The sequence below is a fragment of the Podarcis gaigeae genome (genome assembly GCF_964106915.1).
Source record: "Podarcis gaigeae genome assembly, chromosome: 2".
Lineage (NCBI taxonomy): Eukaryota > Metazoa > Chordata > Lepidosauria > Squamata > Lacertidae > Podarcis > Podarcis gaigeae.
In genome coordinates, this window is record NC_139679.1 from 77,285,089 (window position 1) to 77,780,032 (window position 494,944).

General features: G+C 41.6%; 13 protein-coding genes and 1 long non-coding RNA gene across 36 annotated transcripts; 10 read left to right on the forward strand and 4 right to left on the reverse strand.

Moving 5' to 3' along the window:
* Positions 1-238: 238 nt before the first annotated feature.
* LOC310838913 (uncharacterized protein) lies at positions 239-31,390 on the reverse strand (the record flags this gene model as incomplete). 2 transcript variants are annotated; one of them, XM_083726858.1, is made up of 7 exons in its annotated part: positions 239-667; positions 2,530-2,623; positions 12,716-13,083; positions 14,484-14,634; positions 16,111-16,153; positions 18,293-18,479; positions 31,246-31,390. In XM_083726858.1, the coding sequence occupies 7 exons, from the start codon at positions 31,388-31,390 to the stop codon at positions 621-623; spliced, it is 1,035 nt and encodes a 344-aa protein (XP_083582984.1). In that variant the 3' UTR covers positions 239-620. The 2 variants fall into 2 exon arrangements, with proteins under 2 accessions (XP_083582984.1, XP_083582985.1); XM_083726859.1 differs by lacking the exon at positions 31,246-31,390 and adding an exon at positions 19,033-20,462.
* On the forward strand, positions 31,344-72,433 carry SHISA5 (shisa family member 5). 2 transcript variants are annotated; one of them, XM_083726882.1, is made up of 6 exons: positions 31,344-31,748; positions 44,500-44,662; positions 50,758-50,823; positions 66,532-66,647; positions 67,447-67,668; positions 69,013-72,433. In XM_083726882.1, the coding sequence occupies exons 1-6, from the start codon at positions 31,679-31,681 to the stop codon at positions 69,072-69,074; spliced, it is 699 nt and encodes a 232-aa protein (XP_083583008.1). In that variant the 5' UTR covers positions 31,344-31,678; the 3' UTR covers positions 69,075-72,433. The 2 variants fall into 2 exon arrangements, with proteins under 2 accessions (XP_083583008.1, XP_083583009.1); XM_083726883.1 differs by lacking the exons at positions 31,344-31,748; positions 44,500-44,662; positions 50,758-50,823 and adding an exon at positions 54,675-54,834.
* A 2,624-nt stretch (positions 72,434-75,057) lies between these two features.
* On the reverse strand, positions 75,058-77,736 carry TREX1 (three prime repair exonuclease 1). Its single transcript, XM_083726160.1, has 2 exons — positions 77,593-77,736; positions 75,058-76,603 (listed from the first exon to the last, which is right to left on the reverse strand). Exon 2 carries the CDS (start codon positions 76,593-76,595, stop codon positions 75,588-75,590), a length of 1,008 nt encoding a protein of 335 aa, XP_083582286.1. The 5' UTR covers positions 76,596-76,603; positions 77,593-77,736; the 3' UTR covers positions 75,058-75,587.
* A 2,860-nt stretch (positions 77,737-80,596) lies between these two features.
* ATRIP (ATR interacting protein) lies at positions 80,597-99,337 on the reverse strand. Of its 3 annotated transcripts, none has more exons than XM_083726751.1 (14): positions 99,067-99,337; positions 97,387-97,816; positions 96,523-96,605; positions 95,500-95,670; positions 94,797-94,912; positions 93,530-93,684; positions 92,185-92,259; positions 89,214-89,343; positions 88,214-88,921; positions 87,019-87,167; positions 85,605-85,696; positions 84,477-84,560; positions 82,667-82,919; positions 80,597-80,890 (listed from the first exon to the last, which is right to left on the reverse strand). In XM_083726751.1, the coding sequence occupies exons 2-14, from the start codon at positions 97,796-97,798 to the stop codon at positions 80,823-80,825; spliced, it is 2,496 nt and encodes an 831-aa protein (XP_083582877.1). In that variant the 5' UTR covers positions 97,799-97,816; positions 99,067-99,337; the 3' UTR covers positions 80,597-80,822. The 3 variants fall into 3 exon arrangements, with proteins under 3 accessions (XP_083582877.1, XP_083582878.1, XP_083582879.1); XM_083726752.1 differs by having other exon boundaries at positions 98,993-99,325; XM_083726753.1 differs by having other exon boundaries at positions 99,186-99,323.
* Positions 99,338-105,730: 6,393 nt separating this feature from the next.
* LOC310838601 (protein BTG1-like) lies at positions 105,731-107,557 on the forward strand. Its single transcript, XM_083726119.1, has 2 exons — positions 105,731-106,222; positions 106,911-107,557. The coding sequence occupies exons 1-2, from the start codon at positions 106,105-106,107 to the stop codon at positions 107,261-107,263; spliced, it is 471 nt and encodes a 156-aa protein (XP_083582245.1). The 5' UTR covers positions 105,731-106,104; the 3' UTR covers positions 107,264-107,557.
* A 4,440-nt stretch (positions 107,558-111,997) lies between these two features.
* On the forward strand, positions 111,998-116,350 carry LOC310838602. Its single transcript, XR_014561072.1, has 2 exons — positions 111,998-112,613; positions 116,142-116,350. It is a non-coding gene; the product is annotated as an uncharacterized lncRNA (long non-coding RNA).
* A 9,574-nt stretch (positions 116,351-125,924) lies between these two features.
* IPPK (inositol-pentakisphosphate 2-kinase) lies at positions 125,925-161,618 on the forward strand. Of its 4 annotated transcripts, none has more exons than XM_083726824.1 (13): positions 125,925-131,452; positions 139,400-139,447; positions 140,806-140,901; positions 142,257-142,323; positions 145,825-145,937; positions 146,913-147,002; positions 147,829-147,887; positions 148,366-148,438; positions 150,887-151,166; positions 152,661-152,811; positions 154,486-154,588; positions 157,101-157,180; positions 158,560-161,618. In XM_083726824.1, exons 1-13 carry the CDS (start codon positions 131,372-131,374, stop codon positions 158,783-158,785), a joined length of 1,467 nt encoding a protein of 488 aa, XP_083582950.1. In that variant the 5' UTR covers positions 125,925-131,371; the 3' UTR covers positions 158,786-161,618. The 4 variants fall into 4 exon arrangements, with proteins under 4 accessions (XP_083582950.1, XP_083582951.1, XP_083582952.1 ...); XM_083726825.1 differs by lacking the exon at positions 125,925-131,452 and adding an exon at positions 131,530-131,884; XM_083726826.1 differs by lacking the exon at positions 125,925-131,452 and adding an exon at positions 131,621-131,822.
* On the reverse strand, positions 161,591-327,567 carry CENPP (centromere protein P). Of its 2 annotated transcripts, none has more exons than XM_083726869.1 (9): positions 327,314-327,567; positions 325,740-325,895; positions 324,588-324,745; positions 322,874-322,995; positions 313,602-313,690; positions 309,104-309,200; positions 166,583-166,662; positions 165,499-165,590; positions 161,591-161,754 (listed from the first exon to the last, which is right to left on the reverse strand). In XM_083726869.1, the coding sequence occupies exons 2-9, from the start codon at positions 325,874-325,876 to the stop codon at positions 161,636-161,638; spliced, it is 894 nt and encodes a 297-aa protein (XP_083582995.1). In that variant the 5' UTR covers positions 325,877-325,895; positions 327,314-327,567; the 3' UTR covers positions 161,591-161,635. The 2 variants fall into 2 exon arrangements, with proteins under 2 accessions (XP_083582995.1, XP_083582996.1); XM_083726870.1 differs by lacking the exon at positions 327,314-327,567 and adding an exon at positions 326,863-327,302.
* ECM2 (extracellular matrix protein 2) lies at positions 204,056-226,938 on the forward strand. Of its 5 annotated transcripts, XM_083726755.1 has the most exons (11): positions 204,057-204,281; positions 206,064-206,101; positions 207,219-207,535; positions 213,277-213,465; positions 214,563-215,129; positions 215,485-215,600; positions 215,994-216,129; positions 217,991-218,148; positions 218,895-219,034; positions 221,643-221,969; positions 223,367-226,938. In XM_083726755.1, exons 3-11 carry the CDS (start codon positions 207,241-207,243, stop codon positions 223,587-223,589), a joined length of 2,151 nt encoding a protein of 716 aa, XP_083582881.1. In that variant the 5' UTR covers positions 204,057-204,281; positions 206,064-206,101; positions 207,219-207,240; the 3' UTR covers positions 223,590-226,938. The 5 variants fall into 5 exon arrangements, with proteins under 5 accessions (XP_083582883.1, XP_083582884.1, XP_083582881.1 ...); XM_083726757.1 differs by lacking the exon at positions 206,064-206,101 and having other exon boundaries at positions 204,056-204,281; positions 214,584-215,129; XM_083726758.1 differs by lacking the exon at positions 206,064-206,101 and having other exon boundaries at positions 204,056-204,281; positions 214,617-215,129.
* ASPN (asporin) lies at positions 233,501-255,777 on the forward strand. 3 transcript variants are annotated; one of them, XM_083726855.1, is made up of 9 exons: positions 233,501-233,689; positions 236,669-236,757; positions 241,034-241,320; positions 242,100-242,212; positions 244,621-244,834; positions 247,178-247,288; positions 251,311-251,404; positions 253,049-253,187; positions 254,157-255,777. In XM_083726855.1, the coding sequence occupies exons 3-9, from the start codon at positions 241,053-241,055 to the stop codon at positions 254,352-254,354; spliced, it is 1,137 nt and encodes a 378-aa protein (XP_083582981.1). In that variant the 5' UTR covers positions 233,501-233,689; positions 236,669-236,757; positions 241,034-241,052; the 3' UTR covers positions 254,355-255,777. The 3 variants fall into 3 exon arrangements, with proteins under 3 accessions (XP_083582981.1, XP_083582982.1, XP_083582983.1); XM_083726856.1 differs by lacking the exon at positions 233,501-233,689 and adding an exon at positions 236,134-236,348; XM_083726857.1 differs by lacking the exons at positions 233,501-233,689; positions 236,669-236,757 and adding an exon at positions 238,568-238,644.
* Positions 275,168-291,879, forward strand: OMD (osteomodulin). Of its 3 annotated transcripts, none has more exons than XR_014561213.1 (4): positions 275,168-277,230; positions 285,166-286,118; positions 289,671-290,122; positions 290,339-291,879. XR_014561213.1 is itself a non-coding variant. In XM_083726853.1 (4 exons), exons 1-3 carry the CDS (start codon positions 275,594-275,596, stop codon positions 289,982-289,984), a joined length of 1,293 nt encoding a protein of 430 aa, XP_083582979.1. In that variant the 5' UTR covers positions 275,543-275,593; the 3' UTR covers positions 289,985-289,995; positions 290,584-291,879. The 3 variants fall into 3 exon arrangements, 1 of the variants encoding a protein (XP_083582979.1); XM_083726853.1 differs by having other exon boundaries at positions 275,543-275,619; positions 289,671-289,995; positions 290,584-291,879; XR_014561214.1 differs by lacking the exon at positions 275,168-277,230 and adding an exon at positions 278,426-278,592.
* On the forward strand, positions 296,323-309,599 carry OGN (osteoglycin). 2 transcript variants are annotated; one of them, XM_083726867.1, is made up of 7 exons: positions 296,323-296,860; positions 297,384-297,643; positions 301,848-301,938; positions 303,244-303,402; positions 304,673-304,875; positions 305,659-305,754; positions 306,386-309,599. In XM_083726867.1, exons 2-7 carry the CDS (start codon positions 297,443-297,445, stop codon positions 306,557-306,559), a joined length of 924 nt encoding a protein of 307 aa, XP_083582993.1. In that variant the 5' UTR covers positions 296,323-296,860; positions 297,384-297,442; the 3' UTR covers positions 306,560-309,599. The 2 variants fall into 2 exon arrangements, with proteins under 2 accessions (XP_083582993.1, XP_083582994.1); XM_083726868.1 differs by having other exon boundaries at positions 296,541-296,860; positions 297,408-297,643.
* A 713-nt stretch (positions 327,568-328,280) lies between the features above and the next one.
* Positions 328,281-352,457, forward strand: NOL8 (nucleolar protein 8). 3 transcript variants are annotated; one of them, XM_083726743.1, is made up of 17 exons: positions 328,281-328,523; positions 329,675-329,870; positions 329,980-330,042; positions 335,909-335,987; positions 336,336-336,483; positions 336,688-336,751; positions 337,747-339,518; positions 341,284-341,403; positions 342,058-342,180; positions 343,008-343,092; positions 343,682-343,823; positions 347,001-347,084; positions 347,641-347,927; positions 348,792-348,915; positions 349,239-349,306; positions 351,127-351,209; positions 352,113-352,457. In XM_083726743.1, exons 2-17 carry the CDS (start codon positions 329,732-329,734, stop codon positions 352,164-352,166), a joined length of 3,435 nt encoding a protein of 1,144 aa, XP_083582869.1. In that variant the 5' UTR covers positions 328,281-328,523; positions 329,675-329,731; the 3' UTR covers positions 352,167-352,457. The 3 variants fall into 3 exon arrangements, with proteins under 3 accessions (XP_083582869.1, XP_083582868.1, XP_083582870.1); XM_083726742.1 differs by having other exon boundaries at positions 328,515-328,622; XM_083726744.1 differs by having other exon boundaries at positions 328,517-328,622; positions 336,688-336,756; positions 337,755-339,518.
* Positions 352,458-386,070: 33,613 nt separating this feature from the next.
* On the forward strand, positions 386,071-481,385 carry IARS1 (isoleucyl-tRNA synthetase 1). Of its 4 annotated transcripts, XM_083726719.1 has the most exons (36): positions 387,511-387,672; positions 387,762-388,334; positions 402,486-402,563; positions 405,703-405,828; positions 406,203-406,359; positions 407,077-407,196; positions 407,692-407,774; positions 414,774-414,891; positions 418,313-418,460; positions 421,862-421,949; positions 423,569-423,629; positions 424,982-425,077; positions 426,326-426,448; positions 427,570-427,661; positions 431,030-431,128; positions 436,919-437,045; positions 438,437-438,510; positions 439,485-439,679; positions 442,018-442,104; positions 442,526-442,609; positions 445,664-445,811; positions 451,262-451,382; positions 451,834-451,925; positions 452,096-452,173; positions 453,799-453,920; positions 457,563-457,665; positions 457,865-457,948; positions 460,428-460,602; positions 461,308-461,420; positions 462,260-462,355; positions 463,635-463,811; positions 466,690-466,801; positions 467,639-467,764; positions 472,686-472,826; positions 473,649-473,801; positions 480,827-481,385. In XM_083726719.1, exons 4-36 carry the CDS (start codon positions 405,710-405,712, stop codon positions 480,907-480,909), a joined length of 3,795 nt encoding a protein of 1,264 aa, XP_083582845.1. In that variant the 5' UTR covers positions 387,511-387,672; positions 387,762-388,334; positions 402,486-402,563; positions 405,703-405,709; the 3' UTR covers positions 480,910-481,385. The 4 variants fall into 4 exon arrangements, with proteins under 4 accessions (XP_083582846.1, XP_083582845.1, XP_083582844.1 ...); XM_083726720.1 differs by lacking the exons at positions 387,511-387,672; positions 387,762-388,334 and adding an exon at positions 386,071-386,171; XM_083726718.1 differs by lacking the exons at positions 387,511-387,672; positions 387,762-388,334 and adding an exon at positions 398,772-398,939.
* The last annotated feature ends 13,559 nt before the right edge of the window (positions 481,386-494,944 follow it).

Consider the following 494,944-nt stretch of genomic DNA (forward strand, 5'->3'; position numbering starts at 1 on the left):
TTGCAGGGGGAGTGGCAGGAGGACTTAAACCAAGAATAGGGTCATTACTTTCAGGGGGTGGAGGAAAAACACCTAAAGCTCTGGTGAACAGTGAGGCAAAGCATATTGCATGCTATTGACACAACTTCCTTTTGTTGGGCGGACAAGCAGGCAGGAGCATGTTTCTATAACCTTCAGATAAGAACACTGTCTCTATGACCACACCAAAAAGAGAAGTCATTTTTCACTAGAGCCTGGAAACACAGTTTATTACTGATTTTTAGACACGTATTATCTGTATTCTAGGAGCAGATACTAAATGGAGTATCAGCAGGAATAAAAGTTAAAAGCAGAAACTGTTTATATTTGTAATAGATCCACCAACAAAACAGCACTGGGAGGAAATTAGAAAGAAAGAAAAATCAAGCAGCAGCTTATAGCCTGCACTTGATTGTTAAAAAACAATACTAAGACAAGTCATGTCAGTGCCATATTAGACATCATCAGTATTTAAACAGCCTACAGTTAAAGTAAATCATATTCTCCAAGTATCCTGGAAAATATTTGTATTAAATAATCAAGTATTAAAAGATCAAGTAGTAGTTAACATGTTTAATTTCTTATCCTTAAGGATGGTAATTTTAATCATTCCATTCATCGCCATTCTCCAAGTCAGATTCTTCAGTATCTGCAAGAAAAGGTTGAGGATAGTAGTGTATTCTGTTGAAGCCAATATGTACTGGTGTTCCGTTATATCATTAATTAAAAATATTGGAGATCACTGCAATTTAATAGCATTGTAATTTAAAAGTCATTGTAATGTGATTAATAGCATAACCCTTTATGGGGTTCAATGGGGCTTACTTTCAGGAAAGTAGGTAATTCTGTCCTTACTTGCCCTGGGAGCAAGCCCCATTGAGCTAGGATTGTGGTGCAAGTTTTGCATGAATGGATGGGCTGCAAATAACTAAAAGGAGATTAATACGAGCATGACATTGTCCATAAGTAATGCAAAAATTACAGCACTGAACAAATCCTTGTATTGGTTTTGTAAACCTCAGGTTCCTCTGCAAGCCTCAGGTTCCCCCAAGGACACCAGTATCTCTCGTTTCTCAGTGTCTGTTTCAGCTCAATTTCCCACAACATTCACCAACTTTCCTATTAAAGGGAGTGATCTTATCATATAGAAGGGAGTGGAATACAGTTGTACCTTGCTTCTCAAATGCCTTGTGACTCGAATGTTTTGGCTCCCGAACACCGCTACCCCAGAAGTAAGTGTTCCAATTTGCAAACGTTCTTTGGAATCCGAATGTCAGACGCAATTTTCGCAGCTTCCGATTGAGTGCAGGAAGCTCCTGCAGCCAATCAGAAGCCACTCCTTGGTTTCCAAATGTTTTTGGAAGTCAAACGGACTTCCAGAACAAATTCCATTTGAGAACCAGGTACGACTGTTTTGGAACTGGAGCATTAGTCAGCATTCCATCTCATAAAAATTGAGTAAACAAGTATGACTAACATTGGATGTCACACATATTTTTGAAACCATCTTTGGGAAACTCCCTTTTTTGGGCTAGGGACAGGGTATAACATTTTTAGATAAATAAAAACAAGATAGAAGTGTGTACAATGTGACCACATAAAATGTCAGTTACCTGCCTAATGAATTTGTAACCAAGATCAGTGTCCCAAGAGTGTGCAAATAATAATATAATGTGATCTTTCATTCACAGTTTCTAGTATCAAACAGAAAAGGTTCTTCTGTTTCTTTCTAGTAGAGATAATAACTTTTATAATCCCCCCTTTTTTAAAAAAAAAGGTAGGTAGTTGTGTAGGACTGATTTTGTAATAAAATATTGCTTATTTGATTGAGTAAACATATTAACCTTTTATATCTAGAAGCAATAGTTAAATGCAGGAAGAGATGCATGACATTCCCTAGTCCACTGAATGTTCTCTAAAGCTACATGGTCTCATAAAAACATCTGGAAGAGGCCTGGTAAAAGTAGAATTATTCCTTTTAAAAAATTGCAAACACCAGGGAGAGATGAGTTTGTGGTTCCTGTTCCTATCCAGCTTTCTAAATATGACATTGCTTGCTAATTGCTGCTACATCATAAATGTCAGATTCAGCTTCTGTCCTCTGATTCCTGATATGGCTTTCAATCTGTCATAACCATGGTACTCCCCCCCCCCCCATTACCATTAGACTTAGAAAATTAATAGAATGTGACCTCATATGGTGCCACGTTTATTCCAGACTTTACCCAATATTTCAGCTGTTTCTAGCAATAGCTTTTTAGGAACAGTTGGAGTTCAATATCCATGCCATCTTCACACATTTCTAATTGACATAATGAATGAATATTCAACATTTTAAAAGGGAAAGGAAGCACTGGCTTTTCAGAAGCATATTCACCCAGTTCTTGGGGGATGACTTACCATACTTTGTTCCAGTGAAAATTATTGAACAGATGCTTGTCCGAAGGAACAATAAAGCAATATAGTTTTAGGTTACATGTTGAAGGGAGGGGGGGGTTCCAAGTCATCTACCTGAAAGGTGTATTGCCTTGTGTCTCTTCTGAACAACATCCTTAAGAGCAGCAACTATGTCGTCATCAATGGGAGGCGTTGGATTCTGAGCCACCTGTTTTCAAAGTTCAAAAATGAAACAGTGATGTAGCTTTTAGAAGTCAAATCTACTTTGGAACTATCAGAATAACTAATCAGCCATCTGGTTATTTTTAGGAGTTTTTATTCGGTCAGGATCAAGTAGCTTGCTGTCTGCTCCAAGGAGCAACACAAACATCTAGGCAAATTCATGCTTAGGCTAGTTTGTTTGTTTATTGCATTTCCATCCCATCCGTTTTCTCCTAAGGTGGGGGACATGGTTCTTTCCCCCATTTAATCCCCAAAACAACCTGGTGAGGGAGGTTAGCCTGAGAGTCACCCAGTGAAGCTCATGGCCAAGTAGGGATTTGAACCCTGGTCTTCCAGGTCTTAGTCTGACAATCTAACCACTACACCACACTGGCTCTCAAAAGTAGTTGTGATGGCTATAAAGCCTCTAATACTATGCCTCCATGTACCAGTTACAGGAGTGGGCTCCTCCCTCTCATAATGACTGCAATGCCACCCACTGCTTCTTTCAACCCCCTTCTCAAAATTTACCTTCTCCATTAGTACTTCGGGACAAGTCACTGGTCATCTTTGTGCCTTGTTGTATCTAAGCCTAAATGCACATAGCTGCAAAAACCTCACATTTTCTCTCCCCTCTGCCAACTTCCCTCTTTTCCTTCTGTTGTCTCCTAAAATGGAAACCCTTGGGAGGGCAGGAGAGACCGTGTTCTCTCATTCTTCAACAAGCACCATGTACATAGATGGTACTATATAAAAACATTTCTTCAGATGAGTTTTACCATTCCAGGATTAATAGTACAAAACGCTCATTTCCAAGCATAATTTCAGCACTTATTTGCCATACTTTTCTAGTTTTCGCTGTCAGCAGATTGAGAAGGATCAAATATTTCATTGCTATGTTTTGTCTTTCCCACCCATCTTTGACCTTTTGTCTTTCCCACCATCTGCACTCTATCTTTAAAGCAGTGTCACACCACTTTAAACAAACATGGCTTTATCCAAATAATGCTGGGTATTGTGGTTATTTAAGGATGCTGAGAGTTGTTAGATGACCCTTATTCCTAAAGAGACCTACAATTCCTAGAGTTCCCTGGGAATACAGTGGTACCTCAGGTTAAGAACTTAATTCATTCTGCAGGTCTGTTCTTAACCTGAAACTGTTCTTAACCTGAGGTAGCACTTTAGCTAATGGGGCCTCCTGCTACTGCCGCTGCGCCGCCGCTGCACAATTTCTGTTCTCATCCTGAAGCAAAGTTCTTAACCCAAGGTACTAATTTTGGGTTAGAGGAGTCTGTAACCTGAAGCATCTGTGTACCACTGTACACATTGGTTGTTAAATCACTCTGAGATGGGGCCTTAATGTCTCAGTGTAAAACAAAAGTATATCTCCACCCATCTCCTTTCTTACAGCCATGCCATTGAGGAAATATAGTTAGCAAGCCTCCATTTTAAGCTATGTTGGAGGAGGATGTTTACTACTTGTCAGGGAACTGCCATCGGAGCGCAGGGTGGTGGAGAGGCTTTCGGATGCTGGGAGACCCTCGGATGCTGAGGAGGGAACCAGCAGGGGGAGAGGGAGAGTTTCCGCTGAAGAAGGAGGGGAGGAGGAGACAGTGTTGGAGGTGAGGCACAGAGACGCTTCAAGCGAGACCAGTGGTGAGAGCTCGGGGCCTCCCCTTGAGACGCCCACTCTGCGCAGAAAGCTGTCGCGCAGAGAATCTGGGAGGAGACTTTCTGTCAAAGAACTTTTATGTTGGAAGAAATTCAGGAAACGCCCACTGACGGATTCTGCCAGTGATTAAGGCAGCCACGCACTCATGGCTGTCCGGCTAGAGAGAGTTTAAAACTAACCACAAAACTGGGAGCGTTTTAGCGCTTACGCACAAGCAACCCCTTATGCCATTACAGCAATCCGTCAGTCTTTGACGCTGTTTGTGCAAAGGAAGGGCATCATGAGCAACCCAACGGGAGTCGGAGGAGCGGGGGGAGCCGGATCAGGACCAACTCTGGAGGAGAGAGACAGAGATTTGGAACACCAGCTGGCTCTGCTAACAGCGCGACTCGATGAAAGGCGAGCTCAGGATGCACAGGGGAAACCCACCCCCATTGCAAGGAAGGTACCGGGACTGGTGCATAAATTCAGGGGGGATCCAAAGGACTACCAAGCCTTTAAGACAGAGATGCAGTATGCTCTGAACCTGCAGTATGATGACTTTGCCGACGAGGGGGCAAGAGTAGCCTTTGTGATCGGACACCTGGAAGGAGGGGCTAGAGAATGGGTTAGACCCCTGATGGCATCGGATAATGACGCCTTGAAAGACTTGAGGAAATTTATTTTAGCTATGGACTTGATGTTTTCCAGCCAGATTGAGCAGGGCATTGTACGCAGGCAGTTGATGGCGTGCAAACAGGGGAATCAATCAGTCCGAGAGTACTGGGCGCGATTTGCTATGATCATACACAGACTGGGGTGGGATCTGTCTTCAGACCCAATACAGATGTTATTCGAAGAAGGCCTAGCCCCTGCAGTGAAAGATGAACTTTCCCGCGCGCCCCGCCCGCAGTCGATGGATCAGCTGACCAAGGCTGCGCTTGCGATTGGTGCGCGACAGGAAGCAAGGGCTCTAGAGAAGCGGGAAGGCAGAGGAGAGCGTTGGAATGATTTCCACATTCCTGAGATGCCAGAACAGTCTTCCCAGCCAGTGGAGCCGATGGAAATTGGAGGGGCGCGCGTGGGGCTTCAAATTCAAACGAAGGGTGGAAGAAGGAGGGGAAAGCCGCCAAAAAGTGTTTCCTCTGCCAACAGCCAGGACATTTTGCCAGGGTCTGCCCTCAAAGAAAGGCTTGGCAAGGAATGGTGGGGGCTGTTGGGAGTGAAGAGGAGGGGGTTAAGGAGCAGGTAAAAGCCAACGCCTGGCTGCCGACAACAGGGCACAGCAGCCAGGCCAAGGACCAGTGAACGTGCCCAAGCCTGAACACCCCCCCCGAGCAGCCATCACCATAGGGGTGGTGCTAGAGCTAACCAACGGACATCCACTCACGATAAAAGCGCTGTTAGACTCAGGCAGCTCTTGCAATTTCATGAGTAAGGAATTCGCGTCAGAGCATCAGATACAGACTCTGCCCCTAAGTAATCCTTTGCAAGTCACCACGATTGATGGGAGGGAACTTCTGGGGGGAGAAGTAACCCAACAGACTGTCCCCATGAGAATGAGGGTGGCCAGGCACACGGAAGTCATTGCCTTTCACGTAGCCACCCTGGCGGGACCACCCATCATATTGGGAATGAGCTGGCTGGCGCTACATGATCCGTTAGTGGGATGGCACCAGCGGACGGTCTCTTTCGGGTCAGCTCACTGCTTGGAACACTGCCACGGGGGGGGGACCCGGGGATGGCAATGGCCAGTTTGGCAGGACTGGCGGTGGGGGAAAAAGGAGAAATACCACCTCAATACGCCGACCTGTGTGACGTCTTCAGTGAAAAGGAAGCAGATAGACTACCCCCTCATAGACCCTTTGACTGTCAAATCAACCTACTCCCGGGAGCTCAGCTGCCAGTGGGCAAACTGTACGCCATGTCGGACAGGGAGATGCAGGACTTAAGGGAATTTATAGACAAGAACCTAAAGAGAGGTTTCATAAGGGAGTCGAGAGCGGTGGGGGGCAGTCCAGTGTTTTTTGTAGACAAAAAAGACACTAATAAGCCCAGGCTTGTAGTGGACTTTCGGGCTGTCAATTCAGTGTCAGAACCAGTAGCCTTCCCCATGCCCAGGGTTGACGACATTTTGACCAGGGTTAGGAAGGGAAAGATTTTTACCAAGCTGGACCTAAGGGGGGCGTACAACCTGATCAGAATGAGGGAGGGGGATGAATGGAAAGCCACCATGTTTACCCCCCTGGGGGCCTTCGAGTACCTCGTTATGCCTTTTGGATTACAAGGGGGTTCAGCATGCTTTCAATCTTTCATGCATCATGTTCTAGGACCCTTGCTGTACAAGAACTGTCTAGCCTTCTTAGATGACGTGTTGATCTACTCAGAGGACGAGGAGCAGCATGTCAGAGATGTCCGGAAAGTGCTAAGCAGGTTACAGGCGAACCAGCTATGGGTCAAACTGGAGAAGTGCCAGTTCCATACAAGAGAGGTGGAATTCCTGGGGTACCGGTTGTCCGACAAGGGATTATCCATGGATCCGGGCAAGGTACAAGCGGTACTGGAATGGAAGACACCTAAGACCAGGAAGGACGTGCAGAGATTCCTGGGGTTTGGAAATTTCTATCGGAAGTTCATCAAAAACTTTGCCCACTTAACTGCACCCATCACCGATTGCCTCAGTAGCAAGAAGAAGTTCGTATGGACGGAAGAGGCGCAGCAATCTTTTGACCAACTAAAGAAGGCGTTCGCTTCGGAAGAACAGCTCTTGCACGTGGATCTGCAGAAACCAATGAGGGTGGAGACCGATGCATCAGACCGAGCGGTAGGGGCAGTATTGCTCCAGCCGGGAAGAGATCTGTCCGACTGGAGACCGTGTGCTTTCTTCTCCAGGAAGTTGAACAAGTCGGAATGGAACTACACAGTGTACGACAGGGAACTGCTGGCCATTTATGAAGCATTTTGACGCTGGAGACATCTACTAATAGGGGCACAAGATCCAGGTGTGCACAGACCATAAGAACCTGGAATGCTGGAGGACGGCAAGGGTACTCAACCAGAGACAAGTGCGATGGGCACAGGAGTTTTCCAAGTTCCATTTTGAAATTCGCTACATACCGGGGGAAGAAAACGTAAGGACGGACGCTCTCTCCCGGAAGCCAGAATATATGGAGGGAGAGGGAGCGCCGGAAGAAAGACATGTGATACCCAAGGACCACTGGGTGTGTGGGGCAGTATTGGTTGGGCAACGAGAACTGGCAGAGGGGACCGAGGGCGACAAGTACGCCCAAAACAAGCTCAGAGAGCTCCTGGGAACAGGGGAAAACCCGGGGGGGTTGAGGAAAAAAATGGGGCGCTGTACTACAGGGGGGCGTTGTATATACCAGAGGGGCCATTGAGGAGTAGAGTACTCAAACAATTACACGACAGCCCCACGGCAGGACATTTTGGTCAACACAAAACCATGTTGCTAGTCACCAGGCAGTTCTGGTGGCCTAAGGTGAGGGAAGATGTACGGGAATATGTCAGGGGGTGCGACTGCTGCCAGCGAGCCAAAGGGGAGAGGGCAGCACCAGCGGGGTTGCTGGAACCATTACCCACACCAGAAAGGCCATGGGAGGCAGTGTCCATAGATTTTATGACAGATTTGCCCAAATCTAGGGGGGAAACGGCGGTCATGGTGGTAGTCGACTTGTTAACTAAGATGTGTCGTTTTATAGCTTGCTCACATGCGGTGACGGCAGAGGAAACCGCCAGGCTGTTTGTAGAACACATTTTTAGGTTGCATGGCGCCCCCTTGAGGGTGGTCTCTGACAGAGGAAAACAATTCACGTCCAGGTTCTGGAGGAAGCTCATGAGCCTACTGCACGTGGAGGTCAATTTCTCGACGGCCAGACACCCAGAAACCAACGGGCAAGCGGAAAGGGCAAACAGTATTTTGCAACAATACTTGAGGTGTTATGTCAATGAGAGGGAGAGGGACTGGGTGGAGAAATTAGCCCTGGCCGAATTTGCCTACAATAACACCGAGCATGTGTCCACGGGCATGAGTCCATTTATGGCCAATTATGGTTGTCACCCTAGGGCCTTTCCAAGGGGAGGGGAGGAAAGATGGAGTGTACCAGCGGCAGAACATTTTGTAGAAGAAATGGAAGCAATACACCAACAGCTGAAGTTGAATTTAGAGAGGGCCAAGGAAGCGTACAAAAAGCAGGCAGATAGGAGCAGGAGGGAAGGAGAGACCATAAGGGTTCGGGACCGGGTGTGGTTGTCAACACAAGGGTTACCGTTCAAGGGAGGTTGCAAGAAATTGAGACCGAGACAACTGGGCCCCTTCAAGGTTACACAACAGGTGAATCCGGTGGCCTTTAGGCTCAACCTGCCAGACAACATGAAACTACATCCAGTATTTCATAGATCCTTACTATCACCATACAGGGAAGGGCGGGAATTCCAGGGACTGGAGGGAGAGGTTCCCGCGGCACCACCAGTAGAAGAGAGGAAGCGCAGCAGTCATGTAGCAGAAATACTCGATTCAAGGTGGAAGGGTAAACAGGTGGAGTACCTAGTGGCGTGGGAAGGGGAACCGGAGTCAGAAAATGCATGGGTACCAGCGGAAACCATCAAGGATGGTTCTCTTTCTCTTGGGGGAGTTTCACCGTAGGTTCCCAAGGAGGCCCAAACCCTTAGCTAGGTTCTGGGAGGAGCAATCCCGCTTGCTGTCCTGGCTTCTGGCTTAGCCCCTCTGTCCCTTCCCCCACCTTCTGGAAAAGCCCCCAAGAGCTGCACTCCCTTTAAAGAGCCGCGCGGAGTGTGTGTGCGGATCTTGGGGGCTTTTCCCCAAGGAGGGAGAAGGAAAAGCCTGCAAGCGCCGCACACACGCTCCATGCGGCTCGTGAAAGGGAGCGCTGAGCAGAGCCTGGGATGCATACAGGCTCTGCTCAGTGCTCCCTTTAAATAATATTGTTTCACTTGCATTCCCCTCTAAAAACTAGGTGCGTCTTATGGAGCAAAAAATGCGGTATTTGTTTTTATTCCTAAAAGCATGTTATTCATCATCTTCCTGCCCACAAGGCAATCATCAACAAATACAACAATACAGATAAAAAACACAGAATGTGCAATTAAAGCCTCATAAACAGCCAGGCAAAACATAAAAAGAAAAGCCTCTTAAGAGATGAGCGTAGCACCCTTGCCAACATTAGGTAACATAAGTGAAGATCAGACTAAGGCCTGTGCAGTCTAATATGTTCCCTCTGTGGCCAGTAGGGTGGGATACAGTGGTACTTCGGGTTACAGACGCTTCAGATTACAGATGCTTCAGGTTACAGACCCCGCTAACCCAGAGATAGTACCTCGGGGGTTAAGAACTTTGCTTCAGGATGAGAACAGAAATGGGGCAGGAGGCCCCATTAGCTAAAGTGGTGCTTCAGGTTAAGAACAGTTTCAGGTTAGGAACGGACCTCCGGAACGAATTAAGTTCTTAACCCAAGGTACCACTGTAATTCTCTGTTTCAAGGGCTTTCTAGCCCTAGTCGGTTTAAAAATAAAGAAGCATGAGAAGGGGTATTGAAAGTGCTCATCAACAGCACTTACACAGAATACCAAGTAGGCACCCAAGACCAGTCTTCCCCACTGTGGTAAGACGCATTTCCACTTAAATTGCAGTCATTATCTCTAAATTTGCATCAACACATAGGAAATATCAATATGCAAATCCTTGTCTTTTTCCTGGTGATTCATTTCCTTCTTTTTGGTAACAGGGTGCCTATGGGAATCCTTCAAACTATCCATGAACTCAGTGTATTAGATAATTTGCATGTATTCTGAATGATCGTCTGGGGCAGATTGTAAAGAGACCTCCCCTCTCCCCCCCCCCACCTCTGGCAATTGTAGTCTGTTATTTATTAATTAAATTGCCAAACAGCATTTTTTAAAAACAGGGCACATGATATAAAACCACCATGCCCACATAAAGCATTCTCTGAATCAGAAAGCAAGGACCAATCCAAAAAATTATTTTCCACTTTCCACAAGATGAAGTTGATCACATCCACACAACTTAAGTCAGCCCCACTAAATCTGATTGTTAAAAGATGGCCAGGCACACAGCAAGGACTGTCACTGTTTGGAGACTTTTAGACACCTTATACTTAAAGTTACTGTACAATGTAAAATTTAGAGAAATGCAGGGTTTGGATATTTATTGCTACATAATGTTAATGCCATATTTTTCCCCCCTCGCTAAACAAGTTTCAGTCATAATTAAAATAATTTGTTAGACAAATCGGCCAGAGGGGCTTTTATTTATTGAATTTGCAAAGTGTTCTAATGTTCCAAGACTTCTAAGAATCAACAACCCATTTTTAGTCAGCTCCCAACAGCTGAAGACTAGCAAATTAGAAACAAAGCTTTGTCTCTTAGATGAGAGCTGCCATCACCCCAGGCGTTTTATCTAGCAAGATGCATGAACTCAATCTGCTTTCTTCTTGGCTTCAAGAAAGCAGCTGAGGTAATTAGCCTGTCACTGGGACTTAGGACTGATTTTTATTTTATTTTTAACATAAGAGATTAGAATAAGCCTCCAGTTATTAAGGTCCTTTTGCTTGTGTAACCAGAGCTTGTGCAAGTGCAGAATTCACGTTATATAGCTGGCTTGCACTTGCCTCACTTTCTGAAGGCAACTGAAGACAGCTTAGTATAAGCACCCTGAGGATTTCTTGTTTCAGCTTGCATGCATTTAGAAGAGCTAGTCAGCAATGTCAGGTACAAACACAGCAAATTCAGGCCATCTACGGCAGAGCTGGGCAACCCATACCCCCAACTGTCCCAATTTGACTGGGACACCCTGGAATTACAGAAGCCATCCTGGCTTCTGATTGGATCCTGAAATGTCCCATGCTCTCACCTTGCACCTGTGCACCTCCTCCTCGTCACTTGGCCCAAATGGCGCTAAGCTTTCAAAAGTACGCCGTGAGCCTGGCTCCTTCTGCTTAACAGACTTTGCTGAAGCCATTAACATAAAGTTGTCGAACTAGTCTCTTTGTCAAGTTTATGGCTTTAGCCAAGTCTATTCTACAGAATCTGTTCTATGGTCTTTTTCTGCAGAACTAGCTCATTGTTCTGCTAATCTGCACGCTGATTCACAGCCATCTTTCATAATCCGCTGTGGAGATGGGTGAAGCTATGGCAGTGTGGCCTGCATCAGATCGGTGTGGTACCACTGCTAGTTTACTTTGTACCATTCTATTTCATGGTATCACAGTCCTAGTCCTGGTCCAAAAGTCCGAATAAGTATACAGTATTCACTTATCATGGCAACAGCTATATTTATCCAATGGGATACACTGAATTCTCCAGCGGCACCCTAACCTCACATATAAGAACAACGGTTCCAACACTGTGGTATTGTTGGCCTAATGCAGCTCCTACACTGAACAGTACCCATGTACATTTAGAACAAGGCCCTGTACAGTGGAACAAGCTGTGCATTTTCCCTCCTTCTCTCAAAATGAGACAAGGTTCATTCCCAATCACATCTTACTACTCATAACATTTTTCTACCCACCTGCTGATGCCATTAAGTTAAACAAAACAAAATGGAGAGTGATACCACCCACTTAGGCAGGCCAAAGTTCAGTGTCTCCCATCTTCTAGGTCAGCCATCCCTAAACTTGGCCCTTCAGCTGTTTTGGGACTACAACTCCCATCATCCCTAGCAGGGCAGTCTTAAGCATATGGGGCACCGGGGTGCAAAGATCTGCCCAGCACCCCCACCCCGGCTTGACTTGGATGGAGCAGCCACAGCCAGGCACCTCGCACACCACAGCTTCTCTCCGCCCCAGCCGGCAGCCTCTTTCTGCTACGGAGGAGCTGTGTGCATGCAGCCCAGGTGAGAATAAGGGTGGAGGGTGGAGCTGGCCAGCCACCTCAGTGCCTTGCAGCAGAAGAGCCCGCAGCGCTCCAACGGGCTCTTCCCCAGACTTCAACTCTCGGGCCCCAGACTTTCGGCCTGGCACCCCTGAGAGCCCAGCGCCTGGGTGCCCCGCACCCCTTGGGCCAACGGTTAAGACGGCCCTGATCCCTAGCTAATGGGACCAGTGGTCAGGGATGATGGAAACTGTAGTCCCAAAACAGCTGGAGGGTCGAGTTTGGGGATGCCTGTTCTAGGTAATCCCCAGATTCCAAACAGAGCACAGAGATAAGAAGCATTACCTCTGAGATATGGCAAACAGGTTTATTAAGTGAATGCTTATTATGTGCTCACCATTTTGGCTTGGTTTTTAGACTTAAAAGTTCACTAGAAAATTAGCTGAAGACATAGGCACAAAGCTTGCATTTTGAGCAGTGTTGTTTTAAAAGCCAGCTCAGGGGACGGGGAGGAGATTAACAGGAACACTTAAGCTATCACCAGATAACCAGTGCAGTATTGAAATAAAAGATACTTGCTGGTTTCAGTTGTGTCCCTTTTCTGATCCGACTCATTAGAATGTTGCGGGTGAAAGGAGTTAGTCGGTTGTCACTCTTTGACTTTTTCAGCTGCACGTCCTTCAAATTTTGGATCAAATTGTGTTGAGATACCCTTTTGGAAGGAGACGTGCAAGGTGCTGGAGATATGACAACTGCAGGGAGCTCAACATAATGAGACGACTCATCTGATTTTGATATGGAGCTAGGTGCTGCTAGTACATCCTTAAATCCATCCTTCACTCCTAAACTACAGGAGTCTTGTTTATTGCTTGGGCTGCAAGTGGAATCCAGCTCCATGGGCATTGCAGGATAAAGCAGAGGATGATCAAGGGGTTTTTTCAATAAGCCTGCAGAAAGACAGGTGTGAAACAGGTAATTGTGTAGCTATTCAGCTCCTCAGCCCATTCAATTAAAGTTTTCAACATAGCTGTTTTCTTCCAAAGCCCCGCCAAGTTAAGCAAGAAAGCAATATTGAATCTGATTGTTGATGTCCATGTACGAAGCCACTGTTACTTACATCCCAAACACAGATTTATTTATTTTTACAGTTTCCAAATCCACATATGGATTCAGGGCTATGCACGTAAAAATGCAAATATCGACATGCAAAAATTAAAACCAACTTTATGCATTCTAAAAGGGTGCTTGCTTATGAATTGGTCAAGGTAGTTAGAACAGCTTGAAAGGTTTATTCTATTATACCAGTTCTGTGCGATCTGCAGGAATTGCCTGTTAGTTGCTAGTTACTTCTAAAGCCCTGAATGGTTTGGGACCTGCTTTCTCATCTGATTCCTCAGCACCCCAAAGCATGCATGGTGGTATCATGGGCCCCATGGGCTGGATCTAGACACCTCAAAGAAGTGTTTCAGTTAAATGCGTTGTAAATTTAAAAAGGGAAAACAGGTAGAGGAATACGGGACTCCACAGCGCCATCTGGTGGCACACTGTTCTATAGCATACACAATGCATATAAATCGCTTTTCCAATCTAGCCAAGTCCCAGGTTGGATGGGGCGGGAATGGCAGGATCCGTCAGAGGGGGAGGAAGAGGCCCCAGAGATGGGGGCAAAGGCAGTTTGAACAGTGATCTGGATGAGGGTCCCATCCTGTGGCCCTAGGACATCCCAGTAGGCAAGGGGAAGCTGGTCTCCACCATGCCTCTGAGGAACAACGTTCCCACAGTAGCCAGGGAACCATCCTGCCAATCCATGGAACTAGCCAGATTGGAGATGGAGAGAGAGTCAGAGGGTTGGACTAGAGTGCTCTTCACTCAAGGTGTGCCATCATCAGTGCAAGCGTGAACAGATCCAGCCCTCAGTTGCAAGCATAGTCTTTTCACCTGGGATGGGTATGGCACAAATAACAAGCCCCACCAAGCACCAATAAAACCAGGGGATGAAAGACAGGGCAGGTGGTGGCTAGGGCCTTTTCTGTAGAACAGCCCCACCCTGGTGTTCACTTTTTGAATACAAGACAGGGACTATTACGATAAGCCTTTAAAAAAACATCTTTAGAAATCATCAATGGTACAAGGGGGCAGGGAAAGCTGTCTACCCTGAATTTCTCACAGCATGGTCACTAGCCAACTGGTGGCTGCCATACTTGTGCAACCACATTCCATACTGCGTTTGTATGCAGCAAGGCAGCCAGTGACTATACCAATACATCTGACCGCTTGAATAAATGTTTACATAACATTAATACAGAAAAATGTTTTCACTACCTACACAGGTGCTCAAGTGCAATACCTGTCGCCTTTGCCTCTTTCAATACTGCTTCTACACCCCCACATTTCTCAATTACTTCCAAAATCTTCTTTGATGTTCTCCTGTCCTTCAGGTGGTCCTGCGTTATGCCAGCCTTAGCAAAGATCATCTTTAGTTCAGGATCTAAGCTGGTCTGCAAGACAAAATACAATTGTAAAACTGAGCCTCATGTTTCTTAAGCATCAACCCCCAATACTTCCCATATAGAAATGGTTAGGACTGAGTTGTAAAGCATGTCGAATTCAAAACAATTTTTCTGGGTTTTTAATGTGGCCTCTCATTAACTAATCCTGTAAACTAGTTCATTCGTCTTGCTAGGGAACCTGGAAACTAGTTGGAGGTGCTGAGTATTGAAAGAGATAATTAAGTGTCTCTTACTTAACCAACGGGACGCGGGTGACACTGTGGGTTAAACCACAGAGCCTAGAACTTGCCAATCAGAAGGTTGGCGGTTCGAATCCCCACGACAGGGTTTAGCTCACATTGCTCGGTCCCTGCTCCTGCCAACCTAGCACTTCAAAAGCACGTCAAAATGCAAGTAGATAAATAGGTACCACTCCGGTGGGAAGGTAAACGGCGTTTCCGTGTGCTGCTCTGGTTCGCCAGAAGCAGCTTAGTCATCCTGACCACATGACCCACATGAAGCTGTCTGTGGACAAACGCTGGCTCCCTTGGCCAATAAAGCGAGATGAGCGCCGCAACCCCAGAGTCAGTCCCGACTGGACCTAATGGTCAGGGGTCCCTGTCCCTTTACCTTTACCTTTACTTAATCAACAAGTCCCATCATTATTTGAGGAAAACCATAAGCAAACCATAAGGGGCAAATAAACAGAGCTTTGGTATAGACAAGGTTGTGCAACTGTGTCCAAAAAAGAGAGAGGATGTAACAGCTACAGAGCTTTGAAAACAGGGCTCACCACCAGCCTGTGACACATCTGGAATTTTGAAGAAGTGCAATGGGCCAATCAGAAAATGACATAACATAAAAAGCCTGCCTCAACTTAAAAGGGCATAAACATAAAATGATGTAGGCATGCTCTATTCATTGGAAAAGAAAGCACCAGTCAGCACTGCACCAACAGTGAGAAGAAGGTCTTTGCATCTCACCTCTGTTGGGGAAGGAAGAAAAAATAGATGTCTAGGCTTTGTATTTACTGAAAAGTGGGTCTACTTAAGGGAATGTATCTGAAGCAGGAAAGACCAGGCTATAAACAACAACAACAACAACAATTTATTATAATATTATTTATACCCCTTCCATCTGGCAAGTGCAAACACAACTAAGAAGAGCAAACAGTCTCTCGTGCCTTGTGATTTTGGAGATGGCTGTTTACCAAGACATTTTGCAGGAGACATAGGCGGCAATGGTGGGCAAACTGCTGTGTACAAGGCACCACTTTGGAGACCCCTGACTTTGAAGAAAAGGGCCTTTCTTTGCATGCGTACTTGCTCACAAAAAAGCTTGCATAAGGGTAAGGCTCAAACAAGTTAGAATGTCGTGCTCACATCATGAGGGAAAGCTCGTGTTTTGTAGCAACCATTTTAAAAAGGAGAGGAAAAGAGGAAGCATTGATAGTTGAGCAAGCAATAATCCACAGCAATTACTTACAGCAAAACCAGTTTGGGGACTCCATCCAATGTGACAGAGATGTCTAAAAGACAGATTAGCATTTTTAGCAGATATCACTGAAGACTTGGATTGTCAAAGCAAGCGTATCAAAGCAAGCATGTTAGTTAGAATACTGTAGTAGAAACTCAGGGCTTTCTGTCACCCAGGTCAAAGACCTAGTTTGGCACACACACCCCAGGTGCATGTTTGTGTACATACACAAACACACACCTCAACACATTTATTTGTAAAGGGCATAAAAAATAGGCAATATTTTATTTGAATACAAAGGAATCCTAAGTAGTATTATGACTATGACCAAAGGGAAGATGAGCATCCCTTCCAGTAAAAGCAAATTGTTTGTCAAAAGTAGAACTTCCATGTGCAGCTTGTCTATCTGAGGTCAGGTTTTGAACTGGATTTATTTGGTCACAGGATCATTAAAAGACTGCATTTTTGTAAGATCAGCTAAGAGGCTGTCTCTGAGGCTTTTTGACACCCACCCCCCTTCTTGGTTCTGTGCAAACCCTTTCAAGGAGCTTTGACGTGTAAATTTACTCCCAAGTAAGCTTCAACAAGATTCCTTTCCAGCTCTGACAAACTGCTGTTATTTATTTTATTAATACTGGTAAATTTACCAACTTCTCACATGGAGGCTTATTCTAACAACATGCCTCTCAACAAACAATAGCCAGGAGCTTAAGAGACTACAGCAGCAGTGGCGTAGTGTGGGGGGTGCAGGGGGGCCGGCCGCACCGGGCGCAACATCTGGGGGTTAGGGGGCGCAAATCCACGGGATAGGGGGCGCAGATTACTTGCCTTGCCCCGGGTGCTGACAACCCACGCTACACCACTGTACAGCAGATTGCATAAAAACAAAAAAAATCCTCTTCTTCTGGGCAGTTAATGATTCAGGTAAGCAACACTGTTCCCCAGGTCAGCAACCAAGTTCCCCATCTTAATTGAGAACCAGTTGATGCAGTTAGTTACCTATACCTCTACATGAGAAGCAACCCAAGTTAAGATGCAATATGACACTAAGGCAGGGATGATCATGGAACAAGAACTAGTCAGACCTGCCTCCTGTGCCTTTAACACCGACTTCATTGGGGTGCGGGGAGGGGACTTCAGTTTTACAGTATCTGCTCATGTCTGCAGATCAAGCAACTGTTAAAGGCATAGCAGAAAGTTACAGCCTCAAAGCTGCTCCTTTAGCACAATGTGGACTCTGCCAACAGTTGCCTGAAATCCACATTAGCTGACCTAAAGCACCAGCCGTGCAATAACCCTTCTCTTAGAGAAGAAATTAGACTGTATAATGATTAGCAAATACTTTGAATAGTTAGCAGTATGATGCTGAATTTTTAAAAAATTATTTATTTATATTTTTATACTTCTCTCCCACCCTTTTCTGCAAGGAGCTCATCTAATCTCCCCTTTTTCATCTAATCCCCCACAACAACCCTGTGAGGTAAGTTGGGCTGAGAGGCAGTGGCTGGCCTGAGGTCACCCAGTGAGCTTCATGGCTAAGTGGGGATTTAAAGCCTGGTCTCTCAGGTCCTTGTATAATAATACCTTTATTATCAATGTACGGCCTGTGTACAATGAAATTCAACAGATTGAAGTCCCTTCTCTTGTATACAAGGACATCTCTTTCAACTTTCCAGCCACTAACTTCAGGGTAGCATCTTCCAAATCTTGTGCAAATAAGTTCCTTATAGGCTGCAATGCAAGAAAAGCCCTGCTGGATTAATCCAAAGGCTTGTTTAGTCCAGCATTCTGTTCTCACAGTGTCCAGCCTGATCCTTATGGGAAGCCCAAAAGCTGAGCTCAAGTACAACAGCTCTATCCTCACTTCTGATTCCCAACAGTTGTATTCACAGTGGTGGAGGAAGGGAAGTGGGGGGGAGCGCACCACCCCCAGGACGTGTGCCCACCTGCTCTCTGCCCCCCAGTGCCGGAGCATGAAGCTCCGCCACTATGTATTTGAAGCCATACTGCGTAGATTCACAACTAGTACGTGTGAAAGAATCCGCCACCAAAGCAATTTTCTTTCATTCATTACAACCTGAAAAACCTGAATGCAATGCTTTCCAGTTCACACAGTTCAGTTCAGTTCAGATCAGTGATGTGATGTGCATGCATGCAGGAATCCAATTTAAGCTACTTGATTTTAACTTACTTGAAGTTACTGGGCCCACCAATATAGTCTTTGCTTAGCTTATGTCTTCTGGGTTTTCCTTTCCAATTTGTTATCTCACGCAGTGTTTGAGAAACACAACGTGAAGGAGATGAGACCCTATAGTTTGGTGATCTTGTGGTTGGATGATGAGGCTCAGATAATGGACAAGTTGCCTCAGCTACAGGAGCTGCAAGACAAACAAATTTCTGTTAAATTAACAATAGTTTTCTTTCTCAGTTTGGGCTAGTTTCAACATAGGGTTAGTAGTTACAATAACTTCTTGAATCTCATCCCTAAATTTTCTTCCCCTTAAGATTATTATAAGGTTCAGTCAAGTCATTCTAGGCCACTAGAGCTTTCTGTATCTCTAATAATAGCAAGAGCTACATTATATTAGTATTTTTAAAAGTCGCTTAGCAATGAGTCAGAGATTAATCCTTCCAACATTTGAAAAGCAGTTTTCTTTCTTCTTCTCTCCCATTTAAATTGAACTGGAGGCTCTGTTTGCTAAGAATAGCTTTGAATATTTTAATTAAATCATTTGGCCAAGGCACTCAAACATTGTTATAGGCAAATAAGTTTTATTAAAAGCTAGAGGTTTTTATTCATTCAATATAATAAAAATAATAACAGAATTAAACCAAGTGTGGGTAGCATGCATATAAAGAGAAAATACATAGCCTAAAGTCTCACAGTTCCCAATTCCTGCAACTAATTTTTTTAAAAAATATAGAACTTACCAATAACAACAATGCTTTTAAACAATGTCATTTTATCACAACGCAAAGTATACTGTGCCCCACTACTTTTGGAAGAACAGCTCATGAAAGAGTTTATATAAGAAGGTGAGCAATGAATATATATGTAATTGTACTGCTTTCACATCATCTGTGTCTATTGACTGATAAAGGAACAGTACTGCTAAAGAGTCTGCAGTTGCTAGTTAACACTACTACAGCCTAATTAGAGCTGAGTAGTTTCAGAACTGAGAACTTGGGTCCTCAGCATGGCTCTAATCCTGCATATACAACCAGATAGTCTTGTGGAGATTCCAACTGAAAAAATCTTACACTGATGCCTAGTATTTAGTGTAACATGTTTTCTTGAATACAGTGTTAGGCTTTCTAAACTGATGCTGCCTCCCAGAATAACCCTAAAGAGTCTGGGAGTGAAATCTGATACTTGTCTGCTCATAACTAAGCCCCACTGAATCCAATGTATCTCACGCTCAGAAAAGGGTTATGGAATGGCAGCTGGATGGTTTCTCTGTATCCTGTGCAGTCATGGAGCAATTCTCAACATAGCCATGGGAACTGGCCCTCGATATGAATTCATGACCCTCTTTCACAGCACATTCTGAAATTGGTGAGGTTTGCGATGGACAGCTGGAGTCTAAGCATGATCCAAGGCTGATACACACTGTGCACAACAGACATGTGCTTCAGATGTCTGCCATGCAGATCTTACAGCTGTAACTTTTTGAGGGAGTGCCTTTTGTAAACCCTCCAGGCAAGACAATATTACTTGCAAATGTGCAGGCATCTATCCACCCTTCAAAAGTAAGAATTTTCTTCAGATCAGGTTTATACGGTGAACTCATGGGAAACATGTCTGCTGCTCAAAGGATGGCAATACTGCTTAAAATATTTGTTCCGCTATCAAACTGCAGGGCAGTATAATTTTTAACTCAGAGTTTGAGGCGTGTCATCCAGAAAAACATGCTAAACTTATTTTCCTGGCTGCAACACACTTAAGGCAATTCAGGATCGACTCTGAGGGTCAGCCAGGCAAATAATTGTTCATGCAAGTTGTATACTCACACGAGCAGTGAAATGTATATCCAGTTTTATACACATTTCCCATAATGTGTGCATTTTTGTATACTTCTTTGGTTGTAGAATTGCAGTGCAAAATTCAGAGAAGTGCACATTTTGACAAGTAGCTCCATTATTAGGGAGGTGTGAATTGAGGAGGAGGAGGAGGAGGAGAAGAAGAAGAAGAAGAAGAAGAAGATAATTTTGGATTTGATATCCCGCTTTATCACTACCCGAAGGAGTCTCAAAGCGGCTAACATTCTCCTTTCCCTTCCTCCCCCACAGTTTGCATTAAAAAGAAAATGGAACTGAATTTCTATCCACCCCAGTCCTGTTCTGTGGAAGAGAGAACTTCAGCAGGTTACCTTTGCTGAAATTCTCTCTTCTATGCAACCTTGAAAGGTGTAAGATTCTAGTTTTCCTTTTTTGCCCCAGGACATCCTACTCCTGAGCAATGTGTCTGAGAACAAATCAGGAAACATGAGCTTAAATTTTCCTCTGTCATCTAAACTGTCAATAGCTGATTTCCCCCACAGTCCACAGAACAGGTTTGACTATGTTAGTTGGAACTTACTCTCTAATCAATGTGCATAAGTCTAAAAGTATAACTGAGTAACTTTCAGCCTCAAAGTATGCTGCAGACAAACACAAGCCTCACTCTGCAATCCTAAACATGTTCATTCAGAATTAAGTCATTTATTTTTGCACTTCCATGCTATCTTTTTCTCCAAGGAGCTCAAGGTGGCATACATGGTTCTCCCCCTTATCATTTAATGCTCTATTAAATTCATTCGGACTTATTCCCTCGCCATAATGTTTAGGATTGAAGCTTGTGCCATATTAAGAACACCTATTACAGAAGCTAGCACTGTCTGTCCAGTGCCTCTTGAGATAGATCAGGAGTGGTGAAATTTGGATTAAATCTCAACTCAGTCTCTTGACAAGTGTTGGGTAAGTTACAATTTTCCAGCTTCAGTTCACTGTCTGCAACAACAACGCTCTTCTGAGATTGAGAAATGTGAATATTATAAAGCTCTTTGCATAGTTAAAATTTGTTTCAGTAATAATATGCAGTGGTACCTCTGGTTAAGAACTTAATTCGTTCTGGAGGTCCATTCTTAACCTGAAACTGTTCTTAACCTGAGGTACCACTTTAGCTAATGGGGCCTCCCGCTGCTGCTGAACGATTTCTGTTCTCATCCTGAGGTAAAGTTCTTAACCCGAGGTACTATTTCTGGGTTAGCGGAGTCTGTAACCTGAAGCGTCTGTAACCTGAGGTACCACTGTAATAATAAGGTGGGTTGTCTCAGCCAGCTTCTTGCCTGTTTTCGTTTTGTTTTTAGTGTTGCCGTTCTTGTCTATGGAGGAAATGCTTTCCTTTCCCTATTTACAGTAGAGACCTCTTTTTGTTGTTGATGTGGTTGTGCTAGTTTTCTGTTTAACTTCAGTCTACTAGATGCTGGTTTTATACTTTGTAGCCTTTGCTTCTCCTTTCCTTCAGTTTTGTCTCTACTCAGATATACACAGTAGAAATCTCACATCACAATGGGCAGAGAACAAGCATAAGGCCAAGCTCCTGTGGTATTGGGCAATTCTAACCATCTAAATCAGAAGACCTTTCAACATAAGTGTGTTGATTGGGTTTACTATTTATGAATGATTCAGGGCCGCTTTTTGGTTATGATTTAGATATATGGTGGCCTCTAGTGGTGATACACATGTGCGCACCCTATGGGGAAACCAGTGTGGTATCAGTCCATAGGGCCTTTACACACAATCTTCAACAGAATGTCACAAATGTAGCACTTCACTTCTGCTTTTTCCTGAAGTCTCTTTTCTGTTGCATTTATATGATACACGGTCTGCATGTAAAAGATAGAAGCCTCTTTTCACTGGGGCAGAGAATAGCACTAATGAACATGAATCTAGCAGGGTTTTTTTCCCCCCTGGCTGTCTTATGTTTAGATTAAATACCGTCAGTCTATTTAATTATTTTGTATTAATATGCTGTTCACAACTCTGGGGACATGTGGGACATGTATAGAAATAAAACATAACATAGCGTTGTTGTTTTCTAAAAAATCTGAATAGCTGGACACTCCCACAGAAGTGACAGGGAGAAGCCAGCCTCCAAAACTTAAAATTATAATACATTGATGATTTACAAAACTATGAGGCCGTGCTGCAGTAGCCTTACAACCGCTCACCACTTTTTAATAAAATGGTTGACCACCTGTATCTGCTGAGCAAATATACATAGGAATGTGCTGCAATATACCAAGGTCTTTAGCAAGACATACTGAGCTTATACCTTCAGTAATTTAGGCTGCAATCCTATCTCTGCTTTTCTGGCCACAAGACCTATTGAATTCAATAGGACCTACTTCTGAGCACACAAGTTTAGGCTTGCAGAGTTAGCTATTGATGTATACACTGTACCTTTAAAGCACAATGGAAACACATTCCTCCCCCACCACCACCACTGCCAAAATACTACTACTACTGCTGCTATTATTATTATTATGGGGACAGCAATTTGCTAAGAGTTGCTAGTAACTCTGTGAGGGATAAGCTACAGTGCCCTAGAGGAGAAGAATGTGCTTTGAATGTGCTCAGGTTTATGGCAGGTGAGGGTGGCTTGTCCAAAATTGTCTTGTGCACCCAATGGGGAATCTGGTGGGCCAAGATTGGCAAGTGGGCAACAGGTTCCCCACTCCTAGTATTGTGTGTTTGTGCATTGTGTTGAACCAGAGATGAACTGTTCCGGAAGCTCTGCAGATGCCATCTTGGTAGTCAAGATAACCCCACAATTAATTGGTAGTTGTTGTAGCAATGAGCTCATATATGCTTATATTCACTTACTTTGATACAGGCCAGGGGTCAGCAACCTTTTCCAGTCGTGGGCCGGTCCACTGTCCCTCAGACTATGTGGTGGGCCAGACTATATTGGGGGGGGGGAATGAATGGATTCCTATGCCCCACAAATAACCCAGAGATGCATTTTAAATAAAAGGACACATTCTACTCATGTAAAAACACGCTGATTCCCGAACCGTCCGTGGGCTGGATTGATAAGGTGATTGGGCCACATCCGGCCCACGGGCCGTAGGTTGCCTACCCCTGATACAGGCTAATTGGCTTGCTTTGATGGTATCCTTATCTAGGGGCTTGGGGTGCTGTGCTTTGAACCCAGAAAGGGGAACAACTATCTGTAAGATTTGGGTATTTGCCACCTATGACCTCATCTGGTCAGGTGGCGTGATGGGAAGTCCTAGCCAAAGTGATGTAGACTGCTTTGTGGATAAAGAATGTATGAATGTCTGCTGGGGGGAGCGCAAGCCATCTCCTTGCTGCGATGTCCATCCCCCATCTGTTAGATCTGGGAGACCTGGCAGGCTGCTCTGCTGTAACTCTACACCTTTCTTTAATAAAGCACTAGAACTGATAACTCTGATGTTTTTGACATTCCTTTTTGGTATCCCTGCACCCAACCACTCCCACGAGCTCTTTTTTCAGCCTGCGGTACAGAAAATGTACCTACATGCTGTAATTAATTGCTTAATTGCTGCTTGCCACGCTGCTGTTACAGGTACAGGAATACTGTCTCCCCCCCACCCCAACAATCCTATATGCTTGAATGGTGAGTAGTAAGAAAATGTGGCCATAAACATACCCATTTATTTTTAAATGGGTGTTCTTTAATGTTCTTTAAAAACTTCCCTATTAAAAACAAAAGTCTATGCAGCAAACAGTCTTCCTTTCTCCTCGGCCTTTGCATTGGCTGCAATTTTGCTGTTGCGTACTTGAATTATTCACCAGTACTCCTGCTTCAGAGTTCAGTCTTCCCTTCAGTTCAGCTGCTTGTGCATGTTTCAGACAAACTGCTTGACTAAAACAAATCAAGATACAGTGGTACCTCAGGTTAAGTACTTAATTCGTTCCGGAGGTCGGTTCTTAACCTGAAACTGTTCTTAACCTGAAGCACCACTTTAGCTAATGGGGCCTCCCGCTGCCGCCGCACGATTTCTGTTCTCATCCTGAAGCAAAGTTCTTAACCCGAGGTACTATTTCTGGGTTAGTGGAGTCTGTAACCTGAAGTGTATGTAACCTGAAGCGTATGTAACCCAAGGTACCACTGTACCTGTTTTGCGAGAGCAGTGATTGTTGATCTCCAGGAGAGGTGTGCAAAAATATGACGGACATGAGTGCGCTCATATGCAATTGCCTTGTGTCTCTTTGGATAGCATTAAAGGAAACACATATCAGAGGAGAGACAGAGGGACAGAAACCAGGCATGTGGAACCTCCAGGCTTTTTTATCTGGCCCGCCAGGTCTCTCTCCTGGTCCTGTACCACCCCATTCCCCACCACTCACCAGCCCTGCCTTGCTGGAAGATAAGGAGGAATGTTTGCATGTGCAGAAACTAGATTACTACAAAAGGAGAACATTCACATTTAATGTTCTGCCTGCTGACCCTGCCCACCATGGGGATGTGGCCTAAAGGGTTCCTCACCCTATGTCTTTCATCTTTGGCTGCTGCAGCTTGTTCTGCAAACTAAGCAAAGCTGCACCTACCAAAAGTCCTTCTTGTACACCAAGCATATCCAACATGGTACCCTCCAGATGTTGTTGAGCTCCAGCTCCCATTGTCCCTGACAATCAGCCATTATGGTTGAGGTTGATGAGAGTTGTAACCCAGTCACATCTGGAGGTTTGTGATGGCTATTGCTCTGCACCAGGTGTTTTAAAGATAGATAAGCCTTCTTCTTCCTTGCATCTTCTATCCATGCTGCCCACCCTACAAAGTGGGAATAAGGCGCTATATTCTAGGTTAGATCTTGGGGTTGCCAAGTTCCACTCCTGCTCCTGCTCCTTCAGCTTTAACAGCATTAAATATCAACAGCAGGTGATGATGCTCCAGTTTCGCTTGCTGATCTCTGCAGATGTTGCTGCTGTTAATTGCACAACAGCAGTTCCACCCAGGGTCCCCAACTCTCTGTCAGTTGGCAGCCTTGAATCCCTTACACTGTTTGGGGAATAAAGGCAGTGTCACTAAACAGTGAGAAGGCCGCCAGAAGGAAGGAGGCTTGTGAAGCAATTCCACAAGCATCAAAAACAGCCAAGAGGAAATTGGCAGGGTTTGCTAGGCTGCAGGTGGGGCTTATTTAATCAGGTAACGTGGGTCATGCTCCATAAGCTTATAAAAGCAGCAGCTGAGGAGTGTATACATGATATTTAACACAGGATGCTACAAAGTAAGCTATGCATTTCTGTGTAAGTTGCCAATATAAATTTAAGACTGAACAAAACATCCACAATCAGAGCAATTGCAACAAAACAGTGACCTATCCTGGCACAGGAGAGATAATAACATGGCTTTTTTAAGCTCACAAGGGGAAAGTCACTTTGCTGGAGCAGTTTAAAAGAAGAACAACTGGCAGGAGAGGAAGGGCTACGCACCCTCCTCCTGCTGCTGCTGCTTCTCCATTCAAATTCCTTTCATTTAAAAATTGCATCAGTAACATTTACATGTATCATTTGTTATTTTACTAATTAGGCTATTCCAAAGGAGCCTAGGGTTGCAAGCACCAACATGTTGAAACAGTACAATTTAAAGTACTGTACAATAAAAACTTAATTAAAAGAATTGAAAACTATTAAAAACATTTAACATATGTGGTTACACTCCTAGCATAGAGAAGTTAGCTAAGCAGATGGAATCTTAACTACAACACTGTCACCAAGTGCAGAGTTTTGCTTCTCTGCAATAAGAGTGATGTTTCACCATTCATGAATCATGGCCTGGATTCAACTAACTGGTCCCGCTAGTAAAGGTAAAGGACCTCTGGATAGTTAAGTCCAGTCAAAGGTGACTATGGGGTGTGGCACTCATCTCGCTTTTCAGGCAAGGCAGCTGGAGTTTGTACACAGACAGCTTTCCGGGTCATGTGGCCAGCATAACTAAACTGCTTCTGGCGCACGGAGGACTATGACAAGTGCCAGAGTGCGCAGAAATGCCATTTACCTTCCCACTGGTATGCTTTCGAACTGCTAGGTTGGCAGAAGCTGGGACAGAGCAATGGGTACTCAACCCTTCGCGTAGTGGTCAAACCGCTGACCTTCTGATCAGCAAGCCCAAGAGGCTAAGTGGTTTAGAGCACAGCGCTACCTGTGTCCCCAGGTCCCGCTAACAGAAGGACTTCCATTATGGCAATGGGCTTTCCTCCTCTCATACACCCTGCTAAATTGTGTCAGGGTGATAGTGGCTGGGAGAACCCCACAGAACAGCATGAGTTTGGAGAGCAGAAACACTTGTGCTAGCAGAATGTTTGTAACGGTGTAATGTTGAATTCCTCCCTCCCTATAGGATTTATTCATTGGTGTGGGATCTTTCCTGCGGATTCTTTGATGTAGGAAAGGCTTATATATCACCAATGAGGGACATTTTGGAGCCTGAAGACTATATTATATCACAGGCAACCTTCTGGAGACCTCATGCCAGTGGTGGGTGGAGCAACTAGCATGACATTTACTTTTGTACACTAACAGTTGACGTTTCTACAAGCAGCCACACACCCCACACAAGAGGCATTATCACAGCTCAGGCCGATTCCACACAGGCAAAAGCACTCAAGGAGGCTGCGCAGTAGGACCACTGTAGGGTGTAGGCTAGTGATGGCGGATATGAACTGGGAAGAGGTGTTGTCTGGGAGCCCCCCCCCTCCCAAGGGCCAGATGGAGAGGCCTGGAATGCTGAATCTGGCCCTCAGGCCTGATGTTTTCTACCTCTGTTTTATAGCAGTGCTTCTGCTACAGCTTTAGGCCTCGTTCTGAAAAACAGCAGATGAGACAGTAAACCTATTCTCTGGTTGTACTACTTCAGACTCCAGACTCACATGATTTATTTAAGACATAGGAATATCATGCACACTGAAAATCAAAATGTCAAGGGGGAAGGGTTAGTGTTCTCTGACTCGATACTGTTTCTCTGTCCTAGGATTTTCTTTTCTGCTATGTGAATCTGAAACGGAACAAGTCAGATCTGAGAACTAAGCAAGCCTTGATATGTTGATATGTGAGGGTCAGGCTAGATGTGACTACTTTTTGAATCATGTCTTTGTGACTGGACAAATTTCTTTGCTTACAAAGAGCAGCTGGGGGGGAGCCCTGGTCCCTACTGGGACTGTGCTGTGTGGTGGTGGGTTCTTTTCTGACCCAATTCTTTTTAAAATTGCAGCAAATAACCAATTTTAAGTGGGTGATTTTCAATGGAAAAATAACATAGGGGAGTTTTAGACACCTCCCAGTGAGGGGGCCTCACCACTAAAAAGAAAAAAACAAAGATTTAGCCAGTAAGCAAAAAAAGTTTACAACACATTTAGAGCAGCAGTCCTCCATAATGTTACATTATGGTTCTTCATTTGCTTCTTCATAGTTCTACCAATTGCGAAATGAATCACTGCTGGCATGTACGTTGTTTCTCAACTTGGGGAAACAGGCTAGAAAAATAACCACAGGGGGAAGGCAGTAGGTTGTGGTAGAAAGGAGGGGCTTAGCTGAACTACAAACGAAGCTTTGACTTCTGGGCTTGGAAAATGGAAAGTCGTTTAGTTTACAGTGAGTCATTCCTTGCTTTTTCATTTCCAGGCCAGCAGGCATCTGTTAATTATCTCTAACAAGTTCTTTGACTGGTGCTTGAAAAATAGTTATCATGTTAATCAAATAGAATGAATTATATTTGAAGCTTTAACATTATTTTTACAGGACAGCAGAGTAACTGGCCTTTATTTCTTTGGTCAAGTTCACAATTAAACAGAGGAGCTATCAGATATAATACCCTTAATGATTCTATCTTCTTCATTAATTTTATATAGAAAAATAAAAACTTTCAAGACTGGCCACTGGATAATTTCTTTCTTCCTATCATCTCCTCCTGTATATGGGTTATCATTCCTGACAAAGAAGAGAAGCTTGCATTTTTAAGCAACAATTTGCCTCCCTTAATACACATACTTAGCTATATTTGAAGGCTGTGCATACACCATGCATTTAAAGGACATGACTGCCCCCAAAGAAACCTCAGAACTGTAGTTTACCCCTCACATAGCTAAGATTCCCAGCACCCTTAACAAACTAGCTCCCAGATTCTTTTGAGGATGTCAAGTGCTTTAAATGTATGGTATGTGCATAGAGTGAGGGAGCAATTGCTGCCTTGAATAATCAACACCCTTTCTCAACCCAATGGCAGGAAAACAGTAGTGTTCAGGCACTACCTTTGCAACCCAGGAAGGGGAAGACCCCACCCTGCTGCATGTGTGCAGGCTGGTTCCCCATCCCAATCTACAAAAAGCAACAATGCAATTCCTTTTATTAAAAAAAGCAAGCAAGCTGGGGATCTACATATCATGGCTCATTTGGGTACCTAGCATTTGCAAGGAATTTTCTACTATTTGTAGAAAGGAGGTGTGGAGCAAAGGCACTAATCTCCTCATTCGTTTTTTGTGAAAAACTAGCCTGATCGCACTTCTCAGTGTTTCCAGACAATAAATGAGTCACAGCAATTATTGACATTTAGGAAAGCTGATCACATGTTAATGAAGCTGAAGCCTAGAGTTGAAACACCCATTGTCTCTATTGAAGAGACTTTTGGGTTTGGTTTATAATCTTTTATGCTAATCTTCCCTATTGAAGAAGTGATTGCTGCCCCATAGAAAACAATTCAGGTCCCGAGGAGTTTAGCTAGCTGTGACTGGGCAGAAGTGCTTCAGTTCATAAACAAAAAGGTAGTGGCAAAAACAAGGGTTTTCATGTTTCCTACTTATTTCACACAGTGGTACCTCGGGTTACATACGCTTCAGGTTACATACGATTCAGGTTACACACTCCGCTAACCCAGAAATAGTGCTTCAGGTTAAGAACTTTGCTTCAGGATAAGAACAGAAATCAGGCTCCGGTGGCGTGGTGGCAGCAGGAGGCCCCATTAGCTAAAGTGGTGCTTCAGGTTAAGAACAGTTTCAGGTTAAGAACGGACCTCTGGAACAAATTAAGTACTTAACCTGAAGTACCACTGTATTAAATAAAATTGTAGCATTAAAAAAATTACTCTGCTGTTACCGAAATCACATATAAAGCCCATCTTTGTTATATCATATTGTAGGTGGTGGATCTGTGGTTGAGGGATCATGGATCCTGAACAGTAACATATTTTGCTTTGTGAAGGGCTGTGGGGTGGGGTGGGGGGTGGGACTTGAATTGTTGTTGTTTAGTCGTGTCCGACTCTTCGTGACCCCATGGACCAGAGAACGCCAGGCACCTCTGTCAGGGGTGGGACTTGAATAGTGCTTGACAACCCTGAAGTGTTTTCCATTGTTGTTATCCTGCTGGGTTGGGTTGTTTTATGGAAATGCAGTGTGTAACCATGAAGTTACTTGCAGCAGCAGCAGCAGCAGCAGCAGCAGCAGCAGCAGCAGCAGCAGCTCAATTTAATGCTGGGTGGGATTAAACAACTGAGGACTTCAGCAGAGTTGTCTGGATGCCAGGTCTACCTGTAAAAAAAAGACAGCAGTTCTACCCATCAAGAAGTAATTGGAAAGGTGGACCTGCAATAAAGGTGTCTCAGAGTCCACACCTACACAGGTGCCACCACTGCTAGGCTAGATGTACAAAGAGGGCATGCGAAAGTGGTCACATGAAGGAAATGTCATCATCCGTTTCCTCACTGCAAAGTTTTTATTTATTGTAAACCTCTCCCACTGGCAGTGCAATTGGCATGCCCTTCCGTTTCTGCTTCTCTTTGGTAATGAGCAGGTGTGGCCTGCAGCAGTGTGCATTTTATTGTGAGGGAACAAAGGAGGAAATGCAGCAATATATTCTTAAGTTTAGCATGTAGTAACAAGGCTAAGAAATGTGGCATCCTGCCACAAACGTCATTTTGCTAGCATAGAAGCTCATGCTGAAAAGGGAAACAATTCCAATGAACAATAAATAGGTAATTAATTTTCCACATGCAAAAAAATAAGGTGTTGCATTTCCAGACAAAACGGCTTTGATGAGGAAAAAGCTGGCAGGACCTACAAGAGACCGTGGCATCTTTCCTTCTGATCACTGTTGTGGAATCCTACCAACTTCTACACATTTACAGAAATAAGAAAGACAGTTAAATGGGCTAGGCTGCAGTCCCTGGGAGGGATCACAAAGACCAGAGGATCCTCTGGGCCTCCAAACTGTCATTTCTTTGCAAACACTTCTTGATGACCAACAAAGGGAAGGAAAACATCAGCCCAGAGAACAGGGACAGGCCATTTCCTCATCCTCCAAAGGCCATCCGTTGAGAGCCAACATCCTGTTCTTCATACCAATGGGAACGTATTGCACCACTTTAATTTGAGATAACCTGCAAGCAACCTGCATAAATTAAGCATATATTGAATTCTAAGGAATTCATATTTCAGTAGAATAAAATACATTCTAAGAAATAAAAGCTCCAAAAATACAATTAATAATCATCCACCATCTTGCACAGCATATTACAATTGCTACAACAATTGTGGGCTACAGAAGGGCTAAACATGATGCCTTCTTGTCAGTGTTACTTCTTCTATTCCCATTCCAACCTCCACACTAAAGGTTGGTTGTAAACTGACTGGTTGAACCTTGGGGGCCCCCAACACAATAAAGTAGTACATGAGGATGATGATGATGATATATTATTATTTCTACCCCGCCTATCTGGCTGGGTTTCCCCAGCCACATTTCTTGCCATTGGTCAGTTACAGACATCCTGCACAAACTGGGGTTAAGGAGCGGAACTTTCTGGCCAGAGGACATTCCTTCCAAGGCAGGGCTCAGCCGGGGAGCTCCAGTAATTGATTTCTTTTTTCTTTTTTTCTTTTTTTTTAAAAAAACCACAACAGGGGTTGTAAGGAAGACGTTCGTTGTCAGACCTGGATCTTGGGACTTTTAGGTTGCAGTCCTACACAGCAGGTATGGAGAACCTGTGCTCTTAAACTCCGGCTGCCATCAGCCCCAGACAGCACCCCCAATGCTCAGGGATGATGGGCAAGGATGGAGTGCAACATCTGGAGGGCGACAGGTCGCCCCACCTCCCGCTATACACGATTACACGGGAGTAAATCTCACTGAACACAGTGGGGCTTCCTTCCCGGGAAGTAGGCACAGAACAGCGATGTTGATCCCAGAGGTGTGGGAACACACCTCCAAGTTGGGCGGCGCTGGGGGGGACGACGGAGAGCCTCTGCACATGCTCTGGGGCTTCTTCATTCATGGCCCTCGGGGAAATGACCGCCTGGTAGGGCAGAGCCAGCCCTGAAGCAGAACTTAGCAGGAAGGAGGTGCCGGCAAAAGGACGGCCGCCGCCGCCGCGGAACTCCCATTTCGCTCAGGCGCTCGCAGGGACAACTGGAGCAAAAGCAGCCGGAGGAGGAGGGGGCGGGAGGAGGCGTGGCCGTGGCTCTTCGCTTTCGGGCAACGCGAGCCACTCAGTTGTGAGGCGCGGAGTCGTCCCGGTGGGTCTGTGGCAGCTGCTCGCGGGCTGACTGAGGGGAGGAGGAGGATGGCCTGCGCCCGGAGCCCTTTCCTGACCTCCTGCGCCTTCCTGGCGCTCTTTCTCCTGGTGCCCGGCGGTGAGTGACGCGCTACGAAGTTGAGGGGGACTTCTCTGAGACCCCGGAGGCGGAGGAGGAGGGGGGCGAGGGCTGTCTGCCTGCCTGCCTGCCTGCCTGGCGTCAACAATGGTGGGAAGGGAAGAGGGACGAGGAGCGGGTTGCTGGCGGGTTGCCCCGGGAGAAGTTCCTCCAAGGGGGAGCCGAGGCGTCAGCAGCGGGGAGGCGCAGAAGTGGCCGGCTCTGCGTTTCAGCGATCAAGAACCAGCTGGTGGCGGCTCGGCGGTGCTCTGCGCATCTGCTATGGATGGCAAGCGTGTGGGGGGAGGCTAAGTAAGGCGCCCTTCTCGGACACTGGGCAACCTCTAAGAAAGGAGATGCATTGAGCAGACATCCAGGGCTGTCGAGGCGAGGAAGAAGCTGGCGCTCCCTCTGTCACACAGAGACCTGTTTTCCTTCTCATGTTTGATTAAGGGGCGTTCTCAATGGGTTCGGGCTTCGCCGAGGCCCCACTCGGGGCTCATCATGCGTGTATGTGTCTGAATCTCCCGGTTTTTGTTTTTGTTTTCTTAAAACCTCCGAGGCCTCTTTTGTGAGCTTGTTCTCAAGTGCAACTGCCACCGGCCTCACCAAAATCCGCTTTTCGTATTCCCAGACTGGCGTGTGGGGGGAGCGGTTAACACCCGATTGTCTATTACCACTAGGTCTGCTGCGTTTCAGAATTGCGTGTCTGCACCTCAAGATCTTTATAAATAAGACTTCTTGTCATAAATAAAAGATAGCTAAGGTTTGAGCATTAGCAGTAGTTTCAGGCAAATGTTTTTGTTTTTTACGAAAACTGCCCATTCCACTCTGGCTTAGAGCTAATTGGGGGATAATATAAGCTAAGCATTGGAAGTAAAAGAATCTCTGCTCCCTGCAGTTTTCTGTCCCAAGCCTATAAAATGGGGAGGCAAGACACAAATGTTGGAGGTAGGAGGCTTTTGTGTTCCAGTACTGAGACCAAAGTAATCTGCTGTATGTCACTTTATGACAGGGTTGCCCTTGCTAGGAGAGGTGCAGTAGATTTTGAAGCAGGCAACTGAAATCCTAGGAATGGAGTAGAGGGGACTTGGGCAACAATGGTGAGGCAGGCAAGGTTAGACCAGAGTGGTTCACACAAGGCCATTATAGAAGAGGAAGAAAAGGAGGAAGCACCTTCTTCTTCTTCCTCTGAAGGAACTAACAGTTGAGGAAGAAGTTACTTGACCAAGAGGTGTTTCACACAAAATTATTAATACAGTTGCTTAAAGTTACACTCTAAATTTAGGCAGTGTGAAGAAGATGAGCAACAGGTACTGATGTACATGGTGACTTCCAGTAAAAGGGAGATGAATGTATTTGGCTAGATTCACGTAGGTTGCCGTGTTGGTCTGACGCAGTCAAAATAAATAAAAAAAGTAAAAAAAAATCCAATAGCACCTTAGAGACCAACTAAGTTTGTTCTGGACATTTTTAAAATTTGTTTATGTATATGGCTAGAGGCACTTAAAAGCTAAAGCAGAAATGTGTAAGTTGTGGTCCTAAGCTAAACACAGCTGATCAGGAGCTCAGTAAACTTCCTGCTTTTTTGTATAACAACTACTACACAAAGAAAGCACACATAGTACAACCCAAAGTATAATTAGTATAAGTCAAAGCATGCTGTGCCTTGTTAGCCCCCAAAGGCCTTCCTGAGGGGCCAGGCTTTGCATTTCTGGTGTCACCATCTGCCTGCCTTTGCCATAAAACAGAGCTGGGGAACCTTTGGCCTTCCAGGTGCTTTTGGACTCCAACCCCCATCAGCCCTAGCCATCATTCTCAATGGTCAGGGATGATGGGACTCGCAGTTCAGCTACACCTCGACGGCCAAAGGTTTTCCAGCCCTAAAATACACACCCTCCCACTAAAACCACCGGACTTTTGTTGCCAGGAATTTCAAAAGCAAGGGAGTTGGTGAGCACCTGGCAAGTCTCAGGGGCATGGTTGGGGGCTGCATTCAGCTCATCAGGGTCCCAAATAATGTAGGCCTGTGCTAAACATTTTGCTGTGCAGAGAACAGAGGGAAGGAAGAGAAAAGGGTGGTAGATGCCGCCATTAACAGTACAGTAGTTAAACATCCATGGGCTTTGTTGCAGTTTTGAGATGAAGAATGGCATGGACACATGTTACATATGCTACTTCATACGTATAGATGCACATATGCCAATCTAGGCTGTCTTTCAGATGTAAAGCTGCTCTGTGAGCTAAGGGTTTGTTTGTTTGTGTTTGTTTGTTTGTTTTAAAAGGTGGGGTGTGAAGGCACAGGAGATTAGAGGCCCCTGAAGATTAACTGAGGGTTTCATGGAAAAGACTGAAAGAAGCTGCAAAGTGGGATTTTATGCTTTGTGCTTACGTGGTGCCCATGGTAATGGGAAGCCACCCTTTCTCCCTTTCCCAGCACATTTGGTGGAGCACCTCCCACTTTTCTCATATGCTTCCCCATCCATGATTTACGTTGTTCCCAACACAGCTTTTTATAACACAGGAAATTTCCTGTGTTAGAAGAATTGAGGCTATGAAAGGAGCAGTTGATGATCTTGTGCAGAAGTGGGGTTGAGGGAACGCAGCATAAAGGGAAGAATTTTGTTTTTGTTTAAAAGGTTGTCATGGACTTTTGCTGCAGGGGCAAATACACACTTTAAACCAAAGGCTGATGCCTAAGGGCTTAAGGAGTAGTTGCTGGTGTTTGAACAAATCAAAACCCGGGTCTGTGATCTGAAAACAGAGGTTATGTGTGTACTTTTGTAACCCAAGAAAATATTTAATAAAAACAAATTTTTAAAAAAGAAGTGTTGATAGTGAAGGGCACAAAAACAGTTATAGCAACAAAGGTATTTGTATTTAAAAGATTTATAGGCTGTGTTTCTGTTTTTTAAAAAGTGCTTAAGGCAGCTTAGGATAAAAGTTAAGCAGTAACTCACCACAGAAAAATAAACATAGAAAGCTATCAAATGGAGAGAAAATAAGAGCTATATATAAGGAAACTTGTTTGATTTGTGGAAGCATTAGAACATGGAATAACTTTCCTGTGGAAGTGGAAAGAGAGGCTGAAAACTTTTACAATTCTCAGATACTACACTTGATCTTAGCCAAAAGGCCGAGAAGCGATGATATCTCCGATAATATTATGCTACTAAATAAAAAAAGCAAAAAATATTTGTCAGTAGATGTAGCAGGATGAACTAAGGCTATAATTATGTATTCATTTACCTGGAGGCAAGTCTCATTGCAGAGTGTATTCAAGTGCACTGTAAATAATGCAAAAGTCAAGATAAAGTACATTCTCTTCCCTTAAAGGTTGGGCCTTTAAGAAAGGCTAAAGGAATCCAAGTATTAACACAAAACAATATTTTCTAGAAGGGACATACATTTGTTTAGCTTTTTTTGCACACTGCTGCCACTAAATAAATATACATTTCATGCTGTTGTCTTCTGCTCTATACTTCTTGAACTAGTGCATTGTTTGTAGCTGAGTAGAACATTTTGCAAATGATATCTGAAGGAAACAAGTGTTCTTTTTAACAAATTACCGGTAAGTTGTTACCACTGAAAAGGGGAGGGACAACACAACATTCCACACAAGGAAGTACTCAGGTATGTTTCTCTAGTCACATTGGCCATTAGAGAAAAAACTGGTGGTTTGTCACTCAAAATTAAAGGCTTATTTATTCATATTAAATTTGTAATACCATAACTTACCATGGTGTGTGCATACAGTGTGCATACAGTGGAAGTCCTCTGTGTAGCAGTCATGTATAACCCAGTGTGTATATTAGCCCAGTTATTCATCGACCTAGATTCTGTCTGCAAATGGTAAACTCTGGGCTGTAGTCAACCTAGCCCTCACAGAAGGTCCAATGAAGTGAATGAACCTAAGTTAGTTATGTAGCAACTTCATTGCACCAGGACTTCCATTAGCTCAATGGGGCTTCCCCCCTTCCTCTTCCTGTGCCCCACAAATTGACTTGGTGGAGGGTCTTGAGAACCACTGGAACAGGGTGGGGTGTGGGGTCGGACAGGGTAGTTTGTTTCATCTGTTTGTGCTGATGAAGCAATATGCTTAGTGTTACATTGAATTTCCCCCACTGTTTATTTGCGCTGCCTTTGCTTGCACTCCCTGCGTCCGCCCCCCATAAAAAGGGCTTGCAGTTTTTTTTTATCTGTTTCAGGAATGAAAAATTGTATCATGTCAATTCCAAGGTTGCAAGACTGTTTGTCTTTCTATGACTGTGCTTTATACTGCATAACCTTGACTGTAAAACTTGCAAAGTTTGTAGCCTTTCAGATGTCACTAATCTTTGACCTTGGCTGCATACTGGAATCATTTTTACATTATTTTTTTCTGAGACCATTCTTGAAGCCATTTAATGCAACAGGCCTCTGAGCCTATATCTGCGACAACACCATCTAATTCTTAACATATAATTTTCCTTTTGTGGGACGACTGCCACATTTTAAGCCTTAGTTTGTGAGGCTGTGAAAAGTGATTCCAGAGGGAACACTCGCAGCTCAGGGGCATATAGCACAGGTTCAATGTAGGGTTCAATCCCCAACATTTCCATGCAGAGCTCTGAACAGCCTGTAACCTAGAGAGTGGCTGCCATTCAGTATAGAAGGGAGTGAAAGGTCTCCCTTTCCTTCCAATACACCTACTCTCCTAGAGATTAAAACTGCATGAGTGGTATGAGATCATTTCACCGTGAAAAGATTTCTTCAGTTGATAGAGTGTTCATCAACACCCATGTAACTATCCCGAGCAGCCTATTCGATCTTTTATACGGTATAAGTAACCAGATACTTTATAACTGAAAGTACTGTGATGGACTTCTATGGCATTTTAGCAACTAAGTTGGAGTCGTAATCTTGGGCAGAAATGTGGCTTTGAGCATTACAAGGCTGTTTAGTTGTGCACTGTGGTGGAGCGTGTCCAAACACAGGCCAGGAGCTGGGGCATGCCCTGAGGGAGGCAGGGCACAAATGGAGCCGGCTGTGGCTCACCTCACACCCACAGCTTCTCTCCGCTGTGGAGGAGCTACATGTGGCACATCCCCACCCAGGAGAGGGGTGACAGCTCTCTGCCACTGACTGCACTTTGCAGACGTGACCCAGAAGTTGAGCTCCATTGAAGGAAGCCGCCTCCGCAGCTCCAGAGCCAGGGTCTGATGGGAACCTGTTGTGGGGGCTCCTGGTCACTCCTCCTCCAGAAAATATGCCCGGGGCTACGTGCTCCTATGCTACACCACTGGTTGTGCAGAGTGATCTCTGACCCATGACATTCCTCCTTTAGTCCTTATCTGAAAGTTTTACTGTAGCCAGTACATAATGCAGCAGTGCTGGCCTCTTTACCATGATTAACATCAGTGCAGAAATAACATTCACTAACCCAATATTAATATTGATCAAGGAAGGGGAATAACCACAGGAGAGGGTAGCATGTAAGCCTGCAGCTCATTTCTGATCTCCTAACTATGGCTAGAGGACCAATAGTGTAAGGCCTTCTATTGCAGTGCTGGTGGAGAAGTATTTTCTGTGCTCCTGCGATGAATGGTTGGTTGGAGATTTGTGTATTTATTTATTTATTATATTTCTGTACCGCTTAATACAATAGCACCTCCAAGTGGCTTACATAAAACCGACAAAAATGCTACTTCCTGAAAACCAAACAAATACAAGCTAAAAATAGTGCACAACCATATGTCACAGATAAAACTGTACAAAAAAATAATTAAGAGTAAGAGCCCATGAAAGCTTGGGTAAACATGTTCATCTTAAAGAGGCAACTGAAAGCCATTACTGTCTCTGCTTCACAGATTGCCCAAGGTGGGTGCTACCATGGAGACAGTGACAATCTGCTGTTTGCGGAATGGCCAGCAGGGTCTCCTTGGAAGATCTTAAAAGTTCAGCTGGATCTGTACTGCAGGAGGCAGTCAAGAGCTTTAAATGGCAGAGGCAAAACCTTGAAGTTGGCTTGTTAGTAGTTAGTAACCAGGCAGGGCAGATTTTGAACACCCAGTGTAATATGTGTAAAGCTGGTTGTTCCACCAAGCACCCTAGCAGATGCATTTTGCACCAGCTGCAGCTTCTGAACCCTGTATTCCTGCATGAAGTGCACAACAGTAGCTTAATCACGAGGATAGCAGTGTGTGGGGGCCAATGCAGCAAGACCATCCTTGTCCAAGAATGGTTGTGCCGTACTTGGTTTGCTAACATTTGCAAAGTTGGTAATATGTGCTCAAAGCCGCTGAGGTCACTTGGACCTCTTGTGACAGTGGTAGATATAACAAGATTCCTGAACCATTCATATGTTGCTTCAGAGTGAGTGCAACCCCTACAGGCTACACAACACAGTTTCCAGACTTGGCAACCACCCATCCACAGGGTCTGTTGTATCATGATTTACTGGTCCTCATTTAGCCTATGACTTCATCTAGGGACCAGTTTAGGACACACACAGCCTCTCCTGATTCAAGTGTTGCAGAAAAAATAGAACTGGGTGCTATCTGCATTCTGACGACACCATGCCACACGTCCTAATGACCACTCCCTGTGGCTTTGTATAAAAAACATTTGGCCAAAACTGTGCTCTTTGGGACCCCACAGATCAGTTGCTGGCATTTTTACTTGGAAATAAGTTTCATTATATTCAATGGAGCTTGTTCTGTAGGTATATACAGAATTCTGGAAAAAAACCATCAGTCACAAAATGGCTATTATGCAGCATTTGCATGATTTTCACATAGGTTGTCCCCTAGCCACCATCAACTTTCAGATTATATCTGTCTTTCATGGACTGAATTGTAAAACAATCGCCTATCCAGCACTTTCCAGTGCCACCATGGCAAAAGAACATTGATCCAGGTCATTGTCCTTATTGATTTTTACAAGGCGTCTCCCCTCCAAGCCACCATCAAATTAAAAGAGGGGCTTATGAAGGCAGTCAAGAATGGATCACAAGTTGAACCTACACAATGAATTGAACTCACACAATAGGTTTGACATATACTTGCCACAGGGGAAAATACTGTCGGGTGGGTGGGTGTGAAGTAGATCAAAGAGGGAAGGAGAGCAAAGCCACAGGTGTAGAGGGATTTCTGCCTCACTGAGTTATTTAGTTGGGGAGAGTTGCAGAACTGCTCCCCAGCCAGTCAGCCCTCTTCTGTGGGGCCTTTACAGAGCAGATCCCTGAGAAGATTTCCAACCCCTCCCCACAAAGCTGGGTGGGAAGTATGATGGCTTTGCTGCTGCTAAAAACAAGGAATACCTGCATCTTCTATCTCCCCCCCCCCCCCGTCTCTACAAAATAAGAACACCTCTGGGTCTTGCTTCTTTGCCAAAAACAGTCTCCTCTGTTTCATCTCCCCCCACCCCTTTCCCCGCATGGCACCCATAGCCACTTGCATTTCACACCCACACATTTCCCATTTCACAAACCACATCCACCATAGCTCATTGTCTCCTTTACTCTGGCCAGAATTTCCAAGGGAAGGAAGGAATTCCAATCAGAGAGAAAGAAGTAAGTAAGAAGAGAAGAGCAGTGGCGGGTAGAAGAAAGCCTCCGGTCAACCAGCCAGTTTTTGTTTCTGTGGGTTCAGGTTTTCTCATGGATGCCAGGGAAACCCTTACTGGGTGCATGTGCACCCACAGGGACCATATGGTGGGGGCAGGGGGCACCACCCAGCCATAGTGATTGCTTTTGCAGGATTTCATCCTTGGGATACCTCTCTTTGGGAGCTACCAAAGCTTTCAATACGCCTCTCTGTCATCAGTAAAATGCATGTTTTAGTGAAACTATTTCTCTTTTCCTAAGCATCCTGGGTTCAGAATAATACGAGATGGACTGTAGGAAAGGTTTAACTTGTTCCTGCCAATTGCTCTTTAAATTGAACCCCTGGCTCCCCACTTTGAATATTTAATTGAAGATGGTGATGATGATATTGAGACAGACCAAGCTTCATCAACTAATGTATCTGCTGCTATAATAGGAATATAGGAAGCAGCCTTATACCAGATCAGACCATTGATCCCTCTAGCTCAGAACTACTGGCACTGACTAGCAGTGGATCTGCAGAGATCCAGGCAGGGGATCTCTTCCAGCTCTACCTGGAGTTTCCTGGGACTGAAGCTGGAGACTTCTGCATGGCATGTGTTCAGCCACTGAGTTATGGCCCTATTTCCCCATGGCTACAATCTTTAGAAAGATCTTTAGAGCCTTGGGCAGCGTCAAGATGTTAGTCAAGATGTTATGCAATGTGATTATATGTAAAAGTAATAAAAATGATTATATAAAAAAGTTAGTACTTTTTAATCAGCTTGGTATCTAATACGAAATTCCATGTCTAGCATAATTGTATCTATCTTGCTTTCAACTACAGGCTCACCCAGACTTCCTTTTGCACCATGTTTTAAAGCTCTGTGTCGAAGCAGCGCTTTAAAATTTTGCCCTGGCACTTTCCACAGGAAGACACTCATTTTAATGCTGCACCAGAGCAAATGGCATTCCATGGAAAACCCAGTTGCGGTTTTCTCTAATTCAGTGGTGAAATATGGGACCCCAAAACCCCACACTCGAACACGGAGCTTATGGCACAAAAGGTGTAATGGGTGAACCCTTCTTGACATAGCTCTGAGAGTCAAGCAAGGAAGACCTTTGATTAAAAAGCACCTCCTCTTCAAATGCACAGGAAATAAAGCAGTGGTGTGGTCTGGTTCCTTCCTTCTCATGTGCAGGAAATGTGTTAAAAGGCAGCAGCTTGAGAAAAGGGGAATGGGGGGAAAAGTAGCAACTTTTATTTCCTCCATGCAGGCAGCATCTCCTAAGTGTTCAGTGTTGTCTTCTTGTTCTACAAGAAAAACAGCCTGGATTAGACTAAGAATTTATTAAGATACCTTTGAATTTCAGGAGGAATTAGGAGACAATTGAGGATGCCGCCATTGTGTTTTGAAGTGATAATTTATCTTTTTCCTGCTGTGTTTTTTCTGTATGCTTTATCAGATCTATAGCAGCTCATTGGCCCATGCAGTATTTTAGTCTGTTCCTTTAAATTGACAGCATTTCCTTAGGACTCATAGCTGGAATCAAGTTATCTGTACCCCCACCTGCTCTGTATAAAGCAACTTTTGTGCAGAGAAACAACAAGATGTTGTAAAAGCAAAGTACAAAAATCTAGCCCATTTGGGACTTAATGTCATTTAACAGACCAGGATAACAGGCCAGAATTTGATTATCTCAACCAGATCAAAGCATTCAATTCAGAGCCTAATTAGACATTTTGTTAAGCATGTGCTTGCATTCAACATGTAATTTTCAGAAATGCTAATAGCATCCCCTGGTGGGGATCGCAGTGGGAAACGTGTCCTCAGTGTCATGTCTACTTTGGCCCTTATAAAGGATTTAGAGTCCTCTCCAAAGTATGCAAACACTATGGGCGCAATCTCTAGAAATGCAGGCTTGTTGACAGTTGTTATAAAAGACAGAAGGTTGTTATAAAAGCACATGTACCCACTATGGGAAACAACTGAAAAAGAAAAGTTTATGTCTGGCCTTGGCGTAATTAGCTGTTCAGGGCAGCTAACACAATCAGTGCAAAAATCATTAAGCAATAAGACTTACTGCCAAGCAACTGTGTGAAGGACCTAAAAACCATAGATAACAAACCCCAGATTACTTCAGTATCAATAGCAAACTATGACTGCTTGGATGGACTCCCTCCTTGAAGTCTGAAAAGGCCAGCAAAAAGCTTCTTCAGGGAGTCAAAATCATTGGGGCAGTATTGCAAAGTTTCTGTGCCTGCTGGCCACTGCTCTTGACTTCTCTAGAAGAATGTTAGAGCTGTAGTAGACAATTTTCAGAAGTGGGGAGACCGGCACATGGGAAGGCCAGCCAAACCAAATGTGCACGTGTTTGTTAAACATGCACTTGTCAGTATGGGTGGGAAACTTTGTTTACTCATTGGAGTGCAACCACTACCTCCCCCCCCCCCCCCGGGCTAGATCACTTCCACTGTTGGAGCTGGACTGGGGAGGGAATCAAAGCAGTGGGGTGTTGAGGGGTTAGTTTTGCTCCCGTCCTCCATGCACCCCTGCACACCTGTGAATATTCAAACTGACAGATACATGTTAAACAGACACATAGATGTCTGACTTGGTCCTTGAATATGCAGTTTCCAGGCCACGAATACTTTTAAATATTGTAATCAGTGCCTTCAACTAAGCCTGGAAAATAACTGGCAGCTGATGTAGGTTTGAATTAAACATTGCTAATTATAGTTGTCTTGCTAGTTTGCTTTACAGCGTTTAATCATATGTGTCAACTTGTGGAAAGCAAATCTATTTCTGAGTTTCATTTCAATTAAGTTTGAAATAAGCAGGAAGAAACCAGTGTGCAGTGGTGAGTGGTGAACCCTTCAGAAGGCTTAGAGCTCCTGCTTATCACAACAATAATGGAGTGAGGGAACATTTCCCCCCAGTTTGAGGTTAATGTTGCAATCCTGAACAGACTTAGTAGAAAGTCAGGTTGATTCTTTACTGTTCGGCATGTTTCCAAGTAAATATATTGAGTATCTTGCTGTGGGGTTCAATCTTTTGAATTATCCAGTTTATGTCTGGCTGCGGTATTAGACTGGATGAAGGCCGATAAACTGAAGACAGAGGTATCATGAGTGAGTGTACTATCTGTCTAGAGAAGTGGGAGAAGTGGTCTCATCCTGTGCTTGATGAGATAACACTCCCGGTTCCTCCAAGAAAAAGGTTTTCACATTGTGCGATGGCCCTTGATCTATCTATCTTATTAGAAGCATTGGTTGCTTCTGCAGTATAGAGTTCCTTGTACCAGCTAAGGCTTGTGGACCAGTGAACACCTTACCTTGACAGAGACAGCCTGGCCTCAGTTAACCTTCTCAAGGTTAGACTAATGTAATGCACTCTGTTTGAGGTTGCTTTTGCAGATGGTTTGCAAAGTCCAGTTAGTGGATTACTCACTGGGGTTGGCTTCCCTGTCCATTTCCAGACCCAATTCAAAATTCTGGCTTTGACCTTGGTGGCAGCTGGCACTGTACATCAAGATGCAGATAGCCTTCTGTAGGTGCCCCTACCATCTGTGGTGAGTTTGGTAAGCCACCAGGAACTAGGGGAGCTTTTCAGTGCTTGCATCCTAATTATGGAGTGCTCACTTCAAGTTCAGAGCATTCTGCCTGGCACTTAACTTGTTGTTATGTTGGACATAGGACAGAACCTTTGAGATGAAATTTTAGACCTGTTTGTTGCTTTTCCCTGTCTTTTGAGATCTTGCTGCCTTTTAGGTTTTGCGCATTTTTAATAATTGTTTGGATCTGTTTTATGTGTAGTTTAATTCTGCCCTAGGAATTTATATTGAAGTGTGATATAAAAATATATAAAATAAAATAAAATAAAATGTCCATATTTTGTTGAGCTCTTCAGGCCAATATATTTTGGGACTATCCAGAAGTACCGCTTCAGCCAGATACCTTGGAAGAGATTTTATTTCTGACAATGTTTAAAAACTGGTGATATGTTGTTGTTTTTTAATTTTCAACTGATGATTCAGATTAACAAAAATGCTTGGATCCAGTGAGCAGACTCCCATTCTTGGGATGCTGTCACTGGCAGAAGAAGGTGAAGTGGTTTTTTGCAGAGTCCTTCTTCCTGTTGGCCCTCCTGAAAAACTGCAAGGAGGTTGGGCAGCCCTCCAGAACAGTGTGAGAGATGCAGCGGGTGCAGAGGAAAGGAGAAATCAATGACAGTTACTTTCTTCCCCCACTCCCACTTATACCAATGGGAGTTTCCACTGGATTGAAAGCTGTTCAGTGAATGGAAGGAGCCCTTCCTTTTGTGGAAGAACAAGTCTGGATTCAAGCCAAAGACTTGTGATATCATGATTGCTCCTCCAGAAGAACAAACAGCTGCTTTGGAAAAATTATGGGGAGAAAGGCAAGGTTGGATTAGCCATCTCCATTGACACCATTGCTCTCCAGTTCTGGAGCCCCATACAGCAATTTTTTTAAAACAACAACCATCAGACGCTGATCACAGATCTCCCACATCATTTTTGTTTGTGCCCTTGACTCAAATTACAGCAGTAGCCTGGGAGATGCATCACACACAGAGAGAGACTGCAAGACAGAGACAGAGAGAATACTCAAGGGCTGTCTCAAACACCACTCTTTAAGGGCAGAATATAAATGTTTAAGTAATAAATAGTGGTTTTCTGCTCTAGCATATAATCAAAGCAAGAGATGGCTGAACTGGTGATGCAGGCAAGGACTATATTCCGAAATTTCTTTTAGCTGCTCAAACCAAGGAGGTGGTAGCAGCCATTTTTGGGCACCTAGCTGTTTATGCAGATAGCACTTCTTTTGTAACAGATTGTTTCTTTCACGATGGATTGTAGAAAAATGTAAGCCATGTAAAAAACACAACGCTTGGCAGCTCTCCTCCCCCATATACATTTCCCTCACGGGTTTTACTAGATGCTCATAAATACTACTTTCAATAACCTTTTCCTTCTGAATGAGATCATTCTCTTCCTTCCAATGATGTACTATTTAGGGTTACAATTATGCAGGAGTCAGAAGCTTGTGCATGTTGGTATATAATTTCCAGGAGATCCAAATAAAAAGAGGCTATGCTGATTTGTAGTGAATTTGTTGTGGAACATGTGTAGCTCAATGACTTGTTTGTTTGACTTTATTTTCAGGTTTCTGTGAAGACTGCATAGAATACACCGATTTTAATGGACTTCTGATATCAGCAATATCTTGTCCAGCATTCTGCTGTGGAACTTGCAACAACCGATATTGCTGCTCAGACGGCATGCTAAGATTGGTTAAATATGAGCAACTTGTATGTGCTGCAGAAAGGTATGACTGGAGACTCAGCTCACTGTGGAAGTTTTGCTTGACACTTTGCAGGTTAAATTGCTCATATTGACTTGGATGCCATAGTTAAAATTTAATTCCGTTGTGTGCCCATCATACCTGCGTTTTCTTTCCTTAGGGATAATTTTCAATTTTGTCGACAAAAATCTTTGGAAGTGTAAGATAGCCTTCATGTCCTTACCTGTCTTGGTTTATAAAAGAGACCAGGTCTTGTGTGCCTACATGGGTCTTGAGGATTGAATTACCTTCATACAGGGAAATGTGGTTCTACCCAAATTTAAGATGGCTATACTAAAGCTATTTTTTTAAAAAAAATCCTCCCTTGACCCAACAATGTTAGATAATGATAGGCCAGTGTAAAATGCTCAGTCTTTGGAAAGCTGCTTGAGCACATTTCTGCCATTTCAGTATCTGAGGTTCTTGAATGAAATGGATTATCCAGTCGTATTTCATTCCGACTTTAGAATGGGGCCAAGAGGACTTGGACTGCCTTATTTGACAATCTGTGCCAAAAGAATATATTTTTTGCCAGGGCGAGGTGGTGGTGGGGATAATGCATCCCTACTAGTTCTACTGGTCCTCAAAGCAGTTTTTTAAATTAAAAAAACCCATTATTGATAACCGTATATTTCTAGGCCACCTGTCAGAGATAGGTCTTTGGGGCATCATTCTGCAATATGTCCTTTCTGGGAGGTTGTCTGGGGTGGACTGTTGCTCAACATATTGGCCATTGCCCTATGGCAGCCTTCTCAGCCCAGGCAGCAATATATGGTGGTGGGTGGTATGTTGAGAGACACATTCACCGGCCTCCTCCTTCTCAGGCAGACAGAGTCTTCCTCCCACTCTATTATCAGCCACGCACACTGCCACCCATGCACTCGCCCCCTGCCTTCTCAGCATACAGAAATGGAGAGGTTTAAACCTCCCTTCCCAGACCATGGGAGATCCCATCATGTGCCTCCTACTCTCCAGTTAATTGGTGCTGGGGACAAATAAAGGAGCCATGAGCTCCTCAGCTTTTCCCAGAACCACTGAGCTACAGAAGGAAAAGCTCCAGAGTGGGATTCCAGTGACCCACTGCATGTCTCCCCGTTGCCTAGAAATCTGATTCTGGCAGTCTTGCTACTCTCAGGGTTTATAAATTGAAGCTTAATCCAGACAGTAGGTTCTCTTTGTGGCAGGGTTAGCCTTTCCTGAGGCATGGTGGTTTCTGCCTGTTCCTGAAGGAGTAGCGCTCACTTTAAATTTTAAGGTTTGGAGTTTGAGGGGAGTCCTGGATGGACCTGACCTTGCTGCTGTGGCCAAGGGGGATTTGACCCAGTGCCAACTGCTTCCGTTTCTGGTGAGGCCAGACCAAATCATAGTGACACATGCTTGGTTACAGCAAGACTGTAGGCTATTATACATGGCCTTTGAAGGTTCCATTTAGTTCAGAATGCAGCAACTCTGGTACACACAGGAACAGAGCTTCATGCGTATATTGCACCCATTTTAGAACTCCTGCATTGGTTATTACAAACACAGCTCCAGACATAATTCAAAATGTTAGTTATTACTTATAAATCCCTAAATGGCTTGGGTCCTGAAGTACTGTCTCCTCCCATGTAATTTCCCCACACGCTTAAGAACTGAGGAGAAGGATGCCCTTCCCTCTGTCGGGTTGCGGGTGACTGCTAGGTTGTTTGGAATGTGTGAGAGCCTTTTTTGTGGCTCTGTTTTGTGGGGACAGCTGCATACCAGCTGCATATTTCTTTCCTGTGGAAGGTTTGTTTGGCTTTCTCTCTTCTAATGTTCTACCACCAGATGAAGAATATTCTAATTAGGCAAACATTTTATGGGCCTTTTAGTGTCTTACTGATGTTTTAGTTACCTGGCTTGCTGCTTGACTTAACATGGTGTTGGGGGTTAGAGGTAAATGTAAACAATCTTGTTTTGTTTTGCATTTAGGGATAAAATTTAGTATACATGGGGTGCTTCAGCATTTAAATATTATTATTATTATTATTATTATTATTATTATTATTATTATTATTATTAATAATAATTAATAATTAATTATTATTTATTATTTATACCCCTCCCATCTGGCTGAGTTTCCCCAGCCACTCTGGGCGGCTCCCAATCAGTGTTAAAAACTTCCCTGAACAGGGCTGCCTTAAGATGTCTTCTGAATGTCAGGTAATTCTTTATCTCTTTGACATCTGATGGGAGGGCGTTCCACAGGGCGGGCGCCACTACCGAGAAGGCCCTCTGTCTGGTTCCCTGTAGCCTCACTTCTCGCAATGAGGGAACCGCCAGAAGGCCCTCGGCGCTGGATCTCAGTGTCCGGGCTGAACGATGGGGGTGGAGACGCTCCTTCAGGTATACAGGACCGAGGCTGTTTAGGGCTTTAAAGGACAGGACCAACACTTTGAATCGTGCTCGGAAACGTACTGGGAGCCAGTGCAGATCTCTCAGAACCGGTGTTATGTGGTCCCGGCGGCCACTCCCAGTCACCAGTCTCGCTGCCGCATTCTGGATTAATTGCAGTTTCCGGGTCACCTTCAAAGGTAGCCCCACGTAGAGCGCGTTGCAGTAGTCCAAGCGTGAGATAACCAGAGCATGCACCACTCGGGCGAGACAGTCCGCGGGGAGGTAGGGTCTTAGCCTGCGTACCAGGTGGAGCTGGTAGACAGCTGCCCTGGACACAGGGTTAACCTGCGCCTCCCTGGACAGCTGTGAGTCCAAAATGACTCCCAGGCTGCGCACCTGGTCCTTCAGGGGCACAGTTACCCCATTCAGGACCAGGGAATCCTCCACACCTGTCCGCCTCCTGTCCCCCAAAAACAGTACTTCTGTCTTGTCAGGATTAAACCTCAATCTGTTAGCCGCCATCCAACCTCCAACCGCCTCCAGGCACTCACACAGGACCTTCACCGCCTTCACTGGTTCTGATTTAAAGGAGAGGTAGAGCTGGGTGTCATCTGCATACTGATGAACACCCAGTCCAAACCCCCTGATGATCTCTCCCAGCGGCTTCATATAGATATTAAAAAGCATGGGGGAGAGGACAGAACCCTGAGGCACCCCACAAGTGAGAGCCCAGGGGTCTGAACACTCACCCCCCCCCCACTTTCTGGACACGGCCCAGGAGGAAGGAGCAGAACCACTGTATGACAGTGCCCCCAGCTCCCAGCCCCTCTAGACGGTCCAGAAGGATGTTATGGTTGATGGTGTCAAAGGCCGCTGAGAGATCCAGCAGAACTAGGAAACAACTCTCACCTTTGTCCCTAGCCCGCCGGAGATCATCAACCAGCGCGACCAAGGCAGTTTCAGTCCCATGGTGAGGCCTGAATCCCGATTGGAAGGGATCCAAATGGTCCGTTTCCTCCAGGTGTGCTTGGAGTTGTTCAGCAACCACCCGCTCAATCACCTTGCCCAAGAATGGCAGATTTGAGACTGGGCGATAGTTGGCCAAATTGGCCGGGTCTAAAGATGTTTTTTTAAGAAGCGGTTTAATGACCGCCTCTTTCAGCGGGTCTGGGAAGGCTCCCTCACAGAGGGAAGCATTCACCACCCCGCAAAGCCCATCGCCCAGCCCTTCCCGGCTCGCTTTTATCAGCCAGGATGGGCAAGGATCAAGGAGACAGGTGGTCGGTTTCACTCGTCCAAGCAGCCTGTCCACATCCTCGGAGGTAACAGATTGGAATTGATCCCATATAACAGGACCAGACAGAACTCTAGCACTCTCCCGCCCTGGCCCTGCTCCCACTGTGGAGTCTACCTCCTTCTGAATCTGAGCGATTTTATCTGCAAAAAACTTTGCAAAAGCATTGCAGGAGATCTTGGGGTCCCTACCAGGCCCTGGTGGTACAGGTGGTTCTGATAGATTGCGAACCACCTGAAAAAGTCTCCTGCTGCTGTTTTCTGCAGATGTAACGGAGGCGGCGAAGAAGGCCCTCTTCGCTGTCGCCATTGCCACTTGGTAGGCTCGACGTTGAGCTCTAACCCGTGTCCGGTCTGATTCAGAATGAGTTTTCTGCCACCGGCGCTCTAGCCGTCTCAACGATTGTTTCATCACCCTCAGCTCCGGGGAAAACCACGGGGCTGTCCGGGCTCCATGCAATCGGAGAGGGCGCTTCGGAGCCAGACAGTCAATAGCCCTGGTTAACTCCGCATTCCAGCGTGCCACCAGGGAATCAGCTGAAAGGCCATCAACTTGGGATAAAGCATCCCCTACCACTCTCTGGAAGCCAATTGGATCCATTAAGTGGCGGGGGCGGACCATCCGAATCGGTCCCACCTCCCTGCGGAGGGGAAGGGTTGCGGAGAAGTCCAGTTGCACCAGGAAGTGATCTGACCATGGCAGTTCTTTTGTTTCGCTTTTAGTTAATGTCAGATCACCAACATCCGTAGAGGTAAACACCAAGTCTAAGGCATGTCCGTGGCTATGAGTTGGGCCAGACTTATTCAGGGACAGCCCCATGGAGGCCATGCTTTCCACGAAGTCCCGAGCGGCCCCTTGTAAGGTCGTGTCGGCATGGATGTTAAAATCCCCCAGGACAACCAAGCTAGGTGTCTCCAGGAGCATATCCAGCACGACCTGAAGCAGCTCGGGCAGGGAATCCTTGGTGCAGCAGGGAGGTGGGTACACCAGTAGGAATCCTGTACTGCTCCTATTGCCCAACTTCCAGAACATGCACTCAGAAAACTGGGTCTTCCCAATAGGATGCCTGGTGCAGACTAATGACTTCCTAAAAATCACTGCAACCCCCCCTCCCCGCCCACATGACCTGGGTTGCTGTGCGTAAGAGAAACCTGGTGGGCAAGCAGCGGCAAGGACAGGCCCATCTGCTTCATCCAACCAGGTCTCTGTCACACATGCCAGGTCAAATCCTCCATCCACAATCAGGTCGTGGATGGCAGTGGTTTTATTCATCATTGACCTGGCATTGCACAGCAACACTTTCAGGTCATGTGGGTTTCCCTTGCTGATTACTGTATCCTTCCGGTCAGGACCAGACCTGGAGGCAGGGATAGTCCTCAAACAACGACTAAACCTGCCTTCTCGGTAATGACATGGTCTGGTCTTAGCATAACTCCTCCTCCTGCCCGTGATCACTGAGATCGGGTGTCCCAATACATCTCCCCCTGTGGAACCTGCCCCACCCAATCTATTGGCTGAGGCCCACTCCCAGGCAGCCATGACCCTTCCCCTTAAAAGGCAAAATACAAACTATATAATAATTTAACAGAATAATAATAATAATAAAACAAAACGGAACAAAACAAAACAAAGCAAGGAACAATAGTGCTGACTCAGTGCTTATCCCACCCCAAGCAAAAATAAAATAATGAAATAATATAATATTATAAAAAACAACAACCACCATTTAAAGTGCTGCAAATTAAAAGCGATTAAAACATTTAAAACCATTTTGTCCATTGCTGCCGGTAGCTGCTCAGGCCTCTAAACTGTAGTGGTAGTGCAGGCCCCGCCCCCTAGGCCGGATGGAGTTGGCAGGAGAGGGAGCGGTCCTCCCAACACTCACACAAGCAGCAGCAGCAGCAGCAGCTATGTCCCGGAGGCCTCTCTCAGGCCTCTTATGCTGTGGCAGTGAGTGCAGGCCCCGCCCCCTAGGCCGGATGGAGTTGGCAGAAAAGGGAGCGGTCTTCCCAACACTCACGCAAGCAGCAGCAGCAGCAGGTGCATCTTAAACACAGTGGCTTGAATCCTAAGTGAATGGAAGGAGGTTTGCAGGAAAAAGGTTATTTACTCAATTTGGGGTCATTCCCATTCTCCCAGCAGTTCCCTGGGCCCAATTCCACTTTGCTCAGGAGGTCTAACCCTTCACAGATGTTTGAGAGGCACTGGAGGGAGGAAAGGATTGGGAAACTTTCACTCATCTTAGGCTCCCGGCTAATTATCTCTATTTTCAATGGAGAAAGCTCCCCTTTATGGCTGAGAAGCACAGTTCTCCATGTATGACTTCCCTGCACTAGATATTAACGCCACATGAATAACATTGTAAAGAATAGCTACATAGGATGAAATTATTGCTAAACATTAAAGTCTTACATTTGTTTTTATACTACAGCTCAGATCCAGATCTCAGCTCAGAGATATACAAATCAAACGACTTTGGCTTCGACTCTCAACCCAGGTAAATAAGTGGTTTTATGTACACACATTTAACTAACGTAATATCTGTGATACATGCAATTGTATGTATTCTTATCATTCTTTTCTTTGGTGCTCACTCGTAGCCAAGTAAGATTGTCTTCCATAAACATGGTTTTAACAATGAGTCCATAAGTGATTGTGGAAGCCAATTCTGGATCCACAGTGGGGACATTGGTTTCCGGGTGGGAGTTGATCATGGTGTGGATTTGCCAAATCTACAAAATTCTTATCATATGTTACACTAGAAAGCCCTGCTTCATGGTATATGTAAAAAGCTGTGTTCACAGGGTGCATGTTTATGGAGTTTCAATATACCTGTAGCCACAATTAGAAATCTTAAGACTACTTGTTGTGGAATACTCTCTTTAAATTCATGTAGCATGATGCTGGTATAAGTTGGTGGTCATGAACTCTCAGATTCATGTAAATGACAGTATTGTGATTTAATCAACCAGTTTTGTGGTGGCATTTGTCTACCAAGCCCTTAGACTCTTCTGATATACAGTGGTACCTCAGGTTAAGTACTTAATTCGTTTTGGAGGTCCGTTCTAAACCTGAAACTGTTCTTAACCTGAAGCACCACTTTAGCTAATGGGGCCTCCTGCTGCTGCCGCGCTGCCGGAGCATGATTTCTGTTCTCATCCTGAAGCAAAAGTTCTTAACCTGAAGCACTATTTCTGGGTTAGCGGAGTCTGTAACCTGAAGCGTATGTTAACCTGAAGCGTATGTAACCCGAGGTACCACTGTATTGCAAAGTGTCATAACTACTCTTCAATGTTGTCTTTTTCTGTTGAAGGTGAAAACTAAATCCTGGAGTGGGGAAAATCCTTATAATAAGTGACATTTCATGCTGAGAAGCAAACTTTTTACAAGCCGTAACTATTTCTTGTTGGGTGTTAGTTTCATGCTTTCAAGAACAACAAAGTGGCAATTTCCACCCATATTCAAATGAACATATGAAATTGGTTCATTGGATGAATGTTTTGAGTAGTGATGGATGACTGAACTACTGTTTAGCAAATAGGGAAGCTCACAAACACCTACGGCAGAATGCAATCTTCGTTTTGCATGGGGGTTAAGTTCAGGACTCACATGTGCATCAGCAGGGCCCATGTAAAGTGTTCCGCCCCGCCCCCATTCCACCCCTTGAGTGACATTTTATTGTCACTTCTGGGTTTGGCACCATGCACGTGTACGCAGTCGCACTTCAGTCGGACGTGCGTCCATTGGTCAATGCCTGTAGTAATCTTTGATCTAATTTAGATAAAGCATAAAGCTCATTACTCGTAAACTCCTCATGTAGGCATTTAGGAGCAAGTGATCCTCCACAGCTGTTCTGAGGAGGCGCTGCTTATTAATACCAACTGAAGGGGGCCCCACCACTGTGTGTGCCTTGTGGTATCTCACCCCCACATTGCCAAATGCATGTTGCTCAAATGTCTTGAGCTTTCATTCAATCCCATTGGGAGGAGAAGGAACCTGCAGTGATTGTGAGAGGCTGTGCCCCTTTATCCTTGGGGGCTGCATATGGTGACAGCTTGTTATTACTCCCTGCATCTGATCTGTGATCTTGCAAGGCAAAAATGACCGTGAGCTGTGGCATAGGTTGGAGTGGAGTGCCTGGCCTTTGGCAGCAGAGAGCTTACCTGCATGTTGAGAGAAATACTTCTCCTTTGTGGAGGACTCTACATCCTGCTGTGGAGGGTGCAAGGGAGAAGAGGGCCAGAGCAGGATAGTTCAGCTAGGGCACAGTAGGCGTAAGGCGATACAAAGGCAGGTGTGGCACTTGGGCATGAACAGCATGTGTTTTCCCTTCCCTTGCTTACCTGCATGGTATGCTCTGTCCTGGTACCCTCATTTGTTGGACTGGAGTGTGATGTTGGCTGGCTGCTTGTGCCTGGGGTCCCAACATGAAGTAGCTGTTCAGGCTTTGGGACAAGAAATGACAGTAATGTGCTCATGCTCCCTTGTGTTCCATATGGCCTGCCAATTTGCGTAAGGTGCTTCCTTTGTGAGGATACTGTCATTTCCCCTTCTCCCTCACCTTGTGAGCTCTTAAGTGTACACAACATGAATGAGTCCAGAGAGAGATACGATCCCACACTGAACACCTTGCTATCTGAATAGTGGTCTCCCTGTGTGTGTTTTACTGTATATACTGGTGGTGTGCTATGATCAGGTACTGATTCAGTCACAGCAACATGTCCAGGGTAGGCATCAGGATGGGGGTGACTCTCTTGAATATTGTTTAAGTTCCTCTGGAGGGAAATTTCCTGGGTAAAATTGGTGGCATTAATGCTTCTGAATATGAGTTGCCAGAAACCACAGGAGGGAAGAGTGCTTTTGTGCTTGAATCCTGCTTGCTGGTTTTCTACAGGCAACTGTTCAGCCACTGTAAGCTCAAGATGCTGGGATAGAAGGGCCATTGGTCTGATCTAGCAACTTCTTCTTGTGTTATTAATTAAATTGTACAGTACAGGTATATTTTATTATGAACCTTTTCATAATATTCCAAAACAGGATTAAAAAATTACCTTTGTAAATCTGTTTGTAAGTTTCATTGGTGCTATTATAGACTCTGCTATCTTTTTATACTAATCTAGGCTTAGGGGTGCTTTTTTTTCTTCTCCCAGGATTTTCTTCTTCCAGGAAAATTTCCTGTAAATTTACAGATAGAATCCATGGTGGTATTTTGGCCCATAACCATTTTTGTTTTAGTCATGTCAGCTCTTGTTGGAGCTTGTTTACCCAATACAAATATCCCAACTTTCTTATCCAATTCCATGATTATTAAGGACATTTTGCCAATTAAGCCTTTGTCTTGATCTGATATTAGTAAGATTTCAAATGCTGTATTTCCTTAATAAGCATGATAATGTCTCTGTTACTTGAAAATATTGTTATAGTTGTGGTTGAAAGTTAGTCATCAGATTAATAACTTCCATATACAATTTAATCTCTTGCCTGGTTATTTATTTATCTATTTATTTATTTATTTTTATTAAAGCTAGTTCTGCTTGGGACCATGGTGACACTTCCAGTTTTTGTTTTTATTTTTAGTAATCAGTCACGCTAATGCAGGCATGGCCAAACTTGGCCCTCCAGATGTTTTGGGACTACAACTCCCATCATCCCTAGCTAACAGGACCAGTGGTCAGGGATGTTGGGAATTGTAGTCCCAAAACATATGGAGGGCCGAGTTTGGCCATGCCTGCCTTAATGATATATGTATTTTTATTTTTAAAATGGCAATTTTTAAACATTGTATACCACCCTGATAATAGATGCTATGATGGTATAGAAATACTTTTATAAATTAAATCAATAAATATAACATTTATTTATATATCATAGGATTTCTTTCCACCCTTCACTATTAGGTCCAAGGGCAGATTACAACAGTATAATCATATAATTTTAAAATTAGATAAAATAAAGTTAATAATGCAATAATGCAATTTAAACAAGAAGCCCAATAATTTTCCAGTTTAAATTTTGTGTGTAATCTCAAAGACTAGGGTAAAGAGGGGTGTCTTCAGCATCTAATAGCATCTGTAGAGTAAATAGGCTAGATGTAGCTTTTTGGGGGACGGAATTTCACAATCTGAGGGCAGGCACAGAGAATATGGCTACATTTTAGAATTGCTGGATTTCCATTGATACAAAAAGCTTGAGCAGAATGCATTGAAGCCATTGGGTAGTTTAGGATGACTCAGTTGTGCCTTATATTGTTCTGTGGTTCAGGGTGAAAAGCAACGCTCTGTACCTTTAAGAAGGCTTTTTTGAGCAAAAGTAGGTGTGACCAAGAAAGCCTGCTATGCTTTCCTGCTGATGTCACTGACAACGAAACAGCACATATCCACCAGGCTTCAGTACATCTGCAAGAAAGCAGCCAGTTTCGTTTCTGAGTGAAAATAAACTAGAGGACTTGAGAGAGAGACAGAGAGAGAGAGAATTTGGGTTAAAAGCCTTTGCTGAGAACAAAAATGGGGTAAGCTTTGCTTGTTCTGTCTGCAAGCATATTGTCTCATGTTAAAACTAGGCAAACATTGGGGATAGCCTACATAGCTTTAGATTATGTAATTGCAAAAATGTACAGGGATGGTGCCTATCAATTACGGTAATCGTTCTTATTTAAGGTTTTAGCCAGTCATATGTAAAAGCAAGTAACTTAATGGGAGCAGTGCGGTATGTACATTAACTTTCAAAAGAGATAATTTCAACCTCTGTAATTCTTATTGTTATCCATTGACCATGTAAGGCAGATGCATTAACTGAACGGAAACAATGAATCACTCCTTAGCAGCTTGTTGCTTCCCCTTTTCTCAAAAAAATCCGTTTGGAATTGATTTTACTAAAGCTTTCATGGAACTTTTCACTGAAGCTGATGCAGTTCACTGAAATGAAACAATGTTTAAATAAAAAAGAAAATGTGTTTTTAATCCTTCATGCAGGAAGTTGTTTCTGCTTTACTGTTCAAATATTACAGCTTTTGAACTATTTTACTTAAATAAAACGGAAATGTTTTGAATGGCAAAACCATTTAACTTTGTGGTAGTAATGAATCTAAGCAGAGAAGCATTTATATATGTTTAGATACGCAATAAAGCAGGTTAATAAACATGGATTCTATAATCTTAAAAGGAATTGTAGCAATAATAAATTTATTCTTCTTGCTAATAGTAAATAAATTGGGGGCTACACTGAGTTCTCTGAAAGGTTTTGAATTGCAAAATGTGGGGGCCTGCAGTAGAAACTTTTTAGTGGTAGCTCCAAAACTGTGGATTGATTTCCTTGCTGAGGGGCATACAGTATTGCCAAAACATTATAGTCTTTCAGGCCTTTGGAGGTGAGAAGGTGTAGTTAATTGAGGTCAGCCTATGGTACCTGTTGTTACCTTAACATTGTTTTTGGTTTTCCTTTATTGTTATTATTTATTATTTTCGTAACTTACAAGAAGAGTCTCAAAGTGACATTCAGCAAATTAAAAGTGCAATAAAAAGAGCAAAGTCGTGCATGGTGCTAAAAGTGGCCATCCACAAATAACCAGGAAAACTAGGAAAATATCCCATGCAACCAATAGATGAACATCAAGAACACGCCAGAAAATCAAATCATGCCAAGGTCCAAATTCCCCAAGAGAATAGGATGGTCTTTGTCTGGCACCTACAAGCTGACAGTGTTGGTGCCATATGAGCCTCCCTGGACTCTCAAAGCCATCTGGGGCTCAAGTTTCTTGCAGCAAGTAAAAACTGATTCTCACCACCACCACCACCACTTCCTGTATTATACCAAAAGTGTGGAAAGGCAATTTTTTGTTCCACTGTATGTTGCTGCTACATTTAATTTAGTGTTTAAATTGCCTTTAGAAATAAATATTGGCATGTGTTCAGCATTTTGTACACTGCCCTATGATTGTACGGTGAAGAAGGTGGCGCAGAAATAGTTTAGATAAGTAAATAATTTTGATGGGATAAATAGTGCCGTTGCAGTTATTTCCTCCTTGTGGGCAGTTATTTCCCAGTGGGCATCTGATTGGAAACACAAGGCTAGACTAGATAGGCCTTTGGTCTAAGCCAGCAGTGCTCTTCTTAGGTTCCAAAGTCCCAGCCTCCATTCCTTAAACCTTGTTCTTTTCTTAAACAAAAAATGTGCATTACATTTACACTGCAATAGTTTGTAGGAAGGCATCCTAAGAGTCGAATTATATATACCATGTTAATGACTTTAATAACATAAATCAAACAGCTAGAAGAGCAGAGGACAAAGGGTGAAGAAGGAGCTGTTAAGTGGCGGGGGGCCTCTTCCCATCCTTTGGACCCCCTGGGAAACTCAACAAATCTCCTGCACCTGGAACTGGGTGTTGAGAGTGCAGTTGATTGCTCATAAAAACAAGTCTAGAATGGGAGACTTAAGGTGATGTCCCCTCTTTCCAGGACCTCTTCTCATTTTGAGACTTCTGTGGGTGAGCTGAGAGTTTGTTTGGACCCTGGGTGTGAACCCAGAGGCTGAAAGGAACAAGGAAGGAAGGAAGGAAGGAAGGAAGGAAGGAAGGAAGGAAGGGGGGGAATGAATTGAGATAGCTAGATGATTGATAGATATTGCTACTAATGTAACATTTTTATATGTAGGTATGTATTTGTGTAATATTTTGTTTTAAGTTGTCTGTGGTTCCTTTCATTTTCTGTATGCTGCTTAAAGATATTTTAAATATATGAAGCGGTGTAACAATTAAAAAATCAAATCAAAAATATGCAGATATTTTTGTAATGGAGAGACTGCCAGCAAGCTAATATTACATGTGACTGCATTGCAACATATAGTATGGCTCACAGGACACTTCCAAACAGTGTTATTGCCAATTAAAACTTGGAATGAGAGTGCTGATCATCTGCAAAAAACCACTGTGGGCACTGGACACAACCCAGCCTCTGGGTTCTGTATGCAAAAGGCAGTGTATGAACACCTGTGTGTATGAGTGGAACTAGTATGTGGTAACATCAGAGCCCACTTTTGGTCTCCAAAAATTAGTACACTCATGGAGCCCCTCCACTGCAATATATACCAAACCAGGTACATAGGACCAGAGCAGGCCAAGGCATTGCTATATCGCAGGACCTCCATGCTATGTCCCCTAGTAAGGAATCTTGCACCTAGGTTATCCTTTGCACACAAATTATGTCAGCTTTAAGTGCATAGTGGTGGAAAAGGGAGCAGGTGGGAGCCCACAAACTCTTATCAGAGTTTTTGCAGGACCAGGTGCCTTTGGGTCTATGAGCTCTAAGCACGTGGTAATCTTGTGCAGGGTGTGAGAAATGCATTTGCTGAAGGATTTCCTTCCCATCGTGCTGCAGAGCTGCACCATGCCCTGTAATTGAAAAATACCCCAGTAGCTGCCCTGTAACTATTCTGGAAGTCACCCAGAGTGGCTGGGGCAACCCAGTCAGGTGTGTGGGGTACAAATAAAAAAATAGGGTTGTTGTTCTGCTGTAATATATATACTATTACAGCACATTTTGTAATAAAACTCAATTCTTACATAAGTCTGTACTATTGTAAATTAAAGTAGGCCACTATAATGCATAGGCTACCTAGAGAGTTAATAGCTTGACCTGTGAGGGCTCACGTATTGTGGAAAGATAGCCAAACTCCCTCCAGTTGTTGCAGCACGCCCCTACCCCTCTTTATTCAGAAGTCCCATTGATTTAAATAAGGCTTTCAAATTAGTGTGCTCAGGAGTGCTGTCCAAGGAATACGTGGCTGTTTTCTGATGCCCAGGATCCAAAGTTCAAATTGCTAAACTATGCATGGAACATGCAGAGCTTGAGGCTCCTAGCATTACAGGTGCATTTTAAAAAGATTATCCAGTTGTTCTGCGATTGATATAAAAGTGTACAGAATAACAGTTCTGGCTTACTCCCAGTTAAGTGGGGTTAGGATTGCAGCCATAGTCATTTGCATTTTAGAGTCAGGCTTTAGAAAGCTGCCTTTAAACCCAGTCACACTGTCCATCCATGTAGCTCACCATTGTTTGAACTGACTTTCAGGGGCTCTCCATTTCCCCCCAGACAGAAATCTCTCTCACCTCTACCTGGAGGAGGAGGTGGGTCTTACATTATGGGGTTCAGCACAAACGGTTGACTTCTCTCCTGGTGGTGGGTGGGATGCTAAGGTAACATGTTGCCAGAGTTGCAACTAGCGATTGGCGAAACTGCCCCCTGGGGCACAAAAATCACATATCAGACTATGGAGTGTGTCATGCATGTGTGTGTGGTGATGCACTGCTGCTGTTGTGGCAAGATCAAACATGGTAGAAACTCCCTGTCCTTCTCGCACAGCAGCACAAAGGTGATTGTTACCTGGGGGGGGGGGTGCGCGCCCATACAGTTTTTGCCAGGGAGGCCAATACAGTTCCTTGCCAACAGCACAAGGGACTCCAAGTCTGCTTCTGAACATTGCAGCTGCTGCTTTCAGGTAAAACCATCTGAAGAGACCAGGGAATTATGTTAGAATGTTGTTTATTGATTATAGCTCGGCTTTTAATACCATCCTTCCGGACATTATTATCAAAAAGCTGAAGGACCTGGACCTTTCCCCTACCATCTGTGATTGGATTAAAGACTTTCTGAGGGATCGGACACAAATAGTGAGGATTGGGCCTGTTATATCTACCTCCCTGAAGCTCAGCACTGGCACCCCACAGGGATGTGTGCTGAGTCCCTACCTGTACTCGTTGTACAGTGGTACCTCTAGATACGAATGGGATCCATTCCGGAGCCCTGTTCGCATCTAGAAGTAAATGTAAGTAGCGACGGCACGTCTGCACACGCACGCGTCGCTTTTCGCCGCTTCCGTGCATGCGCGTGACGTCATTTTGAGTGTCTGCACATGCGCAAGCGGTGAAACCCGGAAGCAACGCACTCCATTACTTCCGGGTTGCCGAGGAGCACAACTCTAACGCGCTCAACTCGAAGCGCTTTCAACCTGAGGTATGACTGTATACATATGACTGTATTTCCTCTGATCCATCCACTGTAATTATTAAGTTTGCAGATGATACTACCATGATGTGTCTAATTACAGGTGGATATGAATCAGCATACAGGGGGGAGGTTCAAAAAGTATCTACATGGTGCTTAGAGAATAACTTGCACCTAAATATTAGCAAGACAAAGGAGATGATGTTGGACTTTCGGAGGAAGAGAGGGGAACTAGCCCTGTTGTATATTGGGGGGGTTGTGTGGAGAGTCTCTTCCTTTAAATTCCTGGAAGTTTACCTTAGTGAAGACCTCACTTGGAAAAACAATATAACTCAGGTGGTTAGGAAGGCCCAACAGAGACTCCATTTTCTCAGGGTCTTGCAAAAGAACAATGTTAAACAACAATTGATGACCTCCTTCTACCGGTCCACAATAGAAAGTGTCCTCTCATATTGTATCACAGTGTGGTACGTTGGCTTGACAGCCACGGACAGAAAATCTTTACAGAGGGTGCTGAACACAGCTCATGATATCATGGGCTGTCCCCTGAGCCTGCTAGATGACATTGCAAGGGATCGTTCCCTAGGAGAGCGAGATTTTTTGTCAGGGACGATTCAAACCCCGGCCAGCACCTCTTTAATCTTCTACCCTCGGGCAGGAGATATAGAAGTATAATCAGTCATACCAACAGGCTAAAAAACAGTTTCTATTTGTGGGCAGTTAGGCTGCTGAACGGAAAATAATATAGTGCAACTGACTTTCAGAGTTGGTATGTTGTGTGACAAGCACACAGAGTGCAATGAGGTTGAGTGTTTGTGGGGGGGGGGAGGCTCAGTTAAACATAAATAATTAAACATAAATAATTCACTGTCATTGTCAAATGCATCTCATTTGTTTAAAAAACACCTAACTTAATGGGTCTGATTCTCAATTCAAAACTAGTAAAATTATTTTCCCATGTACGCGTTATGTAATGGCAATCTGTTGCTCTGGGGGGGGGGGATATTAAGATATGTCATAAACACCTTTCTGCACAATCCTAATTAAACCTATTCCTGGGAACCGCTACATCCAGTGATGTTCCAGGAAGTACTGCAGAATATCAACAAGCAATTCACCAAGCCAGGAATAGATTCAGCCTTTAGTACTAAATAGAATGCAACTGTATGGCCAGAGGATATCAGTCCAGATCGCTTTCTACTGATGCTATAAAGAATAAAATGATCACATGCAACTATTTAGTATCCACAAATGGTAACTGTGGCTTCATGGACATTACCCATCTTTACTTTATTTAGTTTAGTTATCTGCCCACAGGGCTTGCCCAACAGTTCAAGCACCTCATGCAGAAGCTTAGGGTAGCAAATTTGGACAGCTCAGAAAGGCAACACTAGACTATATTCTGGGACAGAACAACACCAAAGACCAAGAGCAAGGCAGTATGGGCGAAACTGAGCACACAGGCAGCCACTGGGGAAATAATTTTTGGTTTGTGTCCAAAGTGCATGGGAGAGGGGCAAGGAATGCATGCTACTAAAGCAGAAAGCAAGGGAGAGCGGGAAAGAGTTCTCCTTATTGTCTACAAAGGAAAAGGAGTGTTCAAAGCATTTCGCTTCAGCTGTGTGATCCCATTAATTATCAGCACTGCCTTCCCACCCACACCAGCTGAAGCAAAATTATTTTTTAAAAACCTGCACGTTTGATGCAAAGACACCTTTAAGTACTCATGATTTTTGTATAAATATGAACCTTGTATTCCACTATGGAATAGATTTTATGCTTTTAAAAAAGCTTATTATGACCATTATTTTATTGTCTTGTATTTATTACTCCTCTTGCTATAATTATTATTTTGTTTTTGTTTGTTTATTTGTTTGTTTGCCTACCTTGATGTTTTGTTTATTTATTATGTTTTTAAAGAAAAAATGGACGCTAAGTAAAGGCTGGATATGGTCTTAAACAAAAAAAAACAAAAACAAAAAAAGGTATTTTCATGTTTGCATGGTTTGGCCTGAAGCTTCACTCTCTTGGGCCTCAGATGGTCCCCAATCCTATTAACTAGAGATGCTTGGTATTAAGCCTTGGCAAAATATGTACTTCACCATTCAGCTGTAGCTTCTCCTTATATAAAGTGTGGCTATAAGTTGCTGAGACTGGCCTGATTTAATGACCAGAGTCATGCTGTCCTCCAGCATGTTCTGCAAATTGGTTTGTGCAGCCTCTTCTCTTCCTTTGCAATGGGTTATAACAGCAGCCGAGGACGGTTGCTTTTTCCTGTTCACCATACCCTAAGAATAAATCCCCAGATCCTAGACTTCTTCCTCGGGCTCTTTAAGGAGCTTGTGCAGCAAAGAGAGAATCAAACTGGAATGCCTGCTCTCCAATGAGACCGAGTATACCTGATGAGCTTCCAGAAAGAAAACAACAGAGTGCGTACACTAATATCATCAGAGACAAGGGAGAAACAGGTTCTTGAAAAACTGCCTATTAAAAAATGCTGGCGTTTTTCTGAGAATCCATTTCTTCCTTCTCTGTATGAGCTTTCAGAACTCACCAGCGGAGAGCAATTACCTGGCTCCCCTAATTACATGACTTGAATTTTCAAAAGTATTGAAATATTGTGACATATACGTATGAGTACATGTTCTTTTGGAAACATGAACCCACCCTGAAATCTTCATATGCCATTCTGGGGAGGGGGCGCCCCGCTGGTTGAGATGTTGTATCGACTCAGCGCTGTTGCCTGGCTGGAGAGGTCATCTGATGCTTGTGCAAGCTCCCAGGCTATTTCAGAAATGTTTGTTTGACCACTAACTCTGCTTGTAGCTGAAGACAATAAACACCCAACCTCATTTCCTGCCACTGTCTCTTCCACCTGGGGACAACTTTCCTCAGCTACTCCCCTACAGCTTGAACAAAACAACCACAACCACATCCCTTCTTTCCCCTCACGGTTTTAATAACCGTGCTGCTGCCTGGAGATAGAGTGGGTGGGTGGCAGTCTGCTGTTGGTGATGTTGGCTAATGACTGTCTGGTACAGTGGTCTCATTAAACCTAAGATCTGAGTATTATATGCATGCATAAGAAATACACCTATATATTCTCTGGCTCCTCGTTAGATTGTATATTTTTTTCACCTTTTAGAAATAACATCTATATATTCTTACCAAGTTGCCTCATCTAGAGTTTGATGATGGTGGTGGTGGCTGCGGTGGTGGTGGTTTGGGGCAGGGGCCATATGGCAATGTTGTGTAATTGATGGGCGGTAGTAGACTAAATAATCACTCCATTAACCTCTAAAATCAGCACCTGAAAGTGAAGAAGGGTCTGATTCAGCTTGCATTACAATTGCTGTTACAAGGACTGTGTTTAAGATGGCCTCCAATAAGTGTGATTCTCCCTCCCTGCCCTTGGTTGCACAAGACATTTCATTTTGTGGTGGTGTTGCCAATTCACGGAAGAGTCTATATCGTGCTGCAGCACTTGGCTGCTCATATACAGTAAATTGTGTCTAATTTTGCATAACACCAGTAAGCTCTTGCTTTTCACATTTAAGGAAAGGAACACTCAATGAATGCAAGCTGTGGGTGTTTCTCTCCACCCCTATTTTGGTATGAGCTTCAGGAATTAGTCAGTACAGTACTGAAGTTGTCAGATGGCTTGCTGCTGCAGTCTCAAAGATATACTAGCTTGCACTTCGTAAACTATTTTGGGTGTGCCTTCAATTTTCTCATCAGGCAGTGGAAAGATTATCACTGTAGCTGACAATAATGTAGTTTACCCACCAGTGTATTAAACCTAAGTGCATTGGCTGAATGTTGTTGAACACAAACTTTTTTTTAGCCTGACTGGCCTGATGTTTGGCAGAAGCATGGATCAGAATATAAACATGCAACTGAAGATGTAGTATCACTGTGAAATCCTTAAATGCTTTATTTTGTTTCATTGTGGCCATTTTGTTTTCACCTCATTGGAGCTTTTTTATTGTTGTTGGATTCGTTTTAAAAAATAGAAAGAAGTTAAAAATGGAGGTTTGATATGTAAAACTCTCATCATAGATTCTTCTTAATGTGGGGAAAATGTATTTTTTTGCCCTTGTGAGTAAAAAAATAATTTGAATGTGCCTGGGCAATTCCTGCTAAAATAATAGAAGCCAGAGATAACTGAACTAGATTCCTAGGGCTGGACTGAATTAATTGGTCCCACAAGTGGAAGTTGGCACAACTGGACTTTACCCTCCTCTCCTCTCCCCCATGTTTCCCCTAGATTGGCTCAGGTGGGTCAGGATAATGCCCAGAATAGTACTTGGGAGAAAGAGAGGGGAGATTATTCCATCAAGCAAGCAGAAATGCTTTTGCTGATGAAGCTACCGTGATATCACTATGTTGAAACCCTTCCCTAGTGGTTACAGTTAGGCCTTGGTGTGCTCCTTCCCCTAACCAATAAATACAAAACCCAGAATAATTTGTGCAAAACAGTCAACACTAAAAAACAAATATTCACAAATTAAATTATGAAAAGTTGCTCAATGCACACGATTTATGAACCAGTTACAGATAGGTAGCTGTGTTGGTCTGCCATAGTCAAAACAAAAAAAAATCCTTCCAGTAGCACCTTAAAGACCAACTAAGTTAGTTCTTGGTATGAGCTTTCGTGTGCATGTATCTGAAGAAGTGTGCATGCACACGAAAGCTCATACCAAGAACTAACTTAGTTGGTCTTTAAGGTGCTACTGGAAGGAATTTTTTTTGTCATGATTTATGAAGGCTGCTTGGTTGCTGAAGGTGGCCCAATTTGGATTTTGCCTGGTGCAGCTTCTCTTTTCATCTGAATCTCTCCTCGAGATCAACTTCTTTTACAATTCTCTACCCTAACCTTTAACCCAAGGGTGAGGAACTTTCCCCTCCTGTCAGTGTCATCATTTCCTCACTGGTTACAGAAAGGTGGTGATAAAGGTGGAATAAAGACCACACTGCTTCACGTTTAGCTGTGGTATGCCTCTGATTAGAATTCCTAATCCTGTACAATTCTACTCAGATGAAAGCTTTACTGGGTTTTATGAAGTTAGTCTCAAATAACTGCAGAAGATTTTTGTAATAAAAAAAATACAACAGCCAGTACAGCTACTGTTCTGGAAAACAAATTAAAATAATTACTTTCTGACTTCAGGATGCTACACACCCACACACATATGGCAGAAGCCTACTAATTTTTTTCTTGGACAGGTGGGGAAAATACTTTTTTTCTCCAAGCCATACAAACAGGAGAAGTAAAAAAGAAAAGAAAAGAAATCTGTTTATCTGTCACAAGAGACTAGGGCCCTGTGGGACTTGACATCTTTCCGCAGGGCCTGCAATACAGAGCCGTTCCACCAGGCCTTTGGCCAAGGCACAGCCTGACCCCCTCCTTTGGTAATTCTTCACAGAACTCTAGCCCAATGGTTGCCATCAATTTGATTTGAACTGATTTTATAATGAATTGATTTTAGAATGCTGTATTATTTTACTGTTCTTAGCCGATCTGAGCCCAGCTTCGGCTGGGGAGGGCGGGATATAAATATATTATTATTATTATTATTATTATTATTATTATTATTATTATTATTATTATTATTTTATTTATTTATTTATTTATTTATTTATTTATTAAAATGAAATTGTTCTGAAATGGCATATACTGAGGGGAGGAGCACTTTGAAAAACCACAAAAAACGGAAAGGAACAGGAAGGGGGGAAATAGATGGGATGGAAGAATGGGAAAGCTTCCTGAGCAGCGTTAAAAACCGAGGTATGTCTAGGCACACTTTTTTATAACAAGAATACAAAGCTGAAAATGAATGAACTGCAGTGAAAATATTAAGTTCATTTTTCACATGGTCTAGTCCTTCCCCTGCCCACCCCCCTAATATTTTTTAGAAGGTCTCTTCTTCAGTCTTCAGAGAGTAACTGGAAGTGAGGAGGCAGAAAAAGATCTTTCTTTCCTTCCACTCTGCAGTTTTAATCTGAAATCTTAGGCACAGAACTGCACCCAGAGCTCAGAAACTGCTCGCGCTAATGAAATCCCCTATCACAAAATGTGCCTAGAACAATGGGAGTTTCAAACATTGTTCAGGGGGTGTCAAGGGCTACATAAAAGGAGAGCAGGGGCCACCCACCCACCTGCATTGTAGTCTTTATCCATCCCTGAATTGCACTTCTACTGTGGATTGTAAGACCTCTGGGCAGGAACTATATTGCCTTAGTGTGCTCAGCACACTATCAGTACTGAACAAATGCCAAACAGTAGTGGTCTTGTGGCCTGGCCTAATGATCACCCTATGCATAGTAGGTCCAGCACAGAAAAGGAGCAGAGCTAAAGATTTGTCCTTGGCAAGTGTAGGTTAATGCATACTGCTAAAGATTGATGACGTTTGGAAGCCAAGTGACTTGCGCACACTGGGACGGTCACCTTGATGACATACATGTAGCCATGTGCATGCCAGTGCGACCAAGCACCCCAACACAGTGTGTTCCTACTCATCCACTCAATAATAATAATAATAATAATTTATTTATACCCCGCCCATCTGGCTGGGTTTCCTCAGCCACTCTAAGTGGCTTCCAACAAAAGATTACATTAAAACCTCAGTTATTAAAAACTTCCCTAAACAGGGCTGCCTTCAATTGTCTTCTAAACGTCAGATAGTTGTTTATTTCCTTGACATCTGACGGGAGGGTGTTCCACAGGGCAGACGCCACTACCGAGAAGGCCCTCCACCTGGTTCCCTGTAACCTCACTTCTCTCAGTGAGGGAACCGCCAGAAGGCCCTCAGCACTGGACCTCAGCGTCCGGGTTGAGTGATGGGGGTGGAGATGCTCCTTCAGGTATACTGATACACATGATGCATCTATATATGCCTCTCTGCTGCTTTCTCTTTCTTTGGCATGACTATTCCTCTTCGTGAAAGAACACTTCTAGAGCATAGTACTGAATTTTTAATCCTCATTTTTTTCTTTGACGTAATCCATATGATAAACCTCTAAGGGAAATTGCTTGTTTGTGCACTGAATGTTATTTTTATGCATTTCCCCCCTAAATATAACAAATAGATCAAATATTTGATGAACAAAGGATAACTGTGTGATTTATCAGTGTTCAGTTATAACTGAAGATTGCCTCCAGTTTTGATAGACACCTTAATTTTCAAATGTGTCTTTTCCTCTTACAGCGGGACTGTCATAGCTGTTGGTGTTTCCATATTCGTACTGTTTGTGGTGACCATCATTTTCTGCTTCACCTGTTCATGTTGCTGCCTGTATAAAGCATGCCGAAGACAACCACGGCGTAAGCATGGTTTATTTTTTACCTCCTCTTAGTAAAGAAAGAAAGAAGGCTGTTCTAACAAGAAATTATTCATGACTCATAAACTTTTTAAAAAAATATAGTGCTGTCTAATGTCATGCGTAATTTTGGGATATAGCTGCAGAAAGCAATTCATGTTATTTAGACACATCTGAGATCAAGAGCCTGTTTACCTCAGCAGCATTTTGGACTTGATGGCAACAAACAGTTATGGTAGGAATTGTCTAAATATCTGAACAACGAAAATAGCAATGATTTTGTAAATATCTGAACAACGAAAATAGCAATGATTTTGTAAAGTGAATCAAATATGTAGGCTGAGTTCAGCTAAACTGTAGTATGTTCAGAACATTTTCTGCAAGCACAACTGAACTTCCTCTCCCCTCCTCTCCTGTCAAATCTGCTCTGGGGTTTCCTCAACCCCTGGAGCAGATTTGGGATGGTGCAGGGCAGGGAGTGCAAAAGGTGGGAAAAAAGTGCAAAAAAAGTTCTGATGTGCTTGCAGAAGTCATTCCACATGCCCGGTGACATTAGCAGGATTCAACCCTGTGTCGTGTCTGTTTGTGTCTCTTAGGAGGACTAAGAAATTCGTGTGTGCGGGGAGGGTAAGCTTCATCGCTGTTCACCTCAGGAATGTAGTCGGAATAGCTTTAGAATGCAGTTGGTGGCAGTTGAGTTTACCCAAAAATGAAAAAACAGGGAGCAAAGGGATTGTTTAGAAATATAATCATCTTTCTTCATGTGCTGATTACTTCCCTGGCACTCTTCCCATGTCTTACAGCTGTTGTGACCACAACTACAGCCACAACTCTGGTGCAGGTGCCATATCCTCAGCAGCCTGGGATGCCACCACAAGGTTACCCTGTAGGGATGTATCAAGGATATAATCCTCTGCCAGTGCAACCGCACCAGGGGATGCCAGCAGCACCCTACCCAACACAGTACCCTCCACCTTACCCCACACAGCCTGCAGGACCACCACCCTACCATGAAACCATGGCAGGTAAGGAGAGAATCTGTTGAGAAGAACGGGGTGCTTTGTCTTGCACCCCCAGCTGCAGGAGCTGGGGTGACTGTGGGTGTTTTTATCTGGAGTCTTGAAGTGGAGCAAATACAAGGTTTCTGAGAGGACGTGAACCATTAATATGCTCATTCTACTTCTTAGCTTATTTTTTCTAGTTCTTTGCTATTTCATCAAGGTTTCCTCCAACCAAGTTCTCATTCCATGCTCCCAAGATTTCTTGACATGAGGACAACAGTGTGCCCCTTGATGTGCTATTTAATATCTGAGATTGGTGATCCTTGGTTGGGGCTTGTATACTTACTGTATTATGCTATCATTGGCTGCAGAGTTCATTGGAATCTTATCCTTTTATGTGGCTGGGACAGTGAGGGGGCAGGGGGCTGGCAATTATCTTAGATTCACTGCTGACTTCTATAAAAAGTGATCTTTATTACCACATAACCTTTCCTGGCATTATAGTACACCAAATTTCTTGGTGATGGTGACCTCTGAGCAAACTTAGGATCCTAACTAAAGCACGTTTCTGTACCATTAAACTGCCAAGTTTGTCAGTTTTTGCCTGTTGTGGTATCAAATATGCTGGCATAATGCCATACTGGAGCAACTGTGGCCAGTGGCGGAGGAAGGGGAGCACAGGGGATGCGGTCCACCCCGGGCGTCGTCACCGGGGTGTGGGTGTGTGTGACAAAATGAGTTTTAAAAAATAAAAAATGGGCTCACAAAACCTTTCAGGAGTGACATGGTGGCTTAGGCGCCTGCAGGTTCCTAAGTTGCGTCTGCTTACTGCCTCTCCCTCAGCCACCCTACAGCTGAGGGGGAGGCGGTGGAGAGGCTCCAAGCGTTGGAGAGGCTTGCCCCACCCCATGGGTGTCTCACCCCGCCCCCACTGCAGGACACGCCCCTGCTGACTGTGGCATCCCTCAGTCTGCTATGCTGCCATCTTAGTCATTCCGCAGCAGCAGAGCCTAAATGTACAGTCCTGTCCTCACTTTGTAGATTGGTCAGGAATCTAATCACACTGAGCAGCATACCTGTCCAGACACTCAGCTTTGGGTTACCCTTAAAAGTATGTAAGGACAGAGTCAGTTTTGTCATAAGAGACCCCTGCTTGAACTTCCATTCTTTTAAAGGGATATGTTCTCCTTTAAAGGAAAAGAACTTTTAAAAACCTTTTTACAATCTGCTTTGAAGATTTTGCTGATGAGGCTGGAAGTCCTTCTTGAGCTCACAAATCAGTAGATTCTCTGAGAGTGCTTGTAATCAGCCCAGGAAAAAGCATAGTGTTTATAAAATATATATTTAAAATGTTGTCTTGTTTTACAGCTGGAGCTCCTGCAGTTCAGCCACCTTATAACCCAGCATACATGGATCCTCCAAAGCATTAACTTCAAATGGATGTACTGCTCTGTATCTGCACAGAAGCCTTTTCAAACAGAATCTATATTGTGGCATACTTTCTTAAAATACTACTCTGATGCAAGGGTGGTAGAAACCCTGACAGTGTTTGTTTGCTTTTTAATGTCTTGAACACCACAAGAAAGAAAGAAAAAAGATCTATCACCTGGATTTGTTTTCCTATATATCAATTTAAATTGTTGATAGTGTCTTAAAAAGGCAACTTCAGAGCAGGAGTCATGGATATGCCATACAATAATTTGAAGTCTAGTGAAAGGGAGTCGTTGATAAGACGAGTAGCAACAAGTGTCTGCGACCATGATTTTGCCAGTAATTGTTAATGCTTATAAAATGAGAGGTGTACCTCAACAAAATCAGTGTAAAACTGGATATACTTTTTCCAGTTAAATATTGCAAAGTAAGATCTAATGAAAAGTAAGAGAAATAGTACTGAGTAGAATGTTTTGGTTTTTTGGCAAGAAATAGTGTAAGTTGTTAAAGAAAACTTTTCTGTATTTGTGCAGCAATTGCATAGTCATTTGCTTCATTATGCTTTCACAGTTTTAATTTCAAGCATGTCAGTTTCATAGGTACCTTTCCTCTGTCTAATATTCCAGTTTCCCCTTTCCTCAAAACAACAGCAGCAACAACAACAACCAAAAGTATTGTACCACTGCATGAACATGGTTGTATGAGATCATTAATCATCTTAACATGTCAGATCTTCAGAACAATGTTAGGCTTAGTAGAAGAGCTGAATATAAATACATAAATATTGTATTCGCCTGTTCTGATCCTAATGTTCCTGTTGAGAGTGCCAGCCAAACATGCCTTCCTCCCTGTATAAGGAAGCTTAGGCATTCCACCCTGCCTCTCCTTTTCATTATTTTTCCTATCTGGCAGTTCAACATTCCATGGGTACTGAGCATGCTCATAAGGAAACCCCTACAGCATCAGACCAAAGACTTGTCTAGCACAGCATTTTGTTTTCTGTAACCAACCAAATGCCTATGGGAAGGCCACAAGCCACAGTAGTATTCTCCCACTCATGATAGTGCAGGAACTGGTATTCTGAGGTATACTGTCTCTGATGCTGGAGGTAATATAGCCAACATGGCTAGTTGCCTGTTATTTTCTCTATAAATCTTTCGAATGCCCCTTCAGAACCATTTATTTTCTTTATTTGAAGGTGCTTAACAGTGCAGTACTCTCCATACATACTTGGAAGTAAGTCTCCTGGAGAGCAATGGGCTTTTTACTCCCAGGTAGTATAGGATTGCACCTTAAATAGACTAACAGAAATTTGCTTCCAGCTCTTAATGGGTTTCTGTGCCTGCCTGCATCTATCCATGTACCAAAACCATCACAAACCAATGTCAGAATTGCCTTCGCTGTGAAGGAGAAATGTAAAGAGGAGTTATAAGTTGGGAGTCCCTGCATTTCTCTATGTGAGCAACCAATGCTTTGAGGAGTGCTACTGTGATCTTTATGCCTTCTTAAACGTCTTTATATAGTTCTTTCTGTCGCATTTTCCTATTCAAGAATTTTCTGGTAACATGACTAAGGCTGCATCTATCCTCCTTTATAATTACATTTCACAAAACTCTTAGCAGCTACCTTGTAATCCAAAAGATGTAATTTAGGACATGTCACTTTCTGAAGAAGACTTCTGTTGCTCCCCTTCATTTCTAGCATGAATATGCACTCTCCCTTAAAATATATCTGGAATGTACAAGGTGAGGCAGGAAAAGTATACTGAACACACACACACACACACACACACACACACACACACACGCAATATTCTAAACAAATTACTACTGAAGCCAGGGATGCAGTAAGTGTGAATAAATAGGGAGACTGAGCTATAGAATAAGATATAGCCCTCATAATATATGATAGAAAAACTTCAATCACTCTTGCTAGTTCAATATGAGGGTTTAGGAGTTCAGAGTACCAAAATCATCCCAAACCACTGTCAGAATTGCTTTCGCTGTGAAGGAGAAATGTGAAGAGGAGGCAACCTGTTTTTGGAGCTGCAGCTTCTCATTGCGGATTGCTCCTATGTAGTTATAAGTTGGAGTCCCTGCATTTCTCTGTGTGAGCAACCAATGCTTTGAGGAGTGCTACTGTGTGATCTTGGTGCCTTCTTAAACGTCTTTATATAGTTCTTTCTGTTGCATTTTCCTATTCAAGAATTTTCTGGTAAAATGACTAAGGCTGTAATCATGTACCCTTAACCTAGGAGTAAGCCCCATTGAACTCAGTGGGACTTGCTTTTGAGGGAATGTGCATAGGATTGCAACATGGATCATGCTATGTAGGCATAGACCTCTCTCTTCATGAGATTGCATATGGTCTACATTCTACTAATGTAAAATGAAAAGTTATAGAAACTAGCATTGACTACATTTCCTTACCGTGACTTGTAATGGGGAAAAGTCCTGTCTTATGGTGATTATTGGGGATGTTAGGAAGGCTATATAGATATTGATTTCCATGTGCTGTGTTAAGCTCTATTTTTTCTTTCTGGGTGTGTAGTAACAAACTGCTGAAAAGTGTGTCTCTCTCTACCTCCTTCAGGAAAAGCATCAGAGTTATCTTAATTCACCATTGTGCCAGCATGGATTGAAACCCTGTCCACACTTCCACATAAAGTGATTGTATCACAAAGCATAGCTCTGTCAACTGCCATCACTTTGCCATGGTCATGAGACAGTATCTTGTGTGTTTTTAACCTTCCTCCCCAGTATTAAGTAGAGTTTGGTGGGAGTGAGGGTTAGGAAGAAACTGTATATGATCATTAAATATCAACATCATGAGTAATTCCTGTTCCATTGTGACCTGTGAAATCTCAGCTCACATAGTCACATGATGACACCAGTGTGTATCTATGAGCAGAATTCGAGTGTTTGCTTACATACAACAAGTATTTCATTATTTGCAATCCTGCTGTTACATGAGTCTTGTTTAACTCAATAGTGCTTATATGTGAGTATCTGAGGGGAAAATTGTGGCCTGTGAAATACTGTGTGTGTTATATATGTCAATTTAATAAAAAAAAGTTGTTTACTGAAGCAGAAGGGAAATTGAATTTCAGCTTCATATTGTAGATTTTCAGTGTTTACTTTTTTATTGTGAACTTTGGAAGTGCCTTTCACAGACTTTTCAAACTGCATTATTGTAGTCAGTGTACTATATATCAATATACAGTACAATGCAATTCTTTTTGATATTCTTTTTTAAAAAAATAATAATCCTGATTTGTATGTTGCTTATAGTAAACAAGACAATTCAAAAGGATTGGCATGTTTGCAGCTTTTTATAATAAATATATTGTCAAAACGTACTCACTTTGCATTATTTGTTGAATTCTGCTAGTATTAGAAAAATAGTGTTGAACTCCCTGCATGTAAAAGACAGTAGTTCTGACCCAGAGAAAATTAATTGCACTAACTGAAAAGAATCCAAACCCAAACCCAAACAGTGACAGTATGAACAGAGTAAGGGCTGTGCCCCTGCTTGTTCTGCTGGCTAAGCTCCTGCTATCTAAACTCACTTTTCACTTTCCAAAGCCCATTTCTGAAGCCACTGCTCTCTTCTATTCTGCACCCCTGCTTTGCACCCATTTTTACATTTACGCCATGTCCATGCCTTGTCCCCCTCCTTTTGTGATTCCTCATCATCCCTGCTTTATTCAAACTGCTGCTTCAAACACAACTTCTCATTCCCTTGGTGTTGTATAACCTACCTTCTCTTTTAATCCCCAAACCCTGTACCAGCTTCATGCAAATCCAAGAATGTGATGCGGCACTATAAACACTCCAATGGGGGTTGCATGGTGAAAGCCTTACCTTTTTTCCATATAAGAAGATACAGCTCTCAAAGCATCGCACAACACTAATGTGATTGCAGATTATTTGGGGGGTCAAACCACTGGGGCAGTCTGTGATAGTGAATTAGGGGCCAGAGGAGCCCTGCTGGCCCCTGAAGCTTTATGCCAAAGGTATGCAATGTGCTGTCCTCAAGATGTTGTTTGATTCCCAACTCCTGTCAGCTCCAGCCAACATGGCCAATGTACAGGGACAATGGGGATTTGGAGCTCAGCAACGTCTGAAGGGCACCATGTTGGCTACTCTGCTTTACGCTATACAAGCTGTCTTTGGGTGACAAGAGAAACTTGGAAATATTAGGTTCCCACCTAAACTAAACACAAAATAACAAAGATCGAAGAGGAGGTATGGAGCACTGTGGTAAAGAGGGAGTCAAGCTAAGGGTGGAACAATCTAGGGCAGATTTCACGAAGTCTGAACATTGAGAACTTAGGTGACCAAGCCCGTCAGTTCTCTGTGAAAGCTTTGTCTAAAGCAGGCATGGCCAAACTTGGCCCTCCAGATGTTTTGGGACTGCAATTCCCATCATCCCTGACCACTCATCCTGTTAGCTAGGGATGATGGAAGTTGTAGTCCCAAAATATCTGGAGGGCCAAGTTTGGCCATGTCTGGTCTAAAGCAAAGAGGGATACTGATCTAGAGTTCTGTGGAGGCACGGGAGTGGTCCTCAACTTATCACTGAGTCTAAGTTTCCACTAAAGGTGATGAGTGAAATGAACAGTGCAAATAGAGCATAAGTTTTTAGTGTGAGGTTCTAACTCATAAAAATAGCTAGTGTGACTGGTAGTGGCAGCAGTGCTTCAAACAGGGCTTCCTCCAGGGATCTAAGTAGATCAAATCAAGTTCTGTCTGGATTGACATGTTTAGATTAGAGGTCAAGCATGAGGAAGGCATTAGCATTCTTGCTTTCACTATGGTAAATACACCTTGTGAAAATATCTCATCGATCAACCTAACTTGGGGAACCTTTGCTGGACAATGGGACAAATCTCCCCACCCTTGGCAGACCTACAATATGAGCAGTGCTGGGTTGTTTCGAAAGCCCTTTTGCAAACATGTCCATGCTGCTCTTTAAACCTCTTTAAATCCAGAGGTTCAAACAGCAGTGTTGGGAGTGGAGGGAAGCAGTTTCCAATGAAACTGCTGCTAAGATGGGAGTTTTTTTCCACACTCCCACGACCCATCACTTTAAGCTCCTGCTATTCAAGTCACAAGGCAAATCTTTAAAAATGTAGTATAAACACCGACAACTGGGAAACACTGGCCTGTGAGCACTCCAATTGGAGAACAGCCTTTACCAAAGGTGTCATGGGCTTCGAAGACACTCAAACTCAGGACGCAAGGGAGAAACATGCTAAGAGGAAGGAACGCTTGGCAAATCCACACTGTGATCAACACCTGCCCGGAAACCAATGTCTCCACTGTGGAAGAACGTGTGGGTCCAGAATTGGCCTCCACAGTCACTTACGGACTCATTGTTAAAACCGTATTTATGGAAGACAATCTTACTCGGCTACGAGTGATTGCCAACGAAGAAGAAGAAGAGTCATGTCACACATCTGGTATGTGGGGTATATCTTGTAGGGTGGGTGTGGCTTGCCCAAAATAGCCAGGTTGGGTCAAATGTGGAAGGCCATGGGTGAGATATTCCCCACTTCTGTTCTAAAGTGAAGTCAGCAAATACAAACTACAACCTTGCTCTTTATGCCTAAGCTTGAGCTTTGGGCGCTTCCCAAGGTGACATGGAACTTTCCAGAGTCAAGATTCTAGGAAATACTTAAAACAGCAAGACTCTGGACCACTTTCCTCAACCACTTGAGTTTTTTAGCATTTTTTTTTTATGGAAAGGAAGATGGCTTTTTTACCCACCTTCATCTCTCTGGAATTTTAGGCCTTTCCCCTAATGAAAATTGGGCTTTTTCACATATATACCAGTGTACTCTGACATTTAGAGTTCTTACACAATTTTTAAAATTTATTTTATCCTTTTAACTTTTTACATTGTGCAGAATGGCTTGTAAAAAAAAAGGAACAAAAATTGCAGCCCTTGAAGATACCAACGAAATAATAACAGCAAGAATCACCAAAATAATATTAATTTATTATCCACCCTTCACCCGAAGATCTCAGAGCAGGTTACAGCACTGAAACATAGTATTAAAAACAGTTTAAAACAATAGCCTTAAAAATAAAGTGCATCCTAAGAACATAAACCTCAAACCTCAGCATTCTCCAAAAACAGTATAATGAAGGTGCCAGAAGCATCTCTGTGGGAAGGGAGTCCCACAGCTTAGGGGCCACCACAAAGAATGCCTTCCCTGAACCTCTAAGGGCGGAGGAACTATCAAGAGGACCTTCTCTGCTGATCTCAGCATACAAGAGGCTCTGTACAAAAGGAGGCAGATATTTGGAACCTGAATCATTTGAGGCTCAAACCAGTGTGAGCACCTTGAATTGGGCTGAGAAACAAACTGGAAACCAATGCCCCTGTTCTAAAATAGGGGTTATAGAAGATCGAAATGGAGGGAGAAAATAAGAACCAGAGCTGCTGGAAACACATTTTTGCAGCTTACAATTTACAATATACAAAATCCAATGCATATTCTTAAATTAAACAGGGTATTTAACTGCAACCCACATGACTACTAGCCCAAGAAACAGAATTAAAATACCCTGAACACTCTTAATTTCATCAGGAATTATGAAAAATTTATCAGTACTTCTATTGTTTAGTGGAATATAATTATTATCTGCTGGTTCACCACCTTCTGGAAAAGGCCAGCGTGAAGTAGTTGCTGCTACCCTTTGCCGTGATTGCATCTGTAAGTGACTGGAGTGGCGTGGTTGAATATTCCCAGGTGTTTTTGAAAAGGAAGCGTATCTCTCATTTTCCTTGTACATGGCTCTAATGGAATTAAATGGCATTGCATTTGAATCCATCCAGCACATAAGATCGTTGGCACGTTGTTGAAAGATGTTTATTAGCGCAATGACATCTCCTTCTGCATTGTGACTGTTCGGAGGATATTCTCTGTAGAATTTAAAATACAAGTCACGAAGAGCATATTTTTTCCTGCTGCCAGGTGCGCTAGGTTGGTATGCAAACTGCTGAAACTGGTTGTTCTCGCTGTCCAAGGCTTTCATGGCTTTAATAGTATCTGCGCAATAGATTTCGTCAAGGGCTAAGTGACCCAGCGCAGAGAGTTCAGCTTTCAGCAAAGGAAAATCGTAACCATAGCCGTTGTGTGCTACCAAACAGATTGGTGGGTGCTGTCGTCTGAAGAAGGCCACAATCATGTGCAAAAGATCCAAGTTAAAGGTTTGCTTTCTGTTTGTGGCAAACGCTTCATTCGTCAGTCCTGTAATGGAACTTGCTGCCGGGGTGAATGGCTTGTCTGGATTAATGCAAACCGACAGCTTATCTGCTAAACGTGGTAAGAGAGGTAGTGGTTTTGGGCAAGGATTGCTGTATTGAGGATTCTCCAAGGAACGTCTAGACACAGCAAACAGGCACATTTCTGCAATTTTAGGCTGCGAGGGCGGTAAGCCTGTTGCTTCCAGGTCCATAAAAACAAATGTCTCAATGGGTTTGGAGGGAGTCGCAGATGTTGGCCACATTCTCAGGTCTAGGAAGAAAGAACAGTGAAAATTGGGAAAAGGCACAAGATGGTCAATGCAATGTATAGATCTCATGTTAATACTATGCCCATAGTTACCCTTCCTTTCACCCTCTCAGTGTGGCCAAAAGGCTTTAATAAATGAAGTAGGCACACAGTGGCAAGCCGCAGGTATACGTGAAGAAGCCCCATGCTCAGGTTATTCGGGCTACACTGCCGACCCCATTGCGCTGCTTCACAAAGGAGCTGCGCTTCATAAAATCAGAATCCTTGGAAGGGACCCCCAAAAGCAATCTAGTCCAACCCCCTGCAATGCAGGAATCACAGCTGAGGAAGGCTGCATGAGCCTTTCTACTGGGGGGGGGGGCAAGAAGGCATCTGTCACACCGATGTAGGGGTCTGTCTGGGCTGCGGGCACCAAGCGCCCACTCTGTCCTCGAACTAGATGGGAGAGCGGCCTTCTCGACCCTGGAGGGAAGTCCGTGTTTTCTCCTGAGACAGATCTCCGGGCGCCTCAAGGGCAGGTGGCTCCACAGCGAAGAGTCACGAGGGCGCCCTGTCTGGAAAGAGCCGCGCGCCCCTTTCCACTCCCGGGAGCTGAGCAACGCAGCAGAGGCCCGAGTTCGTCTTCCTGTGGCGGAGGACCAGGAAGGGAGCAAAGCGGCTCCCAACCCCACGTGAAGCGTGGCCCCATTCGCCGTGTAAATGCTTGGGAATCCTATCTATGAACCCAAGAAAATGGCGCCGTCCTCCTGCAGGCGCCACTGACGGGAAAGAGAGGCGATGTGCCCGCATTGCCGCGGTTGGGGTTGCGCAAACGGCCCTCGCAAAGGAGGGAAATGTTAGGACGGCCAAGCTCGTCCCACCCTTTTCCCTTCACGACCTCGCCTTATTACTACCTTAACCCCTAAATTCAAGAACAGTTGCGGGACCAAGCAGTATTTCCCTTTCCGTTTTGCAAGCGCTCGGACTCGGAGCCTCCCGTTTCAAATACATACTGGAGTAGAATAGCGCGCAGGCAGCCTTCCGCGATGGAGAGCTTCTTCACCCCTTTAAGATTTTTATTTTATTTTATTTTAATCTGCCATTAGGCATTGGAAAGCCGCTCCCAAAGTTCCGGATGAAACCGAAAGCTCAAGCTCAGCTCCTCCCTGGCCACAGTACTGGCAAATCAGGATCTCACAAAGCTTTGGAGCTCGTGGAAAAAGAACCATGTTTAAATCTGTGCATGTTACTGCAGCATCTAGCTTTGCCCGGATACCGTACTGTTTACAATCTGTTTTGGCTTGAAAAAGAGGATCAGCAATAACTGTCACTGAAAAAAACTGCAAGAGGAAAGCAAGTAGGTTGTTCTCAAATCCACAGACAAAATAACTAGCCACAAACAAGTTTATACAGATAACAAAAGGGGCTTGCTTACATTCATGGTAGAGTAATAAGAGAACAATTGTAGAAACTGCCCAACCTTCCTAAGCAGCAGGCACCAGCTAAGAAGCATCCAAAATGACACTGAGACCACTTTTTAGTAGATTGTGGCTCATGCTAATAGGAAAAGGATAACAGGAGACAGATATGGGATTGGTTTGCTCCTGTTCCACATTTAAAATGTTATCAACATATAGGTCAATTATTTTCATTATGGCTATAATATATACAGTACTGTACTGGGAAAATCAGATATCATAATACGGACATCGTAACAACAAAACAAGAACCTGTTCTCAAAGTTGCAATCCTATGAGTTTGATATTACCAACTGCAAGCAGAAGCATTTAAAACACTAATTAAACTTATTCTGCTGTAACATGCTTACACAACTTTAAAACTGATTTCACTACTAAGTGTTGGAAGCACAGATGTTATTAAATACACATGTGAGGTCTTGTTTTTAGTGACTCAGTCCCTGACGTAGCATAATTCCTAGACAGGTAACTCCTATAATTCCCAGACTTTTTTTTCCTTACAGCTAGACAATTCTTACTGTGAACAGCACCACTAGTCCTTTGAAAGTGATCAAGAATGAGGGTGGCTCCCTCTTGTAATGCAATACGTTAAAGATTTGTTTCAGTTAAAGGCAGAAATATTAGAACCAGGCACTCGGCAAGTATGAGAAGCTGAAGGCAGATACTGCTGCATTTCTAGTGGAGAAGTTTATGAAAGAGACCTAGGCAAAGTGGGGCAAGGTACTTCTAGGAGGTTGGGTGTATGCATTTAAAAGCGTAAGATGAGATCACTGCATGGCAGAAGCAGGACTCTGGCATTCTAACCCCTGTGTGCTTAGAACTCTGTGATGGAGAGCAGGGACAAGGGCTCTAGCGCTGCTTCCCCATTTATTGGGTATACAGTGGTACCTCGGGTTACAGACGCTTCAGGTGACAGACTCCGCTAACCCAGAAATAGTACCTGGGGTTAAGAACTTTGCTTCAGGATGAGAACAGAAATCGTGCTCCGGCGGCACGGCTGCAGCAGGAAGCCCCATTAGCTAAAGTGGTGCTTCAGGTTAAGAACAGTTTCAGGCAGTGGCGTAGCATGGGGGGTGCAGGGGGGGCCGGCCGCACCGGGCGCAACATCTGGGGGTTAGGGAAACCCACAGGTTAGGGGACGCAAATCCATGGGTTAAAGGTAAAGGTAAAGGTACCCCTGCCCGTACGGGCCAGTCTTGACAGACTCTGGGGTTGTGCGCCCATCTCACTCAAGAGGCATGGGGCCAGCGCTGTCCGGAGACACTTCCGGGTCACGTGGCCAGCGTGACATTGCTGCTCTGGCGAGCCAGAGCCACACACGGAAACGCCGTTTACCTTCCCGCTGGTAAGCGGTCCCTATTTATCTACTTGCACCCGGAGGTGCTTTCGAACTGCTAGGTTGGCAGGCGCTGGGACCGAGCAGCGGGAGCGCACCCCGCCGCAGGGATTCGAACCGCCGACCTTTCGATCGGCAAGTCCTAGGCGCTGAGGCTTTAACCCACAGCGCCACCTGCGTCCCAATCCATGGGTTAGGGGGCGCAAATTACTTGCCTTGCCCCGGGTGCTGATAACCCACGCTACGCCACTGGTTTCAGGTTAAGAATGGACTTCCGGAACGGATTAAGTACTTAACCCAAGGTACCACTGTATACTGTTTCCATGTGCTGCTCTGGTTTCGGTGTTCTGTTGCACCAGAAGCAGCTAAGTCATGCTGGCCACATGACCCGGAAAAACTGTCTGCGGACAAACGCCAGCTCCCTCGGCCTGTAAAGCGAAATGAGTGCTGCAACCCCGGAGTCATCTGCGACTGGACTTAACTGTGACAGGTCCTTTACCTTTACTGTATTGCCTACTGAGCGAAGCCTGTTCTGTTCACTGAGGCTCTCCATGCTATTTAGAAGCCTAGAAAATCCTGGCTCCGACCCTGTCCTGTTAAGAGTTAAAAACAGGGAAGCAGGATGTACCTGCAGCCAGTCACCTGAAAGCAGATTCTGCAGTGAGAAATACCTTCACAGGTATACAACGTAAGGCTGAAAGTGTCAGAAAGGGTAAATGCAAAAGTGTGCAGAGCAAGGGATGGGATATTTTATATTGTCGTGCAAAAGCCAGAGGTAACTACACCCTCTGCACACTTCTCCCCATCCTGGCAAGTGAGAAGGATTATCACCATTCATGTTCCACACAAACCGAAGCAAGGGCAAAAGGGTAGAAAGCAGAGCTTATGGAGGGACATGGTCCGGGGGGTCCTGAGGACAAAGTAAAGAGGCTTGGAGGGATGCATTCCCACTCCTGACAAACAGTGCAATCCTACGCTAGTCAATTTAGAATTAAGACCCACTGACTTTAACGAAACTCATGCCCTTGTGAAGCATTTATAGGATTGCAGCCACAGACAGGAAGTGGATTGTATGTTTTAGGAACACAAGCATTCTTCTGAAAATACAGTGAAATACATATTTAAACAGGTTCCCGCAATATTCAGTGATCTAAGGAGAACAACATTTGAAGAGCAAAGTAGTCCTTCCCATAAACACAGAAACAGCTTTTTAGATTTTATTTTTAATATCACATCCTTCAGCCACCAGTGTTATATTACAATATATTAGGCTGCAAATTCATTGAGCATAACAGTTTTTAAAAAACACACACACACCAACATATTGCTTCCATTGGAATAGTTCCTGGTTACTGGACACTTGGGACAAGTTTCGTATATCAAAATTTGCCTTTTCTAGAAAGTAAACCAATATATTCTTGAACCAAGATTAGCTGCAGTCAATTTCTTGATCCTCAACTTCTGGTTCCAATGGGTACAGTTCATCCAATGCAAGTTCTGGGGGAGAAAAAACATGTATCTTATGAGTGAAAGAATTTCCCGGTGGACACCAACTCCCATCATCCTTGACCCTTTAGCCATCTGGCTGGGGCTGATGGGAACTAGGGCCCAGCAATATCTGTGAGGCCAAAGTTTCTCATCCCTGCCTTATAGTGCGGTAAAGAGAAATGGAGGGGAATGTGGACCCTTGTAAAGACTCTCAGTTTCCATTAGCTACAACCCATCAGCCACTGTGACCAATGGTCAGAGATGGTGGGTATTGTAGTCCAGCAACATCTGAACAGACACAGCCTCCTCACCCCTTGTGCTGACAAAACTGAGCTGGATAGATCAACAGCCTGAGTTGCCATGATGCAGCTTCTACATTAAGGAGCTGGTTTAGCATGATGTGCATGAGCAGGAAGAAGCTGCAGTAAGCCTTGGGTCCACACACTGCCCACTCCTCCAACATGGCTGGGAAGAGGAGTTCAGAAGCATGTGCTTCTGCTTTTGGCTAACCACAGCTTGTTTAGTTGTCTAGACTCAGAACTGTGGTTAAACTTAATTACGGTTCATTTAAACAAGTCAGCTTCAAAAAAACATGGTTTAAACATGTTTCTGTTAACACAGTTTATCAGTCCAGATAACTCAACAAATCATTGTTATTCAAAGTGCAATTGGAAGCTTCGAAATTCCTCCTCCAAGCCATGCATAAAGGAAGGAGGAGGGAAGTGTACAAGTCCAAAGTTTCCTGCAAGTCAGGAATGCACTGCTAAACCATGGTTTAGTACAAAATAGGAATGTCGCCAGTATCTAAATATTAGCTGTTTGAAAATTATGGCTGTCTGGGTTTCAAACTAGGAATGGTACTTTTTAAAAAGTTGTTACTATACCAGTGAAGAAGCAACAACAAGGTCCAATGTTTGGGAATGATTTAGACAAAGAAGCGTAGATCAATAGTAGTGCAATGGTAAACACTATTACTCCCATTAAAAGTACCTGAGGCACCAGGGCTAGGAAAGACCTTTGCCTATGACCTTGAAGAGCTGCTTGTAGTCAGTGCCAAAGGCATTGGGCTAGAACAGGGTTTCCCAAACTTGGGTCGCTAGCTGTGTTTTGGGGATTACAATTCCCATCATCCCTGACCACTGGTCCTGCTAGCTAGGGATGATGGGAGTTGGGAGTCCAAAAACAGCTTGAAACCCAAGTTTGGGAAACCCTGGGCTAGAGGATATACCAATGCTCAGGAGTCAACAGCAGATTCATATGCTTAACTACAGCAAAGTGTAAAGTAATAAAGTAGAATATGGTCATGATGCATCAAGGAATACAGCTGCAAACTGCAGAGAGGCAATACTAGCACTGGCCCCAGAATACCATGTACTTCACTTGTATTGCTACTGCGTATTTATCTTCCTACCCTATTATTACTACAGGAATTGGTAACAGCACAACCCACTGTGCCAATCCAATTCAGAACTAATGTGCTGTCCATTTAAACGCGGCCTTAGATTCATAGGTTCTAGCAAAGGAGAAACATTCAGTTTGCATGCACAGTAGATTGGCGTGATATTAACAGTAAGGTTAAACAAATGTCCAAAGATCAGTACTGAAGTCAGTGAATAATAAAAAGCTAGGAAGCTTAAAGCTGCAAGCCAGTGCACACCTGCTTGAAGACAAGTCCCACTGAACTTGGTACTCAGGTTTACTTCTGAGAAAACAAGCTCGGCTGCAGGTTACTTTAATGATATCAATATTCACTAAGATACACATATTTCACGCCAGCAGCCTCACCTTCACAGGCTTTCAGATCTGGAACTTTTCGGAGGATGGCTCTGACACCAGGCATGACGTGATCATACTGATGAAGCACTTCCAGGCAATGTTCATGGAAGAGTTTATCCCTTTGAGACAGACTGTGTAAGAGCAAAACAGTGTCCCGTAAAAACCGAACAACTTGTTTTCCACGCACATCAAACAAGTTTCCTTCCACTCTTCTGACCGTCAGCCATTGTCTATGCATCATTATAATAAGAGCCTTCACTACCTGTAGGAGAAAGCACAACACAGTTCTCAAACATGGCTTTTCCACTGCTGCCATTTTGCAAAGAGAAACTCATGGAGGGTAAGGCTGTCAAGGGCTACTTGCCATGTTGCCTATGTTCTACCGCCACTATCGGAGGCAGCATGCCTCTGGGTACTGGCTGCTGGGAATCACAAGTGGGGGGAGTGCTGTTGCACTTAGGTTCTGGCTTGCGGACTTCCCAAAAGTACCCAGTTGGTCACTGTGAAAACAGGATGCTGAACTATGATGGCCCTTTGGCCTGATCAAGCAGTGCTCTTATATTCCTATGGAAGTGTACTCATAGAATTATTGAACTGTAGAGTTGAAAGGGACTCTGAGGGTCATCTTGTCCAACCCCCTGCAATGCTGGAATCTCAGCTAAAGCATCCATAACAGATGGCCATCCAACCTCTGCTTAAAAACCTCCAAGGAAGGAGAGTCCACAACCTCCCAAGGGAGACTGTTCCACTGTCACACAGCTCTTGCTATCAGAAAGTTCTTCCTGATGTTTAGTCAGAATCTCCCTTCTACAGTGGTGCCCCGCAAGACGAACGCCTCGCAAGAAAAAACCCGCTAGACGAAAGGGTTTTCCGTTTTGGAGGCGCTTCGCAAAACGAATTTCCCTATGGGCTTGCTTCGCAAGAAGAAAGCCCATAGGGAAAACTCCGGGGACCTCTTTTAAATGCTAGCGGTGGGGAGCAAAGCCTTCCCCCCCCTCCGACCTTCAGAAGAGGTCCAGGAAGGCCAGTGGGGGCCAAAAGGCTTTGCTCCCCAACCGCCAGCATTTTAAAAGCAGTCCGGGATAGCAGGGAAGCGCTTCCCGCTATCCCGGATGGCTTTTGAAGGCGGGGGGGGGGAGCAAAGACTTTTGCCCCCCGCCCGCCTTCAGAAGAGGTCCTGGACTCTGCGTTTCTCCGCTCTCCCGGGAAGGCAGGCAGGGGGGAAGCAAAGACTTTCGCCCCCCGCCGGCCTTCAGAAGAGGTCGGGGGACAGACTGTCCCCGGACCTGGTCTGAAGGCGGTTTCCATAGGAATGCATTAATTGATTTTTAATGCATTCCTATGGGAAACTGTGCTTCGCAAGACGAAAAACTCGCAAGACGGAAAGACTTGCAGAACGAATTAATTTCGTCTTGCGAGGCACCACTGTATTAACTTGAATCCATTGGTTCAAGTTCTACCCTCCAGAGCAGGAGAAAACAAGCTTTGCTCCATGTGACAGCCCTTCAGGTATTGAAGATGGCTCTCATCTTTCCTGTCACTCTCCTCTTTCCCAGGCTAAACATACCCAGCTCCCTCAACCATTCCTCATAAGGCTTGGTTTCCAGACCCTTGATCATCTTGTTGCAGTACAGAAAAGTAAAATTGTTATTATAAATATTAATTATTCTTAAATCATGTGCTATAATAGGAAAGTGTTCCTTTCTAGTAAGATTACACCGATAATGCATCATGGATGGGTTAATTTTTCACCTTTAATATACAAATTTGCTACAACCGGAATTATGCCATAAAGGCCTCATTGCATTCAGTGGGTTACCTCAGAGTTGCACTGGCAGTCTGTTCCAACCAGTGAAACAGAGTTGCTGCAGCACTGCGCACACTTGGTCAGCAAGCGAACAGCCTAAGACAAAATGAAACAAAAACCAAAGAACGGACTATGTAGGTGTCGAGATGAAGCAGGGGAGTGGAGGAAGCAAATGTCCACAAAGTACCAGACTCACAGTGCACTCACATATACATGTGCTCAAAGTAAGCCTCATTAAATTCAACGGGATGTAAGCAAGTCTGCAATCCTCTGCACACGTACAGTCGTACCTTGGTTATCGAACTTAATCCGTTCCGGGAGTCCGTTCAACTCCCGAAACCGTTCAAAACCCAAGGTGCAACTTCCAATTGGCTGCAGGAGCTTCCTGCACTCAAGCAGAAGCCGTGTCTAAGTTTGGCTTCCAAAAAACATTTGCAAACCAGAACACTTACTTCTGGGTTTGTGGAGTTTGGGAGCCGATTTGTTCGGCAACTAAGCCGTTCGAGAACCGAGGTAGGACTGTACCTGGAAAAAAACCTTCAAAGTAATGTGCATTGGATTGAGCTTTAATATCAGTTTTAATACGCTCATTCAATAGCACATTAACCAGGAGTAGCGCCTGCCGCCTCAAAACTTCTAAATTGCACATTCTTTCTCCAGGTTAGAGGAGGCCCTGTCTGCTAGGCTTCCCACCTGTTTCTGAGTGGTCTCCACTCAACACATCACCCCATAACTGCCCCTTTTCCTCCCATGGCTGGATACACACAACACAAACCCTGCTTCAGTAATTCTGGGCACACATCCCCTCCTCTTTTCCTAACTGGGGTTGGACTTGGCAGGCAGCAGGAGAGGCATTAGGCTGGGGTGCCCAGCGGTGACAACCCCCGAGGTGCCAAAAGGAGTGCCTGGCTGCTACTGCTTGCTGCCTGCAGCAATAAGATATCTGACTTCCCCACTGCTGGTTTCCACAAAAAACTTCAGGCATGCACATTTAGGGTTAACAAAATCTGCAAAGGAAGCTTGCGGGGCTGAGCACTAAGTTTCAACCCCCCTCACCAGGATATCCTGTTAAATTAAGAAATTGAACCATTATTCCAAACTCACACTTTAAAAACCACACAGAGATGCACACCCTTTTACCTCTTGTTCCAACTGCAGCCAACGCATCTCAGACGCTGACTTATCTGGTCGTGATGTAATATATGTGTACAGTGCCAAGAGGAGACAGGTTTCTATAAAAAGAAATGTGTAGTAATAAAGTATTTCTATGTTATCCATTAGTAATGCTAATGCACTGCCTTAAAAACTACAAACTTATTCTAAATAGCAGCTCCCTGGGCCTTTTTATATAAAAAAGTAAATAGCATTAAAAACCACACTTCAAATCCATTTCAAAAGTGCCTCCTAAAAAGGGGCAATGGGAAGGGAAAAGGAGGAATTACCATAAAGGACCAAGACTGAATCCTCTAAAATAACCTTGAAAGAATAAAGCATCAGGTGGTGATTTGCACCACCTACTTCAGGCATAGGCAAACTCAGCCCTCCAGATGTTTTGGGACTACAACGCCCATCATCCCTGACCACTGGTCCTGTTAGCTAGGGATGATGGGAGTTGTAGTCCCAAAACATCTGAAGGACCGAGTTTGCCTATGCCTGACCTACTTCATTTGGATGAGCTCTTCTCCTTTGTGTCTGTTCATCTTCTTACTCCACCCTCAAAAAAACTTCTCACTTCCTCAAATAATTAACTGTGGGTAAAAAAAAGGAGCTGAGGGGGGCCAGCAACTCGCACTGCTGTAAACAGCACAGCACAAAGGTTACAACTCCCACAGCTTTCTTCATGAGTAGGGCCTGCCGCCTCAAAACTTCTAAATTGCACATTCTTTCTCTCTGCTGAGGGGAAAAGACACAAAGAGTTCAGCCAGTCTTCCTGAACTCCAGTGTGGTACCAGGTTTGGCAACCAACACAGTGCTCCAGCAGTTGATTGCTGGGTCTGCATGCTACCATGATGCCCCAAAAGGGCCAGAACACAAGACACTTAGCATGCAAAATCTTTGGCCTATTTAAAGAGCCCAAGGGAAACCAGAAAGTGGAAAACAAAATTATGATGGTGGCTCGCAGCAACAAACTGTACACTGCATTTGTGCAAATTCTTAGACTTTTTTGGCAGTTCACCTACACATCTGGGGAGAATGCTAGTTATTTTATAGATACTGCAGGCTGTCAAATCCACTGGTTGTTGACACAGGGTGTAAAACTCACAGGTACATGTGAGCAACTGCCAACATCTCTTCTTGTAAGCTAGCACTTCTAATTTTTTTCACTTCTTTGAAAGTCTGCTTTAACTGAGGCGCTGGAATGTTAATGGATAGCAAAATAGTTTCATGCAGAAGTTCAAGAATGCAGAAGTCTTGAGGGAAGTAACACAATTTTTTCAGGCCGTAAGCTTAAAACACAAAAAAATCTTAATAGTTAATTTTGGTTTTAACTCCAGCCTTACAAAGTCAATGTTTCGTAAAAGCACTAGGATAGTGAAGATTTTCTCCCTCTCACCTGAACAAGAACAAAACTGAGCAGCCAGCTCCAAGTGCTGGGCAAATAAAGTTAACAACTGAACAGTCAGCTGGACAGCAAACAAGGGAGAGTCAGAAGACAGGCAGCGGAGGAGAGTCTGTGTTTGTCTGTTCAACAAATGCTGAAAGCTTAATAAAAAAATAAAATACAAATTAGAGTAGAGGCAATAATTGTTGCAGATAGTATATACAGTGGTATCTCGGGTTAAGTACTTAATTCGTTCTGGAGATCTGTTCTTAACCTGAAACTGTTCTTAACCTGAAGCACCACTTTAGCTAATGGGGCCTCCTGCTGCCACTGTGCTGCCGGAGCACGATTTCTGTTCTCATCCTGAAGGAAAGTTCTTAACCTGAAGCACTATTTCTGGGTTAGCGGAGTCTGTAACCTGAAGCATATGTAACCCGAGGTACCACTGTACTGTTAGAAAATGTCTAAGAGTCAAATAATGCTATGCATATGTATCCAAAAGTAAGTCCTACTGTATTCAAGTATGTATGTTTAGGATTACAAAAGTAAGTTTTTCCACAAAGGCAAGCGTATTATTAGGAATCTGAACAGGAAAGGTTTGTAGCAGCATATAAAACGTATATATGGTTACATTTTCTTTCTACTATGCATTTAATTTGCATATGAATAAAGCACATGCTCAGAATGGCCCTGTGCTTTGCCCATAAGAAGTTTTCAGGCAAGAATTGGACTTAGGAATGTATTCTGCAAAAGAGCAGTTGTTTTTCTAGAGTATTCAGTGATACATAATTGTTATTTGCTTGCATAATTTATATGCATTTCAGCTGGAAATATGCAGATGTTTCTTGGGGACTGTGCCCCTCCCCTCTAATTCTTCATTAGCCTTTCTAATTGCCTTTCTGTAATGAATGGCAGCCTTTTATATGTAGTGTGTGTGTGTGTTTGCAAGACCTATCCTAATGGCATCCTTTACTAATTTGTTTGTGGGAGGGGGTTATTGTTTTGTTTTTGTTTTAACTATTTATTTTTGTGCTTTTATCCTGTATCTCTCTCTTGTGAACTGCCCTGAGATCTTCGGATGAAAGGCAGTATACAAATTTAACTAACAACAACAACAATAATATAACTACGATGACTTTGAATTTTAGATCAAGGCAGGAAGGAAATAGGTGTTTGGAAAAGACATTTCGCTCAAGTTGTATTTTACCTTATAAGTAAATCAACCGTTGACTTTTCAGCTAATTTCACCAGAACTCTGAGACACTGATTCATGATTCCATGTCTTTGGTACCCTGCTGCTGTAGCACACGAAGCCAAGAGCTGCAGCACCTTTTTAAATAGAGGATGTTGGGACTGGTCCACATTAGCAGTATTTAGGTCTGTGCTGGGCTCCTGAAGAACGACTCTGCACTGCTTACTACAAACAGCTTCATCCTTCTCCAGAATTTCTGGAGCTCCCAAACCACAATCTGGTTTCATGGTAAGGGAGAGCAGTGTATAAAGAACATCCCAGCTACAGGATACCAAATAATAAAGAATGCCCAGGGACACAAGTGCAAACTCTTCCAGAGTAGACAAATTATCGTCTACACTTGACGCTGCACTTGAGGAGGTCCTGGAAGAGCAAGCGGATTGATTCCCAGAAGAAGTTCCCATCTTCATCATTAAGAGGAGGGCTTGGTGGTATGCACCAATATGATGTTCAAGGAGAGGAAGAAGATGTATTGCTCCAGGAATTTTATAGCGCTTAAGATGGGATATTCTTTGCTCAGTTTCTTCTGAGTTTTCTGCCAATGAGCCTTCATCCACAGCAATCAAATTCAACCCCGTTAAGGCAAGCTTTTGAGCGATTCTCAGTGAAGTTTCTTCTTCCTCAGAGCTTGCACTCCTGTTGCTGATGCTTCCTGTAGATCCTCTACACAAACAGGCGCAGAAAAAATAAGTTGCTTAGTATCTTAACCCATTACAGTTTGCAAGGCTTACAAAGAGCCAGGTCAACCTTTTCTTAATTTAACGTTTCCCCAAGAGCAGATGCCTTCTAACTTTACAATTCTAAGATTCAATAATGATGCCAGGGCAGATTACAGCATAAAACATCTACATGAAACAGAGTTTCTCTGCTTGCTGGGCTTTTTGGGTCAGCACAGGACGGCAGCAGGCATTACTTAAAATTACATTCCAAGTATCACAAATTGCTGAAAACATACGTTTCGAAGGAACTCGACTGCACAGAAGGTCCAGACTGAGCATCAATGTTACAGCTAAGAAGATAGCAGAGGCCTAGTGATGATTCAGGAATGACAGGCTGTTTCAGCAATGCATTGATCAAAATGGAACCTGCAACAATATAAAAATCCAGTGTTCAAGATGGACATTGCAACAGGAGTGTAAAACTGCCAAGCAGATGTTTTTGCAAATATGGTGGAAAACGAAAACCAATAGTCCATGCCTTGATATAAGCGACTTATGGTATGAAAAGAGTACCACTTGGACACCTACACAGAAAGATGAGCACATATGTACATATATACACAACAGCCGTTTCTACATATCACAGTAAGCTGTACACCATGGTTTACTGGACACAAGCAAACCAGGCACACTCAGCTTCTACCTACTCATGCTTGGAAGAAATAAAACACACACAGCTAGACACACAGCATGACACCCAAACTAGGGATCACAGTTTGTTCTGCTCCCATATTTGTATGAGCTTGGATGTACAGTGGTACCTCAGGTTACATATGCTTCAGGTTACAAACGCTTCAGGTTACAGACTCCGCTAACCCAGAAATAGTACCTCGGGGGTTAAGAACTTTGCTTCAGGATGAGAACAGAAATCGTGCTCCAGGGGCGCGGCGGCAGCAGGAGGCCCCATTAGTTAAAGTGGTGCTTCAGGTTAAGAACAGTTTCAGGTTAAGAACGGACCTCCGGAACGAATTAAGTATTTAACCCGAGGTACCACTGTAATGCTTAACCAGCGATCATGGTTTGTTTCCTCCCAGTCCAAGCAAAGAGGAGTGAAGTAAATGTAATTCATTTGTGCCAATGCCATTATGTTCTCCCTTCTACTTGGAAAGAGAACCAAGTCCATAAATTCTGACTATGTATAAAGAGGGCAGTTTGCCAGGAATTACATTTTAAAGCAAGGAATATTGCCCTTGCCTCTTGTTTTTGCTCTCAGGGGCGGAAAATCTGTAGCCATTAAGAAGTAATTAGGCTACCCCTCCTTTCAGCCCCAGCCAATGTGATTGGGGAGATGAAGGGAGTTGTTGCTCAGCAACCCCAATACTAATGTAAAGGAAAGAGATAAGCCTCAAGATGGGTGTAAAAATAAGTCTAACATTGCATTTCAGATAGAGCTGTGTGTGCATGTGAGAAATACTGACTGCTTATTCTACTTTCAGGAGACAACACAGTTCCCACACAAAAGAAAACCAAATTCAGTCACCCGCATACCTATTTATTGCAATGTTAGGCTAAACCAATACTGCAATTGCACTTACAAAACAGCAGGTGCAAGGAAGACAATGTGACTCATTGCAGACAATCATAAGCGTGACCAGTTGCAGAATGGAAAGAACAGACATCTTCAACATCTATTTTTGGACCAAGTTTGCTTATGGTGACATCTGCAGCCGAAGAGAGTCCTAACCCACATTATGGGAACCCCAAATTCACAATCAGAGTAGTTTACTTGAAATCCACTGCTTAGAAACTATGGTGTGAAGTGGCACATACATTGCTGAAACAAATAAATATTGGCCCTTTTATATTTGGCTTCATCCATCAGAAGAATAGTCAGGGTTTGGTCAAACAGACATTTTTGAAGTCGCCACAAAGGTAATTCACTCCCAAGTAGCATCAACCAGCCGTGAGTCCGGTAACTAAAACAACATTGGCTAGATTAGCTGTGAAACATTAACAAGAATTAATATTTAATGTAGCTTAGAAACTCATTATGGTGAAGAAGTGTGCATGCACACGAAAGCTCATATCAAGAACTGACTTAGTTGGTCTTTAAGGTGCTACTGGAAGGAATTTTTTTTGTTTTCATTATGGTGAAACTGTCTGTCTTGTTTGTTTATTCCCATTCATACATTAAAGGTTATTGATAAGGTTGCTTCGGCGTTATTTGTGGCTCAAAATACTTGCAATTCATAAAAGCAGTGCCAATTTTCTGCTTGGTTTATAACTCAAAAGGGTTTGGGGGCAGCTGGCATTCTGGGAAACAGGGACACACCCAGAAGAAGAGGACTTAGAAACTTATTGTGGGGACTTCACTGCTTAACAACCCACAGCAGTATTTTGGGGCTCCTATTATCATTATGGGATCATATTTTATGCTTTCAAATACAGTGGTGCCTCGCAAGACGAAATTAATTCGTTCCGCAAGTTTTTTCGTCTTGCAAGTTTTTAGTCTTGCGAAGCACGGTTTCCCATAGGAATGCATTAAAAATCAATTAATGCGTTCCTGTGGAAACCGCCTTCAGACCAGGTCCGGGACAGTCTGTCCCCCGACCTCTTCTGAAGGCTGGGGGGGGGGACAAGGGCTTTTCTTCCCACCCCCAGCATTTTAAAAAACCCCGGGACAGCATTTAAAAATCACCCCGGGACAGCGGAGGACTTCTCCGCTGTCCCGGGGCGATTTAAAAGCCCCCGGGAAGGCAGGCAGGGGGGACAAAGACTTTTGCCCCCCGCCAAAAGGGGGCTTTTAAGAGTGGACGGCTTTTAAAGGCAGGCGGAGGGGAGCAAAGACTTTCGCGAAAGTCTTTGCTCCCCTCCGCCTGCCTTCAAAAGCCGTCCGCTCTCCCGGGAAGGCAGGCGGGGGGGGCAAAAATTTTTGCCCCCCGCCCGCCTTCAGAAGAGGTCCTGGACCTCTTCTGAAGGCGGGCGGGGGGCGAAAGTCTTTGCTCCCCCGTGTCTGCCTTCAAAAGCCGTCCGGGATAGCGGGAAGCGCTTCCCTGCTATCCCGGACTGCTTTTAAAATGCTGGCGGTGGGGAGCAAAGCCTTTCGGCCCCCGCCGGCCTTCCTGGACCTCTTCTGAAGGCCGGAGGGGGGGAAAGGCTTTGCTCCCCACCGCCAGCATTTAAAAGAGGTCCCCGGAGATTTCCCTAAGTTTCCAACCCCAGTCCTAAGAAATGTATGCAACTGGAGTATTTCTTAGCTGAAATTACCTTTTCTTTGAGCAAAGATATTCAAACGTTTTTCTTCCTTCACAAGCTCATTTTCTTGGTTAGGCATCTTACTGTCTGGAAAGAAATCTTTGTAGTAATTCAAGCAGTCATATTCAATTCCTTTTTGACTTTTAGCCCTATCTATACTGCCTTATATCATGAGACAATAGTACTGTTGTTAATGTTTCATTTTCATGCTTTAACTGTAGCAAACAGAGATACATATATTTAAGTGGGTTAAAAATGTATTTTGCTACATCAGAAAATCAGTAGGAGCTCACACCCATTCCATAGGCTAGATGTAGAATAAGTAAATGTATTTGCATGGTTAGATTATCTGAAGCCCGCATAAACTGAGAACTTCAAGACTAAGGGTACCATTTAAGAACCTGGATCTGGGTTCAAATCCAGTCACTTGTAAACTGACAGGTTAATTTCTGCTTCTGTGCTTTTAGTAGCAGTATGACTGGAGATATTAGTAGGTGATCATGCTTATCTCTGTGTTGTGAAAGCTTTACTTTGAATTAAGGTAAACCAGTGCTATTAAAGGCAGAAGAGCAATCCAGGCCAGTTTTATTGAGAAGAAATATGTGGATTAGGAATTAACAGTAAACCATACAGTGTAAATACAACAGATTATGCCAAGCATCCATCTCTAATGTTCTTTTGCCAGCAATCATGTCCAAATGCCTTAAAAAACTGACACCCTTCAATTAAATTAAACAATAACGAAGAAACCACACAGATCCCTGTGCACCTAACAGCAAGTTGGATTTCCAAACTTAGAAGCCTTGTCAGCTAGCTCATTTCTTTCAATTCCAACACATCTAGAAACCTAGTAAAAATGGCATGATACTCCTGAGTGAATAGCCTCCAACTGGGGGGAAATTACAGAAAGCAAAGGGAGCAAACTGAAGCTCAGTAAATGTAAGTCTAACAATGAACTGCAGGAATCAATAGATTTTTTTTTGCCCAAGCCCAATCATTTAATTTAGCTTAACAGAAAGTTTGCATATATTTTTGCATTAAACCCAGACAATACAGGTGGAGGTTTATTTTAATAGTTTGGTGCCCTATGGTAGACAAACACCACTCACAGGTAGTCTATGGACTTGGAACTACCAGTATACAGCAGTGGGCCCTCTGCGTGTAACCATAGGAAGACCCAGCACTTGCTCAGCTGTTCTGCATGGCGGTGCTGACTCTAGCTGCTGCTGCACATCTTTCATCCATTTTTGCAGGACCTGCTTGAAGCCAAACACTATTTTTGCCCAGGTGAGCGACCAGGGTGACATCACAGCAAGATATACAATGGTCAAATATAACTAACTAAGAATTTACATACCCTTAATAAATGGCAACGCTTGGACACACAATTGTGTTCTGGAGTACGATGGTTTAGGCGAAACCTCAGATCGAAACGAGTCTTTAGTGGGGAAACTTTTTTTCTCCTGAGTACATTCTTCAGCTTTTGAAATGTTACGAGGGCTCTTCTTTGGACTAAATAGTTAAATAAAGTATCTGAATCAGTTGCAAAAATATTATTTAAAACGATTAAGTTATTATTTACATTTCTAAACTACTCCTTATCCAGGAAAATCCCAAGTCAGAGGAAATAACAATCAAGTATAGTGTTGTTGTTGTTGTTTAGTCGTTTAGTCGTGTCCGACTCTTCGTGACCCCATGGACCAGAGAACGCCAGGCACCTCTGTCCTCCACTGCCTCCCGCAGTTTGGTCAAACTCATGCTGGTAACCTCGAAAACACTATCCAACCATCTCGTCCTCTGCCGTCCCCTTCTCCTTGTGCCCTCCATCTTTCCCAACATCAGGGTCTTCTCCAGGGAGTCTTCTCTTCTCATAGTACAATAATTGAAAAATAATTCAAAACTGCTCAAGAGCAACGTCTAAAACAAACATAACAATTCACTTACCTCCCCTAACTACTTGTGTGAATCATTAGAAAATGAAGAACACTTCAATAGGAGAATATGCAGGGTAAATTTCTTCTATATCAACTAAAAGAATTTTTTTCAGAATACTGGATGCAGGATCTATAGTGTGTAATATTTTTCTCATGTTATCCCTCTTCATCCAAAGACACCCTGTTGGACCTTATTTTATATATTTTATGCAAGAGGGAGTTCCACAAATGGGTGGGCCAGCACAAGAAAGGCCCTATTCTGGGTCATGTTGACTAAAGGGACCACGAAACAGGCCTTCCATGCAGATTGCTGGGCCCAACCTGGCAGATATGGGAAGAAGTGCACCATCAAGTTCAAGATATATAGTGGTCAACACCTTGAATTGGGCCTGACAGCAAATAGGCAGCCAGTGCAGTTTGCATAAGAGCGGTGTCAAGCAGGTGCAAGCAGACTGCACCAGACATTAGTTTATTCTCCAATTATAGACTGGAAGATTTTGCAAATTAAAGACAACCTTGTTTTATGAATTATGCTGTGTGTTCAATGATAAGTCTCCGCACAACAGCTTGCAAGATGAAAACAGCAGTGCAATTAATTACATTCAGCTATAAGAGGGATGGGTGCTCAAACTCCTGGCTGGCCCAACTGTCTGGAATTCAGTGGACAGAATTCATCTTCTCACTTCATACCTGGAATATGGCATTGAAGGAGTAACAGGTTTAACTCTCTCGCAGTTTGAAAGCTTCATTCTCAGCTCATTCATTTCTGCATCTCTGAACTGCAGCTCAGACTTCAGAGACTCCAACTGAAAGAATAAATTTGACATTAGAAACCCATTTTTTAAAAATGGTAAATTATTAATTTCAATTAGGAAAGCTGAGTGTTTAAGAGTCCAATCCTTTCTTTGTGAAAACATGGGTGATTGGGATAGAGTGTAACAAGAGCTTTGCTAGTGAAATATAGGCACCACACTTGCCGTCCATTAGCATCACAACCAGAAATAACAGGGCAGATTTCTCTAACAGAGGTATTTAATTATTCATCAGTTTAAAATGAAATATACATTCCTTATTTTTTTTAAAAACACCTTTTCTAAAAACATAAATTGTAAAAAGAATAAAATTAACAAGAATAAGCCCTTATGAGTACAAAACAAGCCACTAATAATTCTGACAAAAAGTAGCTCATTATTTCATTAATTCACTAGCAGTAATAAAAATATCATATCTGACATGGACTTCCATCTTTTCAATGTTCTTCTATTTAGCACAGCACTAAAAGTCCTTAATTTTTTGCTTAAAGAGGGGAGGGAAGAAAAGGAGGAAAAGATTGAAAAGAACCTTCAAACAAGGTTTTGTTATGGATTCCTCCCCCCCCTTAATTAAATAGTACCTTTCTGGAAAACTCCTTTTCTTTTTCACATATAGTTTGAGCTTTCTCCATTTCCAGTAGCGCGTATGATTTTCGCTGTTCCTCCGCAGTGGATTCCATCTGCTGCATTGAATCCCGTAAAATTTTGATTTCTCCATTTTTAATTAGGATTTCATCCTTCATTTCCTTCAGCTGCAAATTCATGAACATGATGCAAGCAGAAGAATTATATGCATTTTGCAAGCTTTATTTCACATACTCCCCCCCCCAGTAAAACCATTGCTCCCATTAAGATTAAGAATGTGATGCCAGACACCACCATGTAAAACTGCATCAGACTGGGCTGTTAAGAAGAGCAGTAGACATCAGAATTCTCACCCCTGGTTCACTTAATCACGGAGGTTTTGCAACAAGCATTTTTTTAAAAAGTCTATACAACCTATCAGAGCTAAGTCCAGCTTCCACATACATTTGCCTCACTACTCCAGTGGTCAAATAAATCTCTAAATTCCATAAGAAACAGTAACTGCTAAGAGAAAAAAATGATTTGGCCACTTGTCATCCTTAAAGGTAAAGGGACACCTGACCATTAGATCCAGTCATGAACGACTCTGGGGTTGCGGCGCTCATTTCGCTTTATCGGCCGAGGGAGCTGGCGTACAGCTTCCAGGTCATGTGGCCAGAATGACCAAGCCGCTTCTGGCAAACCAGAGCAGCACACGGAAACGCCGTTTACCTTCCTGCCAGAGCGGTACCTATTTATCTACTTGCACTTTGACGTGCTTTCGAACAGCTAGGTTGGCAGGAGCTGGGACCGAGCAACGGGAACTCACCCTGTCGCCGGGATTCGAACCGCCGACCTTCTGATCAGCAAATCCTAGGCTCTGTGGTTTAGCATATGCAACTATAGGTCCTCCCCCCAATCCCCTTGTAGAGGTATTTTCCCCACGAAATCCAAATCTTGGGTCCACAACTTCAGCACCGGCATATACCACAGAGCAGGGCTGCCTTAAGACCAGAACTCTTTCAGAAAACAAAACAAACCTTTTTCTCAGCTTCCTCATATTGTGCTTGAAGTGCCTCAAGTCTAAATTGGTCTTTTGATGAGGTTTCTTCTGTGCAACTTCCTGTTTACAGAAAGAAACTTGTGAATTGTGATCTCAGGATTTGACCTAAACAATTCAATTCTTTTGTGATTGAGGGTACCAATTAAAGATCTAGATCTATGTATGAAGATTTCGGTATAAAACTTGTTCCATGAGATTTTTGCTCCATGGGATCTTCCAAAACAACTACGCAGTATAAATTCCATAGAGCTTGGCATTTGATTCTGCTTGCACCCCAGTGCTCAGAAAAAAAGACAGCATGGCAACCTGCACGATCTGTGTACCAGAACCGTCAGTATTCAGTCTGCTACATGGACTGAAGTAGAATCAACAGTTTTCATGATGTAAAAGATCTAAATGTCCAGACATCCAATTCTATAGTGCAATCCTAAACATTTCCACCAAGAAAATAAATTCTAATGACCCTAAAGCTGCAACTCTCTTCACACTCCACTGGAAGCAAGTCCCACAACTCAATGGGATTTACTTTTGTGCACATGTGCACACAACTGAACTCATGGCTCAGGGTCCCTTCTATGATTCTATGACATGCCCATACTGCCAGCACAAATGAGGACCAGAATACACTTTGTTACACAGCACCAAGCTGTACCTCTGAGACCTGAAATTCTTAACTGCACTGTCCAAATACTGTGGGTAGGAGATGGAGTGGGCAGGGAGAGAGGAAGGGATAAAATACCCAAAGCATATTTGTTGCAGTTTCTTTCCAAATGCTTATGTAAGAAGATGCTAATTTCTCCCTACTGATGCAAATTTGAAACAGCATTTAGACTGCACATACCAAACTGCCCTGTAGATTTGGGGGCAATATTCCATTGCGTAATATGATCAGATGTTTTGATGGTGCTATTTGGATGGGAAGACAGCTCCACATTCTGCTTAGGTTTCACTGTGTTCACATTTAAAGAAGCGTTTTGTGTCAATGCCTGGGAAGCAATAATATCTATCTCCTCCAAATCATCTGCTGTAAAGTCATCATTGTCCCCAAACGGATCCTCCAGTTCGTTATGCTCAGTTCCAGCATGACTTTTGTAGCGCTTGCTTGGCGGAAAGCCATCTTCACAGTTTCCAATATTCCTTCGGCTTGCAGCTCTCTGGAGAGATAATGGTGACGTGGTAACTTTTGCCTGATCCACACCATACAATATGGAGCTGTTTCTCTTCTTATTCCCAAATAAATGGTTCACCGACATTCTGCGTTAGAAATTAGTCTGGCAAGTAAGGGAAATATAAAATGTATTAAAGTCAACCTGATTTTAAAGCACCAAATTCTGCATAAAAATGATTAAAAAAACAACAACCCAACTTCCTATCCAAGTGTCAAAATCCAAGAGGGATGAGACAGATCAGCAAGGGGCCACTGTTCAAACTAGCGTTGAGTATTGTTGGCTTCTCTCTCACTCATCAACATTTATTCCCTACAACAGGTACTCTTACAGCCCAACTGTAAGCATGCTTACTTGGAAATCAGTCCCAATATATTTTCTGGTCCTTACTCATAGCTAGATGTACAAAGGACTTGAGTTTACACCTGCGTGTTAATATGTCCAATGATATGTCAAGCCCACAAAAGCATCCAAGGAAGGATTCTGGTATTTATACAGAATCAGCATCACTACAAACATTTTAAAGCAGTTTTAAACCCAAGCAACAACCTCAATGTGGATCAGCCTTTCTACTGATTCTAGTGATTTCATAACCTATGGGGTGAGATTCTTAATTTCAAGAGAATATAAGAAGACATTTAACTTTGTAATCACAAGATTTTCTTAGCTTTCTTTTAAGAACAGTTTGTCCTCTGCACTACAGAGGAAAATATGAAGGCAGAACTGAGATACAGAAGAGAATAAATACTCAGGCACTTTATTACCCAAGTCCACACATGCTTACCCAAAAGCAAGCCCACTGTTCAGTGGGCCTTTCACCACAGTAAAAGTACACAGTATCTTAGATTCTAAAGCCCTCACATTCATAGACTCATCTCTAGCTCAGTTAGTAGAGCATGGTGCTGATAACTGTAGAGTTGCAAGGTAGACCCTGAGGGTCATCTAGTCCAACCCTCTGCAATGGAGGAATCTCATCCCATCCAATATGAAACCATACTGAATCCTGCTTAGCTTTGCAAATGTGCTAGCAGTTTTATCACTGTACCACAGTCTACCATATCCTTTTAGCATCCAAATCCCATAATTTCAGGAGAAACGACACACTATGTATATATTAGATATGCTGTAAGCCTTCCTCCCACGTTCCTATTTGGGCATGTAGCATGTCACCTTCCAAAAAAATTGCTTAACTAACTAGATGCCTCTGACTTGCCCCCAACAAAAGCACGCAGCCACCCTCCTGCAATGTGTCACTTGAAAATGGGAATTATCTTAACTTACACGCTAGTCTAATATCGCAGCCTGAGCTGCAGAAGATGAGGCATTGGGGAGGGGGCAGAAAATTACCGACAGACCTGATAGTATTCAGAAACAGCATTGCCATCATCCCCGTGCCTCTTCCGCCGCAGAAGAGCCGTGGAGCAGCCCCCTGATCCGGCGATGCCTTCACCTGCAGCCGGGAATGCAAACTCACCGGATCTGCCCAAGGAGACCTGCCGGGGTATAAAGTGGCCGCGCGCCCCAGCGAGGCGCACAGAAAAGAAAGTCGCCCCCGCCCACCCGGGAAGCGCCTCGGCGGGCCCTTCTCTCCCGCTTGCGAACACAGGGCTCCTCCCCCGCCCCGGCCAACCAATCAAGGGCCGACTCTGTGCGGCCGGTGACAACAACGTCCAGTCAGCTCAGCGGAGGAAAAAACGCAGAACTCCAAAGGCAGGCAAATAGAGAAATGCAAGGCCCTCGGCAATTGGCCGATTGGGACGTTTCGGTCTCTGCGGATTGGCCAGAGGCCCAAAGCCGGATGTCCGGGTTGCCTGTGACGCCTTAGCCACCCCTAGTTCTCTCCGGTAAAAGCGGCATCTGGGTCCCCGCCTTCCAAAACAACAATTTTTTTAAAAAGTAGAAGCAAATACGGAAGCACATGCTTGTTTCAAACTCGAGCTTCATTGTGTGCGAAGAAGTTATTCACGTATTTCATTTACATTTTTAAGATTGTATGAAAGCACACACCAGCTAAGCAGAATACTGTATGTATGGCTTTTATTAAAGTATTTAATTCTTTTAATTCTTTTAATTCTGATATTTTGCAAGGCGACTTTCAATCTAAGCAATAGTAAAACTTCCCACATTATTACAATGTGCTGAAGCAGAATTATATCTGGCAACCCTCTTCCAGTCACGTTGTGCTCCTACCACTCTCAGCTAGGAACTATGGAGATAGTTGTGGTTTAGTCGTTTAGTCGTGTCCGACTCTTCGTGACCCCATGGACCAGAGCATGCCAGGCACTCCTGTCTTCCACTGCCTCCCGCAGCTAGGTCAAACTCATGTTTGTAGCTTCGAGAACACTGTCCAACCATCTCGTCCTCTGTCTTCCACTTCTCCTTGTGCCCTCAATCTTTCCCAACATCAGGGTCTTTTCCAGGGAGTCTTCTCTTATGAGGTGGCCTAAGTATTGGAGCCTCAGCTTCACGATCTGTCCTTCCAGTGAGCACTATGGAGATACTGAATAATTTAACAAGGGTCCTTTACCACCCTACAAGCAAATTTGTCAAAAGCTTTTGTAGTCTCAAATCCACTTCATCAGAAAAATTAACCAGTAAACTGAAACTGACACGGGGACAAGCAGAAGAAGAAGCCTTTACCCCGGTATGGCTCCCCTTTATCACGTACACAGCCCAACAAGACAATGACAATAATCCACCAACAGAATACAAATCAATATGGCTAACCTGATCCAAAACAGCCACCCACCCTACTCACACATGAAAACAAAGATCACCACAGCCAATCACAAACAAACAACCACACCCTAGGCCAACCCCAACTTCTCTCACCACCAAAGGAACACAAGTGAACAGCACAAGCAACGCTGACACCAAACCCTACATACATTAATCATAACAAAAACATCGCCACCCGACCCCACCCCCACCCATCTTCCCTCCCTCCACCCCTTCTCTTTTTTTCTCCCCCTAATGTCTCAACAAATGAAACGGGATTTGTAGAAATGTTACATGGACAAAATTTGAGAGACATTACACTTACTTCTGTAAAACAAGAAAATCTTTAATAATAAAAAATGAAACTTTTTTTTAATCCACTTCATCAGATCTGTGTTACTGAGTGTGCTACTTGATCTGTGAAAGGGTGATTCTCTGACTGCACAAAGATCTTAGCAAACTGTACTGAATCAGGCCATTGGTTCACCTAGCTCAAACTTCATATAGTTTACAATCAAGTTTTCAGATAGCCCTACTGAGATTCTAGCAATTCAACCTGGGCCCACAGAGCTATGGCATTTCCCTTGTCCTGCTCCCCACATTCTGATTATGAATCTCCTGTATGATGTCTAGAAGCCTAAAACAACTTGTGGGCACTGAATTAATTGCCTCATTAACATCTTCAGGTGTTTTTGAGAGCTCTAAATATCCCTCAGTAATGTCACTCAGTTTTGAAGAGGATTCACTCTACCCAGTGAATGAACCTGGTGTATAAAGAAAAACTACCAGCTCTCCATCGGTTACATAAAACATGGGAGTATCTGTTTTTTAAGTCCTCTTCCAAACACAAGAGTTCCAAGACATGCACATAGAGCACAGCTCTACAGCAAACTCCCACTTGCTCAAAGGTACTGTATGTAATTGTCAAGTGGGCAAGAGGCAGGAGATATAGACAGGTTGTAGGTCCGAGCCTGTATCAGGCAAAACAATAATCATTTGTCAGGGACAGAAGTCATTACAGTGGTACCTCAGGTTACAGACACTTCAGGTTACAGACTCCGCTAACCCAGAAATAGTACCTCGGGTTAAGAACTCTGCTTCAGGATGAGAACAGAAATCACACTGCGGTGCAGCAGCAGCAGCAGCAGCAGCAGCAGCGGGAGGCCCCATTAGCTAAAGTGGTACCTCAGGTTAAGAACAGACCTCCAGAACGAATTAAGTTCTTAACCCGAGGTACCACTGTATTTATAAACTGTAGAGTCAGGGGAATTAGGGGAATAGCAGTATATTTGCACTGGCCATCCTTGCACTGGCTAATCCCTCCAGAAGTTGCCTGCATCAACTTTTTGTTGAAAATGACAGTCCTGTGTCTTCAGCTATATTATATCTGACACAATGACCTAGTCCACTTAGAACATCAATAACATTTGTACTTCCCATCACACTATTTATAGCTATCCTAAACTGAAAATACTTTGCAGGCTTCCCTCTTCCATTAGCTGCATATCATAAATATATCATGAGGTAATTATTTCACCTTCCTTTTGTGATGAAAAATCAAGACAGATCTGGACAGAAAATGAGCTGACTTTCAAGTATATACGAGGGTCTTTTACATTGGGGTGACTAACCCACAGTCCACGAAGAGGTTTTGGGAGACCCCTGAGAATCCCAGCGTAATTCTGTAGCTGCTTCTTTTTTACAAACAGTGGGTTGTGTGTATGCGTGTGTATATATGGGTGTGCATATATGTCTTAATCCGGGTAGATCCATTGAAATCAATGGACCTAAGTAAGCCACATCCATTAAATGCAATGGGTCTCCTCTGTTGATTCCCTTCACTTTTATTGTTGTTAATTACTTTCATTGGGCTTCTCCAAGTGCCTTTGGGCCCTTTTTTAGAAGTCAACTGGGGCTTCCAATCTCTCCCTTCCAATCTTTTTTTCTTCTGTAGCTCCCTCTGGGTGCTATTAATAAATTTTGTTTTGAGGGTGTCCTAAAGAACAGAAACCACAGCTCTGCAGAACAAAAATGGGCACATAGATTTGAAGCTCACCCTTCTCAGTCCCCAAGGAATTTATGATCTGTTCAGCTGCGTAAGGAACCGTGTACATTTCCCAGTGCTAACACATTATGAAATGCCACAGCCTTGTGTGAGAGTGCCAACATTCCTCATGCAGTATCAGAATAAATGCCTCATTCAAAATACTCGGCAACTGCAGCTTCTACTGTTGTGCCATGTATTTGTGAATTACTACAGTATCTGTGAGTCACACTTCCTTCGGTCACGCTCCAAGTAGCACAAGATGTACATCAGCCTAAATTAAGTTTATACACTTGATGATGAAGCCTGCTGTGTAATCTGTTTCTCTTACCCAGTAAGCCTTGGTAACAGTAATGGATTCTTTATTGAATGAACAAACCAAAGGACATTGTAATGTGTTATTATTCTAATAATATTTGGCAAATATCCTAAGTGTATTGAATGCTTTAGGTACATTATGTCAATAATCCTGAGAACAGGGGTGGCACTTCTGTGGTGGGTCAGATCAGGTGTGCCTAGTCACTTCAAGCAGGCTGCCAAGACCTCAGCAAAACCAATTACCGGTATCTTGAAAGGACACTTCTTCTCAAACTTCCAAGAGTGTCTCTTCTTCCTCTTGTACACCACCATTGCTAGCAAGCTGGAGTGCTCTCTTCCTGTTTCCAAGCACCTCCAACCTGCTAGCAATGGCAATGTACAAGAGACTTCTCTCCTCCAGGCCCAGCACTGCAATGAGAAGTAATATCACTGTCTCTGCTCTTCAGAAATCTCAGAAATGCACAGGTAGTGTTTCATTCCCATCATCACGTTGTAGTGGGAGAGGTAGTGGTGCTGTCTGTTCCTTAGAAAATACATTTTCCTCCCCTCCCCACTTTCCCTTTCTTCATTATTGCAGCATTTGGAGGGTCCCCTAATGATGCTGCCACAGCAGTCCCAATGTCTTGTTATTTTTATTTTTCACAGTGAAGCTCCTGACAAGTCACACGCACAATCTTTAATTCCCCAGAGTGCCTCACTCTGAGAAATGAAGAGGACAGGCGAAACAATTCAGAGTTTTGCTTCACTAGCAGCACATCCAATGAGAAAAGCTAACAAGAAGAAAGATGTTGTGAGAGTGGTGCTACTGCCAGCTTGGTTGGTAAAGAGGAGGCAACAAGGGGAAAGCAGACAGACGGCAAGTAAGAGACCCTCCCATTTTTCTAAACTTCGTTCAAAATTTATTAGAGGTTATTGGAAGTGCTGGGGCAGCATACCCCAAAATCTCTTCTTTGCTGCCTGGCAAGAAGGGTAAAGAGAGAATGAGTTCTTTTCTTTCTTTTTGGAAAGATAAAGAAGCCCACTTCCCCCTTCTTATCAAGTTTAGTTCCCTTCCCTACAGTCTAGTAAGGAGAAGAGTGAGTAAACAGAGCAGTGCATAAATTAGTGGTGGTGTAGGGCCCATCAAGAGGGTTGTGAAGTGAAAATGCATATTTGTACGGTCTGTATGCCAGCAGTATGTATGTGACCACTTTGGCCACAACCACTGCTGGCTCGTGGCCTTCAAAGGGTTAGCTAACCTTGAACATTGCCCTCAGACCAAACCCCTGAAGCTTGTATCGTTATTGCCATAGCAAATGGTGTACTGGGGCTAAAAAAGATTTTCTTGCCTAAAGCCACTCAGTAAATTTTCAAAATTTTTCATACAGATGACTACCATCTAACTTTTTTCAAGAAGTAGTATCTCAATAAGTTTCCTCTGGGGAAACCATTTTAGTCTGTAGCAGCAAAAACAAAGATGACTCTTGTGACACCTTAAAGCAGAACTTTCCAATTTTTTCATGTTGGTGACACACTTTTTAGGCATGCATCATTTTGCGACACGGTAATAAAGTTTTATTAGCAAACCGGAGAATAAACTAACCCCTTATAAGATAGAGACACACATCACACAACACGTACATGCAGCCGACACACTGTGTCACGGCACAGAGTTTGAAAAGCTCTGCCTTGAAGACTACTACATTTATTACACAGCAAGTTTTCATGGATCAGAGTCCACTTCATATGGAAGAAAATAAATAAATGTTATATCGGAGATAACAAAAGGAACCTTTAAACTGCATGATTGTGCCACAGTATCCCCCCCCCCCCACCAAACTATTAACAATTCATCTCATGTGCAAATATATGATCTTTATTCACAGACCGTATCATAAAAACGACAGATCTTATACTACTATGAAAGCCACTATGGCGCAATATGGATCCCTAAGAATTCACTTGTTTATACAGGTTTCTCTACCCGCTCCTGCAAACCACACCCACATTCCACAAAAGCGACAGATCTGGTGAGCTGCCTTGGGACAAAAACACTGGAGCACTGATCCTCACGGGAGTTTCTAGACTTTCACACAGGTCCTGCCACCACCAAAAAAAACCCCATGAGGTGCCACAGACATGACACTAAAAACATGGTGGTCCACGGATATCTCTTGCTGGTGGAGGGGGGGGGTGAATAACGAAAATTCAAGGGCCTTTGACTTACTAGATCCCCTTTTACCCAGACCTTCCCTTCATGCATCTTGTGAACCGCCCTGGGGGTATAAGGCGGTATACAAATTTAATAAACAATAACGAGCCGCTTCCTTCGCTTTTACTCCACAGCAGTCTCCTCTTAGGACACACACAGATAACTGTATGACCCGATAACAATGAGAATAACTTGAGATAACAGGCGTCTTTGCAGCACTCCTGTGAAGCCTCCTGTGCTCGGATTAGTCATGTTGCCCCCTCCCTTTTCCCGCCTCCTGGGCGCTTCTATTAAGTCACGTCCCGCAGCGGGCGCCCGCGCTCCCTCCTCTGTGGCTCCGAAGGCGCCACGCTCCTCCCTTGCCAGCGATTTCCAGGCACCGCAGATCAGACCCACCATCCCCAAAAGGATCAGCAGTCTCCCTCCCCCTCCCTTCCAGCCTCTCCGCTCCCTCATCCCACCCCCGCCAGCGGCTGACTCAAGAGGCGCCGCCAGACTGACGCAAGGAACAAATAAACTTGCCCCTTCCGCGCTTCTCCCATTGGTAGAAAACCAGGCCCGCCCCCTCCCAAACTTTTCCTGCTGCGCGGAGTTGCGGGGGGGGGAGTGGGAGCGGAGGAGGAGAGGGGGAAGGAGAGACTCCGTCAACCGCCACCTTCCACCGACTTCCTCGTTGCCCGCCGGCCAATCAGGAGGTTGAAATGTCCACCCGTCGCCCAATCCGGAGGGGCGGCTCGGCGTCGGCGACGCGGAACGCCCGGTTTCTGTGATGTAGCGGCTGGGGGGGCGCGGCGTCATTGGCTGCCCGGTGTCCCGGCCCCTCCCGCTGAGTGTGGCGGCGGTGGGTGGGGGGGAAAAGGCCGCCTCTTGTCTGTGCGTCTCGATCTGTTTACTCCTCGCGCAGCTGCGGCAGCGCTGAGTGGGTGGCGGCAGCAGCAAGGGAGAGTCGGCAGCGCGGATCGGCACCTCGCAACAGCCCCCGCTTATCTCCCTCAGCTCCTCCGCAGCCTCCCGCAGCAACGAAGCCAACCCCCCACCCCATCCCCCCCCTGCGCGCGCACACACAGAGAGTGTGGGGAAAGATAAGGACCGAGTGAGGCCGCGAGGGAACTGTGGAGGGCCATGAAGACGGAGATCTCTTCGGCTGCAGGCTTCATCACCCGCCTCCTCCGGACGCCCGGCGGCATCGGCGACGAGGAGTTGCGCTGCTTCAGCGAGTCCCTCCAGGAGGCGCTGCGAGGTGAGGCGGCGGAGGATAGGGGCGCCCCCATGACTCCCAAACCTCCCTCCCCTCTCCCCCCCTGCGCCGTTGTTGTTGTTGTTGACGACGACGACGACGATGGTGATGGGCGAGTTGAAGAAAAAGAGCCCCGACGACCCCTCAGCCGTCGCACGCGGGGGGTAGGGGAGTCGATGCCTCCCTCCTGCCACAAAGAGGAAGCCACCCCCCAAAAAAAGAAAGAGCCCCCCCCCAGGAACAGAGCAGCCTCTCGTCGCTTTTCTCCTCCCCCCCGCCCCAATACCCGGGTTGGATTTCGAAATATCTTTCCCCAACTCCTAACAGTCCCTGCTATGGGGTACTTATGGACCACTTTTCCTTTCTCCTTTCCCCCCTCCCCCCCAACAAAAACCCCCACTTCTCAACGATTAAGGAGCTTAAATTCGCCTCAGTTTGAGCCTCTCCGACTTGGAGGAGGAGGCTGGCGACCTGTCTCCTTGGCAGCCCTCCTTTACTTTCAGTGATAACAGTACTGAGGTCCTCGTTATTTGTGTTTCTAAACAGGCTCTCCCCCCCCCCCCTTTTGTCGTTTTCTCCTCTTCTCTGTGTTTTGAATCCCTCTTCAGGCAAGACAGCTGAAGGACGGGGACTGTGTGCCAGAGGCTGTAACTCTTCTTCCTCTTTCCTTTGTTCCCCCCACCCTCTGCAGACCATTATAAGCACCACTGGTTCCCCCTGATGCCTTCCAAAGGCTCAGGATACCGCTGCATTAGGATCAATCACAAGATGGACCCCTTGATAGGAAAGGCAGCGGGTATGATCGGACTAAGCCACGAGAGACTCTTCCAGCTCCTGCCCAGCGAATTAACTCTTTGGATCGACCCCTTTGAGGTGTCCTATCGCATCGGAGAAGATGGGTCGATCTGTGTCCTCTATGAAGGCCCTCAGCCAGCAGTGAAGAATGCCAAAGCTCTTGAGAGCATGAGCAGCTGTAAAGAGGAGTGGAGAATTGGCAGAGCCAGCCCTTCCAAAAACTACAACATGATGACAGTTTCCAGTTAAAAAAATTAACATTCCCTGTACAATGATGTATGTATGTATCCCGCTTTGATAATGAAGTTAGATGATGTAATTGATATGTTGATTTTCACCCCATAGTCATTAAAGTTGTAGTAGTACTGCCAAATTCTTTGTTTTGTGGCCAAGGGCTAATGTATAAAAACAGTTCTTTAACTGTGTACTTTTTCTGGATTGTATACTGTAAATGAAATTGTACAGTCAAGATGATTGTTTTACAGATTTATATTTTGGAAAAAAATCCTTGGCTATTTGTAATAAAAATGAAATTAATTTAAATCTTTTTTTTTTTAACAATGGCTTTTAGTTCGCAGTAGCTATCCCCTACCACCTCTGCATTTATTGAGCAATAATTGGAGGGGGGGCATAGGGAGGAGGCAATGTGGGTGGTGGGAATTAGAAACTCTGACCAACTGGAATTTTTAAACCTCTCTAGTGACTTGGCAGCGCAGACTATTTCAGGATCATAAACACAGCTGAACAGAACAAATATGAATTGTCTAATGTAAATATCCAGGCCAGCTTTTTATTCCCAAACAGCTGTCATGCATGGAATCAAATTTCTTCGAAGTAAAGTTCTAGAAATTTACTCCATAGTTCTTTCCCACTTGCCCAATAAAATACCTTTTAAAACATCTATTTACAGTACACCAATAATATTAGATAAAAATGGGTCAGTTAAAACAGAAACATATTTTGGTTTATATAACATCACAGTGAAATAATCTAATGAGTACAGTATGTACATTACAGAATGTACAGTAATTGTTGTTGTTAAAGCTTTTCTAGAATATCCTGAATCTAGGAATCTGCTGCCCTAAATGGAAATTATTGTCTTGATCCCAAACACTTTTTGTGGAACTTCCATTCATTTCAGTAGGAGTTATTTTCATATAAAGTTTTTGGGATTAGGGTGCAAATTTAATGTTAGCATGCTGCTTCATGGCCTTTGGTCATGCTAAGTGGAATTCTTAGTAGTTCCTGAAAGAGAGCAATGTAGACTATTAGCACATCAACAAACCTAGCAAAATATCACATTAGCATGGTAAAAGAGAAAGTTAAGGGGGCATGTCTGGGCAAATTCAAAGTGATACTTCCAACTTGGCCGAAAAGGTAGTGGGAGTAGGAAAACTTTTTAAAGTTTAACATTTGATTACGGGAATCTAATGGCTGTTTTAAGTAAGAGTTCCAATAAAAGCTATTTTTAAAACTTAGAATGTAACATTTCAAAATACACAATGAATAAAGTCTGCTTCTGAATAATATATTTCAAGAGATTGGTTCAATTATCTCTTGTTAGCTGACGACAAAGCCCAGTGAATTCAGTGGGGCTTCTCAGTAGGAAGACTTTGGACTGGAACTTCAGTTAACAATTCTGTGCATTGATAACAAAACAAAACTTACTGAAAAGATAAAAAACAAAACTTACTGAAAATCATTTTATTTTTATTTAGTTAACACTGCTGATTTTTATTGTATTGCAATGATTTTTGGTTCTTGCCAATGAACCAAGTCGCATGCAAGTTATGGTGAGGACCAGACACTGGAGAGAAAACAGAAAAATAATAATCCTAATACATCTTTTGTTTTTAGACAGGTAAACCTCAGTCTAACTGGAGCTCAAAGGGAGCAGGGGAACCTCTATTACTGTTAGGCAGGTCTGCTTCTGGAGTTGGGTGGCCTATGGGGGGAGGTGCTATCAAAGCCACATTAAAAAAAACCACATTAGAACATTGGATGTTTCTCAACCCTCTCCCTGGAGGAACAAAGATTCTGTTACATTAAAAGGCAGCCATGGCTTCCCCGCATACCAGTGTTGGGAGCAAGAGCCCACAGCAGCCCATGTAGATTCTGGAAGGTTTATAAAGAGTAGGTGCTAGGAGAGACGGGAAGGGACAATCTATTCAACTACAAAAGCCCTAACGGCATCCACCAGGCTTTGGCCAACGTCACTCACAAGAAAAATCTCGCCCTTCAGGCAGCCGTAACAGTCTCTGGATTGCTTGGCATTGGTGCCACACATGTCCTTCAGCCATTCACAGAAGAGGTCCTTGTCCTTTAGCACTAAGAACTGCCCCAGAACCATGTAAGCCTTGTCAAAGTCTCTCTTCCAGCTTCCAAGTACATCTCAGTCCCAATGATTCTGTCTGGTGGTCATATTGCCTGCAGCTCTGACTGCTTTCTCACCTCAGCTGTCGCTCCTGCGCCCGCCCCCCGCAATTTCATTTTAGGCTTCTGAATAAATGTTAGTGAGTGACCTATAGGTTGGAAACATTTCTTGTTGGAGCATATTTCCAATATAATGCTTGAAGCTGTGAGCCTTGCTTTTTATATACAGTGGTACTTCAGGTTACATACGCTTCAGGTTACATACGCTTCAGATTACAGACTCCGCTAACCCAGAAATAGTGCTTCAGGTTAAGAACTTTGCTTCAGGATAAGAACTGAAATTGTGCTCTGGCGGCGTGCTGGCGGCAGGAGGTCCCATTAGTTAAAGTGGTGCTTCAGGTTAAGAACAGTTTCAGGTTAAGAACGGACCTCCGGAACGAATTAAGTACGTAACCAGAGGTACAACTGTACCTAAAACCAAGAATACTGATTGGCAGTAACAACAGTTTTTCTATTAGATACAGGTATTAATACACAGAAAATCAAGAAATTTGAATTTTAAGTAACATCAAGGCAATCTTCTGATACCAAGACTCTGAACATTTTACAATTACTTCCCAAATGCTTTCTTATGCTCTCATAGACAGATCCATGAAGGATAAGACTTTGTTCTATCATTACTGATAGAAGTAGTGCGGTTCAGAATATCAGCTGGAAACAGCAGGATTAGAGAAGTCCTACTTGTGGTCTTCCCATAGGTGTCCATTGGCCACTGTGAGAACAGGATGCTGAACTAGATGGATCATTGGCTAAACCCAGGAGACTGTTCTTGGCAAAATGATTTCAAATGTGAGTTACAAAGCAACAGATCTGTTACTGTACGTAAGGAGAGCTGGATTGTTACCTAATTCGGTGCAAGGCAAAATGTTGCAGTACAATCTTATACATGCCTACAGTGGTACCTCCGGTTAAGTACTTAATTCGTTCCAGAGGTCTGTTCTTAACTCGAAACTGTTCTTAACCTGAAAACCTGAAGCACCACTTTAGCTAATGGGGCCTCCTGCTGCTGCACCGCCAGAGCATGATTTCTGGTCTCATCCTGAAGCAAAGTTCTTAACCTGAGGTAATATTTCTCGGTTAGTGGCGTCTGTAACCTGAAGCGTATGTAACTCGTGGTACCACTGTACTTAGAAGTAAGTTCCATCAAATTCAGTGGAAAACTTGCATCGGCAGCTGAAGAGTCACAAAAAATTATGGGTGGAGTTCAACATAGTGCGAAGGCAAGCTTTCCATTAGCGCAAGGATATCTCCTTGTGCCACAAATACACCCCCTCCCCTGTGTGCCCCCAAAATATGTTCTGGGAGTTCCCCCAACCCTCTGAAGCAGAATTGGAGACCATGCAAGGTGTGTGCACGGGAGGCAGAGGTGAGGAAATTCCTGTTGGCGCAAGTGAAAATTGTGTCCCTTAGGCATTTATTTAGTTGACTACCGTCTTGTGTTTGTAATATTTATTACCAGTATGTTGTAAATGTGCATGTAAAAGGTACACATGCTATCAATGGGAGATAACCAAATGGGAGATAACCAACATTAGTCATACTCACAGAAGACCCGTTAAAATCAATGGACAAATTGGATTTCATCCTATATGGGTATAGAGGATTTCACTTCATAATACGTATGAGTTTCTAGGAAGTTCTGTCAAATTTATAAGAATGTATAACCTTAAGACTGGTCTTAACTAGGGTTTGAAATATATATATGTTACACAGCAGCATGGAATTCCATATAATCATTATTTATGTTTGATTTTAGCCTTGAGACACCAAAAAGTGCTATGTATTCAATGTACTTCCCTAAGTGTAAGACTTTTTTCTGAATTAGATACCTATTTGTCTTCAAACATTATGTGTTGTAATGCAATGTTCTATATTAGTTCCTTCGTACTGCAATACTCTTAGAGTAAGTCCCATTGAATATAGTGATACTCTTAGTAAATATGTATAGGATTGCACTATCACTAGAATTTCTCTGCTAGTGTTATTGTAGATATAATTCTAGTAAAAGCACCCTTTTAAAAAGCTAATGTAGTATAATTATAAACTACTTCATTAGGCCAACTCAGGTTTGTTTAATACACACAAGTGTTGGGGGAAAGATATGGTACAATGACATATTTAAATCTACCTATCTACTTATATAAAAACTTGCATAAAATTACAGAAATAAAAACAAGATCAGTTCTGACAGAAATGATAGTGTGAAAAAATATTATGTGAAAATAAGTGATGGTAATACTTACAACATAATTATTAGTCTTTATGATCTATCTTGTAAAATCTACACCCAAAACCAGAGAAATGCTGTAATTTAAATATTTATTAGGTGACACCCACTTATGACTGTCCACTGAAAAAAGGAATCTGCCAGCAGAACAAGGTCATTTTCCAAACAAGGAAGGCCATTTCTGACGATACTCTTCCCACCGTCTGCAGCACCCTGATGCATCTAAAAGTCGGTCCAGATATCTAGAATTTTGATGTGTGTTTTAAGTTTATCGTTGATTACATTTTTAATCTGTTTTAAGTTTATTGCTGATTACATTTTAAAAAATGCTTTAAATAGTTTTTTTAACAATAATTTTACGGTTTTCTTTTTTGCAAACTGCTTGAGGGTTTTTTTTTCAATCAATCAATATAGACATTGTATGAAATAATGATAAATAAAACAGTTCCAGAGGGCTAGAGATGAAAGGGGGTGAGTGTCACAAAAATGACCCCCCTTCCCCATTCTGCTAATGAGACTGCTGCCATCTATGAGTGGACAGTCGTCATTGAATGTCAGCCAACAGAAAAGTCCAGGAGAAAGGAATAAAACCCAAACGTAAAAGCTAGACCAAACAACCAACGTGAAAAAAGCTGGAGATGTTTTACATATGGTGGAAAGTAACAAGGGTGTGGGTGTTTGTGTTTTTTTAAAACAGCAACTATGCTACAATATAAAGCCCAACATATTCCTGGGGTGTCCACTATACCATTAGTATCTGCTGCCTTAGATGTTTTGTTTTTCTTGCTGCTGTTTTTGCTTCCACCATACTGACGATAAAAGAATTTGGAAGTTCCACAATATAACTGGATGTTGGATGCAAGTAGCTCTTTTGCAATTGAAAATGACTGGCTTGACATGACTAAGGATTACACAGTAAGAAACACTAGATCTCAAAAGGTAAAAGCAGAAAGGGCGGGCGGGCACTCAGTCAACAGAAACTATGAAGTATCTTTTTTTCTGCAATAACCTGTTTTTTAAAAAAGTCATATTTGGGTAGATCCTAATGCAGTTGCTGGGATTCCATGGAAAATAACTGCATGCAATTCAAAGCATGGAACGCTTAGCTGTATGACAAACCAAGTTAATATCTCTGTATTAGGTAGTCTGAATCTCTTGGTAGCTACTTTGTTCTCTGCCAAGGCTGGCATCAGGGCTAAGCATCATTTGAGACCTGTCAAGGTGCACAGCCCTGCAAGGGGACCACAGTTGACCCTCCAAGCCTCCTGCTTCTCTTCCTCCTTGCTGTGCTTTCACTGCCTGTTCACATGCCTTTCATGAGCATGCAAAAGGGAGGAGATAAACCAGCATCTTTCAGCTGCCCTGGGCTTTCCCCCTCTCCCCAATTTGCCCAGAGGCAGACTGCAAGTAAACAGGCACTGTGGGCTTCATTGAGGAGATGGCCCCTCAAGGCCCCTCAAAACTTGGAGCCAATGCCATTCTCTACAACCCATGCATTATTCTTCCTGTTTCAGGTCTAGGTTACACCTATTTCTCATTCTCATTTACTATAAAATAGATTTGCAGAAAGCAGGCGTAACTCCCAGAAAGTGCTTTTGACCTCTGCCTTTCCTTGTCCCCACAGAGACACAATTAGCTTCCTGAACTCACCCTAACAACACAATGCTGTGATTTTGATGTCTGAACCCCTTGCCTCAGCTAATGCAGCAGGATTTTTTAATTGATAACTTTTGAGAAATATATATAAAAAAACACTTGGTAGCATTTAATTAAGCCGATCTTTCACATTCACTTGTGGCGGATGTGCCATGGAGAAGCGGGTGACTAAGTTTCTCCTACCTAACAGTATTTATTGCTCACTGAGAGTCTTGCTCTGAGTGCATTGTAGTTGGACATTTGATTGACCTGGACACAGGATTTGGCTTTCTCCATAGTGGTGTCCAGATTGTGGACTTCCCTCCTCTGAGCATTCTGATTGGTCCCCTAACTATTGGCATTAAGATGGAATATTAAGACCTTTTTGTTATGTTGCATCTTTGTTATTCCCTTTTTGGTTGTTTTATGCTTCTGCTGTAGCCTGTCAATTTTTTGTTTCTGTTCTTGGATATTATTTTATTATTAAGTGTATCTTGTAGGTTGTTGAAAATTATGTTGTGAGCTACACTGAGGGCCTTTGGAATGGAAGGCAGGTAAAAATATTAAATAAATACATAAACAAATAAACAATATAAATAAGCTGTATGTATTTAAAGCGTTCTCTGTTGTGACCACTCGAAAAAGTGAACTTTTGATGTACATGCAGAGATGCCTACACAACAGAGTTGATAGAGTTTTTAGCAAAGAAACAGACTACCATATGATCAGTCATCATAATCACTGTTATCTTCACATCCACTGTTCCTAATTGTTATGCCCATGTCCAGCATAACAGCAGGGCTGTTATGTTCTTATGTTATCTATTTTTGGTGACATGGGTGAAATTGTGCAAATTCAGCATTATATTGGCCCAAAAAAATAGTACTATGACAGCAAGAGACAAATTGTGAAATTAAATGGAATGCAACAAGAGTGACTGGTGCATGAACACATTTCTGAGTTTTGTCTGAAGGCCTTATAGGGCCATTTTTGTTTGTGAAATAAATAAAACACATCAAAAAGACACAAACAAATAGAACAATTTCCACATAAATCATAGATCTAAAATAAATATACAAAAAATAATATCAATAACAGCAACAACTCCCCAGCAAAACCCCCCAAACAATACCCCAGCCCAATAGTCTCTTCTGCAGCCTCAGCTTTTGTAGCTGGAGTCAGTCAGGACTTCACCCTCCCTGGCCAAGTGGGAAAGGGCTGCAAGGCAGGGAGTAGGTCTTCCAGGATTCCCAGACAATATGGCAACACTCCCACATGACTAGACAGCATCTTGACATTTTTTAAAATTAGTCATCAGAGCTGTATCAATCACATTGTTGTCTTTGTGTCTCATGGGATTAATCATCGGAAACATGTTTAAAACTCAGTCATTTGCTAACACCTTTAACCAATCCTGAGAATAGTTGGAGTTGCTGATTAAAAACTACTACTGGGATGCCTGTCCTTATGACAAAGAGAAGATGGTTAGCAGTCCCTCCCTCACCTACCCTGCTCACAAACACATCTAGCTTCCAAATTCTGGCTTGTTTGGGAGCTGTTAATTATAGTTCCTGGGACGCAGGTGGCGCTGTGGTCTAAAGCACAGAGCCCAGGGCTTGCCAATCAGAAGGTTGGCGGTTCAAATCCCCGCAACGGGGTGACCTCCCGCTGCTCGGTCCCTGCTCCTGCCAACCTAGCAGTTCAAAAGCAAGTCAAAGTGCAAGTAGATAAATAGGTACTGCTCCGGCGGAAAGGTAAATGGTGTTTCCGTGCGCTGCTCTGGTTCGCCAGAAGTGGCTTAGTCATGCTGGCCACATGACCCGGAAGCTGTACACTGGCTCCCTTGGCCAATAAAGTGAGATGAGTGCCGCAACCCCAGAGTCGCCCACGACTGGACCTAATGGTCAGGGGTCCCTTTACCTTTACCTATAGTTCCCACTTCCCACATATTGAGGAGCTATGCTTAACTATAGCTTTCTGATTCATTTCCCTGCTCACATAAAGGGAGCAGCCAAGCAGGAGTTTGAGTGTGTGTGTGTCCATGCTTGCCTGTGCCTGATCATGAGATCCAAAACACAGAACACAAGCTTTATAAAAGTCTTCACCTCCTTACCTGCCTTCCATTATAGACCCTATAAAGTACCGTAAATCTAAATCCCATTATCTGCCTTAACAGGAATAAAACCAAAATTAGTATTGGTCTTAGTCTTGTTGGATAATGATCTATCCTAAACGCAGGACTGGTTTCAAATCCTCTAGGGTTCCATTCCTAGCTCTGTTTATTCAAACCACAGATACAGCCTTAGATTTAAAGATTCTGACCTGTCAGAGCTCATTGGAGCTCTGTGTACAGCTGATTGTTACCAAGTGATTGCAAGTAAATCCTGGCATGTGATGCATATATGTTGCTTGCTTGAGGTGAAACAGGGGCTCCATTCATAGGAACACTTATTGTGTAAGATGCATTTCTGCTGTACATTAGTATTTTATTGTTTGTACCAAAATATGCAGACTGTGAGATGGTTCGCACAAACAGACATGGAATAAAATACAGAAAGCATGTTTAAACGAGCATTTAAAGGTTGCAAAAAAACCACTGAAACTTGAGATAATTATGCAAAGCATGTTTGACAAAACCATTATGGGTTTGGATAAGGGTGGTAGAATTTTTAAAGTCTACTCACCACCTCTATATTTGACCTGAATTTGTGAATTTCCGCAGCAGCATTAAACATATTATTTTACAAAACAGCTGCCTTATCATTGTAACCCAGAGTCTCTTGTGGTTTGTCCTCCTGTTTTTATCCTCTAATGTGTTTGTCTTTACTGCAGCTGCATCTGTTCCTGGGCTGATGAAATATTACTGAAAACATCAGCGAGGCCCAAACCCTTTTTTCAATTGCTGCGTTGAATGACTGTTCTGTTGAGCAGAACGTCCCCCACTCGGTACATGTGCTAGACTAATTATATTGAATATGACTGCATTGACTGCAGCGGGTGCACTTCACCAGCCCAGTGACCTAAATAAAAGTCTTTACGCATCTGTGTCCTTTATTCCCTTTGACTTAACGTCCATTTTAGTTTTATTTGCAAAGCGTATGATTTGTTTCCTATAGTGTCTGAAGAAAATCTCTTTTAAAGGAACTCCTTGTATATATTACTCATAACCATTTTTCTACCATTCTGAAAGTCCTTGTTTGAGACATTGAACTGTTTTGTATCAATATACCATATGCTTTTGGCTGCAATTCTGTACACTCTTACTTGGGAATAAGTCTAATGGACTTAACTTCTTCACAGACATATATAGGATTGCACTGGTAATCTTGCCTTGTGGAACCCCCAATTTGCAGAATCCCAAATTGTCTTGTAGAACCATAAATTTAGAAAAATGTAAATCTGATTTTCATGATGTTCTGTTAGGACTGGGAAGGTGTACCGAATTAAGAGAGGGAAGCTAGAGTTTGTTATCACTAAATGGGCCCCATGGTTTCCAGCTTCTTGTTTCTTGTGCACTAAATTTCACATTTTCCAGTGCTTGGAAATGTTAATGTTTATGCAGAGGTTTACGGTATGTATGTCAAGTGCCTGAGGCTCCTTTGACCTGTGCTAGCAGCTGGAACTTTATCATTTGTTATTTTCTTTCTGAGCTCTCTGCTTATGTATTTAAGTCCAGATTATTTATTTTGTAATACTGAATTTATGCTATGTTTGCTAAATGATTTTTGTCCCATTTGAATTTATTGATATGTGTTGTAAACTGACTTCTAGGCCTCCACCCTTTGATAAGCAATTTTTTAAAGCTGCTTTGGGCACAGCTCACTGTGGAAATGTGGCATATTAAAAAACCTCAAAAAACCTCAAACCTATTAAAAAACCTCAAAAAAGCTAAAAAAGCCAATGCAATTCTGGGCTGCATCAATAGGAGTATAGCATCTAGATCAAGGGAAGTAATAGTGCCACTGTATTCTGCTCTGGTCAGACCTCACCTGGAGTACTGTGTCCAGTTCTGGGCACCACATTTCAAGAAGGACACTGACAAACTGGAACGTGTCCAGAGGAGGGCAACCAAAATGGTCAAAGGTCTGGAAACGATGCCTTATGAGGAACGGCTAAGGGAGCTGGGCATGTTTAGCCTGGAGAAGAGGAGGTTAAGGGGTGATATGATAGCCATGTTCAAATATATAAAAGGATGTAATATAGAGGAGGGAGAAAGGTTGTTTTCTGCTGCTCCCGAGAAGCAGACACGGAGCAATGGATCCAAACTACAAGAAAGAAGATTCCACCTAAACATTAGGAAGAACTTCCTGACAGTAAGAGCTGTTCGACAGTGGAATTTGCTGCCAAGGAGTGTGGTGGAGTCTCCTTCTTTGGAAGTCTTTAAGCAGAGGCTTGACAACCATATGTCAGGAGTGCTCTGATGGTGTTTCCTGCTTGGCAGGGGGTTGGACTCGATGGCCCTTGTGGTCTATTCCAACTCTATTATTCTATGACCTCAGCCAATCAGTTAGCTTGGCACAAGATTCCATAGGCCACATCATTTAGCCAGTAGGAAGCCAGTATGTAAATTTTTAAAAAATAAAATAAAAATTGAAGCAGAATATTATTTTCAATTTAATCAATTGGCTTTCTTGAAAGAAAAAGGAAACAATGGATGGCATATCAGATGTCTTTACTTCTACCCAGTGAAAAACATCTAGCGAAGGACCATGAAAGAAGTCAGTATGTACAACACACTGAAAATAAAGCACTTTTAATCAGCATGAAAAGAAAACATAGTAATAAACAGTGAGAATTATGTCACAGCAAGGAGTCTTAGCGTTCAGCAATTACTGATCCGCTTTGTGCATTATTCTTGATTGCCAATTCACAGAAATCATTTTTGTCAGTAGCATTTTGAAAGAAGGTGGTGAATAAAAACAGCAATAAAATTACCATCATGTAGGCTGATAGTGAGAAGCTGAATCTTGCCACCACTGCATAAAGAATGAAAGGGATGTAGCTGATTTCATGACAAATATTTTCATTGTTCTCTATGAAGAACAATTTCCTGGTTCCTCTGTGATGTGGCACGGGGATAAAATCAGGCATCTAATTCTATCAAGAAATCTCTCCCCACCCCCTTTCTTCTTTTACTCTTAGTAAAATTTCTTTAAGCAATTTTAAAGGTATACATTTATTTTTTCCACACATGCTTTCTTTTTAAGCGCACGTGCAGTAAAATGAATGGTACAGCTCCTCATTCTATGAATAGTTATTATTTCTTTTCTGGAACAAGACTGGGTTTCCTTTGCTCTGAATTCTTTTTAAATATAGTGTTCAAACTGTTCAGAAAATTACTATTATATATGTGCTGTAGGGCAAGTGGGGGCAGAGCCAAGCAAAATGTTTGGAAGTTCAGACGTGTCTTTGGGACATTTAGGCTAAAGCACCAACAATACATATTCTGTGAACCACCCTAAGATCTTATGATGAAGGGTGGGTTTAGAAATCAAATAAATAAATAAAAATAAACAAAACATTGACTTTCCTTTTTCTGTTTTACCAAAGGCAGTTTGGTACGAATCACAATCATTATGATTTATGCACAGGTTAACAACCTCACCCTGCCAACAGTCTGCTTTATTATGGCCTTTATTAAGCCCCCTTCATCCTATCCAATCACAAGTTGCTTATAAAATCTCAAATGATTATTTCCCCACAAAGCTTCTTATTGACTACAGCACTGCTTGGTTCATTTCACAAGTGGGTGTCAGATCATCACTCCAATGGAAAGGCTAGGAAAAAATAAAGCCTTGGGGGCTTGCGGCCATGGCGAAACCACTTTGTGTTCCCTTGTGAAGACATCAGAAATGGAATGGGCTACTGGCCAGGAATGGGAATATGCTAGCCATTGCAATACCAGAGACACAACTAAAACAGTCACAGCTTTTCCGGAACAATCCCTGTGGTGGAATGAGTGCTGACAGAAGCATGCTGTCAACCTTGGTCCCAGCAAAGTTGTGTGAGAGAGAAGCAACAGGCACAGTTTTCCCTGTCTGAGTTGATGCATGGGAGCCCTCAGAGGGAAAAAGGTAAGAACTATGTGGGAGGCCATGGCGGCTGGTCCCCACTGGGATTAGGAGGGCGGAAGGGAGGAAGGCTAGCAGTAGGTGGGGCCAGACCCAGTCACAGGCAGAGCTAGCTGATTCTAGTTGCTGTCTCCATCCTGCTCCCTGCTGAGTTCTACAATGGCAACACTGACATTGAGAAGCAGGAAGCTGTCAGACAGTGCTACCATGTTGACTGAATGGAAGTAAAAAAGCAGGCAAGTCGAGGCTGAGGTAGTGTAGTTAGTATAACTGACCCCTGAGGGAACATAGTACAGTGGTACCTCGGGTTAACTACTTAATGCGTTCCGGACGTCCGTTCTTAACCTGAAACTGTTCTTAACCTGAAGCACCACTTTAGCTAATGGGGCCTCCTGCTGCCGCCGTGCCGCCGGAGCACAATTTCTGTTCTCATCCTGAAGCAAAGTTCTTAACCTGAAGCACTATTTCTGGGTTAGTGGAGTCTGTAACCTGAAGCGTATGTAACCTGAAGCGTATGTAACCCGAGGTACCACTGTATTCTGATTGTGCCTGCAGCTCTTCCACAACTTCTCAAATGCAGCTCCATATCAACAGCCCTGCTGCATCAGACCCAAGCCCCAATCTAGTCCAGCATCTTCATAGGAGCTGAGGGGTCTTCGGCCCCCCAATAAAATATTTGAGGGAGCCAGACCCCCCAAAGTTGATGGGCATTCCCATTCAAATAGTGTGCGGGCACCGCATCATGTGATTATGTGGGACAGGGCTTACCTGCCCCCATATTTTATTCAAGTTGGCACCCCTGGGCATCCTGTTCTCACAGAGGCCAACCAGATGACCAGGGGAAACTTGCAAATGCAGAGGCATAGCATGGTGGGGAGGCCTACCAGGACAATTACCCCAAGCACAAAAAAATTAGAGGTGTGCTTCTGCAGCTGCCTCCCCGACTGGAGGTGCTTTCCATGCCACCCACCTGCCCCATCTGAGCAGCAGGCCGAGCAGAAGCTATTGAGAGGATGGGCCCTTGTATCTATCTCTTGGCCGCACGGTGTCCCCACATGCAGCGCTGGCAGCAGCAGCACTGCATGGAGTTGCTGGTTAGGGAGCACAATACTTTCCTTTCCCTGAGCCCTGGAAACCCATGCTATACCACTGTGCAAACGGGAACTGTGTGTAACAGCGACCTCCCCACCTGTGATTCCCAGTACAGTGGTACCTCGGGTTAAGTACGTAATTCGTTCCAGAGGTCCGTTCTTAACCTGAAGCACCACTTTAGCTAATGGGGCCTCCTGGTGCCACTGAGCCGCCGGAGCACGATTTCTGTTCTCATCCTGAAGCAAAGTTCATAACCTGAGGTACTATTTCTGGGTTAGCGGAGTCTGTAACCTAAAGCGTATGTAACCTGAAGCGTATGTAACCCGAGGTAACACTGTAACTAGTATTTGGAGATATACTGCTGCATGTGAACGCAGAACATTGCTTTATATTGAATCAGACAATTGATCCATCTAGCACAGTATTGTTTACATGGGCAGCAGCTCACCAGGAATTCAGATAATCATCTTTCCCAGCCCTGCCTGCAGATGCCAAGGCTAGCCATTTGCACGCAAAGGATGTGCAGTCCCGCTGGACTTTGGCCCCTCCAAATACTACTCCCTCTCCCCGTCTCAGTCAGCAGGGCCAATGGTCAGAGCTGACGAAAGCTGTAATCCAACAACCTCTGGATGACCACAGGTTCCCCATCTGTGTTTGAAGACTCCAACAGCTTCTATGAGAAGAGGCAGTCACCAAGATATGCTGAACCTTTAGTCGTTTTGAGCTTTATTTCCAATAAATATCATTTACAGTGTGAATATTACCTTAGGCAATTGGGCTCCCTTAGCCAAAATGTTGACCTCCATTTGTTTCGGATGGTATCTCCCATCAGCCCCATACAGCACAATAACAAACAATAAAACGAGATATCTTACATATAATTTGAACTGGATGCTCAACAGCCAAATAGCTGACATGTTGCTTGCACAATATTGTACACTTTTAAGTTTTCTGTGTGCAAAAAGTGTGAACGGAATTGCTATTACGGACAGAATGTTTAAAAATCAAGGTTTTTCATGTTTTATGATTTCACACTTCAAAACCTGTTCAAAATCCATGATTCTAGCAAATAGTAATGATGATCTACTTCTGAGAATAATGCCAGCATATCCCAGGAAATTTAAAAGCTCCAGCCCCATCTCTATTGCATTTAAATAACATGTAAATAACATGCCTTAAGCAAGTAACCATGAGAGGAGGAAGCTGAAAAACATTTTATAAAAGAGGCCCAATATTATTTCAACCACTAGATGGTGCAGTTTAATACTAAACCTATGCCTGAGTAGGGCTCTGCCAGAATATTGACATCTCTCTCATGCCCACCCACATATCCCATGTAAGAAAATGCTTTTCTTACTAGTATCTTCTACTAAATAAACAAACTACAATTAATAAATAGTTTGTCAAAACACAGAAAGGGGGAGAATGTGTGTGTACATAACAATGTGTTTGTTTGTTTGTTTGTTTGTTTGTTTGTTTGTGTATACATAATAAACTAATTAATGCATAGGAAAAACAACCTCAAAGGATGCTAATCTATTACTTACACTGTTTCCAGCAAAATAAGTGAGCAGAAAATTTGTTTTTTTAAAACATGCAGAGGTGGGTGGAAGAATGAACTGAGTTACATTATGTTTAGATAAACTAACAGGAAGGATTCGAAACCTGCGGGACCAGAAATTCACAAAAGACTGGAGTAAATTTACGGACTATCTGAAAAGTATTAGTGAAGATCAGACGACGTTTGTAGGTTTGCAAGAAGTTTTGTGAGGAGTATTATTGGAAGTATTGCAAAAATGGATAGGGAAAGGGTGATCTGTTAAGAAATGTAAAGGCAATATAAAGTTAAGAAATGCATAAGTGGTTAAAATGGTGGATCATCAGAGTTGCTGGTGGAGGTCTAAACAGATTGTATAAGTGATAAGTTTTGTGGTACATTTTATAATTTATATGTTAAAATCAATAAAAATTATATAAAAATAAAAAGAGTTACATTATGTTTAAGCAATGCAAAGTTTTCCTCATTTTACCAGTTTACTATTAATTTAACAGACAGAATCATTACTACACTTCTTTGGAATTAAGTGCTAAGGAATATATTGGACCTACTTCAAACTAAATGTGGATAGGGTTGGGCTGCATGTAGTAGATCTCTTTTCTGCATTGCGTCAAATGGGCTTGTTTCTAGACATGGATCTAATTTGTCAACATACTTGGTAAAGCCAGAATTCTATTTACAAATACAAGATCTCTCTTATATCACTGTTATCACAAATAGTTTTAGTTTCAAGTAAGAACACAACTTCAGTCTTTTTCCATGCAATTGTATTCACAAAATAGAGTCCTTGATAAGAGCATACACATCCTGACTCATTGTGTGGCTCAGGATTAGACCAGAACTAGATGTTAAAAGTTGGTTTCTGGCTGCCGCCGCCCCCTGTATTTCTCCTTCCTCTTCTTTTTTAACATTTCATAATGTCATGTGTGACACAACATCATAGCTTTTTCCTTGTCCTCCAAGCCACAACTAATGAGAATTGAGGAAAGCTGTGGAAAGTTGTCATTAAGGAATGCAATTATGCTCACTGAACATTTTAAACATTTCAAAATACTGCTGCTACATTATGTTTAACATGCATATTGTAGCAGGCTGTCTTATTTCTGTGTTGTGTGCATGGTATAATGGATTTTTATATATGAAAAATAGCAGTAGTGGCATACACATACACAAATGCTGTTCCAGAATGCATGAAGAGTTCAGTAGTTTCAATGTCCCACAGGTTAAAAATTAAAATTCAAACAAAGCAATTCTTTGTGTATAAACCTAGGCATGCTACAACCCTTCTCTCCCTTACCATTCATTTTATGGGCACCAATTTTCTTTTATATAGATGATATCTAATAATGCAATCCCCTACAGCACACTGAATTTATATAACCCCAGTACGGTTGTGAAGACAGAAGTGCCTGGTGTGCTCTGGTCCATGGGGTCATGAAGAGTTGGACACGACTAAACGACTAAACAACAAGTATGGTTGTACTGTGTTTATTGCTGAACATGTACATTTGTCTTAAGACAGACAAGAAAGAGGTGGGAGAAATGAGAAAAATTAAATATCTGAAGTAGGTTGGTAGAGGAAATAACATGACAGGTACAGGCCTAGTGCTTGCATGATGCATTAGAAATAAAAAGAGTAATAAGAGGAAATGAGAGAAAAGACCTCGCAACAGTAGCTGACAACATTAAATGCGAAATGGATGAAGAGAGCAACAGACAATGAAGGGTAGTGTGTGATGTGATTAAAAGAACAGGTGAAGATTTCAGTATTTTCATACAGACAAACTGAATTGAATTAATATGGGAAGTACTGCAGTAAGGAAAGCTAGAGGAAGTGAGTATAACATGGCAGATATGACCAGACTACAGGCAAGAGTTTAGTACATTCAGAAGGAGCAAAAAGGTCGCTCTACGAGATGTCATGTCATGAGTCATCAACTATCTCCGCACAAAAGAATAAGGTACGTGGCAGTAAAAGAATATCCTCCAAGTGGCAGAGAAGAGTGGGTAAGAAAGGACATGAGCAAAATGATCATTAGGGCTTCCATTTTGACTTTTTTGGTCTAAAAAGACAGTATTTTAACACCATTCATGGTTACCATGACACTGGAATGTATGTGAGCATTCTGCACTAGTCTAGCAGTACTGCCAGAATATGGGATTTGGACAGCAAATAAGATAGACATGCCGAAGAAAGAGGTGCTAGATAGTCACAGCTGGGGATTTGAACTTGGACCAGTTTATGATGTACCACTTTCTAAGCAGCCTTGACATGTTAGGTGAAACTCTGCTACCATTCTACAGGTCCTGCTGGAGGAATGGTTGGCAAGACTGGGTAGTGGACAAGGATTAAAATCAGATTTGGAAACCGTCAGCATAAGAAGGATTGCTGTCCTGTCGGGTTTTCTGGACTTGGTTAATAAAGAGAGGCTAACGGGGCATGAGCAAAACACAGTAACAGAGCAATCCAACCCCATCCCTCTTGCCTTTCTTTTTTTTTAACATATTTTTTATTAAAGATTTCTTGGTTTACAAAAGTATGTGCAATGTCTCTTTTTTTCAAGTTACATTTTATACAGATCAGTTTCATTTGTTGAGACATTAGTGTTACATTAGGAAGAAAAGGGGGGAAGAGGTGGAGAGGGCCATGGGAGTGTGGTGGGGTCGGGGGCGATGTTTCCATTTTACTTAATGTATGTGTGGGGTTTTGTGTCAGCGTCGCTTGTGCAGGTTCTCTTTGCTATTCGCTTGTGTTCCTTTGGTGGTGAGAGAGGTTGGGGTTGGCCTAGGGTGTGGTTGTTTGGTTGCGACTGGCTGTGGTGAACTTTATTTTCATGTGTGAGTGGTGTGGGTGGGTGTTTTTGAATCAGGTTAGTGGGTTCTTGTCGTTGTCTTGTTGGGCTGTGTATGTGAAAAAAGGGAGCCATACCGGGGTGAAGGCGTCTTCTTCTATTTGTCCCCATGTCGGTTTCAGTTTATTGGTCAATTTTTCTAATAAGGCTGTTTCCCATACTATTTGGTACCATTGGTCCCTCTTGCCTTTCTTTAGATGTGATTTGAACATGTGGTCTTGCCACTGTCCCTAGCACCCTGGGCTTGAGTTAATAAGGGAGGAACAGTAAACAAGGAGCTGTGAAAGAGAATAAAATGGATAAGGTCAGCTTCGTCCTTAGTTTTCTTCTAAAAACACACAGTAAAGCATGCTGTCATGTATATCCTATGCTCAAAACATCAATCTAATTGACGTTTTAAAAGCTTTCCTTCTTTCCAGCCTGAGGACAAATGAGATGTGGGGTGAAGAGCCAATGTATTTTTTTGTTTGTTTGTTTTATAGGTGAATGTTCCAGTGCTTTCCACGTCAGGAATATAAGACACAAACATGGCAAAGTAACACTAACATAATTTGTAAGCATTTTACCACCCCTTTATTACAAGGAGAAGGGCATTTTGGTTATAAAATTGGTTAGGAAAAAAATGTGTTCTACAGATCCTCTGAGAAGCAAACTAAACATTTTAGGGACTAGTGTTCTGTGGTTCTTCTGCTGCAAACTTTGAATTTATCCGAGACAGTTCACTGTTTGTAGATAAGCCTTATGAAATTCTTTCATATAGGTAGATTAGAGATGCAATCAAATCTAAACATTATCTTTTTTTTAAATGTATTTTTATTAAGGATTTTCTTGATTGACAAAGGTATGTGCAATGTCTCTCTCTCGTATTTCCCCCCCCCACGTAACACTTTAAAAACAACAACAACAACAACAAAAACAAATTGGTTTCATTTGTTGAGACATTAGGAAGAATAGGGGGAAAGAGGTGGAGGGGGGGAAGAAGAGTGGGGGTGGAGTCTGGTGTTGATGTTTCTATTTTACTTAATATATGTGAGGTTTTGTGTCAGCGTTGCTTGTGCGGGTTCTCTGCTGTTATCTAAACATTATCTGAACTGCAGATTCCCATTTATCAGAGAGACTTCTTTAACAATCTTCAGGCTCAATTATCTTAGTACCCAAGGAAGCACAGTACCTTGGGTTGGGCTATTGACCCTGGGAAGGTTGTGACTAGTCTGTTTACTCTGCTTGATGCAAAGTAGGGTATATTCCTCTGCAAGCAATGTATGGTATGAGAAGCTACAGAACCCATACAAATAAAAGGAGTCTGAACTGATAGTTTAACTTAATGTCAAGGATGTACAAAGGTTTGCTGTGTGTGCTGCTAAATTCCTAAGGTTTAAGCATCTTTCTGAAGATCTCTTTCTCAGTCTCAGAATTAAATTTCCTGCTTTCATCTGTCTTTATAATATTATTTTATTTGTTTTGTTGCCTGCCTAATAGTAATCAGCGACAGTTCCACCTTAGGAAGGGAATGACCAAACCTCTTTTGGTAGTGGGAGGACGTGCAACAAGAAAACCAAAAGGCTCTCTTCTCACAAGGAACCTGACCCAATCATTTTGCTTTTTACTATTTCGGGAAGAAGGCAGGACTGCTGGTTTATGGGTAACAACACTAAATTCCCCGGAAACACAGCTCTGAAAATCCTGACTCACATTTCAAAGCATTGTGCTGGTCTCCTGCTCAGGTGATTGAAGACTACTGTGAATGTAAAGAGACACCTTCAGTCCAAGAAATATTATTATGTGTGCAAATGTCATTGGCAGCATTAGGATTTATACAGATGCATTTAGATGCATTTATGTTTCAGAGCCTTAATTCATATTAGTCACTTTGGGAGTGTTCTGACTGTAATATTCAATAAATCTCATTTCTAGATACATGGTGTCCCTAGAGCAGCAATGTGATCAGAACTGTACATTCCCAAACCTTTTGGAGCCATTCCATTTAAGACTAAATTGCAAAGTGGCACATTACATCAGCTGACTGCAGGTTTTATTACCCCATTCTGTAATATAACCCAAGGGGTCCAGCATTCTTTGGAAACAATCAGCTCTTTTAAAAATAGAAACATACAAGTCATTGATGTGGTGCCAAAAATATCCAGCCTTAGTTCGTGACACAAACACCATTCACTGCATTAAATTATTCTCCCTCAACTACAAAACAAAGAAAGAATACACTGGCTTCCTTTATGCCATTAATTTTTTTTAAAAAAATATGTTTTCCTGGCTTGCATCTCTCTTGCAAAACACAACAACAACAGCAAACACAACACATTTTCTTAATTAGCCTTAAGTTTTTCCAAATTTAATATTTAAAACATTTAAATAATGAACGGCTGTAGTGCACAGGCCATTTTCTGAAGGTTGCCTCATCAAGGCATTCAGGCATCTGGCCAAGTCGGGTGAAGATTATGTTATGGCTATGTAAAACTAAATTTTCAAACAATATTGCCAACAATGTCAATCTAGACTCTGTTATACCTGCAGAGTCAACAACTACAGCAAAATTTAAAAAGTGCAGCAGAGACGCCATGGTAGATCAAAATGGGTGACTGTGTCATTTCTGTGCAAACTGCTTGGAATTTTGTGCTAGGTTTCCCTCATGCTAAGTGAGAATCTGGTGTACTGAGTTATGATAATAATATTATGAATTTACAGGGTGCCTTAAATTCTTGGGTCTAGTAGGTATCAGAATTTAATCAATGCTTGGAGTATTCACCTGGTGACAGACGCTGGATTTAGTGAAGTATTAAAATACGGGAAGACGGGAGATTAGCCATTAACCAAAGACAAAGTAAAGGTAATGGGCCATTAGGAAAGTCAGAGAGAGGGGACCCTCCTCCAGCTCTGAGTTTCTTAGCTGGATAAAGGCCAGAGTTTTGAAGGAGAGCAGTTACTTAGGATTGCAGTTGGCTAGGATGTGAACTCAGGGAAAAAGGTGACACTGTTAAATGCAGCAAGCTAGAAGCAGAGAAAGAGCTGTGACTGGTGCCTGTTTAAATCCAAGGCTATGGGAGAAGCAGAACTCTCTTGGAGTGTTAATGGTGTGAGCCCCTCCATCACAGGCCCAGGTTGCATATATGTGTAAAATAAAATATGTCGTAAAGTCACCCCAAGCTCCAAGCACCCAGGCACCATGGGTCTGTGTTTCCTTTTGGAAAATGAGGGGGGGCATGACTACATTCCAGCCAGAAGGCATTTACGTATATCCTAGCTGGATGTTAGAGAGGGTTGCTGAATGAAAGGTGAGCAGCTAGGTAAGAGATAGCGGGAAGTTGCGAAGAGAGGGTAGGGGGAAGGTAATTAAAAAGCTAGGCACTGCAAAGAACTAGTAAAGAGAGATGCAAGAGACAGGAGATTTGGCTAGGGAAACATGAGGATGTTAGAATAAAAGGAGAGTGGAAAGGAACAAGGGCAAGGGAGGAAGGGAACTACTGGTCTGGGGAGCCAAGGGTTAGGCACTTATCAGAAGCCATTAGGGCTGTTCCTCAAGAAATCAAGGCTTGACATTTCCTGAGTTCTCCAAGTTGCAATGCCTTCATCTGGGATTTTTGACCCAAGTGGCAAGACCTCCACTCCATCTTCCAACTAGGGAGCTTATAGTTGCTGATCCTTACCATTACAGAACTATTGGACTGAAAATATTTCCTGAGAAGTTCCCAAGTGCTGTAATTCAAATTAAATCAAATAATAGTACAGTTGGAAGGGAATCTTTTGCTCAAAGAGATTAAGAGTCTCACACTCTACCAAATGAGCTATCCCAGCAATTACATTACTGTTACATTTTATTTTATTTCTGTTTTGTTGTGCCCTGGCTTTGGGCTCACTGTGAGGAAGGGTGAGAAGGAAATATTTTCAAATAAATGACAAAATAAATAAAGTATTAGTCTTAAAATAATTTAAAGTCTTTGACAAATGCACGTTTCAGGACATTTCACACTCGTATGCATGCAAACTTAACGCAAATAATTTACTAAGCTGTTGCTGGAGTCAGGTCTAAAAGCATGACGACATACCAGTATTCCCAAGTTTCAACATTACATTGCATTATTCTCCATTCCAGGAAGTGAGTCACAATGCATGGATTTATAGATCTAGGAAAGGGTAGCAGTTGTGTAACATTTTTCCTTAGAACAAACAATTGACCTCATCTCCAGAAACCTGTAGTTTCTAGCCCAAGGTCTGTGTTTCAACAAGTTAAAACTATTAAACTATTCTTTTGGAAGTTTTCACAAACCTTTTTTGTTTTTGCGACCCTACACAATTTGGTGGCATGATCAAGCCTGGTCACTTTATTGCTTGCCTTCAAGACATTTATGAACATGTTAAAGGCACATGTCCCAAAGCTGATCATTTGGGAACCCTACTACTTACACTCCTCCATTGTGCTAACTGTCCGTTTATCCCCACTCTCTGTTTCCTCTTCCTTGTCCTCTTATGGATCATTAACCAGTTATCTCTATTTATTCCATGACTATTATTCACGAATCTTTGGGAAGGGACCTTATTGAAAGCCTAAGTACACAGTGTCTACTGAATCACCCCATCCATATGCTTAATGACACAAAAGTTTAGTTAAGACAGGATTTACCATTAAATGGCATTTAATCTAGGTTTCTGGTTACAGTTTACTGTGGCACCTCAAACCTGCTTTGATAGAGCAAAGCTAAAAACTAATCTTCTACAGGTTTAACACTCCAAGTTTCAGCTTCTGAGCTGTAAGTTACCTATCTTGGTTCTGGCTGTAGGAGGTGCTTACCTCTTTTGGATCTAACTCTTAGCACGCAATGTCTTTGCTGTGTGCTTGTTAGTTTTAGCAAATGCTTTCTCACCCCTTCCTGGATATGCCTAGGACTGAACATGGGACTTTCTACATGCAAAGTGCTTAGTCTGTCACTAAGCTACTGCACCTCCCTTGAACGGTTCATACTGCAGGTGGGGGAATCCTTTTTAAAAAAAAAAAAAATAATCCCCCATGGAAAGCCTCAATGCTGAAGGAAAACTAGGAACATAGAGAGCTGCCTCATACAAAGTCAGAGCATTGGTTCATCTAGCTCAGTAGTGTTCACATTGGCACAACAGGGAGGGAGGGGGCTGTGGCAGAACCTTTCTCCTAAGTAGTAGTCTTTCATTTGCAGAGTGTTTATGCAAAAATGTTCTTCACTTCTGCAGTGCAGGAACTGCAGCCTGAATCGCTAACAGTCCACTCTGCCACCTCAAAATCCTGTGATGCCATTGTTGTATGTATGCAACAGCCATCACAGCTGGGGAAAAGATCTCACTTAAGGCATCATAGCATTGCTGCTGGAGTCAACAATATTGATAGACCAAATTTCTGATTTTGCCTAAGGCTGCTTAATATGCTCCTAAATGCTGTAAGCCAGGACTGCAAGAAGCTGCCCTATACCTGAGTCAGAAACATTGTCCATCTAGCTGAGTACAGTACTATCTTACCCTGACCAGCAGCAACTGAAACATGGTTTCAACCAGGTCTTTCACAGCCCTACCTGGAGGGTACCAAACTGCCGTGTGAGGGCAGGGGCCTCTGAAATGTGGGCTGGAAGCCTTTTAAATATGCAAATGACTAAATAATTATTTTAACTAGTGTGCAACTGGATATTTTAATTTCGTTTTTAACATGTTATTACATACTCCAAGCCTCCAGGGTAGGGGGCAGAATATTTATTTAAATAAATGAATACAATAGCGAGCAGACTCCTGTCTACCTCCGATGCTAATCAAAGCCAGAGTCTGTCTACAATCCTAAAATGTAGGCCATGTGGTTAAAATTATATATATAAGAAGAGGCGACCATTTTGCAATCAATTCCTGAAGCCGGTTTAGAAGGGACGGCGGCCTCTGAACAAACCGCCAAAACCAGCTTGCCGCCGCTCTTCCTTATCATATATCACACACGCACACCTATGAACCGCGCTAAGGCTCCCGCGCATGCCCAGGGTCTTCCCGGTCAAGGGTGACGAACCTCTTCCCGAACTTGCCAGAAATAAAGATGGCGCTTGCTACAGCCGTAGCCTTGCGGGAAGAATAGGAGCTGAGGCTGATGCCCCCATTAAATAGGGCCGGTTAAGGAAGTCCCGCCCCCCATACAAACCTATACAGTATATTATTTTCTCGGGTGGGTGACCTCCGCGTGCCCCAAGGCGGAAGGTGGAACTTCCTGTTCCGATCCGGGCGAGGACGCTAGTGTGGGCTGGGAAACAACCAGGTGGTCGGCTTCGTTGAGCGCGTTGTCCGGAGAGGCTGCGCCTCATCGCTGTGTAGGGACTTGTGGGCGGGAGGCCGCGCGCGCAGTGGGACGGGGTGAAAACGGAGGCCGGAGCTGAGGGAGAAGAAGCGGCGAGAAGCAGCAGCAGCAGCAGGAGGCGGCGACGACGACCGCCCGCTCGCCTTGCCGGAAACCAAAACGGAGGGGCCATTGGCTGGGGGATGGAAGCGGAGAAAATGGATGAGAATGAATGGCGATACCACGGGGAAGGCAACAAGAGCCTCGTCGTCTCCCACAGACAGGTAAAAAAGAAAAAAGGCGCCGGCCGCCTCTTTCCGCGCGCGCGCCTGAGGTTAGCTGCCAACCGCTCTCCTGAGTCTCGTGCTTAACGGTTCGGGCTTTTTTCTTCCTTTTTTGAAAAAACAAAACAAAAACCCAGCTCCCCTTCAGTTCCCCCGCCTTCCACCCTTAACGGAAATTTTGGCCGGTCAGTTAGAGGGGGGCGGAGAAGGAGGGAACTGAAGGCCCGTCAGTTCCTCCCGCTTCACCTCTTCAGGGCTCCCTCCGCTGCTCCCCGCTTCCGTTGCCTCTGAAGAGGTGCCCCGGGGAGGCGGGGAGGGGAGGGAGGAAGGACACCCGCCGGGAAAGCTCGCCTTTCTCCTTCATCAGCGGGTGAGCAAAGTGGTCCAACAGCCTCTTCTCCTCCTCCTCTCGCTCCCCTCAGAAGCATAACGGTAAAATCAGACATTCTCCGTAACACTTTTTTTGGGGATGGGCGTGGGGGACATAAAACATTTTTATACCGCTTTCGTTAAGCTAACAGACTTTGAAAGAAGTTGGTATCTTAAAGTATAACAACAAAAAACTGTGTAGAGACAACGAACTCTAATCGCAGTTGATCAGCAAATCAGATATTCGTTTTTTTTGTGGGGAGGGGAGTAAGTTTTGGAAACTCATGTACTGTATAGGTAAACTCACTGTGTACATGAAAGATATGTAGCTGAAGGCTCCATCCCTGCCAAAATGGGTGCCATCCCCAATTTGTGTGCCAGAGAAGCATCGTTTTTATTGGATGCCCATGGTCCTTAATCACACTGTGTGTTGCGTTGTGATAATTCAAGCTGAGTGACTTTCTTTTTCAGTGCTGAAAAGGGATTGGGGGAGGAGAAAGAGTATTAAAAGCAAGTTATCTTAAAGCTGACTGGAAAGGGCCTGAGTCATGGTTGTGGAGCAGCTCTTACACCTCTGACAAAATAAGTGGGGAAAATGGCTATGATGTCCTGGGAGGAAGGCTATTCACTGCACCATGGCAGGAGGAAAAATTCCAAAATGGTGCAAGTCACTATTTAAAAGTGCTGGTGTGTTTCACACAAATGTCTTCTTTCTTCACACATCAAATGTAGTACATTTTATGAAATGGCAGACTTGTTTTCTAGGAAGGTGTAATCTAATGAAAGCTCTGTGCTAATTGAGATTTTTTTCGTTGTGTTTCATCTATTGATTCCCTCCAGCTAATGTAATATAGACCAGGAGACTCATACTAGAATCCGTGCTCAACCACAAAGCTTGCTCTCAGCCTAACGTAACCTCACAAGGTGGTTATGAGGATAATATGTGAAGGGGGTATGTGCTTCTTGGAGTGGAATAAAAATGTACATGTGATTATTAATATTATAGCATTATGGTACCTTTTTTGGGACCAACCAAGAATGTCACAAAAACATGACAGGCTTTCAAATTCTCCAAAACCTTTCCTCAGGCAAAATTTTGCACAAAGCAGGGGAAAGGGTGATGAGGAAGAGGAAGCAACTTGTAAGAAATTAGGCTGATACAGCCATGAGGTTAGTTTATAGACTTGGTTTCAAGATTAATATTGCAGGATGAAAATGTCCCTCACATGTGCGGCTGTGATATATATACTTGGGGTTCTGGGAAAAAGAAGCAATGGCTGCTTTCTATCTCTGATAAATTGAAGTCTGGCTTGTAACTTCAGGTTGATAAATAAGAATCTAAGCATCCTTTGTCTCCCATTATTTGGCACAACCATAACCATCTGTTTTAGTGCTCCTAAAAGAAAGTTGAATGATGTTGTTGCTGACTTGATACTGAATATATATGGTGTGTACTAGGTTTTAGGGGAGGGGTAGTACCTCCCCTCATCATGCTTCTTTTGGAGTAGTTTGTTCACCTTTGGTCCCCACCCTGCACTCAGCTCTCACAAGTGACTCCTAGATGCTGCCAGCTCAGCATGCAACAGCAGCCATACCCAAGGAAACGGCTTTGACTAGTTGGCTAAACCAGGTGAGGGTAGCTAATGGATCTCAAAACCTTGGTGACTTAGGAACGTCTCCTGTATGTAGACACTTTCCAGCAGATTGAGTGGATGAAACCAATAGCGGGCCCAATGGCCAAGAAGGTGGTTTCTGCATGTGCTGTAGAGGGAAGTGAGGGACAGATGGGGCTCATCAACATGGGAAGGTATCCCATCTAGGAGAAGGAAAACTGATCCTAAATTTCCTCTGCCTTGAGGGATATCTTCTGGAGAAGAAATCTGGAGTGGAGTCCTTAAGGCGATTAGATTGTGCCTTGTACACCTTCTGGCAACACTTGCAGCCAAGCTGCTGTCAAACATATTGTTCTGCTTTCCTTTGGACCACATCATTATGCCGAGAGGGGGGTATTGTTGTCTGGGCAGCCCAGGATTTCCATACACACTGTCCAGGCTTGCGCCCCAAGGTCACGCTGGTGCTGCTACAGCAGCGTTTTGACTTTACCCCCAGAGGTGTACCCCATTGTCTCTTGAAACAGACAGATGCCAACAACTGAATATATTTACCTGCCTGTTAAAGAATTAGAAATGTGACTTGTGCAAGTAATTAATCCCTGAAACATGGGTCTAGTGCAAATGTAACTCTGCCCAGTTGCCTAATCCCTCCCTCATCTCTTTATCTTTCAAAGCTAATTGTGGTTAGCATTACAACTAAATTGGCATTTTCAATTTTAATTATTGTCAACAAATCAGTTAATTTTTTTGAAATCATGGTTGCAAACTGTGGTTTGGGTATACTGTGGTTAGCATTAGCTTTATTGTAGATGTAATGCTCATCATAGTTTGTTAAAAAAACAAAGGAGGGGAAATACCTGCATGAGAGGAGATAAATTCATGTGCCGGCATCAGGGATGGGGAACCTTTGGTCCATGGGCCTAATTTGGCTTGCCAAGTCTGCCCACTTGGTCCATGAGGCAGTTTTGCCCAAGCCTATGCCTATGCCTGGCATGTTTGATATCAGATGTGGGGCTTGGACTAAAGGGGCTGATGCCTGCAAAGCCCTTTGTGCAGTGCCTCTGAGTAACTATTTTAGTTTTTTTTTGCTCCTCCATTGGCAGGGGTAGAAAAAAGGAAACAGGTGTGTGAAGAATTGTATATTTGCACGGTATTCCGTGAAATATTCTGTCCCTTGCTGATCCTGTTCTTCTCCTCTTTGTAACAGAGCTTGAATATGCACACGGAAAAGGTCTGAGCAGGTTCTGCTGCTTTTTCCTTTTGTGCACAAAGTTTATTGATCTGCCCAGTGCTGTTCTCACCCAAGTCTCGGTGTATATAATATGCTGAGCTAGTTTTGGTGCAGTGCTTGATGTTCAGCATAGTTGCATCTCTCTGTTCCCAGCATTTGGATAAGCTGAAGAAACTAGTTACTAGGATATGAGGCTCGTATCTTTCTGTGATGCCAAGATACTTGCATGTGATACCTAAATACAGTTGGATTTTCAGTTAACCAAAGTAATAGCAGCAGGGCTGAAAATATACTAGTATGTGGTAGCTACCAAATGCATGTTTCACGCATAATGGTGCATATGTGTGTCCTTGTCAATTTCAGCATCAGTTGAACAGCAGTGTGTGTACTAAAATCTGACATACAACAGGACATTTGGAGTAGTAAGGCATTCAGTAATTATTGTGTTTTGAAATAATGCTAAGCCATGAAGTTCAGTTTGTGCAACTCTGCTGTGCAGACAACTTTTCAGTGTCGAAGGTAGAACTTGGGGCTTGTTATCAGCTTCCTGAACATGTTTTGTTTAGGAGAAATAAAGTGTGAATGCTGTATTTACAGCCTATCACAGGAAGTACTTAGGCACTTCCCTTAAGCAACTGGTTACATAAATATTGTGGGAACTGTGGGATGCTTGCTGGAACATGCATAAGACTGCATGTAAGGACTTATAGCACAGCTACTTCCACAACATGGTTAATATAATCACAATAAACAGTTGGTATTTATTTTTGACTAGTGAACTCATGATAAAACTGAAGTAGCTCAATTCCCTTGTGTTGACCAACAAATATTTTCCCTTGACCAACAAATATTTCCTCCCGCACCTTAATTGCCTGACAGAACAATGGGACTTGCAAAAGCATTATTGTATTCCTTTTTGGAAAATGATGTTTTTGAACTGGGGCTGGGGTTTCATATTAGAGGAGTTGCACAGTTTTCTTAATCCAGTTATATTCACATGTTTCCAATACATTGTTAGACACAGAATTCAATTGTTAAATCTGTCTTTTTCAAAAGCAGGTCACACTAAATCTCAGAAAGAAATCTTCCTTTCACTGTTGAAAATAGATGTTCACTTAATTTATAGTATTGTGACTATATGGTAGCTACAGCTTTATGACAAACTCCTATTTACTTCAATAATTTGAAAAAATCATTTTTTAGTAAGATGAACCTACGGAAAATGTGAGGCACGTGCTAGTAAGCTTACAATAATAGAAATATTCAGGCAAGCATTTTACTTCCATGTAAGCAAATATGCAAGGGAGAGTTTCGGTGTTCTGCCAAGCCCTGCCCCCCTCAGTACATCACTTTCTCCCTGTTTACAGCCTTGCTTGTGTAGGGCTGTAATCATGTTGAAAGTTATACAGATTTTTTTTTACTTGATCAGTGTCATTGTAACCACATATAATGTAGAAGCAACTGATACTAATCTTATTAAAATCTTGAGTCTGTTGTTAAATTATAAATTATTCTTAAGAACCAAATTGCCCTGTAGTGCTACATCGTACTAGTCAGAGCCCAATACCATTCATTAAATGCTCATTTTTGCCTTTGTTATTTTGGAAACAAGGACAGTATAATAAACTAAGTTTCCCCAGAGACCATATTAATGAATTAAGAAGCAACTTCACTTCTTGTTAAGAGACAATTTGATGCTAAATGGGCACCAGAGCTTGAATATATAAACTACTTTAATTGCTTTTACCCAATGTCTAGGCTTGCTGATTAAATGTTCACAGAACAGGTGGTCTTGAGCATTGCCAGAATTAGTGTTCCCAAGTTAAGGACAAATTCTTCTTGTTGCTTAAAGCTAAATTAACACTCCCTTTTATTTTAAGGGTTGCTGCAGTAGAAATGAGTGTGAGGGATGTATGCTGTGAAGTCTGCTTTGAAATTTCCAAGGGAGCAACACCATGTGCCTCACTCTAATAGTTTTCCTATACACAAAGAGAACATTTTGAAGAGAGGGCTTCATTACATATGCAGCCACTGCTTGAAGATGTTGAGAAACACAAATTGAAGTAGTAGTCTTATTGGTCAAGAATATTATCCATTTGTTTGCATCTCTACGATGCGGTGGAAAAACCCATTTCAAACGTGGTCATCAGAAGTACCAACATCATGTCCCCTCTCCCCCACCACCAGAATGATTAGTTCTATAAAAACCAAGCTCAACTGATCATGTTTTGTATTGCATTCTTGGCACAATGTTAGCCTGAACAAAAGCAAGGGAACAATACACGCAGCCCTGCTGGTTTGAATAAAATCTGGATTATCAGCAGTATGGTAAACATTTTAACTGTAGCTGACCACAGATGTGGCTTTTGAAAATCATCCTATTTGGCTGTAAGAAACAGAAGAATTTACTGGAATCTAGTTCTGTTATTAAAAAGTTCATTTGCTGTGTATTTTATTCTTGTACTTTTCAGAGTAAATAAGAAAGCAAGTTAGAAAAATAGTTTAAACATAAAAATTCTTGAAAAACATGGAATATCAGCAGAATGTTACTTAGTTGTGCAACTTTAAGTCTTAGGTTTGTTTTGTTTTTTTTTAAAAAACTTGATTTGATTTCAAGCCTGGCAAATTCAGTGCCATGTTACTGTAAACAAAGTGAGGAAATCTTTGCTTCCTGTAGCTTTCAAGGAAGTATTGCACATACACCAGCAAAGGACATAAGGTAAATGAATTTGAAATAACAAAATTCACTTCTAGTGCCTATTTGTGAAATATTTCTATAAGAGCATTTAGTTGGTTTCCGTAACAGCTGATAAACTGTATGTTTATGAATAGTTGTGTTTTATGTGTCTCCATAAGGAGAAAAGCTGTAAAATAGATGTGCATGCAACCTCTGTTGCTATAAAGCATAGAGGGATACATTATTTCTAAAATACCACTTATGGACTAAAATAAATGTATTTTGTATTAAAGTAATGATCATTATCTACATATTGAAAATAATGCCTAAAAGGTCTGAGATTTGGAGAATAATACAGGTTGCATAAATGTGTTATTTTTTAAATACTGACTAGGTCTGCAGAACATGTTAAACTTCTGTATTGCCTTTTTTCAAAGTTTGATGTGTATACAAATTCATAAGATAACATGTCAACAGACAATAGAAGGATAAAAGCAGAATAAAAAACACAAAATCACTGTATATACTCGAGTATAAGCCGACCCAAATATAAGCCGAGGCACCTAATTTTAGGACAAAAAACTGGGAAAACTTATTGACTTGAGTATAGGCCGGTTCACCACACCACAAACCTGGTGGTGACGGCAGCGGAGTAGGAAGAACAAGCGGCCCGAAAAGGCTGCTTTTGGGTTGCTCATTCCACCGCTGCCGACAGTGGAAAAGGCGGAGGAGGAGGAATGAGCAGCCGCTTGTCCCTCCGCCACCTCCTCTGCCACTTGCAAGAGCAGGCATAGGAGCCTGGTTGGGAGAGGCGCAGCACAGCGCCTCTACCAGCCGCGGCTCCTGTGCCTGCCCTCGTCCCTCTGCAGGTGCCCCCCTCACTCGAGTATAAGCCGAGGCAGGCTTTTTCAGCATTAAAAATATGCTGAAAAAGTCGGCTTATATTCGAGTATATACAGTAGTATTAACTTAAATAATGGCTCTCTGAAACACAGGCAGTTATAAAACTTTCTCTTACAACTGTTTAGATATTTCTTTTTTTGGTCTTCAGGCTAAATACATGTACCCCATGTACAGATTTTCATATTTTTATTGATTCTAGGATAGTTGTTTCTGTTTTCTTGCACTGAAGATGGGAGATGTTGAACTTAATCAAGGCAGGCACATTCTGATTTTTGAGACAGTCTTTAACCTCTGCTCATATTTGCAGAAAATAACTTCTAGGGCCTACCTGATCTCAAACCTATCACAGGGAAGATCTATCCTGGTGGCTAGGGGAAAAGGAATAGCAAACTACAGAGATTCCAGGGAACGTGCATTCAAAAGGAAGAGAATACAGCAGGTCTTTAGGAGCAGGAGCCCTGTGATTCCTGCTGCCTGGTATCCAAACAACTCATTTATCACTGACTTCACTGGTTAAAATATCTGAGGAACAGGAGCAGCCAGATTGGCTTATTTCACAGAAATTGCTACAAATACCTGCATATTTTGCTTTATAAATTTCTTTCTTGGAGTGCTAGACACTTTAAAAAAATTAATTAAAGTTTATAGTCTAGGGCCTCTGGCTAGAGCACCAGTAAAGACCTTTGCAGGTGCCAGGTTGACAGTTCCCAATCTAAATGGACTGCTGATCTGATCCAGTAAAATCAATTGATATGTTTTGTTTGTCACCTGTCAATGCATTGATAACTAAATAAAGAATGCACAGAATACTGAGCAAATGTATGCTTGCTTCCCCTAAAAGCAGGGGCACTGCTAAGTACTTAAAGGATTCAGAAATAGACTTACAACACAAATTTGCAAATTAAGATAGTGGATGGCTGGGATCTTATGGGCACTACACTTTGCATTGAGCCTAGCTGCCCTGTAAACAAAATAAAAAACTTAAAAGGTAGAAAAGTGCAGGAATCCTGAGCCCTGCCACATACAACAGTGCCCCTGCTTAATAGATAAAGTGGTTTACTTGTGCAAATTATTTTACTGCAATGGGTTGGTACAGCTTGTTTTCCAAATTACAAATCTATATTAATTCACTCATTTTTTAAATTAAATTTCAGCGTTGTGTGGTACTACGTTTTTTGAAGTTTCCTCCAAATCGAGACAAGGTGAGACCATTATCATTTGTTATTCCCTTTTATCCTTCTTGTTTCCCACCAAAGAAATTTCAGCTAGTTCTATTTAAAAAGGAGAATTAATTTTCATTCCCACTTTCTGTGAGCTCAAGGAGGCCTCAGCATTATATTTTTAAAAAACCAACAGCAGCTTGATTAAAACATTATCAGAGATCTGAGGATTTGCAATCCTTTGATTAGCTGGGCTTTTAACCAATTAGTAGATTGAGATACAGTATTGCCAGATCTTGATAAACGTGCTTTTGATGATCTTCAATGAAAACCACTGTAGAATAGTAACTATTCATATGAATTATTTCATTGTAATAAGCAAAAATGGCTCCAGTAGAAGAAACAAAGTCAATGCATATTAGTATTGCAGAAGACTTGGGATTTTACAACACAGTTTGATAATCGGTTAGATCCCCCTGTGGAGAAGTGTCTTTGCTAACCGGATTTTGAAAATCAGGTTTTGCATATGGGAGCAGTAGTAGAAAAACTTGCTGCTTATAATGTCACATTAACCCATAGTTTAAAAATATGGTTTGATATGAACATGCAGCATGCTGTTTTATGTTGTAAACCTCCCTATGATCTTTGGATGAGGGGTGGTATATAAATTTAATAAATAATAATAAATAATGCTTGAGTACACTGCTAAAAATCCGTCATTGTGCCTTTCTCCCACTTCTACTATTGCCACTCCACAGGGACACAAGCCAGTATATGGCTTGTCGTGACAAAGGCCTGGCCGAAGGCCTGGCCCGGCTGCAGCTTGCCTCTCTGCAGCTGCAGGAGCTCAGCCACATGACATTGATGAGCGGGTGAGGACACCTGGTTGCGCCCCTTCAGAATTTTGTGCCCAGAGCAATTGCCTCTTTTGCCTTGCCACGCCACTGCGTACAGCAAGAAGATTTAAGCAAAGTGTCACTTCTATTTAAATTCATTTCTGACTAATATGACATGTGAAGAAGACCATTTTGTTTGGTAGCTTATGGTGGGTGTTGTGGACTTTGCAAATTTAAAGTACAGTGGTAGTTCGGGTTACATACGCTTCAGGTTATAGACTCCGCTAACTCAGAAATAGTACCTTGGGTTAAGAACTTTGCTTCAGGATGAGAACAGAAATTGTGCTCCGGCGGCATGGTGGCAGCGGGAAGCCCCATTAACTAAAGTGGTGCTTCAGGTTAAGAACAGTTTCAGGTTAAGAGCAGACCTCCGGAATGAATTAAGTTCTTAACCCGAGGTACCACTGTAATCTTTTTCAGATGTTGTTTCTAAGTGGATTTAACTGTTATCTAGTAATGCTGCATAATCTGTGTTTCAACAGTAACTTATAATTTGTTTTTTAGACACCAGAAGAAATCTTCCAACATCTTCAGAACATTGTATACTTTGGCAAACATATAATGAAGCAGTTTTTTGGGGAGAAGTATGTTCACCATGGGGTAACTATTATTTCTTGTTTCATTTAGTGTTTTCCTACTGTTATGTTTTTGTTAACATCTGTAGCCAAACTGGTTGGTTTGGTTTTTGTATGAAGGAACATTGCATTCAATCTCCATATTTAACCTGCTTTTAGATTGCTCATATAGAACATAGAGCAGTGGACAAAATGTCTATTATGTATCTCTAGGATTAGTTGTGCTCGCCTTTGCAGCATAGACTGAGCAGTAGAGTAGCAACAGGAGCGTGTGTGAGTTTCCTGTGACTATTGAATGTTCAATCTTAATTCTACTACTGAAATTTAAAATACCCTAATTCTGATAGGTTATTCTTCAGTTGAGGAATGCAGTAAATATTTACTCCTTTTAAAAAAAAAGGTTTTAAAATGTTTATGTGAAAAGAATCTCTGAAGAAAAATGTAACTTGTATACTACTTCCATATGAAAATGTTGTATCAAAGCTCTATATTTGAAGGAAAAGAGGACCCCCCCCCCCGATTATCATGATGCTACCTTTATATCAGACTACTGTTTCTTCCAAGGAGAACTCTTCTCTGATGTGTATGTTCTTAATGTCTTTAATTTTTTTGTATTGTCTGATTCCCTGGGCTCCTTTTATGAAAAAGGGCAGGAAGGATGAATGCATAGTTAGAAAGTTGACCTATCAGAAAAACTGCCCTACTCTTACAGGGCCATTTTCTGTGCTTCATTATCAATTGATCAAAAAATTTAAAACTGTTCTTGTTGATTGCTGCTTAGATATAAAAGAGAAAATACACAACACCTACTTAAATATTCAGCAGTAACCTGAATATTCCTAAGAAGTGCATATTGCTTAAGATCGGAGTCTCCTTTGAGTTCAGTGGAAAGCCTAATCAGCCTTGTCTCTTCAAGGAAAGGTGATGGAGCGCTGGGGACTTTCCACTTAATTTATTCTCCTGAATTCCAGCTGGAGTGTTTAATGCTAATGATTAATGACTTAATGACTGATAAACTTAAAATGTGAAGACATTTTTTCAGTCACTGCTGTGGTTACAGAAGTGCTTAGGAGAGGGAAAAGATGTAATTATGCTTAGAACATAGTGATGAATGGGACAAACTGTTAATGTAAATATGAGTACTTCTTACTAGGAATGTCCCATTTGTCACAATTACGGTTTTATAAGAAGAGTTGGGCAAGATTGCCAGACAAAACTATTTTTCCCCACTATAGGAATGTCATGTAAATTTTTGTCTATTTTTATTCCACCTTTCCACCTAAAGAATCCTCAAAGTGACTCTGTTTCAAGTCAGTGCTCTTTCACTTTGTTGCAACTGTGCAATTCATTGTGTACAATGATGTTTCCTTTTTTCTTTAGGAGGTTGTGCAGCTGTCTTTGGACTTTCTGAAACAGCTTTGTTTAAAGATCCAGTCAGAGAGGCCAGGTAAGGAATTAAAATAATGGCATGACTACTTGCACAAAATATGGAGTGTGCCTTATCTGAAGTCTGCTTTTAAAAAAATATAGAATTGCAAAATGTGTCACACACGTCAGTCAGTATTGGAAATGCTTTCTTGGTTGCCTGAGAGAATTGAATTGCCTCCCAACTGAGCAGGCAAGAGAGCCATGTGTGCACCCTCCTCAATTTTGGGGTTGGTGTGTGAGAGTTTTTACTTTTCCCACTTCCTGAAAGGCTAAAAGGGGCTGTTATGTGTCCTTATTTCTGGAGGCAGAGTATAGGGGTTGCTTTTCTGAGCACCCTCCCTCCTTGGAGACAGAGAAACATCTTTGTGCACTGCTCTGGAACGGAGCACCGGAATTCTGAAGACTACTACTGACTGTGAGTCTCTTTCCTGGAAGTGAAGGGTGAGGAGAAAATGTCACATGCTGCCTCCAAAAGTGAGACATATTCTGGCTAGATCAATTCCTCCAGTTATTTTTTTTCAAGTATGTGAGCCCTTTGTTTTCATTTGAGTCTTTCTTATGCACCTGGGGCATAAATGAAATTTGGATGGATTCTGCCCACCTGATTCTCATATTGTTTACTAGTTTCATCTTGTCCAAGGATTTTTGTTAGGGGGCAAAACAGCTGTCCCCCCGAATAACCCTACAAAAATGATTTCCCCCCCCTTTGTGAAATTAATAAAGGTAGGTGCTGCCCTCAATTACCTCTGTCTACAGATGCATCTAAATTAAGCATAACCTGAATAATTCCCTGTATGCATTGCCTCTCTCCATCCATACTTCCCATGGAATGTTTGTGGAGTTGAGTTTCTGTTTTTGTAGCAGGTGTGATCATCTGTTTAACTTGCTGTTAAATTGGGCACTAAAACTTTACTAAAGGAGTGTTTCAGTTATGGTGTATGTTTGCATTTGAATCGAATTGTTTGGCAGTGAAGCTTGTGCTGGTTAATAGTTTAAGGTGGTGTTTCTGAAAAGTTAGCCAGGCCCATGCAAACATGTTATATCACCAAGATGATAAAGAATATAATCCCTCTTTCAAAATAAACTTGCCCTAAAATAAACTTGTCCTCATTAGGGATAAAAAAATAGTACAATGGCGTATTGTTTTTGTAAAGCTGGCGCATTTGTATTTGGATGCAAAATGATACACAACCCGAGGCCTTGCTAAGAGGGAGAAAATTTGCTTAATATTTGAATGGTGGGTCACTTAGTCCTGGTGAAATTCCAGTTCCTGTGATTAATGGAGCCTAATTTATTTGTGCATATAATCCTGGTGGATGAATTATTCACTTCTCTTCTTAGATCTAACAATATTGTGCAGTGTTGCTGGCTCAGATAAATTCTGTTCTAGGTGTCACACCTGTTAAGTTAGCCATTTTCTGCAGCATGGTGCAGATTCTTCTGTCAGGTCAGGTAAATTTACAGGCTTGCATTTCTCAAGCAGCTACTTCACAACCAGTGCATAAAATAACAGTGGTTTTTCTGTAAAGCTTTCAAAGATGTGCTGGTATTCATGCATATAGTTTCAACAAACCAAATTCTCTAACTTTGGGAAGCATTTGCAAAAGGAAAGTTAAAACTATGCATGTTGAATGTTATAAAACACTCTGGCTAGAAAATAGCTTATGCTCTATTTATAACTGCACTTGACTGAACTTTCTCTGGCATTTATGTTGCTTTGGAGAAGGGACACAAAACAAAGTTATTGACCTCTTGTAGTAAACTTCATGGAGGCTTTTGACAGAATAATGTTGCCTGCAATTTTATTCTACCCTTCCTTCCTCCAAAGAACTCAGAGCAGCACTTGTAGCCTCAACAATTACTCTGAGGTAGGTTAAAGCTGTTTGTGCCTCATAGTCAGCAGCGACTTAATGTGGGTTTCCCATGTTGAAGCCCAGAAGCTTAGCCATGGTACCACATTGATTCTTTGGTCGGTTTAAAAGATTTGCTGAACTGCCTCTGGCCTTACTGTCCTGTAGTTAATGTACAGTGGTACCTTGGGTTAAGTACTTAATTCGCTCCAGAGGACTGTTCTTAACCTGAAGCACCACTTTAGCTAATGGGGCCTCCTGCTGCCACGCCGCTGGAGCACAATTTATGTTCTCATCCTGAAGCAAAGTTCTTAACCCGAGGTACTATTTCTGGGTTAGCAGAGTGTGTAACCTGAAGCGTATGTAACCTGAAGCATATGTAAATCGAGGTACCACTGTAGTTCTTTCTAAGTAGTAGTTGCTTTTGCAGCGTCTTGTACAAAGATGTTAATAGATTATGCTTTTAGTCTAAAGATTGTATATAATTCTGGACTTCAAAGAGATCTTTCTGTGTTTATGGAAAATTTTACAAAATAGTTTCCAGTTGTGCGAATAACTTAATGGAAGTCCTGTTTTATTAGTGCGTAGCTGGTAAAAATCAGAACCTCTTAGATGTTGTATGATGCAAACATTTGTAGTAAGTGTAATCACACCAGCTAAGTGCTTTGAAAATGCAGGGTTTGCTGGACCACTTAAGCAATGGAACCATGCCTCAAGATTGTTCGTCCTGCTTCACACATATGACATCCTCTCTGGAATAAATCCACAAAATCCAGTTTGTCCTTGCATTTGAAGTGTCCTGCTAGCTTACTGTGGCTGTCAAGTTGTCTGTGCACAGCAGCATTGGTGCTACATCATGCTTGATGTAGCAGTTCTTTTTGCCTGAATGACTGTGGCACCTTGTGTCTCCCACTACATGTTTATGGGGTCTGCCTTTCTTGCACTTACTTCAGGAGACATGAGTAAAGAGTGATACTTAATTTTGCTTCTGAAGAAGATGGGATTGGGAGAGAATGGCTTTTTCTAAAAGTATTTTTGATGCCTGCTAGAGGGGTGGACTGTAATGAATTAAAGAGGCAGGTTGTTTGGGTGAAATGCAAAGTGTTCTTGCTCTTATATAGGTGAAAACATGCTTGGAGATCCCTTTTACTCAAATTTTTGAATGTTTGGCTTGACTGTGCTGGTTCACAAAAGCCACATCAAAGGTGTTTTCTGCTTAAACTCCCAAACATTTGGTGTAGTTCTTCTATTGGTCGGTTTTATTACACTTATAGGGGCACTTCCTTTGAAGTCCAGAGTAGCTTACACTTGGGCTCTAAGGCAGCTTCACATCCAAGTACTGACTAGAATTTTAAGGCACGCTTATGTTAAGCAGTGGAACAACATTGTGTGATTTCAGTATATTCACGAAGGTAAATGAAGCAGGAGTATCTCCTGCATGCAGGCGAAGCAGTGTAATGTGGGTTCCTGTCTATTTTCTTTTTACTTATTGCATTTCATGATGGATACAGATGTGGGAGAGACTATTTCTGGAAAAATCTTCTACAGTGTAATGTAAGAGAACATTTCCTCTTAAAGGTGGTGAACTGATGGCTGTGAGTTTATTTGTATTGTCCATAACACTTCAGCACTGAACATGGATGCAAACAGTTATTTCTTTTTATCCACAGAGTCTCGCTGTGATAAAGACATGGATGCTCTTAGTGGTTATGCTATGTGCCTTCCTAACCTTACTAGGCTACATGTTGTTGAACATCGACCAATACTTTGTGTAGAGATTAAGGTGAGTCTGTCAGGATTTAAAAAGCAAAAAATAACAAAAAAAACCCCTCAACTTTGAACAGCCCCATTCGCCTGGCAGCTGGTCTGTCAAGAAAAATGTGTCTCATTTTAAATTCTTGGAGCCAAGGCCTGTTCTTGTATACTCACTTTTTGTTTAGTAATAACTAGTTGCTGAGAGTATAAGCCCCTGTTTCTTTGGTCTTGCCACCCCTTCAACTCCCTGTGGAGCTATTTTGCTGGAAATTATGGGCCCCAAAGTACTTTGAATGTGAACAGTCCGAATTCTGTGTCACCATTAGAGGTACAGTGAAGAGGTGATTTGATATAATGGGTGAAACATTTTATACCAGCCAGTTGTTTAACTTTGTATAAACATTTGAACCTGTAGAATTAGAAGCTTAGAGCAAAAATAATAGTAATAAATAATACAGACTGTTTTCCCTCATGCTGAGAGTTGCTCTTGTCACAAAGGAGATAGGAACAGACAACAGGACTACAGAGAATGATTTTGTATTTCTATTTGATAATGCAAAAGATATGTATAAATGACCTCTTCTCATATGTTAATTTTTTGGCATTTATGCAAATTTAAATAATTTACAAACCTGAAAACTGAACAGTTAACACGTAACTCTTTCTAAAAACTACCAGTTATGCGTTGGATTGGTTAAATGTTAGTTTAATTGAGATGTTTTACAAGTATTGAGGGAGATACTGCTTTGGGATGTATCAGAAATCATTAATGTTGCCCTTCTCTATATTAATCAGAGAGCATGAAGAGAGATAATCCTGATGCTCTCATTTATCTGGGGTGGTGCGAATATATACACTTCTACCAAAACTTATTTATGGAGAAAGGCTAGATCCAGAGAGAAAGACACTTCAAATATCATTTTAGACCCCCTCGCCCAAATAGTGCATTTTAAATACAAAGTGTGCTAATACTTTTAATATATTTAAATATTTATTCTTGCAGCCGAAATGTGGCTTCCTCCCTTTCTCCAGTCATGTTTCACAGGAGATAAAGCACAAAGTATGTCGTTACTGCATGCATCAACATCTAAAGGTAATGTCTTATCTACAAGACCCCCCCCCCCCTTTGGTTAGTAAAATGATAGAACTAACATTCCATCTTGGGCACAGTCCACCAAACAAGAACTATTGAAATTGTGCCTATTGCTTGCTTTACTGAAACATATTTTAAGGAGATTAGTACTTGCATATAATTTTGTTTTGTCTAAGGAATAAGTAAAGTACCATTCTTAGTTGAGCATTTTTGGGTGTAATTTGTAATTGAGAACTGGGATACCCCAGAGCATGAGACTCTTAATCTCAGGGTTGTGGGTTCAAGTCCCATGTTGGGTGAAAGGTTCCTGCACTGCACCAGGTTGGACTAGATTACCCTTGTGGCATCTTCCAACTCTACACTTCTATGAATCTTAGAATGCCTTTATGATAAAAAATATATGAAAAAACTTATTTAACCCACTGTGTCTTCATCAAAAAGCATTAGTGTAACTTCTTATGTTCCTTGACATACTGTTTTCATTGAGAAACATATAGATTTATGTGGAGGAGAATTTCCACATCAGCATGGAGCTGTCTGCACTTGCAAAAATGCTATACATTACAGTGAAACTAGAGGCGGAATGCTTTTGTTAGAGAAAACAAAAGACAAGTAACTGCTAGCTGATAAAATCTTAACATTTAACAGGTGATGTTATATGACAAATAACATGTGGACACCACTGAAGTTTAAATTGCATGAGCTACTTGTATATTTGAGATCCTAAAGGTTCTACGGGTGTAATGCTTGTTGCAGATGTTTTCTAGAAAATGTGAATACATAGTTGGGATCTCCCCTTGTACTCATAAATAATGTGTTTTAACAGGTAGCAAAAGGAAAGTGGAAACGGCAAAGTAAATATTGTCCTCTGGATCTCTTCTCAGGGTGAGAGCTGTTACGTTTTTATGAATGCTTTGTGTTAGGTTTGTATCACTACCATTAATACTACTTATTTACTGTTACTTTATTTATTTTTAAATTTCTGTATTGCTTTGTATTTTTAATAAAAATCTTTTCAATTTTGTGTAGGGTCAGGTGCTATAGGTGCTGAATGAAAGGCAAGGACAGTATTCCTAGCTTGAGAATCTTCTCTGTTAGAGAAAAAAGGGTGGGTTCTGGTGGAGATATCAAAGGGGCAAGTAATGTGGCAATGGCAGTTACGGGCAAGTGTAAATGCGGCTTCAGAAAGACCTTGCTGAAGAAGGAGGTCTTGAAGATGATGCCCAAGCATTAGAGGCAGGTTTCTTGAGAATGAAGGTTAGGAAGGAAATATTGAGTACAGATTAGAGGCAGCAAGAGTGTTTTAGTGTTTGCCTCTAATCTTTTCTTCATTTTAAATAGTCCAATGTGGTTTTCCTTTTAGAAATAAACAGCGAATGCACTTTGCCTTGAGAAGTCTGCTACAGGAAGCACAGAATAACTTAAAAATATTTAAGGTAAGGTGCACTGGAAATTGCAATAAGTTTTTGTTCTTCACCATGTCTGTTGCCCCCTTGTTAGTATGCTTTACTGGGTGACCAGCTGCTAGTCTCACAGACTTAAATACAACAAGGTCAGTCTTTACTGGATAAAAATTGGATACATATTGATGCATATAGAAACAAAGTTATTTATTTATTTCATTTCCTAAAATAAAAAAATCTGTAGAGATAGGCAAGGAAATGGAGGAAGTGCAAATATGGTTATGTAAAGTTGAATTGAAGTGTGAAACTACTGCCTGTTGCTGTCAAAGAGGACATAGAGGCTTATTTTTGATCTTAGTACTAAGTACCACAGTACCAATATTTGCAATGTCAGCTACAAAGATCATATGATGAGAAAGCTCTGTTATCATATGAATTCCAGTGACTGACATGTTGGTGTGTTTACTCAAAATGATCTTATTAGCCAAATTCAAAGGCCTGTTGGGATTAATTAGACCTGAGGGCTAAAGGTTCTGCTGTATTAAGCCATATTTTAGCATTTGGCTTGCACACTTTTGAGATGTGCTACAAGGTGTTTGGAAGTGTTTACTTCTTGTTTAGATTGACTGCAACTTGCCCTGTCTAAACATGGTCCAACTGGCTTAATCTTTCCTATAGTTAGCTAAAATGACCTGCTTCAAACATGTTTTATAAAGCTGCTTTATTTCAGTTAACCATAGTCAAGATTAACCACAGTTTAGGGTTCAGGCAACTTGTAAACTGGTTAATATAAAACAAAAGAACTTGCTGATTTCATGACTGAATAGCTGTGCAGTGTGATCCCAAGGGTTGCTCACTCAGCTTTATTATTGCAGTGCCAGCTATAGATAAGCATTGCATTTCAACACAAGCACGGACTGTCCTCCCAAGTCTCCTCGGTTTCTGTGATGGTTCTTTTGGTGAATCCTACCACAACAGAGACCATGGGAGTCATAATCTTCTGATTGTTCTGTCAGTGGAAGCATTTCAGCTAGCCAGATGAAATGGTTCTCCATCTCCCCCACCCTGCATACTGTTCTGGGGATTATCCCAACCTCCAGAGCCAATTTTTTTGGGGGGGGGGGGATGTACTGGGGAGGAGAGGGTAAACACCCATTGTGTAAGCGTATGTCCTCATTAGGTGTATCCCGCCTGCTTTCTCATTTTTTAGCCCTGTATTAGCCAAATTCAACAGGATCTTTCCTTCCTAGTGGCATTCAGATAAGGTGTGTGGTGAACATAAGGAATTGTTCTATAAAGGAAGTCTTTATCTAGCACTTAATCTCATTATAAACCAAAATAGCAAACTTGACTAGTTCTACACCAGTACATAGCTGTACATACTCTGTGTTTTAAAAGTGCAGAGTCTGCTCCATGAAAAGCTTAATTCTAGAAACTGCAAAAGTTCATAAGCAAATGTTTCTGTTTTGCATTACTTGTTCCACTTTAAACTGAAATAGTGAGAATTCTGAAATCTGCACCTGCATGGCACAGTTGTGGATTAATGGCATACATGAGCCCTGTCTCCCTCTGCTGACTGTCTTTAGTTTTTGATGGTACTGTTAGTAATTTGATCTGTTCAGTGGTGAGCCTGTATGTTAGCACAATGATCAAATAATGTTTTGAACAAACCTTGCCTTTATTAATTTGTTAATATGCTTTGTACCGATTTATTAGATAATTCTGAAGAAAGGAAAACGAGAGGAAAAAGACTTGCTTGCTAAATATACATGGCTAAACTAATTCACTGAAGTCAGTGGGTGTCTTTATCTAATTTGTTTTTAAGTTGTGTTCTGTGTCAATAACTTCATTTGTTTAAGTATCTTTTTTCCTGTCAGAGGCTAAGCTTCTTCCTCATGACTTATAATTAGTAGTATCCCACTTAGCAATTGAATAAGCTCCTTGTTTTAACTTAGGTTTGTATTTTGGCCTTCTTCCAGAGAGCTGAGGCTGGAACTATGCTTGGCAGTAGTTCTAGGTCTGAGAAACCAGGTTGCTGCTTAGCTCTTGAAAAAGTGGCAGTGGAGACTGAAATTTGGAAGAGGAAAGCAGCAGCATGGCTTCTTAGTCTCTAGCTAAAGTTTGCAGATGTGTTTGCTCCTTCCTTTGCCTGCTGCTTTCCCTTGCCAAATCACACCTTTCTCCTGCCACACTTCAATCTGGCTACCCAGATTGTTCCCAGACTTGATCTGCTGCTGTACATTTAGTTCACAACCTGACAATATCTCTGTGAGGTAGGAGAAGTGTCCCCTTATGCAAGGTTATTTAGTGGGCTTCACAGCTGAGCAGGATTCAGTCCTTAGCTTCCCACTTTGAAACCCAGTTTTCCAAGCCACAAAAGCACAGGACATACAAGCATGCAGTGTCTGTTACTCCATACATTTTGCTAATATGAAAAAATAAAATTTTAGATGTATGACTTCTTTTTCCTTCCTGTTACAGAATGGTGAACTAATTTATGGTTGTAAAGATAATGAGGACGCTCTCTCTGATTTGAATGAACTTGCTTGCCACCTGAAGCCTTTTTTCTTTCCTTCAAATGGCCTGGTCAATGGAACTCATTGTACACGGACAGTTCTGAAAGAATTAATCCATGTAATAACAATGGCTCTACTGAGTAGCACAGATGCCTGCAAAGCAGGCGATATGAAGACAGTTCCCTCCTCACAAGGAAGGAGTTTCTGTGAAGCTAGTGCTTTCAGTAAAGAAATAGCAAGAAATGGTAAGCAATTTCTGAGTTTCATCTGCCCATCTAGAATTCAAATGATAAAATACTGTACAGCAAGATATGCATTGCTGTCAGTGTGGTTGCTACTGGGTTGAACTGTAAGTAATCTCTGTCTAATCTGGGTTTTCTGGCTTCCCAATAATGTACTTAGCTTTTAAATCAGAAAATCTGCTATGCTTCCGACCTTCAGGAAAGCATACAAGTATGAGTCTAGATGTGCATATGCTTCCCCACTGTGTCTGCATAATATACTTAAAAGTATGTGAATAAATCAATTACTTTAGTAATCATTTTTCAGAATGCATTGATAAAATGATGGTCTGCACTGTAATTTTCAAGTTGTCTATTTGCTGCAAAGCCCTGTGTGTTTCACATGTATATTGCAGAGTTTTCAAGAGATTTTTCAGTGTAGAAAACGCAAAGCTAATTCTGGGCATCCCACTTCTTCAGACTTGTAGAACTTGCATATTTTGTTTCTGTAGGCCTATGATGTTGCTTTTAGAGCTGTAGTTAATAGAATATTTCAGCAGCTTCTGCATTTCCCCTCCTTGCCATGGACTGCTTGAAAATTGATGAGGGCGGGATTCAACTAATGAGTCCTGACAGCAGAAGCCTGTGCAATAACTTCTGCTTGTGCATTGGGGCTTTACCCCTCTCCTCCCACTGTGCCTCCCTAAATTATCTCATGAGGTTGTAGGAAAACCTCCAGAACAGCATGTGGTGGGAGATAAGGAGTACTTGCCCTAATGAAACAATCAACATAGAGCAACATTGAAATTTTGAGAAATAAAAGTGGCAATAAAAACACAATTAAAAATCAATATGAATACTGAATGCACTGTACGTGCTGTTCACAATTGCTGCTCCTGCTGTTCTTCATGGCCACACTTGTAGACCACCTGAATGAAGCTTGCAGACCAATGATGGTCTGTGGACCATAGTTTGGGAACCCCCAGAATATGGCATTAAAATCTACACTGTGTAAAATGTGTCTTTTATACAAAACTTAGATTTGCAAAGATGTGCATGATTAAAAAACAATTAAATCAGTTTGGTGAAGTTTTTCTTCTGAATAACCTGAGGGTGGGAAACTGGGTATTTTCAAAATGTGCTAAGATAATATTTCTTCTTAGGATTGACTCTCAAATATTGTACAACTTGAGGCCTTGACATTTAAAAATGTATGCCATTTGCAATAGTATTAACATATCACCATAAATCTTCCCTCAATATTGGGAGCAGTAAAGGACTTATATTTCTCTGTTGTTTTGGAAATGTCCTTTCTAACTAGAGCTGAACATTGAATTACAGTGCCCCATTGTTTCCTTTTTTGAACTGGGGGTACAAATCTGGCTTTTGTTTTGAAATAAGTAAATTGGGCATGGTTAATCTCCCCTGCTCCATAACTTTGCTTTTGTTAGTTGTGAGCAGAGAGGTTTGTATATATATTTTTGTCAAACCAGTTTTGAAAACATACTTTCCTTTCAGGCAAAAATAAAATGGAGACCTCTGGCTTGCCCAAAGAATGTCTCCTCTACAAAACACTCCAGGCTCAGATGCTGGATATGCTGGATATTGAGGGTGTATATCCTTTGTACAACAGAGTGGAGCAATACTTGGAAGAGTTTCCCAAAGAGAGGTAAGATTTCATGGCACCAGTTTTTAACTTGTCAAGTGGAATGGAGTAGAGCTTAGTGAAGCTCACTGAGCAATGTGGAAGATTGTTCTCAAAGGCTCATTAAGGTTTCTTTAAAACTCGGAGGGCCTGTTCAGATACTGGGGATTAGGGCTTGCGGGAAGATGCTGCATTTATTTGACCCTTCAGATCTACCAGTTTAAGAAAACAATGATGTCATTCTATGAACAGCTCTGAGTCGTAATATACAGCTTAGCTTAGCGTCTTGAGTAAAGAAGGTGGTCTGTAATATTACAACCTCTGCATAAATCCAGACGTTATACTGCAGAAATTACCCACAGTTCACTGACCCAAATGCCACACTACCAATATTGTTAGGACCTGCCCTTCTTTCATACCACATTGGATAAAGGACTCCTGTCACAAAATAGCTTTTTTGACAGTTCTTGTTTTTATTTACACAGCTTTTCTTTAACACAGTAATAGTTATTCACTTTCTGTGTTGGGAAAAGAAAGACAGTAATGGGCTGGTTCTCATAAAATGCACACTCCTCCTCTGTTGAGAAGTGGATCTACCAACAATATTGCAGTGTGGCATTTGAGTTAGTGACATATGGATTATTTCTGCAGTTCTGGAATATAACATTTGGACTGATGCAGAGGTTGTAATATTCTTTTCTGCCAATATTACTTTTGGTTTCAAAGAATATAACATATAACATAGTGTTATATGTGAACCAGGAGTCTTGGTTTAAAACAAACAATGGTATCTGATAAACAAGCCAACTTCAAACTGGGGATGGCGTTTTCTACTAACCATTGCTTATTTTAAACCAGGATTCCTGGTTCACACAACACTAAGCTCAGTTTCTTTGAACCTGAAATTAAACTCAGTGGAAGTGGACATTGTTCAGGTTCACCCACACAGCACTACATGCAGGGGTGGGGGAACCTGTCTGCTTCCAGACAACTCCCATTATCCCCTGACCATTGGCCATGTTGGCTTGGGGTGATGGGAGTTGGAAGTGGAACATCTGGAGGGCCATAGGTTCCTCACCTCTGGGGACTAAACCAAAATTTAATGGTAAATGCAAGCCAGTGGATTCTGCTCACATTAGGAATTAAAGAGAGACTTCTGCATTGTTAGGGACTTGCTTCTTTCTAAGTCAGTGTAGACCCAAAAAACAAGAGTGTTGCTAAATATTTATATACTGAATTTCTTATTTCAAAAAGTACACACAAAGTACACACAAATGGACTGACAAGTTGGTCTGGACTATGAAGAGCATCTTGCAGCAGTACAAAAACACTTTAAAATAGACATGACAGACTAGACGGAACCCTGAACAAAAGCACTTGGCTCTGCAACATTTTTATTTCCGGTTCTATTTCAAAAGCAAAAGACTAGAATGTTACTTTGGAGATGCCTTGTTTCTGCAATATTAGTTCCATTGCTCATCTCTTGTGATTTTAGACAAAGGTCACTAGAGGGTGCAACAGCCTCACTTGTTAAAAACACATTTTTTTGAGCAGCTAGATGTACGGTAAGAAAACAGCAGCTGAAACAAATTTGGTGCAATTGTTTAATGATACACAAATATAGTATAATCTGCAATACAGTTATGTAATTCTAGTTTTTGACCTGTTCTCTAATTGTTCCCCCCCCCCTTTTTAAAGGAATGTGTTACAGATAGATGGGCCTTATAATGAATCATTCTATGAGAAGCTACTAGATATCTCAACTGAAGATGATGGAACAGTAGCATATGCACTGACAAAGGCAAGGATCCGAAGTTCCTTCTTATTAATTATTTGTAGATGCCATTTTCAGATAATTATTATACTTGCATATGTTCTGAACAGTTGCTGAAGAAAGAGAGGCTAGGGCCTAGCATAGCAGAAGATCTACATCTAAGTCCTAATGCCAGCTTCTCTGTTGGGAAGCAGGGGAAGATGGGGTTCCTGCTGCAGACAGCCTCCCTCCCTTCCAGGCCACCTAGTACCAACTACTCTGTGAAGAAGATACAAGGAGGAGACAGACACCAGATGCCTGCTCCAGACGCACTCATTTTGTTTGGCTTTTTACATATCAATTTGCATTTCATACAAGTTGTAAGCTGTTCTGAGGACTCCTGTTGAAAAGGAGGGTATACATCTAGTAAATAAATACATTTCTGAACATAAGGGCAATGTAGGAAAGTTGTGATATGCCAGATCAGGCTGTTTGTCCATCTATTCCATTGATGTCTCATCTGACCGGTGGTTTATCTCCAGAGTATCAGGCAGGAGTCTTCCCTGTTATCTGCTACCTTATTCCTTTTATTGAAGATGCCAGGGATTGAACCTCCATCTTTCAGTATGCATAGCATGTGGTCTACCACCAAGTTATGATCTTTCTAGACTGAACATAGATTCAGCCTGGTAGTGAGAAGGAACATCTCTTTGGAAGCCTCTTTATGAGGCCTCCCTCCTCAGGACTTAGGATGATCCGAGGCAGCAGGTACTTGTGAAATGTAGTTCCCCAAGGCATCTGTGCCCATGGTTTGAACTAGAATTCCAAGGCCTTCTGATGGGTAAGGTGTAGTGGTAGCGTTCAAGTTACCAGACAATGATTCACTTGCTCAGATAACAGTCCAAACTGGAGGAAAACATCTGAGACAAATCATGCTTAGTTTTATAATACAGATGAGGTAAGTACAATTTTTGGTGACACCACTAATTACTATGCAGATTTTGCTAATGTTACCGTATATTAAGACCAGCTTTGCATGGAAGGCATTGCCTTACTTTGAACCAATTTTAAGTAAAAATAAGTTTATTCTTATTGCACTCCCAATTCAGTTTGTATTAACAATACAAGTCCTTTGCCTCTGTACACCTGGTCAAAGGGAACAGGAAATGGTTTCTTTCTTTTAGTAAGTAAAATGCTGGTGTTAATAGCCACCACCCAATCATTTCACTCTGCATTAGAAGTGGAACAGGGCTTCATCTGACCTTGCCACGTATCGGGGCTGATGCGATTGACGCAACCTGAGTGCTTTCTCCCGTATTGCCCCTGGAACCGATGAAGCCATCCACCTATGCTTGAATTCTTTATGTGCTTACTTGACTCAGAAGTGATGGATCACAGCATCATTTGTGTGCTATATAAATAGAGACTAACATTCTAATTGGACACTCCTGTGGCAGGAAATGGAAGGCAATTTTGAGCAATCCCCCACACTACCCCTGCCGTCTCTGCACTACCTTTCACATTGTTCCAGGGAATACTCTGACTCTCCAGAGCTTGTTTTCATTCAGCATAGGTTGCTGCAGGTGGGAGGAATTGGTGTCAAAAATTGCCCCTTCCCCTTGTGTCAGTGGGAGCCTCCAGTTAGCAAAGTTCGGCCAAAGATAAGTCTGGAGCCGGCACATGTTAAAGCTCTAATAAGGCTCCAGGTGTAAGTACTGCTTTAATTTTTTTTGTTTTATGATTTGGTTTTATTAGCAACTTTGAGGAAAAGTGGTGTATTAATGTTGAGAATAAAATTGTCTGCTAAATGTGTTGGCTGATATTTCTCTGCTGGTTACTAGTGTTGTAGGCTCCAACATGTGGCTCAGTAGAACAGAGGTAGGATTGTAATGTTGTCAATTAATTGGTTACTTGACTACTTGGAGTACAGTGAAATATCCCATGAAGTCAATGTACCTATACCCGTGTGGCCTACCAGTGGCATAATTTGACAACAGCATGAATACAATCTGATTTTTGCTTGATCAAATTCCCAAACATATATAAATGTACAGGATTGTGTAGAGGAACATAAGACCCATTCATGTGGGTAAGGGACAGCCTCTTCCATCCATGCAGAGTTGGTGTCTGACCAGGGGAAGGCTTGCAAGCATAGGTCTCTCTCTATGTATATGTTTCCATGCAGACTGCATGGAAGCTTACACATCGGCTTCATTGGCTTAATGTAGGGGCTAGGGCCAGCAGCATGCCCTGCTTCCTAATAACTACTTAGATTCCTCTTCCTTGATTAATACAAGAAAGGGACTCTCTCATACCTCAGATAATATATGGGTACAATCAACAGTGGCAAAATCATATCAACTGGCAAAATTGAAATGGGGGCAGACCCTTGCAGTATTTATCTATGTATACAGGAGGCCAAGATTTATACTGTTGTTTTGCCACACAATACAGACAATAAAGATGTAAGAGGCTGGCTTGCTTTTGTGATTGGCTGAGTCACCATTATAATTCTTAAGTAATTGTCTGTTAGATGAGTCCTGTCTTAATTTTGTTGCAGGTTCAGCAGTACAGAGTTGCAATGACAGCAAAGGACTGCTCCATTATGATTGCCCTCTCACCTTGCCAGCAGGATGAATGGTAAGATGATCTAGAATGTTATGCATGCTTCTTGGAGGTTCTCTGTCTGCACTCTTCAGAATGATCAGTATACATTGAAGTTAACGCTGCTTTGGTTCAAATTTTATTGTCCATTGATCATAATTTAAGCTCCAAACCCCATTCAACTAAAAGCATGCAAAAGTGATGATGCCTATGACAGCCTTTATTGAAAAGGCTAGTAATCTATTTTTTAGATGTCTTAATAGTACACATAGCTTGGTCAAGAGGTTCATGACATATTAGAATGCTTGGGGTGACACCCATATGTACTGGCCGATGGGCACTTCTTCCCTTGAGGGGAACTCCTTCATTTTGCCCCTTGCTCTGTCAGCATTGGCCAGTCATTGATAAATATGTCTGCTACATTCTAACTCTGCAAAGTTCTGAATATCTCTAGAAAGGCTCTGGTTTTAATTTAAAATATAATTATGGTAGTTACATTGAAATTTATATATATTTTCAGTTAGGGAAACAGTTAAAACATATAAATAGGGGTTCTTCTGGAAAACCTTGTGTGCACATCTATCAATCACTTAAAGAACTTTACTCAACTCAAATTTACCAGCATAGCTTCTGCTCCCTGCTCCTATGCCAGTAAGGGAATAATGGTAAAGTCTTTGTCCCATGAGGATGGGAGTCTCATATTGTGGTTAGCACAGATCTGTAACTGCACAGATGATGCACCTTCCAAGGGACTAGCCATTAATGCTGGTTTCTATCTGCAGTGTCAGGGGCACATAAATGAATGGAATACTTGACACATTCCTGTACTGGTATGGTAGCACCAGAATGAATGACTTTACTTACCAGGGAATCTTAGAGAAATGCCTCATGGGACCACAGCTATATTATTTACATATCAGAACAAAATTTGTGTAACAGGGCATACTGCTATATTAACTTCTATGCAGAGCTTTATTTCTTCAGATTTAAGACCTAAATGTCTTGGTTTAGGGAAATGATTACTAATACTATATATTCTCCCTGTGTTATAACTGATGCAATATAATCTGGTGAAAATGGTGACTTAAATTCAAGTAAGCAGATTGCTAACATCTCAGTGCAGTTCATTTTTATGGCAGTGTTGGTGGTATAACAATTTAGGGATGCTTGGCATAAACTGAGGTGGAAAATGATCAACATGATCAACTAAATTTTCATTCCACCACATTTTGGACTGGAAAAGCTGTATCTTATTTAAGACCACAGCTACTTCAAAAATGCAGCATCAGCTGAAGCTGGTCATGATTAGGTAATGGGTAAACTTTTTCATGTGTAGAAGATTTTTAAAAGTCTATTAATGTCATACTTTTTTCTTGGGGCAAGAAGTAACTTTTCTTTTTAAATTCAAACTACAGTGCAGTGCAGAGGCCACTGGTTTTAACTTCTAAATCAAGATTCACCTTTTCCGTCTCCGTCTTGGACCTAGACCTTAAGCCATATGAAAGCATTCACCATCAGTACAAACTTGATAGGAAGATAGTAAACTTCTATTTGAAGAACACACAGGCCAAAGACGACTCGGTGATGTCAAATCTCTTGAAAGAAAATGAAGACTGCACACTACTTCTCCATAAAATGTAACTGGCTAAATATTTATCAAACACAGAATGGGAATAATTAAGTTATGTTGGTTTTCTATTATTTTCAGTTGTGCTTTAAATTTATCTGCCTTTCAGAAACACAGAATACCACTCAGACTACCTTGAAGGAATGTATTTATGGTAAAAGAGTTAGACAGACATATGCACCCTACAAACCCTTAGTAAACTGGTTGCTTGGAAAGTAGTTAAGTTTGAATCAAATGACTACTGTATGAAGCAGAGAAGTGAGTGTCTTGAATTTAATTCTTCAGTGCAGGGAACCAGTGTTCCTATGAGGTTTGCAGATGAAACTTTGCAAACAATAGTATGTGAACTGCTGAATAGCACTTGCTCAAATTAATTGTAAAAGTGAACCAGCTCCTATTTAAAGTAGTTATTAAGCTGGAGAGTGGATATATGGTGCTGCCTAGGTTTTCAGCTTGAATCTTAATATTTTTTAGTCTTGTGACAAAATATGAGTTTGGTTGTTTCCAAAAATGGTATTGTAGTGGCCATTCTAAAAAAGCGATTGGAATACATTCAAGTAAACTTACAAAACAAAGGAAACTTAATGATATAGAGAAAAACAGCCTTATCAAACTAAACCAGCTCTTCCTTACTCAAATAGGTGTTGCTTTTAAAAGTTCACTAGAACGATTTAATTATGAAGCTTTTTCAAATGGTCCAGTGTTAACACAATTACATTCAATTGTCCCCCCGATATTCTTAACTCCATGTAAAATAACTATACATGTGCCTCATTTATATACAGAAACCTTCCAGTAAAGCAAGCCATCCTGTGTTTTGCTGCTGTGGGAAGCATTTGTGAAGTTAAAGAGTGGCTTTATTATCCCTGCCCATGAGTGATAAGTTTTGTACTTAATATTTTGTTGATTTCCCCCTTCTACATTAAACACCTGCAACTCTCCCAGAGCTGGGTAAAATAAAGTCATTGCTAATTGAGATGTTCCTCAAAGTGAACTCTATGAATTAGAAACTTACCTCACATTAGTTATTAGTTAGCAAGGAGCATTTTCTCTAGAAGTGCCTGTGCATGATTATTACTGTCTCTTGCCCTATCTTGCATACAGATAATAGGATATATGCCTCAGGTTTGGCAGGCTGCAGGGCTCATCTGCTCAGACTCTTTTCCCACTGTGCTGTGCAATGGCAATAGGCTTCTCTTATTGTATAGGAATATTACTGTTCTTATTCTGGCTGTGTGACTTGAGCCTCTGAATTCAAAATGCTGGAAAGGCGAGTCATGTCATGGGCTTTTTGTAGAACAGGAGAAACTTTCATAGGGGTTGCCTGGTGTCAAGATACTTGAAGTGGGTGAAGGCTATCTGTGAGAAACCCAGATTTTAAGCTGCTTTAGCCATTCAAAAATTAGTATCTGTATTTAACTGTAGACATTTATGTTCTAACTGACATTTTGTGTGTGTCATCAGTGATCCAGTTTATTCATTGTTTTTAAGGTGCAGTATCTATCCCTAAAAATCTAAAAGAATACTCTTGCCATTACCAATTAAGCTGCTACAGTTAACATTAAATATAATGGTAACATTTCAAAACTTGTATAATTTGAATACTTGTTCTCATCTTACACAGAACATGATTTTGTTAGTGTCTCGTCATTCCCATTACTTCTAAAAACTGTCTTGTGATAGCTGTACAGCTTATTTATAAGATGTGGTTATATAGAGGTTACAGACCTCAATTCACAGGATGTCAAGGAGCCCAACTGCAGGTTAAGGCATTTATCTAGAATAAGACCTATAACTAGGTTGAAGTTAGTAAACTGCTATGCCTAATGGTTGGTTACAGTCAGTACTGAAATTTGTTAGCTGACTGAAGTGTCAGGTAATATCTTATATCAGGTTTCCTCTTGGTATGTAAAGGTTCTGCAAGGAAGACTGTCATTCCCATATTCCTGAAGCAATAAGCAAAACAAGGCAATGGCACAAATAGATGTGCAGCAATGCTTATTTGATTTTGCATATTCTGGTCAGAACTAACTGATCAGAAGTAGGTAAAATTCTACATTTATAATCTAGGGCCAGGGAGTCAAGTGAGTTAAATTGCTGTTTAAGGGGTTTGCTTGAGGACTAGGTTCCACGTTTTGAGAACAGCTACAAAGCTTGCTTTTATGCAAATACTGTTGCGGCACTCAAAAAGAGCAGGGAGACCTTTGAAATGGTTGTGCTACTTAACTTGGAAAGCAAAAAAACAGCAAGTACATGGGATAAGTTGTATGTGGGTCAATGATCTTGACCTTGCTATTTTCATTATAAGCAATCCTGGGACTAAAAATAAATAGGTTACATTTTGTAAATTGTAGCTATGCCTTCTGATCCATTGTAAATTAAAATTTCACAATTCTATTTTATGAAAGGTTTGATAAACCTGGTTTTGCCTTTAATCACTGATGGAGGAAAGAAGCAGTTGCGTTACTGAGTGAAGTTTTTTGCATCTTGAAACTTCTTTTCATTTAACTTTTCAGTGTCATTTCTAATCTAAGAATCTGTTACATATACAGCTGTGAACAGAAACTGTCACTTTTAATAAACTTGAGTTTACCAGGTCGATCTGAAGAGGTTCTAGGAAATGCTATTGAAAGGGGGGGGGAGAAACCACTTCAATTCAGAAAGTTAACTTTTTAAAAATAAAATTCCCTTATCTATTTGGCATTTTGTATTTAAAATGGCTGTATTTATTTGTCATGATGATTTATATATATATGTGCCATAATTGTACAGATAGCATGTTTTATGGGTTTGATTTCTAAATGAAAAATAACTTAATGTTTATATTCAATAAACTATAGATGCATATTTTATTGTCCTGGTATTCATTTATCATTGCAAAGTGACTTGATCAGTGTTTCAATGCATGCTTGTATTCCAAGCACATGTAGTAGACTTCTGAAGCAGTACGGAGCATCTGATGCAAACTTGTTAGCTTCCACCACTGTAAGAGGAAAAAAATGGAGTTAACAATTCACTTTAAATACTATAATGACTTGAAATGGTCTAGCACTGCAATTTTGAATGAGGTCCAGAATTTATGCATTCATCTGTATTTAGGAAGAAAATACTTTTTTACATTAGCAGTATACAACCCATTTCTACCTCTGTGTCATTAGGATTTGTACTGTTTCTCAGGTGTGGATAAACTAAGCCTGGCTATGTACTTTTAGTTGCCTACTGGATTACCTATAAGGGGAGGTAGATGGTGGGAGTGCATTCCTGTTATTTCCCTAGAAGTCTGAAGTTTTTGATTATGCTGGTTATGCTACCCTTTGCAAACTGGGAGATGGGCTTGGAAGGATATTTTGGTTTGGTGGCTTGGATACTTTCTTGAAGGTAGGCTCCCTAAAGAAAAGGGGGGGACACTAGAACTATCAGTTCTACCCCAACTGCACAGGCCTATAGGTACACTAAATATATATAGTCTGCTCTCAACATCTGGCATGTCTATCACTGTATATATCTTTGTCCTATTCTAAGCTTTGGTAAGCTTTGGTAGTTTTAAAGACACTTTGCCTCCACACTCAAGAATGTGGCTTGAGTGTAAGATAATAAATAGATGAACTAGGTATGCCGTACGAAGTTGCATAGTAGCCTCACAGGGTGAATCAATCCCTGGCTTCTGTATATTACCCCAGGATGGTTTAAATTTTAATTTCCTGATAATGATTTTCAGTGTAAAGTTTGCAGTCCAAAATCGATGTAGGGGGCATCTAACGGATAACCAATAGGATGCATGCCATATCATAATTATCTAATTATAACTTGCCAACTGTTGCAAACATTTAATATTTATAATTTGTATTGCCTCTGTGGCTTTGCCAAACTGCCTAAGGAGCAACACTGCCAGAATTTTCACAGAAGAAAAAGGAAAATGAGGTGTTGAAGACAGGAAATCTTGGGCATCTGGCTAAAGAAAATGGTAGTGGCTGAAAATCAATAGCAGGTCTAAAGAAATTGAGTGGAGAAAAGATGATCTCCCTGTCCCCCCCACTTCTTTTCCATCATTTCCTCACTCCAATGGGGATGAATGAAACCGCCCCCCCCCACTGATCTACATGGGCTGTGTGGGTGCGTGTTCTTGCTTTAGGGTCTGACTCCACCCACAGCTAAAATGCAGCCCCCAAGAGCTATCCAACCTGAAAAGGGGTCATAACTTGGTTAGATGCTTGAACGGGCTGCTGCTTAAAACAAGCAAAATTAGATCAGTTACTTTTTTATAAAAATAATAAATGTATAATGGAAATTGCAGATATTAATAGCCAAGTTGTAATAAGGGGCAACCATAAACTCTTGAAATGTGTGTTCATTATTTGCCATCTCTGAAATTTCTTGTCAGATTGGCTAGTCTCTGTGTCACAGAGATTCCACTCCTTCAATACAGGAGATTTATAATTAATATTTTTGCTCTTCTGGATAAATGCCAAACAAACTTGATGTTTAGTTCACACTACTCAATACCAATATTCAAGCATTTCTAAATTTGGGGACAATTCAAACTAAATATGGAGAAAATCAGCTATTGGTTGAAAGTAATTAAACCCTGTAGGTCTTGAATTTCTGTTTATGTAGGAAGTTTGGCAAGATGAAGAGAGCCTATACTGAGTGAATTGAAAACTTGCAACCCAGTATCTCCCTCCCCCATTAGTTGTAAGTTGATAGGTAATGAATGAGACAATTATCCTTTACAATTCTTTACTAAAAATCAGACTTTCAAAAGGGGTTTCAGGTCCCCAGCCTTACATTCTCAGTTGAAAATACTGAAACAGAGAAGTAAACTGGTTATTTGGTGGCTTAAATAATTTCCTTCTTGGACTACCTCCCTAAACTGTGTAGTATTATAGTGGATCCAGTGGAGATTACTCCCCTTAAACAAGAAAGTCACAAATGAAGCAGTAGTCAAGGCTTCATGCGTACTACTATTTTGATCTGATAGCCTACAGGGAATAATAAGGGCCAAGAAGCAGGAGGAAAGTAGCTGAACATCACATACCAACTGAACTAGCCAGCAAAGTCTTTGTAGGCATTTAATAAACAGATGCGGATTTTGTTGAACTACATATTATATGCAAGTGTGACATACTAAACCCATTGGGGGCTTCATTAAACTAAACTGAGCTAATCTCAGCAAGCTGCAGCTTGGGGCAGAGAAACAGGAAGGGTGTGTGTGTGTGTGTGTCTCCAAGATGCTTTTTCTTTGCAGAGAAAAGGCTAAATAAGTTGCTTTCTATTTAAAACAAATCGAACGAGGACTTTCTTCTTGTTATTAATATGTATTGTGTAGTTTGTCTTTAAGTGCTGCCAAAAGAATACTGTTATCAAGACAATGAATGTTTTGCAGGATGTACTTTCAGGAATGCAAAGCAAGAAGACTTTCAGAAAGAGAATGAAGCTGGAATTACCGTATTTTTCCTTCTATAACACGCAGATTTTTTCTTCTAAAAAGGAAGGGGAAATGTCTGTGCGTGTTATAGAGCGAATGTGTGGTCCCTGGAGCCGAAAAATCATGCAAAAATCAAATCGCACGCTGCACGGAGAAGCGAAACCTGAAAAGAGGAAGCGGCTGCTTTCCTGCATTCTGCCTCAGGGTCTTACTGCCCACCCTCCTCTGTTTCGTTGCTGTGTTTGCTGAAACGGAACAAAGAGCAGGGAAAGCCCCTCCCCTCCAGGCAAGCTCCGGTGCTGCTGGGGGAGAGGGAGAGAGGGGGGGGAAGGGAGAGAGAGAGGGGGGGAGGGAGAGAGAGGGGGGGAGGGAGGGAGGGAGGGAGGGAGGGAGGGAGGGAGAGAGAGAGAGAGAGAGAGAGAGAGAGAGAGAGAGAGAGATGGATGGCTGTCTTGGGTGGGGGGAAACTTTTGCCTTTCTTTCCTCCCTCCCGTTAAATCCCTCTCCTGCATTCTTAGCCAGCTGCTTCTCTGCACACCCCTCTAATGTCCCTTCTTTGTTTTTCCTTCTCTCCCCACTTAAAATGTGGTTACAAAGCATGGATCCTCAGGATCCTTGCATCGGGTCACCCCAAATTCACCATCAGATCACATAGCATGTCCATGGCTACAGCCTGCCCCCCCAAAATCACGCACCCACTGTTGCCTGGGGCTGCAATGGTGCAAAAATGTGGTTAAAAAGCATGGATCCACAGGAATTCTCAGGATTTTGGCATTGGGTCACCCCAAATTCACCATCAGATCACATAGCATGTCCATGGCTACAGCCTGCCCCCCCCAAATCACATACCCACTGTTGCCTGGGGCTGCAATGGTGCAAAAACGTGGTTACAAACCATGGATCCACATGGATCCTCAGGATCTTTGCATTGGGTCAGCCCAAATTCACCATCAGAGCACATAGCATGTCCATGGCTACAGCCTGCCCCCCAAAAATCACGCACCCACTGTTGCCTGGGGCTGCAATGGTGCAAAAACGTGGTTACAAACCATGGATGCACAGGGATTCTCATGATTTTTGCATTGGGTCAGCCCAAATTCACCATCAGATCACATGTCTGTGGCCACAGCATGAAGCACAAAAATGATACATCCACTGTTTCATTCAGAATGTTTTTTCCCTTGTTTTCCTCCTCTAAAAACGATGTGCGTGTTATGGTCAGGTGCGTGTTATAGAGCGAAAAATACGGTAAATGGTTGGAACAAGGAAAGAAATACTTTATACAGTACTGTGTAAGCATACCTGACATTGGTATTTTGTGGAGGAGATCCAAGACTGGTGTAACTTTTCCTTCTTCGTCTACATATATCTTCCAAACAATCATTAACTCAAGTCTATAAAAGGCAAATGATATTAAATGTCAGAGCTTCAGAGGTCAAATTCTGTATTGCAAAAAACTCTGCAGTTAGCAAATACACACTACTAGGCGTATGTATACCTGCTGCTGCAGAATTTCTGATGCTAAGGAAGAATGTTATTTTGCTCTTAAGTCTTTTTCAGCCTTTTCTCTTTGGGCTGCTGCTTTCAGAGGCAGGAAAACCCTACAGTTACCCCTTCAAGAGACGTGCCTGGTACCAATTGTGTAGTTGCTAAGCACACTTTTGTACACCAGGACTACCACCTCATCCATATCCTGCTAAGGCACATTAATGCTGGGCAAGGTCAGTTGCAATGAAAGCAATTTCCTATTCCAAGACTTACCTACCTATTGCAATTTATTAATGTAAAGGAAGGTTGGCTCATAGGAGAAGTGCACTATGGAATATGGAAGGGCACTTACAATGACTGAGTTATCAAACAAAATAATGAAGGGTGCGTACTTTCTGGTACTAGACTTTTATCATGGCCTTGAGGCCTTTATAAGAAATGCTAGAAATTGTAAATCCACTTTGCGGATTTCAACATCTTTTTAGCGAAGACTATGAACCAAATCATTACTTTACTTTCAAATGTTGAAGCAGGTAAAGTTATGAAACTCACCTTAGTCTGCATTTTGAAGAAATGCATTTTGCAGATTCTAAAGAGATTTTATTTTGAGAAATTTCCCCTGCTAAAATATGTGTTCCTGCTCAATCAATAATATTTCTATTGCCATCAGTTTCAAATACAGCAAATTGTGTCATCATGTTTCAATACTGTGAACCTTTGAAAAACTACCACCACTATGTCCATTATGTCAGTTTCTATGCAGTTGCTGCCTTGGCCTCCTTTGGAAGGAAGGAAAGGCTGTAAACAGAATAAATAAATAAATAAATTCCACTTATAATTTATAACTATGACCATTCATCAAAAACTTTCATTAATGTGTATCATAAAGCTTCCTTACCCAGGAAGGTTAGCACTTCTTAAGATCATGTAATCTCCAGATGATCCTTCGGGAAGTACTACAACATCAGGATACTTGTTCTATTAAATGTAAAAAAAGACAATACTATAACCAGTCTGTAAAGATATTAATAGGTACAATCCTACTGATAAACCAAATATTAGTTATAGCCTGACTGCCCCCCCCCAGGAAGTATACATGAGTTGAGATTCAATATGAAGTAATATTGAGTAGACTCTGGACACTGATGATGATCCAACAATTCTGATTTTCAGGTAATTATTATACTTGCATATGTTCTGAACAGTTGCTGAAGAAAGAGAGGCTAGGGCCTAGCATAGCAGAAGATCTACATCTAAGTCCTAATGCCAGCTTCTCTGTTGGGAGGCAGGGGAAGATGGGGTTCCTGCTGCAGACAGCCTCCCTACCTTCCAGGCCACCTAGTACCAACTACCCTGTGAAGAAGATACAAGGAGGAGACAGACACCAGATGCCTGCTCCAGACGCACTCATTTTGTTTGGCTTTTTACATATCAATTTGCATTTCATAAAAGTTGTGAGCTGTTCTGAGGACTCCAGTTGAAAAGGAGTTATTTACATCTAGTAAATAAATACAATTCTGAACATAAGTGCAATGTAGGAAAGTTGTGATATGCCAGCTTAGACTGCTTGTCCATCTATTCCATTACTGTTTCATCTGACTGGTGGTTTATCTCCAGAGTATCAGGCAGGAGTCTTCCCTGTTATCTGCTGCCTTATTCCTTTTATTGAAGATGCCAGGAAATGAACCTGCATCTTTCAGTTTGCATAGCATGTGGTCTACCACCAAGTTATGATCTTTCTAGACTTCTAGACTGAACATAGATTCAGCCTGGTAGTGAGAAGGAACATCTCTTTGGAAGCCTCTTTATGAGGCCTCCCTCTCCAGGACTTAGGATGATCCAAGGCAGCAGGTATTTGGGAAATGTAGTTCCCCAAGGCATCTGTGCCCATGGTTTGAACTAGAATTCCAAGGCCTTCTGATGGGTAAGGTGTAGTGTGCACGGATGATGATACTACAATTGTGATTGCACAAAAGACCACTTGAAGAAAAGTTCTTATGGGTTGGACATAATGAGACAAGGTGATTTTTTGCCAGTGCCTCGTGCAACCCTCTGGTATGGCCTCTCCACAACCCTCTGTAGCAGGTTTTAGTTGGGCATTGGGGGCTGTAGGGAAATTGGCAAATATGGCCTCCCCACTTTTCCTCCAACAGAGTTGTTCAGTTAGTGGATTTCCACTCTCACCAAGTCTGGATTTAACAATATAAAAACAACTATCTGACTTTAAGATCCTGTTTAGGGAAGTTTTTAATGTTTGATGTTGTCGCTTTTTTATTAATATTCTGTTGGGAGCCGCCCAGAGTGGGTGGGGTATGTATGTATAAATAAATAAATATTACCATACACCCACATTCACTGGGAAAAAAGTCCAAGTACAGCAGACTGTTTCTGCTATGATAAAAAAACACCTTTCCATTATTATTTATTTTGTGTCCAATAATAGGAAGCAAATACTTCTACAGGGAACTTTATATGAGTGTCATGAAACGAATTCTCATATAATTACTTGTTTGTGCTTTAGATCACTTTCAGTTTACCATGCTTGCAGAGAACTTTGAATTGCATCCTTTTTTTTACACTGTACAGTACTTGGATTTATATCCTGATCATATAAACAAATATAAACAAACAAACTGAAGTGATCACTGGAGCTATTATTCCTGAGTAACTGCTGCATTAATAAGCATGATCTAAGCTGAAGATCCTCAAATTGCTATGATGTGTTTACAAAAAAACCAACCCACATTACAAACAAACAAACAAACAAACAAACAAACAAACCAACAAACAAACCACTTTCTTTCTGCTTGATATTTGGCTGGTTTACAGAGTAAGAAATCTTGTGAAATGTGAAAAGAAACTAGTTTAAATTAGTTTACACAGATCAAAGCAGGAAGAGAATAAATGGTAGTGATAAAGGGTCAGGATGTTTCTTTGAAGTGCACTGGAGACAAATCATTTTGCAAGATCCTATCTACATCTGGCAAACATAAATGGCTACCACATGCTCCCTTTTATTGTTGCTTGGGAATACAATACATTAAACTGTGATCTCAGTGTAATGTGCGGACCTTGCTGCTGGAATCCATATGAACAAGAAAAACAAAAGATCTTGCACTGAACTGAGTAGTGACAAGAGATTTATTACAAAAAAGGCAGATAATTAGTATGGTATTTTACTACAGTGAGAAAAGCATGGAAGATTATGATGCAAAATTATGATGCTCAGTACCTAGGCCCAGGGAAGTCCACCCTTCCCTCTTCCCAATAAAACACAGCAAACTGCAGTATGCATATGATTTTGTGACATATTCAAATTGTGGTTACCTAAGTCAGCAGATTTGGGTCAGGATCTAGAGGTGTTTATGTACTGGACTTTTCCAGTACATGAGGAGTTTCCTCCTCGGCAGAGTCTTCTATAGAACCCCCCGTGTTTGGAATTTGCTTACAGAAACTTCCACTGACAACACAGACTATTTTTGCAAAGGCTGTAGGCAAATAAAATGCTAGACTTCCTCAAACAATGAATATAAAAAGAAGGGTTTTCTCAAATGTTTTCCAACCTTAACTTGAATGGTCAGCAACTGAGCTGGCAAAGGAAGGTGAAGGGCAGACAAAGAAAGGGAACCCACAGCAACCCACAATGGTTTTCTCATGGTTATTTTCAGAAATCTTATTCCAGTACGGAACAAACTGGATGGTTAAAGAAAAGAACAAGGATCAAAGGAAGGAAAGAAGGATAGCATTTTTCTTTGGCTGGTATCTCAGCTGAGGGCCTGTAGTCAACCACTGAATAAGTCCTGCTGGACCAAGCTGTTTTTTATCTTGTATTTTATTCTGTGAACTTCCCTGAGATCTTTTGATGAAGGGCTGTATATTTTCCCCCTTCAGACCTTGTTTCCTTCCTCTGCCCCCCAATGCTATCTGAGGTTCTACCGCCCTAACAAAAGCCTGCCCCCTAACAAAAATCCTGGCCACGCCCATGCCCCCTCCCAGTCCTACTGGTAGAAAGGTAGCTATTTAAATGTTTTCTTTGTAAATTATGACTGGTAGCCACTGGTAGCCTTATCCTCCATGAATTTGCCTAAATCTCTTTTAAAGCCATTCAGGTTGATGTAAATCATAACATATTTAAGACTGAATTCCACAGTAACAGTGCACTGTATTTCCTGTTATCTGTCCTGAAACTTCCAACATACAGCTTCACTGGATGACCTCAGCTTCTGCTATCATGAAAGACTGAAAACTTCTATGTACTTTTTCACAGCATTCCTTATTGTCTTTTTTCATTTCTTTTGTCAAAGTTTGTATTTATTTTTATTCCCTACATTTAGACAAAACTTTTATTTTTCAAAGGAAGCCTTATTGTGCCCAGATAGCTCCCTTTACTCTTTGTGGCCCTGGTCTGCAGTATACATTCTAGCTGAGTAGAGTATCTAGCAAGAATTACAGAGAAATTTGACCTGCTTCACTTTCCCTTTCAGCTTCCTTCTTACCAATCCCGTCATTTTTGGGAAGCTTCCTTTTCTGAACTCAAAAGTTACTGGACTTCCTTGGCAATTTCCCCACATAAATATGTGTTGAACTTGATAGCACTGGGGTCATTATTAGTTTAATAGCACTTACATCTCACACCAAGTCCTGGGCATAAGCCATAAATAACTAAAAACCTAGCTACAGCTTTCAGACATTGGTTACTTTGGATGATTTTTGCAACTTCAACTTCCTTGACACGTTCCTAAGACAAAGGAAATGGATTCCCCAACAAAAAGATCTAGAATATTCACAGGGTATTTTTCAACAGAGACAGAGATTCACATGTTGACAACCTCCATTCTTAGAAGTCCTGGATAAAAAAATATGATTGTCTTAGGATTTCCTCACAGGAATGGAAAAACTTTCATATCCAAGGTGAAATGCAATCACTCATCTTTTTAATGTTTCTACACCTTTGGGAGATAACAAAGAAATATCTGTAGTCCACATTTGATGAAACACAATTGAAGATTTCCAATAAGACACATGTTTCAGTTTAGCACACAGACAAACCCAGCTGTGGTATGCATATTTGTTCCAAACAACTTTTGAAACTGTCAGTTTTGAGAGAGATCCTGCCCTTTTAAGGTCTGCATAGAAGGGAGACTTCTATGATGTCCATCTTTATCCATCACTGCAAGTTGATGGGAAGACCTGTACCTAGTGAAGTTCTCCTGTCAGCATAGAAAATGTGATTCTGAAAGAAGACATATCAGTCATTGCAACACTGTAGTTGGAAAAGCCACTCCTAGATGCTTTTAGGTCTCGGCCTGGACAACCTACCCAGAGCTTGTTCCAGATCTCATGTAACTGTCCTCAATTTCTTGTTCCCTTTCAGAAGATGCCATACAGTCTGCAGAAGCTGCATATTGATATGACACCTATCTCTTCTCACCTACCTTCCACTAGCTGCTGTTGAGACAATAATACTATTGAGCAACAACTAATTTAACTTATTGCTAATTTAACTTATTAGGCTCTGGCTCTTAAACTCCTGGATGCTCTAGGAACACCTAGCTATAAAAATAATGTTCTAAACATTTTGCTAGTGCCAGGAGAAAGCATTTTCAGGCGGTGTATATTATTTTCTCACTCACCCAAACTGAAAGCCTAAAACTGATATCCAGTAATTAAAGCACACTGCTTATAAGCTTGATGTGGTTGGGTGTCCTTCCTCTTATATAGACTGCTGAAAGCAAATAGCTGAGTAGTAACTTATCATGGTGTGCACACAAGGGATATCTGGTAAGTGTGTACTCTTCTGGAAAGTGGCGACTCATCTCTTCTCAGGAGAATACAGATGACTGATGGTCACATACAGTGTGGTCAATTATCATTTGGTAAATGATCACCTATATTCACCCCCCTCTGTAGATGCAGAACAACCAGAAGAAGGGCGATGGAGAAGAATCATCAACAGAGACTGCTTTCCAAAGTTAGACTCAGCTGTCATATGTGTGAAGGCATGCAGGCCTCTGTTGAACAACTCCACTTAGGTAGATGAGAACACTTTCCTAATCCCTTTCAATCGCATTGATCTTACAGTGGATTGGACTTTGCTTAAAACAGAGGTGGTTAACCTTTGGCTTGCCAGATGTTGCTGGGCTGCAGCCCATGCTGGCTGGGGCTGATGGGAGTTTGAGTCTAGTAACAGCTGGATGGCCAAGATTAGCCACCCCTAAATTAAAGGGAAATTTTCCATCCAATAAATCTGTGACCTAACTAAATAAAGGAGAAATGGGAAGCTAAACTTTAAAAACAACACTGTGAATGCTTCACAATCCATGAAAAATATGTTTCTCTAGTTTCAGTGCCAATTGTATTACAGTTTCAAGGACTTTTTAAAGGGTAGGCAACTGATTCATTCTACAACTCAGCTGGGTTAAAAAAAGTGCATGTCAGACACCTCAGAATGGACACCGTTTTTGTTATTGGAGTAGATGAGGAAATGGAAAGTATTTTTGGTTGAACCAAACACTTCACTTCATTTGAAAATCCATTATTTTTCCAGGATCTGGTTATACTTTGTAGCAAGTTAAGAGTTTAAATGGATGTTCCTGGGATTTTAGAAACATTAAGTAACTGCCCTGTCTGGAATTGTTTTCCAAGTCTCACAAGCACTGTCAGCTACAACAGATGCCAAAACCAAACTGACTGAGTAAGAACTTTAGTTTGTACTTGCTAGTTGATTTTTTTATTTTTTATTACCTTTGTGCCTCTCCCACTCCCAACATAAAAGTTGTGTAAAATGTAGAATCTATTGAGTTGGAGATTTTTGCATAATTGTAACATAATCCCAGGGTATATTCTGGAGGCACACGAAGCCACCATCTTGCTGAAGATGAGCATGCCCCACGGAGAGCCTCAAGGTCCATAAATAACAACACCCTAGTGGTCTTGGGCCCTAAGGAAGTTAGATTGGCTTCAACCAGAGCCAGGGCCTTTTCAACTCTGGCTCCGGCCTGGTGGAACGCTCTGCCTCTTGAGACCAGGGCCCTGCAGGATCTGATTTCTTTCCGCAGGGCCTGTAAGACAGAGTTGTTCTGCCTGGCCTTTGGCTTGGAGCCAATTTGATTCCCTCCCTCTCTCTCTCTTCCCCCCCCTTTCTTTTCCTTCTCCTCCTGCGATGAGGCTACATTTTAATATTTTAATGTTCCATTATTTTAATGTATTTTATTTTTGTTTTTAAGTTGTAACCATTCATCTTGTTTTTATTATTGCTTGTAAGCCGCTCTGAGCCCAGCCTTGGCTGGGGAGGGTGGGGTATAAATAAAAAATTATTATTATTATTATTATTATTAGAAAAGCACCTGGAATTTATGTGTATAATTTGGGTCCTTGGTGATGTGATTGCCAAATCACATCACATTGGGTTCCTTGACAGAAGAAAGGCCAGATAAAAATGTAGTAATTTTTTTGGAAGTATACTTATTTCATAATTTTTTTACACCAGGTTTATATCCACACAACTCTTTGCTGGATTATGGTCAATATCTATGGGAAGTTGTATATCACATTCTTTTCAGCACAGAAAATCTCATCAGAAAGTGGATGGAACAGCAAAGTGATAGTACAAAAGGACTTCTTAATTCCTATAGTGCTATAGTCTGAAAAAGTTAAAGATCCATTAATCGCTTTTTCAGGTCACGCCCCTTCACCACAATTTAGCATTTTGTAATGGGAATGCTGTGTGATTATTTGCAGTCCATGTGCTATTGCTGTCATCATGACATATTAGAATCAAAGAAAAGCAATCTGAAATTTGACTACTTAAGCTCTGTACCACAAATTTAAATTTAACATGTCGCAACAAATGTAGCTACTGAAACAGCAATACAAAACAAGAAAGAAACAGCACACATAGGGTTTGTGTGACTTTTACTGGAAAAAGTGATGGATTAAGACTTAAACCTCAAGGACTTTTAAATTAAAATCATCTGAACAAAGAATGTAAATTAAAAAACATGAATGTTATAGCTTAAATACAATTACATAGTCAGCAGTTTTTCATAGAGCAGACTAGAGGATTGTTTAGTATACAGCACATGGAAAATATTAAATGTAGACACCACCACCACCAAGAATTTTATAAGCTACAGAAAGTAACACACATTTACAGACACAATTCCTTTAATTTCCAAGGGGAAGCTGTGTTAGCTTGTTGGAAAAACAACAATAAGTCTTTTGGCACCTTAATGATTAACAAAATAATTTAATATGACATAAACTTTTATGGACTAGAGTCCCCTACATCAGATGAATGGAGTGTAACCCTCATTTTACCTGCAACTGAAGGTGACACTTCATGCACAATCAATTATGCCCTATTTAGATATGTTAGTTTTCAAGGTATCACAAGACTCTCCATTATTTATTTACTTAATGGAAAGCCAGAGTATGAAATTCTATAACGCATTCTATTGATGTGCTGTTTCCTCAACTTTGAAACACAGTGTTGGTAGTAGGTTACCTTACTATCTCACAGATGCAACCAATGTGCAGAGGTGCCAATCCTCAGAGCCAAGGCTTTCCTACCCATGGAACATCCAATGAGGCTGGACTCACTGAAAAGGGTTAACTGTAAATAATCTGAAGTAAGCATTGCTTGTTAGATTAAAAACCAGACCTTATAGATTCATTAATCCTTGTTGGTTATCTTGGATTTCAAGGGCTGTTCCATGCCTAGCATTCTTATGGTTAATAATTAAGACTGGTGTTCATACAAACTTCTGTGTTCCACTGCATTAGGAGATTCCAGAAGTGTGGCTGTGTTAGGCTGTTGTAGACTAAAATCGAAAGTTTTTAACCTACTAGAGCATCGTTTATCTGATAGATAACTTCAAAAAAATATATTAGCCTAGTTTCTGTCAGTTTAAATGCTAATTAGTCACAAGAATGTACAAAATATAGCTGTATTGGGTGGGGTGGGGTGGAAGAAGAATTAAGATCCAATTTGTGGTTGGGAAGAGTTAAGATACTGGTGCCAAGAAGTTTAGAATTTTTTTTCATGTCTTTTCCCATGCTCTTGGGACAGACACAAATGATAGTACTTACCCAGTTTACTGACTCAGAAAAATCCCTTGATAATAATTGTGGTTTTTTAAAATTATATATAACAATACATTAGTATTATTTGGAAGGAAATATACTATATCATCAGCCAAGGTTCCAGTTGCTATTATAAAAGTTTTTTATAAAATACTCTTTTTCAGGAAGGAAGGCCACTTCCCCAAGGAGTTACCATATTTTTTGCACCATAACACTCACTTTTTTCCTCCTAGAAAGTAAGGGGAAATGTCTATGCATGTTATGGAGCGAATGCCTGCGGGTGGTGGTGGGGATCTGCTGCAGTCGTGAGCAGAGGATCCATGGTTCCCCTTCCTTCCATGGTTCCCCTTCCTCCGTGGTTACAAAGCATGGATCCACATGGATCCTCAGGATTTTTGCATTGGGCTACTCCAAACTCACTGTCAGATCACATGTCTGTGGCCACAGCATGAACCACAAAAATCATATATCCACTATTTCGTTTAGAATATTTTTTGCTTGTTTTCCTCCTCTAAAAACTACGTGCGTGTTATGGTCTGGTGCGTGTTATAAAGCGAAAAATACGGTAATCCTCAGTTGTCTCACCAGCCATTGTCCACTTCTGTTCTGTTCCCTTTCTTTCAGATAGCACACATAGTTTCCCCTCTCCACATTTTAGTATCACAATAACTGTGTGAGATAGGTTACAGTTAAACTATCGGTAACTGATGTGGCAAACTGTGCACACATAAAAACTTAATCTGCTTCAAAACAGCCTATTTGCGAGATAACACCCTCAGCTGGAAACATCCCTTATGTCCTCATTGCAAATATGCATGGTATGATGGGATAGTGAGCTGCTTGTGCGTAAAAGCTTGATCCCTCTGGGGTTTGGCTGGTCATCCAAACCGAGGCACTAACGGAGCCCCCAAAGCATGACTCCGTCAGTCGCTGGTAGAATCTGACAGTGGGCGTCTACGGAATTTACGCCAACATAAAAGCTGTTTGACGGACATGCGCCTTCGTGACTCTCTGCGTGACAGTTTCCGGCGAAGGGTGGGAGTTCCTAATGGGGGTTTTGTTACCTCTTCGCTGTTCTCACTAGAAGTATCCCAGAGCCTCCCCTCCGCTGTGACTCCTGCACTCCCCCTGCTGGTTCCTTCCTCTGCTGCAGATTCTCTCCTATTCTCCTGGAGCCTGTCCACCACCTGTCCCTCCGATGGCAGTTCCCTGACATCCACCTCCCCCCCAGGGCCCCCTTCACCCCCTCCCGCCTCCTCTCCCACTGGCGGTGAGGGCGGAAAGCCCCTGAAGGAACTCTCCTCGTCATCCAAGGATTCAAACACTTCTAGCCACGGCGTACCGTCTCTCTCCCCGTCTTCCTCTTCTTCGTCGGAGTCGGCTTCCTCACCCACCCCTGACTCTGGGAACCCTTCAAACTCTCCTTCCTCATCGGTGGTCCCAAAGTGTTCCCTTCTAAATCGTGCTACGGGTTGCGGTTTTCTTGGGAAACGCTGATGAAATGTTTCTATTAAGACCTCGTCATTGACTACCTCTGCTGGTACCCAAGTGTTTTCCGACTCTACTTCCCCCTCCCATTCTACCAGATATTCCACCTGATTCCCCTTCCACCTGGAATCAATGATTCCTGCCACGTTCATGTCGCGCTCTCTCTCTTCTATCACGGGCGTTTGGGTGGCCTCTCTCTCACGCTCCCCCCACTCACGTCCCTCTCGGTACGGCGACAGTAATGACCTGTGAAATACTGGGTGTAATTTCATGTGACTGGGCAGCCTGAGTTTGAATGCTACTGGGTTGACCTGCTGTATGACCTCAAAGGGTCCCAATCTTTTGGGTCTCAATTTCTTACTCCCGCCCTTGAACGGTAGTCCTTGGGTGGATAACCACACCCGGTCTCCCACCCTTATAGTTTCACCTTCCCTCCTATTTCTGTCTGCTTGCTTCTTATATTCTTCCTTGGCTTTCTCTAAGTTAAGTTGAAGCTGACGGTGGATCGCTTCCATCTCTTCAAAAAAATATTCCGCCGCCGGCACGCTCCACCTCTCCCCTCCCTCTCCTGGGAATGCCCGGGGGTGACACCCATAATTTGCCAGAAAGGGACTCATCCCTGTGGACACGTTCTCCGCGTTGTTGTAGGCAAATTCTGCTAGAGGTAACTTATCCACCCAATCATTTTCTCTGTCTTTTACATAACACCTCAGGTATTGTTGTAAAATCCCGTTTGCCCTTTCCGCTTGCCCATTTGTTTCTGGGTGCCGGGCAGTTGAGAAATTGAGTTCTACGTGCAGTAAGCTCATAAGTTTCCTCCAGAACCTGGAAGTAAATTGTTTCCCTCTGTCGCTCAAAACCCTCAAGGGGGCGCCATGCAACCTAAAAATATGTTCTACAAACAACTTGGCGGTTTCCTCCGCTGTGACCGCATGTGAACAAGCTATAAAATGACACATCTTGGTTAATAGATCTACCACCACCATGACAGCTGTTTTGCCTTTGGATTTTGGCAGGTCCGTCATAAAATCTATGGATACTGCCTCCCATGGCCTTTCTGGCGTGGGTAAGGGTTGTAATAGCCCCGCTGGCGCCACCCTCTCTCCTTTCGCTCGCTGGCACCTGTCGCAACCCCTGACATATTCCCGTACGTCCTCCCTCACCTTGGGCCACCAAAACTCCCTGGTAACCAACCACATGGTTTTGTGCTGTCCAAAATGTCCCGCTGTGGGGCTGTCATGCAACTGCTTGAGTACTCTGCCCCTCAGTTCCCCATCGGGTATGTACAGTGCCCCTTTGTAATACAATGCCCCGTTCTTTTCTTCAAACCCCCCTGTGTTCTCCTCTGTCCTCCTGAGCTCTCTGAGTTTCTCTTGGGCGTATTCATCATTCTCAGTACCCTCTATCAGTTCCCTCTGCCCCACCAATGCCGCCCCACACACCCAGCGGTCTTCAGGGATTACATGCCTTGCCTCAGGCGCTCCCTCCCCCTCTAAGTACTCTGGTTTCCTGGAAAGAGCGTCCGCCCTCACGTTCTCGGAGCCGGGCACGTAACGAATCTCAAAGTGGAATTTGGAGAACTCCTGGGCCCATCGCACTTGTCTCTGGTTCAGCACTCGGGCTGTTCTCCAGTATTCCAGATTTTTGTGGTCAGTTCGGACTTGAACCTTGTGCTGCGCCCCAATCAGCAAGTGCCGCCATTTCCGGAATGCTTCATGAATGGCGAGCAGTTCTCGGTCGTATACTGTGTAGTTCCTCTCGGATTTGTTCAACTTCCGCGAGAAGAATGCACACGGTCTCCATTCAGACGTATCTTTTCCCGGCTGGAGAAGAACGGCCCCCACCGCTCGGTCTGACGCGTCAGTCTCTACTCTCATTGGTTGTTGTAGATCCACGTGCAAAAGTTGCTCTTCCGACGCAAACGCCTGCTTTAAACGTTCGAACGCCCGCTGCGCTTCTTCCGTCCAAACAAATTTCTTTTTGCTACTAAGACAATCCGTGATGGGCGCTGTTAAATGGGCAAAGTTTTTGATGAACTTCCTATAGAAGTTTCCGAAGCCCAGGAACCTTTGCACGTCCTTCTTGGTCTTTGGTGTTTTCCATTCCAGTACCGCTTGAACCTTGCTGGGATCCATGGCCAATCCCTTGTCAGACAACCGGTACCCCAGGAATTCCACCTCCCTGGTATGAAACTGACACTTCTCCAGTTTCACCCACAGCCGGTTTTCTCGCAGCTTGCTCAGTACCTCTCTTACATCTCACACATGCTGCTCCTCATTCTCTGAGTACACCAGGACGTCATCTAAGAACGCTACGCAGTTCTTGTAGAGCAGTGGCCCCAGGACGTGATTCATGAATGATTGAAAGCAGGCGGAGCCCGCTTGTAATCCGAAAGGCATAACCCGGTACTCAAAAGCCCCCAAGGGGGTGAACATAGTGGTCTTCCACTCATCCCCCTTTCTCACACGTATCAAGTTATATGCCCCCCTAAGGTCCAGCTTGGTAAAAATTTTCCCTTTTCTCACCCGTGTTAGAATGTCATCAATTCTAGGCATAGGGAAAGTCACTGGTTCTGACACTGCATTTAGGGCCCTGAAATCACATACAAGCCTGGGCCTGCCCGTGTTTTTTTTGTCCACAAAGAACACTGGGCTGCCCCCCACCGCTCGTGACTCTCTGATGAAACCTCGCTTGAGGTTCTTGTCAATGAACTCCCTTAACTCCTGCATCTCACTGTCTGACATTGCATACAGCTTGCCCACTGGCAATTGTGCTCCTGGGAGTAAGTTAATTTGACAGTCAAAGGGTCTGTGCGGGGGCAGTTTATCTGCTTCTTTTTCGCTGAATACGTCAATCAAGTCAGCGTATTGTGGTGGCACCCTCCCCTTGTCCATCACTTCCATCCCTGCTAGAGTGGCCCTGGCCCCTGCCTGAGCCTCTCCCTCCTTGCAGTGTTCTAGGCAATGTGCTGATCCAAAGGAAACCACTCTCTGATGCCAGCCTACTAGCGGATCGTGTAGTGCCAGCCAGCTCATTCCCAAGATAATAGGAGCTCCTCCCAAGGTGGCTACGTTAAACGCTATCAGTTCTGTGTGTCTTGCCACCCTCATTATCATTGGTACAGTTTGTTGGTTCACTTCTCCTCCCAACAGCTCCCTCCCATCAATCGTGGTAACCTGCAAAGGCTTACTTAATGGGATAGTCTGTATCTGGTGTTCAGCTGCAAACTCCTTACTCATGAAATTACATGAGCTACCTGAATCCAATAGCGCTTTTATCTTCAGTGGGTGTCCGTTTGCCAGTTCCAGCAACACCTCTATCACAAGCGCTGGTCTTGGAGGTTCCGGCATGGGCACATTCACTACTCCCTGGCCTGGCTGCTGTGCCCTGATGTTGGCAACCAGGCGTTGGCTTTTACTTGCTCCGTGATTTCTTCTTCCTCCTTCCCCCCAACAGTTCCCGCCATCCCTTGCCATTCCTTCCTTTGCGGACAGACTCTGGCAAAGTGACCTGGCTGTTGGCAGAGATAGCATCTCTTGCCGCTCTTTCCCTCCTTCTTCCGCCCTTCACTGGTGTTTGAAACTGCGCGCGCGCGCGCGCTGTTCCAAGTTCCATCGGCTCTGCTGGCGGGAAAGGCTGCTCCGGAATCTCTGGAATGCGGAAGTCCTTCCAACGTTCCCCCTTTCCTTCCCGCTTTTCCATAGCTCTAGCCTCCTGGCGTGCTCCTATGGACAGCGCTGATTTAGTCAGCTGATCCATAGACTCCGCCCTAGGCGCCCGGGAAAGTTCATCTTTCACTGCCGGAGAGAGACCTTCTTCAAACAGCATTTGAATAGGTTCACTAGCAAGGTCCCACCCTAGTCTATGAATCAGCATGGTGAACTCAGTCCAGTACTCACGTACAGATCGGCTCCCCTGTTTACACGCCATTAACTGTCTGCGCACCACCCCCTGCTCGATCTCGCTGGAAAACATCAAGTCCATGGCGCGAAAAAACTTCATAGTGTCCTTTAAGATTTCATTATTGGCTGCCATCAGGGGCCGAACCCAGTCCTTCGCCCCTCCCTCTAGATGGCCAATCACGTACGCCACTCTAGAGTTCTCATCGGGGAAGTCATCAAACAGTAGATTGAGAGCATATTGCATCTCTGTCCTAAAGGCTTGATAGTTCCTGGGATCCCCCCCAAATTTCTGCACCAATCCAGGCACCCGTCTGGCAAGTGGGGTGGTTTTCCCTTTATCCGCATCTTGAGCCCTCCTCTCCTCGAGCCTCGCCGTTTGCAGCGCCAGCTGGACCTCCAACGCCCTGTACCTTTCTTCCAGGCTTGGACCTGCTCCAGCTCCTCCGGTTCCGGCTGGTTCGCTCATGATGCCCTCTGCTTGCACAAGCTGCTTTCAAAGACTGTCAGATTGCTATGATGGGATAGTGAGCTGCTTGTGCGTAAAAGCTTGATCCCTCTGGGGTTTGGCTGGTCATCCAAACCGAGGCACTAACGGAGCCCCCAAAGCATGACTCCGTCAGTCGCTGGTAGAATCTGACAGTGGGCGTCTACGGAATTTACGCCAACATAAAAGCTGTTTGACGGACATGCGCCTTCGTGACTCTCTGCGTGACAGTTTCCGGCGAAGGGTGGGAGTTCCTAATGGGGGTTTTGTTACCTCTTCGCTGTTCTCACTAGAAGTATCCCAGAGCCTCCCCTCCGCTGTGACTCCTGCACTCCCCCTGCTGGTTCCTTCCTCTGCTGCAGATTCTCTCCTATTCTCCTGGAGCCTGTCCACCACCTGTCCCTCCGATGGCAGTTCCCTGACACATGGATTCACTGGGCAAGATGGTTACTGAGGAGTTAGTGAACAGAACTGAGCAAACCATCATTCTCTGTATTATTCACTGCTTTAAAAGGACAAGGAAAACGAGAGTAGTCCTTCCTTTCATACTCTTAATAGAAATATGACATCCTATAGTCAGGGCTTGAAGTTACTTGTATCTCTCACAGTTGTAAATATAACAAAACTTTCTCAAAAGGGCTGTCACATGATGTCTTTCCAAATGAAAGATACTTTTGACTTCTTTTGACACTAAGTGTATTCATGCAGAGGACAATAAATGGCAGAAATAACTGAAAGAGATACTATTGTTGTACAAGTTGCCTAACAACCAAAACAGAGATATGGCACAGGAATGCTTTTCAATGCCCTTAGTGCAGCACTTCAGAGGCTGGGTATAATATTCATCAACTTGGTATGAAACTATTCTAAAATGTTGTTTATGTACACATTCCTGTTCAAGGCTTAAGTGCACTGGACAAAAGGAAGGTTCCCCCTCCCAACCCAAAATGAGATTCTGTAGGCTGCTTTTAAATAACTGCAGAAACACTATGCCAAATTTACGTAAGAAGACTCTACTATGACATGTACTGAAACTTCAGATTTTGTGGGAAACAACACTGTTCTCTAGAACATTTTAAAAAGTAGTAATGCATTTTCAAGACTGGCAAATTAGAAGTGGTTCAGAAGAGAGCTTTGAAGATGTGGCGTAGGCTTAGTTTAGTCCTAGAACAAACTATATATTAGGAGGCTTACTTTGGTCAGAATCGAGTATATACTTCCAGGTAAAGGTAAAGGGACCCCTGACCATTAGGTTCAGTCATGGCTGACTCTGGGGTTGTGGCACTCATCTCGCTTTATTGGCTGAGGGAGCCGGTGTACGGCTTCCGGGTCATGTGGCCAGCATGACTAAGCCGCTTCTGGCGAACCAGAGCAGCGCACGGAAACATCTTTCCAACTGCTAGGTTGGCAGGAGCAGGGACCAAGCAACGGGAGCTCACCCCGTCGCGGGGATTCGAACCGCCAACCTTCTGATCGGTAAGTCCTAGGCTCTGTGGTTTAACCCACAGTGCCACCCGTGTCCTTATATACTTCCAGAGTTAATGCTAAATACATTACTTCTGGTAAATGAGCCATCATAGCCACCAGAGGGCCATGAAAATTTGTGTACTGGGCCTTTTAAACTCAGCTTCCCATAGAACTTATATTCCACTTTCCCCCTCCACAAAGGAATTGCTCAAAGTGGCTTACAAATATAAAGGCAATCATAAGAGCACAACTATTAAAACACATTTGAGATGCTGATATTGCTTTCATATCAATACTTTGGCATAGTCTAGAATCGTAAACGCTATTTTTTTGGCTAAAAGAAACTTCAACATTTCTTCAAGAAGCTTTATGAGGCTTGTAGAGCTTATTTTCTTGTTGTTAAAGAGTGTTCAGGTACCTTTTAAATTATGCACACATGCCTTAATATTGGAGGGAATTGCTATCAAGACTAACTCAAACCATGTCTGAAGTTTCAGGTAGTCTGGATGCAAGTCATTGCACTTCTGAATATTATGTGCAGCATAATGCTATAAAATTTTCTTGATGAAAAGCTTGGGTAAATTAAAATAATTACCTCAACACTTGGCATTCTGTGTTAGATCCTGCAACAGATATTGTCTAAAAAGCCCAAGTTAACACTAACATCATTGTCATGAAAGAAACAAGAACAGCTTTTAAGCTTGAGCAGTTTTTCAGGAATGCAACCCATTTTCTTTTTGTCCCAAGGAAGATATTTGTGATATGAGAGAGTTTCATTACTTTGTTTTCCCCCAACTCATACAAATGAATTCCAACTCCCTCTCTCTTTTCTTTTTAGACCCAAAGTTTCATCTGGTAATATAGTATCACAGGCACTTCACTTTGTATAGCTCTTCAGGTTGTTTTACATAGAGCAAAGTAATGTTTTCTCTGTATGCACTTTTGATGATGATCACAAAAATGTTCAACAGTCTTATTAACTAATGTGGTGGGTACTGCCGAGATTATTATTTTTTAGATTAGGCATTTGACAGAAATGGAAAATTCCTGAGTTATGGTGAGGATGCCATCACGAAAACAATCAAGTGACCCAGTCTTAAATTTGGATGTGTTGCCCAGAGACTTTGAAATCCCTGATCAACAATAAATATCACATCACATATACAATATACTCATATCACCAAAGGTTCCAATCTTGCTTTAGATGCAGAGTTGCCAGCTGGGATTGGGAAGAGTTTTGAGTGTATCTCAGAAAGGCTGAGACAACCAGTAAAATGCACTGGTTAGTCTGAATATCTGGAGTACAGGTATGGTGAAGAAGGAAAGTATAGAGAAAGAACACTTCCCAGGATGTGATTCCCCTTGTTCACAACCCATGTAGGCTTGGGTACTGCATGTCCTGCAAGCAGAAATAACCTGCATGTGGAACTCTGTCCCAGATGGCCCAGACTTCTGTAGTGAGATTCTAGAGACCTTGCCATTTCCTTCTGTGGTTCTGTGCTATGACAAGAAAGGTGGGCTCCACATACACATTTGCCTCTGGAGGCTGAATGAAGATGCCAGTGACACAGTGTCCCACAATCCCAATGAAGGCCTCTGCCCTCTGTCATTCATGCCTATGACTCAAGGAGTGGCTCACGGTAAGAGTGCAAACTCATCATGTAATGCCATCTTTCACAAACACAAGAAGGATATTACAAATTTAAGTGCAAATATTCTGAATAAGTTGAAGGGAGAACTATTACTTTATTGATTTATTTCACTATGGGTTGGAGTCTGAATTTATTATCATGGGCTGAATGGAGTTCTACTCATCCCAGCACCACCTCCCATGCTGTTCTGGGATGGTTCAGGGGGGGTATTTTTACTTTAAGCAATTTTATCACAAAATCTTCAAAGACAGGGAGGGTTGAGTTTCAAATATGCTGTTATGAAAGAGGAAAAAGAGTTTTTGAGAAGCTCAGGGATCAAAGCTGAGAATTGGTTAGATGAGGTTTTCTGAACTCTCTTGCTGGGATAACTGGGCAATATCACATGTGAATAATATCAGAAAGCCATAAATTAGCTATTAAATTTCTGTACTTCTTTGAATCCTATTGAATCTTTGTCTAAAGAAAGCAAATTCTTCCTCATATGTACGTACTAGACAGTTTCATGTTGAGCTTGAAGAGTCTTACTTTACAACTGAATGTTCACATGCTATGACTACATATGTTTCCTATTTATTCATTGATGAGATGGAAATCTGACTAAAGTGCTTTATTTGATGTTTAGTGTTAAATCAAAAGTATATTAAATGTACTAAACCAAGGTAGAATATGCTTCAAAAACAATTTGAAAACCTGTGAGAAATTTCTGATTCCTGTAGAAGTCAGTGTCAGAATATGAATTATATATATTGGATATGGCAGAGTAGATACGATTTATGTCCTGACACTTCTACATTTTCAACCCAAGGCTTGCATTTCCCTATGAGCAACTTTTCAGAGGCCAAATGCCAGTGGTGAACATGGCCAGAGGCAAAAGTGGGTGAGGTAACTGATGCAACTCTTTTGTTTGAACAGTAGGCTACATTTCAGCCATGAAAAAGCCAGAGGCTTCTACACTCCCTCCTCATATCTCTTCATCTTCCATCCAGGCATTATCACAGTTCAAGGACACATTCCAGTCAGGCAAAAGCACTCAAGGAGGATGCGGAGCAAAGTCAGTGAGGAACTGTGGCTTGGGAAAGAGGTGTAGCCTAGGAAATTTCCCAATAATCTGGTAGAAAAGCTGGGAGGAATGCATTTGTCTTACCCACCTTCTAGGCCTTAAGTTCCCTGCATAATTATAGTGAGTTCCAGAGAATAATTATAGCCATTCTGGGTGGATGCTACAGACTTCTGATTCTATTGCAATTAGAAAATAGTGTTGGTGGCATCCATTTGTCTCGAGAGACAATGGAGGAGTGCACATTTGGGGGTGAAAATGAAATCCTGCGAACTGTTCAGTTGGGAAAATTTACATTGCTGGAATGGGAAATTCTGTATCTGTTACTGTTCCAGAAACAGCAAAATCCCCCAAAATACATATTTGAAATAGCTGTTCCCCTTGTGTTTCTGGAGGATAGTGTAAATGATTACTTTAATATTTGCATTAATTTTTTAAAAAAACAATTGATAATAGAAGTAAATGTGAAACATTTTACCACACACAGTAACCGATCCAATCTAACAGTGCAATGTTTTACACATCTATTCAGAAGGAAGCACCACTAAGAACAAGGATACTTTCATGTCCTATTTGTGGGTTTCTCATAGACATCTGATTGGTCACTCTGGGAATCTAAATACTGGACAAGATGGCTTAGACTGCATAGAACTGTAGCCTAAAATAATCATGTACACACTTACTGGGAATAAATTCCATTTATATCAATGGGTATTAATTATAAACAAGCATGCGTAAGTTTGTACTGTATTTTTAAAAAGCATATAAATATTGAAATTATACATTTGTAAACATAAATATATAAAGACAAATGGGGCCTGCAACAAAATGTTGCAGTATGGAGTGCTTCTGTTCAGAGTTGCAGCAACTCTATTCCATTCCTTCTCCAATGCAGTTTGCTGTCCACCTGGCTTTACAGCCAACATTACATGGTCATTTATGCCCAGCCCTCATTAGACTGCTTTTGGTCTTGCTCTTAGGGTAGTCTCCTAAAGTTTGCACTTCTGCAAACCTTCGGGCTCTCGCAGCCTGAATACTGCAAATAAAGATAATGATAGCCATGATTGTAAAGGAGTGATTCATGGGGCAAACAACAAAAGACTGCAATGGGAGAGTTATGTTTAGTTTTTAGTTAAAAGACTTCCTTCCAATAGCATAGTCTTTTAAAAAATGGATTTCGAATGGAGTCCTAATTTTAGCTTATTTGAAGACCATGTAGCACGACATATAGGTCAGAGAGACAGTAAAAGGTGATTCTGTGGGATATATTTATTCTGAATGTATTTACAGTGGTACCTCGGGTTAAGTACTTAATTCGTTCCGGAGGTCCGTTCTTAACCTGAAACTGTTCTTAACCTGAAGCACCACTTTAGCTAATGGGGCCTCCTGCTGCCACCGCGCCGCCGGAGCATGATTTCTGTTCTCATCCTGAAGCAAAGTTCTTAACCCGAGGTACTATTTCTGGGTTAGCGGAGTATGTAACCTGAAGCATAAGTAACCCGAGGTACCACTGTATTTAAGAATGTAAGCAAAATAGTCTCTTATGAAATGAAAGGTGTCCGGCTCTTCATGTTTTTGTATCTGCTCAAAAACCTGAGTCATCTGAATTCAGACTGAAAATAACACAATTCATTTTCTCCTTTGCCATACTCCAGTCCAGCTGTTTTCGGTTTATTTCACTTGAACCAAGAAGACTGTTTGCAAGCTCAAAACTTGTGTCTGTAAAATTCCCAGCCCATTTCCCCCTCCTAAGTCAGTAGGAACTAGAGAACCTCTTGTTCACCAATGAAATCCAACCAAAAATGATTCATGACAAGTTGAAATATATATCATCCTATTCAGCATAAACATATTCCTTGCTACTACAGAAACCATACTAATTTAGAAACCTAATCTATATTATTTTCCTAACTTGGACTAAATAGTATGTCTGCAGTAATGTAATAGGATTCTTTATGCTTAAATGGCGCTGCTTTATGTACCTTAGAAAAGCATTTGCTTTGAATACAGCCTCTTTAAACAGTAACCACATGTGTATAAGTATAGGATATTTTAGGTATTGTTGTAAACCTAAATGAAGTAGGAACAAAATGGATCCAGGCAATGACCACACAATGAAAGGCCAGCAACTGAGAACTGGGCTGGGTTTGTCTTACACTATGGAATTATGAAGAAGTAAACATGATAAAGCATTCTCTGATGTGGATCCCCCAGCAACCTATGACCCAGTCCTATAAGCCGCTGTGCAAAATCAGTTCATAGAATCCAGCCCAAGGATTGTAGCACCAACCAAAGGCAGACTTAAATTCTGCTGGAAATTTCTATTCCATACCACAGATGAACCCTGACATATGTGAAATGTGTATTAAGTAAATTTTAACTGCAAAGATGAAGTGTGTCCTTTCTTCAACAATGGAAATGCCACAGCCTCTCTGCCCCACCCCCCAAAAAAATTAAGAGCAAGGAACAAGACTTCTAGACAAGGTTGAGCAGCAACTTTTTCTCTTAGAAACTATACATCAGGCTACAGGAACAGAGCTGCCATCTTAAATTCAATATGAGTCATGAAGCTAAGTAGGAGGGTGAAGATTACAGAAAACAACACAAAAAATATATTCTTTTAAAAAATGAAAACCAATATTTATTCAAGAGTCCTGATGCATTTCAAACCAAAACATTTCTTCAGAGCAGTTCATTGCAATTCACATGTCCAGAAAGCAGATCTGTTTTTTGACAACCTGAATCCCCCTGAAGAAACAGGCTGTGACTCTTGAAAAAACACCGGCTTACACCATTTTGAATTCCCCCTTTTGTCCTTGTCCTTAAAATTAACTTAGTGGTACTCCACAATGAGCATCTGGCACAGTAAGGAAGTGCGTGTGGAGTTTATCACAGTCTCTTTGTGATGGCTGGAGCTTAGGTGACAGCAGCCCTGGTGGATCAGGGCATAATTGTATGCCAGCTGCAAATTTTAATGGTTTGAGCATAGTGAATGATTCTTTAGTTCATAGTGTGTGGAGATGGGTGAATGTAATAATCTTTACCTTACTTGTTAGCTACTGTATTGACAGTACTATTTTATCATCTATAATTATTTATAATGGTTTTAATGATGTTTGTTAATTATGCACAGTGCTATTTTTCTATTAAAAGGGGTGCCAGCACTCACCATTAACACCTCCCTTGTTCTCTAAGAATGGCAATGGCGCCAACCTGAAAGGTGCTCTAACAATTTCAGTGAGTTCTGGCTGGAAAAAAACCTTGATTATATAGGCGGTGACCATTTTAGGCGCATCCAATTGATGCACAGGTCCTTTTGAACCCAGAAGAAGGCGGAACAGGGAGGAACATGCTTATATGCGCTCTGCCAGTGCACGTGGGGGCCAAGTATCTAAGATGTGGTGTAACTAAGATGTTATGTTACATTGCTGCTGTTTATCATTTGTAAGAACATCTTGGAATACATTGTATGGAAAGTGGCAGAGAAATACAATAAATCAACCATATTGTATCAGTCAATCATGAACACAGGTCTGCCCAGCTTAAAGGCCAAGAGTCAATTGCTCCCCCCAATTTGTCTGTTTATGCTACTTCCAAAGGAAGTCTTATATTCACTGTCTGTGTTCCTTTTTCACTGTTATTAAGAAAATCTAATTCATCATATGTGGTAGAGGGAACAGAATAATGCCTCATCACTGTTTTTGTAGCTTCTCTGCCATGAGTTAGAAGTTCATGGCTGAGTTACCTCCAGTTTTTTCATCACAATGCAGCCAGTTCTATTGAATGGTCTAGCTATGCTCAAACCCCCTTTGCTGGTGTGGAGTCCTACAGACTGAATGGCTTGTGTGTTGTTGCTGCTCAAGTTAAAAAAAAGAGGAGTGGAGATAAGGAGGAACTGGCTGAGAAAGGAGGCTCTAGAGGGCCCTGTGGATGAATAGCAGAAAAAAGGAGAACAAAAAACAGGGTTGCAGTGTTCTCTTGACAGACGAACAAACAGCACGGGATAGAAGAGATAGAAAAGGAGAGGAAATTAACAGAGTGGTTCAGAAAGAGAATATTTTTATGGGGTGAACATAGAAAAAGACTGTTAAAGGAGAATGTATTAAATAGAAAACAATAACTTGCAAATTATTTTTTTAAAGCAAAAAAATGTGCTTTGGATATAGCAAAAATATAAAAATTGCATTCAGTGTGATCTGAGCTTTGTACCCTGCTTTAATTTAACAGAACCAATACTTAATTCCATTAAAAATATTATACACAAGTGATAATTTTTCCTTTTCTAATTGACACTGGGAGTCACTGGGCATGCTCACTCCACCTGACAGGTTCTCCTGTTTTAATGTTTTGCACTTTTGCATTCTTCAAGAACATATCAATACATTAATCATGCTTCTTTGTGGCATCATTTTGGCTCCAGTCTTAATGACATTCAGCTATGAGAAGGAATGACATTAACTCTCAAGGCAGCAATTTAAAAATTCATTTCACGGTAGAATTTTGAGGGGTTGCCGCTTCTTCCTCCTTGTTTGTGCTTCATGCTGTTGCCTCCCCCCCCCCCCCATATTTCACTGGCTCCCAAGTCAATAGCTGGTTAATCTTGTATGGTTTTATAACATTTACATATGGAAATGTTGCAAAATCATATAAGATTATCCAGCAATTGGTGCATATTCCATTTGCTATCAGCCAGAGACTCTATTTTGAGATAGTTTAAATTCTTGCATACATGTGGTAAATAAATATATGCAGTGCATTTATACCTTGATTTCATTTGTTTACTTGCCTTCAAGCTGGGCATCATCTTTGCAATGTAACACCCAAAAAGCTGTCTAGCACTTACGGAGATTGCAAAATATTATTATTGTAATTTGCTAAATCTCTGAAGATGTGTTTCAAACCATTCTCAAATGCACATGCTTCCTTTAAAAAAAAAAAGTCAGAATGACTATACAGCACTAAATCATTATTTGGAAAGGTCTAAGCAGACATGTTTTATGATCTCACATCTTAAGTATTGTTTGTTTGATTCAGATCCTTTGGCAATGAAGCACTGGGTGGAAAATTATTAAAATATGCTCCAAGGAATGGCTTGATTTATAATGCGGCCTTTCCTTTTATTTAATAAAACTTTTGGGACTTTAAAACATAGCCAATTAAAAAATATTAATTTTCATTAATGAATTTCTATATAAAATTAACATTTTTACACACACAATTGTTATTTATTTAAAAATTACTGAATTCTTAACGTATTATTACTTAATATTTTAAACACATTAATTTTTTTAGCACAGATCTTCCTTGCCTAATTAACAGAAATGTCCCAAATGTCTCCAAAACAAAAGTGACAAAATTTACCACTTTTGGTTGTTTAAACCATAATTCAAGGCAGTATCAGATATATATGGGAAGGAGGGAAAAGGCTTTCATTCTTATTTCAGAACTATTAAAAAAACTTTTCAGTGAATTGCTTTAAAATGAAGGGGGCAGGGAATCACATTTGCTGATCATTTGTTATTATCCATTTCAATCCAGACATGATGTGAATCTTGGTTATACATGTGTTTCAGGAATGCAATCATATTTTCCTAGCATTCAAATTGTAGTAATTGTCTCTGTGGACAACTAGTGACAGCATCATAATGTTGATTGCTGTTTGGAACAGGGTTGTACAAGTGCCATGGGGACTAACTGAATTGTTCCTCTGATATCACTGATAACTTTCAAGGTGTTTTGTCACCCTGCCACTAGAAGGGATTTTCATAGGAGCTGAAAGAGCCAAAGACAAAGAGCCTTCCAGCAGAGTCATTGTGTAAGAGGAATGTTTCCTTGCACAATTAAATCCCCCCCCCCCGCCCTGCCCTCTCAAATCTGCTACCTCAACCCTCCAGAGCAGATATTTTTTTACTAGGTTGCTGATAGTCTAACATGTCTGTGTGCTGCCAGAGCTTCCTTTGGCTGTTATGTTTGTTTGCTTGCTTAGTTTTATGATGTAATATAATTAATTTGTGTTTTTAATAATGTTGCAAGTTACTTGGAGACTTTTGTGAAATAAGTGACTAACAAGAGTAATAGATAGTAATAGACAACAACAACAACAACAACAACAGACTGTCAGCTCTTGTGCAAAACCCATTTCAGTACAGTGGTACCTTGGTTTTCGAATTTAATCCATTCCAGGTGTCCGTTCAACTCCTGATATGGTCCAAAAACCAAGGGGCGGCTTCCAATTTGCTGCAGGAGCTTCCTGCACTCAATCAGAAGCCGCGAAAGCCACAGAGGGCGTTTGGCTTCCGAAAAACGTTTGCAAACTGGAACACTCACTTCCGGGTTTGTGGCATTCAGGAGCCAAGCTGTTCAAGTACCAAGGTACCACTGTACATTGAAATGAACATCCATATTTATGATTACAATAAAAACCAATTGTACTGTTGAACAAGCCTAGATTCATTAGCTAGCAGCATATTGACTACACAAGGGCATAACATGTTATGCTTATACTTAAATTTGTATGTCAGACAGAGGACCAGATCTAGTTCACAAGCTTATATGCTGACAGACCATAGCAGCTATGGTTAATTACTGCCTGGGGTCAAAGGAGCAGGGGACACAGACTTGCTGACAAAGGGAAGGGCAAAAGTTAAGTAATGTAAAAGACTTCTTCATGCATTTGTATCCATGCCCTTCTCCAAAGGAACACAAAGTAGCATACATCTAGTTTCCAGGCCATCTTACTTCCAGGCCAAATACTGGTTAGCTTCAGAGATGGAATTTCCAGAGCATGTTCTGGGACTTGCTGTTCTTGATACACAGTCAGAGTAACTCTGTATTTAGTTATGGAATTCTCCCTACAGTCAGAATATTGAAGGACTATTTTTATCCTTTCTTCTTCAACCTGTTTTTATATTACTTGTTTTCAACATTCCTGCAGCTCTAGAATTTTTCATTCAATTACCAGAAAATGGTTTCTGCTTTCTGCCATCGGTATTAACATGTGCTCATATTCTTTGCATCACTGAACTATTTCTAGCTGGATAGCTAGACAAGGAGATAACTGATCTGCCAACATGTCTTTTAAAAAAGCAAAGCAACATGAATATTGGGCTTGGACAGTCTTTTGCACATACCAAACACTAAAAACATATGCTACTCCTGGATTCATAAAAAACAGAACTTAATTCCAAGGGCAGGAAAATTACTCATTTTTATATACTCTGTATCCATTTTTTTATAAACCACAAGGGTGGAAAGGTACTTTACAACTGCAATTTCTATCAGACATTCATCTGTTCATGTTCTGACATCACAGTCCTTGGTACTTATAATACAAACAAAACACCAGGCCAATAGTTCAGATTGTATTCTCATTGACTGGTGTATAAGTAAAAAAAAAATACTGTCCATGCTTATTGGAATTATAATGAAATTCTATAAATACAGATGAGATCAGAATTGGCCCACTATTCTAACTTACTGCAACTTACAATTCTTGAAACTAGATCTGCTTAATACCATCTGAAGTGAGATAAAGCCCCCTAACTAGTTCAAACTAGTTTTCTCCTTCAGAAATCAGGGGTAACTGAAAGGGAGGTGCAAAATTACAGGGAGGAAGAGGTTCCCGGGGCAGTTAGAGCCACTCTTTCCTTATGAGCTAAGAACTAGGGGGCCTGAATGGCACACCTTGGATTTGTGAGGATGTATGCATCCCTGGTACCCACATCATCCCAATTTGATTTGGGAAGAAGGAAGATGAGTTTTTTCTAACAATAGTCCCCTGTTTTAGGAGACCGGAGATGTCCTACTCATCTATACTGTGTTGGATAAATAACTCAATCCACAATATTTTCCTGCATCAGGAAGCTGCCCATAAGGATCTCTGTGTTAAACAGATTAGTATGCGGGTGAAGGGGTATAAGGTAGAGTGAGTTCAGAAGGGGCTAAATTCAGAATCTTTGAGAGGCATTACACATCTGATATCCAGAAAGGCATTATGTTTTCAGCTACCTATAATGTGGAAGTAAATGAGTTGTCTTCAGTTTTTGGAAGAGCAGTAATATTTATTTATTTATTTATTTATTTATTTATTTAACAGGATAGCTGTTCCTAATGTTGCTCTTATGTTTATTATGACATTTTATTATTATTTTGCTCTTTTTTGTGAACTTGGTTTCCTATTTTATTTATCTAAGATTTGTGAAAAGTACTTAGGAGCCTTACTGGATTGAAAGGCAGTATGTAAGTTTCAGAATAATGCAAGATAAGTATTCCTGATTCCTTTGATGAGAATGTATAGTTCACAGGAAGTAAATCAAGCCCAGCTCTACCAGACTCAGACTGAATTTGTTATTACAGTCATACCTCGGGTTAAAGTTGCTTCAGGTTGAGCGTTTTCGGGTTGTGCTCAGCGGTGACCCAGAAGTAATGGAACATGTTACTTCCGGGTTTCACCCCTCGCGCATGCACAGATGCTCAAAATGACATCACGCGCATGCGCAGAAGCGGCGAATTGCGACCTGCACAGATGCGGGTGGTGTTCGCTTCAGGATGTGAACGGGGCTCCGGAACAGATCCCATTCGCATCCAGAGGTACCACTGTATTTAAAAATTTATTAACATTCAGCTTTCAGTTTATAGTGCTAAGCAGTATAAATTGAAAGAAAGAAAAAGGATTGAAGCAGTTAAGACTATTTTCTGAGGAGTATTTTGGTCTAGTACATTCTTAGCTTTAACCTCCACCCACTCCCCCAAAAAATCAGTTTTTTAAAAAGGTACCCATAATTTATATTTTATCCATAGAAATATTTTCCAGTTTACAATGTAAGAGGCTTTATGAGAAGTTGCTCAGAAAAACTAAACTGCATAGTCTCTTCTAAAATACTGAACTAAACTTTACTTGAGTTTATCAAATAAATATGTCCTTCAGATTCCACCAGTTGCGCTGTCAACTTTCTAAATCCTAGAAGTCCTCACCCATAATATATTTGTGACTGGACAATAATGATCATACAATCAAAGCTTTCTATCATAATGTGTGTAAGCCTATTTTTCAGGTACTGAGTTCGGGAGAAAAAATGGATCTGAACAGCAGCCATCTGAAAAAGTCCCAAGACCCCTACATGGTCTGGCCCTCCAGGCAAGAGAGAGGACCTGTATATGTAGTGACATGTCCTTTCCAGGAGGACTTTTCCATCATGAGCATCTATCTGAGGGATAAGATGGAACTAAAGGCTGGAGAAGATAGTTAAGACAATTTCTCAAAAGACAGTCCAGGGAGATGTGGCAGATAATTAGCAGTTCCGATGGGAATAAGAAAATAAAGAAAAGCCTGTAAGAAAGGTGAGCAGGCCAAAACATGCCAGTGCAAACCAAGGGGAAGAGTTTTTGTGCTGCACAAAGTCTGTTAAAACATGGATGAGGTTTGAGGGTATAATCAGAGTGGGATGGGGTGAAGAAAGGCAACCAATAAACGTGATTTAGGTTCTAGGAGCTGTTAACAAAAGCAGTGGCTCAGGGAGTTCCATTCCTCACTTCTCCATACTCCATTTCCCTTCCTCAGACTAAATATCCTATTTATCTATTTGTCTCCCATCTAACTGGGATTCAGTTAGTAATTAGCAACTGTTATTCAGAGGCATACCACCTCCAATAACGCAGTTCGTATATAGTCATGGTTAGCAGCCAGGATAACTTTATCCTCCGGCTCCCTCACCCTGAAAGCACAGATGAGCACCACACCCCACAGTTGAATTCAATTGGATTTAACCGTCCAGGGATCCTTTATCATCCATTAATTTACCTAAACCCTTTTAAAGTCATCCAAGCTGGTGGCCATCACTACATCTAGTAGGAGTGAACTCCATGGTTTAACTATGTGCTGTGTCAAGAAGTATTTCCTTTTGTCTGCCCTAAATCCTCCAACATTCAGTTTCACTGGACGCCACTGACTTCTAGTATTATGAGAAATATATTTCTCTTATCTAATTACACACAATGTATAATTTTATACACCTCTATCATGTCCCGTCTTACTTTTCTACTAAACTAAAAAGTCCTGAATGTTGTAGCCTTTCTTCATAGTGGAGTTGTTGTTGTTGTTTAGTCGTTTAGTCGTGTCTGACTCTTCGTGACCCCATGGACCAGAGCACGCCAGGCACTCCTGTCTTCCACTGCCTCCCGCAGTTTGGTCAAACTCATGCTGGTAGCTTCGAGAACACTATCCAACCATCTTGTCCTCTGTCGTCCCCTTCTCCTTTTGCCCTCCATCCTTCCCAACATCAGGGTCTTTTCCAGGGAGTCTTCTCTTTTCATGAGGAGCTGTTTACCCTATTATTATTTTTCTTGCCCTTTTAAATTTGCAAATATTCAGATAATAACTAGACTAATATGAAATAATGTGACTGTAAACATGTTAACCCTATAGTTAAATCCTTAAATGGAATCATGCCTCTATCCAATAGAAAAGCCTCCTTTAACTCAGTCTATGTAAATGAAATACCAATTTGAACCTTCTCCAATAAGGCTCTTTACATTCAAATATAGGCACATGGAAGAATAAAAAAAAATTAAATCTCTTTCGAAAGCTGATGTAGGTCAAGGTCCAAAGATGTTCCTGGGTGTCTACAAATGTTCTCCACAAACCTAGACTTTCCTAAATTCCCTTTCTGTCCAAAGCTCCTCATGCTGTATAAAAAGTTAAGTATTAATGGACTATGATGAGAGCTTGTGGTCCCAAAAGGAGATTCTAAGACCTTGCCCATGTAACCCTTTTGATCATATCAATTACAGGTTAGTATCAAATAGCAATGCACATTATTTTTCCGCAGCACAGAATGTGTCACAACTGGTATGTGAGCTCTTGACAGGTCTTCGTAATCAAGTTTGACATTGTCTTCAAAAACTGTTTTGAAGTATTCCAGCTCAAGGTGATGCTGACATTGCACAGATACACTTGTGGAAAACTGAACAAAATCTTTCTTGTCCCACTTTAAATATGCCCAGTTTCATGTAAACTGAAGTAATAATGAAACCATGCTGACATTTACTTTGCAAGGAAAAATAGGGCTAAGGAAACTTGTTAAAATAAGGATGAACATTTCAGACATATTTTATACATTAAGAGAACACAAATGTGACCAAACTATTTTTTTAGCCGGTGAATCATCTTTTTATGTCTTGCCAGCTGGGCAGGCTAACAAAAACACAGCCAATGTGGCATGGTGTGGAAGACCTCAGACCTCTAATGGGAAAGTGGGGAAACTTAGGTACAAATCCCAGCACAACCACAAAGCTCACATTAGGTCAGTGACAATTTGTCACTAGCCTATCTCATAGGGCTATTGTGGAAATAAAATAAGAGCAGACTTCATATCTACTGCCCTAGTTGCTTGGAGGACTGGAAGGACATAAATCTAACAAACCAAAATACATGGCAGCTGCATTAAAAAAAATAAATATAAAACAGTTATAATTTCCTTCCTTCAGGATTCCCAAGGGTGGCTGAACATCCAACACATCAAGCTCCTCACTTTTAAAAGGACACGGAATAACATTTACAAATATAATGAATACAAAAATGAATGCCAACATTTCTTACAACTTAAGTATTAGACTTTGCAGTCATTGAGATTATTGTGAAGATATCAAAAGTCTTTAATTAAAGCATGCCAACTGAAAATTAGTATTTTCCTAGAGCCATAGGCTCAAATATAGTATTTTCTAAATATATAATATTTTTGTAAACTAAGTCATGCTGCAGTTCCTGTGGCTGACAGTACTCAGTTACACAAATTGCAGTTTGACAGCGGGCAGAGTGATTGAGCAAAGCAGGCAACTGGCAACATGAGTGAGCAGGCTGGCAGAGCCAACAAATGACTGGGAAGGCAGGCCTTCCCATGTTTCCCTTTTGTTGTTGCAGCCACTACGACAACCACCTGCGTATCCACTTGATTACTTGCTCCCCACTGTTACTGCTGCTGTTATTACCATGGAAGCAGGAAGTCTTTCTCCACTCCCTCTGTTGCAGGAAGTGGGTTGGTGAGGATTGGGCAGTCTGGGTGTGGAGTTAAAAGCCTATGAGAGTACAGGGGTTTGTGGGGAGGGGGTAAAGGGAAGGAGTGGGAGTAGGCAGGGTCAGAGAGCAATATGATCAAGGATGAGAGCCCCTAATGAAGTAATACCTAAGGAATAACAGCATAATGAATTGCACTGATTGCACTTTCCTATTAAAAACTAAATACTGATCACTTGATATCTCTGGTGATATTCTAATAAATCTGAATAAGGATTTATTACTGCTGCAATACAAAATTGGTTTTAAAAGTACTGTACACAGTGATTGCTGAAGCAAAAATAACGAATTATAAGATAATAATGTTTACCCATTTAAACTATTGATATGATTCAAGGCTATCACATCAGACTCATTAGATTTACCGGTAAATGTTGTCAATGAACTCAGACTATTCATAAACAGATGTGTTGAAAACAGCTGAAAGTTGCTCCTCTAATCTATTCCTGAATTAAATAGGGCTGTTTTCTCAACAAGCAGCACAGTCTGATACATGTCCACTCAGACATAAGCCCCACTGAGTTAAATGGGGCTTACTTCCAGGTAGGCAGATTGCAGCCAAAGGTTGCAATCCTAAAGATACTTTCCTTTGAATATAGCAGAACTTACTGCTGAGTATTCCTATAACTGTTAAGTTATATTTGTTCAAAGGGGACATACTCTCAGGAAAAGAACTATGAAGAATGGAATCTATATATTCACTGTCTAGCTTATTGTTTATTCTTTTATTATGTAATCCCTGGAATGTTAAGGCTGAATGCTTGTAAAAGAAAACAAACAAAAAACGATTTTTTAATAAGAAAATGTTGAAGTGGATACAGATACAATAATGATCCCATGAAAAATAACTCTGAAAATACAACATCATTGGAAATACATACAACTAAGATTTATTCAGCCAAATAATTGCTTAGGTTTAGGCAGTTAATCACTTCAAGTTCTAATAAGTTTTAGAGAAAATAATGTTTATAACGCTTATAAATACAATGAAGTCAACTGTCTGACAGGGAGCAGCAGCAGAAACAGAACTTATCTAGCAGATATACGGCTAGGATCCAAGGCCTGCTGATGCTCATGTAAGAGGTTTGTCTGAGTTCAGTGGGGTTGACTTTTTCATGGAGCATCAGACCCATTTACTATATCAGAATCTCTTTTTGACATTCCTCTTGGTTTAAAAAGTCATTTCCATGTTATTGATGTGTGTGTATTTGAGTTGTTGTTGAAGAGAAGAAAATCTGGGGTCACAGAATTAATGTCATATTTTTACAAACAATATTGCCCAATAACACTTAAAAATCACTACTCCTAAAGGTTCATCCTTACACAAACACCCCTCCCACTTCCACTGAATACATCTGTTTCTAATATTACAGAATGTCTTTCTGTGTTTGTTCCCCCCCACAATTCTTCCATATTTATGGTTGTAAAGGAATTAGAGACCACTCATTAAACAAAAGAATGCAACTACTCATGGTTTCATATATGTAGTTTACTGTGCCAAGCCACTTCGTTTTGCAGTTTGCTGACTATTATAAAAATAAATTGCTATGGGTTTGAACTCCCATATGGAGCAATGGGTATTTTTTCCCAATAACATAAGAAGAGCCTGCTGGATCAGGTCAATGGCCCTGTTTCTGACAACCAGATGCCTATGGGAAGCCTGCAAGGAGGACCAAGCGCAAGAAAAATCTGATCTACTGAGGTTTCTAACAACTTGTATTCAGCAGCGTACTGCCTCCAACCACTAGGCAGAGCACAGCTACTGATAACCTTTAGCGCCATGCATTGGTGGTCATTGCTGCCCCCTGTGAGAATGAATTCTGGAGTTCAACTATGGCAAATGTGGTAGCAGTAGTGGATGAGATCAAACTTCAGCTGATTTTAATCTGATTTCTTTGGCTTCAGCGTTTATTTTTTTATTTATTTATCAAAATATATACCAATATACCATGAAAATATAAAAGCAGATTTCAAAAATATCTGTATATAATCACATAATAATTTAAAATCAGAAACTACCAACTAGCCCTTATGGAAAGATTTATTCTTAACTGACAGTGCAAGTTGTGCTAGTTGTTGCTTTTTAGCCACTGGTGCAGTTTTAGAGTCAGTTTTCTGCTGATCCCACAATTGCCTGATTTATTGTGGGCAGGCATACACATCCTAGAGTTTTTAAGCTCACCTAATGAGCATGAGTTGGGCTAAATGGTAGGACTATGGCAGAAAAGAGCAGTCATGATTCTGTAGCATGTGTGGAAATAGCATGATGGAAGTGAAAGGGGGCATCCATATGAATTGGTAATCTCACCATTCTTTCCAGGTTTGTTTGTGTTTGTTTTTGCAGGAGTGGGGGAGAGATAATTCATGAACAGAGAGCCCTAGCCAGCATGGTCAATGGTCAACAGAGAGTTGAAGTCTAACAGCAGCTGGAGGATCACAGGTTCCCAGCTCTATATGACTGGCTATTTGTGCGGAGGAACTGGCTTATACAGAAACTTAGCTGTCTGGTGGAGGGACTTGTGCCCAGTGGCGTAGCGTGGGGGGTGCAAGGGGTGCCAGCCGCACCGGGCGCAACATTTTTGGGGGCGCACTCGGAGCTCTCTGCCCCTACCTGGTCCTGGCTCACTCTCTCTCACAGTGCTGGCTGTGCGAATCTGATCCGAGCTGCCGGGTCGCCGCCCACTGTGGAGGGGGAGGGTGCCAGGCGTGCGTTGCGGAGCGGAGAGAGAGCGAGGGAGGGACTATCTGGGGGAGGGAAAATGCAGCGGCCGCCCAGCGCAGAGCTGAGCGCGGGAGAGAACTACATCCGACCAGCCCAGTTTTGGAGGGAAGGTGTTAGTTGCGGCGGAGCCCTGGCGCCCCGGGAGGCTGGCCGGGCCGGTAATGGGGCTGGCCGGTGGCGCCGCTGCCATCCTGCGGACAAAAGGGCTGCCGCCCCCGGCCGAGCCCCCCCCCCGCAAAACCAGGAGCAGCTCTCTGGTGCTCGAGGGCTTCGCAGGCCCTTCATCCCCCCTCCATTGGCGCCTCAGCCCCCAGCCCTGCCTGCGCGGCTCCTGCGTCTGGGGGCGCGCTCGCGCGGATGGGGTGCCGCTCCCCGCTTGCAAATGGTGCCCGTAAGGCCACATCAGAGACGCCCCCGGGACCCAGTTGCTGCCTTCTTCCCCGCCATGTGATTAAGCCTCGCACTACTTTGTGGCAGTGGTGTAGCGTGGGGGGTGCAGGGGGGGCCGGCCGCACCGGCCACAACATCTGGGGGTTAGGGTTAGGGGGCGCAAATCCACGGGTTAGGGGGCGCAAATCCACGGGTTAGGGGGCGCAAATTACTTGCCTTGCCCCGGGTGCTGACAACCCACGCTACGCCACTGCTTGTGCCACCCCTCCACCAAGCTATTTCAGTGTTGGCCTCAGTGTGTCTATGAGCTGGGCCTAGGATTCCAGCAGAGGCTCATTTAGTCCTCCCAGAATTTTGTTTTTTAAAATGTTCAACATATGTGTTAAGCTGCTCAGCAGTAAGTGCTATTAAATGTTAAACACCTTTCCACTTTGGTACTTGTTTTAAAATAGACAGTAAAAATAGTAGGATGGTGGGGGGTGGGGAATGTACTCAGTACATACTAAGGTTTACAAGCAGACCTCAGTGAGATGGCTGCTGTTAACACCTATAACAAATTTAAATGTATTTCTAAGAATGATTCAGATGCAGAAAAAAACCATGTGGGTTTGAGGCACTTTCCTGGACCAAGAAACAGAAAGCATAAATCACTTTTTTATCCAAGAACACAACATTTTCACCAAACACAGGTATGTGGTGGGGGTAAATATAACATGTTGAGTATAACCTTTACTGCTGGTCCATAACTTTATGATTTCCTGGGTTTTTTTTCTTTTCTTTTGTAAATCACCAGTATTAGAATTATAACGTTCCATTCTCTCAAAAGGTGGATCTGCACTCTACTCTGGTATTTGCAGGGTATATCATGGAACAAAGCTATCCATGTTTTCATTAAAAAGTGTTTATACAATTATCTGAAATCAGCAATCAGACAAACTCCCTACCGTATTACGCTTCCAGTCAGAGAATTTAAAGGCCTCACTAAATTTCATCAGTACTTACCCACGTGAAATCGTTCTAGGTACAGAGCCATTTCCCCCCAAAGTAAAAACTGGAACCTTATCTATCATAGCTTGATACTTTAAGAGCCAAGGAAGAGGAGGAGAAAACAATTAAATGCACTTTTCTCCTTTTATATTGTGGAAAAGAATGTAGCATTTTTCCTCGTGAAGAGGAAGCTGTTCGGACTACAGTGGTGCCTCGCAAGACGAAATGAATTCGTTCCGCGAGTCTTTTCGTCTTGCGATGTTTTTCGTCTTGCGAAGCACGGTCCGTCGCAACTGCGCCTCTTCAAGTGGCTTTAGGAAAAAAGTGAACAAACTCGCAAGACGTTTTCGTCTTACGAAGCAAGCCTATAGGGAAATTTGTCTTGCGAAGCGACGCAAAAACCGAAAAACCCTTTCGTCTTGTGCGTTTTTCGTTTTGCGAGGCATTCGTCTTGCGGGGCACCACTGTATAGCTGCTGGACAAAGTGCTTTGAAGCCAAACTGTTTCTTCCAGTCTCCTCAGTGAGACTCTCTGACTCATTGTCTGGCAATGACAGGGAGCCTCAGATGCAAAGGAACAATTAGAAGTGCTCTTTAAGCTCCCGATGTCAGGTGTGGGACTGGTGGGCATGGTGTGAGGGAAATGGCATTGTATGCCAAATTGGGACTCATACCAGGCCCAATTAGAAGCAGTGATGAGCTGGGTGTGGACCAATAAACAGAAGGTGAATCCTGAAAAGACAGAGCTGTTAATGTGTCCTGAGTTCTCATGTATGGGAAACGGGGAGACAGCCTGTCCTGGATAAGGCTGAACTCCACTGATAGGAGATCTGTCACTTAGGGGTGCTTCTGCATTTAATACTCACTGGAGGCTCAGGTGACTTTGGGGGGGAGAGGGGGGTTTGTATTTTTTCAACTATGGCTGGATCATCAGCTATGGCTCCTTTGCAACAGAAATAACTTGGTCACTGAGCTCCATGCTCTGGTGGTATCCAGACTGAATTATTGAAATGCACTTTGTGTGGAGCTGCCCTTGAAGATAACTTCAATCAGCTGACAATGAAGTGGCCAGATTACTGACCAGAGGTACCTATTTATCTACTTGCACTTAGGGGTGCTTTCAAACTGCTAGGTGGGCAGGAGCTGGGACCGAAAGACGGGAGCTCACCCTGCCGCGGGGATTCGAACTGCCGACCATACGATCGGCAAGTCCTAGGCACTGAGGTTTTACCCACAGCGCCACCCGCATCTCATTTAGATCTTACACAACCCCTATTTTTAAACAGCTGCACTGGTTTCCAGTTGGTTTCCAGGCCCAATTCACAGTGGTCAAGTTAGTGACTCCAGTCCCAAATACCTGAAAGACTATCTTATTCCTTGCAGACCCTCTTGGGTGTTAACATCAGCAGAGGGGGCCCAAGTGGTTGTTGCGCCAACCTCAGAAGCTTGAAGAGTGGTTGCATAGCATATATCCTGTGTGGCTGCCTGCAGCGGTGTAGCTAGCCACATGGGTGCCCGGTGCGGTGTGCACGTCCTGCAGCTGGGGGTGGGGCGAGCTGCCATGGGGCGGGGCACACTGCGTGGAGCCTCTCCATCGCCTCTCCCTCAGCTGTAGGGCAGCTGAGGGAGAGGCGGTGGGCAGAAGCAAGCCCCAGTTGCCATTTCAGGCAGCGTGGAGCCTGCAGGCGCCCAAGCCACCATGTCACTCCCGGGAGAGACGCGTGGCTGGGGCACACTGCAGGCCCTGTGGTTAGTGTCGACTCCTGCATGGTGGCACCCAGTGCCAGCCACGCTTCATTATGTTTGTTGATTGAACTAAAAAGGTTTGTGAGCCCAATTTTTTAAAAATTGTTTTTTAGAACTCATGTTTTTGCCATTTTGTCACCCCACCTCAGTGATCACACCCGGGGTGGCCTGCCCCCCCCACACACCATCTTTCTCTGCCACTGGCAGGCTGGCATCTTCATTAAACAGCTTTTGGCAAATGTGGAAGGCATATTTTTTTACTCTGGCTTCTGCCACCTAGATGTATATTTTTAGGACCCAGCTTATTTCTAGGATTGCAAAAATTTAAACTGTTTTAACATTCAGATTTAATTGTTGTCACCCACCATGGGACCTTAGGGTAAAGGGTGTGTAATTAATAATATTAATGATGATGATGATGATGATGATGATAACAACAACAATAATAACAATGCCTGAAGACCGAAATGTCCCCTCTGACATAATACGAGTTTGCTACATATCATTGAGTTTAGGATTGCTCATTAAGGATAAATGATCACATAAAACAGACCTAAAGTGAAGCACACCTCAACCTTCACAAAATGATAAAATGATACTTTTTTTCCTAATGTGACACTGCCTTTCAAGTTCTAAGCTTCTATTATGGCAAATTAAATGATGTGACTTCAAACAAAGGATTGCTCAAAGGTTTTGTTCCGTTAGATGTTTTTAGCATTTTTGAAACGGTGGTACACTAAGAAACATATGCCAAACAATGGGAGACTTCACCCCTTTGGCACAAAGAGAACTTGTGAGTAATGTATACTTTCCTTTTTTGGTTAAAAATCCACTGTAGTTTCTACAGAGCTATGTGCAAGTGTCATATTTCAGGACCTAGTTACTCTTTAATGGCAAGGCAAGAAGAAATGCTTCAGTTACTCAGTTTTCAAAGTGCAAAGATTTCTGTTGTGACTAAATCTATTACTTCAAACAAAGCAGAATTTGTATTCTGAATAAAGCCTGCAGCACAGAGGGGAAAATGAGATACAGTGTTAGCAGAGAAACTTGGTCATTACATAAGGAAATAATGAGTTCTTGGGGTGCTTCTACTTAAAATTTATGATATGTATGTAACCTGTAAAATTTATAAACCTACAATGAACTAATACTAAAATGTTTATAAATCAGGATTAAAATACCTGCAAATGATTATCAAGTTTGAAAATAGTCCTGTTTTCTTTTCCTTATGTAAGCATATTGTTAAAGGAAAGTTTCCAGCTGTGCCTTGTCAGCCTAAGGACCTAAAGTATTGTGCTGCTTTTCATTTTCTCTAAGTGAAGTTTGCACAATTCTCAATAGCTGTATTAGCAGAATCTTTGCACACAGGGCAGAGCAGTGCCTTGTCCCCAGGGAAAGGAACTATTTCAGACCCTAAGGAGTCATCTTACATGTTTCAACATAATTCTACTGTTCCTTTCTTTATTTTAAAGGGAGCCGAAGTTTCTTTCTTTTGCAGCTGGAGATTAAATAACAGCAAGCAGAATCTACTGTTAGATTAGATTACCAGGTAATATATTGCATTTACATTTTAAATTATTGCTTAAAGATTGGTAGATTCATGTGAAATATATGTAAAACTTTGCTTAACAATTTGAGGTTTAAAGTATGATGTACTTGCATATGATAGAACAAATGTCAAATATATTTGCAGAAAGTACTATGTATTTAGTATCATTAATTTTAATAAGCATGAATGCCACCAATAACAGAGTTATATAGCAAAAGAAAATGCAATGTGGAGTACTGTTTATCCATTTTTATGAATAATAGTAGTGTGTTGGCAAAGTTTTAATTGCTATGTAGCTAAATTCACAGCTGTGAAAATATGACATGATAATTAATAATGGTGTTGTATAACTATCAACTCCTTGTTCCTAGATATATTGCATAAAATTCCTACTTTTACTGTTTGAACAGTAGTTCATTCGAGTATCAAATGTAATGTTTATGCAATTTAGCTTCGAGTCTAAGTAACTTTAATGAAGATCAGTTGAAGAAATTAACCATTTCCTCTGCCTTGCTGACAGAAATGTACTAACTATAAAGAATGACCAGCATTCATAATGCAATATTTTGGTACCTGGGAAAGTATATTTTTCTCAGCATTCAGTGACATTGTGAAGGATGCATTTGTGCAATGCTGGCCAAATCAGAAGTTACTTCTTGAATGTGGTATGAGAGGGAACAAATAATAGAATCATAGAATTGTAGAGTTGGAAGGAATCCCCAGAGTCATTTAGTCCAACCCCCTGCAATGCAGGAACTTCAAAAAATCCTGTGCGTAACATGCTGCCAGTCACTGTTGCACACTCCATTCACTACTGCTAGGCAGGAAGCAAAGTCTGATTCAGCTGATCACATGTTCATTCCCATAAAACACACACCAGCACAATGAAGAATTGCTATTGCCTTCTTACAGATTTTATGTAAGGATAGTTGGCATGTTATCAAATCTGCTCGTGACTATATGCACATATATGTGAATACATGTTCACAGAGGTATCAATTTGGGGATCTTTACAGCAGTCAGTTGCTGAACCCAGGGGTTACTCAATAGAAACGGTTACATTAGAAATGCCCAAACTACCTTCCATGCTCATAGGAATTAGCAAGAACCAACCAATCTCAATACAAATGAATATACAATATTTATTTCAAAAATGCCTTTGTGGATTGAAGAGCAAGCACAGAGATATAAAAAAGCAAGATGGATAGTTGCTACACATTACACAAACTACCTGAGTCCATATTGCTATGCCTGTAAGCACAAAATTCCTACTACACAGTCACTACATTATATGATGTGAAGATGGATGAATTATAGAATTGTAGAGTTGGGAGGGCCCCCAAGAGTCATCTAGTGCAACCCCCTGCAATGCAGGAATCACAGCTAAAGGAAGCTGGTAAAATGTGGGTTTAACGAGGTAACTGGTAGGTGGATTTAAAGATGGTTGACTGACCGAACCCAAAGAGTACTCATTAATGGTTCCTTGTCATCGTGGACAAATCCTATATTTGTGCATCTGATTATTTCTGGCTTAAGTGTACAACTTTACATTTGTCCCTATTTAAATTCATTTTATAAGTTGTGGCTTAGTTTTCCAGTCTGTTAAGGTCATCTTGAATCCTGATTATATTTTCTGAGGTATGTATTAGCTACCCTTCCCAGTTTGGTGACATCTGCAAATTTGATAAGCATCCCCTCAATTTCTTCATCAAAGTCATTTATAAAGGTGTCGAACAACATCAAGTCCAGGACAGAATCTTGAGGCTCACCACTTTTTTCCAGGATGACGAGGAACCATTGGTGAACACTCTTTGGGTTCAGTGAGTAAACCAGCTACAAATTCCCCCTTGTCTAGCGCCTTGTCAAATTTTACCAGTTTCTCTGCAAGAATATCATAGGGGACTTTGTCAAAAGCCTTACTGAAATCAAGATATATTACAGACACAGCATTTCCCTGATCCACCAAGCTTGTAACTCTATCAAAAAAGAAAAAAAGGAAAAAAAGATTAGCCTGGCATGATTTGTTTTTGAGAAACCCATGCTTACTTTTAGCAAATACAGTACCCTTTTCCAGCTCCTCACAGACTGACTGACTATCTGTTCTAAGACCTTTCCTGGTATGAACAAGGTCCCAGGCAGAATTGTAGTGGAGGAATCACCACCACCAATTTCAGTGAGTCTGCTGTGAGTATGAATAACACTGGATATAACCTACAGATTTTAACAAATCTACCCTGAGTGTGCTTTAGTTGGATACATCCCATATAGTACAGTGGTGCCTCGCAAGACGAAATTAATCCGTTCCGTGAGGCTCTTCGTATAGCGGTTTTTTCGTCTTGCAAAGCAAGCCCATTGACAGCTTAGCGGATTAGCGCTATTAGCGGTTTAGCGGCTTTTAGTGAATCAGCTGATAAGCGGCTTATCAGCGGATCAGCTGATAAGCAGCTTAGGGCTTAGGAAAAGGGGGGGAAAGGGAAAAAACCCCGTAGGAACTCGCAAGACATTTTCGTCTTGCGAAGCAAGCCCATAGGGAAATTCGTTTTGCGAAGCACCTCCAAAACGGAAAACCCTTTCGTCTAGCGGGTTTTCTGTCTTGCGAGGCGTTCGTCTTGCGGGGCACCACTGTATGTCCTACACTGACAAGCAACAAAAAAGCCCATTGAGAATCTTGGCAATAGAGAATCATGAAAATAATGTATCAATGCTCCATCCCACATCTTCAGATATTTTAGGCTAGAACAAATCCTTGGCACTTGGTCACACACCTCACTGCCCAATTTTAACTATAGAAAGCTGGCCAAAAAATAGTGGGCATTAATAATCACTGCAACAGCTGGGTACAAACATAATCCACTTCAGAGAACTCTTACCATTTTCTACAGTACTATATCCTACAGTTCCATTAATCTTGAAAACTCCTTTTTGTGTTTTCTGTAGGATACAACGCTAGAAGGAGAAAATGCAAAAAGCAGCACTATTCTGTTACATTCTGCTTGTTTCTCTATGCATTGCTGTTGTCCAGAATGAACGCAATGTAATGCGTAGGAGGGCAAGGAGGAGAATGCGCTATAGAGGGTTAAGAAAGAGCTCCTCAGGAAATCATAGACTAAACAAGCAACAAGAAATCAAATCCCCAGTCTTTATTACTCCAATACCAAGCATTCCACTTATTAATATTGATGGTGATATCACTGAAGTATTTGACTCTCTGATTGGTCAGGGTGGACAAGAATCCAGTTACAATATTTTACCAGGTAAGCAGAGAATATTTACTTTATTATTATGCTAACTAAAATGCCAAGTCTATACTCGCTCACTTATATACATATATCTGAACTAAAAAGGACTTATTTCTGAGTAGAAATGCAAAGGGTTGTACTATCCACGTATTTACTAAACATATCAACTGCTTCCCAGAATTCTGCAAACCATGTATGTACTTTGCCTGCTGTAGAGAAGTTACAGAAGCTGAGCACCCTGTGCAATGTACTTCTACAACTAAGCAAGAGGGACATGAGTAGCGCTGTGGTCTAAACCACCAGGCCTCTTGGGCTTGCCAATTGGAAGGTTGGCAGTTTGAATCCGTGCAATGGGGTGAGCTCCCGTTGCTCTGTCCCAGCTTCTGCCAACCTAGCAGTTCAAAAGCATAACAGTGCAAGTAGATAAATAGTTACCACTATGGCGGGAAGCTAAATGGCATTTCCGTGCGATCTGTCACTCATCACGGTCCTCCATGTGCCAGTAGCAGTTTAGTCATGCTGGCCACATGACCCAGAATGCTGCTTGTGGACAAACGATGGCTCCCTCGGCCTGAAGCGAGATGAGCAGTGCACCCCATAGTTGCCTTTGACCGGACTTAACTGTCCAGGGGTCCTTTACCTTTTTACCTTTTACAACTAAGCACACTAATTTCTCAAGACTTTTATACCACTGTTCATACAAACATATTTCAAAGCAGCTCAAAATTGGAAACAATAAATTAAACTAATACAAAAACACAATTCAAACAAAAGATTTATATGTTGACTAAGCTTTTGTTTTTACAACACCAATGCCAAAGAACAAGATATGCTTTCAAAATATTGCTTTTCTCAATAGATAGTAAATAAAAATCAGTTCCAAATTATTCATTTTTTTCTTTTTGTCCTTTACTCCTTCTTTAAAACAATAATCCAAGAAACAGGCAAAGTATTCTCCTTTATATTCTCATAACCTTGCTAGCAAAGCACATGGAATTGAGTAAACTATTCACTAAGTAAGCTTCAGCACATAATTTCAACTCTTCATTGTTGAAGTATTGAATCTGATCCAGCAATTGGACAGTTCTCCAGTTAACATTTTCACTACCAATAAATGGGCAAACTGTGCATGATCCAAAACCCATCTGTGACTCATAAACAATGACAAGAAACCAACCTCTTAAATATGTATGCATTATACAGCAGAAATAAATATGAAGCAATGGTCCAAAAAGGGGGAGGGGGGAGTTTGATCATTTCTCACAGTCTCAGCAGGTATGAATCAAGGCCCAGCAATGAACTGCTGAAGAAATGCATTCCACATGTTCTATCATCCAGAATGCTCTTGCCCCCTTACTGCAATTCAATCATAAACTCCCAGAGTATCCTTCAGAATGCAGCGATGCTTTTCTCAGTTAAAGTGCCTCCTATATACTGAAAGGTATAATTTCTCACAAAGAAACAATATGAAGAATAACACACTTTGCATGGTAACGTATTAAATAACATTTTTCAAAACTGAAATGTTTGTGGTAGAAACAAACTATCCTACCAATCTATATGGGAAAGGGTGGGTAAAAATATAAAATAAATATGTGTTTCACCAATAATAACAGAATACACAAATGGGGAGTTTAAATTGGAAACTTGAATATAAAAGTGAAAACAGAAACATACATATGCTCTGAACTCCTCCTATTAGTAACCCCATACCCTGCTTTATAATGCAACTAGTTTATATAACACTAGTTGATAGAAATTGCACATGAAAATGTTCAGAATGACATATATGCATTGGATTTATCAAGAAGTTACTGCAAACTTAGCAGTATATGACAATGTGAATACATCTACTACATTGCGGCCACTAAGGTGCCAGCTTGGCTGAAAATTGACCATTTTACATAATTCTAACCATGCAACTGGTTGAGAAAACTCCTCTTGCCCCAAACGGCATTTGGCTACTTTAGAGAATTGTATTACTGTTGCATATGAAACTGGATCATCTTCGAACATATATTCACCCTTCCTTCTAAGGCATGATAAACATTGTGTTGGACAAATAATGTCAACTTTAATAGAAATGGCTATGATAAAAAAAATCTGATCAGAAATGATAGAGAACTATCATGTCCCATTTATAATATACATTGTTGATTGAAAACTGTTCATTTTGAGGCATTTTTAAAACATTAAATACAACTGGCAATACATGTACCAAGCATTTTATTAACTATTTCAAATCTTCCTGTCAGAAATCATCAGCTGAAGTAATATGTGGTTTCCTCCTTTCCCCATTGATTCTTGTCTTTTTAAAACTGGAATTTTACCCAAAAGCTGAGCTAAAACCACTAGACATTTTAGTTGAAATATTGGATCTGTACCATATTTCCAAAGGTTGAAGGCATTGAGATATCTGCCAATGATTTAAACCACAAGGTATTTTTCTAGTCTAGTACTTAGAATACAAGTTAAGGTCAGATTTGGAAAGAAGCCTATTTAACAACAGATCCTATAATCAATCTTATGTCCGTATTTTTTTTTTTTAAGAAAGATCATAAGCATCTCTGGCTTTAGCAGAACTCCACATCTTTCTTTCTTAAAATCTTCTTTTGTGTTTTCTTTTCATGATTCACATTTTAATAATATATATGTAGTGTGTAGACTACAAGCAAGCTTTTTCAATTGAACTAGTGATACTCTCTGTTCCATTACCCCTCTTCCTAGCCTAGTCCTACAATCATAATTCTTTGATGGTGGCTTAGCGATTAGCAAGCCTTAACACTGCACTCTGAAAACCATCAGTGACCCCTGCAAGTAGCTTTCCTACTTCTGTCTGATGGCGATAAGGAGGTCTTGCATGTAAGGGCTGGTACCTGATCCTTAACTATAATTAAGGCATGGTGGCTAACCTTTGGTCTTTCATATGTTGCTAGACTATGAATCTCCTGATTGTTGGCATCCGCCTGTCTCAAGAGACAATGGAGTGTGCCTCTGGGGGTGAAGTCAAACTGCTGGAGAATCACAGTGCTTGCTGTGGCTGCAGAGGCCGGAAACACTCCAAATCCCTAGCACGTGCTAGGCCATGCTAGGGAATTGGAGACCCACAACAGCTGGAGAACAATTGATTAACAACTCCAGCTCTATACTGCACAAAGTAGGTGTACTGTAAGGTAGCAAGTAACTTCTGAGACACATGTCTGATATATGAAAACAACCAAGCAAGCTTTGTTAGGGTTGTCAACTATTATCATATGAAATTAATAAAGACCCAATATGGAGGCCAAATGGCCAAAGTATTGGGAAATACTAGAAAAAGATGGAGACAATTGGAAATTGCAGAGCTTGGAGAAAATGAAGGATAAAGTGCGAGACTGGTTACATTACGCTCAGATTAAAGAAGTCTTTAAAAATGACAAAAAGCTAGGGTTCCAGGTGGAGAAATCGAAGTTGGAAACAGAACTGTTAGAACCTAAGACTAAGGTACTTTCAAGAATGTATAACTTGCTGTTGAAATGGAACACACAAGACGAAATGGTTAAATCGGCCATGATAAAATGGGCACAGGATATTGGGCATAACATTATGTTTGAGGACTGGGAAAGGTTGTGGACCACTGGGCTGAACTTCACTGCATGTAATGCTCTGAAGGAAAATGTAATGAAAATGATATATAGATGGTACATGACCCCAGTTAAACTTGCCAAAATATACCATGTGTCTGATAATAAATGTTGGAAATGTAAAGAAAATGAAGGAACATTCTTTCACCTCTGGTGGACTTGTCCTAAAGTGAAGGCCTTCTGGGAAATGATATATAACGAGCTGAAAAAGGTATTTAAGTATACCTTCACTAAGAAACCAGAGGCCTTCCTCCTGGGTATTGTCGGCCAGAAGGTGTTAAAGAAGGACCGAACATTCTTTATGTATGCAACAACGGCAGCAAGGATACTCATTGCCAAGAATTGGAAAACTCAAGATCTACCCACACTGGAAGAGTGGCAGATGCAGCTGATAGACTATATGCAACTGGCGGAGATGACTGGCAGAATCCGAGACCTGGGAGAAGAAAGGATTGAAGAAGATTGGAAGAAATTCAAGATTTATTTACAAAAATATTGTAATTTGGTTGAATGTTAAGAAGGATGCTTGATCATAAATAATTGGCCACCACTAAATTAGATTGGAATTTGATGATAAGTGAGATCAAGGAAAATACAAATCTTTTGGAGAATTGTTAGACTATGTTTAAATGAGTGGATATAAGATTGTAAACAAGATGATAATTTGCTTGAAAAAACTTTTCAACAATGTAAGTGGGAGCAGGAGACGTGAGGAAGTCTAAACAAGTTATGAAATTTTGTTATGATATAAGCAATGTTGTTTATTATCTATGTATTTTTTTTACAAAAAATCTTAATAAATATTTATTTAAAAAAAACTATTATCATATGAAATTAAGTCCTAATCTTGTATTTCTCAACTGTTGGATGACGATTAACATCAGGTGCTTGGAAAGTAGTGCATTTCCTTTTAGAGTTTTAGGAATGACCACTACCCACCCTGTTTTGAATGGCAAAACTGATTATGCTCCTGTAAAATGCTTTCTACTGTAGTACCTGAAACCCAAGCTACCAGGATTGCAAACTATACCAAATAAACAAGAAAAAAACACAGTAACATCAGTAAAAACAATCTAAACACTAGACATATTAAAGAAGCAGAAAAAGCAGAACCATGAAATTCTGCAAAAGCTTGCTGAAATAAAACTTTTCAATTACTATTTGGTGGGTGAAGTTGCTAATTTCCGTTGGCATATTGTGGACCTCTCTTGAGTTTAGCTAGCTTTTTTAGACTAAGGACTTGGATTGTTGATCAACAGAAGTTAACAGGCAGTGTAGAAGGCCAAGTAAGTTTATTTCTGTAGCAGAGTATACTCTTACAAATATGTACACTAATTTAAAATTTAGGTGATCAAAAACTAAGCCTACATGTAAATGTCAATAATGTAGTAAGACCAATTAACTGTAGAGGGTAGGGTTATAGATTTAGAGATACTATCTATCTGATAACAAACCTCCTTACAATGTTAAATAGAACTTATTTTGATATAAAATAATGCAATTCATGTTTGGTAATCAAACCACCAGGATAGACAGGTGGCTACAACCACACAATCTTTTTGTCAACTATATCTAAATTAAAAATATTTCTATATTAAATATATTAACAAAAAAGTATAATTTACATGGCTCTCCCAAGACAGAACATGACCCCTCAATTACATCATCCAATTCTTTATTATTTCTTTCTTTAATTTATAATAGTCCTTCTTCTAAGAGCTGAATGCAGTTTACATGGTACTTTACACATAAACATTTACTCTTGTAAAAACCTTATGTCGTGTGCTAGGGTGAGAAATAGTGCTAGCTTGAGTTTATCCAGCTTGAGGTTATCCAGTGAGCTTCATGGCTAAGTGGGGATTTGATCATGGGTCTCCCCGAGACCTAGTCTGACCTTACGCTGTATCTCCCATGTTGGATACATACCAAGGATGGTGTGTAGCATCCTTCTTGTCCATGCACAGTTGTTTTCAACACTGATTTGGCTGGGGAGTCTTTGCTCATGCATACACTAGAGCCCCCACAGAGATTTGTATGAAGTTGGGTATCTGGAAAACCAACCCACCAAATGTTTTAATTTACCAATACATTTTATACCAATTTTAAAACTTGCTTTTGTTTTCCATTTATCAGGAAAAGAAAATAAATGTTTTGCAAATGGGATGATTATGTATGATAAGTCTGTGTGGTCTCCTAAACCCTGTGTTACGTGCCTCTGCTCAAAAGGAAAGGTGTTGTGTGATGAAACCTTGTGCCATCCTCTGACGTGTCACAATACCAAGATACCTGAAGGAGAGTGTTGCCCAGTGTGTATGGATATTGGTACAGTATATTGATTTTTTTTGCATACTTCAGACACACAGTATATATACAGGATACAATTTAGTGTAAATAATGTAATCCTTTGAATATGTGCAACTGCTGAAAGGCAATGAAATTAGGAATTATTCATTAACCTTTTAGTATTTGCATGGATTATGGTAGGCTGTATATGTACACAGGCATTTCCACTGGGGATATCTATTGCTGTCCTGATTGTCCATGACGATGGTGGCATCTTTTTTTGCCCCTGTCAGCGCAGCAACTAGGCCAACAGAGACACTCTTACTCATATGGAAATGTCAGCAGACATGAACAGCATATCTCCATAAACTTAACTGAGCCACAAGCCCATGAACAGATCTGCCTGCTTTCCTCCTCCCTCCCTCCAGTGAGGAAACAAACCACAAAGCAGCTGACTTAACGTTATATCTGAATCAGGATTTGTGGTTTGTTTCTCCCAAGCAAACATTGATCAGGATGCCTAGTTTGGTTTATCTTGGTTTGCTTAGAGGGAAATAAACCATGGACACTGGTTCTGATGTAATACTACATCAATCACCCACTCTGTGCTTGGAGGAAGGGAGAAGCAAAGCAGGAAAGCTCAAGCTGCATGTAGTAGCACATAGCTCATGCATAAACTAATTTCCTAATAGTTTATAGTTTAGTGATGTGTCCAAACATTGCCAGTGTGTAAGCACATGCTGCCATTAAATCAAAGGTGGGAAACAAAACAGGATAATATACATTTTGCATTTGAATTTTTCCTTCATAATTTTGAGTTAATAACTGGAAAATTATATACGGTAGCTATTGGCACTACTGTTGAAAAGGGCAAAATTACCAGACACCTTAACTCAGTCTGTATATATGTATGTGCGTAAACATACAATAAACGCACCAGCAAAACTACTGTAATTTTCTTATCTTAGGGATTTTATGCACAATACTGTATTTTATTAATATTCTTCACTATAATAGAATAATTATTCTCTTCAAGCACATATATATTAATGCCTGCTACTAAAAACTGTGTTATCATTTTTCTTTATATTGCTATCGACTGTCCACTTTCAACACCATGACCTCCTTGCTTTCAGAGATAAGTACTATTTCACTAGGTGACACATCTGAATTTTCTGGTGATAATCTAGAGCCCAATGACCATACTGATCCAGTCTTGTACAACCGACAAACACAAGATCAAAATGCTGAAAAGAAGGGGAAACGGCTTGAAAAGAAAGAAATTACTATAAAAGATAAAGAGAACCAGCAAAGAAGAAAAAGCCATGAACAGAAGGAAAAACATGTACAAACAAAGGATCAAAGGGAAAAGGAGAAGATGAGAGCAGCAGAAGAAAGGAGAAGAGCATATGAAGAAGAAGAGTTAAGAATAGAAAAAGGACTCAAGAAAGAGGAAGAAGAAAATGAAGAAGAAAGTGAACAACCTGAAGGAAGTGAGGAAGAAGAAAAAGAGGAGGAAGATGTTTTGCGTGGTGATGTATTCAGAATGCCGCCTCGTTTCCCAGTTCCTGAGCCTTCTACTGAAGTGCCTACTTTGCCAACTGGATGCTCAATCCTGGACAACACGATCAGCTGTGTTAATGCCAAACTCAAACAAATACCACCAATCATGGATGCAGAGCTCACAAGCATAGAGCTTGTAGGTAAGGAAAAAACTGACCTGTTTATTATAATACTTTTCAAATGCATCCCACATTAATGTTATCTCTACTATATCTGTTTGCACTGGACAACTAATGTCCAATGTTCTCATTGTGAAAATTGGAGGAGGGAAGGGACAATGTGATGTAAGTTTTGATATTCCTTGCTTGGCTATATCAAAATCCTTGCTTTGTTGGTTTATGAAGAAGCAATATGGAGACACCGTAATGTTTACTTGACACTAAATATGGTACTAAGCACCTGTGTGATAAAAGCATAAGGAAAATGGAAAATGATTAAGAAATGGAAGTGAGTCTTAAAATTCCTATTGCTATTACACACCTTTCTTTTCCCTAGGTAATACTATAACTTCCATCCCAGATGAAGCTTTTAATGGGATTCCCAATTTGGAAAGGATTGATCTTCGTAGAAATAATATCACATCATCTGGCATAGGTGCACGGGCATTTAAAGTAAGAAAATCTAGGGTTTTTAAATTCTTTGTGTGCGTGTCAATGTATAGCAATGGCTGTTTTGCTGAAATTGTCAAAGAATCCATGAGAGTACATTAATGAATACTCTGCAACTCTTCACAATTGCAATCAATAATGAAATCATTGACAAAACAAAGTGAGATCTGGGAATATTTTGTGAGAATTACTACTTTCACAGGTTAGGGAGGTGAAAATTATTGACTTCAATTTAATTTTAAATTCCCCATGTGCTAGTGTAGCCAACGCAGGCCACATACAGTAATATTCATAAAGCACACATGAACCTAAAGCAAACAGTGCTAGAAAAAAATATTTTAAAACTTAAAAATCAAAGTTAATTCGATTTCTCAATTTATATCTTCCCCAACACAGATATTGAAGAATTTGCAACGTTTATATTTGGATGGAAATGCACTAGTACATATTCCGATTGGTTTGCCATCAACTTTAGAAGAACTTAAAATAAACGAAAACCAACTACATGCAATTGATGAATACAGCTTTGAAGGTATATTGTAACTGTGAATGCAGATGACTAAGGTAATAAAAGCTTACAAATTCATGGCAAGAAAAAAAGTAGGTGGAACAAAAGTATTTTCCCAGAGACAGTAGGAGTGGACCATGTACATATATTTTTAAACATGGGAACTGCACTCTTTGTTTTATCACACTCACAAATCTGATTGTGCACAAAGTTGTTTTTCCAGTACTTAGCTACACGCTTTACAAGAGGGACAACCACCCTCTACTCAGATGCATAAGAATGTAGCTGCAGCCTTGATTTTTACCCAGTAATCTGCCTAGTGGACCATGTACATATATTTTTAAACATGGGAACTGCACTCTTTGTTTTATCACACTCACAAATCTGATTGTGCACAAAGTTGTTTTTCCAGTACTTAGCTACACGCTTTACAAGAGGGACAACCACCCTCTACTCAGATGCATAAGAATGTAGCTGCAGCCTTGATTTTTACCCAGTAATCTGCCTAGAGGAGAGATACTAGGTTGCATACGCTTTTTAATTCCACCTACTCTACAGAACGCAGGTGGCACTGTGGTCTAAACCACAGAGCCTAGGGCTTGCCGATCAGGAAGATCAGCGGTTCGAATCCCCGCTCCTGTTGCTCGGTCCCTGCTCCTGCCAACCTAGCAGTTTGAAAGCACGTCAAAGTGCAAGTAGATAAATAGGTACTGCTCTGACGGGAAGGTAAATGGCGTTTCCATGTGCTGCTCTGGTTTGCCAGAAGCAGCTTAATCATGTTGGCCACATGACCCGAAAGCTGTTCGCTGGCTCCAGTCATTCACGACTGGACCTAACAGTCAGGGGTCCCTTTACCTTTACATTTATAGAAATGTATGTAAGCTGCCTTAGGATGGCTTTTCCTGAAAGTGAGTCTAAAAATACTGGAAGTCAATAAATTATTTATTTATTTCATAAAATATATACTGCTGATTGTAAGAAAAACCTCAAAACAAAGTTTACAAAAAGAAATTGTGTACTGGTGTGGCTAAAACATGTAAATTACCCGGTTCAGAATGCTGAAAAACAGTATGAACAGAACATTATTTCCCTCAAAATTTGTTTATAGTTTGGAATGCAAAATAGTACACATTATGTTCATTTTGCTACTTAAAAATTGTTCAAAATACATATCTTCTTTTTTAAGACCAAATATCTTCTAAGGCATTAGTTGCTGATAACAGAGAATCTGGTTAGTTTTAAAAGTCTGTTGCCAATGACTCATTTGCAATATCCAGATGCCACCTTTGTGAAATTAAGTACCTTCTTGGGGCACCCTAAAGTGCTGCTATAGGATGAACCTCCCCTGGCCCAAGAAGGACTGCAGAAGATCCGGAAGACCTGAGGCTCCCCTGTTTCTCACAATAGGAGATAGAAATGGGGGATGAGAGATCCTCCTTATGAAGGATAGGAACTTTTATTTTAATCATAGCACAAAGGGTAAAAAATAAGTCTGGTGATCAGACTCAGAACAAGGCACAGTTATATTTTCAATGCATGTGGTTTCTACTTGAAAGCTAGAATAAAAAATTAGTGTATTCTATAATTCTCGTGTATTATATTTATTCCTAATTTATTTAAATTTACTATAATCATAGTTGTGTCTTAGTGAACCAATAACAAACAAGTGTGGAGAATTATAAATTGTATTCAAATAAACATGAAGTTCTCCTGCTATTATTAAATAACATTAGGATTAAAATTTCTCTCTGATATTCTGGAGGCATAGGTCAATGAGAAGAGAAATTGGTTAGAATATGAAATACCAATATTCAGATTCTTTTTTTGCCCTGAATCTTACTGGATGAGCACAAACATTTCACCATGTTTGCTTTATTTTCTAAAGGTTTAGAAAAGTTGGTGACACTGGAATTAGAAGGCAATAAACTCAACGAAGCTAATGTTAGTCCATTAGCCTTTCAACCTTTGAAGAGCCTGTCTTATTTGCGCCTTGGACGGAATAAATTTAGGACCATTCCGCAGCGCCTTCCCAATTCTATTGAGGTAAGGTTTTTTAAAAATAAAAAAGATGATCTGTTTCCTTTTCCATAATAGTCAGGGCTCCTCTAGGTGACCTATCCTGATTTGCTTGCACAAGGCTTACTGTAGAGGTTAGGTTTAGCATTCCTTCTGATTTGTTTGTGAGGCAGGTATATGACAATCAACATTCATCCTGATATGCTTGTGGGGCATTAATATGTTGTCCTGCTAATCACTTGTTTGTTCCATACTTTTAAATGCATTTTCCATCACTTTCCTAATAGCAAAACCTCATTTTTTAAAAGTGTATTTGTTGCACCAGAGCAACAGAGAACTTTAAATTTCAAGGCATGTGCAAGAATCTCATATCCCACATCCCCCCATGGCACAAAATACTGTGAGATTGGAGACAACCTTAAGCTTTGATCCTGGGCATGCTTATTCATTAGTAATTGCCAATAATTTCAAAAGCATTGAGTCAGGATTGAAGTCCAAGGGCAGGTTTAGGGACATGGGGAAAATAGATGCAATACTCAATCACACAACCCGTGCAACATATGAAGGCGGAACTTGGGCTTCTCCCCCTTTCATTTGGAACTAATGCCTCTTAACTAACTTTGTCTGGAAACAAGGAACAACTTTGTTGCCACTTTTGGAAAATACGTAAAGCAACTTTACGCCACATATTCTACATTTTAAAATAACCACTTTAATGTATTATACAATACACTTTTTACATATTTCTTTCTTTTACCATGCATTCTAAATAGGAATTATATCTCGATAATAACCAAATTGAAGAAATTACAGAAGTTTGCTTTAATCATACCAGAAATATAAACACAATTGTTCTGAGGCACAACAAATTAGAAGAAAGCAGAATAGCTCCTTTGGCATGGATCAATCACGAGTAAGTGTAAACTTTGTGTTATTTTCCAATCACAACATTTAATTAATTAAAGTATAGAATAAAGAAGTTGTACTACATAGAAGATGGAGGTTCCACAAATGTTTTTCTTGGCATATTAACCAACTATTTGCTGGTATACAAAGAGACCTTGGGAGAGAAGAGTGTGGTATTCTTACCGTGCTTCCTTTTGGAGAAGGCAGAGCAGTGAGAGACACACATGCTGCTTCTGCTTCCTGTAGAAAGCTCAGGGCAATTTGAAACTAACTCCAATGTCCCACCCCCAGTCTACTAGCACAGTACAGGGTACTAGGGTATTTTTCATCACTTTGCACAGAGCTTTGTAGGAAGATGGCTTCAGTGAAAATACATTTCTCAATTACTTGATGTGATGTGGGATATAAGTAACTTCACAAACAACTCTTTCTAACATGATGGAAGGACTTTGTGTATTTCCTTCTAAACATCCAAAGTGAGAGAAAATCCTTTCTCCTGTCCCAGTGAGTCTTCTGTGCATGCCAATGGAGTTGGGGGCTGTGCTGGCTCTTGCTTGATTTTGCACAGAATTTCTGGAGAACAGAACAAGTCCCTTACACTGTTCTATCTTCAGGACAATTTTATTTCCAGACCCTTTCTCTCCAGATTGCTCTGCAGTGAACTACTGAGGAGTGGAGAGGGCCAACAGTGATCATGATAGCAACATGGCAAATGAATTTGTAGACCTCTGACCCAGAAAACTGTCACCTTAAAAAAATATCAAACTATTCCATACTCCCCGGGCGAGCTTATTTTTGGATTTTGACAACATATACCATGCAGGTGTCTAGTTTACTTAAAGCAAAATTATAAACACGGGAAGCATCTTCCTCTGAAGAAAGGAACTCTTGTGCTTTTTTATTCTTGGTGTTAATGAGATAGTTATTCACTGTAAGCAGGTTACATTCTACCAATCTATCTCAGTAGATAGTAGAATCCCGATGTCTGGAGGAAAATGTCCAATTAAAGGATGTGGCTATTAAGTAAACATTATGCTAATGCGTTACCTTTTAAAATAGAAAAATAAGGAACTATGGGTACAGTTAAGATGGGCAGGAAGAGAGCATACAGGTAGCATTTATTTATTTCTTTATTAATAAATAAATAAGCGACCTCGGTCCAGTATACCTGAAGGAGTGTCTCCACACCCATCGTTCTGCCTGGACACTGAGGTCCTGTGCTGAGGGCCTTCTGGCGGTTCCCTTGCTGCAAGAAGCCAAGTTACTGGGAACCAGACAGAGGGCCTTCTTGGTAGCGGCACCCACCCTGTGGAACGTCCTCCCACTAGATGTCAAAGAGAAAAACAACTACCAGACTTTTGAAAGACATCTGAAGGGCAGCCCTATTTAGGGAAGCTTTTAAAGTTTAATAGACTATTGTATTTTAATATTTTGTTGGAAGCCGCCCAGAGTGGCTGGAGAAACCCAGCCAGAAGGGCAGGGTATAAATAAATTATTATTATTATTATTATTATTATTATTATTATTATTATTATTATTGTTGTTGTTGTTGTTGTTGTTGTTGTTGTTGTTGTTGTTATTATTATTACTTACAACATAGATTCATACAATCCAACAATAAAACTACTGACCAATTAAAACATTTCAATCCAAAGTACACAAACCAGAACTCTGGATGGAGATAGATAATGCTATCATCCTGGCAATAATATATATTGTTTCTTCCTTCAAAGGGAAATGCATTTGAACACTTGAGATTTCTAATGTGTCAAGTATTACAAATTGTATTTAAAAAAACTTGACTAATGAGATAACTGAGAGTGGGGAGAGTGGTTTTAACTCCAAAAGAGTACTTTAGCACAGATGTCCTGAACTAATGGAAGAGAGGAAAATTAAATAGAAGGTTTGGCCTATGAATGTGACTATAGTTATTATTCTTTTTCTTATACAGACTTGAGCAATCTGTCAGATCCTGGACAGTGACAGTTATGTAAACATGTTTGGACAATAGCTATGGGAAAAGAGTAGGTGGTAGGGAAAAAGTTCTCTTTAGTGTGAATTTGTTTTGGAGAGCTGAGATATGCCCTTTGACTTTTTTACAGTCCTGCCCTTTTATTAATTAGTGCAGAGTAGAATGTACTGCAGGCTGAAAACTACCAGTTGCTATGACAAAGAAGAGCTGCTCTCAGGCAACCCAAATAATTCATCATTTCTCCTTATAGCCTGCTAACTCTTTATGGCTAGAAAGCAGGATGGCAGTCCATCCCTGCCTTGTACATGTAAAAATGCCCATGGATGGTTAGGAAGATAGAAAGAAGTACTGCCAGTGTGGTGTAAGTGGTTAAAGCAGCCTTTCTTAATCTTGGGTCCCCAGATGTGGTTAGACGACAACTCCAAGCATCCCTGACCACTCGTCCTGCAAACTAGAAATGACGTGAGTTGGAGTTTTAGAGCCGAACAACATATGGTACAAATATTCCCCAAATGGTTTCCAGAAAAATAGATAAGACTGTACGCTTCCAATCTTCCTGAACTCTTAAAATGCATGTTATGTATGAAGACAAAATTATTTACTTTATGCTCTTACTTTTTAATATCTTTTCACTTTATTTTAGGAACCTGGAATCTATTGATCTTTCTTACAATAATATATATCATGTTCCCTCCTATCTGCCAAAGTCATTGGTGCACCTTGTGCTTATAGGCAACCAAATTGACAGAATCCCAGGATTTGTATTTGGACACATGAGGCCAGGGCTGGAATATCTGTACCTTTCATTTAACAAACTTGATGATGAGGGAATTGATCCTGTGTCATTCTATGGGGCATATCACTCTCTAAGAGAAGTCTTCTTAGATCACAACCAACTGAAGTCTGTACCACTTGGAATTGCAGAAATGAGATCCTTAAATTTTCTGAGGCTCAACAATAACAAAATAAGGTAAATAAATAAATACACATCTTAATTGTAAATACAATAATGTTATACTGGCTTCCTATTATAAATGTTCAAACACAGCAAATCATGGTTTATGGAATTCTTGCTTACTTCTTTAACTGAATCTTTGAGGCCACTAGTGCAAGACATTGTTGATTCAATAGGTCATACTGATCCCAATAATTGGGATGCCATATTTTAGGCGGTCCTGTTTCACTTCCAGACCAATGGTCCCTCAAACTCTGAAGTCCCCTACTAGATGACTTTGTGGAAGACTGATTTTATGAACCTCAATTAAGCCCGATGGCAAGACTGAATATCCACATTCAGATGCAGCATAGCTCTGAATTGCAGGTGCTGGGGGGAAAGCCATGAGGAGGGATGTTACCTTCCTACTCTGTTTACCCTGGATGGGCACTGAGGGAAACAAATGCTGAACTAGATGAGCCTTTGATCAAATATGGCAAGGCTCTTCTTTTGTTCTAACTAGTTATTGTTGAGCAGTAGTCATCTGAAAATTCCACAGTGAAGTGTAAATAAGCATACCACATTCTTCAGACCAAACTTTCCTTAACAATCCAAGGATGGTGCCTGACGTGCACTTCGGACATTTAAAATTATAGTGGTTGAACATCAGACTACAGCAGAAAAAAAATAGTATGCTCCCACCAAGTCTTTTTTCATTTTCTTTTCCATATGAAGATGGCAAACAGCAGTAGGAAATGCTCAGATACATTCTTCACAAAGCCCACAATATAGAAGAACATTGAATAAATAACTGCATATATTAGATTTATATCACCTTATTTCCAAACAGGTTTACATGGCCTGAGCATGTAAAAGCAACATGGTATGAGGATAGCAGCATTCCCATTTATCAGCAACATTTGGTATCGAGAAAGTAAGAGGCTGTCTAACCCTCAAAAGCAGGATAGGAAGTACGTGCTACTGTCATGAATAAAAATAGTGTCTAAATTTTAGGCCAGTATTAAGAAATAACAAATGTGAAGGTTGACCAAGTTTTCTAAATGAGTGAACCAAATTTCCTGTTCTGAGGATTTTCTGCAATGCTGCATAGGTTTCTAAATGTGACTAGACATCAAAACATGTGTACACAAACAGAAAACACACATGTATGTTGTAGAGGTACATACTGTGTTCATGTTTTTAGTAGTGTGTGCTATGTGTGCAAATGACAAAATGCTTGATAGTGGCTTATAATATGCCTAACCAGAATATCTGGGGACCCATAAAATGAAAAATTCTGGATACAGCTCTGTGTTTTTTTCACACTTTTCACAATAGTTTCCATCTTGAAAATGAGCTGCAAAGAAAAAGGAAATTTGCTAGCAAAATGTAATAGTTAATCTCCTTTAACTATTTCATATATGGTTTTACAGAACAGTCCCTACTGAGCGCATCTGTAGGAGTAGGTCGGATAATGAAGAGGAGGAGGAGGAGGAAGATGATGACAGTGAAGAGAATCATGATTATGAAGATTCACAATTAGAACACCTTCATCTTGAATATAATTACATCAATACAAGGGAACTTTCACCATATGCTTTTTCATGTGTCAGATCATATTCTAGTGTGATTCTGAAACCTCAGAAGAGCAAATAAAAGAACTGTTTTTGCATGTAAATACTATAATTAGAATATTTGTTCTCCACAAGCAAGAAAACCAAAGCACAAATTATGAAAGGTGCCTCAGCACTATTACTTAACAGTATTATTTATTATTAATGAAGGGTAAGGTATAATTGTAGGAATATCTCCAGGAAGCTGGCCGTGTACATGCCTAGAAATATTATACTTGCAGCCTATTTTTCACTTCTAGTAAGATAAATATTGCATACCAATGTGATAAGTGAGTACAAGAAAGATTCTTGAACTTCATTGACCTTCTGATTTTTCTCAAAAAGTTGACTTGATAAATATTTTCAATGCAATGAATTATAACCCTACAGAGAGGGGAGGGCTGTGTGTGTGTGTGTGTGTTTGGAACTGCATTTCAAATTAAGAAAATACTGTAAAATGCACATATAAATTAAGACAGTACCAAATGTAGAACATTTGGGGCCTCTTCATACATGGCATTAATGCTAACCTGTGCTGTAGGTTGCTCATGGGAACTGCAATTTAAAAAAACAAACAATTTAATACAAATCAATACATCACACAACATTATTTGAGTAACACATCTCACTAAGCCGCGTTACTGAAAAGCTCAAGGAGCAAGGAAGTCTTGGTGGGAGTAGTTGCAAGCATAGTCTGACTATTCCTTTAAGGAGTGAAGGAGGCATGAACCAGAGCTGGGAGAGGGACTTTCATTAATACAGTGACAGCTGTGCCTGAGAACGTAGCAATAGTCTACTATAATACCACAATAAGGGAGAACTTCTGCTTTGCAGATGCAGAAGGTCCCAGTTTCAATCACTGGCATCTTTTGGTAGAGCTGGACATGTCCCATGTCTGAAGAGCTGCTGCTAGTCCATGTAGACAGTACTGAGTTACATGGACTTATTCAGCACAAGGCAGCTTCCTCTGTTCTAGGAGAATATGTGATGGCATTTAGTTCATGCAAAAATAATACCTGCTTGAAAACAGGCACGTGTTCCAAAGCATAAGTACACCAAGCTCCAAATAAGCTCCAAAGCAGGGAAAGCAGTGTCTCCATAATATACAAGCATAGAAAATCTGTAGCAAAGGAATGGCACAGTCTGCGCTAGTTCCTCTTGAGACCAGATTGCTTGGGAGCAGGATAAAAATGGTTTCAAAATAATAGGCAGAGTTGCCTCTATCATAGTTGCTTACCATTCACACACTTCTCATAGTACAACTGTCATCTTTTACCTCCACTTGCAGACAATGTAGATTACGCTCAGAGCAAACTTAGAAACTGTACAACACTTTGGTATCAAATACTATGAGGAAATGGCATGTTGCTTATGGATAGGATCTTAAAAAGGACAGAATTGACAAGTGACTCTAGCTTATGAACATATGAATCTGCCTTATACTGCGCTGTGTAGCCTAGTGTTGCTTGTTTACTCTAGCAAAGGCTCTCCAACCTGAGATACTTTTAACTGAAGATGGCATATGCTAAGCTACACCTCTGAGCTACACCCTCTTCACTGTTTGATGCATCCTGACCATTATGTGGTGTGATAAAGAAGCAGAAGATAGAGAAGCTTTCTTCATATAGATGTGTGCTATTTGAGGCATAATCAAAAGCTATGCAACTTGCATTTATCATCAAAGGTCAATGCAAGCTGACGTCTTTGTCATCCACTAATGATATGCAGTTTTTGCTTGCATCATTAGCAAATTAAAAGGCAAAATTCCCCACAGAAACTAATTCCATGCTAGTTCACATCGCAGTATTAAAGCTTTCATGGAACTGTGAACACTAACAAATATTTCAAAGAAATAGAACAAGTACTACAAAAAAAAAAAAAACATTTTGACTGCACTCATAGTTGCCTGAGGCAATCCAAAGTATGTTCAATGAAAACAAGATAAATTGGAAAATCCACCTCCTAACAAATCTATGTTAATTGAGGTGGTGACAAGAATGAATTACATGCCTGAGATGTAGCGGCTGGATGGCTTTCCCCAATAATTCACATTCCAGATAAAAACTTGAAACCATGGAAAGCAGACATAGGATGATACAGTTGTTCCACTGTAAACATTCTTAGTTCCAGCTGCGGAAGCCGCTGCTGAAATCATCATGTGTACATGTTCTAAAAAGATTTTGACAGACAACAGCTTTTTCTAAATTTGAAGGCTTCTTCCACAATCATGAACTGAATGGCTGTTGTCCCTGAAAAGAAGAGGTGACTCTAGAGTCTGGTCACAAAATGTATATCATGCCATTATCCCTTTGTTTCAATAACATGCTCTCACTATTCAAAGAGTCACTAAGAACTGAGGGAAATTAAAACAAGGTGTAGGAGCAGGAACTCTGATTTTACACTACCCCCTGCCAGCTAGCATTTTGCATTACCTGCTTGCTCCATTATGCAACATGGATACTTTGCCAGACTTCATGACACATGATATTTTACTACAAAATACACTGGCAAAACACACCAGTCCAAAAGTAAGCTAATGGCCAGGAACCCAGGAATCTGACAATGTGATAAGTAAAAGGTGGGAAATAAAATGTTTTGTATACTTGGTTAAGATACAATAAGATTTGTAACCTTTTCTCTCTCTTATTTGTGCCTTTAAGCATCTTTGTGGTCAAAAATATGACTCAATATCTGCTAATATGTAATCCTCTTGAGAAATATTTTTTACCCCTAATCTGAATTATTAAATTATTAGATCACATCACAACTGTGGCTCTCCAGTTGTTGCTAGACTGCAACTCCCATCATTCCTGACCATTCGCCATGCTAGTTGGGGCTGATGGGAGTTCAACAACATTTGGAAAACAACAGGCTCCTCACCCCAGATCTAAAGTAAAAGGAAAGGTGCCTTGGTAAGTGATATAATTTTGGTCTTTTTGTAATTCTTATAACGTTTTCAAGTTATTCTATCAAGATTTTATTACATGTTCTCTTACATGTTATGCACTTTTACAGTATGGTATAAGATTGCTCAAATATTACATATGACATATGTGTTTTCCAGGAAACATACATGGAGCGGGTAGCATATTCATGGGCCAATAACATGCATAATACATGTGCTTGCAATTATGTGCATATATATATGCACACAGACACACACATATATACACACATATATACACAGATGTATCTTTGGTAAGATAAATAACATAAAAAATCTAATCAAATGATAACGTATATTTTTAGCTTTGAAAGTACTATTGTTTGATAGCCATTTTCATGCTATATAAGGAATATTAGTAATTATAACTGTCTTCAATACTATAATAATTATAGTATTAGTAATTATAACTGTTTTCAATACTATAATAAAGTATTTTCAAAATACATATTGTCTTCATATTGGTTAGTACAATTACTTGAGCACTGTACAGTACTAATAGCAGCTGGATAATGGGAAGATTTGGAACCACAGCCTAGCTGGAGTAACTTGAATAATTGGGATGAATGGGGACTAAAAGGGAACTGGTGATGAGGGTTACTAGAGTGTATAATGCTAAAATCCTGAGTACTGAGGGAAAGTTAGGGTATTAGTAATGATTGGAACAAAAAAAAATTCCTTCCAGTAGCACCTTAAAGACCAACTAAGTTAGTTCTTGGTATGAGCTTTCGTGTGCATGCACACTTCTTCAGATAACTGAAGATAACTTCTTCAGATAACTGAAGAAGTTATCTGAAGAAGTGTGCATGCACACGAAAGCTCATACCAAGAACTAACTTAGTTGGTCTTTAAGGTGCTACTGGAAGGAATTTTTTTTTGTTTTGACTATGGCAGACCAACACGGCTACCTATCTGTAACTGAAGTAATGATTGGAGATATTTGCAACCAGATTACAGGACTGGAAAAGGAATTTGGCAGCATGGAAATGTAACTGTAATAGAACAAATCAATTATCGGGAAGATGTCAACCGCACATCTTTTACAGATATTGTCTTTTCAACATAAGCAAACAGAACACTCCATTCTGATGAAAGTATAAGCTCAGAAAAAAATTCCATGGTCTCCTTTGTAATTCTTCCATCATTTCTATTTACCTTACCATTTGCCATATTTGGTGAACTGTATTGGTATGGTATTATATGGATTGGCTATTGCAGTGGTAGCCAAAGTGGTGCCGTCAGATGTTCCCAGATTTAAACTCTCCTCATCCCTACTGGCCATGCTGGTGGAGGCTAATAGGAACTGTAGTCCAACAACTTATAGAGGGGATCAGGTTGGCTACCCCGAGCTACTATGTCTCATGAAACTATGTAAATATCATTGTACAACATTCCAGTGCTGGGTACAGTAGACAGTAATGGAAAATAAAGCCTGTTCTTTCTGGAACAGAGGTTGTTTAAAAAAGTGAAGGATGTATGATCTCAGTGTTTATTCCTTCAAATCCCATGTCAAATTCCCCAAGACAGTTACCGGTAAGTGGCTTGTGATTAATACAGCAGTCATCCTTAGCAATTTTTATTTCGTAACTTGAAGAAAATACTGAAATTATATGACAGGTTAGGAGACCTTTATTTTCAATATTACTGGTTTTGCTTCACTCACCATTACATGATCTATAATAATTTAGTCTTTCTGTCCCAGTCTAGGATGGTTGTAATAGGTCTGAGCCATTGCCTTAGGCTAGTGATAGATAATTAGAACAATACAGAAGTGTTCTTTGTAGTAAGGCCACTGACCTAATGACTGGGTGGTACTGTGACTTTATATGGTTTCATTTTCCTTAAAAAAACAGCTTCACAACTTTGGGGTGGTTTCTGATGCTCAAGAGGCAGCTGTCCACTAGCACATATTTTTCAGCTTTTGCTGGAGCATCAAATGTGCTAACTCCGGGAGCAGTCAAACCTGGCCGACAGTCAGTTACATTTAGTTACATTAGTTATCACTAGTTACATTTAGACTGGACTACTGTAATTATGAGGGACACGGGCGGTGCTGTGGGTTAAACCACAGAGCCTAGGGCTTGCCGATCAGAAGGTCGGCAGTTCAAATCCCTGCGATGGGCTGAGCTCCCATTGCTCGGTCCCAGCTCCTGCCAACCCAGCAGTTCGAAAGCACGTCAAAGGGCAAGTAGATAAATAGGTACCGCTCTGGCGGGAAGGTAACCGGCGTTTCCGTGTGCTGCTCTGGCTCGCCAGAAGTGACTTAGACATGCTGGCCACATGACCCAGAAGCCGGCTCCCTCGGCCAATAAAGTGAGATGAGCGCCGCAACCCCAGAGTCGGTCACAACTGGACCTAATGATCAGGGGTCCCTTTACCTTTACTGTAACTATGCCTTATGTAGAACTGCCACTGAAAATTGTTCAAAAAGTTCCACTAGTGACAAATGCTGTTGCTAAACTTTTGACTGGTGGTACATTTCAGGAGCTTCTCGCTCCTTTGCTATACTGGTTGCATTTGTTGTCAGTTCGCCTCAATGAGATTTAAATCCCGTAATGAATTAGGACCAAGTTACCTTGGTGGCACTGTGGGTTAAAGCCTCAGCGCCTAGGACTTGCCGATCGAAAGGTCGGCGGTTCGAATCCCTGCGGCGGGGTGCGCTCCCGCTGCTCGGTCCCAGCGCCTGCCAACCTAGCAGTTCGAAAGCACCCCCAGGTGCAAGTAGATAAATAGGGACCGCTTACCAGCGGGAAGGTAAACGGCGTTTCCGTGTGCGGCTCTGGCTCGCCAGAGCAGCGATGTCACACTGGCCACGTGACCCGGAAGTGTCTCCGGACAGCGCTGGCCCCTGGCCTCTTAAGTGAGATAGGCGCACAACCCCAGAGTCTGTCAAGACTGGCCCGTACGGGCAGGGGTACCTTTACCTTTTTTACCTACCTAGAAGCAAGGGAGAAGTGGGGCATGTACAATCTTAGCAGTGTGTACTAACATGCTGCTTATTCACAGTAAGCCATGGTTTGTTTCGGACTATGTTTTACCATGATGGGTGAATGGGGCTGTGGACCTCACTGAATGAGAAGGTTAAGTTATCTTCTACTTTGCCAGTGTTCTATTGTCATTTAAATACTTTTATTGTCCAGTGTGCTTTTAATTATTTTTCTGCTTAAACATTTTTCCAGTTTTGGCTTCCTTGCTATTTATTAGTTCTGTAGAGTTTATTGCATTTTTATTGCATTTTTAAATTGTTTATATATTTTGCTAGTTGTTTTGGGGCATCTCCATGTTTGAGCTGAAAAGTGGGATACCAAACCCTAAATAGATAAACAAACAAACAGATTCCACTGTGTACATGGGGCTGAGTTCTTCCACTGATGAAAATCAGAAACCTGAGTGCTCATGACTACCAAATTCTTGATGCCTTTAATCTAAGAACTGAGAAACCGAATTAAAAAAATGGATGATAAAATAAGGCCCAGAAGCTGCACCCAATGATTCTGCTTACTTCATTTTTTCGTACTACTTTATGCATGTGATTTTGAATTGCTCCCTACAATTATGTTTGGTAATTCTCCCACAGAAATATAAATATTTACAATTCTGGTGAAAGAACAAATGCAGAACACTGTATTTTCAGTAAATTACTAGTTTATTCTATAGTCCACATACCTCCTAATCAAATGATATTTTAGATTTTTGTTTTAGAGGAGGTAAGTATCTGGTTTATAAGTTAAGCATTATTGTTTTATATCTTAGATAAAAGTCAGATATAATCAACTGCATGGTTTCAAGGAGGAGCCAAGTTTTAAGAAGAGTATTATTTAGCTCATGTATGTATGCATGCTCAGAGACCAATACCCCAATGGCTTAGTCTTCATGCTGCTAAACAAAAAGGAAACGAAAATAGAAGTAACATAAACTCTTGGCTTTCAAGAATCATATAATTGTTAGCTTTTGCTTTTTAGACATCTTTTATAAAGCAATGGGTATTTTTTTCCAGGCCACGCAAGCATAAAATACGAACAAGCACTCCATTAAATTACAATACTGCTACCCAAAAATGTTGCCCAAATACCAACATTATTTGATACTTGTGGGGAGTGGAAGAGGACATGACAAATACAGTTACAGTACACCAAGTGAACATTTCCTGCAACCAATGAATGACATAAACCAAGCCTATATACTGGAAACTTTTGACAACCTGCTCAGATAAGATTCACCCCATTTACTTGTTAATCAAAAGAACGGTGGTTCTAAGTAAAGGCAACTGAATGTTTCCGTGGGGCAGTGCCCCCAGACGGTACTCAAGGGTATGCAGTACCAGCACCTCTTTTTGTTGTTGTTAAAAAGTGTGACACTTACTGCACAACTTTTATTCTAGAGACAAAGCACTGCCATGGGGGTTGCATTCTGGGTCAACACTCACATTGGTCAAACACACATAAGCCTGCTCCATCCCCATTCTTCCCTCTTTTGGGTCCAGAAAAGGACCCACATGTTGGCGGTCGCATATCATTTGGACATGTCTAAAATGGTCGCCACGTGTACTACTGCTTTGAGACCTAGATGGTGAGAATTGGGATATAAAATTTAAAAAGAAAATAAATGACAGAGACACTAATCAAACTTCTTGATACTAATTGTGATGGTAGGACAAGCCAGAACCTACCTATCTGGAACATCCTCTATAAATCTGGTTGTTAAATTATGAAATTCTGCCAAAAAAAGACATGTTGCAACTCTTTGGTTTTCATTTGGACTTACAATAAAATTTTACATTTATTGAGCGAGTTAGCCTTTCCTCCTTTGATATTTGGCCAATGGGGCTTCAATCTTCAATAAAATTTCTTTTTATTTTTAAAAATGCAAGCTTATCTAAAAACTTTACTCTTCCCAAGGCTACTCTGTAATCCTCATAGCAGAACGCAATTTTCTATGGCCCAAATTCATTTCATCACAATGGTGTTCTACTAGTCATACAGCTGTACTCTTACTACTGTTTCAGTAATTCCATGATGGCATTACACTTCTCACACTTGTAGATATATGGTTTACTTCTCCGGTCTGTTCTTCTTGCATTCATTGTATGACAGAAAATAGGGAACACAGGCATTTGATATCTTGTTTTCTGTTTACTGATATTTCAGTTTGTCCTAACTATTATCAACACCAATACAGTATAACGTACCTTAGTACACTTAATATACAGTTGCAATCAAAATTATTCAACCCCCATTGCAAATCAGGTTTATTATCAAAATCAAACAAAAGCAATTGAAATAGCTCGACACAGTGGATGCTTCAAGTGGTTTCTCCATTTTTTTCTGTTTGCAAAAACTCTTGCACAAATATGTTGTGTTGCACAAACTACCTCTCAATATCTTTCCATGGATTACTAAAGATTATATACTACAGCCTCTATCTTTTTTGTTCACCATTTTTCTCATACTGGAATGTAGCCCTCAATATATCAATCTTACAAGTTCCTATATGAGAGTTCATTACTACATTTTCTCCTTTTGTCCGTTCATGATTATTTTTAAACCTCACTGTACATCTCACAAATCATGCCTGGCCTTCCTGCTGGAACTGCATGCTGTTAACTTCATGACTTCTATGTTTCTTATTGTTTAAAAATCACCAGAACAGCTTATGCTGTGAGAAAGGACTGACAACTAATGAATGAAGCACCAAATCAAAATGCCTGACTGATCCCAGAGAGCACTGAATCATGACCAGTACACAAGACAATCAAGAGCAAGCATAGCTTGCTTTCAGGAACATTTTCAAATTTCAAGAGGCTATATTTATCATCTGGGTGCAAAACCTTAGAAAAATGTGTTGTGCGGTTGAGTGTACAGCGTTTATTCTAGTTCTCTAACCCAACATACCAGCATATTTCAATACAATAGTCATCCGTCCAACACTTTAAAAAAAGCATTGAATTTACAGTGCAAACAGAGAAAAAAAAGTTACAGAGAATGAGCCAAAACTTCTGAACAAGGTTTAAGTATGCATTAATAAATAAAAGAGTAAAAAAGCTTCTGTGCAGTATTTGTGTTTATGTAAATGTTTATGTTATTTTTTTTTTCTTTTGACATCTGGTAAAAGATCAAAAAATAACTACAGTTCTGAAATAATGCATTTTCCATAGTCAAGCAACATAAACAATGTACAGCTTTTTAAAATAAGCCAGACTGAACTAAAGTCAAAACATATCACTAGAAAATTATGTCATATTAAATAATCTTGGCCCAATTCAAAAATGAGAATTTGTATTTTCAGGAGCTAGTATCATCAAAAAACAATGGAGGAAAATCAGCGAAAAATGTATTGCAGGATGTTCATATGGAAATATCATTTTTAAAATGTAATGCAAATGTTATATGAGTATTTAAAGAAAATGGATGAAAAGATACTTGAGATTTTAAAATGTGTGTACTAGTGCTAATCATATTGCAATAGGACAGGAACCCCAAATATGGCTGCTATTTATAGACACTAACTGACATATTACTATTGCATAATCTAATGGCATTTTTATATTACACAAAAGTCCAGTTGGAGCATACTCTGCCATAATGTCAACTATTTTAAAGCAGTGCTATTATTCTGAATTGATTTGCTAGGAAACTGCATTTTGATTAGTTTATGTTGATTTAACTAGAATCAGCTGTTGTTGTAATAAGTTTTTTTAATATAAAAAATAGGCTTAATATACTCAAGGTTTGCTCACTATTATTAGTCTGATTATTGCTTTACTCAAGATATGTAACTTCTCTGCTAAGCCCTAAAAATCATTCAAATTATGGAAGAGACACTTGTTATCTGATTATTTTCCCCAAATGTGACCTCTGTTACTCTACTATAGTAATGTCTGCTGAGATGATTACCCACTGAGCCAATTGTTGCAGGATCTGCCAATAATACCAGTGTGTTGTTGTGACCTGATGGAGGTGAATTGGCCATGGCTGGAAGAATTAACTGTGGCAGCTGGGAAGAATTAACTGTGGCAGCTGGGAACAGACAAGAAAACTCATGAGATCTCAGAATCTTATGCTGTATTTGAGTGCAAATAAAGAAAGACTGAAAAGTAAAGGACTCACTATGCAGCTCCCAAAGCAGGGCTTCCCTTAGGAAGGAGGATGAGGATTACAAGTGCAGCTAAACCTTGTCACTTACTATGACAGATGGCCCAGGTAAAGTGAAGTTTGATGGTACAATATGGGCAAAACTCTACCAGAGTGATATAGCTCTCAGTATGCTGAGCTAGAGCTTCACTCTGATTGGCTGTGGGTACGGCTCCCTTTGAGAGGGAAAGGGAAAGAGAGGTTTGGTTCCTGGCATTGGACTTCATAACAGCATAATCTCTGAGCTGTATAAAATCCTCCCTGAGGGAATATTTGCAGCCAGAGAAGTCAGACTCTGAGCAGAGAGTTAGCTTGAAAGATAGTGTTTATTATCTTTCAAGGGTATACAGACACGTGAGAACTGGGAAGCTCAATTTTGGGAGCAGAGAAGTGGAGTTGTGAGGGAATACTCTATGTCAGTGGTTCCCAACTAGCTAATTACTGAGGACCCCCTATTTTTCAAAAGCCAAGCCACAGACCCCCTACTTTTGAAAATTTTGATCACTCTATGGTAGTTACCTGTGCAAAGCAATTTTTTGAAAAAAATGTGCGGTAGCCCCTAATAAGCAAAGGATTTTAGATATACTAAAAAACAGACCATAAAAGTTGTGATATTACCACAAATTGCCTATCCCCAGACAGTAGTAAAAACTTGTCTCCATTGCTCCACTACAACTGAATTAAAAAAGCAATTGTGTCCCTAACTTGTAAGTGTTCTATATGCAGAAGGCTTTTTATATGAGAGAATATTCCTACTGAGATGGTACATCTTAGCAAAACTAAGGGCCAGGCTTAGATTTTGCATAGTTGCACTTTTGTTTTTGTTTGTTTTTTAAATAAAGGCGCACTCTGCATCTATTCTGGGTCTGAGTCATATACCCAAGAGACAACATTTCTGAGGTGGGACAATATATTGAACTAAGCCGAAGAACTACACACACTACCACAAGGCTAACTCAATTGCTTCAGGCTTTCTGGTTCCCCAGTATTGGTGGTAAAAATCTGCCTCAAGCAGGAAGAAAGGTGCAGGTTCAGATTCACCTACTTTTCTGCATCCTGGGATGGGAAAACTGCCGTATTTTTCACTCTATAAGACGCATCAGGCCACAAGACGCACCTAGTTTTTGGAGGAGGAGAACAAGAAAAAAAATATTCTGAATCTCAGGAGCCAGAACAGCAAGAGGGATTGCTGCGCAGTGAAAGCAGCAATCCCTCTTGCTGTTCTGGCTTCTGGGATAGCTGCGCAGCCTGCATTCACTCCATAAGACTCACATACATTTCCCCTTACTTTTTAGGAGGGAAAAAGTGAGTCTTATAGAGCAAAAAATACGGTACATAAATTTATGGCTATCAATGGCTAGCTGTCATGATGGACTACCTCAGTCCATCATGGAGCATGGCGCATCAGTGTCTCTCTCTTTTTTTTACTATCAATGCTCTGTTATGCTACCGTTTATGTTATCTAAATATGGATAATGTTATGTCATTCTAAGATGCTATTAAAGTGCAGAGAAGTCCTACTTTAAGACACACCTGTACAAATTACCGTATTTTTCGCTCTATAACATGCACCCGACCATAACACGCACATAGTTTTTAGAGGAGGAAAATCCGTAGGCATGCCACCCGTAGGCATTCCCTCCATAACACGCACAGACATTTCCCCTTACTTTTTAGGAGGAAAAAAGTGAGTGTTATGGTGCAAAAAATACGGTACCCTGCTGTTAAATTTTCTAGTGAGTAGATTGTCCCCATAAAAGGAACTTTCCCAGTAAACTCATTGGGACAGCCACATGGAATTATCTTCCTTGAAAGGCTCACCATGCATTCTACTCTTGCTTGGTGTGCTTGGTGTTCCCCTGAGCATCTTGAATGGATTCTTGACTATTTCTCGGAACATAACATAACATAACATAACATAACATAACATAACATAAGCCCTGTTGTATCAGTTCAAGGTCCTTTTAATCCCATGGCTAATCAGATGCCTTTGGGAAGCACATAACGAATCTCCATTCTTTTCAACTTGGAGAATAGGGATCATATATGGGAGAGGGTTGTTGTATCCATTCCCTGCTTACGAGTTATGAGAGAGGGAAAAGACCTCTCCCTGCTGTTTCATAATGTGCTTTTTGAAGTTCAAGTTATAAAAGATATTTGTTATGTGGCATGGGAAATTACTATTTTAGAAACATAAGCTGAAGTTCCTTTGAGTGTTTGGACTTTGTTGACCAGTTTGTAGGATCTTGAGCAGCGTGTTTCCAACCAATCTGCTGGAGCATACTGAAAAATCATAGTATGCTGGCCTCTTCAAAGAATCCAGTTCAGTTGGATGTCCTACTTCTTTTATGCTGACTAAGAATGTGTGTGTAAATGGAGTGGTGGTCTTTTCCTCTCTCTGCCCAGTAATCATTAAGTGAGGTAAGTGGCTGTATTTGGTGCAAAACTTTAATTAGATGCATTTTGGGAGAAGGGTGTGTCAGCAAACTCACTATGCATCCCAGTGGGCACCTTGCTTGAGAGCCACTGCCATAGCTCTCTCTCTATATGATCATCCTGTAACCCAATACATAGCTGTTTATTTAAATACCTCTGCCTTCAGCTCTAATGATATCCCCTTAAATATAAGCAAGATAGAATAATTCATTTACTGTTAGGTTGCCCTGGGTAGAAAGATGGAGTCGTCTTCATTTATGTAAGAAATGGCACACTGCAGAAATTTTATGAGGTGTGTACTTGCACATCAGAAATGGACTTGAATGAACCATATGGGGCTTGCACTGGCTTTGTGCCATGCATTATTAAGCTTCAAATTTAACCACATCTTCTGCTTAGACGTCTAGAATTAAGCTAGAAGTTTTGGCTGTGATACAAGCAGTGATGAAAAACACATGAGTAGTAACAAGTTTTCTTAACATCATTCTTCAGTGCTCAGATAGACTAATCTACAGAAGCAGTTTATTCAAGTATCACCCAGAGTGCCAGAAGGAACGGGAACTTTAAAGCGATTTTTTTTTACCCTTTTATTATTTATTGTTCATTTTACAGGCTTGAATCTGAGTTCTATATAGTAAGGAACTGGATATAAACTTCTCAGGTGGATTTTTATCTTTAGAAGAATTTGACAAACCAGAAAGGTATGTTTTAGTTTTGGGTTGTTTTTTTATAAAAAAAAAAACTTTTCTCATTGTAACTTAACAATGTGCTTTTATCATTACTAATGTAAGCTAATTGACTACTGTTCAGTATTTTAAAGGATATATTAGATGATTGTACACTGTAGTAGAAATGCTTTTATATTGTGAACTGTATGAAGAAAGGAAAACAGGAAACCTGTACCTTTTGAACTGGTCTACCATAACACAGTTATATTTATCTAGGAGAGAAAAAATAGCATCCTATATAGTTTTATAGACATTTAATGATATTTTTTAAATTTAGCAATGTTTCCAGGCATTCAGAATCTGATATTTACCAAAAAAGCAAAACAAACTCACTGCCAAATAATTGTTTACAAAAACATGGAAGCAGTATAAAGTGCCTCTTCTTTGATGTTTTGAACAGATGAACATAGTTAATTCCCCTCCAAGACATAGCAAGTCTCTGCATTTAAAAAATGTTTGACTTCCAATATTATACAGTAAACATTTCTGCAATGTTTCACCTTTATGCTGTAGATATTATAAACACAAAAGAGCTTTGAATGAATCAATTTATCTGGGAGAATGTATGAAAGGTTAGTAGATGCTAAGTTTATAACTAACTCACTGCTCAGGATTCCTCTTTTCCTTCCATGGTTTCTGTTTTTGTGCAGAGCAATGACTGGGGGTTACTAGCAAACACAAGAATTTCCCATGGCTCTTCACAAAAAAACACAACATTTTCTTGCTACTGATTTACATTATTTAGAGACAAGGTTGTGTGAGCACCCTGCTGTAGACAATGGAAATTTTTAGCACTTTTAAAATCTGCCTTTTAACCATTTAGAATACACTCCAGTGTCAGCTCTGTCATGAAAACAAGTACCAAATATTATAATATTATGCAACTGGCATTTTGCCACTAGACAACTAAATGGTGTTCACTGTAGGTTTGCATACAACCCAATGATTGTTTTTACACTCCGTTCTATAATTGGTTATTTTAATATAATTGAGATGCTTTCCATCCTAGTACTTTTTATTATTTTGACTGCACCTTAAATTTTGCATAATTGCACATGAGTTACCTACTAATATCCTGACAGACAGCATTTTAAAAATACTATATATGGAAGAGCACTGACTGCTGCACCAAGTATTAATGTGGAAAAAGCACCTGTGTTCTAATCCTAATATATTGAGTAATTTTATTTATAAATATTAATACTTGGTGTGGCACCCTACCATTTATGCAGAAAGAAATATATCAGAAAGTTTAGGGTATTGACTTGATAGTAAGGCTGCTATCTTGTGAAAGTCACTTAGGCTGCAATCCTATCAGCACTTGCCTACAAGCAAGTTCCACATCTACTTCTTAGCATAGAATCGTGCTCTCAGTTTCTCAGATTTTCCACATATAAAAGTTAATTTGTCTTGATAAAGGAGTCATTGTGGTTTTTCTTTGTACATGTAAACCTGTAGCTTTAGTTTTTAACTAAAAGTAGTCGGAATATGTTTTCTGTCTGACTTTTGTTAAAGCAAGAGCAAATCAAGAGTGAGTATTATTTGGCAAAAGTCAGACAGAAAACATATTCCGACTACTTTTTATGTTCCATATATACTTGAAGTACATATCCCCAATGTCTCAAATCAATCTAACTCAACTTTCTGATGTAAAGTTAATTATTGAAGTTACAACATACTTCTGGCTAAATTGGCAGCATGAAACAATGTTTCCCTACCTTCTCTAAAATAATGATTTCCTGTGCCAAAATAAAATACTTAGGAAGTTTTTCCCATAAGACCAGGGGCTTAGTTAGGACTTTTCCTACTGTTAAGACAGTATGTCAACAGCACAGTTTAACAGCATGCAAAAGCTCTGAGGTCAGGGTATTTTTTCCTATTACAGATGTTGAGAAAGTAGTTAGGTTTCAGTGTTATTTCATTTACCAATCACTCGGTTCAAAGGAATGCCATTTTTTTTTTTTGCATTTCCACCAGCCATTCAGGATTTGTGTTTGGAGTTTATCATACTGTTAGGGCCAGAATACATATTATAATTCACATTTAGCTTTTAGACCATAATACATTTTTATATATTTTAAGTATATACCTAAAAAGGTAAATGCTGATTTACTCATTGGGAATTGTGTCTGGCTGTAGTTTCTTGTTGAGTGTGCACTCAGTGGCAGAGCTGAGTTTGCATCTTCATTATATGTGAAATTACTCTAAGTGAAATGGGAAGAAATTATTGCCTTGAGGAGAAAACTGAACAATAGTAACAGAGGCCACAGAGTTTTATTAGCAAGGAAGGAGATATTTCCTTAATTTCATGTATGGACAGAAGTTTCCTTTACACAGCATACATATGGAGGGACTCCATATAATAATAAAGTAGCAGTGCTGCGGTCCCTGCCCCCAGCATCAGGTGCTGAATGTTTTCTGGTTAAAACTTTGTATATCCTCAAGTATGGGGACCTTTTCAGACAATCTGGCCACAGCAATGAAAGCACATAGTCTGTTTATTTAATTGCTTGCGCTTCTTATCTGTGCAACTATGAATGAAACAGTAAGAAGAAAGTCATACAGGCCAAGAGATTTGTTTTAAACATTATTGAAAGCTGCTCTGTTTTGCTGTGAGGGTGCCTAAGTATATAGAATGGAACAGAATAGTTCCTTCAGAGAGGGAGGGATGAGAAATGTATCCACGGATTCATTATAAAAATCACTTAATAAAATTGTAACCAACTAAATAAACTTTGGGAATGAAGGCTAGGTTGCAATTAATGTGCCAGCCTTTAAAAAGCCACAAGATTCTTTGTTGCTACAAGTGCTATGCATATGAAATAATAAGAGAGTCATTTCCTTGAATGAGTTAATTCCAAAATTCCAAAGAATGAGAGTGTAATTGTGTACACACCCTCAGAGGGGCAAGTGGAATCAGTTCATGGAGAAGTATGAGAGTTTCGGTAGTTCATAAAGTTCCCTTCCCTTGTTGATTTCACTTCACTGATTCAGCAAGAGCCCTGGACTTCTTAAGACAATTTAATACAATACTGCCAAGTAACAATACACTAGTTTTAATCTTCATGCACTATATAACGGCTGCAAATCTCAAATAATTCTACACCTCACAGTGTCATATTGGCCTTGTTCTCATGTAATATTAAGACAAACTATGGCACACAAGTATGAGCAACCCAGGGTTAAAAATGCAGCAGTGTTGCTCCTGCCACAGTCATGCTGGTGCTGTGCTATCTGGAGCTAAGTCATGGCTACCCTGAGGTAAGCCATAACGCAGCTCACAATTTGCCTACCACAAACAAGCCATAAGCAATAAATAAGAACAAACATTGGTTGTAGCAAGACAAGCCACAAACCTGGGTTTGTCTGTAATGTATAGCCCTAGATAGAATGATAGCTGCAGGACCAGTTTGGAGCAAAGTGGCTTCAGTTTTTGTTCTGGATAACTGAACACTTGTTTGTTCTTGCTAAACCAAAGTTTGGCAAGTTGGTACATTGGATATTGGGACGCAGGTGGCGCTGTGGGTTAAAGCCTCAGTGCCTAGGACTTGCCGGTCGAAAGGTCGGCGGTTCGAATCCCTGCGGCGGGGTGCGCTCCCGCTGCTCGGTCCCAGCGCCTGCCAACCTAGCAGTTCGAAAGCACCTCCGGGTGCAAGTAGATAAATAGGGACCGCTTACCAGCGGGAAGGTAAACGGCGTTTCCGTGTGCGGCTCTGGCTCGCCAGAGCAGCGATGTCACGCTGGCCACGTGACCCGGAAGTGTCTCCGGACAGCGCTGGCCCCTGGCCTCTTGAGTGAGATGGGCGCACAACCCCAGAGTCTGTCAAGACTGGCCCGTACGGGCAGGGGTACCTTTACCTTTACCTTACATTGGATATTAAGGTGCAAATAATGCAACACAATACAGTCAATACCCCCTGTCCAAGGAGTTGTTCCTGAGAACTAGGAATGAAATCTGAGCCACCTTATGTGCACATTGGCTGAAACTCTCTAAAGCCATTAGGGCAAACTCAAAGTCTTTGTAGTATTTCTTTTCAAACCCAGGCTATGAGGCCATGAGTTTATCAAAGCATCTAAATGGGCCCCATTAAAGAAAACTTACATCCTGGGAAAATTCATTTTTATGGGCTGCAACAGGGAAACACTTCATATTGGAAGTACAAACTTCTAAGAAGAAGTTCCAGACAACAGCATACAAAGAAAGGAAATGCATAAACAAATTACAAACTAGCTTGTATTTTTTTACTAGGACTGTGTTCTCTGAAGATATGAGAGAATATGTGCTTCTCCTCCTCTTGGCTTTGTGCTCTGCTAAGCCTTTTATAAGCCCTTCATACTTCACCTTCAAGAACATGATGCTCATGGATATGGAAGACCTTGACGACGACGACGATGATGACGACAAAGATGACGATGACAGAGATGATGACAATTCTCTTTTTCCAACTAGGGCACCCATAATACCCTTTGATTTATTTCCTGTATGTCCCTTTGGATGTCAATGCTACTTGAGAGTTGTACACTGTTCAGATTTGGGTAAGAATAAATCTGTACCTTATTTTCATTGGATCTATGTTGTTTATTTGTAATACCCACACACTTTTTTTAAATGGCACAATCTGGAGGTGGTAATAGTTTTTTCTCTAGAGCCTATGAACTCTAGGAGTATTTCCCAGAAATAGAGTTCAATAAAAGTCTATTCAGTAAATTAATATGTTAACCAGAATTATTTCAACAGCTGCCATCACCAAGGTATTAGGGTTATTTGGACACCTCAAAAATAAACAGAAGCCTAGGGAAAGAAGTGCTTTGCTATCTGTTACTTTCTTGTGTATCTCTAGCATAGCTTTAGATTAATCTTATGCCTAATTAGATATAAAGTCATTTTAAAAAATCATAACCATACCACCAGAGCAGTCTTTTTGTAAGAGTTCAGTAGAATCTCATCTGTTCAATTTATTGGATGCTACCTTGCCCATGTTGAATTCTCTGATAAACTGAAACCTAATTCCAGGTTTCTAAATATAGCTTCATCTGTTACTCAAACAAAGGAGAAGGGGGCACAATCAGCATTAGATTTTATTGATAGTTGGAAGGGGTGATAGCCAACCAATTCATATTTAGAGTAGACCCAGCAATATCAATGGGTGTACTATGAGTAACATTGTCTATACCCAAAAGTTGGAATTATTGGTTACAAAACATTTTAAATTATTGCAAAACTGAAACAAACATTTCAGCATAATACAAACAAATGGAGATTAAAGGGTCTTTTGTTTGTAGATGAATATTTATTTTTTATTTCTAATTAATAGGTTTGACCTCAATACCAAAGAATATTCCCTTTGATACTCGCATGATAGACCTTCAAAATAACAAAATAAAAGAGGTCAAGGAGAATGATCTTAAAGGACTCACATCGCTACATGTAAGTCTGCTTTCTAGCATTCCTAGTATTTGTCTCTATCAAGGACTATGGCAATCTATCTTATGTCAAGTTGATGTTTTCTACCCTGACAGCCATTAACATAAAATGTATGGAAAGCAATGTGAGAAAAGATCAATAACACTTATGGGAAAAGTCAGTTACAGTGGTACCTCTGGCTTAGAACTTAATTTGTTCTGGAGGTCCATTCTTAACCTGAAACCGTTCTTAACCTGAAGCACCACTTTAGCTAATGGGGCCTCCTGCTGCGGCTGCGCCGCCACACAATTTCTGTTCTCATCCTGAAGCAAAGTGCTATTTCTGGGTTAGCAGGTACTATTTCTGGGTTAGCAGAGTCTGTAACCTGAAGCGTATGTAACCTGAAGCGCCTGTAACCTGAGGTACCACTGTATTTGTTATCTAAAGCACAGAAAAAAACACTTTCCATACACAAAGTTGATCAATATTCCTGCTTTATTGTTTACCTAAACTACAGACAACCTTCAGTTCACCATTAACTGACAGATCTTGGGCTGAATTCACCCCTAATGAGTCCTGCCGTAGAAGCCTGTGCAAGGACTTTCACTAGTGCAATGGGGCTTATGCTCTCTTCTCCCACTATGTGCCCCGTAAATTGGCTCAGGGTGTGTGTGTGTGTGTGTGTGTGTGTGTGTGTGTGTGGAGAACCCCCAGAACAAAGGGGAAGGAGAGAGGGGATCGTTCTGCCTGGCAAGCTGAAATTCTTGCACTGACGGAAAGACTGCTGTAGCTCATGTTGAATTCCTCCCCTTATGTCAGAGTGCAGATGTCTTCATATGCCGAAGTAAAGAAAATCTCATACATTTTTTGTATAAACTTTCCCGCGTCTTGGATTCCAGCTGAATGGCCAGTTGAACGCCTAACTAACAGAAAGTTCTTGGCCATATAAGAAATAGCCTAGCACTTGAATTATAAATAAATTGACTACAGTCTTTTAATACAAATAAACATTTCATAGCTTAATGTAAAATCCTGTTGTTTACTGACAACCAGTAGCAAAATATTGTGCCTAGCCAACATACAGCCTTCTGTTTAAATCAAACTAGCACACATGTTTTTTGAAATCTCACTGAACAGGACTGGGAAACTTTTTCCAGCCTAAGGGCTATATTCCTTATTGAGCAAATGCTAGACACATGTCAGCGATGGACATGTTTTACAAAGCCCTCTTGCAATTGTGATTATTGTTTCAAATGTCTAAGATTGGTACTGGAATCAGGAAACTAAATGGGGGGGGGGGGACACATTTTTAGGGTCGCAATTCTGCCAGACCAAGAGAGGTCTGTCCCTAAGCACAGATTTCAGCCTTCAATTCTCTAGGAAAAGGGTCAAAGTTCCTCTTCCTCAGCTGCCTCAAGTTCTTGGGAATAGTCATGCCAAGGTATCTTAGGTCACCTGACTGAAGTTTCAGCCACGTGATGTTCTAAAGTCTTACCTGATGCTCAAGGGGGAGAGCATACACAAAGTTCTGATTCAGGTTAGTTAATGTCCAGTTCTGCTGGAATTTACTTAGAAGTTGTGATTTTTCTATCACCACTGCAAAAAAGGAAGGGGGACAGTAGACACCATCTTTGGTCCCCCTGCTTTGAATGAGACTAAGCCATTCACGCAAACTTGCGTTTGAGAGGGAGAGTAACACTGGGAGTAGAGCAAGGACATGATGTGCATGAAGTTTGATATAGAATTTGCTTTGGTGGCAAATGAATTGCCATTCCACCCTGTCAAATATTTTATAAATACCAAGCGACAACAGAGCTACATGGCATTTAATGCTACCACTGTGGTGTGTAGCATTCAGTGTTCTAATTACAGGATCTGCCAGCTAATTGGTAAGAGCTGCACAGTGAGATAGACACTGTGGTGTCACAGTTCAGGAGGGCTGTTGGGTGGTACAGATCCAGAGACACTGGATCCTTTCCCATCTTAAGTACCACAATCAATATGGACCATAACCAGGATTCTGGGAAAGCACTGCCCTGCATAATTTCACTAAGCAGCATCAGCAGTTGTGGGACCGTTCCAAAATATCTTGCAAAATTCAGCTCTAAAGCTATCCATGGCATAAGACTTCTGTCACAATAACACACAGTAGGGATACAGCTTACGTTTTGACATCTAAGTGAAACTAAATGTTAATTCTTATTTCCCATTCTTAAGTCCTGACTGATTTCACTCCCTCTTGTTACTTGTTACTTCTTCAAATCTAAACACACACACACATTTCATTTTGGAGCTTTCTGACGCATAGATGGTGTTTTTGAATTCAAATGTGCAAAATACATATATGCAGTTTTTAAAAATATGACATCTTCTGAATGTGAGACGTAAAATAAAATAAATATTCTAACTTCACCTTTTCACATTTTGCCTAGGCACTTGCACTGAACAACAACAAAATAACCAAGATCCACCCAAAAGCCTTTCAATCAACAAAAAAGTTGCGGCGCCTCTACTTGTCCCATAATCACTTAACTGAAATTCCAGCAAATCTGCCAAAGAGTTTAGCTGAGATAAGAATTCATGATAATAAAGTGAAAAAGATACACAAAGAAGCATTTAAAGGAATGAAGGCTTTACATGTGTTAGGTAAGTGTTTTTTATAAATCAAGCTGTTGCATAACACCAGGGGGGAAGCAAACTACAGTACAGTATTATTTCATTCATCAGCAATGTGATAGAAATCAGGGATTAAATTGAGCCCTAGATGAAAGGAAGGCTCAGAAACAGAGCTGAGACAGAGCTGTCTGCATCCAAATGCAGCCATGGGGTTTCTGCTGAAAAAATGGTTCCCAATAGTAGATTATTTTTTCTTAGCCCAAGCTTTGTAGGTAGAATTCAGATTCCTTTTTGGCTGCCTGTTATTTTCTACTCTACCCAGCAAATGCAAACAGAATGGTTGCTTTATAAGGCAGAGGAAAAAAACAAACCATCACCTGCACATGGGAGTGAATTGTGTGGGAATGATTTCTTGTCTGGCTACAGTTCACACAGAAAAAAGGCAGGCAGCCCAAGTTACTGCATGGTTCTCTCATACATCCCTACCCCATCTGAGCAAACTGTGTGCATTTGTGTGTATTAGACTTTGTCCCAGCTGGTTGAGTTTTTCCAACTATGCTCTCCTGCTCTGTGTTACATGCCTAAGTGGTCAAACTCTCATCTGCACCAGGATGACAAATACTGAGATCATATTCCTAAGTGTGGGTGCTCCTAAGTTTCAGATGACTAGTTTGTTTTTATTCTTTAAATAAGATGTTTTAGAGACGTGATTCACTTTGGGCAAGTAAGGTCAAGAAAAGTGTCTTGCCAGGTTACTTAAACATTTTAGAAATACGACAAACTGAATGTAAGGGGATAGTACAACTGCATTCCACCCTCACTGTGGAAGATTCTGCCATTTCCCAATAGAACAAACTAAGGAACTGATATATTGCATTGTTTTCTTGTAAGAATGTTTGAGGAAAGGTTTGTCAGGTAAAATAAAAAGTGTGGATTTCACCCTGGCACCCTATCTCCTCCATTCCTTAAAAAAAATTAAATCCAGGAAAGTGCCCTTCCTTATCACAGTCATATGGAGATAGGTTCTGTTTACTCCATGATGGGAGGCACACTGTACATAATCAAACATTATTTTATTTATTACATTTATATACCACTTTTATCTTCCAAGGATCTCAATAATGTGTACATGGTTCTCCTCCCTGCCCCATTTCATCCTCACCACAACCCTTTGAGGTAAGTTGGGCTAAGAGATGGTGACTCAAGGTCACCCAGTGAACTTAATGGCTGAGTAAGGATTCAAACCCTGCTCCTTCCAGGTCCTAGTCCAGCACTCTAACCATTATGACACACTGGAACTGAACCATAGCTTTGAAAATAGATTATGCTGCTTTGGAGGGCCCTGGCTTAAAATAAACTCTCACACTGGTCTGTGTGACATGGACAATTAAAAACATAAGAACCCTGCTGGATCCACAGACAAGTGCTATTTAGACCAGCATCCTGTTTCCTACAGTGGGCAACCAGATGCCTATGGGAAATCCACAAGCATGCGTAAGGGCAAACAACTGGTATTCAGATGCATGCTACTGCCTAAGGGGATTGCAGCTTAAGGCTACAAAAGCAGACTGAAGGTGCAAATTTACATGCCTATGCAGAAGTTTCAAAGAGTAAGATAGCATATGTCATGATCTTGAGGAGAGACAGCAGGGAGCATAAAGGACATTGACTACTCGAATTAGGAAGAAAAGTAAACTGAATCCTGAGAGTGAGGTACATTTCTATTGGACACTTTTCTGCCCCAACACTAGGTTGCGCTGCATAACTCATCATAATGAACTTCGCCAACAACAGAATTAGTGAACAGACTTATATGTCTATTCCAAGTTCCAAGGAGTAAGATAGCATATAGTCATCAAGCCTAGCAGCCAATGACAACCTTATTCTCCTTGAATTTGGCCAATCCTTTAAAGCCATGTAAGTTGGTCGGTATCACATCTTGTGGAAATTAATTATTTCCATCTTTGATAAATGTTTGCTTTATGAAAGGTTGACTGAAGTTTTTGAAAGAATTGTATGCAACTAGGAGCAAGTGTTCCCTGACATTTTAGAAGCTTTGATGTGCATTGCTTTGGTTTTTGGTTGTATTCTCCTTAAAAACAATGCACGACTTCAAGAATTTCTGCCATGTGACATGGCTTAATTTCTAAGCAAGAAACATTGGAGCTCAACTTTGGGAGTCATGCCTTCACATGGAAGCCACTACCCATACCTATGAGTATCAAGAGAACATTTATATTTCTGAATGGAGGAAATTGTGCTACACGTGTTTAAAGACATTCTTTCATTTCTTAATGCTGTAAAAGCCTCAACCAAGGAAAGGTATCTTAAAAACTACAGCCTCACAAGCCACAACTGTTATTCTTTTGGCAGAGATGAGCGCAAATCCTATTGATAATGAAGGAATAGAACCTGGGGCCTTTGAAGGTGTGACAGTCTATCATATAAGAATTGCAGAAGCTAAATTAAACTCTGTTCCTAAAGGTATGATCTTTTTTATTATATAAATCAGGTTTTTTATCTTACATTTTCTCATGTACATTGCTTTCTAATTTTGAGTTTGGTATTATGCTGATTGAATTAAAAATAATGGTGGTGATATACTTTTTAATTACAATGCATAATAAACATCAGAAGCCTATGGACACACCAAGGATCACCCACAGAACGGTCAAAATATGCAGATACCTGGGCAAATAGCAAAAAACTAGGAAGCACAAATTTAAAGGATATACTGTAGATTCCGGTGTATAAGGCGACTTTTGAACCCCGGAAAATCTTCTCCAAAGTCGGGGGTCACCTTATACGCCAGGTATGGGTGGCACGGAGCTGAGCCCACCCCCCACTGCTGCTGTGGCGGCGGCTCCGAAGCAGCAGCAACAGCAGGCGGCAGACTCAGCTCTGTGCCGGGCAGCTTTCTCCCTGAGCGCACCTCTGTTGCTGCTTCTGAAGCAGCAGCAGCGAGCAGGAGGCTGAGCTCCATGCCGGGTGGCTTTCTCCTGGCATGGAGGTGAGCCCACCCCCTGTTGCTGCCCAGTGTATTGGGCAACTGGGCTTATAATATGAACCCTCAAATTGCAGCTGCCAATTTGGGGGATCGCCTAATATGCCCAGTCGCCTAATACGCTGGAATCTACGGTCCATTTTTTTCTTAAGTGCCTTAAAATTCTGAGAAATCCCAGAAGTAGGTGTTTCCTGAGGGTCACTACTGTAGCTACTCTAATGACTATCTACCTAGGAAACCTGATCATTTGGAAATACAGATGAACTGATAATACATTATCTCCTTTCATGACTCAGGTTCATAGAGGTGTCACTGCACAGTGGCAGAGGGTAAAGCTGTAGAGTATCCAAGTCCTAGACAGAGGACTTGTCTGTCTTGTTGGACAAGCAACAGCAAATAGCTGTTATCTTGGGATCAAAACCTGGGGCAATGTATTATGGGAAGTGGGGGCAAGACTAAGGCAAAACTAAGGCTAACCGGAAAGGCAATCTGAAACATTGCTCCAGTGCTTGTTTGAAGCCAGCTGACAACTGAAATACTCTTTTAGAATGGTACATGTTGTTGAAGGCCATCCTGGCAGTCAGTCTTATTAAAGAGCCAGAATTATCCTTTTGAAGTGTACACTGACTCTAGGATTAGCACAGTGGTGAAGGCATGATGCCCAGAGCTGGGCCACCTTCCAGGAAGAAGTAATCAATATTCTAAGGAGAAGTCAATGAGGAAGTATGGTCTGTTTATGTTACTCTTCCTCTTTAAGCAACTAAGAAACCTCAGCAACTGCTTCTTGAGATGGTCTAGGGAGAAAACCTCCCACCTTTCCCAGGGTCCTGATGTCCCAGGAGTTCTCTTTTGCTGTTGAGATATCTAGTAATGAGCCAGGGATACATACTCACTATGTAGTCACTAAAGAGGCAAACTTCTCTGACATTATTATGACAACTTGAAGGAATTCATAGAACTCTACAGAAAATAATTTCCTAAACTAGTTATAACAACTTAGTGAGGGTAGAGAACTACTAGCTCCTTGTACCATTTTCGGGAAATATTTGCCTTCTAAATAAAAACTCCTGGGGAAAGCAAGACATCCTTTCATGACATGCCATAAAACACAGGAAATCAGCCTGAATTGAAATCCTCTTTGCTTCCCAGTTCCTGAATGAACACAAGTAACTGCACAACTTATGCATGTTTACCCCAAAGTAAGTCCCATTGAGTTTAGCAATGTTTACTCCCGGTTACTAACTGTAGGCTTGCAGCCTTAGGTGATCCTAAACCCACCTAACTTTTTGTTGACTAAACTCAGGGTCACAATGCAAGAAAATGTTAATGAGAAAACATTAATTCTCCCTTTTGAGTAAAAATTAACATTGGCAGGCAAACAAGTGTGAACAAACATTTTTGTTTAATTTACCAACAAATGACCAGAAAAACATGAATACATACACTAGAAAAATATTAGCATGCTAAAAAGAGTAGGGAAAGAAAACTATTAGTTGGTATTTTCATACTAGTGTTGCCAGAAGTAATAGCACTGGAGATTTAATATTTTCCTAAGCCACTGTGGAAATTAGAAGCATGCTTGAGGTCATGGTACTGCACAAAAAATGATAACTAAATATAATAAACAGAAAGCTCTTGGAATCTAGAAGTACTAAATGCCTTCCATCTCTAATTTTAAAGCACACCACAGAAACAACTTTTGGCTATTCCCTGAATACAGAGGCCAACAGTTCTGAAGTATGGGTGGCTGCTTAGATTTAACTTGGAAAGCTATTCTGCAGATCAGCATGAAAAGAACACAACAAGGATACTATTATGCTTACAATTTCCATAGCCTATGCTATCATAATATCCTTGACAAATATAAAATTGCAACTCCTACATCCTTTGGAAAAATCCTACATGCGGTGATGATTATCACATATTTTTATTAGAAAAAAAATTAACTTGCTCATCAGCTGCTGAGAAATTGCACACAATGTCTGTATCTGGTTTTGTCCATTTTAGGAAGTACTAGGGCAAACTCAAAAGTCTAGCAAAAGATACATAGTGAAATTATAATATTTGAAATATCACAAATATATGCAGGTCCACTATAACACTAGATATTGTGTCCTTGCCACTTATGAATAAAGTGGGTTATGTGGTTATAAGGCACAATGCTGTCTGCAGTGTCATGCCTGTATGCATGTAAAGCCACTCATAGACATACTTTATAACCCTAGGACTAAGGAAACCCTATTCCTGCATCCCAGATTCTTCAAATTAGGATATTGTTTGAACAGATCTCAACAGGCAAGAATCAACATATAGGGAGATATATTTTCCATTTACCATGCTGGGTAACCTTAGGCTTGTCACTCTCACCCTAACGTACCTTCAGATTGCTGTTGTGATAAAGTAAGATAAATTAGAACTATGGATGCAATATTAGTCATTTATTTGTTAATGTTAAATCAAAACTATTTGACAAAAAATTGTTGCCAATTAATTTGGTAGCTATTTTAAACAAATCATGTATAATTTTTAATACAAAAACCACGAGTGTTTTAGAAGACTCACACAGGACAAAGTGTCTCTTCTCAGATGCATGCCCACTGCTACACATGCAGGAATCATCTTTTTCTAAAGGAGTGTTTTTCTTCCAAAACTATTATTTTAGTGAATGGAAATACAGCAATCCTAACTGGGTGAAGTGATGGACACTTGCAAAGCCCTGCTGGCTTATGGTGGTTAGGTCAGGAGGTGAAAGAGTGCCTATTTTTATTTTCGTCTCCCAGCAGTTCCAAGACTGGCTCTGACCCTCTGTTTCAGAGTCTACCCCATCAAATCTTTCTGCTGATGTATATGTGACCTCCAGAGCATACTACACACACACACACACACACACACACACACACACACACACACCAGCCATGTGGAGAAGTATGATTGCCCTATTTTACCCCTTCTAGCCAGCAGATCTAGGGGTTAGGATTGCTCTCTAAGTCACTTATTTTACCGGTAATTAATTGACAGTATGCATTTCTACTTAGAAGTAAATCCCACTGTGTCCAAAACAGTCCATGGAAAATGTACACAGGATAGCTGTTCAACACTACAAGCCTATATATGCCTATTCAAAAGCAAGTCCCATGCAGTTCAATCACGTTTACTCCCGGATTATAGTTTTGCAGTCTAAAACTTAAGCAATAAATTGAACAAGATTTTTTTTAAAAAACCACCCTAATAATAACTTGCCCTAGGTCTTTTATCTAATAGTAGGAAAGGGAATGACAGCATAGAAAAATTCAAGAAACTTACTGCAGAAATTTCTGCACAATATTATTTACAATAGTGAGACTTTTTCTATCAGTTGCATTAAAAATAACATCTTAATGCTAAAGGCAGAAGTCCTGCAAATGAAATAGAACAAATTATTTTCCTCAACACAATTAATAAATTGCTTCTTGAAACTCTTTGTGTCCAGCTTAAACACTTAATGTGTGTCTCTCCCTAATAGGATTGCCTTCCAGTCTATTGGAACTTCATGTAGATGGCAACAAAATTTCTGCAATAGAACTCGAGGATTTTATTCGTTATAAAAACCTTCAAAGGTAACACTTAATATGGAAAATTCTTTCCAAACATTTGATATTATGTAAACATTTTAGGATTTTCTCATTTTTAAAACTATGAGGAATGGTGCAGTGATTGAAACAACCAATATTTCCTAAAAAAAAAAAAAAAAGGGCACTTCGAGGTGGAACATTTCTCAAGTGATTCAGTGTACCTGGCATCTGATCAGTTATGTAGGAACTGGGCCAGTCCTTTTGTTCATTCATGTGGCATTTAACATAGTCAAAAAGCTGGTGTCATGGTCCAAGCAACAGGTCACAGCAAGCTGTTAAATTTCCATGCAACACTTTAGCCATTTCAGCTTCTATATGGGCATTGCTTAAGGAAGCGTGGCTGTGTAATCCATTTGTTTCACTCAAATTAATTTAAACCTTGCTTTTTTTACTTCACTAAGATGTGGACAGTATTGTGATTATATTACAGTCTCTGAACTAAAGTGCCTTTATCTTTTAAGACTCACCACACATAAAGTCCTTAAGAGCTATTGCTAAGGGGAAAAAACAGCACTTACCATGAACTTGTTTTGGTGTTTAATTTAATTAAATTGAAAAATATGAAGAGCAAATGGGAACTTGAGCCAAAATATGGTGAGTAAAAGACAGCTTCAGCACAACTGAGAGAAAAAAGTAAGATTAAAGACCTGGTGAATAGTAGTTCTCATTATTTGTTTCACCAAGTAATTTCAGAAGACAGTGCCCAGTGCAACTGATTTTAGGAAGACAGGTTTACCTATCTTGAGAAAATAATAAAATAACAGGGAGGGTGTGTGAGGAAAACTCAGGACAATGGCTACAGTTCAGAGGGCTATACAGTACGTTCACAGAGTACAGAGACTGTTGTTTGAAAGAAACAAGACAAGAAACATGTGTACATAACCAAGCCTTTCGATCTCAAACAGAATTGCCAGTTTAGGTTGCACATGAGGTCAGCTGGAGATTTGGATTACTTCCAGATGAGCATTGTTGCAAAAGAGAGAGCAGCTGGCTGAAAATAAGACATTGTTTCTTTGTCCAGGGAGCAGCATAAGGAAGGCAGAGTTGCTATAGAGAGGGAGGGGATGGAAGAAGCCTTAGAAAAACCCACTGACCTTTCAAAAAACTGGATGTCTTGATTTATCAGAATGATTAATTATTAGAACTCCTTCTGTTATAGGCATCAGATTAGACAGCCTATATATAATTCTACCTCTGTAATTAGCTCTTGCTTCAACTGAATATGAGATTTGAATCAGATGCTAAGTATAGACTCTTAACAGAATAAAGACTAATGATGAAAACTGAGAATGGTCAGTGTCCACTACAATGTTCTGTAACATACTTTTGTATACTTTCTCATTGGGTTTCTCTGTGCCCGAGGTATCAGCATCAAGGTACCACTTATTCTTTCTGGAAGACTTGAGTACAATAGCAAGTGCCCCACTTTTCTCTAAATTCTCTGTACACTGCACAGGATCGTGGGAAGGGTAGGTCACTGGCAACCAAATTATGGGTTTGGCTAGTAAGCCAAGACTTCTTAACCACTGTTTCTATATGTTCATTTCTCTATACAGTATGTTAAATGGTTTCTTAGTGTTATCTTAAACCATATTGTCTCAGGTACTCTTTTTTAACATTTATCTTTAGGTTGGGGCTAGGAAACAACAGAATCAAAGATGTGGAAAATGGCAGTTTTGCTAATATGCCAAATATACGAGAAATCCATCTAGAGAAGAATAAACTAAAAAGAGTGCCTTCTGGTTTTCCAGATCTGAAGTATCTGCAGGTAATACACAATGCAGCAGACTTTTAAAATCTTATCCTCTTGACATTTTTGTCCTACTTATTCAGTGTATTGACAATCTATACAATAAACGTTTTTTAAAAAATGTGTTGTATTCAGTTTTTAGCCCACAGATGGGGGCAGGAAAACCTAACTTCCTTGCTACCACCAGTCTTCAGAGTTCCCAGAAAATACTTCCCATGTGGCATGGGACCTTTAGAGGAGTGGACTAGAGTGCAGAACTTTCTGCTCTACACAAAAAAGAAGCCTATGCCCAAATTTCACTCTCCCTTCACCCCCCACTTAGCAGGGTCTTCTGACTTTCGGGGGGATGTCATTTTCAGGGGGCTCTAGGGGCTGGCAGGGAGAAGGATGAGAACTTCACTTTCCACCTATCCCCAGCTGTGTACAGGTATCTGGATCCAGCCAAATATATTTTATGGTTTTTTATTTAAAAAACCAGTCAAGACATGGGTTTAATGTAAGTATGCACTTATGTGCAGGAGTTACCAAAAGCTAAGAGTTAAGTCCCAGTGTAAATGCAATACTACCTGACTGCCTGACATGGATACATGATCAGGAACAGAAGTTTACAAACTCTTCCATTTTCCCCATCTCAAACTGGCATATCCGCCCCCTTTTAATTCCAAAACTATCACTACTGATATATCTGGACTTGTGTTTTCATTATCATAGTGACTCTGGCAACCCAATTTCCCCCAGTTTTTACCTTTTGTCCTCAAAAAGCATATCTAAGAAGTATCAAAAATTAAACATTAAAAGTATATTGAATATTTTTCTATAAATCAATATAAACCTCACTTTCCCCTTTGAATTTTAGATGCAAATATCTAAGGCTGCAATCTATACACTTTTACCTAGGATTAGCATATATTTCAAATCTTCACATGCAATTTAATGTAGTCATGGGATATGTCAAATATTTATTTTTTTCTTTCTGTCCTCTTACAGGTTGTCTTTCTTCATTCTAACAGTATTTCAAAAGTGGGAGTGAATGATTTTTGCCCAACAGGAGGAAGGCTGAAGAAGACGTTATATAGTGGCATAAGTTTATTCAACAATCCTGTTAAATACTGGGATATCCAGCCTGGAACATTTCGCTGCATATTAAATAGAAACAGTGTGCAGATTGGAAATTATGGAAAATAAAGGTGTATATCCAAAACGTCATTCAAATTGAAATGTTAAAACCAGTAATATAATACTTGAAATCTGTTGAAGATGGGCAACTTTATACTGTCCAATTGCTTTATAAAATACTAATGTAATATCCCATAAAATTCTAATCTTATGTTAAATTTACATATCTTATAGAATAAAAGGCCTCCTGAACCCTAAATTGGAAACTTATCATTAGGTGTTTCCTATCATTGTTGTCTAAGCTATGTTTATAAACTATTTTTTTCTTAGCAGAAAATAATGCAAAATTTTGAAACATTTTTTTGATTAACCTATATTTTTTTCTGTATTGCAAACGTATCCTGTAAAGGTATTTATCAGATTTCAAGGGGGAATTGTGAACTTTTAAGTTAACAAAAGTAAACTAAACTGGCTAATAAGAAATGTTAAAAGGTACTGTAGTATTAATTTGTTGGTAAAATACATCAGGTCAGGTTAGATAATATGTATATCTTTGTAGTAAGCTTAAAGGCAAGATTGATACCATACACTTACAAGCCTCAAAGCCTTTAGTATTTATTCATGTAGTTTCTCCCGAAAACTATATATTCTGTTGGTAACAAAGGTGTATGTATGCTAAATATTAACAATGTAGAAATCCTATAACTTTTTTTCTTTTTTCTTTTTAAAGGAATGATAAAATTCTCTGCAGGCCAGTACAAATACACCATTGTTATATACTGTAAAAATAATTACTCAAGCTGGCAGTTTGGGACACGGTTAAAACACCTGCAGTCATAGGGGCCTAGTACACTGTTGCAAAGGGATTTTTTTAAATGAATGGACAGGAATTCCAAACATGTGTAGCATACCAAACTTAGTTTACAGAGGAAAAAGGAGTAGCCCCTGTGTGCACAGAGCTGTGTGTGTACACCACAGCCACTGGATCACTGTCATTGTATGCTGACCTTGTATTCCATATTACATCTTGAGTACTGTAACTTTGCTGAATCCATATAATGCAAAATGTGTTTGATCATGATTGAATAACTAATGATGGGACTGTATAAAAGTGGCTATATTGACTATAGATTTAATGTGCTGTTCATATAAACAGGAAGTTGAGAATTTAAAAATTCTAAATGGTGTCCATTAAAATGCTAGATTGAAACCTTTAATGTTGTCATGCTGTTTCCTATTCAGTTTAAGTAAAATAGTAATATTAAAAATATACTACTTATTGTAAACTTTGCAGCCTGATTCTTGGCATGTTTTATCCAAAAGCCTGTCCAATAGATTTCAGTACGAGTTAATTTCTAGTATGAATGTCTAAGATTCCTATATTAGATTTTGAAATTTTACTGATTTCTCATAATCTTATTTATTTACTGTAGACTGTATACAACTAGGTTAGAATAAAGCCACTGAAATCAATAGCCTTGATTAACTTAAATCTATTGTACAATTCTTTCATATTAATACTTATATCTAGGCTTTTGGCCTATTACCAATATTTCTTCCAAGAGCAATTTTTATGATATGCTGCTGTGGGACAGGTGGGGAAAAACTTTCCTTTCTGTGTACCTCCTTCACTTTATGTAGCAAATCCTGTGTGTGGTTTGCCTCCTTGCACTCATGGTGCTGTTGCTCCATTGACAATAATTTAAATATATGGCCCTTCCTATCAGTCTCATTGACAAGGAGAACAGGTGAGGTCCCTACAGACTGGAGGTGGGCAAATGTTGTCCTCATCTTCAAAGGGGGGGGGGGAGAAGACCCAGGTAACTACTTACCAGTGAGCTTGACATGGATACCAGAGAAGGTCCTTGAACAGAAAATTCAACAGTTGATCTGTGAGCATCTAGAAAATGATGCTGTGATTACTAAGACCCAGCATGGGTTTCTCAAAAATAAGTCATGCCAAACAAATCTGATTTCTATATTTTGATGGAATTACAAACTTGGTGGATCACAGAAGTGCTGTGGACAAAGTGTATCTTGATTTCAGTAAGTCCCCCATGATATCCTTGTGAGGAAAGTGGCAAAATGTGGGTTGAACGAGGTAACTGTTAGGTGGATTTGTAGCTTGACTGACTGAACCCAAGAGTACTCATTAATGATTCCTCACCATCCTGGAAAAAAGAGACAAGTGGGCTGCCGCAGGATTCTGTCCTGGGCCCATTGTTGGTCAGCGTCTTTATAAATGACTTGGATGAAGGAATTGAGGGGATGCTCATCAAATTTGCCAATGACACCAAACTGGGAAGGGTAGCTAATGCCACAGAAGACAGAACCAAAATGCTCTTAACAGATTGGAGAACTGGGCGCAAGCTAAAAAACAGAATTTCAATAGGGACAAATGTACGGTTCTGCACTTAGGCAGGAAGAATAAGATGCACAAATATAGGATGGGGGACACCTGGCTTACTAGCAGTACATGTGAAGACGACCTAGGGGTCTTAGTGGACCACAACCTTAACATGAGTCAACAATGTGACACAGCAGCAAAAAAACTCTAATGCTATTCTAGGCTGCATCAACAGACGTCTAAGGTCCAGATCAAGGGAAGTAATAGTACCACTCTATTCTGCCTTGGTCAGACCACACTTGGAATATTATGTCCAATTCTGGGCACCACAATTTAATAAGGATGTTGACAAGATGAAACGTGTGCAGAGGAGGGCAACCAAGATGATCAAGGGTCTGGAACAGGCATAGGCAAACTCGGCCCTGCAGACGTTTTGGGACTACAACTCCCATCATCCCTAGCTAACAGGACCAGTGCTCAGGGATGATGGGAGTTGGCCTATGCCTGGTCTGGAAACTAAGCCTTATAAGAAACACTTGAAGCAACTGGGCATGTTTGGTCTGGAAAAGAGGAAACTGAGAGGAGATGTGATAGCCGTCTTCAAATATTTTTTTTTTTTTTTTAATAAATTTTTATTAGGGGTTTTTACAAAATAAAGTACAAAAATAAACAACCTTTCTTTTATCTCAACAGAGTTTCATGACTTCTTTGGACTTCCTCACATCTCCCGCTGCCATTTTCATCATCATAAATTTTTCCCAGCAATTTATCATCTAATTTGCAAATTTTATAACCACTTATTTAAATATAATCCTCTGTAAATTAGTTTCCCTTAATCTCACTTTACATCCCATTTCGATCCGATTTTGTGGTGGCCAATTATTTATGATCAAACATCCTACTTAACTTTCCACCAAATCACAATATTTTTGTAAATAAATCTTAAATTTCCTCCAATCTTCTTCCACCCTCTCTTCTCCCAGGTCTCGAATTCTGCCAGTCATCTCAGCCAGTTGCATATAGTCCATCAGCTGCATCTGCCATTCTTCCAGAGTGGGTAGATCTTGAGTTTTCCACTTCTTGGCGATAAGTATCCTTGCTGCTGCTGTTGCGTACAAAAAGAATGTTCGGTCCTTCTTTGGCACCATCTGGCCGACAATGCCCAGGAGGAAGGCCTCTGGTTTCTTAAGGAAGGTATACTTAAATACCTTTTTCAGCTCATTATATATCATTTCCCAGAAGACCTTCACCCTGGGACAAGTCCACCAGAGGTGAAAGAATGTTCCTTCATTTTCCTTACATTTCCAACATTTGTTGTCTGGCACATGGCATATTTTGGCTAGTTTAACTGGGGTCATGTACCACCTATATATCATTTTCATTACATTTTCCTTCAGAGCATTACATGCCGTGAAGTTCATCCCCGTGGTCCACAACCTTTCCCAATCCTCAAACATAATATTATGCCCAATATCCTGTGCCCACTTTATCATGGCCGACTTAACCATTTCATCTTGTGTATTCCATTTCAACAGCAAGTTATACATTCTTGAAAGTACTTTAGTCTTAGGTTCTAACAATTCTGTTTCCAACTTCGATTTCTCCACCTGGAATCCTAACTTTTTATCCTTTTTAAAAATTTCTTGAATCTGAGCGTAATGTAACCAGTCTCGCACTTTGTCTTTCATTTTTTCCAAACTCTGCAATTTCCAATTGTTGCCCTCTTTCTCTATTATTTCCCAATATTTCGGCCATTTGGCCTCCATATTGGGTCTTTTTCGGGCCTTAGCCTCCAGAGGTGATAGCCATCTTGGAGTTTTATTTTCCAATAGGTCTTTGTATTTTGTCCAGACATTAAACACTGCTTTCCTGACAATATGGTTCTTAAAGGCCTTATTGATCTTAACTTTATCATACCATAAGTATGCATGCCAGCCAAATGCATTGTTAAAACCTTCTAAATCTAACACATCAGTGTCCTCTAGAAGTAGCCAGTCTTTTAGCCAGCAGAAAGCTGCGGCTTCATAGTACAACCTTAAGTCTGGCAGGGCAAAGCCCCCTCTTTCTTTCGCATCAGTTAATATCTTAAACTTAATTCTGGGCTTTTTGCCCTGCCAGACAAATTTAGAAATATCTCTCTGCCACTTCCTGAAGCACTCCGTCTTATCCACAATTTGCAATGTTTGAAATAAAAACAACATCTTAGGCAATACATTCATCTTAATAGCAGCAATTCGGCCTAACAAAGAAAGCTTCAATTTTGACCAACTGTCCAAGTCTCTCTTAATTTCAGACCAACATTTTTCATAATTATCCTTAAATAGACTCAGATTTTTTGCTGTTATGTTTACCCCTAGGTACTTTACTTTTTTAACCACAGCTAGTTCTGTTTCTCTCTGAAACCGTTCTGACTCTGCATCTGTCAAGTTTTTTCCCAACACCTTAGTTTTCTGTTTGTTTAGTTTAAAGCCCGCTACCCGACCAAAGTCCTGAATCAATTGTAACACTCTTTTTGTGCTAGATTCTGGCTCTTGCAATGTCAAAACAAGGTCATCTGCAAAAGCTTTAAGTTTATATTGTTTCACTCCGATCTGAATCCCTTGCACCAACCGGTCCCCTCTAATCAAGTTCAAGAGCACCTCCAGGACAGAAATGAACAGCAAGGGGGAAATCGGGCAGCCTTGTCGTGTCCCTTTTTCCGTCTTCAAATATTTTAAGGGCTGTCACATGGAAGAGGGAGCATGCTTGTTTTCTCCTGCTATGGAGGGTAGGAATCAAGGCAATGGCTTCGAGTTACAAGAAAGGAGATTTGCCAACTGCCAGACCTTTTGTCACTCCTGATTTCATGTGTGTTTTTCTTGTTTGTGTTTTATTTCCTTTTTACCTTGAACAATAGCTGGGTAGCCTAGAAGTAGTATAGGCTGCTACCTGTCCCATCATCTTGCTTTCCATTCCCCAGAATGCCTCTGAGCCCCACAAGGCTCAGGGAAATTCTTCATAGGAAATGAAGAAGGGAAAGAAAGAGGATGGAATAGCCTGTCTCCAAAGCTCTTCAGAAACAAAAATGAAAAGGGAATCTGCCATAAATGTATGCTCTTCTCACTTGTTTTGGATTTATTGTTTTGCCCACATTTTTGTTTGGTTGTTTGGGAGTGAACTGTTTTACCTGCTTTTTGGAGGTTGTTTGTGTGTTGGCTATTCTTTGGCCAGTGTCGGCTGCTTTTGTTCTGCTTAGTTGGTTTGTATGTGTGCATGTTGACTGCTTTGTTTTCAGGAGTCATTCTTTGCCTGTTTTGAGGTGTGAGTCTGTTTGTGTTGCCTGTATTTTTTTTGTTTTTGCTATGTGTTTTGCTAGTTTCAGCATCATGAGTTTTCCCTCTTTGAAATAGGTATAGAGTCGTGCCTGTGACAGTTTCTTAGATTTCCAAATGTGTCCTAGCAATTCACTAAAAGTATTTCAAAATACTACAAATTTTTCCGTGATTGGTACTAATTATTATTAAATTTATATACCATCCTTCATCCAAAGATCACAGGGAGGTTTACAACATAAAATAATGGCAGCAACACAATCAAATACATGAAAGTTTATCTGGATTTACTTCCACTTTTTGCATTTTGTATTTACTGTTCAAAAACTGTGGGCTCCATTTGGATGGACCATGCAACTTAAAAGAGATATCAAACAGCTGCAACCAAGATGATCAAGGGTCTGAAAAATCAAGCCTTATGAGGAATGGTTGAAGAAGCTGGGTATGTTTAGTTTAGAAAAGGGGAGACTGAGAGGAGATATGATAGCCATTTTCAAATGTCTCAAGGACTGTTACATGGAAGAGAGAACAAGCTTGTTTTTTCCTGTTCTGGAGAGTAGGATTCAAACCAATGGCTTCAAGTTACAAGAAAGGAGATTCTGATGAAACATCAGGAAAAAACTTTCTGCCAGTAAGAGCTGTTTAGCAGTGGAACAGACTCCCATGAGAGGTGGTGGACTCTACTTCCTTTGTGGCTTTTAAGCAGAGGTTGGATGGCTATCTGAGTCATGGATGCTTTAGCTGAGATGCCTGCATTGAGGGGATAGGACTAGATGACCCTTGGGGTCCCTTCCAACTCTGCTACTCCTGTGTGGACCCTATGTGCATGCCAACTGAAGACTACAGTTGATGCATCTGAAGATTTGGATTATAGTCCACAAAAGCTTGCACCATAGCTGGTTGGTCTTGAAGACATCTGTTGTTTGATTACAGATTAAGCCAAATTTCAATGATTATGTACAACATACTGCAGGATTCTAATTACCCCAACATAGCCTGGAGAACCAAAAATTTCCATGAAACAGTAGCTGATACGGATATCTCTCTGCGCTTATTTTTATATGGTAACTTTTAAAATGTTTTACAGTTAGCTGAATTCCTGCGTGCACAGAATTCCTACAGATCTTTATTTTGCAGGAAACTCAGGAATTTTGTAAGAATTTAATTAAACAATTACAATGTACATAAATTTGTTCTGATACCAAGCATCTGAGTAATGTTACAGCAAACACTTTCTCCAGTTGCTGTGCTCTTGTCCTTTGCTGAACTAGTGTCCTTACCAGTGAGTTAGAGTAGTTGCAGCATGCCAATATATTATGAAGTAAATGATAAGAATAAATCCAGCTTTTAAAATAATTCCCTCAGCCTACCCTTAATGCCATGATCACACTGCTTTGTGACTAGTTTCCTGCTTCTGATTTATATATGAAAACAAAATGTTATCATAGTACTTCCAGGATTGCCATATAGGCTTACCACTAAACCACCAAGAGATAACTTGCACATGAGAATAGAGTGGTGGATGTAAAGGCAAGAAGAAGCTATATTGTGCTCCATGACAGGGAAGGCAAGCCATACAGGCAACTCTAGGCAGGAGTGCAAGAGAAGGGAATTTAAAATGGATTTTTCAGGTACACCAGAATGAGACAAAAAATTACAACTGGGTCTGAGTGGGCACATGCTGAATGTTATTGGAATGCAGAAGGAACAAAGAATACTCAGGGTTTGGTGTTTGTTTGTTTTTTACGATAGCATAAAACCACAGTTTGCAACTATGACTACAAGTAGGTTTGAACATTGTGTTCAGTAACTACTGTTACTGAAATTGCTTGTGCAAAATTAATGACAACTATACTTATCTCCAAAACTGTATTGGAGGGAGAGTGCCTGCACAAGAATAGCCATGTATGCATGGGTGGGGCACCCATCTCCTAACTGTAGTCATATTGGTAAGTAGTATGTCTGCACTTACCAATTGGGAAACTATGACTTCTACTTAATATCACCCATACTTATTATAAACAATTCAGGACAGAATTTTGTATCATTAATGACTCTGCTAGTTATTCTAGACAAAACAATTACACATCAGCATAAAAGGTATAAGAGGAATATATCAATGTCATTATATACAATGTGGACCCAGAAAACAAAACTAATTTTTATGGTATCTCATCACCAAAGAGGGACAATGATTTTTGCCCTCCCTCTTCACTTCCACTTGTACTCTGTCATCTGGTCCAACTAAGGACATATACACATGGAAACACATTTTCCAATATACTTTAAAAGAACTGGGGGGGGGGGAGAGAAGAATTGTGCTCAGATAATACCTTAGGGCAGTGTTTCCCAACCTTGTGCCTCCAGCTGTTTTTGAACTACAACTCCCATCATTCCTGACTAGCAAGACCAGTGGCAAGGGATGATGGGAATTGTAGTCCAAAAACAGCTGGAGGCAGAAGGTTGGGAAACACTGCCTTAGGGTACAGGTTTTCCAAGGCCAATAACTCCATGTCCCACACCCACAATCCCTTAAACTGGAATGGGGCAGTTTTCCTCCTTACAGTTTGTAAGGATATTTTAGTGTGGGGTGGGTAACTAGGCTCAGAAGAGGCATGTCAGGGGGGCTTCCTCCAAGGCTAGTCCCCTCCACAACTGTTTGAACTGCAGGATCACCCACTTCAAGGATGGGAAACCTTAGGCCTGGGGCTTAAAAGTAACCTCTCAGGACTCTCCCTTCAAGGCCCTGCTCTGAGTCCTACTCAAGTGCTCTTGGCTGGCTAGAATGTGTCCTTGAACTGTGATAATGCCTGTTTCTTTCGTGGATGGAGGATAGAGGTGTAGGTGGGTGGGTGGAAGACTCTAGTTTTTGCATGGCTGCAATGTAGCCTGCTGCACAAAGGTAAGAGTCCATATTCATTGCTCTGTTCACTTCTTGCTCTGGCCCTACCCGCTTTTTGTCTCTGACCCTGCCCAGAAATAGCCTTTATAGCATGCAGGAAGGTTGTCCATGAGGATGTGCAGTTCTCAAGTTGAAAAATGTTCTCCATCCCTAATTTAAGGGATCCTTTGATGTGAAGAAATTGAGATTGGAGAATATGCACCTAAGGACCACTGAATCAAAAGAAACCAGTAACCAAGTGCTATTGCTCTTCTGCCTTGATGTAGCAAGTGCAGGCTTACACTTGCCTGCTTCTCTATTCTGTCAACCTAATAGCCAGAGTGTACCTTTACTGTGGAATCCCCAACCTTTTTCTCTGTTTTGATGTCCCAGAATGTCTGCATGTGGGACAACCACTTACACATCACATCATATATGTTTCCCCCCCCCCCATAATCTAGTAATATATTCAAGACGAAGGCTTTTATGTTCAATTTTTGTTGTTGTTTGTTTCTATTTTTGGTGAACACAGGATAGGAAGACATCCTTCAGAGATGTGAGGTGCACTTATTTGATCCACAAATGTTGTAAAAAACCATCACAAAAATAAAGGCTACTCTTTTCTAGTTTAGTTCTTTAGTGTAACAGCACCACCTAACTGTAGAATAATAAGCAAAGGCACAATTCCTACACTTTTAGACCTAATTATGGACTTACAGTAAAGAAAACCAGAAATAAACCAAACATCTATATGTATATAGATCTTAATGGCAACTTCCTAACATTGCTGTGACTCAGTTAACAGAATGTCAACAGACTGTTTGGTTCATTTTTCTGAATCTATTCCTGCTGTCAATTTTCAGAATAATGGAGAACTGATTGTTCCTGTTAAGTAAATAACTGTAATGCACTAAAAAATTAGAAGCAGTGCCATGTACTGCCTCAAAGCAGCCTTTCAGTCTGCCATTCACCTAGTTACTGGCACATCCATTTGCACAAATAGTACTTTGTACCCTGGTGCCTCAGATTGGCAGAGGCAGAAATACAAAACAGTGGGCAACCTTTTTGTGGTGTGCAACATTAACAGAGCTATTTCTCAATTCCAAAAAGCAAATGGTGAAGGTGATTGGTTTTTCTGTACACCATTAGTTTCTACAAGGTTCCTCCTTTAGTATAGTAGAACACAGGGAGTGGGGTCTGACAGTGGGTACAAGGCTTTTCTTCACAAATGTAGTAATGCATCTAATCAAACAGTGGCTCTGTGTCTCTTATTTTAAAGAACTATGCAAATATTTCATAGAATCATTTGCTTCTTTAATTACATTCACAACATTCTGAACATGAGAAAAATGTTCACCATATGAATCTGACAACTACAGATGTAACCTACAGAGGCACAGCAAGCTGTCTTATATCAAATCAGATCATTGTTCCACTTAGGTAAAAAAGGTAAAAGCGGCGCTCATCTCACTTTCAGGCTGAGGGAGCCGGCATTTGTCCACAGACAGCTTTCTGGGTCATGTGGCCAGCATGACAAAACTGCTTCTGGTGCAACAGAACACCACGATGGAAGCCAAAGTGCATGGAAATGCTCCATCTACCTCATCATTGTCTACGCTGACTTGCAGCAGTTATCCAAGGTTTCAGAGTCTTTCCCATCCTTCCCTGGAGAGAACCTGGTACTTTTGTCCCTTGTCCACAAGCCTCTTGCACCTACAATAGACTGGTGTCCTCCTGACACCTCCAGCTCAAACAAACCTTAGATATACCTGTGGTTCATATATAATATCTCATTGGCTTAGCAATAACTTCTGATACTGTGGGAAACTTGCCCTGGATGAAGAATATGAACCAAGATTATGATTTCTACCAGAACCTTTAATACTTAAATTGGTACAGTACATAAGCAAAGTAAAGTTCAAATGTACAACACATGGCTAGGGCACAGCTGTCAACGTTTCCCTTTTTTAAAGGGAATTTCCCTTATTCTTAATAGGATTCCTTGCAAGAAAAGGGAAAAGTTGACAGCTATGGGCTAGGCAAGCTAAGATGCAGATCCAGCAAGCGACATGCCCCCTGATATCCCATTATATGGAAATGGGGTGGTACAACTTAGGGAGCAAGTGGGCCTGTTTCTTAGACTAGGCAAGCAAATGGACACTGCTTCAGGAAGGTTGGGCCTGACCTATCTAGTTATGTCTGAGCTGGTGTCTCCGTGACCTAGGTGATGGAGGAGGCATCAGCAATTTCTCCAGATCAGACCAGATGGGTGATTCCTCTCTAGGGACTGAACCAGAGGTGGACTCGGGTAGCTCTGGAGACAAGTTGATCTCATAAGCAGAGTGTCCAAGTCAGACCCTGTTGACTCCAGAGACAGAATAGAGCCCACACATTTGAGTAATGGGCAGGGAAACAGGCAAGGAGATAGGATGGAGAGGAATCCCCCCACTAGGACCTTCCCTTGTATCCTCTTCAACCTTTCCCCCCAAAACTGTGGCAAAAAGTCAGTCCAATCCCACTGGAATCCAGGAGGGGAGCCCATAAGGCTGTTTCAGGCAATCCATGCCCACCTCTCCTACACCTATGCTATACATGTCAGGTTGGGTTTGGCAGAAAGAGGCTTTGCAAGCACTGCCAATTAGCAGTGCCTACAAAGCCCCTTGTGCAACACTTTCCAAGCACCAACAACCAGCTGATTGTCAAGTGCTTAGAAGTGTTGAACACAGAACTTGCAAAGTACTTTGCACACTACTTTCTGAAACCTCAACAACCAACTGACTGTTGGTTGTTTGTGAAGCACTGCACACAGGGTTGAGCAAGCCCTTTAAATTATCTCTTCCCAACTTCACAGGTCAACTCTGACTGGTGTCAATTACCTGGTATCATTGATGATTGACAGGTGCTGCCCACCCATCAAAGTTGGCCCACAAAGGGGGGGGGGGTGGCGAGCAAAGGGATAAAGATCTGGCCTGCTGAGCCACAAAGCTTTACAATCCAAGTCTACATTGAGCAACGGCAACTCTCCGGTGTTTCATACAAATTTTTTCAAGCCCAGCGATTAAATTTGGGCAGTTCTCCATACAAAGCATGGGTTCTATCACTGAGTTTGGCCCTATCCCTATAGCACTATGGAGGTGCTATGTCAACATAGTTTATCAGGTCCATTCTGAAATCCAGAGATGCTCAAACGTATGTCTAAAGAGTAATGAAAAACATGTAGCGATTAATCTTTCAGGAATATAACAATGGTAAAGTACATATGGCTACTCAACTTTTATTGGTATCATTCCTGACAATCTATACTTTTGCTCCCAAGTGCCATGAAATATATTACTGTAAGATGTTTGTATTGTCATATAAAATGCATTCAGAATTTGTTTAAGTCAAAAACTGATCCTTAATACTTATGCACTAATCAGTATAAATGTTTAATTAATATGCTTTTATCTCTGAATTATTTTAATGTATTTAATGTCTTTTATTACTTTTTCACATTTAATAAACGTAAGTTAAAATACAATTTAACTAGTCCCTCAGGTATGAATTATGATGTATTTTTATCTTCTTTTGCTCTTCTGCTTACTGCAAAAATAGAAAACTCAGTCAGACCATAGGATGGCAGTCTAATCCCACTATATCAAGGATTTATAACAAAAAGGGGGGGGGGAAATGGAATGTAAATAAACAAGTTTCTGCAAAATGAAGGATACTTTTACAAAGCAGTTTGATATACAGTGGTACCTCGGGTTACATACGCTTCAGGTTACATATGCTTCAAGTTACAGACTCCGCTAACCCAGAAATAGTACCTCGGGTTAAGAACTTTGCTTCAGGATGAGAACAGAAATTGTGCTGTGGCAGCGCGGCAGCAGCGGGAGGCCCCATTAGCTAAAGCGGTGCTTCAGGTTAAGAACAGTTTCAGGTTAAGAATGGACCTCCGGAACGAATTAAGTACATAACTAGAGGTACCACTGTATTAGAATAAACTTTCACACTATAGAGAGGATCCTGGTCCACATGAAGTAGCTCTCCTTCTGTGTATCCTACAGCTTCATTTTAAATGAATAATACATTATATTATTCTATATAGCATTAGCTAAAAATTGATGATTAAGTAATTTCTACAGAAATGTGCTTTATCTATAGTTAATCCAGTACCTAAACACATTTACTAGGGAGTAAATCCCACTGGAGACAGCGGGGCTTGCTTCGAATGAGCCTCAGAAATAACCGGAAAACAGTGCATTTCTAGAAGGACTCATGCAACACACTCCCATCAGTTCATACCTGCCAATAAACAAGCAAGCTCATCCTGAACTAACTGACCTGGCTCCCACACATGGGCACAGTGTGAAGACCCTGGCTCAATTATTCCTGACAACTTTATTCCAAAAATCACTAAATGGCTTAAATGTACATCAGGTTACACATTACACAGTTCAGAAGTTCAAAGCAGAGCTCTAAGAAACATAGATAGGCACAAGCTAAGACATTATCTCAACACCTGACACATACCGTCTTTTTCACTCTATAAGATGCACTTTCCCCCTCCTAAAAAGTAAGGGGAAATGTGTGTGCGTCTTATGGAGCAAATGCAGGCAGGAAGCTCTGCTCAGCGCTCCCTTTAAAGAGCCGCGTGGAGCGTGTGCGCAGCTCTTCAGGGCTTTTCCCCAAGGAGGGAGAAGGGCTGCCTCTTGGGGGAGCCTTAGCTGCCCACAGCCTCTCCCGGGCAGGGGATGAAGGCTCCCCTTGCCCGGGAGAGGCTGCCGCGGCTATCCCATAAGCCAGGACAGCCAGTGGGATCGTGGCGTTGAGATCCCATTGGCTGTCCTGGCTTCTTGTTTAGCCACACGCAGATTAGATGATTAGGAAAGACAATGATTAGGGTTTGTGCTCTTCCCCACAAAATAAAACCCAAATGAAGATACAGAAAGAGAAGCTGTCCTTCTCTGAATAATAACGCATTTGTTGTAAGATGAAAGAAAAAAATGCCAACATTATTTCTTCAATGTAGAGAAGGCCAGGGAATATCTCCACTAGTCTGCTGCAGTTATTTCCAGCATCATCAAGGACTTATATTTTTCTTTTTGGCTATCTTCTCCTGGTTTAGTGAGAAATCTACCTATTCCTAATGTAAAATAATTTTAGAGTGAAATGCCATATTACGTTTATTGTAAACTAGGGTTATTGGCGGGATTTCTATCACCCACAAAGAATCAACCTATGGAACGATTACATATTATGCCAAGAGAAATTCTGCAAGTAATTTTTATTGAGAACTTATGAATGCACTGTAAATTGTATGTTGTTGTTGTCGTTTAGTCATTTAGTCGTGTCCGACTCTTCGTGACCCCATGGACCAGAGCAAGCCAGGCACGCCTGTCTTCCACTGCCTCCCGCAGTTTGGTCAGACTCATGTTTGTAGCTTCGAGAACACCATCCAACCATCTCGTCCTCTGTCGTCCCCTTCTCCTTGTGTCCTCAATCTTTCCCAACATCAGGGTCTTTTCCAGGGAGTCTTTTCTTCTCATGAGGTGGTCAAAGTATTGGAGCCTCAGCTTCATGATCTGTCCTTCCAGTGAGCACTCAGGGCTGATTTCCTGAAGAATGGATACGTTTGATCTTCTTGCAGTCCATGGGACTCTCAAGAGTCTCCTCCAGCACCATAATTCAAAATCATCAATTCTTCGGCGATCAGCCTTCTTTATGGTCCAGCTCTCACTTCCATACATCACTACTGAGAAAACCATGGCTTTAACTATACGGATCTTTGTAAATTGTATACAAAATGATCAAACTTCTAATATAGGTCAAAATGAAAAGCACAGCTCATCCTCCCACAATAAGAATGGAGAAAATGAGTCAAGGACCTTCTAATTCTTCAAAGAGGAGTAAAACAAACCATACCCAGAACCAGCAATTTATTTGAAGTATGGGTAGAGATCAGGAAGGACCTGGCCAACATGAGAAGTATGAAAAAGATAAACATCTAATATTTCTACCATCGTAAACCAAAAATCACATGCTCTAGTACACAAAGGATGCTACTGCATACCACCGAAGGATACTGCTGAAATGTACTTAGAACACAAGCCTAACTTGAACAACAACATCAATTGGTGGTTTATATTTTTTTCACAAGTAAATTAGCTATTTATTGGAGAACATCAGCAGTAGCACAGTATATAGCATGCCAGATTTTTAGGGACATTATCATGTTACAGTGGTTCCACTTCTACTACATTTCATGAAGGTGGTGCTGGAATATTACAGCTTTCCCCCTACTATTCAATGTCTACACAAAGCAGAGAAAAGTAATCTGGGGTGTGGCTGAGATGCGTCAAACTTAAATCTAGAGAAGACGAAGGTACTGTTCATGGGTGATTCAACTGCTCAATAAATGGTTCTCAAATTAAATAGTTTTGAATGGGCTTACACTTCCCTGAAAGAGCAGGTTTGTAGTTTGGTGGTTCTCTTAGCTTTTAGCTTTTTCACTTGCAGCACAGGTAGCCACGGTGACAGAGAGTGCCTTGTATCAGGTTTGGTGGATAAATAAACGTGTTGCAAAGTTATCAGTGCTCTAGTAACCTCCCAGGTGGATTACTACAATGAGTAATCTGTGGGCTGCCTTTGAAAATGCTCTGGAAAAGAAATTTCAGTTAACCCCCCCCCCCCCCGAAAGACAAGATTATTAATAGGAACGGGTAGATATCAGCACATGATGTCAGTGCTTGGTTATCTGCACTGGTTTCCAATCTATTTCTAGGCCCAATTCAAATGCTGTTGTTAACCATTAAAACCCTAAATGGCTTGGAGACAGAATACCAGAAGAATTGGCTCCTTTCATATGTACCTCCCCGGACCTTAAACATCTTCACTATAGGCCATTCTCATAGTTCCTCTTCCTAATGAGTTGAGGCAGTTAGGAAAGAACATTTTCAGTAGTTGCTCTCATATCAAAGGTTAATTTTACTGCTGGTTTTCATTGTTTTCATTGCTCTCATGTTGCTTATGATAGTTTCATACTGACTTTTGTGCTTCTATAGTTTTTCTGTATTGTTTTTAGTTGTGATTGTATCAGTATCATTTTAAATTTGTGAATTGTCCAGAGAACATGTTTAATTGGGAAGTAAAGGTAAAGGGTAAAGGGACCCCTGACCATTAGGTCCAGTCGTGGCCAACTCTGGGGTTGCAGCGCTCACCTCACTTTATGGCCGAGGGAGCTGGCGTACAGCTTCCGGGTCATGTGGCCAGCATGACTAAGCTGCTTTTGGCGAACCAGAGCAGCACACGGAAACACCGTTTACCTTCCCGCCGGAGCTTTTGAACTGCTAAATTGGCAGGAGCAGGGTGTGAACAATGGGAGCTCACCCCATCGTGGAGATTTGAACCGCCAACCTTCTGATCAGCAAGTCCTAGGCTCTGTGGTTTAACCCACATCGCCACCCACATCCCTCAACTGGACAGTAGATAAAAGCAATAAAGAATACAATACCATGCAGTGTCCTATTGAACACAATGGGATTTACTTTTGAGTAGAAATTTATAAGATTGCATGGTAAATCTGTAAGAAATGTAAAAAATATGAGAAATTGTTCTTTGATTTCCTCCTGCTTTTCTAATTAATGCAAACATTGATAGCTGCTGTTCAGTTTTTAAACAATTTGCTGAGTATTATTTTCCTAGCTAATAAAAGTCACCAGAAAAATGCAAGTGCAAAAGAAGCATATAATTCAATAAGTTTTTAATCTCTTCTCTTTTAAAACTATTATTGTATATACTCTTAAGAAATATGGTTAGTCAGTGGAAAGAGACTGAGAATACTTTTTGTGTTCAGTAAAACTTAAGAATCTGCTTTCTATTTGTTTCTGGGAAGACTCGAGGTTTCAGAACAAAGCTGCTAACAAGAAACATATGGGAAAGTTTTGCAGTAAGTGAAGAACTGGCTTCAGCTCCAAATGCCACGTATCACATTCCAGTGTCTCAGACAATCTGGGAAGAAGCTTGTAACAGTTACCTTACTTGTTCAATCACACAACAGTGCACATAAAATGTCAATTTTAAAAGATTATTATGTAGAACCACTAAAAAATCAACAAACTTCTAAACTGACAAAGCTGGAAACACTACTCAGATATTCAATTTGAAGTAAGTAGATGGCCAGCATAAATCTGGAAAAATATTCAATAAAAATTAGCTGAGCTACATGTGCTGCCAGGAGCCAGACTTGCTGCAGTTTGTTTACAAAATATGAATGTATCAGTACAAATGTGACTTAAGAGTTTTTAACTATATAGTTTCTGGGAAATAAGGATAGGCTATCATTCCCTGCTTTTTACTTGACACCAAGTTAATACAGAATATTCTTAGGAAGCATTCTAGGCGAAATGTTCTTATTTTATTCCACAATCAGGCTTCAATGAAACATGGTAATACCTTCTTTGTAGTTTCTGAAACTGAGCACATCAAGTGAGTGTGGGAAATGTCTCTTTCAAAACTCAAGCTAACTAAGGGAAGTGTATACACTCATAAAGCATAGCTTCTCAGTTGAATTCTGCTGAACTGCATTATTTCTAGCATTATTTCTAGTTTGGACACACATTTCCAATAGTAATATCTATTTCAAGCAATTATATCCCCGCCCACGAAATCCTTGTTAACTAGAAGAATTAATAATTTATTTTTTTCTCATTTAAATGTGTGCATACCAGCAAAACATAGGTCTTGTTCACAACTGTTTACTCTTGCTGCTAATTGTGTTCAATAACCATCACACTCCAACAGAGTACCCTTAAAATCTTTTTTAAAATAATTTTTATATATACAATAAGACATATAGCAGTCTGGTTCATACATGCTTTCATCAAATTCCTTTTATAACATCATTGTCCAAGTGACATGCTATCTGTGTGTCTGAAAAGTACAGTCAAGATGACAGCCACTGATCCTATTCAGGAGCCATGTATGTGTTTCATAAAAAGGTCAATCTCCACGTACTGATCAGCATGAAGGCAGATGTTACCATCATGCATCCACTAAGAATGCATAGCCTTGGAAGATTATATCTTGAATCATTTCTACCCAGCTTCCTGATTCAGATTCTGAAATAGCTTTTGTCACCCTGATTGATGACTTCTATATGCTAATTTTTCTTGCTCTCTCAGCAGCTTTAGATAACATAATCTATAGTATCTTTCTAGAATGACTTTATGGATTGGGAGTTAAAGGCATGCCACTACAGAGTTCTTGCAGCACCCTACAGTTCCTACCCATTGGACTAGTTCCAGAAAATAACAGTGGAGGACCTCTCCTCAGTTCCTTGGAAGTTGTGCCATGGGGCCCTGCAGGCATCCATTTTTGTTCCCTATGGTATTTAACCTCTATATGAAACCTTTCAGGAAGTTTTGGAGGCTTCCCCAGTATGTTGGTCACCCCCAGCGCTCTCTTCCTTTTCTATTGAAATCAGGTGCAGCTGTACAGGTACTTAATTGATACCTAGAAGCAGTGGACTGAATGAGAGCCAATAAACTGACACTGAATTCCAACACAAAAAAGTGTTGTAGATTTGCAGTTATTGGGAGCAGGCTATTCTGGATGCATTCCACACAAAGGAGTAGATGTGTAGACTGAGGGTATTTCTTCATTCTAACTTGTCAGTGAATGCCCAGGCGGCTACAGTGGCATGGAATGCCCATTTCAGCTGCAGATCAAAGGCAGTCACTCCTGGACAAGTATAGCCTGGCCACAGAAATCCATATCTTTGTAATTTCCCAGCTAGACTATTGTAATGAATTGTATGAGGGTTGTCCTTGAAGATGGTTCATAGAGTGGAACAAGTACAAAATGTAGCTGCAAAGGTGTTATATGATCTCATACAGCCATCTTGGACAACACAGGTCCTGAAATACTTGCACTGGCTGCCTTTTCATCACAGAGCTCAATTGAAGGTGCTGCCTTTGATGTGAAAAGCCCTAAGCAGCTCAGGACCTTGCCACCTAATAAATTGTAATGAATTATTTGCTTCATAATCTTATATTTGATGAATTTTATAGTTATGACCCATTTTGTAATGATGGGCAGGATAGAAATGTTAAATAAACAAATAATTCTTTTAAATATAAACATGATTGATGACACCAACATTTCCCACAGAGAGATATTTATGTAGGGCATGCACTGTTTGATCACAAGAAGAGGTTTACTATTACAAAATATTGATATATTTATTGTTTGATGTAGAAGTTTATAAATGACTGACTGAATGAATAAATAAATAAATAAATAAATAAATAAATAAATAAAGGCTACTTTGTGACAAATTGATATCACTAGCTTGTCATTTGTTGCTTTGAAGACTTTCTCCAACTCCTACTAAAATGGCATATCACAGATTTGCTAATTTCAAACTTTTGCTCTTACTTTTTTATTTCAGCATTTGAACTAATAAGATCAGATAGAGATATCTGAAACATGATGTTCTTATGTTAACTACAAGTGTTTTGTTTACTATGTGAATTGCCTTTCCATTAATGGAAGTCTTCCTTCTGTTGACAGAAGAGACTCTTGATACAATGGAGGTGCCTGCTGCCAGAAGAGGAGAAGCAGTTTTCATTGGCAGCCCCCAGAGCCATCTCCTATGATGGATGCTTCAGGGAGTGCTACAGCCGTCTGAAGCAGATTCTTTTTTAGGACACACATGGCTGCTGGGGTAGGGGAGGGTCACATACTGCCTTTCCACCAATAGGAACACCCTGTTCGTGGAAATCTGCTCACAGAGTGTTAGGATCCAATCCTATATTTCTGTCTTAAAGCATACTATTGAATTTCCAAAAATAATTCAGGCAACATAGTAAAACTTATATTGATAAAAATGTAAGGAGAACCCTGCTGGAACAGGGCACAGGTCTACCTAGTACAGCACAAGATATGGAAATTGTGAAAGTGATTTTTAAAATGAAATGTTATGAGTGCATCATCCCACCCATCTGCCGGGCAAGAAATATGTCGCTCCAACACATTTTAATACTTCTGTCTTAAAATTCAAAAATTCAACTACTGCATATCTTAATCTACTGTTAAATATATGTGGCACATAAATGCAAGCCAGGAACCATCTTACATTATTTGATTGTGAATGAAATGGCTGACCTGGTATTTGCTGGCTATATGAAGTTAGAAGAGCAGAGTTGGTCCAGCCCCAGACAGTGTCACTGAATACTCAGTACAGCATTAGGCTTCAGTGGCAAATATCAGTCACGGGGCAATCCCAGCAGACAATTCAATTGTTTTATTGATGCATTTTAAAAATTGCTGTTTTATAATTCAAGTAGATTATCAAACCAACTTAAACCACACATTACTCGCTAAGTGACCTTGAGCTAGTCACCATCTCTTAGCCTAACCTACCTCACAAGGTTGCTGTGAGGGTGAAATGAGAAGAACCATCTATACCACCTTGAACTCATTAGAAGAAAAACAGTGTTTTAGGTCTTCAAATAGGCTCTGTGTTTTGTTTGGCCATATAGAACATGGGGTTTTCACCATCTGCACTCTTTAGTGATGTCCTGATGGCAAAGTAGATATGGATGTCTAGGAACTACCATGTCTATTCCTGAGGTTAGCCTTGTATTTCATAATTCATTTATACTGTCCACAGGATAACCATTAACATGCATAATCCTTATTTTATATAGCTCAAACTATATGCACAACTTTTTAAAATGTATTGCTGTGTTCCTGTCTCAAGAGATTTGCAATCCATACATAAAACAGAGAAGATTACATAGAAAGGGGAGGGAAATGGATGCAGGAATAGAGACACCAAGAATATGAAACTATTTCAGTTATACATACTTTTGTATAGGAGGGTATGGAATTTAGGGGTTGCTGTGAAAACATTTTCATAATAGAATTTCCCCTGTAGAATTGTGCGAGCCAGTTGGATCCATTAGGCTCCAGGTATGAACCAGCCTAATTGATTGTGTCATAGGGAGGGTTTGAGAGGCAAGAATCCAGGTATTCACAGGGTAATGACAAATGGAGTGATGAATGGTAATTTAATGTTAGGGTCAGTAATAAATTATAATAGTGTTAATAATAGTATCTCACTTATTTCTTCTGGTCAACTTTTCCAGGCAAGTTCCAATTTGGAATATGCTTCCCAGAAAGGACCATCTGTCTACTTTTTAGTGAGCTTTCAAAAATAGCCCAAACATAGTTTCAAACGACCTTTTTCAAATTAAAAATTTATTTGGTGTTGTTACTTTTACTGGTTTTTATTATATTTTGATCTAGTTTGTCGTAATGTTATTTATTTATTACATTTGTATACCATGTTTTTCTTCCACCGTAAGAAGTTGTTCCATCTGCTCAGTGTCATCCAGAGGAGCTCTTCCAGGTGACTAGCAGGCTATTCAGTCCTGGTCATGTTGGACTGTCCACCCAGAGTTAAAACTGCCAAGAGCCTGCTGTGATAAGTTACATCCTTTCCAGCTTGAACAGTAATTAATACAGTCTATGCCAGAAAGATCATTAGCTGCCTCTTGTTGTGTTTGTCTGGATCAGTTTCAGTCTTTTTCTCTCCAGTGCTGGCAGGTTGCTTAGTAGTGAGCAAACATAAGCAGCTAGATAGACAAAAGTTTGTTGTCAGAGGAGGCGACAGCAGGGAGTGGGACCTAAATGTGAGTAACATCTTCTGGATACACTGTTATTGTTCAAAGCATGTTTAACAGAGTGATCCTATACATGTCTACTTAGAAGTAAAGTCCCAATGAGTGCAATGGATCTTACTCCCAAGTAAGTGGGCCTATGACCGCAGCTTTAATTTGTGACATAAATAGACTAGGAAGACTAGGAAGATTAGAAGAGCACATGAAGATTTCTGGAATTCTTGTGAGTATGCAGCATTTAACGGTACTCTGTAGTTCCATTTCTACCTAACAGGGTGGTTCCAATAAAGAGTTGTGCCATTAACCCCATGTCAATTGTACTGAATTCTGCTGAGATGTTTAACAATAGGGTTGTATTTTTGTGTTTTGCCTTCAAGTAAAGAAGGTCCACTCAAGCTAACAAAAGAATCTCTGACCAATCCGAAAGATTAACAAGTGGTAAGAAATAGAGAAGTCTACAGTATCTGGGAAACTCTCAAGCATCATTTCTCAAACTTGGGTCCCCAAATGTTTGACTAAGTTCCATCATTCCTGGCCACTGCCATACCAAGATGATAGGGGGTTGTAATCATTGGGGAAGAGTGCTTTAGAATTAAATTGCAAACAGATGTTAACCACCTTCTTCAATAAAGGAGAAGAGGGACAGTTAAAAGCATAAAATGCCACCAGCACTCAAACAGACTTTATAAGGTGGGTGGTACAGTGGTACCTCGGGTTAAGAACTTAATTCGTTCTGGAGGTATGTTTTTAACCTGAAACTGTTCTTAACCTGAAGAACCACTTTAGCTAATGGGGCCTCCTGCTGCCACCGCACCACCACTGCACAATTTCTGTTCTCATCCTGAAGCAAAGTTCTTAACCCGAGGTAATATTTCTGGGTTAGCGGAGTCTGTAACCTGAAGTGTATGTAACCTGAAGCATATGTAACCCGAGGTACCACAGTAATGACATGTATAGGATCACAGTGTTAAACATGCTTTGAACCATTTGTATATCCAGAAGATGTTAGCTACATTTAGGTCCCACTGAAATCAATATAAAAAGTGAGTTGTGACTAATTTATTTCAACAAGGATTATAATCCAATGAAATGAATTGCTGAAATGCATTTAGCTTGATGTGGTGACAGTGTGTTACAATGGAGCAATCAATAAATCCAGATGTGAGTCATAGACTATTCAGGAATCACAAATCAGAAGGAATCAAGTGATGTTCATGCTTGCACTAGCTGTAAGATTTAGCTTATAACAAGAATGTCAAATAGTTAGCAATGTAAATATGTTGATATAATTTAACAGTAAGTGTCCTTAAAAGGAGAGAATGGTAATATACTTAACTGGACTTTCAGGCAGTAAACAAACTGAATGGACACAAGAATTGGCACTGACAATAAAACAAACAGAGTTGGATGGATCATGCTAAAAATAATCTTGAGCCACCCCTTCAAGTGAAGGAAATTCCTGCCACACCTCAAACCAAACATTAGAGAAAGCAGGCTAAAGCCACATAATTTCACTAGGGTAAAAGTATACTCTTATTTGAATAAACTATTTTGTGCAACAAGCAGCATTTTAAGCGTCTCCGGAGGATTTTTGCAGTAAATTACATTTCATCAAGTACTCATATTCTGAACTAGATACTTCTTATATGGTGACTATGGATTTTAAGGGAAGCACCATCTGACACTTTCTAAAGCTTGCTGCATATTCATTGGCTGAAAACTACAAAATAATTTAGAGGTAGGAAATTATTTGTTTTAAATACTTCTATCTTCTTACTGGTAACGTGCTTCAGATTATTATACAACCTTATTAACCAATTATCATGCTCATTGATTACATACATTTGGCATATATCCAGTGTCATTTCATCTAATTATATTTGTCATGTAGTTTTATCATTGGAAGCATCCAGTGATACTTAGTGATACATAAAACCTTTTGCTCAAATGTATACGGTTAGACATATTTATGTATAAATATAAATAAATTACTCTGATTAGTCACTAAATTCAGGAATTAACATTTGGTGATCTCTTAAAATGGTCTTGACCATGTTGCATAGATATAACAGAAAACAGAACTCTGGCAACTGGAAAATTATGTAATATTGCATAATCCCCAATAAACAGTTAATAGTCTGATTTTATGTTTCACTACCCCACCCCACCCAAAAAAACACCCTACATTCCATCTTTTGCCAGTCTACTTTGCTGAAATATTTCCCCTGCTCTGAAGAAATGGTGATGTCAGTTTTGCTGTGGGGGAGGATCAATGCTTTTGGGAAACAAGAAGGTAGTTCAGGTAGTGGTGAGGTTGATGCCTCTTATAACTATCAAAGCAACTCCATTCTATCAGTGCTGGCAAAATGGTGTGCCAGCATTTTATTTCATCTTGGTGGGTTGGAAAGGCATGCTGAGTGGAGCTGTTTTAATTATTTCTTTTTTACAGTTATATAAAACCTTTTCCTTCAAGGAAGTCAAGGTGCTGTACATGTTTTTCCACTCCCCATTTTATCCTCACAACAACCCTGTGAGATAAGTTAGGCTGAGAGATAATGACCGACCCAAGGTGACCCAGTGAGCTTCATGGCTGAATGGGGATTTAAGCCTGGTCTCCCAGGTCATAGTCCAACACTCTTAACCAATACACCACACTGGCTATGTTTTACTAGACTAGCACTCCAGACGCTGTTTTAGTTGCAATGTTGCATACCCTTGTCTTCATTACTGCCACTTATGTGAGGATCAAGTTATTAGTCTTTTATTTAGGAGTAAGAGTAAGTTGATTGAAGTAAATAATACTTTTAACCTATTCAATCAACGTGACACAACTTTCAGTTGTTTTTCACACGCTAATAGAATCAGTTCATTAACAAAAATGAATTCAACATCAGAAGAATTGAATAGCAAATTAGGAAGCATGAGAACTGGGAAATATATGTCAACATTTAAAAGCTAATATTGTACGGCCAAATCTAGATAAGAAAAAGATGAGATATGAGGAAGCTGGACTTGAAACAAGGGAGAGTGTAGATGAACAGCCACTATAGTACCAAAGCTTGAGAAGAAAGAAGTATCGCCTTCTTTTTGCACACAAAAAGTAAGCTTTTGACCTCATTATCTTCATTTTTGGAAGGGAAGGTGTTTAAAGTGAAGTGGAAAAGACAAAGGGGAAAGTTTGCAAGGAGAAAAGAGAATACAGCCTTAAAGAAGTGTCCCTCGGGAGCTGTGGTATATTGGATTTGTATGAAGAACAGAAAGCAGAGTGTTGTGTGACTATATTACGAAAATGTTGTCTAATATGCTTGGAAGGATTTCACTAATAATGGTATCACAGAAGGTTGTAAGATCAGAGCCCTAGTAAATGCTATAGAAGTCTAGAGAGCTTCTTTATAAAGAAATAATAATACATATTATTTAGATTAGGATATCAATTTTCTCAAGTCACCTCAACAGCTGAATTAGGAAATATTTTTTTCATTTTTAGCATTTGAGCTTGTACAGTAGACATTTACTTTGAAGATAGAATACAGTAAAATAAATATAGCTATGGTCCCAATATTGTCTTTAAATTGATTTAATATCTTATCTTTTAATGTTGAGAGGGAACTACTAGTAGTTTTGCATGCATTATTGATATTTAGACAAAAAGCATGCTTTGTGGTATTTGCCAGTGAAAACAACTAACTGCAGAGTATTGTAGTTTTATAGTTTTATATTTTTAACTCATAAACACTTCTCAGCTTGACTTTAAATATATTCTGAATTAGAATAGCTAAACATATTTCATAATTCTGGTCCTATTGCAGTATCAGATCATATTCCTGTTTCTTGGTCCATTTTATTTTTGTGTAAAATGTCTCCTTTTGAATTAACTGGAAACTGAGTATTAGATACTTTTAGTATTAGTAGCAAGACATGAAATTTCTAGTGTCAGGGACATCAATTCAGCAGTGGCTGTACATCAGACTTTATGGGACAGGCCCAGCTATAGAAAGAAGAAAACCATAAGAGAATAGATTTACAACATAATCCTATACGTGATTACTCAAAAGTTGAATCAAATGGATTTACACCCAGCTAAGTGGGTTTAGGACTGCTGCCCTAATGTCCTGTGCGAGACCTACTCTTGATCTCTGGAGATACTTAAGAAAACTAAAAACCACATTTAACTCTTTCCACATCTTGAAAAAATGATTTCTCTTAAGAATTTTGCTGACCAACATTGTGGGAAGTCAGTGATAAAAAGAGCAGATTACTGGTACATCAACTGATGCAAACTAAAAACATGAATCATATACTAAATGTTAAAACTTCAGGTAATATTATTGATAGGGTAAGATTTCCCTTGGTTAGGATCCAAACACTTCTCTACATCTCATGTAAATGTCCTGTTCATGAGCAAGATGACTGAAATGGTCATGTACAGTCAGCTTCAGACGTGCTTGGAGGAAGCAGTTTATTTTGGTGAAACGTGGGTTAAACAAGGTAACTGTCAGGAGGATTTGTAGCTCCTTGACTGACCGAACCCAGAGTACTCATTAATGATTCCTCACCATCCTGGAAAAAAGAGACAAGTGGGGCCCATTGTTGTTCAATGCTTTTATAAATGACTTGGAAGAAGGAATTGATGGGATGCTCATCAAATTTGCCAGTGGCACCAAACTGGGAAGGGTAGCTAATGCCACAGAAGACAGAATCAGAATTCCAAATGACCTTAACAGATTACGGAACTTAGGCAGGAAGAACCAGACACACAAATATAGGACGGGGGACACCTGTCTTACTAGCAGTACATGTGAAAACGATCTAGGGGTCTTGGTGGACCACAACCTTAACATGAGTCAACAGTGTGATGCAGCAGCAAAAAAAGCTACTGCTATTCTAGGATGCATCAACAGAAGTATAGGGTCCAGATCAAGGGAAGTAATAGCACCACTCTATTCTGCCTTGGTCAGACCATGCCTAGAATACTGTGTCCAGTTCTGGGCACCACAATTTAATAAGGATGTTGACAAGATGAAACGTGTGCAGAGGAGGGCAACCAAGATGATCAGGGGTCTGGAAACTAAGCCTTATGAGGAACACTTGAAGGAACTGGGCATGTTTAGTCTGGAAAAGAGGAAACTGAGAAGAGATATGATAGCCATCTTCAAATATCTTAAGGGCTGTCACATGGAAGATGGAGCATGCTTGTGTTTTCCTACTCAAGTTACATAAAAGGAGATTCTGACTAAACATTTGGAAAAACTTTCTGACAGTAAGAGCTGTTTGGCAGTGGAACAGACTCCCATGAGAGGTGGTAGAATCTCCTTCCTTGGAGGTTTTTAAGCCATCAGTCATGAATTCTTTAACTGAGATTCCTTCATGGAAGGGGGCTGGACTAGATGACCCTTGGGTCCCTTACAACTATGGTTCTATGATTCTATTATTTCATTCTAGCTTCAGGCCTGAGTATGGCACTGAGGCAGCCTTTGTTACACGAGTAATCATCTTTATCAGGAGAGAAACAGGAGGACTATGGCCTATCGCTTATCGTTGATTTCCTGGCAGGTTTTGATATTACTGATATTATTTGTAAACCACCCTTCATCCGAAGATCCCAGGGTGGCTCATACAAATACAAAATGAGAAAACAAAGTACACAATAAAACTAAAACAAACCAATAACCGCCCCCCCCCCCCAACAGTTTTATAAAGCCATAGAATATTGAGCAGCTGAACACCTGGTTAAAAAGAAACACTTTCACTTGGCACCTAAAGATTTTAATGAAGGCGCCAAGCAAGCCACCCTGGGGAGAACATTCCACATATGGGAATTCCACTGCAGAAAAAAAACTGTTCTCATGTTGCCACCTTCTGGACCTCTTATAGAGGACACAGAGGTGCTTTCCATTAGCTTTGGCTGGTGGCCCAGATACATTGCTATCTGGATAGGGATATCCTAACTCATGTTGCCTATGCTCTAGTTAAAGTAACTTTCAGGTTAGATTATAGCAATGCATTATACATAGGGTTGCCTCTGAAGACAGTTCAGAAACTTCAGCTGGTGCAGAATTTGGCAGTCAGGTTTCTCACTGGGGCAAGATAGTTTGAGCATATTACACCAATCCTGGCCTGACTGCACTGGCTACCAATTAGTTTCCATGCCCAATTCAAATTGCTGGTTTTGACCTGTTGTTGTTTAGTTGTTTCGTCGTGTCCGACTCTTCGTGAGCCCATGGACCAGAGCACCCCAGGCACTCCTGTCTTCCACTGCCTCCCACAGTTTGGTCAAACTCATGCTGGTAGCTTCAAGAACACTGTTCAACCATATCGTCCTCTGTCATCCCCTTCTCCTTGTGCCCTCCATCTTTCCCAACATCAGGGTCTTTTCCAGGGAGTCGTCTCTTCTCATGAGGTAGCCAAAGTATTGGAGCCTCAGCTTCAGGATCTGTCCTTCCAGTGAGCACTCAGGGCTGATTTCCTGAAGAATGGATAGGTTTGATCTTCTTGCAGTCCATGGGACTCTCAAGAGTCTCCTCCAGCACCATAATTCAAAAGCATCAATTCTTCGGCAATCAGCCTTCTCTATGGTCCAGCTCTCACAGCTCTAAAGCCTTAAATGGCTCAGGACATCCTAAAGGTAAAGGTAAAGGTACCCCTGCCCGTACGGGCCAGTCTTGCCAGACTCTGGGGTTGTGCGCCCATCTCACTCAAGAGGCCGGGGGCCAGCGCTGTCCGGAGACACTTCCGGGTCACGTGGCCAGTGTGACATCGCTGCTCTGGCGAGCCAGAGCCGCACACGGAAACGCCGTTTACCTTCCCGCTGGTAAGCGGTCCCTATTTATCTACTTGCACCCGGAGGTGCTTTCGAACTGCTAGGTTGGCAGGCGCTGGGACCGAGCAGCGGGAGCGCACCCCGCCGCAGGGATTCGAACCGCCGACCTTTCGATTGGCAAGTCCTAGGCGCTGAGGCTTTAACCCACAGCGCCACCTGCGTCCCTCCAGGACATCCTACATGGCCTTAAATGGCTCAGGATGGTCCTACATCTCTCCCCATCTGAACCAACCCAGACCTTTGGATCATCACCTGAGGCCCTTCTTCAACCACCTCCTCCTTTTCATCCTCTACTTAATCTCATCTACTTCCTTTAATCACCCTGACATTCAGCCATCAATAACACACAACCTTTCTAACTTAAGCATTCTGTTAATTTTCCCCACATTCCCATAGTTACATTTGCCAGTTTTCCTCTTCACTCTGAGTATTCTAACAATTGTGCATGTTCATAATTACCGTATTTTTCGCACCATAGGACGCACTTTTTCTCCTCCAAAAATGAAGGGGAAATGTGTGTGCGTCCTATGGTGCGAATGCAGGCTTTCGCTGAAGCTGGAGAGCGATGGGGGGTTGGTGCGCACCGACCCCTCTCGCTCTCCAGGCTTCAGGAGAGCCCCACCGCCAGCCCCACAAGCTCGGGGGACAGCGGGGAGGCGGAACGCTGCCATCCCGCTGTCCCCCGACTTGGTTAGAAGGCTGGCGGGGGGGAGAAGCCTGCTCCTCCCCGTCGCCAGCCCCGCAAACTCGGGGGACAGCGGGAGAGGCGCAGCGCACCCTTCCCGCTGCCCCCCGACATGGTTTGGAGGCTGGCGGAGGGCTTCCTCCTCCCCCAGCCCCGCAAGCTCCCAGAGCGATGCCAAAGCTGCGCGCAGCTTCGGCATGGCTCTGGGTCCCGTTCTGGGGGAGGGGGAAGCTCGGTCGTGGGGGGCTGCTTTAGGAGCCTCCATAGGCGCCCGTCACCTCTCCAGCCGGGAGAGCACGCACGGGGCTAAAGCAGCCCCCCACGACCCTCTCCCGGCTGGAGAGGTGACGCGCGCATATGGCCGCTGCTCCCTGACCTGCTCTTTGGGGCTGGTGGTGGGCTTCCCCCGCCAGCCCCAAAGAGCAGGTCAAAAGGAACCTGAAGCCTGGAGAGCGAGAGGTGTCGGTGCGCACCGACCCCTCTCGCTCTCCAGGCTTCCAAGGTAGCCGCCTGAACGCACCTTAAACGGCACCTTGTTTTAGAGTGGGAAAACAAAAGGGGGAAAATTCTCCCACTCTCTGCGCAGCGCCTCCTGCCGCTTCGCTGAAGGGGCGCTGGGCAGAGAGCAGAAGAATTTTTTTCCCTTGTTCTCCCCCCTCTAAAACAAGGTGCGTCCTATTGTCCGGTATGTCCTATGGTGCGAAAAATACGGTACATTTTATAGCTATGTACTTTGGGCATTGTTAAACGGGTAGTAAAGGAACCCAAGAAAATATAAATATTTCCCTGGACCTCTGTTTCCTTTATCCACTCTTTCCACAGATGCATCTCTCAGATTAAGCAGTGTGTGAGCAGCAAGAAACTTTAGTATATATTCTGACCCCCTGCTTTCCAGCACTGCCTCTGAACTCTCTGACCTAAGCTTCCTAGTTCCTGGGATCTCTTCCAAATCGTCTTCTAATCCTCAACCTATTACTTCTGTCTCTATAGCTGGAATGAAATTTTAATCCAAACCCACAACTTTCCCTTCCACCACAGAAGCTAAACTATGAATATTCCTTTCCTTGCCCTCACTTTAGTGCTTGAGCTGTTGAGAAACACGTGGAAATAAATGCCATTTGACAGTTATGCCTGTATATTTCTCTTAGAACCAAACTGCATTAAATTTCTGAGGCAGTAAATAATTTTTATGTGGCATCTTTTCAGAAGACCTGTCATATAGCTGGGTTACATCAACTGTGTTTATACTGCCAGCAAGTCACAAAGTTTCCTTAAAGGATCTTTTGCCGCAACTTCCTTTCCTTTCCACTGGACACCACAAAATATAGCTTGTAGTAATGTATTTCTCCCCTATTATTTAGCTTACTCTTCCATCTGCTCAGTAGTTGTACAGTATATGTTTTACAGTTTAAATAGATGTGCAGTATGCTATTGAATTTTGAAAGGTTAAAAAAAAATAAAAATTTAAAAACTGGGTGGCAAAAGAAAAAAGTTTCAGAATATATCCTTATCTATGAACTTCCTCAACACAAAACATGACTTACAAACCTCTAGTCTCATACACTTACATACTAAAGTAATGTATTTAATGTATATGTCAGCATACCAGCAACCAAATACTTATTGTGCCAACAAAAATGTTTAGGAAGGGAAATAACAAACATTTTATGTCAACAAATCTTCTCCTCATACTGCAGTGGCAAGGTACCTGAAAGAAAGTGGCCAACACAAGCAATGGGGTGATCCGCAAGAACAAGAAAATTAAAATGTCAAATTAATACACTTTTGAGTACATTTTGATTCATTTATTTTTGCCGTGAAGAGTTCATGTATTATCATCAACAGTTCTTAGGTTTGCAGTTGAGCTCTGAATTATCTGGAAGACTTGAAAATAGTTGCTAGTTAAGAGGTAGCAGATCTCTTTCATATTTAGCTAAAAGTAGTTGAAAAACATTTCAACTATTATATAATAATTTACCAAGAAATGTTCTGATTCAAACCATACACAGTATTTTAGCTCCAAGCCTAAAGTACGGTATGTTTTAGTCTCAAAACCGTACAATGGTTAATTCTCAGACAAAACAATATTAAAAAATGACAACATAATTTTGCCAATTACACAACAGTCTTATTAATACATTTTGTTTTGTTTTGTTTTGTTTCCACAGGTTATCAGATCAGAACTTGAATATGGGAATCCTGAGTCAACTGTTAACTATCACTCTCCTCTTTGGAGTCCCAGTGTTCTGCCAATATGACTATGAGGATGACTATGATAATGAAATGGATAATGAATATCCATCCATTTTTCATCATATTCCTAGCATAGAATACGCCATTCCTTATCCCAGCACACCTGCTCAGTGTGCCAAAGAATGCTTTTGCCCACCAACTTTCCCACTAACAATGTACTGTGATAATCGTAAACTTCAGACTATACCGAGAATTCCCAGTCACGTCCAGCAACTCTATCTACAGAATAACGACATTGAAGCTGTGCCTGTGGAATCCTTTGTTAATGCTACTGCCCTGAAAGAAATTAATCTCAGCCACAACAAAATTAAGTCTCACATGATTGACATAGGTGTCTTTGGCAAACTTTCAAATCTAGTACAACTCCATTTAGAACACAATCTGCTGGAAGAAATTCCATCCCCTCTACCTAGAAGCTTAGAACGATTGCTCCTGGGTTTCAATCAGATTTCCAGGTTGCCCAGCAAAGACCTAGAAGGTTTAGTAAACATGACTATGCTTGACCTCTGCAATAACCACCTTGAAGATTCTCAACTGAAACAAACACATTTTTCAAAGATGAAAAACCTAATGCAGATCAACCTCTGCAGCAACAGACTTCAATCAATGCCTCCAGATCTACCATTTTCACTTATGCATCTTTCCCTTGAAAATAACTCAATTTCTCTCATTCCAGATAATTATTTCCAGAAACTTCCAAAGCTCACTGCTATAAGAATGACACACAACAATCTGCATGAGGTTCCTTATAATGCTTTTAACCTTTCTAATCTTGTGGAACTCAATCTTGGGCACAATAAACTGAAGCAAGTATTCTACATTCCAAGAACCCTGCAGCATTTGTACATAGAAGACAATGACATGGAAGGTTGGTTGAATTACTATTTTAAAGAGTTATTTCTGTAATGTAATCCTTTGTTTTCAATGATCTAGTCTCTGTAAAGTTAATATCAGTTTTTAACCATTCTTCATACTGTTAGCTATGCAGGGTGACAGAGAAGTTAGAGCATAAATGGTGGAATATCTACCCTATTCTTCTAAAATATTTTTAGAAGAGTAAGGCAAAGAAGTTAGAGCAAGGCAACGTAATATTAAAAAATGTAATTTTTTTTTTAAGTGCTAAGAGGAAGGCATGTTTGGCAAACTCTCACTATGATCAACTCCTGCCCAGAAACTATGTCCCCACTGTGGAAGAACGTGTGGTCCAGAATTGGCCTTCACAGTCACTTACGGACCCACGGTTAAGACCGTGTTCATGGAAAACAATCTTACTCAGCTACGAGTTATTGCCAAAGAAGAAGAAGAAATTTCTTATTTGAAGTAAACAAAATAAATAAATGGATATATGTAGACTACAAGTTTCTCATGATCTCTCAGACTGTTGTGTAAGACCAAGGTAGATGCGTAGAAGGAAACAAATGAGAAACTGGAAAACTTAATGGTTTAAAAAATAAAATATGAACTGAAAACCACAGCCTTTCCAGCAGCCCTGGTTTCTGTCTTTGGTTGAGTTGTGGTTGAGTTGATTAAAGCTAAAGTTTGAGTGGGTAAAGTTGAAGTCAAATTATTATTATTATTTGCTCTTACTAGTTGCTTCTTCTTTACAAAAGTAAATAAAAATCATGACAAGACAGAAGTAATATTAGTAAAGAAATCTGGTTCTTTGCAAGAGATAGGCTTGCTAGTAATCACTGGGTTATCTAACCCTATCAGACCAAGCATATAGCTTAGTTCTCCTGAACCTAGTTTTAGTCCTATATAAGCAGGGGTCTTTAATAAAATACTTCATCCAATACACTAGCTGGAGCTCATCTTCTGATGGGCCTAAGATATTCAGCCAGAATTGCAGCCATTGCAGTGGATTATAGAGTTGTTAAAGGTGCACGTGTTGAGGTTGAGGTCTGTATGTACCAAATAGGACATTTTTTCATGTATGAGTTGCCTTGCATCAAGGTAAAAAAGATTAGTAGTAAGAAAAAGGTATTTTTTGCTGGTATTGCTGAGGCTCCCCCAGAAGAATTTCACCAATGTTCCTTCTGTTGTTTTAAAAGAATGTATTTGTTCAGTTTCAAGTAGAAATAACTTGAATGGCATATAGATGAAGGATCAGGTGAGGACATAGGAGGATTGCACAGACTTACCATTTCTTGCAATGTTTCCATGTCATTCTGCAACATTGACAGGGGTAATGACTCTATTGGTACCTGCAGGGATCCACCAGTTGTGGATACTACATCTGTGATCAGACTGTATCCAGCAGCTGTCTAAGCTATTTTTAAAGCTGCTTTTTAGTATTCATTGAGAATTTTTATTATTATTGGATTGTCTTATGGATGCTCTAATATTGTCTAGCAACTAGAGTGAAATATTGCACCTTATTGTCAGCATATGTGAGAAAGATTTGATTTTATCTTATTTTATGTGAAAGTTTGAATATGCATTTGAGACAATACTGTACTACAGCAAAGACACAGGGGAAAAACAAAATTATTACTTTCAAAGTTATTCTGCATGGGTTGTAATGAAGAAAGCAACATGCCATGTGTGCTGTCATGATTGCAAGGTAAGATTCCACTCAGCCAACCCTGGTGGTAAATGCTACTGTGTGAAAAATGAAAGGGAGGGGGGGAGCAGCAGTCCATATACCTTATTATTCTACAAGCTTCGTCACCTGCTTCGTCACCCATTATTCCCAAGATTCTCATATTCCCAAATTGATTCAACTCAGACCATAGTTTGGACCAGTCATAGTTGAAAATCTAAAGTACATTTTGACCTCTAAGTTACAACCAACCAACCAACCAACCATGGTCTAGCACTGTTAAATGAATTGCTTTCATTTAACATCTTAGCATTCTATCTCATAATAGCACTCTTATATCCATGCTGCAATCTCTTTCATTACTACAAGCTCAAGTTATACAATGTTAGTTCTTAGTTAAATCACAGGTGGGGGCGGGGAGTCACAAAAGCTTGAAAGCAAAGATTCCTACAATATATAAGATTAAAAGCCTCACAGAATCATGTTATACTTCTTAAAAAACAAAGAAGTTACAGTGTGATTCTGTACATATCTACTGAGAAATTACCGTATTTTTCATCCCATAGGACGCTCCGTCCCATAGGACGCACCTAGTTTTTTGGGGGGGAAATAAAGGAAAAAAAAATTTCCTTTATTTCCCCCCCCCCAAAAGCAGGTCGGGGAAACCGAGCCAGGTCGAGGAACGGCGCTGCGCCTCCCTGAGCTTGTGGGGCTGGCCGATGTCTGCCTCAGGCGCAGGCTGCTATCCGCAGTGTGGGGAGCCCTGCGGGGAACCCCTGCAGGGCTCCCCACGCTGCAGATGTCTATCCGGCGCGCGGGGCGCTCTGCTTCAGGGCGCTCCGCCCGCCGGGCGGCAGGCTGCTATCTGCAGCATGGGGAGCCCTGCAGGGAACCCCTGCAGGGCTCCCCACGCTGCGGATGTCTGTCCGGCAGGGTGCTCCGCCCGCCGGGCGGCAGGCTGCTATCCGCAGCGTGGGGAGCCCTGCGGGGAACCCCTGCAGGGCTCCCCACGCTGCGGATGTCTGCCCGGCGTGCGGGGCGCTCTGCTTCAGGGCGCTCCGCCCGCCGGCGGCAGGCTGCTATGTGCAGCGTGGGGAGCCCTGCGGGGAACCCCTGCAGGGCTCCCCACGCTGCGGATGTCTGTCCGGCAGGGCGCTCCGCCCGCCGGGCGGCAGGCTGCTATCCGCAGCGTCGGGAGCCCTGCGGGGAACCCCTGCAGGGCTCCCCACGCTGCGGATGTGCTCCCGAAGCGCCGGGCGCTCTGCTTTCAGGGCACCCGACGCTCCAGGAAGCAGGCTGCTATCCGCAGCCTAGACATCCCTGCCAGACCTCCTGCAGGGCTGCCCAGGCTGCGGATGTCTTCCTGAAGCCTGGAGAGCGAGAGGGGTCGGTGCGCACCGACCTCTCTCGCTCTCCAAGCTTCAGCGAAAGCCTGCATTCGCCCCATAGGATGCACCCAGATTTCCCCTTCATTTTTGGAGGGGAAAAAGTGCGTCTTATGGGGCGAAAAATACGGTAAGTTCCGACAAGTTCAACAGGGCTTACTCCCAGGAAAGTGGATATGTAATTGTAGCTTTATATTGTTAAAGTGAATAAGTGGTTTCATCTTAACTATAGGTAGTCTGACATAACTAATCATACAGTTCTATGCATTTCTACTCAAACATCACTGACATCAATGGGACTTGTATAATGTATCAATGTATCAGAATCCACTCTTAGTATCTTATAAATGACTACAGAAGGAAAAAATCAGCTCCTTTTAAAGCATTTCTTGGTTGGATTATTCTGAGTACCATTTTTGCTTCTATGATAGCAAATCAGCATTTCAGAATTAATAATTCCACCTTTTTAACACATTGCTTTATCTTTTTACAGTAATCAATGTTACCTTAATGTGTCCTACTATTGATCCACTGAACCTCAATCACTTAACCTACTTACGAGTGGAACACAACAAGCTCACCACTCCAATAAGTACATATGCCTTCTTCTGCTTTCCACATATACGCAGTATTTATTATGGTGAACAAAAAATTGATGCCAACCAGCAAACACAGCTGAGAACGCCAGTGTTCCAAAGATACTTAACACCAGAAGAGTATGAAGAAGCAGAAGATCACGAAGAACAAGATCATGATCATAATCAAAGGGAAAGGGATGATGATTACTTTGACCCTTATGTATATTAAGAGGTTATAAGGTATAGTAGTATTATGACAATTTATTTTCTTATAAATAGAGAAAATACCCATTTTAAAAAGCAAACAAAATCTTTTGAAAATGCAAAATATTTGTGGGACTTGTGAAGCAGGTCTGCATATTTTTCAGTAGCACCTTAAAGACCAACTAAGTTAGTTCTTGGTATGAGCTTTCGTGTGCATGCACACTTCTTCAGATACGCATCTGAAGAAGTGTGCATGCACACGAAAGCTCATACCAAGAACTAACTTAGTTGGTCTTTAAGGTGCTACTGGAAGGAATTTTTTTTGTTTTGACTATGGCAGACCAACACGGCTACCTATCTGTAACTGCATATTTTTCAGCATTTATTTATCAAATTTCAACCTACAATGAAAAACTACTTCCCATATTTTTCAAACCAGACAATGTTGGAACAGAAAACGATTCTAAATATCTTACCTACCCAATAAGAATCTTTCAACTATATATACAAACACACAGTATCAACTTTGCTTGTGTGATATATTTCTAGCTACAGATATTATTGAACTTAATGTCTGCATTATGGAATAATGACATTCTCAAATGAGAATATTATTTTTCCTAGGTACACCATATATAGTACAAGTTAAAAGCATGGTCACAATCCTAGGGAGGCCAGTGTAAAAGTCATCACTGATGTAAAAGGACCTGGACGGGACTTTAAGAAAATGTTAGGATTCCATTATGAGAACCAGCTACAATCAAATAATTAAAAGTCCACAATTACAACAGGTTTGGCCATAATTCACATTTTGCTGCTTTATAAATACTTTATTATTCAAATATATGCTCAGAAAAACATACTGCAACAATAGTCAGTTAAAAAAGAAGGCTATTAGAAATGTGCTTCTAGTGTAAGTTTTCTATATGGTGCTTTGTGCATTTAAAGTGGATCTAAGATGTAATCTGCCCCAGTGTTCACCAACATTCAAATGTTTGTGAACATACAAATACAAAACCAGAACTAGTTTACATTCAATTCAGTGACAATACAGATCAATTATGAGAGGAAAGTTGTCTTTTTATGAAGCATCTGGTAATTCTTTTACTCTGCTGGCTGGTTCCCATGGCTTAACACTATGTAACCAAGTCTCAGAGGGCCCTTGGGCTTGCAAGCTACCCTTGCTCCCTTCTCCCCCTCTTGCACAGCCAAGAGGAAGGAGTTCTGTCAATTTCCTTTCAGTTTCAATAATCTCAATTTAGTTTAATGTGCAAACCAGGAATCCTGGTTAAAAAACAAACAGCAGTTAAGCAAGGCAGCTTTATAACCCATGGTTTCACATTTTCTTGTTTAGCAATTAACATATTTTTTTTTTGTTTTGAACCCGGATCTGTTGCAAATGGAAGAGGTTTTTCTGGGGTTTGCTGGTGGCTCACCCACGAAGTGCTAAACCATGGACTTAGCATTACAGTCATACCTCGGGTTACAGACACTTCAGGTTGAGCGTTTTTGGGTTGCGCACCACGCCGAACCTAGAAGTATCAGAACGGGTTACTTCTGGGTTTCAGCTCTCGTGCATGCGTAGAAACACAAAATCACGCTTTGCGCGTGCACAGACACGGCGCTGCGGGTTGCAAACGTGTCTCCCGCATGGATCACATTCACAACCTGAGCATCCACTATACATGTGAACCAACCCAGCATTTCCTCTTTGTACATAATTTTGTAACAGACAAGTAATTATGCAAACCTGATGCTTGTCAGCAACACACATAGATTGAATTATATAAGCAGCTAGATTGTAACTATGTAATGTTTAGTTAGCTATATATCTAAGCATTTACAAATAAATGTACAATATACTTTAAAATGTAACAGATTTCTTCTGGCAGATTATCTAAATAAAGTTATCAGTAAAAACATGCACTGAAAATGTGACATTTATTATTCATTTTGCCCCTCCCCCATGGGGAAAAAGCTTTATTATGTTTTTCTAAATAAATTCTGTTTCTGACACTGCACTGAAGTACTTGAGAAGCAATACCATTTCTGAACAAGAGGTTGCTCAGCATTTAACAGATGTTTTGTATTCTTAGAGATTACTTATAATATATTAACATTCCAATGTAATACATATTCAGTTTCCTTTCTTTTATTGCTTTCTAAAGCTCTGAATTGCAAAAACAAAATGATATCCGACAGGGGAAACTTCAATAGATGTACTTCAGAGTTAATATCAAAGTTCATTTTAGCTATACCAGACTATACATTTACTGTACATTGAGATATTATAGAAATAGTGACCTACCTATCTAAATCTCTTCCATTCCAGAGAAAAGATCATAGATGCATTGGAACAGCCGTATTTTTCTTAGTACAGTTACTCGGGAAGTGGTGGCATACTATAATGTGCTGCCACTTCCAGGGCTGTTTTTCAGTAAACATGGCAAGCAGCACACCTTCTAGCTGCTCCAAACAGCTAAAGTTGGGTTTTATTAAGGAAAAAAGTGACAGGAAGCCTTCAGGCCACCTTATTTTTAAAAAACTAAGTAGGAACAGATCATGCTCAGAAGGGTCCACGGGCTTCTAATCTATTTTGCATATATACATTACAGTCAAAACATGTTTTGTCAGATGTGGTCACAGGAAGTTTGCTACAAAGTGTGGAGTGAACTGAAGTCCTTTCCTCTACCTTTGACCAGCTCCTTTGCCTGTGCCCATAACCCATCTTTTGTAGTGCTGCATCACTTGTACTGACCAATTCACACTGCACATGGCAACAGTATTTTTTGAAAAAATGTCATGCCTTTATGAAAAAATAACAATCCAGTAAGACATATGAAATAGAATGAATTTTAAAAAGAGAAAAAGAAAAGTACAAAATATAGGGTTCACAACTATTACCTCGTAACTTTAAGTACATTCTTAAGAGACTACAAAGTATTTGACTTACCGGTATATACTCTAGGCCTAGGGCACACTGTGCTGAACACTGCAATATCAGCAAATGTTGACTGGATACACTATTCCCATGGAGTGGATTCAGTATTTAAGGTGGCAGGGGAGGGAATAGTAGTCCAGCAATGTAGGAAGAACACCAAAGTGGTTCCCTTCTCATTATACAGACCACTACAATTAGTTCCCATAATTCAGAGTATTTAGTATCCCATATTTAGTGTATTTTTTAGGAGGATAAGCAGAAAAAATGCTTCCTTTTCTTCCTTTTAGGAGACAGTGGCCTGCTGCTGTGTCTCACTTACAGGCAACCAGGCAGAGGGCCTTCTCAGTAGTGGCGCCTACCCTATGGATTGCCCTCCCATCAGATGTCAACTATCCTACTTTTAAAAGACATCTGAAGGGAAGTTTTTAATGTTTAATGCTGTATTGTGTTTGTAATATTCGATTGGGAGCCACCCAGAGTGGCTGAGGAAACCCAGCCAGATGGGTGGGGTATAATTATTATTCTTATATTTCCTTGTGATTTACCTGGGAAGCCAATCTGGATCAGAGCACAGGTCAATCTAGTACAGCATTCCATCTCTAGCGACTACCAATGAGATGCCTCCGGGAAGCTCAAAAGGGAAGCTCACAAGGTAGCAGCTCTCCCTTGCTGTTAGCATTTTGTAATCATCACTATTTTAACCTGAAGTAAGTGTGAAATATTATTAATCATCAGTTATGAAGTACCTACATTTTAAAATCTAAAAGGTGGGGGGAGTCTGTCCCTGCCTGCAGGTATGCAAATTAAAAGACATGACACAAAAAGGATGGGGAATGAAGTCTCAGACAAGCAAACTGAGGGCTCAATTTCTTAGTCACATAGCTGTTGTTTTGACGACCAGTATAAATGCAAACAGTTCAGGGAAGGAAGGAGCCAAATGGCACCTGGTCTTTCAGCCAAGCAACAGCTGCATCTTTCCATGTCTCAACTATGAAACTAGAAGCAAGATGCTAAAAGGGTACAAAAGCTACAGGCCGAGAAGACTGATCTACAAGTAGACAACATGTGGTGCTCCAGATACTTTTGAACTCCAACTCCCATTAGCCCCAGTCAGCATTTCCAACAGTAAGAAATAAAGGCGGAAGTTGTAGTCCCACAACATATGAAGAACACCACAGTGGTTACTCTGCAGATTAATAGCGTTTCCCAAATTTTCAATAAAATTAGAGACACATTATACACTTATTTTTAAAGTGTGTAAGAATGATACAAGGAGGTATTTAGGTTCATAGTATTGTGCATGAGCAGCTACAACATACTGCGGCACACAGAGGTGGTATCAACTGTCAGATGAATTCTCTGTACACTAGTAGCTGGGAATGGCAAATGAGGACTATTGTATTCAAATCCTGCTTGCGAGCTTCACATAAGCATCTAGCTGGCTAGTGTGGGAATTGGATGCTGGATCTGAGTGGGCTTTTGGCCTGCTCCAGCCACAGCACAGCAGCAACTAGATTTTACTGCACCATACAAATAAAAAGAACTTATTTCAAAAACAGGAGAATTCTTTTGTCAGAAATCTGTTCCAGCCCCAGAGAAGCCCAGCCCCTGTGTATTTTAAGCATCACTGAGCTGCATGCAATTTGAAGGAGGCAAACCCAGAGAGCACTGACTTAAGCAGACACACAACTGAGAACTTCCTTCCAGTGGCTAAAAATCCTAGTGTTTCTCTATTACAGCAATGACTGAATTACACCAATCACATACAGTTCAGAGATGTGGCAGACACCCTCATTATGACTACAGCATACTAGCGCAGAGCTTTCCAAACTGTGTGTCATGACACATTAGTATGTCGGCTGCATCCTGTAAGTGTGTCATGCAAATGCTCCTCATGCTCCTCCCAAGGCTGGAAAAGGGTTAGTTTAACCCCTGGGTTGCTAGTAAAACTGTGTCGTGAAATGATGCATGTCTAAAAAGTGTGTCACCAACATGAAAAGTTTGGAAAGCTCTATATTAGCAGTTCTGTTACAGTACACTCATTTGTCCTGGCATACACTTTGGAAATTACTGAGCTAGTAAATGCATGTCTGCAGGAGTAATAGAGATGAAGGGAGGCCTTGGCCCCTTCCCTATACAGTTAAACAAACTGAGAAAAATGACTGGGGAGTTCTTTGCCTTATAGACAGAGCCTTATTAAAATCACAATTTGCATCCAAATTTGAGGGGATGAGCTTTCCAGTTCAATTTACAGTCTACCTGCCAACATACAAAGAAATAAAATCTCAGAGGATCATATTATAAAAAGAGTCAAAAGAGCAACAACAGTTATCTCAACAACAACAGGCCCAATTTTACTTTTCTTCTTAAACACCACAGGTTGCAATCAAAGCAGTGCTCCTGCAAAGTGAATGCTCTACCCTCTCCTCCCCTGCACAGTTGTCTGCTCATCCAAAAGCATATCCCAAGGGTCAAAAAGTTTCAGGAATGGCCTGGAATGCTGGGTGGGTGAATTGTGCAAGAGCTTTCTCCAGTGATTCCTTACACCCACTCCTGACCACTCTCTTTTCCCACCCCACTGTCAGGCCTTTCCCCGGGAGTAGCTTTTGGAGGAGGATAACGCTTGAGTGAACACTGCTCCGGATGCAGTCCAATCCGGGACTGTCCATATAATAGCTTGAGTTGTAAAAGTGGCATAAAAGTGAGAGAAATTGTCATCAGTCACTAAATTTAAGAGAAAATGAAACCAATGATAGGAATAGTTGGGCTAAAAAACTTTAAAATTCTTCTGGTGCCTCAGTATTAATATTAACAGGACACATAGTGTTTTAATATAACATGCACTGATTTTCAGTTTTGCTACCATTATTTTCCATCTGCACAGTGAATTCAGGGGAAACATTTATGTTCAGAATGGATCAAGTTTCAAATGAAGACTGTAAACCAGCAGATGTACTTAAAGCAAAGCATCCAACTCCAACTGAGATGGCGTTCCACAGCAAACAGCTGGTGTCTGAACTTTGGCTTTTCTTGGAGCAATAAACATTCTACAACAACATAGCTTTGGGCTTACAAAACTAATCCAAATGAAAATATTCTCAGCTGATGCATCTTCTATTTGGAGTCCCAGCTAAAAGTAACATACCAAAGCACAGACAGTTTCAGCAGTGATGTCTTTCAACAATAAATGCTGTTTGTACATTTAGGTTCTGTTTATCTTCGCTGGCTGTGTATAAAACTGAAAGATTTCCCTTCTTTTAAGAGGTATAAAACATAGGAAACACTTTTCATATCAAGACATGAATCTGAATTATTTTTCAATGAAATGTAATTTTTCTGCCATATGCACTTTCTGTCATATGTCATTTTCATATGCAAATCTGCTTCTATTACAAACTGTATTTTCAGTGAATATACATCACACTGTTTTCTGTAATGAGCTGTTAAGGTTGGAATGCTCTCAAGATTTTCAAAACCTACAACCAACTAAACTGCAAACTAAAAGCTTGAATTTCCTCTGTGTGTATCTTGAGTTGCAAGTTTTAACTGCACAAAAAAAGTGGAATGCGTATGCCTAAACTGAAACGGAAGTCAGCTCCTTTGTCTTCCATTAAATGCTAAACTAAATGAGAAGCATATGACTTTGCTTGTCTTTATTGCATGAAACTGCAGTTGGTCCAGTTAAAGCTTTGAACGATAAGAGCAACTATATTAACATATTAAGTTGAATATTTTCCAATATATTAGTCGAGCAGGACTGATTTATCATTTTGCATTCAAGACTGCATGCTGACCCAGCCTTATTTACCCCACAGAAGGTGCTTTTAAAGTTTGACAGTTTTTGTAGTAGTATCATTTCAGACTGCTGAAAATAATCTCACTCTTGTCTAGCCATTTGGAATTAATGAAGAGAAAACCATATTGAAACAGTCACACAAGAGATCTCAATCAGCGAAAACGGTAGGTGTTATCTTCCAAGAAGTTATCTTATCAGTTTTAACAAGTTATTGTAAAAGTTTATTATATACTAGATTACATATGTTAAAAGTTAAAGTATTTTTTTTCTATTGTATGCATGCTATTTTTTATATTTAAATACATTGTTATTACTTTGTTGCATATTTCAAAGTTTAGTTTGCTCTACAAAATAGTCCTTAAGACAATGAAAAAAATACTTTTCAGTCCCAGTCTGGGCTCAGCCCTGTTCCTTTTAACTATTTCATCACCATACATACAAAATCTAAAACAATGTTTTGTATGTATTTCTACCAGCACTTAACTCACAAAACAAATCTGCAATGTATCAATTTGTACTTCTATTTTTCTACACTGTACATTGTCAACTTTTTAACACTGGAAATATTTATAGAAAGAATGCTAAGAGTTAATAATTTTTCTACGTTCCTTAAGCATTAGAAATCACTGCCAACTAGACCTCTACGCTTTAAATATTGTTTTGAGAGATTGCTTTTTTTATTTCCAGTCACAAAGAAATCATTCTGCTTAGTCCTTCCAGCTCAATACAAGCCTCAGCCTCTCAAAATGAAGACTTTGCAGAAATTTGGTCTCTTCTTTTATTTTTTGTTGCCCTTGGTGAAGTTGGCACCACCTAAACAACACTCAGCCACATTTTATGACCCTGGTTTGGCCACTCTTGAAGAGACAATATTTAAGCAAAGTTATGAAGACATAATATTTAAGGAGGATTATGAAGACAAGCCACAGGATGCAGTAAAAAATCAGGTATTTGACAAGTTCTGTGTTCATCTATGCATGCAAGCATGTTCCATGGGTAATTATGAAAACAAGTGGAAAAAATAAGGATAATGTAAAGTTAGCCAAAATAAAATCATAATATAGTTACACACAATTGTTTTATTTTGTTCCTTTATCATAGTGGAACTGTTTGGGTGCATAGGAATGGGCAATGTGACATACCTATGTGGGCCACAAACAATGGGTGTGAGCCCACGTTTGCCTTCATGCATGACTTTCTTCCCCTTTTATTTCAAAAGTACATTTTACCAATTATCTGTTACATTATCATAAAGAGTGACCATTCTGCACTGATATACAAAAAATCAAGTGTGGTCCATTGATCTATCATGAACTCATTTTCTGGTCTAGACAAGTCTTAGGCTTATCCCAACCCCCCAATCCCTTTTGTGTAAAATAGGTTTAACAGTGGCCTATTTTATGAGAGCAACATTAACATATATTATAAGGAATTTTGTGCATTATATAAATGATAAACAGCTATACAGTACAACCCTCAATTATTCAAACCCAAACAGAGCATTGTACCTTAACAAGCCTTATATACTGCCACTACATTTAATGAATTTACAATTTGCTGCCCTATTCAATAGTATTAAATACCTGCCTTGTGACCATTCAGTGATGGGCGGGCTACAAGTACAAATAATAAATAAATCAGTATTTAAAATTATATTGTCTAGAATGTAGTACACATATGCAGAAAACCTATGGTGGATCAAAGCCTCATAACATGATGTTCAGAGCCAATGCCAAAAAGAAATTTAAGGTTTTAGCATTTATGTTGTTGTTGCGGTTGGGCATGTGACAAAGCTGGAGCCAAAAACACTCCCATGCTGCCTACTTGCTCTTTCAAGGGAAGTGCAACTCATCCAGGGCAGCAGTATTCATAGAATCATAAAGTTGGAAGGGACCCTGATGATCATCTAGCCCAACCCCCTGCAATGCAGGAATATGCAGTTGTCCCATACGTGGATCAAACCTGAAACCTTGGCGTTATTAGCACCATGCTCTAACCAACTGTCACAGTTGGTGACAATTTAATTATTACATTATCTGCACATGTATTAAGTTATTAACTGTTTATTCCTTAAAGATGTCTATTTACTATTTTTAAAATTGTTTACCTAAAAAGGAGAAAGTGTAACATTTTAAATAGAGTAAACTGTGCTTTGCACCAGTAGATGGCGCTTCAGTAAGATGAACTTCAGTTTATAGTACATATCTTGCGAATTTGTTTTATGCAAAACTAGCCCATGTAATGTAAGATACGTTTAATGATGTTTGAGATTGCTATAATCCACCCTGGTCCTTCAGTGAAGGATGAGTAATACATTTAATAGTGAAAAGAAGAAGTGAGAAAGGGGTTAAAGAAGGGCAGCCAAAGCGATTAGAGTACTAAATGGGGAGAAGCTAATGTTTCACTTAAAAGAGAACCAAATACAGGGGTTACAACTGAAGGGTATTAAAACAAAGACAAATTGCTTTTCTATTCATAATACTCAAACAGGATATGGACAACAAAATTAACTCAATGAACATTTAAGTGCATCAAAGACCTAAGCTCTTCTCATATATTCCATACATTTACCTGAATTTTTGCAAGTAGCACAATAGTTTGTCACCTCATATTTTAATACCATTTATGATTTCCCTGTCTTTTAATTCATGAACAAGAAAAACATCAAAGCAGCAATACCCAAACTCGGTGGCACATTTGCATACCTTGAGGGGGACTGGGGTATGATTTATAATTATTTATAAAAAAGCCTGAAGGAAAAAAGACCCAGTAGAACAAAACCCTGCTCACAAGTTTACAGTAAATTAAATTAAGTCACCTTGTTGGATCCCCCCACCATTCCACGTCTCTTCAAAACATGACTACATAAGGAAAACCCTGCCAAAGATCTAGCTTGTCCAACATTCTATTCTCCAAGGGCCAACAAGATGCCTATGGGAAGCTTACAAGCAACTGGTTTTCAGAGGCATGCTGCTCTCAATGCTGGGGTAACATAGCCATCTTAACTAGTACCCCTTGGAGCCAGGAAGCCCCCCATATGCCAATTGTTCCGCTGCAGCCCCATTGCCAATCTATGGGCAGTGACATCCTCCTGAGGAAATGCACACCGGGATTTCCTATGCAACTGAAGGCACAAGAAAATCCCAGAAACATCACTGTTGTACAGAAATAGCTGTAACTATCCATAGTCATGCTGCTCTGAGATTTTTAAATAAGGCAACTCCCAAGTTACGTTCCAAGACACTGCGTGTGTAAGTGAAATCACATGTATTAGAAACACCACTGAAAAAGCCGGCAAACACCCCGTTCTGCCCCCGTTCCTTTTTGTGATGTTTTTGGGTGGCTTCCAGGTTCAGTGTGATGCACATGTACACAGTCACACACATATCAGTCACCCATAAAATGGCCACTGCCTGTATTAAGCAGTTTATAAATATTTCATATACTTAAACAATAAATGAAAGGTCAGAGGACCCAGTTGATGTGATGAGGGGTGATCCTGCTTGATGGCTGAGCAATATGGAGTTGCAAAAAGGATGGTCAGCTCAGTCCCAGTAGTTGTTTCAACTATAATGCTGATGATATGGGGCAAAACACAATCAGTTGTTTGTCCAGCTTCAAAATGTTGTTGTGGTATCTGAGAGGCTTTTATTCCCTCATTTCATTTTCCCAGCAGATCCCATGGCAGGATTCTGAACTTCCAAAATTCTGATGGAACTACCAAGAGGGCCCCCTCTGCTAATATTAACACTGGGGAGGGTCTGTAGGGAATCAAGGGGCCTTTCAGATATTTGAGGTCTAAATTGTTTGGGGCTTTAAATACTAGCGTAAGCACCTTAAATTGGGCCCAGAAAAGAATTAGCAGCCAATGCAGCTGTTTTAGAACAGGGGTTATATATGAGTAGTAAAGGCAGCCCCAGCCAGTAATCTGGCTGTTGCATTTTGAACCAGTACAAGTTTCTAAGTCATCTTAAAGGGCAGCTCCAGAGTGCACTGTAATAATCCAACCTGGAAGTTATCAGAGCACTGAGTACTGTGGCCAAGTCATCTCTGTCCAAACGGGGACATAGCTGGCAAACAAGCCATAGCTGGAAATAGGCATTCCTAGCCACAGAGGCCACTTAGACCTCAAGTAACAGTGCTGGAGCCAGGAGTATCCCCAAGCTATCAACCTGCTCCTTCCAGTGGAGTGCAATCCTGTCCAGAACAAGCTGTGTTTACCTCTTGGACTCAAGAAATTGGAACATACAACACCTTTGCTGGTCCACATCCAGCCTGCCACTGCCTCCACACACCATCCCACTTCTTATTAGTCTGAGTGTTCATTGCAATACAGAATTGGTAACCATGGTTTGATCCCAGTTACAGGGAGCACTGGGACACGGGTGGCGCTGTGGGTTAAACCACAGAGCCTAGGACTTACTGATCGGTAGGTCAGCGGTTCGAATCCCCACGACAGGGTGAGCTCCCATTGCTCGGTCCCTGCTCCTGCCAACCTAGCAGTTTGAAAGCATGTCAAAGTGCAAGTAGATAAATAAGTACCGCTCCGGTGGGAAGGTAAACGGCGTTTCCGTGTGCTGCTCTGGTTCGCCAGAAGCGGCTTAGTCATGCTGGCCACATGACCCGGAAGCTGTATGCCGACTCCCTCGGCCAATAAAGCGAGATGAGCGCTGCAACCCTAGAGTCGGCCATGACTGGACCTAATGGTCAGGGGTCCCTTTACCTTTACAGGGAGCATTAAACCCACAACCTCCCAGTTCAGTCATCACAGCAAACTACCAGCCAGGTTATATTGTATTCTCTGGGTGTGCCAGGGAAAGAAGCTCACACGCGGTGCATGCCTGATCCAATAAATCATGGTTGTTGGGCCAGGAACATGACATCTGATCTGCCCACTAGCAAATGGAAATAACAAAGTATTGCTTAATTTAACTGTCTGTATTCAACATGAGGTGTCACATGAAGTTACCCTATCCCAGAAGTACTGCTGAATGTTAGATTTTGGTGTGTGTGTTTTAAACTAGATTGTTTCCAGTGCTCCAGGAAATGTTCCAGACAATGTGGTTTATTAACTTTTAAAGGTTTTACCACCACTATTGAAAAATAATATATTAATTCCTGCATGTGTTTTTATAACTTCCTACATATAAGGAAAGCAATGATATGCTCCTTTTCCACGAAAATGAACTGCAAATGCAGAGAGATGAAGAGATACTTAGTGAAGGATCAACAAATTTAACAGGTAAGATTTTACCACATTATAGTATAATATCAAGCTTAAACCAAACAAACAAAATAGTTACCAAAAATGTGAAAAAGTATGCACACTGACATAAGCATCAGAATTCAACTTGCCACTTGCTTGGAGCAAGTAATGATTGCCCTGAATGAACCACAAAGTGAAAGATGCACTGGTCTCCCCTTCTCCCCTATTTCTAATGCTTCTAGTCAGAGAAGCATGTTTTGGCAGCTGTGTGCATACACACTCACATACTCCAGGCTTTAAAAATTGTACTTTTTTATAAGCCTAGACAGCAAGCACATGCTGACAGATATCACAGAGTTGCATTTTCCCAGACAAAAATGATGCCAGAGAAAGTAGAAAGCTCAGCAACAGATTTCACTTCTCAACTACAGTGTTAGTGCTGACAATATGTTGGGTCTAGCTGCTTCAGAATCATGACTAAGGTTTCTCAGTGTCAGAAGAACAGGGGATGGAGAACAAAAATACAGTGGTACTTCGAGTTAAAAATGCCTCAGGTTACAAACGCATCAGGTTACAAACTCCACTAACCTGGAAGAGTTACCTCGAGTTGAGAACTTTGCCCCAGGATGAGAATGGAAATCATGTGCCAGCGGCACAGTGGCAGCAAGAGGCCCCATTAGCGAAAGCACACCTCTAGTTAAGAACAGTTTCAAGTTAAGAACGGACCTCCGGAATGAATGAAGTTCGTAACTAGAAGTACCTCTGTAGGCAATAGTGAAGTGAGTAAATTCCTCTCCTTGAAAACAAATGAGGAGGATTGAACCCATTTGTCATATCAAATTTCATTCCAATATCCTAAGGTTTGAGAAATATTACAATTAAAGCAAATAAAAAGAAAATAGAGACTATTTCTCATGATCTGACTATTAAACCTGGAATTCTAGTTAACCTACATTTGTTATCCTTTCATCTATTTTCAACCCATACAACAATAAGAAATGGAGTTGAAAACATTTTAGAAAGAATACGTACACTATCTCAAATTTACAAGATATGGTAAGTTTCTATGCTTTAGAAATCTAAATTCTAAAATTTACTAGGTCAAGTCTGTTTGAATAAAGTGCTATGTAAAAAATTCTGTTGACTGACACTAAATTCAAAACTGTCCGAAGGCCTCATGTGATATGAGTAAAAAAATGTTTCCATATCCTAATGTCTGCAAAATGCATGTAAGACAATTTGAATATAGCATTTATGCCCCACAAAGTGTGCCACTAGGACTGACAGACAATCAACCGTCCAACATTCCACTTACATAGAAACAAAATTATCTTATTTCAGATTTGGCTACTTGTCTGCTGTGTGTTTGTTTAAGTGGTTCAGTTTACTGTGAAGAAACAGATATGGAAAGTGTTCCAGCTCTGCCAAAAGAAACTGGCTATCTTTATGCACGTTTCAACAAAATCAAGAAGCTGAAAGTATCTGATTTTGCTGAAATTCGTAAGTATATACTTGATTTAAAACTACATACCATACTTCTTGACTATACTAAAGGTTTGGGTAAAACATTAAAAATACATTTCATTACCTTTAAATTCATGTCCATTTACTACTACTACTGAAGGTGAATTACATCTCATTCATAACATTTTAACTGCAACCATCTATATTAGTAAACAAATAAACACTGACCAAGATCACTCTATTCTTTTTAAGTTCAATTCATTTATTATTCTTATTTTTAAAACTTATTTTTTCAGATAAATAACCACAGGTATTGTATGAATCACCATCCTGGAAGAAGCAATCCTTTCCCACACAAGGGACTATCTCTTTACATGATTCCTGTGGCCACAAAGTCAGACCTAGATAACAACTAAGAAAGAACATTTTAATCTTCAGCAGTACCATTTTCTTCATATGCATATACATGTATGGTTAATTAAGTATTTAATTGATTGATTAATTAATTAATTAATATTTCTTCATCAATGACAACCCTAGAAATAAGATAAAACAGCATAGTACTTTCCTTGAACAATGCCCACTGAATGAGAAAGGATTAATCCTAGAACTCCTTTCTGTAAGTTGAACACAGTGCTACTCTAGGAGGAAGACCAAAAAAAGAATACATGCTCATAGATTAGCAGGACAACATTGTGTAAGCTGGCAGGAAGCAGACACTGGGTACCCTTGAGCAGCCTGATCAAATGCCAAAATCACAGCAAAAAGGGATAAAAAAAATAAAGTAGCTTTAGTGCTGTGGTTTAAACCTTCCTACTGAGCCAACCACCCAGCTCCTCAGAGGGCTGCAGAGCAATCATTTGATTAAGTGGTAAAAGAGAGATAACAGCTGAGGAGGTGAGCCTGTTTGTGCACTTTTATTACTGAGTGTAGTGGTGGGGGGCTTCTCTTCCCTGACAGCCCATGTGCACAGAAGAGGAATGAGCACTCCCTTGCACTAGTCTGCTCACTCAGTTGCATGAAATTCCTGGTCATCTGTGGTTACCAGGCTAGTGCTTAAAAGAATGAATTAGACATTTACAATTGGTGCTGCCACTGTAAAGGAAGAACATTGGAGGACATTGAAGGCAAGCTTAGTTTATTTGAAGCTCTCCCGAGGAGAAAAATTATCAGCGCAATACCCAGGACTCCATAACTAGGTTGCACAGCACAGCCTACTATGCAGCAACACTTTACTAGGGACTTAGCAGGTGATTGCTTACAAAAAGCATCAGAGCCTATCTTTTCTTTCTTTCTTCTTTTTTAGCCACACTGAAAAGAATAGATTTGACTGGAAATATGATACAAGATATTGAAGATGGGACCTTTGCAAAACTAGTATTATTAGAAGAACTTTCACTTGCTGATAATAGACTTGCCAAGCTTCCAGCTTTGCCTCCAAAGCTAACTTCACTGAAAGCAAACAATAACTTTATTAAAAGCAGAGGAATTAAAGCAAACGCTTTCAAGGTAATAAAATTTATTATTACAATTGATTTCTATGTCATGCTAAGCCAAACCATGGCTTAGTGCAACATGTACGCTCCCTGAGAGAACATCTTGGCCACTTGGTTCCTCCTCAGTTGTTTTGCTGCTGTGCTACAGTGAGCCATGGCCTGGTGTGTGCACGTCGTCCGAACCCAATCTTGTGGTTTAGCTCTTCAGACTATCTAAGAACTATACCCAAGATTTGTCCTGTAGTTTATAGTTTATGCTTTGGGAAGCTTTTCTACTTCTTCAATACAATATGGCATGGGACCATACAACTAGTTTTGCATCCCCAAGAGGGCTGTCATCTTGTTTCTTAACATAGCAGCCCACCATGCTACATAGCATTTCACCATTTTTTGCTCAAAATATCCAAAAACAAGTTGTTCAGAATTAATGTTATGAAAAGGAGAAGAGGTAAAGTAGCATAAATAAGCTGGGATTTAATTCATTAATTTTGGCATGCTGAATGGCTTATATATGCCCAGTGGAATCTTTGATTCTCTTCATGCTCCTCTCTCCGCATCTACAGTATCTATCATATTGGTGTTGGCCCAAAAGAACTGAAGGAGATCACTTTTTTAAAAATGTGTTATTCTTTTTAGATTAAGTAATATATTTATTTATACTACAGGCTTCAAACATCTTTCAACACAACTTAATAGCCCAATCCCTATCAATAGATCCAATTAGTAACCACTTATCATGTTTAAACTGCTTGTAAAACAGTTTCTTTTCCCCTCCTTTTCTGTTTCTCTTTTACAGAAGCTGACCAACTTGTCATTTCTCGACCTAGGACACAATTTACTCGAGTCTGTCCCACTTAACTTGCCAGAGAGCCTGCGTACTCTGAATCTTCAGGTCTGAAAACATTTTGTTGCTGTTGCACAAAGAAATATTTGTGTGTGTGTGTGTGTGTGTGTGTGTGTGTGTGTGTGTATACACACACTACCAATGACCCAAGAGAACTCAGCTTTACATTTTTTTGTTTCATTTTTGTATTTTAAAATACTTCATCAGAAAGGTGGTTTATAAATTAAGTTAATAAATAAAATAAAATAAAATAGAAGCTGTGAATTGAAAGCCTAAGCAAGGGAAACAGCAACCTGCCCAATAAAGAATACTGTTCTCTGGTAACTTACAGATTCTTCGGAAGGGATAAGTTACTGTAGTGTAGGGACTCCCATTTGTAATCTATAGGAATCTGCAAGTTTTATTTTTCTTCATGTAAAGAAGAAATTTTCAGGGCAGAATACCATGCAATAGACAAACAATGTTGTATAGGAAGAGCCATGAAGGAACCAAACGTTAGTGTAAGGAGTTTGGAAAAACCATGTCCTATATACAATGTACATATTTATAACAGAAATCATTATAGTGCTATAGAGAGAAGTATTGAATAAGATTTCAATGAAAGAAAACATCAAACTAGTATATCTTTTAACTAGCATTGGATCTTCAGATTTTTCAAGTTCACTGTTTTGATTTGCAGTTCAACAACATAACCAGCATCACAGATGAAACATTCTGCAAAGGGAACAATCAGACCCGTTATGTTCGGCAACGCATGGATATCATAAGAATGGATGGCAACCCAGTCATCTTGGGAAAGTACCCCAATGCTTTTATGTGCCTGAAAACCTTGCCTATAGGCACATACTTTTAATTATTAACAAAACTGAAAATGGTAAAAAGTAGGTAAAGATTACCATTTTATCACGGTTTCAATTTGTCTTTCCATGCTAATATCTTCACATATGTATATTCAACACTTTTAGCCGTTATAACTTCTACCTTAACTTGGTGAAATTGCACCTTCTGATTTAATAAGCCTGAGCCTTTTTTATTTCTAGAACTTAGACTCAAATATAAAACCAGTAACGTATTCTTTTTTCAAGGGAACCAATCTACAGGCAATGCCCCATCTATGTGCATTCAATATGTGCATGGCCATGTAAATGCACATCACGCTGAACCCGAAAGTGGCCCAAAAAATCACAAAAAGGGGCAGAATGGGGAAACGGTGGGGAACAGGGTGTTTGCAGGCTTTTGTTTTCAACTGTTTTTTCAAATATGCACTATTTCACTGACACATGCAGTACCTCGGAACGTAACCCCCACATAAATGGGGGGTTGCCTGTATTTCAAAAGAATAAAGTTTTTTTTAAAATGCTTTAACACTGTGTGGAGAATAATCAGCTGATGTAGAGAGAATGGGTAGCATTCTCATGTGACCAGTCTAATGTGTTTTATATAGGAAACACATAATGCACAACATGGGAGAAATGAGACAGACTTTGCTGAAACAGAATAAACTTTTGTTATTTTCTAGCAAACATAAAGTAGCTGGATTTAAGACACCAGTTTTTTGTCTAATGGCAAAGTAGGACACAATATATTGGGGATAAAATGGAGGCAACAAACAGTTTTTCATCTTTAATCTTTAAACCTACAAAAAGATCTGAGGAAGTTTCCCATTGTTTAAAGTTGGCAACTTCTTAGTTTGCTTTTCCACTCACAGAAACGGAAGTGAGAAGAGAAAGCAAAGGGTCTGTGTAAAGGTGCACGAACCGCATACAAATCCTAGATTATTAAGCCAGGATTTCATCATGTGAATGAGACCAGTCAGATTGAGTTGTTTAGATTTCTGAAGCAGAAATAGTCAGCACCTGAAACTCATGCTTGGCAATATTAATATTGCTTAAAAGATACCATGCAACATAGTCTCTGCATTGAACACTGTTACCAAAAAACAATTACTCATTATCTGAAAAACCCTGAAGAATATTAATAACTGAACAATTCATAATGCACCTTATTGACACTCTTTAAGCTGTCAATGTACTTAGAAGGGAAATGCATCAATTTTGGTAATATTAAGTACAGTCCTATACAATTCAAATAGGTATTTACAGACAACCACAATCTTATGCACAATTCTAAGTTAGTCCTATTGAGCTCTGTGGAACTTGATTCTACCCAATCATGCATAGTACTTTGCAGTAAGAATAAGCAATAACTGTGAATTGTTATTGTATTTAATATATCACTCTCCTCAAGCCACCACATGACTATTTTTAGATTGTGGCATCTGTGTTGTGATCAGCCAGAGTTTAAACCCTTATCTCAAAACAGAAGTAATTTGGGCTGGTTTGAATATAATTGTCCAACTTTGTGCATGTCAGCTGAAGACTTCTTCAGAAGTACCTTCTTTATCAGTAAATTATGCATTCTCTTTTTTTCATACCAGATATGTTCTTTTCTGATTTAATTATTCACTAGTATTGAATATTTTTACAGCTATTAAGCTCTGCTCTAGCTATTCTGCTTTAATTGTACTATGTATCCAATCTCATTTACATGGCAAAATCTTTAGAGATTACTGTTTGTTTTTAGTTTGTGTGTGTTACCTATTGACTAAAATTCTAACATGTCTAATAATACAAACCATCAGAAAGAAAAAGTAAGAAAGAGGACATACTTCACTATTCCTTTGTAAGTAAATGGTCTTCTATGACTGGGCAAAGATGGTAATACATAGTTTGTCTTTGGCAAAATATGTGGTTGGGCAATGGCACCAAAGCTCACTTCCATTTTATTACCTCAATCCTTTCCTTGTTTGAGCACTTTTAATCTCCACCTACAGCCAGGTAGATTGAAAGTTTATTTGGTCACAGCATCTTCCTCATTCTTACATTCCATGATTTGCCACTCCTCCTACTACATTCTATGACAGACAAATTGAACCCTTTATTTGCTCTCCACTAAACTCTTCTCCTCTCAATAGGCATATTGGGGGAATCCTCAAATTGTTGTGACCCAGTCCCCAGTCCTCTTCTATGACAATTCCAGAGTTACCAAACTCTGAATCTGTGACTAATAGTTCAGACTTACAGATGAGGAGTCTTGTCAGCCTACCAACCACACAATGCTCTTGACTCTCCCAGAACCTCAACAGACAAGACAGTGAAAAGTTTCAACTCGGCAGTCCACACAATCATAAAACATTATTTTTGAGGGACTGAGATTTTTAAAATAGCACAGAACCAAACAACCATGAATTTATATTTTCCCCCAAACTTGCAGTACCATTTAAATTAACCCATATTTCAAAAACCAATGTAATTCAGTTTTCTCTTGTTTCATAATGAAGCTGGTTAACAGAGAAAAAGGAAGGTTTAAAAGAAAGCATAACTTTTCAAAACACTACCTTGAAATGGGTCAAAGTGCGTTTCCGATGATCACACCACTCAGTGAAATAGGAGAGACATTTGAAGAACAGCAAGAGATTCCCACTCTCTTCAACTCTAGAAAACAACATTATGCCATTAAAAAATATTTCCATCCCCCTTACAAAAATACATTTATAATTTATTTATTTTTTAATCTTTAGATCATCATTAGATTATCTTTAGGCCCTGTGTTGGAAAGAACTTGCTAAAGCTGTTCAAACCAAATACCACATCATTTTGTGTATCTTCTGTTTAGGGTGATTTGTTGTACTGTTTTAAACAGATCTTGAGAGGCTTACTCCTGATTTGGATGCAATGTTAATCCATAGTTTGTTTAGCTTCACTATAATTTGTTTGTACATCTGAAACCATAATTTGGGGCCAACAAACCAGTACTGTAGATTACAGTTTGCAGTTGCTTTGTAAAACTCAGTTTGCATTAACTGTGATTTGTAATTACATCTGTGTTCCATATCCTGGTTTAATTCTTAATTGCATTGCTCCACGAATGCTGCACACTCGCCTACACAGATACAAGTGAAGGGTTGCTGAAAATTAATCTGCTTGCTTGGTTAAGAAACTGTCACTGACACTTTCACAGACCTCACACACCCTACTCACTCTGCCTGGCAGCTCCATTCCCTACCATCTCATGATTGTCAAGCTTCCAGCAGCAATGATGGAGTGGGAAGGCAGGGAAGAGACCACAGGCACTTTTACTCATATCTAACAAAGAATACAAGGGACGCGGGTGGCGCTGTGGGTAAAAGCCTCAGCGCCTAGGACTTGCCGATCGAAAGGTCAGCGGTTCGAATCCCCGCGGCGGGGTGTGCTCCCATTGCTCGGTCCCAGCACCTGCCAACCTAGCAGTTCGAAAGCACCCCTGGGTGCAAGTAGATAAACAGGGACCGCTTTATAGCGGGAAGGTAAACGGCGTTTCCATGTGCTGCTCTGGTGCCGGTTCACCAGAGCAGCTTGTCACGCTGGCCACGTGACCCGGAAGTGTCTGCGGACAGCGCTGGCTCCCGGCCTCTAAAGTGAGATGAGCGCACAACCCTAGAGTCTGTCAAGACTGGCCCGTTCGGGCAGGGGTACCTTTAAAGGTAAAGGTAAAGGTACCCCTGCCCGTACGGGCCAGTCTTGACAGACTCTGGGGTTGTGCGCCCATCTCACTTAAGAGGCCAGGGGCCAGCGCTGTCCGGAGACACTTCCGGGTCACGTGGCCAGCGTGACATCGCTGCTGTGGCGAGCCAGAGCCGCACACAGAAACGCCGTTTACCTTCCCGCTGGTAAGCGGTCCCTATTTATCTACTTGCACCCGGAGGTGCTTTCGAACTGCTAAGGGGTACCTTTACCTTTACCTAAAAAAGAATAAATGTTAAAAGCACATATTTTCAAGCCCTACCATCACCAACAAACTCTGGGCAGGATTAATCTAACGAGTTCCATCAGGAACTCCTGAAATTGATTAAGGTGAACAAAAAAATAAAATGCTTCTGAAGATCGCCAGCCATTTGAGAGGTGGGAACATATAAGCCAAAGGATCACTGCAAATTGTGCAAGTCACGCTAAACCACTGTTTACAGTCACATGAAAATGAAGTTGTTAAAAGAAAATTGTAACACATGCAAAAAACAACAACTTATGAACCACAAGCTACGTGTGATAACTTTTAATGATGTTGGACAAGGAAATGTTTCAGAATTGTTGGATTCTACATTAAGTCTTACAAAAAAAAAAAAAGGTTTTTAGAGTACCAAAGCATGATTACATTTTTGCACCCATACTGGGGGGGGGGGGGGGGGGTCAAAAGCAGTGACCCTTCCAGTTATGGCAAAAAATGCTTCATATTTTACCCTCCTCCACTACCTACAAATGTAAGAGTCTTTCAGTGCTTAATTGGATCCAGATGTGATTTAATATTCACTTTTGGCACACTACTGATGGACTCAAATTTCAGTTGGCTGGTAGGCAAAAGTCAAGTTTAAATGCTTCATACTGCATCAAGAAAGCAGCTTTTGAAATAATTACGCAATGAGTTAGTTGTGTGATGATGATATAACAATCAAATCTAGCATGAAAGCCAAACACTCGTTTATAAGATTTTTTGGGGGGAAACTCTTTCCCATCATTATTTTGGTGAATGTGCCACATCAATTATGTTAGGCAAGAGCTGGTATGCCAAAGTAAACCCAGTCTGGTTTGCTAAATATCAATAGGCACTATATACATATGAAAACTGTTACTGCATGAAATCAACACAGTAAATCACTTTGTGTGACCCATACAACAGATTATACTAAACATTGGCTGCCACTTTTTATGTTGCTCTCAGAATTGGGCAGAACTTCTGAGCTGCCACTGCCTATTTCCACAGATGAAGAGAAAGAGTCAAATGTACTGCAACCAGCAGAGAAATTCAAGATCAGTTAGGCTCAGGGAAATACCACATGCTGAAATAGAAATCCTGACAAGAAAACCTACATTTATGTACTGCAAAGATGCTGAGCTTTTCTTTTTTTTTTCATTTATCTTTACCTTAATTTTACGGCCAAGCATGTTTCTAAAGGATCTAAATAGTTAAAAAATAAAAATAGCCATATTGAGGGTTTTGTGTTTGCTTTTGACTTCTATTTGGTTTGATTTGAAAGGGAGAGGAGGAGGGAACTATGCGCTTGTAAATATTATTTATTCCAAGCCTGCTGTTGTTACTGGGGGAGGGGGAGAGAAAGCCTTCCTCGGGTGTATTTTGAGCAGCAATTCTCAAAGGCAAGGGATGCTGTAGTGACTCCCTTGACTTTAAGAATTGCTTCTAGAAACATGCCCATAGTGATTCCCCACAATTCACTGGACCAGGACTAAATCATATTTCTAACACTTGATTTCCCTACACAAACCTCCTATTTGACTGTCACTACCCCCATTTCTGCGGTTATTTTAAAGGGAAAGGAAAGAAGAGTTAAAAAAAACTCACATGATAAGTTCTCTAACCTATGAACATCTTACATATAAAGTATTTGTGAGTGTGGCAGCAATTCCTCTTCAGGTACTTTTAGAGGAAACTATCTGGACACATTCCAGTCTGGGTTCAGGCATGGTTTTGTTCCAGACTTGGCCTTGGTTGCCCTGACAAATGACCTTTTCTCAAGTAGCGATGGGGAACTGAAATCCTGCTGCTCCTGTTATAAGTCTCAGCAGCCTTTCATACCACTGACCATGGTATCCTCCTGGACCATCTCTATGAGCTGGGGATTGGAAGCACTGTTTTATGGCGGTTTTGTTCTTACATATTATTTTTTCTCTAATTTCTTATGTGCCCTTCACCTATAAGTTTCCAGGGTGCATTTCAGCAATTTTAAAATACATCATCATCATTATTATTATTAAGTTTTTAGTTTTCAGTTTTCCAATAATCACATGTAAATCAATACATACTCAGTTTGACTTCTCTCCTCCCCTTAAACATCAGTTTAAAACAAATTACAGTCAACAAATAGGGTAGATACTGAAAATATGTGTATCAGCTGTCAAAAGCCAAGAAGAAAAGGTTCCCCTTCAGCATATGGCAGATACATACTTGCATGGCATGTCTCAGAAAATGGCATTGGGAAACTATGTGCCTATAATCTGGCAACATAGTTGCAGGGTACCAGAAAGCACTCTTAAAAAAATTTCCAGGGTTGTTTAGCATCAGTATGAAGCCATTGGGAGCAGTCACTGGGAAGTCTGGGGTACAATGTCATCACTGTGCTGATGCCACCAAGACTGTTTCTCCATTAAAACTGAGTCAGGAGCAGGTAGGCACAAGCTGAACCCGTGCCTGGCAGCAGTGGTGGGCTAGACAAGGGCTGATAGACTGAAGCTGAACCTAAGGCAGAGACACTGCAGGTGAGTGATTCCCAAATCGCAGATTGGTGCACCTTTAGAATAAGGTAGTTCATTCTCAAACATAAAAGCTGTATTATGTTGTATAACCATATATGCCAGCAATTTAATTAAGATAGCAATTTTATACCACATGTGCGTGAGGGACATCAAGCCCAGGGGCTGAATATAGCCCTCCCTATTCCACCCTCAGGACTCTCCCTAGGCCATACATCCTCTCCCCAGGCCCAGTCACCTGCCCAGTGTGAAATGCTTTTCCCTGGGTGGAATGTGTCCTTTGACTGGGATAGTGCCTTTTTGTTACCTGAATAGATAAGTGTATAGACGCACCACTGGAATGTAGTCTGCTAAACTATGAGCCACATCTGTTGATGCTGGCCCCACCAACCACTGACATATGGCCCCTGGAAAATTACCCTCAAGGGAATAAAAGTTACCCCTTGGGCTAAAAGGGATTCATTGCCTTACTTTACCACGTAGCTGAATGTCTCACTGAACTCAGTGGGACTTGGAACATACTATATGTTGTGTGTAACTGACATTGTCCAAAGCAAAGAAAGATATTCCTCTATATATTAGTAGAAGTCTTACCTTGATACAAGCTTGCTTAAATCCAAATATTCGTCAGATTCTATCACAATGCTAAGGTCCGTAACAATAGCTGAAACATTTTTGTTACACTGGTTCAGAAAAAAGAAAATGTTTTATTAATAGATAAAATAAGTAGAAAATACTCAAATATAGGACTAAAATATGATCAAATTGCAATGATTTTTTCTATATATAGTACATAATAAATCAATGAAAGGTGACCATTAAGAGAAACTGCAATTTGGCAGAAATTCGAATGTCCTATGTTGATCTCTGCATGAGTTAAGGCTACTCCAAATTCTCTTCAACATTAGGGAAAACTAAGATCTGAAGGCACATGAGTCAGTCATGCTGCTGATGCCAAGGAGGCCAAGAATAGGGTTCTCTACTTCTGTAGTAATACAGAAGGTGTCAAACTTGCACTATACTGCTGGCTTACCCTTCTACCCTTCCTGCGTGTGAGTGTCTGAGGGCCCTGCTCCTTCCTGCCACTCACCATCTGGCCTGGGGCGGGGCCTGAAGCCTCATAAGGACTGCTGCGCTCGGCTGCCCAGGAGGACTCTCCTGTATGTGAGTGTCTGAGGGCCCTGCTCCTTCCTGCCACTCACCATCTGGCCTGGGGTGGGGCCTGAAGCCTCATAAGGACTGCTGGACTCTGCTGCCCAGGAGGACTCTCCTGCGTGTGAGTGTCTGAGGGCCCTGCTCCTTCCTGCCACTCACCATCTGGCCTGGGGTGGGGCCTGAAGCCTCATAAGGACTGCTGCGCTCGGCTGCCCAGGAGGACTCCCTGCTCCTTCCTGCCACTCACAATCTGGCCTGGGGCGGGGCCTGAAGCCTCATAAGGACTGCTGCGCTCGGCTGCCCAGGAGGACTCTCCTGCGTGTGAGTGTCTGAGGGCCCTGCTCCTTCCTGCCACTCACCATCTGGCCTGGGGCGGGGCCTGAAGCCTCATAAGGACTGCTGCGCTCTGCTGCCCAGGAGGACTCTCCTGTGTGAGTGTATGGGGCCCTGCTCCTTCCTGCCACTTACCACCTGGCCCAGGGCAGGGCCTGACGGGCCTCACTAGGACAGTTGCTGTTACTGCTGGAGGGGTGCAGAGTGCTTTTAAAATGTTTTAAAATTTTTATTTTGAATTTTTTGTATGTGGGGTGGGGTGGGGTGGGGTGGATGTTTATTGGGCCTGGGAATTTATGTTTTTGTAATTTTTGTAATTTTTATTGTTTTTTGTTTGTACTGTTTTATTTGTATTGGGTTTTTTTTTTAAAGGGGTTATTTTGTTCTTAAGGGGAGGGGTCAGGGCTGCCGGGGAATGGGCCCCAGCCCACAAAATGGCTGGGATATGTTTCACAGGGGGGAATGCACTGGGACAACCGATCTCAGTGATCACGGGTAGGAGGAGGAGTTACGCTAAGACCAGACCATGTCATTACAGAGGAGGCAGGTTTAGTCGTTGTCTGAGGACTATCCCTGCCTCCGGGTCTGGTCCTGACCGGATGAATACTGGAATCAGCAAGGGATACCCACATGACCTGAAAGTGTTGCTGTGCAATGCCAGGTCAATGATTCATAAGACCACTGCCATCCATGACTTGATCATGGATGGGGGACTTGACCTGGCATGTGTAACAGAGACTTGGTTGGATGAAGCAGATGGGCCTGTCCTTGCCGCTGCTTGTCCACCAGGTTTCTCTTACGCACAGCAACCCAGGTCATGTGGGCGGGGAGGGGGGGGGTTGCAGTGATTTTTAGGAAGTCATTAGTTTGCACCAGGCGTCCTATTGGGAAGACCCAGTTTTCTGAGTGCATGTTCTGGAAGTTGGGCAATAGGGGCAGTACAGGATTCCTTTTGGTGTACCGACCTCCCCGCTGCACCAAGGATTCCCTGCCCGAGCTGCTTCAGGTCGTGGCGGATGTTCTCCTGGAGACACCTAGCTTGGTTGTCCTAGGGGATTTTAACATCCATGCCGACACGACCTTACAAGGGGCCGCTTGGGACTTCGTGGAAAGCATGGCCTCCATGGGGCTGTCCCTGAATAAGTCTGGCCCAACCCATAGCCGCGGACATGCCTTGGACCTGGTGTTTACCTCTACGGATGTTGGTGATCTGACACTAAGTAAAAGTGAAACGAAAGAAGTGCCATGGTCAGACCACTTCCTGGTGCAACTGGACTTCTTTGCGACCCATCCCCTCTGCAGGGAGGTGGGACCGATTCGGATGGTCCGCCCCCGCCACTTAATGGATCCAAATGGTTTCCAGAGAGTGGTAGGGGATGCTTTATCCCATGTTGATGGCCTTTCAGCCGATTCCCTGGTGGCCCGCTGGAATGTGGAGTTAACCAGGGCTATTGACTGTTTGGCTCCGAAGCGCCCTCTCCGATTGCATGGAGCCCGGAGAGCCCCGTGGTTTTCCACGGATCTGAGGGCAATGAAACAATCGTTGAGACGGCTAGAGCGCCGGTGGCGGATAACTCATTCCGAATCTGACCGGACATAGGTTAGAGCTCAACGTCGAGCCTACCAAGTGGCGATAGCGACGGCGAAGAAGACTTTCTTCACCGCCTCTATTGCATCTGCAGAAAACAGCAGCAGGAGACTCTTTCAGGTGGTTCACAATTTAGCGGAACCACCTGTAACATCGGGGCCCAGTACGGGCCACATGTTCTCCTGCAATGATTTTGCAAATTTTTTTGCAGATAAAATCGCTCAGATTCGGGAAGAAGTAGACTCCACCGTGGGAGCAGGGCCGGGGCGGGAGAGTGCTAGAGTCCTGTCTGGTCAAGTTGTGTGGGATCAATTCCAATCTGTTACCTCCGAGGATGTGGACAGGCTGCTTGGACGAGTGAAGCCAACCACCTGTCTCCTGGATCCTTGCCCATCCTGGCTTATAAAAGCTAGCCGGGAAGGACTGGGCGATGGGCTTCGTGGGGTGGTGAATGCTTCCCTCCGTGAGGGAGCCTTCCCAGACCCGCTGAAAGAGGCGGTTATTAAACCGCTTCTTAAAAAACCATCTTTAGATGCGGCCACGATGGCCAATTATCGCCCAGTCTCAAACCTTCCATTCTTGGGCAAGGTGATTGAGCGAGTGGTTGCTGAACAACTCCAGGCACGCCTGGAAGAAGCAGACCATTTGGATCCCTTCCAGTCGGGATTCAGGCCTCATCATGGGACTGAAACTGCCTTGGTCGCACTGGTTGATGATCTCCGGCGGGCTAGGGACAAAGGTGAGAGCTGTTTCCTAGTTCTGCTGGATCTCTCAGCGGCGTTTGATACCATCGACCATGACATCCTTCTGGACCGTCTTGAGGGGCTGGGAGCTGGGGGCACTGTCATACAGTGGTTCCGCTCCTTCCTCCTGGGCCGTGTTCAGAAAGTGGTGGTGGGGGATGAGTGTTCAGACCCCTGGGCTCTCACTTGTGGGGTGCCCCAGGGTTCTGTCCTCTCCCCCATGCTTTTCAACATTTACATGCAGCCACTGGGAGAGATCATCAGGAGGTTTGGGCTGGGTGTTCATCAGTATGCAGATGATACCCAGCTCTACCTCTCCTTTAAATCAGAACCAGTGAAGGTCCTGTGTGAGTGTCTGGAGGCGGTTGGAGGATGGATGGCGGCTAACAGATTGAGGTTGAATCCTGACAAGACAGAAGTACTGTTTTTGGGGGACAGGAGGCGGGCAGGTGTGGAGGATTCCCTGGTCCTGAATGGGGTAACTGTGCCCCTGAAGGACCAGGTGCGCAGCCTGGGAGTCATTTTGGACTCACAGCTGTCCATGGAGGCACAGGTCAAATCTGTATCCAGGGCAGCTGTTTACCAGCTCCATCTGGTACGTAGGCTGAGACCCTATCTGCCTGCAGACTGTCTCGCCAGAGTGGTACATGCTCTGGTTATCTCCCGCTTGGACTACTGCAATGCGCTCTACGTGGGGCTACCTTTGAAGGTGACCCGGAAACTACAACTAATCCAGAATGCGGCAGCTAGACTGGTGACTGGGAGCGGCCGCCGAGACCATATAACACCAGTCTTGAAAGACCTACATTGGCTCCCAGTACGTTTCCGAGCACAATTCAAAGTGTTGGTGCTGACCTTTAAAGCCCTAAATGGCCTCGGTCCAGTATATCTGAAGGAGCGTCTCCTCCCCCATCGTTCTGCCCGGACACTGAGGTCCAGTTCCGAGGGCCTTCTGGCGGTTCCCTCACTGCGAGAGGCCAAGTTACAGGGAACCAGGCAGAGGGCCTTCTCGGTAGTGGCGCCCGCCCTGTGGAATGCCCTCCCATCAGATGTCAAAGCGATAAACAACTACCTGACATTCAGAAGACATCTGACGGCAGCCCTGTTCAGGGAAGTTTTTAATATGTGACATTTTAGTGTATTTTTCATCTCTGTTGGAAGCCGCCCAAAGTGGCTGGGGAAACCCAGCCAGATGGGCGGGGTACAAATAATAAATTATTATTATTATTATTATTATTATTATTATTATTATTATTATTATTACCACTGTAAAGTGTGCATTTGACAAGTGTTAAACTACTCTTGGAAGATCTGGCAATGATTACTGCTGTTTCCTCTGGGATGCTTTTAAGAGATGGCATTTTTGGCTTAGGGCTAGAATGTATCCTTCCAAGTAGAAATAATAGTTGGGAAGAATTTTTGATCTACTGTGACTTTATTTTGTGAAGAACTATGGAACAACCACTGCTTTTAGAAACATAGGAAGCAGCCCTTTACTGAGTCAGACTACAGCTCCACTGGTTCAGTATACTCTACCCTGACTGGCAGCAGCTCTTCAGGGTTTCAGATGGGGGGCCTTTCCATTCCTGTCAGGAGTTGAATCTGGGGCCATCTGAATGCAAAGTGGATGCTCTGAGACAAAGGAACAGTAGTAGCTTGCTACCTACCAAAGCAGTAATAGAAAACCAGTACCAAAGTTAACATTACCACAGAAGTAAACTACTGCTGTCTGAAAAGCTTCCATGTACATTCTGAAGAGCAAAACTTAGCAAGGGTGAAATATTTTAGGCAAACTAAAATCTTCAGAAGCTGAAGTTACATATTTATATCCAAGTGCCATCTTGTGGTTGAAAGGGAAAATGACAAATGCAACATCCTAGTTCTTGAGGAAAAGAGAGTTTATTTTAGAATTATATCCCCAAAGCAGCGCAAAGCATTCATGAGCTACCACAAGTCCATTCTTAAAAATATAGAATAACTGAAACCATACAAAGAAATGGACATTTTAGGTACAAGTTAAAAAATTTACTGGCGAAAGGGCTCCAGAGAGGGGCTGCTTAAAATGGGGGCTGCTCGAGTGCTGCTGCTGGCACCAACAAAGCCCAATCTCCTTCCTCCTCTAGACAGGGCGGGGAGAAGCCAGGAGGAGGGAGGGAGGAGGTGCCATCACCGTGTGAGGGAGAGGGAAAGAACGCGTGTGCTGGCGATCCAAGTGGCGATTCTCAGACCGTCCACGGGACGGATCCAGAAGGCAATTGGGCCTGATCCAGCCAGCGGGCCTTAGTTTGCCTACCCATGGATCAGGCTATCAAGAACTGCTAACCATGATGGTCATGAGATATTACAATGTTCTAGAACTGATTATCCTAAAACATTTCAGCAAGATTCTTTAGATGAGCTAAGATATCACATACTTTAAAAACTAAAGGTTTGGGGTTTTTTATTTGACCTCTTGTTTCATGCTATTGTTTCCACAACATGTGGAGAACACACTACCACACCCATACAGCTGGTTTCCAGGGATGTCAAATACACGTATAACAGCAACATGCAAACAATCAACCATTTTCACTCCCTTCACTTTGCTGCACTCCTACCCGCTTTCATTTTACTTAAGGAAAACCTATTACTTGTTTTTACTTTCCTTCGTTCTCTGATCCTGGCAAGACACAAATAGTAATTCATGGAATTACCATGTAAATGGAAAAGTCTTAGGGAAAGACCAACAGATTACATCAACTCAACTATGCTGCAAATGGCAGTTTGCCACTTCTAATGGACATCATGTGAACAATTTCTGGTCTTTTAATTTTCACAGAAAAATTACTTCATTTCAGCAGACAACCTAAAGCTACAGACAGTATTATCATACAATTCCACTGTATGAAAGATCTACAGGTGGATATTTAGGGATAGCTGAATGCCCTCCCAGAAGGCACATATTCTGCTTACATTGTGATCTTTTTAACACAAGGTGATTTTTTTTTATTTTCCAAGTCTTTTTAATTTTTAGAATTGTAGAGTTAGAAGGGACCATGAGGGACATCTAGTTCTACCTCTTGCAATGCAGGAATCTCAGTTAAAGCATCCATGACAGATAGCCATCCAATGTCTGCTTTAAAAGCTTCAAGGAAGGAGAGTCCACCACCTTTGGGGGGGGGGTGGTTCGCTCCACTGTTGAACAGCTATGCCATCAGAAAGTTCTTCCTGATATTTAGTTGAAATCTCCTTTCCTATAACTTGAATCCATCAGTTTGGATTCAACCCTCTGCAGCAGGAGAAAACAAGCTTGCTCCATCCTCCATGTGACAACCCTTTAGATATTTGGGTATCATATCTCATCTTTCCCAGGCTAAACATACCCAGTTCCCTCAACCATTCCTCATAAGGCTTGGTTTACAAACCCTTGATCATCTTGGTCACCACGGAATAAATTTTACCTTCATGCCAATGTAAGACTAGCCAGTTTCCTTCTTTAATCAGGATTTGAGATTAGAGTCTGGAATCGATTAACAAATCTAGGTTAAGTGGGGACAGTATCTAATCTTAATAATAAGCATTAATGTACAATTAAATGTAGGAGATAATTTCACTCTAGAGGAAGCGTGTTACCCCACAGCCTAGCACTGATTACCTAACCACAGTTTAAAAAGCACCAGCATTACAACTGAACTGCCCCACTGAGGGCAGATGTTTGTTGTAAGGCAAATGCTGCACACGACAGACTACTAACCAGTTCCAAGCAGGATTATCACAGCTACCGTTGCAGGGATAAATTACAGGAAAGTGCTATTTTGTGCTGTATTTAAATTGTAAGTGTAAAAAATAACTATGGTTGCTAGGTATATTACAATTTGGTGTTTCTCTGTCAGAAACCTAGGATGTCACATAAACAGAGGCTACTGTTTTAATGACTATTTCTTTTACAGTGGTACCTCGGGTTAAGTACTTAATTCGTTCCGGAGGTCCGTACTTAACCTGAAATTGTTCTTAACCTGAAGCACCACTTTAGCTAATGGGGCCTCCTGCTGCCGCCGGAGCATGATTTCTGTTCTTAACCTGAAGCACTATTTCTGGGTTAAAGGAGTCTGTAACCTGAAGCGTATGTAACCTGAAGCGTATGTAACCCAAGGTACCACTGTACTATATAGCTTTATAGTATATTTCAGAGCAGAACAATACTCACCTTGTTCATGCATCACAATCAACCATAGCTAATAGTTTACCATGAATGAACAGATGGCTTCCAATTCAGCTCCCCTAGCAGGAGCAGAAACAACAAACAGCAATCCTTGGTTTAGTGTTATATCCCAAACCATCCCCAAATCAGCCAGAAATCATGGTTTGCAATTCCCACTCATGCAGTGGGTGGGGAGTTGAAGCAGAAGCCACTTGCATGCTCACAGTGTCCTACAGTCTGTCCTACTGGGATATGTGAACAAGGTGAGTATGACAGACTTTAGACCTACGTTATAAAATATAAAAGTCTGGATTTCAGTGCTAGTTTATGAAACACTGATGTACGTGTATTTTTCTAAAGGGGAAACAATTTTTCAATAAAGATACAAATGGCAAATCTATAGTAATTTATATTTTGATGCTCATGACTATGTCATTATGAGAAGATGGAAAATGCTGCCATCTACTGGCAATTTAGACTTATTTACCTTGTTCTAACAGGACGCGGGTGGCGATGTGGTCTAAACCACAGAGCCTAGGGTTTGCCAATCAGAAGGTCGGCAGTTCCCTTTACCTTTAACTTGTTCTAACTCAACCCTCCCATCACACCCCATTTAGATTACAATCCCATACACCAGTGGTTTTCAACCAGTGTGCTGTGGCACCCTGGGGTGCCTTGAATGATGGTCAGGAATGCCATGGGCAACACTGGCCTCTGTCCCTCTTTTCTTCCCTCCCTCCTCTGATGCCCTATCCTGTCTCTGCCTCCCAAAGGTTTGCACAGCTGTTTATCACAGCAGCCCTGGCTATAAGCTCCTCAGGCGAATGTTGCCTCTCGGAGGCACCTCTCTTGTGGGGATGGTCAGCTCAGAGACCAGGCGCAGCAGCAGCAACTTCTCCCGGGAGGACTTCCAAGGATAGGGGAGAGGAGAGGAGGATGAGGGAATACTTCACAAGGGAGGGTGTTCAAAAAAGGGTGAGAGGCTGCCAGCTCTTCAGGCAAGGGGTGACCTAACTGGGCTCCTGAGCCCCAGGGGTGCCGCAGAAAGAATGTAGTTGGTTAAGGGAGCCGTGGACTCAAATGTTTGAAAACCTCTGCTATACACACTGAAATAAGCAGCTGAACTCAATGGAGCCTACTTCTAAATAGGCAAACACAGGATTGTGCTCTTAAATGGAACAAGTCATCAGAAGAACTAATCTTTCATGTGTTTCTAGATTAAATACACATAAAACACTCAGGGGTGTAGTCTTTTACTCAGAGAAAACCCACTGAAATTAATGATCATGGCTAGCATAGGTTCATTAATTTCAATACTAAAAGTTAGTTGAATACAACCCTCAGTACTATTCATTGCATTCTATCAGAAGGAGAGATGGGGTGGCAAGGTGACTCAAACAACTCTACTCAGAGACTAGTTAAATTTGGCTCTTCTTCAACTACAGTACTTCCATGCAAGTTGGTTAGTGTTACGAAACTTTAACTGTAAGAACTGGTGCTAGAGGTTTCTCTCATTTTCTTCTTTCCTCTTCATCCCTTTTTCATTTTGCATCACTTTACATAGTTGGCCTGAGAGTCAGTGCTGCCATATCTGTTAGTGACCTTATATAAGCCACTCTGGATGCCGTTTCAGCTGAAGAGTGTGGCATAAATGCTTTAAATTAAATACTGCAATTAGCTTTATTTTAAGAAAAACACGGGCGCACACCAAATACTAATCATTAGCAAGGAAAAGTGATGTTATATCTTTCATGCTGAAGGAAAATGCTACTAGGCTTTTAGAAAAGTAGTTACCAAAAGAATCAAAGTGACGCTGTGACCAAATATAGATGGTTGCCAAAGAAAAATCAGACTTCCTAATATATACCTGTTTGATAGGAACGTCTTCTTCCTTTGCCTGGTTTTCTTCCATGAGTTGAAATTCCAACTGAAAGGACACTGAATGGCAATTTCCTGATAGCCTGTATTTGTGTGTAGTTCTAGTTCCACCTACCACAAAAGTAAACAAAAAGAGACCTTTATTAAGGTACTGATATCTGTTTAATTCATTTTTAAAAGTAAGTAAGTAATAACATTAAAATTAGCCATATTTAACATAAAATATTTATTCTACCAACCAGTTCATGATTACAATTGTCTGAAGCTGGGCTGGAGGAACTTGTGGACCCTTCAGGTGTTGTTTGTTCTGAACTGCCATCTTCCCTGACTATGCTGGCTGGGGATGATGGGAGCTGGGAGTCCAGAAAATATTTAGAGGACCCCTATAGAGTGAAGTAGCCACATTCATTCCAAACCACACCAAGGAACAATCTGTACTGACAACGGACTCACAGTGACTCACAGGCCCAATCAATGAAATGGCTAAGATCAAGTCAATATTATGTCCAGCCACATGTGCTGGGCCAACAATGTACTGAGACAGTCCTGTCATTGTCATGGAGGCTATGATGGCCAGAGCCCACCTGCTTGGGCAGCCTTAGTATGAATACTGAAGTCCCCCATGACCACTCTGAAAAAGCTATTCAACATAATTTTTGAGACTACTCACACCTGCTTGGTCAGGGAGATTGTAGTACACTGGGATGAACAGTACATTAACAACATCTCTGATCTGTTTCTCTGGCCCAACAACACATACAATCCCTTGAACCCTGACAATGCACATCAGTCTCCTCCTAGAAAAGGGGATGAATTTTTTATGGACTATGGTGAACCCCTCCCCACCGTTAATCTCTCTGACATGGAATGATGTTGCACCAAATACACAGGTGAACACACCTGGGTTAGCAAATGGCCACCAAACTCATCAGTCTGAGTCTGTTATACACACCAAGTCAGCTTGGTGATAGATGTTTTATTTTGGGCAGATCTGACATTAGTCAGCACCACCAGTATAACCAGTGTTGGCTGACCAGTATCCCCAGATTCTAAAATACCTAAGGAAAAACAGAAGGAGGGGGGGCTTTCATTTAACTAGGCCTCTTCCTCTCCTCTGTAAACCTTCACTCATCTCCATACCTCCACCTATCTGATATCATGAGGATATGCAGTCCCAATACATCTTAAAGGTAAAGGTACCCCTGCCCGTACGGGCCAGTCATGTCCGACTCTAGGGTTGTGCGCCCATCTCACTTAAGAGGCCGGGGGCCAGCGCTGTCCGGAGACACTTCCGGGTCACGTGGCCAGCATGACGAAGCTGCTCCGGCGAGCCAGCACCAGCGCAGCACACGGAAACGCTGTTTACTTTCCCGCTATAAAGCGGTACCTATTTATCTACTTGCACTTAGGGGTGCTTTCAAACTGCTAGGTGGGCAGGAGCTGGGACCGAAAGACGGGAGCTCACCCCGCCACGGGGATTCGAACCGCCAACCATGCGATCGGCAAGCCCTAGGCGCTGAGGTTTTACCCACAGCGCCACCTATGTAGAATTAAAGACTATACAGAAAACGGAAACTACAACTTGAGGATTTGGACAACAGGTTATCGTACCCCAGCTGTAGGATCTTTTCAAATATGATAAGGTATGACAGAAACTTATAGAAATTAAGAATGGGTGAGGCATAAAGAGTCAAAATACTTACTTTTCTCCACACCTTTTCTAGAACAATGTGTGAAGCAAATGCCTGTAAATTTCATCATGAAGAGGAGGTCAGACTCTAAGAAGTCAAGCTGAGTTTTCAAGTCTGGAGAAAATTCATAGTGCCTTAAGTCTTCTTGAGATTTTCCTTTAAATGATTTCCTGATAGAAGAAACTTCAGCAGTCAGCAAGAAAATGAGAAGCCTACTTCCAGCACTGACATATTGGCAAATAGCCTAGTTTTTTGTGTAAACTATTTCAATACACATCTCCCTAGGATTGTTTTACATAGCACTAGACTTACATTGCACTGGACTGGCTCAAACTTAATGAACTTGGTCCAATAAGCCATGTTTTATTCAATTAATAATGAACTGTGTACCCAGACACTCACTTCTCTCTTCCTTTCCTTGCAAGTTTGGCTTTGGCACCAGTATCCTAGATTATTAAATCTAGGACTTCCAACAAATCAGAATATCCTGGCTTCATATTCTGTTTTTTGTTGTTGCTTTTTTGTGAATCCTTAAACTAATGTATTTCTCATCTGGGAAGTTGCAAGAAACAGTGGCTTAAGAAAGAATCAGTGGCAAAGCTAAATGCATGAGGGGAAGAGGAAGCCTACAGGAGAATCAGTGGCAAAGCTAAATGCATGAGGGGAGGAGGAAGCCTACACAAGTTCTTGTTGCAATAAGCCACGAACCAAGATCATTATGTTAAAAATGAGCAAACTGATCATTTTAGTTTTAAATCTAACAAATACAATAATTAGGCAGGTTGTACACAACAGTACTCAAGCCCTCTTGTTCTTTACACTGGTGTTAATATGTATTTTCCTTTTCTAACTCATACCATGTGAAAGCACATCTATTGTTGAAACAAAAGATCATTTCCAATTTCAAAGTACCAGCTTCCTAATCACTGCATATACTGGCTGCCACTAAGATATCCGTAACAGATGCCCTTTTACATTTGAGTAACAGAAAAAAGTTCAGTTTTACGTTGCCTGCATATAGGATAAAGACAATTTTCTACATTACTGTCCAAACCAAACTCAGGACCCTTCAAGGATCAGTCCCAAACTGCACATTACTCAGTTGGCTTTACATATGAATAAACATGGATTGGGCTAATTAGATAGATAGATAGATTTGCATACATAGCCTTCATTATCTCCCCATCAGAATAAGCAAAAGATCCATGTAGACTACATTCATATTCTTCTGTTAACATCTTAATTTCTTCTTCCAAAGACTGGATTTCATTTTCATAAATCTTAATATCATTATTATCCATTTTTCACACCACAGGCTTCCTACAGAAAAGAGAATGAAAACAGCAGTTTGGTAAGTACAGTGGTACCTCGGGCTACATACGCTTCAGGTTACACACTCCGCTAACCCAGAAAAAGTGCTTCAGGTTAAGAACTTTGCTTCAGGATAAGAACAGAAATTGGGCTCCGGCGGTGCAGCGGCAGCAGGAGGCCCCATTAGCTAAAGTGGTGCTTTAGGTTAAGAACCGTTTCAGGTTAAGAACGGACCTCCAGAACGAATTAAGTACTTAACCCGAGGTACCACTGTAATGGGTTCCCCCCCCCAATTAATGTCATTGAAATTAAGGTTAAATTTTCAAACTTAAGTGGAAAAAGTAACATTTATTCATTGGCTTTTTTACCAGACATTCTGGTAATCACCCCTAAAAGCTTTTTAAGGTTGGCATGACTTTAATTGTTTATCTCTTAATATCTTAATGAAGAAATTAATTTGAAGTAAGTGAATTTGAATTTTGGGGTACAATCCATGTAGGTAGCCCATATTAGTTGTCAGAAGCAAAAATAAGATTCAGCTTAACTATTCCAGAAGTTTATAATATGCAGTTAGATTGCCTGAACCAAATGTAAGATGTCCTGAATCCCCTCAAGATCACTGGATATATTTTGTGGGGCAGTGGAATTAAATAAATACAAGTGCTGTGATCTCAGAGTCTAAAATACCAAACCACAGAAGCCAAGTACATTTCTTTATTGTCAGTCTTGGCAAACTTGTCCTTTTCTCTTTTTTTTGCTCTAGTCTAAAGTATCATGAAGGTAGAAACACAGGGCAGGGGAGAGAGCAAAATGTGCTTTTCAACGTATGCACACATATACGTCTAATGGGGACAGAGGTGGGCTTCCTTTATGGCGACCAAATGCAAGCCCTATTAAGGGTACCAGGCTTCCCCAGTGTTTTCATCCCGAAGGGTTTTTCTTATGCGGTGCTTTGCCATCAAGGCATTACACTAACCTCACCGTCCCTGCCATCAACTTTGAGGGAGTCGAGGCGGGAGCGAGAAATAGTTGCTGACGGAGGGCCTGTACCCCAGATGAGGCGGTCCTCTCAGGCGGCAGAAATGCAAGAGGCGGCCCCGCCACCCGACCCTGGAGAAGCTCCCCTTTGCCGCTGGGGAGGCCAGCACGGAAGCTCCCACCCCGGCAGCGGCAAAAATTTCCCTCAGGGGCAAAAACGCCTCACACAGACCGACCCCGGCCGAAGCAGGCGCCTCAACTGTGAGGCAATTTGGCACGGAGACCCGCTGCGACTACGAAGGATGGGGACAGGGCGACAGGGAACGGCACATGCTCAGAGGCACTCTCGCCAAAGGCAACAGGGGGCCCCGTCGTTGCTTCAGCAGCAACTCCTGGCACCTCTCCCCTGGCCCCACCACCCCGAGGCTGACGTAAGGAAGGCAACGTACCCCTCGCGCCGCCACGAAAACCACCCCAGCTCGAGCTCCTCTGACCAGGCGTTAGTTCTGAACTAACCGCCAAACAAAGCGCGTCTCAGACGCTACCATCGCTTAGAATAAGCGCGGGGGGGGGGAGAGAGATAAAGAGGCTAGTAAGCTTCGTCATAACCCTGGGGTTGGGTTAGGTCTCGCTACACCCCGCCACGACTCTTTTGAAGAACCTTGCCGCGAACAGAAAAAGATTCCGCGGAACAGCCCATAGCCCTCTTTTTCACACGCCCCACTACTTTCCGTTTCTCCCTCTTCAGGAAGATCAGATGGTTCAGTCCAGAAGTCTACCGAGTATACTTGTCCGGCTGGGAAACAGTGAGCTTGGATGGCACGTAGAGATAGGAAAAGGTTAGAGCGGTGCAGAGCTCTAAAACGGGAACACGTGCGCAGTATCTGCTTTGGGTTGTTGGGAGCGGTTCAGGTAGCCGTTTGGCACCCAAGCTGTGTTTTGTATAGATTTTTCATTGATTCAGGCCGGAAAACGTTCACAGCTAAAAAAGGACAAAACGGGTAGCTTTCAGCGCCCTTCCACTACCAACCTTTTTTTCCCTCTTTTCTAAATCAAGAGCTACTTAACGAAGTGATAGTGACTGCAGCGTATTCGAACGTTCCTAACCCCGCGGATCTGAGCCGATTAAGCCCCATTGAATTCATTGGGCGCCTACCTCTGAGAAGACATGGTAAGAACTGCACTTAATAACCCTGGGCTATACATTTCAGAGCCATGGCAAGCGTATTTTCATGCTTACTCCCCTCTGCCACCCCGGGAAAAACAACACCGACTGCAGGGTCGTCACGAAGAGCTCAGTCAGCGGTTCTCAACCTGTGGGTCCCCAGATGTTGTTGGACTACAACTCCCATCATCCCTGAGCTCTGGCCTTGCTAGCTAGGAGTGATGGGAGTTGTAGTTCAACAACATCTGGGGACCCACAGCCTGAGAAAGGCTGCTAGAGGGTGGCCATGTAAGCCTCTCTGTCTGGCCGGGGTGAGAGGAAACAGGCAGACAGTCACGATTCCCCTTTATCACAGCTACACGGGAGTCGTTTGCCGCAACCCAGGAATTTGTTTCTCTACTACTTCTGTCGGGGAGAGTGGATGCAATGTGTTTAGTAGCGGCGCGGAACGCGACGCTGTGGAGCGCGCGGCGGAAGTGGATCGAGGGGGAAAGGTGAGCGAGCAGCACCCCGCGGAGACCACGCTGTGAGTAGCGGGAGGAGAGGGACTGTGACGTCCCAGTGCGGACCCCGAAGTTGCAGGTCCTCCGTAGGTGAGCCCTGAAGCCTCTTCCTTCTCAGTCGGGATTGTTTTTTCACTGGTCTTGATTCCCACTCAGAGCCTGGTTGCTGTAGGGGAGGGAAAGTAGCGCAGGGAGAATCCTAGAATTGTGGGGTTGGTAGGGACCCCGAGGGTCATCTCTTCCAACCCCCTGCAATGGAGGACTGTCAGCTAAAGTATCCATGACAGGTGGTCATCCAAACTCTGCTTGGAAATCCCCAAGGAAGGAGAGCCCACCATGTCTCGTGGGAGTCAGTTCTGTCAGAAAGTTCTTCCTGATGTTTAGTTGGAATATCTTTTCTTCGATCCACTCGTCCGGTGCAAGAGAAAACAAGCTGTCTCCAGCTTGTGACAGCCCTTTAACCATAGCTGCCAACTTTTCCCTTTTCTTGTGAGGAATCCTATTCGGAATAAGGGAATTTCCCTTAAAAAGGGGAAAACGTTGACAGCTATGCCCTTAACTATTTGAAGGTGGCTATAATATCTCCTCTCAGTCTCCTCAGGCGGAGGTGATGGGGTCACCTGCAGACTAGCCCTGAACTTTTTAGCCCTGTTGGTTTCAGCGAGGTTTACTTGAAAGTGTGTTCAAAAGTATGTACAGTACTGCAGTTTGATTCTGATAAGCACGTATGCAAAGGATTGCAGGAGAAGTAGGGTTTCAGTTGTAGTAGGGTTCAACATGCTGTGTTGTGCTTCTCTTTTCCTTCAGCCGGTACTAAATAGATCAAAACATTAGAATGAGTTGTGTGTTACCCTTATAAAATCAGAAGTGTATCCCTTTCAGGGGAAGCCACTTCAAAGCAGACTCAGTGGCTTCCAGTAGGGATTTTAAACTTCTACGCCAGGGGTCAGCGACCTTTTTCAGCCGTGGGCTGAAACAACAACACCAATGAAAATAGAGTCCACAAACTGAACAAAACAGCACTGAAGGTGGTTTATTTCCTATCCTTGGTCTGGCTGTTCTCTCCTTAATTAATTTCATCTTAAAAACCCTTTTGATGATAAAATATACTTTCCTATTGTTAAACACCTGCTATTTTACAGAAAAGTTAAAACGGAAAAGACCCATGGTAGACAAGGACGTTTGCTGAATTTTTGAATATGGAGGAAGCACCAGTTATAAAGAGACTATATGTTGGTGGACTTGGCCATACAATTTCTGAAACTGAACTGCAGGAAAGATTTGGCAAGTTTGGAAATGTGACAGAGACAGAAATTGTGACCCGGAAAGATGAAAAAGGTAATATGTTTAAACTCTGTAAAGTCACAGCTGATCTGCAATAACAGCCCTTATGCTGCAGTTTTTTAATTGTGCCTTTTTGGGTAAACATAGTTTCATTCTTCAACAGGGAACCCTACAAAGACATTTGCCTATATCAACATCACCCTTTCAGAAAAAGAACTTAAAAAATGTAAGTACATCACCTATAGGTGTATTTTTTGGCAGTGCAATGTTCTGTGTTTTAAGTGTCTGCCAGATGCCAGAAGCCAAAGCAGCTTATGACACTGAAATATGTGGCTAGCAGAAGTGTTGAAATTCACAACTATTTTAACTCTTAACTCACCTATAACCAATGTGTTTTGCTTAATTTTTTGGCAAAACACTTGTAAAAATGCAAGTACTTGTTGTATCCTTGTAATACTGGTAAACTCTACTATCGTCCCGCAGGTAGCTACTATTGTAGCACTTTGAAACAAACCTTTGAATAAAAACAATTACACATCTTATTCATAGACACCTATCCTTTGTGGCATTTGTCTATCCTTATGATCATAGTTGCACTGAATTCCTTACTCATTTGTTCACTTTCTATCAGTATCAGTTGCCAAGCGTTCAAGTTTTTCCTCTGTCACCTGACTCTGGAACTTCTCCAACCTTGACTATCAAGCTATCCTTCCATTCTTTCCCTTCATTCAGGCGCAAGAATCTTGCCAATGTGGCTGGATAGTGCTTCAACCTATGTTCCTCATTTCCCATATTCACCTTGTCTCTACTAGACCAGCCTGGATCCCTCCTGATGTTGTTGGACTCCAACTTCTACCAGCGCTAGCCAGTACAGGCAGTGGTCAGGGTTGATGGGAGTTGTGGTCCAACACATTTGGAGGGCTCCAGGCTGGGGGAGGCTGCACTAGAGCACATTGGCTCTTGCATGTTTCCTTGATCAGTGGTACTTGAGATAAGTTCTGCCCTGGGCTCCTTTGGGAGGAAGGGTGGAATAGATATGAAATAATGAAACATGCTTTAAAAGGTAGTGGGCGTTTGGCCCTCTAGATATTGATGGACCACACAATTGCTATCATCCCTATTGTTCAGGGTGGGTGGAGCTGATGTGAGTTGTAGTCCAACAATGCCTGGTTCCCCACGCCTGCTTTAATAATAATATTTTTTTTATTTATACCCCGCCCTCCCCAGCCAAGGCCGGGCTCAGAGCGGCTTACAAGCAATAATAAAAACAAGATGAATGATTACAACTTAAAAACAAAAATAAAATACAACATTAAAATAATGGAACATTAAAATATTAAAATGTAGCCTCATCACAAGAGGAGAAGGAAAAGAAAAGAAAAAAAAGAGAGGGAGGGAATCAAATTGGCTCCAAGCCAAAGGCCAGGCGGAACAACTCTGTCTTACAGGCCCTGCGAAAAGAAATCAGATCCTGCAGGGCCCTGGTCTCATGAGGCAGAGCGTTCCACCAGGCCGGAGCCAGAATTGAAAAGGCCCTGGCTCTGGTTGAAGCCAATCTAACTTCCTTAGGGCCTGGGACCACTAGGGTGTTGTTATTGATGGACCTTGAGGCTCTCCGTGGGGCATACCAGGAGAGGTGGTCCCGTAGGTACGAGGGTCCTAGGCCGTGAAGGGCTTTAAAGGTCAAAAGCAGCACCTTAAATCTGACCCTGTACTCCACCGGGAGCCAGTGCAGCTTGAAAAGCACTGGGTGAATATGTTCCCATGGCAGAGACCCCGTGAGGAGCCTCGCTGCAGCATTCTGTACCCGCTGGAGTTTCTGGGACAGCTTCAAGGGCAGCCCCGCATAGAGCAAATTACAGTAGTCAAGCCTGGAGATGACCGTCGCATGGATCACTGTGGCCAGGTCGGGGCGGGAAAGGTAAGGGACCAACTGCTTGATGCGGCGAAGGTGGAAAAATGTCGCCTTGGCTGTTGCTGTAACTTGCGCCTCCATGGAAAGGGAGGCGTCAAGGATTACACCCAAACTCTTAACGGAAGGCAATGGCACTAATTGGGCCCCCGCAAGAGAAGGGAGTTGGTCCCTCATCCCCATGCCTTCCCGACCTAGCCATAGGACCTCTGTCTTCGAAGGATTTAGTTTCAATCGGCTCCCACGAAACCATCCAGCCACAGCTTCCAAGCATCTGGTCAGTGTGTTCGGGGCCGAGTCAGTGTGGCCATCCATCAGCAGATAGAGCTGAGTGTCATCAGCATATTGGTGACAGCCCAGCCCAAAGCTCCGGATAATCTGGGCAAGGGGGCACATAAAGATGTTAAAAAGCATCGGGGAGAGAATTGCGCCCTGCGGCACTCCACACACCAAGGAGTGGCGCGACGACATTTCCCTCCCTAGTGCCACCCTCTGTCCCCGACCAGAGATAAAAGAGCACAACCAGTTACGGGCTATGCCCTGTATCCCCACGTCTGCAAGGCGGTGGTCCAGAAGATCATGATCGACCATGTCAAAGGCTGCTGACAAATCTAAAAGGATCAGCGGTCCTGACCCGCCTCAATCCAGTTGTCTACGGAGATCATCTGTTAGGGCAACCAGAGCCGTCTTGGTCCCAAAACCAGGACGGAAACCGGATTTAAATGGATCTAATGCCGATGTTTCCTCCAGAAACCTACCAAGCTGTTCAGCAACCGCTCTCTCAATTACCTTACCCAGGTATGGAAGATTTGAAACTGGACGGTAATTGGATAGGTCTAAGGGATCCAATGAAGTTTTTTTTAAGAGTGGACACAACACTGCTTCCTTCAATTCCCCTGGGAATGTCCCCGTGTCAAGGGACAAATTGATAATTTCAACCAGGGGGGTCCGCACAACATCTGGACACTCCCTAATCAGCCAAGACGGGCACGGATCAAGGAGGCAGGTGGTGGGCCTACCAACTTGGAGGAATCTATCCACATCAGTAGGGAGTATCCGATCGAAATGGTCCAACACTGGACCTGAAGTCAGTCGAGGGGCCTCCAGTTCAGTCATTGTATCTAAATTGGCAGGGAGGTCACGGGGGAGCAACAGGACTTTCTCCGCAAAAAAACTCGCGAATGCCTCACAGCTGTGGGTCGAATTTGTGCTTAAATTTGGTTGTCCTCCTAAGGACATTATTGACCTAATTATTTTAAAAAGTTGTGCCGGGTGAGAGCTAGCAGATGCAATGGAAGCTGCAAAGAAAGATTTCTTAGCAGCTTTAATAGCCATCTCATAGGCTTTCATAAGCGTCCTATAAGATGTTCTTGAGGCTCCGTCACGAGTCCGTCGCCATACTTGCTCTAGCCGTCTGAGATCCCGCTTCATTTTCCGGAGCTCCTCAGTAAACCAAGGGGCCCGGTTTCGACGGGGTCGCAGAGGGCGCTTAGGCGCGATCTCATCAATGGCTGCCAAGAGCCGGTTATTCCAGTCCTCAACAAGGTCATCTAATGAGTCGCCAGGAGGAGCAGGGTTCTGCAAGGCTTGTCGGAATCTATCAGGATCCATCAGTTTTCGCGGACGAGCCCAAATAGGTTCGCCACCCGAGCCGGGGAGGAGCGGGAAGTCTATCTTGGCTTTCAGAGCGTAGTGATCAGACCATGGCACTTCCACAGCAGGGAGCATGATCACATCTATGCCAGCCCCAAAGATCAGATCCAGCGTGTGGCCTGCTTGATGAGTGGGGCCCAAAACAACCTGGGAGAGCCCTAGTGTTGCCATGGAAGTCACTAGGTCCAGAGCCTGTGAGGAGGGAGCGGCATCGGCATGGACGTTGAAGTCTCCCAAAACCAGTAGGTTTGGGAACTCCAAGGCCCAGCCCGCCACCACCTCCAGCAGTTCTGACAGGGTGGCTGCAGGTGTGCTGGGTGGTCGGTACACCAGCCAGACAGCCAAGCTCTCCTTGGTGCCCCACATGAGACCAACACATTCAATGCCGGAGATCGCCGGTGATGGCAGAGCTCTGAAAGAGCAATCCTCCCGGAATAACAACGCTACTCCTCCCCCCCCGACCCACAGTCTGCGATTGATGGAGGACAGAGAAACCTGGGGGTGTTATCTCATGTAGGGAGACTACTTCGCCTTTCCGTACCCAGGTCTCCATCACGCAAGCCAGGTCAATCCCCTGCGAGACAAAAAAGTCACGCATGGTGGCGGTTTTGTTGCCTATGGACCTGCCATTGCACAGCACCAATGACGGAGGTGTGTAATCCTTGCTCTCCCTACCCTCATCCCTTGGGATGGGGCGTAGATTGGAAGGGGTTTGAGGATCACTGCATCTCGAAACCCTTCGCCGATAGAGATATCTAGCCCCACCGCCATTCCTCCCTAGCCCTTCAATTGTGGAAATCCCAGATCCCATACTAGCCTCCCCAATAGATGGGTAACATCCCCTCAATAACAAGTCATCCTTGGGCCAGGACTCATGGGTCAAAGTGGTATGGGAAAGAGGTGGAGGTCTGATAGGGTAAGTATCCCTAGAAGATAAAACCCAACCAACCGCACCCCAAGCGGGGGGGACAGTCCCATGGTGTTTCATTAACTGTCAATCCCCCTCTCCCTCCTGGGTTAATTGGAGGATTGTTGGTTCTATCTGTGGCTGTGGAAGTATTAATGATGTATGTGTTATAAAATGTGGATCACTGGCCAACAAAGAGCCAGATCCGAATTTGGAAGATCTGTCCATCCTGTCTCGCCAGGAGTACAGTAGAGAAGGCTGATCATTCTGGTAAGTTTTTGGAACATTAGGCTAAGGTCCAGATGTAGATTTGGTGCTGGATATCTCCAGATTGTCAGCAACATAGAGTTCTTTATGTGTTGTTGCCATAGAAATGTTGGAGGTGCCAAATTCCTCATCTAATTTGGTGTCGTTTGAAAAGGGAACAGGGAGTTGCACTGATGTCTTTCGATGGGATAAAGAGCTGTTGGACGTCTTTAAATATTGTGCTCTAGGCTCTACTGTCCTTATATTTTGGGTAGAAATCTCAGTCTTTATACTCATTAGCCTCTTCTTCAGGTCTTGTAATTCTAGGCTTACAGAGTTCTTTTCTTCCTTCGGGCAATTAGTATTTCTAGTGTTGAGCTTGGTTTCCTTTATCCACATTAGCTTTGACTCTATGCAAGGGACCAATTGCCTCCTAGTTTCGTCCTTAAATACCCTCACTGGGCGGAGAGAATGGAACCACCATAGGGTATCCTTTATCTCCATGAGTCGAGATGGGAGGGTTGATGACCTAAAGGTCATAAATAGGCGCATGGTGTTTCTCAAGGTAGGCAGGAAGTGGAAATTTTCTAGATCTACATTTCAGTAATGGTAATTCAGGAGCTGAGACAAGGACATAGTAATTTGTCTGCGGTTCATCCACCTATGAGTGTATCGGTGAATCTCAAGCATTATCTGGTTCGTTTGCAAGACTTGACAGGACCTCACTTCATCCATAGTTTGAGTTGGTGAGTTGTTAACAGAGTCATTTCTTATCATCCTTTTAAGCCCTTGGTCATTTAAAGGGGAGGAACTAGTATCCAATTGTTTCTCAATGTTAACTATTCTGGTGAGGATTTCATCCAGTCTTTGGAGAACCAGAACCATAGTTTCTGCAGACAACATGCAAATCTCTTGGTAGGGGTGCGTATCCCGAATTGGTTGAAAGCAGGCTCCTCTGATATCTTGTTCTAGAGGCATGGGTGGGTCAGCGTTAGGAGTGGGAGGAATCCCTCCTGCTCCTGCTCTTGCCCTCTTGGACAGATTAGCTTTTCCTGGGAGGAGGGGGGTCGGGTCATTGACATCCTCCTTAAGGGGGGGTGAGGTTCCCCCAACGTTGTTACTCACTGTTTGTTCTATTTGCTCCGTTTTCTCGGTTTCCTCAACCCGCTCTGTTTCTGAGCCAGGGCAGAAGGCGTTGGCTCTCTGCCGATTCTTTGTTTTAGAGGAATTGTGAGTCTCAATACTGGTCTTCTGGCTCTTTGCACCTCGTTTTCTCTTTCCGGCAGGCATTCTCAATCTTTAGAAGTTTGTTGAGGAGAATTGCTTAGCATACTGGATGAGTTAATAATTCTGTTTGTATTTCTTTTCATAAAGGTGTATCTGCTTTAAATAAGACAAAATGGAAAGGTGGGACGCTACAAATAGAATTGGCCAAAGAGAGCTTTTTGCACAGGTAATATTTCGTATTTTACAAACAGCTTTCACTGAAAATGTTGGATGAGGCATCAAATGATTTTCAGTAATCCTTCATTATATAAGTGAACCTTACTCTCACAACAGAAATGAACAATGCATTGAATATATATTGTTTTTCCTAGTGGATGCTGATTGATTGGTATTGGGGATGCACTGTAATGTAGAATGTGATCTTTCATTTGTGTGGAGGGAGGAATTTGCATGAACTGAAACTATTAGGACGTTTACAGTGTCTGTAAGTAGAAGCAACCATCTTGAAAGTTTACAAGATCTGTGTTCTCTTTTCTTTTAATCTGGAAAACTGTAATTGCATGCTACCATGTAGACTGGCACGAGAGCGTCAAGAGGCAAGTATAAAGAAGGAAAAGCCAGGCAAAAATGGCATGACAGATGTCTTAGAATGTATGAAGAAATCTGGATTTACAGATTTTCACATGAAAGCAGTACCAGGAACAGAAGTACCAAATCACAAGGTATGGTGAATTCAATGGCAGACATAAAATTTGAATGCCTAGCTAGGGATAACCAACATGGTACCCTCCAGATGTTCATGGACTGTAACATCTGGAGGGCTTCCCCAAGCCTAGATAGCTGTTTACCATTTTATTTAAATGCTGCTTTGTAATTGTATTTATTTTCCCCCAAAAATAATGGTGTATTTTCTTTTTCTATAATAGGACTGGGTTGTTGGCAAATTTGGCAGAGTTCTACCAATCCTCCATCTTAAAGGTCAACACAGAAGCAAGATATCCTTTCCTAAAGGCTGGGTAGATCTTAAAGGGCCTTCTCGGTAGTGGCGCCCGCCCTGTGGAACACCCTCCCATCAGATGTCAAGGAAATAAGCAGCTATCCTATTTTTAAAATACATCTGAAGACAGCCCTGTTTAGGGAGGTTTTTAATATTTAATGCTGTATTGTTTTTAACACTTGATTGGGAGCTGCCCAGAGTGTCTGGGGAATCTCACCCAGATGGGTGGGGTATAAATAATAAATTATTATAATTATTATAAATGGAGGCAGGTTATCATTACCCGGTTATTAACACTGCCTACAATGTGATAATCCAATTGTGCCATTTATCTTCTTGCTTAGAATAAAAGAAGCCAAACAAGAACAATCCATTGAAATATTTAATCCATATTAATGGAATAGTTTTAAGAATGTGACAAACAGTTTTTATAAACATTTTCTGAACTAAGTTGGACAACATGTAGCATATGTGCACTCTTTCTAATATGTTTGTTCCCAGGCATTCTTAAATCATAAAAGGTAAAGGTACCCCTGCCCGTATGGGCCAGTCGTGTCCGACTCTAGGGTTGTGCGCCCATCTCACTTAAGAGGCCGGGGGCCAGCACTGTCCGGAGACACTTCTGGGTCACGTGGCCAGCGTGACAAAGCTGCTCTGGCAAGCCAGCACCAGCACAGCACACGGAAACGCCATTTACCTTCCCACTATAAAGCGGTACCTATTTATCTACTTGCACTTAGGAGTGCTTTCGAACTGCTAGGTGGGCAAGAGCTGGGACCGAAAGATGGGAGCTCACCCCGCCGCGGGGATTCGAACCGCCGACCATACGATCGGCAAGTCCTAGGCACTGAGGTTTTACCCACAGCGCCACCCGCGTCCCTTCTTAAATCATAGCGAAACATTAATAAGCATTTTCTTTCTTGCCAGATAGTGTTGCAAACCTATCTATAATTGGTGCAAGAGAGCGATTTGTTTTTCCTTAATTCAGGCAATTACACCATAAAATATGACCCCTCCAAATATTGTCACAATCTTAAAAAACTGGATCAAGACCTTACTGAGATGGTTCCTATTTCCAAGCTCACGTGGCATTTGGAGGAAGGCGATGACAGCATGAGCAAGAAACGGCAAGGGCACTTTCCTGCATATGAGCCACCTAAAAAGAAAATGAGAGTGCAGGATGGGGACAGTGTGAGCCAGACAGAATTGCATTCATATGGTCAGTTTCCATCAAAAACAACAAGCATGGCTGCAGGCAAACTAGTCCAAAGCTGCACACCCAAGACCAAAAAGCAAAGTAAAGAGCACTCAGCCCATCAGAAGCTTGGAACTGCTTCAGCACCTTGCAGGAATAGAAACCGTCTGTCTGAAAGTGATATTGATTCTGAAGAAGAAATTCGAGCCATAATAGAAAGGGAGAGAGAAATGTATCAAGATAATCCTGATGCTGAACAGGAAGAGAATATGGAAGTTGTCAGAGAGGATTTCGAGCTGAAATATCGCACTCATTGGTCCTTACAGGAAGCACAAGATGCCAAGCAAGCGCCCACCGGGTATAATGGAGTGCTGAGGACCACTGACAATCAGTCTGGTTATGATTCGGCTGACACTGATGAAATTATAGCTGTGACTAGAGCACCAAATAATGAGAAGAAGGAAGCTCCAAAGGAATCTAAGGCAGACACGCAGGGAAAGGATGACAAGCCTAAGATGCATGCTACAAATTCTGGATCTTCTGACTCAAGTGGTTTAATATTGGATAAACCAAAAAGTGTGGGGAGAGTAAAGCCTAAGAAAGCATCAGGTTCAAAGGCTGCTGCTCAACAGAACAGCATCAGTAATAAGTGCAAGGCTGGAGACAGTGAAAGTTCTGATTCGTACCTTGACACAAGTGAGTCTGAAGGGGATGAAGATTACGAAACCATGATGCAGGGATGTTACCGGCTAGATCTTACATTAGAAGAATTAGAAAGATTAGCCAGTGAAAATACCCAAACTATAGATAAAGATTCTGCAAGTAACCAAAATAACACTCCATGTAAAAGTACTGAATTTCCAGTTAACAGTACCGGCAATATTGCAAAGAAATCCAAAGAGATCACCACCCGGAAAAAAGGCATTTCTCCTGAAGAGATCATTTCTGCCATTTTAGAAGGAGGAAGTTCTGATGAAGAGAATCCGAAGAGAAAGAAGTTGAATTTGAAAGTTCCGCCTTTCAGAGGAATAGGGTCATTAAGTCGAGAGCTGACTAAGGGTGAGTTGGGCACACAGGACAGTCAAGAAAACCAGACTTCCTCCGGCCTCGTTGATCTGGAAGCTTCCAAAAGTGTTTCTCAGTGCTGCGGCTCTGCAAGCAAAAAACTTAACTGCAAACCGTTAAAAGAAAATAGCACGGACTCTCTCAGGGGAGCTTGTATTCTAAAATCAGGGGAAGATTCTGACTACAGTAAACTCAGTGCAAAAAGTAACGAGGTGGAAAGCAGTGGTGTGAGTGTTCTGTCTGAAAGAAAGAACTCAAAAAATCTGAAATCTCTTTGCAAGGAAACAAAGATAGAGACGAGCATTAAAGGCTCCAGTTTTGCACACTGTAAGAACATGAGAAGTGAAGAGCCCATCCTGGATTCTGCCAAAGCTACAAGCGTGTCTGATAAAAAGGAAAAACAGCTGCAGGATAATGAAAAAAGGTTGACTGCTCTACAGGAGAGGCAAAAAGAACGAGAGCTACAGAAGAAACTTATTCAGGGAGCATTAACCAGTCTGGTAGTTTTTATATTTATATTTTGATTATGATGGGAGAGATTATGATATTATTGGGGTGGAACTTGGGAAGGGGGGTAGTGGTTGAAAAAATGATTCCAGTAAGTGGTCATAAAACCTTGAATTTCACAATTTAATAATTATGCCTTAGACAAACGTAAAGAAATAATCATATTAGTAAATAATAATATGAAACAACATCCGCCACTACTAGGGAGCTGTCATTGAAAAAATTACATCAATGGTATTTGACACCAAGAAAGTTATCCATGATAAACCATAATCTTTCCCCTATATGTTGGAGAAGCTGTGGCATGGTCAGTAGGTATAAGTGTTTTGGAAACTGATATGCCAGGAGGTCAGTGAGATCACTGATCAGTGGATACAGCCCTCTCTGACTTGTTAATGATTTTGGATTGAAATTTAGATCATATTCATATAGAGCTGTTAAGTCATTTACTCATCTGTGTGAGCAGTGGTAGCTCGAAACTGGAAGACACTGCAGAATGTAAATATTGACCCATGGTATCAAAAGATTTGGTAGTGTGCTCTTTCAGAGAAATTAACGCAAAAATGAAGGGCAATCAGCGGACAGAAAATAAAGGAGCCATTTGAGAAAATACAGACAGAAAGTGTTTACTATCCAGGTGTAAAGGATAATCCCCCCCCCCAAAAAAAATACTGTACACACACTCTCAATTGTGGACCTTTTGTATTATTTCTTCATTTTGAAACCCAGTAAAGAAAAACCCTGCAGAGAAAACCCTGTAAAGAAAAATATAAATGAGAAAGGAAGTACCATACTGGCCTGAATATAAGCCTCACATTTTTTCCAAATTCCAACCATGAAAAGTTAAAGTGAGACTTAAATTCGCAACCTTACAAATTAGGCTTTTACAATATCACTGCTGAAACAGAAATATGGTAAAACGGAACAAAAAAAGTTTTATTGCCAATTTGCAAGCTTGAGACTGTTCATTTGCCATTTACGGGTATGAGTGCCTGCAGAATTGTAGCGATTGAATAGCAATTAGCGATTTTAGCAATTGTATGGTAACTTTTGCGGGCTTGCAAGATCAAAGGCTTGAATAACCATAGTTTAGAGGTCCCGGGCCCTAAGGAAGTCAGACTATCCTCCACCAGAGCCAGAGCCTTTTCAGTGATGGCTCCGACCTAGTGGAATGCTCTGTCCCATGAGACAAGGGCCCTGCAGGATTTCACCTTCTTCCATCAGGCCTGTAAGACAGAGCTGATTTGCCTGGCCTTTAATTTGAATTCCGCCTGATCTTTTATTTCCCTTCTCTTTCCTCCCCCTCCCCTTTTATGAAGATTACCCGCTCTGAGACCCCACAGCTAATTCTCCCCTGGCCTCGCTGGCCCAAGTAGGACTAATTCAGCCAGCTAGCCCTGGTGACTGTCTAATGCTTATTGGATGGATTTCCCCCAAATTGATTTTTGAACTTTGAATTTTATTGTTATTCATGTTTTTATACTGTATTTTATGCTGCTTCTATGTTGTATTACAATTAAGTGTTTTGAATTTGTTGCTAGCTGCCCTGAGCCCGGTTTTCTGAACCAGGAAGGGTGGGGTATAAATAAATTATTATTATTATTATTATTATTATTATTATTATTATTACCACTACTCTGGTTGGCTCCATGTCCAACTGCTCTAGATATGTGCAAGTTTTTGTTTTGTTCCCCTGTTGAATATTTTGTGTACTGCTAATGTTTCATCTTCATAATTATTCACTCTCTGATTTTGTAGGAAACTCAGTCAGCAAATAAACAGAAGCACATAGTATTTGATTCAGAGGATGAAGCTGAAAATAAAGATGAAGTACAAGAGAGCACGCCAGGAGGGTCTTCAGGACAGCTGCTGGGAAAAGTGAGAGGACTATAAAATTCAGCTGTATTCATAGCGATAGCTATAAAATTCTAAACATGCATTTTGGAGAGAAAAATAAGCATACACATGTCTGGGGTTTTGTTTTTGTTTTAGAAAAATGAATGCTTCCACTACTTTCACCCCCGTCCCAGACAAAATTTATTGAATTTTTCTGAGATACACATCTAGAGCAACAATAAATTCTTAAGGATGATTAATGAGTACAGGTAACCTAGATACTGGACCCAAATAAACAGACGTGGTAAAATGTCTGACACTTTCCACTATCCTGAGTAGGAATAGGCAAACTTTCTACAGCTCGCCTTGGAATAGCTCAAATTACAGGAGTTTTTCAGGGGGGAAATCAGAAAAACATCAGTAAGTTTTCTGAATCAATCCAAGGGCTTGGAAGCAAGGGCTTTCTACCTGATTCTTTTAATGTAACAGAGTGGCTTCCTCCATTCATTTGAATTGGAATGGGTAAAGGGTGGCAAGGGGCAAAATCTGAGTTGAGAAAGGCACACCTGTGGTTTATTTGCCTTTGTAGTTTCTTCCCACTCACCCCTGGATAAACTAGTGGAACACTTGCTAAAGCTATAGGAATTGTTTTTAGAATTAACTGGTTAAGATCCTGTATTTGTTACTCTGCCCAAGGAATTTGCTACTAAAACCTCTGGAAAGTTGTTTGAGAGCAGTGATGATGAATCAGAAACAACAGATGAAGAGGATGACAGATTCAAAATCAAACCTCACTTTGAGGGTAAAGCTGGAGAGAAGGTTAGTAAATCTACTTAATACATTTTTCGTTCAGCTTCCTCATATATTCCTATAACTGAACTTTATCCTAAGCATTTTTCCGAAACAGTTCCAAAACATGAATGTTTACAGAGGGCTTCCAATCAGCCCTTTATAGGTATAAATATTGTTCTTTTCATGACTTTTTATCCTAAGAAATAGCAATATTTTCTTGACATTCTAATGTCTCTGACAATAAATGGCATTTCTGTTCCTTCATGTCTGCTAATCTGCCTCATCTCTGCTGTAACAGGATGCTTATAAATGCTTCGTTTAGCTTGCACATAACACTAAGCCCAAACTTTTGGCTTAGCATGGACAAGCAAATAGTGCGGTACATGTTCAGAAAATCTTTCCACTTTGTTCTTCCTCTGGTTCTGCTGCTGAGAGATAAGCTATGGTTTGGTTTAGTGTTGCATGCAAACTCAGGCTTGCTTCAAATCTTAAGCTGATTTGTTCTTGCTTTACCACCGGTGGTTTTTGGGGGGGGAGACAAACCACAAGCCCTGTTTTGGATGTAACACTAAGCCAAACTGCAGCTTAGTTCCCCATAGCGCAGCAGTAGTAGGTAAGAGGGAGAAGTGAAGAAACCACAGTTTTAAAAAATGTGCACCAGAGCACTTGCTTATTTCTGCTAAGTCATAATATGGCTTAGTGTTAATACAAGCCAGTTTGTTTGTGTGTGTGTGTGTGTGTGTGTACAGAATAACAGTCTTCATTATAACCACATTGCAATTATTGAAGGTAGAATGAACATCTGCTATAAACCAGGAAGAAGGAATACCAACTTTCTGTTTCTGTTGTTTCAGCTTATGCATTTACAGTCACGTTTTGGAACAGATGAAAGATTTCGTATGGATGCTCGCTTCCTTGAAAGTGACAGTGAACAAGAAGGTTAGGTGCTTTCCTATTGATTGCTCTAGAGAAAACTTCATTAAAACAATTTTATATGCTGTAACCTTGTTATATTTATTGTTCCTTCTTTACTACTGCTCACCTTAAATGCTTTAAAGGGCAATTAACAAATATTGTGTCTGTGGCCATAGTGATATGGAAAAAGGGAAAAGGAATATACTACAACTGTATAGGAATAGTCTTCACTGCCACCTGCAATCCTTTGGAATCTTGCCATGTCTAACAGAATATCAATAGATCTACATCTACACATTTGGAAGAGGCAAGGCAATTTTTTAAGGCTATCATAAGATCATGGATTGCCATGATGTAATAACAGTCTCTTGAGGCTGGGCCATAACATTGGTTTGTCAGTGATTTGTTAATTCAGACAGCTAGGTTAAACTAGATTGCATGGCAGTTTCACACCATTTATTATCACACTATTTGGCAGCCCGCTGCATAGGTTCGGATGTTAAAAACAAACAAACAAACCATGGTTTGGTGTGATGTTTGAATTCAACCAATATCATTTGGTGGTGCTGGCAATTAAGGCTCCTTTTATTGTTATTACTTTTTCTTCACTTAGATGAATCAAAAGTGGAAATAGATGAAGAGGAGGAACTCACTTTAGAAAAAAAGAGAAATCTTGACATCTTGAAAAATCTTCTGAATATTGGTGCAGAACTTTCGAAACCTCGCAGACAGGCAGCAAATGCCAAGAAATTCAAGTATGGGTATTTCTTTTATCAGATAAACTAAGGCTTGTTCTACACATACAGGAGAATGAAATGTTGGGATGTACTACATCTTTTCACATTGCTGGTGGTTTCCCACATTAATAACTCCCTAAATGCAGAGGGCTGTCACAGCAGACCAAGGCCTGAGTAGAACCTTTCAGCCTAAGATGGTTTTCTGTTTGTAGGAAGCTTTCTGTATAAGGAAGCGAAGTGAAGGAAGCTTAGAATAGAACTACTGCTTTCTGCTGCTAAAGCGTGGCTCCCCCCCCCCCCCATGGAATGTGATTTTAACATTAACTCACTAAAATAACACAAATTTCTCCTGTTACAGATAGGTAGCCGTGTTGGTCTGCCATAGTCAAAACAAAAAAAATTCCTTCCAGTAGCACCTTAAAGACCAACTAAGTCAGTTCTTGGTATGAGCTTTCGTGTGCATGCACACTTGTATCTGAAGTGTATCTGATGTGTATCTGAAGAAGTGTGCATGCACACGAAAGCTCATACCAAGAACTGACTTAGTTGGTCTTTAAGGCTGAACGATGGGGGTGGAGATGCTCCTTCAGGTATACAGGACTGAGGCCGTTTAGGGCTTTAAAGGTCAGCACCAACACTTTGAATTGTGCTCGGAAACGTACTGGGAGCCAATGCAGATCTCTCAGAACCAGTGTTATATGGTCCCGGCGGCCACTCCCAGTCACCAGTCTAGCTGCCGCATTCTGGATTAATTGCAGTTTCCGGGTTACCTTCAAAGGTAGCCCCATGTAGAGCATGTTGCAGTAGTCCAAGCGGGAGATAACCAGAGCATGCACCACTCTGGCAAGACAGTCTGCGGGCAGGTAGGGTCTTAGCCTGTGTACCAGGTGGAGCTGGTAGACAGCTGCCCTGGACACAGAATTAACCTGTGCCTCCATGGACAGCTGTGAGTCCAAAATGACTCCCAGGCTGCGCACCTGGTCCTTCAGGGGCACAGTTACCCCATTCAGGACCAGGGAATCCCCCACACCCGCCCGCCCCCTGTCCCCCAAAACAGTACTTCTGTCTTGTCAGGATTCAACTTCAATCTGTTAGCTGCCATCCATCCTCCAACCGCCTCCAGGCACTCACACAGGACCTTCACTGGTTCTGAATTAAAGGAGAGGTAGAGCTGGGTGTCATCTGCATACTGATGAACACCCAGCCCAAACCCCCTGATGATCTCTCCCAGCGGCTTCATATAGATATTAAAAAGCATGGGGGAGAGGACGGAACCCTGAGGCACCCCACGAGTGAGAGCCCGGGGGTCTGAACACTCATCCCACCCACCACTTTCTGGACACGGCCCAGGAGAAAGGAGCGTAACCACCGTATAACAGTGCCCCCAGCTCCCAGCCCCTCTAGCCGGTCCAGAAGGATGTTATGGTTGATGGTGTCAAAGGCCGCTGAGAGATCCAGCAGAACTAGGAAACAGCTCTCACCTTTGTCCCTAGCCCACCGGAGATCATCAACCAGCGCGACCAAGACAGTTTCAGTCCCATGGTGAGGCCTGAATCCCGATTGGAAGGGATCCCAATGGTCTGCATCCTCCAGGCGTGCTTGGAGTTGTTTGGCAACCACCCGCTCAATCACCTTGCCCAAGAATGGTAAATTTGAGACTGCGCGATAGTTGGCCAAATTGGCTGGGTCTAAATACGTTTTTTTAAGAAGCGGTTTAATGACCGCCTCTTTCAGTGGGTCTGGGAAGGCTCCCTCACAGAGGGAAGCATTCACCACCCCGCAGAGCCCATCGCCCAGCCCTTCCCAGCTCGCTTTTATCAGCCAGGATGGGCAAGGATCAAGGAGACAGTGACTAAGCAAGATAAAATGCTACACATAAAAGCAATTTTAAACAAAGAAATGAAACAATGAATACAAAATGTATAAAATTCTCATCCAGCAACAAATTAACAAGTCTTACCCACCTCACTAAATGATGATCATAGAAGGCAATTAACTCAAAGCCTGAGTAAACAAAAATGTCTTATCCCAGCATCTAAAGGCTGATAATCTCATGCCTTTTTAAGTGATACCATTTTCTGTGTACCATTATGCATTACAGAAATAGTAGAATAGCAGGAGTTCAGTCATTGCAACAGAGCTTCTAAATAGCTGTATCTAAGAATACTACTACTTTTATGAAGGTTAAAAGTTCATATCATGTTTGTTTCAGGAATATAGGCTAAAAGTCTGCCTGTATTCCACTTGGTTGTAAACTGGTGCCAAATCCTTTTGGATTGGAGCAATCAACTCAAGAATTGGGGTTGAAGGGAAATAGAAAGAAGGAGAGTGATCAGAAGCAAGTTGGGAAGGGGGCAGGAAGAAGGAATGTTGGCAGTCAAAAGAATAAGAAAATGAAAGAGGTCAGAAATACAGGAACAAATAACAGAAGGAAACAATGAAAAGTGAAAACAAGCCCCAAGTGTACAAAGAAGTCTGCAAAAGAAGGGGAAGAGAATATATTTAAAGGTGGAACTCACACAAGCACACCTGTACCTTTTCCTCTCACACATTTTCCAAAGAGTCACTAGATATTTTTGGAGAATTCAGGTCAGTCTCCACATCTCTGTGGGCACTTGCTCTAGGAGAGAGAGAGAACCTGCAGATAGACAGGCCTTTGATACACCAGACTGAGGCCTCGGAATTCTTCATATAGTCAAAGTCCACTTTGGCATCTTCAGCCAAAATTACATCATAAATCATAGCATGAAAAATTTCCTGAGGTGACATTACAGGGAAGATAAAAAAGTCAGCATCAAACCATTACAGCTTTGTGTTTAGCCTTCGGCTGGTCTTAGAAAAACAGCTAAATGATGGTCTGAAGGATTCCTCTCTATCTCCCCCCCCCCATAGGATCATAGATTTATGCACATGTACTTTTAGAAAAGAGGAGACATACTTTAGTCCTAAGTGAATGCCCAAGTATACTATGCAGGACTCTCAAGCAGTGCATGTAAGAGCATATTTTGGCATATATCCAATTCATCTCTGCTAGAACTGCCATAGATCGTTGTACAGTAAAACAAGCAAGATCTAGTTTTAGCAACAAAAACGTTTATAAATAAATATTTTCATAGAATGGAATCTTGGCGCCATTGGAGGAATTTTAAACTTTGCTCATGACATCTTGATTTACTTAGTTGTTTTCTTTTATAGAGATATGAACACCCTGCGCTATGACCCTACAAGGGAAGACCATGCTGTATTTGAAAGGAAGCCAGAAAACACTGAGAAAGAAAGGTAATTTATTCCACCAACTGCTCATTGCTAGGAATCTGTTTGTCTTTCACTTAGCACCTAAGACTTTCCTTCTCAACACTTTCCTGATGTGACACTTCAAATCCTATGCTATAGGAACCTCATGAGCTTTGTTTTCTTTGCTTTATTATATGAGTAACTGGAACAGGAGAAAAGGACTCACCTAACTTTACAGAAGGTGCAGGATAGACTAGCTGTGATTTCAGAGCTGTCACTTGCTAGTGAACCGGGCCTTGCAGAAACATCAGACTCCTGTTTTAGATCTTAGAGAGCGACAGTGATATATATATAAAACCAAGACTGGCCAGCCATCAAATGCTGAAATGGAGCAATGTGGTGCTTCTAAAGATGGGGCATGACTTATGTCAAGTCCCTTGCTATATGAAAACACAGTAGTACCAGACTAAGGGCTTTCGCACACTGAACGTTCCAAAGTAAATGGGTTGAGAAAAATGCTACATTCCTGTTTACCCCGCCTGTGTATTATTAATCTGTAAAATATGAGACACTAAAATGCACTCACACTTAATTCCTACAGTAAAGCTAAAAGGAAGAAGCAGAAGGAGGAAGCTCAGAAACTGCCCGAGGTGTCTAAAGAAATATTTTATGATGTCGCTGTGGATTTGAAAGAGATACTTGGATCTACAAAGTGTGATGAGAAAACAGAACAAATACCTTGGGATAAACATGAGGATGTGGGAGAAGCAACTCCAGCTGAGGCAGAGACGTTAGGATTCAGCACTGGAAGCGACAGAGAAGAGGAAACCAGTGGTTTCAAATTTTCCTTTTTTGGTGCTGAAGAGGAGAGGCCACCAGTGAAAGAAGGTACTAATGCCTGTTCTAAGGCTGCAACTTCAGCATGCAAGCAGAGTGTTACTTAGCTCATTTTCATGGCCTCATAACTTTTGAGAGCTGGCAACCATGGAGCACTTCATCCAAGGCAGGCATCCCCAAACTCAGCCCTCCAGCTGTTTTTGGGACTACAGTTCCCATCATCCTTGACCACTGGTTCTGTTAGCTAGGGATGATGGGAGTTGTAGTCCCAAAACAGCTGGAGGGCAGAGTTTGGGGATGCCTGATCCAAGGCTTCCGTTTATGGCAGCTTAGGGATTTGAGCTCATTCCAAACACTGACTCATCTTTTTGATGGGGATGAATCATTAGGAGCTTATTATACTAGTATTGCAGCATCTGCTTGAGCTACCTGTTTCTTTCTAGGCATAATGCAAGGAGCTAGTGATTACCTCTAGAGCCCTTAGCTGTCTGAGCATAGCATAGCCAAGAGACTGTACCCATCCCTGTGTTCCATTGTGGGTCATTCCACGCCAAATTGCCTGGTGCTATGTGCCAGATTTTCTTAAAAATAAATGAATTTGTAGATACCTATGAGATAACCTCAAATACATTTTTGGTCCAAAATTGGATTGTTGGGTACCCTTAACTGTGGGGTGATACACTGTAAGTCCACTAAAATACATCCGTAGAGAGTAAGATAGCTTCTGCTGCCCACAATCCCATCTGTGTATTTGCAACTCTCGTGTTGGTCAGCATTCTGAGCGTGACTCCTCTTCATATTGCAGGGAAAGGGTGGGATAGCTTGGGAATGATTTCTTTCAGGTGGGAGTTTCTATGTTGGACTGCTTTCTTCATAAGCTGCCATCCTCTATTCTTTCTTGTGTCTGTTTTGCAGAACCCTATGTAATTGAAACAATAAAGGCTTCAAGGGTTGCATGGCAAGAGGATCCACGTTTTCAGGACAGTAGTTCAGAAGATGATGAGACAGAAGAAGTTGAAAGAGAAGATGTTGAAGAAATGTAGGTGCTCCTTACAAATGATATTTATTGAGAATCCCTAAAGCAGTTGGCTATATAGGCCCCAAATATCAGACATTCCCTAGACCACTCACAGCCAAGCTTCTCAACCCCTGTCTAAACTGTGGTGGTTTGCCCCTTCCATCACATCCCTTTGTGCCATATTCAGGCCCTTCTTGAAACATCTCAATGTTCAGGAAAGGAGGGCAGGGCAAGGTTTAAAAATGTTGCATGTTGCTTTTAAGAATGTATGCTTGTTCCTCAAGTTGAATGTACTATTCATGTGTTCCTTTTGGGGACTAATAATGTCCTTGTTCATTTTTTAGGTCTCCAGCTCTGTCACAGACTAATATTAGATTTTTCTTCTTCTCCCGCGATGATGATAGATTAAAAGGTAGGTACAAAGGAAAAGGAAAACAGACTGGTAACAAATACATGCTTATCTGTCAGGTTTTCCCCCCTTAGACCCTTTACTGAACCAAATAAAGAATTGAAAACGAGAAACTTCATGGTTGGCATGCAGGCCTAATTTCCACAGCCTTGAGTCTATTTAACAATCTGAAGTTCCCGAGGACTCATATTTTGTCTTTAACTTGGAATTGGTGCCCATTGTGTCAGGGTAGATGTTAAAGTGTTAGGCCATAAATCTCAAGATGGTCTTTGCTAATACTGTCTGAGATCCTCCTTTGGGTTGTCACTTGCATACCCAAAGAGTTTCTCTTTCCCCGTTTTCTGTTCATTAAGGTTCATATTTATTATGATGTCATCTTCCTTTCTGCTGCCCATATTTTAAACTTTATTTCAAGATAAAGTGTCATGTTATTGGGTATGAACAGGAAAAAGGGCAGGGGGGCAGAATTGGGGGTTCAGCAGCAGGTGCACCCTTAATACAGTCAACTGAGGAGGAGATGCAACTCATGTTTTTAATATATCTTTTTAATTTATTTCAGTGGAGCAGCCTGTGAGCCTTTACCTTACACTGTGAATGGTCAGGCTTTGAGAATTAGATTCATTGTGCTCACAATGGCAAGTGTGAGGAGGGACCAGCCCTCCTCCCATATTTGAAGAATTGGGAGGGAGGCCGGAAGTGATTTGGTAGAACCTGCAGGAGCATCATAGACACACCAGGCCAAACCAGCACCCCTTGCCAAAGGCAGCCTTTCCTACAATGGAACAAGAAAGGCTGGCAGGCGGGGCAGGCTTAGATGGCACTGGGCCCAGTAGTAGCCAAGCTAGCACACTCCCATCTGTGCCAGTCTTTCCCCTGGGAAAGGCTGAGGGTGGGTTTGACACCATTGATGGAAGGGAGCCAGTGCCTTTCCCTCAGGAACAGCCAGCAAGAGAGTGTAGCAAGCACTGTCTGAACTCATGCATGGCCCCTTCAAACAGCTGCTCCCAACACACCTTGCTCCCACCAGTCCTTCCCTTGGAAAAGCCTTGCCTTAGATGCTACTGTGAGAAGGTGCTCAGAGAAGGCCTGGAAGAAAAGGAGGAGCTATTGGAGGCTGGGGTGGTGAAGAGCGTTTAGGGCAGCTGGATAGTTCAGTAACCAGCAAAACTACCGTAAAATTATAGACCTCTAAAAACATAGATTGTTCTGTCATGCATTCCATGCACATGGTTTTTCCTTGTTTATGCTCTTCTAAACCTCTGATTTTTTTAAACCTGCTTTTCACATGCCTGTCAAAGAACATTAAAATGTATGTTAGTTGGCAGTGAAAGTTAGCTTGATTAGCACTGAACTCATAAGATGTGATTTTTAAACAATATGCTTTAGCTTGGGCAGGAGTTGCCATTCCCCCCTCCCCAAACAGGATGGTGTTAGATTGCGATCTCTCCTCCCTGGTGTTTTTAGTATGTTTTGTTGCTGACAACATGGTTTTTAAAGAACAAGCTCAGTTTTGGGAACACCATATGGCTGAGAACAGCATGTGATTTTCTCAGGCTGTGGACAGCACAGATAACCTTTTGTCCTTTACAAGTATGTAATTCATGCTTAACGTAGCAGGCAGTGGAGTGGGAGGGGGAAAATAGGCCACAGCAGCATGTGAGGTAGTAAACACTATCATGGCTTCAGCTATCAAAGCCATCAAGCATTTCATCTCAGGAGTTGGGATCACTGTCTCACAGTGATAACTTCCTCCCTTCGTACGCCTGCTGAATGCAAGATAATTTAAAAGAAAATACTGGAGTTCTTCTTTGTGTCTTTTGTAGAGGGTCCAAAGCTGTTCTGTAAATCTTCTAACCTTGATGAAGACAGAGATGATTGGGAAAGTCGGCGCCAGACATTACTTGAGGTATGTTGACTGAAGAGATTATTGGTCTGATTTAGAGATACTTGTGGAAATAACAAGACTCCTGGACCCATTTTTGTAAAGTTATTTTCACAAGCTTGGTCATGCAGTTCACGTTAACTGTACTCAACTAAAATATGCAGTTGAACTATGACCAATTCATTCAGGGGCAGGGAACCTGTCCCTGTTGTTGGTGGCAAACACCTATCAGTCCCAAACAACAGAACTAATGGGCAGGGATTATGGGAGTTGTGGTGTGCTAATACTTGGAGGGCTGTAGGCTTCCCAGCCATGCCCTAGTATATCTGTACTATATTCACGGTTATTATAATTAAAAGGGACGGCGGGTTGAATCTAATGATTTGTGCAAGCAGAGAGGGAAGTTCCTCTCCCTCTCCTCCCCCCCTCCCAAAAATGTGCTACAGATATTTGGGGGAACCCATGGAGTAGATTTGAGAGGGCGGCAGTACAGGGGCAAGCAAGGGGAAGAAAGGGAGGGAACTTCCAATTGCACAAGAAGGGCAGGGCTTCAGACAAAGCTCGAGGGCTAGTGGAAAGGGTTTCAGGGCCAAACTAGGTCCCCTAGGCTCCAGATCCAGCTTGCCAGGTCCTTGGCCACTGCTGCACCAATATACATCTGTCAGAATAATTACGGTCACAAAACCCTTCTAGAACCCCTCATTACAATGGATCCAGAAAGCTATCTTAGTACAGTTTAAACAGACATGCTGAATAGCTGTAGTGGATGCCTATCCTAATTTAACCAGGGACAGAATAAACTTGCATAATTCCTACTAATACTTTACCAACAGTTGTCTCTCCCTGTCTGTTATGGAGCAGGCTAGTTGGTGAAACTGAAAATATTTAAAATGTTAACTTAGAATAACAAACTCGAAATATTTTCAGGATTGTCGGAAGAAACATAAAGATGCAAGAAGAAAAGTTAAAGCAAAACACTGAATACAGCGGCCCTGCGAAACAACAGTGATGCAGAAAACACTGGGCATTCAAAACTGGGATAATGGAAGACGTCTCAAGAAATGCTTCTGCGAGTTATTTGAAAATTGGTGCTAAACACAAAGTGCCGTGAAATCTGGGCCTGGCACAGGTTGGGCATCTTTATGAAAAGCAGGTTTCTGGTTTGAGAAAAGCCGTAAGCTGTAGGCAGATCTCATTTAATTTGCCTGCATTCATTTACTTTACCTGGTTGCAATAATAAATTAAAGTAATCCAGAATAAAATGTCAACTGGGTGGAGTCCATCCAGATCTACTATGCCTACCACCATTCTTTTGGATGTAAGACACTATGCCACAGATATTTGGAAGCGGAGGTTTTTATTATATCATACATAGCAGAGGGTTGGACTAGAGGACCCTCGGGTTCCTTCCAACTCTACAATTCTATGAAAGTAACATTTGGGAGCAGTTCATAGAGCAGATATATGTCAGTGTAAATTGATACACCTTCCTAAAACATGTAAGTGTAAGAAACCGGCTAAGGAGCAAATGCCAAAGGTCTTAAACCTCTGCAATGTTAGATATTACATTTAAAGTGCAAGTGCAATTAAATTGGTGGAAAAGAATAGGACAAAGGTATTCAATTCAAATTGTAATGGAGCAAAACAAACTGCAATTCCAAATTGTAATGGACAAAAAACAAACTGCATTTCCATTACTTTACAGGGAGTGAGCGCCCCCCCCCCTTGGGATAAAGTTAAACATATTTAGGATTGGCCTAATATATTGCAGTCAAAAACTATTTAAATGTGCCAGTTACAGATAGGTAGCCGTGTTGGTCTGCCATAGTCAAAACAAAAAAAATTCCTTCCAGTAGCACCTTAAAGACCAACTAAGTCAGTTATTGGTATGAGCTTTCGTGTGCATGCACACTTCTTCAGATACATGCACACGAAAGCTCATACCAAGAACTGACTTAGTTGGTCTTTAAGGTGCTACTGGAAGGAATTTTTTTTATTTAAATGTGAGCATTGTTATTGATGGTTGTGGGGGGTTGATCACATTTTTAGGCTGAAATCAGTTTCATTGTGTTGGATAAGCAGCTCCCAGCTGAAAATAATGCTAAATTCTTTGCTGTCTTGCCACATTGGCTGTTTTTACATAACCAAGCTTCTATTTTCTGCTGTAAAATAAAACTGTAAATTATATTTTTTTTCCAAAGGGAAAATTGTATCAGTAACATCAAATCTGTAAATAATTCTATTTCTAAATAATACAAATTGATAATTTAAAGCATGTGCCTATAATTAGTCATCTCATTGGATTTGTGTGGATGTGCTGTTTTGAGTAATGAACCACCCTGCACAGGAGTTTTCTTTCCCCTGAACATTCATCCCTGGCAAAATTACCATCATAATCATCATTTTATTTGCATGCCGCCTTCCCATAGTTAAACCAATGCTCAAGATGGTTTACAACATGACAAGATTTACATAATTACCAACATAACAAAAACTGCATTCAAAAATAACAGTCAAAAATAAGCTTGAAAACCCAGTGGCGGTATGTCCTGACTCCTCAGAAAGCAAAACTCATTGGATGATCATTAAGAAGCTGACACACTTTCCCCCCCTTTCCCCCCTTTTTTTCCTTTAATTTTTATTTGCACATTAAAAGTTACACATGAGACACAAGATTCTATTATAAAGGAGGGAAAGGAAAAGGTCTACAACAAAAAAAAGAAAAGAAAGAAAAAAGACAATAGAAGGAACGTTAAACAACATGTCTTGTCAAAAACATACAGTAATTTAAGAAATACAAACCATCAACGACATTATTAAAAACACATATTTCCAGACACACATTTTTTCACTTCCTGTTCAGAACTATTACCTAGAAATTTTATAGGCATGTTGTACTTATCATGTCTTGCAGCTTAAAGTTAAAGGGACCCCTGACCATTAGGTCCAGTCATGACCGACTCTGGGGTTGTGGCGCTCATCTTGCTCTATAGGCCGAGGGAGCTGGCATTTGTCCGCAGACAGCTTCCAGGTCATGTGGCCAGCATGACCAAGCTGCTTCTCGTAACCCAGAGCAGCGCATGGAAACGCCGTTTACCTTCCCGCTGGAGTGGTACCTATTTATCTACTTGCACTTCATGCTTTCAAACTGCTAGGTTGGCAGGAGCAGGGACCAAGCAATGGGAGCTCAACCAGTCGCAGAGACTCGAACCGCTGACCTTCTGATCAGCAAGTCCTAGGCTCTGTGGTTTAACCCACAGCGCCACCCGCGTTAAATGGCTGAAGAGCAATTTCCAGCATGGTACTCTTTCTTGCAGTAAGTTCTCCATGGGCATTTTAAAAACAAAATGCTAATGCATAAAATACAGTTCTACACAAACAAACAGAAGGAAGCTGTGAACAGACTAAACCGTGTTTAGTCTGTTTCCTTTAAACTCATCTTGTCTTTTCATCCAAACTCAGGATTATGGTTTTTCACTAATGTCAGTTTTAACACACGGTTGAAATTGGATTAAAAAACTGACCATATCCTACATTCTGATAAAATGACAAGTCTAGTTGCTTCTAAATGCAGCTAGTAAGAAGGGCAAAATATATTTAACATTTTTGTAGGGTAGGTCAATATACAATTGCACCAATAAAGAAAGAAATTACGTTTTGTCTTTCCTAATTTTCAGTGTTTGAGTCTTGCTATAGAAAAAGAACACTTCATAAATTCTAACAAAACAACAGTTTCAAAGCAGATAATGATGGCTATCTTGGACAAAAACCATCGTGAATAATTAGTTGTACTCCAGATGCCTTTCTAAGCACTTGGTTTGGGGGGAAGTTGTGCCTGAAGCTATTCTTATTAGCCACATATGTGAAAATTCTCAAATATCCCTTACAGGTGTATAAAGCACAGTATGGTTCCCTGAAAAAAGAACCAATGGCAATTTTAATTAGATAATACAAAGTGGGCCAGCTAAGAAGTAACAATTGCCACTTGATAAACTCCAGTTTGTGAAACCAAGGTAATCTGCCATGCTGGCACACTGTTTTATCTCTTCCTTTGTGTGCCAGCTTTGGTTTGAGATTGTGGATCATTTAAACCAAAGTTTTCAGGTCTGAGTACGGTGGTAAATTATGGTTTATATGCAAACAATGTTCAATGCCAAAGCCCATATGTGAGGGGAACAGGATGTGGCAACATATGGACACCCTTCCTGTCCCTGGGTTAGTAAAGCACAGTTTAGTAAGCCAATATAACTATGTCTGAAGCAGCCTAGTACAGTAATACCTCCATGAACATCTGCCTTGTCTAGCATCTCTTCCAGTGAACATTCGCAGCAAACCTGGAAGTACCGGAACGGGTTACTTCCGGGTTTGCTTCTCCCACATGCGCAGAAGTGCTAAATGACGCATGCACAGAAGAGCAAACTGCTCCATCCGCGTGTGCAGAGCGGCGCTTTGCCCTGCGTCCTTTTTGGCAAAACAAAGTACGACTGTATCTAAAAAGCTTATTTTACCTCAGCCATATTAATTTTCTTTTTTTTAATGGTCATTAAGTAAGGAAAAGTAGCCTACACCAATTTAGAGAGTGCTATACTGTATTGCTAATTCACTTCCAACATGGAACGGAAGGCTCAGAGAAGCATATGGCTCACAATTGCCAAGCCATCATCTGTTGCTTTCTAACAGATTGATAAAAGCTTATTTTTAGTTCCCTCCAAAGTGACAGTGGAAGTGTATGAATTCATTGGCTTCTCTTACAAGCTCCCATCTACCCAGGAGCTGCATCATGCAAAGAATCCTGGGTCGTGGCTGAATGGTATATACACCAGGAGGATTCCACACTGCCTGAGAAATCACTGTTATATTTACTGGCATTTGGCACTGTCAAAGCAGGTAAATAATTGTATTTAGGTATTTCTCACCCTGTTCCAAGCACTCAAGGCTACGGTATATCTTCATTCTTGCATAAGTGCTATAAAACTAGGCTACAAGACAGTAATTTGTGCAAGGCCTCATAAGAAGAAGTGCCTGATATATTCAGATCCTTGCTATCTGATTTTACTGTGTTTTCTGTTCTAGCTTTGTTTTCCTACTCTTCAATCTCCATGGTGCAGAAAGAAGAAGATAAAGGGAAGAATTAAGAGGATCTGCTTCTCCCCCACCTGCTTTTTAATAGCATTTATCTAGCACCCAATTTACTCCCCCCCTAACCACATGTGCACACTATATAAATAAGCTACTTTTATTTATGGGCCTAGTAAAGGTAAAGGTAAAGGTACCCCTGCCCGTACGGGCCAGTCTTGACAGACTCTGGGGTTGTGCGCCCATCTCACTTAAGAGGCCAGGGGCCAGCGCTGTCCGGAGACACTTCCGGGTCACGTGGCCAGCGTGACATCGCTGCTCTGGCGAGCCAGAGCCGCACACGGAAACGCCGTTTACCTTCCCGCTGGTAAGCGGTCCCTATTTATCTACTTGCACCCGGAGGTGCTTTCGAACTGCTAGGTTGGCAGGCGCTGGGACCGAGCAGCGGGAGCGCACCCCGCCGCAGGGATTCGAACCGCCGACCTTTCGATCGCAAGTCCTAGGCGCTGAGGCTTTAACCCACAGCGCCACCTGCGTCCCACTATGGGCATAGTACAGGATGTAAATACACCTGTTTAGATACAACTGTGGGTGTTCATATATGGCAGACTTCCCCAATCTGGTATCTTCCAGATCTCTTAGACTGCAACTCCCATCAACCCCAGCCAGCACAGATGAAGACTGTAGTCCAAAACAGCTGGGAGGATGCCAAGTTAGAGAAGGATGATATATGATATTTTTCTAGTGATGCAGAAGGTTGGCCTATTGTACATAGGGTTGTGTGAGCTATGCTTATTTTCCCCCTCCAGATGGTGTCATAGAGCAGGTTTTAGAAGCCAAACTGAAACGTCGTTGTTGTGCTAAAGAACAGCAATGATCTCAGTGTCCTACAGCACACCATAGGCGTATTTTTACAGCCATAAACCTAATACTCTTCGGGCAGTTGTTGTTTTTTTTAATTTACTTTTAGATGTTGCCAGCCCCTGCAGAGATGGCTCAAGCATGAAACCCTCTGGTAGATTTAAGTCAGTTCCTCATTGGAGCACCATGTTGCAGAATTTATAACTCTCAGTTTTCAATTATCCATGCATTGAATTCAAAGCGAGCTATATGATCAAAGAAAATTCTGCCTAAAGCCACATTTGGTCCACTGGAAAATCATGTTACCGTTGCAGAATAATCAAAACACTTTCTATCTGCTGTTTTAAAATGTTGAGGTGGTGAAGAAAGGCAGAAGTCTGACTTCCTTGTTTCACTATACAGAGCTCTTTGCTCTCTCTTGTGTAATTATACAGTTGTTGCAAAAGCCCCCAACACACAGTCAGCAGTCTACCAAAAGCATAAAATGTTCCAAAAAATGGTTCGTCTGCACCTCATTTTAGATGGTTTGCTTCTAAAACAAATAAATTCTTATGAATTCCTAAAATTCAAAGTGTTGGCACTGACCTAAACAGCCTCAGCCCTGTATACTTGAAGGAGTGTCTCTACCCACATAGTTCAGCCCGGACACTGAGGTCCAGCTCCAAGGGCCTTCTTGGAGTTCCCTCACTGCGAGAAGTGAGGTTATAGGGAACCAAGTAGAGGGCCTTCTCTGTAGTCGCACCCATCCTGTGGAACACCCTCCCATCAGATGTCAAGGAAATAAAGAACTATCTGATTTTTAGAAGACATCTGAAGGCAGCCATGTATAGGGAATATTTTAATGTTTGATGTTTGATTGTGTTTTTAATATTTTGTTGGAAGCTGCCCAGAGTTGCTTGGGCAACCCAGTCAAATGGGCAGATGATGATGATGATGATGATGATGATGATGATGATGATTTTGTAGTCGCAATGACTCTAAAATGCAGCTCTCTTGAAGAGCAAAGTCATTTAAAACGTTTGCCATCTTGACCCTTCTAATCTTTTAAGACTAATGCATGTATTATCTGAGTTGAATGGATACTCACCAAGTTGATAATAGAGTCTTGCTTAACCATGATTTGTTTGCCACATCTGCTTGCTAAAGCTACAAAGACATAAGACTAGAGAAGCTGGGAAACAAACCAAGCTTTTGTGAAAAAAGCCTTGGCTTGTTTGCTAGTCTGTATAATAACTCGTGGTTTGTTGCACAAACCCGGGTTAAAACAAACCATTGTTTATTGTTATCTAGTCTCTTTGATTTCCTCCTCCTGATGATGATGGATTGGAGCATGACTTAGTTCCATTGGCATTGGTAAAGGGATGGGCAGCAATTTTCATCCATCCCTCCTTTCCCTTACAGATCCTTGTTCCTCTAGAATAAAACTCAGTGGAATAGTCTATGAGGCAATGCTGGAACTGAAGGGAGAATCAGCAAAAATGACCACCCCATACCTTTCCTCCAGCAGGAAGCCTCCACTGGATCCCAGTTTCTTCTCTGAACAGAAGCTGTTCTACTCTGAGTTGCAAGGCTGGATTTAACCCATGGTCTTTTATTGTATGAACAAGTATGCTCTGGTTTGTGACTTCTGGTATTGAAGTCAATGGGTTAGGTTTTAAGTGTGGGTTAGGATTCTATTTCCTGTTTCTTTTTATATCCCTATTTTGGTTCTGATTACCTAAATAAGCCTTCCTACCTACTGAACAGTTCTTGTTTTGGCTGTGAATTCCTCAAAACTAATGCCAATTTTTACATGGACTCTGCAAGATGTAAGCAGGATTAAATGCACGGTGCTTACGAAGAGCTATATTGAAGTTATCCTTCCCATAACCCTGTAAAGTAGGCCACCCCCCCCCCTTTAATAGAAGGAGGGGGCTGAAGCTGAGACAACTACCTGGATTTTCCACATATGCAGAAGACTGACTCTCTCCTTATCATTGGGCACTAAAAGCCAGTCTAAACAAACAAGGCTGCTGTCATCTCTAATATCTGAGCAGGTTTGAGCTCAAGCAACCTAAAACAGGGGGGTGATTAAATAGCTTCTTAATTCTTTTTTAAACTTCTGCCATCATTTGAAAACAGTGAGAAGGGAGGCGGACTAAAAGGGAATAAATTGCCTGTTTGGAACTTCTCCTTCTATTCCTCAGCTGCTTCATATGAAAGAGATAAAGATGCAAAGCCCTCAAACAGTCCAGAGTACTACATTTCCATAATATATTTCACTCCTGAAACTATTTGTTCTCTTCAGCATGATGTTCCAGTTTCAATATAGTAATTTAGAAGCAAACAAGCAAACACCAATATATGTACAGCATTCACCATCAGCCGAACTTAGCCTTCTCTAACTTGCTCATAATGTTCTATTCATCTTAAAGATAAATTAGTATGTATCAGCATGGGCTCTGTAGAATAGGAGGGGGACATGGAAATGGGTGATGGCCTGTGTGCAAGGAAAAAGTTGCAAAAAGGATGAAGGAGAAAGTAGGGAAAAGGGGGCAAAGGTGATACAGGTGTCCGTGTGTATGCAAAAAAGACCGCACAATAGGAGAGGTGATAAGGCATGGAAATAGGCTTGACCTATGTGCAAGGGGGGACGTGGGTGGCGCTGTGGGTTAAACCACAGAGCTTAGAACTTGCCGATCAGAAGGTTGGCGGTTCGAATCCCCGCAACGGGGTGAGCTCCCGCTGCTCAGTCCCTGCTCCTGCCAACCTAGCAGTTCAAAAGCACGTCAAAGTGCAAGTAGATAAATAGGTACCACTCTGGCGGGAAGGTAAATGGCGTTTCCATGCGCTGCTCTGGTTCGCCAGGAGTGGCTTAGTCATGCTGGCCACATGACCACATGTCTGCAGACAAACACCAGCTCCCTCGGCCAATAAAGCGAGATGAGCGCTGCAACCCCAGAGTCGGTCACGACTGGCCTAATGGTCAGGGGTCCCTTTACCTTTACTATGTGCAAGGGAGAATTGAGAAAAGCTAGGAGGAGCAAGGGGGAAGGAGTAAAGGTGAAAACTGGGGTGCAAAGGAGGTTACCCAAAAGGAAGGATTTGGAAACATTGGAATGGGGTTGAAGATGAAAGCAGAGGCATGAAAGGGTCAAGAATAGGGTGTTTAGTAGTTGCAATGCTGGGAGAAGAAAGATGCAGGAGGTTACCATGGAGGCGGTTTGTGTCCTAGGAGGGGTTGCACAAAATGAGGGGGAAGGCATGGGCATGGGACAAAGGTGAAAATGGGTGCAAAGTGGAGCTGCATAATAGAAGAGGCTTAAGAAATGGTGCTGGAAAGATGAGAAGTGAGCTCTGTAGTTGTGCGGGGTGGGAAGGGAAAGCTCAGTGGCATGGCAGTGGGTTGGCAAGTGAAGCAACAGGGACACAACCCCTTGTATTTTTTCATGCAAGTAAAGTTTATAAAAGTAGAGAAAGTGGATAGAGAGATTTTTTTTCACCTCCTCTACTCATATAATACTAGAAGACAAGGCCATTCAATGAAGCTGCATGTTGGAAGTCCTGCTTCACACAACACATAGGTCAACTATGAAATTCACTACCCTATATTTAGTATTAGATTTAGTGGCAGAATTTATAAAGGAACTGGACAGATTCATGAAGGATAAAGCTGTCAATGGCTACTAGTCACGTAGCTCAGGCATGAGAGGCAGTATGTCCCTGTTGCTAGGAACCACAAATGGCGAGAGTGCCATTATGCTCTTGTCGTGTGTGTGAGGGCAGGATGCTAGACTCGATGGGCCTAATTCAGCAGGTCTCCTGTTCTCAAGCACTCTGCACTTTCAGCATGCTTTTAATTGCCAGGACTGAGTGGATGGAGTACACTAAAAACCCACTCTCTAAATGTTAATGGTGTACAGCTAGAGAGCATAAAAAAGAAAGAATTTGACCAGAGTGTGAGGAACAGGGAAGGCCTTCTTTTCCTGTTAAAACGAACCTGCGAAGTGATTACTCTTGCAACGTTCAGTTAGAATTTGCCAGCCAAAGTCCTAGCAAAGAGCCAAGCTTCCACCTCTGAGGTTATTTTCCCACTCCCAATTCCCATAAAGCCACCGCCCTGCCCTAAGAGCTAATTTTCAAATGCAGCAGGCTCATAGCAACAGGCTTCACGGTCTCCAATGGTTGGAAGGGAGAGGAGAGAGAGAGAGAGAGATATCAAACAATCTAGTGTATGTACATAGTATTCTTCAGCTCCTTGCTTGTTATTGGTCTGAATATGCTACACTCCCCTCTTTCCTCGCCCAGTGTGATCTCTGCTCGCAACTCGCTGCCTGGATCTGGGCCAGCTGGAACACACCTTCTTTTTCACACATACCCAGAGCCACGAGCCAGCTCCGGCCTACAGGGTGGAAACTTCATGCTCTTGTCAGTGCAGCCACAACTTGACTTGCTGGGACTGGAGCAGAGGAGGAGGAGGAGGAGGAGGAGGAGCAGCCAAAGGCTTCAAGTGCCCTGCACACAGAAGTAGTGGGAATGTGACAGTAGGGGCAGGGCCAGTGGGGAAGCCCCACTTTGCCCCTCACACCATTGTACATCATGTGAGAGTGAGAACCCAAACATGGTTTGTATCGTTTACACTAAGTTTCATAGCTATATAAGAAATGTAGGTCATCATTCACCAGCTTTAAGAGTGATCAGACTGTCAAGGCTTCACCCATAGATTAAGTGCAGTCTCCTTGGGGTAGGAAGAATGCAACTATTAATTACACAACTATTAATATTACCTCATCAGTGTGCATTGCACATGACAGCATTGCATATGAAAGAAAAAGAGCACAGGTTCCTTCCTTGGGAAGCTTGCACTCTGAATGTTGAGAGTGGAGAGAAACAGCAAAATTAGTGAGAGAGAGGCAAAGATAACAAGGCCTTAAAATGCATTGTTATATCAATTTGGGACAACATAAGAGGAACGGTCCAGTTAAAACAATATACGAAGAGAGGTAGAATAGAATGTATAAATATTGCCAGGCCACTAGAAGATCCTTGCACTGTGTTCAGTACAGGAGCTGAGTAAATCTAAATTTCTCTTGCCCTTCCCATTCCCCACCCCCAGTCAGTCCCTGTAGCAATTCCTGTTCATCTAGTCCTCTACAAACAATTTTGTATGAAAGGAATGCAGGAAGTTCAGTTAAAAATTAAACCACCGGCATAAACTCTAGATTGTAGTTGCACAATAAGAATGCTTGTATTCATAGAGTAGCATCTGAAGCTTTCTTGAAACAAAACAAAACAAAACAACAAAACCCTAAACTACGAGGAAGCAGAAATTAAGAATTTGCGCTATTGTTTATTAATGCACATTACTACAGTGGTACCTCGGGTTAAGAACTTAATTCGTTCTGGAGGTCCATTCTTAACCTGAAACTGTTCTTAACCTGAGGTACCACTTTAGCTAATGGGGCCTGCTGCTGCCACACGATTTCTGTTCTCATCCTGAAGCAAAGTTCTTAACCCGAGGTACTATTTCTGGGTTAGCGGAGTCTGTAACCTGAAGCGTCTGTAACCCAAGGTACCACTGTATTTAAAGAGAGGGGTCTTTGTTAGATCATGGATACATTGCATGCCATGCAGACGTGAATGAAAATGCTGGTTCTGGCTTTTACTATACTTTTCATTTCTTTTTAATTCACAGATACAAAGCTTGATTAAACTAATAATAATCCAGTAGCCATGCCAAATGTCTGAATTTGACATACATTCTGGAAACTGGTGCCTGAAGTTCAAAGCAAAAACAGGCAAGTAACTTTTTTTGCAGGGTTAAAGCATCCTACGGAAGAACAGGCAGAGCAATTCTTGCCTTTTCCAGATTGCAGCATTCTAGTACTGTGGCTGTTAGATCTCAGGACCGGCTGGACAAGGCAGTGAAATATTTGCTGAACATTTGTATTCTGCCTCTCTGCTTCTTATGAAAACACTTGTCTTCTTAAAACTAACCAGTATGAAGGAAGCAGCAGGAATGTGTTCAAGCCTCTGGGATTCAATAGCACTTCTCCCACATATGTGTCATTCAGCAAAGGCAGGTCAGATTTTTAAAAACAAAACAAACTCCTACTTTCAAAAGTGCTGCTGAGCTGCACACAGCTTGTGCTATGGCTGCTTGCTGATTTCATCTGACTGCACTCTTTGACTGGAGCAGCCTTCCCTCGATCTCTTTTTTCCGGCTTAAAACTAAACTAAAATAATGATCAAACAGTCCCCCTCTCTATTATTTTAAGTGGAGTTTTGATCTGATAAATACATGAGCCACACTTGTTGGTTGATTTAAAAACAGAGCAAGGCAGGAGAACATTATACAACTTTAACACAAAAGATTTGCAGCTTCAAGGCTTTGCCTGGCAAAAGCTTACAGCAAATATTCTTTTTATAAAAAAGAAGAAACCCTTGAGGATAGAGCAAATTACAACTGGTTCCAAGTCATGTTGAAAGCAGTGCAGTGCCACACTGCTGGAGAAAGGAAGTACACGCATTAGCCTACTGGTAGTTTTGTTGCAATTACATCCTGTAGTCAAGAGTCTAAACTTGTCCTATGCAGCAACAGCCCTCAGCTGATTCAAAAAGAACAGGCAACTGGAAATCTCTGAGGCACTAATTTCCCCTCTTTATTCTTAGTCATCAGCACACACACCCATTCAACAAAAAGACATGCAATCTGGGCCACAAACCCACGAATAAGCTAGGAAAAAAGGGACTCCCTTCAAGCCAATGCACGCCTTGATTCCATGGGCACAAAGCAGCTGGAAATTGTGACCATTAGGGCAGGGGACAACAATACAGTGGTACCTTGGGTTACATACGCTTCAGGTTACATACGTTTCAGATTACAGACTCCTCTAACCCAGAAATAGTACCTGGGGTTAAGAACTTTGCTTCAGGATGGGAACAGAAATTGTGCTCTGGTGGTGCGGTGGCAGCGGGAGGCCCCACTAGCTAAAGTGGTACCTCAGGTTAAGAACAGTTTCAGGTTAAGAACGGACCTCCAGAACAAATTAAGTACTTAACCCGAGGTACCACTGTACAGTATTAAAATCTGTTAAAACAAAATATAGTCAAGAGAATAAGGTTGGGAGTGTGTGGGTGTGGGGGTGTATGGTGTTATGAGGTGATTTTAGGGGGGGGGTACCAGATCCCTCTAATTTCTGGACCCAGCAACTGTTGAAAGCCAATCAAGCTTTCTAATTTCGGGAAACAGCCAAGCTAGCTTCCTGGTGAAAGGATGGGGGATTAGGGGGCTCAGTGCAAGGCGGCAAATGTTTACCCTTTTGTTCTTCTGTCTCGTTCAGACCAAGAGAACAGAACAGCCTCCATAGACTTAGACTGCTTTAGAACTACTCCACCATCTTTTTTAAGAGGTGTAGTTTTGATCAAAGCAGTGACATAATGGGCAAATGAACCTCTCATCATACATCTACTTCAGCACTCCTTGGCTGTTAACTCTCCTGTCGGTAGCATTTTATCGGTGTGTTTATTTTTTAAAATTGATATTTCATTTGTGCTGAAACACTTTTCCTTCTATATTTTCAAATCATATAATTGAAATATTCACACAATTGCATTTAAAATCACAAATTTCAACATGCATATGTGTGTGTGTGTGTGTATATATGGACGCGGGTGGCGCTGTGGGTAAAACCATAGTGCCTAGGACTTGCCGATCGTATGGTCGGTGGTTCGAATCGTATGGTCGGCGGGGTGAGCTCCCTTCTTACGGTCCCAGCTCCTGCCCACCTAGCAGGTCGAAAGCACCCCCAAGTGCAAGTAGATAAATAGGTACCGCTTTATAGCAGGAAGGTAAATGGCGTTCCGTGTGCTGTGCTGGTGCTGGCTCGCCAGAGCAGCTTCGTCACGCTGGCCACGTGACCCGGAAGTGTCTGCGGACGGCGCCAGCTCCCGTCCTCTAGAGTGAGATGAGCGCACAACCCTAGTCTGACAAGACTGGCCCGTATGGGCAGGGGTACCTTTACCTTTACCTTTATGTATATATATACTGCCTTTCCAGTCAGTGCCATTTTAGCAGCCTGGGTTGTGAAGTTTGGGAGATTTATCTGGGTAGTGTTGCTGATCTTATAATTAGAAACGAACACTTTTTACCCTACCTTTGGTGGTTTGGGGGGATCCAAGGACAAAATTCCATGCAAAAGCTGTATTCTGCTGCCTATTCACCTAAGACGTCCTCGTCCTAGACAAAACTCAGTGGGGAAGATTGGCCTTGCCCATTGCTCTTCTGGCAGCTGCTCCAAAAGCAACCAAACAGCCAATCCATTTTGTTGTTGTTGTTCTGGGAGGCTGGCATCTCTCCTAGGTGGCTGTTCCTCAGAATTCTAAATAAGCAGAGAAAGGTTCACCCATGGGCGGAAAAGAGAAGTACATGGATGAGTCATCCAACAAAGAATCCAAATATTATCCAGTGGTTCTGCCTAATTTCCCAGGTACAATTTTCAGCTTGATAAAAATCTGGAAAAACCTACATGCCTGTATCTAGGCTACAGCTGAGAGAGAGGGCGTGTAGATTACCATTACAGTGGTACCTCGGGTTACAAACGCTTCGGGTTACAAACTTTGCTAACCCGGAAGTAGTACCTCGGGTTAAGAACTTTGCCCCAGGATGAGAACGGAGATCGCGCGCCGGCAGCACAGCAGCAGCGGGAGGCCCCATTAGCGAAAGCGCTCCTCATATTAAGAACAGACCTCCGGAATGAATTAAGTTCGTAACCCAAAGTACCACTGTATATCTGAAAAACAAACAGGGTGTGGGTTAGGCCTGAGGAAGACATTTCCAGTTAAATTGGTAGGGCTTTCATGCTTGGCATTGTAACACCAGGAGGCACTTTGGAAAAATGCCAGTTGCGATGCTGTGTCCTGGAAGGTCCACCACAGCCTGTTGCTGGTTTTTCTTCTTGCAATAATAAAGTCTCTGTGGAGTGGAGTTGTTCCCTGTGGCCTTGTTTGTAGAAAGCGGCAGTCAAGGAAGCTTCCTTCTCCAGGGCACATCTTGAAAGAGCTGATGCAGCAATGCACTCTGAATATTTGTGGGTTTATCAATGGCTCAGATGTATTGGGGCTAACATACTTAGGGAAACTGGTGATGATGCAAGCTATCCACCTACTTGCTGCCTTTATAAATCTATGGGGGAAGGTGAATATTATCACTAAAAAAAAGCCTGTTGCATATCAGTATTTATGACAAGGGTTTGGGGAACCTCCAGCCCAGTGGACTCTTCTCAAGACATGCTACCTCACTGCCCCCACTTTGTGCCCCCTACAAATGCTTTTCCTGGACTGGAATGTGACTTTGAACTTTGACCACCTATCTTGTTTGCCTGGATGGAACCTGGAGGGCCGTGTGTGTGTAGAAAGCTACTGTACAAAGTTAAGGGTTGGATGGATACACACCATACCTTTAATGCATATCAGATGCCCATTTAAAGCATATAACCTCACAGTTTCCCCCTCACAGAGTTACAATTCTCTGCATCCTTAACAAACTACAGTTCCCAGGATTCTTTGGGGGAGGTTGTATGCTTTAAATGAGCATTGGCTGTACAGTGGTACCTCTAGTTAAGTACTTAAGTGGTACCTCTAGTTAAGTACTTAATTCATTCTGGAGGTCCATTCTTAACCTGAAACTGTTCTTAACCTGAAGTACCGCTTTAGCTAATGAAGCCTCCCACTGCCGCCGTGCCACCGGAGCATGATTTCTGTTCTCATCCTGAAGCAAAGTTCTTAACCCGAGGTAATATTTCTGGGTTAGTGGAGCCTGTAACCTGAAGTATATGTAACCTGAAGCGTATGTAACTCGAGGTACCACTGTACTTTAAATGTGTGGTGTGGATCTGCCCTTAGTTAGCATTGTCATACATTGTCGCTCTCCTACTTCATACCCTCCAATATCCCGCTGATCAACATCCCGCTAGTTTTTGGGTCCTGAGCTCTCATGGGATCCATCTGATTTGCCCCAGAATACTGGACCAAAAGATGAGACACTCTGGGATCCAGTCAGAAACTGAGATGGCTTCTGTAATTCTGGGGTGTCCCGCTCAAATCGGGACAGTTGAGGGGTTTGAACTTTTGCCCTGCCCACTTTTGCCTTTGATTCCACCCAGTACTGGCATGTGCCCCCCCCCATAAGTTTGCTCATTAGAGAATGCGGCCTTTGGGCTACAAAAACATTCCCCACATAAGGGAATGTTCTCTACTGGCTACTGGCTGCCCTAGAGGGACCTTTGGGCCAGCAACCCAGCCAAGCTCTTCTAATGTCCTTCTTTTAGACATGCTCATCTTCAGTAGAAGAATGCTCTCTAAGAACGTGCCTTTTTCACCTAATTATCCCTTGTAACAGACTGGCTGCTAAACAAAACAGCAGAGCCTGTTGTTTTTGCAGAGGCTTTGCATTTCAAGGTTAACAGACCTCCTGCTTCACAGGTCTGTTTGCATTTGTTTAAGGAAAGTCACCTGGCCAAGGGGTTTAAAGTGACAGCATGCTGCTTGAGAATAAAACGTTTAAGAAGCAAAATGCTGGGCTGTTTCTTTGCATTACTCAAAGCCTTTAAATAATGCCACCCAGCCATTTCCTGAACACCACTGCTTGTGTCAGGCCTCCACGATTCTGTTCACTGGTCACAGACACTTGAGGGTTTTTTCTTACATTGTTAAATTATTTGAAAGTTCATGTTTTATGTTTTCAGTTGCTATCACACAGTAAGGAGCTTATGAGTATAGCTTGAACCTGCTCTGGTGTTTCAGTATAACAGCAATACACTGTTTTATCCTATCACTTTTAGGTATCCATTCTCTTGCATATTGTATGGGAATAAAGCAAGACCGGCATAGTTGCGCAGTTGGGGCACCCAAATATTCAGATGCTGAGTTGGTCCTCTCAACATAAAGAGATTAGTTCCTAAAGTCATAACATAGCTAAAAATATTTAGTTCTTCATCAAGTGTTCTGTTGCTAAACCAGCAGAGAAAAGTACAACCATAATTCTCAGTATCTGCATACAGCAGTACCTCTGGTTACGAACTTAATTTGTTCCAGAGGTCCGTTTGTAACCCGAAACCGTTCTTAACATGAGGTGCACTTTCGCTAATGGCACCTCCCGCTGCTGCTGCGCCACTGGTGTGCAACTTCTACTCACATCCTGGGGCAAAGTTCGCAACAAGGGGTATCTACTTCTGGGTTAGTGGAGCTTGTAACCCGAAGCATTCGTAAGGAGGGCAGTACATAAGACGAGGTTCCACTGTATATGAAAAGCAAGCTTTTTGATTTTTTTATGTAGGCAAATTTTACTTCCAATAAATATGTTCAGGATCATGCTAAGGGGTAGACTGTTAACTAAATAAATGACATTGTAGCCTTTGCCCAAAGTCAAAGCCTGTGTCTTCCAATGTGTACAGGGATTTCATGAGGCAGACTCAAACCAAACCAGTACCTCTTTGGGGAGCTGATCAGTCTTAATGAAAATCTAAGTGTGTAGAGCTTGAAGTAGAGATGACTTTCCAAACATACCAACTTAATTTTTAAAAAGCAAAATCATTACCTCAGTGTAGAATTGCACAATTAAAAATCTCTCAAGAATTATGCCAGGAAAAACTACACACACTTTGTATTATTTTTTGGATTCTTCATTCATAGTCCCTGTGCTCATGCTCATTTCCTTTTTCTGGTATCAATTGATACAGCTTTCTACCAGTTCTGGGCATAAAAACATTACCTAAAATCAATAAATTCACCACCACAGCTTCCGGGGGGGGGGGGGGAGTTTCATAGCTGTCAACTTTTCCCTTTTCTTGCGAGGAATCCTATCGGAATAAGGGAATTTCCCTTAAAAAAGGAAAACGTTGACAGCTATGGAAAGTTCCGAGTTTTTGTTTCTTAAAAAGTGAGCGGAGAGAACAATGTACAGCTCCACAATGGCATCCCATGAGCCACTGTGAGAACAGGATGCTGGAATAGATGGTTGTCTGGTCTGATGCACCAGGGCTCGTCTTGCATGCCTTGTGGCACCACCTAGTTCATAAACAGATTATATTTACTACTACTACAACAACAATTATTTATTATTTGTACCCCGCCCATCAGGCTGGGTTTCCCCAGCCACTCTGGGCGGCTTCCACAAAGACCAAAAATACACTAATATGTCATACATTAAAAACTTCCCTGAACAGGGCTGCCTTAAGATGTCTTCTGAATGTCAGGTAGTTGCTTATCTCTTTTACATCTGATGGGAGGGCGTTCCACAGGGCGGGCGCCACTACCGAGAAGGCCCTCTGCCTGGTTCCCTGTAGCTTTGCTTCTCGCAATGAGGGAACCGCCAGAAGGCCCTCGGCACTGGACCTCAGCGTCCGGGCAGAATGATATGTTAGGATTATGTTGGTACCAGAAGCTGGAGTTAGCTCATATAGTGGTTTAACATTTTGTAAAATTTAATCTGTGTGAACTCAAGTGCATTTACCTTTAAAGTCTTTAATGCATCAGGTCACTAAAAGCACAAGGCCTTTGTCCTTCCAGCTCATAGAAATAGCTGGATCCTGTGTGCACTTTGAAAATTTTGACTGGGGCACTTGTGTTGGAACTAATTTGACCCAGACTGTCTGGAAATGGTGTTGTCAGGGCAGGACATTAGGGCAAAGGTCCAGGAGGAGCAGGAGGAGCCCCCCTCCAAATGTAGCAGGGTTGGTTTGCCACATTTTAAAGTAAGCGAAGTAATGTAATTTCAGAATACCTTCCCAGCTCAAAAACAGTAAGTTCAGAGTTTTACATTGCCTGACTGTGCCCCTGCTGTCTAGGAAAGTAGATATAGATAACCTTGTTCTGCTATAGATATCCTCCATTTGTAGTTTGGCTTCCTTTCTTGAAAATTATCCTGTAAACTTATGTTGATGCAATAGCTTTGTTACTATATTTTACAAAACTTTGGAGTTCCTGAGAGCAGGAATAGCCCTGAAAAAGCCTTTGTACCATTTATCTAACTTTCCATATAAAAAACATTGTGAAAATCCTTTTTCTAAAACGTTTTGAAGAATATATTGAATTTGCCATAGCTCACCATTGCTATCGATCGTCACATTTGCATAACACACTTTGCAACACACTTTAAAGGTTTTATTTGCAGCTGTATAGCTGAGTCCTGGGATGCAGGTGGCGCTGTGGGTTAAAGCCTCAGCGCCTAGGACTTGCCGATCGAAAGGTCGGCGGTTCGAATCCCTGCGGCGGGGTGCGCTCCCGCTGCTCGGTCCCAGCGCCTGCCAACCTAGCAGTTCAAAAGCACCTCCGGGTGCAAGTAGATAAATAGGGACCGCTTACCAGCGGGAAGGTAAACGGCGTTTCCGTGTGCAGCTCTGGCTCGCCAGAGCAGCGATGTCACGCTGGCCACGTGACCCGGAAGTGTCTCCGGACAGCGCTGGCCCCTGGCCTCTTAAGTGAGATGGGCGCACAACCCCAGAGTCTGTCAAGACTGGCCCGTACGGGCAGGGGTACCTTTACCTTTACCTTTAGCTGAGTCCATAATAATGCGCACCCTCCTTGGGAGGTCTGGAGGGTGGCAATTCAAAAAACCTTTTAAGTCAAGATCTTTCCCAATCATCATCCATACTGGAATTGTTTAAAACAAGTCTTTACTGTTTTGTCTCTTGTTTGCAACCCTGGGAGGAAGGACAGGATATAAACGTAATAAATACATAAGATTTATTTATTGCATGTTGTGGTAGGTAGAAAATTCCCCCAGGCATTCTGGGCAAGCCATGGCACAGACATTATTTTCATGTTTCTGGCACTGACCATGGGCAATGAAACTGTGATGAGAAATGCAGCCTTAGGATCCATGGAGGAAAGGAAGGCTACAGGGATGCTATCCAAAGCAGCCTGCCCAGGTGCCTCTCAACGGGGAGCCAGGCATGGAAGCAGCAAGCCTCCTTTAATCGGTCAATAGGGTTTGTAAACACGGTAGCCCAGCCAACTTCGGGGCTTTCCTGTGTGTCTATTCTACAGATTGCCCATCTTACTCCCTTACTCTCCCAAATTCCCTGCAGATTTGGCCATTGGGTAATTTCAGTCATCACAAAACAGATGTACCATTAATTTTTATTGGTTTAAGGATTCTAATGGCAGCTCACCCAGTCTATCATCTATCTATCTATCTATCTATCTATCTATCTATCTATCTATCTATCTATCATCTATCTATCTATCATCTATCTATCTATCTATCTATCTATCTATCTATCTATCTATCTATCTATCATCTATCTATCTATCTATCTCTATCATCTGTCTATCTATATCTATCTATATCTATCTATCTATCTATCTATCTATCTATCTATCTATCTATCATCTATCTATCTATCATCTATCTATATCTATCTATCTATCATCTATCTATATCTATCATCTATCTATCTATTTCTCTATCTATCGCGTTTAAAATAATATTTTCACTCCTACGGAAGATGGTAGCAGCACACAGCAGGGTGGGGCAGGCAAATCTAAGGAGGTGGTAGGTATAAAGGCACATATGCCTGTGCCAGCTTTTCAGTATGAATGTTGGCAGCTGAGACAGCTCAGCCTGGGAGATGGGTTGCCACCTGGCAGATTCACTAATTGCCTTATCACTGTTGCAAAAGTTCAGGGCAGCTGCCAGTTCTGGCACTGAGAAACCCAGGAAATTTCGCCAGCTGGTGCCTGTCTGTACACAGGAACACGGGAATCTGCCTTCTACTTCTTCAAGTAGAAACGTCTCACTCAGGGTATCGCCTACACTGACTGGTGTTAGATCTCTAGGGTTTAAAACATCTTTGCCAGCCCTACCTAAAAAAAATGTGAGGGATTGAACCTGTGGCATGCTAACACTGAGCTGAGGCTCTTCATTCACCTTTGCCACTCATGGCTACCTGCCCCCCCCCCAAGAGCAAGTGCTGGCATCATTAATATATTGATGCCAGCCAGGTGGAAAACAGGCTGCTTCTTGCAGCAGCCGAACAGTTGCCCTAGACTAGACTCTTCAGCATACTGCCTGCAGCAGATCTGAGGGTGCTTTCCTGGAACAGAGGCAGAGCACGGTTATGTGCATGGGCGTAGCCAGGGGGGCAGCTCCCCCCCCATCAACTGAAGCCATAGAAATAATTAACTAACTGACCATTTGAAATATACTCAGAGTCGCAAAGTGATTTCATGCTCTTTATTCAGCTCATAGTGGTGAGGAGGAATGAATGAAAGTCCCCTCAAAGTATCTGCTTTATATACATTATTTACACAATGGGCTGCACATGATTGGCTAATTCCGGAATTCTACTGTAAGCCAATCAGGTTGTGGATTCACTTCTATCTGGAGCATGATTGGGTGGTTCCTGCCAACCAATCATATTGCTGCATTGTTCTAGGACCAATCAGACTGCTGCATTCTGAATCCTATTGTTCTAGGACCAATCAGACTGCTGCCTTTTGGATCCTATTGTTCTAGGACCAATCAGACTGTTGCAGTTTGGATCCTATTCAATTCAGTACATAACACCATTCATGTTGGTCCTAGCTCCCTTAACAAAAGTCCTGCCGCCCCCCCCCCCCAAATCCCAGCTACTCCCTTGGTTATGTGAATAGGGAGAGGTTTTCTCTTTCTCTCATAATCCTAGAAGTCAGGGACAACCAAGGAATATGAATGTTTGAAGAATCAGGATAGGCAGCAGAAAAGACTTCTGCATGCAGCAGCCCATAGTTAAACTATGCAATTCACTCTCACAAGATGCAGCTTAGACAAATTCTTGGAGAATAAGTCTATCAATGGCTACTAGTCATTACAACTGTGTGACTCTGTATACCAGCTTCTGAAGAGCAACAGTGGAAGAGATATCCTGATCTTGTAACTGAAATAGCAACCTAAGCATAGCAATTTTCCATTTTATGCTGCACGTCCTAAAATGCTTAACTCACAGACAGCATCAGAAACCAGAAGTAACACCAACCTATATCTGAATCATAATAATGGAAGGAAATGGAGTATAGCCAGGGCTGGAGGCTGAAAAGGAGCGTAATGAGTGTTATGGAATAAAGCAAGAGTAAAAGAAGAATCAAGTTCACTGCATTTTGTGGGGTGGGGGTGCTTAATTGCCACTTAAACACATCTGCTACGGTAATGAGAAACTATTAAACTTAACAGCAACACTTAATGAAGATGAGACAATTAGACAAGTGCAAAATACCCCTCACCTTTATGGCAAATACTAAAGCGTTACATCGACATCAGTTTGTTGCTTCTGTGGCAAAAGCCATAATGGATTAAATAGAAGAACAATTAAATGATAAAAAATCCTGCTGGGAATATTGCATGAGTTCCATTTCTCTCCCTCCCCCACCCCTTCTTTCTCCCCTTTAACCTATACATTCATTATAGTTGGCATGTCGCAGGTTGCTAGGTTATGTGAGCACAGCTTGCCTGGTAAAAAGATTTTTCATAATGACTGCATGATTATTTGAATGAGGAGCACTTTCCATGACCAATGAGATTTTGCTAGGCTGAGTAATTTCCTGCTGTCATAAAGTTCTATATGCACCAAGAGGGTGTATATAGACTTGGATTTTGGCGAGCCTGAGATACATACAACAACTCCTGGTGAATGAGGGAGATCTCTCCTAATGTACTCTTGATATGGGTTGAGCTCCTATCTGTAATGGGAAAAGGGGGCTGCTCGTGCGTAAGCGTTTAAAGCCTCCAAGCTTTACCATCAGTTCCTAAACTTTCCCAGTCTGAGGAGCCATGGGTGCGTGGCTACCTCAATCGCTGGCAGAATCCGTCAGTGGGCGTTTCCGGAATTTACTCCAACATAAGAGTTCCTTGACGGAAACTCTTCTTCTGGATTCTCTGCGTGACAGTTTCCTCCGCGGAGTGGGCGTCCCCAGCAGAGGTCCTGAGCCCTCCCCGCTATTCTCACTGGAAACATCTTGGAGCCCTTCCTCCGATTGAGTTTCTGCAGGAACTCTCCCTCTCCCCCTACTGGTTCCTTCCTCCGCATCCGAGGCTCTCCTAGCCTCCTTGAGCCCTTCCACCACCTGACTCTCCGATGGCAGTTCCCTGACATCCACCTCCCCTCCAGGACCCCCCTCACCCCCCGTTTCCCCCTCTTCTCTGGGTGGTGAGGCTGGGAACCCCCGGAAGGAATCCTCCTCATCTTCGGTGGACTCGAAAACCGCTCTCCACCTACTACTGTCCCTTCTTCCCCCATACTCTTTCCCATCTGATTCTTCTTCCTCTTCCTGTCCTGATTCTGGGAACCCCTCAAACTCCTCTTCCTCATCAGTGGTGCCGAAGTGTTCCTCCCAGAACCTAGCCAAGGGCTGGGGCTTCCTTGGGAACCGGCGATGAAATGTTCCTACTAAGACCTCATCCTTGACCATTTCTGCCAGTAACCAGGTATTTTCGGACTCCGGTTCCCCTTCCCATGCCACTAGGTACTCCCCTTCCACCGAGAGTCGAGAATTTCTGCTACATGACTGCTCCGCTCCCTCTCTTCTACTTGCGGTGCCACAGTAACCTCACTTTCGCGTTCCCCAAATTCTCGCCCCTCCCTGTATGGTGATAGTAATGACCTATGGAATACTGGATGCAGTTGTTGTCTGGCAGCCTGAGTTTAAAGGCCACAGTATTGACCTGCTGTATAACCTCGAAGGGTCCCAGTCATTTTGGCCGCAATTTTTTGCAACCCCCTTTGAACGGTAACCCTTGTGTTGACAACCACACCCGGTCCCCCACCCTTATGGTCTCTCCTTCCCTTCTGCTCCTATCTGCCTGCTTCTTGTATTCTGCCTTGGCCCTATCCAAATTCATTTTGAGCTCTTGGTGCATTGCTTCCATTTCTTCCACAAAATGTTCAGCTGCCGGTACGCTCCATCTTTCCCCCCCTTCCTCTGGAAAGGCCCTGGGGTGACACCCATAATTAGCCAAAAACGGACTCATGCCCGTGGACACATTTTCTGCGTTATTGTATGCGAATTCGGCCAGGGCTAATTGGTGTTCTGACGCAAACTCCTTACTCATAAAATTGCAGGAGCTGCCTGAGTCTAAGAGGGCTTTTATAGTAAGTGGATGTCCGTTGGGTAGCTCTAGCAGCACCTCCACGACGAGAGCAGCTCTTGGGGGTTCAGGCTTGGGCACGTTCACTGATCCTTGGCCTGACTGCTGTGCCCTGTCGTTGGCAGCCAGGCGTTGGCTTTTACTTGCTCCTTAACCCCCTCCTCCTCACTCCCAACAGCCCCCACCATTCCTTGCCATCCCTTCCTTTGTGGGCAGACCCTGGCAAAATGTCCTGGCTGTTGGCAAAGGAAACATTTCTTGCCGCTTTCCCCTTCCTTCTTCCGCCCTTCGTTAACATTTGAAGTTCCGCGCGCTTGCTCCTCCAATCTCCATCGGTTCCACTGGCGGGGAAGGTGGTGCCGGCATCTCAGGAATGCGGAAATCATTCCAACGCTCTCCTCTCCCTTCCCGCTTCTCCAGCGCTCTCGCCTCCTGGCGCGCACCAATCGCACCTTGGTCAGCTGATCCATGGACTCAGGACGGGGCGCGCGGGAAAGTTCATCTTTCACTGCTGGGGCTAGACCTTCTTCAAACAGCATTTGTATCGGGTCCGAAGACAGATCCCACCCCAATTTATGTATAATCATGGTAAACTGTGTCCAATACTCTCTGACTGATTGATTTCCCTGTTTGCACGCCATTAACTGTCTGCGTACCACCCCCTGTTCAATCTGGCTTTGAAATCTTAAAAACCTCAAGAGAATCATTTTATAAAATATGGTGAACTCTATGCCTCAGTAGACATCAATAGAAGTTAACATGTATTTCTCAGGGAGGCAATTTGTCAGCCTGTTTACAGAGACACTAAATTTTATTTTATTTTTTTATAATATTTTTATTGAGTTTATGAAATACAGAAAAAAGAATAGAAAACAGATTATAGGAATAAAATAGAAAAGTTACAAATTTCCATGTTCTTTTTTCCATCAAGTCTAATGGACTTCCCCACATCCTCCCAACCCTGCATTCTCTGTAATACAGAACATCAGCAATTTGTTACCTTGTTTCAATACTTATTGTATCCTTCATTTTATCATGTTACCTAATTCCAAATATGTTATAACCCAAATCATGTACATTTTAATTTAAACACAATAAAGTTATTTCATTATTCTACCTCTGACTTCTTGTGCCTTAATTTCCATTTCATTAATTTATCATTGCTGAAGCTAGAATTTCCTAAAAGGTGCATCTTTTAACATTCGTACAGCTTATAATGTTTTTTCAAATAGTCCTTAAATTTTTTCCAGTCCTCCTCAATTGTTTCTTCTCCCAAGTCTCGGATTCTGCCAGTCATTTCGGCCAGTTCCATATAGTCCATCAACTGCGTATGCCATTCCTCCAGCATGGGCAGAGACACTAAATTTTAATGGTAGTTGTTACACTTCTTTTACAGTCATCTCTATTTATTGTCCTGAAACTTCAGACTCATTTCTAAAGCACACTATGCAGGGAGAGATATGTGCTAAATTGTGAAAATGTAGAGAGTACTCATGGAAATATAACATCACAATTATGCTCACATCCTTCTACATTTAGGGCCAATACATGTCCTTGCATTCTCTTTATTCCTCTTCTTTTTCAGATGACCTTCAGCACTGGGAATATGGGGGTTTGTGAGGGAGAATGTAACCCTAACACAGTCACTATTAAAATTGGTCCCACGGAAGCTGAACGTTGTATTTTTGGTCTACCGCCTTGGGTTTCACTGAATACAATGCACCTTTAAAAACAAAAACAGATAGTTGAACTCAAATAAGTGCAATAAGGATTATTTTGTTGCTTATTTTCAATAAAACATTTTATGTCTGTGAAGTAACAGTACAGTCATACCTCGGGTTACAGTCGCTTCAGGTTGTGTTTTTCAGGTTGTGGACCGCCGAAATCCGGAAGTACCGGAATGGGTTACTTCTGGGTTTCAGCAGCCACGCATGCGCAGAAGCGCCGAATTGCAACCCACGCGTGCGCAGACACGGGTTGTGAACACTGCGGGTTGCAAATGTGCATCCCGCACAGATCATGTTCACAACCCAAGCGTCCACTGTACTTACATGTAATAAGGAATTATTATTAATTGCAAGTATTAGATGGGCCATTGGCAGACTCTTGTGTTCCTATATAACTTTGAATTTTTTAATAAGCTCTGATGTTGGACTCAGTGGGCCATGAATTTGGACATTACATTGTTTTGAATGTCATTTAATTTTGTGTGGGGAGAAGGTTTACTTTCCCAAGGCATCTAAATTTAAAAGAGCTTTTAAAAGCTGGACAGATTTTGCGGCCAGTTCTTGAGCGTGGTTTTACATCAGGTGTAAAAATCTGTGTGATCAAAAATAGCTTGGTTCACTGAGTTCTGCATACTGCAGTAAGTCCTGCAAAGTCATGGATCTCTAAAAATAGATGATGAGTTAAACTGTTCAGGGGGTCTGTGCAAAGCTACCAGACTGCCCTAGATGATGAAAGTGTAATACTCTGTTTCAAGCTGTGACCAATGCAAGCTGCTACATTTGGACATACCAGCTGAGGTCTATCTACTTCACCTTTGCCATTTCAAAGCAAAAGACAGATATAAGGCTTGAGTGCTACTGCTGAAGATGGAGGCTTCTTGGCTTCAAACCTACAGTTATGTCAGAGCAGAATCAGTTGATTAAAGGTTGATTTTAATCATTTTTCAACACATGCTACAGGACAAAAGGCTTTACTCATTTATGTATACTAGGAATGTCTTCTACAAATGATGGTAGGTCACAACTAAAATAATATTAAAAACCAACGTCATAACTTACCAATATAACAATTTGATAAAAGTGCTTAAATCTACAGCAAAAACTGAGCATAAAAAGGCCCGGACAAATGAAGAAGTTGTAACCTGGTGCCAAAGAATCACAATACATGAAGCATTATATATACTATATACTTTATTAATCGTGGACACCCCTGATCTGTACTAAAATTGCACTGTGAATAATGTGGTGTACCCTCAAAGCTTCTGTTTGCCCTGGAAAGGAAACAAGTATTTTCCCTCCTGAGGCACATAGCAGCTTGGGGTGGGGGGTGGGGAACCAGTTCTAGTTTAGAAAACAACAAAGGGTAGAAGAGTTAAACCACACTCCCCAGGCTGCAATCCTGCTTCAGACTGGAGGTCCTGTTGCTGCTATAATCAACAAAACAAAACAAAAACATGGCCATGCACATAGCACATCATCTAGTTTTGTGCTGAAATCCTACTGTTTTATGCAAGTAACCCTTGGGAGAATAATCCAGAACTGGGATGACGCTACAGAGCAGGCCTTGTCTCTGTGTACCTAGCCTTGGGAGGTCAGGAACCCAAGGAAGGGCTTTTGAAGACTGTGTATCTGTGGATTTGTGGCTGAAAATGGAAGACGGCACATCCAACGGGCTGAATAGTAATTTTGATTTTTAATTCTATTTTATTGCTTCTTTTATTTCATATTTTCCATTTTATTGCCATTTGGGTTTTATTGTTGGGAGCCAGCATCTATGGGGACATGGAAAAGTGGGGCTGGCATGTCTAGCTCTGCTTTTAGCCCTTAGGCATTCAGGCAAATGTCTGACTAAAGCTTGTGCCTGGTAGAGTACAGGATGCCCACATCCCCACACACCAGCTAGGGAATCTGCAGCAACCTTCTGCACCATCTGAAGCTTCTGAATGAATGTCAAGGCCAGCCCCCTTAATTTTACAGGTCAGGTTGCATTAATCAAACCTGGAATTTACAGAAGTGTTGATCAGTGTAATGTGGTCCAGCATGTCTTCTCTTAAAGAAAACAGTGATGGGGCTGCATATTCACCCTGGGAACCTACCTTGTACCTTCTACTGAGTTAGATCATTGGCCTATTCAGCTCAATATTGTCTAACCAACACTGATCAGCAATAGCTGACCAGGGTTGTAGGCGGGAGTCTTTTCCAGCCCTACCTGGAGCGGCTGGGGAAGGATGGAGAATCTGTGGCTCTCCTAATATTGTTGGACTTCAACTCCCATCAGCCCAGCTACCAATGGTCAGGTATGATGGAAACTGTAGCTCCACAACATCTAGGTTAGTCACCCCTGCCCTAATACACATGTTGCTGACTTAATGCAATATATCTACTAGCCAGATGGGCGGGCTATAAATAAAATTTGTTGTTGTTGTTGTGTTTCCTTTTTCTGAAGGGACAAGGAAATCAGAATGACTTTATCAGCTGCAGCTCCTTTCTGAGAAAGCAGCTTTCCTTATTTTTCTCATATTTTAAGTAAACTTCCTCTACATAGATCAGTTGAGTAAACCCAACCCATAAAATAAAAAAGGAAACAATGAACTGTAGCATAGGTAGGTTAAAATGTGTAACTTTTGGAGGTAAATTGTTATTAAGGAATATACATTTTTTAGACTTTGTGTGAGGATTTTGGTAGACCACAATATTATGCAATAATGGCAGGACCAAAAATAAAACATTGTTCCAAGCAAGAATTTACACAATTATCTGAAGGAATAACAACAACAGTCATAATCTCATTAGATGAATACCAGCAGAATGACATCTGATTGTTTTGGAGTTTTTAAAAAACTTTTGCAGCAAGCCTGGGAAATATTAGGGTGACGTGTAATAGGCAGCAGCCTTGCTGAGCTGATAGCAGATCGTGCTACAGATTAAAACCATAGACAGCTGCATTTCCGACACTTGCCAAGGCCAGCCTTACCATGAGGCAAATTTTAGGAGCAGTTTGTGGTAATCTTTGCAATAGGTGGTACATTTGCTGCTGTGGATTATCCTGTTGCACAAGACTGTGATCCTGATAACGGACAGTAACAAGGACTGTTCCCCCACCCACCCAGGGCAAGTGTGAACAAAAATCGCATCTGGTTAAGCAATGTGTTGAGTAGCTATATTTTAACTCCTGCTACTGTTGTGGGGTGGGAAAGCGGGGGTAAAATCCTGTCAATTTGTGTCAAGAGATTCCGGTCATATATTTTTGTGCTTTTATATTGCATATTGTGTTTTCCTATTGTAAACCATCCTGTAATCTTCAGATAAAGAGTGGTATAGAAATTTAATTTATTATTATTAATAATATTATATTATAATTTAATAATAATAATAATAATAATAATAATAATAATAATACTTGAAGAGCAGAGGATAGCAGGCAGTGATAGCAAGGACCCAGGAGGCTCCAGATAATGATGGGGGAGGGGGCTCTGTCAGGGGCAAAAGAATGGAGTGGTGGGGGCGGTTTGCACCAGGTGTCTTCACTGAGGGGCGACATTTGGCGTCCCCTGCGTGACTCCCAGGCCTATGCTGAGCTGTTGGGGGAAGGGGCGGAGCTGCACTGCCTTGCCAGCAACCTTTCCCCCTTGTTTTGACAGCTTTCCCCCTTTGTTTTGACAGTCACAGGCATGCAGCACGCTGTTGCCCCCCACTCCCGGGCTGCTTCCGGGGTGGGGAGCCTCGCGCGAGCTGTCAAAAGGAAGAGGGAAGGGAGGAAGGCTGCTGGCAAAGCAGCATGGCTCACCCCCCCCCCCAGGAAGAAGCCTGCCATGGGCAGCTCGCTCTGCCCCATGGCCCTGCCCCCGGGAGCACAGCATGCCCGCCACTCCGGGTGCCAGAGCAACCAGCTCTGCCTCTGGCCTCTGTACAGGGGTGTGTGTGTGGGCAGCTGCTCAGCAATGCCTATCCCAGGGGTCAGCAACCTTTTTCAGCCGTGCACTGGTCCACTGTCCCTCAGACCATGTGGTAGGCTGGACTATATTTTGAAAAAAATGCCCCACAAATAACCCAGAGATTAAATAAAAGGACACATTCTACTCATGTAAAGACACGCTGATTCCTGGACCATCCACAGGCTGGATTGAGAAGGCGATTGGGCCACATCCAGCCCGCGGGCCTTAGGTTGCCTACCCCTGGCCTATCCTAATGGTCACCCCGGGACCACTCTCAACAGGAATTCATCATGTCACCATGCAATCATGGTAAAAGAGGCAGGAAACATTAAATAAAAACAAACCAAAGGGGAACCAAAACAGAAGTCCCTATTTATATGTTAACTCAATGTAGTTTGTGCAACAGGGAAGGGGTATGCTTAGGATCATTGGATTTAGATAACTGTGCTGAAAATGCCACACATTGTTTATGAAATTCATATTCCGCCCTTCCTCCCAAAAGAGCCTAGGGCAGCAAACACGAAAGTGATCTGACAACACAATACAATTAAAAGCCAAATGAAACAAAAGTATACAGTGGTACCTCAGGTTAAGTACTTAATTTGTTCCGGAGGTCCGTACTTAACCTGAAACTGTTCTTAACCTGAAACACCACGTTAGCTAATGGGGCCTCCCGCTGCTGCTGCACCGCCAGAGCACAATTTCTGTTCTCATCCTGAAGCAAAGTTCTTAACTCGAGGTTTCTGGGTTGGCGGAGTCTGTAACCTGAAGCGTATGTAACCTGAGGTACCACTGTATTAAAAAAAATTAAAGATACCTAAACACACATGCCTCAAAAGTTGCAAAACCTAATTTCCTAATCTAAAGTCATTTAAATTATTGATTTAGCTATTTCTCAAATCCCAACGACTGCTGTTCTTAGCTTTTAAGAAACAGTGGGGAAAGTGACAGGCATGAACAGGCATAGCTGAAGCTCCTGCCCACACAAGGCTTCCCACAGGGCCGGCCCGGCACGTTTTGCTGCTGAGAGAAAATGGAAGGTGCCACCTCCTCCCCTGCCACCTCTGCCACTGCCCCCAAGAAAAAGGTGGGGGGAAGGAGGCTGGCTAGGGGTGGGGATTCAATGGCATGGAGAAAGAAGAGGAGGAGGCGGCAGGCAGTGAGGAGGGGGGAGTCAGCAGCAGCATGGAGAATGCATTGGTGGCATTTGTGTCAGGGGTGAGGGCGGCAAGCAGCACACCACTTGCGGGCCTAGATCTGCTGCTTCTCCCAGTGGTCCTATGCCTGCCACACTGAGGCAACTGCTTCACCTTGCCTCATGGGTGGGCTGGCCCTGCTTCCTGAGCACATATCTGAAATTCAAAGTGTTGTAGCGTATAGCATACTTTTCTTTTTTTAAGTGAGAACTCAGGCAATCAGGATAGTGTACAGGGCTTGCAGCAGAAACATAAGGCCACTTCTGTTTAGGAGGGAACGGTTAAGCCAGTGTCACTTTTGAGATTTATTTAATCATCCAGTTTGCAATCTAGTGGGTGTCCAAACAACTACTTCACAGTTCATTAAAAAAAACTACAAAAAGGGGGCACAGGGATCTTATAGAGCGCTATTACATTTATTTTTAAAAACAAACAAACCCAAAAGTAGACTTTCACTGATAGCTGTCTACTCCAGTGAAATTCCATATGTACCATTTCAAGCACTGTAGCGCTCTTGCATCTTGCTGCCATTTATGGTCTACATTTGAGTGTGTTTCATTAGAAAACTGCTACCTCACAATGCTGCAACCTATTATGATAGTAAAGGGATGTGGGTGGATGTTTAACTCCTGCAGTTCCAGGAGAGGAACAAGCAGCAACTGGTGTCCCAATGGATTGAACTCTTCACTAGGTAATCCTTGGTGGCTGGCTGAGACAGAAAAAACAGGAATTTCACGACTAAGTTGCTAATGCTCAGCTGTGTGCTATACGACTACTTCTTTTATAAATATGGGACACATCTACCAAGTTTGTTCAGTTTATTTTGTGCTCTCCCCTTCCTCCATTGCATGGAACTTGTGTGGAACTGCATGGAATTTGCCTGAATCAAACCATGCACATTGCAAAAGGGAGTTCTGGAAAAGCAGAGAAAAGCCATCACCCACATACATAAGGCAAAGTACTTTGCATATCTCTTAGGTGCACACTTCTTAATGTTGGGAAAGTGGCAGCCTGCCAATCAGAATTAGATATATGCTGCCCACACTGCAAGGGATGTATAAAAAGGCTCAAGTTACACTGATACGTGGCAATCTCTCACGTGCTATTGTGCTCAGGTTATCCTACGTGGAATAGGTCATGTAAACTAAAGTTTCCGAATCAATGGCTCCACTGTTACGTTCCCTGCTGCTTGTCAAACATTCTTGCTTTGCCATACAGGAAACCACACCAATGCCAGGAGAGCTCAGGGAATGCTTAGACGGTTGTGCGCAGGAGAGAGAAGTGTGCTAATCTTTAGCAACACTTAGGACATTTTAAGTTTCCACCTTCCTGTCCTAACTCCAGGCTCCCAGAACTAGCAAACACCTCCTCTTGCACATTTTGGCAGGCAATGACCGCTATTGCTCTCTCTCCCCCCCCCCACTTCCAACTCCAGTTTACCAACTCTAGTTGCCCTGGTGACCAAAATGTTTCCCATCAAGAGACTGGAAAAAAATCAAGTAACCATACATTTTATTGGAAAATAATTTTTTTCCTGCAACAAACAAGTAGTATTTGAAAGCACACTAAAAAAACAAGAGGTTTCTCAAAATATGACACCTCTTCTCTGTGCAAGCAAGCTGCTACAACCTGGAAGGGTGGGAACTGGCTTGTAGGAACTGGATGTCTGTGATCTATTTATTCCTCTCTGCAGCACGTCCAAATGTTCCCTAGTACATGCTTCCTTGCTGATCATATGAGCAAACTGCTACAGAAGTTGAGCTGAGAGATCTTGTTTCTCCCTCTAGTGTTCAAAGCTGGATCTTGGAGTGCCAGGTAATTTCCGTCCCTCCATTTTATCAACAGTGTTCATGGTGGGGAAAAATGGCTGAATGAGAATACAGTGGTACCTCGGGTTAAGAACTTAATTCGTTCCGGAGGTCCCTTCTTAACCTGAAACTGTTCTTAACCTGAAGCACCACTTTAGCTAATTGGGGCCTCCTGTTGCTGCTGCACGATTTCTGTTCTCATCCTGAAGCAAAGTTCTTAACCCGAGGTACTGTTTCTGGGTTAGCGGAGTCTGTAACCTGAAGCGTATGTAAGCTGAAGCATATGTAACCCGAGGTACCACTGTATTTCAATTTTGAATTGTATTGCTTCTTCTCCAGTAGAGGATATTTGTTGTGGGATAGGGTGTGCACTTTCGTAAAGGTGGCTGTGTTCCTTTATTCCCTGCGGGCTCTCAAATCCCTCCCACCACCTTTGTTCCTCACTCTTGCCTACTGCCTTGTTGAGTCAGTCGTAATCCTGGCTTACTTGTATTCCTTTCCTCACACTGTGCCACCAACATGCAAACCACACTTTGGGTGTCTCCTGTTGTAATGTTTAGCTTCTAAGATGCAGGCAGTCAAGCTGGTCTATATACCTCTTTGACACTTTTTTATTTTTAATGGTGGAGTGGGCACTTGTGCTACTTCCCTCCTATTATGACAGCCCAGGAATTTAATGATGTCTCTTATTTAAAGATCTGCCCAGTATTCAGCACAGAACAGCAGAAAAATAAGTTTACCTAATTTTGGAACTGCCTCTTTCACAGAATGAGCACTGTCAGGCTTGCAGATCCCCTTCCCTCCTTCCACAACACTGGCTTGGTCTTCCCCTCTCCCATTGCATCTTCCCACCTCCCACAGAGAAAGAGGTGAAAAACCCCCACAAGAAGTCACATCTCATTTCCTTTTATTATAAAAAGTGTACTTCATTTACAGCCATAATCATAGAATTTTGCATATCAATTGGCCTGGCCCCATTTGACAAAAACGCAAAGGGGTAACAGGGAAGAGTTTTGTTTTGTTTTTTAAAAATGCCCCAATACAGAGCGTCTTTCTCTTTTAACTCCCTTCTCCATCCATCCCCCAAATTAACTGGGAGTTGAAGGCATTTGGGATGTAGCTGCATTCTTCCTGATTATGCCATCATAAAAAAAAATACACAAATGTTAGAGAACACAATGCGTCTTACATAAATGCTGTTATCTCTTTTGACCACATAAATATTTTGTTCTTTGAATCTGAGCAGCTTCTCTGAGCATATTCCATAAAAATGACAAATTCAGCCAGAGCGCTTCCTTCCCCCTCCCCACCCCCAGTCAAAATCTAATTTTTTCCCTCCTCAGGGTCAGACAGACATATTTTGGCACCTGAGGTGAACCACAAAATGGTGCCCCTCACTTCGAGGGAAAAAGTGAGGGAACAGTAGGGGAATAAAGATCTACATCAGGATCTGCTGCCCCTGTGGATGCTGCTGCTTGAGGGAATTGCTTCACCTTGCCTCCTGGGGGGGTGGGGCTAGCCCTGCCTCTCCCAATGATAATCTTTAATAATAATGGTGTGTCCAGAGGGTCTTGTTAAAACCATTGACCAGAGATGTTGCAATTTCCTTGGGCAGGAAATAAAAATGAGGATCCAGTAGGATCTATGACAGACCGGAGTGTCACCACGCAGGGGACAGAGATGGCTATTTGCCCACATACATCAGGGGTAAGTGTGAGACACAAATTCAACAAATCCTACTATCTTCACAGGTTGCCACCTTAGCAAGTGTTTATCCACACTTTGTTGTGACTTGACCACTGGTCCGTTTTTTGGGGGGGACAGTCAAGAGATTGGGGAGTTTTCAATACACTGAAGCATACATTCATGCCACCACAACCCACCCCAGCTACCCAGGCGGTGTGGCTCCCGAGATCCACTCGGACAAACGGCGGTGAAAAAGACAACGTAACGAGATGACATTCAGCCCAGCCACAGAAAGAAAAGAAAAGCCCAGTCAGGTCAGGCGATGCTGCTACAAAACTCGTGAAAGTCCCTTTCCATGAAGATCTCGCTCTCGATGACATCGTCCTCGGAGGGGAAGTACTGCAAGCTCTCCTCTTGCAGCGCGCCCTCCAGGGATCCTCCGAAGAAGCGCAGCCCGGGCGCCTGCGGCGGGAGGTCGCCGTCGTCGGGGGGCGGCAGCAGCGCCGCCGCTGTCGTCGGGGCCCAGGCGGGCGAGGGCGACCCGTCGGCGCTCGGGCAGTCCATGAGCGCCCCGCGCGCGTTCTCCAGCACGCCCAGGTACGAGTCCATGTCGAGCGGGTCCATCTCGCAGTCCGAGCCTCCGCTCTCGGTGCCCACCGAGTCCGAGCGGAGGTGCATGAGCTGGTACTTCTCACGCATCAGGAACTGGTTGGTGTTGCGCGGCGCCCGCATGCCCGGCGCCCGCTTGCCCATCATGTTGACCGGGCGCAGAGACAGCAGCACCCGCGGCCGCGTGGGCCGGTAGCAGCGGGGCCAGACCTTGGCTTGCTGCTGCTGGTAATAGTGCTGGCGTCCGTGCGCCCTCGAGGAACTGGGGTTCCTGCCCCGCCTCCGGTGGTGCCAGCTGGGCCTGCCGCGGCCGAAGACCCTCCGCGGCTGCCCCCTCTCCTTCAGCGGCTGCAAGCGGGAGAACGCCCCTTCCGGCACCTCTTCGCCTCTCCCGGCCTGGGGGGGATCCCAGCAGCGGACCCCCTTGCCGCACATCAGCAGCTCTTGCCGTCTCAGCATAGCAAAGGACACTCCTCTCGCATACTCCCGGGGCAGCTGCCAAGCAACCCCCCCCCCCTCCAAAAGCAGCAGCCCTCCTCGCCTCCTTTCCCCCCTCTCTCTTCTTCCTTCTCGGGTCGGTTTCTGCAGGCGCCCTTCAAAGCTCCAGATCCCCCACACTGGGCTCTCCTCGCCTAGCTTCTACCTTTTCACAATCCGCTCCGTTTTTTTCTTCACCAGAGCCTTTTTGCAGCGCATAGCCCGGCCGAGAGGCTGCAGGCTGAGGGGCAGCTTGACCACCTCGAAGGCTAGCTGCTGCTGCTGCTGCTCAGAGCTGCTAGGTGGGTCCGGGGGTGTTTTGCTCAAGTCCAAGACCCCCCTTTCTCTACAGGAACTGGATTTTGGTGCCTGAGACGGTGGGGAAAGGAGAGGGGGGGGTGAGGAGGAGTGAAGCGCCACTGGGCTGTGCCTACAAGTTCCGCTCAGCTCAAAGCGCTCAAAAAATAAAGCACATACCGAACTCTCCCTACTCGTTTCAGCCTCTGTGTGTTTGAACGCTTCGCCTCGCCCACTTATATATACAGTTTGGAACAATCCAATGGCAGCCACTGTAGGGGGGTGAGCCGTTTCCCACAATTATCTACACAAATATTCCCACAAATATTTCCAGAGCCTTAACTGGAGGGACACAAATAAAACGCAAAAATTAGACAATCTGAGGGGAGGAGGGAAGATGCTGCTGTGAGGTTCCTTTCCCCATTTTTTTTTTGGGGGGGGGGTGTTTGTATGAGGGTGTATATCTATATCTATGTTGGTTTGGTCCAAATCGCAAAGCAAGTAATTTTCTCCTGAGCTCCTATGCACAAACCGTACTTACGCTTGCGTTTTCTTCCGAGAGCCGCGTCTTCGAGGTCTCTTCCGTAAAGTGCTTAGCTGTCCGTAGAAGCGCGAGCGAGTGGGGTAGGCGCGTAAAATGGCTCAAAGTGGGTCGCTGAACCCGGCAGACGCGAAAGGAGTGTGGCGGCCGGAGAAAGTTCATGTCCGCATCTCGGTAGCGGAGAGATAGAGCTGTCAGAATGCAGTCTGTGGTTCCACTCCTAGGACGGAAGGCTGCAAAGCGCATTTTCAGTGACATTCAAGGCTCGCATAATATACATATATATATCTACAGTACTCAATTCCTTCTTAACTCTGATCAGTTTAACTCCTTCTTGCCTCTTAGCCACCTCTCCACCACCCACCCAACCCCCATGTCAGCTGGCAGACGATTCCGCCATCCTGTCTCCTTGCCAGGGCAGAGAAAATGGTGGACTGTATTCCTTGAAGGTGGACATATTTGTTTGGACGTTTCCACTTGCACCCCGATTTAGAAGCAAACCCCTTTTAGTTCAGCGGAGCTCACAAGGAAACATGTTTAGGGAACATAGCTCTCTTTTCAGAAACATGAAGCAGCCCCGGCGGGGAAGCAGCTTCCACAGGTGCTTCCTGAAATACAGAGTGCTTCCCTCCCTCACCAATGAAACATTTTCTCATAAACTGTCTGGCTAAGACTGCAAACCTATGCGCACTTTCTAGAAGCGAGGGTAAAACTCACTGAACACAAGATATTTATTCTGCGTAAACAAGACGCTGAGATTGGACGGCACGGGTACATTTTCGGGGGCAGTTCAGTTTAAGAAAAGTGAGCAGTGCGGCTCATCTATCATTGCTAAGGTCAGGTTAATGTTACTTTTTAAGAATGCGCGTTGTTGTTCTTATTCTTAAAATGACTGCTATATAGTACAGTACTGTGTAGTAAATTCCTTGCAATGGCGGCGGGTGGCAAAGAGAAGCCGTGGAAGATGGTGTACTAGGAGGAAGAGGATGGGTCAAACGTTTCCCTATTTACAAGAGTGCAGCAGCGCCAGCACGAATCGAAGGGGACGCGCGCGCAGCCAGCTCTTCTGGCCTTGTTTATAATCGTCACGTGGAGCAGTTCTTGCACACACCCACCCCGAGAAGATGAGTAAACAAATAGAACTGTCTCACGAAGAGACTTCAAAAATAGGAGTTTACGCTTTGTTGTGTTCCTTTACTTATTTTCTCCCAGTTCAGCTTGGGTTTTTCAATGTGGATTTATTTTATTTTTTTGCAGATATTTCAGTGGGATGGGAGGGTCTTGATGATGATGATTTAGATTCACTACTTTTTGCTGGGTGCACTACTGCACACCTTGTTTCTTAATGGTAAACGACCACTATAAAATCTTGGGCTTTGCACTTATGGAAAGCAGGAGGACCATAATAGCTGCAGGGGATATGTGAGGATCTGGCTCACTATCCTAATTATTCATTCCCCCCCCCCCCGCGCCTTTTTTTTAAAAAAGGAAAACTATCCCATTACAAAATGATATATGGCAAAATGTGAAGTTTATATGCTACCCCCTGGCTCTCAGCCAAACTCTAGTTGTCTTAAATGTGCCTTAGGGCCCTTCCAGATATTTTTTTGTGTAGCTCTATAGCTTCTGGGTCCCCCCCCCCCACCTATCCCTATACTTCCACATGTCATGATCTTTCTATCGATATTCTGGAACACTGCATTCACCAAACCACTTTTAATTCAATTGCAAAATGATCTGGCATTTGTAAAATATCCAAAATAGTTCTGAAATGTTTGCATTGTGTGGAAGTTTTGTGCAATTGCCCACATTTTGCATGGCTGATTGGTGTGTGTAGTTTGAGCAGCTCTGTTTTGCCCCTTCCCCTCCATCAGACTTTTTGTGCAGGACGTTATATGTAGCTCAGACCAAAACAGTGAACTGGAGAAGTTATTGCTGTCTGATCTCCTCATCTCCGTCATGCTGGAATAGTAAGGATTAAACCCCACACCCCATCCACACTCATAACTCATTTACTGGTTGGAGGGGCAAATACGTTTACTTATAATTATCACGATTTGTAAGAGGTGGAATTATTACTTGTGTTGGTAGGTCAATACCGGGTTAGTGCAGGGAGGAGTGCAGGAGGAGCAGGGATCCCCCAAATCTTTGGGTGCCAGATTTTTCCTTCTAGTTTCTTGGGTGCTGCGGTTTAATCAGAGCTTTGACAATTAAGGTGAGCTGACAGGCTGAGCTTGTTTTGCTCCAAGATAGAGAGGCAGAGGGAGATGATGGCCCTGCCATTACCCCATCATAAAAGCCATCTAGAAGACAAAAGACCCTACAAGGGCAACATGAGTGTGATGTCACACAGGGAAAAAAATTGTCCTTTTACGCAGAGGATTTGGGGCAAGGTGTTCTGGGAACAAGGAGGAGGAATGTAGGCAAAACTCCATGTGGAGGAGGCTGCACTGTGAGACTGTAGGCGATGATTGGCTGCTGCTACTTTGGCCCCAAGCTTGCTGAAGCTGTGAGAGGAGCAATGAGGGACACTCTTTGAACATAATGTTCTGCACCCCCTCCATTGAAGGCTTCAAGTGTAAATACTGTATGTATGAATAAACCATATTTCTAAAAACTCTTCAGAATCCACTGTGCCTTGGTTTTCCAACAGAAACCCAACCTTGGGTGAGTGCCTGGAACCCCCTGGCATCCAGCTACTGCTCAGCAGAGATTGGCCGTGGTGTGCAGCTATGGGCTGGATTCCAGTAACTGGCCTGCACAATGACTTCCGTTAGTGTAATGGGACTTGCCCCCTCTCATACCTCCGTGCCCCCAATATATTGTCTCAGGGGTGTGCTTGAGAGAACCCTCAGAATATGCAGGAGAATGAGAGGGGAGAGAGTTGGTCAGGCAAGCAGAAATTCTTGTGCTTTCGGAAACTTTAGCATGATGTCAAATTCCTCCCTACATTTTCACAGGAGGCTACATGAATGGATTTTGCTTCACATTCCAGAGTCTTGCTAGTCCTCATATTGATGACAATAGAAGCATTTGTTTGTGTGTGTAATACACTGCTCAGTTGGCTGAGCAATGGCTGGGGTGTTTGTAATTATGTACCTGTATGATATATGGATATGCTTAACGTGATAAAATCCTATTTTGGGGCATTGGCTGGATTAGACAACCTCCTGATCCTCTCTTTTTCTCTTCCATGTGAATATTTCAAATGAAGTCACAGGGATAACTTATATCACCACAGGGAGTCCAAAATACATTCACCAGCTAAATAATTCTGAGAGGCCTAGGTTAAGACCAGGCATAGGCAAACTCCGGCCCTCCAGATGTTTGGGACTACAATTCCCATGATCCCTAGCTAACAGGACCAGTGGTCAGGGATGATGGGAATTGTAGTCCCAAACATCTGGAAGGCCAGAGTTTGCCTATGGCTGGTTAAGACGGTACCCTTAAAATATTTTTTCATGTGAGGAAAAAGTGTTTTGCCTGAGGCAAAACAGAAGGCAGTGTCAGGTATATAACTCAAGACATCTTGACTCACCCCACTGGTTCACATTGCCACCTCATCCTGTTTCTTCACCTGGTGAAGAACTACAAAAATGAACTACAATACAAAGCATGACTTATTACTAATCAGCCACCATTGACTAAAAAAAAGAAAGAACAATTTTCAGAGGAAAGGATCATCTGCTGAGAAGAGCCCGTCATTTGTCTAATCCAGGCATCCCCAACCTGCGGCCCTCCAGATGTTTTAGCCTACAACTCCCATGATCCCTAGCTAACAGGACCAGTGGTCAGGGATGATGGGAATTGTAGTCCAATATATCTGGAGGGCCGAAGGTTGGGGATGCCTGGTCTAATCTGTGGAGTGGCAGTAGAAAATGAGAATCAGAATTGTGCGGTAGTTTAGCATCTATTCAGATCTCTGATGAAAAGTATGTGTATTCATTTAGAATCAAAATGTGTCTGATGTACCAATTGCAATTAAATAAACCAAATGCTGTTGCTTATGGAACCAAAACAACCACAGCCACATACATGGAACCATGAGCAGCTAGCTGATTGTAACCACCTAGTTTGCAGAAGTGCACAACATCTTTGGAAGAAACCCTCAGGAGGGGATTGAAATGGATCATGGCTATTGATGTGTACACCACTTCCCAAATCAGTGGTGGGAGAGCACTGGATGTAGAGTACATGGGAGTGTGTACACAGCCTTGGTGCCATCTGAATGTAGGTTTTTGAATGGGAATCAAAACCAGTCTCAACTTTTAACTTGCAATATTAACAATGGAGCACATCGCAGGGCCACCATAAGCACCTTTCTCAACATTACCCTCCAACCTACAATCGGGGTATAACAGTGAATTATGCTGCAAGGCTGTTTGTAGACTACTCTCTACAATGTGTAGATAAAAGGACCTCTGCCTTTCAAGCCTTTTTCATGTCCTCTTTCCAACAGTCCACACATTCACTTAGCAGTCATATTTATAAATCAAGTGTGGGAAAGCCAAGTGATGCACATAGCTGTGTGCACCTAGATTTAGCCTGGGAAAGGCACTCTGCATACTCATATCCCTGCTTTGTTGTTTTGTAACCTCTGAGACAGACACCTGGCATTCAGCATTCCAGGGCTAAGCTTTGATGTCAGACCTGTAACTGTCATCTAAGCTATGAATAAACCATGTGTGTATTTTGTCACATGGAAAGTAGTGGGATGAGAAAAGGTGATGTCATTGCTTACCTTGTGAACGTATATTTGGATAGACTTTGTAACAGCTGCAGATCAAGAGGCACTGAAACCTCATAGTCATTCCCTAAGGTCAGGATAGCCAGTGTGGCATTCTCCAGATGTTGCAGGTCTACAACTCTTGTCATTCCTGACCATTACCCATGCTGGCTGGGGTTGATGCGTCTTGGAGTCCACCTGTCCTAAGAAGTGTCTATGTTAAAAATTCTGGGAAGCTTTTGGATCTTCAGACACCCTCCCAACCCACTCATTTTATCCTAAATATGCCAAGGGTACAATGCACTCTCATAAACCTCAAGCCTGCTATTTTCCCCCTGCTCACTCTTTTCTTTTCTTTTTTAAAAATCTGCCTGGACAAAGAAAATTAAATGAAAATCCACATTTAAATAGCATTCCTGGGGGAAAGCCTGGGCTTAATTTGGGGCAGGGTTCTATCAGGAAAACTGCTTCTTAATCTTAGAGTGGAGCCTGCAAAAATGTGAATAAAAAGGTGCATCTGAGCATGTTCAGAGAACCATTCCTTCCCGCTTGAGTAACCACACCCTGTGCCTAGTCTAATTACTCATGGCTGGCTTACCACATTTTAAAGTGAGTGAAACAGTGCACATTACCAACTACCGAGTTGGGAGCAAGGGCAATACAGTCTTGAGTCTAAGCCTCCTTAGCTGCCTCACTGTATATAGTCTGATTTAAGGAGTAGGTCTTCCAGGACTAATTACGTGACATATATTCAGTCTTTGGTGTCTCCCTTTCAACAAATTAATCACTGGGAGTGTTATTTTTCCATGAGACTTTCCAATCGACTGCAAAGTTATAAGGCTTAACATTAATATTGCTCACAGTACTTGAGACTTTAATGGAGAATGCAGAATCATCAGGCTCAGCTGATTTGGAGAAATTATCCTAGAGTACCTTACTATAGGAATTTAGGGAAACACTGTATTCATAATTGTCTGCTTTAGGGCTGGCTCATATGTCACCAATACTGGTAAGGCCCATATGATTCAGCTTGACTGCCTGAAGCAATGCATGTGTACTAAGCACTCTCCACCTATGCAGCTGTGACTTCCTAGTGCTGATTCTTGCAGCAGCAGAACATTTTTCATCCTCCATACAGGTAAGATCATGTCACATCCAAAAACAGCTATGCTCATCTGCTAAGATTCTCCATGTAACGGTGTACCCAAACAAATATAATTTGTTTTAAAACATTTAATCCGTGGTGTTTGACGACTTTCTTTGCTGCTATTGTGATAGTCATATTGACCCACATTGCCCTTTCCCTCCACTGGGAGTCCCTTGGGACTGCATGCCTTCAGGAGAGTGGTGGGTGCTGCTTGTAGTCTGAAACACAGAATAACTCTAACTTAAACATACCTGTTTGACGTTTATGGTTTGCACAGAATGTGAATCCTAGTTTGGTGTCACTTGCAGATTTGATGAGCATCCCCTCAGTGGCGTAGCGTGGGTTGTCAGCACCCGGGGCAAGGCAAGTAATTTGTGCCCCCTAACCCGTGGATTTGCGCCTCCTAACCCTAACCCCCAGATGTTGCGCCTGGTGCGGCCGGCCCCCCCTGCACCCCCCATGCTACGCCACAGCATCCGCTCAAGTCATCCAAAACATTTATAAAAAATGTTGAACAACAGGCCCCGGACAGAGCCCTGTGCCACCTCACTTATCAACTTTTTTTACAAAATGATGAGGAACCAATAGTGAACACTCTTTGGGTTCTATTAGTTAACCAGCTGCAAATCCACCTAACAGCAGTGCTTTTTTCTGGGGTGACTCAAAGTTACGCAGTACCGGTGTCTCCCCCCCCCAAATGTCAAAAGTGTGGCACTTACTGTAACAGCTTCATGGTGAGTTCTGGCACCTTTTGTTCTAAGAAAATGCACTGCCTAACAGTAACCTTGTCCAGCCCATATTTTGTGTCCTTGAATTCTGATGATTCTTCTTGGTTGTATGGAAAGAAGACAGAGGGGTGTGTGTGTCTGTAGAAACTAGACTATTATGTAAGCGCACATTTACATTAATACTGTTCCACACACTTCTGCCTCTTGCTCCACCCACCAATTGGCATGTGACTCCTGTGGGATAAATCAGCCTCATATAACCAAATGCTTAATTCTAATGAATGCATAAAGTGGTTAAGACCATAGAGTAAGCTGTCCTGCCAGGCTTAGCTAGGTCACACACCCTCATCTTGGGAGGTAGCATTACCAAAATCTTTGTTCTTTCTCTTCCACGATGTGAACCCTAACAGTAAGGAGGTCCACAATGCATGCTCCGAGCTTAGATTGCGTGGCATAAGCAAGCCATCTTTGTGTTTGATACAATTAATTTACCACTTTGGAACTAACCTATGTTTTGCTGCCTGTCTTTTCTTGCTGCTGTATGGAATAGCACATGAATCTGACATTTGAAAAGTTTGTAAGTAAACAATTTCTAACATACCAAATGTGTGGTCTCTTTCTATGCTAAGGGAAGTAGGGAACTTTGCAAGCAACATAGGAGGGCTATTTTAAAGGTATAACAGTCTATATTTCCACACTTTACTTTGCTGCATGTTTTGTGATTTTAAATCTCTGCTGGGGCTCTCACCCCTGGCCTATCCAAATCATCAGTGTTTTTCACTAACTTTGAAATATTTATGAAAACAGATTTTAATAACTGAATCCAGAACTTGGATATATATGAATATATGAAAAGTCCTTCTCAAGCAGATGTCTATAGGACTCTATAACAGTACAGTATTGAATGACTACCGAGTGAGGGGAAATATTGCCCTCTAGTGGTCTTTCACTCAAAGCTGATTGGCATGGCATTAAGGTACAGTACCAAGGTGTGTTTGAAAGCATAGAGTGAAGCTGTAAATGTATGCATGTTTTAACTCTGTTGTATAGCTGTGCTGTAAAATGCTTTACAAATCTCTGCGAGTGCTGCATTAATGAACATAAGTGCTGGTATTTTATTAAGAGATACCCTGTCCTCAGGTTTTCTGCATAGCCTCACTTCTAGAACTTGGGCAGTTACAGATTTAGTGCATGCCATCTCCAGACTATTGTATTTTGCTTTCGGTGTATGATCAGCATCTTCAATTCCTTCTTGTTAAATGACAGAAGAAATATTTTCATAACAAACCACAGGATTTTGTTGGAATTAAGATAACTACACCCTAGGTATGGAGGAACCAGAAACAGAAAGGAGGCAATGTTTTTATTTGCCCGTTTAGCTGTTAGAGAACTAGGTGAATATTTTCAAACCCTATGGGACTCTCACTTCCAGAGCCAAGACTGATGGAACCAGATACCTTGATGAAGTATGGTATGTTTGCACCTTACTTTTAAAATTACTGTACTTTACTACTGACATTAATGTGAGGGGTAAAGAACTGCACTTCTTACTCTCCCCTGAAATTATAGTAGTAACAGAAGCCATTGTACTATAGAAGGCAAAATTCTGGACCTTGGTCCAAAATGCCTTGTGTTCCTCATTTGTGAAATGCACTGCTTAAGCCTAAACTGCCTGTCAGGTTTACTTTAAAGGTAAAGTTAGATAATCCCATCTTCTAAGGAATACTGGATTATTTTCATTTAAAATTGAAGAATTTATGGAGGTTGAAGTATGTAGTAGATACTGTTGTGCCTTTTTGCTTTGATATAGGCTGAGAAAAATAGTGGCACTCTTAATATTCCTTTGCATTAATTATGTCACTGCTGCTTTTGAAAGTAGACACTTTACCCCGAGGAGCTGCCAATGTGTTGTGAGCTCCAACTGTCACAATTCCTGACAACTGGCATAGTTGGCTGGGGCTGCTGTTATAGCTGGCAACATTATGCAGGGCACTGCAATGCCTATTCTTCATTTACCCCAACTATTTCCTCCTAGGAAGGCAGAAATAGCTACACAATACTTTACCTGCTTTACCTCAGCAATTGTTCCCCAGAAAAACTAATGTAGTTCCAAAGTGGTTCACTCCCTTTTAGGCAGTATAGGGAAAACAGCAGCGAACCCTGAAAGATAATCTAGAAATAAGTAAACACTGAACACTGATGAAGCTTGAGCCAGAAGGATTGTTCCTTGATTACTTACAGCAGCAAAATGCTGCTGTGAACACACCCTAGATTACAAACAGGCCATGCTAGTGTTCAAATTACATAAAAGACAAAACAGCAAAGGAAACACGTTGATGGAAATTTAATATCAGTGATAAAAAGAAAAGAATAAATAATGTTTGTACATCTCTGCCTATTTTTTTTTTTTTGCCTATAGACAGCATCTGTTTCTCCATATAAATTTTCAGTATTAGTTCTCTCCACATCCCCGCCCTGATGAATCACAATGTAGGCAGCCGCTAGCCTCTATTAATCTCCTCACTCCATTCCAACCAGCACTTTGAACTGAGCACAGAAACCAATTGGCAGTCTGTACAGTTGAGGTTGGATTGGTGTTACATGCTCAAACTGTCTTGACCTTGTGAGCAACCTGGCCACTGCCTTTTGCGCCAGCGGAAGTTTCTGAACCATATTCGGACACAGCTCCACATATAACGTGCTGCAGTAATCTAACCTAGAGGTTACCAAAGAATAGGCAACAGAAGTCAGGCTATGCCCATCCAGATAGGGGCACAGCTGGGCCACCAACCAATCTGATGGAAAGAAGTCCGTTCCACAGGCCCATCTGAGCCTCAAGCGACAGCAATGGATCCAGAAGTACACAATCCTTCAAAGGCAGTATAACCCCATCAAGAGCGGGCAACCTCCCATCCATCTGGTCTAGGGAACCACCCACTAACAGTGCCTTGCTTCAGTAATGGAGAGCCAATAAACTGAAGTTCAAAGTTCAAGATTGAACTTCAGTTTATTGGCTCTCCAGTGCAGATGTAAAGAAGTAGAACTTTCTGTTTTCAGCATATTGCCGACAATGTTCTCAAAATTCATGGGTTACCCTATTCAGTGGTTTCGTGTAGATGTTGAACAGCACTGGAGATAAAATCAGACCCTGAGGAACCCCACAAAGAAGGCTCCATGGGGCCGAAGAGCACTCTCCAAGCATCACTCTCTGGAAACAACCATCCAAGTAGGACCGGGACCACCACAAAGTGGTGCCACCCACCCACAACTCAGTTATATATAAGAAATTTATATATAAGAAAGCATACTGTTATATATAAGAAAGTATACTTTCTTACAGCTCACTTAACAACACAGCAAGAGGTCATTTTGAAATCCAGAGATTTTAAACTGCAACAGAGGAGGAAGACTGCAATGCAAACTACTGACATTGCAATTGATCAGTTCTATATCAGTTATGGACTGAATCAGCGGAGAGAATTTTCAAATCACACTTCATATGTTGATTGGCTTACAATTGCCACAATTTATTTCTTTTTATTTTTAAAAAATTAATTTCTATATAGAAACAATCCATTACACTTATTCCCGTTACCCCATAAAAAACCCTAAGTAGGTCCACTTGTTATTAGTAATAACAAAACTTTAATTCAGTAGCTGCCAATTTAAAAAGTGTCGTTTCACATAATTTCTGTATTCTTATTCAACAACTTTTAAAAAAACAAATGTTAATGTTTTCTTCTTTGGTGATCACTTGTAGCCGAGTAAGATTGTCTTCCATAAACACGGTATTAAAAGTGAGTCGAAGTGACTGTGGAGGCCAATTCTGGATCCACATGTCCTTCCACAGTGGGGCCATAGGTTTCTGAACGGGAGTTGATTATGGTGAGGGGCTGCCAAACAAACCTTCCTCTTAGAGCGTTTTCGCCCTGAATTCGAGCGTCTTCAAAACCCATGGGCGTAGCCAGGAGGATTTTTTTGGGGGGGGGCAGGCCTTTTGTTAGGGGAGGCAGAACCTCAGTTTCCTATTTATTTTATTTTTATTGATTTATGGGGGCGGGCAGCTGCCCGTCCTTGCCCCCCCCCTCACTTGACTACGTCCATCACTGTTGTAAAGATTTTATGAAACAATGTGTAGGTGCAGTCCATTCGTAATCTCATAATTCGTATTATCAGTTTGCATTTTTCTGTTGTGAACATGCCCTAGGATCTTCCAGTGAGGGGCGGTATACAAATTTAATAGATAGATAGATAGATAGATAGATAGATAGATAGATAGCAGTATTATTTGCAATAGATATCTAATGCATCCTCGCCATCCATGTCTTGCATAAAACAATCAGGGCTGACGACTGAGAGCCTCGCAGGGCGCTGCGGCTATGAAAGCAGCCCCAGGCTGCACTGAGAGCCAGTCCTTCACAGACATTCAAGGTCCTTCTTTTAAGCACTCCCCCACCCCCACCCCCGAGAGTGAGCGCGGCGCGGCTTCGCTCCACTCGCCCTCCGCCTGCCCTTCGCAAGCCAAGTAGGACGTGCGCGCCCTTCTACCCTTTCTTATCTCTACCATTCAGCCGCTACACGCCTCCCTTCCCCTTCCCCCGAAACCTCGGCCAGGATTTATGGTTGCCCGGAAACCCTCTGGCCCAATGGGAGGCCGCCTTATTTGCAGCCTGTGCACGGAGCGCTCTGAGAGGCTGTTGCGAGTGGGCGTGCGGCGCCTTGCTCTTGCCCCTCCTCCTCCCTCTAAACTTCCTGTCATGCTTTCCTTCAGGTTGCATCATTTCTAGCCGGTTGGCTGCTGGGCCTACAGCCGGGTGAGTCCGTTGAGCTGGAAGGGCAGGTGCGTTTCGAGGGGGGGGGGGGGAGCGGGGTGCGAGGTGGGGGTGGGGGTAGTAGGGAAGAAGGGGGCTTGTCCCTCGCACTTCCCGCCCTACCTGCCGCTGTTAGTGAGCCTGGCTCAGTGGCTCCCCGCCGCTCCCGGGGCTGACAGCTGTGGGTGTGATTCTGCCGAGGGCGGGGAGCGAGTGAGAGTTTCTAAAAAAGCCCCCGATATTTCCTGCCTCAGGAGACTTTGAGGAAGGACTGAGCCCAATCTTGGGTGGTCACTATTTAATCTCATGTTTTAAGGGAGCAACACTAGAGGCTGATTCCCCATGTTAAAAAGTACTGTAGTATCTCATCGCCAGCAAATTTGCCGAATAAACGCTGGTGTACTTTTAAAAAGCTTTCGTCTTCTTGTGTTCCTCACGTGGCTTAATTTTGCTTTTTCCTTAAAGAAATGTTATGTTTTTAAAGTTCTTGATATTAAGGTTCAAAATGGAGCTCTTGGGCTTAAGTTGATCCTTGGCCTAAGCATTCATTCATTCGTTGATTGTGTGTGTGTGTGTGTGTGGGCTCCTCCCTTTCCCAGGTTTATGAAGTTTAAAATGAACTTAAGGATGACTAGAAATGCTTTGCTCAAATTTCCCCTCTCCCCACAGTAGCTTTCCCTTAAGGGTTGCTCTTCATAGTCTCCTAACAAGAAGATACTCATTAGGAGGAAAGAGATGGGTATGTATGTATGTATCCATCCATGAGAGTGAGGTGTATGTGTAACAATTCACCTTTATGTAGTTCTTCAGAGTCTTCAAAGCCCATTGCATACACTGTCTTAGTAATTATAGCAATGCTAGAAGAGAGAGTAATATAAAATTCATAGTTCAGGTGGAAGGAGAATGGGGCAGAGGGAGTGGTTTTTCAGATGCTTTTTAAAGAACTCATACCATCTGTATGTGTAGAGTCTAGACTTAAACCTGCTCTTTTAGCTCTTACTTCCAGTCAATGAAAGGCCTGTCACCTCTGTTAATTGAATCCTAAAAGTATAGCTATCCAGTAAAAGTAGAAAATATACTATAATCAAATGGTACTAGCAGCATGAAATACTTGGAAGCCTTACATTTGTACCAAAGCAAAAATCTATTTTTGAGTATAGACACAAGCCTGACTTCATAGTAAATGAGCAAAACTACAGAGATTCACTATCCGGATGAGAACAGGGAGGCAACAGAATTAATAAGTAGTTCATGTCTTTGTTTTTGTTGCCATTTTGTGAGACAACGGGGTGTGCCTCCAGAGGTGAAACCAAACCATTGGAGAATCGCAGCACCTTCTGTGACTGCAGAGACCAGTAACTTGTAATTGCTGCCTCTTGTGTTATTTCACAAGCCTGAGCAGTGTGTATGGAGGTCCCAAGCTGCCCAGACAACAAGACCCCCCTGCTTGGCCTCACTGATGTGGTCCAAAGGAAAGCAGAACAATAGATTTGGTACCTGCTTGGCTGTAGGAGTTGCCAGAAGGACGTGTACAAGACAGTATTCAATCGTCTTAGGGACTCCACTCTGAATTTGTGTAGTGTTTACTCCTTAGCGTTTTTTTCTCCCCAGAGATATCCCACAAGGCAGTGGAGGTTTAGGATCAGCGTTTTCCTTCTCCTAGATGGGCTACCTTACCAGGTTGATGAGCCCCATCTGCCTCTCACTTCACTCTACAGCATGTGCAGAAATCACTTTCTTGGCTGTTGGACCCATTATTTGCCTCATCCACTCAATCCACCAGAGCCTGTCTTCACATGCAGGGGAAGTTCTTAACTCACTGAGGGTTTGAGACCCATCAGCTACCCTCACCTGGTTTAGCCAGCCAGCCAATGCTATTTCTTGGGATGTGGCTGCTGTCGGATGCTGACAGCTTCTGGGAGCCACAGGTGAGAGCTGAGTGCAGGGTGGGACTAATGATTGACAAGCTACCCCAGAAAGAGCATGCACAATGTGTTCCCCACCAGAGGTACTTCCCTCCCCTAACACCCTATACACCCCAGTTGATGTCTGTTACTTAGCTTAAGGTCTGTTACTTGATAAGTTGTCCACACAACTGCCTACTTCTGACTGATTATCTGTTCATAACTCGTGTGATAATTGCATCATGATGGCAGAGCTTCAGCCAGGGAGACAATATGTGCATCTTGTTGGATATCTGCCTTCTTTGTCTCCTGCGTATGCTTTCAGGTATTTATTCCCTGGCAGTGTGGGTGTAACTTAGTAGAAAATTTGTCAATATTGAATTACAGTTGCATCACATTAATAGCCAGCCGGTATTTGTGTTAATCACCAACTCATCCCCTCCCCTTTCCTCCTCTGAATCCACTGCCTTGTACAGAGAATTTGATAGAGGGGTGGAGTCAGTCTTTTATTTTATGCTGAGATGGGGAACATGCAGAATCTGGGTCAGTGCCTTGCTGCATCTGCCTGTCCAGCAGAAATTGAGCGACCCCTTTCCCCAAGTTTCCAAGGACTTGGAAGAGTAGTATGGTTGGTCTCTTGTATCCATCATGGTGAAAGTCTCCTATTTCTCTGAGGTCTTTGCTATATGCAGAGAAATCTGAGAGGGGGATGCCTTTTTGCCTCATCTTGAAGTGAGCAGGCGTGGGCTTACAGATGATTGAGATTTGTGGAGTCATGTTAGTGTGGATGGAATTATGTCCAGGACCACCATGGCTGTACCTTGGTATTTCTTCATAAACTCTTCAGCTTATTAAATTCCTTCTGTTTCCGCATCAGCATGAAAGTGGGTGGTGATACCAATGCTGCATGATGGAATTACATCATGCTGCTATTTGAGTAGATAAAACAGCTGGAGTTCCTCACTGATTTGGCTTTTGCTGCACCTCCACTTGCGAGCATCTCCACATCTATAACCAGGCTCTATTCCCAATTGCAAAACACTTCAAACTTCATCTTCATTCATCTGTTGCTTATTTTACAGCTACGTTGGCAATACAGTGATCACATTTATCAATGCAATCTTCCTGGCAATTGAAATACTTCCACAAGATCGCTCATTAAAACAAATATGATTTTGTGGAAATATGAGACATCCAAGAAGCTGTGCGTTGTTTGCGCTGTTTCATATTTCACATTTTAGTGGAAAACCTAACAAGTTGTGTTTTGTTACTTTTTGGTGATGGATAAATGCCAGGAGGCGTTCCTAAATGTGTGTGCTTGGAATAGCTGGCTGCAGTGGATATCCTATGATGCAGTTCTGAGGCATAGTTTAGTATGCCCCCCATTCATGAACATGTATGAAACTTTTTAAAGTTTGGGCAGGTGGATTTAAAGAACATAGTGTACAAATATAATTTTTCAGTTTTCAGAGGTTAGCTGTTTCTGATGCCTATCTCCTGGGCTTTTGTCATCCATCCATGTAGTATATATCTAGTATTTCTGACTAGGACTTTTGTCTCTACCTGCAGAAGTGTCCATAGGAATAGTTCCAGCTTTTGATAGATTTGTTGGGTGAATCCTGCCTACAACTTAGAAATTACACTCATTAATAACTTCTTTGTTTCCTGTAGGTTTGAAGGCCACTGTCCTATTGATAGGATCCCTCATACCACGCCCTTTCCCACTGGATGTTCTTCTCTTTAAAAGTAGTGAGTAACATAGCATTTTCAAAAAAATGTTGAATTGCTTTATTATATGCACGGATACATTACTGCAAAGTTCTGAGATGTGTATGTATATGCAGAGAGACTAAAATAAATCTGACCTGATGGAACCTTCCCACTGACAAAGAAGTTTATAAGGTTGTTAAAAAGGAGCCATTTGGAATGATCATGCTTTACTGCTAAAAGATTGCTTGAAGATTAAAAAGTCCTTTTACATCAAATGAAACACTTTGTGGCATCATGTGAAAGTGGTTTAAAGTGATGTGAATCCGTTCTTCATCCTTTAGTTCTTCATCCTCCCCCCACCCCCAAACCCTGTCCTGCCCATCGAAGAGTGCAGATCTTTAATAAGAATCGAACAATTAGAATCTTTTCTATGCACACATATCTGGGAATCAATTTATTTTTATTTGGTTGATAAATCATTTGCGTCTTTCTTTTCAATCTGAAGGCTTTCAGAATAACTTACAATTCTGAAAAAAGAGACAATGCACCCACTTTTGTAAATCAAGAAAATCTTTAATCAATATTATTTGTAAAAAAATGAAAAACAAATAATAACTTACAATTAAAACATAACATCAGTAATAACGTTACAATATCTGGATCATTAAAAAAAACAAAGCTCCAATGAAATTCATCTAAACAGATCTAAAACAATTGCCACTGAAAGGCCCAGGCAAATAAAATAATTATTTACCGGGCAATGAAATTACATTATGGTTGGTGTCAGGCAAGCCTACTTGGGGAGCATTCTGCAGCTGGGGTGCAACAATAACCACCAACCATCTTCACTCATGACATCTGAGGAACTCTGAGAAGGGCCACTGTGGAGGTTGTTAGAACATGCTCAGATTCATGCAGGAGCCAGTGGGACTTCCTTTTGAGGAATTCTGCACAGGCCTATGCTTTAAAAGGTAGCATGCTGTGGTATACTTTTAAATATGTGCCCTGTGGTTGCTGGACACTGTTATCTCCATACAGTGCTGCAGTTAGTAGAAGAGGGCAAAAAATAATACTCTGACTTACGCATGGAGTCTGATACTTTAGCAGCCTCCATAGCCCTGTCATTGTTACATTGTATAGGTATTGTAAGCAGAATCTAGCATTATGAATGTTGAATACTGTATATAGAATTGCCTACTGACTGGGTGGATAAAAAATAAATGATTTTTTAAAAAATCAGATTTTTTAAATGTTAAATTGAATTTTTTTGATTTAAATTGGATTTTTAAAATAAAATGCTTTTGGAGGAAAAATCTTTCTAAAGATAGTATTCTATTTAAGTTACATTATAGTCCAAAGGCTATTCACCAGGAAATAAGGATTTGTTTTAAGTTTTTCATGTGTGCTGAAACTCAGTCTAAGTTTTTTTTTAAATGACCATTTAAACACATCGGTTAACAAACATGGATACATATGCTATAATGTTACTGTTTTAGTTAAATAAATTGTTTAAATTGTTATTAAGGAAATGATTATTTTTCTCCTTCCAATAAAGTACAGCAGAAAAGTTGTCCAAATATAAACTGTTAACTTATTAAACCTCACAATAATATCACAATTATTGTGATATTATCTGTCTATGTATTTCTAATAGTATAACCAAATCAGTAATTTGTGATATACAGTAACAGGAAAAACTACTCTGAAAATTTATTTTTCCAATAACGAAACCTTCATCTGGTTGTAAATATTAAGATTATACCAGCCAGAATGAGTCTTTCTGTAAAAAAATATATGATTTAAATCAAGTCTTACTGACTAGTGATTTAAATCAAATCCACCCTGCTTACTGGAATATCTAATTTATTTTAAAAGACAAATCTAACCTGATCTGGTAAGCAGCATAGGGACATTGAGGGACAAATCAAACAATTGCGACAGAGGGGCAGTAGATGGGGGCATATAGAGAGTTGCATTTAAATCTATGCCTTGATTGTTCACTATCCACATCATGTGTGCACCTGCAAAGCTAGGATGACCTCTACTTTTTATTCTCTCAAGCTTGGTAAATTCCTTTGCTCATTAGACTTTTGTCAGATGCTGTTACATCCTTCACTCCTTATGAGGTTGTAATCTAAGTTTCCTTACTAAGGAATAAGTGAGTATAGTGAACACTGATTGAGTGAACATTGAACACAGTGTTTGTGTTAATCGTTCTGTTAGTGCAAACATTTCTGCTTGCCAGATGGAACAGTCTCTCATCTCTTTCTCCCATGCACTGTTCTGCAGGTTATTCTGGCCGTTCGCTGTGGATCTGCTGGAAATTTAAGAGTTGCTGGGGGGAGTCCCATTGTGCTAGTGGGAGTCCTTGTGCTACCTTCCAGTAGTGCACTGGGTTAGTTGAATCTGGCCCAGTGGCTGCATTCATATATAGCATTAAACTGTGGTTTCATGTTATGTGCACTAGCAGGAAGAAGTCCATGTTTCTTCTCCCTGCTCTTCCTGGGAGGGATGAAGGAAGACTTCAGTAGAGTTTAGTTTCACTTTCCGTGAAACTTGGCTAACTGTTATGTTCAAACCAGATATTGTGGTTTAACCAGAGTTTGCTTGATCTCTGGCTCATATATCACAAGAAACCAGGTTTCTTCAGGGGAAACTCAGCTGCAGCTTAGGTCTTGGCCCTGTAGGAGAAGCAGATGTTTAAACCCAAGCAAGACTCATGGCTTCTTGTTGTTCATGTACATAGAGCATGTAGCATTATGTGCCCACTGAATCAATGGGACTTATTTCTGCTTCAACACTTATAGGATTGCCCTGCAAATAGGAGTCCGAAAAATGTGGTACAAGTAGAGAAAACTACTTTTAAATGGCCTTTTGAATTCTTATCAAGGTACAGGCAACACCCCGTTTGTGCAGAGCTTGCTTTCTGGATCAATGTGTGTGTTAGTGGTCGCACATAAGCCTATTCCCCCCGCCCTGGGACCAAAAGCAGCAGGTGCGTCAGCGGTCACACGGGCCTTGGTCATGCGCAAAATGATCATTCCCTGGATGTGTTGGAATGTAGCATTCCAATCCTGACTTCTCAACAAAGTTGCTATATGAAATGATACATTGCTGTGTAACATGGTCTCTGGGGGAAAATTGGTCTTAGCTTTGTGTATTACCTTGTTTCATGTAGGAAAATCATGGTTCAGCAAGTTGCAGAAAACATAAACTTTCCACAGGAGGAAGAGAAAATATTGCAGCTTTGGAGCAAACTTAATTGCTTTCAAGAATGCCTAAAACAGTCAAAAAATAGACCGAGGTAAGATATATTTTCCAAGTTTGCTCTTCAATGTTCCTGCAAATGGGCAACAACTGGTTTTTGTTTTGCTTTGAAGTCTGAGATGAATCAAACTTTGGAGAAAGATCTATGTTAATGCAGGGCAATAGCTGATTGATCATTTGACTCATGTAATCCTAAGAGTAAAAATATGCATACTTGCATAAAACATGGCATTTTGAAAACTTCTATAAATGATCTAGTTCACTGCTCACTTGACTTATGAAGTGTTATAACTTGAGAACTATACAAGATAAAGCTGTTTATTCTTTTTCCTGTGTAAGAGAGATTTTTGTTTCTTAATGTGTCTGGTTTATTTGCTTAATCTGTGTTTTTAATTTTTTTAAAAAACATAGGTTTACATTTTATGATGGGCCTCCATTTGCCACAGGACTTCCTCATTATGGACACATACTTGCAGGAACCATCAAAGACATAGTAACTAGATTTGCTCATCAGAGTGGATTTCATGTGGACAGAAGATTTGGTTGGGATTGCCATGGTTTGCCAGTGGTATGTTGAATGTTTTCTCTTGTGTCTTCTCTAGATATAGTTGTTAGTACTTCATTCCTAACCTTTTGCTGTCCTGATGGAGAACTCCATATAAGGTTTTGTTTTTTTACGTTCACAAAGGCTCATTTTTTACTTTGATATTGCTTCAGTCATAGACAGAATTCAAAGACATGTTTTTGATCATTGTTTTATTTGTTGGAAATAAAAAAATAATTCTCATTTTCTTTTTTTATGAGCTTATTTTTTGAATTCCTTCATGAATAGTCTTCCTAAATTCTTAAATATGTCCTGTTCATTGATCAGGATTTCAGAGTTATCCTGGGATCATGTGTATACCATGGAGTTAATTTTAAAGTAATAGTTTTAAAATATTAGGTTCATGTTTAGTAAATTTGAGTACTGGTAAGCGACTTACACTTAAGATGTAAAAAGTAAATTACAATGCCAGGGCACAGCTGAGACCTGGTTTTTATTGCAATTTGCAATTCAGCATCATGGTTTTTGGGTTGTGAAATCAAATATTGCTGACTTTGAAGCTATTCCTGCTGTGTGAGACTTCTGCACTCAGAGGAGTTTTGCCTTATTGTTTGGCACAAAGCTATAGACCAAGTACCACAGATCCTCTTGGTTGACGAGCTTCAAAAAGTTCTCTGTTATAGTTAACAAAGCTACCGTAATACCAATGCAACCTATTCTGAGCATCATAATTCATTTCAGGAGTATGAAATTGATAAAACACTGGGCATCAAAGGACCAGAAGATGTTGCAAAAATGGGAATTGCAGAATACAACAAGAGTTGCAGAGGAATTGTGATGAGGTACTCCCAAGAATGGAAAGTAAGTGCAATATAGATATATGTTTACCCTCTTTCTCCAGAGCAATGGTTCCAAAGCATCAAACATGTTGGTATGCAGGTCCCCTTTCTTCCCCTTCATTCTGTATGCATGTACTTACTGACTGGGATTTGAAAAACTAGGTATGGCTAAGAGTTGAAGTGTAGTCTCTCTCTCAATATTATATCACAAATTACATTTAAAATTCTGTTTTGTTTCCACAGTGGGCCATGTGATTTGGTGGGATGCTGTTCAGAAAACACAAATGTGAAGCCCTATTGGGCACGCAGAACCTAATTGCATGATTTAAATCCTAGTTGTTAAAAATAGATCTGCCAATCTTTCTTGATGGATATTCTTGTTTAAAATTTGTTTCTTGAGGAAGGTGTATATCTTTTAGCAATCAAAGAAGTAAAGGGAAGTGGCCATGAACTATAACCATGAATAATTACAAGGTTCACTAAGCTGTTACAGAGACACAATTTAATGTATTTGCAGATCAGTGTTACAAGGCTTGGAAGGTGGATTGACTTTGACAATGACTATAAAACTTTGTATCCAGAGTTCATGGAGACTGTATGGTAAGTTTGCTTTGGTTTTCTCACTGTTTGCCATAAGCCCTGCCTCCCCTTCCACAGACTTATCTTCCCTGACAGGCTTTTTGCCAGTTGATTCAATTATTTGAGACTCCTGGCACCATGGAACTGGGTTTATTATAATTAATGGTGGTCTGTAATAATTTTTTAATGGCTTGTGGTTTTTTTTTACTGTTATGGAGGTCTTTTTAAAGATCTTGTAAGCTGACTTGGGCACTTCTTAAATAGAAAGGCAGAAAGTATGTGTAGGTTTTACGCTGTAAGGTTACTGAAATCTTTATTTTTGTTGAGATTGTCCTGGGCACTAGGAAACCAATTATGCTGCAGGTCAGGTGCTGTGATTTTGCTGATCCTATGAAAAGACAGTGCCCTGCTGTACTGCACCAGGTGAATGAAGCACTGTCATTTGATATTGTGTAGCCTTTTGGAGGTGCTGAGAAATGTAATGCTACATTCTGCTTATTAGAGGTTGAACAATAGAGCAGTGTAAAAACGGTCCTGATGTAGCAAAACATCTTTATGTGGTCTCTGTCACTGCTGGATAATGAGAACAGTGTGAAAGTGAAGTAGAAAGATGTCTGAATTCAATATCTGAACTTTTTATGTGTTTCAGGCAGTGTGTTAAATTCCTTTATGATTTGTACTAGGATACTGTTGCAGTTGACCTTGAATTTTTCCTCTGTGAGCCCCGCAGTGTGTAAGCATTATCTCTTTCCAAAGTCTCAATCTAGTTCAGAGTTTTGCTTCCAATTATGACCAGTGGGTTGATGCTGGGAGGCTTAGAAACAAGCAGAGCTTGAAGGCGGCAACCTCTACCTGTTGGTGGTCTGCAGCATCAGATCTTTGGAAGCACACTGCCTCTGAACTTGGAGGTTGCATTTTACTGTGACGGCTAATAGTTCTGAACTTGTGCTTTGGTGGAAGAACTTCCTCCTCTGCCCCTCCTCTGCATCTTCACCCTCCATGCGCTTCTGATCTGCACAGTTTATTTTCATATTAAATATGCCCATCTATCCCTGTTCACCACACACATCCCACATGTCGTTAGATGCTTGAGTACCACCAGGGAAGAAGGTGCTTAGGCATAAATATATAATAATAATTGTATTCTCAGTTGGAAGTTCCCCTTTAACCTCTACCCCACACAGCTACTTTGCAATTTCATCTTGTAATGAAAGGTGGTATAGGTTCTTTTTAATAATAATAAATAATCTGATCCATATTTGCTCCCTACGCTTGTCGGGGACTGGCAGGGCTCCATAGAGTGTGTAGTGGAAGCAGGGGACCAGGGGACTGGCCCAGGAGAGGAGACTAGCAGTTTATGGGGTTTGATTCTCCTTCAAGGCAGAAGCCAGGGCAGGGGGAGGAGGGAGAGTCAGGGCAGTCTGAGATGGAAAAGGCATGCAGGATGTGGCGGAAGAAGCAAGGCGCTGTTCAGCTGACATATGGGTCAGTAGACACCCCACCTTCCCCCTCCCCACTGTCTCCTAGAACCAGGAGGGGCTTTAAGCAGGAAGTGCAGCAACGATTTCCATGCAGGAGAAGTCTCAGTTTGCAGGTGTGCAACCTGGCAGGGGAGGGTATATAAGCTGGAGGAGGGGAGGGGTCTAACTTTTGATGCAACTGCTCCCCAGAGCTCAGATCTGTGGGGGACAGTTGCTTAGTGGCTAGAGGCTTGTGTGTGTGCGTGTGTGCGCATACAGAGCACCATGGCAGTTGCTGCAAGTGCTTCTTTTATAAATAAAGACTTAACTATCAGACAAAACAAAATAAAAAAATTCCTTCCAGTAGCACCTTAAAGACCAACTAAGTTAGTTCTTGGTATGAGCTTTCGTGTGCATGCACACTTCTTCAGATACACTGAAACAGAAGTCACCAGACCCTTCTATATAGTGAGAAGGTGGGGAGGGGTATTACTCAGAAGGGTGGTGGGAATGGGTGATTGGCAGATAGCTGTGATGAGCCTGTTGACGACTCTTAACGACTGCAATAGGTCTTACAGGAAAAAGTAAGGGGTGAGAAGGTGAAAAATGGCTTTGTCATGTATAATGAGATAAGAATCCAATGTCTTTGTTCAGACCAGGTCTCTCCATGGTTTTAAGTTTGGTAATAAGTTGCAATTCAGCAGCTTCTCTTTCCAGTCTATTTCTGAAATACCTTTGTAGTAGAACAGCTACTTTGAGATCTTGTATAGAATGTCCTGGGAGATTGAAGTGTTCTCCTACTGGTTTCTCTGTCTTCTGATTCCTGACAGAGAAATCTGTATCTGAAGAAGTGTGCATGCACACGAAAGCTCATACCAAGAACTAACTTAGTTGGTCTTTAAGGTGCTACTGGAAGGAATTTTTTTATTTTGTTTTGACTATGGCAGACCAACACGGCTACCTATCTATAACTTTAACTATCAGACGTGAGTCTTCCCTAGCTGGAGTCGGCCTGGACAATACTGCATGTCTTTATTTCTACATTGTCCTGTGGGGCTCATTCCAAGTTTAGCTCTTACCTTGTCTACACAGGAGTGAGAAGCAAGCATACTCACGTGTGTGTATGTGTGTGTGTGGGGAAATAAAAGGGAACATCCAGGAACATCAGTGTAGGAGGTAGCTAACCTGCTCCCTGCCCTGGTTACCCGAGTTGTTATTTCAAGCCTTCCACTATCAATAAACAGCATAGCCCAATCCTAGATTCTTTTTCTTTATCATGCCAAAAAACTGTTACATAATGCAGATGCCAGCTGTTCAAAGGTGGAAAAGTCAAAAATAGAACTATCTATGCCTGGTGGCTAGGCTTGCCTAAAGTAGTCTTGCTTTGCAGTGATTCTGAACACTGAAATTACTGGTTTTTAGATTATATATTAAGATAGCAGTCTCACTGGTCTTGTAAGGCTGTCGCCAGTATTTTCTTGCAGCTTTGGTTAAGTTGTATATTATTGCAGTAGGCAGCCCTTCACATTTTTACTTGCCCACTCAACATGCAAAACACCAGTCTGGCTCCCAACCTTGCAGCTGCAGGTGATTGGTCCTAAATTTGTGCAGTGATCTCCGCTTTCCCCCCAGCTCCGAGTTTGGGAGTAAGGTTGGTAGTTGCTTAGCCATTCAAGGCCAACCAGGCAAGCTTGCTGCATTAGGATTAGGATCTGAAAAAAACCCTCTTCTGTTGTAAAGAGAATTGTATCTACCGTAGATAGCTGAAATTAATATAAAGAAATAATAATCTGCCTACACTGATGGAGAAGGGACAGTAATGCAAGATTACTGTAAGTGGAGGTATATGTGCCTGACATTTCTAGCATGTTTCCCCACTATGCTAGGTGCCTTAAATTGTTTTCAGAGTTAATATATGAACTATGACTAATAATTGGAAAAATTATCTTTAGCAGGCTTGCTATGAAGCAGATCTCTATGATAGACACTTTTGAACTCCTGAAGGCAGTAAGTCTTTAAAGCAGGTTACAGTGGTACCTCAGGTTACATACACTTCAGGTTACAGACTCTGCTAACCCAGAAATATTACCTCGGGTTAAGAACTTTGCTTCAGGATGAGAACAGAAATTGGGTGGCGGCGGCATGGCAGCAGTGGGAGGCCCCATTACCTAAAGTGGTGCTTCAGGTTAAGAACAGTTTCAGGTTAAGAACGGACCTCTGGAATGAATTAAGTACGTAACCGGAGGTACCACTGTAGTTACAATATAAAAATACTTGATATTTTTGTAACCTTATGTTTGAACTGAAGAGCCTTGCCTTCCACAAATGTCCTTGATTGTTTTCTCATGTAAACCATGTCACCTAGTCCACATATCCAGTAGTACTGTACCCCAGATGTTGGCTTGGGTCTCTTCATTGGGTTGCAGCCTGATGGTAAGAGCTGTTAGACAGCGGAGTAGATTCTCCTTCACCGGAGCTTTTTAAGCATTGGTTGGATGGCAGTCTGTCATGGATGCTTTAGCTGAGATTCCTGCCTTGGTTGAACTCAATGATCCTCAGGTTCCTTTCCAACTCTACATTTCTATAGAAATTAAGAAAATGCTAAAGAATACCTACCCCTGCTAACTGCAGTTCTCTAGTATATCTCTAATATCCACTTCAAAAAAAAATTATTGAGTCTCTACAACAGGGTTGCAATTACTGATGCCTGTTTTAATTCTGTAGCATGGAAATGCTCACAAATATAACAAGTAAATGAAATATTGAATTAGTTCGTACATAATGCTAAGCCAAACAGTGGCTTAGCCTCAGTTACAGATAGGTAGCCGTGTTGGTCTGCCATAGTCAAAACAAAAAAAATTCCTTCCAGTAGCACCTTAAAGACCAACTAAGTTAGTTCTTGGTTCTTAGTGGCTTAGCCTGTTTGGCTTCATGGAGAGGAACAGGAACACTCCTCTTCTGCCCCTTTTGCTGTTGTGCTACTTGGGGTTGGCCCATTGTTTGGCGTAGCATGTTGTCCACATCTGGGCTTGTGATTTCTCTTACTCCAGGCAAATCAAGAACTGTAAAAAGGATTTTTTTTTTGTTTACAGCTTATGGTTTGTCTTGAGGAGACAAACTGGGGGTCTGTGATTTGGACAGCATGCTAAGTTGAACCATGGCTTAGCTTTGGGTAGCTTGGCAGCAGGAGGACTGGGCAAGGAGTGCTCGGCTGTAGCCTCGTCTCTGAGATCCTGCCTTCTTGCAAGTTAGCACCAAGGCACGATTCAGTTTAACAGTACGTGATATGTGAGCCATTGCTGGATCACTTGAAAGTTATTAATGTTACATTTCCTCTCTGAAAGATAGACATCTTGTAAATTCAGCTTTTGCTTGTACTTGTAGAATTGAACTGTCTCATGCTAATGGCAGCACAAACATTTGTGAGCTGTAAAAATGAAAGATGGTGCAGGAAAAGAAAGAATGCTTTTCCTGCACTTGGAAAAAATTCCACAAGAGGGAATCGTTGACTTGAATTTGGCTTAGCAGTTCAGTCATCTGGTGATGCAGCTCCTGAATTTTGTGTGTGCATGATATTTATATCTATTTTCTCAGAGAGGATTTCCCTTTAGTAATAGTTACTAGTTTCTTTTTCTTTGGAATATAGAAATAAAATATAATAACTTTGTATTTTAAAAATGTGCATTACTGTGTCTACTGTAATAAGAATACAGTATCAGACCAAAAGCTCATCTAGGTCAGATTTCTGTTCTTTCAATGGCCAACCAGATTTCTGTGGGAAGTTCACAAGCAGCATGTGAGCAAAAGACACTCTTCTGTTTGTGTCCCTCGGCATCTGGGATTCACAGGTATACGGCTTCTGATACTGAAAGCAATTTAGCCATTGTGACTAGTATACATTGGTGACCTAAATCCCCTTTAAAGCCATCCACGTTAGTGGCCATCACCACATTTTGTGGCATTAAATTCCACAGTTTTTAGCTATGCATTGTGTTAGGCCCACCCATGAAGTGTGATGAAGCTCCCACCTGGCACCAGCGCCAATTTCCACCAAAATCTTAGGCAATTTCAGTGATTTTTTGCCAGAAACCAGTCCTGATACTGGCACTGCTTCCCTGCTAGTGGCCGAGGCAGCAGGGTAGGTGGTGTGGCAGGACGGCAAAGTATTAAAGTCAGTATACCAAATGAGAGCATGACAAGTTACAGAGTTAGCCAGGTTGAATAGTGAATAGGCTCCAGGGTTAATAAAGCAAATACAGTGGTGCCCCGCAAGACGAATGCCTCGCAAGACGAAAAACCCGCTAGACGAAAGGGTTTTCCGTTTTGGAGGCGCTTCGCAAAACGAATTTCCCTATGGGCTTGCTTCGCAAGAAGAAAGCCCATAGGGAAATCTCCGGGGACCTCTTTTAAATGCTAGCGGTGGGGAGCAAAGCCTTTCCCCCCCCTCCGGCCTTCAGAAGAGGTCCAGGAAGGCCGGCGGGGCCTGAAAGGCTTTGCTCCCCACCGCCAGCATTTTAAAAGCAGTCCGGGATAGCAGGGAAGCGCTTTCCGCTATCCCGGATGGCTTTTGAAGGCAGGCGGGGGGAGCAAAGACTTTTGCCCCCCGCCCGCCTTCAGAAGAGGTCCTGGGTCCAGAAGCTGTCCAGAAGCTGTCCTGGGACCTGGGTCCAGAAGCTGTCCCGGGGTGAATTAAAAGCCCCCGGGAAGGCAGGCAGGGGGGACAAAGACTTTTGCCCCCCGCCCGCCTTCAGAAGAGGTCCAGGACCTCTTCTGAAGGCGGGCGGGGGGCAAAAGTCTTTGTTCCCCCCTGCCTGCCTTCCCGGGAGAGCGGAGAAATGCAGCGCTGCGTTTCTCCGCTCTCCCGGGAAGGCAAGCAGGGGGGACAAAGACTTTCGCCCCCCGTCGGCCTTCAGAAGAGGTCGGGGGACAGACTGTCCCCGGACCTGGTCTGAAGGCGGTTTCCATAGGAACGCATTAATTGATTTTTAATGCATTCCTATGGGAAACCGTGCTTCGCAAGACGAAAAACTCGCAAGACGAAAAGACTTGCGGAACGAATTAATTTCGTCTTGCGAGGCACCACTGTACATTTTATAATTTATTCTAGGGTGACACAGCATCCTATAAACTCCCCTCCTGCCTTGTTAAGGGGGACTTCTGATTGTAAGATGAGAAGTGTTTCTGTGATGATTTCTCTTGGTGCTTGCAACATCTGTATTGTTTGACCTTAGAAATCTCTACAGATGCTATAGCAACTTAAGATACATAGTATTCATTACCTTTTAAAAATTGTACTCTAATGTAGTTGCCGCTCTATGTTCTGTGCTTTTGGCCTTGAAAGTACAACTTGCATGATAAGATACCAAAGGGCAAAATGTTTTTTGTTTTTTTTTAAAGTTATTTACAGTAAACTCACCAGGGAGGAAAGTAGTTCTGGGCAGAAGTTCTGTGCCTTCTTTTTACATATGGTCAATTGACTTCTCTAATGATTATAATCTTTTAAAATAAAACAAACTTGTTCTGTTTGTTTGCTTAAATTGCTATTTATTTATTCATTTAGGTGGGTTTTCAAGCAGCTTTATGACAAAGGACTGGTATACCGAGGAGTTAAAGTCATGCCTTTTTCAACAGCATGTAACACACCCCTTTCTAACTTTGAGTCTCACCAGAATTATAAGGTATGTAGGCTTGTTATGTTATTGTATTTTTTTTAACCGCCAGCCTGATCTAAAGCTGAATAAAGGTTTTAGATTCCTGTGCAGTGCTGCTGTTACCACTGGACCAAGTGGCATAAGTCCATCTGCCACCCTACATATGTCCACGATGCCATAGGCCAGGGGCCTCCTAATGACTGTTAGTAGCAGCAGGCTACAGTGTGCTAGAAAGCATTGCTCCAAATACCTGAAGCGGTGCCCTGTAGCTGCTCTGACTGTTAGGCTCTGCAGCCTAACAGGTAGCATCTGAGTGGCTCAGCTCATTGCCATTTGTTTTGCACTCTGAGGAAGTTATAGAGTTAAAGCAAAGCAGTGGCAGGCATCTTGAGGCTTCCACAAACACCCTAGCCTGGCCAAGCTGGCTGCCGTGCCAACTATGCCTGCAATGGTGGTGTTGGTAAGGCTGGGCAGCAAGTGCAGGTATGAGAGTGGAGGGATAGATAACAACAAGAAGGCAGGCAGGGTGCATATGTATGCAAAGGTTGGGGCAGCCACAGCACCAAGGTTGCAGAGAGCAGCATCAGGGTTGGGGAGAGCTGCACAAGACAGTTTGCTTGGTGCCCCCTTCAACCTGGCACTGCCTTTGCTGCTCTGTCTCATATTCTTGGGTGGGTAGGCAAGTATGGGCCTAGGATCTGTTTAGCCTACAGTAACGTACTCTGTGTGGGCTAAGGGAGTGGGTGGCGCTGTGGTCTAAACAACGGAGCCTCTTAGGCTTGCTGATCGGAAGGTCGGCGGTTCTAATCCGTGCGAGGGGGTGAGCTCCCGTTGCTCCATCCCAGCTTCCGCCAAGCTAGCATTTCAAAAGCACGCCAGTGCAAGTAGGTAAATAGGTACCGCTGCGGCAGGAAGGTAAATGGCATTTCCATGCGTTCTGCCTTCCTTCATGGTCCTCCGTATACTAGTAGCAGTTTAGTCATGTTGGCCACATGACCCAGAAAGCTGCCTGAGGACAAACACCAGCTTCCTTGGCCTGAAAAGTGAGATGAGCGCCACACCTCATAGTTGCTTTTGACTGGACTTAACTGTCCAGGGGTCCTTTACCTTTTTACCTTGTATGTGGGCTAATTTTGGTGACCGCTTGTACAGAACATTATAGCATCTTGCTCCAGTTGCATACTGGGCTCTTGCAAATTGTCCATCCGATCTGCAGTCTTCAATAGATTCTTGTAGTATGTTGAGCATGATGTGGATTTTGTTCTATATTTCTGTGGCCTGAGGATGTGGAAACACTGACACCTGAGGTGGTGGATGGTGACCTCAAAGATAGACTCTTTGGTAGTGGCATCCCTTCTGGAACATTTTCCAGACTAGTTTGCTGCCAACTGTGTCATCTTCCAGCAAAGTCTTGTTTATTCTCACCGTTCTTTAAAGTTTTTTTGGGTTTTGACTGAGACCTTTTTAATCTGCTAGTTTATTGTTTGCTATAGTGTTGGATTTTTATAGTAAGCTACTCTAAGAACTATTTGTTGACGAGTAGTATAAAAAAAATAAACTTGATCTGCTGCTTCTAACCCATAATTTTTTAACCTGCTTGGGATCCAATAACTTTTTATTTTGGCCAGCTTTTAGGAAATTAAGGTTACTGGCACCCTGTTTGTATGTGTGTGTAGTTGAAATTTTGAAGCTGCTGCTGTTTAGATTTTGAATAGTTGCTTTTTTCTAAACAGCTGATTATTTTAAAATGTCAGTGCTTACCCCCAAAATGTGATGTTTTTAGGATTTTGTAATGCTGTAACAAATCCTGAACCTGAAGGATAGTGTAGACTAAACAAAGTAAATCTGCAAAACGGTATTAATTTCTCTTCCATATAGTGAACAGCACATTATGTGAGCTTCCAAGTAAACATAAGAATTGAGAATTCTCTGTTACACTCTACTGAATAAAATGTGTTATGCTATCACTGGTTTTCCTGCAAAGTGTTCTGGAGTGTTTCAGTTTTTTGGAGTGTACACTGTCAAAGCTCAGAATTCTGAAAACAGGCTTCAGCTGACTTTTAAGAGAAAAATAACTTTGGTGGTTCTTTTCTTTAAAAAGTTTTTTCCCATTCTGTATGTGAATTCAAGAACTACAAAAACAAGTTATTTAACAACAAAAAAGAGTGATGTTCTTAAGCTTCCTGGGGTCCTCTGAAATGCGTATTAAACTGAACACAAAGTGCACAAATGGCTCATCCCATGTTCTAACACAAAGCTTGTATTCCTGAGAAGTAAGCTTATTTTAGAAGGCATTGGAGAAAGAAAAATAGCTCACTAGTATTCTGCAGCTGAAGTGTTGTTCATCCTGCAAAATGCCAATAAATGTTCAGTGAAAATTGCTCAACTATATTTAGTATTTGTTGAAACTGTGAAGGTGGCTGGCAGCATACAACATTGCTCAGAGACTGAACAGAATTGCTAGCAGTTATATAATAACAACGGGAAAAGCATGCTTGTGTTTTGGCTGCTGAATGAGCTTCATGCTCAGTGAGTGAACTCCCTCTGGAGTAATTCTTAGTTCTAACATAAATAGTGGCAAACACTAATGGAATTACCAGAGTTTACTCAGGGTGTGAAGAAGGAACCAGGGAGAGCTGGCAGTGCAAAAATTAATATATTGCAAGGTCTTCTGATGTTGTACCTTTGAAGATCGCTATCCAGACTGTCAAAAGTGCTAGAAGAAATGGGAGGCAGGGATGGACTCTTCTCCAGCTTAACAGTTTTTAATCTGGGACTCAAATCATTGACACTCACCTTATCCTAACATTACCTGAGTCATGTGAGCCTGAACACTGTATAACTTGGCAAACAACTGAATATTGGAAATGAAAATGCTGTAAAAAACCCAAGAGGCAAATGGGGATAGACTGTGCTGTTTTATTGTAATCATGTGAATACCCTAATAGGTTACAGGGCAGTGCTCTTGGATTCATGTCAACCCTAAACTCAAGACATGTAGAATTTGAAGCAGCTCCATACAGATAAACAAAAATAGTTGTTTAATTTGATGCTACAAATTAGCTCCATGCCTATCTGGAGTGTGCCTCTGCTGTACCTCTTAGTACAATAGCCACATTGTTTGTATCTAGCAATATTTCTTGTTTTGGTTAACCTAGGTAATGGTGTTTTGCTTCTGATCTCAGTTTAAATAGTTAATTACATAAAAATCTGAATAGGTTGGTTTTTTAAAAAAATGGGGCTATTTGTTAACAATCAGTAGCCTATGGAGAAGATTGTTTTAAGAAAGATACTTGTTGCCATAGCCTTTGATAAATGAATCATGCTCTGTAAAAAGTATTAAGAATATTGTTGGCCATAACAGTTTGCTTTCATTATTTGCTCTGTTGTGCATAAAAAGGGTTAACTTTTCCACGTCGCTTCTAACTTTTCTAATTCTGTATTTGAGGATGTCCAAGACCCTTCAGTCATTGTTACCTTTCCATTGGAAGAAGATGAAGGCATCTCTCTAGTTGCTTGGACGACAACCCCTTGGACTCTGCCTAGCAACCTGGCCCTCTGTGTCAACCCAGACTTGCAATATGTGAAGGTGGAAGGCAAGTGCAAAATATGTTATGCCGTACAATTAGTGCTTGCTTTGAGTGGTTTCACATGCATTCTTACTTGCAAGTATGTCCCAGTTGGTTCAGTGGGGCTTGATCCCAGGTGAGCACGCATAGGATTGTAGTCATGGTTTTGCAAACGGCAACTTTTGTAACCAACCCATACAACATGTTTCTCCATCCTGTCCACCTGCATGTACTGCTGTATTCTAGAACAGCATGTACATTGACTTGACTTGCCTGGCAGCAGCAGGAGTTGTTTCCTTCAGTCAAATACGCAAGTGGCTTATTGCAAAGCTGATGTAACTTTTCACTTTTGTTCTGTCATCTTAATGAAAACAAAAAACCTGAAAGTAACTTCATGCTGTTGTCATAATAAATCTCGGGAAGGCAGCATAATGGGGGAGAGTACAATGGTTACATAAAGTGCTTCACTCCAAACTCCTGTAGCTTTTGTTTAATTTATTATGATTTATCTAATTGGTTTGCCCTCTGATTTACCTACCCATGATGATTCAAGCTGCCTTCTAATGCTAAAAGGATAATTGGAAAATTTCCTTGTAAGGGAATCTCTGGTGCGTCTTCTGCTGAGCTCTGTGCTGCAGGCTAGGCTAATCCCCTTCCAATAAAGATATCCTTTCCAGTCCCAGCTAACCATGGGGAGCAACATGAGTGGTGCAGCTTCTTTTCAAGCGTGGGTCTCTCTTGGCCCACAAAATAAGCAAAAATATGCCTGAGATGAACTCTGCACAATCAACAGCCATTATCTAACTTGGTACATCAGTTTGCCTGGGCTGAACCCTGTAATCTGTTTTCAGTGCCCAGGCTGTTCCCTGGAAAGCATGGATTAAGACTATGTTAGATGCTCTTGAGGAGGTGCAGAGTGCATTCCCCTTGCCAGGGATGGGGAACCTCTGGCCCATGGGGCTAATTAGGCCTGATACTGGTTTTGGTTCGCCCCACCAGGCTGTTTTCCCCAAACTGTGCCTATCTGCCCCACACCTGACTTCATACGTTGATGCCAGGTGGAGGTGTGCCTGCCAAGAATCCGGAGCCTTAAGTTGCACATACATATGCATATCATGTAGAGCTGTATTGATTCCTTCACAGAGTTACAAATGAAACATCCAGAGCTATCTCCTCAGCTCAGATGAAGCGGTTTCTGAAATTACTGTCTCCCACTCTTTGTTGCTCATCACTTACGTCCTCTGCAAATTTGGCCTCAGTAGTAAATTGGGTCTGGCCCAGTCACTCCCTAGAAATTTTGAATTGATAGTTCTCGAATTCTAAAGCAATATTCTGAACAAAGCCATAATGGCCGAAAGATTTGCTTCCTCCCAAATTAGCACACATCTATTCTTCGCTACTGCTACACTGCTTTGCTCAAGGCTTTTTGAAAGCCTTTGCAAGATTTTCTGTCTTGCGGCTCATTCCACCAGGTGTCTGAATTGCAGTGATCCACAAAGATGGGAGGAGTTTTATCTGTATGAAATATGGGGCTCATCCCTTCTCTCTACAACTCTAACAATTGTTTCATTAAAAAAAATATTTCTCAAAGTTTATTAAACATATAGCAGTACAAAAAATATTTGATACAAAAGGAAAAGAAATGTTAGAAAAATACATAAACCAGCCTTGTACATAAGCCCATAAAAGTTGCTAGTTTACATATTTTCAGGAGGACCTAAGAGTGCCACCCTCCTACAGCAGACAACTGTATTTCTATATTGGGTGTAGAGGAGGGGGTTTTACTCCTCTTGACAGCCTGCTTGGTTTCTCTGCTGCACACAGAGAAGGGATGGAACACTGCTGTGGTCTTCTGCCAGCCTGCTCCTTGCCTGCTTGCAATCCCTTGTTGCTCTAGTTACCAGGTGAATGCTGAAATACAAGGCTGATAAAAATCTATATAACAAATTGCAAGATAGCAGTTGAAGGCAATATTTTTGAAGGCATATTTCCCCCCAACTACCATTAAAATAATTTTAATCTTATTATTGCACATATCTCACCTGTCTTTCATGGAGCTAAGGCATTCATGGTTCTTCAACATTTTATCTTTGCAAGAGCTGCACAAGGACGGTTTGGTTGACAGTTTGGAATAGCTAAATCCTCAACTTCAGTTTATAAATCAACAAGAATTATGCAAACATATTCATATTTTTGCAACAATTAATACTTGTATTCAGAAAAAAGGTTGCCTCTTATAAATCTGTATTTTGCCTTCCACACAGTTCCCAGTTGTTTCAGGATATCTTTCTTGGGCACTCATAGCCAAAGTGTCCATCATGAAAAGTGCTTGGTAGCTTTCCTTCTTTCCAATCCAAAGGTCATTCATACCCTTTAATGACATGAACTTCTTTGTCCAAAGAAATATAACCCCCTTGGTGCCCTAACTGTAATATTTATGCATACATCTGCTTTGCAACACAGCATGCATCCTGTCTTGAGGGAACCAGTAATAGAAGTGTGTCATAGAGATCTGGGGAGGAATTCTGTCCCTTCAACCTTTTCCCAGAATCTCTGGGTCTTGCTGTTGCCCAAGCATCAGAATCTGAGAAATATATTCAGTTCTTATTGGTTTGCTGTATGTTGCTTTCTGGAAGCAGAATTCCCATCCTCACAATTTAACCTTTTTAGATTTTGGAAACTGAATATGGCCTTTGTATCCACAGAGCATTTTCATTCTGGAAAAGCTTGCTCCTCTTGTATTGTGAAAGTAGGCAATGCTTGCTGTCTATGAAGCAATGGATACAGAGGACACTGCAAGACCAACAATCAGCTTGAGTTGTTGTCATGTTCAAAACTTTAGACATGCTCTTCACATCAGAGTTTGGTGGCAGAGCTGGAGCATTGAGAGAAGCTTGGGGCAAGAACAGTGGGGCTTCAGGCAGGTCAGAACTCAGTTTGGTTTGAAGGGAAGGGTCACGTGTTATTGGCGTGTGCTGTGCCAACAATTGTGCTTTAATACTTCCATTCATTTGTCTCATTTAAATAATTGAAAACCTCTTTGAGAGAGCTGTGCTGTTGCGCTATATAAACTGACTTGACCAGCTTTCCTAACTGAAGGTTCTGCTTTTGAAGGAACCACCAAGAAATGGGCCCTTGGTAGGGAGAGCCAGACTGTTGGTTTCAGATTCTAGCTTCCTTAACCATGGTTTTGGTGTGATGTCTGTGCTGAGTCTGAAAGTGCAGATTTGGATTTTGGAAGTCGTTTTTTTTTTAAAAGTGTGTAATAGCCTATGTCTTTATTTGGTCTTGGCCCCTGTAATAATAGTGTAAGAGGTATTTTAATTAGCAGAAATGAGCCTGGCATCTTCATACTAATGCTGTTTTTCATATATCTTTCTGTAAGAGTTGAGCAATTGAATATTAACATCCGTGGATTTCCTCCTCAGATAAAAATACAGGGAAGATTTTCATTTTGATGGAAGCTCGACTGGCATCCCTTTACAAATCTGAAAGTGAATATGCAATACTTGACAGGCAAGTAGATAAATTAGTACAAACATTCTAAATTCCACATTCAATAAATAATTGCATTGTAAGGTAAGAGAATAGAAGAATTGTTGTTTTTTCTTAGTCTGATGCCATAATATATTAAATTGCTTGTATGTGCGGCAGTCTCTCAAAAGAACTGGTATCTGCCACTGAAGATTGCATTGGATTTGAAGTTTCATCTGTAGTAAGCGGTGACTTTATTTTTATGCAGCTTTTTATTGATAATGTTAGAGTGTGAGCTTGGTTTTGAAAAGTAGGGTTCTCCAAGTCTCAATCTGACTCAGACAATAGCATTCTGGATCTCAATTATGTCTTATTGGCATAATTGTTTTAAAATCAAGGCTTTTAAAGTGCCATCCACAAAACCATCGAAGTCACTGGCAAAGCTCCCATTTGTTTTAAAGAACCAGGATTGCACAATTTTGTGTCCGCCCCAGTTCTGTTAAGGCCATCGAATATAAAAAAACACACACATCAAATGACCAAAGATGATAGAATTTTGTTAAGAATTGCAACTGTCACAAACTCTGAAGAATACTTTCCTAAGAGTGTTTTTTTGTCATTCACTGCCTTTCCTGCTGCAATTTTCTCAAGCATCTACACAGCGGAGCTGATTTCATTTTCCAGATATATAAAAAAAGTCTTAACTGAAATAAATAGAACAGCAGAGATTTATCACAGAATTATAGAGTTCAAAGGGATCCCGAGGGTCATCTAGTCCAACCCCCTTCCAGCCAGTTTACAGGAGGTTGAGGAATGCTTTGCTGGAATGTAAACCACCACCACACACATAAAACTATGTAGATTTGCAGCTTCTAGTTAGTCCATGAAAGCTTATACTGTAATAAATTTGTTGGTCGTTAAGGTACTACAAAACTTAGTTGTATTTGCTGCAACACAGACACGTGGCTGTCCCTCTTTAAAAAAGTGTAGGTGGGCTAAGTATTCCTATTCATCAGGTCCATTGGCTGAAGAGGCTTAGCTTCTAGTGCCTTGCTGCTGATGGAGAAAGGTTTAGCTAGGAGGAGGGGCACTTCACTGTGGAGGCCCCTGTGGAAAACGCAGTAGGCTTAGCACTCCTGCCAGTAGAACTCCTGTGAGCAGTAGCCCTGAAATAGGGCATTGGGGGTGAAGGTAGGACAGAGAGGATTGGATCCAAGGCCCACGCATTCTTTGAGGAGGCCTGTGAAGTGGGCCCTCAGTTCTCACCAGTACAGAGCAGTTCCCAGCCACTGAAACCAATGGGGGGAAATTTTGAAGAAAAGATGTAGGAGGAAAGGTCCAACATCGCTGCCTCCTGCTGTGTTGCCACAAACTAGTAGGACTTAGGAAGTGGTGGTAGATCTGCCACTTTGCACCCTCTAGGCCTCCTGGGCTTGCTCAGTTAGTGTCTTTTTTGGAGTTCCAAGAAGTTTTTATAGCATTGTAACTTGCTGATGAAGATTCTGTTGCTTGTTGCTTTGATATTTATGCAGTTCTTCCATGCAGTTTTATTTTAATGTCTTGTTTTATTATGTTGCATATGGCTCCTATAGCAGAAAAGCTGTTTATAAATATTGTACATAAATGAAACTTATTAAATTTTGGGGGGAAATGTGTTTCAGGTTTCCTGGTGTTACCCTTAAAGGGAAGAAATATAAACCTCTTTTCAAGTATTTTATCAAGGTGAGCAGTATGTGTCTTTATTATTATTATAATACTTATTTATCTCCTACCTTTTTCCTGGGACTCAAGGGAGCTTACACGAATTAAAAGAACACAGATAAAATAAAGAAAATAAAGAAACATAAAATATAATCGTTAAAAAGTAATTAAATTCTAATAAATTTAAAACAATATAAAAACAAATCCTTTCAGATTTGATGTTTTAACGCCATAATTTTCTCAAATGGTGTTAGCATTGTTCAGGATTATAAAAAGTAATGGAAAAATCAACCCTTTTGATCCATGAAGGATCAATTTATGCAGATGTGTTTGGGGAGGGAATGTGGGATCTTATGACCCAGTCTTTTAATTAATGAGACTCAAATTTACTGTGTTTTGCAATAGAACAGTGTTGTACTGGGAGTATCAGTCTTTGCCCAGGGCTTTCCCTGATGGGACTCATTAGTTGAATCCCATCCAAATTGGCTTCATTAAGATACGAAGGTTGTAATCCTATAGACATTTGCTTGGGAGTAAGTTCCATTCAACTCTGCATAATTTACTTTTGAGTAGATATGTGTAGGCTTGCAGTGTAAAATAAATTTAGGGGAGCTTTATGTGCTTTGCTTCCCTTTGTGGAACAATAGAGGGCTGCGTCCAGCTAATAATTGGAGCAGATCCATTGAAGTCTGTGAACAGTGACTAACTTAAGTTTATTGATTTCAGTGGAACTACTCAGTTTAGAACAATCCATAGTGCACCGTGACCTTCGCCTTGACAGCTTTAGAACCTTTTTAATCATCCTGAGTCCTTACCGCATCTTCTCATGAATATTCCCAAGCCTTGTTTGAGATGAAGGATCAGGGAAATTGTGGGTGTATCATATGCAAATGTATGGATGCCACCTTTGCATGTCGGTTCTGTGTGCTCTGTCATGTGTGCATGCAAAGACCCACATTCCACCCTGATTAGAAAATGGCTATTTTTGATCTAAATTGTCCCTCAGTTCTGGAGGGTGTCTCATAGATATCTAATAAAATAATAGAATTGGAAGGTACCCTGAGGATCATCTAGTCCAAACCCATGGAATGCAGGAATATGCAACTGTCCCTTATGGGGATCGAACCTGCAACCTTGGCATTGTCAGCACCACACTCTAACCAACTGAGCTATCCAGGAAGCTTTTGTTTGGTATTCATACTGCTGATCTCTCTCTATGTCAGTTTATGTAACTCATGTTTGTATCAGTGGTTTTAATGAACAAATTCATATGTAACCATTACTAGAATGCTTGAACAATATTTCTGGCTTGTCATATTTTCCATGCCAATGTTTTGTACATTTTTTTTTAAAAAATATCTCTTTTGTGCTAGTGCAAAGAAAATGGTGCTTTTACTGTAGTGACTGACAACTATGTGAAGGAAGAAGAAGGTACCGGGGTTGTACATCAAGCTCCTTACTTTGGCGCTGTAAGTTTAAAGTCACTTATGTGCTTTTCTGTCAAACATGTTTTGATCTTGTCTTAACTCTTTTAATTGGGAAATTCAGATTCTTTTTTGATCCAGTAACTTGTCAGGAGCACACTGTACACATATTCTAATGACAATGAGTACATTCTTGTTACCTACCAATTTCCATTTGCTCCTGACACAATACAGAAACAGCATCATAATTTGTTTTGGAACTCTTTTGTGCTGTATAACTTTTTTGAAAAGAAGATTTCCTAATCGTAAGCAGGCTATGTGTCCACTGCATTTCAAAAATTAACTCTCAAGGGACTGCTGCCTTAGTTCAGCCATGGTGTGTGGGAAGCTGCTTCCTACCAAGTTAAATCATCTAGCTCTGTATTGTCTACAGTGCCTTGTGGTGACTTTCCAGGGTTTCAGATGGGGGTCTTTCTTCCAGGCTACCTGGAAATGCCTAAGATGGAACGTGGTACAGTCAAACTTTGGTTCCCAAACAGCTCCATTTTGGAATGTTTATGCCCCCAAACGCCAAAAACACAGAAGTAAATGCTCTGGTTTTTGAATGTTTTTCGGAAGTCAAATAATGTTTTTTGGAAGCCGAACATCCGATGCGGCTTCCGCTTGAGTGCAGGAAGCTCTTGCAGCTAATTGGAAGCTATGCCTCGGTTGTTGAATGTTTCGGAAGCTGAACAGGCTTCCAGATTGGATTACGTTTTCAACAACCAAGGTTTGACCGTACTTTCTGTGAACAATCACAGGCTCTACCATTGATCTACAACCCTGCCCTAGTTACCATTACCTCCCACACCCACTCTAAAACATGGGAAACTGCAAATTAAGGTGACTAAATCCTACAAGTCTTGGGATTGATCATGTAAAATCTCTTGATTACTCATTATTTGATTTGCAACTATCTGCATTTGATTGGAAATATTTGTCTCCTGAGATAGTGAGGTAGTGTGCAGAAGTGTGGTAATTCTTTCTGTGGTGTTTGATCATTTGCACATGTGGTTAACCGGTTGATGCTGCAACCATGAAGTGAAAAACATGCATGAATGAACTCATCCTCAGTGTGACAAGATACTTTATAACACAAGAAGCAAAGTATTTCACAGGGTGAAGAAACAACTTATCAGGTTCCTGTTGAAGTTGGGGAATCTAGGAAATCCAGCAAAATTTTGAAATTCAGAATGCTGCCTTAGAAATCAAAAGACACACATTTGAATAATTAACTTTGTTTTTCTCACATAGGATGACTACAGAGTCTGTATGGATTTTAATATCATTCGGAAAGATTCAGTACCCGTTTGTCCTGTTGATGCCTCGGGCTGTTTCACAGCAGAAGTGACAGACTTTGCTGGACAATATGTGAAGGTTGGTTGTGAAGGAAGGAAGCTAGAAAAACTCAGTGTCAAACAGTATTCAGAGACTGAAGAGATGTGTGTGCTTTGTTTCCTACTGCTGCTTTCCCCCATAAATTTTGTCAGTGGTATTGTTTGTGAAAATGGTGAAAAATCCAGATGAATCATTTCCACTCCAGCACTTCTTTATTCAGACCTTTGCTCACTTCTGTCTAAACAAGCTATAATCAGAAGCCTGGGTCTGTTCTTGGCTTACCACTCATGCTCTGTCAGGAGGAAGAAACAATGAGCCCAGTTTCAAACATCATAGCAAGTCAGTCTCTAGCTTGTTTCCTGGCAGAACAGCAGGAGTGTGGGAGAAGCAAAGTCAGCACTGTGCTAGCTGCTCTTTCACATTAAACCATAGTTTTATCTTTAACTATGGTTTTAAAAAAGGTAAAGGACCCCTGACAGTTAAGTCCAGTCGTGAACGACTCTGGGGTTGCGGCACTCATCTGCTTTACTGGCCGAGGAAGCCGACGTTTGTCCACAAACAGTTTTTCCGGGTCGTGTGGCCAGCATGACTATGCCACTTCTGGCAAAGCAGAGCAGCACACAGAAACGCTGCTTACATTCCTGCCAGAGTGGTACCTATTTATCTACTTGCACTTTGATGTGCTTTCGAACTGCTAGGTTGGCAGGAGCTGGGACTGAGCAACGGGAGCTCACCCCGTCGCGGGGATTTGAACTGCCGACCTTCTGATCGGCAAGCCCTAGGCTCAGTGGTTAAACCAGTGTTTCCCAACCTTGGGTCTCCAGCTGTTTTTGGACTACAACTCCCATCATACTTAGCAAGCAAGACCAGTGGTTAGGGATGATGGGAAGTGTAGTCCAAAAACAGCTAGAGACCAAAGGTTGGGAAACACTGGTTTAGATCACAGCGCTACCCACATCCCAACTATGGTTTAATATTACATAAAAACCAGCTCAGCAACTGTGCTAAATGCTAGATACGTTATTAATCTCACGCTACATCGGAACTGGCTGTTAGCTTGTAACTTCTCTCTTTTTTTCCTTTCCTGAAGCTACTACCCACCTGGAGAAAATCTTTGTATGGGTTATCATTATTGTAAAATAATATTTTGCTTTACTCAGGATGCAGATAAGAACATCATCAGATTCCTAAAAGAACAAGGAAGACTGGTCCATACCAGCTCTTATAAGCACAGCTATCCTTTTTGTTGGAGGTACGGAGAAGAATTAACATACTATTTAAAGGAAGCAATTTGACTGGTAACTTGTTTGTGAAAAATATGTTCTGTTTAGATTGTCTTTTATTTGCTAGACACTAAGACTAATCTATGCAGTTAAATCAGTTGTATTCAAAGCTCTCTTCGTATCTATAAGTAGATCTCACCTCTGGCACAGTGTGTGTATAATTTCTCACAACTATCAGTGAAAGACTAACTACCAAGAAAAACAAAGTTCTCCCCCTCTCTGTGCAGCGCCCCTTCAGCGAAGCGGCAGGAGAAACGGAGCCCCTTCCATTTCTCCTCCCGCTTCGCTGAAGGGGCGCTGCGCAACTCTCCCTCTCCCACATTGCCCGAAGCCTCCGGAGTGCAGCGGGAGTTCCCACTGTGCTCTGGAGGCTTTGGGTTCCTTTCGCTGAAGCCAGGAGAGCAGGACTCTCCTGGCTTCAGCGAAAGGAGAGGCGAAAGGAAAGGTTTCAGTAAAAGGAGCAGCCTTCCCGCAGCTCCCTGAGCTTGACGGGGCTGGCGGGGGAAGCCTGGGTTTCCCCCCCCCACCCCCTGCCCCAGGGACCACACATTCGCTCCATAAGACACACAGACATTTCCCCTTAGATTTTAAAAGGAAAAAAGTGTGTCTTATGGAGCGAAAAATAAGGTATATGTCAAATTGGGCAGAGGCCGCTTTTTAGAATGAAAGCTGCCTCTGCCGACTTTCCCCTGAGTCACCCATGCCCATTGCAGTTTCCCTCTTTTACAGACCAGACGTTTGGTGAGGGTCCCACTCAGTGGGGACGAGGGGGGCTGGTGTTTCCTTTTCCTCTTGTGCTTTTTTAACTGCACTGTATTGGATATAACCCATAGTGACACCATTTATTCACTAATAACTGCAGAAGGTTCTCGTTTCAGTTGCCTGGCCACAGTTGTTCATGCCCATATAATCTCGTGGCTGGATCGTCATAATGTGGTCTATGTTAGGTGCACTCTTGAAGATGGTTCAGAACATGAGTGTCTACGGGGCAGGGGACAAACAGTTGTCTCCCCTGAGTAGCTTTCATTTATTTTAAAAAAATGTTCTATAGCACTTGTAGAACCTGAAATATGAGAAACTAGCTTGCTCCCCTCTTTCAGTATTTTACCTTGTCTCCCGTTCCCCGCAAGAAAAGGATTCTGCAAATGCCATGGTTCAGAAACTGCATGCAATGCAAAAGTCAGCTGCAGAAGTTAAATAGTGTGTGTGCCAGATTGTTCTCCCATTGCAGCAATTCTGCGAGAGCTACACTGGCTGCTGTTATAACTGGACTTTCGTTAATATTTCCAGTGTTGGCATAGGTTTCAGAAAAATAAAAGTTCTGGCTCAGAGGAATTTAGCAGTGGGTGTATAAATATAAGCTGTGTTATATAGTTCAAACCAATTAAATCTCATGTATCAATTTATTTTGCCCTTTGAAATTGCAAAAAGAGTATGAAAATTCTTCCTGTGAAGTTATATATCTTTTAAAGCTAGTTTGAATTTGTATTCAAGTGTAATCTGTCTATATTCTCTAAGACCTTTAAAAAGAAGAATTAATCAATCTTGTTGAATCTTCCTTATTCCCAAAATTCTATAATTGGCTAGGCCTGGGAGACATTTTTCATAGCAAAAGACTAGCTTTGTGTGTGTGTGTGCAGTCCTTTAAACTTCTAAACTTTTAGGGAGAGCTGTAGAAAGTGAAATAATTGCCCCAAACTGGTTTGGCATAGTAGTATTGTATCAATCACTTTTGCTCAGTTTTAATTCTGTTTTCCACGTGCTGAACTGAACAGAGTGATATTTGTTAATAGCAAAATGTTTTGAGAGACGATGACAGTTGGTACATTGGGATCTGACCCATATGTATTGCTTGCTTCCTGCAAACTATGGTTTGGATATTAGAAACATGCCTTTGGAATGTATGTATATGCTCTTCCTTTTCCCTTCTATATCTAACACACATTTTTCCTTTGTCAGCCCTAGCTGCAGTTTAGTATCTGTTCTATACTGCTAAAAACAAGGCTCTCTCTTAATCAGGCTATGCAATTCTTCATGCCCTGGTTTCAAATCCTGGTTGATATTGAACTCTGCTTAGCATTTGCAGAGAGCCAGTATTATGCCTGTACAAGGCAGGGGATAAATGATGAAACTAAGCTTCTTTACATATATAGCTTTGGTACTTTTGTTCTGTTTAGGATTTCAATATGCTGACAAGAGAGATTGCCAGCCTTCTTGAAAATCATTAGCTTTAGATTACGTAGAATTACATGTTTGGATTGAAAGGAGGCAGATAATATTTTCGCTTTTGTTGTATGGGGTTTCAAAAGCAAGTTGTCTCTTTCTTCTCTTCATTCAGTTTAGTATGCACTATACATTGAATTTAAATTCTTTCTTGGTGTTGAGAAATGCATTTTAGCTTTTCAGCAGCTTATGTCTGGACAGATTAGCAAATAGCCCATGGCATCTTAAAATATTGCAGAGTCTGAATGCAGGCACAGTCCCTGTGTTGTCTTTAATATAAGAAGTTAACAGTGAAAACTGAGTTTAGGAACAGGAAGCTGCTTTATACTGGGTCAGAGGATTTCTCCATCTAGCCCAGTGTTGTTTACAGCAGCCATGGGCAAACTTGGCCCTCCAGATGTTTTGAGACTGCAGTTCCCATCATCCCTGACCACTGGTCCTGTTAACTAGGGATGATGGGAGTTGTAGTCCCAAAACATCTGGAGGGCCAAGTTTGCCTATGCCTGGTTTACAGGGACCGGCAGCAGCTCTGTGGGGGGTTCAGGCAGGGTTCCTTTCCAGCCCTCCCTGGAGATGCCAACAATCGCAAAAGATAACTAGGGATCTTTTGCACACAAAGCACGTTCTCTGCCGCTGAGCTGTGGCCCTTCTTCTTAAATGTATTATTAAACCTTTTTAATTTTATGCTTGTATGGGGCAAAGGAAACCTTTCAGAAGCTTTAAGGAAGAACCTTTAAAGGAAGATGAATCTATACTTTTGCAAGGTGTCCTCTACGATTCTCCTTGATACATGATTCAGTAACTGTATTCTTAAGTTCCTTGCCAGGTGGGTTTTAAATAAAAGACTTCCCACTTCTTATGGACTAAATTGGTATCCTCATGTATTCATGTTCTCAGATAGCTTTCCTTTTTCCCTGGGTGATATATTGGAGTTCTATATTAGTTGCCATTTCAGTGAGGCTCTGGAGGCAAGGGGCACAGTCATGCTGTGCGTGGAAATCAATGGGAATTTTGCTACTGAATTTTAGAGGGGTGACTTGTGAAGCTGGCGCAACAAGTATTGCAGAATAGCTAAAGAGCGTGCCTAATTTTCTTTTCATATCATTTATTTTAGGTCAGATACTCCTCTAATATACAAAGCTGTGCCAAGCTGGTTTGTCCGTGTGGAGCACATGGTGGAGAAGTTGCTGGAAAATAATGCCCAGTGCTACTGGTAATCTCCTCAGTTACCCTTTTGCTTCATAGTTTCATTATTGTCTTGCAGCTATTTCTCCCCCACTTCTATTTTAATAAGGAACTCTGTCGCTGTGTGGCAGACATCCCCTACTCAAATTTAAGCTGGAAAAAGGCTTCTTGAGCTTAAGCCAGGCTGCAAAGAAAGATTGCTGCAGTCAATCCCACTGAATTTTACCACAGTTTGTTTTTACCTATGGCTTAAGGTGATGTGTGAACTGATCCAGTAGCCAAGTACACTTGGATGGGAAGATTACTTTTAATTTCTCTGAGGACCATACTAGAAACTGCTGTTGCATTGAGTCCATTAGTATTGTTGCATGAAGCTGTTGATGTTCACATAGCTACTATCCATGCAGAATTCCTGTATCTTCTCTAACATTTGGTTGTCTGTTTTTCTAATGAGGTGTGGACATTTGCCAGTAAAGTCTTGATCTTTTCTGACATTTGCTTTGATTGAACAAGGAGTCTGAATTCCAACTATTGTGTCAGTCGATGGAGATCTCTTGCTCCAAATGCTTCTTTCTTTTGCTGTCTCTACCTATCAGCCAAGGGCACGTGTGTGCTGCCACGTGAATTTGGTCTTTGGTCTTAGTCTTACTGGGCTTCAATTATGAGTCAATCTTTGGCAGCCCTTTTGTGTTGGAATAATCTTTTTCACCTCTTCTACAACTCATGGTGCAATGGAAATAAAGACATGTACCATTTATCAAGGGTGACAGAAAGTAATGTATACAATTGGGCGTTTTAACAGATAGATATTCTTGCAGTCTACAACTTACATAATGGGGTAAACATCTGAGAGTGTCAGAGCTCTCTTCCCTTAAGATTTGGGAGCCTGATAAATATAGTAGTATTTCAGGGGCAAATTGCTTTTTTGCTGTTACTGTTTCTTGGGGAAAAGCTATAAGAAAGAGCCTAAAAATGTATGTGTTGGTTTCTCTGCAATACTGTTAACATGAATAATTTTTCATAGTCATATTCTTTTCATGGAAGCTAAATTTAAGTAGGGCCTTTATCTAAGTTTTCATATATAATTCCAGTGTGACTTTCTGGCTTGATGTAAGCAAATGCATGGTTCACATTTTTTTAAAGGCTCCATAGCAAGCAAGTGCAATCTTTGGTACTCAGTGCTGAGAGCTGCTAATGACCTTACGGGAAAATAGTTGTAAGCTTGAAGTATTTGTCTTCTATGTTAATTGTTGTCTGCAAGCTTTTATTGTCTTGAAAATATACACTGAAAATATGCAAATGACAGTGCATTATTCTGTGAAAGAAAATTATGTCTCTGTGGAAAAGGTGGCAATTGAGCTTTTAATTAACTGACTTCTAGGGTTTCGTTCTTACGGGATTGTATTAGGCAATAAACATTTCAACTGCCTTTCCCAAAATGGTCCACTCCAGATGTTATTGGACTCAAACTCTCCTTAGGAAATGCTCAAGAGTCCAACAACATTGGGGAAGGCTGGTTTATAGTGCACCTTTTTCATTTATTTTTACTGTCATTTGATTTTTGCTTATTCCTTTTAGTACACATTTAAAGTCACATAACAGGTGGTACAGCGCTGATAGTCATACTAGCAATAGATTTGTGAGAAGTGTACAAAGATTTAAGTTGCCTGCAGCTGGGTTTTTTCCAAAAGAGCTTAATTAAATCCATACATGTCAGAATGAAAGAAGAACCTTTTCCCCAGAAAGTTGTTGATGTTTGTTGGGTTGGACAGAATTTTTAGCTGGGTAGTTCTTTTGAAGGTGTCTTAGATTTTTGTCTGCTAGCCCTCGAGAGAGGAATGTCCAACGTAGGACAGTTTGGAATTTAGCTGTCATTATTAGTATGGTTAACAAATCTTGTCTAATCGTTGGGATATCTTCATTATTCAAGCAGTTTAGTGATGCTAAACTCCCACCTTGATTTTGAATATAATATTTTTTAATATTAGCCCAAATATCTAACAAGAAAGAGCTTGGTGCTCAACATCATTCCCTGGCATTGTTTGGATAGTTTTGTTAATAGTTTATTCCACCTTGCACACAGCATGACCAATGTTTTCTGGAATTGAGAGAGGACTATATTCTGGTTTGATATTAGGCCTGTTACTTGCTATCAGATTTTCAAAGCCCGTTTTAGTAGCCTGCTGAGCTGCTCTCTTTTGAAGTTGAAACTATATGATAAATTTGCATGTGTAGGTATCAGAGTACGGCACCATGTTATATGTAAATGTTTTGGTTCAGCATTGGCACTTACTGAAAGTGTGCAAAAATGTCTGCAGATCTGTCTGATTTAGTGCCAAGGAAAGGTCCAGTGATATTCTCTATTTTTCCCCAATGGAGTTGTTGAGGGATTTACAGAATTTTTAAACTAGGGATGATAAAAGAGGGGATGCCTTTATAGCATCCTTTGGAATTGGTATGGTGCTTGTACTGCCTTTAGAATCCTTGCTGGCTGCTAGGACTAGATTTCTCATAGGAATACTTTCTACTCCTCATAGGCACTGCTTCTGATGAACTAGATTAAATGTGGTTTGACTAATTTTATAACCTAATTGAATTTATAATTTGTTTTTAATGAGAGAACTTAATACTAATGTATTTTGGAACTGGCATATTTTAAGAACCTAGCAACAGTTTATCTTAATTTTGACAAATGATCCTGCTGTATCTTCCAAGGAACGAATAAACAAAAGGAAGTGATTGTAACTGATAATAAAACAGCACCGTGGTGCACTGTAAAACCTTTCTAGAGAAACCCTATATTAAATGTGTCAGTTTACTATCTAAAATCCGGAAGGTTTTGGAAGTGGGAGAAGTGTGGCAAATCAGAATACAGGACCAAAGATATCTTTTGAAATCACTATGCTCACTTCACTTGTTTGTATCCTGAGAAATGTCTAATACATCTGCTGCAGGGATAGGGAACTCCAGATGTTGTTGGACTATAGCTCCCATCATCGCTGACTGGGAGTGACTGCCAAGACCATATAACACTGGTCTTGAAAGACCTACATTGGCTCCCAGTACGTTTCCGAGCACAATTCAAAGTGTTGGTGCTGACCTTTAAAGCCCTAAACGGCCTCGGCCCAGTATACTTGGAGTGTCTCCACCCCCATCACTCTGCCAGGACACTGAGATGCAGCGCCGAGGGCCTTCTGGCAGTTCCCTCACTGCAAGAAATGCGGTTACAGGGAACTAGGCAGAGGGCCTTCTTGGTAGTGGCACCCGCCCTGTGGAATGCCCTCCCATCAGATGTCAAGGAAATAAACAACTATCCAACTTTTAGAAGACATCTGAAGGCAGCCCTGTTTAGGGAAGTTTTTAATGTTTGAAGTTTTATTCTGTTTTTAGTGTTCTGTTGAAAGCCGCCCAGAGTGACTGGGGAAACCCAGCCAGATGGGTGGGGAAGAAATAATAAATTATTATTATTATTATTATTATTATTATTATTATTATTATTATTATTATTCACCATGCTGATTGGGGCTTATGGTAGTTGCAGTCTAACAACATCTGGAGGATTACAGGTTCCCTATCGTGGAGCAAGTGCCATGAGCTCGATTGGTAATTAACTAGAAAATAAATAATAAAAATGACTGCGTTCAGAAGTGCTCTGATCCTCCCAAACTTCATCATTGGGAATGAGCCACATGTGTGTGTATTCCCTCCTTCTATATTCCCAGATTAATAGAACACTTTCTGGTTAATTTGGCAAACCAGTTTGGAAACTCATCAAAACTCGTCTTCAAGCTGGATGTTGTGGTAAACTAAAACAGCAAGGAGGTGGGAGTGCTTTGGGGCATGGCTGAAAAGTCCCACTGTGGGGCGTTTTGTAAGTTCAGAAATGTAGAAAATGTAATTTCAGAATTAAAACAGGAACTTTTATTTCATGACTCAAGAAACTGTATGTATGGGATAGATATGTTTGGGGGAGGAGGCCAGTGATACAAATTTATGTCGGGTCTAAAAGACTGCGCTTGGGCCTTGAGCTGTATCCCCTCTCCCCTTGATTTAGAATAAAGCAACTGTTCTGGAAGACTAGTTCAGTCATGTGTAAGGGTGACTTTGTTTGTTTCATACAGCCAACTAAGTTTTGCATTCATTTTTTAATATAATATTTGTGATGGTTAAATAACAAATGACCTTGTTCGGTGTACGCCATTGTGCAAAAGAATAACTTGCTTGAAGGAAACTCCATCATGTCTTATTAAAGTTGAGCGTTTGTAAAAGTGCACACTCAGATTTGAGGCCTAAGTTAACTCTATTACTCTATTAGTAAAATGTCTTGTCATTTTGATGAGGGACAAAAGGAACCTTTATCATCTCTCTGCTTACCCAAAGGTAAGATTGCTAAACATCAGACACAGTAAATAAGAGCACCACATTTTCTTTCTGGGCATCCTACCCTTGGTGTCTTTGCTGCAACAGCAAAGGGAGGGGCGGGAAAAGGAAAAGTCTTACCTGTGACTTTCTCTGTAGTAGCAAAGCTGGCAGGCCCACTGCAGGTTGGGATTGCTGTTAATGTAATTGTTACAGCAAGTAAAAGAGGCAAATCTAGAGAGTGCAGGGGTCAGCTTACCTCTGTTCTGCCTCACGTCAGCTCTTAGTAATAATGAAAAATGTTCCCAGATGCTCAGTTTTTCAATTAAAGGAAAAAGATATCTGTGTCCATAAGCTACATTGCGTGCATTGTTGCACTTTTGGATCTCTTGTTAGCATCTATTCACAGTTTAAGTAGCTTTTATCTGTTTTAAGCTACAGGTGCCACCTGCCAGCATCTTGTAGCTGAAAGCTATTGTAAAGGTTGCAAAGTTCATTTTCCACATTAGCGAATTGTTCAAATGTTCTTCTTTTATCTTTAGGTCAGCACAAAGTGTATAACTGTAATAAATTGAGGCTCTAGCACTTTCAAAGGCACTTAGATTCTTTCAAAGCAAGGAAATTCATGCGACTGGAAAGCTAAATTGCTGAGTTCTAAAAAAAATTTCAATAGTTGTGCTGGAAATTTGACTTATACTTCCTGCAAACAAAAAGGAACTTAAAACTTCATAGAAAAGTCACAGAATGAGACCTATTGCCCAAATATTAAGCAGCAAGCACAAAACATACACGCTTGGGTTTATATATAGTGACAGTCAGCAGAAGTCTTTTATATATATTTAGGGTGTTCATTTTGGGGAATAACTTAGGGACCAAGTTATTTCCTGGCATCCTATTATTGTGAGATAGCATGCGGGAAATACAACACAAGGATGAAAGAGGTGCAAATGCACAAGGTTGTGGAAGCCTAGGTTGTAGGATGATATAGCAGCAACATGGTGTAAAGAACTTGAATCTCGTATCTCTTCTGAAAGTGCATTGCAATTTGGTGAACCAAAGGAGGCACATGAAACAATCCCTTCTGAAACACTAAATCAGCATAAACTTGTTTGCATCTAAAATTATTTTGAGTGTAGGTAATACCTTGGTTTCACATGTTATAGAAAAGCATGGTTTACTGCTACATGAGTGAGCCACAGTGACCTTCAGTCTCCTCTTTTCCATACATGAGGGGCGATCCAGAAATGTTTACTTTTATAGCAAACCACAAAATTGGAAATTGGAGTGTGTTGATTTCTGATCACCGTTGTGACCCTTTATTCATGACTAAATGAACCAGAGAAGTAAATAACGTACACGCTATCAAAGCTATAATATTCCAACATAGGGTGTCCACATATGCGTAACAAGTTCTCTTGATTTTGTTTATTGTAAGTGAGATTTTCTTTTTAAAACTTAGGGTTCCTGACTTTGTGAGAGAGAAGCGTTTTGGAAATTGGTTGAGAGAGGCACGTGACTGGGCAATTTCACGAAATCGATACTGGGGGACGCCAATCCCATTGTGGGTCAGTGATGATTTTGAAGAGGTGAGTAAAAATAATTTATTTTATTTACATTTTATTTTATTCACTATGATTGTGCTTAGAGTGCAATTGTAGATCAGATCAATGAGAGAAAAGGTGTGATCCTCAATGGCTTAAGGTTTCCATTGCCATTTTGGGCAGATTACTAATTGACTGCTTCATGCTTTGGCTGCTTTCCCCTGCCACTGCTAAAATGGAGGCATTGCTGGATTTTACTACTATTCAGAATGTTGACATGTCTTAATGATGCTCAGTTAGCTAGGCACCACAAAACTTGCAAAAAGTATATTGTGAATGAACACAGTAGGTATAAGGCACTTCTCTGGGGTACATCTGTTTCTGGAATGCATGCGATCCTGCTGTCATGGTAATTCTGGGAGACAGTTTTTCTTTCTAGATTGCTGGCGTGTCAAAAGCATTAAATGATTCTTCCATCAATATCTGTAGCTTGTTTTTTAAAAAAGCATTTTTTCCATATTTAGAGTTGGCATACTTATTAAAACTTGCTTGTTAAAACTTTTTCCATCTTTTTTCCATTTGCTATTGTCAAAAACAATCAATCTGCTGATGAAATCCAATGGACACCTTTTTAAAAGTTCTAACTAGGGAAGGAAAAGTTTTGTTTGATTTCAAACTGTTATTACTGTTTTAATCTGCTTTTTTGGATAACAACAAAAACTAAAATTAGGTCTCTGGTTGCATTACTAAAACCTTAAGTAAAATCACAATTTGGTTTGAGGCCTTGCTCAGATGCCTAAGTTGCATTCAACTCCACCTAGTATAAGGAGTTGATTGGGAAAATTAAAATCCAAAAGGTTAAAGGGCTATTTAGTGAAGTCATTAGGGGGCGGGGCAGGGAAAGATAACCGCTTGGTGACAGTGGTGAAGTTGAGAAAGTGTGTTGGTTTAGGTAGTTTGTTTGCCTCCATTTCTTCTTACAGTACATGCCATTGCCTATGCTATCACAAGGTTAGCACCAGTGATATTTACAAACACGTGGAATATGAAGTGATTCAGCTTTGCTAATACCAATTTACAAATATTTCAAAGAGCTGCTGGGCTTCATAGCAATCAATTAGTATAGTATCAACTGACTTTTCCAGTTGCATGCTTCAGCTATGAACTATGTTCATTAACAAATCCTATTTGATATACAGTGGTACCTCTGGTTAAGAACTTAATTTGTTCTTGAGGTCCGTTCTTAACCTGAGGTACCACTTTAGCTAATGGGGCCTCCTGCTGCCGCCGCTCTGCCAGTGCGTGATTTCTGTTCTCATTCTGAGGTAAAATTCTTAACCCGAGGTACTACTTCCGGGTTAGCGGAGTCTGTAACCTGAAGTGTCTGTAGTCCGAGGTGTTTCTAACCCGAGGTACCACTGTATTGGACTTAACAGGTGGTCTGTATTGGGTCTGTAGCAGAACTGGAAGAGCTGTCAGGAGTGAAAGTGACTGATCTCCACAGAGAAAGGTAAGTGCTTGTAACAAAAGCAAGCCAGGGTCTATTGTAGCTCAGAAATAGCTCTGCTCTCATTTGTGGATGTTGAATCCATTTCAGAGAATGCAGCCCTGATTTTAGAGTCTAGAAACTGGTTTCTTGTCCAAACCAGAAAGGGACTATCAGGCCATTCTCTGGAGATAGTCCTGCTGCTGTGCAATACCTTAAGTTACAGAATATCATTTTTTGATACTTTCCCACCTTCTCAGTTTCCCCTAACTCCTGAATGAGAGCAAATTCAAGAGTTTAATATTCAACCTGGTGGGGAGACACTACCAACTAGCTTATGTCACTCTTTAGAGCAGGAGTGGATAATTTGTGAATCTTTAAGATGTTGATTAATAGCCAGCATACCTAATGGACAGGGATGGTGAGTTACAGTACAACCTTATCTGGAGAACCACAGGTTTCCCACCACTGGCTTACTGAGTTCAGTCTGGTTCTCTTCGGTTCAGTCTGGTTCCCTGTGTGTACCCGTACACATAAGTTATGGGGTTTCTCCCAACCCTTCTGTAGCTGCAGCTTAAGCAGAGATTGGCACAGGCTGGAGAGGCATCATTTTGGCCATTTATCTGTACAACCCCCACAAAAAACTCCTGTACTGTATAGTAACAGTTTATTAATGGAACCCCATAATATGTTGCTTTACCTAACAGATTCAGACTGTGGACATGTGGATTGTATAAGGTTCTTCTTTCTGACGTGGTTTGAAATGCAGTGTTTTATTGGGAAACATAGGCTATTTCAAGTGTTAGCTAGCTAGTTATCTGTCAGCTATCATTCTTTGGAAACTGACCTGGAGAGAGATGTGGGATCTTAGGGTAGCTTCAGCTTTCAGAAGTTTGGGATTGGCATCTGTTTCGGTAATTGGGTTCCTTAAGATTAATTTCCAACTTGTAGAGTGGAACTTCAGTGTCTAAACTGTTGCTGGATTATTTTCCCTTTAGCGTTGATTATATAACCATCCCCTCGCGCTGTGGCAAAGGTGTATTACATCGTGTTTCAGAAGTGTTTGACTGCTGGTTTGAGAGTGGGAGCATGCCTTATGCCCAAGTCCATTACCCATTTGAGAACAAAAGAGAATTTGAAGATGCGTTTCCTGCTGACTTCATTGCTGAAGGCATTGACCAAACCAGAGGATGGTAATTCTTTGTTATTAGTCTGCACAGGGTTTTACAACTGCAGAGCATTGGGAAATCTGGATAACTTTAAAACTGTACTTGAAATATAATTTGGCTCATGTTTGTATAGCAAGCACTGAACTAACAGTTTCATGGACAGAGATTTGTAAAGAAAGAAAGAAGGTAGTTGTTATTGAATGATTTCTGTGAAATGTGTGTTGGGACCCACTAACAGGAGCACTACTGCCATGCAGATATATGGTAAAAGATTAAGAAAAGGGTCCCCAAATGCATGTTTGGGTTAAAAGTGGTTCCTGGGTCTGAAAGGGTTGAAGATACCTGCATTAGCTGGTAGGTGGCTACAGAAGACTCATGGCAAAAGGCAGCAATATGGAAATTAAAATTGCTTCACCGTCTACCTAACAAAAAATCCAGAGAACAAAGAACCTAACTAACAATACTTGATGAAAGACTTGGCCATAGGAAACCTGGCTACAAAACTTGTAATAAGCGAATAACTTTTAGGTATCATTTCCTGGCCAAGGCAAGCCTGAAGGTATTCTGTAGCATGCAGGGGAGAATCAGCAAATGGTATCTACATAGTACCTTGCTCTTTACAAAATGAGACAAGTTGACCCATTCAGATACAGCCCAACAGAGAATTACATGGTGGTCTAACTCACTGTAATTCATGAACACTAGACAGAAAAGCTCAGAGAAATTTGCATTTGATTTTCACGTAGCCTCAAATCAAGGCAACTTTCAGGGCCACATCTGCTTAGTTTCAGCAGTAGAACTGCATTGTATGCTTTCATAACCTTACACCCCCATTTTAGCTGATAAAAACAGTAAGGAAAAGCTGGATTATTTCAGTTGTTGATTTCTCTCACTGAGCTAGGTATCATTTCTTTTACTTTTGGCTTTCCTTTTTCCAAAGATTGTATTTCGTTAGCTACTTTGTTCTTAAATGTCTGGATCTGTGCCCCCAGTGCCCAGGACATCCCTGACCATTGCTTGATTACCAGCGTAGTGGAACTCTGGCAGTGGTGGGCATCCCAAAAAGACACAGAAAAATCTTTAGCAGAGATTTACTAAGGCTTACAGCTTACAGTTCATTGCAAGATCACTAGCAAGGCACAACTTGGCTCCTGTTAGAGCAAAAATCCAGTTTCAGCATAAAAAGTACACCACACAAATATAATATAAAATGAAAGCAAAGAATAGAAGTCAGTAGAAGAAATGAGAGCGAGAAACTGTACACTGACTAGCAGATATAACCTTCCCAGTGGCCTTGGCACTAAGTCAAAACAAAAGAAATTCCTTCCAGTAGCACCTTAAAGACCAACTAAGTCAGTTCTTGGTATGAGCTTTCGTGTGCATGCACACTTCTTCAGATACACAGATGGACTTCCATTTCATGCGGCTCAATGTGGTGCCTTCCATAGTTCCAGTTACAGATAGGTAGCCGTGTTGGTCTGCCATAGTCAAAACAAAAAAAAATCCTTCCAGTAGCACCTTAAAGACCAACTAAGTCAGTTCTTGGTATGAGCTTTCGTGTGCATGCACACTTCTTCAGATACACACACTTGGCACTAAGGTAAGACTCAGCCTGTAAGCATGCAGCTGTGCTGTGAGGAGAATGGAAAATTACAGATGCGCTAGAATATTCTAGCATGTTCCGGCTTTTACTGGCAACTTCTGCACACACAAAACTTCACTCCATGATGTGGAGTTAACTTTCCAGTGATGTAGATAACTTCTTTTCGGAACTATTATACATGGGAAGACAAAATTTAAATTTCTAATGAGCCTTGTAATCCCAGTGCAATTCTGTTTCTTTACTGAGTATTATAATCAAGTCCCAAGTGAAAGATGAAGGTTTGTGTGTATATATATTTGTGTATATATATTTGTGTGCACTGGCTTACACACCTCTACCCTGAAGTGACTGTAGGACTGTGTTAAGCAACATTTACAAATGTCATGTACACAATGCTGTAGAGTCACATTATGAAAGGAAGGTTCTGCATCATTATGTCACTCAGTTTTCTTGAACGCAGGAATATTCCTTTTGACACTGTAGCTTTGGAAGGAGGACTGTTTTGTGTGATAATGTAGTTTGTTACAAGATTAGAAGCTAGCAATAGGGGGGAAATAATATGTGAAGATTTTTCCAGGAGATCTGCATAATAAAATGACACTTTTGGATAACTATAACCATGTATTTCTTATTAATATCCCTGGGGTTTGAAATCTGCTAAAAGGAGTCAATTAAAATTTGAAGGCATACAAGGGCTTGAAAGTGTGATATTTTAGCATTAACCTAGAATCAGCTGCTAACTATCAATTTGTTTTTCAGGTTTTACACATTGCTTGTGTTGTCCACAGCTCTTTTTGGGAAGCCCCCTTTCAAGAATGTAATTGTAAATGGCCTAGTTCTTGCCAGGCAAGTAATATTGTTAATATCTTTCCTGAGGTTCTGCTTGAAATGTAGTTCTAAGCTGCAGATATTTCTGTGTAATCCTTCATTGAATAACCAACCTTAGCTGAATGACAATTACTTTACGCTGAAGGCCCAATCCCTTCCAAAATGATACAAATTTATATATCGTTGGGAGTGGGTAGAATAAAGTAAAAATTCTCATTATCACCCAATACACAAATATGGCTAGAAAAAACTATGGTTGTTTCTCCACCTGTTCCATTGTTCTTCACTTTGCAATAAGGCTGTTGTGAAAGTAAACATAATTTGCTCTTGAGGGGACTAGCACTTTCTATCATAAAAATGGTAGAGCATTTGTATTAATTTTGAGAACTTTACCAGCAACGCATCCTTTGTCATAGTTTCCATCTTTAATCTTTTCTAGTGATGGGCAAAAGATGAGCAAAAGGAAGAAGAATTACCCGGATCCAGCAAACATTGTAAATTCTTATGGGGCTGATGCTCTAAGGTAGGATCCTGCTATTGTTTCTCCCCCCCCCCCCCCGTTTCTATTAATGTTTGTGGGTCCTCTGCTTAGGTATAGCCAGTCAAAATTTGGCTTTTGCTCCTTGCTTTGGCTGGTCAGCTACTGCTGTTCATGCAGTAGCAATGTGTGTGAGTGCTTCTTCTCAGAACTTTGTACAAGAAGGTAGATACAACCGCAGAACAACTGTATACATCTGGAACAAAAATACTTCTATAATATGCAAAAGGGGGGAGGGAGTGCTGTGAGGCATCACAATGGAATGGTGAAGTTGTCCAGATTGTAAAAGCTTCCAAAAAGCATTTGGTTCACCACTGGTATAAACAGAGTGCTAGACTGAATGAAGAATAATGGATTGTCCAGTACTGCAAACGAAGTACAAGGCAGGCCTCGCATCACTGCCAGCTCCTTTTAATTTCCACATTGAAATATCTGTGTGAATGTGTGGATGTGTGCAAAATCATCTTAAAAATACTGAAAAACATTATAGCAAGGACGATTGGGTTCGTGGTGTGGGACATTAGGCTGGTTCCTATGAGCTTACCAGCATGTTGTGTCTCCAGGGCTCCTGATTATACACGTGTGGGTTTCGTCTTGTGCATAGTCCTTAAGCCTGGGGATTGTATTGTAAGTGCCAAATTGATTGCACAGCTTAGGTGTCTATGTGTGGGAATTTTCATTCGTAGGCTGTATATCCCATCTCTAGGCTTTCCAGGTCTACACAGCATTATTTGGTTATTTTTTTCCAGAAGTTGATAGGCTCTAAACCAAATATATAGCTGATTGTATTCTGGAAGCCTTGAAGAACTTGAGCACTTTTTGGTGTGTATATGGTTTGAATTATTAGCTGTATTTGTTCACTTTAAAGAACATAGTCTTTCTAAAATATATTTCTGGCAAGATAAAATATTGTATGTCAGACTTCAGTAGATTTTATTTTCTTTACCTAAATGAAAATCCCCAGCTCTCAAGAGCATTCATTGCTGTCCTCATTTTTCCAGCAAGATAAATCTGTTTTTGCTTGCTGCCTGCCTGATATGTGTACACTAAAGTCTTATTTATACATACTCCCACACACAATGCAAAGTAGTGCTTGCTAGTAGGTTCATTTAAGGAGAGAGCTCCAGTTCAGATGTCTGAACTTATTTGAAGTGCTTGATGTCAAGCACTTGTGTTCTGTTTATAGAATAAACTACTTCTGACTTTCTCGTGGGTTTTTTCTTTTTTTACTGAGCTAATTTAGCTTCTGTGGAAGAAGTTTTTCCCTTCCCCCATATGCAAATTTTGATTAAGTACTGCAGAAATATCCTCTGCAGCTTACTGATAAATGTGGTATTTTTGAACAGCTGCACATTTAAACTGCTTAAGGAAGCGAAGAACTCTAAATGAGAGTAACAAGTACTGAGTGAGTTTATTAGTGGCCTTCTTTTGTCTTTTGGTTCCTTGGCTAAAACTTTGCCTATTAGGGATGAGGAATCTGTGGGGACTACAGTTCCCATCAGCCCATCCAGACTGAGTAGAGTGGGAGTTCAACAGCATCTGAGGGTAACAGATAGGTTGGTGAAGAGCAACCACTTAATACTCAATATTTTAAGAGTTTGGGATTGTTTAAAAAGGCTATTTAACTCAAGCCTTTCCCCATTCAGTTCTGTGCTATACAACTAAAGTATATATACAGTTAATGGTTTTGAAATTTGGAAAACTGACCATCTCCATTGGATTTAATGATTGGTATACTCTGAGAGCAAAACATTGGTATACTCTGAGAGCAAAACAAAATTGAATGGGGAAAATCTCTCTTCCTTTGAATATTTTCTAGTTTGATATTTTTGGAGGATTATCTCAGAGTTGGAAAAATGAATTAAGCACATTAGCAGATATATACTTTCAAAAATATATATAGCTGAAGTGTGACGTGGAATCAGAACATGAAAAGGAGTAGAGGGTTAGATGAACTCAGGACACAGGTAAAAATATTCCAGTGGATGTCTGGGAAGAATTGTGGAACAGTCTCTTGAAGCCCGTTTGACCAAACTGCGGGAGGCAGTGGAAGACAGAAGTGCCTGGCGTGCTCTGGTCCATGGGGTCACGAAGAGTCGGACACGACTAAATGACTAAACAACAACAACTCTTGAAGCCATTTCTCTTGGAATACAGCTGCATGGGGAAAAACAACATTATAAAAATGTGTAGATGGTAAACAAAATAAGCAGCTACATGTTCAAAATCTCAGGGCAGAAAACGACACCTTTCATTACATGTGATAGGAAAATTAAGAAACAGCCTTGGCTTTGTTCAGTGTGGTGCAAGAGCAAAATGGAGCAAAGTGCCTGCAAACTCCTCTCCAAAGAACTGCACACTTATAGTCCTGGCAAGCCATAGTTTGGCTTACCATGTCATTTAAACTAGGCCACTAACTACAAACCCTGTTGTAGGTAGTTTTAACCATATTCTTTAGCTTTGGCTGCAATCTTATGCATGCTTTCCTGGGAATTAGCCCAGTGGGACTTCTATCCAACTATACATACATAGGGTTGCATTGTTAAAATACCAAAGCTCTTGTACATTATGCAGAAAAAAATCAGTTTGTCCAAAAGCCATCTTGTCATATGGAAATGTGAAATGATGCGTGATGGTAATTTGAGCACGGTTCTTTAGAAATGTTTGCTTTCTGAAGATCTATTCAGCAGCCTAATAGAGTAAGAAGAAAGACAGAAAATATCCAGCTAAATTGGAGTAATGCAAGAAATGGAAATGCCTTTTTATGTAGTTGCAGAATTTTGGGGGTGGGGTGGGGGTTACACCTCTGCTAATACTGCCAATTAGAATTGCTATTTCAGCAGTGTGAGTTGTATCTTAGCAACATCTACAGATTTCCTGGCACTGAACAAAGTATTAGGACTTCAACGTTATTTTGGGTCCTGGGTGGAGGATTGTTGAAATTTTAATTTGTGTGTATTAAAAAGGGATCTGGTGTGTTTTCTTTAAAGCCATGTCCAAATTTTCATTACTCTGCTCTGTTTGTGTGTACTGCTGTAGGCTGTACCTTATCAATTCTCCTGTTGTGAGAGCTGAAAACTTGAGATTTAAAGAAGAAGGTGTGAGAGATGTACTGAAGGATGTCTTCTTGCCATGGTACAATGCATATCGCTTTCTCATTCAGAACGTTGTCATTCTGCAACTTAAGGTACAAAGCTTTGCACTGTCGAAGAAAGTTCTTTCTCTGGTCATTACTGTATTTTGCTTATCAATATGGGATCTCTAGTCACACGGCATGCTGCCAATGTATGTAGTTATTCTTCATGATATCTGCCCTGCTCATCTTGTCAAATGGTCTCTCAAGATGGCTCAGGCAACATGTGTTGGTGCAGTTGGTTGTGGTTGCAGTTTATCATTCTTGCATTTTGATGGAGCCAGAAATATAGCGTTTGTAGTGTCAGACCATCACTCGGAAGACCCACTTTCAAATCCCTACTCTGCCATGAAGATAATGTGCTGACCTTGAGTCAGTCACTATCATTTTTAATGCCATCATCTACTTTATTTTAAATGTAATGGGGAAAACTTTTTTTGGGGGGGTAGTATCTGCCTTGCACACAGAAGCTTCCAAGTTCAATATTTGGCATCTCCAGGTAGGGCTGCAAATGTCACCTGTCTGAAAATTTAGAGAACCATTTCCAGTCAATGTAGATACACAATTCTGACCTAAATAGACTAATGTTCTGATTTGGTATAAGGAAGCTTCCTGCTTTTCTGTGAAACTGAACTGTCTCTCAGCCTATCCTAATTTACATGATTTTTTGGTTACAGATAGGTAGCCGTGTTGGTCTGCCATAGTCAAAACAAATTTTTTTTCTTCCAGTAGCACCTTAAAGACCAACTAAGTTAGTTCTTGGTATGAGCTTTCGTGTGCATGCACACTTCTTCAGATACACTGAAACAGAAGTTACCAGACCCTTCTATATAGTGAGAAGGTGGGGAGGGGTATTACTCAGAAGGGTGGTAGGAATGGGTGATTGGCAGATAGCTGTGATGAGCCTGTTGACGACTCTTAACGACTGCAATAGGTCTTACAGGAAAAAGCAAGGGGTGAGAAGGTGAAAAATGGCTTTGTCATGTATAATGAGATAAGAATCCAATGTCTTTGTTCAGACCAGGTCTCTCCATGGTTTTAAGTTTGGTAATAAGTTGCAATTCAGCAGCTTCTCTTTCCAGTCTATTTCTGAAATTCCTTTGTATTAAAACAGCTACTTTGAGATCTTGTATAGAATGTCCTGGGAGATTGAAGTGTTCTCCTACTGGTTTCTCTGTCTTGTGATTCCTGATGTCAGATTTATGTCCGTTTATTCTTTGGCGTAAGGTTTGGCCTGTTTGTCCAATATAGAGAGCTGAAGGACACTGTTGGCATTTGATGGCGTACACAATGTTAGACGATGAGCAATTAAATAGTCCCGAGATGGTATGCGTGATGTTGTTGGGGCTAGTAATGGTGTTGTCCGGGTGTATGTGGCAGCAGAGTTGGCATCTGGGTTTATTGCAGGCTCTGGTGCCAGTGTCCGTGTTAAGTCTGGTTGTAGTATTATTGTGGGTTAGGAGTTGTTTAAGACTGGGTGGCTGTCTGTAGGCAATGAAAGGTCTTCCTCCCAGAGCTTGAGAAAGAGAACTGTCATTGTCCAGGAGAGGTTGTAGATCTCTGATGATGCGTTGTACTGTTTTAACTTGGGAGCTGTATGTTCTCTCTGGGCAGATGAAGTTAGACAACAGATCAACAGAGCCAGACTGATACCCAGAGAGAACTTGCTGCAAGACAGACCCAAAAAAGAAAATAACAGAACACCTCTAGTCATCACATACAGCCCCAACAACATCACGCATACCATCTCGGGACTATTTAATTGCTCATCGTCTAACATTGTTTACGCCATCAAATGCCAACAGTGTCCTTCAGCTCTCAAAGTAGCTGTTTTACTACAAAGGAATTTCAGAAATAGACTGGAAAGAGAAGCTGCTGAATTGCAACTTATTACCAAACTTAAAACCATGGAGAGACCTGGTCTGAACAAAGACATTGGATTCTTATCTCATTATACATGACAAAGCCATTTTTCACCTTCTCACCCCTTGCTTTTTCCTGTAAGACCTATTGCAGTCGTTAAGAGTCGTCAACAGGCTCATCACAGCTATCTGCCAATCACCCATTCCTACCACCCTTCTGAGTAATACCCCTCCCCACCTTCTCACTATATAGAAGGGTCTGGTAACTTCTGTTTCAGTGTATCTGAAGAAGTGTGCATGCACACGAAAGCTCATACCAAGAACTAACTTAGTTGGTCTTTAAGGTGCTACTGGAAGAAAAAAATTTTGTTATGATTTTTTGGGATGACAAATGTGAGCAGAGGTTCAGGAAGAGTTGTTTATACCACCCTGAGCTTCTTAGAAGGTGAGGTTAAAAGTTTAAAAATTGAGGGAGGGGAGGGAAACTCAAACTCAAGTAGCCTGAGTCAGTATTAATTATGCAGTTTGAAAGTGTAGTTGCAGACAAAAACTATAGGCTGCAATTTATGCCCACTTACCCTGGCATTATTCTAAGAATCTGATTTAGAGTTCACTTGTGTTGGGGAGCTGTTCAGTTTATTGGTGCACCAATGGCTTCTGAAATGCTAATATTAACTATTAATGGCTTCTGAAATGCTAATATTAACTAAAGTTAAAAAATTCTGATGCCAGAAAATTCTGATTTGATGGCACTGTTATCTCTCTGTATGTCTTAAACTTTTTATGAAGACCAGTTTAGATTCCTAACACTTGCAAAAACTGCTTGTTTAATGGCATCCATTACTATTCTAGTTTGGGGGACAGTGCTCTGAGGAAAGCAGAATGGGAATGGAAAGGAATATTTCCTCTTCCCTGTTTCAAATGTGAAATGTTTAGGTTAAGAATGTGTATTCTTCATTTAACTTATGTTCCAAAGTCTATGGTCCTCATTGACTAGAAACATTTCATTTTATCCAGTGGGATTTAATAAATCCGTAATCCTCCTGTAATATATATTCTACATAAAAAGTGGTAAAAAAGGCAATACATTATTTAGGATTGTGTTTAATTTGTTGGATTCCAATAATAGCAATATATCTCTTCTATATGTAATCATACATAAGATTAAATGATCTCTAGTCATTGATACCATCTTATTTGAAGCAGTTCATAACTTTTACAACGTACACTTGGCAACCTGAGGGAAGACTTCTGACTTGTCAGCGATACAAATTTCAAAACTCTTCCGGTCAGTCAGTACTTAAATCTTAATCTGTTCTCTCAGCAACTGTTTCTAAATGGTTGCCTTTCAAATAATTTACTTGAAGAGAGAACACGGGTCCTTTGAAGATTGGTAAGGAAAGTCTCAACAGATACATTATCTTAGTGAATACACTATGTTTCCGATGGGAAATTGATAACTTGAAGAGCTTATAATTACTCACCTCTCATGATACATGAGCTTTTCAAACCACCATGGAGCCCTTCCTATTAGAAGCAATAAAGGCAGCAGACTTCAATAAATAGTAATGGAAATTGGTTTACATTTTTAGCAGTCACCTCTGTAAGGAGAGCTTTGGAGCTGCGTAATTAATCAGCTATTTCTGAGGGTCCCCAGACAATGTTCCTAATACTGTTCTTCAAACTGCCCTAATATTTTACATACTCTGAACTTAGTTTTGGTGCCACTGTATTGTTCTTGTGGTATTGAGTTCTTGGGAGATGTATTTGCTGTCATGGGCCCTGAGTGGGGAGGTCTGGTTGAGCCAACAGAGAGAAGAGGAGTTTCAGAAAGATGACCTGGGAAGGGATCTAGTGGGCTAGGAAGGTCTTTGCTCAGGTCAGGAGAACCCAAGGTAGAGGATACTAGAGAGCATTCTAGTGGTGGTGCGTTTCCCTCACCCTATACCTCAACTTGAGGCATTGGCTCCTTTTCCTGGTTCTGGCTTGTCCACTTATCGTGCCACTAACTCTGCCTCTGAAGTTGCCAGAAACCACATATAGTGTTGCCTGTCCCAGGGAGGTTGCTGCCTCACCTCTCCCACACGCCTCTTACGAGGCAGTGGTGCCCCCTCCATTGCCTAGACCATGGAGATGCCAGCACAAGCATGAACAGTTGGGGCAGGTTCAGCCTTTGCAGACAAGTGCCCACTCTAAGGACTAGAACCGTTTGCTGCGCTAAGTTGTCCCCACCCCATTCCCTGGCGTTTCAGTGGGGTATTGTTGTTGGATCCGTGTCTTTGCTTGTGTAGTTGTGGGCAGCACCTGCTGTGCCTTTGAACCACATTACCTCATTTTGTCCGTGCATCGCACTGATCGGAGCATTAAAGGCTTTGGTGGAAACCACAACCTGAGTTAAGGGTTCTTCATCAAATGGGAGCCAGGACTTTTGCATAACTAAGTTGTGCTGGCAATTGCACAAATAGGAAGCTCTCCCCTCCCTTAAGTTATAGCAATGTGGCTCAACATTGTTCAAGGGTCTCTGTGTATATAGCATTAAGGTGAATGGTGCCATAAAGAGGGGCTCTGACCACTCCCTCATTTCATGCAAGGAGCAAGCAGTAAATCCTGGCAAATGTCTCTACATTGCATTTAACCTTTTAAGCTTGCTTTGAAATTACCGTCTGCTAAACTATTTATAAAATGTTATTATGTACCATAGTACTAAAGTGAAGTGCTTTGTTCCCTGCTAATGGGAGCAAAGTCCAAATGAGAGGTCCTCAAATGAGAACCCAGAAAGCAGCTATTTTTTGACTGAAGCGCTTTTCAAATTATCCTACCTTATTAAAGCAATTGAAACTATTGCTATGTGATACACTTGCCAAGAAATTTGAACTGATGGTATCATCCTGAAAACTACTACCCTCTCAGTGCAGCATGGTAAGGTGAACAGACTCTCGGAGTGGCATTCACCCCAGATAGCTTTGTCGCAGAAAGAGAATAAATCTGCAAATAGCTGCTGTGTTTGCCTGCATGAGAACATGTCTAATAAATGAATAACATTTGCAACTGACTTCTTGAATGACCCATGAACTGCAGGAGTTCTCTTTTCACTTGACATTGTTGCACAGTCAGAGGCATACTGGTTCAATACTGGTCTGCACTACTGTAGTACACCAACTGAAATTGGAAGAATTAGGGCGTGATCCTGCAGCTGACATAAGTGCAGCTCTGCTGGTGAAGAGGAAAACCTGATGGCAGGATGGCACTTACCTCACAACAGTCTCTGGTAGGCATGCAGAAAGCTCAGCAGGCATGTTCGGCCCACTCGTTATGTTCTGCCAGATGTGTGACCAAAGCAGAGTGTTCTGGGATGGTGAGGCTGTGGACTTGTAAGATCCTCAGTCACTACACTCCCCTGACATGCCCCTAAATAGATCCCAAAACTACATCACCCCCTGAGCTGGCTTAGTTAATATCTTCCTTTTGCAGTAAATAGAAGGGGAAGTGTGAGGAGAAAACAAGGAGAAAGAAATAGAAAAATTGCCCCCCCCAACCACCTATAATGTTGTTATGGTTACCCCAACCACAGATTCTTTCCCACCTCCACAACATATTGCTCTGGCTCAAGTTAAATCTCTTTTTCTATCTCCATATTCATAGGAAGATGGAAAGGAATTCCTTTACAATGAGAATACAGTTAAAGAAAGCAACAATATCATGGATAAATGGATTCTTTCCTTTGCACAGTCACTCATTCAGTTCTTCAAAGCAGAAATGGCAGGTGCGTATGCTTCCTTAAATTTCAGGATTCTAATTACATTCATGTTGGTGCTGCAAGGTTATACAGTAGAAATATACTGATTTCTGTATCGGTGGTTTTATTTACTTTTTGTGGGTTGTTTGATGTGGATTCATTGAAATTACTGGGCCCTAGTTATGCCTATTCATTCCAGTGCATCTATTTAGAGTAGGACTAACTTTGGAAACAACCCAATGTTTGTTTACAGATCTGAACATTTTTGCTCTCTTAATATGAGTTTGAAACTAGGGTTTGAAAAGGGGTTTCTTAACTATGGATAACATGAATAAGGGACTCATAGTCAAATCCATTCTTTCTTTATAGTGATACATTTTTAATGTTGTTAAGGCTCCAAGATTTTGATAAGAAAAAGAGACTGAAGCTAAAAGGTTAATGGGACATTACAGCTTGCTATTTCCCCCCTTACTTTCAGCCTACAGACTGTACACGGTAGTTCCTCGTCTCGTTAAGTTTGTAGACATTCTTACCAACTGGTATGTCAGAATGAATCGCAGGAGGTTAAAGGTATGTGACTTCTGTTTCCAGGGTGTATACATGAGAGGTGGAAGTAGTTTGCTCCTGAGTTAATTCAGGTTCCCTTTAAAGCTGAGTACTTTCTTGATTTGTGTGTTGAAGACCATTTTATGTAATTATTGGTCTAATCTCTCTTACATATATGACTACTTCTTGAGTAGGGTGAAAATGGAACAGATGACTGCATTATGGCCTTAGAAACCTTATTCAGCGTTCTTCACTCTATGTGCAGACTTATGGTAAGAATTAACTACTGTACAGTCATTCATCTGGGATGCGGGTGGCACTGTGGTCTATGCCACTGAGCCTCTTGGGCTTGCCGATCGGAAGGTCGGCAGTTGGAATCTGAGTGAGCTCCCGTTGCTCTGTCCCAGCTCCTGCCAACCTAGCAGTTTGAAAGCACATCAGTGCGAGTAGATAAATAGTTACTGCTGTGGCGGGAAGGTAAACACCGTTCCTTTGTGCTCTGGCTTCCATCATGGTGTTCCGTTGCACCAGAAGCGGTTTAGTCATGCTGGCCGCATGACCATAAAGCTATCTGTGGACCAATGGCGGCTCCCTCGGCCTGAAGCGAAATGAGCACCGTACCCAGTGCTAGATTTACGTATAAACAAAACAAGCTATAGCTTAGGGCCACACTCTATTGGGGCCATCAAAAAAAAAAAATTAAAGGGGAAAAAACTGGATGTACATTTCCAAAATATAAGATAAAAAACAAATAAAATAAAACCTACATACAGCAACAGTGTTTTGTGTTGTGTAGACTCCTATGATGTAAGTAATGGGCCCTGTCTGCTAGCCTGCTCCCTAAAATATCACATATAAAGGGCCCCATTACCTTCAGTAGCTTAGGGCCTCATCAAACCTGAATCCGGCCCTGACCGCACCCCATAGTCGCTTTTGACCAGACTTAACCGTCCAGGGGTCATTTACCTTTTACCTTACCTTACAATCATCCTCTTACAGATTTAGGTACAGAAGCATTGCTTTTTGATATAGCCCCATGAAGCTCATGGCAGTCAGCCTGTAACACAGAGAGGGTTCCTGCTAGGGCTGCATGTGGGTTATGATTCTGCAGGAGCACATAATGTGGGACTGGGGCAGAATCCAGCTCTCTAACAGTCTCTGATTTAATTAAGGGAAGGAGTGTGGGGGCAAGTTTCTTTAGTCAGGAAGAAATGCCTGGCCGTGTCTGGACTGTGCCTGGTGAAATCTCAATAGTCAGAAGGCTTGGAAGGTTCGCTGACTCCTGATGTGAAAGGACAAGGACTAAGACAGTGCTTGCTAAGATTTCTGACTTGAAGGCTATTCACTTACTTTCATTCCTCTGTTCTCTGAGAGCTTAAGAGATATAGGTTGCCTTGTCTCTTGTGATGAGCTATTCTCTTTGTTGAATACCTATCTGTAAAGAGGCCAGGTAAAAAGCACAGCCATCAGGTGGTATTAGACCTTGTAATTTGGTTATTTTGATTAGCCAAAGGAAGTTGTTCAACTGGAAACAGTTTCCTGATTCAACTCTGCAGCTGGTACATTTTTGACAGGAAACTGTGCATGAAAACTTGCATTATAGTAACAGAGAATATCTTTGGCTATATCCAACAGAATTCTATTCTTTGCATACAACAAAACTTCCTGTTCTCTCTAGCCCTCTGCATACTCTTAAGACTAGCTCTGAAGAGTTGGAGGATCCTCTAGAGCAGATTTGCAGTGGCGTTTGGGAGGGGAGGAAATGGAAGTCTTCTTTTATAAGTTAAACTCTGCTTGTGCAGTGCTGGGTACAACCTATGAGTTTTAGCAATTTATAATTCATTTGTAATTACTTCAAAATATAGAATAGCTGAGTAATGAAAAATTGTCATTCCAGGCACCTTATACTCCATTTATCACTGAACTGATGTACCAGAATTTGAAGACTCTTATTGATCCTGCCTGCATTCAGGAGAAGAACACAGATAGCATTCACTACCTCATGGTTCCTCAAGTTCGGTGAGCAACTCAGTCAATTGTAGTGGATGCCCAAGTTTAAGGTTTTATGGGTCAAAGCCAGCACTTTGAATTGGACTCTGAAACAATTGGCAGCCAGTGCAGTCAGGTCAGGATCGGAGTATTAAGCTCAAAGTGTCTTGTCCCAGTGAGTAACCTGGCTGGCAAATTGTGCACTAGCTGTAGTTTCTGAACCGTCTTCCGAGGCAGCCCTGTTTTTGCAAATCCAGTTGTAAAACTGCTGTAGAATCTGCAACTTTATTAAATACCCATACCTGATGCTGAATTGTAGACTGACGAGGGTGGTCATTCTATATTGTGGTTCCATAGAAAACTAGTTCTGATAAAAGGAAAGGAGTAGATGAAAACATTTTACAAGGTGTAAGCAACAGCCAGGGAAAAGGTTTTAGTGATCAATACAATTGAAGGAAGAAAATATATTTATATATTGGTTTTTTGATGTTCTGACCATGTTGCAGCTTGCAGTTTAGCAGAAGCCCCAACATTTGTTTTCTGGATATGGTTGGCAAATAGGTTTGGATATGCTTTGAATATTTCTTGTTTTCACTTGGGGGAACTGTTTTTGGTATCTCAAACAGTTTAGAGGTATATGAGTTAAATCTCTTCTATCAAAGCGGTGGATTTTACAGGGTATAAATGTTCTTTTGTTTGTAGCACAGTAGGTACATTGTCATTACAAATGCCCTTGAACTAGCATTTTGAAAGGCACATTAGAAAGATGTTCAGTTATTTATAGGAATCTAACTTAATTTTTTTTAGTCCCAGGTGCCACCTTGTTCTGTCCAATTAATGATGCCAAAGATAAATGTGATTTGTGAATGTAAATTACATTTAAAAATACTGCAGATTGACTTGCTTTGTTGGAGAGTTTATTTGTTTTTAATAGCCAGTCTCTAGTGAAGCAGTTTTTCCACCTCCCAGAAGCTTTGTAGTAATTACTGAGTCTGTTAACAGGCTTGGTGTACCATTTCCCCCTGTTTCTGTACTGTATGATGGACTTGCCCATGATGGAAAGCAGTTAGTCTGCACATGCCCTGGTTGTCAGGCTAAAGGTTTAAATTTTATTTTGCCTTCCTTTGGGCAGCTTTAAGTAGTTAAGTTCAGCATTTTTACTGCCTCCATTGTTGAAATGAGAATGTGTCAGGTTTCCTGAATTCTCTTACAAACTAGCTGTTCAGTATTTGCTTGATGTGTGTACTGAGGGAATTTCAGTGTGTTTCTATCCTTCTTTACTGCACATAGTTTCAAGGCTTTAAGGTTAAATAATTTAATATAAAAACTATTAAAATATATTTTTAATATAAAACAATAAGATGATGGACCCAACATAAGCATGAGCATCAGTTAAGGCAAAGTTAATGCATTAAAGCAGCACTAGAATCTGTAGCATTTATCTTTTCACTCAGTGCCTAAAAGAGTGGACCTTAGGTACGTGGTCCAGAGGTTGAAGGTCCAATCATTGGCCCATTCATCTGGCTTCAGCAGAGTGTCTCCTCAGATGGTCTCAAGGAATGAGCAGGTTCTAGGTCCAAATTTTGGTAACCTTCACCAGGGGTGGGGAATGTTGGACTCTAGGACTGAATATGGCCCTCTACGCCTCTCTGTTTAGCTCTCAGTACTCTTCATAGGCCACACCACCCTCCCCATCAGCAGGCACGACTCCATACCTTCCTCATGTCTAGAATGTGTTCTTGAATTGTGGCAACGTTTCTTGGTTGCCATGATGGAGAGATGTGTGTGGATTAGAAACCTCCTCCTTTCGTATGGCTAGAATGTATTGCCTGCTGTACAAAGGAAAGTGTTGCATCCATTGCACTGTATCCCTTTTTTTGACTTTGGCCCAATCCACCACTGGCAGGAAGGCACTAGAAGGCTGGCTTTGAGGTGAGGTTGCCTTTCAGACTGCAGAATGTTCCTCACTCCTATCTTACACTTTAAACTTTGGGGAACAAAAGATTATCATTCAAATGAAGATGGCTTTGTCATCTCACTGTGAATTCTGAAATAAGCCCTATAGGTACCAGCTACTTTACAGAACTTGGCTTGGTTAGAATCTCATAATTCTGTTTCCTGTCCAGCTGTGTGGAATTTTGAATAGCAAGCAAGTCCCATTTTCATACATCCAAATTTTTATTTTAAGGCTCGTCCATAATTTGTTTCTTTTGTGTGTGTAAGTCACCGTTCCAGTCTGCTTCTCATCTTCTTTTTTGGATAGTTTTATTTGCTAGACAGATCAATAATTTTCTAATTTAACTTATGGTTAATGAATGGAATAAGAGGCATTGGACCCTCTCATAAATATGATGGATTTTTTCCTGTATTGTGTGGCTGAGTGACCAATAAAAGCATTGATTGCCAATGAAAGGCTATTCATATTTCAGTGGTCAGGCTTAACCTCCAGAATTTTTACTGGTTGCAATTCCTTTTAATATTCAGCAACTTAGTTACTAGAATATTACTTATTTACCCTCCATGTGACATAAAGTTCTTGAAATAAGTAAAAAATAATAATTGAAATAAAACATAAAACCATTTAAAAGCGGGGGAGGGGGATGCTACATAAATAACGCAAACCATAACTTGCCACACACTGAAAATCCAAACAGATTAAAAAGGTAAACACAGTCCCAAGGCCCAGATTTTACCAATTTCAAAGGCAATCTACCCTGGACAGGCTATTCCATAACTGGAGTGCCCGTGATAAAAGGGCCCTCTTGCTGATAACTGCTCACCTTGCTTCATTTGATGGGGCCACTCTGCCAAAGAGGATCAAGCTTTGGGTAGATACTTATGGGAGGAGGTGGTACCAATCTGTCTAGGGATTTAAAAATTAAAACTCGCATAGACTTGGGAGCCCAGTGCAGCTGATAAAACCCTCTTGGAAAGTGGCCCAGTCCTGGCTTGCAGCCCTGTTCTGCACAAGCTGCTGTTTCTGAACTGCTTTTAACAAGAGTATCAGAAGCAAACTGGCAATAAAGTGATAAAACAACCATTAAGCTATGTCTTAAAAGCTTGAGATAATGAAGAAAATATTCACTTAGCACCTAAAAGCTAATAAAGTAGAAGCTGCTGGTACAGTAGGGCAGAACCTTCTGCCTGACACCGAAATCATTGCTGCTTACCACAGTGGGGGCAGGACAGCAGTGTAGGTGCCCTGGCAGGATCACTGGATTGGCACAGCTGCTGTGTTAGCAGAGCACTAACCTCAGTACTGCCCACACTGTCCTGGTAAGTGGCAGCGATTACATTTTCAGGAGGGCAGCTCTGTGGCATCACCCCACCCCACCAGCTACTCCTAGTTTAATGGAATAGGTTACGCAGAAAGAGAATGTGACTTGCTCTAGTTTACTCTATAAGTTTCATGGCTGAGCAGGAAGATTCCAGTCTCCATAGTCCCAAGACCATCACTCTATCCACCATGGTGCACTGACTCTCAAATTGGCATTTGTGTTCAGTGCAATCTTTAAAATGGTCAAAAATGCTGTTTCTGGCAATTCTGCCATACAAGAGGGTCCCAGGAGAGGGCTTTTTCTTTTCAGCCAGGTTTTAAATGCAGGTTATTATTTTTAAAGGGGTTAGCTTCATATGCAAAGCAAGTTTACATTTTTCCCCTTTTGAATCTAGAGAGGATCTGATTGACAAAAATATAGAAAGTGCCGTTTCCCGAATGCAATCTGTTGTTGAGCTTGGACGGGTAATCAGAGACAGGAAAACCATTCCAGTAAAGGTAAGATGTTTTTTAATTTATCTTACATCAATATCCCATAAGCACTTATTGGTTGTGACAGAGAAATGCATAGGTAAATCAATGAATTCCAGAAAATGAACTATAAGGATATTTGTTAAATAGCCATGGTTTAAATAGCCATTTTGCAATAGATCTTGGGTACCTTTTTCCAGACTGATGATGTTGAATTTAATTTCAGTATCCACTGAAAGAGGTGGTGGTTATTCATCAGGATCCCCAGGCGCTGGAAGATATCAAGTCCTTGGAAAAGTATATACTTGAGGTAAGATAGAAGAGCAGAAGGCATTGCTGCTAGAACTTAAGTTCTTATTGGTTTTTATTCAGGTTGATGCCACGTTTTTTGCCTTGCAAGTCTGTCAGCATAACAGCACACCACATGATCCAGCCTGCAAGGAGAGTGGTAGATGTGGACATTGCCCTTGCAACTTCTTTGAGAACGTTTTTGCTTAAAATTAGGAGCTGCTTTGCCACCCTGGGCTCCTTGGTGGTGGGAATATAAATTCAGTTAAAAATAAAACAGAGTTGTATCCAATCAAGCTGCCCTGCTGGGAAAGGACTTCCACCCACTGGCGGAGGAAGGGGTGTGTGATGGGTGCGGTCCACCCTGGGTGTCATCCCTGAGGGGGGTGACATTGCCGCCCCGCCCCCCCTGGGATGCTCACCCCACCCCTGGGGGCAGCTAGCCCCGCCCCTGGGTGTATAGCATGTGCGCCACTCCGGTTGCCGGAGCAGCTAGCTCTGCCTCTGCTTCCACCTGCACAAGGGGACTGCTTCCCCATATATTCTGAGGGTTTTCTCAATCTTCTGAACCAAATTTGAAGCAAGGAGTGGGAAGAAGAGAGGGAAGGAGAAGACCACCCCTTTGGCAGGTGGAAGTCCTTGTGTGTTAGGATGAGTTTGTTGGATATCTCTTCCACATACATACACATGCCTTCTGACTCAGCCTTTGGATTTCATTTGACCCAGGACTACAGTTCTGTGCTGCTTGATTTTGGCTTGGCTTTGGACTCCCCTTGTTACTGCTTAATGTTGTCATGTTTTGGACTTGAGCCCGCAGCGGACTCTTGTGTGTTGTCTTACTCCAGTCAAGCTCAGGCACAGAGACCTAACTCATTGGAGTAGGAGAAAGTATCAAGATCTATGTGTAGGCAGGGGTTAAGCAAACACATGCTTTCTTGAGAAAAAAGATGTCATTACTGAGTTCTCTTGATTACACATGAAGACTGCAAGGACCAAACTAAGCCGAGGATAAATTGTGACATCTGTACATTATGTATAATACAGTTGACTTTTGACCACATATTTTTCAGAGATAAATACTTCATGATCATTGATCATTCACAAAATCATGAGAAAGGATTGTCTTGCAGCATCGCAGTATCATTTTTCATTATGCCTTTCTGGGGAAGCTGCCCTCCTAAACCATCTCATTCCACTAAGCTAACTTCAAAAGGGCAGTTTTGGATTTTGGTGCAAAATAAGTCTTTTTTTAAAAAAGCTGTTGGTATGGATGTGGTGGCTTTCCTTTAGTTTCCCGGTGAAATGGGACAAGGTGGAGAACCTAAGTAACACTCCTGCTCTGTGGCTGCTTATGGGTGTCTGTGGACCTGCTTCTACCTGCATCCCTTTGGAGTGTGGCTGATGGAACTGCAAGAGGAGCCACTCGCTTGCTGTGTAAAACCTTGTTGCTGTCAGTTGACATTCTTTTTGATTCTAATACCAATTGCGAAAGCACAGTTCATTAAACAGTAAGTGGAAGGAAGATTAGTATGTGGACTTTCCTGTTGAAAAAAAGAAGAGAAAAAAAGAAATGAGATGGAAAGAAAGCACATAAAATGTTTTGATTGTTTTGTACTAGTAAATTGCTTTTAGCTAAGCGTTGCTTCAGAGGGCTGAGAGTGAACTGTTCTGATCTGAAAATGGAGCCAATTTTATCCTTTATCTATTTTAGAGATTAAAGTGTGGCTTGCCAGACAAAGTGACCCCTTGTGTGGTTTCGTGTATTGGATTCTTAGAGCTCAATGCCTCGTAAAAGACATGGAACTCTTTATAATATTGTATGTACATTTGTTTGGCCAGACAAAAGGTCTCCCAGGCTTCCTAAGAACAAGAGCAACACAGCAGAAGTATGCTAGAAAAGCTTTCAGATGCAAAATAGGAAAGGTGGTTTATTTTATCAGACTATCTCCTGTTTGGTTTGTACAATTGTATTTAACACCAACGTTACATTAGATGGAATTAAATAGTAGATAGTTCTTAGTTACTGAAAGTGTTCACTATTTAGGAAAATATTAGTTTGGGGTTAGTTCAAGGAGGAAAAGAGGCCTGGCTTAATAAGAAGACAAAAGAGCCAAGGACAAGGGCTGAATGGAATAGGAGTGATCTCAAAGGTTTTATGGGTTGTGGAGTGAGGAGACCTTGATTAGAGTAGGACTGGGGTCTTTAGAAGGTGTAAGGTGGAAACTCAGGGGTGGGAATAGGTAAGGATGTTTGGATAATACTTTGGTGGGAGAACTTTTTCTTATTTTATAGCATAACAATCTAAAATGACTTAATCATAATACTGTTCAAACTTCAAGCGCACATATATCAAAATAGCAGACAGCTGTTTTTTGTTTGTCCTACTCTCTGTAATATTTTGCTATTCAGCCTGTAAAATGGTTTGTTAATCATGACTTCAAGTGATGATTATTTCTTAAACTATTTTTTTAAATTTTATTACTTTTTTGGGAAATGCACAGGAACTGAATGTCCGTCAAGTGACATTATCAACTGAGAAAGATAAATATGGAATCCGCCTAAGAGCAGAACCTGATCACATGGTGCTTGGGAAGCGTCTGAAAGGTGCCTTTAAATCTGTTATGGCTGCTGTGAAGGAATTGAAAAGTGAGCAGTTGGAAGAATTCCAGAAGACTGGTTAGTATCAGTTGAGTATGTGTAGTTTGTCAGAAAACTGTGATGACCTTGGAAATAGACGCAAAATAATTTTTATTTTCAAGTATGGAAACCAATCCATTTAGCTGCTTGGTTTTCTTTTCTAGTCTAAAAGCAAAAAGGCAGAGATTTAAAAGCTATTTCTCTTGTTAGTATATTGTCAAATGTTTATAGGTTCCATAAACATATTGGAAAATAACTGCAAAGAGGAGAAAGGTTAAATCAATTCTGCAAAATGAGGAAATGTTAAGGGAAGCACTTAGTCAGGGGTCTAAACGTCTATAAAAGAATCCAAACTACCTTGAGTAGAAAATGTTTTTATACTTCTCATATTTTGCTTTGAATGTTCTTTGGATGGTCTGAGCTTTCAGAACCTGGAACACTTTGTTCCAGTTATTCTGCCAGAGACTGAAGAGTTGGAAACTGGATTTTCAAAGTTACTGAGGGAATTTTGACAGGCGGGAGATCCCATCCTGCTGTAAATTTCTGATAAACATCTGGCCCATGGAGCAAAAGTGTTTGTTCTAAGCACAAGAAAGTCAGAGAAATACATTGATATGGATGTTGTCATTCAAACAAGAGACAGAAAACATCAGTACATTGAAATGTTGACTAATTGCATATTTTTGAAAGCTTGGAACGCTTGCTTAATATAAAATAGGTAATTCTCTGGTTTAAATGAATCAGGCACCATTGTTGTAGAAGGTCATGAACTGCATGAAGAAGATCTCCGTCTGATGTACACCTTTAACCAGGCTGAAGGAGGATCTGCCCAGTTTGAAGCACATTCTGATTCTCAGGTATCAAATGTAGTGATCAGTGATGACGATGGGAAATCCAGATGTTCATGTTGCTAGCACTAGTTGCTGTGGATCAGTGCCTCTGCAATACAGAACCTATACCATACCATTTTGGCATCTCTGCTCGAGATGGCAGGAAACAGTGATCCAAAGAGTTGCTTAGGCTCATGCAAGGATTTTGAACTAACCCAGGGGAATGTTTGACATAGAACAGTTGGCTTCTGTTCCATATTGTAAATGGACATAATCGTATTATAGCAGTTGCAGGAAGTGTAGAACTGAGCAGATAAATAGAAGAAGAGCAGAACAAAAAATTGGCTGGAATTTGGAGAAGGAGCTGTGTCATTAGCAGCAATAGCTTAAATGAGGAGTGCTTTGCAAGTCTAAGCAATGACGTCCTCAGATAAGTGTCCTCCATAATAACTACAGGAAGTTAACTGTTTTTTTCTGATCCTGTGGCTGGCTATTTCACTTTCAAGTAGCTATGCCCAGCTAAAATCTAAAGACCTGCAGTGTGCTTAGCACCCCATCACTGCCACCACAACCTGTATTGTCACTATTGACATCAGGGCAAAAAGGTAAGCACACCATGCATGGGGTTGTTCTAGTGTGCCCCATTGTGCATGTCTCTAGCAGTATATATATTTGAAACAAAAAATCCTTCCAGTAGCACCTTAGTATATCTATTGTAACAGTTCAAAAGAACAACAAAACATGAATTAATAGTAACTAGCTCTAACTTGTAAAACACAGTTTCTCTTGTCTCAGTCCACATGAACATGTCTTTGGTTGTTGTTATAAAACAAGGTCTATATAGCACCTGCCTTTTTTCTGGCCAGGTCTTGGTTCTCCTGGATGTTACTCCCAATCAGTCTATGGTCGATGAAGGCGTTGCACGTGAAGTAATAAATCGCATCCAGAAACTTCGGAAGAAGGTTAGTAAATTTGGGAAATGAAGCACAAGAGCAGCCTCCTCTCCTGTAGTTTCCAACAATGGTATTCAGAAGCATGCTGCCTCTGACCATGGAGGCAGAGCACAGCTGTTGTGCCTAGAACAGCCTTCTCCACCACGAATTTGTCTTTTTTAAAGCCATCCAAGTTGATGGCCATCACTGCCTCCGGTGGAAGCAAATTCTATAGTTTAAATATGTACTGTGTTATGATGTCCGGAATCCTCTAGCATTCAGTTTCACTGAGTGTCTACAATTTTTAGTGTTATGAGAGAGGGAGAAAAACGTTTTTCTACCCACTTTGACTGATAGCATGTCCACTCACTGTTGGGCCTGGTGTCACTACCCACAATGCTAGAAGAGTCTCCCTCTTTGGGGATTTCTAGCTTGTTGAATTCAACGCTTTCTTTGATGTATAGAGTGACACCACCTCCAGTCTGTTGTTCCCTGTCCTATCAAATTTAGATCCAGAGATACAGTCATGTTCCACTAGTTCTCTCCATTCCATCAGATTTTTGTTATGCCCAGTATATGAATGCCGTCCTCTTAAGACCAAGCACTCCAGTTCGTGCATCTTGACTTGGTTTACACGCATTAGCGTGTAAACACTTATAAACCGTGACTCTCTTAAAGTATATTTGGCAGTTGTGTGTTGGCCTGCGGTGCTTTGGCGTCTTTCAGTTGTTATCCTGTGTGCCTGCGCTCACAATGTCTAGTTATATGCATGAAGAACAGATGGCTATAAAAGGAGACTAGGAAAGATGATTTAAAAAATGAGCATGACATAGGTAATTGTGTGTGAAGGTGACTTCTCATTTTATTAAGATAACAAGAACTATAGATGCCATTGCTCAATCAACTGCAGACTCCTCCAGAACAGAATTGTGTTCATTTGGTTAATATTTTAAAATCTGGGGACAGTATTTGTTGGTCAGTTCTACTTTTTGTTTGCATTCTTAAATATAAAAAGCAATTGCTCATTGCAGTATACCTTTATTTTTGTTTTTCTTGGTGAAATCTTTTTTATTTTGAAGAAAAATGTTTTGTAGAGTTCCATTGGACTTTGGCTAAGACAAACTAACATGTGATGTGCAATCAGATGCTTTTCTGCTTGCCAGAATATTTGCTAAAAATATGCTTGACTTTTTAAATGTGTGTTTTGTTTTGATTATACCAAAAAAACAGATTTTACTTTTTGGTTGCAAATATTTGGTGATAGGTAATCTTTATTGCTCACTCAATTTGGTTGCTGATTTTGTTACAGCGCAATCTTGTTCCAACTGATGAGATTACAGTGTATTACCGTGCTCATCCAGAAGGTGATTATCTTGATACTGTTATTAAGGAGCATACAGATTTCATTTTTGCAACAATAAAGGCTGCCTTGAAGCCATACCCAGTGCCTACCTCAACGGAAGTGCTTATTCAAGAGAAAACCCAGGTAAAAACAAGCAAGAATTTCTTTGGAAAATATTCACCTCACCCCATTATCTGAATAATGCATTGCCTCACATTAAATGTTTATTGGACCAGAGTCTGTATATCCATTTCAGATGTTCATATTATATGACAAGCTTTAAGTTCAGGAAGTCACAGAAATCATCCAAGTGGTTTCAGAACTGGTCAGCATGGACTTACATACCCAGCACTAAAAACCCTCTTGGTTTTCTGCATTTCAGCTAATCATCTCTACCATATGAAATTAAAACTTAGAAATGCATGTTGCAGGTTACCTTTTTGACTGTATCTACTGATTTCAAGTAAAGCAAATTAATTCTGATGATACTCAGGAGTCTCTTTTAATGCAGACTTGATAGACCTTAATCCACAGGGGTAGTATCTGTTGAAATGTTTCTTAAGAGCTACATTGTACTTATTGTAGCCACTGCTGACATAAAAAGTGCTTTCTCAACTCCCAGAGCCTACCTTTCACTTTTTATCATGTGGATGTCACCTGTAAGCTGGGTATTTCACAGGAACACCATGTTTTGCAGATGCCTCCTTTATGTGGCCTAACTCCATCCTTTATAAGGGCAAAGAGTTATGTAAATGTAGCAATATGTATTATTGGGCATAGGTTGTGGCTTATAAATAGTGCATCTCCCCATGCAGAAATTGCCAGCTCCATTACTCTCCCAAGTTAAGTCTTTTGCTGAGCCAGTGCGTGTGTTGGATATATTTTACTCACCTGAATATAGAGTGAATGCATGTGGGTAGCACAGTATAGAAGTGTGAAAAGACCATACATTGTTTTTTAGTAGATTTTTAAAAAATAGAACAATGCATGTCTTGAAATTATTTCAAAGATAAAAGGTAGTCAGTGAAGTTGCTTATTTCTTTTAAGCTGCACAACAAACTTGCACAATGTAACTGTTATTTTGTGTATCTTAAAGGATGCGGGTGGCGCTGTGGGTTAAACCACAGAGCCTAGGGCTTGCTGATCAGAAGGTCGGCGGTTCGAATCCCTGCGACGGGGTGAGCTCCCGTTGTTTGGTCCCAGCTCCTGCCAACCTAGCAGTTCAAAAGCATGTCAAAGTGCAAGTAGATAAATAGGTACCACTCCGATGGGAAGGTAAATGGCATTTCCGTGCGCTGCTCTGGTTCGCCAGAAGCGGCTTAGTCATGCTGGCCACATGACCCGGAAGCTGTACGCCGGCTCCCTCAGCCAATAAAGCGAGATGAGTGCTGCAACCCCAGAGTCGTCCGTAACTGAACCTAATGGTCAGGGGTCCCTTTACCTTTTAAAGGAAGTAGTCGTTTACTTTTCTGGTAATCTATGAAGTTGCCTAACAGAAATGTAAATGTTTTTGTCTATTGATATGACCTTGATAGATAGAAAGCTAATCCAAACCCCAAGAATATAATTCCTGTATTACTTCATTAGCAAATAACTTGGAAACATATGAAAATAGTAGTGTATAGTCATTTAATAATTTGTTCATACAGTTAAAATGAGGCACATCTGCAAGATGTTGGTGACAGTCCCATTTACAGATTTAAATGTTATTTGGTGAGAATAATAGTTTAATGCAAGATACTGAGCAACAATGTGTGCAGTTCTGGGACAGCCAGAAAAAGCAAATTTTATGTTAATTTTGCTGGTGTATGTACAGATGGTTGATCTAAATAGAATAGATGAGTCTTGCAATTTTTTCATATTTTCATTTTATCAGGTCAAAAGCCCTTTGGTTGCTTAGGCTGGAATACTGTTTCAGTTAAGCCTAAAAACCTTAAATCAGGCATAGGAAAACTCAGCCCTCCAGATGTTTTGGGGCTACAACTCCTATCATCGCTCACCACTGGTCCTGTTAGCTGTGGATGATGGGAGTTGTTGTCCCAAAACTTCTGAGGGCCGAGTTTGCCTATGCCTGCCTTAAACAACCTACTACCTTCTGGAAAATAAAGCTATATATGAAAAAGGAAGAAAGTCCAAAGCAGTACCAAAACCTTGCTTTAGGAAAATTACAGATGCAAATCGGGGTGCAATGAATTTAATGAAACCGCAAAAATTCCAAGCAACTTCCCCCTGTCCTTTCAGCCTCTCATGCTCCATTCCATGCTGCTGAAAACAGGGTCCCCTGACTCTCTATGAGACTGTGGGGGAGAAATAAGGGCAAGAAACCCTACTTCCATTTAGTAATGGAATGGTAATTTTTCTTTCAAAGGATTCAGACTTAAAAATTAATTTCCTCTGGTTTTAGCATCTTTAAAATGCTAATCTTCAGCAAAATACTACCCAGTCTTTAAAGGCATTTTTACAGGTTAAAGTCTACAGGTTCCAGTCCTATGTGCACCCAGATAAATAAAAATAATAACGTTTCGGGGGAAATGGGCATTAACATTTGCATGGTAGCTGTGAAGGTTTTTTTGTTTGTAGCTTTGCACCCACACTTTCTTACTATTCAGAATTCTTAATTCAGCTTTGAAATGTGACAGTTTCCTGGTGGCTACTGGGTAGTAACAGTTGCCCCCTAGTGGCCAACATCAGCAGACCCAGAAATGGCATTTCATAATGTTATCTGCATGTGCTGCTGTGACTCCTTTCTGTCTTCCTCTGATTTTCTGCATTTAACTTTTTGCAGCCTTAAAAGTTTGTTTGCTGGCTTATAAATTGCAAATATTATATTTTTAATGTCACCAGGGTTGCCTCTGCTAACATACTATATTGCAGTCTTTTATTATGAAGCAGCGTTAAATTACAACTATTGTCACTATTATCCCTGCAGCATTTCCAAGTTGTAATAATTCTGAGGGGAAATAGTTTGAGAGTCTCCTCTTAGAATACTAATTTTAAGAAAATGTAACGTTTGTTTATTTAGCTGAAGGGATCAGAACTGGAAATAACACTAGCCAAAGGTGCTCTGAGTCATTGCATTGAGCCAGCATGTGCTTATGTCAATCTGAACATCTCTGTGAATGGGAAAGAGCAAGGTAGGAATTCCTTAAACTATTTCTGAAAGTTACTTGTCATTTGTCTTCTTTGAAACTGCTGCATCAAAAATCAAAAACTGCTTTTTAAAAAGGTTAATGCAAGGACCCAAAGGGTAGCTCACACAAAGGGTTTGCATATCCTTAATAAGACTTCTTCCTTTTGAAGGCTTGACCCCTGTGCCAGATCGCAAGTGGCTTTTGGAAGCTATTTCCATTTCTCATGTGCCTTGTTATGTGCAGTGGAGAGCAACCGCTCAAGAAAAATCAGTTTCAACCTCCTTTGGCTCCTTTGAATTAGTTTTACATATGTTTTAATCCTGACAATTTTCTTTTTGAAAAATAAATATTTTTTAACAAAGTCAACCTTGAGAATTGTGTTTAGGCATCTTAACCACTTGAACCATTGTGCTTGGTTATTTAGTGCCAATTTTAAAGAATATAATTGAACAGATATAATTGAAATGAAGTTATAATTCCTGGATGAGATGAAAGAATTGTGCAATCCAAGTAACTTGCTTGGTAAATGTATTCACCCAGTAGGTGTGTATTCACAGCTCTCTGAGGGCCTCATGCCAAGGATAGGAGGCAACGATGGGTACAGCAATGGATGTGATTTTTGCCTTTGTACAGCAACCTACATTCCAGCCAGGCAAAATCAATTGAGGGATGTATGGAGAAGAAATGGGAAGGGGAAATGGCCAGGGAGAGTCCCAAGAGCCACATTTGTTCCTCGGGCCTGCCGCCCCACCCCTTACATATAGGTGTAACAGTATTGACAACGAATTGATTAAACAAAATTGGTTTCTTACAATTGCTGCTTTGTGCTTCTCTTTCCAGCTGGTACGGTGTTGCTGGAAAATCCCAAAGGAGATAATACATTAGACTTCACCAAACTCGTTAACACCATTTCATGCATTTTTGGTCTTGAAAATTCAAAGTTAGCGGTTTTCAATGGAAAAACAGGTGGGTAGTGTGGTTAAGTGTGATGAGGGCTCATGTGCAAGCAGCACACACTTCTCTCTCTCTTTTTTTTTTTAAAAAAATATTTATTCCAAATTTTAAAGGTTACAATAAAAAAGGAAAAAACAAAAATTTTAAAAAGACATAGAAAACGTACAATCGTTAAAAAAAGCAAAAGAAAAAAGAAACAAATCAAACCTTTACATAACTTTCTTCCTTTACTTATTTCCTTGAACCTCCTCACACCTCCCATTTCTGTATTCTAATTTAAATTGTTGTTTTAGCAAATCCTTCTAACCTAATTTTCTTAATAATTTATTTTAACATACTGTATCTTTACATTCTCTCTTTCATCAATTAATTTTTACTTAATCCTTTAATGTCTTTTTACCAAAGCCACATTAATTCCTTTCTCAAACATCTTATCAACAAAATCCTTGATTTTACCATATTTTTAAAAACTACTTTTACTTTTACTTTATCCAAACTTAACTCTCATCCAAACCTATATATCAATACTTATTCTTAAGACATTTCCCTAAGGTCGAAAGAAAATTCCCTTCCACGAATTTCCCAATTCTCCTAAAAGTAAAACAAAAAGGTAAAAAAAAAAACAACTTATATCATATACACTTTAAATTCCCATTTTTCATTCCACCCATACCCCCTTCCCGGTTTCAGTCCCCAACAAATCTCAAAAAAGAAGACCATCAACCCGGAGATCTTATATCCGAGGCTCTTAAATCTCTCTCATGGCTCCTCTGCCAGTCTTTTTGATAGTCTTTGATATTAAAGACCAAATCTCGGGGAGACTCCCGGCCAACAGCATCCACGTTTCTTCCAGCCAGGCCTGCGTACTTAAAGATAAGGCCTATAGGGTATTCCACATCTTGTTTCATTCTCCTTTCAGTTCCAAGTGTCCCCATGGCTCCAACTTCCAGCTTAATCAAATTTATAATCCAAGGGTCATGTGATCTCCACATAAGGAGGTCTCTCCATCTTTCATTTTCCAATTCAGGCCAGGCTTCCATCTTCAGAGATTTGTTTCTCCTTATTACCATCACTTCTCATGGTCTCTGTGTGTTTGCATGTTTTGGGGAAATTATTATTACTGCAGTTTTATAGCACAGGTGACACTTGCTTTAAAATTAAAATCTCCTTGGAAGTATGCCTAGTCTTGGACCTGTGTTTTACTTTACTTTTTGACAAGAAGTTTATACACTGTTGAAACTGGTTATAAACAACTCCAGAATTGTATTTTAAAAAATCCTCCTGAAGGCTGCTTCTGTGGTAAATTTACTCAATTTCAGATGGAATGTTCAGGAGAGTGCTTTTTGACTCCTTATTTGGCTACTTAAACCCAGAAGAACAAGTTGTGATAGCATTTCAAACTCTGATATAGTTAGAACATATGCGGTTTACATTCTAAAGCTGTCATAAAGCCATTTCTCTGCTGTTGCCACTTTGAAGTGTTTTGTCATACGGAGGTTTGAAGATCTCCAGACTTGTATATACAGAACAATTTTGTTAAAATACACTTTAGGTTTTAACTTGTTCCTCTCTTAAACAGGTAGACAATAATTTTGACACATAAAACTTTGCAGCGACAAGAAACAGAACATGACTGATGCAATAAAAAGTAACAAAAGGATCTGAGTAAAAAACTCACACTATGTTCATAGTGTGTTGTATGGCCATTGTTACCCTTTTAACGTTTTTTTTTAAAGAAACTGCTGATCCTGTAGCAACACATGGAAAGCACATAGACCCTATGCAGGTTTCCTGAACCCCCTTGTTGCTGGTATCCTAGTTGTCAACTTTTTCTTTTTTTTAAAAAAAGAATTTAAGAGAAATTAAATACGCCATAGCATACAGTTTCACACTAGTACTTTGCTTAAAGGCTTTCATGCACATTTCAGAAACATATTTTTGAGTATACTTTGCATAGCACATGAGTAGTGTCACGCTTTACAGAAGTTTTATACTGCTCACACATAGTTATCTCATCGGTTTTGTTTGGTAGCTTTTACCATGGATATTAAGAAGAAGGTGAAACAGCAGTTAGGGGTGAGCCTGAGTGAGGGGGGCTATTAACAAAATCTTTCTCCACTGTAAAAAGTGCTTTCCTTCTCAGTGACGTATGTAGGTGGCTGCTTCTTGGTAAGCCCTTTGTATTCTGATTGTGGTGGTAGAAATACTCCATTGTGAGCTTGTTCTCACAAGCCCAATTGGCTGCAGCTTTCTCACCCTTCAAATTGGCCTTCTTCCTAGCAACGGTAATGATGCAGCCAATCAGATTTGTCTATGTGATGACAGCCAAAGCTAACTCACAGTGAAAGCAGTGCCTAGTTGTGTTTTGGGAGAGATCTATTGATTTTGCAAAAAACTGCCCAATATTTAGTTTATCTCCTAACAATATGAAACTAAATTGTGGTCTACACCAGATGTTGGCAGTTTTAGCTTATACATATGCATTGTAAATATAGGGTTTAGGAAACAGGACAGATAATAGAATGATTCCACATTTTTTTCTGCTTTGTGTTTAATATCCTAATGTTGTAAACAGAGAAAGCTATATATGAAAAAGACGAAACGGTCAGGTAACAGGAAAGCACTTTTCATTTTTTAAACTGTTAATTAAAGTGATTTCTTGTTTGCCCAGATCATCTTGAGCTGTATTGTTCTCTCTGCTGTGTCAAGATGCATGGTGCCATTATCTTTGGAGTAAAAAACAAACCTGCACAAAGAGCAATGTGCTCATCGAGCCACATGAGCACAAAGCAATACAGCTGAATCTGCTGTATCATCACTTAGTGATGAGGGTCAGTGGGAAGGTTTATCTCTGGTCTACTCAGCATTTTGAACCAAATGTTCAGCTATAGCACCTTTACTGAATATTGAGCTCATATTCGAAATTATGTCTCTGCTTATGTGGTTTTGCTTGGCAGACAAAGAGAGGCAGACTAATTTGCGTGTCTTAGAATGTGATTTTTCTAAATATAAAAGTATGGACAAATATATTTTGCTCCACATAATTCTACACAGCTATAGAAATATTTTTTTTGTAATTAATTCACTTGCTTTAAAATGCAGCTCTGTAAGATTCTGTAATATCTCTTAATTTATATTTATTCAAATAAGTTGAAGATCTATTCATCTGATTTGAACTTAAAATTATTCTTGCTGTATTGTCACTCATATATGTGTGTGTGCATATGTATATATATTAACAAGTTAATTTCAGAGTGTTTGGAAGACTTGTGATTTATGTTCACACAGGATGGCACCAGTTCATTGATACACCTTCTCCAAAATGTCATATCAGGCATGAGAGGGCAAAAGGTGTGGGAATTGCTTTTTAAGTGGTGTGTATTGGCAGATCCCCACCCCAATTTATGGCACGTTCACATGATGTGTAGATTATCTGAGTTGTGTAAATCCTAATATGGCATTTCTTGCAATTCATTGACTGATAATGATTGGGTGTGCCATCCTTATTTGCAGGTAAATTTATTCAAGCACTAAACTTTTAGTCTGATGCTGTCAGAATTTCTGCCTTCTGCAGATGAAAAAAATCAAATAAATCCTTTTGTGCAATAATTCTTAATGCAATAAATGCATTAATAAATGTCTTCTCCTTTGTTAGCAGTCTTCGTTGTCCTTCTAGACAGCACACTTTAAAAAAAGAATCAAAAGGGGCAAAATAAGCAAGAAGGCTCTGTTAGAGACTCGTTTGGGAGGAAGGGCGGAAGATAACTTTAATAATAATAAACTTTAAAAAAAATGGTTTCTAGAAGGATTTCAGGATAGCATGCATGGGGTCCCCCCTCCCAGAATCTTGCATGGTAGGTTAGGCTGGACAGTAATGATAGACTTACATGGAAATCCTACGTTTTGTTTTAACTCACCTGAACAATTTGGTGTCCTCAGCAAACCCAACTGCCTCACTGCTCACCCCTATTTCTAGATAATTCATGAGCATTTCTGAAAGCACAGGTCCTAATATGGATCTTTGGAAAACTTCACTTTCTATACCCTCCACTAAAAGAACTGTCCATTTATTCCTACCCTCTGCTTCCTGTTCCTTGTCCTATGGATCAGTAGCTCTTAACCCATAACTTCCAAACTTACTCAGGAGTCTTGGGCGCGGTACTTTATCAAAAGCTTTTTGAAAGTCTTAAGTGCACAGTGTCAACTGGATCACCTCTAGCTATATGCTTGTTGACCCTCTCACTAAGATTTTAGAATTCTTTCGAACAAGACTTCTCCTTGCAGAAATAGGATGCAACACTGAGAGTCTTGACACCCTGGTAACATAAGAATGGCCCAGACTTTGCAATGTAGGACGTCCCGATCCAGGCACATCAATCCAATCCAAAGATGCTTTCTAATCTTTATTCTCTTTATGCCAATATACATTGGTGATGGCAAAACTGTGGCTTTGCGGATTTTTCTAGACTAGAAGTCTCATCATTCCTGATCATTGGCTATGCTGGCTGGGGCTGATATGAGGTAGAGTTCAACAACACCTAATGTCTACTTCACTATAAATATTCCCAGCAAGTGAATACAAATAATCAAAAATGTTTCCAGTTTAAGGAGGAGTATCTGTGAACTCCATACACACTGCTCAGGCTTGTGCCCTGGAGAAGTCACTTCGGTGCTGCTAACACAGCAAAACAATACAGGAGGTAGCTGTTACAAGTTACTGGTATCTGCAGCCACAGCAGGCGCTGTGATTCTTCAGCAGTTTGACTTCACCCCCGGAGGTGCACTCCATTGTCTCTCAAAACAGATGGATGCCAACAATCTGTGAACTGCATCTGAAAGCAAACTTACTGTAAGCAGCTGACCAGTATCAGGTGATAACTGGGAGAGATGTTGCTTGTTGGTTTGGTTATAGCAGATGGATTTTTCTTTTCAGAACTGAAAAACCAAACAGACTTGCTGAGTCTCAGTGGAAAGATGCTTCATGTAACTGCGGGGTCAGTGCCAGCCTTGAACAGTCTTGATGGCTTCCTCTGTCAGTATATCAATTTACAACTAGTGAATGCAAAACCACAAGGTAATTATACTGATCATATGATACGAGATCAAATTATTTATTGCAACTTAAATCTTGGGCCCCGTTTGAAATCTAGCTAAAGGCATGGCTGCTTCCTGTTTCCAGTTGCTGTGGTTACATATGACCCCCCGTCACACAATTAAACAGGCACAAGTCATGCTCTTTCTGCCTCTCCCCAAACAGTAATACTATTAAGGTTTTGACATGCTGGAGTTTCTTTTGAGGGAGGGAAGGTAAAGAACTCAAGTGACATTGCGGGGAAAGGCAACAGTAAGTTGTAGCCTGGGGTTTTCATAGGACGTAAGAAGACAAAACGAAATTATCTCTAGAGCTGAAAATAGAATTAACAAGACCAGCTCAAGGATATATACTGGAGAGCAGCTGTTCTGGATGTGTGCGAAACAGAGGCATTTACTCGACAATCCCATTGCATGTACTCATAAACATCTCATGTCTTGAGCAAGTTCAGTTATCACCTTGATCTTGTTCTCACAAATTCTGTAGATGTTGTACATTTATGCTAGACAAATTGTATTGCCATATCATCGTAGTTTTAATATAAAAACATTGCAAAATCCTTTCTTAACACTAGGCAGCCAAATTCCAGCCTTGCTCGGGGTGTGAATTATGAATGATAGTGCATCCCCATGCAATCCCATGTATTTAATGGGGCTTGCTCCTGGGTAAGTGCACATGGGATTACAGCCTGAGGCTGGCATCAGATTTCTAGGAGGGTGTAGGAGAAATGCATGCCTGTGGGATGTTAGGAAACCTTTTGTTTCTTTTTCGCTGCTGAGAATCATCACAACTTGTTTCCTGCAGAGTGTCTGAATGGATTGGTGGGAACTCTTCTAATGGAAAATCCAGTTGGTCAGAACGGACTCACATATCAAGGGCTTCTGCATGAAACGGGGAAAGTGTTTGGACTCAGAAGCAGACGGCTAAAATTGTTCCTGGATGAAGCGCTGACAGAAGGTAAGCAGAGGGAGTTGTCCTTATGCAACTCACATTTACATTGCTTCATGCTGTGATAAGTCTCATACTGCTCTTAGAGTTTCTTGGTTTTTTTTAATAAAAAAACTCCTAGATAATTTAATAAAATCTGTGTTAGAACAAAATAATAATAATAATCCCAGCATGGTAGAGAGAAGGCTCAGCTATAACCTTTTCCCATTATGTAAATGTCCAATGTGCACAGAAACATTTTGTGCAGAGGAGCAGTCAGTCATGTCAGCCCCTGCTAGTGTTTCAAACAGTACTGTCTTCACACATCTTTTACGTACACTGGCCTAGTTCTCATTGGGGTGATAAACCAATCTGTTAAGGCAGAGATTTTCAGCCTTTTTGAGTGCATGCCACCTTTGACCAACTACAGTCTTTCTGCAGCTCTCCTGTGGGATACCTGGGAAAACTTGTGTTGTTTCATCATTCCCTACAATACTAACCATGCCTGCTCGTAAGTAAGCCCTACTGAATTCCTGCCCCCAGCAAAGTACGGGGCTGGGGTTGGATCAAGAAGTGACAAGTTCTTACCTATTAACATGCCCACTGGTATCTCACCATTAAATGAAGTATTTAACAGAATCCCAGTTTGGAAAACTAAAACCTTAAAGCAGAGTTGCCACCACAAGAGCTGTTAAGACCAAGCACCAGCAGCGAAGCTGGGAAGTGTGTCTTACAGAAGTTCACAGCTGCCTATTTGCAGCCCAATCCTTTGTGGGTTTATAAAAATTACCGTATTTTTCGTTCTATAACACGCACCTGACCATAACACGCACATCGTTTTTAGAGGAGGAAAACAAGGGAAAAAACATTCTGAATGAAACAGTGGATGTATCATTTTTGTGCTTCATGCTGTGGCCACAGACATGTGATCTGATGGTGAATTTGGGGTGACCCAATGCAAAAATCCTGAGAATCCCTGTGGATCCATGCTTTGTAACCCCGTTTTTGCACCATTGCTACCCCAGGCAACAGTGGGTGCGTGATTTTTGGGGGGCAGGCTGTAGCCATGGACATGCTATGTGATCTGATGGTGAATTTGGGCTGACCCAATGTAAAGATCCTGAGGATCCATGTGGATCCATGTTTTGTAACCACGTTTTTGCACCATTGCAGCCCCAGGAAACAGTGGGTGCGTGATTTTTGGGGGGCAGGCTGTAGCCATGGACATGCTATGTGATCTGATGGTGAATTTGGGGTGACTGAATGCAAAGATCCTGAGGATCCATTTGGATCCATGCTTTTTAACCACATTTTAAGTGGGGAGGGAAGGAAAAACACAGAAGGGACAAGGAGCAGGAGAGGGGTGTGCAGAGAAGCAGCTGGCTAAGAATGCAGGAGAGGGGTATAACAAGAGGAGGGAGGAAAGGAAGGCAAAAGTTTTCCCTCACCTACCCACCCAAGTCAGCCAGCTCGTGCGCTCTCTCTCGCTCTCTCGCTCTCTCCCTCCTGCACGGAGCACAGATACACACTCTGCTTTCCCTCTGCCTGGAGGGGAGGGGCTTTCCCTGCTCTTTGTTCTGTTTGAGCAAACACAGCAACGAAACAGAGGAGGGTGGGCAGTAAGACCCTGAGGCAGAATGCCAGAAAGCAGCCGCTTCCTCTTTTCAAGTTTCCCTTCTAGGAGAGCGCGATTTGATTTTTGCCTGCTTTTTTTTTGCCTCCCCTCGCACCACTTGGCTCCAAGGACCACACATTCGCTCAATAACACGCACAGACATTTCCCCTTCCTTTTTAGGAGAAAAAATCTGCGTGTTATAGAGCGAAAAATATGGTAAGTCCCACTGAGCCCAACCAGACTTACTGCCTAGAAAGTTATGAATACACCATTTAGATTGGCAGCGTCCTCCCCCACTTCCCCCACCAGCCCTTACAAACCAGGGTTCCAGGTCACCTGTCTCTCTCTCATGACAAGTGAAAGTTTGCTGAACCTCAGTGTCCCAACTCCAGGAGTGTGCCACTTGTATGGGTCCTTCCCCACCCCCTAACACCTTTCCCTTGGTGCCACCATTAGAAATAAGTAGGAACCCTGCAAGGTCTCCCTGCCTGGGGATCCAGTTACTGCCCTGCAGCTGGTTTAACCACTCACCCCCTCTTCCTTTGCACATGGCATGTAGAGAGCAAGGGGGCAGAACAAGGCGTGGCTCTGCGTGGAAGGGAAGAGTGTGAAATGACAAGCCTTTTGACCAGTAAATGACAAGTGCAGTTGCATGGTAGGTGGTACCAACTGAGTAACAGCAGTGTCAACCAATTGGAAAGAAGGATAGTTTCCCTCCAATATTGTTCCCCATTCCCCGGTGCTGCCCATGGCTTCCCCCACAATGCCTGTGACCATCATTCAAGGTGCCACAGATTGCCACAGTGCATCGCTTGAAAACCACTGTGTTAAGGGAAAAGTGCTGGGTTGTCAGGATCCTGCGATCAACTGCGATCGACCCCCCCCCCCGCGATTGACCAGTAGATCACGATCGACCTGTTGGACATCCCTGATCTACGTAATTACAAACAATAGCAAAGTAGTCATAAAAATAAATAAAACACATTAAAAACTACATAACCAACCTGAACAATTTACACATAAAAATAAAAATAGTTATCACTTAATATCAGTAAAAGCAGCAAAAACTTTCCCCCAAATACCCCAGTCCTTGCTGGGCAGCAGCCACAGCAGCAGTCCTTATGAGGCCTGTCAGGCCCCTGTCCTAATCAAAACAAAATTAAGATCTGAAAATACAACAGGTGTCCCAGGCTCCCTTAGTGGTATTGTGGAGACTGTTTTCTCAAATAAAGTGGTTACTGTATGCTTATTTAAACACGTAAAAGCATCTGAAATTGAGATATTTTATCTCATTAAACTTAAAGCATTTGAGAAAGGCATAAAACAAAACACAGCAACTTGTGTAAATGGAAAATGAGGCAGTACTTGAAATCTTGATGACCTGAGAAAACGTGAGAGGAATTGAATATTGCATTTTAATGCTAGAACAAAGTTGATTTTCATCTTCTGTCAGTGTTGCAGGGCAGAAAAAAGTTATTACAGTAAATGTTCCATGAAGATTGTCTGACAATTATCTCAGTAAAATGACTGACTTGGTAAAATAACTGACAAACTCTATGATGTATAGTAATTAGATATTGTCCACTTGAAATATATGTATATCTCATTCAAGAAAGTATCCTATTTTTTTAAATTCTACTACTACTTGAGGAACTTTTGCTACAGTTAAGCATGTCAGTTAATTCAATCAGGAACATGACGTGAACTTTTTTAAAGTGTGCCGTACATTTAGTAACAAGCACTTTAAAAAGTAAAATGCATTTGTCTTAACAGTAAGAACTATTGATTTATCATATTGATGAGTGTGTGGATATTAAAATCTAGCATTAAATTGGCAGCGGTTATTTTGAGAATGCTGCCAGTGATCTTGTTTGCATGACATGGTAAGCCAGACTGTGGCTTGGTATTGTTCTTTGCTGCAGCTCATTGTTAGGGAGGTGAGCCATGAACCTGGGTTTGGACTACATGCTAAGCCAAACCTTGGAGTAAACAAGGCGGGGGAGGAGAAGCAAAGCAGTTGCAAGCTTGTCTCCAGGAAACTGCATATTCATGCCATCGTTTAGTTTGCAAACCAGGCCAGTGTTAGACATCACTTTTTATTTATTTCATTTACTTGAAAAACATTTTGTAATGAACCGTAATGTAGTTCTCCGAAACTTATGGATGTGTCTAGGGGAGAAGTTGTTGTTGGCTTCAAGCAGGGTTTATGGATAAAATGAAATGGTAGAGCATTTTGAATGATCCTTCACTCAATGATGGCACAGATGGATGTTGGTAACAATAATAACAGCCATATATTTAACTCTGGTAACTGCTGCTTGCCCCTACTTCAGCTGTCAAGCTGGAACAAGACATTACTTCCCCATTTTCTGATATATAAGGTATGGTACTCTGGAGTCACAGAGAACCTGAGGCAGGGATGAGGTGTTGTTTTGCTCTATGTTAAGCAGCTTGAATCTTGCTGCCTCTGTCATTTCAGTTCCTGACACAAACTAAGAGAGAAAGAAAGACTGTTGACACATCATGATGTATATGCGTGATCTGGGATTCTACTTTGTTAAATGTGCAAGAGCTTCTGAATGCATAGGTTACGGGGTGGGGCCAATAAGTGCAGTCTTGACCCGCTCGTCTTCACTGTACAGATGATGTTTGTTTGAACAGAGCATGTCATTTTGCTCCAGGCATCGAAGGAGCTTGGACGAGTGAGTGAAATTCCTGCTTTTTGTGCCTTTCTCCAAGGCCTAGCATGAAATGAGGCTTACCCCATCTCATCCCCTATGTTCTTTGCATATATTAGAAAATTCAAGGGACTTTGGTGCTAATTATAGCCAGTCTTTCATAGCATCATGTCTTTAGCATTTTTTCATAGCATCAGCAGTTTTGTTAACAGTTTGAGGTTTGACAGGAGATTTACAACAATTGCAGCATCATAGTTAATGAAAACAGCATATCTCTTGAAATTTGCATTGCAAAATAGATTGGGGGGAATGAGTTGGGTGTGAAATTCAGGCTCTTATCACAACTACATGGTTCCACTGATTTTTTTTTTTCTAGTTTGTGCAGAGGCATAAATTGTCCAGTTCAACTGAGAGGCAATGGCGCCTTATCTATCCTGGCATAAGATTTGTTGTAAATTGATAAATATCTGCATACCAAATGAGTGAGATACGGACTTCTATAGGTGGAGAGGAGCGTGTGAGACAGCAAACATTTATCAGCTCAGGAATTTAAATGCTATTGGTATTCATGTGGCAGTCTGGTTGTATGAATCTTCTATTACAGTCAGGTGGTGATTTCTAATCCTCTGAACATGATACTCCAGAGGCAGGTTTAAAAGATGATAAACCTTATCTGACACAAACTGTACTTGGTAGGACACCACACTCTCATTTCTGGCATGACGCTAGCAAATTAATTTTTCAAAAACAGTGAGACTGCAGAAATAACAAAAAGAAAGTGGCTCCACTTGTTTCTAGGGCCCAAAAGAGAGAGAGGGTTCTACCTGTTGGTCTAGTGCTGAGAAGGTCCAGGTTCTGACTTGTGGCCCTTATGAAGGCATGAACTCATGAAAAGGGATGAATGGAAGCTTGCCCCATACCTGGTAACAACATTAACATCTGTAGGAAGCTTTGGTGGTACTGGAGGACTAGGTTTTCCTGTCTGTGACATGTGAGTTGGATCTATATGCTGTGTTGGACCTAATATGCTCCTCACCACAGATATCTTTCTGTGCTGCTGTTATGATAACAGGAGAAGCCGAGTGATGTAATTTATCTGTTTATGGATGCTGTGTCTACCCAGGGTGACAGAACTCATTAAAGCATGCTGAAACCAATGTCAGGATGGCCAGCTTTGCTTTATGAAGCAATTGTGCACATATTGCAATGGGAATCATTTGCAGCTATGATTTGTTTGCTGCAGGCTTATCTTGCGTACTGGCATATTGCTAACTACACTCTTTAAATAAGTAAGTTCAGAGGCAGGTTTTATGCTTTTACCTTCTGTATCTTTCAGTTCATTTTCTATCAGTTTCAGCTGGACTGTTCTTTAGAGCTGGGCTATATCAGCTTTTCAACATCGCAGTGTATCACCAAGCCCAAACATCACAGTCTGGTGATATATCGCAGGGTTGAAAAAACAAGCTGCATTGGCCTCAGCCCACCCCCACCCCCAGCTGAGCGTTAAACTGCCCCTGCCCCCCAGTTGAGCGAGCCCCATGCCTCTGGCTCCCGGGTCAGGTATAGGGCTCGCTCAGCTAGGGGTGGGGGAGCAGTGTAAAGAAGCCAAGGGAGGACTAAGCTGTATCAGCCCTGCAATACAGCTTGCGGTATTAGGGGTAGAGCGATGGTGGTTTCACCTGGCAGTATATCACAGGTGAAACAGTTGCTGCTCCTGAGTACCTCTGCTACCGGCAGCCCGATGCTGATAGCAGCGCTGGTAGCAGAGGGACTTGGGAGTGGCGGCGGTTTCACCTGCAATATACCACTGGCTGAAGCTGCCATCGCATTCTCTCAATACATCGCCTAGGCCTACTGTTATTTGAGGAAACAAGTGCTATATTTGAAGTGGCATATTCTTTAGCTTTTTAAGAGGATTCCTAATTTTGTTTTTTGGACTGCAAAATAGAGATGAGCTTCAGCTTATAGATCTCTTGTTTATTTTTTCAGGTAAATGAGCAGCCCACTGCAAAATTTAGGTTGGGTCTTAAGCAAACTGAGGTGCAACTCCCATTTAGCCAAAGGCCAGATGAGGCTCCATAGGGAGTGCTGAGAGTGCCACAGCTGCCATGAGGACTGGCAACGTTGCCATGGAAAGTAACCACATCAGCCAGCCCATTCACTCCACATAATCCCTTCTATTCAGAGGTTACCAACGAGGGAAGCAGACTCAATGTTTCCGCTCATATGCCATTAAAGTGACACATATATCAGGCCTATAACTGATCCAGGTGGATGCACCTATTCGCTGTCTGGGTTTACCAGTACATCTATCTTGTAGATTCCTGGTAACACTTTCAGAGTAGCTTGATGTCAATGTTAAGATAAAAAGGACTTGCTGTGACCCAGGCATGTGTCTCTGACACCAGAGCAGAATTGGAAATGTAGGGAACATTAATATAAAACCTGTTAAGGTACACATAGAAGTCCTCATTTTGATTTTGATTTACACCTAACAAATAAATTGTAACTCTTGTTCTAGATGATTGCAAATCTAATTCCATATTTTTCTTCAATATGATATTTGATATGATAAAGCTTCATTAAGAAAATAACTGTTACTTTGTTGTAATACAAAAACCTGATTTTTTAAAAAATGTATGTTATATGAGATGGATTGTTTTTATGCCCTGTGTATGTTGCGACCCAGCCTGGCACCATTGGGTCATGAACGGTAGGATGCAAAATTTAAAAATAATGTTCAATGTTCTCTTTTCTTTCAGAGATTACAAGGAATACCTCCATGAAACCTTTAAATACGAAGACGGTGTATGTTCATGCTGCACCAACAACAGCTGAATGTTGAACAGTTTGGACTTTTTCATGGAGAAATCTGATTAGCAATTGGGATAGAATCCCCAAAGTGTTTAGGGTGATTTGAACAACGGGAGCGCTACATGGAATGTGTTTCTATCAGTGCATGTGTAATATGCTGCTTTAGGTTAAAATACAGTGATTTTTCATTATGTTACGAGATATTTAAAAGCTATGCAGAGTAATACCCAGTCTCAAATACTCAGAAGGATCTATGCAGTGGCCTGAAAGAAATTGAGATGAGTACCTCAGTATTGCTGTTCTGTCTGTTCTTTATAGAGAGGCTGTCTTCAGTTTTTCAAATGTTTCTGTTTCTGCAATATTCATACTATGCTATGTTGGCTTCAACCCTAATTAAATAAGAGTAACCTGATGTATTTTCAGCAATGCTGACAGTATTCATGAAGTATGTATTGACACACATTCTCTAATATCCACGATTTTGAACAATAAATTGCTTTATCTAGATGGCTGCATTACATGATTTAATGGTTAACTAAAGAAACACTCTGCTTGTCTTAAAGAGGAGTGTTGGAGGGCCACGGATACCAAGACTGTAGCTAGGTAAATATTGTTTGGTTGTGTTTTTTTGTGTTTGGTTTTTTTTTTTTGCTTAGTGTGCTTTGCTTTTGCTGATTTTTTAAAAATGCTTTCACTTTGTGAGTATTTCTTGGTTATGAAGATGGAGCAATAAATAAATAAATAAATTTGATTGGCATTGTGAATTCAGAGTCAGGGGATTGGTGGTGGAACAGCCATGCATGGTCAGAAGGAAAAGAGGGAGCGGACTTGGAGGAGGAGGCGCCAGAAGCTGAAGAGGCATCAGGGTTTATTGAGCAGGAAGAGGCTGGGGCAGAGAGCAGTCCGGGCTCAGAAGCAGAAGAGGAGGGGACCCAAGAGGCAGCTATGAGGCAGGCTGCTGAAGAAGCCAGGGAGTATTCCCCTCCTGCTGCAACCAGCTCACCTTCCCTCTGGTCTCCCATTACATGCAGAGAAATGGAGAGGGTGGAGCAATGAGATACAAGGTGCCAGAGCCATAGACTGTTGGGGAAGGAACCAGGGGAGGAGCCTTAGGGAGCGGTGGAAAAGCAAGGACCTCCAGTCCTTGCAGCTGCCTCATTGGGGGCAAGACCTACTGGGAAGAGTCACTAGGCCTGCACTGTTTGGGCTACTTTGAATAAAGAATTCACTAACATTGGTGTCTTTTTTATTGCTGATCTACTCCTGGCTCTGGCTCCTTACAGAGATCGCCCTGCTGGGTGTTGCAGCAGGCTGGTGGGATGGGGCAGCTGTGGTTGGAAATGACACAAGGGGTCTGCAGTCTTGTCTGCTAACACAATGAGTCTGATGGGCTGCAGTTGTGGATAGGAGTGGAGGCAGGTGGGGAGAATTTAAAGGATAGGGAGAGCTGCGGTTGGGGAAAACAGACAGGCAACAAGCAACACAGGGAGAGAAGCAACAAACTTGCCCTAGGCCTCTTTCCCCTCAAGCTAGTATGTTTCTTGGGTGGAGCATTGTCTGTCCAGCATCCATCCGTGCAGATCAGCCTAGCCCAAAGGCTTCAAGAGGAAGCTGGCAGCAACAAACAGGAAGGCCGCTTCAGCAGGACAACAAATGGAAGGTATGTTTATTGCTTATTTAGCCACAGAGGCCAACTACTCTCCTGTTATGCAGTCCGTTTACCTTGTTCTAAGGAGCTGCAGCTCCAGACCAAGTGCAGTAGAAGCCCAGGCTGTTTGACTTACCCATTTGGGACCACAACTGGGAGAAAGCGTAGTTGAAGCCTGCAGAGAAGGCTCGCTATTTTCAGGGATGATGGTGTGGAGATATACTTAACTTAGATAAACTCTGGTGAGGGGGCTCTTCCACAAGCAGCCAAATTGTGGCATTTTTAAGGCAACTATTGGACGAAATTAATTTTGTCATTGAAGATGGATCGCTAGTTTGGAAAAATTGTCAATAAAAGGAGCATGGAATAATTTGCAAGTATCCGAAAACTTTGAGAATTTAGCATGCAACTTCTCTAATATAAATAAGTATGTCAACGGTGGTCTGCTTTTCTGTGACACTAGATCTTGGATTAATGGCAAACCTATTTTGCTGTAATGACCAGGATTTTCACTTTTTGAAATACAGCAAATCTACATGCCTATAGACTGCCGTTTTATTAACTTTGCGATTTAATAAACCCGTGAACATGAAACTGATAAGGTGTGGGTCACATTTTAACTTTTTAAAAGAAAATTATTACACACTATTTTTTATTTTTTTAATAAAAAAGCTCCATTAGCCATACGCATGCTATTCAGATGAGGCAGAACTGCTGTACATTGAATATGGCTTCAAAGTAATGCTGGCTTGGAATTACCAGGGTTACCAGCGGCAAAAGATAGGTAAAGGTAAAGGTACCCCTGCCCGTACGGGCCAGTCTTGACAGACTCTGGGGTTGTGCGCCCATCTCACTCAAGAGGCCAGGGGCCAGCGCTGTCCGGAGACACTTCCGGGTCACGTGGCCAGCGTGACAAAGCTGCATCTGGCGAGCCAGAGCCACACACGGAAACGCCGTTTACCTTCCCGCTGGTAAGCGGTCCCTATTTATCTACTTGCACCCGGAGGTGCTTTCGAACTGCTAGATTGGCAGGCGCTGGGACCGAGCAGCGGGAGCGCACCCCGCCGCAGGGATTCGAACCGCCGACCTTTCAATCGGCAAGTCCTAGGCGCTGAGGCTTTAACCCACAGCGCCACCTGCGTCCCTGCGGCAAAAGATAATCCGTAACAAAACCCTTTACTGACTCAAAGTACATATGATGCTGCTACTTGCCAAAAATAGACTTTACCCTGCTGAACAGAATACCTTAAATGGAGCAAATCCTTCAAATTACATCCAGTATAAAATACATCCAAAACTGGCTTCCTAGATTTTTACCCGAGATAAGTAGCTGGTAAACTCCACAATGAAAAATAACCCCCCAAACATCTGTTTAATTTATTCTCTGTGTCCACTGGTGTGGTTTTTTTTTATTCTGATGGCTTCAGTGAGAAGCACAATGCTAATGCTATATGAAACATTAATTTACTTTGAGAGCAATATCCTTTCTGAATTTTGACATGTTGGAGGACAGGCTAGGATAGAAGGAACCTGATGATGCTGAACAGTTCCTTGCCAGTTAGATTCTGGGTGTTATACTATAAATAGTGGTAGCATATAGGAGACCTGAAGTGGGGCCTCTACCCTTCCGGAGATGGGAGCAAGGAATGGGGATGTGTTCAAAGAAATGTGAGTGCTGTTAGCACTGTTCTTTTAACATTGAAATACCAACATTGTCTGTGGTCCTGTATACACAATGTGAGCCACTTGGGGCCACCTCAAACATGGGAAGCTGCTGCTTATTTTACTCTCCTCAATGTATATAAATACATTGGTTATGATCATGTGGAGAAAACCCACACATGTTCCCAGTGACTAGGAAAAGCCCTTCCCAAGGCTCCTGGAAGTTATATTTTAAAAAATGTGGAATCACCCACCAGAGGGTATTCGTTTTTGTTTTGTCCCAGAATAACCCAAGTGTAACCTGCATAGCATCTATGGGAGGAGATTCAGAAAATTGGGCCCATAATAATAAGTGACAATATAAGTAATAATAATAATCCACTCCTGGCAGTTATGGGCTATACATTCTGAGCCATGGGGGACTATGATTCCCCTAAAGACCCCCGTGACAGGGATGATTTGTGGGCATTAAAAACAAAAACGGTAGATTCTTGCTTAGTAGATTTTGCAGTTAATGTGATGCTTGCAAGCCACCTTGAAGATCTTATGGGTGAAAGGCAAGATGAAATCTTTTAGATTAATACTGGAAGTTTACTGACTTCTGCACCAGGTCCAGAACTGATGGCTATAGATCTGCGGTGGCTTGCAGAGAGTGTTTGTAGCTGTTGGTATTTTACACCCATGTTCAGAGATTTAAATTTGATGGCCCACATGACAAGGCATTGTGAGGAAAGATGAGTAGGATGCCAGAAGATCTCTCCCACCCTTCTATCATAAATGCTTCACTTTAGTGAGGGTGGGGGTAGGGCTGTAGCTAGGGTATGGTGAGATGGGCCCCCGCCAGGGGCGCAGGCAAGGAGGGGGTGCAAAATCGGCTAAAAATATGTACATAAATATGTCTATAAATAAAAATATTGATTATTGCCTCATAAGAAAAGGGTTTAAATAGAGGATGAATTGAATGGGTGGGTGGGGGGTTGGAGGAGAGGCGGAAAGAAGAGCTAATTTGTCCATGACTAGGGGGTGCAATCTGGATGGTTCTGCCAGGGGCGCAAGATCACCTTGCTACTGCTCTGGGTGGGGCGATAGAGTGTGTGTGCGTATTCTGACTTGCTACAACCTTTTAAATGTCACCTGTTTCCTTATTCCATGCAGTGAATTTTGTATTCATATTATATATGTATGGGAGGCAAATGTTCCAACCTTCAGATGGAGCTGGAAGGTGCTTCTCCTCTCATTTCAGTTGCTATGCTAATTGAGAGCAATGCAAGGCTGAGAGGCTCTCATTTCAAGTGACAGCGCTGCACAAGGGCTCATCTTTCAAGGAAGCCAAAGGCTGTCTTTCTTGTCAAGAAGCATCTTCTGCTAGCAATCTGAAAGAGGCTCTGTGGGTTAAGCTAAACTCACCCCACAGTTCTCAGGTACAAACAACTACAAAAGGAAACCTTTTAAGAAGCCATTCTGCTTGGGTCTGGGGCTGCTATGCTGAAAGATGTAACAAAGGAACCAGCTTCTCTTCTTTGTGCTGCTTTTTAGTTGCTAGTCATCCAAAGAAATGCCTTTTCTTCTCATGTGTCACACAAGTGCAGGGCACAACCGCTCACCTGGGTTTCTCAATTAACATTTTACAAAGCAAGGGTAAAAATATTAACATGGATAAGTGTTGCAAGTCGACTGTTGCAAGGTTCAGCTGCTTCTGGGTCTGAAAGTAATGTAGACCATTTCTTTCCACTCAGATGAGAGCTTATCCATTTCAAACCTCTGTGTTATCATGAAACTTATAAGAGGGAGAGGGGCTCATTAAGAACCAGTGCAATGACATTTTGCTAGACCAAAGAGCTAATCCTATATAATATAGAACAGCGGACTCATGGTGTGGACCATTACATAGCCAAAATAGCACCACCCATGTACAAAAGAGATGTATCAGCAAGCCTAGGAGAACCCCAAGATATAGGGAAATGTTTTTCAAAGGTGGGTGGCTTTGGGAGAAGCCATGGCTGTTTAAAGTGGTATCATAGCACTTTAAATGTATGGTGTGAATGTGGTCTAAGTAAGGACATTTGTTTCCAGTCCAAATTCATTCTCCCATATATACTGTTGTGGTTAGAGATCTCAGAGAAGACTCTACCTATACAGACAAATCAAGATCTCATAGCAAATGAAACTGATCTGCAGAAAACACAACTTGAAAAAAGAGACAATGCACTTATTTTTGTAAATCAAGAAATCTTTAATAATTTATTTTTTAGAAAAAAGATTTCAACTTAAAATGTAAAACCTACTTTGAACTGGCATTTCTCCAAAGTTGCATTCTTATAGCTACATTAGAAGAAATACTAATAAATTACGTTAGACATTTTTATTTATTTCCCCATTTTTAGGTTTTCTTCCGTGCTCACTCCTTCCAGGAAAGAATACAATTATCTTATCTCCTGGGTTCTCCTGAAATGTGCCAAAGCCGTTTTTCCTCCCCTCCCCTTCTCCTTAACTTAACCTACTTCTTATTTTTTGTCAGTGCCCTCCATGTGTTCACCTAGATTAGGACTGAAAATAGTTACTTGAACTGCCCTGAGATTCTTTAGGATTTACGTGCTTCAATTAACCTTCTCTCAAGAGGTGCGTGTTGTGTGAATCAGCTCTCTTGCCCCATTGTTGCCGCTTCCATTTTGGACATGATTTTCTCTCTCTCTCTCTCTCTCTCTCTCTCTCTCTCTCTCTCTCTCTCTCTCCACCCCCCTCTCCCCGTTGCAGAAAATACTTCAAGCACCAGGCATGCCCTTGTTGTTGTAAGCGCTTTTTGCTTTCACTCCTGGCAGCATTCCCATGACCTTTTCTGTTCACTTTTTAACTGATGCAATAATACAGCATCCCATCCTTCTCATCTCATTGAAATATAAACTGCATCCAGCAGCCTGGCAGAGCTGAACTATGCTGAACAAGCCCTTTGCTCCTGATGGAAGAGCATTAGGCACTGAGAGAGGGCAGGGAGGAATGAAATAACTTTGGCTATTGGACCTCTGTGAATTATGCAGCAAGAGGAAAGAAGTGGGAGCATGATGAGGTTGTTACAGGGGGCAGGGGAGAGACTGGTAGGGCATGGGCTCAATGAAAGAAGAGGTCCACATGGTGTGCCCACTCCATCCTCCTCTGTAGGCATCCAGATTTTAAAGTTAGTCCTGATCTTGGGCTAAGTGGTCTGTCAGTTGTAGTTCACCATGAAGTTGTTACAGTAAGTCACAGAGAGACTTGGGGCAGCACTGAACAGATGCCAGTTTCACAACAACCGTGTTTTCAGAGGTGCAAAAAACTATGGCAAGCTGCCTCCTCGGGTTCTGGTGCAGGTCAAATACATGCACCTTCGCCTCCCTCGTTCTTCTTAGATTCAGGCAAATGGTTTGGGCAGCTCGGAAGGACCTTCATACATTTTAGTACAAATTTCTCTTCAAGCACATTTTTGTATACAGTTTTAACTGATGTACACATTTTTGCAAGCAGTTGTCACAAGTTATTGTTCTTATATTTTTTGTGATTTACTACAAAGTATTTTGTTTGAAAGTGACTCACAATCTTAAAAAAGCAAACAATACCAACATCAAAATTCATCAAAAGATTTAAAACACTATTAACTAAAAATCCTGGTGCAGTGCTTATCTTGCTTCAAGCCCCTGTGGTAATATAAAAGTGACACATCCCAAACCATCCAAGTAAAAGAAGAACACCGACGTATTGGGTGTTCCACTAAAACTTCCCCTAAAACAATGCATTTTTGTATGCTATGTTCACTAGTATATTAATTTTTATGGGCACCTTCCCTAAATATATGCACGTTTGTGAACATTTTTTTAAAATATACATTTTTATTAGGTTTTACATATATTTCCAAACGGAACATATCTCATCTTATACAATATTTTGGCTATTTTAGCCTGAGACTTCCATCAACCAGATGATGATTTTCAAACCTCATCTCTTAATCTTACATTTGTTATTCTATTACTTTTAATAATCCATAACTTAAAATACATTCTGATAAATCTTTTCTGCAATATTTCATATAGTTCTCCTTACAAAACTTCTTGTAGTCCTATAAGCGTAGTCAGTTGGTTATAGTTGTCTTTCAGATAACTCATATATTGACTCCAATCTTTCAAGAATTTCTGGTCTTTCGTATTCTCCCTGTCATCTTATCCAACTCTGCGTAGTCCAACAATTTCATCTGCCATTCCTCATTTGTGAACATTTTTTGCTTGAAGATTGCAAAATTCAGATAAATGTGACTTTCAAAGGAAGGTTGTGTTTGAATTCTCATATTGTTTTGGGAAGTGAAAGTTTGATAGATTCTCCATTAAATGTGAATTGAAGTGAATTTCTTCTCCAATCATAACATAAATTGAGCTGGTCCCTGTCTCTTTCCTTTCTTTCAAGAAATGTCTCCCCAGAAATCTCTAATGATCAATAGGAAAGCTAGAGTATTGTGTGTGAATAAACCACTTTTTTGTATGCATTTACCTATATAGAGAAACTGAGGAGTGAATCAGTAGGAAATCCATGTAAAATTATCTTCAAAGTGGACAAATAGGAGTCAGACCTTCTGATTCCACTCCTCTTCACCCTGCGCCCAGGCTGAGTATTTGTGAAAGAGAACATTCAGATGAGCAAAGCAAACAAGATGTTTACTAGTGTTTAAAATGCTTGTATAGTTAGGTGACTGATTTCTTCCACCCAGCCTCTAAGTTACCTATTAATACGAGTTACAAAGAAACTCAACTATGCTGAGTTTTGTTTGCCGCTGTTCTATGTTAAGTGACACTTGAGTTTCTTTGTAAGAGTTACTTGGTATAAGAGGTAGTGGGGTGTATATGTGTGTGTGTGTGTGTGTGTGTGAGAGAGAGAGAGAGAGAGAGAGAGAGAGAGAGAAATACACACAGACAGACTTTTCACAATGGCAGAGCAGAAAGAAAACCCACATACTTTTGTGTCATTAATTTATGTCATTAATTATATAGGTTAATGCTTAACATTGACAAAAAGGCATTTGACAAGTTGTATGCTTTGGTGGAAAAATGGTCTAACTTTTTAAAAACTTCCTAACCTTTTTCTTAAAAAATTATCACTTTCTGGAAAATGGAAAATAAAACAAAATGAATAAATAAGGAAACAACTTTAACATAGTGATCTATCTTTAGTGCTAATTTTATTCTTCAGCTGTGCTGTGACTGAAGAGGGTGCGCCTCCAGTTATCTTAGGTTTCTCCTCCATTAAAAATGTTTGCATAACCAATATAATTACAGTGTTTATGTAACTAGTGCAGGGGGGGGGGGGCCAATCTCATTTTAGTGTGCTATGGTTGCAATTAATCTCAATCTTCCTATGCCCAGGATTCTAATTAGGGGTCATGGGTGTCTGCAGAAGATAAGAATTGAAATTCCTTGAAGGTGTAATTAATGATCAAATAAAATAATATCTGGATACTTATTTCTATTAAGCCTCTGTTGTGGAGATCAGGGAATTCTGTAGAACTTGCCCTAGTTTTTCACTTTCTTCTCAATTTTCTCACTGGTTTAAATTACAGCAATAAAAATCTTCTACAAAAGCTCTGGGAGACATAACTTACTCTATTTGATGGGACAGGACCACCAAACACCTGCATAAAAGTATCTACAGAGTACACATTTTTAGGCTAATAGTTTTCAATCATTTGCAAGACCCACAACTTGCATATCAAACACAATGAGAAATCGCTTTCAGAGAAGGAGGACCTGGCTGCAACTTGTATTAAGCAACTATTGGTAAAGCTGAAATGCCCTTGTGAACAGCCAGTGTTAGTTATGCAACTGCCAATTAATACTGTATGCACTTAATTTCCTTCTCACCCAGTGGCAGATCTTGGGGTCTCAAATTTCAGTGGCACTCTGTGCAACACCAAAATTCGGCACCCAACCTGCCTCTTGCCTTCCATTCTATATCATATTTACTGAGCCTCTGCAGTGTGCCCAGTGAGACCCAACCGACCGTGCTCCCCTAAATCTGCCTCTGTTCTCACCTCGTTGTCTATATACCCCCCAACACTTATGCCATTATAAAATTTGTTATCCTTTAAGGTGTGATTAAACATTTTAGCTTTGGGGGAGGGAAGCAAAGAAAATGCATTTAAAAGGTCTTTGGAACACATATCATTAATACCAGCAAAGAAGATCACCTGCACAGGTCTACTTGTCTGGCATAGAAGCCAATATGGTAGAAGAGGAAAGCAATCTAGCACAAGTGAGGTGGAGTGGTGGCACTAGCACTCAGAGTTGCTTTATGGTGGTAAAATGCTTATTGTTTAGGTTGCTGTGGAAAACCACCAGAGCAATGTCTGTTTTCTGATTGACACAGGGTGACAGAGGACAGTCCTCGATCCACTCTGCTTTAAAATTCCAGTTGATGGAAGCACTGCTCACGCAAAGGTTGCTGCTTCCATTTTCTTCTCCTCCGTATGATGTGATCTCACAAAACTAGCTAATGTTACAGTGTCAGTACTTCTCCTCCTCTCGGGTTGCTGTTGATGACCAGCGCTGCAGAAGGTAATTATCATGGGAAGAAATCTTTCCATTGTTCAGTGCTAGTTTTTCTTTCACCAATTGCATAATGCCGAGGATCAAATGGCCATTGCTGTGACAGGCACTTGCATCTCTTCAACTGCTCCTCTTAACAAACTCCTCCCATATGATGCTCCTGGTTCCCAACCCCGTTCCCAACCAATATAGAGTATGCTGGACCGCAGTGCCACTTCTCTTAGCACTTCATATATAGTATGAGGACCATCAGCAACTTAGGCTTTGTGCACACCATACATTCAAAGCAAAAGCAGCATCTATATCTGTATCTCCCTAATAAGCCTTAGAATGTTGCCTCCACATTTTGCTTTGTGACTTTCTTTGCAGATGTATGATTTACTTACTTTTTAAAATGAAAGCTAAGAGTCTTGGTCCTCTAATGGGGGGGGGTGTCAAGTGGGGAGGGAATGAATGTAAATATGAGCTAGATTTTTTTTTGGGAGGTTCAACTGTCAAACGGACTTAATTCAGTTTCAGTTCACCCAGCAATTATGGGAACTGCTTACAGGTGTAAGATTTCTTTAACTAGTTCAGTGCACTTCATTGAAATGGACTAGTTCATTCCAAGCACTCAATATGGTTGAAAGTCTTCTTGACCAAATGCTCATGCTTGTATTTTGTTAATATGATTTGTACTCACGATTCCTTTGCACAAGTTTCTAATGCATTAGTCTTAGGCAAGACAAAACCAAAACTAGAGTAGGGCAAATTAAAAACAAAGATTTGTTAGAAAGACTTTCTCAAGTTTAACACAATTGAATCAAGATTTTCCTTCTTTCTTGCTTGTGGATGAAGGCTCAGAGAGATACTGCAGCATATTTACTAATACTCTTCCTTATTTGTTCCACCTGCTCCTCCTGTGTAAATTGCTTGTGTCTATTCCATTTTGGCAGTCTGTCCAGCTTGAAAAGCTGCTATTGTACTGCAAAAAATGTATTTATTTTTATATAGGCATTTCTATCCTGCCCATGCAGTGTCTTATGCAATACGCAGGGTAACTTACAACAAAGCAAGACTACAATATCATATAGAATAAGGCATTCAAGAAAAATACACTAAAATATAAACAAAGTTAGGAGCTGCGGGTTCAGGATCATGTTTTGAAAAAACACCAGTGCTCAGCAAGCAAAAGCCTTCCAAATTAAATATGTATTCACCAGCTAGCAAAAGACAACAGGATGAGGTGTTTCACAGTGTTGGTGCAGGCACTGAAAAGTCCCTGTCTCTTGATATTGTCAACTGCGCATGCACCCTTGGTTTACCATGTTACCATGATGAGAAGGCTGCAGTCACATAAATTACAATGAAGGTTATGCATTATAGTTGGACAGTGATTTAGTGATGTTTTACTTGGTTCCTGCCCAGATTGGTAGCTTTCCAATTTCTTTGGGAGTTTCTATGAGTGTTTGTGACATCAATGATAGAGTGGCTAGAATAATAAGCTTAGTTCTGAGGCCAAGTAGTAGCTTGTATTACTGCTTAAGCTGACATTTTAAAACATTAACTTGTGAATTTACAGCTTAAATACCTAATCCTGTTTCCAGTGCAGTCAAGTAGTACATCTCTTCTATTAATCAGAACATTCAAATTATTTGCAGCTACCAGCTCTCTTTCCCTCCATCACAGTTTTATTCTTTTCCATAAGAAAAAAACTCCAAAATCCACTGCTGAATAATACCTTTATTGGGAACAGCCAAAATGTTTCAAAAGTGTGACAAGCTTTTGAGCTCTCTGGAACTTTTCATCAGACAAGACGTCACACAAAGCATCAAGACAAAAAATAAGCTGATATAGTAGCCATGAACACATCTGAACAGCAAACAGAATCCTAATTTTTGCAAGTTTTAATGTGGATTTAATGTGTGAAATTTCTGTGGGTCATATTGAGAAAAGATCAGATAAAAACAAGGGGGTGATTTGAGTATAGGATGGTGATTTGTTTTCTGAGAGCTGAGGCTCTTGTTTATAAATGATTTCTACTGTTATATTTTTGTATAGCCATGTAACAGTGAGATTAAAGATTACCTGCCACTTCTCGTTTGCATTTTCTTGTTGAAATACACCAGTACCACATCCTTTATCTTATCAAGTGTTCTGACACAGCTATTAATAAGTCTTTAGGGTTTCTTAAGGATCTGATTCTATCGTGCACCAAAGAAGTCACAAGCTTGCTGCTCGTTTTTCTTACTAGCATCTCCTTCCTCAGCACACTGAGTTGGATCCAGACTTGGGCTTCCACTGGTCAGAGCATATCCTGAATGGATGTTCCCACCAGCAGAGTGGAGGACACTCTTGAACAGCATGGGAGGTGGCTCTATAGACTGCTGAGGGAGTGGGGAATTGGAAGAAGTTGCCTTCTCCATCAGTGATGTGCGATCCATGGACTAGTGGAACTATGCTAGTTCCTTTAATGTTCCCACCAGGACCTTTCCATGTATTTGCTTAGCCAGTGTCTCCAGGCTCTGTGTATGTGTGTGCATGCACCCCCCGCCCATCTCTCTCCATAAAGGCTGCAAAACTGCACAAGCCTGCAGAGCAACACACATGCATGAGCAGGAAACAGCTGCTTAAAGCAGAACTGCAGCCCTTCTTCATTTTTTAAGGAAGTGCAGTCAGAAAGCCTGGAGTGACCATGGGGTGGGGGTGGAAGCCAAGATCCCTGCAACCTTAATATTTCAGTTCCTCCTTCCTCTCCTTCAGCCAGTGTGTGTGTGTGTGTGTGTGTGTGTGTGTGTGTTTTTTGAAAGCATGGTGTTTTAATAAAAGAAACCCCCAACTCCAATCTGCCAGAACCTGAAGGATCAGCAGCTTCATGCAACAACCAATAACAACAGAATCATAGAGATAGAGATGATGAAGAAAGGGGGGGATGTTAAAAATGTTTTTAATTTTATTTTGGGGGGCGGGGATCCACCCTTCCACCCAACGTTGTCTTTTTCAGAAAACAAACCAAGCCAAACTTTTCTTCTTTTTGCAAGCTGCTAGGAATTGGCATATTGACTGTCCAGGGAGGCTATGGACTCTCCTTCACTGAAGGTTTTTTGACATCTGCCAGGGACGCTTGAGTGGAGATTCCTGCCTTGCAGGCAGTTGGACTAGATGGCCCTTGGGGTCCTCAACTCTACATACAGCTCTGTTTCCCAATGAAAAATTTCCTGGCAGGCCACTGTTCCCCACTCTTCGAGGGGCAGCTAGCAGCATTCTGTAGACAGAAAGGGCTGTTAAGTCTTCAGAAGGCAGAGCCTGGATCAAGTCCTCATATTCATAAGAATTCACCCTGACCCAGCTAAAGAGAGCAACACACTAGACTTTAGAGTTTGATATGATATGGAGTGCATATCTGCTTTGGGGCCACCAATGGCTGGTGTACTGGGATCTTCAATAATTTGTCAATTTGTTCAATTATTTGAAATACTTATATCCCACTTTATACCCCAAAGAGGCTTACAAGAGATTTGCACAGTGCAATCACATTCAAGTGTTAGCATCAGGAACAGATATAATGCCGTCCATATAGCACCTAGGTTACACATTTCCTGTCCTTGTTCTTGGTCCTGCCTGACCACTAGGTAGCAACTCTTCTGAGACAAGGGAGTGAGACTGAGAAGATAGAAATTGTTCAGCTCATGATGAAGGCAAGTCTTCCCTTGCTGGGCTGGCAGCGGCCACAACTGCGCCTATAGATTTAAAGCAGGAGCATACCACTTAAAACAGCCATAGCCTATTGATATCAGATATATGCCTTCATTGTACTCTTTTTGGCACCTGCTAAGTACACTTTTGTTTAGGCAAGCCAGATTTTTAGAAAGCTGGCATAGTTTTTTGTTATTTTACTTTTTGCAAATTTTAAATTGTTGTTGTTAATCCTCCTTGCTGATATTGTTTTTGTTTCACATTTTTTGCAAACTGCTTTGAGGCTGTGTTTTTTTTACAATCAAGTGGTTGATAAATTTTATGAAATAAATAAAAAATCTTCCCCTAAAGAAGTGTAATTTGTTAAAGATGCTGAGAGTTGCCTATTTCCTTCAGAGACCTACAATCTTCAGAGTGGTTTAAAGGTCAAGCCCTCTTCCTAGGGAAACTCTTAAGACTTGTAAATCTTTGAGGGGAATATGGGTCTCCTAACAGAGTGTCCCCAGGATTCTCTGTGGGAA

What these genes read in the sequence shown, in the direction of transcription:
- ECM2 (XM_083726755.1), top strand. Translation starts at nt 207,241, where the DNA reads ATGCAAAAAGCAGCACTATTCTGTTACATTCTGCTTGTTTCTCTATGC. An exon ending in CACAAGCATAGAGCTTGTAG is followed by an intron (nt 215,130 to 215,484) that starts GTAAGGAAAAAA and finishes TCTTTTCCCTAG; the next exon opens with GTAATACTATAACTTCCATC. An exon ending in GCCTTCCCAATTCTATTGAG is followed by an intron (nt 218,149 to 218,894) that starts GTAAGGTTTTTT and finishes CATTCTAAATAG; the next exon opens with GAATTATATCTCGATAATAA.
- SHISA5 (XM_083726882.1), top strand. Translation starts at nt 31,679, where the DNA reads ATGGCCTGCGCCCGGAGCCCTTTCCTGACCTCCTGCGCCTTCCTGGCG. An exon ending in CTTGTATGTGCTGCAGAAAG is followed by an intron (nt 44,663 to 50,757) that starts GTATGACTGGAG and finishes TTTATACTACAG; the next exon opens with CTCAGATCCAGATCTCAGCT. An exon ending in ATGCCGAAGACAACCACGGC is followed by an intron (nt 66,648 to 67,446) that starts GTAAGCATGGTT and finishes CATGTCTTACAG; the next exon opens with CTGTTGTGACCACAACTACA.
- ASPN (XM_083726855.1), top strand. Translation starts at nt 241,053, where the DNA reads ATGAGAGAATATGTGCTTCTCCTCCTCTTGGCTTTGTGCTCTGCTAAG. An exon ending in ATTAAACTCTGTTCCTAAAG is followed by an intron (nt 247,289 to 251,310) that starts GTATGATCTTTT and finishes TCTCCCTAATAG; the next exon opens with GATTGCCTTCCAGTCTATTG. An exon ending in CGTTATAAAAACCTTCAAAG is followed by an intron (nt 251,405 to 253,048) that starts GTAACACTTAAT and finishes ATTTATCTTTAG; the next exon opens with GTTGGGGCTAGGAAACAACA.
- OGN (XM_083726867.1), top strand. Translation starts at nt 297,443, where the DNA reads ATGAAGACTTTGCAGAAATTTGGTCTCTTCTTTTATTTTTTGTTGCCC. An exon ending in AGGATCAACAAATTTAACAG is followed by an intron (nt 301,939 to 303,243) that starts GTAAGATTTTAC and finishes ATCTTATTTCAG; the next exon opens with ATTTGGCTACTTGTCTGCTG. An exon ending in TGCGTACTCTGAATCTTCAG is followed by an intron (nt 305,755 to 306,385) that starts GTCTGAAAACAT and finishes TTTGATTTGCAG; the next exon opens with TTCAACAACATAACCAGCAT.
- OMD (XM_083726853.1), top strand. Translation starts at nt 275,594, where the DNA reads ATGAGTGCAATGGATCTTACTCCCAA. An exon ending in GCAATGGATCTTACTCCCAA is followed by an intron (nt 275,620 to 285,165) that starts GTAAGTGGGCCT and finishes TTGTTTCCACAG; the next exon opens with GTTATCAGATCAGAACTTGA. An exon ending in AGAAGACAATGACATGGAAG is followed by an intron (nt 286,119 to 289,670) that starts GTTGGTTGAATT and finishes ATCTTTTTACAG; the next exon opens with TAATCAATGTTACCTTAATG.
- NOL8 (XM_083726743.1), top strand. Translation starts at nt 329,732, where the DNA reads ATGGAGGAAGCACCAGTTATAAAGAGACTATATGTTGGTGGACTTGGC. An exon ending in AGAAAAAGAACTTAAAAAAT is followed by an intron (nt 330,043 to 335,908) that starts GTAAGTACATCA and finishes CTTTTCATAAAG; the next exon opens with GTGTATCTGCTTTAAATAAG. An exon ending in AAAGAGAGCTTTTTGCACAG is followed by an intron (nt 335,988 to 336,335) that starts GTAATATTTCGT and finishes GCTACCATGTAG; the next exon opens with ACTGGCACGAGAGCGTCAAG.
- LOC310838601 (XM_083726119.1), top strand. Translation starts at nt 106,105, where the DNA reads ATGAAGACGGAGATCTCTTCGGCTGCAGGCTTCATCACCCGCCTCCTC. An exon ending in CCTCCAGGAGGCGCTGCGAG is followed by an intron (nt 106,223 to 106,910) that starts GTGAGGCGGCGG and finishes CACCCTCTGCAG; the next exon opens with ACCATTATAAGCACCACTGG.
- TREX1 (XM_083726160.1), bottom strand. Translation starts at nt 76,595, where the DNA reads ATGTGGCCAACATCTGCGACTCCCTCCAAACCCATTGAGACATTTGTT.
- CENPP (XM_083726869.1), bottom strand. Translation starts at nt 325,876, where the DNA reads ATGGATAATAATGATATTAAGATTTATGAAAATGAAATCCAGTCTTTG. An exon ending in GCACTTTGACCCATTTCAAG is followed by an intron (nt 166,663 to 309,103) that starts GTAGTGTTTTGA and finishes TACATTTAATAG; the next exon opens with AACAAGTATCCTGATGTTGT. An exon ending in CCACAAAATACCAATGTCAG is followed by an intron (nt 161,755 to 165,498) that starts GTATGCTTACAC and finishes TTCCTCTTACAG; the next exon opens with TGGTGGAAGCTAACAAGTTT.
- ATRIP (XM_083726751.1), bottom strand. Translation starts at nt 97,798, where the DNA reads ATGTCGGTGAACCATTTATTTGGGAATAAGAAGAGAAACAGCTCCATA. An exon ending in ATGAGGAAGCTGAGAAAAAG is followed by an intron (nt 95,671 to 96,522) that starts GTTTGTTTTGTT and finishes ATGAATTTGCAG; the next exon opens with CTGAAGGAAATGAAGGATGA. An exon ending in ACTGCCAGTGCAACTCTGAG is followed by an intron (nt 82,920 to 84,476) that starts GTAACCCACTGA and finishes TTTCTCCTACAG; the next exon opens with GTAGTGAAGGCTCTTATTAT.
- IARS1 (XM_083726720.1), top strand. Translation starts at nt 405,710, where the DNA reads ATGGTTCAGCAAGTTGCAGAAAACATAAACTTTCCACAGGAGGAAGAG. An exon ending in GGTACTCCCAAGAATGGAAA is followed by an intron (nt 407,197 to 407,691) that starts GTAAGTGCAATA and finishes ATGTATTTGCAG; the next exon opens with ATCAGTGTTACAAGGCTTGG. An exon ending in GGAAGAATTCCAGAAGACTG is followed by an intron (nt 460,603 to 461,307) that starts GTTAGTATCAGT and finishes TAAATGAATCAG; the next exon opens with GCACCATTGTTGTAGAAGGT.
- IPPK (XM_083726824.1), top strand. Translation starts at nt 131,372, where the DNA reads ATGGAAGCGGAGAAAATGGATGAGAATGAATGGCGATACCACGGGGAA. An exon ending in GCATGCATCAACATCTAAAG is followed by an intron (nt 147,003 to 147,828) that starts GTAATGTCTTAT and finishes GTGTTTTAACAG; the next exon opens with GTAGCAAAAGGAAAGTGGAA. An exon ending in CCTCTGGATCTCTTCTCAGG is followed by an intron (nt 147,888 to 148,365) that starts GTGAGAGCTGTT and finishes TTTTCCTTTTAG; the next exon opens with AAATAAACAGCGAATGCACT.